General features: G+C 54.9%; 7 protein-coding genes and 2 long non-coding RNA genes across 30 annotated transcripts; 4 read left to right on the top strand and 5 right to left on the bottom strand.

Annotated features, from left to right (window-relative positions):
• Nucleotides 1–69,502: 69,502 nt before the first annotated feature.
• Nucleotides 69,503–77,397, bottom strand: DLK1 (delta like non-canonical Notch ligand 1). The gene is made up of 5 exons (XM_030320365.1): nucleotides 77,331–77,397; nucleotides 75,971–76,034; nucleotides 75,332–75,462; nucleotides 72,180–72,321; nucleotides 69,503–70,566 (listed from the first exon to the last, which is right to left on the bottom strand). The coding sequence occupies exons 1-5, from the start codon at nucleotides 77,395–77,397 to the stop codon at nucleotides 69,819–69,821; spliced, it is 1,152 nt and encodes a 383-aa protein (XP_030176225.1). The 3' UTR covers nucleotides 69,503–69,818.
• A 141,021-nt stretch (nucleotides 77,398–218,418) lies between these two features.
• Nucleotides 218,419–248,219, top strand: BEGAIN (brain enriched guanylate kinase associated). Of its 7 annotated transcripts, none has more exons than XM_030319982.2 (7): nucleotides 218,419–218,843; nucleotides 220,369–220,397; nucleotides 240,672–240,833; nucleotides 241,697–241,763; nucleotides 242,937–243,044; nucleotides 244,985–245,068; nucleotides 246,120–248,219. In XM_030319982.2, exons 2-7 carry the CDS (start codon nucleotides 220,384–220,386, stop codon nucleotides 247,467–247,469), a joined length of 1,785 nt encoding a protein of 594 aa, XP_030175842.1. In that variant the 5' UTR covers nucleotides 218,419–218,843; nucleotides 220,369–220,383; the 3' UTR covers nucleotides 247,470–248,219. The 7 variants fall into 7 exon arrangements, with proteins under 7 accessions (XP_030175842.1, XP_035920180.1, XP_030175839.1 ...); XM_036064287.1 differs by lacking the exon at nucleotides 218,419–218,843 and adding an exon at nucleotides 241,380–241,446 and having other exon boundaries at nucleotides 220,375–220,397; XM_030319979.2 differs by lacking the exons at nucleotides 218,419–218,843; nucleotides 220,369–220,397 and adding exons at nucleotides 220,993–221,393; nucleotides 241,380–241,446.
• A 5-nt stretch (nucleotides 248,220–248,224) lies between these two features.
• On the bottom strand, nucleotides 248,225–252,194 carry LOC115516870. The gene is made up of 2 exons (XR_003969691.1): nucleotides 252,105–252,194; nucleotides 248,225–251,500 (listed from the first exon to the last, which is right to left on the bottom strand). It is a non-coding gene; the product is annotated as an uncharacterized LOC115516870 (long non-coding RNA).
• Nucleotides 252,195–255,222: 3,028 nt separating this feature from the next.
• On the bottom strand, nucleotides 255,223–395,989 carry WDR25 (WD repeat domain 25). Of its 12 annotated transcripts, none has more exons than XM_030319960.2 (8): nucleotides 395,056–395,325; nucleotides 394,054–394,124; nucleotides 390,757–391,603; nucleotides 310,816–310,963; nucleotides 297,867–297,997; nucleotides 258,889–259,059; nucleotides 256,356–256,496; nucleotides 255,223–255,718 (listed from the first exon to the last, which is right to left on the bottom strand). In XM_030319960.2, the coding sequence occupies exons 3-8, from the start codon at nucleotides 391,561–391,563 to the stop codon at nucleotides 255,497–255,499; spliced, it is 1,620 nt and encodes a 539-aa protein (XP_030175820.1). In that variant the 5' UTR covers nucleotides 391,564–391,603; nucleotides 394,054–394,124; nucleotides 395,056–395,325; the 3' UTR covers nucleotides 255,223–255,496. The 12 variants fall into 12 exon arrangements, with proteins under 12 accessions (XP_030175820.1, XP_032449350.1, XP_030175825.1 ...); XM_032593459.1 differs by having other exon boundaries at nucleotides 390,757–391,599; XM_030319965.1 differs by lacking the exon at nucleotides 395,056–395,325 and adding an exon at nucleotides 394,722–395,000 and having other exon boundaries at nucleotides 394,054–394,205.
• WARS1 (tryptophanyl-tRNA synthetase 1) lies at nucleotides 395,255–426,919 on the top strand. Of its 2 annotated transcripts, none has more exons than XM_030319972.2 (11): nucleotides 395,255–395,288; nucleotides 401,592–401,770; nucleotides 407,020–407,233; nucleotides 408,234–408,342; nucleotides 412,614–412,733; nucleotides 413,248–413,430; nucleotides 417,679–417,779; nucleotides 419,710–419,822; nucleotides 420,029–420,202; nucleotides 424,409–424,549; nucleotides 425,681–426,919. In XM_030319972.2, exons 2-11 carry the CDS (start codon nucleotides 401,657–401,659, stop codon nucleotides 425,840–425,842), a joined length of 1,431 nt encoding a protein of 476 aa, XP_030175832.1. In that variant the 5' UTR covers nucleotides 395,255–395,288; nucleotides 401,592–401,656; the 3' UTR covers nucleotides 425,843–426,919. The 2 variants fall into 2 exon arrangements, with proteins under 2 accessions (XP_030175832.1, XP_030175831.1); XM_030319971.2 differs by lacking the exon at nucleotides 395,255–395,288 and adding an exon at nucleotides 395,992–396,304.
• Nucleotides 426,920–429,579: 2,660 nt separating this feature from the next.
• SLC25A47 (solute carrier family 25 member 47) lies at nucleotides 429,580–448,604 on the bottom strand. 3 transcript variants are annotated; one of them, XM_030319973.2, is made up of 10 exons: nucleotides 447,022–448,604; nucleotides 446,262–446,401; nucleotides 442,401–442,519; nucleotides 441,779–442,023; nucleotides 435,382–435,526; nucleotides 433,413–433,456; nucleotides 433,012–433,083; nucleotides 432,145–432,327; nucleotides 430,734–431,046; nucleotides 429,580–430,448 (listed from the first exon to the last, which is right to left on the bottom strand). In XM_030319973.2, exons 5-10 carry the CDS (start codon nucleotides 435,407–435,409, stop codon nucleotides 430,168–430,170), a joined length of 921 nt encoding a protein of 306 aa, XP_030175833.1. In that variant the 5' UTR covers nucleotides 435,410–435,526; nucleotides 441,779–442,023; nucleotides 442,401–442,519; nucleotides 446,262–446,401; nucleotides 447,022–448,604; the 3' UTR covers nucleotides 429,580–430,167. The 3 variants fall into 3 exon arrangements, with proteins under 3 accessions (XP_030175833.1, XP_030175834.1, XP_030175835.1); XM_030319974.2 differs by having other exon boundaries at nucleotides 447,791–448,604; XM_030319975.1 differs by lacking the exons at nucleotides 433,413–433,456; nucleotides 435,382–435,526; nucleotides 441,779–442,023; ... (1 more) ...; nucleotides 446,262–446,401; nucleotides 447,022–448,604 and adding an exon at nucleotides 432,567–432,735 and having other exon boundaries at nucleotides 433,012–433,074.
• Nucleotides 438,564–442,142, top strand: LOC116738108. The gene is made up of 2 exons (XR_004343719.1): nucleotides 438,564–441,136; nucleotides 441,349–442,142. It is a non-coding gene; the product is annotated as an uncharacterized LOC116738108 (long non-coding RNA).
• Nucleotides 448,605–448,848: 244 nt separating the features above from the next.
• On the top strand, nucleotides 448,849–463,299 carry SLC25A29 (solute carrier family 25 member 29). Its single transcript, XM_030319977.2, is given in 6 exon segments — nucleotides 448,849–449,170; nucleotides 454,750–454,793; nucleotides 460,925–461,008; nucleotides 461,363–461,854; nucleotides 461,857–461,925; nucleotides 461,927–463,299. Coding segments are annotated over 6 exon segments (855 nt in total). The 5' UTR covers nucleotides 448,849–449,136; the 3' UTR covers nucleotides 462,059–463,299.
• A 6,324-nt stretch (nucleotides 463,300–469,623) lies between these two features.
• Nucleotides 469,624–502,683, bottom strand: YY1 (YY1 transcription factor). Of its 2 annotated transcripts, XR_003969687.1 has the most exons (6): nucleotides 501,907–502,683; nucleotides 485,898–486,060; nucleotides 477,799–477,859; nucleotides 475,963–476,121; nucleotides 473,228–474,632; nucleotides 469,624–472,585 (listed from the first exon to the last, which is right to left on the bottom strand). XR_003969687.1 is itself a non-coding variant. In XM_030319954.1 (5 exons), the coding sequence occupies exons 1-5, from the start codon at nucleotides 502,571–502,573 to the stop codon at nucleotides 474,450–474,452; spliced, it is 1,233 nt and encodes a 410-aa protein (XP_030175814.1). In that variant the 5' UTR covers nucleotides 502,574–502,683; the 3' UTR covers nucleotides 469,624–474,449. The 2 variants fall into 2 exon arrangements, 1 of the variants encoding a protein (XP_030175814.1); XM_030319954.1 differs by having other exon boundaries at nucleotides 469,624–474,632.
• Nucleotides 502,684–546,973: the final 44,290 nt, after the last annotated feature.

The raw sequence follows: 546,973 nt of genomic DNA, 5'->3' as shown, positions 1-546,973 counted from the left end.
CCGAGGACCGTAGATAACCCGCGGAACCGAGAGAATCGAGGCAATCCATGAAATCACAAACCGTGGCGAATTGCGGTGAATCACAGTGAACTGTGCTGCAGGGAAATGCATCTAGGCAAAAAAGGGCCGGGAAGTGGGGAGCCAGGATAGACTAGTGTGGCCAATTACGGCGCTGCAGGATTACGGCGTGGCAGATTGCGGGCAGCTGGCGAACCGCGGGCGACTGGCGGACCGCGGGCGACTGGCGGACCGCAGGCCATTGGCATACCCCTTCCTGGCAAGCGCAGCCTCCTCTCACAGGCCCACAAACTCTTGGCAATTCCAGCGTCTGAGGCGTGAATATCACCCTGGCTCCCACACTGCCCAGCAGCCCCCTCGCGGTACAGCAGGGCTGTGCTCTGTTTGCTGAAAGGGTAGAGCTACAGGTGCCAACCCTACGCAGATCCCAAAACTCAGTAACTCAGATCCCTAGCCCAAAAGAGAAGGGTGCCACCAAGCCCATCCTCGGGGCAGATGAGGCCAGTCCCCCGTTGCTCCGGCTTCCGCTGGGGAGAGCCATTTGCAAAACTACGGGGCAGTGGGTGGGGGTAGCTCCACCCCTGGAGGTCGGGAGGTGAGTTGGTCTTTTCAATGCTAGCCTTTTTCTTCTGAAAGGAACAGGATGACCCCGGCAGGCGGTAAGGATGAAATTGACGGAATTCATCTAGGTGTGGCAGCTCTCCAACACCCTGCACTGGACACAGAGCAGACACAAGACGTTTAATAGCAATGCAGACACAGCCATTCTGGTTACACTAACCCCCCCAGAAGTGGGGAGACGCCAGCATGGTCACCTGCACCCCACCGGCGGATCTGGAATTTTGTATTTCCTGAAGGGGTTGGTCCTGGCACACTAATGGTCCATAGTGTTTTCAGTAACTATACCATGACATGTATTTCATTTATACATTAGCACAATGCTAGGAAATGGGTCTTCGGTCCTCCAGTTTTGGAGAATCCCAAGCTGGCCCCTCTCAATCACGGGGCCAGTGTCAGGACCACACAAACCAGGAGGGAAAACAACTGGGGTTTCAGACGGGCTCTCAGCAGAACTGGATTCTTGGGATGCGACCCTCTGAACAGTTTCCCTAAATTAGGAGCGATTTCCACTGCAGACTTTCAGCAAATTTCAAAGTGGTGAACAAAGTCACCCAGGGACCACTGGGACTGGGGTGATTACCTGCAGATTCTTCACGATGCGATCCTGCAGACCAGAGAATCGCAGAGACCCATAAAGTCACAAACCAGGGTGAATGGTAGTAAATCACAGTGAGCTGTGCTACAGAGAACCTCCTCCAAGCAAAGAAGGAACGGGAAGCCAAGGGGATCGGGGCAGATCTGATGTGGCAATTAGAATACTACAGCATGACAGTACAGCAGACCACGGGCACCCAGTGGACCGCGGGCAAGTGGCGGACCGCGGGCACCCGGTGGACCGCGGGCAAGTGGCGGACCGCGGGCACCCGGTGGACCGCGGGCAAGTGGAGGACCGCGGGCACCCGGTGGACCGCGGGCAGGTGGCGGACCGCGGGCACCCGGTGGACCGCGGGCAAGTGGAGGACCGCGGGCAAGTGGCGGACCGCGGGCACCCGGTGGACCGCGGGCAAGTGGCGGACCGCGGGCACCCGGTGGACCGCGGGCAAGTGGCGGACCGCGGGCACCCGGTGGACCGCGGGCAAGTGGAGGACCGCGGGCACCCGGTGGACCGCGGGCAAGTGGAGGACCGCGGGCAAGTGGCAGACCCCAACGAGCAGCAGGTCATTCTCTTTGCCCAAAGGGGTAGCTAAAGGTCTTGGGAAGATGCTTCAAGTGCCGAGTCTCTCCCAGAGATCCCATTTCTTTGGACTCCAGGACTCAAAGAGGAGAGGGATACATTTGCAGGGCAGACCCACCTCAGGCAGAGAAAGCGATTTGCAAAACAGTAAGGGGAGTATTGAGCCACCTTTGGATTTCAGTCGGCTTTTGCTTTTCCTCTAATTAAAGGAACAGAGCACCCCAAACCTGCTTTAAGGAGCTGCCCTAAGAATGAAATTAACCAAAGTTGTCCAGGAGAGGCTTCGCGATTGCTATATTCTTTCCCCCTCACTCCAGGTGGAAGGAGCCAGAAAACAGTCGCCTGGACCTGGGCAATGGTCACACCCCACTCCAAGAATTGGAGTCCAACCTGGCAAGTCACGGTGAACCGTGGCACAAACCGCAGTCGGCTAGGGGTGGGGCAGGGAGACCAGAGGAACTGCCGGTGAACTTCAGCATTCGTGCAGGATTAGGGTGCTGGCTGCTGCGGGACCGCGGGCCACTGGTGAACCACAGCCCAAGGGAAGTTGCCTCTCATAGGCCGATAGACTCTGCAATCCCTGTGTAGCGCCTGGCACATGAAAGTTCTCTTCACTTCCCAGCCACCAGCAGCCGGATCCTGCCCCGGGGTTAGCACTCTTGGAGGTCTTGGGGGAGCCCTGCAGGTGCGAAACCTTGTCAAGAATCCCAAAGCTCAATTTGACAGTAACCAGGGCTGAAAAAAAAAAAAAAAAAAAAAAGAATTGTGCCCTCTTGGAACCAAAGGGTGGGTCCCTTCTCATTCTTTGGGAGCGCTCTGCAGGTCCCAGGGCTCAAGCCTCCAGGAGACAAAGCCATTTACAAAACAGCGGGAGGGCAGAAGGAATATGGTAATTCTCTCTGCGGTGTGGTCTTTTCCAACTCAGTGGGCCTTCTCTTAAAGGAGCAGAGTATCTCCAGGCCGGCTTAAAGGGGCAGCATAGCATTGGAACTTACCAAGTGCAGCCTGGGAGGGTGGTTGGGGGTGGGGGGTGGGGAAGTGCACATATTCATCCACTCTCTTCTTGATGGGGGTCCACAGAGCGGGGCCCACAGATTTTTGGAGTAAATTTTGGGGTAAATAATCCTTTCCTCTTATCTGAGGAGAGGGCAGTGCGGTACCCCTCCCTACACCCCACCCTGTGTGTCAGAGATTTGGGGGGGAGGGGGGTCCTAAGAGGGTCTGGTTGTACGGTGCTTTATTGAACTACAGCATCTATTGAACACAAAAGATCTAGAAATGAGTCTTGAAGTCTCTAGTTTTGTAGAATCCCAAACTGGTCCATCTCAGGCATAGGGAGGGCCGGTCACAGACACCCCCCTGGGGACAGTTTCAGGGCAAAGGTCTACAGCAATTCCTATGACCCCCTTGGCCCTTCCCCCCTCCAGCCTTTTAGCAAATACGCAAGGCACAGCACAGCTGTCAAGATGTGGACGCTAGCAGCAAAGCGAGTGTAGGACTCCCATGTCCTGAAGCACGGCCCTTGGCGGTTCAAGGTCGTGAAGCCCCATCCGACCTCGAGCACACCTGGGCACTGGAACACAGCTGGTGACGGGGAGCACCAGGAAAGATGGAGTGGTGGCCCGTGCCAGATGGCCAGCTGGGCAAGCGCAGCCAGTGACCGCGGCCCAGGGAAGCCAGCGCATCGCGGCACGGGGACCCGGCACACCTCGGCACCGCCGGCTTCAGGCACTCTTCACCATACCCCAACGACGGATGTCACTGATGTGGGGTCTGGGGACCTCAGCGCATTTTAGCCCCCGTGTCAACAGGCAGCCCCACCGTGCATTGGAGCGTCGAGATCCGCCTACCAGCTCAAAGGGGAAGTATGCTGGGCAAGAGGCACCACGTAGCCTCGGGGTGGCTCCTGCAGGCACCTGAGGGCCAGTTCCTAGCCTCAGCAGCCTGAAGATCTTCAGTCCTACCTCCCCCATCCTCCCAACCCCCATCCCCAGACATTTTCTAACTAGTGTCACCAGGTAGGGGGCTTGGAAAATCTGCATCCTGTTTGTTGAAAGCTCCAGGGAGTGCCTGTGAGTACTTAAAGAAACAGCCCTGCCCCCTCTTAGAGGAACAGCCCAGAGCAACTTCTGGTACCGAACTCCATCTTCCCCTGGGGGCATTTAGCTTGCCTTCCACCTCCGAGGCTGAGCCACCGCCCCTGGTCCCAGGCTGGGAGAGGAGCCTCCGTAGGAATAAGCCCTAGAGCGGGGCGCCTCCCTTGCCACCTCTTGGGGACCGGGAGGAACCGCTTGTCGTCCAGCTCTGCCGTGAGGACAACTCCCCCGGGAGCCCGGGCGTCTGGTTGCTCCCAGCTCTTCAATTCACTGTGGTCTCGGAGGTGTTTGCTTCACATTTATCTCATTGAATCCTCACGGCAGTCCCTGCGGGTGTGTTTTCTGTCCCCCAACATTATGGATGCCCGCAGACAGAAAAGTGACTTCCTGCACTCGCAGCGCTGAGGTTGGGTCCCAATCTCGTGCAGGACGTCCCCAGGCCTGTGTGCAGGCGCGGAGGGCCAGGAGGCAGGGTTGGGGACACAGAACACCCTGCCACAGGACCCTGGAGACCAAGACGGGCCGGCCGCGGTAAGAAGCACTCAACCTTGGACGTTGAGGCGGTGGGGTAGGGGTACAAGCCCTGGATGGGGAAGGGAGCCTGGGGGCGGGGAGGGGGAGCACAGCAAGCAGAAGGGCTTGAATATTTTAGCAAGGTTCACACCCCTAAAGTCCTTTATGACTGAAGATCCCCACTCCAAGATTTCGTGTGCCATTAGGATGCAAGGCGTCCCTGGAGAGCACGTAAGAGAATGTGTCACGTAGAAGATGCCAGGAGCCAGGATGTGATGAGTGACAAGCATAGGGGACCAGACAGCTCCCCGTGGACAACTGAGGCAGAGGCGCTGCTGGCAGGAGCGCAGTCCTTCCTCCTGCACGGTCGGAAAGCTCCCGAAAGCAGCACTGACGTTCCCCGGAGTATCATCTCATTTAATTCTCCCAGCAGCCCAATCAGGGAACTGTCATAATATTTTAACCTTTAAGACAATTACAGGAATAATTCTTGTTTCTTGTGAAAGAAAGAAAGAAAGAAAGAAAGAAAGAAAGAAAGAAAGAAAGAAAGAAAGAAAGAAAAGACAAGCACAAACAACACAAAGCCAAAGAACACAGTGGTATGTGAGCATGAAAAGTGTGATTTCTTACCTGCTTTCTGAACTCCGGGCCCCCAGCCTGCTCATTGGGCAGGTGGGGGGGGGGGGAATCCCTGGACCAGTAGGGTTTCCCGGTGGGATGGGGATGGGAAGGTGGTCTGAGGGGGGAGGAGCACCTCTTCCTCATAGAGCTCCCATCACCACTGGAGGGTCAGGGGCACACTCAATTCCAGGGTGTCCCTCAAATTCTTTCCTGCAAGGTGGAAGGCTTTCCTTGTGGCCCAAGCGGAGGACCTCTGGCATCCTCTGTGTTTTGTGAAGGCAGTTTCCCCTCCCAGATCACCTCTGACGAGAGGGTAGATCTCAGAGAGCTTGGGGAGGAGAAGGGACTTTGCAGACTTTGGGACATGCTTCTTCTTCCTCCTAAGGCAAGTTCACGGTCCCTCCCTCCCTGCATCCTCCCTCTAGAAATGCAGGAAGAGGCCCAAATATTTGATGGGCCCTCCTAGGTCTGAAACTGAATGGGATGGTCCCCTGGGGTGCCAGCTTCTGGGGGCAGATGTGCAGATTTGCTGTCAGCAGAGGAGGACACGAGAGACAGCTGCTTCCAGTGCAAATTACTCTGCTGAGCAGAGATCCGGGGCCTGGGGGGCGGTGAGGGGGGGGGCTGACTTCCAGCTCTTTTCCCTCCTCCTCGGCCAGGTGTCTGGCCCAACCTTGACCCAGGACCCTTGTCAGACAGGGCCTGAGAACATTTTCATTTCCCTGCCGGGGTGTCTCTGCAGGAGCCAAAGTGGCTGCTGCCCCAGGCGGGACTTCCGGAAGTGGGGGCGGGGTGGAGGATGGGGTGCGGGGTACGGGCTGTGCCAATTGCCGGCATCCCAGCGCCTCCCCACCCGGTGGCCCCCAGTGGTCCAGGAGACCAGCGACACCCCAGATGGGGCGTGAGGGTAAGGAAGGCAGGAGGGGGAAGGGAAGCCGGGCTTCCTGGAGCACGGTCTGGCACCGGTTCTGTGCCAGGCCCTGGGTAAACTGTCCCGAACGGGACATGCTCCTCCAGGACCCAGAACCACGGAGCACCAGAACTTGGACTCTGGCACCTTCTTTCTTCTAATTCTTCTTCAGGCACAGAGATCTAGACATGTCTGCTTCTCAGATGGAACACTTAGGTCGGGATGAGCACCCAGGAGCCAGGATTGGCCTGGGCAGCAGGCACTGGACACAGGGACACCAATCACTGGTGCCCCTCAGTGATGTGACCCGCAGACGTCTCCGGCCCAACATCCTCTGAGAGTAAAAGAAGGAGACAGTGGAGGGGACGCTTGTCGGGGGCTTTCTAGGTGCAGGGTGGGAGGGGGCCCTGTGACAGGTGTTGGGAGGAAGGGCCCCCAGCTGCGGGATGTCGGAGGATGGGGTGCCCCAGAGCAGCCCAGGGACCGCGGAGGGACAGGCCGTGTGCCTGGGAGGTGCGTCTCCTCCCCATCCATTTCATTTCGTGCCTGTGTCCGGGGCCTTCCCCAGTCCTCTGCCAACACGTTCAGAAGGATGGGGACCGTCCTGTGGTGACACTGCCACCCCCCGCCCCTGCCAACCCCCATGCCCAGCAGCGTGCTGGAGACAAGCCCGGGATGGAACCAGCTCCCACTGAGGCCTCTGGAGAGTTGTGCGGTTTTAATGTATCCTTGCTGAGCGTAACTCGTCCTGTGTACATGAGAACGGCGGACAGTAGAGAAGACGGCGAGGAAAAGGGAAAATAGCTGGAAAGTGGAATGTTCCAGCTCTAAGTACACTCGGTGACAGATATTTATTGGTCTATACCTGGGGGAGGAAGGGGGTTCTGAAACCAGCACACTCCTCTGTGTTTTGTTTTGTTTGTTTTGTTTGTTTGTCAGAGGCTCCAGAGAACAGCCTTACAGCCAGCCACAGGACTATCCAGAAGTTTCTCTTTCCCACTGAGACCCTTCTGCAGGTTGGGTTCTCCTGGGCGGGGCCACAGGTGCCCTGTAAGCCTTTGACAGCCTGTTCAAGCAAAATTAAATCTAAAAGTGATGTGGATGAAAGATGTTTGTGTTTACCTGTTGGTGTTTCTGGAAACTTCTGTGTCCTGTAACATACGCACTAGCCTCATCCTGAGCCTCTCTTGGTCATCCTGAGAGCCCCCCCCCCGAGATACTGCCCCAGGGGGAACGCTTAGGACCCTCACCCTTCCACCCTCTGGTGAACCCTCACTCAGCCAGTGGTACTCCCCTTCGTACCTCCTCCCTTCCACTGTCCCCCTCCTGGGAAACCACTGATCTGCCTTCTCTCTGGATAGATTAGTTTGCACTTGATAGGGTTTTATAAAGATAGAATCGTACAGTGTGTATGAGGCTCTCTCTTGCCATCATTGTATTTTTTTAAGTTTCTTTTTATGTTTTGAGGGGGAGGCGGGGAACAGAGAGAGAAAGAGAATCCCAAGCAGACTCAGCACTGTCAATGCAGAGCCCGATGCGGGGCTCGAACTCACAAACCGTGAGATCATGACCCAAGCGGAAGTCAGACGCTTAACCCACTGAGCCGCCCAGGTACCCCTTGCCATCACTGATTTGAGAACCACCCAAGTTGTGGCCTCTGTGAACAGTTCCTTCCTTTTGTGTTACCGCGTAGTATTCCATCGTACGGATACATCATACTGGGTTTCTCTGTTTACCTGCTGCTGGACATTTGAGTTGTGCAAATCTTGCGTGGAAATGTGCTTGTCTTTCTCGTGGGCAATGCGTGTACAGGAGTGGACTGGCTGTGGCGGATGTCTTTCATTTCTTTTTATTTAAAAAAAATTTTGTTTATTTATTTTCGAAAGGGGGGCAGATAGAGAGGGAGACACAGAATCCAAGGCAGGCTCCAGGCTCTGAGCTGTGAGCACAGAGCCCGACGCGGGGCTTGAACCCATGAACTGGGAGATCGTGACCTGAGCCGAAGTCGGACGCTTAACCGACTGAGCCACTCAGGCGCCCCATCTTTCACTTTTTGAAAAACTGCCAGACTGTTTTCTAAAGCATTTATACCATTTCACATTCCTGTCGGCAATGCACTGCTGTTCAGGTTCCTCACTCAAACTTGATATGGCCAGTCTTTATAATCTTTGCCGTTTTTTTTTTATCCTTAACTATGAGGCTTTTATGTTTTCCTATAGAATTTAGATTTTATCCTTAATTAAATGATATTGTGTCATATTGCACAAACTCCACCCAAATGTCTTCCCAGTTTGGGGGGTTTTTTAAATATAATTTATTGTCAAGTTGGCTAACAAAGAGTGTATACAGTGTGCTGTTGGATTCGGGGGTAGATTCCCGTGATTCATCGCTTCCATACAACACCCAGTGCCCATCCCAACAAGTCCCCTCCTCAATGCCCATCCCCCATTTCCCCCTCTCCCCACACCCCCATCAACCCTCAGTTTGTTCTCTGTATTTAAGAGTCTCTTATGGTTTGCCTCCCTCCTTCTCTGTTTGAAACTATTTTTTCCCTGCCCCTCCCCCACGGTCTTCTGTTAAGTTTCTGAGGATCCACATATGAATGAAAACATGTGACATCTGTCTTCTCTGCCTGACTGATTTCGCTCAGCATAATACCCTCCAGTTCCATCCACGTTGCTGCAAATGGCAGGATTTCATTCTTTCTCATTGCCAAGTAGTACTCCACGCTATGTATAAACCACATCTTCTTTTTTTTTTTTAATTTTTTTAATGGTTATTTATTTTTGAGAGAGAGGAAGAGACTGAGCGGGAGCAGGGGAGGGGCAGAGAGAGAGGGAGACACAGAATCCAAAGCAGGCTCCAGGCTCTGAGCTGTCAGCACAGAGCCTGATGCGGGGCTCCAACCCACAAACCGTGAGATCATGACCTGAGAAGTCAGATGCTTAACTGAGCCACCCAGGCGCCCCAGTCTTTTTTTTTCTTTTAAGTTTATTTATTTGGGGAGAGCACAAGCCGGAGAGGGGCAGATACCAACGTGGGGCTAGAACTCACGAACCACGAGACCACGACCTGAGCCGAAACCAAGAGTCTGAAGCTCAACCACTCAACCGATGGAACCACCCAGGTGCCCCCAGGCACCCCTAATCTTTGACATTTTAGTAGCTATGTAGCAGTCTTTCATCATGGTTTTAATTCACATTTCCCTGATAAATAAAGATGTTAGCCAAGTTTTGTGTGCTGATTTGCCACCCTATATCTTCCTTCTTTTCTTGTTAGTAAGCTTGGAGCGTCCTTGTGTATTCCAGAAGCCAGTTTGGTTGTTTTTGTGTTTTCAAATATATGCTTTGCTTTGCAAGTACTTTCCCCTGGTGTGTGACTTAAAAGAGTTTTTGGAAGAGAAGTTTTTAATATTGATGAAGTCCATTTATCAATGTGTTCTTTTATGGTGTCTTAATTAAGAAATCCTAAATCAAGCTCAGGAACACTTCTTCCTGTGTGTTCTTTTAAAAGTTTCGTAGTCTTAGGTTTTACGTTAGGGTCTATGACGCATCTTGTATTAGAGTTCATTTTTGTATGGAGAGATCTAATTTCTCCAGCACCATTTGTTGAAAAGATCATCCTTTTTTTTTTTTTAGAGGTTCTATTTTTATTATTTAAAAAAAAATTTTTTTTAATGTTTATATATTTTTGAGAGAGAGACAGAGCGTGTGTGGGAGAGGGGCAGAGAGCGAGGGAAACACAGAATCTGAAGCAGGCTCCAGGCTCTGAGCTGTCAGCACAGAGCCCGACACGGGGATCGAACCCACGCACCGTGAGATCATGACCTGACCTGAAGTTGGACACTCAACTGACTGAGCCACCCAGGTGCCCCTAGAGGTTTTATTTTTAAATCGTCTCTGCGGGGCTTGAATTCACAACCCCCGAGATCAAGAGTGATGTGCTTCACGGACTGAGCCAGTCAGGTGCCCCAAGACTATCCTTTCTTCCCTGACTCGCTTTTGCACCTTTTGTCAAATATCAGGACTCCGTGTACGTGTGATCTGTCTCTGGATTCTCTGTTCTATCTCCTTGATGTGTTCTCTCTTTTTACCCACATCACACTGTTTTAGTTAGTCTAGCTTTATAATGCGCCCTGAAATCGGGAAGTGTTAGTTTTGTTTTCCTGAGTTGCTTTGGCCATTATTCTAGGTCTTTTCAATTACCATATAAATTTTTGAATCAGTTTAGAATGCATTTATCAATGACTAGTTTTAACAATCCTGCTGAGATTTTGGATTGAGATTGTATTGGTATAGTGACTAATTTGGGCAAAAATGACTGACGTCTTACCAACACTGAGGCTTCCAACCCACGGACGAAGCGTGGCTTTGTTTATTTACATCTTCGATTTCTCTCGAGAGTTTTGTAGGTTTCCTCGGGCAGATTTTCCACATCTTTTGTCAGATTTATCTCCACGAATATGTTTCGATGTTATTGTAAATGGCATTTCTCACTTCAATTTATGATTATTTCTTGTCAGTGTATAGAAAAACAATTCATTTTTTATATTGATCTTTTAATCTGCAATCTCGCTAAACTAACCTATTGATTCTAGGGGCTTTATTATCCTGGATTCTGTGAGATTTCCAACATCGATGATCATACCCTCTGCAAATACAGTTTCACTTCTTTCTTTCCAATCTGAATGCCTTTTACTTTTTTTATTTACTTATTTATATTTTGAAATAGAGAGGCTAATACAGACTCCAGTACAATGTTGAATATAAATGGTGAGAAGAGCCATCCTTGTCTTGTTAATGTTCTCAGGGGGGAAACATTCAGTCTTTCACCGTTAAGTACCATATTAGCTGTAGGATTTTTATAGCCGCTCTTTGTCACGGTGAGGAAGTGACTCTTCCTAGTTTGCTGAGAGTTTTTATCACAAATGGATGTCGAGTTTAATTAAATGCTTTTTCTGAGTTCATTAAAATGTTCTTACGGTTTTTCCTTTTTTAGTGCATTAATATGGTGAATTACATTGATTGATTTTTCAAATGTTAAACCAATCCCGCATTCCTGGAATAAACTCGCATTTGCTCATGAATATTTTCCTTTTTATACATGTGTTTGATTCAGTATGCTAAAATCTTGCTGAGGAGTTTTGCATCTGTGTTAATGAGGGATATTAGCCTGCAGTATCCTTTTCTTGTACTGTGTTTATCTGTTTTTCATATCAGGTTAATGCTGGCCTCATGGAATTAGCTGGGATGTATTCCTTCCTCTTGGATTCTCTGAAGAGTTTATGTAGAACTGGTATTATTTCTTCCTCAAACGTTTGATGGAATTCTCTGGTGAAACCATGTGATCCTGGAGTTGTCTGTGCAGGAAAGTTTTTAACTACAGATTCAATTTCTTAAATATATATACAGCTATTTAGATGATCTGGGTTTTGTTTTTGTTTTTATTTTTGAGTGAACTTTCAGGGCTTCTTAGGAAGCATTTTTCCATATACATTGCAGAATTTATAGGCATAGAGCTGTTCATAATATTCCTTCAATATCCTATTAATGCCTAGAGCTGTGCTGTGATGTCTTCTCTGTCATTCCTGATATTGACTTTTCTGATTTTTCTCTCTTTTTTTCCTAGTCAGACTGGCTAGAGGTTTATCAATTTTATTGATCTTCCAAAGAATCAAGCTTTCGGTGTCATTGATTTTTCTCTATCATTTTTCTGTTTTAGAGTTCACCGATTTCTGTTTTGATCTTAATTATTTCCTTTCTTCTGTTTACTGTGAGTTTAATTGGCTGTTCCTTTTCTAGTTTATTAATTTGGACGTGGAGGTCATCGATCTGAGACCGTTCTTTTTAACCCAGGCACTCAGTGCTATAAATTTCTGCCTTGCCACAGCTTGAGAGACATCCACAGATTCTCCTAGGCTGTATTTTAATTTTCATTCAATTCAAAATGCTCGCTACTCTCCCCTTTTTCTTTTTTTTTAAATTTTTTTTCAACGTTTTTTATTTATTTTTGGGACAGAGAGAGACAGAGCATGAACGGGGGAGAGGCAGAGAGAGAGGGAGACACAGAATCGGAAACAGGCTCCAGGCTCCGAGCCATCAGCCCAGAGCCCGACGCGGGGCTCGAACTCACGGACCGCGAGATCGTGACCTGGCTGAAGTCGGACGCTTAACCGACTGCGCCACCCAGGCGCCCCTACTCTCCGCTTTTTAATTTCTCGTTGACTCGTGAGTTATTTAGAAACGCGTTATGTAGTTCCCCCAGACCTCTTTCTGTTATTGATTTCTTTTTTTTTTAAATTTTTTTTTTCAACGTTTATTTATTTTTGGGACAGAGAGAGACAGAGCATGAACGGGGGAGGGGCAGAGAGAGAGGGAGACACAGAATCGGAAACAGGCTCCAGGCTCTGAGCCATCAGCCCAGAGCCTGACGCGGGGCTCGAACTCCTGGACCGCGAGATCGTGACCTGGCTGAAGTCGGACGCTTAACCGACTGCGCCACCCAGGCGCCCCTCTGTTATTGATTTCTAATTGCATTCCCCCGGGGTCAGAGAATACGCTTCGTATGGCTTGAATCCTTTTAAATATACCAATACTTGTGTTACGGGCCAGGGTATGATCTATCTTTGTAAATGTTCCATGCGCACTTGAAGGAATGTACATCCTGCAGTTGCCGGTGGAGAGTTCTATAAATGTCAGTCATGTCAAGTTGGCTGACCGCGCTGTTCGAGTGTGCTATATCTGTGCTGATATTCTGCCCACTTGCTCTCTCAGTTACCGAAACAGGGCTATTCAAGTACCCAACTATAATCACAGATTCGGCTATTTCTCCTCGTGATTCTCTGAGTCTTTGTTTTAGGTATTTTGAAGCCCTGTTACTAGAAGTACACGTGTTCAGGACTGTTATGTCTTCTTGATTAATGACTCCGTTATCATCATAAAATGAACTGGTTTTTAGCCCTAGCGCTGAGAGCTTCTTCTCTGAGATTGATAGAGCGACGTGAACTTCCTTCTGATTAGTGTCAGCATGGGATAGCTTTTCCAACCTTTTCTTTCACCTTTCACCTGTCGGCGTCTTTACGCTTAGGAGCCTTCGTTTCAAGCGACGTGGGCTCTTGATCATCTGTTAAGGGGGCTGTTCAGACCGATGACATTTAATACGATTCTTGATCTTACTTAAGTGTAAGCCTATCATCTTTCTATTTGCTTTCCATTTGATTCACTGGTTCTTTGTTCTTCTCTTCCTGCATTCGTGGGACCAATTGTTACTTTTATTATGTGATTTCAGTCATTAGGCAGGGCTTACAGTACTCACCATCAATTAACTTATCCCAGTCGGTCCTCTGCTATGTACCCCTTCCGATACAGTACAAGAACTTTACCCACTAAACTTTTGTCTCCCCTACCCCCAGCCCCCGTGCTGTTGTCATAAATTTTACTTGTACATACATTACAAAACCTACAATAAGGCTTCATATTTTAACTGTCAATTCTCTTTGAAAGAAATGGAGAGAATAAAAAAAAAAAAAAAAACAAAACCAAAACCAAAACCAAAAACAAAAACAAAAACCATCTTCGGGGCGCCTGGGTGGCTCAGTCGGTTGAGTGTCCAATTTTGGCTCAGGGCATGATCCCGTGGTTCGTGAGTTCGAGCCCCAGGTCGGGCCCTGTGCTGACAGCTCAGAGCCTGGAGCCTGCTTCAGATTCTGTGTCTCTGTCTCTCTCTGCCCCTCCCCTGCTCATGCTCTGCCTCTCTCTCAAAAGTAAATAAACATTAAAAAAAAATTTTTTTTAAAAAACCAATCTTGACTATTTACTTACGTAGTTACCATTTTTGGTGTTCTTTCATTTACAGAGACCTGTATTTCTGTCTAATGCTATTTTCCTTTTGCCTGAAGGGCTTCCTTGACATTTCTCGAGGTGTGGATCTGCTGGCAATGAACACGTGCAGCCTCCGTATGTCTGAAAAAGGCATTTATTCCGCCTTTGTTTGTGCAAGATATTTTCACCAGTTGCATCAGTGAAAATATTCAAAGTGGACAGTTTTTCCACCTTTCAGTCCTTAAAACTTGATCTCCGTTTTCTTGTTTGCGTTGTTTCTAATAAGAATTCTGCGTTCATCCTTATTTCTAATTCCTCTCTACTAACACGTTTTTCCCCCCAACTGTATTTAAGATTTTTTTTTTCTATTTATTTTTGAGACAGAGACAGAGCGTGAGTGTGGGAGGGGCAGAGAGGGAGGGAGACACAGAATCGGAAGCAGCTCCAGGCTCTGAGCTGTCAGCACAGAACCCAACGCGGGGCTCGAACTCACAAGCCCTGAGATCATGACCTGAGCTGAAGTCGGACACTTAACCGACTAAATCACCCAGGTGCCCCAGGGTGTAGCTTTCTTCTTGCGCTTGTGTTTAGGGTTCGTTGAATTCCTTGAACCCAAGGGTTTACATCAAATTTGGGAAAGTCTTGACCATTATGTTTTCATGTATTTTTTCTGTTACTCCCCCCCACCCATTTTAGAGTCTTCAGTTACCTCTGTATTAGGTGGTTTGAGATTGTCCCACAACCCATTGATACTATTTAAATTTGGGAGATTATTTTCCCTGTGCGTTTCATTTGGGGTAGTTTCTATTACTAAATCTTCAAGTTCATTTATGTTTTTTATTCTACAGTGTTTCATCTGCCAGTCATCTCACCCCGTGTAAATTTCATCACGTACATTGTAGTCTTCATCTTTAGAAGTCAATTGGGCTCTTGGTTTGTATCAATCATGTCTCTACTTAACCTTGTGAACCTATGGGGTACAGTTACAATAACTGTTTCAATGTCTTTTTCTGCTGTGTATGTTCCAGGTCCGTTCTGATTAATGAATTCGCCCCCTCATTGTGGGTCGTGTGTCCTTGCCTCTTTGAATCCTGGGAAACTTTGATTGGATGCAGGCATTATGGATTTTACCTTGTTTGGTGCTGCATATCTCTGTATTCCTATAAATATTTGGGACTCTCTTCTGGGACTCAGTCAAGTTACCTGGAAACAGCCTGATCTTCTGCATTTTGGTTTTCTAGTTTGCTGGGCAGGTCTGAGGTGGCATGAGGCCAGGCCCAAGTGTTTACCACTGCGGAGGCAATTCTACCCATTACCCTGTGAATGTGAGTTTTTCCAGTCCGGCTGGTGGAAAGAGATACTCTCCCCAAGGCTTTGTGAGTGCTGGGATCGTTCCCTCCGCTCTTTTGGGGTGGTTTAAGATTTTTTTTTTAATTTTTTAAATGTTCATCTATTCTTGAGAGAGAGAGAGAGAGAGAGAGAGAGCAGGGGAGGGACAGAGAGAGAAGGAGACACAGAATCCGAAGCAGGCTCCAGGCTCTGAGCTGTCAGCACGGAGCCCGACGCGGGGCTCAAACTCACAAGCCGTGAGATCATGACCTGAGCCAAAGTCGGACACTTAACTGACTGAGCCGCCCAGGCGCCCCAAGAATGTTTTTTATTCCTGGATTTGAGCAAGTTGCTTTCCCAACCTATTTTTCGGACAGGTGCTGTTCAGTCCTCTGCTGGACACTCGAGGGGACCCCCGCAGCCCACAGGGGTCTCTCTCCCCGCATGGCACAGCTCTGAAAGTTTCAGATTCCAGCTCTCGGCTCCTCCTCTGGCCTCAGGGAACCCCAGGTGCTGCCTCAGTTTCCCCTGGCTGCAGCCTGGAAACTTCCCGCCCCCAGGAAGGAGGCTGGGCCAATCGTAGGACTCCACTCATGTGCTTACCAACTTCCAGTGACAGCCAGAACCTTGGTGTTTTTGGTGGTTTCACACAGAAGAGCAAATCTGTTCCCCATCACTCTGTCTTGACCAGCAGTGGAAGTCCAGAACATTACTGAGATGTCTGCCAACCTCCCCAGTGACCACCTTGCCTGCCCGCTGTCCCCACGGCTTTCATCATATAGATTCTGTTCAGCCTGACAAGGAGGAAACCTGCTCGTGGCTGTGAAAACAGCCTCCTTACGTTCTCCAGAAAACCAAGAAACTGTCCAGGCACCTGCGGCTGTTTGGGGGGGGGGGGTGGATTCGCGGGGACAAGGACAGAAGTGCAGAGGGTGTCTCTGTCTTGCAGCCTGACGGTCTACACCAACCGCCCCTTTTTCCACTCGCCAGAACAGGGGACCGAGTCTGGGAGAGGGGCAGAGTGGGGCCAGGCTCCCCTGGCGTGTGATCTGTTCCCGCGGGTCCCTCTTGCTGCGGCGGGAGCCCCAGGGAGGCCTGGAAGCCCCCGCCCTCGCCCTGTCGGAGCCCGTCAGGACAGAAGGGCCAGCCCAGGGCTGAGGCAGGGCGGGCCGGGGCCTCACGCGGCCTAGAGCTTGCACTGTCCGACTCAGGGGAGCTGCCAAGGTATCAGTTAATCCCCACAAGAGGCCGGTAAGGGTGGGTTCTTGGCCCCATTTTACAGGTCAGGAGCCAGAGTTCCCGAGTTACTCAGCTGACACATGAGGCAAGCTGAAGGGCCAGCCTGAAGCCGTCCTGTGTGCCAGCCGTGAGCGTCCTCTCCTCTGCCCTTGAGCGCTCAAAACCTCCACTCCCCAGTTGCCTGGCTGAGTGGCCTCCGGGGGGGGGGGGGTCACGGACCCCAGACCCTAGCTTCTGGCCCGCAGCCGTGTGCCCGTACGGAGTGGGGACCGTGAAGAACTTCCTGTCTTCCTCCAGGCCCTATAAGTAGAACAAAGCCACTGTTCCCTCCTGGCATCTGAGATGACTAATGAAAGATTGAGGGACGTTGGCCTGGGACTGGGGCAAGGGTCTATCCTAAATAGGTCATGTTCAGTCCCCGGCAGGATACTCTGTGCCCTGGAGCTAGAGACGTGTGGGTCTAAAATTGGAAGGCGTGGAGGTGGCCTTGACTTTTTCCGGCCTCGGATCATCTACCCCCGCCTTCAGCTGGGAAGGATCTGACAGGTGGTCCCGGCCCCTGGACCTATGTGCCTGGATTCCTGTGCTCTCAGCAGAGGCCCTAAAATAGACCCAGACATGACACACTGTGCCCGCTGCGCCCTGCCTCCCTGTGAGGGGCCTTGGGGTTTCCTAGCGGACTCTTAGGGGCTAACTCCTCGGCTCCCCGAGCCTGCGGCGGAGAAGGGGAGCGTGGGCGCCGGGCGGGCCTGCCCTGTGCTTCTGCTCGGCTGCTTTTTACCTGTGGGTTTGGGGCAAGCCACCTACTCATGTTCTCGTTTGTTCATTTTTCTGCTCGTCAGTCTGCGGGGCCTGGAGACTCGCCCTTCTCCCGACTGTCTAAACTTGCCGTCCCTTTCGTTCCCAGAGTCCCACAGACATCACTTAATTTCCTCCATCCACCCAGAACACCCAGCATTCTGCTGTGTACAAATCCACCCCGGGCTCTGAAGCCTGCGATTCACTTCTGCCTAGAGCCGCTGTCCTCTGCTGGGTCTTAAACGTCCCCGCTGACAAAGGGGAGGCAGAGCGGAGGCCGCCTGCTTTCCCTGACGGAGCTCAGGACCCGTGACTCGTGCTCCGTCATCGTAGACGGCTCCGGGGGTCCAGCGGGGGCTTCGTCTGGCGGGGGTAGCTTTTACTGATGGCAAACCGCACGCGCGTGTCGGTGCCCGATTCTTACAAGAACCAGGCGACACGGCTCACGGTCCCTTCACAGCCGGAGGTAGCGAGGCGCACCGCTCGGAAACAGTGTGCTCAAGTCCACACGGCCCATCGTGGTCAGATTTGACCCTTGTACCCAGTTCCGTCTCGGTCCAAAATGCCCGCGCTGCCCCTCCAGGGCCGTAGAGACTGCTAATAATGATTCCTTATTCCTAGCCTGAAGCCACCAGCTGCCGAGATGTTGAACGAGAGCTTCCTGGCTCCGCGTCCCATGTCCCAGGCTATTTTAGGTGTCAGGAATTCGTGCACATTTAGCATGTGGCCAGGGCCACTGGAGAGTCTCTCCTGCCCTGCCAGGATTGCTCAGCGCCACTCCAAGACCCTCTTCCATCCCCTGGTGGGCCGGGGTGGGACGGTGGCGGTCTTCCCCTGAAAACCCCTATCCCTGGAGAAGGTCAGGTGGCTCAGAGCCCAGGACCTGTGGACACGCTCTGACCTTCTGCTCATGGCCCGTAACCTCTGGATGGCTCCGGAAGGTTTCTCTAAAGTGGTGGCCTCCTTTAGACCGTAGGAGCCGGCCAAATAGATGCTGATCCTCTGTCTGGGAAGCCTGGTGGCTCTAACTGTGCCCTAATGTGACTCTCTGGGCACACTCTCCATCTGCAGTTTCTGAACAGCGCCTCATCTGTGTTCATTTTCGGGCTGGGGGAGTAGGGGCCGCGGGACGGGGGCTTGGCGTGTTGGGGCCCCGCGTTGTCAGTAAGCGGCTGTGTGCTGTCTCCACACACGCCGTCCCTCATGCGTTGACCAGCCCTGCGAGGAAGGTCTCCTATCCCCATTTCACAGAAGAGGGTACCAGGACCCCCAAGAGACCGGCCACGCCCACAGTCTTCGAATTCGGGCTTGCGTCTGTCTAAAATCCATAGAGCTTCTCGCCTTGGAGATTCAGAAATGTCCACCTTTCAAATCCTCCACCAAAGCAGACGGTCAAGGGCAGCGCTGATGCGGCGCGTGCCAGGTCCCAAGCTATTTTCAGGCCCCGCTTGGGCTACAGGCATCCCAGCGCTTTCGACAGGTGGCGGGACCACCCCAAACGTCCCCTGCCTCGAGAGGAGCAGGCGTCGCAAGAGTGGACGTGGCAAGATTGGAATGTGGACGTGCCTGGAGTCTGGCTTCAGCTCTGCCTTCTCTTGTTGTGTGCACATTATCATCTCGTGGATAAGGAGACGGCACCAGGCCCCACGAAACCTCTGTTTGCGGCACGTTCCTCTGAATTCTCTTCCGAGAGGCGGTAGGGGGCGCACTTATGGAGGGAGCCTTTGGGGGAAGTCTTCCAGGCCCCGTGGTCTCTGCGAGCCTTCTTTTCACGTGGGAAGTCCTGGAAAGCTTCCCAGCAATCCTGGAGGCCGGCAGGTTTCAAAAATGAAGTGTTTCGGAGATTTGAGGTTGGGGGTTAAAGAGAAGGCCACCCGGCACTCCTTCCCACCCTCCCCCCCAGCTCACGGCCCCTTGCTCTTTTTGGCGGTGGAGGGCAGGGGCGTCCCCTGGGGGCAGCCTGCCTGGGGTCCCAATGCCTCTCTGTGGAACTCCCCGGTGGCCACAGCTCTCTGGCCCCAGGCTCGCCTTCCCTGCAGGGACCATCTGCATTGAGACCTGCCCACCCTGGCTGTGCACCCAACCCCCGATGGGAGGAGTCGAACCCAGGTGGTCCTCAGACATCCAACGGCCCCACCCCTTGGATGCCAGCTGATGGCAGGACCATTGGACATCTTGACGGCCCGGGAGGGAACAGCAGTTCTGGGTTGAATGGTTCCATCCTGAAAACGGAGGGCCCCCTGCCCCCCCCCCCGAAGTGCAGGCAGGAAACCCACCTCACCCCTCTCGGGTGGGGGGGTGCCGCACCACCGACTTGCACAGAGCCTGGGCGGGAGGCGTCTCCCCAAAGCCCTGCTCCCTCAGCCACTGCCCTCAAGGCCCCGGGAGGGGAGGGCTGTCTGCGCGCGCACACGGACCCCAGTGTTCTCCTCACTTCACCCACAGAGCTTTAAGACAATTTCAGTTCGTTGTATCTTCCAATAAAGAGAACCTGGCAAACGCTTCTTCCAGAGTGGGAGAGCCTGGTGGGGGGCGGGGGGGCTGGGGGGTGCGTACAGGAGGGGGGGTTACCGGGGACAGCAGGATGCGCACTGGCGGGGGAGAGGGGGGCCCCCTCCCCAGGCAGGCTGCGGCAGCCGCTGGGGTGATTGGCCGAGGCCTTCAGGCCATATGGAGGCCCCACCTCCAGACGTGCCTGGCTTGGGTTTCCCGGCCTTTGGCACTGGAAGGCCACACAAAGATGCTATTCATGGCGAGGCCTTAAATTCTCTCCGGAATGAGGCAGGGTTTAAATAAATACATAAGAAAGTTGGATCCTGGGGCCGGACTGGGCTTGCCCAGGGGGTGGGTGCTGTTAGCTCTGAGAGAGAAGGTTCCCCTTCCCCTCCTCCCCCAACACACACACAACTTCGGGATGAATTACTTAAGATGCCTCTTCTGTGTCAGTCAATGAGGGACTCCCAGGCACCTCCATTCAGCAGTAGTCAGTGAAGGACTTGTGTTTGATGATGGCCCGAGCGATCGAGACCGTCACCGTCCAGATGTTACATGACGAATTTAATCATCCCGCAGGCTGTGAGGTAGGGCGGCCCTGGGGTTCGGCTCTTCGTCCCCTTACAAAGGGCGATGGGAGGCAACGTGGGGGCTGCAGAGACCAGGAGACCCCAAGACACGCAAGGTCCGTGCCCTCGCTCCGCTCAGGGTGACAACCAATTAGAAAACAAGATACAGAACTATCTGCCCCAGAGCCTGGCCCTGAAGCGCCACGTGAAAGCCCTTGGCCCCGAGCCACATGCCTGGGTAAGTGAAATGGGCATCATCATCTCTGCTTTCTAGGTAAGGACGCTGCAGCAGGGACCGTGAGGTTCTCGTGGCAGGCGGTGGGGAAGAAGCGCTTCCTCCCAGAGGAAGAACACTCTCGGGTCATCTGTGCACCTGTAAGGACCACACAAGGTCTGGCCGCCCGCCCCGGGCCAGCCCAGGACCAGCCGCTTAGAGGACCTTGCCTTCTGCACCGAGCCGTCCAGAGCGGGGTGCCTGGTGACCCTTTGCTCGAAGCCCAGGGCCACATTTTACAGCACTGGGGGATGGCCAGAGGGCAGAGAAGTGGCCGGGGGCCACGGCGCCACATCACCACATGTCCAGGGAGAGGGCTCCCCGGGCTGGGGCCTGCCGGGTCATGAGGTTTGGCAGCCAGAGAGCACAGAAGCGTCTTCCTGCCTCCCTTGGTGGGTCTGACCTCCACCAATGGGGAAGATTTGGAAAGGGTCAGGGCACCCCCCGTCCTGCCCCGTGGAGCCACACGAGACGCGTGCCTCCAAGTGGGGACAGCAAAGGGGAGGAAGCATGGGGCAAAGTTCCAGTCTCATTTCTCAGCAGAGTTAGCTAGTCACTCCCCGGAAATGGAGACTGCTTGAAGAGGCCCCACCTCCCCATACGTCAAGCCTGTTCCTTCGCTTGAAAAGGGTCTTTTAAGAAAGGCCATAAACCTCGAAACAGGGTCAGCTCTGCCCGATGTTGACCAACGAGAAGGCAGCTGGGCGGGGCAGGACTCTCTGACCCTGAGCCGCACAGAGGGGCGGTCACGGCCGCCCCCCCCACCCAACCCCCTGCAGGGTTCTCAGAGCTCAGACCAGCGATGGGACCCGGGCTCAGCTTTGCGGAGAACCCCCAGAGGCAAAGGGCAGCGAGGGAGGCAAAGTGTCCCCCTTCCACGCCTGATAAAAAGTTGAAAAAAATGTATGTGAATTTTGCTTTTTCTGCCATTCTATAGCCTCGCTAATTTCGGTGTTTTTTTCTTAAATTACATACCATTATCGAGTGTAGATCAGTGTAACCTTTTCAGAAGCAATGTTTCAAATGCCCTTGCGCTAGGTTCCTGCTGAAATGGATGTAGTGTTCGGGGCCTTTTTTTTTTTTTTCCCCCCGCGCACTATTTGTAATTATAAAAAATTGCAGCGACCTCTTTGTCCGTCATTAGAGAAAGTGCCGGGTGAAACATGGTGACATCCATTTGAGGAATACTATTTACTGTTCGGTTGACAGAATGAAGCAAAGTGGTGGGTACGGGCCTGGGGAAGCACCGAGCGGACTGTCGAGAGCAAAGACAAGTTGAAGAATTGCACGGGATGGATGGTCCCATCTGTTACAGAAATGCGCATATGTACAGATTTAGTTAAATGACTGTATATGCCTAAAAATATTTGGAAGGAGCCACAGCAACCAGTTGATTGCTTGTGGGGAGCGTGCATTCTTCTGTATTCGAATCTGGTACCACGAGCCGGTACCATGTCTGTCACATAAAAATAGGGATTAGAAACAAATTACTCACCTTTGGGTACAATCATAGCCCGGGGAGGAGTGCCCCCGACCTGCCCTGTGGGTTCCGGCCACGAGCCCACGGCCACCTCATCTGCACGTCCAGGTGGAGAGGCATGACCCCGGCGTGCGAGTGGCCACCGGACAGCCCGGAGGGTCCCCAGCACGGCTGCTGTGCCGAACACAGACTTGGGAGCTGAGCGGGCCTCTGTCTGCCAGGCTGGCCGGGCACCAGGGAGGACATTGTCCGGTGATGGCTTCTGTTTAGATTGGCTGAGGCCTTCCCTTCTTTCTGGAAGTGGGTAGATGGCAGGGCAGATCCCTCCGAAAGTGCTTCCAGAGGAAGATAATAGACCCCATTGTGTGCGGGTAAGAGGCTGTCAGTCCTTGCCCCTAGCTCTCATTCAGCAGTCCAAAGGGGCTCTGATTATGACAAAGACACACAGTTAAAGGAAGGCTCACGGCTCTCTTCCCTCCGTCTTAAGAAATTCACGTGCAGCCACCTCTGAGTTTTGCCAGAAAAGGAGAGGGGAAGTTATACGACCTGCTAGACAGGCAGTGCTGAGGGTAGAGGGAGGGGCCGCACAGCTCTCGGGGACCAGATGGGTGACTGGTACTTTGGGTACCCGTATGGGGCCTGGGTGGCACGAATGTTACATCAGGTACAGGGGCTCAGCAACACCCCTGCTCCAACCTACGGGGCACCCCAGTGCCCGGAACCCTGGGGCTGGGGATGTGCCGGAAGCAAAGGCAAGGGCAGCCCTCTCCGAGACAGCTTGTCAAGAGTGCCTCACTCACTGTACCTGAGGGAGGTCAGAAGACACCGCCAGCCGCATAACCCGAGACATTCCCATCTCTCAGAGGGAAAACAGGATTATGAGAAAGAACAGGCAAGAGACCAGGCAAGCTGGTCGTGGTCGACTGCGCTGGGCCAGCCGCTTGGCAAGAGTGGAAGGGCGAGGGGGCGCCTGGGTGGCTCTGTCGTCGAGCGTCCCACTTCGGCTCAGGTCACGATCTCGCAGTTCGTGAGTTCGAGCCCCGCGTCGGGCTCTGTGCCGACAGCTCGGAGCCCGGAGCCTGCTTTGCGTTCTGTGTCCCCCCTCTCTCTCTGCCCCTCCCCCGCTCGTGCTCTTTCTCTCAAAAATAAATAAACATTAAAAAAAAAAAAAAAGGAGTGGAAAGTCAAGGACGGAAGCCTAGGCAATTGCAATAGTCAAGAGCCGGCAGAGGCAGGAGTCAAGCAGTGGCACGGGGGCGGCTTCAAGGAAGGCAGAGGTGTCAGCGGGGCGAGGACCCAGAGTGTCCCCTGAATCAGCCACAGGGCATGAGAATGTTGGGCAGGTGCGGGGAGCAGGGGGCACCGGGGGGTGGGGGGGGTGTGGTTTCATGTGGAACAGAGCCACTCAGCCACCTGAGAGAGGAGGCCGGGAAGGTCAGGGCCAGAGGCACAGTGGTTACATCAATGCAGGGGGCGGGTAGGGGTGGGCGTCTCCAGTGTGTTTGCAGGGCAAGGCAAAGTTGCTGCAAGCAGGGCAGGGGTTAGGGAGAGTGGAAACAAGGCCTGCCTGGGGACATGAAGAAAGCTGGAGGGCTCAGGAGCCAGAAGGTTCTCCACCCAGACCAGCAGGTGTTGCCGGGAGCCTGCAGGGCAGAAGGCGGGATGTGCACTTTGTGACTTCTGCACTGCCGTTCCACCGTGGGGCTTGGCTCTGGGAGTGGGGCTCAAGTGGCATGGAGACAGAGGTGGCTGAAATTTGGAAGACCAGGAATCTGTGAGGATACAGACAGAGAAAAGGAGAGTCTATGGTAGGAACACAGTCCAGTGTGCCTATCGTGCAATTGTGTATCGCACCACACACACACACACACACGTTTGTGCTTGCACACACCGCAGAGTCCGAATTGTGCGGTGCACAACCTGTGCAACGGTACACGCTGCCCTTTGCAGGAGCTAAATGTGCCATTTGGGCTGTGGATTTCTGAGAACGGGAATGTGAACCGGGCCCCCAAACAGTCAGATGCTGCTGCGGACACAGGAAGGTGGCACAGGACAGCTGAGGAGGCGATAATGTCCACGAGCAGAAAATTAGAGAGATGACTTTTGTAGGAAGTAAACAGGGAGCTGCAGGGCCTGTGGACAGGGCCGGGAATGTCGGCTGCTCCGGGAGGTAGGAGGAGCAAGGGCAACCTCCCCAGAGGGTCCCGACAACTCAAGGCTGCGCGCGGTGCTGGGCACAACGGCAGTAGCCTCAGTCTCACGGATGAGGAAGCTCTGTGAGATGAAATGCTATCCCAGGGGTGGGCCCGGGATTTGGACCCAGGCACAGAACAGAAGGTGACTTGTGGTCAGGGCCCTCCCCCCCCCCCCACCGGCCCGCATCCTTCTAGACCTCAGGCCGCCCACACGTGTCGCCGTCCGGTGTCCAGCCCACACGCGGTCCCTGGTCCTGGGGGTGGGGCCTGCCCGAGATCTCTAGCAAGAATAGAGAAATCAAGTCCGTCCCAATTAAGTCCCACACGGGGACCGGGGGTCCCGAGGGGCCCTGCCACCTGCCCACAGTCCTCATTGTGCGCAGCTAATCCCGTCCAGGTGTCTGCGGGCAGGCCCCCGATCAATTAGTCACCGCGATTGAAGCTGAGTGTAATTAATTATTCAATTTTGAGCGGTTCCAGCTTAATGCGTCTGAAATGACATCATGCAGCCTGGGCGTTCTGCAGGCGGGGACAAAAAGCAAACAGGTCCGAACAAAGCCCCCCGTGCACCTGACCCGCTCTGAATCGGCGCTAATCCTCTGCCTCCCAGAGTGAGCCCGCTCACCTCCACACCGCTGTCATGGCCCGCTCTGAGCAGGTGCACGGCCCCTCCGGGACCCTCGGCCTCCGGGTCACGGACCCCCGGCTTAATCAGTGTTCTGTCATCACCCTGGCTGCCCAACCCCACCGAGGGACGTGTTCCGTTACTCCTTCTTCGTGGGCTGAAGTCACAGCTCCCGCTGGACGGGGATCTTCGTGGGCTGTGGACGTGGAGCGACCCCACAACAGTCTCTCTGCGGTCACCACCCCACCGCCCTGCTGTCACAGGGCTGGAGGGCCCCTCGGGAGGCGAGCGAACCCTGTGGGGGCGGCCGGAGCCAGCGTGAGAGCAGAACTCTCTCTTCTGCACTGGGCCCAGGTGGAAATGGCAGTAAGCAGCGGGCAGGGCGCTGTCCTGGGGGAGTCTTTCAAGGGGAGGTGGAGGGGCGCGCCCTGATCTGCACCCCTGAGCCCAGCGTTTCCAGGGGGGTCACCTGCCCTGCTTCTCTTTGCTCTCCTGCACCACGGCCGGGCCCCACCCCCTCAGCGGCCCGTTCACAGCGCCTCCCTAACTGGACCCCAGTGCAGGCATCTGTCCAGGGTGACAACGTGCTCGTTTGAACAGTCCGTGGCTCCCTGTCACCTTGGTCGAGCGCAAGCCCTCAGCCTGGCTGTGGGTCCCCAGGGTCTCCACCCTGCCTCCCTCCTGACCCTCCTTCTCTCTGCACACACGGGCTCTGTTGTCATCACGCCCGTCCCTCGCCTTTTGGGCTTAGAGTGGCTTTCCCAGGCCTCAACGCCTGCCCCCTGCCCGCCCAGCAAACCCCTACACTTCCTTCCCTCTTTCCTTGGACACATGCGTGTCCCCCTCCGCGGATGGCGCCTCTTGTCTCAATGCGTCCTGAGTGTGTGTTGACACGGCGGTCCCAGCTGGGCTGGGCAGAGGGGACAGCAATCTTTGTCCCTCGCCTGTGTTTGCAGGCGTCCGGCACACTGCTTAGCACATAATGGACCCTCCAGAAATGTTTGTTGAATTCATGAAGGAAGAAATTATTAAATCGGCCAAATTGAACTCATTATCTCCCCCCTTCCTCCCTGCCCACCAGGGAGGCCTCGCACCCTGCATCTGGGATAATGGTGTCATTATCAGCCACTCAGCCCGCCCAGCTGCCCGCAGCCAGTGTATTATCCAGGCGGCTCAGAGAAAGACCCCCAATCCTGATCCCCACCCCCTCCCCCTGGCTCCGGCCTCATTGTCTCTTCCCCTCGCCTCGCCCCCCGCCGCCGGGCCTGCACCCTGGGGGCACGGCCTCCAGCATCGCACATCCTCCAGGATGGCCCCGCCGAGGGGCTTTTCCGCAATGCAAAACTGGGCACGAGCTTCTGTGATTTCGGATGCATTTCCCCGTCTGGGGACACACCCGAAGGGAGGCAAACCTACTCGCAGGCCCTTGTTCCCAGCAGCACCATTCACAGGGCCGAAAGGTGGAAGCAACCCAGCCGTCCGCGGGGTGGATGAAGGGTCACACTGAATGTGCCGCAAGCACCCGGGGCAGCGTGACCGTCTTAAGGAGAAACCGAGCTGATGCGTGCTGTGACGCGGACGGACTTCGCAGACGGTCCGCGGAGTGAAATAAGCCAGTCCCAAAAGGCCAAATCCCGCCTGGTTCCACCTACGCCAGGTCCCCGGAGGACTCAAACTCACAGAGACAGAAAGCGGCTTGGAAGGGGGGAGGGGGGCAGGCGCAGGGGGAGGGGGTGGGGGCGGGTGGTTCACGGGGGTATGAAGAAGCTCTGGAGAGGAGACGATGGGGGTGAGGCTCCACCACAGCGGGGACAGGTGTCACAGCACTGCACTGTACAATTAGAAATGGTTGGGGCGCCCGGGTGGCTCGGTCGGTTGAGCGTCCGACTTCGGCTCAGGTCATGATCTCGCGGCTCTTGAGTTCGAGCCCCGCGTCGGGCTCTGGGCTGACAGCTCAGAGCCTGGAGCCTGCTTCAGATTCTGTGTCTCCCTCTCTCTCTCTGACCTTCCCCTGTTCATGCTCTGTCTCTCTCTGTCCCAAAAGTAAATAAACGTTAAAAAAAAAAACATTGAAAAAAAAGAAAAATGGTTACGGTGGCAGATTTCGCGCTGTGTGTCTTTACTGCGATTTGCTATAAATTCCTCAAATGCTCAGGGCGGCATCCAATTCCCGCACGGCCTTCCCTGCCGGGGCCCCCTCTCCACCCGGACTCCCTCACACCAACTCCACTGGGCGCTGCTCTCCCCACCACGTTCTCTGCCTCCGCCCAGGTGGCTCCCTGTTCCCCCCAAACCTGCGCACGCGACCCGGCGGGCCCTCTCCTGGAACAACACAGTGCTGAGCCCGGAAGGGCACCAAGCGAATGAATGAAGGAAGCAGCGAATGCTTGGGTGTCTCCCGCCCCCCCTCCCCCGGCTGTCAAGCCGGACAGCAGCCTTGAGGTCTGAGGGTGAGGCCTGGGCGGGGGACCGACACCCAGGGGTACCCGGCCACATCCCAACCCACAATTCCCTCTGGGGGAGAGCGAGGGTGTCTCACATCACCCGGAATGAGACTCTCGTGCTGGGCCGGTCCTGCCCTGATTTCCTCACTTTTCACCTGTTGGCTCAGAGTGAGAGCCGCTTTGGGGCCGGATGGACTGAGCCTCAGTTTCCCCCTTTGTAAAACGGGGACCACCTGCCCACTGTGACGGGGGAGGATGGCGACAGTAGGGGTGGCTACAGTTTGCCAGGCTGTGTCCCCAGCAAGCACCATGGAGGATGCTGGTTCTCCCTAGCCGAGGAGCCCACGGAGCTCGGGGCGCAGTGCGGAGACAGAGAGGAAGCCAGGACGAATTCTTCATCAGAGCCAGTTGAGAGTCGGGGCGCGCCTGGGTGGCTCCGTCGGTTAAGCGCCTGACTCCGGCTCAGGTCACGATCTCACGGTTCGTGGGTTCGAGCCCCGCGTCGGGCTCTGTGCTGACTGCTCGGAGCCCGGAGCCTCTTCGGAGTCTGTGTCTCCCCCTCTCTCTGCCCCTCCCCCACTCATGCTCTGTCTGTCTCTCTCAAAAATAAATAAACATTAAAAAAAAATAAAAAAAACAAAAAAAAGAAGGAAGAGGGGAGCCTGGGTGGCTCAGTTAAGTGTCTGACTCCTGGTTTTGGCTCCTGTCATGAGCCCACAGTTCTGAGTCCGAGTCCTACATCGGGCTCTGTGCTGACGGTGCGGAACCTGCTTGGGATTCTCTGTCTCTCTCTCTCTCTCTCTCTCTGCCCCTCCCCTGCTTACTCTCTCTCTCTCTCTCAAAAATAAATAAATTAACATTTAAAATTCAGCCAAGCTTTCTACATCAATATTGTTATAGTTTGCCTGACCATAAATAAAAACTATTTATAAAAAAAAAAAAGGAAGAAAAAGGGAAGGGAGAGGAAGGGAAGGAGAGAGAAAACACATTCAAAGGACTTGGCCCATCAGGGGGTCTGGCTGAGGCTGAGGGCAGGGGACACCTTTCCTTGGGTGGGGGTGGGGCGGGTAACACTGAAATTTCTATATCCTGAGGAAGAGCAGGGAGAAGGGGGTGAGCTGCCTGGAGGGCCCAGCCCCCCCCCCCCCCCCCCCCCCCCCCCGGCGCTCCTGCGGCCTTCTACAAAGCAGTCTTCTTGCTGGAAACACCTCTGATGAGGTGGGAACTTGCTGTGGAGACAGTGGCCATGGCTCCGAGCAAGCCTTCAGCCTCATGGCAGGCCTTGTCCATGGCCCTCCAAGGGGAGCGCCCGCCCGGCAGAGGGGAGGGTTCAGAGCGGAAGGCCAAGGCACCAGCCTGAAGCAGCTTCTCAGAGTCCGCACCGCCCCTTCCAATCCCCTGCCCGAGGCTCCGGGCTCCCGGGGAAGTCACGCAGGGAGCCTCACCCCTCCACGCGTAGCTCACGGTGAGGACGGGGCTCCGGGCCTGGGACCCCTGAGTTGGGAAGCAGAGGGAGCAGGTCTGTCCCCTGAGCACGAATTCCACCCCTCGGCTCGGCCCGAGCAGGCTTGCAGGCCCCTGGTGCCCAGTTGAGCCTGCTGGGGCGGCCCGCGGTGACACGGGGCTGGCACGCCTCCCCGTGCGGTCATGTCTCATTGCCGCTGCGGCCTAGCTGATTAGCACAGTAACCACCAGCCTCAGGAAGGAGGTGGACTTCGGAGCGCCAGGAATTAAGCCGAGACTTTGCAAGTCCGTGCCTTTGCCGGCCCCGGCTAGCAACGTGGATCCCCGGGCGCAGAAGCAGGCCTCCCTCATCCAGACTTGGCTCCGATGCCCTCATCTGTTGAGTAAAGCGGGGTCACTTCAAGGCGAGCGACCCCCTCGGCTCGGAGCCTGCTCCGGCCGTCCCCGCGGCGGCCCCCCGAAAGCAGGTCCGGAGGGCAGTAGCGTGGCGGCCGAGCCGGGCGGGGTTGCACCCTCGCATCAGGGGAACACCAAGCCCGTGGCTTTCTAAGAAAGGATTTTGGCCAACGCCTGTGGCAAGAGCATGACCACATGGCTTGGCCACAACCGAGTCTGTCTGTGTGGGATTCTCCAGGAATCGTGTGGCTCAGAGGATGTGGTCAGAGGAGGAGGGAAGAGGCGGGAAGCCCGACTCCCAGGGTTTCAAGGACACCGGCCGGGGCTGCGGCGACGAGCCCGAGGGAAGGGAGCGCAGACACGCACGTGGAGAGAAGACGGGGCCGAGGGGCTGGTTTTGTTTATCTGAAACTTTTGAGGACGAACAGCGGACACGGAGGTGGGGACAAGGAAGCGAGCCTCCACGCGTCCTTCATCCAGGTTCAGGCGCCTGGACGCGTGCCTGCTCAGAGGCCGCATCTAAACCCGTGGCGGGGGCCGAGGACACCCCCTCCCCTCGCGCTCTGACCTGCCGAACCAAAGGATTCTCCGCCCCGGTCAGCTCTCTTCTGGAAGCTTTCTCTGCACCCCAGGCCCATGCCCTTGGAAAGCCCTCCGTTCGGACGAGACCCCCGCCCCCCAACCACCACCACAGACATGCGCACAGGCCTCTCTGGAAAGTCCCTCCAAGTCTTTTGAGGTGGCCCCAGAACAGGTGGCGTGAAAGAGAGCAGGGGAGCTACTTCGGGCACCGAGAGATGGCCATGTGCCACCTGCCTCTGTCAGAGCCCCGGCGCCCGTGATGAATGTGCTCAAGTCCGAAATAGTCTTCAAAGCAAGTGCCACAGGCGGGTCCAAACTCAGACTCCTGGGGCGATTGGGTTTCATGACCCGCCTGCAGCCGTGGTTACGGGGTAGCACGGACCTTCTCACCCCTTAATTATAGTTCTGGCATTCGAAAAACACACCAACACCTCTCCCTCCCCTGGCGCCCTGGCCTCATTCCTCCCCACTCCCAAACGCTCCGAGAGCCGGAGATAATCCCCCGGCCCGTTTATGACCGTCCCCGTCCCTGTCCTCCGTGGTCTGACCGCACACTCGTTGGCCCGCACCTCCCAGCTGCCTTACAAGGTAATATTGCCCGCAGAGATGCTACTTTGGGAAGAGTCAAGAGGACAGAGAATGTCAGGATCTTTTTTTACGCGCTGAGCCAAGCCATTCCAGGGGCCTCCGAGAACAGGCGGTGTTCTGTATCTGAGACAACTTGAACACACGCTCTCCTTCCAGGGGGCCGGAGGTGGAAAAAGTAAGCCCATGGCCTCTTTGGCTCGAGTCGGACGGAGCAAATTAAAACATTGAGGAATTTTCCCCTTCCAACTGCAGATCTGTTTTAGGTCTGATGTCTGTCAACCAAATTAAAATAGATGAAAGCCGGCCTCAACTATGTCCCTGGGTGGAGAAGGGAGGCACAGCCTTCGTGACGGGGACTGGTGACCTCGTTCTGGGCTGCTTCCCTGATTGACTGCATCTCCAGGGTGGAAAGTGGCCAGGGCGGCCAACACTCCCGCTCCTCCCCACACCCCTGCCCACACAGGGGACACGGTAGGAAAGCCAAAGGGGAACGGTGGGGTGACCAAAAGTCCTCCGGAGGCGAAGAAAAAGCCCGAGGCGGGGGGAGTCGAGCCCACAGGAGCGGAGTGGGGACGCACAGAGTCCTGGCGCTGTGCGGGCCGGTGAATCTAGTATGGGTCCGAGCGGGGTGTGCATCCTGCACGCTGCGTCCACTCAGGGCTGCGTGAGTAGGGCGACCTGTCCAAGCACAGGAGGGGACAGACCTGCACCCCCTCACCCTGGTCCCACCCCCTGCTGGACCCCTCGTTGTGAGAGCAAAGTGAGCACTTCGGCCCTTTTACGTTGGAGAGTGGGCAGGACCCTGGGCGAGAGAGAAGAGCCGGGCCACCCAGACCACTGGGCTGGGACAGACGCTGCCAGGCAGGCGTGAGCTGGGAAAGGGCCCCAGCACGGTGCACGGACACAGGGGCTTCCAAAGTGTCACCCCGGTCGCTGTGTGAACACCACAGATCCAGGTATAAAGTGGCAATGAATTCCTAATGCCGCCTAATCCCCCCCCCCACCCCAGCCTTCCCTACAGAGTCCTCTCCAGCTGGGAGAGGGGGTCGGCAGGTGGAGGGAGGGGGGTCCCAGGAGAAGGCTCCAGGGAGCACACACCATAGCCAGAACCCCTGGAAGAGGGGCCCCCGCAAACATTCTCATTGAATCTTCTCACAGAGCCCATTCGAGGGTTGCAGCGTCCCTGCTTTGGTCACCAAGTGGCAGACAGGGACGTGCTGGGGCCTGTCCGGGAAGCAAGATCCATGCACCAGGCAGCCTGTCCCTCCGAATGCCTAAAGGAGAGGTCCTATACTCCTCTTCCCCCCAAGTCTAAGCCCCCAGGGCTGTGTGTGTGTGTGTGTGTGGGGGGGGGAGTACATTGAACTCAAGGGGGAACCACAGAACGGCTCCAAAAAGCTCAGGGGCTCCCCTGTCAGTCGCCACCCTGCTCCCCTCCCTCTGTCCTGTCCCGGCCTGCAGAGAGCATTTTGCACGTAGGTCATGCCCTCTGCGACTCTTCCCGTTAGATCACTGGACAGAAATGTGGCATTTGCTGTCCCTGCACATGGCCGTAACCAGATCGGCATGAGCTCCTTGCCCCCCCTCCTCCTGGGCCCCGCTGGCACCCTAAAATAGCCTTGATGTATGTATGGCATCTTCTGGAACAGAGCAGCCCTGATCATTCAAACATTCCTGGAGTCTTGTGCATGCCTGGTAGTTATCAATAAGGCAGGTGCCGCGCACGGGGCTCATTCCCGCGGGGGCCCCTGAATCAGCAGACCACGTGGCTGCCGTGGCTGGGGGCTGATGTCAGTGGCCGTGTCGGCCCGGGTTGATGGATTGCCTCCGCTCGTGCTGACATCGATAATTATAGGCTGGGCATCAGGACTGGCAGGGGCCCAGCTCCAGGGCCTTGACCCCAGCCACCTCTTTTTATAGAGAGGGAAACTGAGCCCAGAGAGGTTGCACAGGGATTTGGGGACTCGGGGGTCTGCACACCCCATGCACTGGCCGTGTCCTAGGCTCAGCAGAACAGGCAGGGAAGGTGGGTCCACTGAAGGCCTCCTGGTGGGAAGGAGGCTTTGTATCCCATTCGGAGGCACGAGGAAGTCCTTTGGTCCTTAAGAACAGGGCCTGAAGAGAAAGGGGGCTCAGAGCACAGGAGTGGCCCTTGCGCTAGGACCCTCAGCATGTTCAGGAAGGCCCCGGACGCCCCTCTCTGAGCCCCGCTTTCTAGAGCTGGACAACAGTTCGTCCCACCCTCGCCACTGCTGACGTTGGGGGCTCCGTCTGTGCTGCGGAGGCTACGCTGTGCATTCTGGGATGGTTAGCATCCCTGGCCTCTGCCCACCGCACGCCAGCAGCATTGGGCTGTGACAGTCAAAAACGTCAGCTGGCATTGCTTGATGTCTCTGCTGTGGAGGGATGCGTGTGCCTGGTGACCCCCGCCCCCAGGCCCCTCCCTGGTCTGGGAAAGAAGCCTGCAGCTGCTCCCCCCCCCCACCCCCCGTACCCTCCTCCTTGTTACCATCTCCCCAGCGGGCTCTGGGGTCAAGTCGCTGCCTCCCTGTGCTGGGAGGGGCCATCCTGCCTAAGGCTGCAGGAGGCTCAGATCTTGGTGCGGGTCCCCAGGGTGTGGACGTGCTCACAGGGCAGGAGAGGGGCCAAAAACACCGACGGAAAGGCAGAAAAACAAAGTGCTGACTTGTCCCAGGAGCCAGGAGGAGACGCCCAAGCCGGTGGCCAGCAAGGAGGCAGAAGGGAGTCAGAGAAGCAGGGCGGGTCGAGACAGCACAGCCTGCTCAGGGGCTGGCCTGCTCTAGAAGGGCCACAGGGAGCCCATCCTGGTCGGATCTCACCTTCCGAGTGGGGATCTCCTTCCCATCTGCCCTGGAGGTGGATCCCTCCTTTTTTCCTGGACGGGGGCTCCCCAGGGTAGCTTTCAGCAAGCAACACTTCTCAGGGAAACACCTATTCATTGGGCCCCACGGCCAGAGCCCAAAGGCTGAGTGTGGCCTTGCGGGGGGGGGGGGGGGGGTCAGGTCAGCCAGGGGCCCAGGGGCCGGGGAGGCTCCGGGCAGTGCAGGGAGAGCCCGGGCAGAGGTTGTGTGAGGCTCCAGTGACCCCCAACCCTGTGCCTCCCCCACCCCCCTTGGACGGGGCCCCTCCCTGTGGATGAGCTACACACGAGGGGCCTGGGCCCCGAGAGGTGCTGGTGGGCCTAGGGGAACCAAGTGAAGGGGGTGTGATTCGAATCCCAGACAGCACTCGGGACGATGTCTCAGCAGCGGCTGCCACAGAAAACGGGGAGCAGGGCCAGGGAGCCGAGGGCGGTGCTGGGTCCCGGCCCAGACCAGGCAGCCCAGCGGGCTTCAGTGCGTGCATGCTGCCATCGTGTGGAGGCCCAGACCGGACGTCCCGGGAGCTGCGGGACACCCCCAGACCCCCACTGGGACCCTCTCCTGGCCAGGGTGCCTCTGGCCCCCCGGCTGCCGCCCTAACCAGGCCCAGATGGCCTTGGCAGAGGGGCTGACTGGTCTGCCTCATCCTGGGGGTCCCAGAGTCCGGCCGGAGGGGTGGGAAAGTGGGTGGGTGGTTCGCATGGGCAAATCTAGTCCCAGGGCCTGTCCAAGAAGGTTGACGGTGGGGGAGGGGAAGGCAGCCTGGGACCCTCCCCGCACCATTTCCTCGCTCATCCTGGAAGGGTGCTCTCCTCAGCGGACCGTGGGACACCCTCACCATGGCAAAGGCTTCTCATCACCTCCCCTCCCCTCGCCCCTGCCCCTCCCAGTGTACATTTCCTCCCTGCCTTGGAGGGAGAGTAGGTTTCCGACAAAAGGACCCTGGGGTTGGCCTCAGACCCACCGTACAGCCTGCAGGAACCCTCTCCTCAGGCTCCGCCTCCGACGCCCTGGTCCCCTGTGAAGCCCCCCCCCCCCACCTCCCCAGGCAGCTGCGACCCTCTGCCGATCACCTGCCTCGTTAAACAGCACAGTGGCAGGGGCAGTCAGGGTCCTGCGGGAAGCAGACACACATTTGAGGACTCGGTTATGACGGGGACAGTTTGGGAAGGTGCGTGAGGCGACAGGAAGGTGCAGTCCCCCCCTCACCCCTGGGCACATTCCAGGGCCTGGGTTCCACCCAAATCCGCAGGGCCAGCGAGGGAACAGTTCCTGGGCCCCGCAGGGACGAACAAACGTGTCAACCTCCAAAGCCCCGGTCACAGAGGAGGGTAAGGAGGCGGGCGGGGAGTGAACCCAAGCAGGGCAGGCTTCCAAAGCGGGTTCTGAGCGGTGTCGGAGCCCGGAGCCGGGTGTAAATCAGCCTCAGCAGGGCGTCCCCGAGCGCACCGCGGCTGGCTGACACTTCTCCTGCAGTGGGACGTGCTGGTGCGTTGATTTACGCCCCGGCAACGGCCCTTCATCTCGTCCGGGACGGGTGCCGTGGGGAGCCTGCCGTTGGAAAGGGGTGGGCTGTCCGAGGAAGCCCCCTCCCCTGCCGGCTCGGCTCTGTGCCCCTGGTGCGCTGGGCTCCTGCCTCTGCTCTGCCCTGGGTGGGGGGGGAGGCACCAGCTGGGGAGGGCAGGGCAGGGCAGGGCAGAGCAGAGAGGCCGGGCGTTTCCTCCTGCTCCTGGGTGGGCAGCGGGGGTCCCTGGTCCCTCGGCCCTTCGCTGGGCGGCGCTGGGGCGGGGTGGCGCGTGTGTGCCTGACCGGTCCCTGTGGTTGCCCAGCTCAGGGGCTATGACATCTCTGCGGGTATCCCAACACCTGGTGAGTCATTCTTCAGTCTGAACCACCTGAGAGGGATCCCGTCTCCCGTCAGGACTCTGGTAACCTCCAAACACGCACGCGCGCGCACACACACACACACACACACACACCCCTGTCCGGTCCCAGACATTTCATCCCACCTCCCAGCGTTGGGTCGACCGCATGCAGTCGCTGCCTCCCGGCCCGGCAGTTTGACACAGCTCCCGGGACAGCTCTCAGGTCTGCCTGCCTGGCACCTTCCCCCCACAGCCCGGGGCCCACGCGTGGACCCAGCCACGGCCCCACGGACGGGCCTGCTGTCAGCCCACCCCTGAAAACCATCATCCAGAGCACATCGTTCCCCCGCTTAAAACCTCAGGAACAAAACCTCAAGTCCTGATGTCTGGCGAGACGCTGCTCACCGGCAGGGCTCCGCTGTTGAGCTCGCTGGGCCCTTGCCCTTGACGCTCCCCCTCCCAGCCAGTCCCGCCTCCACTCTGCTGCTACCTCCTGCCATCCTCCTGCCGCCTGCCGCCTCCTCCGAGATGCCCGCCTCAAGCCCACCGGCACTCTCAGGGTTTCCTGTTCCTTTCTTTGGGAACTTCTAGCAAGTTCTTCCCCTCTTTCTGCTCTCAGTCCCCTCCTGAGTCTCTGGCCTGTCCCCTTCCTGCTCTCTCAAGAAAAGCTGGGAGACAAAGACACGCTGGGGGTCACGGGGCTCTCTGAAGGTCCAGCTGAGGGTCCAACAGGCAAGAGTCCCCCCACTCTGGGGCCGCCTGGGCGTAGTCTGTCGAAAGGCATGGAGGGGAATGGAAATTTCCTCCCCGCTGGAGAATCTGGTGGACTTCCGGAGAAGGTTCTGGGCGAGCTCTTGAAAGTAGCTGATTGAGAATTCAGTGAAATGTTTGTAATTTCTCCCGGCAAGCCCAGTCGTGGGTGATTAAAATAAAACAACCTAATAAACACCCCCAGAAGCCTTTGCACATACGTTCTTACGGGGATGCTTAAGAAAATTAAGGGTTGAAGTGATTTTTTTCCCCCCAGCAAGAAAGATTGGGCCACTTAATTAAGAGCTGTCCTTAATCTTGGACAAACTAGGTCTAATTTCTTCAAATTATTGCACATTTCGCTAATTCCTTGCCCCCTCCCTCTACTTGAGGGTGTCTGAGCAGGAGTTCCCTGAGCAATTTGAAAAGCCTGGATGTAAAGACAGTCTCATTTTCTTCTGCCCCGAACAGAGCATCTCCGGGCTCCTTGTTTGCAATGGGGAGAGGAAGTGGTGAGGGGCTGGGAGCACAGGGAGCTTTATTAGCGTCTGCGCTGGGCTGGGGCCGCCTCATCAAGGGGAGGGACGGGCACCTAGCACATCTGACAGAGCCTGAGATGTGACAGGTGTGACAGGCAGAAAGCCTTAGAGAGTTCCAGAATGGGGGCATGGGTGCACCTCCCTGGGACCCACAAAACAAAAAACAAAACAAAACAAAAAAACTTGCAGGGAAGAAAGAAGGGCCAGGCCGAGCACTGAATTAAGACCTGTATCCTCGGGGTGCCTGGGGGGCTCAGTTGGTTAAGCGCCCAACCTCAGCTCAGGTCATGATCTCACGGTTTGTGGGTCCGAGCCCCGCGTCGGGCTCTGTGTTGACAGCTCGGAGCCTGGAACGTGCTTCGGATTCTGTGTCTCCCTCTCTCTCTGTGTCCCTTCCCCGCTCACTTTCTCTCTCTCTCTCTCTCAAAAATAAACAAACATTCAAAATAAAAAAAAAATTTAAAAGACCTGTATCCTTGGTATCTCCGCATTTCCTGCCACGCCCCATTTGACAGTTGGGGAAACTGAGGCTCAGAGAAACCGAGGCCCAGGAAGTGGGGTTGCTGCGGCGGAATGCGGGTTTGCCCAGCGAAGGCGGTGTGCGTCCTGCTCCGCCACCTGTCCGTCCCGCAGAGACTCGGATCTGCGAGCCACACGGCACGCGGCTCGGGCCACGGCGCACGGGGCTGAGTGTGTCGGGGACCCGCGAGCGCCAGCTCGGGTGCACCTGGAACGGACAGAGCTGGTTTTGCGGCCTCAGCCACCACCCCCGTGCCCTCCTGCCCGCAGCACTTCCGCTCTCCCCTCTCCGAGTCCCTGAGGTTTGGGGGACAGCACCCCGCCCCGACTTTGTGGGGGACCCCACCCCTGGCCCATTGCCCGGAGCTGCTGGGCGACAAGCAGAGAGACCCAGAGAATGAAGGCGCCCGGTGCAGGTGGACGGGTGCTGCTGGGTCTGCCATTCCTGGTTCCCTGTCCTGGGGGACCAATCCCCCTTCCTTTCACTTCAGCCATCCGGGGTGGGTTTCCTTCAAGAGCAAACGCAAGCGTCCTCGATGTTACAAACCTCGGAGACGAGACAGCCCGCCCCTCGCCTTGCGCCAGGAGTACAACTGGGTTATTTGGGAAGCCAGGGCAGGAAGCACCGTGAGACGGGGGAAGGAAGGGGCCTGATGGAGCCAGCGGGGCTCAGTCCTGCTGGGGGACCCGTGCCACCTGTCCCAGTCGTCCCCTGCAGGTGCACGGGGCCCTGCTCTGGGAGTATTAATGGCCCAGCACTTCTGGTCTAACCTGTGCTCCCCAACAGCCAGAAAATGTGTCCAGTGGAGTCAGAGTGCGTGCAGCGGGGAGCCTTCCGGTCCGCGTCCACAGAGGTAGCGAGAGCCGAGGGGTGTCTGGGTAGAACCAGGATTACCGGCTGTATTTTATAGGGAAGGACAGAGACGAAGGGCTTTGAAGGGACAGACCTCACGATGACACAGGGTATCAGAGGCAGCCCTGGGTCCACCCCGGTCCCCCGGCTGCTTCCCTACCTAGAGTGTGGCACCCTCCTCCTTCCGTCCGTGTCCGCCCGGCGGGGGACACTGCTGAACTGCAGGTGGCCCAGGCCAGTGACTGCATCCTGACCGCTCAGGTCAGCCAGAATGCTTTGCCTGAGCACCTGTTCTGTGCCACCTCTGTGCGGAGCCCTCAGACTCTGGAGAATAGAAAACACCGCCCCCTCCTTGGAGGAGGGCCCGACGCCAGGTATGTAAAGAGCTCAGGGCACAGAATGTGTCTTGAGTTTTGCAGGTGACATTAATGATTCACTAGCGGTAGAAATAAAAGGTCCCGTATGAACAGTCTTGTTCAGGTTACAACACGTCTCCCAACCCATCCCATTTTTAAAAATCTCACAAAGTATGTCCTCATCTGTAAGAGGAGGTCGCCGTCCCTACCCGCCGTCCCTACCTGCAGGATGGAGGTGTCCTGTGCCCGGAGTTCGGTCAACTGGAAAGTGTGTGCCCCACGTGGGGACAGTAGCAGGGGCCAGCGGCCGACCTTGATGTTAGATTCCCAGCGGGGACTGTTTGGATTGCCAGCAACAGAAATCCAACTCAAACTCGCTGAAGAAGGGAAGGGAATTTAAGAATTTACGGAGTTGTGAAATCTAGGGGCTCAAACACTATTTCTTCTCTTTCTTTCCCTTTCTCCCTCTCTCCCCACTCCTTCCTTTTATCTCTGCTTCTCTATCGGTTTCCCTGGTTTTCCCCTCCTACTATAGACGCCTCCTCTAGGAACTCCGGGCTCATATGTATCAGGTTAACGACGCCGGTGGGAAGGATCTGATTTCTTCCTGTCTCTGTAGATCAACACAAGCTTAGGAAATGAGCCCTAGTGATTGTCCAGCTGGAGAGGGAGAAGGGATCTGTGGTTGACAGCCCCACCAAGACCTGAATGGCTCCCCAAAGCAAGCAGGTCGGGCTGTCAGAACAACCTTCCGGAAGCATATATTTTCTTTTAAGGTTTTATTTTTAAGTAATGCCTACACCCACCATGGGGCTCAAACTCATGACCCTGAGTCCAGAGTCACATGCTCTTCCAGTGGAGCCAGCTGGGTGCCCCAGAGAAGCATATTTTTTAATACGTTTTTCATGTTTCATTTATTTTTAATCTTTTTGATGTGTATTTTTGAGAGAGAGAGAGAGAGAGAGAGAGAGAGAGAGAGAGCGAGCATGAGCGGGGGAGGGGCAGAGAGAGAGGGAGACACAGAATCCGAAGCGGGCTCCAGGCTCCGAGCTGTCGGCACAGAGCCCGACGTGGGGCTGGAACTCACCGACCACGGGATCATGACCTGAGCTGAAGTCGGTCGCTTCACCAACGGAGCCACACAGGCGCCCCAATACATTGTTTTTAAGTTTATTTATTTATTTTGAGAGAGAGAGAGAGAGAGAGAGAGAGAATGCAAGCATGGGAGGGGCAGAGAGAGAAAGAGAGAATCCCAAGCAGGCTTCTTGCAATCAGCACAGCACCGGACATGGGGCTCGATCTCACGAACCATGAGATCGTGACCTGAGCCGAAACCAAGAGCTAGACACTCAACTGACTGAGCCACCCAGATGGTGATCTTAGGATTGTTTCTTCTCGTATTTCCAGGCAGTTACCGGAACGCACCTTGGGTCTCTATCCCAGAGTCCAAACTCGGGCTTTAACGGAACATCAGATGCCTCGAGAAAGCTCACCGTTGATGTAGGTGCTATGGTGCACGTCCAGATTCTCTCTCCAGGAGAATCATCTCCCCAGGGCGGGGGCCCCTCACCCCCCAGCTGCTCACTGTTGGTGGCACACAGCTGCCCCCGGAGTCCTCTCTGGGGACTGCCTTCGTCCAAAAAGACCTGCCTCGCCCAAGGTCACACCTTCCTTGCCGGGCGGGGGGCCGCCCGTATCTAACGACCAGGGGGTGTGGAGAGAAAGGCTTGGCGCCCTTTCCCTAACGTGGATCGTGTTTGAGGAGCCATCCCAGGCGCACGGACCCCCGTGGGACGCACTGAGGCCTTGGCCGTGACGCCCCAACTTCTGCCGCACCCCACTTCCTGCAGCCCCTCCCGGTAGGTTGGCTCCCAAGGACTCTCCCTGATACACTTCGTGCGCCCGAGTCTTCCTCTCAGAGACCGAACACCGGGGAAGCCAGCCCGAAACAGATAGTGCCAAGAGGGTTCCGAGGGTCTCTGAAATGGGATTTTGGAGCCGGCTCCGCCACCAGATGGCTGGCAGTGAGGACTCTCTCACCGGTGTTTGGGGAGCATTGATAGCCACCGACATGGCAACTAAGACCAGCGGGAAGAACGCCCGGGAGAGTTCGGCACACCGGGTATTCGGGGAGAAGCAGGGAAATGATTGCCCTGGCCGCTCTGGAATTGGTTGACTGTTGCTGGGGGCAACTGAACCATTGGAGGAAGACGGGCAAAGGCTGAGGGTGGTTAATCACCAATTAAAGGCTAATTAAGACGACCAGAGGGTCTCCTGAGCACCGTGTGAATTAGAGGCTCTCATCTCCTGCAGCTGGGGGGGGGGGGCGCAGAGAGAGCCGAGGAGTTGGCTCAGGACGTCACGGAAAGGATTGCCGAGCTGGGGAAGTTTGAATTCTCGACCGTGGGCAGGTCTGGCGCATCGGGGTCAGGGCTGGAGCCGGGACCCCTTGAAGGCTCTCTCACTAACGTGCCTGGCGCCTGGGCAGGGAAGGCAAGCAGTGGGGGGGCCGAAAGACCTGGTGCTCCTTGGGCATCTCTATCTGGCCCCATCTCTCCGTGTGGCTTCTCATGTGCTGGCGCGGGGCTCCAGAGCCCGTGTCCCAGGAGAGGGAGGACACAGCAGGTGGAAGCTAACACCTTCTGTGTCTTTCCCAGTCCTTCTGTGACTTTCCACAGTCCTTCTGTGACTTTCCCACGGTCTGTGACTTAAAGCAGTGGTAGGCGCGGTCTGCCCGCAGGACCGAGCTTCGGGCGGTGCCCCCCCACCCCACCCTGTCACCCACTTTGTACGGAAAAACCAGCGGCTGCAGGCTGGAATACACACAGATCCTTGAGCACCGGGCAAGCACTTCGGCCGGCTTCTCGAAGACCCACAAAGGGAGCGACGAGGAGACTGGCAAGGAGGGGGTCAGAGGAAGAGCCCCGGGGGCAGAGAGGACAGAGTATGGGAAGAGCTCGGGGTGGCGGGAGGACACCTCCTGGGACATCTACGAGAGGAGAAGCAAACGCGTGCCTGGGGACACACGATGACTGGACCGGCTGATGGCAGTCAGCCTCTGTCGTGACCCAGGGGAACGTGACCCAGAGTAGCCACGGGCCCCCCAGCAGGGCCTCCCACTGACCACGGCTGAAGGTCCAACCTGCCGGCCGCAGAGATTGGCGCCGAACTCCTGATGAGCATATCCTTTGATGGTCTCCATCAGCCACTTGGTGGCAAAGCGACTGCAGAGCCCCGGGCAAGGCAGCGTTTTGTCTTGACGGGAGCTGATGCACCTGTAGCATATTAGCCGTCTCCAGAGACCCAGAACCGAGAGGGTATGTCTACACGCAGAGAGGCTCGTTATACGGGATGGGCTCGCGTGCTGATGGTGCGGGCAAGCCCACATTGGCAACAGGGACTGGTAGGCTCGGACCAGGAAGATCCAATGGCGCAGTGCCAGCCCAAGGCCGGCCGCCTGGAGACCCTGGGCACCCAAGGGAGCAGACGAATAGTGGAAGCCAGTCTGCTGGAGAATATCCTCTTGCTCCGGGAGGCTGATCTTGTTGTTCAAGAGGGGTCTTCCACTGATTAGACAGGGCCGACCCCCGCTCTGGTGATCCGTCTGCTTTACTCAGAGCTCACGAATTTCGATGTTGATCTCAACCCAAGACACCCTCCAAGTCGACACATATAACTAAACATCACGCCCAGGAAGAGGTTTGCCTTTCCTGGCCACACAGCCTCAGCCGGCCCCACCCCCCCTCACCCCGTCTGAAGGTTTGTGGAGTCTTCGATCCGCTGACACGAGAGCCCACAGAAAATCGCAACAAAGGAGACGCGGCAGAGCGGGCCTGGCCACGGAATCCACTGGTCCCGTCAGAGACCAGGTTCTCCCGCAGCTGCTGGACACAGGCGGTAGGATGGCTTGTTAGAGGCACAGCTAGATGCTTGCTCGAAGGCAGCACCCTGCAAGAGAGGGGTGCTATCCTCCGGGACAGATACACCCCAAATGCAGGACCATTATATGGTGTTCTGTCTCCAGCAGGGAAAGTATACGGGTCCAGAAACCAAGCACGGACGGAAGTAAGAATGCCCTGCTTATGGGGGCGCCTGGGTGGCTCAGTCGGTTAAGCGACTTCGGCTCAGGTCATGATCTCACGGTCTGTGAGTTTAAGCCCCGCGTCGGGCTCTGTGCTGACAGCTCGGGAGCCCGGAGCCTGCTTCCGATTCTGTGTCTCCCTCCCTCTGCCTCTCCCCCACTCGCACTGTCTCTGTCTCTCTATAAACAAACGTTAAAAACAAAATAACGTCCTGCTTATAATCACTCCGTGGCCCCGTTTGGAGAGCAGGTGACCCATTCCGGCAACCCCGTGCCCTGTGATTACGGTCCTGGTTCTCGAAGGGGGGGGGGTCCTGCTACCAGTCCCAAGAAACCTGATGATAACGGCTCCAGTGCATCAGTGAAATTCACCACTTTGAGTCCGTGAGTCACAAACTTCGCTACATTTGCTGACTTGTGCGACCGTCAGCAGAGCCGAGTTTCAGAACGTTTCCGTCCTCTCGGTGAGATCTTTCGTCCACGTCCACACTTCATCCCCATCACAACCTCCAACCCCGGGCGGCCGCGGATTTACTTTCTGTCTCTATAGATTTTCCTTTTCTGGGCATGTCACGGAAAGGAAATCGTACACCGCGTGGTCTTTTGGCCTCCGTTGCCTGATAGGTTGTCCAGCTTCCTTCCCACCGTAGCGTGTAGCAGCAAATTCGGTCCTTTTTATCGGTGAGTAGCATTCCGTGGCCGAGAGAGAGAGAGAGAGAGAGAGAGAGAGAGAGAGAGACAGGGAGAGACCACATGGGCTTCACCCATTCACCAGCTAATGGACGTTGGGTTGTTTCCACTTTGGGGCGATTGGCAATTAAGCTGCTGTGAACATTTACACGCAGGTTTTGTGCGGGCTTGTGTTCTTATTTCCCTTGCGTCAACACCTAGGAGTGGAACTGGCGGGTCGTTCGGTAATTGACGTTTAACTTTTTCCGAAACGCAGCGCCACCTTCCAAAGTAGCTGCGTCGTTTTAGATTTCTACCAGCCGTGTGTGAGGGGGCCCGTTTTTCCTCATTCCGACTAACATTTGTTATTGTCTCTCTTTTTAATTACAGCCATTCTAGCGTGCGTGAAGTGCTATCTCATTGTGGTTTTTAATTTGCATTTCCCTAATGACTAATGATGTTGAGCATCTTTTCAAGTGCTTATTGACTATTTGTTTATCTCCTTTGGTGAAATGCCTATTCACACCTTCTGCCCATTTTTTAATTGGATGTTTGTCTTCTTGTTGAGTTCTCTCCGTAGTCCGGATACAAGTCCTTTGATTGGATCTACGATTTGCAAATCTTTCCCCCCAATCTATGGCTTGTCTTTTCAGTTTCCTAATGATGGTGTTTGAGGCGTACACATTTTCAATTTTGATGAGGTTCAATGTATCAGTTGTTTCTTTCGTAGAAGGTGCTTGTGATGTTGAATCCAGAAAACCTTTGCCTAACGCAAGGCGATCGAGATTTTCTACTACGTGTTCCTCTAAACTTTTTACAGCTTCAGTACTTACAGCGGTTTGCAGCCCATCTTGAGTTGATTTTTGTCCGCGGTGTGAAAATCCGAGTTCATCTTTCCGTGTGTGGCTGCTCCAAAGTCCCAGCACCCTTTGTTGAAAGCCGATCCCTTCCCAGAAAATCAATTGACTGTAAACACGAGGACTAATCCCCGGGCTCTCAATTCTTTTTTTTTTTTTTAAGTTTATGTATTTTGAGAGAAAGCATGAGCAGGTGGAGGGGCAGAGAGAGGCGGGGAGAGAATCCCAAGCAGGCTGCACACTGTCAGCGAGCTTGATCCTAGGAACCGTGAGATTATGACCTGAGTCAAAATCAAGAGTCAGACGCTAAACCGGGTCACCAGGCGCCCCCTCTCTGTTCTGTTCCATTGGTCTCTGTGTCTGTTCTTTTTTTTTTTTAATTTTTTTTTCAATGTTTATTTATTTTTGGGACAGAGAGAGACAGAGCATGAACGGGGGAGGGGCAGAGAGAGAGGGAGACACAGAATCGGAAACAGGCTCCAGGCTCTGAGCCATCAGCCCAGAGCCTGACGCGGGGCTCGAACTCCCGGACCGCGAGATCGTGACCTGGCTGAAGTCGGACGCTTAACCGACTGCGCCACCCAGGCGCCCCACTCTGTGTCTGTTCTTATGCTGGTTTAACACTGTCTCGAGCAACAAAACTTCATAGTGAATTTCAGAGTTGGAAAGTGAAAGTCAAGTCCTCCCATGGTGTTCTTTTTTTTTTTCCCCCAAAATTATTTTCGCCATTCTGCTCTTTTTTTTTCATTTCCATATAAATGTTAAGATCAGCTTGTCAATTTCAGTGAAAAAAAAAAAAAACCCAACCTGCTGGGATGTTGATACGGATGGTGTGAACGCTATAAATCAATTTGGGGGAGAATTGCCATTTTAGCAATATTGATCTTCTAATCCATGAGCATGAAGTGTCTCCATTTATTTAGACATTCTTTAATTTCCTTCAGCAACATTTTGTGGTTTCCAACCATACAGGTCTTACGCTTCTTATACGAAATTTATTCCTGAATATTTTATTCTTTCTGATGCTATTGGACTGGGATTGTTTCTGTATTTCTGGGATTGATTTCTGTATTTTGATTTTCTTTCCTAGATCCTTGCTGGATATTTTTTATTAATTATAATAGAATTTTGGTGGAGTCCTTCAGGCTCTCTGCCTATAAGAACATGTCATCTGGAATAAAGACAGTTTTCCTTCCTTTGTCCCAACCTGGATGTCTCTTATTTCTTTATTATATCTGATCGCACTGTCCAAGGCTTCTAGCACAACGCTGACTGGAAGTGGCAGGAGTGAGAGTCTCTGGCTTGTCGCTGATCTTAGGGAGAAGGTATCTGTCCTATTACTATCAAGTGTGACCTTCGTTATAAGATTTGGGTGGATGTGCTTTTTCAGGCTGATGAAGTTCTCATTTATTTCACGTGTTTGTTTATCGTGAAAACGTACTGAATTTTGTCAAATGCTTTTTCTGTATCTCATTGAGATGGTCATGTGGATTTCCTTCCTTATTCTATTAATGAGCCTGGAGCCTGCTTTGGATTCTGTGTCTCCCTCTCTCTGCCCCTCCCCTGCTCTCTCTCTCTCTCTCTCTCTCTCAAAAGTAAATAAACATTAAAAAAAAATTTTTTTTTTTTTTTTTTTTTTTAGAATGTGTTGAGAAGTGTTCTTTCCTCCTCTCTTTTCTGGAAGACTTCGTGGAATATTGAAGTTATTTCTTCTTTGTTTTTTTTTTTTTAAGATTTTATTTTCTTAAAAAATTTAAAAATATTTATTTATTTTTGAGAGAGAGAGAGAGAGATCATGATCAAGGCAGGGACAGAGAGAAAGGGGGACAGAGGATCCAAAGCAGGCAGTGAGCCCAATGTGGGGCTCGAACCCACAAACAGTAAGATCATGATGTGAGCCAGAGTCAGACATTCATCCGACTGAACCACCCAAGTGCCCTAGATTTTATTTTTTTAAGTAATCTCTATGCCCAAAGTGGGGCTCGAACTCATGCCCCTGAGATCAAGATTCACAAGCTCCACTGACTGAGAGATGTGGGCTCCCCCGATGTTATTTCTTCTTTACGTGTTTGATTGAATTCACCAATGAAGCCATCTGGCCCTGGGATTTTCTTTGTGGGAAGACTTTAAGATACTCATCAGTTTTTTTTTTCTTATTATAGGCGTATTCAGATTTTCTATTTTTTCTACAGTAAATTTTGGTGATTTGTTTTGTTTTGTTTTTTAATTTACCCATTTCCTTAGTTGCCTCACTTGTTGGCATAGAGCTGTTTGTAATATTTCCTTGTAATCCTTTTATTTATTTTTAAAAATTTTAAGTCTTTGTTTCTTTTTGAGAGACAGAGACAGAGCGCAAGTGGGAGAGGGGCAGAGACAGAGGGAGACACAGAATCCGAAGCAGGCTCCGGGTTCTGAGCTATCAGCACAGACCCTGATGCGGGGCTCAAACCCACAAACCACGAGATCATAACCTGAGCCGAAGTTGGCCGCTTAACCGACTGAGCCACCCAGGCGCCCCTCCACTCTAATCTTTATTGTTTCTTTCTTTTCTGCCTTGGGTTTGGGTCATGCTTCCTGTTTTGGCTTCTTGAGGCAGACGATCAGATCCCTGATTCGAGATCTTTCTTTTTCCCTTGCATGGGCATTTAAGCCGCACGTGCTCCTTTAACGGCGTCTGGAAGGTTTTGATAGGTTGGGGTTTTGTTTCCATGCCGTTCAAAATTCCGTGTATTTCCCAAAGTTCCTTCTGTTGTTTTCTAATTTAATTTTGTTGTAACTGGAGAACATACTTTGTATGATTTCAGTTTTTAAAAATTCACCACAAACACGTGCTGTGGCCTCGAAGACGGTCTTAGAGAATACAGCATGTGCGTTTGAGAAGACCCATGTGTGTGCCCATGGCTGCTCGTGGCTTCTCTCTCCTTGCTGACCTCTGTCTGCTTGTCCTCTCGATTATTTAAAAGTGATGCCGACACCTCCCACTGTAAGTGGGCATGACCTGTTCTCTTTGCATCCTGATATATCACCTTGCATTTCGCATATTTTGAAACTCTGTTAGGAAAGCACATAAAAGATTAGGATTGTTCTGTCCTCTTCATTAATCGATACTTTTTTTTAACTTTATTTTATTTGAGACAGCACAAGTGGGGAAGGGATGGGGGGGGGAGAGAGAGAGAGAGAGAGAGAGAGAATCTTAAGCAGGCTCCGTGCGGTCAGCGCAGAGCCCAATGCAGGGTTTGAACCCACAAACCACAAAATCATGATCTGAGCCGAGACCAAGAGTCGGTCGCTTAACCAACTGAGCCGTTCAGGCGCACCTTTGTGTGTCTTAAAGGTCTATTTTTCTGATATAAATATAGTTGTTCCAATTTTCTTATAGTTACTGTTTTCTTGGTGTCTCTTTTCTATATTTTTACCTTCAACCTTTGAAGCTCAGGTTTCTACCTATTGTTGACAGCATATCGTTGGATCCTGGTTTTATTTGTTTTTGTTTTTACAGTCTGACAATCCCTGCTTTTTGAGTGTTTACTCTATTTATATGGAATGTAATTATTGGTATGGTTCCATATGTGTCTGCCATTTTGCTATTTGTTTTCTATATGTCTCCTGTCTCTTTTGTTCCTCTATTACTTCATTCTTTTGTGTTAAATAGATATCGTCTTGCATATTATTGTCATTCTTTTAACTATATTTTATTTAGTTAGCTTTAAAGTTTATTTATTTAGAGAGAGAGAGAGCATTGGGGAGGGGCAGAGAGAGAGGGAGAGAGAATCCCAAGCAGGCTCCATGCTGTCCACGCAGAGCCTGACACGGGGCTCAATGTCACAAACCGTGAGATCATGACCTGAACCAAAATCGAGAGTTGGACGGCTAATCGGATGAGCCACCTAGGCACCCCTCTTTTAACTATATTTTAAAAATCACTTTCCTAGTGGTTGTTCTGGGATTACAATGTACATCTTAATTCACAACAGTTCACCTGGGATTAATACTAACTCAATTCCAATACGATGCAGAAACTGAGCTCTCATGGCTCTCCTTCCCTTCCCTCCAGTCTGTGCTAATATTGCCCTCTAAATTACATCACTGTATGCTAAAGCCCAACAACAGAGTTGTGTAATGATCATTTCATAACTTTTGTTTTACATCAATTAGGGGAAGAGTCAAATATATTTATGATATCTTTTATGTGTATCTGTGTAATAACCTTTATAGGTACTTTACTTCTTCATGTAGATTCAAGTTACCATCTGGTATCATTTCTTTTCAGCCTAAAGGACATCCTTTAGTATTTTCTGTGAGGCAGGGGTTGCTGGTGATGAATTCTTCAGTCTTTGCTTATCTAGGATGTCTTTATTTTGCCCTCATGTTTAGGCAAGTGTGAAAGATAATTGTGCTGGATATAAAATTCTTGGTTTGTCTGTCTGTCTGTTTGTTTTTTGCTTTCAGCACTTTGACTGTGTCATCCGAATGCCTTCTGACCTCCACCGTTTTTTAAAGACAATCCGATTGTGGTTTTCTGGTACATGATGAAAAATTTTGTTGCTGACCGCATCAAGACTTCGTCCGTGATGACGTGGTTCATGGCTACAATCTTCATGATGTGCCTAGGTATGGATTATGTTGTTTATTCTACTGGAGTTTGTTGACCTAATTGTGTGCATGTGTTGATGGGCCTTTGAAATCAAATTTGGTAAATTTTCAGTGATTATTTCTTAAAAAAAAAAAAAAACAACTTGTGCCTTTCGCTGATGGTCCCTCGAGATATCTAAAGTTCTGTTCATTTTCCTCATTCTTTTCTCTTTTTGTTCTTCACGCTAGATAGTTTCTGTTGCTTTATCTTCAAATTTGCTGAGTCTTCTTCCAGCTCATATCAGCCATTGAGCCCCTCTAATGAAGTTTTCACTTCAGTTATTAAACGTTTCACCTCCAGAATTTCCATTTGGTTAGTTTTACACTTTGCATCTCTGCCTTGGTGTTCTCTAATTGGTGAGTCAGTGTTATCGTACTTTTTAATTCTTTAAAAACAATTTCCTGTAGATCTTCGAATATGGTTTTAAGCCTTTGTCTTCCAAGTCCAGCACCTAGGATTTCTCAGAGACAGTCTCCGGAGATTGCCTCTTTCCCGTGTGAGGCAGCACATTTCTGTTTGCTTGCGTGTGTCACAATTTTTGTTGGAAAGTGGACCTTTTGGGTGATATAACAAATCTGGATTCTGATTTACCTCCCCCTGGGGTTGTTGCCGCATTTATGTATTTGTTTAGTGAATTTCCTGGATGAATTATTAGAGTCTATCTCTCCAGTGTGTAAATACTAACATCTATGCTTTTTAAAATTCTTGGCTCCCTCGTTAAACCCAGCTTCCTATAAACTGGCCCTGGGTGAGGGTAGCTTAGTAGTCAGCCCACAGCTGGTCAGAGACTTTGCTTAAATTCCCCAAGCCAGTAAGGTTTCAGCCTGTGGCGGAGGGAGGTACCCATTCAAAGTCCAGGCACTTTGCACGTCTGTCCTGACTTTTACCGCCTGCTCGTGCAGGGCCCCGTGGTCAGCCAGGGACAGGTAGCCAACCGGGCCCTCTCCCGTCTTCCCTGTACACACACAGGTGGAGCCTTCCGGATCCCCAGGAATTTGTGGGGCCTTTATCCACGCTATACCCTACAGCTACCCCATTCCTCAGATCTCTCTCTCTTAAATTTTTGACTAGTCTGCCGCTTTCCCAAATCAGTATTACAGCCTCAGGCAGCGGTGATATTGGCCTTCCTTGATTGTTTGCGAGAGAGATGGCAATTGCTTTTGACGGCGCCCCCGGACAAGGGGCTTTTCTCCGAAGCTCCAAATTAGATCAACTCTCTCCAGCAGCGGAAAGACTGCTGGTCTTCAGGCTACCGCATCAGTGTGGGGAGAAGGCGGTAGGCGCAGCCTCATGTTAACGGCGCAAATTCCATCATTGTCAACAAAGGTTTGGCACCTTTCCTTGAATAAATGTCTTTCCATTTGTTATATGCCTTTGGTTAATTTCCAGAGTCCTGACATGGTTGGTTTTGACAATATCGTCCAATGCTATCACTGCTTTTGTAGAGGCAAGCTTTGCCGAGGCCCTCCACTCACCACTGCCCCCGTCAACCCGCCCGGTCAGTGCAGGCTCTTCATGCAAAGGGACCAGTAGATGAGGAAGAGTCACCATTCTGACAGGAGAAGATAGGGTTTCAACTAAATTATGGGAACAGCAAGAAACATACTCGGCACCTGGGTTATTCCTGGGCACCTCTTGTTACGCCTTTGCCCAATTTGCTGGTGACTGGCCAGGTGCAGCATCTGTGTCCTGAGCAGGGCGCGGTGAGCCAGGCTTTGGACCCCTCAGGGATGAGGGTCCGGGTCTCCCCTCCTGTAAGCCACCTAGACTGTTACAGGTACTACAGGGACGAGAGAGACCTTGAGTGGGTCGGAGAAGTGGGAGACAACGAATATCCGCCGTGGCCTCAAAGTCCGCTGTAGCCGCAGGGCCGTAAGTTTATCCCACTGATGTTCCCTTTGGGAGGCTTCCCAGGAGAAGAGGCCCTTAGAATCCTGGAGGAGTTACTCTCAGAACTTGTCATGTGAAGCAAGTGGCGCCAAGGATGTGCTGTATTGGATAGTATTTGGGACTGAAATGTCCATTTCCCCTGCTGGTGGACGTGTTGGTAGCTGACGGCTTTCGGCGGAGTCCCCACCCCTCACTTCTACCAGTGCCCTTGGCCGAAGAGAACCTCCTTGCCCAAGGTCAAAGCCCCCTTTCTGAGGCAATCCACATCCAGTGACTGATCAATACAGATGTATCGAGCTCTCGCTCCCTTCCCCCCAGTGCGGGCCAGCTCTGAAAGGCCATCCCAGCTCCAAAGCTCCACGTGACGATTGCCTGAAGCCTTCGCAACTGCAGGACAACTTGACCTATCCCACTGTCCACTCCTGGTTCCTTGCCCCCATGCGGATGTATTGATTTTGAGAACATTTCTCAACAAATCTCTTGTACACAGAGCTCCACTTAGAGGATACATCCGGGGCACCCAACCTGCAGCGGTTGATACTGTGCTCTCTTGATCCAATCAAACATAAGTAAGCCCAGCATTTATGATGAATCAATTCCCTCCTCTCCATCCTCCTGGCAGCGAGTAGGGAGAGGAGGGTGGCAAAAAAAAAAAAAAAAGAAAGAAAGAAAGCAAGCAAGCCTAAATGACAGGCGTTTAAATGAGGGCAACTGTTCTATGCATGGGTAATTAAACTTTTTTTGGACACTGCTATCTAAAAGCATAATCGCACAAGACTATGACCTGGGATTTTGGCAATCACCTCTGCCGGTGGTGTGGTGTTGACAAGGCCTGAGCCAGAAACAGCTTCAGGTCACAGATTGAATGGGATCCACGAGCACAGCTCTTAGCGATGCCGGGGACACACGGCCTCACTGAATGAAGACAAATGCTTTCCCACATGTTTTGTCACACTGGTCTTCTCTAACGCCCCCCTGAAATGGCGGGCTTGGCTCACGTCGCAGTTGAGAACCGTGGCTTGGGACCTATACCCATGGGTGGGAGCACCCTGCACAGTCCTGGATCCTTCACCACCCAGCCGAACGCACGCGCGTGGCCAGGAGCTGGGGACCGGAGGGGCACCCGCCCTCCTTTTTAAATCCTGCGACCGAAATACTGAGCCAGAAAGTCAACTACTATTGCCATACCTCATGCTAGACGGTGAGGAGAGGAGAGAAGCAGAGAAACACAATGCATGGACAGATGCATATATTCAAAATGCAGATTTGAAATTTTAGACCTAATATGTACCACATATAAAATATATGTTGCATATACAAAATAAGGAGTAAGTATTGGTAAGTATTACTGCCATCATTTCTGTAGCGTTTACACCATTGTAGCTGGCGTTCATAATTACTTCCTTCCGATACCCGTTTAATATTCCTTTTGCCTTTGGCAAGCACCTTAGCTAGTCATGCCCCTTCGCCCGGCAGAGGAGTCTAGGCATTTGCTCACAAAGAGTTTGGGCTGTTGGAACCTCTACCCGAACTGGGTTATTAAAGCTTGTCATTGACTTCGATCGTGGGACACGGGAGTCCACACGAAGCACCAAGGAGAACTTCTGCATTCCGGGCATACTCCTCCTTACCCCCGGCGTGTTGCCTCCCAATTTCTCCCTGGTAGTCAGCCTCCATCACCCCAGCCAGTACAGTAGCCCCCTTCTCCGCGTGTTGATTCAGCACCACGGGGAGTTCGGCTGGCCAGATGGCAGGCTCGATATCCAGCTCAACGGAATCATTGTTGTGTCAATAATGCGAGCATTCTGTAGGTCCATGGATGTTCCCTTTGGCAGAAGCGCCGAGGGCAGGGAAGGCAAATTCATATCTGTGATAGGTGTCTACTCCAGGAAGAGCCAGGTGCTACCCCCTTCCCTGAGGGGAGTGGCCCATTGGAATCAATCTGCCTCCAGGTAGTTGGATGACCTCCCTTCCCCGGGGACAGAACTGTATCAGGACCTAGTTGGATTCTGCTGTCGACGAATTGGGCACTCCGTAGTGCCCATAGGTGGCTGGCCTCGGAGAGTGGAAGTCAATGATGCTGAGGCCATGCATAACTTACATCCTTTCCAACGCAACTGCTTTCTTCACGAGCCTGCAACACACTGACAAGAGTGGCCGGGGAGGGAAGCTGGCTGACAGCCGCCAAATGGGTCATCTTGTCTACCTGGCTAATAAAACCTTCCCCTGCCGAGGTCACCCTCTGATGACCTCGGTGACCACTCACATGGGACATGAACATCTTCACGCTCCATACCGAACCGGAAGGGTCTAACCACGTATTTCTTCCTCAGACCTTCTCGTCACCAATTTTTCAATCATATTCCTTCCAGTTCTCTGACCACCCAGCCAAACCATTAGCCAGAGCCCATAAATCAGTATAGACCTATATCTCTGGCCATCTGCCCTTCCAGACAAGACGAACAGCCAAAATTCTGCCCATTGGTAGGCTTTCCCCTCACTACTGGTCTTCAGGGCTGTCCCAGAACAGGGCTATAGGACTGTAGCTGTCCATCTTTGGATGGTACCTGTGTATCATGAGAACATTCTATAAACCAGCATGGCTTATAAACATTCTATAAACTCCCAGGAGTTCATGGGAACTCCCCACGAGGCCATAAATACAGACTGAGAGAGAAAAGACGACAAAGGACGGAGGCCACGAGCATCTGAGACACTTCCTCGGGCAACTTAATTTTGCCTTAAGGTCTTGTCTGAAACTGAACGTCTATACCCCACTTCCATTTGATGGTGGAACACTTCTGTGCATGCCCAAATTCAAGGCTTTATGGGTCAGAGTGCACCCAGCCCGCAGTGGGGAGCTCAGTCACGGGGTAACTAGTTTGCCCGTGGTCAAGAGTTCAATCACTATGAAATCCTAGTAGCAAGTCAAAAATCGTTTCTCACTTACTCTCAAATGGAAAGCAGTTATCCACAGAGGACGGCAGGAATTGGCTCCAAATTTCTAACGATCTGCCCTGTGATTCGCCTACGAGGGTCTGCTAACATCTCCGAATGCATCCCTCTCCGCTGCTGACACTTTGAGTACCACCGGCCCTGCTGGATCATATGGCCCAAGGGGCAGAGCCTTCTCTTGCTCTGGGCCCCACTCAAACTAGCAGACTTTTAGGTCAATCAATAAATAAGGCAGAACAGCATGCCCAGGGGCGCCTGGGTGGCTCAGTCGGTTGAGCATCTGACTCCCGATTTTGGCTCAGGTCATGATCGCACAGCTCATGGGTTCAGAGCTTCTGTCTCCATCTCTCTACCCCTCTTCCTCTCTCTCTCGCTCTCAAAAATAAAGAAATGTGAAAAAAATTAAAAATAGCATGCCCAAATGAGGTATATGTTACTTCCAAAATCCAAAGAGGTTCTTTAGAAGTTGGGTTTCTTTCCCATAGATTGGAGGTAACAGATAAAAAAAATATTTCAACATGTCCTCAGGTGACTGAACTCCTAGAATTTTCCCTGAGGTGGAAGGCCCCTGACTTCTTTGCGAAATTTATTTCCCACCCTCCGGCATGCCAGTGTTTTACCAGTGTCCCTTGTCCACCAGGCCTGGTCCGTGGAATATCATTGATGTAAATGAACCAGCATCATGGCCTGGTAAGGGAGAGACAAGCAAAGTCCCCAGGGAGAAGATTGTGGCGTGGCTAGAGAGTGGATACACCCCGGAGGTCAGGGGACGGTAATGGATTACAGGCTAAAATCAAATTTGTTTGTTGGTCTTTACTAACAGGTACAGAGAAAAAGGCATATTCACCAGCTAAACAGTGACGGAAGTATCGGCGTGTCAATTTGCTCCACGATGAAACCACCCCTGGAAAGCAGCTGCAAATCAGACCCAACATGTGATTAAGTTTATAATGTTTTACTGTCATTCTCCAGGACCCACCTGTGTCCTTCTCAGACCAAATAGCCATGGAAAGAAGATACTGTGGTAATCTTCCCTCCTGCACTTTTCAAGTCCTTGATGTTGGCTTGGATCTCTGCAAGCCCTCCACCAACACAGAATGACTTTTGGTGTACTTTTTTCAGAGATAGAGGCAGTTCTAGTGACTTCCGGCTGGCCTTTCCCGCCGTAATAGACACCGCTCCATGGGTCCGAGAGTCGATTTGGGGGTCCTGACGCTTGTTGGGTACGTCTATTCCAATTACGCGTTCCAAGACCTGGGAGAAAACCGGAAGGTGGGTTCAGGGACCACTGGGCCCATTATGAGATAGACTTGAATAAAATTTCACTGATCATTCAACTTCCAACTGGCAGGCCACAGTGATGCTTTGGGTCCCCAGGAACTAGTCTAATTCAGAGGCAGTTCCCAGTAATCCCTGAAAATTCTGATAGGATAAAAATAAAGTGCTAAGCGCAGAGCCTTGGCATGAATAATAGCAGGTGTCGTTAGGCTAGAGGGTGGTTGTGGCAAAGCCCCTTGATTCCATCCTTATCTACACTGGGCAAGGTGACATCTTGATTCCACTGGGTAGTGGGGTCAGGGATCCGGGGCCTGGGGGGGGAATAGTGAGTTACTCCAAGTGTGTGAGTGGGTGGTGCAGGGGGGAAGCAGAGACGCTCCGCCTGAAATGACAAAGGGCAGAACATCTTTTCTCCTTCGCCTTGGTGAGTTTTGTGTACTTAGTGTTAAAATCTTAATTCCTGGATAGTGAACACACAGTGTTATATTAGTTTCAGGTGCACACCGTAGTGACTCACACTGTGCTCATCGTGAAACATGTCTTCGGTCCCCATCCCTTATTTCACCCATCCCCCCACCGGAACGGACCTACTCAGGATTCTACTCGGGATTCCTACCGATGACCTATGGGAATGATGCAGACCGAGATCATTTGTCTCCCCAGAAACTCCAGTGAAACACGATTGCTAAAACGAAGAAGACTGGGGATAAATTATTGGTTTTTTTTTGTTTTTTTTTTTTTAAATCAGAAGGCAGAATCTGGTAGTGGAAAGAAAGGTGGCCTGAACTTTTGGAGGTCTGGATGCTGGGCTAAGCTCACCCACTTTCCAGCCAGAAGGCCCTGGGCATGTGTCTGCACTTCTTTGAGCCTCAATTTCGTTATCTGCAGCACTAGAAGATAATATTCTCTCCCTCTTAGGTTGCTGAGTGAGCTCAACATAAGATTACGCTTTTAAAGTACTTAGCCCATGTCATCAAAGAGACACGAGCTACCAAGTGTCGGTGAGGACGTGGAGAAAAGGGAGCCCCCGTGCGCTGTTGGGGAGAATGTAATTTGGCACAGCCGCGATGGAAACGGTGTGGGGGTTCCTCAAAGAATTAAAACAGAGCCACGGTCTGATGCAGCCATCTCACGTCTGGGTATACCGTTCCACCTGGTTCTCCCGCTCTGCGCCCTGTTGGGCTTTGCAGATGCTGTGGTGTTTGCTGATCGAAGGGTCGTGACGACCCCACACCGAGCAGGTCTGTCGGCACCGTTTTCCCAACCCCATTGGCTCACTTCATGTCTCTGTGTCGCGTTTGGCCGATTCCCCCAATATTTCAAACGTTCTCACGATTGTTTTATCCGTTACGGTGATCTGTGGCTGGCACTCTTCGAGGTTACCGTTGTGATTGTTTCGGGCCCCCACGAACCCCACCCGGGTGAGACGGTGGCCTTGATAAACGTCGTCGCGTGCTCTCCGACGCTCTCCCGCGGGCCGCTCCCCCGTCTCCCTCCCTCTGCTCAGGCTTCCCTGGCCCCTGAGACACAACAGTATTGACATCAGGCCAACTACTAACCCTACGGTGGCCTCTAAGTGTGCAGGTAAAAGTGTCGTGTGTCTCTCACCGTCAAAGCTAGAAATGAGGCCGCTGAGTGAGGAGGGCACGTCGGAAGCCGAGACGGGCCGAAAGCTTGGCCTCTTGCGTCAAACCGCGAGCCGAGCTGCGAGTGCAGCGGGAAAGTTCTTGAAGGAAATTAAAAGTTCCCCTCCAGTGAGCACACGTGTGATAAGAAAGGGAGGCAGCCTCACTGCCGAAGCGGAGAAAGTTTGAGTGGTCTACGTAGAAGCTCAGACCAGCCCCAACGGTGATCCCTGAAGCCGAAGCCTGATCCGGAGCAGGGCCCGGATTCTTCCTTTCTCTGACGGCCGGCCGAGAGGGGAGAAGGCCGCAGGGGAAACGTCTGAGGTTGGCAGAGGCGGGTTCGAGAGGCTTAAGCAAAGAAGCCGTGTCCTAACACACAAGCGCGAGGTGAGGCCGCGAGCGCTGAGGATGCAGAAGTGCGGCAAGCTGTCCGGAGCCCGAGAGAGGATCGTGAACGAAGGTGGCCCCGCTAAGCAACAGACCGTCAGTGTAGACGAAACAGCCTTCTCCAGGGAGCTGACGCCATCGAGGACTTCCACAGCTCGGAAGCAAGGTCAATGCCTGGCTTCAGGGCTTCAGAGGACAGGCTGACCGTCCTGCTGGGGTCAAGGCAGCCACGGACTTGAAGCGGAGGCCAGGGTTCGCGTAGCGTCCTGGAAACCCTGGGGCCCTTGAAGTTACCCTGTGTTCTGCCCGCGCCCCATCGACGGCACACGAAGCCCGGACGGCAGCATGTCTGTTCACAACACGGTTTACTGAATATCTGAAGCCCGCTGTGGAGACCTGCTGCTCAGAAAAAGAAAGATTTCTTCCAAAATGTTACTGCCCGTGGACAAACCACCCGGGCGCCCGAGAGCTGTGATGGAGACGGACAAAGAGAGCAACGTTGCGTCCATTGCTGATAGCACAGCATCCGTCCCGCAGCCCGTGGATCGAGGAGGCGCTTCGACTTTCGAGTCTTGTTACTTAAGAAATGCATGTCAGGGCCTGGGTGGCTCAGTCCGTTAAGTGTCCGACTTCAGCTCAGGTCATGATCTCGCAGTTCGTGGATCCGAGCCCCGCGTCGGGCTCTGTGCTCACAGCTCAGAGCCTGGAGCCTGCTCCGGATTCTGTGTCTCTCTCTCTGTCCCTCCCCTGCTCATGCTCATGCTCTGTCTCTCTCTCTCTCTATCTCTCTCTCTCTCTCTCTCTCTCTATCAAAAATAAATTAAAACATTTTTAAAAATTAAAAAAAAAAAAGTCGCCATAGCCACCCCAGCCTCCAGCCACCACCACCCTGCCCGGTCAACAGCCAGTACCATCGAGGCAGGCCCTCCGGCACTCAGATGATGGTTAGCATTGTTAGCAATGAAGTATTTTTAAATTAAGGTATATACATTGCTTCTTTACACATAATCCTCTTGCACACTCAACAGACTACGATACAGTGTGAACACAACATTTTTTTTCCTAGAAGCCTTTTTTTTTCCTTAGAGAAACAATTTAGTTTTTAATGAACTTGTAAACATAAAAGCTCCCATTTCAAAATAAAAACAAAATCCCAGATCATACAGATGTTTACAGTAATTACATGTATCTAAGCAACATATATACATGTTCAGTTGTAAGATGTTAGCTAAATTTCTGTTAGAGTCCTAAGGATAATCTGGTTCTCACCATGTTTTTCTTTTCCTTATTTTAAATTTTTTAAATGTTTTTTATTTTATTTTTGAGAGAGAGACAGAGACAGAGCGCGAGTAGGGGAGGGGCAGAGAGAGAGGGAGACACAGAATCAGAAGCAGGCTCCAGACTCCGAGCTGTCAGCACAGAGCCCGACGCGGGGCTGGAACCCACGAGCCACGAGATCGTGACCTGAGCAGAAGTCGGACGCTTAACCATCTGAGCCCCCCAGGTGCTTCCATCACCATTTATTTATTTATTTTTAACGTTCATTTATTTTTGAGAGACACAGAGAGACAGAGAATGAGTAGGGGAGGAACAGAGAGAGTGGGAGACACAGAATCTGAAGCAGCTCCAGGCTCCGAGCTGTCAGCACAGAGCCTGACGCGGGGCTCGAACTCACGAACCGCGAGATCATGACCTGAGCCAAAGTCAGACGCTTAACCATCTGAGCCACCCGGGCGCCCCTCGTTTCTTTTTAAATTTGATTTATTTTTTCTTTTTTTCTCTTTCCTTTTCTTTCCTTTTCTTTTCTTTTCTTTTCTTTTCTTTTCTTTTCTTTTCTTTTTAAGTAGGCTCCATGCCCACCGTGGGGCTTGAACTCATGACCTGAGGTCAAGACCTGAGATCAAGAGTTGGATGCTCCCCCTAATGAGCCACCCAGGTGCCCTTATTTTTTTGTCATTTTATTTTGAGGGGGTGGAGGGAACCACAAAAATGTATCTATATTTTTATATTGAGGGGAGGCAGTAGAAAAGAAAGCCTCTGGTCTGGGGTTCGGTGGCAGCTTCTTATTCCACGGGGTTAAGGAAATAGAATTGTTTGGAAAAAGCTGGGCGCAGGTGCTGAGTGTGTTGTGACGGGTGGAGGGATGAAGGGAAGGGTACAGGCCCCTCACAGCCTCCATCGGGCCCCAACGATGCCCTGGAACCCATTCCTGCTTCTCGGGACTGCTGATGGCCATGCACTGACAGAGAGTGAGATACCCAGCGTGTTGGCAAAGGTGACGAGCTGCTCGTTGGAATCATCCTGACCAGCTGGGCTCACTCCCTCATTTCATGTTCTTTCTCACCTCGGTTACGTGCTCTCTTTGATCCCCATCCCCCACCACCACGTCCCCATCAGGGGGACGTGCTCTCTGTAGTTACGTACGAGTCCGTTTCTTGGTTTGCCTCTCTCTCTCACTCTCTCTTCCCCACCCCTCTTTGCTCATTTGTGTTTTTTTTTCCTTTAATATCCACATAGGAGTGAAATCATATGATATTTGTCTTTCCCTGACTTATTTCGCTTAGCATTATACTCTCTACGTCCATCGTGTTGTTGCAAATGGCCAGATTTCATTCTTTTTGATTGCCGAGTAATACTCCATTGTATATACGTATACCACATCTTCTTTATCCATTCATCAGTCAACGGACACTTGGGCTGCTTCCTTATCTTGGCTATTGTGTTTTTTGAAGTTTACTTATTTACTTTGACAGAGAGAGTGAGAGAAAGAGAGCTCAGGCAGGTACATGAGTGGGGGAGGGGCAGAAAGAGAGGGAGAGAGAGAATCCCAAGCAGGCTCCTCGCTGTTAGAACAGAGCCTGACGTGGGGCTCGATCCCATGAACCGTGAGATCATGACCGAAGCCCAAATCAAGAGTCCAGTGCTCAACCAACTGAGCCGCCCGGGTGCCCCATCGTATCTTGGCTTTTGTAGATAGTGCTGCTGTAAACATAAGAGTGCATGTGTCCCTTTGAATTTGTGTGGGGATAAATACCCAGTAGTGTGATTACTGGACCGTAGGGTAGTTCTAGTTTTTAACTGTTTGAGGAACCTCCATATTGTTTTCCAGAGCGGCTGCACCAGTTTGCATTCCCACCAACAGCGCGTAAGGGATCCCCTGTCTCCGCATCCTCACCGACACCTGTTGTTCCTTGTGCTGTTTTTAGCCACTCTGACAGATGTGAGGTGATATCTCATTGGAGTTTTGATTTGCATTTCCCCGGTGATGAGTGATGACGAGCATCTTTTCATGTGTCTGTTGGTCATCTGGATGTCTTCTCTGGAGAAATATCTTCATGCCTCCTCCCCTTTTTTAATTGGATTCTTTCTTTTTTGGGTATTGAGTTGTATCAGTTCTTTATGTATTTTGGATACTAACCCTTTATTGGGTCTGCCGTTTGCAGATGGGGCTCTGCAAATGCGGTCTTCTCCCATTCAGTGGGTTGCCTTTTAATTCTGTTGCTTGTTTCCTTTGCTGTGCAGAAGCTTTTTATTTTGATGAAGTCCCAATGGTTTCATTTTGCTTTCATTTCCCTTGCCTCAGGAGACACAACTAGAAAAATGTTGCTACAGCCAATGTCAGAGAAATTGCTGCCTAGGCTCTCTTCTAGAATTTTTATGGTTTCAGGGCCCACATTTAGGTCTCTCATCCATTAAAAAAGAAAATTTTTTTTTAACATTTGCTTATTTTTGAGAGCCCGAGAGGCAGAGCATGAGTAGGGGAGGGGCAGAGAGAGAGGGAGACACAGAATCAGAAGCAGGCTCCAGGTTCCGAGCCGTCAGCACAGAGCCCAACGTGGGGCTCGAACCCACAAACCCATCATAAAATTCTCATCATAAGAAAAAAAAAACGAAGTATGTATGGTAATGAATATTAATTATTATACTTATTGTGGTGATCTTTACACAATCAATACAAATAGTGAATCATGTAGCACATCTGAAACTAATAAACCAATATGGAGGTTATGTCAATTACATCTCAAACTTAAAAAAAAAAACAGTGAAATAAATTAAGTTTTTATTTATTTTTTTTTAATTTTTTTAATGTTTATTTATTTTGGGGACAGAGAGAGACAGAGCATGAATGGGGGAGGGGCAGAGAGAGAGGGAGACACAGAATCGGAAGCAGGCTCCAGGCTCCGAGCCATCAGCCCAGAGCCCGACGCGGGGCGTGAACTCACGGACCGCGAGATCGTGACCCGAGCTGAAGTCGGACGCTCAACCGACTGAGCCACCCAGGCGCCCCATAAATTAAGTTTTTAAAAGATGAGGCACAGATCAGTGAATTGGTCATGATTAAGTTACTTGTATTTGAAAGCGAGTTTTACATTTTTTTTAATGTTTATTTTTGAGAGAGAGAGAGAGAGAGAGAGAGCGAGCAGGGGAGGGGCAGAGAGAGAGGGACACAGAATCCAAAGCAGGCTTCAGGCTCTGAGCTGTCAGCACAGAGCCTGACACGGGGCTCAAACTCACGAACCGCGAGATCATGACTGGAGCCAAAGTCAGACCCTCAACCGACTGAGCCCCCCAGGCGCCCCGGGTCTTTCATCCATTGTGAATTGACTTTTCCGTATGATGCAAGAAAATGGTCCACTTTCGTTCTTCTGCCTGTCGCTGTCCAGTTTTCCCAAGAGCATTTGTTGAGGAGACAGTCTTTTTCCCATTGTATATTCTTTCCTGCTTTGTCGAAGATTAATGAGCACATAACTATGGCTTTGTTTCTGGGTTTTCTGTTCTGTTCCATTGAGCTATTTTTATACTATTTTTATGCCAGTACCATACTGTTTTGATTGCTACTGCTTTGTAATATAACTTGAAATCTGGAATTGTGCTACCTCCAGTTTTGTTTTCCAAGATTGCTTGGGCTCTTTGAGGTCTTTTGTGGTTCCCTACAAAGCGCAGGATCGTTTGTTCTGGCTCTGTTGGCATTTTGACAAGGGTCTGCATGATATGCTCGCCTCCCTGGGGAATATCCCAGCTGATGAGTATGTGGACAGCACGATGACTGAGGCTCCGGGCTCATACACGTCACCATGTTTTTAATGCACTTGGTGAAAAGTTAAATGGCACGGAGCCGGAAGATGTCTTCAGAAATGCCCTTGCTTGCTTTGAGGAAGACGCAACCCGCACCATTCTGGAAGATTACCTGAGAGCTGCCGACAATAACGGGAGGCTGGGTCACAGGAGAGGAAGTGAATGAGCCACACAGAGAAGCATCTATAGATATAAAGGGAAATCGCAATTCCATTGAGTTCATGTGCACCCTTAAACACGGAGCACAAGACAAGAATACTGAAAAGGATTTCAGGTTCCAGCCAAATGTTCCCTGTTGCCACTTCAGGTATTTCCGAGAATTTCTCTTAGAGCCTGTCGCGTGCCCTTGGCTTTGCAGTCTTTGCCTTTCTTGTCTTTATTCTAGGCCCTTTGGGGCCCATGCGTCTCCATATGATCAGATGGGACCGGGGGCTTTGTGTGGTTTTCAGAATAGAAAATAGGGCAATAGCTTACTAGCCCCCTCCACCCCAAATAACTGCAGCCTACACACACAGTCAGGATATTTTTTCAGAGAAAGTTACTCACTCAATTTTTTTTCTGAACCATAGTCAAACTGCATGATAAAAAAATGCAATGGGGAAACAAAAAATACATGGACTAGTTTAATGCTACATTTGCCTTTTTTTTAAGTTTATTGACTTATTTTGAGAGAGACAGAGAGAGAGCAGGGGAGGGGCAGAAAGAGAGGAAGAGAGAGAATCCCAAGCACGCTCTGCACTGTCAGCCCAGAGCCCGATGCAGGGCTTGAACCCATGAACCGTGAGATCATGACCTGAGCCGAGATCAAGAGTTGGACACGTATTGGGGCGCCTGGGTGGCTCAGTAGGCTGGACGTCCAGCTTCGGCTCAGGTCACGATCGCACGGTCTGTGAGTTCGAGCCCCGTGTCGGGCTCAGTGCTGACAGCTTGGAGCATGGAGCCTGCTTCAGATTCTGTGTCTCCCTCTCTCTCTGCCCCTTCCCTGCTTGTGCTCTGTCTCTGTCTCTCAAAAATAAATAAACGTAAAAAAATATAGATTTTTAAAGAGTTGGATGCTTAACCGACTTGAGCCACCCAGGCGCCCCAACATTTGCCTTATTGTGGTGGTCTGGAACCAAGCCCACAATCTCTCTGAGGTATGTCTGTATATCCAAAAGAAATAAAATCATTGCAGAATTATTAATGATAGTGAAAACATGGAAAGAACCGAAGTGTCCACCGATGGATGAATAGATAAAAAGATGTATGCGCACACACACACACACACACACACACACTCACAGTGGAATATTATTCAGCCATAAAAAAGAAGGAAGTTGTTTGTGAAAACACAGATGAATCTTGAGGGCATTAGACTAAGGACAATACGAGAAAGACAAACACTGTACGATCTCATTTACATGCGAATCTAAAGAAGCTGAACTCATAGAACCAGAGAGTCGATGGTGATACCAGGGGTGGGGGTGGGGGGAACGGGGAGATGCTGGTCAAAGGGTACAAACTACCCGTTTTGAGGTGGGTAGGTCCGGGATCTCAGGCACAGCATGGTGACTACAGGTAACAACACTGCTGTACGTTTGAAAGTCACCTGCAGAGTAGATCTTAAATGCTGTCCCCACAACAACAGCAAAATGGTCATTATGGGAAGTGAAGGATGTGCTAACTAACCTCACTGTGGTGATGACTTTGCAACCAACTCTTTGGGGCCAAATAGTTCTTGGTCGCGGGGACTGCCTCGTCTTGTAGGCTGCTTAGCCTCCCCCGTGTCCACCCACTAGGTGCCAGTAACCCCCGTCCAGGTTCGACAATGAAAAAAGTCTCCAAACATTGCCAAACGTGTCCCGAGGGACAAAGTTGTCCTCCGGTGAGCACTTTGAACTAGTTCGTCTCCTGTCTCCGTTTCCACATTTGTCAACAAGGAGGTGGGGCTGAAGATTAGATTCCTACCACACTGCCCTTCGTGCAGACATCTGTCTGTTCCCCTGTTCAGAAAACCAAGGCTCTGTGCACGACACGCTATTTTTATTCGTGTGGCTTTCTGTTTTCATACCTGATGGTGCGACTTGCCCCTTCACGGTTTCTTCTTCTGGTTTTCTTACCCCTTCACTCTTTTCAGGTCAACTTTAGGACCCGTAGTGTCGAGCGATCTACCGCCAATAAGTAGCATTAAACTTAGACGTTAATTTTGGGGAGTAATTAGCATCCTTATAACATCGGGGTCTTACATCATTATATGTTTTGAACGTGTTATTGGTATTCAGGCTTTTATATATGTAGGGTCACCTTCAGGTCATTCTCTTGCGTTTTCGTGGCAGACATTAATATCATCTTTAATAATCATTTAATCTAGGGGCACCTGGGTGCCTCAGTCAAACGTCTGACTCTTGATCTCAAGGTCTTGAGTCCAAGCCCCGCATTGAGCTCTGGGCTGGGTATAAAGCCTATTTAAAAAAAAAAAAAAATCATCATCATCATTTAATCTACTTTCCAATAGTAATACCTCAATTTTTGTTTGTTTTTCTTGTCTATTACATTGGCTAGAAGTTCTAGAACAATAGTGGTAGGAATTGCTGTCCTCATCGGCTTGCTGTGGACTGAATTGTGTCCCCCCAACTCCCCCACCAGAATTCATATGTTGAAGCTTAAGCCCCCAGTGTGATGGTCCCTGTAGTTGGGGCCTTTGGGAGGTAATTAGGTCGTGAGGGTCCTCAGGATGGGATTAGTGTCCTTGTAAGAAGAGACCAGAGAGGTCGCGTTCTGTCTCTCTCTCTGCCGCGTGAGGACGCAACAAGATGGCGGCCATCTGGAAGCCACGGAGAGGGCCTTCGCTGGAACCCAACCACCCCAGAACAAATAAGTGTCTGTTGTGTGAGCCCCAGGTCTACGGGATTTTGCTCTGGTTGTCCGAGCTGACCGTGACACTTCTCCTTTGCAGAGGAGGAAGTAAAAATTCAGGCAGTAGAAGGCTCAAGGACAGAGCCACACAGAAAGCCAGGCCTCTACGACTCTACAGCCAGAGCCCTCAGCTGCTGTATAAAGCACGGCCTTGCCTGCCTTCGACTTTAATCATCAGTGGGATACTACACATTGTTTAAGACAGACATTCTTTGTGACATTAAGGATATATGTCCTTTTTTCCTTGGTGCTTAGATTTAAAAAAAAAAAAAAAAAATCAGGAAAGTATTTTATCCAATTCCTTTTAGCACCGATTCCCTTGAATTGGTATCATATGTATATTTTTTTCTTTTGATCTAGTTTTGGGCTGAAATTTCGTCCAGTCTTACCTTTGCACCTTCACCGTGGTCATGGCACAGCCACATCCGGGGCCAAACGCACTTCAAAGTGGAGCCCCTGGCAGTTGCGAATTAGCTGGGAGCTCCCGACACCCCCCCCCCGACCCACCGACTGGGGTGGCTGGGTCTTTACCTCCTCCCTCCTGTGAACTACTGAGGGTCTTGGGTGGGAGGTGTGGGCGAATGCTTTCTTCTTCAGCAGTGGGAGAGAGTGGCTAAAGGCCAGAAAGCCACAGGGCCTGACATCAGACGCATGGGCTTAGCGGTCGTCCCCACACCCGTGGCTTGTGGTGGAACCCAGCTCCTACCTGGAGCCGCCCTGCCGGCCTCTCTCCATCCTCTGTTTAGCTGTGCCCCCGCCTCACTGTCCTCCAGGAAGCTTCCAGTCACCTGCTGCCCACAAGTCTCCTTGCACTTGGAGTTCATGGGGATCTTCCTCGGCCGGCTCTGCGCTTGGGGCACCGCGCAGGGACCTCTTGCAGCCACAGTCACCCACACTCACCCCACCTGCCCCGCTTCTGGGCCTTCCCCATTCTTGGGCCCTCCTCACTCCCTACCCCCGCAGCACTCGGTCCAGACTCCCCTTTTCAGCCATGCTTCGCCCCTGCTGCCGCAGCTCGCAGCTCGCAGCTCACGGGCCTGGGATCTTCTGTCTGGGTTTCTCCGCCAGGTCACCTGGCTGACCCGGGGGGGGGGGTGGCTAACGGGACTGAGGGGATCTGCCGTTGCTTTGTGCCTCCCAGGCCCCTCCAGGGTTCGCTGCCTATGAATACATTTACTAAGAGTAAATGACATTTGCTTTCCCAGAAAATGCTCTGCTTGGTCATGATTTTTTTTTTAGAAATCATTGCCTGTTTTTGATTTGTTATTTTACTGAGGATTTTTGTCTCTCTATTCAAGAGTGAGGACAGTGACTTTCCTTTCCTTCCGTTCCCTTTAGCAGGCTTCTCCTGGCCTTGAAAAAGAATCGAAAAGTCTTCCCCTTCTCTTTTTCATGGCTCCGGAACCGTGTCTCTGCCTGGGCACCTCCTGTTCAGTCAAAGGGTCAAATGTTGGGGACCTGAAGTCAGGTAACTGACAGCTGGCCCACCTGGGGGGGTCTTCTCCCAGGTGATCGGTCTGTTCCCGATCACATTTTGTTAATAGATGTTTTCCCGGAAAATTCATCCCTTTCTTAGAAGTTTCTACATCTGTTACCTCAACCTTATTCTCTTGTTTTCTTACAGTTTTCGGAACGGCATCCATCTCTGAGGTGTACCCCCTGTCTGTCCCTCTTGTGTGTCCCCGGCCTTAATGGGAACCCCCCACCCCCCCCACACACACCAGCTGAGAGCAGAGCACCACAGAGCTGAGGGAGGAGGTGTCTCGGGGACACCCGGGTCCTGGCTGGACAGCTGGGTGGGCAGTGGCAGTGTCCTGGCCGAGGACAGCCCTGGAGAGGAAGGGCAGGCAGTGGAAGGAAGTGGGGAGGGGACCCTGCCCCAGGGCCACCTCCTGGGCCAGCAGGGATCAAGGACTGGACCGCAGCTCCTGTGTCCAGGGGGAGGGGTCCGGCCGGCCCCTCTCGGGTGGGTGGTCAGGCACGTGCATTGCCGACACGACACGGGGACTCAAAGGGGTGGCTGTACTGAGCTGAGGGAGTAAACCTGTGGCCCGAGGCCAGGCCTGGAAGAGAGGCAAGTCCCCCTATCCCCGTGCGGGGCCCAAGTCAGCAGTATACATGGGGCTCCTAGACTGATGTGCCGACTTTTGGAAGCTCCAAGTGCCCCTCAGTATCAAACAAAATCCGTTCTGCCCTCACCTGGGCGATTCTACCTTCACTGAGTTCTGGAAGGGCCAGAACAGGGTGGCATTCTCAAACCCCCGGGGGTTCTGGGCCAGGACCTGGTGCGTAGTGGGAGAGCTGGCCTTCCTCCTGCACCACCCCCCCCCGCCCGGCGTGCTCAAGCATGGAACCCTGGGCCCCTCACCCCCTCTCCCTGGAGCTCCAGCCCCAGCCACCCCACCCACAAACAGCCACCGTCGGGAACAGATGCAGGGGAGAGGCCCGCGCAGGCCCTCGGGGTGGGGCCCACGGGGCCGGAAATTCCCACGCTCCAAGCACCCGGAGAGAGTGTATCTGGAAGGGGCTGGATGGGCTCATCCCTCAGCCCGTAGGTCTCCTCGCCACGTGGGAAGGGCTGGATAGGGCCAGAGCGGTGCCCTCCCAAGCCTGGGCCCCTGACCCCTCTTGCTCGGGGCTAAGGCCACCAGTGGGCAGGGACAGCCGGAGCCGGGCGCACAACAAATCAAAGAAAACACACCAATAGCCCTTGGGTTTTGTTTATTTTTCAATAAACAAAATTTTTTGCTTGCCTGGTTAGTAAACGGAAAAGCTAAAAAGAGCGCCGTTGACATTTTTGAAATTTTTTTGGTGACAGAAAGATCATTACGCCTCCTCCTCTCTCAATTTTGGGACCGAATTGGTGATTATGTCTCAGACCGCTGTCTTTGAGCTTCTCCGTTTGTTTCGTAAACTACACACTACTCCAAACACACGCGAGGTGTGGATGGGCAGTCAGGGATCCCGACACTCTCAGCAGAATCTGGTTACCCCATAGAGGATGGAATGGACCATTTCTGCACGACGTGAAGACCGTGTCGAGGCTGCGGACACTGTTCTGATTTCGCGGGACGTGTGCGAGTGGGCGCTGTGGAATTTGGGTGGGGCGGCCTCATCGTGCGCTGGTAATAGATAATTTGTCTCGTGGGAAGGTAAGATGGTCAGGCCCTAAGGGAGGCGTCTGTTCAGGACTCTCCGCTCCCACGGCATTTTACCTGCACTGCTGGGCTTCCTGGGGACACGGGTGTGTCCGCTCCCCCCCCGACGGCCCCTCATCCTGCGTGCCGCACAGCTCCCCGAACACTGCCTTGCACGCAGCAGGTGTCCGAAATGCTTCCTGATCAAATGGCTGGTGGACGAGTCGGTGAATCGATGAGGAGCTGGTCGAGGACAGCGGGATACGTTCCCTCGACCCCCGGGAAGGGGGGACGGGCCGTTCCTCGACAGCACGGAGACGGAAAGAGTGGAACAGAGAATTGGATCGCTGGGGCCAATCTCAGAATCTCGTGTGTGGGGGAACTGGATCAGAACAGTTAGCAGACTCGGTCAAGGTCTCACGCGAGAGAGGCCAGGCGGGGTGCCAGACGCCCGCCTGACGCATGCCAACGGTTCTTTTTTTTTGTCTTTTTTCAATTTTTTATGTCTGAAGACGAACTCGAGATGGGATGAGGTGATACGTGAATGACGTGGGGCTGGAGGGAAGTGGGGTGAGGGCGATCGGAGTCCGGGGCGGGGGTGGGGGGTGGGAGGGGAGGGCAGGGGCTCGGGGACTGGGGGCGACGGGGCCAGCGGCTTGGCTGGGACGTGGGCAGCTGGGGGGGCGTGGCCAGGGACGTGACAGTGATCGGTGGCTGACGGTGATGTCGATGGCTATGTGATGACGGCGCGCGTCTATGCGTGTGGGGTGAACTGAATGATCAGGAAGATGGTGAGGATGACATAGCAATACGTACTTGCAACTAGGTAAACTCGGCAAGTAATAATCAAGCTAAGAGTATAGCTTCCTATCCAAATAATTTAAGAAGCAAAATATTTCTCACTGGTACCCAAGGGCTGTTTAGCTGCCCGACCCTAAGAGCCGGAAAGCTAAACAGAGCTCTGTCCCATTTCTTTCTATTTTTGCAAAAAAAATAGATGCTCTTTTCAATAAAAAAGAAGTCAAATTTATAATTCAGAAGCTGGCTAGGTCTTTCAGGATCTGAGGGTTGTTAACTCAGCAACACAAATTAAACCCATAGCTGTGTAGACCAGGTCTGGTACCTTTGGCCACAGAACTAGAAAACGCCCCACAGGCAACAATTTCCACTGAACTCTGTGAAAACCTCGGTGAGGGCGGTGTTGCTGCTCAGATTTTGCCAGGGGCACTTGCGGTTAGAGGTGCATTTAAATTTCGAGGGACTATCTAATCTACGGGGTGGGAGACAAGGTAAAGTGCTGGGAATCTGGGAGGGTGGGGGCTGCCCAAGTGGCAACTCCAGACCGCACTTTGTGACTCAAAGGGGGCCACTCGTTTCCAGACGGAAAGCGGGCCAGGAGGCACCCCCCCACCTCCATTTCGAGAAAGGCAGTTGCGATCAATCTCAGTACATCAAGTTTGCATCCAGGATAGGCCAAAACCTGTGGATCCTGGGATGAGACTTAAGTCCTCATCAGATCCTAATTTCTCGGGTCAGGAACTGTTTTGGTTCGTACCCCTTCGTTCCTAATTCAGAGTTTTAGAGCCAGAGAGAATTTGGATGGTCTCTGCGTTCAAGCCCCTCCCTCGAGAGGGGCCGAAGTCGGGCCCGGGGTGGGGACGGGTTGCGGTGGGAGGGGGGGGGGAGCTCGCCAAGGATCACACAGCGAGTTAGTGGCAGGGCTGGGACAGGGTCCTGGCCCCCTCCCTCCCCCCAGCAGCCGACCCCGGGGCTCTCTCTCTCTGTCTGACACACGGCCGCTGCACTCCGCAAAATCTCAAATCAATCGGAAAGATCTAAGCGTTGCGGTTGTTGGACTTGATGTGAGTGCACGTTGGATGTGGCGTGTGAACATTAACGAACGAAAGAGATTTTTGCCTTTATCACAGTGAGTGGTCATGCGCGGCACTCGTAATGGTTTCACGAGGACCGTGGCCGAGTCCCCTCCCGGAGAGAGAGGGGCGTCGGCACCCAGCCCCGGCTCTGTTGCCTTGTTTTTTTTTGGTCTTTTTGATTTTACGTTAAGTTTAGAGTTTAGAATAACATACTTAATTTCGTTTTACTCGTTTAAAGATGAAACTCGTGTTATTATTTTTCGATCATGCATTAAGAGAGAGAAAGAGGGTTCTTTTTGTCACACGGCAACACAAAGGTAATATACGGAAGCATAGCGTTCACCAGATTCGACACAGAATATAGCAAACTCCACCACAAAGATGAGAACAGACCGCATATAGTGAGCGCTGCGGGACCCCGCGAATACAGAGGGGCCGGTGGGGATGCTTAGATGTCGTCTTCGCCCGCCTCCTTGCTGAAGGTGGTCATGTCGATCTTCTCGGGGAAGATGATGTTGACGGCCAGGTCCTCCCCGCTGTTGTACTGCAGGAGCACGTTCCTCTTCTTGCGAAGTACGCGGTTGTAGCGCAGGTTGGACACCCAGGCCTCGCACTTGTTGAGGAAAACGATTCCCACGGTGCCCAGCACCACCAGACTGGTCAGCACGCCCAGGACGGTGAAGCAGATGGCCTGGCCCTCGGAGAGGAGGGGAGCACTCTTGTTGAGTTCCTTCATGGACACCTTGAGGATGCGGTGCTCCGGCTGCGGCACTGGCAGCTCGTGCACCCCGGGGGTCAGGCGGTAGGTCAGCCCGTGCCCGCCGGGCAGACGGGTGACCTGCTGGGGGCCTAGCGCGCGCTTCCTGCCACAGGTGGGGCCCGTGAACTCGGGCTTGCACAGACACTCGTACCTCACCTGGGTGTGCTGCAGGCAGGTGCCCCCGTTGAGGCACGGGTCGGTGCCGCAGTTGCCCACGGGGCGGCTGCACGTCTTGTCCATGAAGCCGGCGGGGCAGCGGCAGCGGAAGTCGCCCCCGATGTCGGTGCAGATGCCTTGGTTCTCGCACGGGTTGGGGGTGCAGCTGTTGGCCACGATCTCGCAGAAATTGCCTGAGAAGCCAGGGGGGCACAGGCAGGAGGCATGGGAGGCCCGGCCCTCATCATCCACGCAGGTGCCTCCGTGCTGGCAGGGGGACCTGCGACACAACAGGGGGACACGGTAAAGGGCCCTCGGGGGCTGGTCTAGGATGGAGGGGCCCAGGGAGGCGCCGGGTGCCGCGGCCCCTGTTCGCGAGGGGCTCACGGGCCGTCCGGGGAGGACGCACGCACGCCTGACCTCCCGAGTCGATGCCCGTCTCCTCTCCCACCTCTTAAGTCATCTCTCCGACCAGAGGCCTGGTGGTTAGTCACTGGTGGACGGGTGGGGAAACTGAGGCTGAGAGAGGCAAAGTTAGTGATGACCCAGGGCTGGAGGGAGCCCCCTCCCTTAGCTCCACCCCCCCCCCGGGGGCCGCTGGGCAGAGCAGAGCCCGCCCCCCCCCCATCCAGGTCCCCTCACCACACGGCCCCCGCCTTATTGTTACTCGTATCGTTATTTTCCGAGGAGAGAGCCTGCGTACTATTGTACTGGAAACCCTTAGGGACACTCAGAGTGAAAGAAACCCCCGGGCTGTCTCTGCCGGCCCGGCCGGGTGCCTGTGCCCGGCTGTTTAACAGTGGTCCATTCACCCAAGTGCGGCTTCCAGACCGAAACTGTTTGCTCAAAGCAGAGCACAGGAGCATTTAACGTAAGTGCTTTTAAACGAGCAGACCCTTTGTCATCTGATAAATGCCAGAACCCAGGGAAGAAAGGGGCTCTAAGCACAAGAAATCGGCATCGCTGCTTCAGGGGGTGAAGGCTGCCTAGGAGCTGGGCTCTGGAGGGACTTCAAGGACCTCGGGTTCTATTTTGACAGTCTGGTTCGGGTTGGTGGGAGAGACAAAGCAAAACGTTTTAAAGGTCTCGCTCTGTATTCTCCCTTCCCGCTCAAAAGCAGACGTGGACGTCGGTTGTGACCCCCTCTCCTCCGACCCTCTCTGAACACTGATCTTTGGATGCTACAAAAATGCCTGTTTGTGGCCTCTCGGGCTCCAGGATTCCCCACGCCCTCCCTGGAACGCCCAGTCAAGATAAGCTGGTTCTGTACTCTAGCTTCTATATCCTCTGCCCCCCAGCTCGATCCCACCCCACCCCCCCCCCAGCTCGGGCCCAGGACCCGCTCTGTTTGCATTCTTGCAGCGGCCTAAGCCCCGCCTAAGCCCCAGCTGAGGGCCGGGTGGGCTCAGTGGAGGTAAACAGATAAGGGCCGGAAGTGCTTTGCTGCTTTGCAGAAGTGTCCCTTCTGACTGTCGTGCCCACGGCCCTGAAAGTCCCAGAGCCTCTGCTCCGCTGCGGGTCGCTAAGAGCTGGACCTCCCCCCACCTTCATGGCTAGTCCTCCCCGCCCACCCCGCTGGCCAAAGCCCCCCTCTCCAACTCCTCAGCCGGGTCTGCCCTCACGCACATACATGGGGACTTGGGGGCATCAGAGGGAAGAGGAAATCACCTTGGGGGGGTCACTTCAGGAATTACGGAGATCACACACAGCCCCGCAAGCACCCTGATCTGGGGCGCCCCCCTCCCCCAGCCGTGGGGCTGCGGGACAGGCACTTACTTGGCCTTTTGTCAGGTGACAGGTCCAACTGGGCTAGGCTGAAAGGGTCTTTGGGGGTGTGACGCAGGAATCAAAGCAGCATTCATCGGATCACACAGAGTGAGGAAGAATATTTACCCATTGATCACACAGGGCCCATCCTTCTCCTGACAGTCCTTTCCCGAGAACCCAGGGGCACAGGAGCACTCGTAGTGGCCGCTCTCGAGGTTGACGCAGGTTCCGTTGTTAGCGCAGGGGGTCGAGGCGCAAGCCCGGACATCTGGGGGACGGGGAGAGAAAAGCGGACTTTGTGACCCACCCCCTCCCCCAGGGAGGAGGGGGAGGGGACAGGCTGGGAGGAGAGCTTTGTGGGTAGGGGCAGGGACAGAGCCCTCCAGCCGGTCAAGCGGGGACCCCAAGCGAGCCGCCCAGATGTCTCTGTTTGTGGCCACTCACTGCCAGCGGTCACCGAATGGAGTCCTGAGCAAGAGCACGTGGCGACCCCCCAAAACTCTGCCGTAGGCAAGCAGCTCGGGGGGGGCTGAAGGGGCTCCCTCCCTCCTGTCAGGTCACAGACACGGAAAGTCACGGCCGCTCACTGATCCTCAACCCGGGAAAGCCGGCCCCCTGTCCTGGCACCAGCTCACCCGCTCGGTCCAGGAGCGTGACCTTTACCGCAGACCCCTTCCCTCCCCCAAAACGTTGTGTGCCAGGCCCAGGCTCCTCCCCCAGATGAGTTTTCAGCCTCTCCTGGTTCGGGGGGCGGGGGGGGGGGTCCCTGCCAGTCAGGGCAATCGTGCGGCCCAGCTGTTAGAAACACCAGCTGTCCTTCATCACAGAGGGGCGGGGGGGAAATTGAGATATGTGAGGACTCCTGTCTGGAATCGAGAAACCGGATTCAGCCCCACCACTGCCTCTGCCTCCCGGTGGTCGCTCTTTCCTCGCTCAGGATCCGAACGAAGGGGCCCGCGATAAAAAGGCTGTATCTTTTGAAGGCAGCAAAATCAGGAGTACTGAGTGCTCTCCTGTCCGTGTGGGTTTCCATGAACACTGTTACATTTCCACCGCCTTTTTCCACCTCCTGTCATGCACACTTCATTATGCGGGGCTCAGCGAGCCAGGGACAGCTGAACAAAGGGGCCTGGGCCAGGGGCTCTCCGCTGATGGAGACCCCAGCCCCCAGGCAGGGCCGCGAGGGACCTTTTCTACGCCTGGCTCCAGCCGGGCTCAGGGTTCCGCTCCTCCCCGCTCTGTGCCTCACTTTCCCCACGTACAAAAGGAGGGGCTCGCCCTGGCCAGTCCCCGGGGGCCCTTCGAGCTTTGGGTTCCTACATCTGCCAAATACAAAGCCGGGGCCAGCCAGAGACCCGGCAGCTTAAGGCCGAATGGGTGGGGGTCCCCGACGCTGAGGCCACACACACGCGGATTCGTTCTGTCTTTTAAAGAGACCCGCACCCCTCGTGGAGGGAAGATGGCAATCCATCCATAAGGGAAAGCCTGTATGCCATGCCGACGGCCTATCCAGAGCCGTGAGGCGTCCCCTGCGAGCCCCGCTTGGTGTAAGGAAACATAAAGAGATTTTATCATTACGGGAAGGTTCTAGCGGGTGAGGCCTCGGCAACGGGCTCCCAGTCCTGGGCTCCCAGCAACCCTGTCACTGGGCATCTTAAATTTAAGCTAAACACTTGCCGACCACCCCCCTCGTCCCCCCACAGCATCTAGCCTCACGCACAGAGGATGAGCCCACCTCTTCCCAATTCCCAGGCCTCCGGCCCAAAAGGAGGGTAGATGAAGCCGAGGCAAGGAGAGAGATGCCAGGGGCAGGGGGTGGGGGGGGGGGGAGTTCTGTCTGGGGCAGCAGCTGCGGCCTTGACAGCCTCAGAGACAGAGACGGGTTGGGGAAAAGGGGAACGGGGAGGGGGGGACAATTATCCGGAGGGCTATTTCCTCTGGACCCAGCGTCCCAAGCTGAGAGGCTTTGTCAACCCAGTGGGGAGGGGACATTTTGTCTGGAAAACTCCATGGGAGGCGATCCTGAACCAGACACCAAAGAGGGTGGGCTCTGGGCTAAAAGCCCTGATCCCAAGTGGTAGCTTTTTCGGTGGGGGGGGAGACCCTCTGGGTCACGAGGCAGCCCAGAGGGTGCCGTGGAGGGGGAGCAGAGCTGCGGAGCGTGAGTCAGCTGCGGAGAAAATCCCGCACCGTCTGGCGGTGGGGGGGCGGGCAGGGGGGTGGTGCTTTAAGGACCTGAGACTGTGGTGGGGGCTCAATTAGGAAAGCAGAGCGCCTCGGCGGCTATGACGCAGGGGCGGTCAAACACGCTCTCGAATCTTCCTTAAGGGAGGGGATTAGAAGCAGCCACAGATGAGAAGTAGCCCATTCCTGGGGCCAGGGGAAGGGATTTTCGCTGGCTGTTCTCCCGATAACCTCTCACGCATCCCTAAGCAGAGCCTTTTACCTCCTCGAGCCTCGACTTCCCTCTCGCTACCCCTGGTCTCTGCTAACATTGAGGACCGAGGGACAGAGGCCCCGGGGCAGCCACCCACTCTGCCGGGAGTCTTTTCCAGGACTTTAGCTTGCCCCGGCTTCAGGGCCCCTTCTGCCAAACGAGAATGGACTCAGATGGACATTTTGCAGCCCGAAAACGTAGTGGCAACCAGCTCTCAGTTGCTCGGGGTAATGGAGGACAGTGATTGCATAAATTAATGAAATCAACAGATAACACCAATCTGCACTTTGACCACTTCTCAGCTTTTCCCGACCCCCAGCCTCCCTCAACACCTGACCCCAGACGTCAGCCCTGTCCTACTGGCTCTGACTCAGTCCCTGCTCAGCACACCCATCACCCCCACCCCAGTCATTTGTTTGCTCTCGCAGCCTCGTGTGTGAATTTCCGGGAGCCGCAGCTCCGTGACCGGCCGCCCCCCCCCACCAGTCCTTACCCTCTCTGAGTTCTAGTGACCCAGACAGGTTGCCCAGGTCTCCACCCTCTGAGCTTTGTGTGGCCTGTGCTGATTGTGTGACTCTTTACTCAACAGGCAGATCCCTGACAGCCCCGCTCCCCCAAAGTGCTTTCTCTGGGTGCTGGTGCTGTGCCGAGGAGAACAAAACTGAGTCCCTACCTTCTAGGAGGTTCCAGGTACCAGGGGGTAGTGTATCAACACACCATTACCATACAGAGCCCTGGGTGTGTGGGAATAAGGCGGGAGGGGGAGGGGAGGCAGTTGGGAGGAGGCGGCTGGGGGCGGGGGGCAGGGATGGGGGTGGGGCGGGCAGGGGCACATGCCAACCTATGTCACAGAGCTTCCCGTTCCAGCCGTCGTCACAAACGCACTGCCAGGGTTCCACGCAGAGTCCATTAACGCAGCCGGGAAAGGTCACACATTGGTCGCACAGGGGACCCTGCCAGCCAGGCTGGCACCTGCGGTGGGGGGGGGGGGTTTGGAGGAGAAAGATGGGGACATATGAAGGGGGGCAGGGGTGGAGGGGGCGCCCAGGCTGCTTTCTGTGGAGCCAAGATCCCTTGGGGGTCTTTGCACAGTGCCAGGCCAGCGGGTCGCAGGAAGCAAACACCAGACACCTGAACGGAGAACTTAAACAGAGGACCAGACGGAGGGGTCCCCAAGAGCCTGGCAGAGCGCTGCATTTTGCCGCAGTGGCCTGCAGTGGGCTCACCCTGCAAGGGGTTCTCCCAACACCCCACTTCTGAGACAGCAGACAGGAGCTGTGGCTGTGCCCCCCTCCCCATCCTCCCGCCCTCTGCCCTCTTCTCCCCCTCGCTCCCCTCCCACCAGTTTCCTGCGGGGGCGAGGAGGCTGTTTGCTGCAGCCCAGCGGCCAAGTCCCCCCCCCTTTTCTGCCCGACACCATGATTCCCCAGGATTCTGCCCTGACCTCCTACAGGCTGCCTCTGGGGAGTCACCCCATTACCTGCAAACATTGTCATCCTCGCAGAACCCATTTTGGGGGTGGCAGGCCGGGAAGCACTCAGCTCCTGAGGCACAAGAGAGGTTACACCATTCACCCCACAAGGCCCCAGAGGCCAGGGCAAAGCCCCATCTTCGCCCAAAGAGTCCAAGGCCTCCCTGGAGGGAGCCAGAGACCCTCTGTGGTCCCACCAGCCTCGCACACAGTAGGCGCTTCACGTCAGGCCACTCAGAAAAAAAAAAAAAATCTGCCGCGTTCCTGGTGACAGGGTGACCACAGGACACTGCCTAGTTTAGTTCTCAGGAGCAGGTCAGACACCTAAATTCCTCCCCCGCCTCAAAATCGTGAAGCCTCAAACGCTAAACGCGGGGCTGGGGAGACAGTGAGTAGGGAGATTCGACCCCTGGGCACTCAGCCAAACCCTCACTTTTGCAAAGTGAGCTAAAATGGGGAGCAGGTTCTGAGGCATCCGGCTTTGGAAAAGGCCAGACAGGTTCACCTGGCAGCCCGGCAGGTAAGGCATCCTGATCGTGTGAAAGGTTTAATCCCCGTTAAACCAGGCACGCAAGTCAAATCCCCCCAATCTCCCTCCCCCAGACTCGTCATATTTAAAAGACGCAAGGATTTTGCAAAGCAGATTTCTGCAATTCTGACACTGTTTAGACATCCGGACACTTTCGTAGGCGCCTACTGTGTGCATTTCCTTCGTCCGGCTCCCCAGCTTTCCAGACAGCCCCCCCACCACGAGCACTGGTGCAGTGGGGGCGGGGGGCACTGCGGGAAGGGGCAACTCTCTCCCTGTCAGAGACAGATGGCCGCCGCAGACTGAAGTGTCGCAGCCCCTCACCTAGAGAAACGCCACGCGGGAGGGGCTCGCGCCGGGCGCCTCGGTGGGAATTTGGGGCTGCGACGGCCAAGCCACCCCCCCCGCCGTCCCCACAGACCTGGTCCCGAACGCGCACGCGACACCCCAAAGTTGCACCCCAGAGCATTTCCACACAGGGCTCCCGATCGTCACCTCGTTTCTCCATACCTCCTCTCTCTGCGCACCGACACCCCTGCGAGCGCCACTTCTGCGGGGCGGGAAGGGGCTGCGGCGGCGGCGGCGGCGGGGGAGGGGGGGCGGGGGTCCCACACCTCCCCCTGCCCCCGGGACCCCGGGGCGAGGCTTGGCATGCGAGGCTGGCGGGGAGGGCGAGGCGGCACCGCGCGGGGCTTAGGGTTAGGCGGGACGGGCCGGAGTCGGGGCGCACGGGACGGGGCGCGCGGGGCACCGGGCGGCCGGGGGGGCAGGGGTGGCGTCGCAGGCTTCCCCGGAGGGGGCGCGAGCCGGGCCGCCGCGGCGTGGGGGGGGGCGGCTCACCATGGACACTGTGGCCGAAGGCCAGCAGGAGCAAGAGGACGGGCAGGAGGGCTGCGGTCGCGGTCATCGCGGGGCGGCCGGGGTCGCGGTCCCGGGAGCGGCGCGGGCGCGGGTCCGGCTCCGGGCGCCGCGCTGGGCTTCTGGTTGCGGACGCGGAAGGGGGCGCGGGCGCGCGGCGAGGGGAAAGCCAGGGCTGCACCGGGCTGCGCGCTGCGCTCTCCGCTGCCGCCGCCGAGCTGCCGCCGCCGCCGCGCGCGCCGCCCTTTTCGTACCGCCGCCCCCCCGCGGCCCCCGCCCCCCGCCCCCGCCTCCGCGCGCACGGGGCCGGCGCCGGCCAGTCCCGGTGACCCCCGCCCCTCGCGGGGCCGCCCCCCACCGCTGCGGCGTCCCGGAAAGCCGCTCGCGCACGCGGAGCGCTCTTGGCTAGACGGGCACAGGTACCCCGCGCGCGAGGGGCACACGTCCTGTACACGGGACGGCCCGCGGGCGCGCACAGGCGGGCCCGCTTAGGACAAGCGGCGGGGACGGGGCCGGGGCTGGGCCGCAGCCCCCAGGAAGACGCCAGCACGCGCTCGGAATACAGAAACACGCAGAGAAACACCAAAACACTTATCGCCAAGGTCCCGAGCACGCAGGCCATGGCTCACACGGCCGGGAAGACACAAATGCGCGCTCCGGGGACGCAGGACGCGCTCCTGACACACGCGCCCTCGGGAGAACACTGACGGAAAGCCTCGTACCCCCCTGCCCCTCGCTCTAAAGACGCAGGAAGACGCAGGCCCACACACTGCACCACCGGCACGCCCTGCGATGCAAACCCAGGTTGTAGAAATAGTCCTGGGCGCCACATGCGCAGTCACAGGCACGCGGAGAGGCCAGCGGACACACGGTTATGAAACCCCCGGCATCCTTCAACATGTGCCCCAGCCTGGCCACACAGAGGCACGTGCCCAGCCACGTGCACACCTGAACAGGCGAATTCCCTTGCAAACATACGGACACCAGCTCACCCACCCCCCCACCCCGGCCGACAGTCAGGGCCTTGGGCACCTCCCACACGTGTGGACAGCCACACACCTGAGAGTGACAGGCACGCACGCCCAGTCCCCCGAAACCCACAGCTCACAGGCTCGTGATTGCACGCTCACCAAAACACACACATGCGGTCCAGCCCAACACACACACAGGCCGGCCGGGTCCCATCCGTCTTTGCCCACAGTGACACAGGTGGACAAGCTCACAAGAACGCTCACACGCAGGCACACACGCGCGCGCACACACACACACACACAGCTGCACAGCGAGCACTCGGCACATATTCTAGACCCACTGGGAGGCCTCCAGAGGAGTCACGGGGTTGTGGGGTGGGGAGGCCGACCTTGCCAGAGATCCTCCCCTCCCAAGAGCTGGGCGGGGGAAGCCCCCAGGCTGGGCTTAGAGACTCTCCTGGGTGGATGTTCCAGGCCCCTATCCTGATCAGGCCGCTGGAGGTGGAAATACAGAAGGGGGGGGGGGGGCGGGAGGGACAGGTGATAGGAGATGAAAGGTGTTTAACTTCTTGGGGAAGGGTACCAGGAGGTCATGGCCTTTAGAGGGTTCATTTATTTATGCTTCATTTACATAGATTAATCTGCACAGAGACCCCAGGTGCAGGTGGTGGGTGCCCACCCATTTCACGGCCTCCCCTTTCCCGCAGTGGGGAGGGAGGGTGATCTCTGCCACTTTGGTCCTAGGGTGGGGGGCCTTGGCCTTCAGACCATCTCCTGGGGTGGTGGCAGGTTTGAGGACATGCTCTCCGTCCTCAAGATGGGTGTGGGAAGACAGGCCACGGGGAGTCCTCAGGCACAGGGGGGCGCTAAGGCCCGGAGTCTGTGCTCCCAGAGGAAGCAGCTGCCGGAGGGCACCTGACCAGGGTGGAGACTCCACAGAGGCTGAAGCGAAGCCCCCGCCCCTTCACCCTTGTGGAAGGTGCCTCCTCCTTCTCTTCTCCTCTTCTCTGCGGAAGACCCACAAGTAGGGGTGGGGGGCGCCGTTGGGAACCACTTGAGTGACAGGCTGGGCAGGGCGGGGGGGGGGCTGCCCCCGACTAGGCACCCACCCCGTGCCCCTTCCTTCCCATTACCCCGTCTCTCCCAGGGATTCTTCTCAAATGAAGAAACGAGTTCTGAGAGGGAAGGTCCTTTGCCCAAGGCCCCGGGGGTTCCAACGAGAGTGGCGGACAGGCCAGGCCTGGAGGTTCAACTGTCCACTGCATGGAGATGGCCCCAGCTTCCCTGACCACCCCCCCCTCCTTTCTTCCCTCCAAGGACCCTGACCTCAGCCTCCAAAATTATCCTACACAGCGGGCAGATTGGGAAGGGCTGGGTTCTCAGCCAGACACTGAGGAGGGGCGGGGGAATCTCTGGGTTGAGCGGCCCCGGGGTGAGGGCCTCCGCCCAGACCAAGTCACGAGGTGCCAAGGTGCCATGTGGACCGTGTGGGGGACCCACGGGGCCATCACGTACACCGTCATCTAGACCCCTCCCTTTCCAACCTCGGTCCCCTCCCACCGCTGCCCTCCCCAGTTCTGGAAAGGGAGGGAGGCTTGAGGAGGGCAGTCTCACCCAAGGGCATTCATGCCCAAATGTCAGGGGCTTAGGCTGAAAGGGCACTTCCCTGGCTGGCTGGCACCTGCTCGCTAATCCCCGTTCCATCCCCTGACTGCTGAGGGCCCTGGGCCAGTCACTATGCCCCTCAGAGCCCCGTTTCCTTGTCTATAAGCAGGGAGACCACACCTGTCCCCAAAGGGAACTTGGGTTTTCCTAAGTAGAAAACCACTGTACTTACAAGGCCTGGCCCTTTCCTGCCTTCCTCCACCGGAGGCCTCTGGGCCTCCACCCCAGTGGGCTAGTTCTTTCTGGAACTGGTTCATGATCTGGCCCTCTTTAGAGCCCCCTGCAGGGCCGCTGCTGGGAGGAGTCTTTCCTGCCGTTTCAAGACCTGTAAGCCTGGAGCTTTCTGTGGGTCTCACTAAAGTGTTTGTAAATTCTGGAGACGGGAGATTTCTTTTCAGCAAGCAGACAGTGAGAAAGGGTAGCTTAGGAGCAGTGGGGAGAGGGGAGGTTGGTGACAGTCACCAGCTTCAAGGCTGTGCACAGAGAGCATGAAAATGCCAACCGGGTCCCTCGGGGAGAAGTCAGCACCGCCTGCTGTTTGCAAGCGGACCCAGAGGGCCGGAGGACTCAGGACGACTCCCTCCTTTATCTGTGCAGCCTTCCCCTCCCTGTCATTCCCTCCCCCACAAAGAACAGAGGGGATCACAAAGGAGGCAAGCAGCCCCCGCCCTCAGGAAATGCTTGGCCGCCTGGTCTGCGGAGGGTGGCTTGGCCCGCGGGGTACACAGGTATCAGGGACCAAACCTGCCCACGGTGGGGCCGGATCGCAACTCCTGAACTTCAAGCCGGGCTCCTTCCGTCTGCCAAGCTGGCTCGGCCTGCAGCCCCGTGAACCTTCTGCTCCTTCTGCCCAGAGGCCAGCTCCCCGGGGCCTTACTCCACCCGGCAGCAAGCAAGCTGGTGAGGGGTGCAAGCTTTCTGAGGCCACCGAAGAAATGTTGTCTCCAGACGGTCCCCCGCCCATTCTCCCCTCCTCCCCTCTCCAAACACTGACATTGCCCTCGGCCAGCACCAGACCACTTGATTAAAGGCAGAATTGCTGATCAAGAAAGCCCAGCAGGGTCCAGCTGGAGGGGCCTCGGAGACCAGCTAGTCCTGGGCGTGCACAGTGGGGGCAAGGCAGCTGAGGGGGGAGGACTCTGCCTCCACCCCGTCTTGACATCTGCTGTGCACCCCCCTGCAGCTGAGAATCTCCAAAGCCTGAGGCTTTGTTTCTGCCCAGACTGGGTTGTGGTTTTTGGAGGTCTCTGCATTCCCACCGGTCCGGGCCTAATGGGACATGATGCAGTCGGAGAAACTGAGGCCCAGCAAAGACCCCCAGGTGCCTCTGTTCCCTCTTCTCTCTCCCTCTCCCAAATACCACGCGTTCTCCACCCTGCCTCCGGAAGAGGACACAGCTTCCCCCTCGCCCTGTCTGAGACACGTAGCCCTGCCCAAAGAGCCTGCCCATTTGACAAGGCAGGGCCAGCGTCCAGAGCTTTAGCTCTTCTGATTAGAGTCCTGGAACTGGAATTTGGACACAGTGGGGGCAGGGATCTCCCCACCACCGGGCCACAGCCCCTGAATTAGGGAGGGCTACAGGCAAGAAGGCGGGGCCTGCCTTTTCCTCCTCTCCCCGACTGTCCCCTTGGATCTTGATTCTTAAGGGGGCCTCCTTGAAGCCGGGCTGGCTGGGCCCTGCAAGGCCCGGGTTCAGAGATGAGCACACTGAGGCTGCCCGGTTCTGAGACAGGTGTGCGGCGAGAGTGTAGCAGGGAATCCACACCAGCTCTCTGCTCAGCGGCAGGGCAGGGAGGACACTGGGAACACCCGAGGGCACCTCCCGTGGAGGGGCTGGGGGCGCCGAGCAGCCACCTTGGGGGGGGGGCGGTTTCCGCGAGGGCTCGGTGCAAACGCCCGAGGAGCTGCCCGGCAGCCACGATCTGATCCGCATTCTTTCCCCAAGCAAGCGAGTTCAGCTTTGAAGACAGACAGTCTCTTTTCTCCCGCGGAGGGGAGGGGGCCCCGGGGGCGGAGGGTGGAGGGAAGTGAGAGGCGCACCGGGTACATTTAGGCTCGAGAACACGAGCACGACGGCTTGGTTTCGAGTTCAATCAGAGAGAAGCCTCTTCAGTCTGAAGTGGCTGCGCGCTCGGCCGAGCGGAGAACGGGGGCCGTGGCCGTGGCCGTGGAGGCGCACCTGCTGCTCAGGCCTCGTGGCGGGGCCGGGGGAGGCGCGTGACGGGCTCCGCGGCGTCGGGGCGCGCGAGGGAGCTGGGGGCGCACGTGTGCCCCCCGGGGGAGGCGGTGGCCTGGCCACGTGACTTCCGAGGGGTCGCGCCTCCCCCCCCAGACCGCAGCCCGTTTCTCGCCACCCATCGGATGGGCGCATTCAAAAATAGCTCTTTCTCGCCTCCCTCCTCGTTGCAATCGACATGGATGTCACGTTCGCGGGCCTAATTGTCCCCTCCTCAATCAAATTATCCTCTTAAAGGGCGCCACTGAGTCATGCTGTGTGGGTGGAGAGCTCTGGGGGTCTCCAGAAGGGTTAATAACAGCTCCCCGCCCCGCCCCCACACCTCGTAGGTAAACTCGCCCCACCTAGGTGGGAGGGGATCACAACTAGAGGAGAAAGGAGTCTTTTCATCACTTAGCCTGTCAGAAATTCCCAGAAGTTAATTTTCCATACAACGGAGGCTCACTTCTTTTAAATGCTGTCTTTCATCCACTCAGAATGGGCTGAGCTCCTACTGTGTGCCCGGGGCTCTGCTTGGGGGTGGGGCAGGACCGGATGTTCAGCGATGGAGTGGCAGTGGTCCCTCACCTCCGAGGGCCGAGGGCCGGGGGCTTGAGGACCCTTCAGGTTTAGAGGCCTCTGAGGTGGAGGCCTGTCAAGGGAGGGCAGTAAGAAAAGGGGAGCAGGCCTGCGGGAAGGGAGACTGAGCGCCTCCTGGAGGGTGGGGGTCCCGGGACTGGGTGTTCCGGGGTGTGTAGGAGTTCATTCGCCAGGGTCGTCACGGCGGGACCTCTGTATGCACACACACGCGAGAGGCCAGTGTGCTGCTGTTCGTCGAGACTGGGGCCGAGTCAGGCTGGAGAAAGGGTTACAAAACCTTCAGCGTTTCGGAGAGAAAGCCCTCTTAACTGTTCTTTTTTTTTTTTTTTTTTAATTTTTTTTTTAACGTTTATTTATTTTTGAGACAGAGAGAGACAGAGCATGAACGGGGGAGGGGCAGAGAGAGAGGGAGACACAGAATCGGAAACAGACTCCAGGCTCTGAGCCATCAGCCCAGAGCCTGACGCGGGGCTCGGACTCCCGGACCGCGAGATCGTGACCCGGGCTGAAGTCGGACGCTTAACTGACTGAGCCACCCAGGCGCCCCCCTCTTAACTATTCTTAAATATTCGATGGCCTCCCTTACCCTGGCAAACAACCTGAGGGACAGGAGTCTGTCTCCCTTTTCTTGGACCAGGGTCGACCCACGAACACATCTTGCCCAGACTTGCGGCGAGGCTTGGGAACTGGGCCAGCCCTCCCCCACCCGACCCCTGCAGCACCTGCCTACCCCCTTCCACCGGAGGGCCCGGCCAGCCCAACCCTTCAGAGGCACCAACAAAGTGCCCCGTGATGGAGAGGAAACAGGTGAAATCCTTTTCTCAAGCCCCGAGCCTCTGGAAGGAGGACCCCATCCTAGCTCCAGCTTAGGGGTTTTTAGGGTGACCGTGGCGGGACTATGACAGGACCATGACCTTCCCCATCCCCATGTCTGGGGCTTATGAAAAGAGCTGTGTCTCCTGGCTGGGCCTGATGTACCTGTCAAGTTTAGGGATGTGAAAACACACGGCTCTCGAGGAATTTAAGATGTTCCCGTCCTATATTTATTCTCTTATTTGTAAGAAGGCATTAGTGTCTTCATTCAATTATATTCAGAAATGTTTTCACCGTGCTACTACGTCCTAAGCGTTAGGGATGGCTTGCGAGGGAAGGCCCTGCCCGGTGCCCAAGCAGGGCCCCGGGACAGGCAGGTGGGAGGTCAGAGGGCCCTGCGTTGGCTCCTCTCTGCCCTCCTCCCCCCAGGCCTCCCCTGCCACCGGCCACAGCCTGCGGTCCACCTGCCGTGCGTCCTGGCCCGGGATTGGAGACCAGCGAGCCTCTGGCCTCTCGTCCCAGACGCTCCCAGCAGCACCACCCGCCTAGGACACATCCTCCCGCCTGGCGTTAACGGACTTTGCACGTGTGTCTGACCTCGGCGGGGCCAGAAGCGCCTTTCTCAGCCCTATGCCCGGCAGCCGGGGGCCTACAGGGCTGCCCACGAGGTGTCTGTGGATTAAGTGAATTAATGAATAAATGAACGAGGCACCAAGTGTTCTCCGAGGGTTACCACGGGCCCCTCGGAACGACCCTGTGTCCTAGCTGGGGTTGTGGCGACGTCCCCACCTTGCTCTCTCCTCACCAGGGCCTCAGGGTTCTGTGACTGGGTGTGGTGAATGTGGGGAGCAGGCGCACGCAGGGAGACCGCAGCCAGCACCCCCGCTGTTACCCGCCCCCCTGCCCACCCCCCACCCCCCCCAGCGCCTGGCTTCTCTGTGTATACACTCCAAGAGCCTGTTCCTATGGTGACGCTCCTCGCCTCCAGAGGCCCTACCTAGCTGTTTACAGCCAAGCTTCAGCTAGGGATGGGGGGCAGGGGACACCCAGCCCCGGCTGACCCCGGCTCCCCCCGCCCAACGCACATGGGGTTTCTTGGTGCCCAAACTCAAGTCTGGTCTTCCGCGATGAGCCTTAATTGGATCCCGGCACAAAAATGTTTGTTCTTCCTCTCCCTCCATCTGGAGGGCCCTCCCCCCCGTTGGCCACAGAACTTGATGCTGGGGTCCAGAGAGGCTGAGCGATGTCCCCGAGGTCACACAGCAAGGTGCTGGCAAAGCGGGACCGGATTGTTGAGGCCTGGCGCCCAGCCAGAATGACCCAGAGAGCTGACGGCGAGTGGTGCTTTGAGGAGCCCCAGGTTCCCTCCTTTCAACGGTGCATTTGAGGTCTGACCAGAAAGCCCACAGACTCAAAACAGACAAGAAATTCGTGTCACTAGAATAAGATTCTGGCTGGGACTGAGGGAGTGGCCCTCTGTTTCCTGCGTCAGCAACTGTGGAATTTGGGGCACGAGACAGTTTCCTGGGGCTGGACACCTTCCCTCTCTCTCCCTCTTCCTCCTCGCCCTGGCCTCTCCCTGCTCGCCCCGTAGTCTCATCTCCATGTGTCATCCTCAGGCCTCCTCGCGGGCTGCCACAGCCCTGCAATTGCCCAAGCCGAGGCCTAGCCTCTCTTCCCTCAGCCCTGCCCCTGACCATGCGCACACAGGCGCCAAGTCCTGGGGGGTCGTACCCGAACAGTGGCTCTCCCGCACCTCCACCCTAACCACCATCACCCTGGTCCAAGCCACCAGACTCTGTCACCAAAGGCCACATCCGGGCCTTCCAGGCCCCTGGAGGGCAGGAGTCAGTCAGAGGCTTTCTAGATTCGTTTTCTAGAGTCCTGTTTTAACTTTTCATAGAAGGAAGGTAGAGAGAAGGAGAAGGGGAGGGAGGGATGAAAAAAGGAAGGAAGGAAGGAAGGAGGGAAGGAGGGAGGGAGGAAGGAAGGAGGGAAGGAGGGAAGGAAAGAAGGAAGGAAGGACAGAAGGAGGGAGGAAGGAAGGAAGGAGGGAGGGAGAGAGGAAGGAGGGAGGGTGGAAGGAAGGAGGGAAGGAGGGAGGGAGAGAGGAAGGAGGGAGGGAGGAAGGAAGGAGGGAAGGAGGGAGGGAGGGAGGAGGGAAGGAGGAAGGAAGGAAGGAAGGACAGAGGGAGGAAGGAAGGGAAGGAAGGAGGGAAGGAGAGAGGAAGGAGGAAGGAAGGAGGGAAGGAGAGAGGGAGGAAGGAAGGAGGGAAGGAGGGAAGGAGAGAGGAGGGAAGGAAGGAAGGAAGGAAGGAAGGAAGGAAGGAGAAGGGAAGGGAAGGAAGGAAGGAAGGAAGGAAGGAAGGAAGGAAGGAGGAAGGAGGGAGGGAGGGAGGGTGGAAGGAAGGAGGGAAGGAAAGAAAGAAGGAAGGAATAGGAAGGACAGAAGGAGGGAGGAAGGAAGGAAGGAAGGAAGGAAAGAAGGAGGGAGGAAGGAAGGGAGGAAGGAAGGAGGGAAGGAGGGAAGGAAAGAAGGAAGGACAGAAGGAGGGAGGGAGGAAGGAAGGAGGGAAGGAGGGAGGGAGAGAGGAAGGAGGGAGGGTGGAAGGAAGGAGGGAAGGAGGGAGGGAGGGAGGAGGGAAGGAGGGAAGGAAGGAAGGAAGGAAGGAAGGAAGGAGAGAGGAAAGAGGGAAGGAAGGAGGGAAGGAGGGAGGGGGAAGGAAGGAGGGAAGGAGGGAGGGAGGAGGGAAGGAGGGAAGGAAGGAAGGAAGGAAGGTGGAAGGAAGGAAGGAGGGAGGGAGGGTGGAAGGAAGGAGGGAAGGAAAGAAAGAAGGAAGGAATAGGAAGGACAGAAGGAGGAGGAAGGAGGGAAGGAGGGAAGGAGAGAGGGAGGAAGGAAGGAGGGAAAGAGGGAGGGAGGAAGGAGGGAAGGAAAGAAAGAAGGAAGGAATAGGAAGGACAGAAGGAGGGAGGAAGGAGGGAAGGAGGGAAGGAGAGAGGGAGGAAGGAAGGAGGGAAGGAGGGAGGGAGGAGGGAAGGAGGGAAGGAAGGAAGAAAGGAAGGAAGGAAGGAAGGAAGGAAGGAAGGAGAAGGGAAGGAAGGAAGGAAGAAAGGAAGGTGGAAGGAAGGAGGGAGGGAAGGTGGAAGGAAGGAGGGAAGGAAAGAAAGAAGGAAGGAATAGGAAGGACAGAAGGAGGGAGGAAGGAAGGAAGGAAGGACAGAAGGAGGGAGGAAGGAAGGGAGGAAGGAAGGAGGGAGGGTGGAAGGAAGGAAGGAGGGAGGGAAGGAGGGAGGGGGGCCGGAAGTCTCGCCTTTTCAAACCCCCTTTCGGCTCTCCCAGGGCTGCACGCGCAGAGTGAGGCACAGGGTAGGTTCTCATTAAATAATCGTGGAACCGAATTGCACCGTCGTATCCAGGAATCGATGAGGAAGCATTTGGCAGGCACGGGGGCACCTTGGGAATCGGAAACGGCCTTTTAACGCCTGGGCAGCCCCTCTTCCCGGCAAAAATTTCCTCCGGCCTGCAGATGAGTTTCTTTTCGGCACCTTTCCCCTGCCTCTCTCCGATGGGCCAATTATTTCTGATTGTATTTTCCTTCACTCTGCCTTTCCTCCACGAGCAGCGGGCAGCAGCCTTCGCTGTCTGCGGCCAGCAACGGGCCCCGATTGATCCACGCGCGCCGTGCAGGGCCCCCCACCCCCGCACATTCTCAGCCGGGTTGTCCCCCCGCCCCCCGCTAACTAGAGAAGGTGGGGAACCATCTCGCGTGGGCTTTCTCGGGACTTCCTCCGCACAAGGCAGGGCAGCAGGGGAGGGGGAGGTGCATGGGGGTGTCTGGGGAACAGGTTCAGGCTCCCTGGGCCACTGTCCGTCCGTTCCCTTTGGGGCTGTAACCCCCACGTGGAAGTGAGACTCTGCCCAGCACCGGCCCTTAATGGGAGCTCTGGGTCTGGAGCTGCTGCACCTCTGAAAGCCCCATGCCGGTGACGCCGCAGGACTCAGACGCGGTGCGAACTGCAAAGGGCCACGCGGGGTCGATCGCCACCGGGGGTCCTTAAACGCGGCCCTCGAGGCCCCCCGGCCCCGCGGCCTGGCCGCCTCCTGGCCCAGCACCCGCAGTGGTCCGTACCTGGGGATCCGTGCCCAGCCTCTGCCCTGCTTGACAGCTTGCGTAAGCAAGGAGACCGCGAACCAGCCGCAGGGACGGGGAGGCCCCGGAGGATCCAGGCAGGGTCCCAGCAGGAAACAGATGGCACACACAAGGCGGGTGATTTGGGGAGGGTTTAATAAAGGGCTATTTACAGAGATGCGGGCGGGCGGGGTGTGAGGAAGCTGGAGGGGTAGCAGCATACGGTCACGCTGGGGGCTACGGGGCGAGGGCGCAGCGTCACCTGAACTGGAAGCCGGGATTCCTGGTGCCGACGGGGGGGGGGGGGGGGGGCGGGGAGAGGCCCCACTCCGTGGCGACCGCTCCTGTCCTTCCCTGTGCCGGGAACAGAGGGCACAGGGCGGGGCCGGAAGGACAGAAAAAGAGCCCACACAACTCAGAGCATCGTTGAACCCAGCCGCCTCCGTCTTGGCCAGGGAAACTGAGGCTGAAAAGCTGCTTCAGGGCAGAGCTCTCTGAGCCTGGGTGTCCTCTCGTGCCCCTAGCCCTCACCGACCCGGGAGCAGTGCCCAGACGAAGGGCTCTCCTGAGCCACGATTGCAGGGAGCGCCCCTGGCCGCCACACGAGCTGAGCCACACGCCCTTGTCTGCGGGAGCTCCGTGTTGGCAGAGTTCCTGCTGTGGGCGGGGTAACAGGCGTCAGGATCCGGGTGGGACCCTGGGTGTTCTTCTCCCAGGCCTCAGTTTCCCCACTTGGCTCTCCTCGGCGGTGACTTCCCGCCTGCGCCCACAGCCCACTGCCTGGGTCGGGGCTTGTGGTCCCAATGGCCTGGATGGGTGTGGGGGCCGTGGCAGGGGCAGGGCGGGGCTGAAACTGCCGAGGGCGATGGGGTGGTGGAGAGCGGCGGTCGAGCCACGGACAGGAAGAATCCAGAGAATCAGGGGAAAGAAAACCTCACGGTGTTTAAGGAACGAGAGAGGAGAGGTGTTCACAAAGGCCGTGGAAGCTGCCAGGAGACAGGTGGGGCCCAGAGACCCCGAGCTTCCTCTCACCTGGTTACCCGTCACCCCTCCCAGCTCCAAATGTCCAGCACCCATCAGCGCAGGGCCCCTTCCCCGACTCCCAGAAACACCCTCACGTCTCCCATCTTTACAAAAACCGAGAGGCATCTCGGACACCAAGAGAGGAAAAGAACGGAGGAAGGAAAGTGGCCCTTGGTCCCCAGGGCCGCAGGGACATCAGCGAAGACGGAGGTTGAGAAGTCAGCCCCGGGGGCGGGTCAAGGGGACACCACTGGGGCAGACGAGGAGGGCTGCAAGGCTGCGGGCACGCAGGGCGTGAGCCTCGAAGGCGATACACTGTGGTTGCGAACGGGAAGGGGGAGAGAGGAAGGGTCTGCATTTTGCAAAAAGCTGTGTGTGTGTGTGTGTGTGTGTGTGTGTGTGTGTGGGCGCGTGTGCACACGTGTGTGTCTGCAGTTAAGAAGATAGAGACTGGAGGGTGTTTACAGGCAGAGACCGAGCGAGGACATAATGGATTAATTGAATAAGGAGAACATGGCCTCTCTCCTCTGTGACTTCCTGGTGTGGGAGGGCCGTGAGGGTCCGAATGACACCTCCACTAAAGGGACACGTGCTGTAATTGAATTACTGCACCCAGTGGCCGTCTGGGGCGCTGTGTGACCCCCCTTCCCGTGCCCACACACCTGACCAAAGAGAAAGCCCCCTCGCGGCCCAGGGCCCCGGGAAGCACTGTCCCCGTAGGCGGAGCATGTGTGTTAACTGTGCTTTTAACTTTCAAAGGGCTTTTCTATTGATTTTATTTACTCCTCCGGACCCAGCATTTGTCACGCTCTGCTTTAGACACCCGTGAGCCGCCGCATGCAGTGGGAGGTAGGGGGGGAAGGTCTGGGGGCCACAGCACACATCTGACCCTCCTCTGTGCCATAGCCACGCAGTAAGGGCCCAGAGAATGTTTGCTGAGTGAATACACGATGGATGGATGGATGGATGTGTGGCTAGGTGGGTGGATGGATGGAACCATATGTTTTATAGGAGAGCTCTCTCTCTCTCTCACTTGCTCATCAGATGGGTAAACTGAGGCCTGGCAACCAGGACCTTGTGTGGCATGCAGCCAATATTTGGAGGCATTAACGCTTGTCTCATGACTGTGATGACAGTTCGGTTTCAGCCAGGAGGCAGCCATCTAGTGTCCCCAGAATGAGTCACGGCCCCCTTCCTTGTCTTCACTCCCTCTGGGACAGGGGGTGGAGCTGGGTTCGGGCTCTGTGTCTCCCTGTCCGTGGACCTGTTGACTCTGGAACTCTCCGGGAGGCCCGGACAAGACAGAGCCCATGGCTGGGGGGGGACACTCAGAGTTTCATGGGGTGCCTCCCCCATATTGTCACTGCCCCCATGCGTGTCCCATGAAGGCGGCTGCTTCATCCTGACCTCCAGCATCTGTCCGTGAGCAGGACAAACCTGAACTCCCGTGCTCTCCAACCTCCGTGCCCCGGCTGATGCTGGGTGTCATTTAGAATGCCCACCGCTCACGCCCACGCCATGCTGAGGGCCACCTCCTCCAGGAGCACCTCCAGGAATGCCTGCCAGGCTCCTTGTCCCTGTACTCACCCTGAGGCTGTCTGCCAGGGCTGCTGGCCGGTTCATTGCTATGTCTAAGAGCACGGGAGCTCCCCGCGGACTGGAAACTCCTGGAGGAATGGGGGGGAGGGGCTGCACCTCGCCCCCTGCCCCCACCTTTTTGGCGCCCAGGGTCGTGAGGTCTGGTCCCGCACTTGCACTGGGTACAGGTGGAGTAGGGCTGGTGTGGCCGCCCTCTGTCCCTCCAGCTGGACGGTGGGCAGGATGTGGGCAGGGATTCCCTCCAGGGGAGCTGTTCCTGCCTCCCCGCTGTTGGGGCGCCTGTCTCTGCGGCTGCCTTGGGCCCCGCACATCCCTGTCGCTGGTATTTTTAACTTGGCCCAGCGTTTAGTAAGTCCTCCGTGTGTGGGGAGCAGTAAACAATGATCTGAGAACTTGAGTAATGAAAACATGACTCTGAGGCTGTGGAGAGAAGCCTCTGTCGCTGGCTTCATCCCGAGGAAGGCCCTTCCCTCCCGGGCCGCCTCTGCAGACGCAGGACGGCACTGCATCTGGGTCCCGGCACCTGTCCGAAAGTCAACGGTGCCTGGGGGGCTGCGGCGGGGAGGGGGGGGCATCCCACAAACACCTCCCTGTGGCCTGGCCCCTTCTCAGAACCTGCCGCCTCCTCCAGGCAGTCCCCCAAGGATGTGCCTCCCTCTGCGAGGGCCAGGCAGGGAGGTGGGTCTATGGCCATCTTGCACAGTGGCTGCTGTTCGTGGGTCTCTTTTCTGGGCACTCTGCTGCCGGCCAGGTGCTCAGCTCCCGGCCTCCGCGTGTCCCTGGTTCCCGTCTTCTCTCTCCTGGTCCCATGAGACCCCTCACTCCTCTCTCCTACTCCTTGGCTGGAGGGTGAACTGTAGCCAGTTATCACAAGCCCTGGGAGCTGCCAGCGAGTTCTCTCTCCACCCTGCAGTCCACTCTTTCCTCCCGGAATGTGGCCTGTCTTAGTGGCCCCCCTGCAGACCATGGTGGACCCATCCCTCAGGGAGGGGTCCTTCCTTCCTCCCCTCTCATGGTTTCAAGCCTCAGCCCAAACGCCCAGGCTCCGTACCATCTGCCCTGGACCTCCCGGTCACAGAGCCCTGGGCCCCTTCTCACTCCTCGTCCTGCCGGAGGGATGGACGCTCAGAGACAGGCGGCTCCCCGGTTGCTGGGGGTGCTCCCTGAAGACAAGAGTCCTCCTCCCCTCTGTGGGAGTTTGTGGGGAAGGAGCTCCCCGTAAGCTGTAGACTGTCCAGAGGCAGAAAAGTAGGTGCTCAATAAATATCAGGGAGATGCCTCCCCCTGCCATACACACAAGAGGTGTAGCAGTTCGTTCTCAGGTAGCACTGGTTTTGCAGGAATACAGAGGAGGTGATCACCGTCTATAGGCGACCTCAGGGAGCCGCTAAACCCTGAAAATACCTGTCCCCCCACTGGACTGCTGTCCACACCAATCTTCACTTCCATTAGCAGAAAGGAACCTGGCACCCGGTCCCACCCTCCCCTTCCCAGCTGGAGCCTTTTGAATGGGTGTCTCGAACCCCACTGGACCCCAGTGTCCACATCCAGAAGATGGGGCTAAGGACCCCCGCTCTGCGTGCCCCCTCTCGGGCTCTGGCGAAGCTGTGGGGCTGAGTTTGGAGGGAGAGTCTGGGAGCCAGGACTCGGTTATCACCACTCCCACTAATTGTTGTGATTACAATAATTAGGAATGTGCCCCCTGGCCTTTGGGGTAATCGAGCCTCTCCCAAGGGTGAAGGGGCCTCCCTGTGGGTACCCCAGCTCCTCAGAGCCGGGCCACCTGCTTGTGGGGGGGGGGCAGGCGATGACTGGCCAGCGGGCCGGCCCGTGGGTACCCCGGAGCCCCCGATTGTCACGGGGCTTCCCCAGTTCTGCCTGCCACTTAGTTCTGCCTGTGAGAGGAACGCTGTCTCGAACAAAGCGCCTGGCCCCGTTCCCAGGTCGCATATCTGCCTGCCTCCTCCCCAGCCCCCCTTGCTTGTCAAGACAGAAGCCGGCAGGGAGGGGTTTGCAAACATGAATCGTGGCATTTATTCATATGTTCCCTGGCCCTGACTTTGTAAAAACATCTGTGGTGACTCTTCCTCGAGAGAAGGGAAAGTGCTGGTCTCTTTTTCTGCGAGCGTTGCCGGGAAAACAGCGGAACCCAGCGCTGGAAAGCATACCGTGTCATCAAGACGGGCTCATTTCTCGGGGTGTGTCGTTACCGACTAATTAGCAAGTCTGAGGACCATGACTGCAGAACAAGGGAGGAGAGGGCCCAGCAAGGCAGCCAGATGCTGCTGTGTTCCTTCACGTTGTCCCCGTGGCCCAGGGCTGGGGACGGGCCACCAGGAGCCCTCGGCTGGGGGTGGGGGTGGGGGGCCCGTGCAGATACGCGCGTCCTGAGCCAGAGCAGTGCTGGCCCGTTACCTTACCGGCCGCCCGGGCTGGATTCCCCGCTCTGTGCCTGGAGGTGGTTATAACAAAATCCCAAGACCATCAGTCGGGACCCTGGGGCCCTCTCCCCTCTGCATCCTGGTGCTGGCAGTGAGGACCCCCTCCCCTCCCACCCTCCACCCTCCCCTCCCCTCCCCCCAGCACCAGCCAGCCTTCCGTGTCCGGAGGCCACCGCTGCTCTCGGCTTCCCACATACCCACGCGGTGCCTCAGTTAGAGCTGTTCCCTCCACCTGAGGACCCCTCCTCAAGCCTGTCGCTTGTCAAAGCACGAGCTCATCCTGCAAGGCTAGGTCTGAGCAAGATGAAACAGAAAGGCCAGGCTGTCCCTTTACCCACGGGCCGCCAAGGTCGGGTAGCCCAGCAGGCTCACCAGCCGTGCAGAATCGGAACCCAGGAGCACAGCTGCCGAGTCTGGACCTTCTCCCAGGGGTCTAGGGTGGCCAAACTGGGACCCCTTGTGCAGATTCCAGCTAGGTGCACGGGTTCAGCGTGGCCCGGGGGCGTGCGCTCCCCGTTGCTGGAGGAAGGCGGGACTCAGTAAAGGGAGGGTATCGCTGTACAGGAGAGCACGGATAGACAGACTGACAGACTGTGGGGAAGCTGCTAAGGCCTCTCTGGGCCTCACAGTCCCGACCTGCAAGGCAGAAATGACCTCGGGACTAACATAGAAGTCCACTCTGCCCCAAGTGCCCGGAGGTAGCTGGTGGCCAGCAGTGCCCAGAGGAGGAAGAACAGGAGGGCACATTTGACCCGAGACCCCCAGCACGGCACGTCCCCGAGCTGGAAGAGAAGCCCTCTCCCACTGGCCGAGCGGCCAGAGTGCCAAGGTGGCCCGGGCCGGGCCCGAGAGCCTTTCTTTGGAAGGCTTCCCATTGGAGGTGACCTTGGGGATGGGCCTTGAAGGGTACAGATGAGTTTGCCAAATGCAGGGGAGGGGGAGGCCTTCCCAGCAGCGAGACAAGCTTGAGCCAGGAAGGCCAGGGCGCCAACGTGCCTGGCTATTTTGGGAGCCTTGTCAGAGACCCGCTGGAGTGAGGAAGCAGCTGTCCCTGAAGGTTGGAGGGGCTGCCCAGCCAGGGTCCCAAATGCCAGGCCGCTGGGCAGAGTCAGGGGTCGCCTCAGACAGGCTCTGAGAAGGGGAGAGGGAAGGTCGGAGTCTTAAAAAGCTGCAGCAACCGCTGTGGGAGCGGGGACAGCCAAGAGGCCGCCGCTGGGCGCCGTGGGGAGGCGAGGAGAACCCAAGTAGGGCCTGGAGGAGGGGCTGGGGGCCCAGAGCAGCAGTGGAGATGACTTCTGCCCCGGGCCCCCCTAGCTCACGCCCCTGCAGGCGCTCACTCCCATAGCCCTGCCTTCCCTCTAAGAAGGTGTGAGAAACACGGGCCGGGGAAGGTCTGCGTTTGGCTAAAGTTCAAGACTGGCTGGGGGAAGCCAGGCGGAGGTAAGGGCCTGGAAGTTTCCAGAAGCCTCGACTCTCCTCCCTCCACGTCTAGCTGGCCACCGCCCCAGCCCCGCCCGGCCCCTGAAGGGCAGGACAACTGCCCTTCCCGGCCCGGCCCGGCTCTCGGTGAGCCCGCGGCGCCCCCTGCCGGCCAGACGTGGAGGAGGGGGGGGCGGGAGGCAGGTGGGCGCTCAGCGGCCACCCCGCGTCCCCCCCTGCGGTGTATGCACGGTTCATAAAAGAAGGGTACGTGTGGCAAAAAGATAAGAGGGGAGCCGTTATTAATGAAAACAGGTGAAGGGAACATATTCATTATCGTTTCCAGCCTAATGAAGCCTGTTGAAGGCTCTCTCCGGAGTGATAAATCCCCCCTCCATCCGGCTCTCCCAGCCATGGAGCCTCGAGCTTGTCATAACTAATGTCACGGCAATCACACCGCTTCTCCCGAATTTCCTCAATGCAGCCCGCGCGCGGGAGGACAGGGAGCGCGGCTGATAACAAATTTTGGAAACACAGAATTTCACACCTCATTGCGCGAGCATTAAGGTGACAATACATTGGATTCTTTCCTCCCAATTGCCCACACCCGTCTCCTCCGTGGTGGCTGTGGGGCCCAGGCCTCCCGGGGCGGCAAGGGGCACCTCCTGTGGGCCTGGCAGACCTCCAGGGTGCGGCCCGGGGCTTGTCAGGCCTGGGCGGCGGTGCCCCGGCTACGGAGGGCGGGGGGGCAGGGGGGGGGGACGGTGACAAGAGAACCCTTTGTCTCATGATCACGGGGTCCAGAACCGCGTGCAGCGGGAGAGCACCCCAGGGCCCCCCGAGGCCGCTCTCCCCCTGCCAGGCCCCCACGGCGGCCCGCGGCCTTCCAGTTAACGGCTCCTGACGTGCGTTCCCAGAGAGCTCGGCCAGGTGGTTCCATGTTTCCCCCCCACCTGGGAGCGAGCACAGACAGCTGCCGTAGACACGATCCAGACTGCGGGGCCTGGTCAATAAAACTCCCCATCACGCCGCTGCAGAGCCCGGCCAAACGGCTCCCTTGGCGGTATGACGGCCTACGGTCTGGCCACCCTGGCTGGAGGGGCGCGCAGGAGGGGCGCCCGGGCCGGTCCCAGACGCACCCGGATGTGTGGGCGGGTGGAGAGGGGCAGAAAAGAAGTCCGTGGCGACCCTATGCCATGGGACAGGGAGGGAGGGGGAAGGGACGCAAGGAGAAGCCGCTGCCCCCTGGTGCCCCCACTCGGGCCACCCCTGAAGTGTCCAGGGTTTCCCCACCTTCGTCCAGCGCCCCCCCCCCCCCCAGGTGACACACATCTCAGATCTTTGACCTTCTCTGCACGGAAGTGATCACCTTTCTCATGTATTTCTGTTCCCAACATGCAAGGATTTGGGGGTGCACGGAGGTCATTTTAGGCCCCTCCAGAGCCGCCGTGACTAGAACGAGGACAGAACGGGGCCTCCCTAGCCCCGTGGCTCTCAGGTCCTCAGCTGCCGCTGGCAGGGAGGACAGACATTCCCGGAAGGAGCCGGCTGGGAGGGGTAAGAGGCAGGACAGGGACAGTGGCCAAGCCTAGGGCAAGTGGAGCCACCCAGAGGCCTTGGCCAGTAACTGACGCCCGCTCTCACCTCGGGGACGCTCTGGACCAGGTGACCAGGCGAGGGCAAAGAAGAGGGACCAGCCCGGGCCCTGCCGGCTCCGGCACCCTCCGCGGCGTCCCAGGGCTCGCGGGGTGGGTCCACAGAGCATCGGAGGCAGCGTGGATGGTGGCGGTCACCTCTCTGGTCCTGCCCAATGACCCTCTGGACCGAGGGGTCCCACAGGGCAGGGAGGATGAGTCCGTGCACTTCCCGACTCCCTGTTGTACGTCAACACGGACGAGACCTTGAGCAGGAGGAAGGACGGCATCGTGCACGGAAGCTCGTGTTTAACGGACTCTGAGGACCGGGCGGGCTGTTTGGAACCAAAGTCACCGGAGTGGTTTTTCTTTCTCAAAGTAAGACACGCCGTCCGAAGAAATGTCGAAAAGGGCGGAAAATGAAGACGAAAGCAAAGCCATCCACAATCTCAGGCAACATGGACGCTGCATTTCCTTCCAGTCTTTTTTTCTGTTCATTTTCCTTGGGTTGCGTTTTGCATGCCAGGGACCTGACTTCATCTGTGATCTGGTTTCTTGTCAGTTCTCAGGCAGAAATATTTCCCTCTGTTTATACAAATTCAACTGAGACAAAGTATCCATGGCTACATAATAGCACACGCAGTGTTGGTACGCGGTGACAGTCAGGGATAATTCCTACCGAGGACACCCAGGGTGGGAGGCTTACTGCTGATTCGCAGACGCGGGATTGTGGTGGCGTCATCCTGTTTGACGGTGTTCTATTTAAGCTACATTCCTCGCGATAGTGTTTCAAAAGTTAGAATCTCTGTGTCTAAGACGATGGGCATCTTTTAAGGGAAACAAACTAAGGCTGCCTCGACAGGGGATGGTGGGGGGGGAGGGAGTGGGGTGCCACCTATTTGTTTTAGAAAAATTATAAAATAGAGGGGCGCCTGCCTGGGTGGCTTGGTCGGGTGAGCAACCGACTTCAGCTCAGGCCCCGATCTCGTGCTTTGTGGGTTCGAACCCCACGTCGGGCTCACGGCTGTCAGCCTGTCAGCTCAGAGCCTGGAGCCTGCTTCGGATTCTGGGTCTCTCTCTCTCTTCCCCCCCCCACCCCCACCCCACTCATGCTCTGTCTCTATCTCTCAAAAATGAATAAGTGTTTAAAATGTTTCTAAAAATTTAGAAAAGAGAGACAAGAATAACGAGGAAACCACAAGTCACCAAAACCTCGTGAATATTACTATATTCAGGACCCGAGTGTGAACGTGAGTGTGTGTATGTACGAGAGGAGACGTTTCAAGCTTCGTTACCAACGTCTCGTGGTGCCGCGTCCCAGGGCTTGACTGCTGCTGGAAGGCGACGCCTTTGGGGGGGGCGCAGGCTCCTGGCTGCCCAGGGTCTGCCCACAGGCGGACCCTGTCCTCCCACCCCCCCCACCCCCACCAGCCACAGTTCCTCTTGGTTTGGGGTGGGGGGCGGGGCAGCCGCGGGAGCCACCATCACCTGGGAAGCTGGTGGTCGGCTCCGCAGCCCGGCCACTGCGTCTCCGTCGCTTTCACGGACCCACGAGGCGAGCACTCACCTCTGTGCTCCTGCCGGAAAACTCAGAGGCGTCCTCACCCCTGTCCTCTCACGCCCCACATGCGAGCTATCGGCAGATCGCGTGGCTTTGGTTTTCAAAATGTGTTCGGAATCCAATTGTGTCTTCCCCTCTCCACGCCACCACCGGTGGCCGCCAGCATCTGGTCTGCATCAAGGCGATGACCTCTTGCTGGCCTCCCTGCTTCTCCCCTGCAGGGCACCTAAGTAGGGCCCCCCTGCGTCGCCTGGCTCTTCCCCCAACTGTTGTCTGACAGCTTCTCTCCTTCCTCTCTGCCCTCCAGCCACACCAGCCTCTTACTGCAGCTCAGACACCAGGAAGACTCCTGCCCCCGGGCCTTTGCACGCACTGCTCCTTCTGATGAGGATCCTCTGCCAGATCCCCAAACACCTCTCTCCTTCGCCTATCCCAGGTCCCTCTCAAAGGCACCTTCTTGGTGACCCAACACCTTCCGTGCTTTGTTTAGCCCTTCACTGCCAACGAAGCCTCGGACGAAGATCCTCGGATGCCCACGACCACCCCACCAGTGTGCAGGGCAGGGCAGGGCTTTCTTTCCACTGCCTCGGAAGGAGGGAGGGACGTAATTTGCCTGGGCACCCAACAGGCACCACATCCATGGCTCCCTCGGTCCCCACTTTGTGAGAGGAAAGAGATTCACATCCCTTCCTCCGCTGCCTGTTCTCCCAGGACTGTGGGGAATTCTGGAAGGTCAGAGCAGCCGCACCCCTGCGGACAATATTTCCAAGCCTCCTCCCCACCTCTCAGGGTCGGTGTCAGAGACCGTGCGGGCACCTGAGTGCCAGCACCTGACAGAAAGCTGGCGGGTCCCTCCTGTGCCCTGGGGTCCCCGCCAGGCCCCTTTAAACACACTCGACCCACCATGTGGGTTCGCACTGTGCCGCGGGCATGGGCCCGGACCCCTGAGATCCATCCGGACCCACCACGTCTACCTCACCGCCCAGCCGGCCCTCCGCGTCTCGAGTCCACTTCCGGGTTTGCGGCACCTCGGCCGGGTTCGAGGCCCGTGTGGGTCGAATCTGCTCAGCTGGAGCCTGACGCTGCCCCCGGCTGGCCCCTGGGCTCCAGGTCACGCGTTCGCTCAGCACCCGAGCTCCTTCTGTCCCTCGGAACTGCGCGGCGGCTGGCACCGGAAGAGGGTCGCCAAAGGGGGCGTCCAACGGGACAGGAGCCACAGCGCTGGCCTCCGATCTGCGTGGGAATCCTGCGTCCACCCCTGAGCCTCGGCCCCTCTCCCTGGTGGAGTCTGGCTGTGGGAAATCTGAAGCCTTCTTCTCTGGAAGGAGACCCAAGCAGACGCCTCCCTCCGACAGCAGGGTCCCCGTGGCGCCCCGGCACCACCCCGGGGGGACACTTAGGCTCAGAGAGCGTAAGGGCCTTGTTCTGGGGCACACGGAGCTGAAAGCCGCGGCTGTGGGGTAGCCAGTCCGTCATCAGCCACCCCCTTCAAAGTCGCCCTGGGGTTGGGTGGCCGGAGGGAGACAGCCGGGCCTTCCCCGACGCCCAGGGCCTTCAGGAGCTGCTGCTCAGCCCTCCCCAGCCCCCCGGCCGGCGCCCACGCCCCGGCCTCTCTGTGCCACGGTGACACCAATACAAATCGAGCCAGAAATGAGCAGACTGGACGCCAAGCCCAGGCGCCGGTGTTCAGGACCCCGCTGACGGGGCCTTGCTCCCGCTGAGCCCAGGCTCCTCCTCTGTGAGGCCCCTGAGGGTCCTGAGAAATCCGTGTAGGCTGCGGGGGCCCCACCTTCGGGGCCCCAGACACCAGATCCCTTACGCAGGGCCACCGAGGTCCCGCCGCAGCCGACATGGGCCCAGTCGGACAGACAGACGGCCTTTATCAGTCCCTGCCGCTCACCTGGTCCTGCCACTGACCACCGCCCAGAAGGAAGCCTGCAGGTGGACGGACCTGACTGAAGGCCTTGTTCCGGGGCGATGGTGCGCGGCCTCCGACGGCCGCCCGCCCGGCCCCGGACAGCAAGCCCTCCTTGTTCGGGGCCTCGGCGGGCCTTGGGGGCCGTGTTGATCTTGGAGGACTCACAGGGCTCCGGTCGAGGTCTTCCACGGCTGCCTGGTGGAAATTCTCGTATGGTCCATGTAGGTGTTGGGCAACTCCCGTCCTGCAAATATTTCCAGGCTAAAAATACCGCGGTCACGCTCCACAGCGGAGCACTTTGGGGCCCAGTGTAACGGGACAGGCCTCAAGCCACACACTCAGCCGTGCGAGCGGGAGGTATGACTTTGTTCGTCTGTAAGGCAGTCGACCAAGGACCCATCGTGTTAGTGGTAAAACCCAACCCTCAGCTCGCTGTCTGCCGTCACACCCGATCCCTGGGGTTGGGAACTTGGTGATAACTCAGAGACCCGGGCGTGGTGCCCACCCGCCCCCCGGCCCCCCTCTTACCTCCGCCTGCGAACCTCAAAAGCCAATTCTGAAATTCTAAAGTCAAGGATTTGCTTCTGGGGCACCCAGGTGGCTCTGTCGGTTAAGCGTCTGACCTCGGCTCAGGTCATGATCTCGCGGTCTGTGGGTTCGAGCCCCGCGTCGGGCTCTGTGCTGACGGCTTGGAGCCTGGAACCTGCTTTGGATTCTGTGTCTCCCTCTCTCTCTGCCCCTCCCCTGCTCGCGCTCGCTCTCTCTCTCTCAAAAATATATAAACATTTATTCAAAAAAAAAAAAAAAAGAATTTGCTTCTAAATAGTACAACAGTTCCTCAGAAAGTTAAAACACCGTAAGTTCCAGCAATCTCACTTCTGGGTGTGCACCGCAAGGAACTGAAAGCAGGGACTTAAGACAGATCCTTGCACACCCGCGTTACAGCGGCTTTATTCACACTAGCCCGGAGGCAGAGGCAGCCCAGCGTGTGCACCCGTGGATGGACGGGACGACACGCGGTCCGGTCACGCAGCTGAATATCATACAGCCGTACAAAGGGGGGAGGCGCTGACGCCCGCCGCCACATGGATGGACCTCGAGGACGTTACAGAGCGAAGTACGCCCGTCACAGAAGGACACACGTGCATGATCCCGCTTGGAGGAGGTGCCTGGGGTCGTCAGAGTCACAGAGACTAGGACGGGGGGTGCCGGGGGTGGGCCGTTCCGGAAATGGTGGAGATGCTCCAGAACTCTTTTTAAGGATTAAGATCGTGCGTTTTATGTTATATTTTACTACAATGAAAGAATCACCAAAAAATGTCAACTTCTTTCCTCCCTCTTTCCTGCTGTGTCTTCCTATGTCTGGACCGTGGCTGCAGAAGTCCCTGGGGCGGGGGTGCTCAACCCAAGGGACGTTGTTCCCTCCAGGGGACACTGGGCAATGCCTGGAGACGCTTATGGTTGTCACGACCGGAAGTGGTGACAACGTCCGGTGGGTGAGGCCAGGGACGCCGCTGACTCCCGCACTGAGGCCCAGCGCGGCCCCTGTGACAAAGAACGATCCAGCCCCAAACGTCAACAGAACCAAGGTTGAGAAGCCCTGTTGTGGGACCAAGGAGACCAAGGAGAGCTAAAAAGAAAACATTGATGCTTGAAACACATCTTGCTGATCTCTTCCTTTGTGGCCCGCTAAACAAACAAAATATTTTCTAAGGGGAAAAAAACCCACATAATCTTATTGTTATACCAGCTAACCTCAATGACCGCTCATGGGGTGGGTGGGGCACTCTGCGTTCCTGTGGGGGCTTCTGCTGCCCCTTGCCCAGTACTCTGTGGCCTCCACAGATCAGTACCCGTCCCTCCTGATCCTTAGTACAGACACATCCCCAAAACGCACCTACACAGGGTCTGGCCCACCACCAGCAGTCAGCAGTAACGATGGCCTAAATAAGACCTCCAGTGTGAGCCCTGTTGTCCATGGGGTGAGGTCATCAAGGGACACTGGATCCCAAGGTCAGGGAGCACAGCTGGGCCCTACCACAGCCCCAAGGCCATCAAAGCCACAGATGAGAGAAACAGGAATTACCAGTCACAAAAGAATTCTCCTTCCCCACCCCATCCTTCCCTTAGCAGACACTGGTGTGAGCCCACATCTTTCCTCACAACAGCAACTTTGTAAAGCACTCTGCGAGGACTTTGTTGACCCACTTAACTGAGGCATCTGGGAGAATATGGCAGGATATCAGGCACGGCTGGGTCCAAGAGCAGGAGGGCGGTCGGGTGGGGATTTCTCTTTACCTACCTGCCTTTCCTTTCTGCTCAACCCCGCCCGCCCTGGGGCCCTGGCCTTCTTCCTTCTTGTGCAAATGGCCACCTCTGGGTGTCCTGGAGGATGGGGGAGGGGTCAGCCCCCTCCTCCTCAGGTGGTCACCGTGGCTCATGATCGCCCAGTGCGAGAAAGTTCCTCTCTCACCCCCAGTCATAGCAATTCCCAGCCCGGACTCCGATGGCCCTCTTATGTCACATCCTTACCCCTGCAGGGGGGATGGGGCACCCTGATGAGCAGGCAGAGCTTCCCCAAAGGAAACTACAATGACAAACAAAACCAGGCCATCCCCCCCCCCCCCCAACCCCTGGACAAGATGTGACCAGCCCAGGAGAGAGAGACGGGGTCAGCCTCAGGTTTTGTCCAGGGCCGAGCTGTGACTACGTGCCGTTGTCTGACTTGAAGACTGCTCCAAGACGCAGCCCAGCCCTCACTCACTCGTACCTCGCACTGCCCGCGACCCCTCCTCCCTTTGGCTGCTAGGAAGCTTAGCGCCTGCCCCTGGGGGTCCTCACGGGCCTTCCCACACTGGCCTCCGTGTGTCTCCCCCCTTCCCTCCGCCCTGATTCCCCAAGTCCCAGCCTCCTCCTAAGCAAATTTGCTCTTTGGATGTCCCTCCATAAGCCACTTAAGGCCATTCCGGAACAGAGATGGGGAAGAACACGGCAAGACCGTCAACAGTGACCCCGGGGTGACACCCGGATTTCACCTCAATTCTTAAGGTATTAGTACACAGGAAAGTCTGGAGTCCTGGAGTTTCAGGGCAGACAGTCTGGAGGGGGGTTTTGCAGGTGCACAGACTGAACGCGAAAACCTCAGGGGGTGGGTTGAGGGGCTCTGACGGAGCTGAGAATGAGCCTGAAGGACAAGCTTGGTCTGAGGCGACACTCAGGCCTTTGACCCACCTTGGGGCCTGAGCAAGTAACAGATGGACGGATGGACGGATGAGGCCTCAAACCTGCACAGAACCCTGTTGCCCGTCTCTCTCTGAGTCCTTCCCGCTCTTCCCACCCCCACCTGCCCGCCTCCACCGTGGCAGGAGGGTCAAGACGCCCCCCTCGACGATCCCAGTGCCTCCGAGTTCCTGCCGTGTAACGCTGGGCAAGTGTGTTCACTTCTGTGACCGCTGAAGCAAATCATCACAGATCTGATGGCTGAAAAGGGCAGAGGTTTATCCTCTCACAGTTCTGGAGGCCGGAAGTCAAACATCAAAGTGTCCGTGGGGCCGTGCTCTATCCGAAGGCCATAGAGGAGGACCCTTCCTGCCTCTCCCAACTTCCGGTGCCTCCCAGCATCCTCGGCCTGGGGCCGCGTGCCTCTGTCTTTGCCTCCCTCCGCACGTGGCCGCTTGCCTTATGAGGGACACCTCTGTGGGTCCCTTATGAGGACATCTGTGAGAGACCCAATCTACAAAGGGACCATGGCCAGACCAGGTAAAGAAACAGACCTCCGCCCCACGGCCCGCAGCAACCTGCCCGGGAGACCAACCCTTTATCGACAGTAATGGGCCCGGGAAAGCCAGGCTACAGGGAGTGCAGGCAGCCGGAAGGCCACCCCTGGTGACAATCCAGGCAGCTAAACAGTGACTTCTGCGGCCTTCAGTTCCAAGAGGCCAGGACTTGATCAGGAGCTCACAGCTGCCCTAATTTGTGTCCACCTCCAATTTGGAACCGACCAGAGAAAGCCACATCTGCCCCCTGACAAATCACATAGGACGCCCCATTCCCCCCGTGAGCTGTCTCCACCTTCCCCACGCCGCAGCTCCGTAGGGACCCGCCTGAGCCCACCCACCCGGCCCAGCCGTCGGGCGCCGTCAGACCTGGCTGTGGTGGCTGACCTCCCCACCCCCCTCGTTCCAGCAAGCTCTGGGTAAATAGCCTTTGCTCATTTGGCTGGCCTGCCTTTATTGCCACACTTGCCATTGGATTTGGGGCCCCTGCCCCCCAAAGCTCCGGGATGATCTCATCTCAGGATCCTTAAGTTAATTACGTCTGCAAAGACCCTTTTCCCAAATAAGGTCACAGTCACAGGTCGGGGACACACCTTTCGGGGAGCCACCATTGACCCCGCGACGGCAGGTGACTCCGCAGTGCTTGACCTCCGCTCCCATGGCTGTCAGTAGGGAATGAGAACAAGGCCTGCCCCGACCGGCTGCCGTGACAGCTCCGTGAACGTGTCCTTGGAAATCCCTCAGAACCCGGTGGGGGACGAAGTGCTCCGCGAGGGCCCGTCATTGTTCACAGAGTGGGGAGAGGAGCCCCCAGCAGCGAAGATACAAAAAACAGATTAGGAGGGCACCAGGTTGCTTTTCAGCGGGGGAAACACTCTAAAATTAGATTGTGGTGAAGGTTGGCACAAATCTGCAAATTTACTAAACACGATTGAATTACACATTAAAGATGGGTGATTGTTATATATATAAATTCAACCTCAATAGGCTGTTAAGAGAACAAAGTGTGCCGGCCGAGACAGGAAAGGCCCTCTGCCCGATCCTAGCTTCTCCAAACTTCCGCAGCCCCCGGGGAAGAGAGGCAGCCGTGGATGCCGGCCAGACGGTGGGCAGGACCCGGTGGACGGACAAACCTTCCGGAACGTCGCTCACGCCGGGACTCGTCGGGAGGGAGGTTGTGAAAACGTGCCCTTCCAAGGGGCTGAGTCACGAGCACAGCGAAAGCGATGTCGTCTGGCTTTTCCACGACACCTGTCACGCATGTCAGCGACGGAGGGGTTGGACGACCCGGCACTTCTGTGGGATGGGGGCGCCCGGCCTTCCGCGTCAGATGACGCAGCGCCCCAGCTCTGGCCAGCCGGCCGGCTCCTCGAGGAGCCAGGCGGCCCGTCATGTGCCTGGGCCCGCACGGCTCACGTGGCTTCTGCCAAACAAGTTTGTCATTTGGAATCCAGTGTCTTTTAGATTTAGGGTTCCCCCCAGGACCCCTTCGTGGGGGCCCAGCTGCCCCCATCCCAGCTCTGCCACTGAGCTGCTGCATAATCTGGGCCTCATTCTCCCCGAGTAGGAAATGGGGATAATCATTGAAAGCCCATCTGCCCAGAGCACAAGGAGCCCAACTTATCATTTCACGGCCAGTGCCTGCCCCCTTTGCTGGCCTTTCTTACTCAGGGGACGGCCCTCCACCTCCCGGCAGGGGCTTTGCTCACCCAGCAAGCAGCCTGCGGTGCCCCCGCCCCAGAACGAACTGTGGACTCCCTGGCCTCCAGCTGGGATGGGCACTGGGCATGGCCACGCCCCCAAGCCCCCGTGTGCACCCAGTGACCATGCCTCCCACCTGCCCTGGCCCGCCCATTCTCCCCACTCGCACACATTCCTGTCTGAGGGTCAAGCCTTCGCCCCCCACCCCATCAGCGAGACATGTGCATGACACAGGGCACTGGCCAGAAGGGATTTGGAGATTCTGGGAACATCCCTGTTTGCTTTTAAAAGTTCACTAAATCTGCAATGGTGCTTCGACTGAGAAGAAGGGTCAGGGATGAAAAACAGGGAATACGGGAAGAACAGTTGAAAGCGGGGAAAATATGAGGCATGTTTTGAGAAGAGTCACTCGTGTGGCCGTGAGCCCCTCTCCACGGTGACCCCAATGCCATCACTCTGCAGCGTCAGGCAGGTAGGGTAAGTCACTGAAGCCTGGGGCCTCAGTTTTCTCATCTGTGCATTGGGACGATAAGCAGCCCCCAAACTTACACATGTACACGTGCGCTCACAGCAGCCAGAAGGTGGAAAAAACCCAGTTGGATGAAGTGTCCAGAAGAGGCAAATCCGTAGAGACAGCAAGTAGACGCGTGGTTGGTTGTTAGGGGCTGGGGGGGGGGGGGGGTGGGGAGGGACTGCCTAATGGGGAGGGAGGCTCCGTCGGTCGTGAGAAAAGTGTTTAGCAACTAGGAACAGGAGGTTCTGTGCGATACGGTGAACATTCCCGGTGCCACCGAACCGCTCCTTTAAAGAGGGTACGGGGGCGCCTGGGGGGCTCAGTCGGTTGAGCGTCCAACTTGGGCTCGGGTCATGATCTCACGGTTCGTGAGTTCGAGCCCCGCGTCGGGCTCTGTGCTGACAGCTCAGAGCCTGGAGCCTGCTTCCGATTCTGTGTCTCCCTCTCTCTGCCCTTCCCCCTCCCTCAAAAATAAATAAACATTAAAAAAATTTTTTTTAAATGAATAAAACTAAAATCTTCGGGGCGCCCCTCTGGCTCCGTTGGTAGAGCACATGACTCTTGATCTCGGGCTTATGAGTTTGAGCCTCATGTTGAGTGTAGAAATTACTTAAAAAATAAAATCTCTTAAAAAAGTAAAATCAAAAGCAGATTTCATCCTTGAGAGGTGAACCCGGCACTTGGTAAAACCTGGGTGGTTTCTCCAACAAGACGCTGCAGGAAAGCCGCCCCCGGCGGCGACATCTGCAAGCCGGTCATGCGCGTCTGGAAGGAGCAGAACAAGAGGCTTTTGCTAAGAACAGAGAGAGTGACGAGCCCCCCGGTGCCGCTGTGAGCATCATCACAAGACAGGTCAAAGATGCTGCCTTCAAGGCGTTTCCACCATCTTGACGACACGGGAACTCGCCCACCAGCCCCGAAGCTCAGATGCTGCGCAACGTGTCGCTAAGAGGTGGCCGCGCTGAAAAACGTGCCCTCTGTTAATTTCACCGACTCAACTAAGCAGTCCAGGCGCGGCCTCGCTCAGGTTCTTTGTGTCGGGCAACGCAAAGAACATGAGCGAGGTCGCGCCTGGCCTGCTTAGGGATGCTGGGGACCTAGGCCCTTCCGTCTGGTCTTTGGGAGGTGGCCTTCGGGCTGTGTTTACGAAGACATGTCAACACGATGGATCTCGGCGGGAAAAGGACCGGGGCTGGGATTTTCAACAGCTTTTTAAGGGAGCGTCGACGGTACTGAGCCTTCAAAAGATGGGCCCCTCATCCTGGCCTTGCTGCCTCGCATCCTTATTGCAGTCTCTGTTGGGAAGGGTGGGCAGGTGACCAGCCGTGTGCACGGCCAGGGTTTACAATCCTCCACTTGTAGAAAAACCCAGAAAGAAATGGGAAGTAGTCTCCAGAGCTGCTCTGCCCTCCAGATGGAAACTGGGGGGGAGGGGTGGGGGTGCTTCGCAGGGCCCCCCTGGCTCTCTAGCTCAGGGTCGGGTGGCTATTTTTATTCAGAAAGAATGTGAAGGAAAGGCCGTGGTACAGGGGACAAAAACGTGGATAAGGTGGACACATTCACTTTTCCTCTGAGCGACAAAGAGCCGCTCCCAGCCAGCTGACGTGCAGGCCAGGCTTTCAAGGCTGAGTACTCGTTCAGCAATTTAAGAGGGACCCGCTTCCCCGTTACACACAATTTTTTTTTTCTTTGCGTTTGGTTAAGAGAACTCTGGGGGACAGAAGAGGGAGGTGTGGATGGGGACACGGTTTCAGCCCCCAGGGCCGGGATAAAAAGATCAGGTCTCAGACCCATTAAGGTCCCAAAGTTTTCCTGATCACCTTCTGGCCCATGTGCCTCGGGTGGCGGGCAGAGCGGCGGTCCCACCACGCTGAGGCTGATGACAGTTAGGTTATTTATCCCCACTTCATTCTGCAGAGGCTTTAGGAGGGCTTAGGAGGTGACACCAGAGCGGCCAGATAAATGAGAGGTGGCCAAGAAAGATGAGACGAGGGAAAACAAAGTCGGAGGCGGGTGAGTCTGGGCCTCGGGGTGTCTGCACCCCGCCCCCCACCCCGTCTCCCAGACGGAACCAAAGATGTACGGGGTTTGCTGCGGCCAGCTTAGTCTACTCCCATCCTCCTCGCTGCAGGGGCAGGGTGGGGCGGTGGCACAGGAGAGGCTCTCGCCCCCTGCTGCTCGCGGTACTGCCTCTAGATGTCTTTCTTCCGGCTGGGTGGCCACATCGAATTTCAAGTGTAGCCCCATAGACCACCTAGGGGAAGAGCTCTCAGCAGGAAGCTAGCAAGTGCAAAGGCCCTGGGGCAGGAGTGCGGCTGCAGTGGAGTGAGGGAGGTGGAGAGTAATAGGAGGCAGACCAGGGGGCACAGGGACTTTGGCGGGCTTCATAAGGTCTGGGGGGACCCAGGCGCCTTCTGCATAGTTTGGGTAGAGGGGAGGCTCGTGTGACTTGCGTGTGAATAGACTTCCTCTAGCCGGTGAGATTAGGGGGAGGGACCTGGGCAGAAGCAGGTAAGAGTTTCCACAGTCAGCCAGGTGCTACCAGCACAGATTGGGCCAGCCCAGCCCAGCCCGGCACCCACGGAGGCCCAGAGACGTGGCTAGAATGTGGCTGGTCTTGGAAGACAGGTCCCCCAGGCCCCCGGATGGGGCTGGGTGTGGGATTGAGGTAAAGAGAGGAATCCCAGAGGGCTCCCTGCCTCTGGCCTGAGGGGCCGGAAGAACCCGAGATGGGTCTGGCCGCGCCTGAACAGGGTGGGTCTAGGACCCCCATTAGACACCCCAGTGGAGATACGGAGCGGGCATCTGGGGGCATCCGGATGGTGGGGTCCGGAGGGTGCAGTGGGGAGGCCCCGGCTGCCGACATAAATTCAGGACCCATCAGCTAGTGAGTGGGATTTACGGCCACGTGCAGGATGAGATCACCAAGAGCGAGCCCAGACGTCCGTCCCCGCAACCCCCCGCTCAGCTGGGGCTCCTCGTGCGCGAGACCATCTCTCGGTTCCCCCGCACCCTTGGCCCAGCCCGGCGCCCGGCAGGGGCTGAGCAGACCCCCGACCCTGGCTGGCGTGACGAATGACTCCCTCCGGAGACAAACGCATCGGGAAGCAGTCGGGTCCGAGCCGGCTGCGGAACGTCCAGACTAGACTTCTTCCCTTGTGTCCTCGTGTCCCCCTCCTTCCGTGGGACCCAGACAGTCTTTGTTAGCTTGACCGACACCGAGGAAGAGATCCGTGGGAGAGGCATGGTCATAGAGTTCAAGGAATTGATTGCTTCTTACGGCGGAGTTGTCCCAGTTAATGAATTTTAAGCAGATCTATTTTTGAAAGGATGCGTTTGACTCCACCCCTATGGCGACCACAGTCCCCGGGCCCAGGCGACACCGCCTGACACACGGGCTGATGGATGGCCAGGAGACGCGGCCGACCGTTTGCAGTCCCGCGTGCCGGGCGGGATACTAGGAACTCACGGGCTCCTGTCATCTCCGAGCGTGTCCGCACTTGTGATGGGTTGACTTCGGTAAATCCGTTTGGGAGACTGTTATCTCTGGCTTGTGTTTCGGCGCCGGGGAGGACGGGGCTCTGGGAAGGTGATACGCTAGTTTGACTAAGTTTTTCAACTTAGGCTGGCGGCTGCCCGGCGGGTGAGCCCGCCCGGGCCGGGTGCCAGTCACAGCCCTGCCGCTTTGTAATTATCACAGCGAGCCCTAATGGGACACTTAAGAGACGCCGGGCCCCGTGCCCAGCACCTTCTGTGGGAAGGTGGCCTCCCGAAGTCCCCGGGAGACGGGGACCGCGGCTCTCGCCCACGGTGCGCACGGAGCAGCCTCGTCTCAGAGGGGGAGTGCTGCCTGCCTCAAGGCACACAGCGAGCAGGAAACAGGGAACCTCACAGGGAGCCTTTCCCGGGCACTGGCCCCGTGCCTGGCCCAAGTGCCCAGCACGGCGACCTGGCTCCCAGCCTCGGAAAAAGTGCGTTACGATGATCCCTGACGGAGCCACTGCGTGCGGAGAGTAAGAGCCGCGAGATAACCCGCTGTTCCCACAAGCCCCACGATGAGTGCAGGGGGGGAAACTGAGGCACAGGGTGTCAGACGCGCTCCCCCGAAGCCACGCAGCCTACGGAGGGCGGCACGGGCAGCGGCCCGAGCGCTGAGGGTGCGGGGAGCTCGCCCTCTGGCCTCCACCATGTCTGTGACTTCTCTTCCTGAGCTCAAGTCTCCCCGGGGCTCCAGTGCGCCCATCCGTCTGAGCAGCTGCCCCCCAAGGGGAGGATCCATGCTTGGCCGTCTGACACGTCCTGGGGCTTCCTGTGTCCATGCTATGGACGGACAGCGGTCCTGGGGAGCGTGGCCGATCAAGAAGGCCAGGGAGGGAGGGGGGTGGCCCACGGTGTGGACCACCTAGGGCAGGGGTGGGTCAGGGGGGCAGCAGGTCCTGGAGGGGGTGAGTGATTCCACGCAGGTTCTCAGGAGCCTCCTTTATGGCTCTTTCCGTCACGTCCTCCTGGTTAATGCCAGGGTCCTGCCGGGTCTGCCTTGGAGGCATATCCTAAATTCGACCTCATCGCTCCCTTCTCTGCTGCTGCCCAACCTGGGCCACCTTCTGCTGTCAAGCCTGCTCCCCGCACCCCCCAGGGCCTTCCCCCTTCCGTAGTCTGTTCGGGTCTGTTCCCTCAGGCCCCAATGCCCACAGGACAAATGCAAATCTCATCCCATGCCCCCCCCCCCGCCCCGGCAGAGGCAAAACATGTCCATGCCCCCCCACCCCGCCCCGTTCATCTCTCTAACCCCAGGTGGTGACCTAAGTTGGGAAAGCCAGCTGCAGCCAGTGGCCCTGGTTATACTCCCGCCTTCTGTCCATAGCGGCTGTGTGACCTCAGATGAATTATTTACCTCTCTGTGCCTCTCGACCGCCTGTCTGCAAAATAGGGGGAGAGCCGTAAGACGCACCCCCCTGGGGCAATCTGCCCCCTCCCAAGAGGAACGGTGTTGGGCAGGTGGACTCTGCAGAGCTGCGGCCTGGGCCCCCCCCCCCCATGCCACCGATGTGTGTCCTGTGCAGTGGGTGTGGCCTGTGGGGTCCGTCCTGATGGAATGCGTCCCCGCTGTCCCGAGGAGAGGAGGTTAACTGGCCCCGGTCCCCCAACCGCGGCTGCTGCAGGTGAAGCCAACCAGAGACATTTGGTGGCAGGGTCGCCCTCCCTGCAGAAGGAAAGCTCTAGAACAAGGAATAAAATCCCCATCGCTTAGTTTTTAAGATTCACTGAACCTTTCCACTTGCAGCAAAAACAGCTTACTTTCAAATTAGTCAACTGGTGTGTGAGTCATTTCTTTGCAAGCGTCTGTACAGGGAATACTAATGCGAGGCCCCGCGCAGGCGCTCACGGTTCCGCAGGCACGGGGCAGGGGGTACCGTTAACACCCCCAGGGACGCGGCACCAGCCCCCCCCCCCACCCCGCATGCCCTCAGGGCCTCGGGGAAGCAAATGCCGGGGTCTCTCCCTCCCTGCTGGTGCCCACCAGCCCGCTGGCCTTGGCCTCCCCCCCCCCACCCCCGGCGACAGGGTGATGAATCCCCCCCGGGCCCGGGGGACAGGGGCTGAGAGGCTCCTAAGTCATGCCCACACTGACAGCAGGGAGGGAGTGCGGGCCGGAGACCGAAGCTCTGCTTTGTACTGGGAAGCCTGGCGCTGGGGAATGAATCAGAGGCCCTGTGATCGTGATGAGGAGTGGGGAGGAAGGCCTGCTGGGCTCTACCCTCTGCCGGCCCCCGGGCCTGCGGAGGCCCCTCTCGTCCCCACAGCGATACGTGCGCTCATCCTCTCGCTCATTTCTTCACAGCCATTTATTCGTCCGTCCTTGACTCACCGCTGCTCTGAGCGGAACCCACTTAGGCCGGGGTGGGGATGGGAGTCACAAGGAGAGAGCTCGCCCCAACGTGGATGCCAAGTTCTACGAGGGAGGTGGTCGGGGGGGGGCTTCCCGGAGGAGGGGACGGGTGGGCTGAGCCTCAGGAGGGATAGAGGTAGCCAGGCAATGGGGGGAGGGGGGCGGCGAGGGTGGGGACGTGAAGGCCTGGGCGTGAGGACAAGCCGAGGTGCAGCCCGGGGGCCGGGGGAGGCAAGGCCGGGTGGAGAGGCTGTCGCCTGAGGCTGCTGGGGCCCGGCTGGAGGGGCTGGGCGGAGGGCGGCTCGGTCAGAGTGAGGCTCTACACAGCCCGTCCCAGCTCACGGTGGACTTGACTTGCGACCTGGGAGGTAGAGCACAGTCCAGGCGGGAGACCACGTGGCCTCGCTGGAGCCACGGCTGCGAGGGTGGAGGGGGGCAGAGGGCGCGCGGGGGGCCCAGGTGACAGTGCCGTGTGATTCCGGGGTGCAGGGCAGCGGGGAGGCTGGGACGTCTATCTCCACGTGTCCTCGGCACTCCGGGCCCGCAGAGGGACCGACGGAGCCAAGGCTGTGGCTCCCGGGGGGGGGGGGTTCCCCGGGACTGGCCACCCTGAGGTCACAGGAGGGCCCCTGGGAAGCCTCCCTCCCCCCACTGGCGCCTGCCTGAGAGAGAACCCTGAGGTTTCTTCCCCTGAGGACACAGGACCGCCTCTCCCTCTCAGTCCCTCCCTGCGCCTTCCTTGGCGGCCTGTCGGGAGCGGCCCGCACAGAGGTCCTCGTGGCTAATCCGTCTCTTCTAGGATTAAAAAGGTCTTGGGGAGCCTGGCTGGCTCAGTCGCTTGAGCGTCCTGCTTCGGCTCAGGTCGTGATCTCACGGTTCGTGGGTTCGAGCCAGGGCAGGGGGCCAGGGGTCGGAGATGGCAGGGGGTGAGCAGGAGGGTTTGTTCCCCTCCGGGCCCTGGGGCGGGGGAGGGGGCGGAAAGCGTGAGTCAAACCCACAAGTCTGAACACATAGTGGGTGCAGCTTTCTTGTTTTTCTCACCTAGAAAGAAGCGCATTCAGCATGAGAGGCAATTTTGACAAGAGGGGGAAGCACGTCGTGACCCCACACCCCATCCAGCCACCTCCACTTTTCTGAGCTCCGCCCGTCCTGTCTGCTTTCTTCCTGCGCAGTCAAAGCACATCGCGTCTGCTTTCTGTGTTTTACCTTGTCGAGTTCCATTAGCCAGCTCTGTTCTCCAGTTTTAAGAAAAGCATGAACACACACACACACACACGCACACACACACGCCTAATCCCTGAAGTTTTCACTCTGGAGCAGAGCACCTGACGTATTTTAACTACAGTGTGACTAACCCAGTAACTCTCTCCAGTGGAACATCTCCCGTGGCCGGGCCCACGTGGGTGGCGTTGTCGCCAGGGGCTTGGGCACCGCCCGTCTGATTTTCCCTTCTCGGGGGGACTGCTTGGGCCGGCCAGGAGCTCTGCCTCCCTCTGTCTCCTCACCGGCTTAGTTGAGTCCCCATCATTACGCGGGTGGGTCGATTCTGGTTTTTCAGACTCTGACGCCCCGTGCAGTGAGCGACTCCAGGCAAACGCCTTTTTGCTTCTCCCGGGTGGTTTTCTTAGGAGCACGCTTCCAGAAGCGGGACAGCTGGACTGGACGGCCTTGGCACTTTGGTACCTCTTTCTTTGCGTTTTCGTGTTCGTTTCCAAAGGGGCCGCGCCATTTTCTTTTCTTGTAATAATTTTTTTAAGTTTGTTTATTTACTATTGAGACACAGAGAGAGAGGAGAGCACAAGCTGGGGAGGGGCAGAGAGAGACACAGACGCAGAATCCGAAGCAGGCTCCGGGCTCCGGGCTGTCAGCACAGAGCCTGACGTGGGGCTTGAACTCACGGACCGCGAGATCATGACCTGAGCTGAAGTCGGACGCTTAACCGACTGAGCCACCCAGGCACCCTGATTTGATTTTGACTTTTATTTTTTATTTAAAAAAAATTTTTTTTAATGTTTATTTTTGAGACAGAGACAGAGCATGAATTGGGGAGGGTGAGAGAGAGACACAGACGCAGAATCCGAAGCAGGCTCCGGGCTCCGGGCTGTCAGCACAGAGCCTGACGCGGGGCTTGAACCCGTGAACTGTGAGATCGTGACCTGAGCCAAAGTCAGACACTTTACTGACTGAGCCACTCAGGCGCCCCAAGATTTTTTTTTTTAAGTTTATTTACTTATTTATTTATTTTGAGAGAGAGAGAGAGAGAGAGAGCATGAGAGGGAGGGGCCGAGAGAGAGGGGGACAGAGCATACCAAGCAGGCTCCGTGCTGTCAGCACAGAGCCCGACACGGGGCTCGAACTCACAGACCGCGAGATCGTGACCCGAGCCGAAGTCCCAGGCACCCCCTGGCCGCGTCAAGCCTCCCAGTGCACTTGTGGTGAGGATCCCATCACATCTTCCCTGACCTGGGGGCTGTCGTTACCAGCGCGGACGTTGCTTAGCGCCCTCGGTGGTCAGGCGCCCTACGGTGACGGCAATTCCGAATGGTTCGAGCCAGAACTGATGACTGGAGTGAAGGGCTGTCACAGGCTGTCGGGAGCGCCCAGACCAAAGGCCCATTTCTCCTTCCTCCCTGGCAAGAGGTCGGGAGGTGACTCCTCGACACGACGTTCAATTTTAGGAAATTAATTCCGTTCCCCGACCTGCTTGTTCTTTAAAGGCTGGCGTCAGCCGAGCGGGGAGACAGTGGAGGTCTCGGAAAGTGTCCGATGTTACAGGGGCCGAGGGGGCGCACAACCCTGGTGCATCTAATGATTGTCTGTTCTTCTCCGGGCCCGGCCCGGCGGGCAGCTGACAGCTTCGATGGCCTGGTTTTCCAGCTGGAAGGGTGTCGCCGAGACCCCTACCTTCCGCGGTCTCTTCGAAGGCCAGCCCCTTCCCGGGAGCTCTGGGCAGGACGCCAGGAGACCCGGGCTTCACTGGGAGACCTTTCCCTAAGGAGGGGGCTGTGACTGGCATGCACAGAAGGAAGGGAGAAGAGAAGCAAAGAAAAAGGGTGTTCGGGCTGCCGGCACACGCCATCCGGCTCTGTGGACTGGGAAGCACGTTTCTCTTTCGAACCGCGTGGGTTGAATGAACTCTTAACGAAATACAAATCGTGGCTTTCTTCTACATTGTGGTAAAAACACACACGCGCGCAGCTCGTAAAATTTACCATCCTAACCGCCGTAAAGCACGCGGCCTCAGTGCCACCAAGCACGTTCCCGTCCACCCCCAGACTTTCGTCTCCCCAAACTGAGACTCTGTCCCCGTGAGACGGCAACCCCCATCCCCCATCCCCCTGCCCCTGCCCCCCACCCACTTTCTGTCTCTGCCGACCTGAACACACTAGGGACCTCACCCAAGGGGAATCACACAGTATTTGTCAGTCTGTGTCTGGCTTCCTTTACTCAGCATGACGTCCTCAAGGTCCCCCCACGTTGCGGCAGGGGTCAGAATCTCCTTCCTCACGAGGGCTGCGCAGCCTCCGCGGTCCGGCTGGGACCACGTCTTGTCTGGCCGCTCCTCCGAAAGGGGCGTAGCTTCCACCTTTTGGCCTCGTGGATCACGTCGCTGCGGCAGAGCAAATAGCAAATACAGAGCACGTTTTCAACTTTTTTAACATCTGTTTATTTTTGAGACACAGAGCGCGAGCCGGGGAGGGGCGGAGAGAGAGGGAGACACGGAATCCGAAGCCAGGCTCCGGGCCCCGAGCTGTCAGCACGGAGCCCGACGCGGGGCTCGAACCCGTGAACCGTGAGATCGTGACCTGAGCCGAAGCCGGGCGCTTAACTGACCGAGCCACCCAGGCGCCCCCAGAGCACGTTTTAAAAATGCGGATGAGGCTGGGAGCGCTGTTTGCCTCCTTCGCACGCTGACCTCTCTCTTTGAGCCTGAGAGAGGTTTCCAGAAGAAACTCCGAGACCCAGAGGGCAGTGCCGTGCAGAAGGGGAGGAGGTAGGTTTGCACTCCCACACTCTCCCCCTGGGCCTGCTGTGTCCAGGCCCGGGGCCTAGCTTTGAGGCCAGCTGGAGGAAGACCCTGGCCAGGGCAACGCTCACGGCAAGTCCTAGGGGCCTTCCACGCACTGTAGACCCACACAGGCCCCTCCTCTCCGCAGCCAAGCCCCAGAAGGCCCCAGAACCAAGATTCGGAGGACACAGGCCTCTGGTTCTCCTTTCACCTACGCAGCTCCCCCCCACCCCACTTACAGATGGGTTCACTGAGGCCAGCGGGCCCCTCCTGGAGGCCGGGCTGTCCCCACACCGGCCGGTCTGTGGGCGGGAGGGGAACGATGCCCTCCCAGCCTCTCTGGCGCACGGAGTCGGGGACAGCGGCCAAGAGACTTAGGTAATTGATGATTCCTCTGACCTCAGGCACTTTTAATTTGATTGAACGCGCACTTAGAGAAGGGCCAGATCTGTGTGCGCCAAGGGGCGGGCCCATAAATCAGGCTTCCAGAGAGGGTTCCCGGCAAGGGAGCCCTGGATCTCCACCTGCAGCTACGAGGTGGCCCCCAAGGGGCCCTGAGCACCTCCTGCAGGTGCGGGGAAATCTTCCCACGCCCCAGGGAGCCTGCGGTCACGCCCCCATTTTGCAGGGGGCACTGGCCTCCCCGCCCCGGCGCCCCAGCTGGCCTCCCTGGAGCAAATGGAGCCCCTCGAGGACACCCCCGGCAGGGGGATGGAGGGGTGACAAGGAGCTGGAGAGACCCCTCCACCCTCGGGCGCTCATCTGAGCGCCAGGGTTACGGGGCCCGCGCATTAACTGCTCCCCACTCCCTCTTCCCAGAGTGCTCGAGCCCCCTGCCCCCCCTCCGGGGCGTGAAATGTGACGATCACCCCTCCTCACCCCTGCCATTGCCCACCCCCAGACAGCTGATCATTCCCCCCAGTTAGAACACCCTTCCTCCGGCTTTGGGCCCCACCTGTTTCTTCTCTTTCTGCCTCTTTGGGAACTTCTCCCAGACTGTTCACTGGCCTGGCTCTTGCCCTTGGCCTTGCCTCCTGGGGGAGGGTCTGCCTGGAGGCCTGGCCCTTCTCTTTCTGCCACGCTCCCCCACGACCGCTGTCCTGGGGTCTCAGCCCAGCTGTGTGTCTGTGGCTCTCAGAGCCCCTCTGGGATAAGGATGTGTCATTATCTCTGCACCCCTGATGGAGCGACAGGAAGGGGATGCAGGCAGAGGCCTGCACTCAGCAGGAAACACAGGGTGGGTCAGAGGCAGCAGACCTCTCGGCAGAAGGGAGTCGGGGCTGGCGGGGGGCAGGGTGGCCAGGGCGGAGGGCCTCTCTGAGTCCCGTTGGCAGAGGGCAGCCTTTCCCCTGAGGGCCCCGGGGGACGCGGTCGGGTCCGAAGCCTGAGGCAAGATCTCGAGTAGAGGCAGGAAGTGGCCTTTGGCCGAGATCGCCTGTGCCTGGCCTCAGTGCCTTCCGCTTTCCCACGAGGCTCCTGGCCAAGGTTGTTCAGGCCACTGTGCACTTTTTTACGAGGCTGGAGGTTTGTAAAAATTATTAGTTGGTGGAAAGTCGAGGGCTGCGGGCCAGCCCTCCACGGCGGTGGCGGCGGCCTGCCCACAGGACACCCGTGTGGCCCTGGCAGCAGGGAGGGAGAGGGAAGGGGAGGGGAGCCTCGGGTTCGGGGGCAGTCGGCTCCGGCTTTCCACCGTGGGACCTTCCCCACTGGGACGTGGGCAGGGGCTGCAGCCCCACATCCCCCGAGTCCCCAGGACCACGGGGAGCCTCTAGGTTGGGGAGCAGGCTGGTGGCAATGCGGGAAAAGCCGTCGCTCCGAAAGGCTCCTTACCCTGAAGGAGCCGCCGTGGCTGGTGGGCCCGGGTCCGAACCCCAGGTCTGCCGGTACGTGGCCACGTGGCTTGGACCCAGGGTGGGCACTCGCCGGCCCTTCCAGAACGACGCCATTGGTCAACAGTCCTGGAAGGGGAGCACCCCTGTCACCTCCTGCATCAAGTCACTGCCCTCCTTGGCGACAGAAGAATGTGGTTCCCACTCCCTCAAGTGGCGCAGGAGACGTGCCCTCCCGGCAGCTGGCACACATTGACCTCCCCGTGAACGTAAGCTGTCCTTCCTTTCCCACCACAAAGCCTCCTGGAGCTGGCTGGTTCCTCTCCCCGCTTGCCGGGGAGCTCCCTCAGCAGAAAGGAATGTGCAGGCCCCAGCCATCCCTGGAAACACCCAGAGCTTGCAGAATGAGTTGGACGAGGTCGGCTGTGCAGGACCTTGGCCCCCAGGCCCCTGGGCGCAGCTGATTCCCTGGAACAGCTAGCGGGATGAGGGGCCGGGGTCCCTCCCCTCTGCACTCACCCCTCCACCGATAATCATGACCATCTGAAGGCCGTGGGCTTCACCTTCCCTGGCTTAGCTGAGAGGTTCTCAGGAAGGGAGGGAGGGAGGGAGGAAGGGAGGCCCGCCTTTCTGTCTAGTCGGAGGAACTGTGTACTAAGTGGACAGGCAGAAGTTAGGAGCCCTGGCGCTCTTCCCGGCTCTGCCTTGGATGCCCTCTGTAACTTTGAGCAGGGCCTTTCCCCTCTGGGCCTCAGTTTCCCTAAGCTGAATGTGCTTCATTCATTTCTACCACCGGAACGACCAGCCCCATTCTGTACGGGACGCAACACTGGGATGAAAAATCAGAAAAAGCCACCAGTGGCCGGGGGGTTAATTAACAGGAGCATAGCGTTCATAGCTAGGGAGGCGAAAGTCTGCTGCAAACTGCCGCTGGGGTACAGATGCAAAGTTCAGGGAGAAGTTAACAACTGACTCCTATTCAGAAGAAGGCACTGAGGTGCATCTTGCAAGGAACAGATAAAAGCAGCCCTGGGGCTTGGTCTGGAAGAAAGAGGTCAAGAAGGTCAGGTTACCACCTCCAGAGGCACTGAGGCCCAAGAGCAGTTTCTAGAAAGCCCTTTCCTAGCCATGAGCACTCCTCCACGGAGGAATGGGCTCCTGGTAAGGTAGTGAGCTCTCCAGCCCTAGAGGCAAGCAAGTCTCTGTGTGGGATTCTGAGATTCTGTGCATGCCCCTGCAGCCTGGGCTCTCCCCAGGGAGGCTGGAAGGAGCGATTGGGCCTTCAGCCCCGTGGTTCCTGAGGCCTACGCTGTTCCTCTTGGAGAAGGGGCCGTTCGTGCTCCTGGCCGTGGCTGTGCCTGGCGCACCTCACGATGCTTTGATGGGCTCTTTAGGTGACTCCAGATGCCACATCACTAGTCTCCAGATCCTGGAGACCTTGCGCGTCAGACCTTACCCACAATGCCCCCCCTGCCGTCCCTGAGTCTCTGCTCACACGAGCCCCATTTGCAAGGCCCTCTCCACTCACCCCTTCCCACGGGGCCGGAGCTCTCCTGCCAACCTCAGATCCACTCCAGGGTCTGTCAGAAAGGCACCTCCCCACAACTCCCGTTTCCGGGCCTGGGGTGTGCCTTTGCCTGGCCGAGGCACGGACCAGCGATGGACCCCAGCCCCCTTTACAGGTGGGACACCCACGGCCCAGAGGGGCGTTGCACCCTACCGGGGGCCACGTGGCAAGGCTGGGGCCAAGAGGACCAGAGCCCCCTGGTCTGGGCCCCCAGCCCTGCCCCCCACCCCCCGCTCCCCTGGCCCCCGCCCCCGCCCAGCTGCCGGTGCCTAATCCAGGCTTGTGGGAAACGGATGGGGCGCGGAGGTGGTCGGGGACAAGGAAGGTCCCTGATGCTGCTGGGGACGGCTTCATGCTGCAGATGCGCTTCTAGGCTCCTGCCTCCTCGGATTTGAGGAACTCGCTAAATTGCAATTCTCCGTGGCTTAGGGGAGCTGGCCCCTGGCCAGCGTGTGAATTATTCTCAGCAGCTGCGGGCTGCGGAGAGCCAAGGGGCGGAGGCCTGGCTGGGCAGGGGGCGCAGGGGCCGCTGGACTGGAGACCCTCCACCCTGAGGCCCGGGGACTGCGGGGAGGGATGCTATTTCCCCTGTGCTGACCGGAGGCGCGGGGGCGGAGGGACCCGCAGACCAGCCCCGGGAAGGTACAGCCAAGGAAGGATTTCCATCCAGAAAATTAACTTTCCCAGGATTCTGTAGACCGGGGTGGGTGAGAAGCATTGTGCACACAGCCTCTGAGGGGAGCAAGCTCGGCCCCGAGGAGCGTGGGGGCGCGGGGGGCGTTCTCATCCGGAGTCGGGAGATGGAGGAGTGGGGTGCCGGGATTTGAACCCAGCTCCCCGAGGTGAGAGCTGTACCTCCCGTGTCCTGGGCCGGCCGCTCCGAGCTAGTAGACACGCGCCGTCCTGATATCGCCTCGTGGGTGTAGTTCTAGGGTGAGGGAGGGCCCCCCACAGACAGCAGGCAGGCCAGCGAGGGGCCTGGAGGTGGGATCCAGCTCCGAGAGGGCAGGCCCGCGCTGTGTTCTCCCGCGGCACCCCAGCACAGGGCTCCGTGCCCCTGCCGGAGGGACTCGGGATCCGCCGCCTCAAAGGCCCACAGACTCAAATCCCAGGCAGCGGCGCCACGGCTCCATCGACCCGGGCCGCCCCCTGGCCTGAGGCAGACAGACCCCTTGCATGTCCCCTGGCTGCCGGGTGACTCAGGAGAGTTCATCCCCCGAAAAAAGAAGAAGAAGTCACCCTGCCCAGGGGGGCAGCACAGGGGTCCGTGAGAAGCTACATCGGGTGCGCTGGGCGCACAGTGGGCCTGCGGCCCGCAGAGGAGACAGTTTCCCGGCTGGGGGCCCCTCCCCCCGAGGGAAGCAGCAGATGATGTTAGCACAGGGGCTTCGAGCAGAATCCTGTGCTCCAGACAATAAATTTCCACACACGTACACAGAGATCAGCGTCTCCGCTTCCGGCTGCCTCGTCTCCCGGAATAGCTGCCTTTTAATTACACGGAAAGGTCACCAGGAAAAAAAGAGAGAGAAGCAAAAAGCCAGAGTGGCTAGAAACTTCCTCTCCGTGCCTAGAACTCGGCAGCAAAGTAACGGAGAGCCAAGGGGACGGCAGAGGCCGGGGTCTGGCCAGGCAGGGGGCACGGGGGCCCGTGCCTCCTACTCGCTACTTGTCAGGTGGGTTGACAGGGCTGGAGTCTCGGAAGGCCTTCCTTCTTCCAGAGAGCGCCACCACTGTGGGCAGGCACGGGGCTTGGCACGGGGGTCCGTGAGCAGAGCAGCCCCCCGCCCCACGGGACTCATACCCTGGGGAGCAGAGAGGCGGTGCCCACGAAGCAGTATATGACACAGATTTGGCATCTCACTGGTGGTACGTGTTGCAGGCCTGGAGAAGGAGACCTGTCTCCGTCACAGAAACCAAGGAAGGCTTCCCGAAGGAAGCAGTCCGGAGCGTGGAGGTCCAATGGGCGGTAACCGTGGAGAGGTCCTCCTTCGAAGAGCGCGTGGGGCACGACAGGCTAAAAGCGCTCCGGATAAAGCAGGACCCAGGGCTGCTTGTCCTTCTCCTCTGCAGTCCTGCCTTCTGTGGTGGCTGTTCCCCCACCCAGAACGCCTTTCCAGCACGGAAACGTCACAGCCCTTAGGTCTGTCTCTGCCTTTCTCAGCCGTAGAGAACCGCAGCTGGAAGGGAGCTTCCTCCCCTCCCCGCGTCCCCACCTGCCCCCACGGAAGCCCCAGGGACCCTCCGTGTTTTCAGAGAGGCTGCTGGTGGTGGCTGTTCACCTTGGGACCCCGGGAGCCGGGTCCGGGCGGGTCAGCAGGCTCCCAGCGTTGACCCAGAGGCGTTGAAGGAGCACATGGTCGATTCGCTACCTTGGCAGTTGGTGGGCGGCGGTGTCCAATGATTCTGAGCCAGTGGAACATTCTCCTTTCTTCCCCTCGTGAATCGGACTTACTGGTCAAACTGACAAGATTTCCGTGATCGGTTCCGCCCACACCTGGCTGTTTACTTAAGAATACATATTAAAAGAGGCGTGTGTGGGGGGGGCAGAATACACATTAAAAATACGACAAATCATCCCCATCATGTAAAAACAACACCGCGAAGCAAACCCACGGGCACCGCGCGGTGGGAGAAAACCTGCGGCAAAGCACCCACCCTGGGGGGGGGGGGTATCTGCCTCCCGGTGCAGACTTTCGGGGATTGCCATCTTCTCCCCTTTCCCCCCATTTTCCCGCCTATATTCCACAGGGACCTGAGACTTTTTACGATCAGAAAAAGAGAGAAGATTTTTCGTAAAAGGATGGTTTCGCCAACATTACTAATTGCGGCTCTGATGTGGAAAGCCCCGCCCCCGCGCGGTCCCCCCTGCCCCCAACCCCCTCCCCCACCCCCAACCACCCCCCCCAACCACCCCCCAACCCCCCCCCCAACCACCCCCCCCCCCCCCGCCCCGGGAAGGGCAGGCCTCCGGGCGCCCCGTCTCCAGGCAGACGTCGCCGCGCACGGCCGCGCACACGCGGGCAGGGCATCTGGTCTCCCGCTCTGTTCACTTAACTCTAACGACGAGCATCTCCTTTAGCCAAGACTTCATAATTACGGTGGTTAAGGGCTGCGGCATCTTCCTGCCGGCGGCCTGGATCCCCGCTTTACATTCGGCGGGGGGGAGCCGCAGCCCGCGGAGCTATTAGGGGGCAGTGATGGATGGTTCGCTCAGAGCACGGCCGAGCCCGGCTGCACACCCCCGGGGGAGCGTGTCGGCCTTATTAATCCTGTGTCCCTGTCTGGCCCGGGAAACGGCTGCATCCACGTGCCCCGGGAAACAGCCCAGAGCGGGGCCCTGCCGCCCCTGAGGGTCCCCCAACCCAGCGGAGGGCATCTGGGAGCCGGTCGAGGGCACCCAGGTGGCTTGTGCCCCCTTTTCATCCTGGCGGTGGAAGTCTTTTCAGCCTCCGTCTCTCCCAAGTCCCAAGCTGGGTCTCCTGTTTTTCCTGGGCAGCGATATGGGGCGTCCTACCTGCACCCCCCGCCCGCCGAAGGACCCTTTGTACCCTGGATGCAGGCAGCATAGATCAGCCTCTCCACCTCCCCAACACTTCCCTCAAGCTGGAGGCCGGCTGTGCCTCGCACAAGGGCCCCCCGGCCTGGAACAGAGCCCCCTGGCCCCCCACCCCGCCAGAGGCGAAGCCAGGAGGGCAGGACGGCAGGCAGGCAAGAGTGTCTTGTGTTTCCCACCCCCCCATCTCTCTCTTCCTCCCGTTTGTCCCCATCATGGAAGATGGCCCCAACCCGTCCTGTGGCCCCTGAGGAGCTGGGTGAATCTCCTGCAGTCCCCCCCACCGCCTGTTGTGGTCCTGAGGCTGTGGCCAAAGCTGCCTGCACGCCTCCCCAACCCCCCCCCCCCGCCAGGAGGGGGCCCTCGCCTGTTCCCCGTCGTTAAAATGCCAACCTGACAGTCCCCACTTAAAAGTAAATAGTTTAACGTTGCCCTTGGGACAAAGTCCAAGCCCCTGGCCACATGGACATTGCCCACCCTGGCCCCTCCCCTCTCAGGCTCCTCAGTTCCTGGCTCGGAGCGCTTGCTCCTGCCTGGAGTCTCAGCTCAGATGTTCCCTGTTCCTCGGGAAGCCTGTCCCCACGGCGTCCCCCCCAGAGCCAGCTTAGGGTCCCCTCCCCTGGCCGCTGCGCCTCCCTCACCAAAATACAATCCCTCACTGTTCCCTAGCTCTGGACAGGACCACCAGAGCCCCAGCTGCTGCTACTGCTTTTTCTGCCCCTTCCCCTCCCCCTCCTCCCTCTCTCCCTCCCCCTCCTCCCTCTCTCCCTCCCCCTCCTCCTCCCCCTCCTCCCTCTCTCCCTCCTCCCCCTCCCCCTCCTCTCCCTCCTCCCCTCTCCCTCCCCCTCCTCCCCCTCCTCTCCCTCCTCCCCCTCCTCTCCCTCCTCCCCCTCTCCCTCCTCTCCCTCCTCCCCTCTCCCTCCCCCTCTTCCCCTCCTCTCCCTCCTCCCTCTCTCCCTCCTCTCCCTCTCCCTCCTCTCCCTCCTCCCCTCTTCCTCCCCCTCCTCCCCCTCCTCTCTCTCCTCCCTCTCCCCCTCCCCCTCCTCTCCCTCCTCCCCTCTCCCTCCCCCTCCTCCCCCTCCTCTCTCTCCTCCCTCTCCCCCTCCCCCTCCTCCCCCTCCATCCTCCCCTCCCCTTCCCCTCCCCCCTCCCCTCCTCCCCCTCCTCCCTCTCTCCCTCCTCCCCCTCCTCTCCCTCCTCCCCCTCTCCCTCCCCATCCTCCTTTTCCTCTCCCTCCTCCCTCTCCCCCTCCTCCCCCTCCCCCCTCTTCCCCCTCCATCCTCCCCTCCCCTCCCCCTCCCCCTTCCCCTCCCCCTCCCCTTCCCCCCTCCCTCTCCCCTTCCCCCTCCCTTCCTCCTCTTCCCTCCTCCCCCTCCTCCTCCTTCTTCTAATTTATTTTTTTCTTTATTTGAGTGTAGTTAGAGCTGAAGCTTCCTAATAGCAGGCTACCTCCACCAGAGTCCTGGCACCCAGGCAGGAGCCAGCGGGCACCAGTGGGTCCTTGGGCAACGTTGGAGGCGAAAATGAAGACAGAGGGAGCCAGGGGGGAACGAGGGGGAGGGAGGAGGGAAGAGAAGGAGGGAGGATGGGGAGAGGAAGGAGGAGGAAAGAAGCAGGGAAGAGGAGGGAGGGGGGTGGGAGGAGGAAAACGAGGGGAATGAATGATGCTGGAGGTGGCTTGCCCTAACTCAGAAGAATCGACTGCTACACTGTCAGGAGATTTCTGGGAGCTGGTTGTTGGGCATCCGGCGGCTCCCCCCATCTGCCACGGTGGGAGCGTTTACACCGGGGAAATGGCGAACGCTGCAAGTCAGGGCTTTCGATGCCCCAGAGGCCCGTCCGCTAGCTCACCTCCGACTGACTTCCCAGTGTCGCCCACACGACTCTCAGTCAAGAATCGCGGGCCCACGCAGTCCTGGGACGGATGTGGGGTCCACGACATCAGCCTCCCGTTCCGTGTCCTCGTGCACCTCATTCGGTCATTCAACAAACTGTGCTCTGACCTGCTCCCCAAGTCGGGGTCCTCGCTGGGGCCCAGGCTTGGCAGCTCGCAGTCCGATGGGGCCGCTGCCCGCACCCATGGCGACGGGGTCAAGTGCTCTGACCCAGAGACGGCCAGATTTCGGGGTGGGGGCGCGGAGGAGGGAGCGGTCACTTCTGGGCCACCTCTCTGGGACACCTGGGAGGAGACTCTGCAATGATTTTAACATAACCCAAACGATTTAAGCTTCTGAAATGTGTTCAGATTTCCTCCGTGGGCCAGGACAGGGGCTTACAAATCAGCAAGGCGCTCAGGGGCAGGTCACAGCAAGGCGGCTAACGGGGGCTTCAACCGACGAGGCCTGTCTCACTTAGCGAGACGCCCGGGGGCGGGAGGGGCTGGTTTGGGCCCTCGTGCCCGGCCCGGCTCTTTCCGTGCCCTCGCCCTCACTCAGCCCACCAGCCTCTTGCCGCGAGATGACTGCTGTGGCCCGCACCCGGGGCCCGCCTCTCGTCGGTAGTCAGGGGTGTCGGCCCGCCCCTGCCCTGTCTGCCGGGCTCCCGGGGAGGGCTGCGCGCGAGGCGCCCGCCCGGCCCCAGGCCAGGTGCAGAGCAGGTGCCGTGCGTGTGTGCTGAGCGAGCCCGCGGAGAGCTGGCAGGGGCGGCCCTGAGGCCTGAGATAGCGCCGTGCCCTCATCAATCTGCTACCTAATGAGCTACGTCGTCGGCTGCCCGAGCCGCTACCTGGAAGCTGGCCGGGAGCCTGCAGAAGCCCCATTAACCTTTTCAGTTCTTTCAAAGAGCACATTTACCAAAGGATGACGGATCTCTGCTCCAGACGGGCCGGCCCAGGACCAAGGCCTGAGAATCCATCTCTGTTGGAGGCGAGGCGGCACCTGGCAACGCAGCTATGGAGCCCTGCACGGGCCGCGGGCCCGCCCGAGCCTCTGTGCTGAGAACGATGACCGCCAGGGCGTCGGCCGGGGCTCTCGGTCACCGGCGTCAGGGTCCCCGCTCGCTGGGTCAATCAGGAGGGGCTGCGGGGGGATTAGAAGCCTCGTGAATGTCAGGGAGTTGACACCCGCGGGTCGAGAAACAGCTAAGAGAGACATCCTGACCCAACTCTTTGTGACGTCGGCCGCCTTTCCCTCCTCAGCCTAGTGCGGAGGGGTCCCCCAGGAGGCCCCCCCACCCCCACGTAGGATCTTAACCACAGGACTTCTGAGAAACATTGCTCTAGCTTTTCAGGCTCTGTAGCACGGGAGGGTAAGAGGGGGTGGAGGGATGTTGAGTGAGCAGATCTGCGGGGTTTACTGCACTCGCCTCAGGGCCTTTGCACATGCTATGCCCTCTACCCGAATCCTTTTCCCAGTCTTCACGGGTCTGGGTAGCTCCTTGTCTTTTCACACAGTAGGTGCTCAATAAACCGTCAACTCAGAAAAGACTGATACAAGTATCATTCTCTCGTCCAGCCCCTCTATCTTCTGGGTTAGGTGACTACAGCCCAGAGAGGGGCAGGAACTAGCAGAAGGGCACACAGCACCCCTGGCCAAGAGGACCGGGTCTCTCCCACAGCAGCCTCTCCTTGTTTCTCCTTTGCCAGCTGTAGCTCCGGCCCTGGGAGAGTCGGGCTGGCGGGTTTGAACTAACAGAGGGAAAAGTCACAGCTCTTCTGCTCCCCAAGAAAAATTAATTCCACTGCCAGGTATTTGTCCCCGAAGCTTCGGAATCCGGGGATCAAATCATGGCCCTGTCTTCTCAGTCGACACCCTTCGATGTTTCAAAGGCGGATTCCCAGGTAAAATATTGCCGTCCCAGGGGCCTGGCACACAGCAGCGCCCAGAGTAATCTTGCTCTACACAAAACAAATGGGATACGAGGTCGCCCCTCCGGGTTTTAAATGAGAAAGTTAGAACAAAATGCAGAGGTAGGAAGCCGTTCTGATTACAGGAGCTCAGAGTAATTGCCTTCCCGCGCGGGCAGCTGGGATGCCGCACCACCGAGTGTGTGTGTGTGTGTGTGTGTGTGTACGCGCACGTGGGGGGGGGTCCTCCCCTCCCCACATCCATCATCCCATCTCGCAGACTTTGAATATTAAGTAAAGTTTTATTTATGGTTCTTTTTGCAGGCTTATGACTCTCCGGCAAGGCAGGGATAATAACAAAGCCTCTCGCACAAAAGTTAGGCTATAAAAAAATAATTAAGGGAAATTTTCCCCGCAGTACAGGCGGCTGGGAAGCCGAGCCCTTCTGCAAACACACTCCGCGTGACCTTCATAATGAAAGCAAACGGTTTCTGGGCTGGAAGCGGGCGCAGCGAGCGAGGGAGAGAGTCAGCCCGCTTCTCCCCTTCCGGCCGCCCCCCCACAGAGATGCCCCCCCCCCCTGGGGAGGCCGCGGGGCTGGTGGCCCCAGAGGAGAAGAGGCCCTGGCCCGGGTCCCGCCTGCCTCTGCCCTCGCCGAGCGAGCCAGAGAATGCCAGGAAGCCGCGCAGATTGATTTCTTCTTTGCGGAAAGCGTAAGACGCGCTCACAGCGGATGGCAATAGAATCGGCCGCGGTTTTCTGGCAAATGTCAGCCTGGTCACCCGGCCCCAATTTGCGGGGCGAGGACACCGAGTCTGGGGCGGGGAAGGGGGTCAGGTCGGTTCCTAGTGGCCCCGGGGAAAGATCAGGATGCCAGGCACTGGGGGTGTCCCCCAGGGGGCAGATCTGGGCTCAGGACAAAGGCCAGTGTCGTCACCCTGCCAGGGACCCCCGTGGGAGGGTGACCACGATCTCTAGGAGGAGAGTGGTGCTCCTGTTTCCAGGCAGATGTCCCCTCCTGTCACAGCAACGCCACCACCTCTAGGGCCTCTGCCCAGCTCCGGGCACCAGCCTCCGCGGGGGTTTCGCCCGAGCCACCGTAAGTAGTCCTCGCGATGACCCTCCAGGGCCGTCACTGCCCCCAAGCGGCAGATGAGCAAACCGAGGCCAGAGGATTGCTTGGTGCTGAGGAGCAGGGGCTCCCACAGAAAGGCAGTGACCTGCGTAGGGGACCAGGGACCGTTTCTTCATACATTTCTCAGTCGGCCCTGCAAACAAGTTGCTCAACAGAAACATGATGCATTTTCCTTCCTGGTTTCCCCTTTTCCTTGCTGGATACACTTTAGTCTTCTGACATCAGCCAGGACCTCTGTGTGGGCAGTCACACACCTATACGTTTCTTTCTTTCTTTTTTTTTTAAGTTTATTTATCGAGAGAGAGAGAGAGAGAGAGAGAGAGATTGAGCAGGACAGGGGCAGGGGGAGAGAGAGAATCCCAAGATGGAGCCCGATGCGGGGCTCAAACTCACAAACTGTGAGGTCATGACCTGAGCCAAAATCAAGCAGGACGCTTAAACCGACTGGGCCACCCAGACGCCCCACATACCTCTACATTTCTAAAACTTCATTTAATAAATAGCATTGAACATCTACTCCTGTGTATCGGGCACATAAATTCAGGAAACAAATATTTACTGCCAGCCCTGTGCTTGGCAAGGGAGACACAATGGGAGCAGGACATAGCACACTATGAAATACGGCAGGGGGAGTGGGGTGTGGAACAGTATCACAGACAGAGGGAATAGCATATGCAAAGATCCTGAGGCTGGAAGGAGTAGTTTCCCCCAACTGTATCTTGCTATATATCAACCAGCATTCAACATTGTGTTTTCGCAGAAGCATAAAGTGTGTGTGTGTGTGTGTGTGTGTGTGTGTGTGAGGGGGGGGCGGGGAGGGAGAGAGAGGACAGGCGAGAGAGAGGGAGGGAATGGGATTTGTCTATTCAACTGGTATTTAGAGAGCCCGCTGTGTGCAGGCACTGGGCTAAGGAGGGGGTTGCAGCCGCGAGCACCAGAGTTCCTTCCAGCCGGCCCTCCCGACTCTTAGCTCTTAACAGGCTTAAAGGGCCTCAGTGGGCCTCCTAGAAAGATGCTCATTCCCAAAGCTCCAGGGCTGTGGGTCTGGCTTCCTCCTCACCCTAAGCTGCGGGTTCCTCTGTCTGGCCATCAAACTCCTCTTCACTCCTCAGGACCCAACTCCCACATCACCTCCTCTGAGAAGCCCTCCTTCAATCACCCAGCCCAAGGACTCACCCCTCTTCCGTCTGCTCCAGCCGGGTGAGATGTTTCTGTGGCTTCCTCCCCCAGGACCGGAGAGCGAACCCGTTTGTCGGGTAGAACAGAGGGGCTGCGGCGAGGACGTAGCTCGTGCCCGGGTAAGGGGGCGTCTGCCAGAGGGACCCTGTCGTGTCATCTGCGCCATTGCCCTAACACCCGGGAGGTGTTCAATCCTCGCTGTCACTAGGGATAGGGCACACACGTGAGTGAAGACCCCAGAAAGCCACGTGCACCCCCAGACCCCGCCTTGCCTCAGGGGCCTCCGGCAGAAGAGATGCTCTCTCACCTGGGACCTTGCAGCAGGCGGACCTCCATAAAGAAAGGCCATGGAGGCCGACACGGGTGTGCGGGCCGCAGCCCCAGCCGGCGTGGCCCTCCGCCTGCCAGCTCCCGAGAAAGACCGAAATTCCAGGAGCCGGGTGCAGGAGGACACCTGGGTGCAATGACCCGGCCAGACCCCCGCAGCAAAGCCCCTTCCTAAACCGGGCCGCTGCGACCCCTGACTCGTGAAGGGAGTTGGGGGCGGCCAGCTCCTGGGAGCCCCGGGACCAGGAAAGGGCCACAAACTGCCCCCACCCCGAACTGTGGGAGACCAGCCCCGAGGGTGCCTCCCAGGCAGAGAGAGCTCCGGGGTCAGCGGAGAGAACCTGTGTTTGTACCAGCCACCTGTCTGCAAAGGCAGCTTTCTGGAGAGGCTCTCATCCTGTGCTGGGGGCATCCACTCGGAACCCTCGGGGACGGGCCCGTGGCGCCCTGGGGCTCCCCCAGGCCCTCTGGCAGGCAGTCCAGAAGTGGAGTCAAAGACTTTCACCCACACGGACATCAGGCCCACCCCTATCCCCCACTACGGGGGCTTGGGGCCTCTGAGAACAGGAGGGGAGGTCTGCATCCCACAGCCAGGGAGTCACGGGGTAAAGGACCCAGGGTGGGGGTCTGGGTGTGCAGGACTCTGGCCCTCCCACCCACCCACCAGCCCCCATGCGACCTGGTCCCTAGTCGGAGTAGCTGCCCCCCGCGGCGGAGCAAGAAAGCCCCAGGGCTTGGCTGAGAGCGGCTTCCCGTCGATGTCCTGGGCCACAGGGGCACCTGGGGGGTGGGCGCCACGACCCCGGGGCCAGCAGACCCAGTGCAGACTAGCCAAGTCGATGGTCGGAGCCGGCGCCCCGTGTGCCTGCTCGACTCTGGGTCTGCCGTCCCGCGGCCGCGGCTGGGCCAGGCCGCACCACCCCGGGCGTGGGGAAGGGGCCTCCTCGCCGTCCGGCCCCGGTGAGGCTGCCTCATGATGGGCAGGGGGCCGCCCAGCTTCCCCCCACATTTGTGACTGCACCGTCCCTACCGGCAGTGGCCCTGGACGCGGGGCCAGGCCCATTCTTCTCGGGCCCCGCGTGCGTGAGGGAGAGAGAGGGAGCGAGGGTGCACGTGCGGGTGTCGGGGTTCCGTCGTTTATAGGATGCCACTCGGTGCCTCCATCAGAGCACGGTCTGTTGAAGGGCTTAGTCTCCTGGTCTGCTCCCCGCCCCCCCCCCCTTCTTTCGCATCAGCTCCCCTGCCTTGAGCAGTGCTCTCTGCACACTGCCGCCCCTGGCCGCCTCCCGGCCCAGGCCAGCTGCTCATTAGTCCCGGGTAAGCCACCCGGCCCAGGCCCCGTGTGGGGGAGGCCCAGGGGTGGACACAGCTGGCCGGGTGGTCAGGCTGGACGGGCCATGGGAAGATCCGGCCACCGCACTCTGGGTCCTGCGGGCCAAGCAGCCCCCTCCGTGAGAGCCCAGCTGCCCGGCGCTGCCGTGGGGAGAGTGGTTTGCGAGATGACACCGGGCACTGGGGGTTCGGGGGACAAGAGAGCGCTAATCCCCGTGTCCGCCCAGCCAGGGAACATTTGATCTGTTGGCGAGGAGCGTGGGTACGCTTCCTGCCCCCCCCCCCCCCCAGTGCACCGCGGCTCTCCATCTGTGCCCGTGGCTAATGGATGCGCCTCGGGGAAGGCCTGGAGAATCCCGTCCCTGGGGCCGGCCGCCTTCTGGAGCGCCAAGGGGTGGCCGGGGACACCCTTCTCAACAACCATGCGGGTGTCCGTGTCCGGCCCACGCCGAGAGGGTCAACCACACCCTGTCCCCCCGCCCAGGGAGGCTCCCCGCGCCCGAGCGAGTCCAGTGACTTTAAACCTTTGTGCTTCAAAGCATAATTCGTTAAAGGTGCTCTCACACACTCCCCAAAGTGCACAAAAGAGATCAAAGGGGCCCCTCAGGTGGCGGGGGCCGTATGGAACCCTGGGGGCCCCTGGGGGGCCCCTGGGGGCCAGGGCTCAGGTCGCCATCCTTCTGTGGGCTGTTGCATCCAAGAGCCTCAGTTTCCTCATCCGAGAAGCAGGGATGATGTCTTCCCCCTGGGGGAGGCCACGTATGACACAGCCCCTCCTCCAGCGTCTCCCGGACTTGGTTGTGCCCTTGGCTCCAAGGGCTCACTTTCCCCGACTGAAGAACGGAGACCCTCGCACCCCAGCCGCTGCCTTCCCCCGTGCTGTGCCATTCGGATCCGTGACGATGGGCGCTGCCCATGCAGCCTGCTGAAGCGAGGGGGCCGTGAGCCTGGGAGAGGCGGGACCAGGGTAGGGGCGAAGGAGGTGGGCTTGGGGGGTGTGAGGCAACCTCAGTACCTTCCACCACCCCTACCCCCTCTGGGGTCCCCTCCTCGGACCCCTCCCAGGCCTCCCAGGTCTGTCAGCCGCCGGCACGGTCTCTACCTGCTCTCCCGACTCGCCCCGTGTCCCGTGAGGACGAGCTTGACCCAAGGAGGAGCTCGGTCTCATACCCAAAGGCAGAACGTTGACGAGGGCCACTCTGACCTCGAGCTCTTTTTCTCCACCAGTGACGTAGGAAGGACACCAGCCTGCCAGACCCCAGAATCCGTCACTCTGCACCGCCCGCCTGGCTGCCTCCTGCCTTTCACCCTGAAAGTCAAAGTCACCCCGTCTCCAGCTTAGAGAGAGAAGAAGGCACAGGCATCTCTGTGGCGGGACGTGGTGGGCAGCATGCGCATCGCTGGAAGGGGGTCCACGGGCTCCTTGGCCACCACACATCCCTCCCAGGCCTCAGATGCTCCTCACGCAATGGGAATCAATCGGCCCCAGGAGGGGGGGTGGCCAGGGCTGGGCCGGGCTGGTTCTATCGCGTTCGTCCCCTCTCCCACCACATCTCTGCTGGCTTTCCCATCTTGACACAACCGACTGCCCGCGTCACCCCAGCATTAATATTTACAGTCACTTACACATAGATGGCCCGCACCACCGCCCCCCGTCCTTCCGGGCATCGGAGTCGCCTGGGTAGTTTGTCCTAGACCAGGAGGCAGGGCCCCTCCACGCCTCTGCCGAACCAGAGCTCCCCGGGGCCAGGGTTGGGGCTGGAGAAGTGGAATTGTTTCCATTTCCCGGCGGATTCTTCTACAGCCACTGGAAAGACCCACCCTAGGATCCGGGAGTCTACACTGCACCAGAAACCGCCGGGGAAGTGACACAGGGAGCCCGCAGGCTCGGAGGTCCGGCACAACACCGGGCTACCCCACTGACTTCCTTGCTGGGCGACTCCAAGCCAGTCACCGCTCTGGGCCTCGGTCCCTCCGCCTTCAAGAGGCGGCCAAGGAGCACCCCCTCGGGATGCAGCCATCCTGACTTTCCTCTGCACCCCCTCATTCCCATCGCCCCCAACCGGTCTACACCGGATGTGTCTGCTACCTCATCCAGTCTCGCTGCATCCCAAGCTGATGCCTTCCGTCCTCGTGCCCACTTTCCTGGTTGGCAAAACTGAGCCTTTCGGAGATGAAACCCGGCAGCGTGACAGCTTTGCTCCCCCGGCTGACCCTGGGCACCCCTGCAAGGAAGATCCCTGTGCCTCCCCGCCCGCCGCCTCTCCCCCCTTCCTCCCACAAACAGTTGTTCAGGCTCTGTGCCTCTGCCAGGCATTGTCCTCGGTGCCAGGGATGCGAAGACGAATCAGACACAGCCTGCCAGGGGAGACAGGTGCGGGAGCAAATACTCGCAGGACAGAGCGGCAGGAGTAAAATCAGAAGTGAACTCAGGGTATGATTCGGAAGCCAGGGCCGCAAGGAGGGAGAGGACCCTGGCGGGGGGAGCGTGGTGGCGGTGGTGGGGGTGGGTGGGGGACAGACAGACGCCACAGAAACCCCCGCAGCCCCCCAGCGCACAGCGGGAACCGCTAAAAGCCCGACGCACAATACAGGCGCCTCACACCCGCTTCCTTTCTCATCCCGGTTTCTAGAAACCCGTAACCTCATGACTCCACGGGCCCCTGCATCTGTTTATGTGCTCATTGGAATCCGCGCTGACAATACATTTGCTTAATTTCCAGCGAGAGGGGGAAGATTTGTCAGGGTCAGGGATGCGTCTTGCATAAAACATTTTGATTAAACTCCGTTGGCCGGAGAATTACTTTCCCCGTCACACTTAGGGAGAGCTAGTCGCTTCCTAATTGGAGACGCTGCCTCACCAGCGCGTTCGCCATTTACTGTCCGTTCCCTGCCAGATGTTGCTGGATGTAAATTCCTCCCCAGAAGAGAACCCGGAGTGTCTTGAGAGAGGCGTTAACTCATGCAGGCCGCGGGAGACCGCTGCACACGCGGCTGGAGGACAGCCAGCGTCCTACAGGGAGGCCGGTGAGGGGACGTCCTTGTCTGCAGTGGCCCGGAGGGAATAATTAAGAAACACGGGGCTGGCAGAGGGTCTCAGCTCCATCAGCTGTGTGGTACGCAGGGAGGCCCCGCTTGGGGCTCACCGCAGCACGCCTGCCAGGGAAGCCCGGGATGATCGGGGCTGTCGTGCTAGCCTGCTGAGGCCCGAGGCCGTCCTTGGCCTTGAGGGAGGGGCTGTCAGAGGGGCAGCGAGCAGAGGCCCCACTCAGCCTCGGACGGGGCGGACCGGTACCGGGCAGGCGCAGGGAGGAGCTGAGTGCCTCCCGAGAGCGTTTCGGGCGGAAACAGACGCTGCCCGTGTCCTGTGTGGAATGGAGGGCCCGAGGGACGCTGAGCGGAAGGGAGAAAGAACACGGGGTGGCCTCTGGCTCCACGCCTACCATGCCCCAGCCCTCGACACGCTTCACCTCCTTTAATCCTCGCACGGCCCGGCTGAGTCGGGGTCATTGTGCCTATTTTCCAGATGTGGAAACTGAGGCTCAGAGAAGTCAAGCGGCTTATCTGGAGTCACACAGCCAGAAAGTGAAGGTGCAGGGATCTGGGCCCCACAGCCCAGGGCTGTGTGCCCCCGGACCCTGGCCAGAGTCAAACAGTAAGAACTGCAGGAAAGCAGAGAAGGGGGAGCTCACCAAACGGGCGTCAGGGTGCCCCCCCCCCCATGCCCACCCACAGGACCGCGGGCTTGGCTCCGCTGTCGGTCTGCGGGCGGGAGGCACAGGGCCCTCCACGTTCACGGAGGCAGGCATTGCTACTCTAGCACGGCACTCCTCACTGAGTCCGGATGCTGCCTCAGAAGCCGCCCTCAACCCGGGCCCCGGGGGGCCCAGGCTTGGCCGGCGGGATGGACCCATTTGCTATCCCAGGCTAGATCTTGAAGTCTCTGGATTCTGGGGCCGCAGCGTTCAACGCAGCAGCCACAGCCGCACGTGGCTATCGAGTGCCTAAGATACAGCGAATATTTAGGGAGCTGTGTTCTGAGGTCACACGAGACACCAGATTTCGAGGACGTCACATAAAAAGAATGTGGGCCACCTCGGGGCGCCTGGGCGGCTCAGTCAGTTAAGCCCCTGACTTCGGCTCGGGACATGATTTCACGGTTCGGGAGCTCGAGCCCCATGTCAGGCTCACGGCTGTCTGCGCAGAGCCCGCTTTGGATCCTCTGCCCTCCTCTCTCTCTGCCCCTCCCCCGTTTGCGCGCAGGCTCCCTCTCTCTCAAAAAATAAAAATAAAACGTTTTAAAAAAAAAAATCTCGGGGCGCCTGGGTGGCGCAGTCGGTTAAGCGTCCGACTTCATCCAGGTCACGATCTCGCGGTCCGGGAGTTCGAGCCCCGCGTCGGGCTCTGGGCGGATGGCTCGGAGCCTGGAGCCTGTTTCCGATTCTGTGTCTCCCTCTCTCTCTGCCCCTCCCCGTTCATGCTCTGTCTCTCTCTGTCCCAAAAATAAATAAACGTTGAAAAAAAAAATTAAAAAAAAAAAAATCTCAATAGTTTTCATGTTGACTTGTTCTGATGAGCACTGGGTGTTACATGCAAGTGACGAATCACTGAATTCTATTCCTGAAACCAATACTGCGCTATACGTTAACTGGAATTTAAATTAAAACTTGAAAAAGAAAAAAAAAATAATGTTCATGTTGATTACCTGTCGGGCTGACAATATTTTGGACATACTGAGTCAGAGGAAATACGCCAGGAACATTAATTTCATTTCGCTTCACAAATGGGACTCGGGGTCTCTCTTTCAGCGAGACCACAGCGGTCTGGTCTGGGGCTCTGGCTACCACCGTGAGTTGTCGGGGGAGGGGGGGGAGCGGGAGGTGGGGAGGGGGGCGAGGGTGCGGGGAAGGAAACTGGCCCTGGGAGCGGAAGACCCCGCCACGGGCCTGAGTTCCTCCCTGGGGCGCCCTGCGATTTACTCCACACTCCACAGCTCCGCACGCCAGTTTCCTCGTCCGTGAAATGAAAGAGTGACAGTTCCCATCTTGTAGGACTGAGATGGAACAGAGGAGCGGGTCCAGGTAAGCAGGCGGCACAGCACGTGGCCGCCATTAAGTGCGAAGAGCCACGCCAGCGATCTCCCCTGCGACCCTTCATTTGGGCCCCTCCCTGCCGGGCACCCTGTGCTCTGGAGCCTTGACTTTTGCAGCCTCCAAGCCCCGCCCCCTTGCTTCTCCCCAACCCTGTGCTCACTACACAGTGACGCTGTTTCCAAGTCACCTGGGCGCCTTAGCTCCGCTCGACTTCCCGAAGAGCCCTGGGGTTCCTTAAAAACGACAGTAGCTGTGCCTTTTCCGATACGAAGCATGAGTGGCTGGTTGTACAGGTTCCGTAAAACTTAGAAAATACAGCCGTCGTTCCGTAATCCCGGCAACAAGGGACGACCACTGCTGAATACCTTCCGCTCCCTTCGACAAGAGACTCTCCAAGAGACACATCAATCAAGCCACGAATGTGAGCCACGTGGGTAATTAAAGATCCTTGGTGGCCACGCTCCCAAAGTAAAACCACCAGGCGAAATTAGTTTTAACCATAAATTGCATTTCGTCGAAGGTATTCAAAATATTACCACCTCAGCACGTAACCTATGTGAGAAATGATCGATGAGGCAGTTCACCCTCTTCCGCACGGAGTCTTTGGAATCCAGTGCGCTGTTTACACGCACAGGGCGCCTCCATTTGGACCGACCACATTTCAAGTGCTCAGCAGCCCCCATGAGGTTCATGGCTTCTGTCCTGGACGGCATGGGGGTAGGGTGCTTTTTTTTTTCTTTTAAAGATTTCATTTTTTTTTATTATTTTTTTTAACGTTTATTTATTTTTGAGACAGAGACAGAGCATGAACGGGGGAGGGGCAGAGAGAGAGGGAGACACAGAATCGGAAACAGGCTCCAGGCTCCGAGCCATCAGCCCAGAGCCTGACGCGGGGCTCGAACTCCCGGACCGCGAGATCGTGACCTGGCTGAAGTCGGACGCTTAACCGACTGCGCCACCCAGGCGCCCCAAAAGATTTTATTTTTAAGTAATCTCTCGACCCAGCGTGGGGCTTGAACTCACAACCCAGAGATCAAGCGTTGCATGCCCCACTGACCGAGCCGGTCAGGTCACAGGGTACTTTTATTTTTAAATGTTTATTTATTTTTTAGAGAGAGAGAGAGAGAGAGAGCAAGGAGGGGAGGAGCAGAGAGAGGGGGAGACAGAGGATCGGAAGTGGGCTCTCCATTGACAGCAGAGAGCCCGATGTGGGGCTCGAACCCACAAACCTCAAGATCACCACCTGAGCCGAAGTCAGATGCTCAGCCGACTGAGCCACCCAGGGGCCCCACGTTGGGCGCTTTTTAAAGCAACGAGCATGCGTGGGCTTGAGCACATCGGCTGGCACTGTCTGCAGAATGTGGGGCCCCGCTGGTCCACACCTGACCCCGAGCAGACTCGCAACCACAAAATCCCTGCCTCCCTCGGGACAGGCTGCTCTGGGGTTCCCCGTGGAACCCACACGTCCTCCCCCAAGAGCTCCACGCACCATCCCAGACACATCAAAGGCCAGGACTAAGAAAGAAAGGCTTCCTTGTACTCCAGGCCGACCACGGGGGACCAGGGTTCGACGAGCCCTCTAGGATTCAGCGGCAAGGAGGCCCCACGCCCCGTGGCCATCCCCGTGAGCGCTGCCACCGCCCCGTTTTCCACACTTCCTCAGGTTTCCTCAGTTTCGTGCTCTAGGCAGAAGCTCCGAGACACCTAATACTTCAGGCTTGACATCCTGCCAACTTGGGTTTCGCGCAATGGGCTCTCGTACCTCCCGAGTGGAGAGCCTCCCCAGATGAAAGACTGTAACGGAGATAAAAATAGTCCCAAGGAGGGATTGCTTCAGCTGGCCCAGTTTGCAGAGTCCCCGCTTCGTCTCTGATGTGAATAATTCATCCCTTCTAAAGCACGGCTGTTAAGTTAGAAGCATCATTATTGCATTTTCTTTGATGAAGCCCTTAAAGAAAATCGTAAACAGCCAGCGCATTAGAACGAAAGCCCAGAGAGCATCACTTAAGTCACTTGCTCGGGCAGAAGGCGGTGCCCGTGACCCTCTGTGGCCAGCTCGGTCCCCAGGTCGACATATCAAAGCTGCCCTTGGATCCCACCCCCCGGCTCAGACGGGGGTACGACCTTGTTTCTTTTGAAGGGTTTGCGGCACGGGAAGCCAGCCATGGGAGAACCAGCCCGGACTCCAGCATCGGCACGCGGGGCCGGGCACCTCCCCCCTCTGGGCCTCTTGGCCTCAAGTTCCTCCCAAAGATGAGCCCAACTAAATAACTCAAGTGAGGCCGACTTAGCGTGTGTTCTCGTAGAAGCCGAGGGAGATCCCGTGGGGTCCTGGGGATGTTAATAACACAAATAATAGCAACCACCGCCGCTACCATTAACTGAGCACCTACTGTGTGCCCAGCTAGCCACACGAAGAACTTCAGATGCATTATCTCCCTTAATCGTTGCAACCCTGTGAGGAGAGTTAATATACCCATTTTACAGATGAGGAAACTGAAGCACGGGAGCTATCTGAAACTGAGTCATTTACAGAGCTCTCTGCCCCCTCCTATCCCTCATCACCTCTCAGGATGGAGAGGGTCATTCCATTCTGACTTCTCGCAGTCCCTGGAATCCCAGCTGGCGCCCAGGTCTGCAAGGAGGTCACTGAGCTGGGTGACAGCAGGTTAAGGGACACCCTAAAACCAGCCATTGCCCACAAAGCCACCCATGCAGGCTGCTGGGCTCCTGCTCAAACAGAAGACACGCACGGGGCCCCTGGGTGGCTCAGGCGGTGAAGCGTCCAGCTTCGGCTCAGGTCTGACCGCTCACCGTTGTGTGAGTTCGAGCCCCGCGTCGGGCTCTGCGCTGACAGCTCGGAGCCTGGAGCCCGCTTCCGATTCTGTGTCTCCCTCTCTCTCTGTCCCTTCCCCACTCGCTCTCTCTCTCTCTCTCTCTCTCAAAAATAAATAATCATTAAAAAAATTTAAAACAGAGACTCGCAAATACAAGGGCTGTGGATGGCTGCCCTTTGTCGACATCTGACACAAGATTCCAGCAAATTCTTATCCAGAAGCCCACAATGTAGGACACAATGTAGAACGATTTGAAGGGCGCTGTCCTGGTTAAAGAAAGAGCGAAGGACATAGAAACCGCTGGAGCAGCCCACGGGTGCCCAGAGCCCGCGAAAACTTCTGCTCTGGGCAACTCTGTCCTTGGACCGGGTGGGAAAGCGGGGTTCCTGAGCGGGCAGCCCACAGGGCCGACGCATCCCGAACACTGTGGCATGTGCCACAGCACCGGGGCTCTCCCGCGTCGTCTTTGGTCTGTCCCTGGCGTCCCCACGGCCCTCAGCCCCCCCCCCCCTTCACCAACCCTGGACTCCGGGGAGGGGATGGCCAAGGCAGGACGCAAAGCTGGTCACGTGCCCGGCCCCACACCTCGGTCACATGGCCCCTCTTGGTTCCCTCCGCTGAGACGGCCTCGCCCCTCCGTCCGCGCTGACAGCTGACGGGTTCCAGATTTTCTGTTTTGCTTTTGCAGGAAAACGGAGCCCAGAGCTCTGGTTTGGCCCCCGACGTGGAAAATCCACCCTGCCGCTTGGCCGGCGTCGGTGCGGGCTGACCGGGTGCCTCTTGGCCTCAGGAGCCTCCTTTCCAGTACAGCAGAGCTGGTGGAGGGAGGCCGAGGCAGGACGAGGCTTGGCGGGGCCTGCGATGAAGTGGTCGGCGGGCCTGCCCGGCGGTGGACCCCGTCCCCGCTCAGGCCCCGTGGGAAGGGGACCGGAGATGATTTTGTTCGCCTTGCCCAGACCCACAGCCCCAAGGGGAGCTCACTTCCGCCCCCAGCTGGGAGGGCAGCAGGGGAGCAGCCGTCTCCTTACGTGGAGCCTCAGGCCTGGTGCTGGGGCCCCACGGCCACGGACTTCTGGTCTTGGCCCCGCTCCCTCCGCCCCCTCCCTCCAAGCCCCCTGTCTTCTCACGAAGGTGGGTCAGCCCTCCCGGCCTCTGGTCGGGATGCAAACTGAGAGACCGGTCTCTCCCTGTCGAGGTTGCTCCTGCTCTCCTCGTGCTGCGTAGACCCTGTCTCAGTGCCAGAGGCTTCCCCCTACCTTGGCCTCCCTGTTTCCTCCCGAGAAGCCCCCGTGGTGGGCAGCGCTGGATTTTGGCCCAGCCGTCAGACGGGACAACTGAAGGGTTATACTGAGCACCGCGGGCCACAGCCAGCAAAGTGTCTCTGTGCTCCTGAGGGGTCCGATCCTCTTGGGAACTCCCTTCAAAAGCAGCCCCCTTTTTCGCCAAGTGACCCCCACTGGCATCTGTGAAGCTCGGTCCCCAGGGGTTTGGAGTTTGCTTCAAGCAGGGTCCCCCCCGGAGCTGTGTGGGCACAGCTCTGAGCGGTGATCAGGGTGACCGGGACAGGTGCCTTCCCGGGACAGGTGCACCCCGGCACTGCCCAGGCCTAAGGGTGCCACCCGTCCCGGCCTGCAGCCCTCTAAGCTCGGACTAAGGCGGGGCGGGCCCCACTGCGCTCCGCGTGCTCGAGGGCCCACACGGCTGCCGGGCGGGCCTGCGCCGGCCCTCGCTGGAAGCTTCTACAGCCGAGACAGAAAAAAACAGGAAAGCCCATGATGTCTGGACTGAGCTTAGGGGGGTCCTGCCCTGCGTCTTCTCGTCCCTGCAGGAGCCGCCCACCGCCCAGGCCTGGGAAGGGACACGCAGGCTGGCTGGGGCGCAGGGGCTCCAGAGGCAAAAGTCACCTGGACTGGAGGGGAGGGAGGTTGAGAAAGCCCCCTTGGTCCTCCCGCTACTGTCCAGGGAAAAGACCTGCTGCTCCTACTGAGAGGGAGAGAGGAGGGGGGAGCAGGGAGGGGAGAAAAGAAGGGGAAAAGGGCAGGGTGAAAGGAGACAGGGGAGGGAGGAGGGGAGGGAGGGGAGGAGGCAGAAGGGAGGGGAGGAGGAGAGGAGGGAAGGAGAGGAAGAAGGGGAGAAGAAAAAGAGAGAAGGGAAGGGAGGAGGGACGGTAGGAGAGGAAGGAGGGAAGAAAAGGGAGGAGGAGAGGGAGGGGAGGAGGCAGAAGGGAAGGGAGGAAGAGAGGAGGGAAGGAGAGGAAGAAGGGGAGAAGAAAAAGAGAGAAGGGAAGGGAGGAGGGAGGGGAGGAGAGGAAGGAGGGAAGAAAAGGGAGGAGGAGAGGGAGGGGAGGAGGGAGAAGGGAGGGGAGGAGGAGAGGAGGGAAGGAGAGGAAGAAGGGGAGAAGGAAAAGAGAGAAGGGCGGGGAGGAGGGCGGGGAGGAGAGGAAGGAGGGAAGAAAAGGGAGGAGGAGAGGGAGGGGAGGAGGGAGAAGGGAGGGGAGGAGGAGAGGAGGGAAGGAGAGGAAGAAGGGGAGAAGGAAAAGAGAGAAGGGCGGGGAGGAGGGCGGGGAGGAGGAAGAAGGGGAGAAAGAAAAAGAGAGAAGGGAGGGGAGGAGGGAGGGGAGGAGAGGAAGGAGGGAAGAAAAGGGAGGAGGGGAGGGAGGGGAGGAGGCAGAAGGGAAGGGAGGAAGAGAGGAGGGAGGGGAGGAAGAGAGGAGGGAAGGAGAGGAAGAAGGGGAGAAGGAAAAGAGAGAAGGGCGGGGAGGAGGGCGGGGAGGAGGAAGAAGGGGAGAAAGAAAAAGAGAAAAGGGAAGGGAGGAGGGAGGGGAGGAGGCAGAAGGGAAGGGAGGAAGAGAGGAGGGAAGGAGAGGAAGAAGGGGAGAAGAAAAAGAGAGAAGGGAAGGGAGGAGGGACGGTAGGAGAGGAAGGAGGGAAGAAAAGGGAGGAGGGGAGGAGGGCGGGGAGGAGGGAGAGGAGGAAAGGAGGGAAAGAACGGAGACTGGGGAGGAGGGAGGAAAGTTCCAGAAGCGGCACGGCTCCTGCCCGCTCTTCTCTCCGCCATCCGCCAGCAGCCTCCGCTGTGGTCTGTGGCTGCAGCCTCCGCTCCGGGCCCCGCTTTGCCCGAGCCACGTGACAAACGGAGCCTCGTCACCTCCAGCAAGACCCTTTGTCCGTGGGGTCCCACCTCCTCCCGCCCAGGCACAGGGCCGGCGGGGGCCACATCCTGCGCCTTCCCAATCCTCGTGCGGGCCACGCTGGGTGCCCGGCTGGCCGAGCCCCCCGGTGCTGGGTGGGGTGGGGGCTCCCCACTCACCTCCAGGTATTTGCTGGGCTGTGTCCTCCCGCTGAGAGGCTCTTCCTCCCACCTACTGAGCATTCGCCAAGACTGGTCTCCACGGCCCATCTGGGTTCCTCCTGGTCCCCCAGCCTCCTTTACAGCACCCCTTCGGCCTGGTGCAGGCCCCACACTTACCTGGGCTGCAACTTGTCACAAGTCCGCCTTTGCCCCAGATGTGGGCCCCTTGGGGCCGTGGCAGCCCCAGTTAGTTTTCTTGAGTGTCTCTGGGCCCAGCATGGGACACGGCTCGGTACATGTTTGTCGAATGAATGTATGACCTAGGAGGGGGAGGGGCCTACCCTTTCACACCCAGAGCAAAAACACTTACCCCTTCAGGGGTCATTTTGCTTCAAATGTCACTAAGGTTGTCTGTTTGCACACCTTCCCTTCCAACCCCCCTCCCCCCACGGCTAAGGGCCCACCGTGGAGACAGCCTCACCCCAGGCAAAAGGGACCCTGAAGCCGGGCAGTGAGGGACTCATGAGACCCGTGGCTTCTGGCCCCTCACCATCCCACAGCCCCTCCCCGGGGCCAAGCCGCCCCCGGCGACCCTGCCCGCTGCTGGCACAGGGCCCACCTGAGCTGGGACTTACCTGTGTCCCCGAGAATGGCACCCGTGGGGGCGTCAGAGCCCCGCCTCCCCGCACACGCGAGCCGCCTGTCCTCACCTCCCGCCAGGAACCCGCGTTCCGGTCTCTCCGGTCTCGCGGCTTCACCTGTTCCACAGGACGCCCCCCACGGGGCCCAGAGTAGCTTCTGTTTTCACAAAAAACACTGCCCCTCTTTTCCGGGTCCTTCCTCTTCGCCTTTGTGGCGGTGAGCGCTGCCTTTGTCGTAGAATACTCTGGGATGCTTTCATCTCGGCCGGGCCTCGTCCGCTTTCCTCCTTGATGCGGGCTGTTCGAGGCTATTCCCTCCGACGGACTTTCATGTCGCAAAACTCCATTAAGCTTTTATCTGCCTGGGGGAGCCGGGCCTTCAGGAACCCGGGAGGAGGGGGAGCTCCTTGACGAGGAACAGAGGAGATCCGTACATGGGCCCAGGACTAAAAGCCTGTCTGCACCCCCCCCCCCCACCCAACCTGCTCACCCCGACTCTGAGAACCCCTCTGCTCAGTCCCTGCTCCTTGAACCGGGAAGGGGCGCTATGGGGGCAGGCGGGGCAGAACCAAGTTGAAATCCTTACCCGAATGTTTGGTTCGTTCCCGTGGAGAAGAAACTCGATTCACAGCAAACCAGGCGCCTGACAGGGAGCTGCTCCGGCCGCGAGAGCACTGGAGAAGGAGTAAGAGATGGTGGTCTCAGTCACAGCCCAGCGGATTCTGTCCTGGCCACGTTGACATCCGTGATAACTCTCAGACTTTTAAAGCAGGCCACTATTGTGATTTCCCTTTTCCTTCTGATTACTCACCCTTGACCTGATGTTGAGGGACCCCCAAACTGTGAACGCTGAGAGGCCATCAGACCGTGCCCCGGCCCCCCGAAACCAAGCCACATCATCTCCCCACCGTGTGGCCCGGGCCCCGCTGCCTTCCCCCGACTGTCCCGGCCGCACCCCCCTGCCTCCCGCAGAGTCCTGTGGGGTCTGACCTGCGTACGTCACACAGCATCCCACATTCCAACGGGCCGTGTGGTTTCCGAATGCGTTCGCCCCACCGTCGATCTGAACGCCCGTGAGGACTCCCCGAGCTTGGCGGGCTCCCCGTTTCACCCACGCATCAGCCGGGGGTGCGGGCAAGAGAATGGGGACCCGCGCTCTGGGTGACTGCTCCCCTCAGCCATCCACAGCTGGAGAAGCAGCCCCCCGCCGGGTCAAGGGGCCAGCGGACCTACATGTCCACTCCCACTGGGCAGCTGCTGTCTCCCGGGGGTCCCGCTGGGCAGGGAAAAGGCCTCGTCTTCCTTGACTGCCTCCAGGCTAAGGGGCACTCATCTCTGAGCCCGCTGCCCACAGACACTCGCTTTTGATCAGCAGCCCTCGCAAAAGCCCCATTTCACAGATGAGGAAACTGCGGCCCAGAGAGGGGAAGCCATTTTCCCAAGGTCGCACAGCGGATGAGGTGTTGCCCGTCGGCAAGCTCTTACGCGGTGAGGTGACACGTGCCCCCGTGTGCGTGGCCCATCGCTCCACCCCACCGTGCCTGAGTGGTATCTCACCAAAGGCTGTCCCGCCACAGGGCACGGAGGGCCGGGTTGGACAACCTAGGTTCGGGCTCTGTCCCTCCTTCCTCGACAGTGTCAGCAGGGGGAGGACCTTCCGGTAGATGGGGCGTTCTGCACCTGTGTGGCAGGAAGCTGCGCCCCCAGGGGTGAGAGACCCCCTCTGAGCACCCAGGGGTCACCACCCACCGGCCCGGGGTCCAGCTGCCTCTCTCTCTACCTGCACCCTCAGCGATGGTCCCCGCCCGAGACCTTAAGCGACGGGCCAGGTGCCACGCCGGGGTATCCCGACGCTGCGACCCCACCCTGGTGCCACCTCTCGAAAACAAGGAGACGCAGCCCACGCCGGGCAACCTCGTGCCCAGGTGAGCAGCGGGACATCCCAGAAGCCTCCTGGAGGAGGTGGGGTTCCAGAAGTGCCGCGCCGAAGCATACGCTCCCGCCCCACGAAAGGCCAGCATCCAGGGGCGTCGAGAGTTTTTAATCAAGGAATATGCGCCGTTCTGGAAAATACGAGGGGAAGACCGTCCAAAGGTTCGCTCCGGCTCATTTTCCCTGCCTGCTCTGGCTGTGATGAACCCCGAGATGCGGAGCGTTTCTGTTCAGCTCCAGCCCCGGTGCAACATTTCCACGCCCAGCTAAACGAGAGGATAAATAAAGATGCCTGGGCTCCTCCGAGGAGGCCACCTGGCCGCCTGGGTCACTGCAGCAGGGACCTCGGGAAGGACAGAGCCAGCGGGGCCTCCTGGGGGGGGGGGGAGGCCATGGAAACGGCAGGCCCTCTCAGGGTCTCAGCTTTCCCATCCGTAACATGGGGGCGCAGACAAGTCCCCCTCGGCTCAGCCTCCACATCCTGACTCCCAAGTCGAACCCGCAGAGCCCCGAGGAATCTGCATTCCTCAACGCCACCCGGGGAGCACTTGTAGGGGACCTACGTGCCCGGAGACCTGGGGAGGAGGGCCAGTTTCAGGATGATTTGGGAGATTTGTCTCCCTGCCTGACCCGGCCCACAGCCCCGGAGAGGGGGAGGCCAGCCCCTGGCAGAGCCCTGGGGGGCGGTGCTGGGGGTGCGGGGGGCCAGTGGGTGCCGCAGTGCCCTCGGGCCACAAGGGGGCAGAGGCGCCCAGGCGTGGCTCCTGCCTGCCGCTCCACTGAGCCCGGCCGGGCACCAGCAAGATGCGTCCGCAGAGGGGTCTGTCCCGAGCCTCTCCCCTGTAGCCCAGATGGTCCTCGGCCTCTGCCCCAGCCTCTTCGGGAAAGCCCCCTAAGACTCTGCCAGGTGCCCCGCGTCTGAAGCCCGGCTGCGGGCCCAGGGACGGGGATGTCACAGCGGCCCCGCCCCCCTGGGGAAGCGCCGGAAGTTTAATCGCCACCGGCCCTGCGCAGTCCTCCCCCCGCCCCATTTCACAGGTGGGGAAGCTGAGGCCCGCAGAGGGCAGAGGCTGGAGCCAGACCCGCCCCTCCGGAGCAGCTCTCCCAGAACGGGATGACTTTGCCTTTTGTTGTGGTGCAAACGCTGCTGAGAATTTCTTAATCCCCTTTCGCAAAAAGACAGGTTGTGCTTTGTGCAGAAATCGTTATTCAGAAATTACAGACTCTGGTTGTTTCTATGGAAACATTTTTCACCTTATGCAAATGAAGCAAGAGGCATGAAAACAACGCCTTCCCTTTCTGCCCCCCTTCGATCGTTTGGAACTTGAAAAGCAGCTGCTGAAAGTTTAATCCCGGGCCAGGCGGGGGCAGGCGTCCTCTGACCCTGTGGACGCGTTGGCTTTGTTGGCCTTTGCCTCCTGGGCTGAGCTGAGGCTCCGAGCCCCCCCCCCCCCCCCCCCCGGTTGCTCTGAGGCCCGGCCCCATTGCCTCCCGCTCTGATCTTTAGCTAGCGACGGGTGGCAAAGGTCACACCGGAGAGCCCCCCCCCCCCCCCCGTCCCGGGCCCTTTGAAGGGGACCCCCGACCGGACTCCTACAGAAAGCCCACCCAACGTGCAGCCAGGAGCGTGGGGACCCCATTTCTTATCATCACCTTGTTCCTTGCCCAGCCCGGACTGGCACTCCTTTGAGGGGCTTTTCTCCTGCACCCCTTCCCGCACCCACCTCCGCCTCCAGGGAGGAGAGTGGCCAGGCTTGACCGGAGACAAGGGACAGGGCTTCAGGCAGAGCTTTCCTCCGGTGTGGATTCAAACCCCAGCGCCAGCCTCCCGACCAACCGCGTGGCCTTGGGCAAGTCTCTTTCCTCCCTGAGCCTAGGGTCCTCCCCTGTGAACCCCCCGCCCTCCTAGAATGGGGGTGCCCGCACCCACCTTTGTGGTGAGCTTGAAATAGGGCCCTTTTTCAGTCCTTAGCACATAGTGGGGCCTCGATCCGTGGGAACCCCCCAGAGTCCTAGAGAAGTGGCTGCTGCGGAAGGGGGAACCCGGGGCGAGGACAGGCTCCCGAGGCGGTGCTGGCCCAGGGAGCCTGACCCACGCCTGCACCCCCTCCAGACACTGCCCCTGGCTGAGGCGGCCACCAGGAGGCAGTGTCTCACAGAGCAAGGGCACTGAATTTGGAGTCTAGAGACCTGGGTTCAAGTCCTGACTCAGAGGCGTCCTCACTAGGCGGCCTGGAGATCATTTCTCCTCCCTGAGTCTCCATTTCCCCCTCCCGCGGGAGACCTGTCAACTCCCTGCCTGCCCCACAGGGCTGCGTGGGGACCCGATGAGGGCTGAAGGCTGTAGGAGGTGGGAGCTGAGGACCAGTGACACGGAGGGGGGGAGTCCATCCCGGGTGGTAGTCACTCTTCCATGGTCATGGTCTGGCCTTGCAGGCTCTGGCTCTGGGCCCCCTCGGGGCACCCTGCTCCCTTCCTCAGCGGGCTTCTGCCCGCCTCCCTCTCCTGACAAGGTGGGCCGGGAGCCTCTGTAGCAGGGGCTAAACGCTGTTCAGTGAGGTCCAAGCATGTCACCCACTTAAGTGAGTCGGCCCATTGTGTGAGCACGGAGAGGTTAAGCCGCTTGCTCAGGGCCACACAGCTGGTGAGTGCGTGACATAACAGAAGGGGTCTTAAGACCCACAGACTAGGGGTCTTAAACCACAAAAGTGTATGATCTCACCCTTCCGGGGGCTGGAAGTCTGAAATCAAGGTGTGGGAAGGGTTGGTTCCTTCTGAGGGCTGAGGGAGAAAGTTCTGGGCCTCTCTCCTCAGCCGGTGGGTGGCCGTCTTCGTGTTCACACGGCGATCTCCGCCTACCGGTGGCTCCGTGTCCGGACTGGCGCGTCTTATAAGGGTGGTTCTCCTATTGGATCGGGACCCACCCTGGTGGCCTCATTTCTATTACGACTATGTCTCCAAATAAGGTCACGGTGCTGGGGGTCAGGATGCCAAAATGTGAATTCGGAGGAACACAGTTCCACCCAAACCGGAGTTAAGAGGCTGTCTGAGGGGCGCCTGGGTGGCGCAGTCGGTTAGGCGTCCGACTTCAGCCAGGTCACGATCTCGCGGTCCGTGAGTTCGAGCCCCGCGTCGGGCTCTGGGCTGATGGCTCGGAGCCTGGAGCCTGTTTCCGATTCTGTGTCTCCCTCTCTGTCTGCCCCTCCCCCGTTCATGCTCTGTCTCTCGCTGTCCCAAAAATAAATAAACGTTGAAAAAAAAAAAAAATTTAAAAAAAAAAAAAAAAAAAAAAGAGGCTGTCTGAGATCTGAGGCACGGGCTGAAGGGGGCCAGGATGCTGAGGGGGACTTTTCCCTCCTCTCAGAATAGACTTTAATCCCTGAAGTTGTTGCCGTTAACCCAAGGGCCCGGCTTTCTAAAGAAGCCCCCGGAAGTAGCCCCCGCAGGACTTCCACAAGAGGAAAGGGGCTCTCCCTAATCTTCAGCCGAGTCCGCGAGGCGGGGGGGGGGGGGGGGGGGCGACCAAATCGCTCTCGTCGTATCCCGGGGAATTGAGCTATTTGATGCACTAGCGATGAGAACAGCCTTTTAAAGGAGCAAAAGATAACCGAGAGGAAAAATGAAAAATCGTAATAGAGTGAGCACAACCTCCAGAATGCAGTGAGCCAAACCCGAAAGGGTGCCCGTTTATCCGAGTCCTGCCTGTGGGGCCCGAGTCCGCCCTCGATCACCTGCTCCGAGAGGCACGGCTCTGAGCTGTCCGCTGCAGGCACTGGGCAGACCGCGTGGGAGGAAGGGATTGTCCTTCCTGGCTCTGGTGGGCGGCCCGGTCAGGCTCCCGGAGGCTGCTAAGCTTCTCCGGCAGCGGCCCCTGGGGCACGAGGGACTTCAGCACGGGGGTCCCAGAGCCCCCCGGGCTTCTCCCGCACCCAGATCCTACAGGACTGTGACTCCCACAGTGCGGCTCCTACGGGGCGCACGGCACCTACCGGGCAGCCAAAATCTTCTCCCAGCACCCCACCCAGGTGCTTTTGTAGTGTAGACAGGACGCTTCTCCGTGGACGGCTTTCCCCGGCACCCCAGAGCGCAACTTTCCAGCAAGTTCCTAGGGTGGGTTTCCGGCACATTCCCCCAGCCTGGTGCCACAGTGACCTACCTCTTTGCCATTCGGTGAACTACGACCCCCCCTCCCGCAACAATATCTCAATCTCAGCCCAGGGGTGGGGGTTCTTGGGGGCTCTCTCGCAGCCCTGGGGGTAGTGACTGCCCCTTCTTTCTGCTGTTTCTTAGGATATTCGTTAGCGTTCTCTTCGCTTCTTAGCCAATCCTCATTGTCCTGATCCTTGTTATAGGCAATCGTTCTTTATGTTACACGTACCCTGTTCAAACTCCTGTGCCGTTCTCGTCTTCTGATTGGACCCTGACTGATAAAAAAATTAGCACAAGGAGTAGCCACACGTGATAGATGGGGTTTGGCGATCGGTTTGGCCGTGGCTTTGGGCTTGAACGCGGCGCTGAGCGGCCGATGCGGAATGGTCCTCAGTAATCCATCCACGCGCCTGGGTTACAGTTCATCAAACCCTCACCTGGGCTGCATTGTGATGGAAACGCAGCTCGTGCCTCGGGAGCCCCAGCAGGTGCTGAACTTGACCCTTATGGCAGCAATAATGGCCACAAGGATTTTGGCGAGCGCTGGACTCATCCGGGCGCACTTGAGCACTTACAAAGAGGACGACAAGCTCACTTCCGTGAGCTCTCCGCTCGAGTCACGGTCTGCAAGCCCGCGACCTTCCACGACATCTTCTGAAAGCAGCTCTAATTTCTTCTTCCAGCCGCAAGGCCGATATTGCCGAGGATCAAATACAGAATTTAATTGTGCGGGCTGCCGAAGTAACAGCTGAACTCCCCGTCTCAACAAGTCCCTCGCGACAAAGTCAGGGCACTGACTCGTAAAGAATAGGATGCTGAAATTTGGAGTGGGGACATCCGACCAGATCCAAGGGACACCGTCAGTCGTGACCCTCCCCCCGTCACGCTGAGCCTCCCTGACCAGGGGGAGGTAACCTTCCTTCTCATGCTGGAAGAGCCGGCCTTCCTCTGCCTGAGGCCCGGTGAAAGCTCCCGGGGGGACCGGAAGAAGAGCTCGTTCTCCTGGAGAGCCATCACGCCCCCTCCTTGCTGCCACCGGACCCTCCACGGAGCCCCGTCGTCCACGTACGCCGGGAGGGCAGGTGCACACTGCAACCGTCAGAGGCTTAGCCACCGAAAGGACTTGCGAGGCGGTCTGCTATATAATTGGCACAACTCCGAGCGCTGCATGTGCGAGCGGACGGTGAAGGCATTAGACTAAGAAAGAGGGACGTACCGTCAGACCGGGTCCTATACTGTGGGCCCAGCTGCGCCTACTGGAGACGCCGCGTGAATATGTCAGCTTGTGGGGGCGCCTGGGTGGTTCAGACGGTGAGGCGTCCGACTCTTGGTTTCAGCTCAGGTCATGATCTCACGGTTCGTGAGTTCGAGCCCCGCATCTTGGGATTCTCTCCCCCGCCCCCTTCCACTCCCGTGCACGTGCTCACGCGCTCTCTCTCTCTCTCTCTCTCAAAATAAATCAACTTAAAAAAATATGTTAGCTTGTGTAACTGGGTTTTAATTATTTAAACGTGATCAATTACCACAAACTCAGACACTCAGAACAGGACACTTTCCTTATTTCACGGTTTTGATGGCTCGGGAACCTGGACGTCTGCTGCAAGACTTCTCATCGGGCTACACTGGAGTTGTCCACTGGATCGGGGTCTCATCGGAAGGCTAGACAGGGCAACACCTGTGAGCAGGTTAAACCATGCTCACGTGGTTGTTGGCAGAATTCAGGTCCCCGGAGGCCACTGAACTGGGAGCCTCAGTGCCTAGCGGGCTGTTGGCGGGAGGCCGCCCTCGTGGACCCCTGCAGCACGGTCGCTTATTGTCCCAAAGTCTGCAGGCTGAAGGGGCAATAGAAAAAGTCTGCTGGCGAGACAGAAGTCACTGTCTTATGTAACCTAATCACGAAAGTGACACCCATTGCCTCTGTCCTACCGAATGGCTTAGAAGTATGTTGCAAGTCCCGCCCATACTCAGTTGCACAAAGGCGTGAATTCCAAGGGCAGGGGTCACGGAGAGCCATCTTGGGGTCTGCCCACAACAGCTGGAAGTGGCTCTGACAGCTCATTTGGGTGGCTGACTGGAGCTTGGGCTCCACGGTGTCCCACAGTTAATGAGGTCGGAAGCCGGGGCTAAGCGGGCAGGACTGCGGCCTGGGGCTCACCTGCGGGACCAGCACACCCGACCCTCCGACGTGTTCTATGAGGAGGCTCAGAAGACACCCCCTTCGCTAAGGAATGGAAAACCACATTTGTGAACAGAGCGCCTACATCCTGGGGAATCTCCGTGGTCCCTCTGCTTTGTAGGCCGGGCACGAGCACCAAGGACGTTGCCACAAAGACGACACCTGGTTTCCGCGGACGGACAGGTGAATGCTGGAGTGTCTTCGCTCAGGTCTGAGTCACAGTCTGCCCAGTGGGTCCATGGCGCCACCACTCGCTGGTGATTTCCCCAGTTCTTAAATGCCTGGTTGGAACAGACGTAGTTAGCAACCGTCAGGGTCCCGCACCGGCTCTCCCACCCACGAGGTGAGGGCCAGTATGGCGGGAAGGATCCAGCAAGAGCCCCTGGAACGTCCGCTCCCAGCCAAGACAGTGAACTGGAAGCAGTACCTCATCCCAGGGGGTACAGCGGAGAGTAAGACGCTTCGAGAAGCAGGGGTGCGGAGACCTGGAAGTCCGACCAAGCCTTCCGCCTTGGCCGCTTTGAAGCCGCTGAACCAACGTGAAAAAAATAGAAAGAAGTTGCTCCACCAGCTGGGACAATTGGTCCTGATTGCCCACGGGAAAGTGGGCCAGGGCTGCACAGTGGGGACAAGCCGTGCTGACGGGGGATGTGCAAAGGATCCTCAGGGCACCTGCTGGCACTTCCACAGCCAGCACCACCCAGAGCAATGCAGGGTGACTGAGGACGCAGAGCCTTCAGGAAGGATGGCGTGGATCGCTGCACAGGTTAAGGCCCCGCCGAGCTTCTGGCTGAGGACAGGACGAGCACAAAACGGGTAGCGGAAGAAGGAAGCTGTCCATGTCAGTTAGGGCCTCGTGATTAAGCCGCAGACACGGGTCGCACGGTCGCTCAGCCTGTCTCCTAGTTGCCCGACGAGTGCGTGTGTTTATTTGCATCTGCTGTTTCCTTCTTCTCGCTCCTTCCCGTTTTTAGTTCGCATGCAAGTTGTTGGAAGTCGGCTTTACAGTTCGGTCTGCAGGTACGAATGAATTCAGTGCACCTGCAACTGAATTTGAGAAGTAAGTAATACGGTCTGACAATGACTGTTGGGACCCTGTGTCACCTCATTTCAGGGAGAGGGTAAGAGCTTTGTCACGGGTAAGAGGTACAGCTGGGTCTCGTTGGATGGAAAGGCAAAGTTGTTTTATTGTTACACGGGGATTCCAACATGTGAAGTGCAGAGAGGGAGGTCGGGCAGCCAGAGGGGTGGAGGGTGCGGTTAGCGACTTGCTGTCCCTGAGCTCCCAGTTCACCCTTCCTCGCCTGCTGCGTGGCACCTGAGCAGGGCTCTGTGAACATTTGCCCTTTGCCCACTGGCATGGTGTTAGGCTCTGTCGGCAGGGCCCCTGGAGAGACGGTGCAGTGGAAGGGATTTTCTTTCCCCTCTCTGGTGTGCTAGCTGGGCAGCTTCCTGCAGCACGCGGGGCTTCTCCAGCTCCAGCCTCCTGCAGTGTGGGTGGCTTCTCCAGGGTCCGGCTCCACAGTGCCACGGTCAGCAGTTTCCCTCGCTGTCTCTAGGTGGTTTTGTAGCCGGCTGCCTCCTGCAAGGTATCTCCCCACGAAAGCTCCCATCTCCCTAAAGGGTGAATTTCCAGCAAGTGTTGCAGATGTAGCCCCACCGCCACTGCCACCACCACTGAGCCCAGCCATGCCCCGTTGCAACCAGGTCTGGACCTCAGCCCTGGGTCGGGAGGCGGGCCGGGGGGACGTCTTCCTTGGATGTTCCTAGGGTAATAGCTGCTCTTACATCTGCTATCTCTCCACCTTTAAAGTTCTCTTTGCTTCTTACTAGCCAAACCCCTCTTCGTTTTTTTTTTAAATCTTTTTTTTAACGTTTATTTATTTTTGAGACAGAGAGAGACAGAGCATGAACAGGGGAGGGTCAGAGAGAGGGACACACAGAATCTGAAACAGGCTCCAGGCTCTGAGCAGTCAGCACAGAGCCCGATGCGGGGCTCGAACTCACGGACCGCGAGATCATGACCTGAGCCGAAGTCGGCCGCTTAACTGACTGAGCCACCCAGGCGCCCCACCAAACCCCTGTTCGAATCAGTCTTCATATTAAACACTCCTTGTTCGATTACTATGTGAGTTCTCTCTCCTGACCGCAGTCCGGCTGATACACTGAACAGAACTCCAAGGAGTGGGGGTGTCACTTAGAACTGTTCCATCTGCAGCAGGCACTCCTTGAGGGCTTACGGGTGAGAGCCCGGTACCTCTGAGATACAGGTGCACGTGAGCCCTGGTCTCTGTCCGCATGAGTTTACAACCTAGAGGGACAGACAGACATTAAACAGGCAGAGAAGTGAATACACTAGAAAAGGTACTTTGCCGCCGAATTCACAAGGGTGATTCGACACATGGTGATCATGGCTGGGGTGTTAGGGAATGCCTAGGATGTAGGTGCTCTGTTCACAAATGTATGTTTCCATTCCTTAGCAAGGAGGGTGTCTTCTGAGCCTCCTCGTAGAACACATCGGAAGGTCGGGTGTGCTGGTCCCACAGGTGAGCCCCAGTCCGCAGTCCTACCTACTTAGCCCTAGCTTCCAACCTCATTAACTGTGGGACACCGTGGAGCCCAAGCTCCAGTCATCCAACCAAACAGGAAATGCCTGAGGAGCTGATGCTTGTTCAGACACTCAGAGAGCTCAAGGAAAGATGGGGGCAGGGAGGATCATTCAGGTGCAAACAACTGCAAAGGTCCTGGGGTGAGAATGAATTCGGCATTTTTGTGCAGCGGAAAGAGGGCCAGGAGCTGCAGACCAAGAAGAGGAAATGGTGGAAAAGAGGGGCTGAAACTGGGGTGGGGACAGGCCGTGCGTGACCTCACAGGCCAGCGCAGATGTGATTTGAAGTCAGTAGGAAGCCCCTGGAGGGTTTGAATCAGAGACTGTATTAAAAGTATTTAAAGAAAATTTTTAGTGTTTATTTATTATTGAGAGGGAGAGAGAGAGAGACAGAGCACTAACGGGGAAGGGGCAGAGAGAGAGGGAGACACAGAACCCGAAGCAGGGGCTCCAGGCTCTGAACTGTCAGCACAGAGCCCGACGCGGGGCTCGAACCCACGAACCGCGAGATCACGACCTGAGCTGAAGTTGGATGTAAAAGCATTTTTTAAATGTGAAGGTTATTTCTAGGAGAGCTGGAGGGGCACCATGGCGAGCTTGCTCTCCATTCAACATCCTGTTGCTCCTTTTTCTGTTGTCACTGCCATCATCATCGTCACCAGGGTCACCGTTGCCCGTATCACCACGCGCTGGCTTTGTTCCCACAGTCAGGATTCCAGACCGTCCAAGGCAGAGCTGGCGTCTCCTTCTCCTCTGCTGTCCGTCGCAGGCTTCTGGCATGGCTCCCTGGACGCTCCCTTTCCTCGCACAGCGCACCCCACCGCCCCCACCGGGACACTGCCCACCCCTGGAGGACAGTAGCGTCCCGCCCCACCGGGGTTGGAAACATGAAATGGGCACAGACCACGCTGTGCCCCATCCCAGGAAGATGCGCAGAGGCGTTTCATCAAAGCAGCAGAAATAGAACCCCGTGAGCTAGTGCTCCCAATTCCTTTGAACAGAACGAAACCCAGGCCCAGAGAGGTGAAGCAACTTGCTGAGGGTCACACAGCACACGGAGGGTTCAGACTCCAGGTTGCGTGCCATCGCGCCTGGCTTCTCTGCACCTCCTGTGGGGGACAAAGCAGGAGAGGGACAGGGGCAGGACTCACAGCTCCCCTGATGGTGCAGCTGGGGAAACTGAAGTCTGAGACCTAGATCGCTTAGCAAGGGGGAGTGTGTACCTCTCACACCCAGGTTGGTATGACCAAGAGTGACCGGGTGCCGGGCTAGACCGCCAGGGAGAGGGAGTGGGGAGCCACGCTCTGGCTGGCCAAGAGGGACACAGGGCTGGAAAAATCATTACAGGTAGATGAATTATTCACAGCCCGCCGACCTCCTCAGGTCCCGGGCAGCCGGGAGCTCGCCGAACAGCCCAGCCCATCTTATTATCCACACGTAATGGCCTCTTTTCTCTGTCTCAGAGGAAAGCGATTCAACACCATCAAATATTAATGCGGGGTCGGCCACCCACACACCGGGCCTCCAGCGCTGCCCCAGAGGTCGGGGATGACGCCAGCCCGAGAACGGGAGACTCGGCCGGGAGGACACAGGTGGGCCTTCTTTCCCGGGGGCCGAAACGGAGGACCCTGAACACGCAGCCTCAGCCCTGTCCGTCATCTAAGAGGCGCCAGGAAGTGACGCTTGCTTTCTTACAATGGAGATGAGGTTGATTTGGCGCACTGTTCCCAGCCTCAGTCTGTTCGGGGTCCCAGGGTCATGTCTCTGCCCAGGGTCCTCCTGGGGCTAAGGATTGGGAGGGGCTCTGGGGTCGTCTCAGTGTCCTGTGGCCGCCATTACAGATGACCACAAACTGAAAGGCTTCTATCGCAGAAATGTATTCTCTTCTAGTTCCGGAGGCCAGAAACCTGAGATCGAGATGTCACGGGGACATGCTCCTCCTGAAGGATCTGGGGAAACGTCCTTCCTGGCCTCTTCCAGCTTCTGGTGGCTGCTGGCCATCCTCCGCTCCCAGACACAGCCCTCCAGTCTCTGCCCCCAGCTCTGCGTGGGCTCCTTCCCGTGTCTCCTCTGCCTCCCTGGGCCCCCGCTTCGAGAAATCCCATCAGGCATTGGATTTAGAGCCCACTCTACTCCAGGATGACCTCATCCCAACTTAATTACATCTACAATGAGCCTACTTCCAAATGAAGGAACATTCTGAGGTTCCAGAGGGATGTCAATTGGCGGGGGCGGGGGGAACACTACTCAGTTCATCATAAGAGCCGGGCGGGCACACGCAGAATTGGCCACAACCTACCTGGTTTCTGAGACTTAGGTCTCTCGTCCTGACCCATTTCTCCGGGCTTCTCCACACCCACATCTCTTCTGCTGTTTCTGCAGTACCTTCTAGGGACTCATGGAACCTTCTAGGGACTCATGGACACATGGAAGCTCGGAGGGGCGGGCCCAAGCCAAGCAGCCCGGATGCAACTCACCTCCCTCTCAGTGCTCTCTGCTGGGGGAGGAGGCCCTCGGCTGTCACGCGCAGCCAGTGCAGTCCACACCCTCCCCCCACATCCTCTTGGCCCTCGATGTCTCGGGCACACTGACCCAACTGGTCCCAGCTGCACGCACCCGGCACCCTCGACCTGGGCTTCTCCGGCCATCTCCCCAACTGCAGCGTGGGGTGGCCCAAGTGCCACGTGACCCTCCTGCTGGGTCAGCCCTCAGCCACTCCAGCTGGTCCCTTGAGTGGTCGGCTCTGCTTCAAGGTCCACTCTGTCCCCCAGAGACCCGTGGGAGTAAGCTCCAGGTTCCCACTTCCCGGAGGGACTTCCTTGGAAGAATGCGCTCACAGGGGCCCCTGGGTGGTTCAGTTGGCTAAGCGTCCGACTCTTGGTTTGGGCTCACGTCATGATCTCATGGCTTCATGGGTTCAAGCCCCGCATCGGGCTCTGTGCTGGCATTGTGGAGCCTGCTTGGGATTCTCTCTCTCTCCTTCTCTCTGCCTCTCCCCGACTCACACTGTCTCAGTCTCTCTGAAAATAGATAAACTTGGAAGGAAGAAAGAAAGAAAGAGAAGGAAGGAAGGAAGAAGAAAGAAGAAAGAAGAAAGAAAGAAAGAAAGAAAGAAAGAAAGAAAGAAAGAAAAGCTCCTTCGTGGCAAAGCCTCCCCACCTTCCCATCTCAGCCCTCACTCGTCGCCTCTGGATACACTTCCCACATCCACACTTTGCGGGGTCCGCTGCTGCAGAAATGCCCACTAAGACAGGGGGTTCTAACACCTCCCTCACTGGCCTGGCAGGTCCCTTCTCGGAGACCCCCACGGTCCCTCCTTCCTTCCCCCTCATTTCCTGCCCCATCAGGAAGCAGCTTCGTACACGTAGAAAGGCAGAGTCTACTAAGGAGCTCACCCCCACCCGGGCCACCCGTCCCGCTCCCTCCTTCCCTCTGCCGCCCGCCCTGCTGCTGCCCAGGCGTTCCCAGCGTCACGTCCCCGCATCTCCTTTCCAGTCTGGCGCCCTGTCTCCCTGCCTCTCTTGCCACTGTGCATTTGCTCAAGAGGACTCTCCACTTTCTAGGCGCCCCGGACGCCCCTCCACCCGTTGTTCAAGGCCAGCCCTGGCATCTCTCCTGCAGGAAGCGTCCCCACACCCTCCAGGGGATGCAGCTCTCCTTCGGCCCCTGCAGCTCTTTGCAAACATTGCCAGCGGCCTCTTATCCATGCATGTCGCCCAGTAAGCAGGAGACCCGGGTCTGAGCCACTGCTGTGTCCCCGGCATCCTGCATAAGGCCAGGCCTGCAGCGGACATCAGTGGGCATTTGAGGAACCGTCAGCGCTCTATTTTTAGCGAAAGAAGGTGTGGGCACGTGGTCAGGCCACAGTGAAGTCCTCGCGCAAACACTGGCAGGCGACACTCCAGGGCCCCGTGCTACAGGTGGACATTCAAGGCCCTTCCTCCCACACAGACATTACAGTGCTCCCTCTGAGCCCGTCCCTGTCACACTGTTTCCTGCGCCTGGACCTCCTACTTGTCGTTCAGGTCCTACCAGACCCTTGGCCCAGCCCTTCTCCATCACTGTCCTCTGGGTTGGAATTCCCCCCTCGGGGGTCAGCTCCCTGGGGTGGGGGCTCCAGCAATGAAATTCATTATTAGGATCAGCATTGCCTCCAGCCCCCTCTACTCTCCCCACACTGTCCCAGCGGCCCCCCACCGAGGGCCTGCCCACCTCCCTCAGCCCTCACACCCTGCGTCTCTGTCTTGCCCTCAGCCCACGCACGTAGCCCGATCCTGCCTCAACGCTCCCTGACTCCTAAACTATAGCACCTGCCCCCCGCTCAGCTGTTCCCGGGACACCTCACCCCGCTCCGGGCCTGGTCTGGGCGGGGTGACTCAGTGACAGGCCGCAGGGTTGAGTCTGGAGCCGCTCGGAGACAGTAGGGTCAGTGTATGCATACATAACCAGCATAGCGCGCTTTGAGGCACCAGGAGCTGGGGTCCTAGGGGCCAGGGGCCCAAGGCCAGTGTGGGGCAGTCAGAGGACATCTGCCCCGGGGGACACATGAGGGATGGACAGATCCAGAGACGAGAGGGGCGATGAGAGGGTGATGGCTGGAGACAGAGCTACCACCAATGGTCAGGTGTGCCTGCAGCACCGAGGAGGGAGGCTGGGGAGGGCGCATGGCGGCCAAGGGGTCCGCCTGTACCCGTAGGCGATGGGTGACAGCCAGGGCTCCGTGGTGACTTTCGGGGACCCGAGGCACCTCCGCCATAAAAAAAAAAATCTATATTTAAAATTGAATTTTGCAACTGCATTGACATAAAAGCAAATATGATCCCGGCTGGAATCATTATTATTACCATATTCATTTTTTTCTTTAGATTTTTTGGGGGAAGTTTTTTATTTATTTATTTATTTTGAGAGAGACGGAGATACCGTGAGTGGGGGAAGGGCAGAGAGAGAGAGAGAGAGAGAGAGAGAAAACCCCAAGCAGACGCCACATGACCAGCACAGACCCCGACGTGGGGCTTGACCTCACGGCACTGCGAGATCATGACCTGAGCCGGAGCTAAGAGTCATATGCTTGACGGACTTGAGTCACCCAGGCGCCCCTTTTCTTTTGATTTTAAAAGAAATGAAAAGGAAAACATTTTTGCGGTGCCGACAATATCACGGGCCCCAGGCCCTGTTCCCGCTGGGCTAATGGGGCAGCCGGCCGGGCGGCCGGACCCCACCGGAGCCGGCCCACGCCGGAGGGGCTCTGGAGGCCGGGGGAACCGAGGAAGCAGCACTGGGGCCCTACAAGTGGCAGTGACCTAGGTGGGGGCTGGGCCGGACCTGAGGCTGGGGGCCAGGAGAGCGTGTCCCCTGTTGTGGGGAGCCCACGTGGCCAGGAGCTCAGCTCGGGGCCCAAACTGGCTGGAAGGGAAGCTCCAGCCCTGGGCCCCTGGGCAGATCACTTAATGGCCGGCACCTCGGTTTTCTCATCTGACGGACAGTGATATGGAACACAGCGCCCTGCGTAGAACCTGGCACCCGGGAAGTCCTTGACGAGTGTCACCAGCTTCTGTTATTATTTCCGTTACTGCTGACTCCCTCTCTGGGTCCGCCCGGCAGCCTGCGAGGATCATCATTGTCCCGTTTTACAGATGGGGAAACTGACCAGCAGGGGAAAGGGACCTGCCCGGGATCCCGGGGTGCGGTGAGCACTTCCTACCTGCCAGGCGTGGGGCCGTGTCCTCTCTGCGGAGGTTTCCGGTGAAGGACGGAGATTTCAGTCCCCATGGAACAGACTAGAATCCGAGTTCCAGTGCAGCTCAGACACCCCGCACCTCCAGGCAGGGTCGAACCTCCAGCTAAATGAGCCCAGAGCCCAAGCTCTGAACACCTGGCCCACCAGGGCTGCCTTGCTCCCCCACCGCGTCCTGATGCCAGAACCTTCCATGGCCGGCTCTGTGGCTTGTTTTCTCTTTTAATCATGAGTCACATTCTGGACACCATGTTGCAAGAAGAGTGCACCCTCCGAGGCCCACACTGCAAGAATGCGATCATCGGGACAGCCCAGGACTGTCTGAACCCTCGGAGAGCAGCCAGGACCCGAACGGCAGGCAGGAGGGTGGCCCCCTTCAGAGCCACCTGTCTCTGGAGCCAATGAGTGTGTGACAGCATCGCAGCCTGGTCTCCCCCAGACCAGCATCCGCCTCACCCTGAAGCATCAGCCTGGTGAACAGGAGACCCCACAGGGCCGGGAGCAGTCCTCCACCTTGGGGTTTCCACCTGGTGACCCGAGCCACAGGCCGGCCTGAGCCAGTATCTGGTTTTGCCTGTTTGCTCAGTGTTGGTTCCGTTGTTCGGCACAAGCTGGCTGTGCGCCCACGCGGGGCAAGCATCCTTCCAGCTACCGGGAACGTGGATGTGGACCAGACAGATCCAATGGACAAGACGAACGTGGATGAATCATCTCCCGATTCCCTGACTGATGACACAGCAGCGAGAGCCGGGGAGGGAAGTGCACTCCAGGCTTCTCACCAGGGCAGGCCCCGGAAGGCTCCTCGGCAGCAGAAACTCCTAGAAGGAGGGTGCCCAAGGAGAAGGGGAGATAGGGGGCAGGGGTGCAGCACGAGGTGGGCGGGATCCTCTCCGTTTCGGTCTGGGTGTTAGCCAGCATCCTGACAGTGTGTGTATTCCCTCTTGCACTCAGCAGGTGTTCCCGGAGGCGTGACTCTGCTGGGCTCTGTCCTGGGCCCTGGGGGGACCTGCGGGTGACACCCAAGTCCCACCTTCAGAGGCCTGACCGAAGTTTTGCACCCTCCTCCTCGCTTCCTCTCTTACTGCGCCCTTCTGCCCGGTGGCTTGGCCTTGAGGGTTCTTGTTTGGGAAGGGGTAGGGAACGTCCCACCTGATGGGAAGAAAAAGCTGGAAGCTAGTGGGGACGGGTGGTGGTGGTGTGGGTCCTGGAAGCCCAGAGAATGCCGGAAATGTGGCCAGAGCCCCAGAGAGCACCCGTGAGGCCACTCGGTGGGGACTTCAAATGGCAGGGGAGAGGATCTCATTGTCCCTCACCCAGACCCTGCACCAGCTCCTCACTGCTCTGCCCACGGATACCCCTGGCCAACCCACCCTCCACCTCAAAGCCAGGTGAGCTGTTAAAAGCCATCTTGCACAACACCCAAAAAACAAATAATCCAGTGAAGAAATGGGCAAAAGACATGAATAGACACTTCTCCAAAGAAGACATCCAGGTGGCCGACCAGCACGTGAAACACTGCTCAACATCACTCATCATCAGGGAGATACAGATCGAAATCACAAGGACGTACCACCTCACACCTGTCAGAACGGCCAACATGAACAACTCAGGCAACAACAGGTGTTGGCGAGGATGCGGAGAGAGAGGATCTCTTTTGCACCGTTGGTGGGAATGCAAACTGGTGCAGCCACTGTGGAAAACAGTGTGGAGTTTCCTCAAAACACTAAAAACAGAACTACCCTACGACCCAGCAACTGCACGACTAGGCATTTATCCACGGGATGCAGGTGTGCTGTTTCGAAGGGACACAGGCACCCCCATGTTTATAGCAGCCCTGTTGACAATAGCCAAAGTCTGGAAAGAGCCCAAATGTCCATCAATGGATGAATGGATAAAGAAGATGTGGGATATACATACAGTGGAGTGTTACTCGGCAATCAAAAAGAATGAAATCTTGCCCTTTCCAACTACACAGATGGAACTGGAGGGTATTATGCTAAGTGAAATTAGTCAGAGAAAGACAAAAATCATAGGACTTCACCCGTATGAGGACTTCAAGAGACAAAACAGACGAACATAAGGGAAGGGAAACAAAAATAATATAAAAACAGGGAGGGGGACAAAACAGAAGAGACTCATAAACATGGAGAACAAACTGAGGGTTATGGGAGGGGTGGTGGGAGGGGGGATGGGCTAAATGGGTCAGGGGCACTAAGGAATCTGCTCCTGAAATCATTGCGGCACTAGATGCTAACTAATTGGGATGTAAATTAAAAAATATAAAAAATGAAGTTAAAAAAAAAAAAAAAGCTGTCTTACAGACTTCTGATCTCCAGTCGGGAGAGGAAGAAACTTAGAAGTTGCTGCTAAGTCCTAACAACAAGTGAAAAACTGAACAAGCCGGAAGAAAACAACTCTTCTTAGATCCACAAGAGAAGGAGGGTCACAGGGTGAACTGTTACCCCCAAATTTGAAACACCAGCCGGTGAATACAGGGCCAGAGCTTAGGGGGCAGAAACCTTGGTGGACACCTGAGCTGTGACTCATAAACTGCTGGAGGCTCAGTGTGGACGGGTCTGAGTCAAAACTCCAGGGGGACCTGTCCCAGAGGGCCCTCACACTTTTGTGGGTTCTCACCTGCAGGTTCTCACAGGGAATAGCACAGAAAAATCCCCTCCCGTTTCTGGAAGCATCGTGAAGTACCCCAGATGATTCTGTTCTTCTCAACAACGTCTGCCCTCAGGGGGAACCAGTTCCCCAGAGCCTAACCCCCTGGGGCTTTAGCAGAGCCTGACTGACCTGGGGGCAGGGAAATACCCAGCTCCAGCCCACTCCGGCCAGCCCGGCCCACCTAAGGGAGCTCCCAGTCCAGAGGCACAGGCTCGCTAAAAACCCAGGACCTACTCGCGGGACTACCGAACTCTTCTCTCCTGCCCACACCGCACCACATCGCTAGAGTCTGTGTACGGAGGTTCCTTTTACCCAGTGCATTATGTCCTGCCAGCAAGAAAAAGTGGCAAGACATACTAAAAGGCCAAAGAAAACAAAGCCAAACAAAACCACACACACAGTTCGAAGAGATAGAGCAAAGATCAGAACCAGACTCGGGTACGGCAGGGATGTTAGAATTCTCAGGCAGGAAATTTAAAACAATGATGAATATGCTACAGGCTTTCATGGATAAAGCAGACAGTGTGCAGATACAGGTGTGCCGTGGAAGCAGAGATGGAAACCCTGAGAAAGAACCAAAAAGAAATGCGAGAGTTCAAACACACTGCAAGAGAAATGAAGGATGCCTTTGATGGGCTCATTAGTAGACTGGACACGACCGAGGAAAGAATCTCGGAGCTTCAGGACATCTCAGTACAGACCTGCAAACCTGAAGAGCAAAGAGAACAAGGACCGAAAAACATAGAACAGAATATCCCAGGACTGTGGGACAACTACAAAGGTGTGACATAGCATAATGGGCAGGCCAGAAGGAGAGGAAAGAGACAGGCGGGAACAGAAGGAACATTTGAAACAATAATGACTGAGAATTTCCCCCCCAGTCAATGTCAGACCCAAATCACAGATCCGGGAAGCTCAGAGAACACCAAACAAGGATAAATGCCCAAAAAACCACTCCCAGGCATTTCATTTTCAAACTATAGAAAATCAGAGATAAATTTAAAAATCCCAAAAGAAGCCAGAGGAAAACAGCACATACCAGTAGAAGAGCGAAGGTAAGAATTATATCCAACTTCTGCTCAAAAATCACATGAGCACGAAGAGAGTGGAGTGGAATATTTAAAAACCACAGATCTAGAATTCTGTATCCTGTGAAATTACCCTTCACAATTGAAGCAGAAATAAAGACTTTCTCAGACAGGCAAAAACTGAGGGAATATGTTGCCCAAAGACCTGTTTTGCAAGAAATGTTGAAAGAAGGTTTTTAGAGAGAAGGAAAAAAAATATAGATCAGAAACATGGAAGCAATGAAGGAAGGAAGGGCACAGAAGGGAATAAGTAAAAATAAAATAGAGCTCTTGATTTTTCCTAGTTTTAATTGTCTTAACAGATAACAATTTGTTCAAAATAATACTGGCAACAATGTATTTGATTATGCATGTTTATATATGCATCATGTCACGCACACATATATTATGTATCCTTATATATAGGTGAAATGAATGACAGCAACGATACACAAGACAGGAGGGAGGAATCAGGATTACTTTGTTATTATAAGGTGCTCCTAGTACCCATAAAGCAGTATGGTGTTTATGAAAGTGGATTTGGATGAGCTGTAAGTATATATTACAAACTGTAGAGCAACGATTAAATGAGAGAGAGAGAAAGAAAGAAAGGGAGAGAGAAAGAGAGACGGAGGGAGGGAGGAAGGGAAAAGAAGGAGAGGGAAGGGGAAGGGAGGGGAGGGGAGGAAGAAAAGAAAGAAAGAAAGAAAGAAAGAAAGAAAGAACAAAGAGAGAGAAGACAAGAAAGAAAAGAAAAGAAGGACGGAAGGAAGGAAGGAAATTGATATGGTAAAAAAGGAGAGAGAATAGAATCATATATAATGCTTAACTAAAACCACAAAAGGCTGATTGCACAACACGGATGAACTTTGAGGACTTCACGCTAAGTGAAATCGTTCAGAGAAAGACAAACGCTGTATGACCTCACTGATACATGGAATCTAAAAAAGTTGAAATCACAGAACCAGAGTAAAATGGTAGTTGCGGGGGCGCTGGGGAGTGGATGCAATGGGGGGCTGTTGGTCAAGGTGTACAAGCTTTCCAGGGTAAAATGAGAGAGTTCAGGGGATCTAATGTGCAGTGTGGTGATTATAGTCAACAATACTGTATTGTCTAGTCGATAGTTGCAAGGGTTGTAGATCTTAAATGTTCTCACACACACAAAGGTAACTGTTTGAGGTGATGGACGTGTTAACTAACTTTATTGCTGCAATCATTTCCTAATATGTATGTATAGCAAGTCATTGTGTTGTATATCTTAAATTTATACAATTTTACTTGTCAGTTATACCTCAATAAAGTTGGAGGGGGGAAAGAATAGTTACTTTAACACATAAATCCCCAAATACCAAGTACTTAACACAATAAATATTTCTTACTCAAAAAGAAACCCACAAAAGGCAGAAAAAGACAAAAATAGGAACAAGGAACAAGGGCAACTATAAAACAGTAACAAAAATGGCAGATAAAAACCTAACTATAGCAATAATCTCTTTGAATACCAATGGTCTAAATGCACCAAGTAAGAGACAAAGACTGTTGGGGTGCCTGGGTGACTCAGTTGGTTAAGTGTCTGATTATTGATTTCAGCTGAGGTCATGATCTCATGGTTTGTGGGATTGAGCCCTGAGTCAGGGTCCGTGTTGACAGTATGGAGAGATTCTCTCTCTCTCTCCCTCTCTCTCTGCCCCTCCCCTTCTTGCTCTCTTTCTCTCTCTGTCTCTGTCTCTCAAAATACATAAACATTTTAAAAAGGGAGAGAGACAAAGATTGTCAGAGCAGATCAAAAAACAAAAGCCAACTCTATGTTGCCTACAAGAAACCCACTTTAAACATAACAGTGCAACTAGATTAAAAGTAAACGGGTGGGGGGGGGCGCCTGGGTGGCGCAGTCGGTTAAGCGTCCGACTTCAGCCAGGTCACGATCTCGCGGTCCGTGAGTTCGAGCCCCACGTCGGGCTCTGGGCTGATGGCTCAGAGCCTGGAGCCTGTTTCCGATTCTGTGTCTCCCTCTCTCTCTGCCCCTCCCCCGTTCATGCTCTGTCTCTCTCTGTCCCAAAAATAAATAAACGTTGAAAAAAAAAAAAAAAAAGTAAACAGGTGGGGGAAAATATACCATGCTAACACCAATCAAAAAAAAAAAAAAATAGGAGTTGCTATATTAATTTCAGGGAAAGCAGACTTCGAAGCAAAGAATGCTATCAAAGATAAAGAGGGACATTACATAATCAGAAAGGAGTCAATTCTCCAAGAAGACATCACAGTCCTTAACATGTATGCACCTAACAACAGAGCATCAAAATATATAAGGTAAAAATGAATAGAATTTCAAAGAGAAATAGGCAAGTTCACTACCACAGTGGGACCCTTCAACACCACTCTCTCAGAAGTGGACAGACCCAGCGGGCAGAAAGTCAGGAAGGACATAGCTGAACTCAACAGCACTAATTAAAAGTGACATCTATAGACTACTTCCTCCAACAACAGCATATTACGCATTCTTCTTAAGTTCACATGGAACATTCTCCATGGACACAAAACAAAAAGAATGCTGGAGAATTTCAAAACGCTTGGAGATTAAACAACACACTTCTAAATAACACATCGGTGAAAAGAAAAGGTAAAAATATCTTGAACTAAATGACAATGAAAACATAATGTGTCTAAAATGTATGGGATGCAGCAAAAACAGTACTCAGAGGAAAATTTATAGAGTCAGGTTGATATACTAGAAAAGAAGGGAGATCTCACATCAATCACCTAAGTTTCTGTCTTGGGAAACTAGAAAAAAGAAGATCAAATTAAATCCAAAGTGAGCAGAAAAAAATAAATGAGAAGTAGAGAAGAAATTAATGAAATTGAAAACAGGAAATCAGTGGAGAAAACCAATGAAACCGGAAGTCGGTTTGAAAAGATCAATAAAATCACTAAACCTCTAGCCAGGCTAACTAAGAAAGGAGAGAATTCAAATTACTAATATCAGAAATTAAAGAGGGGATATCACTACAGATCCTATGGACATCAAAAAGATAATCAGGGGTTACTATGAACAACTCTATGCCCACAAGTCTGATAACCTAGCTGAGATGGACCAATTCCTTGAAAGACACAATCTGCTGAAATCCACACGAGAAGATAGAGACAATATTAAAAGGCCTCTATATATTAAATGGATTGAATCAATCACGAATGACCTTCCAAAGTGGGAAGCGGAGAAGGTGGGCCTGAGTGGTGATGGGTGGGGCCCAGCCTGGCAGGGTGCAGACCCCATGAGCACAGCAGAGATGGACATCAGGCACTGGGTCCCCAAAAGCAGTGGGCTATATACCCGCTGGGCCTGCCTTCTCCTGGACACGCCTCCCTATGCCCAGGGGCCTGGGAACTCTCTGGAACCAGGTGCAGATAAACACCATCACCCAATAGGAGAGCCTGGCAACTTCAGTGAAACCCTGGAGGAGCCACAGGTCCATCTTGCTGCTCTGATGAGACAGAGTTACAGCCTCGGCTGTTGGTGCCCAGGGGAAATCGGGCTTGGGTGCTCAGGGCATCACTCCCCAGCCACATCTGCCCAGCTCAAGGGGTGGGAGGGCCCAGGCAATGAGCCCTGGGCTTGGGGCCTGGCCCTGCCTCTCTGAGCCTCTCCTTCTGTCCCCCCACCGGGGCCCCCTGGACCACGCCAGCCTGTGGCCACACGTCCCTACGGCTCCCGGCCCCTCCTCTCACCTTCAGATACGAGGACTGGTTCAGCAGGCCTGGCACACAGTGAATGAATGAACGGCAACAAAAATATTGACTTGCACGCAAGCTGTGAGAACGGAGTGAGGGAGCCCGTGGAAGACCCCGGGTGTCCAGCATTGCACACAGCAGGCGCACAACTGATGTCCGCCTCTCCCCATCGTGTTCTCCTCGTACCTATGTCCCAGGACTCTGAGCGTGGCATTCAAGGCCCGGGCGTCCCCGGCTCAGCCCACTGCTCCTCCGGGCAGCCCCTGTCCAGCCACCCCCGAGGTCCCTGCTCCCAAACATAGCCCGGGTGACATCACTGAGCAATCTGCCCACCCTCAGTTCACCGGGGCCACGTTCCACGTCCCGCAGCAGCACCAGAAAATGGAAACGCCTGGGGTGTGCAAGTTAGGCATGGGGGAGCTTAAGGCGCTTTACAAAAGCCCCTACAAGTGCCCCCGAGCCGCTCCCAGAGCCAGAGCCTGCCTCCTGCGACCTCTTCTCTTGTCTGCCGGAGGACAGGGGGGTGGCAGGGGGGTGCCAAGCAGAGGACATGCTTGTCCCGTACCGTCTGGAAAGACTTCCTCTAATATGGGGCTGTGGCGGGCCCCTCCAGACCCGTGCAGACCCGGGGGGGGGGCAAACATTGCCCCCCAGACAAGGGCACCAAGGCTCCAGGCTGGAATGACTCACCCAGCCCACAGATGAGCCTTGCTGGGCGTCCCAGTTGCACATGCCTGGGTTTACAGCTAGCCGCAGCCTCAGCTTTCTCACCGGTAACCTGGGGTTAAGGATACCTCCCTCGTGGTGACAGCGAGCACTGACTGAGATCATTTTCCTCCATTCAGCTGGCATTTATTGAGTACCTACTATGTGCCCGGCGTCATCCCAGAGGCGTGGGATACATCCGTGAACAAACCAGGAAGGAGAAAAAGAAAACCTGCCCTCGCAGAATTTACATTCTAGTCAGGGGAGGTAGAAAATAAACAGTAAGTCAAAACCATTACGATGCCAGGTGGCAGTAAATGCTTTGCAGAGAAATACATCTGCTAAAAGGACATGGGTGGGTAGGGGGAGGTCCTGCTAATCTATATTCCTTACATGTCGTTGTCAGCAAAGTCGTCTCTGAGAAAGTGCACTTGGAGGATAGGCCTGAAGGAAGAGAGGCAGTGAGCCAGGTGGCTACCTAAGGAAAGAGCCTTGAGACAAAGGGAACAGTCAGTGCAAAGGTCCTGAGGCAGGAGCACCATTGTGTGTACAGGAAGAGCAGGACGGTGGATGCAGGGAGCAAAGCAGAGGAAGGAGCAAGCCAGGTGTGCCCGTCTGGTCCGAGGAACAACAGGACAGGATAAGTGGCCTGCAGGGCACCGTGACCCCACTGCAGGGTTTCCAGCAGATGTACTGGAGACCAGGTTGCAGGGACAGGGCAGCAGCAGGGCGGGTGGTCCCAGGGGGAGGTGCTGGTGGCTGGGACAGGCCAGGGTGCACGTCGAGGAGGCGGGGTCATGCAGTCAGATTCTGGATACTTGCTGGCCAGTGTGGTAGCCGCCCCCACCCCCCACCCTAGGTGCCTATGAAAGTTTAAACTGATGAAAAGAAAGTGAAAACGAAGTCAGTTCCTCTGTCACACTGGCCACACATTAAGCGCCCGGTGGCCACGCTGGGAAGCACAAACACAGAACACGCCCTTCCTTATGCCAAGTTCCACTGGACAACTTTGCTCTAGAATACACAGCGCCCACAAGAGCGACGTTCCGCCCAGATGTGGGTCGTGAGGGAGAAGCGGGGGGGTTCCTGCGGTGGAGGGCGGGGGGCAGCACACAAGCTGGACCTCCCAGCCGTTACAATCGCTCTCCCTGTACATGGGGGAGGAGTGCCCCCAGGAGGGCCCGCGTCCCTTCCCTCCAGCCCCAGGGCGCTAGGTGCCGTCCAGCAACGCTCCCGAGGTGAGGCCGCCGACCCCTCACCCCCACCCACGGCCCCTTCCGAAGGCAGCGGGCCGTCCTCAAGGCCACCGTCTCCTGAGGCTGGTGCACTCACGATAGGCACGGGAGCTGGCACCCGGCCCTCTCTGCTCCAGCCTTGGGCAAGCCACCTCCTCTCTCCCAGCCTCAGTTTCCCCACCGTGGAACGATGGGTTCGTCTCATTCTGGTCCCAGGGCTTGTGGAGGGGACAACGCCCCGGCTCGGGGAATGCAGTGGGGGGTCTCCGGGTGCGAGAAGGTGGGGACAGAGGGGACGAGGGGGCAATTTAACTGGAGAATGCCACCCAGCCCCAAATGAGTCATCCGTACCTTCAGGAGCCAAGAGGCCAATTGTGGCCTTTCATAATCGTGATCTGCAAAGTATACCCTCCGCCACTCAGACCCCCGCGGAGCAACAGGGCCGGCTCTGAAAGAGACGTGACTCTCCCAGGCCTCCTGGCTTGTCCCCAGATCACCTGCTCACTATTCCCAGCACCCTGCCCACAAAAGGGGACAGTGGAGAAGAGCTCTCCGCCCGGGGCCAAGGCTTTGGCGGGACTGGGCGGGACTAGTGACTCCCGGGACACCGCTCTGCAGAACAACTAATTGCAGTGTGGACAGGGGGAGCCAGTGCTGTCTGAGGGGGGAGGCCGTGCGGGCCACACCTGACTATTCCTGGAACATCTGATTCGCCGTGCACGCCCGGGGTGGGGGTGGGGAGCCGCCCCCCCTTCACCCCACGTGACACACACACCCAAAGTGAGTCTCTAACAGGTCACCCTGCCCACCCGACTGCCATGGAACAGGATGGTTGGGGACCCTGGGAGTGGACACTCCCAGGTGGCCTTCAACCCCTGGAGAGATCCAAGGGACCGTCTCTGTTTACATAACAACAGAGGCTGATTTTGAGAACAGGGAACACCAGCCCTGTGTTGCCCTTTTCTGCTTCCTCCCAGGGACCTCTGTTGCCCCGACCCCGGCCCTCGATAAAGTGCCAAAAAATTCAAAACAGGAATCCAAAGAGACAGGACGGAAAGAAGGAGGGAGGGGCGTTCCCTAACGTATCCAGATGTGAGCGCGGCATTTTCTAAACCAGAAAAGTGCCGGGTTTGGAAGGTGTCTCCGCCCCTTGCCGAGACAGCAGGGGAGCAAGGACGTACCCCCAGGCTGCGACTTTCCTGCCACATGTTGGGGTTCGGCCCGCTGGCCCGGAGGACTTGGCTGTGGAGGCAGAAAAGATGATGAGTGCTTTCTCAACTTTTGTAGACGTCTCGGAAGTCACATCTGAGTTTGCTCAGTAGAAATCGCCCCTCTCGGTGTTCTTTGGCCTCCAGCACCTGCTCCCGGGGCGGCCTTCGGGGAAACAGAGGCCAGCCTGTCCCCCAGCCGCCTCCAGAGGCGACCGCTGCCCCGTGCCTGCCTGCTCGCGCCTCTGACGGATGGCGACGTCTCTCTGCAGGCGGGAAGCATATCGCGCGTTCACAGGCGGCTCCCGGGGTGCGTGCAGCCCCCAGCGGGCTCATCCGCCCAGCTCTGGGGTCGTGATCCTGGCCTCCCAGGGCCTGGCCTCCGCACAGCCTTTGCCAGGTTCAGAACAACCACTTGGCTGGTAGGACACCGGCCCTGGGCAAGAGCGGGCCTGCCCGGGGGCTCTCACGACAGCGCTTTGACTCGGCTGCGTCCGGCTGTGGGGACTGGCTGACGAGGAGCCGCCGTGGGCAGGTGGGCAGGATCTGAGCACCGTCCCCAGGTAACACTGGCTCAGCGATACCGTGCACCCCGCTCGGGCTTGGAGTCTACACGGCACGTATCTTCTGCTCTCACTGTCTTCGAAATAAACCACCCGCGGCCTGCCGTGCCCGTGGGATGGGGAGGCACAGAGACGCGGAAGGCGAGGACCCGGGCGCTGGAGGAAGCAAGCTCTGGAATCTAGACTCTTCTGCTTCCTGGCCGGGACTCGAGTAAACCGGTCACCCTCTCCGGGCTCTGTTTCCACATCTAGGACATGGGGGTAGTGACGTCCGCCAGGGTCGTTGGGAGGGGTCGGTTATGTAACGCAAGAAAAAGCCCTTGTGTTATATGGACGCTCAACAAAGGCACCAAAAAGCATAGATGCTAATTACTGCCTCGTTAAAAATAAAATGGACCCACGTGCTCATTGCCGGATTCTGAGTTCGAACCCTGTGGGAGGAGCTCCTGGGGGAGGGGGAGCCCAGAATGGAGTGAAGGGGCCAGAGAGAGCAGGGCACCAGGGACGACTGGGGTCCAGACTGGAGGTGGTCCTTCAGTTAATGGGGGGGTGGGCAGGGGAGACGGAGGTTGGGGGGACGGTTCAGGGACTTTTCTCAACTGTGTCCGGAGCCCCGCCTCTGTGCGAGGGCCATATCCTCCTCTGGCCGACTGTGGCTCCGTTAGCTGTTTGCCGGTAACTCGAACCCTCTCCCTCTCCCGGGTAGGGGGCTGTGGGCGTTCCCTTTGTGCCTCCTCCCGGAAGAACCTGGGGATAATTTCAGCACACCCTCGGGGGCCGGCCGCTACGACCGACCGACCGCAGGCCAAGGCCCCTCTTCGGCACAGCTCCTTCCCAAATCGGGAGCTGGTGAGGGAGCCACTGTGGAGAACACCAGCTGTATCCCAGGAGACAAGACGCAGCAGGTCTTGGGCTTTGCTTCTGGTCGGTCTGCACCCCTGCTGTGTGGCTCTGGGCGGGTTGCCCGACCTCTCTGAGCCTCGTCTCATCTGTACAACGCGGTGACAATATTGTAGAGGTAGTGACCCAGAGGGCAATCCAAGCCAAATTCAAAGTCAGATGGGGTCTAGCCCTGGCGTTAAGGTGCTGTGGGCTGAATGTTTGTGTCCCCTCCAAATCCGTATGTTGAAGCCCTAATCCTTAACGTGATGGTGTTTGGAGGTGGGGTCTGTGGGAGGTGGTCAGGTTCGGGGGACAGTATGAGGGTAGAAGTCCCGTGATGAGGTGGGTGGCTTTATAAGAAGAGACTGGAGTTCTCTCTCCCTGCCCATGCCCCCCACCCCCCGGCAACCACACGAGGTCCGGGGAGAAGGCAGCTGTCGGCAAGAGAGCCATCAGCAGGGACCAAATCAGCCAGCGCCTCGATCTTGGACTCCAGCCTCCATAACTGTGGGAAATAGATGTTTATTGTTAGAACCACCCAGTCTACGGTATTTGTTACAGCAGCCTGAGCCGACAAAGACAGAAATGGGTACTGAGACGTGGGCACGGCCGTCATAAATTTCTAAAACGTGGACATGGCTTTCTGGCAGAGGTTTGAGACACACGCCGGAAAAAGCCGAGGCCGTGAACAGACTGTCAAAGGTGACTTTGGTAAGAGAGCTCAGAAAGGAAAGAGCCAGAGAGACAGCCTCCGTTTCTTAGAGATCTCAAACAGGACGGTAAGGGAGAGTCTGGTGAGGTGTCGTGCGGACGCGAGGCGCGAGTGAGCGGTCCGGGGAGAAAAGGTGATCCCAGGTGATCCCGTTACAAACTGGCAAAGAACTTGGCTGAGCCGTGTTTGTGTCCCAGGGTTTTTGTGGAAGGCAGAGCTTGTAAGAGGTCGAATTGGCTCTCTGGACGAGCAGATCTCTCTCTCTCTCTTTTTTTATGTTTACTTATTTATTTTGAGAGAGCAGGGGCACAGGGCAGAGAGAGAGAGGGAGAGAGAGAATCCCAAGTAGGCCCCACCTCCAGCAGGGAGCCCAACACAGGGCTCGAACCCCCGAACCGTGAGATCATGACCCGAGCCTAAATCGAGAGTTGGACGCTCGACCGACTGAGCCGCCCAGGTGCCCCTAACAATGGAGATTCCGAAGCAGAGCGTCAAAGAAGCAGCTTGGTTCTTCCTAACTGTTGATGGCAAAGTTCAGGAAGAAAGTGAGGGATTGAAGAAAGAATCACTAAACCGAGAGGAACCGGAACCGAAAGACTTGGGAAAGTCTCAGCTATTCCGTATCGCACACGATGAGAAGGCGTGTGTGGAAGAGGACACGGAGGCTGCGGTCGCAGGAGAGCGCGAGAGTGGCCTGTGCCCTGGCCCGGCGCCCCGGCAGGGACAGCCAGGGAAGGAGGTGGGACAGAGGGAGAGGGCTCTGTGGACTGCCCCAATCCCATAGGACAGCACGGGACTATGATTTGTCTGCAAACCTGCACCATTCTTCAGGGAAAGGGGAGCAGGAACTAGCGGGAGGGGCCAAAGGTTATGAAATAACTGAGTCCCAGGGATGGAATGTACAACATGGTTACATATAGTTCATATGGTTACAAATAGTTAATGTTTACATATAGTTAATATGGTTACATATAATTAATATGGTTACATGTAATTAACATGGTTACATATAGTTAATGTTTACATATAGTTAATATGGTTACATATAGTTAACATGGTTACATGTAATTAACATGGTTACATACAGTTAATATGGTTACATATAGTTAATGTGGTTACATGTAATCAACATGGTTACATATAGTTAATGTTTACATATGTTTACATGTTTACATATATGGTTACATACAGTTAATATGGTTACATATAATTAATATGGTTACATGTAATTAACATGGTTACATATAGTTAATGTTTACATATAGTTAATATGGTTACATATAATTAATATGGTTACATGTAATTAACATGGTTACATATAGTTAATGTTTACATATAGTTAATATGGTTATATATAATTAATATGGTTACATGTAATTAACATGGTTACATATAGTTAATGTTTACATATAGTTAATATGGTTACATATAGTTAACATGGTTACATGTAATTAACATGGTTACATATAGTTAATATGGTTACATGTAATTAACATGGTTACATATAGTTAACATGTTTACATATATGGTTATATACAGTTAATATGGTTACATATAGTTAATATGGTTACTATGTAAACATTAATATACATGTTTACATATATTTGTTACATAATGTTTACATATAGTTAATATGGTTACATATAATTAATATGGTCACATATAGTTAACATGGTTACATACAGTTAATATGGTTACAAATAGTTAATGTTTACATATAGTTAATATGGTTACATGTAATTAACATGGTCACATATAGTTAATATGGTTACATAGCTGCTGTGTGGGGCATAAGAAAGTGACGAGACAGATGAAAGTGACAATGGCGCCGACCCCCCGGGGCTCCACGCCTGGGCCCCAGCGGGCACCTTGCCCTCTGTCAGCTCTCATAAATGGCCATCCGCGTGACCGTCCCTGCCACCGTCCCAGACCCCGTGGGATCACGTCTGTGTCTTTGGGACCCCTGGGTGTGCAGCGTGACACATTTAGGGGCAGTCACAAGCTCTGCGTTTCGGGCCCCCGAAGAGGGGGCAAGAACGTCAAGAGGTGAAGCTAAAAGATTCAGTTGCAGGGGCGCCTGGGTGGCTCAGTCATGATCTCGCGGTTCGCGAGTTTGAGTCCCGCGGGCTCTGTGCTGACAGCTCGGAGCCTGGAGCCTGCTTTGGATTCTGTGTCTGCCTCTCTCTCTGCCTCTCCCTGGCTTGCACTCTCTCTCTCTCTCTCTCTCTCAAAAATAAATAAACATTAAAAAAATTATTTAAAAAAAGATTCAGCTGCAAAGGAACAGTGAGTCCCGCTTAGATCCCAACATATTATTTCTACCGGCACCGAAAGTAAGGCAGCCAGCTGCCTGCACCCAGGAGGCAACGGAACACCAAAACCAGGGGACCAGTTGTGCAGTGCCCGTGGCGAACACCCTGCTGCTGAGGACCCCTTTCCTGCTGCGGCTTCATGGCCTGCGGCTGTAGCCTCCGGGGTGAGGCGAGACTCAGACGCGCAGGACGTGAGAACCCGGCCGGGAAGAGGCTCGGCCTGCAGCCGCGGCAGGTGCAGAGCGGAATGGGAGCCGGCCTGGGAGGGCCCGGTGCCCTCCGGTTCTGGTGGGCCTCAGAGCCTTTCTCGAGGACTGACACCGGCCTTCACACGTGGCCCCTGGGGAGCTGCGTGAGGCCCGCGGAGACCAGGGCAAAGCCATCCCCACAACTGGAGGTCGGTCGTTCGGAGCAGACGGCCCCAGGCGGCTTTGGGGGATGAGTCAAATTGGAAGAGGCCGGGCCCAGGCACAGGTGCAGCCAGACCAGAGGCCTGGAGGTTTCCTGGGACCACGGCTGGCCGAGCGAGGCTGCTTCAGTGGGTTTGTACATCAGCAGGTTTGGATCAGAAGCATCTGGTAAGGAGGCAGGGGGATGAGAAGCTGAATCAGACTGTGGGGGCTCACGGTCTGGGGGGGGGGGTGGAGTTGGAACCGGAAACGCAGGCCTAACCAGCCCTAACATACAGGAGAGCGGTGCGGGGGACGGACAGACAGCAGCATGGGGACAGACAGCAGCGTGCGGCAGGAAGAAAATGCAGGTGGCTTTAGTTGTGTATAATTAAGGAGTCTCCATCCGGGGTCTCCCTTATCCCGGGAGCTTGCACGTCGCCCAGGCCTCCGGGCAGAGGCGCGGCAAGGCCCCCGGGGTGTTATCTGCTCCCGTCTGATGTGGGAGGGGTCGGGCAAAGAGGCGATTCACAGGCGCGGCCTCAGCAGAAGCTGGGTGGGGTTGGCCCCGGGGGAGGCAGGGGCGGCCAGAGGGACCTGTGTGCGAGAGCCGGGCCCAGGCTCCCCCACCCCCACCCCGGGGCCACCTCCTCACTAATCGGGTCCTGAGGCACAACCGCTGAGGGCCCCTCTCACCCAGTAACTCCTGAAAGAAACTCCTGAACGCGGGCCCTCCCAGAAGGGCTCCGTGTTCCTGCGTTCTCGAGAAGGCCTTTGGCCAAAAGCCGCAATCGAACATTCCCCCCCCCCCACCCTGGGTGTCAGCATCACAACCACGCGGCACTCCCTCAGACCTGCTGTCGATACAGACACCCCACCGCGGTGGCAAGACCCCCCGACCGCAGATAATCAATCCCCCCGGGTCCCTCCGCACCAGCTCAGGAAGGCAGGTGATCGTTGATTCTGTCGGCCACGCATCGGCCTTCCGGCTTCGGTTTTTCGTGATCAGTGTGAAGGCAAAGGTGAAAATGCTAGAGGGCCCTCCAAACAGAACCCCCCGCCCCTCTCCCGCGGAGGTGGTCCGGCGGGTAGGGGTGGGGGCAGGTTGAGCAAGGAGGAGGCAGAGAGGTCAGCGGATCCGGCAGGTGTCAGAGGAACGGGAGCCCCCGGCTGCACCATCTGTGTCCCCTCTCTGCTGGCTGTTAACGAGACCCCGTGAGTCTGCTCTGTGCCCCGGGCTTCGCCCACATCCCTCATTTCAGCCTTACTCCTCCCTGGCGAGGCCGTCGTCCCCTGTTCCCGATACTGCACGTGGGCCTCCGAATGAGGACAGCGACTCCTTCCTGACCTCCGGGGCTGGGGGTGGGCGGGAGAGGGTCACCAGGACCGCAGACACAGGTTCACTTAGGAGCTGCGTTCAGCTACTGCCTCGGAGCTACCGCGGTCGGTGACCCGCCGGGAGGCAAGACGCGGGGACAAGGCCGCAGAGTGTCTGGGCTCCTTGCGTGATGGCAGGGCACAACACCTGTCCCTCAGGTCCCCTCCCGATTTCAGCAGCGGGAAGAGGACGGAGGAGGAAGGCCAAACGGACGCGTGCCAGCTACACGGGTGCCCCGGGAGCTCTCCTGGGACCTCCTGTCACACCTGGGTGGACCCACCCTCCGCAAGGAGAGATGGGTAAAGTGAGCCGGGTCTCTGCCCCACAGAGGACCTGGGACAGCCGGGCAGCCGGGCCGGGGAGGGAGCTGGAAGGAGTCGTTCTGGGTCCCCGCCGGTGGACCTGCCTTTGTGGGCCAGCCTCTCCCTCCCTCCTGCCCCGGGGTCTGGCTTCTCCGGCTCTGAGATGTGGGCTTCCTCCGGAACCTGGTCCCGGCCAGGCTCCCTCTGTCTGCTTCTCCCTGGCCGGGCCCGAGAGAGGGGTGCTGAGGGGTCCCACGGCTGCCTGCCTGGATCAATCCGCTGCAGCCGTGGCCGGGGGCGGGGGCTGTGGCCCTCCTGGGGGTGAGGGGGAGCCCTCATAAAGGGGCTCAGCCCCAAACCTGCACCTGTCAGCGAGGGTGGGTGGTGGGCAGTGCGAACACACGCCCGCAAGATGGGGCCGGGGCTGAGGACGAGGGCCGTGCTGCCGGGTGCCGCGGCCCCGGGCCGGTCGCCCCACCTTTCTGCACCTCCGTTTTCTTCTCTGTTCCAGGAGGGAATGACCGTCTCCGTGTCATAAGGGGGACCTGTGGCGTCAACGAGGAAATTCATATAACCATGCCTGAGCATGGCGAAGCCTCGGTAAACACTGGCCGTTCATCGTCGACGTCACCGCTGTTACTCAGAGGTTGGCCTGACGCCTGCCCGTCCTCAGTGGCCTCGCAGAGCCCTTGTAGTCCTGGTGCCCTGAGCTGCGGGGCACAGTCTCCTCTGGGCCCTCCCGGATACATGCTAAGGGAGGAGGGGGGCGGAGGGGGGCGGAGGGGGGCAGAGGGGGAGTGAACAGCCATGATTCACCCTCCCCCCCACTCCTTCTCTCAGCCTTAATTCTTCCCTCTTTAAGAAGGTGGTGGAGGAGGGGTCTTTTGGGAAGATGCCCGGGCCTTCTTCATTCCCTTGCCCGACCCTCACAGAATCCAGTGTCCTTAAACTGAAGACACGATGCCCCAGCAGGCCGCTGAGGCCCCACCTGGACTGTCCTTGCTGCCTCCCAGGCTCTGCCATGCCCCACACATTTCCTGTGTTCTCCTTGCTCCGACTTCCCTCCTTTCTGACGCACGGTGTTTGCAAGGGCTGTTCCCCTGCCTGGAATGCTGTTCCCTCTGCCCCTTGCCTGGCTAACTGTGACTCCTAATTTGCCTTCCTGTTTAAGTGTCACCCCCAAAACGGAGGGCGGCTGGAGGGGAGGCGGGTGGGGGGGGTGTGGACTAAACAGGTGGAGGGCACTTGTTGGGGTGAGCATTAGGTATTACATGTAGGCGATGAATCACTAAATTCTATCGCTGAAATCATTATTACACTGCGTGTTAACTAACTTGGGTTTAAATAAAATTTTTAAAAAATAATAAAAGATCAAAATAAAAGTACAAATTTTTTTAAAAAGAGAAAATAAAAAGACCACCTAAGTCGCCTTCTTATGGGCCTTCCCTGAGCCCAGTCCAAATGAGGTCCTCAGTGTAGCCCAAGACCCCTGGAAGCCTGCTGTGAGGTTCCCAAATCCCCACTGGGGGCATCCTGGTGGTGGTGTCGGAACCACCCGTGGCTCCTGGGGACGTGGGAGGTGGGCACGAGCTGGGGGTTTGGGGCAGGTGGCCCTGCTCGGGAGTCAGGCCGCTCTGTCACGGCTGCCAGACCGGCTCAGACCCACCATCTGACTTCCGGCCGCCAACCTCCCACCAGCCGAAGGGCAAAGTTTTACTAACGAGGAATCTTTTCATGCGCTCGGGCGGCGGAGCTCGTGTCTGAGCTCATGAATTTCCAGGCTCCACATGAACGCCAGAGCTGAAGATTAGCTCCAGTCCCGGCCATTCCCCTAAATTACAGGGGGTCTGGAAGCCGCGAGGCACTGAGGCTCCTGACACGGGCACACACAAGCAGGGGCTGCTTCCTCTCTGCCCACTCCCCAGGACAGCAGGGGGAGTGCAGTGCGAGGCACAGGCAGCCCCAGCCTCCAGCCGGGACCTGGGCGCCCGAGCTCATGGGTCCCTCCGTCCGACCCTGGAGATGCCCTGTCTTAGGCCAGATGTCCCCTCTGCCTGCGCATCTCCACCCTGAACTAGACTGAGGGCTCCCGGGGGGTGGGGAACAGACCTTATAGAAACCCAGAGACGCAGGTCTCACTGTAAAATAAGGACGATGCCTCCCCCACCCCAGGCCGTGGGGCTTGGATGAGATCACCTGTGACCATGGTCGTGGTGACAGTGGCCATTTACCAGGTTTTGGCACTGAATGAGCTGAACACAGCCCTCTGGCTTCCCGAAGGCCACACAGATCCAGAGAAAGCTGGAGGAACCCTTTCCTGCAAGCAAAGTGCGCACCCACCTGGGAGCCAGACTGGACCTCACATTCGTGGCGAGCCGGCAGAATGCCCCCGCATCATGTCCGACCAGGCTGGGAGCCAACCCCAGCTTTCCTTTCTGATTCCAACGTCTCTGACACCCTCCTCTGTGGGACAAGGGGAGTACGGGTCCCAAATCTCCTATCCAAACCCCCAGGGCCAGGTGTCTTTTCCAATGTAGAATTTTTTAGATTTCAGAAAGGTCATGAGGTGCATATGCCATTACCTAACACCCCAGGGGGGGCCCGGGGTAACACCTGGTAATCGAGCCCGACGTCCCCAGAGTGAGATGTGTGCATATCCACCCCAAGTGCTGGATAAAGACGACGGCCTCTCCTGGATTCGGGTGAACGATCGGCGCCAGGAGCCGCTGCTAAACTTAGGAACCCGTTTCGGTTTTCCAGCTTGGCTGCCGGAAGGTTCCGAAGCCGCGGCGGGCCTGGTGGGGATCGTGGCCTGGGGGCCGCCCCAGCGACCCCCACTGGTGTTCCAGGTGAGCTGCCGCCCGCCCTCAGGTTGGGGTGGCTTGACGGGATCCAGGGGGACACAGGGCGGCCCAAGTTTGGGGGGCTTCCCTGGAACCCGCGATCCAATTACCCTTGGAAGTCTCCCTGTCCTTTCCGGACTCAGAGTCCTTTCCGCCAAGGTCATAAGCCAAAGATCGTAAGGCGGTCTCCTTGCAGGAAGAGGGGGCCTGGGGCTTCCCCGAGGGTCAGGGGCGCAGAGAGCCCCCTCCAGCCACAGCAGGAAGCCCGCAGACCCCGGAAAGCTCGGGACAGGCAGCCACGCTCTGGAGTAACTGAGCCCTCCCAGGGCAGCTCCTCCCTCCCCCTGCCAGACCCCAGGGCACATGGCGGGCGGGGGGGGGGGGGGGGGCCAGGAGGCAGCCTCCCAGCTCAGAAGGGCAGACGCACCAACTGAGACCAGAGAGACTCCTAGAAAGGAACAGCCCATTAAGGGGGATTATGGGCTGGGTCCACGCGGCTGATCAGCGCCCCATTCATGGCTCCGAGCCTGCTTCCCCATCTGCATGACCTTCAGAGAGGTGAAGGGGGGGGCTCCTGCCTCCGAAAGATGGCCTCATTCACGCCCCCCCCTTGGAGCCTGGCCCCCGAGCCAGGGCACGTGCTGTACTGAGGCCACAAGTGGGCACATATTACACTCCTCGCGGCTGCACAACCGACCTCTTGTTTTGCTTCTGAACAGTGTTATTTTAGGAAGGTTCCCAAACACATTAGGCTCGCTAAAAGCCCGCCGTCCCTAAGGGGCCTTTGTTTTTAGCCCAAAACACCACCCATCCTGGTTCCACCACGGGGACCAAAGTCTTCAAAGCTCCCCTCTGATTTACAAAGGGGTGTTCATTTAGGAGTCTGACAGCTGAGCGAACCCAGTCCACGCCCTACGCGACTCGGTCCCAGGGGCTCCCAGGAGCTTTGGCCCTCTTCCCGTAGGACCAGCCCGGAACCACCACCAACCCCCCCACCCCCGCCGGCCTCCAGGCCGGCCTGCCAGTCTCCCTACAAAACCACAGCTTCTCCCGCTGCCCTCCGCCCCCCCCTTCACACCCCCAGGGGAAGCGGTCGGTCCCCCCTTCTCTGGTTTTCCCAGAGCTTTACAGGTCTCTTCTGTTGCTTGAGATCCTGTGGACGCTCTCTTCTCCCTCCCATCCCCCAGACTCGTTTAAGACCAGGGTTTTCAGGGTGGCCTCTCTGAAGTCACCCCAGGAGACAGAACACAGGCTGTGTTTCTTCACTGCCCCAGGGCAGAGACACATCCCCACGTATGCTCTCCCCCCTCCTCCGCGCCCCGGGATGGCACCCCAACACAGGCTAGCTTGCGGGTAGTTGCCCAGACTGTTTTCCAGGGGTCCTGGGCTGAGGTCCAAGGATAACCTTACAAGAGGGAAGGGACGCCCCCCCCCCCCACTACACCCCTGCTCCTTCTCACAACCCTGCCCCCACACGCAGCAGTCTGTTCTGCGTGGACATCCGCCAGCGAGAGCAGTCGCTATGAGAGTAGGGGGTCGTCCCAAGAAGACCACTCTCACTCGTGCAAGTTTGGGGGTTCCCAAGACCACCCTTGGTTTTGGCCATTTGCTGGAAGGACTCAAACTCACTGAGAGCTGTAAAGTCAGTCACAATTTATTGCGGCGAAAGGACGCAGCCTCGCACCGGGACACAGGTGCACGGGGAAGTCAGCAAAGCTCCGAACGCAGATCTCGCACTGGTTGCCCCGCGGCATCTTCGTGGGCAGGGCCGCTGCCCCAACCTCGGTGAGCAACAGCCCCGTGGGGGGCCGTCAGCCTGGGAAGCTCGCCCCGGCCTTAGCATTCAGCTCCTGCGGGGGGTTCCGTGCGCAACCGCCCGCCTGGCCGACCTCAGTCCCCGGCCCCCTTGGAGAGAGAGCTGGAGAGCTCGACCCAAAGCCCCCACCCCAAATCACACGGTTAGACTCTCTGGTGGGGCCCGAAGCCCCAGGTAAACAAAAGCATCCCAAGAGCCACTAGCTGTGGGCAAAGGCCAGACCCCTCTGGGGGCAAAGTTAAATGCTTTACACGACAGTCACCCAACCAATCACAATACGGGCCGGCAACCGCGGTGGCTGGGCCAGAGTGTGCCGGTAGGCCCGTGGAAGCTTCCAGAAGTCAGCAGGAACAGCAGCCGCGTGCAGAGGTGTTGTCTGGAGTGGACAGTGTGAGGCCTGCCTGTCTTTCTTCTGCAATCTGTCCCGCCGTCCTCAGCGTCCGTCCCAGCCCAGCCTCCAGGCGGCTCCCAGCCCGCGACCGCAGGGGAGCACAGCACGGAGGCGGCTGAGGCTGGCGGGCTGGAGAGCCACACCGGGCTTTCCTGGCACGCGGTGCCCGGCATTCTACGGCCGATCGGTGGTGCCCTGGGCCAGTCTTGACTCAGAGAGAAGCTCCCGGGCCAAACACAGCCGCTTTTGCCCGATGTGGCCAACGTGTTGCCGCAGACGGCCGTTCTGCAAAGCCGCGTCTCCTGCCTATTCCACCTGCTACCTGGACAGAGTCTTCGCTGGGTCTCGAACAGAAGAGCTGAGAGACCCGGTCCCATGGGGAGCGGGGTCCAGGCCTCAGTGGTTTCAGGGATTGGCAAAGGTTGTTTGGGTTTGTTTTCCTCCGATTTTTTAGACCCTGCTGAGCTGTCTGCCGTCGTAACCGTTTTCACGTGTGCAGCCGAGGGGCCCTAAGCACATTCACACTGCTGTGCGTGCGGCCGTCACCACCGATCGTCTCCGGGACGCTGTCGTCCTGCGGGATGGAAACTCTGCCCCCCTGAGGCTCGGACCCCCAGCCCCTGGTGCTCCCCGTTCACCTTCTGCCTCTGGGGACTTGACTCCTCCACGGATGTGGTGCCAGGGGAATCATACGTCTTTGTCCTTTTGTGTCTGGCTTCTGTCGCTCAGCATAACGTCCTCAAGGTTCACCCATGGTGGGACAGGTGTCAGAACGTCCCTCCTTTTTAAGGCTGAACAATATCCGGGTGTGTGGATGTGCCCCGTGTGGTTTGTGGATAAGCCGTCACCCGTGGAGGGACACTGGGGCTGCTTGAACCTTTGGGCGGCCGTGCCCACGGGTGTGCCCACGTCTGTTCGATTCCCTCCTGTCAGTTCTCTTGGGAGTGCACCCAGGAGTGGGCTTTCTGCCCCTTGCGACAGATGGTACTTCGTGTTCGATTTCTTAGGAAACCCGGCAAAGGTTCTGATGGGACGGTTTGGGATGGGTGGACGCGGGGAGGGGGCGGTCTGCAAGTGGCTTTTGAGGAGTAAACCGTTGTCCCGTAAGCAAGCCGTCTGCCCCCCTGGAGGGATCCGTTGCGCTGAGAAGGGAACGTTGGTCTCTCTGGGCGCCCACTGTCCTGTGAAGGGGGTAGTTTGAGGGACCCACTGTGCAGATAAGTGGATGTTCACCGTCCATGACTTGCTTACGGGCAGTAGGTCCCAGCAAGGGCTCGGCAAATGCAGGGAGCAAACCCGGAAGGTTCTCCAGGGCTTAGTCTCATCTTCCCAGGCAAGAATGTGCTAGAAGAGGCGTGTCCTACTGATAGAGTGGTCTTGATGCCTGTCCTGATGGTCACCTACATGGACACCCCCTCCACCTGCCCAAGCCACACTAGGCAGAGGCCCTGTCCTGCCCCAAGCCCGCCCCCACCACGGCCTGGCTTCTGCGTGTCTGGGACCCAGGGCCTGAGCGGGCTTGGGGCCACTCAGGCAGCCTTGGGTCGTGTCCCAGCCCCACCCTTGCCACTGAGAGCCACACAGCCTCCTGCCTCCACCCCACTCTCCCGGCCGTGCCCTGTCGTCATCGGAGCCTCGGCTTCCAGGCCACCACCGCAGAGACGCCTCCCCAACGGACGTCTCGTGTCCAAATTCGGTGGCAGGAGTCGCGCCCCAGCAACACGATTGATTTGCTGATTTATGTCTGACTTCCTTACTAACGCGTGAGCCCCGGGAGGGCAGAAGCCGCTGTGTCCCCGGAACCCACAGCAAAGCCTGGCACAGACTAGGTGCCCAAAAGTTCATGGTTGAATGAATGAAGGTATGAATGAATGAATGAACAAATGAAGGGGAGAATGAGCAGAGGTGCACGGGACCCGTGGATGAGGACAGGGGAGCATCAGGAGGCTTCCGGGGGTGCGGACGGCGGAGCTGAGCCTGGACGGAGGCCTCTCAGACAGGATGACAGGTCAGGGAGGGGCACGTCTGCCTCAGTTTCCCTTGTCTCCCCAGCCTAGTTAGTGACAAGTGTCCCGGTCCGGACAACAAACCACGGGTTACCTGACACCTGTGACCTCTGTCCACCTCAGGCTCATAGCATCAAGGCGGAGAAGGACGGGGCCCAAGAGAGGGCTCAGTCCAGGCACCGACACCCCAGACGAGACGAAGGTGCTCCTCAGGGCCTTTCCCAAAGAGACCCTTCTCGATACTTTTCTTTGAGACAACCACCAGCCACGACTCGGGGCAAGTCAGGTCAGAGGCTTCCAGAAGGCCCAGCGCCCTCTCGGGGTAGCCCCTGGGTCAGCACCTGCCCCCCTCACCGGCTGACCTGTGTCCTCAGTCCCTGTGGTCGGGGCTTGGCACCGAGTAGCTGCTCAGTAAATATCAAATGAAGGAATTAATGAATGAGGCCCTAATGAAAAGCTAAAAATGGACTGTCCCCTCCCGGGGCCTGACCCACTTTCCGAGGCCTCGGCAGCTGCTCGGGGAAGCGGCATTGATTGTTCTGACACACGGGGCTGTCACATCAATGAGCCTCTGATTGCACCGGGCTCCAGCCCCCGGCGGAGCAGGGTCTCTGGTCAGGGCAGGAGCCACCCGGCAGGACGGGCTGTCCCAGGCGGCTGGGCCCGTGAGGACAGGAGAGAGGACCTGACTCTCAGAGGGTCAGAGAGCCAGGCTGCGGAAGGTCCCGGGGCTTTGGGGTCAGGCTGCCGTTCTAGAAACCGGGCCCCTTATGTCCCGCCACGTGTCAGCTCAGAGTTCCCTAATCCTGTGGGCCTCAGTTTCCTCACCCACAAAATGGGGTGATGTGGCTCGTGAGTGAACCGGATGAGGGGCGGCACACTTTGTCTATAAAGTGTGGGAGAGTAAATATTTTCGGCTCCGTGGGCCAGACTGTCTCTGTCACAGACACTCACGCCACCGTGGCAGGGAAGCAGCCACAGGAGAGATGTGAATGACGGCGTGGCTATGCCCCAGTGGAGCTCTATTTATGGACCCTGGATTTTGAATTTCATATAATTTTACATGTTGTGAAAAAGCCTTCTTTTTAGTTTTTCCCCAACCATTTAGAAACATAGAAACCATTCTTAGTTTGCAGGATGTATTAAAAAGAAGGAGAGGGCCGGATTCGGTCCACTGGTCATAATTTGCTATCCCTGAACTAGATGACAGAGGCACTCCTTAATGCCTTCGTTCCCAGCATTATAGTATGGTTCTGGCTGTTTGCCTCCAAAAGGAGGTGCTCGGAGATTTGATATTAAAATAGTTACTTTGTTTAGTCATTTATTCAACACATAATATTTGTTAAGTAGCTAATAAATTTCAGGGCCATATAGATGGAGCTAACTGCTTGAATGGTAATGAGCTCCCCATCCCTAGGGGTGTGCAAATAGAGTGGGATGACTAGAGCAGGGAAGCTGTACAGAGAACTTAGGCATTATGTAGGGAGTGCAGTAAAGTGTCCGTTGAGGCCACTTTGGGCCCGATGTAAACAGTGTGAGGGCCTGTGGCTTTAGCTGAACCAAGGGGACCGGGCCCCCTCTTCTCCCTCCTTTGGCTGTGCCCCCAACCCCTGAGCCCAGCACAGGGAACGGTCATCCTGGGGTTGGATAAAAAGTCAACGCCCACGTGCTTGGCAGCATTCGCTTCTAGAACCCTGGGAGGCACTCTGCCCCTTGTCTCAGTCGAGGCGCCCAAAGTCAACCCTGGGACCCTGGATGCAAGTCGTCTATCGGGGAGGTGATTCCAGGAAGCACGAGACAAAGTGGGGGAGGGAGTCGGGGTGGGCCACGGGTTTATAAGGGGTGTGTTAACGAGCAATCGCCACCGAGGCCCCTGGGGGCTCAATCCGCAGGGGACCCGCTGAGACAAGGTGGGGAACACACCGGGCTCGTCCCACAGCAGGGGGGGTGGGGGTGGGAGGGAAGCCGGGTACTTATCCACCACTCCCACCCCTCGCCCGTGGCTGTCACCTCTGGCGAGGCGCACCTGCCCGGCGCACCGGGGTCAGAGCGCACGGCTGTGGCCGGAGACCCCCCTGCAGGCATTGTCACAACTCCGGTGTCCTCCCGGGTGGGCGGGGGCCGCGGCCGGGAGGAGTACGCCCAGGGTCTAGCTCAGGCCGGGTCTGGCTCCAGACCTGCACGCGGCCGCTGCCATAAACAGAGAGCCGGGCCCAGGCACCACCCCCCCCACCCCCGACGCGGTCCCGTGGCTTGAACTGCGCGGCCGTGGCTGGGTGGCGTTAGCGTCTTTGTTGGGATCCCCTGTCAGTGTCGTCGTGAGATGATGCACGCGAGCACAGCAGACAGGTCCTGGGTGTCACGGGCACTTGATACATGACAGTGCGCCGTCACCGGGCCCCCTGGGCGGCCTGGGTCTCTGGCCGGCTGCGCCTCGGTTCTCCCCAAGGGACCCCAGTCCTGCTCTGAGAGTAGCCGTGACTGACTTAAGCCAGGAGGCGTGTCCCAGCGCCCGGCTGTCGTGAGCGCTCAGCGATGGGCATGTGACCTAACCCCAGTCAATAAGAGGATATTTCAGGACGTGTTGAATGCGGCCAAAAATGACTCTCTCCCTCTCTCTCCCTCTCTCTCTGCCCTCGAGTGGGGTGTGGGGAGATTCAGCTGTGTGACTGCAGCTTCCCGTCTTGGGAGGGGAATGCCCAGGGCTGCCGGGCCACCATTCGGAGCCCAAGGATGAAACCACATAGAGAGACTGAGCACAGCTGGATCCTGGGTGATGGCATTTTTTTTTTTTTTGAGCTGCTGGATCGAGCCTTAACTGAAGCTTTTAGCTTTTCAGTTCCGTAAGCCAACAAAGCCCCTTTACGTTGATGCCACTGGGAGTTGGGTTTTGACCCTCGCAACCTAAAGAGTCCTGTAACGAACAGAGCATCGCTGGGGCGCCTGAAGCCCAAGGGGGAGGGCTGCAAAAGTAAGGGGTTCACTGAATGTCAAGAGGGAGGCCCTTCCAGGTCAATGTCAAGGGTGTCAAGAGTGAGGCCCTTCCAGGCTAGGCTAGTGGCCAGAGGGCTCAGCTGGTCTCTCGCTCGTGGCTGCGGCAAAGTCACCCTCCTCTCCGATACCACGGAGCCTTGAGGCACCCGAACGCCTGGCTTGGTGGTGACCAGGGGCTTCCGAGTGTAGCCACGGTCCCCGGAGGCAAGGTGGGGGCCACCAGGGAGGGGACACCACCCACACGCACAGCTTCAGGTCGCCGGCCGGCCGCTCCCAAACACAACCAACAAAGGACGCGCAGGGGCTCCATCCCTCCTCCTGGATAATTTCGCAAGTGGAGAAAACCTCCAGTGACACGGGCCACGATTATCACTTTGCAAATCCTATGAGACCTCGGAGGCGTCCCCGGCTGGGAAGCGGAGGGCGGGCGGGCAGGGAGGGGAGCGGGGAGGGCAGGTGGAGGCTGGGAGGCCTGGGGTGCGCTGGAGCTTAGAAACACCCACTTTGCTTCACACGGCTAACACTTGCGCGCCTCCAGAGACGCTGGCGAGGATTTCGGGTTTTCTTTTCGTAACAATGACAGCGAAAGAGCCACCGCGTGTTGGGCCCTTGACCCACGCGCGAGCTGGCACATGGGACAGGCCGCAGCCGGCTGTCAGGACGGACACGGTGCCCATGGAAGGTCAGAGCCCAGCTTTCAAGGTGTCACCTGCTCAGCGTGGGGGTGACCCGCTGGCCCTGAGGCCCTGGACAAGGCCAGACGAGATCAAGTAAATGCACGGAGCCAGAGGGCAGGGCCTCTGCAACCTCTGCTCCAATAGCGGGTGACCAACCCGCCCGCAGAGGCAGGAAGGAGAGGGGTGGCAGTGGTCGAACAAGGCAGACACCAGGATGGACATTTTACACTCTTTTTAACAGTGCCCGAGGCGTCAATATTGGACCCATTTTCCGGAGGGACAAACTCTATAGATACAGAGGCAGGGTGACTTCCCCAGGTCACTCAGACCTTCTGAACCAGGATGGGATTTGAACCCTGCTCTAAGCACCCAGAGCTGGACGACCCCAGTCCTACATTCTCCCTCAGATACCCACCTGTCCGCCCCAAACCTGCTCCTACCCACCCCCCTCCTGGACCCCCCACTGCCGCCAACCCTGCCCACCCATCCTCGGTCATCTTCTGCCGGATCCCCTCATGGACCCAGCACCCAGGAGTGGTCATCTTCTGCCGGTCCCCTCATGGACCCAGCACCCAGAGCATCTGGTGGGGACAGCGAGACATGCGGAAGGGACTGGAGGGGCCGGGGCACTCTCTGGGGCCAGGGGACTCACTGGGCAGAAGGTGGTCAAGGCTTCCTGCCGCTGAGAACTGCCCGTCGGGACCGTGCCGGGGCCATCTTTTGAATCCCAAGCAGTAATGTGGGACGCCTAGTCACACTGGGGTTCTCGATAGTGTCCCCGATGCCCCCCGCTCCCAACACCCACACTCAGCGGTGGTCGGAGAGCAGCTCACCGGGAGAGAAGTGGAGCGAGCGAACCGCCCCTTGACCCGTCTCCCCCTGCCCTCCCCGGGCCTCCACCCCTGGAGCTCCCCAGCTCTCAGCCGCTGGAAGGCCCCACGGCCCTGGGCACGGTGGTGGGGAGGGAAGTGTTGGAGGACGCCTGGTGGCCCGTGGAACTGCCATCTGCTCTCTGCTGGGAGCTGGCGGGCTGCGGGGAGGACAGCGAGCTGGCACAGGGACGGCAGGGAGGGGGAGCCGCCCCCCAACGCAAGCAGAGCCAGGGACGGGTCCTGCAACCAGAGCAGGGGCGGCAGACGGGCCTGCAGACCAGCAGAGGGGAGGGAGGGAGGGGGGCTCATCCCGGCCTCTTATTTCCTTTCAGGAAAGTGCCCGAACAAAGAGTGCACAGCTGCACGCCCAGCACACGCAGAAATGACAATCACTGGCATTTTGTTCCAATTGTTTTAACTCTTTCCCTTTTTTAACGTAAAATATAGAAACATTACAGATAATCACCAAGTCCTCTGTGCGCCCTCAGGGTGGGGTGGGGACCATTCGGGGACCCTTGCGTGTCTCACCATCAACCGCTCTCGCCTCCAGGGGAGGAAATCAAGCGCTTCTGGGGGGCAGGGTGCGCCCAGAGCTGGTGCGGGGGTCCACCGCCGTGAGACTTTTGCCCCTCTCGAAGATGCGGCAGGCGGGGACTCCTGTCCCTGCTTCACGGCAAGGGACGCCCACCTGCCACCACGTGGGATGGGGCTGCGAGCCGTAGGAAAGCGTATTACCCAAGGACGGGCGAGTAGGGTGGATATTTTGGCACCTGTGCAGCAGTGTCCCCAGGACTCAGGTCCTTCCATCCATCCGCTCTCCCAGGCTGACATGTCGGCCTGGCTGCCACATGCCCCAAGGTGGCCCCTGGTGCCCAGCATCACCGCAGACGCGATGCATCTTTGGAGAGAAGAGGAGCTGTTTCTGCTGAGTCTCTTCGATGGGCTTCCCCAAAAGCCTTCCAGCACGCTTCCCACGCCTCCTCCGCACACCCCCAGCGGCCTCAGGAGCGCCTTCCGGAACCACCACTGGCGGTGGGACTGCCTTGGTGGCTGCCTGTAGGAAGCTGGGCGATCAGAACAAATGGGGGTTCTGTTGGCAAAGAGGAAGAGCAGGCAAAGGTGGGGGGAAGGGTGTTGGGTGGGCAACACCCAACCCGGGTTGGTCGCTCTTGCCAGTGGACAAGAGTCAGTGGGAGGCAGAAACGGGAGGGAAGTCAAATCACGCACGCCAAGCCGTGCCCTTGCACCGCCCTGCATGCAACCCCTGCACCACCTACCTCCTGCCAGGCCGCCAGACCACCAAACTGCCCTCCTCCTACACCCTCCAGATGACTCCACCACTGCACCACTCACCCACGGAACCACCTTCACCGCTGCCCTCTTCCCAGGGCTTCACCGTCTGCGCCTTGCAAGACGAGCGGGGCCGGGACTGTAGAACCATGTCTAGGGGGAGGCTCTGAGGTGCACGGGCAAAGTCAGGGAGCAGAGCCTGGAGCAAAGGCCACCGGGGGCCAGCTTCAGAGGGTGGAAGAGAAGTCAAGACCGGAGCCAGACGGCGTGACCCGCGCGGATGGGGGCAATGCCAGATCTGTCACTCCCCATGGTGGGTCCACATCCTCTGGGTGCTCTTTGCACATTTGAGAGGGAATGAAGAACATGCTGGGATAAGGGGCTGGATGCATCACAATCAGGTTTGTCAGCAAAGCCGAAAACACAAAATAACTCAGCATTAAACACATAAGGATTTATTATCTTAAGTAAAAGAAATTGAGAAGTTGGCTCTGCAGAGGTGGTGCGGCTGTTTTGTGACATCAAAGATCTGGGCTGCCCCATGTCCCTTTTCCTACACCCTTAGCATGGAGTTTCCATCCTGTAAGTTACCTCCTGGCCTAAGAAAGCTCCTGGAGCTCCAGCCATCATGTCTTAATCCCAGGTAACAAGAAAGAAGAAAGGGGGAAGGCAAAGGGAGGCTATGCCCAGCTGTCAATTCCCTCTGAGAAGTCATGACAAGCATTTCCATTTCCAGCCAAAATGGAGTGACAGCAGATTTACCCTCCAATCTTAAACTACACACACACACACACACACACACACACACACACACACACACTAATGAAACTGCGGTTTTCAGACAGTGGATAAAAGGAAGCCCAGGACAGTAACTGAGAAAAGGTAAACAGAGCAAGTGAACCCTACAGCTGTCCCTGGAGAGAGTTTCCAGCCTACGTTCCAGAGAAAGGGACCCCAAACAAAATCCAGAATTCTCTCTAAGTTGGAACCCAGAGTTCAGAGACTCCAAGACATCTATAACTCACAGTGTATAACACCAGAGAAGCGAGAGCTACACAAAGAGAAAGGGCTTCAGGGGTCTGTAGAGGGTTCTTCTCCAGTCTTCACTGATCAATACTGATTAGTAAGTACCGATCTGTGCGTGAGCCTCGGGACACCACGAGGCTGAAGAAAGAGCAAGAGAGAGGAAGGGCAGAACTATCTCCTGGGGCCATGCAGGACAAGAATCGTTCATCTTCCAACCACTCAGAGTGGCAAGACCTCTTAACAATAGGGCATTGAGTAGAGCCCTCGGAAGGATATTGCCCCTGGAACGGGGGCAAACTTGCCCGACTAAAGGCTGACCTAGATCGGCTTACAAAGCTTAAAAGCAAGCCTTGAAAGGATCAAACAGTCTCTAAACAGCAACTTAACTTCATCTCAGAACAAAGCCAAAAATATTTAAAGGAATACGAAAAACTTTCGCACCCAACAAAGAAAAATTACAATGCCTGGCATCCAATGAAAAATTACCAGGAATAAAAAAAAAAAAAAAAAAAAGGAGGAAAATATGACCCCTAGGAAGAAGAAAAATGAATCCATAGAAACAGATCCAGAAATAACCAGATGATAGAACGAGAAAAATAGATGCTAAAACAGGTATGTGTCCGAGAAAGCAGAGAAAGTCATGAGCATAAAGAAGACAAAAATAGAATGTATTTTAAAAGACCCAAACTGAACTTCTGGAGTTAAAAAATACGATGTGTGAGATAACGCACACACAGAGAATTTAACAGCAGATTAAACACTTTAAAAGGAAAAATTAGTGAACTTGAAAGCATGGCAAGAGAAGCGATCCAAAATGAAACAGAGAGAGGAAAATGAGTGGGGGGTGGGGGGAAGTGGACAGAACATCATGGAAATCGGGGACAGCATCAAGTGGCCTAATATACGTGTAATTGGAGACCCAGGGTCCAGGGGTGGGGGGGAGGGAGAGAGGACAGAGAAACTATTTGAAGAAATCATGACCACAACGTTTTCTAAGTGTGATAGTGTGATAATAATTATAAAACTACAGATCCAAGAATTTCAATGAACCCCTGGCAGGGGCGGAAAGAAAGGAAGAAAACGACGCCAAGCCATATAGAAGTCATATTCCTGAAAGCCCACAAACGCAAATAAAAAGTCTCATTATGTACAGAGATACAAAGATAAGAGTGACAACAGACTTCTTGTTGGAAACAATCCAAGCCAAAGATACATTCAATGACATCTTTTTTGAAAGAAAAAGGCTGTCAACCTACAACTTAATACCCAGTGAAAATATCTTTCAATCATGGAGGTAATATAAAGATTAGAGGAGACTCATCACCAGCAGACCAGCTCAAAATGGTAAAAGGAGTCCTTCAATCAGAAGCAATAGGGTCACCGATGGAATCTGGATCTACACAAAGGAATGAAAAGCACCAGAAATGGTGATTATGTGGGTAAATACAAAAGTTCCCCCCCCCCTTGTTTTGAAGCTCTCTTTTACCGGATACTTTACTGTTTAAAGGAGAAATACTAACAATGTATTGCGGAACTTGACAACATACCTCGAAGGAAAATGTCCAACAAAATAACCCCAAGTCACAAATGGGAAGAAATGGAAGTCTACTGGGGTAACGTTCTTTTATAATTCATGAAGTAATATAGTATTATTTGAAGGTAGAGTCTGATAAGTTAAAGATGTGTACCGTAAACTCTGAGGCACTAAACAGCAACAACACATACATGTACACAGCCAAGGAAGTATAGCTGATAAGCCAACAACAGGATAAGATGGAATAATAAATATTCCTCAATTGATCAAAATGTAGTCAGAAAATTAAGGAAAAGGGAACTAAGCACAGATGGGCCAAACACAAAATAAATATTAAGATAATAGATTTAGGGGCACCTGGATGGCTCAGTCGGTTAAGTGACCGACTTGATTTCGGCTCAGGTCATGATCTCACGTTTTGTGAGTTTGAGCCCCGCATCGGGCTGTGCACTGGAGCTATGGAGCCTGCCTGGGATTCTTTCTCTCTCTGCCTCTCTCTCTGCCCCACCCCCCCCCGCTCTCTCTCTCTCTTTCAAAATAAATAAATAAACATTTAAAAAAGATAATAGATTTAAACTCACTGTAATAATAATCATATTACATATAAATTATTTAAACTCACCAATTAAAAAAGCAGAAGTTTTCAGATAGGATGAAAAGGCAAAACCCAATTGTACAGTGTCTATAAGAAAGCTACTATAAATATAAAGGTTCAGATAGAGTAACAGTAAGAATGCAGAAAGAGATATACTCTATTAGCTGTATTCAAAAGAAAGCCAGAGGTGCTATATTATTGTACAAAGAAGATTTAAGAGAAAGAATATTACCAGGAATAAAGGGGATAATCTCATAATGATAAAGGGTTCAATTCCTCCTCAAGAGTTCATAACAATCCAGGTACCTGGGTGGCTCAGTCAGTTAAGCATCTGACTCTTGATTTTGGCTTAGGTCATGATCTCAAGGTTCGTGAGTTCAAGCCCAGTGTCAGGCTCTGTGCTGACAGTGAGGAGCCTGCTTGTGATTCTCTCTCTCCCTCTCTCTCTGCCCCTCCCCATGTGTGTTCTCTCCTTCTCTCTCTCACTCTCTCTCACTCTCTCGCGCCCTCTCGCGCTCTCTCGCACGGCTCGCACAGACCGTGAGATCATGACCTGAGCCGAAGTTGGATGCTCAACTCACTGAGCCACCCAGGCGCCCCTAAAGTATGTTTTTCTATCACAATGGAATTAAATTAGAAATCAATAGCAGACAGATGCCTAGAAAATCACCAAACATTTGAACACTAAACAACACACTCCTAAATAAACCATGGGTCAAAGAAGAAATCACAGCGGAAATTAGACAATATTTTAAACTGAATACAGTGAAAACACAATCTATATAAGTGTGTGGGATGGAGCTAAAGCAATGGTTGGAGGAAAAATTATAGCACTAAAGTTTGTATTATAAAAGGAGAAAGGTGTCAGTTAATGACCTCAGTTTTTAGGTTAACACCCTAGAGAAAAGAAGAGAAAAACTCAAAGTGAGCAAGAGAAAGGAAATTATAAAGAGCAGAAATCAATGAAACAAACAACACTAAAACAGTAGAAAAATCAATGAAACCAAAAGATGATCTTTTTTTAATCCCAACATGGGACTTGAACTCATGACCCTGATACCAAGAGTTGCATGTTCTATCGACTGAGCAAGCCAGGCACCCCCAAAAGACGATTCTTTAAGAAGTCAGTAAAATTGATAAACCTCTAACCAGAATGATCGGGTGGGGGGGGTGGGGATAGAGAAAACATACATACAAAAACATACAATATCAGGGACAACAGAAGGGGACATCACTATGGATCCTACAGACACTGAAAAGACAACAAGCAAATATTTTGAACAACCTTATGCCAACAAATTCAATGACTTAGGTGAACTAGACAAATTTTCTGGAGCATACAACCTACTGAAGCTCTTTCAAGAATAAATAGATATCTGAATAGTCCCATGTTCATTAAATAAGTTACCTCTGGGGGCGCCTGGGGGGCTCAGTCAGTTAAGCAGCCAAGTTTGGCTCAGGTCACGATCTCACAGTCCATGGGTTCGAGCCCCGTGTCGGGCTCTGTGCTGACAGCTCAGAGCCTGCAGCCTGCGTCGGATTCTGTGTCTCCCTCTCTCTGCCCTCTCCTTGCTCGTATCCTGTCTCCCCCCACCTCTCAAAAATAAATAAACGTTAAAAAAAATAATAAATTACATCTGTAGTAAAAACCTTCCATAAAGAAAATTCCAGGCTCAGCTGGCTTCTACCAAATTCTACCAAACACTTAAGGAAGAAATAATATCCATTCAAAAGAAACTCTTCCACAAAATGGAAGAGAAGGAACCTTCCAGCTCATCTTTTGAGGCCAGCATCACCCTGATACCAAAAGTGCACAGCAATGTTATAGTAGAGACCTATAGACAGATACTCCTTGGGAACACGCATATAAAAATTCTTAACAAAATATTTGCACATTATATCCAAATAAATATAAAAAGAATGGCATCCTGTCAAAGTGAGGTTTAGCCCAGCAATATGAGATTGGTTTGACATTTGACAGTCAGTGTGATTCAGCATATTAACAGACTAAAAACATATACGACCATCTCAATAGGTGCAAACACTTTTTAGACAAAATCCAGCTTCCGTTCCTAACGAAGGCACAGTAAATTAAGAACAGAAAGGAACTTTCTCAATCTGATAAAGGGCGTCTAAGAAAAACGTAATAGGAAGTTACGCTGAACAGCGAAAGATGCAATGTTTGCCCCCTAAGGCAGATAACAAAGTAAGTATGTCTCTGCCTTCCTATTCAGCGTTGCTGTGGAGGCCCCAGACAGTGCAACAAGGCAAGAAAGCAAAACAAAACAAAATGAAAGTTATATAGATTGTAAAGAAAAACTATTCTTTCACACAGATGGCATCTATGTAGAAATTTCTAAGGAACTTCAAAAAAGCTATTATAGGGAGCCTGGGCGGCTCAGTCGGTTAAGCATCCAACTTCGGCTTAGGTCATGATCTCATGCTGACAGCTCAGAGCCTGGAGCCTGCTTTGGATTCTGCGTCTCCCTCTCTCTCTGCGTCTCCCCCACTCACACTCTGTCTCTGTCTCTCTCAAAAATAAAATAAAAACACTTTTAAAATGCTATTAGAACGAATATGTGAGATTGGCAAGATTGCTAAACACAAAGTCATTGTATTTCTTTTTTTTTTTAAGTTTATTTATTTTTGAGAGACAGAGAGAGAGAATCCCAAGCAGGCTCTGAGCTGTCAGCACAGAGCCCGATGCGGGGCTTGAACCCACAAACCGTGAGATCATGACCTGAGCCCAAATCATGGTCATTGTATTTCTATACACTAGCAACAGACAAATGGCTAGCAAAGGTTTCTCACCACGATTAACAATGATCAAATTGTTAACAAATGGTCAACAAATGATCAAAGAAAAACTTGATAAAGTAAACTTCCTCTTCGAAAGACACCTTTAGGAGAGTTGAAAGGCACGCGGAAGACCGGGAGAGAATGTTTATAAAACAGTTCTCCGACAAAGAACTTGCATCCAGTCCCAAAAACATCCGGCTAAGAAACAGGCAAAAGACTTGAACGGACACTTTACTAGGTTCCTCACGTCATTAGTCATGAGGCAAAGGAGAATTGAAACCCCAGTAAGATGTCACTGCACCCCTGCTCTGAATGGCTAACATTAAAAAGACTGACCATACCCAGTGTTGGCAAGAACGTGGAGCGGCTGGATCCCTGGCGCTTCGCCGATGGGGATGTAAAGAGGTAACGATCACTTTGGGAACCTCTCGGCAGCTTCTGAACAAGTTAGAGACACATCCACCGTAGGATCGAGCCGTCCCGCTCGGAGAAATGAAAGCAACATGTCTCCACCAAGACCCGGACGCAAATGCCCATGAACAGGGGGGCTGGGTGGATAAATCGTAGCAGGGTCTTACTGCGGAATTCGACTCCGTAATAGAAAGGAGGGAAATGCCAGCGCCTCACCCCCAGAAGGGAGAGAGAGAGAGAAACACACCGTGTGACTCCACCGATGTAAAACTCCAAAAGATGCAGCTTGACCCATCAGGGGAGAAGGCAGGTCAGAGGTCGCCTGACAGCAAGGTGAAGCGACAGGCGGTTTTCCGAGAGGCGTGAGGAAGCGTCTGCCGCCGATGGCGACGTGCGTGATCTCGATTGTGGTGATGGTTTCGCGGGCGTCCGTATATGTCAAAACTTAGCAAATTGGGCGCTCTGTGCGAATTGAGCAGTTTACTGTAAGTTCTTTTGTCTCGATAAAGCTGCAAAAAAAAAACCAAAAAAACAAAAACCAGCACAAGGGGTTCCTTCCAGCAACTTCTTCCACACAGTTCCCGGGACTCAGTCACCCGGTGTCCCTGGCTGCGGGGACACTGGGGCAGGTCCTGCTGCTGTTGGGCTGTTTCGGGGAGACACCACAGGCGGCCACCAGAGCAGTCTCGGGGCCAGGGCCCTCCCAGGGACGGAGGCCAGGGCGTCTGGGGGGCGGCCCAGAGTCCGGGTGGGAGTCCGTGCGGCCCCTGCCCTCCAGCCCAGCAAGGACGGATTTTGGATTTGCTCCCTTTGTCTCTGAGCTCCTGGCTTCCTGGACCGGAGTCTGGGAATCGGCGTAAACCCACGGAGCGTCCTCGCATTGCCAGGGGCCGAGCTGGGGCCTCCACAGTGCAGGGAAGGGGCAATTACGCCAGCTTGCAGAGGTGGAAACGGAGATTCTGAGCCACAGATGGTCTTTCCTAGGGTAAGGATGTAGCTGAGACCCAAAGTAAGACGTGGCTGACTTCAGAGCCTGCGCTCTCTCTGCCCCCCAGGGGGGCTTGTTTGCAGGAAGAAGCAGGCAGTGAGTGAGTAGGGGTGGGGAGGGGTAGACATCCAGAGGGCCTGAGTCCCGTCCTCAAGTCTGGAGGAGGCCACCTCGAGGAGGGGTGGGGTCCGGGACTGGGTCCCGGAGGGGCAGTTCTACAAGTAAAAGCCCCCAAACCCTCAGGGAGGTACTCAGGTCCCGGGGGAGCCCTGGAACTGGCGATCTCAAAACATCGGACCTCCCTCCCAGCCAAATGCTTCCACAGGCGAAGCCCCCCACGACCGGGCCCCTCTAGTGCTGGAGCCCTCACTACCTCTCAAGGTAACTTTTTGCCTTGCACCATCAAAAGCTCTTTAGCCTGCCTCGGGTGACCAACTTAGCGTGGCTTCCCGGGACTGTCCCATTTTAAAGCTGAAAACTCCATGTCCTGGGACACCCCCCGCGGTCTTGGGCAAACCGGGTCCGTCACCCCACCCGTGCCCTAGTTACTGGCCCCGCTGGCCCCACAGGAGCACACCGGGCTCAGGGACCTCGGCTCTGGCACCACGCCCCCGGCACTCTCAGGTGGGGCGATTTGGCTGTGTTCACCCTGAGTCTGACCCCCTCGAGGTGGGGGGGGCCCCTCCTGCACGGGGACCCTCCTCCTGGCTGGCCCTGTTTGTGATCAAGTGAGGCCGCTGGCTATGGGTCAGAGCTCAGACGTTGTGGCAGACAGACCTGGGTTCAAACCCCAGCCTCTACATCCTGAGCACCATCGCCTAAACCCCGTGCCTCAGTTTCCCCTTCTAAGGTGAGCTGAGACCCCCTTGCTCGCAGGGCTGCTACGAGGATCAGTGACAGGGGTGGGGGGGGTGCGCCTGGGTGGCTCAGTCGGTTAAGCATCCGACTTGTGCTCAGGTCACCATCTCGTGGTTCATGAGTTCGAGCCCCGCGTCGGGCTCCGTGCTGGCAGATCAGAGCTTAAAACCTGCTGCAGATTCTGTGTCTCCCCCTCTCTCTGCCCCTCCCCTGCTCACACTCTTCTCTCTCCAAAACGAATAAACGTTAAAAAAAAAAAAAAAAGGGATCAGTGTGCTTTTCATTTTGGTCTCTTGCTTTTGATGTGTGACACCCAGAGCGGATCCCCCACCCCGGTTTGGGGGTCACCGGTGCAGAGTCGGGGGAAGATTGAAGGTCTGGCAAGAGCCCCGGCCGCCCCAACCCCCCCATCTTGGCCGGAGCGGTGTCCTTGCCCCCTGCGTGACTTTGAAGCTCGCTGCGGCCACAGTTCTGACCAGCCTCTGGATCGTTGCAGGCATGGGAACCGGTCGGAACACAGAGGCAACAGCAGAAACTGTTTTCCTGCCCGGCGGAGTTTTCAACAAGGGCAGCGTGCTCCCACTCCAGAGGCCTCGGCCCTGCCACCGTGTAGCCTCCTTGTGCGAGAAGCGCCTGGCACAGAGGGGTGACCCCAGCTTTGGGGTCCCCCAGTCATTTGGTCCCAGGACGGAGACTGCAAACTCCAGTTCGGCCCTCTGTCTCTTGGCTCACGGCGAATAGTTTCTCGACAGCCAGGTGAGAGGGCAGAGTCCCATTCTACAGATGAGGAAACAGAGCCCAGAGAGGGGCACTGGTGGCAGACAGGGCCAGAACCAGGTGTCTTGGCTCTCAGGCCAGAGGCCTGGCCCTTGGCCATTTGCACATCTCAGGGAACTACAGCCATATGCTGACGGGCACTGTCCTGGGGGACAGCCACGGGGGGCTCCCATGCGGGGCCAGCGTCTGGTTGAGAGAAGAGGGTTTAGAGCCATTTAAGAGGTGTTGAGGAAATCCCGTGTGTCCCGAGGGCCAGGAGATGGCAGTCTGGGTAGAGGTGAAGCAGGCAGACCCCTCTCCTTGGGCGCACCCCTCCATTCCAGGGGCCCAGGGCCCTTTCACATGAGCCCCTACTTCACTGGAGTTTTGCCTCCTGCTCTGAGCAGAGATAAGAGGAAAACAGGCTGCGTGGGCATGCCTGGGGGTAAACAGAGACGCGGGGCAGCCTGGAAGAGATGTGAGGGGGCAGGAGGGCCTCGGCATTTGTCAAGAGTGTAAGACACATCAGAGACTCAGGGAAGCCCACGGAAGGCCCTGAGTGCTGGATAGGAGGTATCAGGCAGTAGGGAGCCACTGCAGGTTCTTGAGCAATACAGGGATAGTCCGAGACAGGTACTGGGGGGTCCTGTCCAGGGCCCAGAACAGACGTAAGGCAGGTTTCAGAGTCGGGGGGCTAGCAGGAGGCTGCGGGGGCTTCCTGGAGAGAGGAGGACCCTCGCTGGGTGGGGACCACCCTCAGTTCCCACCCTGGGCCTGGCACACCGACTCATCGCTGCTTTGGCCGCTGCCACCAACCCGGGCCACCCCGGGAGGTGCCAGGTGAGTGCACCAGGAGCTGGCGCTCAGCCACCAGGCAGCCTGGCTTGTGGCCATCCCTGCTCTCAGGCACTGCTTCTGGCCCTGTGCCTGCTCCTAAGCCTCTCTGCAGGACCGCCCTCCTACGACTTGCTGAGAGTCCTGCCCAGGCTGGCCCCCAGACTGCCACACACAACTGTGTTTGCAAGCGGGAGGTGAGGGGACAGGTGGGGTCCGGCAGGGTCTCTCTGTATTGAGGGAGGAAAACAGAACGGAGTCCTTCAGCACCACCAGCGGAGGAGTTGATCCGAGGGCCCGTGGTCTCTGGTGCCATGTTCATGGTCGTTCCCTGGGGTGTGGCCAGCCAGAGGGCCAAGGCTCTCCATCACGCTGAGGTTCAGTCCTGCAGCACTCCCATGTCACTTGTTCATTCGTTCGTCCACTCATTCATTCACTCGTTCGTTCGGCTAACATCGGTCCCCGACTTCGGCTGCCTCGGCTCTGGGTGATGGGCCACGGAAGGTTTTGGGGAGGCACCTGGAACCGGGGCCAGTCCCAGCTGCGGGGCCCACTATGTGGCAGAGAAGGAAAGCCCTGGGCGGTGACCCCCACTGAGGTCAGGGCAAAGCTTAGGGAGGCGCATGAAAACAGAACAGCTAGGGATCCGGGAGGGCTTCCTGGAGGAGGGGGCGCCTCCGTGAAGACGGGGCCTTTTGGAAGGCACGAGACACTGAGGAGCAGCATATGCAAACGTCCCCTGGAGGTCCTTCAGTGTGACTGATGTGAGACAGGCAGGCTGCCCGAGGGGACAGGCGCAGCGGAGACCCTTCTAGGAAGCGGTTCCTGGCTCTGCCTGCCAGCGAGGGCAGGGCTGGTGACACGGGGCACTGATGTGGGTTCTGGAGAAGGACCCAGGAGAAATGATCAGCAGGAGGCCACAAGGAGCTGTGTATTCCAAACATCGAAAACTGGTCCTGCCTCGGGGCAGGGAGGCGTACCTTGGCTTTGTCAGGAAAAGCAAGGATAAGTTCACTGCAGCTCAGAATTATCTGGGTGGCCGTCCAACCATGGAGACTTCTTGAGAGGAAGGAAGGAAATTTCTCAGCACCCAGGTGGGCAAGCCGGAGCTAGACGTCCCCTTTAGGGTGACGTATTGCTTCGTCCACAAGCCAGGCCAGTCCTCAGCAGTGAGCAGGGTGGGGCAGGAGAACCGGCCCAGGTGGGGTGGCCGGCCTGGGGCGGTCTGGGAAGGCTTCCAAGAGGAGACAACTTTCGAGAGACGAGATGAGGAGTCTCGCAGGTGGACACTCCATGGAAGGGCATCTCAGGGTGAAGGGACAGCCTGCGCCAAGGCCCAGAGACGGTGGGGGCAGGGGGCCGGCCGAAGGAGGGCCCGAACTTAGCAGGAACATGGGAGTTCACCCACCCGGGGAGCCAAGGCCAGCTGGACCAGGACTAAGTGGACGGGCTGCTGAAGAGGCCTGGGCCCCCACCCGTCCCCTCAGCAGGCGAGTCTGTCGGCCCCAGAGTCGTATATTCGGTGGCAGTTTTGCTCGGTGAGGCCGCCTCGGTGCCACCCCCTGCCCCGCGTCCCCCAGCGTGCCCAGGGCCCAGGACAGAGGGCACTCGGTCTCCCTTGCCCAGGCCCCGCGCTCCGCCCCCCAGACAGGACTCTGGACGCTGCCCTTCCCTACGGGCTACGAGCGGCCAAGAAGGGGGAACAGGACATTGGCGGATCTGTCTCAGACACGATACCCTGTGCTCTGGCGCCCAGGAGCACCCCCTCTTGGTGACCCGGCTTGCCTGCTTACGTGGCGAGTAAGCGTGCTCACGTGTTCTGCTGTGATACATACTTGAGAAATAACTTTACAGTGTTTGAGCCCGAGTCCGTTGCCCAGCCGGTGCCGGCCCCGCCTGGTCGCACGGCCTGGCGCAGAGCACAGTCTCGCACAGAGGCTGCTGCCCCTTCCCACGGACAGGGCGCAGGCTGGGGCCACGGCCGGAAGTCGAGGCCCAGAGCCAACCCGAAGGGAGCACCGTGGGTGGGGGTGCAGCCTCGTGTGAGGCAGGGAAGGGGGATCGGGGCTCTGCGTGGAGCCCTTGCTGGGGGGCGTCGACTCCCCCACTTCTCTATCAGTGAAATGGAGACCATTTGTGTCCTTTTGTTTCTGCCTTAGGTTGTCTCTCAGAAGCAGACACCGAATCCCGGATTCTGACGAAAGTGCTCCCAGGAGAAACGGGCGAGGCACGGGGGGGGCAGCAGGATGGGGCGGGGGTCACTCGGGAGAAGTCCGGCCCTGGTCCCGCAGGGCGGCCTGGAGGGGAAGTTAGAGCACCGGCAGGGGCGTCGGTCTCCTGAGCCCACGTGCCAAGAACCTTCCCGAGCTCCAGCCTGAGGGAGGCAGAGCAGGGACAGGAAGGCTGGGGCCCGGTCTGGGGCAACGTCACGCTCAGCGACCCCCGGCCTGCCGCCTGCCCTGTCCACCTGGCCGCACGACCAGAAGCCTGGCATCTTGCCAGCCTCCTCCAGTCCTCCCTCCTTCCATCATTTTCGCAATCATTTGTTCACCCCCCTCCCCCCTCCGGGCAGGAGTGCACTCTTCAGCTGAGGAGATGGCTGTCCACACATAAACAGATACGTAAGTCAGGTGACACCGGAGAGTACTTAGAGCCGCGAACAACATAAAACCGGGAATGGAATCGAGAGATGGGGGTGGGGAGCGTGGCCAGCGTGGCCAACAGAGACCCACGTGAGGGCAGGAAGCCACGTGGACAGGGGACCTACAAGCCCCGGGGCGTGGTTTCTACAGGCCTGCCACTTTTCTCCCTCCCTCCCGCCGGCAGCAGAAATCCCACCTCTTCCAGGAAGCCTGCCTGGATGCTGCCGAGGCTTTGGACTCTGGCTACACAAGCTGCAGAGGCCTCCACGGACCAGCCCGTGTTGCAGGGACCTTCAGGTTGCACCCCTGGGTCTTCTCAGAGACACCTCGAGGCGGGTCTGATGGGAGGCGAAACTCGAATGGGGGGGACCACCGGACCAGATGGGCCAGGGTATTCAAATCCCAGCTCAGGCAAGAGACTTTGCCTCTCTGGGCCTCAGTTTCCCCATCTGCCAAAGCAGACTAGTGCCACCTCCCCCACAAGGTCATTACGGGGATTAATGGAGCCCCCCCCCCCCCGGATAGTGCCAGCCGTCTTCTCTCCTGCCTATGGTGGCGAGCTGGGGAGAGGAGGGGGGAGAGGGCTTGCAGGGTGCAGACAGAGGCAGAGGTGGTGCAGCGTGGGGGTGGGGCTCTCCAGGGGCCTTCCCAGGCGGGGCCCAAGCTCAAGTGTGCAAGCTGCCTGAGCTGAGGCATGGGCCGCCCCCGCCCCACCCTGGCCTCCTCCGCCTCCCCAGCCATCTGCAACGTTGGCAGCAGCGCAGCCAGGGCGGACGGCGGACGTTCCGGCACCATCTGAACAGGACCAGAGTCTGGGCAGAAAACGTGGGTGGAGCCCCGCGCATACACTCCGTCCACATGCCGCCATTACTGTTGTCCCCTTGGGGCCCCGGGGAGGGCAGGGACATTAGGGCTGGCAGGTGGGGGGCATCAGCAGGCTGGGCTCCTCCCCTACGTGTGGCCTCAGTGGCGTCAGAACGGGAGGGGGCAAGAGTGGAGACCCTAGAACCCGCCCCTACGCGTGATGGGGAAACCAAGGCCGCGAACAAAGAGACCAGTCCCGCAGAGAGCCTAAAACAGGGATCCGGAGAGCCCGCACCCAACCGCCCCCTCTTCCGTCTGGACCAGAGGAGGCGAAAGGGCCTCCCCTGAGGTTCACCCTTCTCTGGGGCCTGGAAAGCTCCCTGACCTCCCTTTCTCCATCTGTTACCCAATAATGTCCCCAGGGCCCGGGCCGGAGGAGATGGGACTTTGCCTAGAGACCAAACATCTCCTCCAAGGCACTTGGTTCTTCATTCACTGTCTCCTTTACTTTCCTGTCTCCCGTTGGTGGTTTTTCTTGCTTCCCTTTGCTACCAGCGCCTTTTTTCAGCACTGTTCTGTGCCTGAATGTAGCAACCTCCTCCCTAATCAACCGAGTGGCGTAGAATGCAAATATGAGACGGATGGTGGTGATGGTTGCACGACAGGGTGCGTGTGCTTAATGCCACTGCACTGGACCCTTAAAAATGGTCACAATGGTAAATATTATGTTCTGTATATTTTGCCACAACCAAAAATAGAGCAGTCATTGGCAGCATCTTTTAATCTGCCATGGGCTTGGGAATGATACCAACGAGTGCAAACTGTGAGCCCTTAGTTCCCGAGTGAGGACAGGAGTACAGTGCATGTGCTTCGTCGCCTCTCTTTCCAACACACAGGATCCTTTCTGGCCTCCTCGTGCATTTCCCTGGGTTCATGTGCCGGCCACGGCCGGGCTGGCTGGGCTGGCAGGTTCGGGCGGCTATCCCCAGGGAGCTCTGATGTCCTCAGAACGGAGGCTGGCTCTCGAGGAAGCGCCAGCCTGGCTTGGGCCATCAGAACCACCCTGCTCCATGTCTCCGGGAGGAGAGGGAGTGGTTCATGCCACACCCTGATTTCTCGGGGCCAGGACTGGGCCAGCCTGGGGTTCTGCTGGGGGCAGGGAGGGGTGTGCTCCGCCTGGAGGTTCCCGGAGCAACACTGACCTTTCACAGGCTGCTTCTCTGTTCTGAGAGCTCAGGAAGTAAGGAAGCCCCTCCTCCACCACTTGGCTACCCTGACCCAGGGGCCAGGATTCGGCCGAGTAGGAGGAAGGCGAGACAGGTACCTGCGGTGACCCGAGGGAGCCACTGAGGTGGGGAGGGTGGGGGTGTGGCAGAGCAGGGGCGGGGAGAGGAGTAGCTTGGCGGGTCACGGGTCACGTCTTTTGCGCCCTTCCGCCCCCTCCCCCCACCCCTCCCCGGCGCCGCAGGTTCTCCGTTGGTAAAATGTGAACTCCAGCAGCTCAGGAATTTGGCTTCCTGCCTTGAGGTCTTCCCAGGGCCCAGAGCAGGGCTGGTATACAGTAGGCGTCCAATAAATGCTGGGGGATTGAGTGAATGCGTGGATGAATGGGTCGGACAGGTCAGTACCTAGGGTTTCCCGGCCTTCAGGGTCCATTCGCTCTTTCGCCCGGCGGCCCCCTCTTGCATTCGTTCCTCATTCATTCGTTCCTCCCGCACGCACGCACGGCACTCATTCATTCATGCGCCCAACCATTCATGCCCGCACGCGTTCATTCATTCCCTGCCCCGCCGCCATTCCGTCCCCGGCTCCCGCGCCCCCGCTGCGCCCCCGCGCCCGGCGTCCGGCCCCCGCGCCCCCCGAGCGCGCCCCGGCCCGGCGCGGCGGGGTGGGGGGGGGGGGGAGCCGCTGAATCAGCCGCGGCTGCGCGCGCGGGGCCGGGGCTGGCGGGGAGCCGGGCTGGGGGCTGGGGCGGGCGCTCCCTGCGGGAAGCCGGGGTGTGGGGGAGCCCCGGCCGGCGCCGGCTCCCGGCGCGCTCGGCCTCGGTGGGTAGGGCGGCGGGCCCCGAGCGCGGCGGCGGCGGCGGCGGCGGCGGCGGCGGCGGCGGCGGAGGCGAGCGGCGCGGCTGCCCCGGGGCCATGTGGACGGGCGGCCGGCGGCCGGGCCGGCTCCGCCGGGCGGTGAGTACCTGCGAGCGGGGCGGGCGCGGCGCGGGCACCGGCGGGGGGCGGGGCGGGCGCCACCCACGCCCGGGGCGGGCTCTGCACGGCACCCCTGCTCGGGCCGGGGCGGAGGTGGGGGGCGGGGAGCGGCTGTCCAGCCTCCTCTCCGCCGCCCGCGGCGCCCCCTCCGGTACCGGGGCGCCAGGGCCCCGCGGCGGGGGCTTCGCTGGCCGGGGTCGGGTCGGGGGGAGGGGGGCCCGGGCACCCCCGGGAGCCCGGCAGTCTCGGGGCGGGGCGGGGACTCGGCCTCCGCGCGCGTGGCTCTGCCCCTCCCCGCCCCTCCCCCTCGCCGGCCCCGAGCGATCGCCCCCCAGACCCGCGCGTCCCGGCCGGGGCGGGGGCCCGGGGCGGGGACAGGGGACAGGTAGCCGGGTGCCGGCAGGCCTCGTCCCGCCCTGCGTCAGGGGGCAGGGCCAGACCCGGCTCGGGGAGGCCGCCCCAGAGGCCCAGGAGCCGGAAGGAGGCTGGACCCCGGGGCCGGTTCCCTGAGCGTTCGCGGCGCGTGGGCGCGCGCCGAGCCCCGGACGCGCTCGGTCCTGCTCGGGACCTGCCGGGCAGGTGCTCACGTGGCCCTCAGTGGCACGCGGGGAAACTGAGGCCAGGGCCGCCCGGCTGGCGCTCCCACCCTCCCCGAACCCCGGCTCGTTGTTTGGGAATTTCTGCCCTAGCGCTTCCGCTTCCTGCCGGGTTTAGAGGTGTTTCCTTCCTCGTCTGTGCCCCACCCCGTCCCCAGTGTGGCGCCTCTGGGGCAGGAACAGCATGGGCGACCTCCTGGAGTCTCCCGAGCGGGCAGGATGGGAGAGAGTAGGCACCCAAGAGTGAGTGGGGGCGGCCCAGCGAGAGCGACTGCCACCTGCAGGGCCCGGGTCGTCCCCTCCGCCCTATGCACAGCAGGGGTCAAGGCCTTGGCGCTCTGTGGGGCAGAGTCTCCCTGGGCCTGGCTCCTTCTGAGGTCCCAGTGCCCTCCAAATCTAAGCGCCCATAGGACAGGTCGCTTCCCTTCACCGGGCCCCAGTTCCACCACCCACCAGTCACAGCAAAGCCCCTTTCTGTGCCCGGGGTCAGTGAGGACCGTGGGAGAAAGCCCCTTGCGAACCATGGCATGCCATCCAGGCAGGCCCAGTGTAGCACTGCCGGCTGGGGCAAGCGGCCGATGGGGGCGGCTCTGCCTGGCATCTGTGACGTGCAGGGCGGGGAGGCGGCAGCAAGGGCCCTGGCAGCGTCCCCGAAAACCCTTAATTTTCCCGACTCTCACTATAATCAGGGCGGCACAGCAAAGCAAGCACAGTGGCAGATGCGGCTTCTTCCCGGCTGCTCAGCACATTGGTGCCGGGCGCGGGCCGGCTGTGCCTCCGTGGAGGACCCTCCCCAGCTCCTGTCTCTTATTTATAGCCTCGCCAGCTCTGTGCTCTGCTTATCCTCAGAACCTGGAGCTGTTCGCACCTGGGATGCTGAGCAAGGCGGCTGAAGGCTGCCGGCCCGGAGACCGTCTTGTGGGATGGACTTTCCATGGGCTGAGGCGGGATGGGAGACATTTCCAGGTCTGGGAGGGAAGTGAGTCAGAAGCGGTGTGTTAGATGATTTCCCGTGCACTTGCAGGGACTCTTGGGCCCGGCGTCTGGCCCACAGCAGTCGCTGTTAATGGAGCACCTACTACGTGCCAGGCCCGATCTCAGCATTTTCATGCATCATAGCCACTCTGAAGGAGCGCCCTGCTCCTGCAGGCACAGTGCCACAAATAATTTCTCACATCCCAGGAGGTGAGGTCCAAGGGCTGAGTCAGAGCTGAGCAGGTGAGGGTAGTGCAGTGTCGGAGGTGCTGCATGGGTCGGGGCCTGGAGGTAAGAGGGGAGAGTGCCAGGATCGGAAGAGGCTCGGTCCTGCAGGAGTTTGGAGGTCAGGGGCGTGGCCATGGGCAGGGTGAGGTGACTCCTCCCCTCAAAGCAGGTAAAGATTCCCAGGGACAAACCCATGGGTGGGTGACCCTGAGGCTCACTTTGTTGGGTCTGGAATTGCCCTCAGCCTCCCTTCCTGGTTCCCCCTCCTGCCCCAGGGCTGGTCACCAGCCTGGTGGAGAGGCATGGATACGAAGCTGGAGTCTTGAGTTCACGTCCCTCCTCTGCCACTGATTTACTGTGGCAAGGCCCTGCCCCTCTCAGGGCACAACACCTATCACAGTCAAGGGAACGACTTCCGCCCCAAAGCAGGCCCCAGATGGTAGCTGTTGGGAGAAGCAGACCAGAGCTGTCTCTATTGATTCAGTATTATAGGATGAATGAATGAGTGAGTAAGTGATTGAGTTCTGTTTTCACCTAGCATACTCCCCCCGTGCACCCACCTCCGCACCAGTGGAGAAGCAATTGTGGGGTGGGCCGCAGTGTGTGGACAATGACGGGAAGCATAGAGCGGGACAGATGGGACAGCGGGATGCATGGATAGAAAGTAGAGGGGTAGGTGAGGGGGAGCAGAGATTGACGGATGTAAGTGGCAGGGTAGATGGGGGTGGATGGGAATGGATGGAAGGATTGACAAGGATACAGGACTGGATGAACAGAACAGGACGTCAGTGGATGGATAGATAAATGGACCGATAGGTAGGAAGATGCATTTCTGATGCATATGGCGACACGGAGGAATGGATGCAAGGATCTGCAATGGATGGACAGATGTCAACAGAGGGACAGATGGATAGGGGATGGACGGATACGGGAGTACGTCAGGACAGACAGATGGGAAGACGGATGGATTCTAAATGGATGAGTCCGTGCTCGCGTGCTGGGATAGGTGGATGGGTCCTTGAATGGTAAGAAGACGATGGACGTGGGAATGAGTGGATGAATGCAGGAAGAGTGAACGGATGGCTACATGAGTGTATGTTAACGAACGCATGGATACAGGCGTAGGAGGGTGGATCGGCACACGAATGGGCACAGGTCGGTGGAGGGACGCGTCCGTGGCGGGGGCAGATGGCGGCATGGATGCGGGACGCGAGTGACAAGGATGGACACACGGATGAACGGATACGGGGACTAGAGGCTAGCGGACGGGGGAGTACGTGTCCGCAGATGACAGGTGCAGACACGGATGCACAAGTGGGCACGTGTGAACGGATGAGTGGCTCTAGGGACGGATGGGTCGAAGGCTGGCTGGGCGGGTGGGTGGGTGGAGCATCTTGATTCCCTAGATGCTGGCGTCTTGTTCACGGAGCCCCGATTCCGTGATAGCACAGCGGGAAGGCTGCAGGGCTGCAGAGAGGGCAAGGGGTCACTGGGCTTCTCCAATTACGTGTTGCGCGATGGAGTAGCTGCGTAGCCTCTTGTAAAGACAGGTGGCCAGCGGGGAGTCCTGCGGGGAGCCCCTTGCCCAGGGAGACTTCCTGGGAGGCTTGGATGGCTCAAGTGCACAGCCCTTCTGAGGAAGAAAGGCTGGGACAGAACCCAGGGTGCAAACGCTGATGGCACAGAGCATGTGCGTGGATGCTAGGGTTCTCAGGCCAGCAGGGAAATATCCAGAAGCCATGAGATAGGATGGTTAAAGGCACGAGTATGAGAACTCTCAGCCCCACCCCCCCCCCCATCATCATCCATAAAAGCGCAACGGTAATAGAAACTTCTGCACTGGCACGAGAGAGGCCCCAGGAAGGGGACAGCTGTCCTGCCACTGTTTATTGCAGTACCTGGCCTATGGCAAGCCATGGCTGTTGACCAGTGACCCCTCAGAGCCCAAGTCCTCCGCCGTGAAATGGGGTAGCAAGTCCTGGCTTGGGGGGTTGCTGTGAGAGTAAGTGAGGTAATGTTTGGAACCATTAGTGGATGTCCAGTACGCCCTACGCATCCCGCATCCCATCGTTACGACAACGGGAACCTGCCTTAGGACAAGGTCTCCCCGCTCCAGCCCAGCAGGCACTGGGGAGCTGTGCCTCTCCTCTCTCCGAGCTCACAGAGGCCAGCTTCGCACCCGTGGGATCAGGGAGGGTCCAGGCAGTGGTGGGGGGCGGAGGGGGTGCTGGAGAGGAAGCGGGGAGTACTTGACCTACGGGGTTCCCCTCCCGGGTCTGCTGTGTCCAAGCCGTGGGACCTTGGACAAGTCACTTTGCCCAGCTGAGATTCTGCTTCTTTGAGCATGAGAGCCCACAGCCGTCCCACCTCACGGGGCTGGGCGAGGATCTGGGCCACGATGCAGGTGCATGCCCGGCACGGAGCTTGGCACGGAGTAGAGACTCAAGAAGTGCGGCCGAAACAGATGAGTCAAGGAGCAGGGGCTGTCACGCCAGGAGCTGCGAGGCTCTTTCGGGAGAAGCAGCCCGGGCTGCTGAGAGGTGAGCAGGCCCAGGCTGCAAGCCTCGGCAGCTGGCAGCATCCTCTGGGGCCTCCGGCCCAGGCGGCAGAGAGCCAATGGGTTGTTATGACAACGAGAACTTGTCTGATGCAGCCGGCAACTCTAGGAGAAGCTCAGAGGACCGACTGGCCAGAGCCCCTGGAACGCTCCCGTGATCACACATACTTGGGAAACGACACATTAGAGCCCTGTGCTCCTGAGTCCCGAGAGCCTACTAGATGCCAGGCTCCACGCTGGAGGCACCCAGCACCTGTGTTCTCACACCGCTTCCCACCACTGCCCCTGAACTGGGCATCCACCTGCATGTGACGGTTAGGGGACGTGACTTGCCCAAAGTCCTGTTGCGGGGGTTGGAGAGGGATTTGACCTTGGATCTGCCGCCTCCCACTGGTGATGGTGATGGAGATGGTGACGGGGCAGGGGCCGGTCGGCTGTTGCTGGGGGGAGGTATCCAGGTGTGAAGGGGTGGCTGTCAGGGGACTGCAGGGATCGGGGGGATGCTGCGACTTTCCTTAGAGCCTGAGATCCCTGCTCCGCCCAGTGCCCAGCCCAGCATGGGTGGTTCAGTGGTAGAATTCGCGCCTGCCCCAGTGCCCAGCCCAGAGGAAGTCCACTCTGGAACTACTTGTTGAGCACCTACTATGTGTCTAGGCCTGTGCGGAGAGTGAGGATAGAGTAGAGCTTGCATTCTAAGAGGACACAGAGAATGAATGATCACACACATACCCCTCGCAGCTGGGGGCTGTGCTATGAGAAGAGTAGGGACTACAAGAGGCTAACGCGAGGGGACCTGATCTGACCTGGGGGCTGCAAGGGGACAGGCTATTGACTGGGACCCTGACATTTAGATAGAGATTAGGTGATGAGACAAACGGGAAGAGGGGGGAGGGGGAATGATTCTGATGGTGGGAATAGCATGTGCAAAGGCCCTGAGGCCAGGTAGGGCTTAACACATTCAGGGACTTGACGGCAGTTCCAGGGGCGTATCCAGGGTAGAGACGACACCTTGGTGTCTCCAGAGAAGACGCTGGACTGTCAGGGCCTTGCAGGGCATATGAATGTGTGACATTGTCTGGCCATTGATCTGGTCTGTGTTTTAAAGTTCGTACTGGGACGTTTGTGGGACGGACCAAGCTGGACCCGCTTCTGTGGAGCGGAGCTCACGGAGCTTTTCACAGATTCAGTCACGGGTGCTGTGGAGATTCAGAGAGGTGTCCAGCTGAGTCCGGAAAAGAAGGGGTCCCTAGCACTTGATGTGAGCCATCTGGGCACCACCAGCAGGGGCCCCAGGTTCATAGCCATGAGTAGGCCACCAAGGAGAGTCAAGGCCATGCTCTAAGCGATGCCGCAAGCTCAGATGGTGATAGTGGCCACCAGCTGGCCCACCGAAGGCCCGGGGCTGCCACCCCCCCCCAGCGAGCCTTCCTCTGACTCATGTGGGTGCGTCCCGGGAAGAAATCCTGCCTCCTGGCTTCCTCAGATGCCAGAAGCAGGCGTATTTCCCTCCACACCAAGGAGGAAGTGCCCAGGCCTGGCTCTGGCCTTTCTGGGCGGATCTCCCCCCATTCTACTCCCCATTTAACTACACCCCGGGTCCCCGTGTGCCACTATCCCTCGCCTTATCCCCTGTGTATCATTGAGGGATTGCCCACAGCTGCTAGTGACAGAGGCTGGAAGTAACCATAGCTTAAATAAGACCGGGGTTATTTCTCTCAAGTTACAGCACCAGAGGCAGGTGGTCCAGGGCTGGTGCGATGACTCAGTGGTCATCAGGAACCCAGGTTCCTTTTGTCTTTCTGCTCCCCCACCCTTTGTGTATGGGTTCTGCCACGAGTTTGCCTCATGGTGCAACATAGCTGCAACGGCTCCTCCCATCACTTCCATGTTCCAGTTAAGAAGCAGGAGGGTGGGGAATGGGAGCAAAAGAAGCCCGTGCAAGCTGTCTGACCCTCACCCAAAAACTTCTGTTTGTATCTCCTTGGCTACCCCTGGCTGCAAAGGAGCCTGAGAAATGCAGTCTTTGAGCTGAGTATCTTGCCTCCCAGAATAAAACGAGTTCCTTGCTAAGGACGAATGGGGGAACAGTGGGCAGCCAGCAGTGTCCATCATACCCTCCCAATTTGCCGGATCCACGGCGTTCCAATTCCCCCTTCTTCGGGCCCTGTGCTCAGTCTCACGGCCACTGTTAGGGTCGTCGCTGTGCCGCCTGCCTCTCCACACCCATGCGCCCGGCGCCACACCTGGCAGAGGAGCTGAGGAGATGTTGTGGGGCCCGGCCCAGCCCCCTCCGCACACACAGCAGGTGCTCAGCCAGTGCAGGCTGCCTCCCCAGGCAAAAACAGAGCTCAGGACGTGACCTTCTCTGTAGCACTCACTGGGCCCTGAAGCCCAGCTCCCACTTAGTGAGAATCAATTTAGGGGGTGGGAGCCCCCCCCCCCCCGCGACATCCCTGGATCGATGGGCAGGCGGGCATTGAGCTGATCGCTCTGGCCAATGGGAGATGGGCGGCCGTGACCCCCTCCCAAAAGAGGGCGTGGGGATCCCAGCCCCGTGGGAGGAGAGAAGAGGGGCTAGTGAGGTACTTGGAGAGGCTTGACCTTGGACTGACTACGGAGGATGCTCTCGGGGGCCAGCTCCCAGGCACAGGGCCCTGACCCCAGCAGCCCCAGGCAGGATGGCCGCAGCTCCCTCTTGGAGCCCGGGGCCAAAGCCACCAGGAAGGAAGCCTGCAGAGGGGACCTTCGAAGCCGCGAGCCAAGTCCCACTCTGGGCCGGAGCCGCGAAGGCCAGACGCGTTGCCCTGGCTGGGCGGGCCGGCTGGGCCAGGAGGGCACACGGGCGTCACCGGCCCTGCTGTCCACCCCAGAGCCCCCGGGCGCGGGCAGCAAGGCCGCCGGGGGCCCCCTGGCCCGGCTGGGCCGCCGACGGGAGGCCAGGCTGCCCTTCTCCAGGTTCCTGGATGAGGTCACCGTACGAGTGCTGGACCCCGGGACCCTGGAGGCCTTCCGGGGGCCCAGAGGCCGCAGCCCCGAGCCCTCCCCGGGGGAGCGAGACCCAGGCCCAGCCCAGGAGCCCCTCCCCGGAGCTGCGGCCCCGGAGAAGACCCTGGCCCTGAGCCCTCCGCTCTCCCCAGAGGCGGCCCCCGAGGCTGCCAGCAGGGCGGGGGCTGGCCGGGCCGTGGAGACCGGTGGGTCTCGAGCGGGCAGCAGCAAGTGTGGAGGCCCAGCCGCCTCCCCCCGGAGGCCTCCAAGCCGGGTGAGTCTCAGCCTCAGCGCCCCCCCCGCCCGCGGGCGGCCTGGCAGAGGTCTGCTGCGGTCCCCTCCCTCCTTGCTCCGTGTGCCTCCTCCCCGGGAGTCCCCGCTGACCCCTTCCAGCTCCCTCATCAGGCCGCTTTCATAATATCTGTAACGGGCAAGACCTTAAGAACGCAGCGAATGGGTCTCTACGGTGAAATTTCTGGCTTCGGGGCAGGCGGGAGAGTTGGGAACTGAGTGCGCGTGCGGCACGGTATTGATATCAGCCCCCCATGGGCAGAGCCCTCTGCGTCTTACCACGGGATTTCGTGATTATCCCTTTGCACGTTTGAACCTCAGACACCTCCATGCAAGAACATGTCACCATCCTGTCGGAAAGATAGATGGGTCTGTGTCTTTCACTAATTCCCCATTAAAAATTTTTTAATGTTTTTACTTATTTTTGAGAGAGAGAGAGAGAGAGAGAGAGAGAGACAGAACACAAGCAGGGGAGAGGCAGAGAGAGAGGGAGACACAGAACCCGAAGCAGCTCCAGGCTCCGAGCCGTCAGCCCAGAGCCCGACGAGGGGCTCGAACTCACGGACCGCGAGATCGTGACCTGAGCCGAAGTCGGACGCTCAACCGACCGAGCTACCAAGGCGCCCCCTCAATTCCCCATTTTATAGGTCACGTGGGGAGTCTGGGCTAGGACCGAGGTCTTCAAATCTAAACGCAGGCGTCCGTCTCAGCACCCGGCACCGCCCTGCAGACACTCAGGACACCCTGGCCTCACAGACGGGCGGAAAGATGTGAGATCCACTTAGCTGACCGGGGGACCGATCAGAGCAGTGCCCGTGCACTTGCACGCCCACCTTGGTGCCGTCCGTGTCCCCTGGGGCCAGAGGGGCTTTTATGGGCTCTTGAGGACACGGCCCCATCCTGACTTCTCCGGGCACAGGACCCAAGTGGGGGTCGCAGGCCCAGGTTGGCGGAGCTCGCAGCCAGGCCCGTCCTAGGATGGCCTCTCTACAGGGAGAGGTTCCTTTAAAAACAAAATTCTGCGTGTTCTAACTCTGGATCCCAGGCCTCGGTGCACCCCCAGGAGGTTGGTGCCATCATTAGGCTCCCCGCATCCAGAAGAGGAAACTGAGTCTCAGAGAGGCCACGCGGAGGAGTCAGGGTTGGGCGCGGGCATTCTTAGCCTCCCCCTCTGCCCCCCTGCTCTTTGGTGTTTCTTGCCCCCCAGCCACCTGCCCTTTCCTCCCGGGGAGGGCCGGGAGCAGTGAGGCCACTAGTGAGTCCTGGGCATTTGCAGCCCTCCGGCCCTCGCCTTGGGGCCAGCTGCACCAGCTCGAGGATCCACGGGCTGCTGGTGACCTGGACAGGTCACCCGCCCTCACCCCTCCGGGCCTTGGCTTCCCCAGCCATGAAAAGGCAGGAATGATCACGATTTTTCTTTTGCCTTGTCACAGGGAAAGCGTCCAACAGGTACCTGACAAGCATCGGGACCCCCGCCTCCTCCACAAGGGCCTGGCAATCTGGGACCCCTGCCTCTGCGCCACTCTGAGCCCTGCACACGGCGCAGCCCTCACTCTGGGGACGCTGGGCCCCGGGGGAGCTCCGTGACGCCCAGGCCTCTGGAGGGTTCTGTCTCAAGGCTCTTCACACACGCCTCCCGGGACCGCCTGGTGGCACAGGGCTGCGGGGACCTGTCGGGGCCCAGCAGTGGGTGCCAGGAGGCAGGGCTCCGTCCTGAGGCCCTGCCGAGGTTCCTTCCCAAGGGAGGGGGAGGGCGGTATCGGCCCTCCCCACCCCCACCCCCAGGGCCATATGGCGTGGTGAGCACCTGTTCTGGAACCCCGAGCCCCTCAGCTCCAGCCTCACACCAAGTACTCAAAACAGGCGGGTCAGAGAGGTACCAGCATCAGCCTGTTTCACAGACCAGGAGCAGGCTCAGAGAACGGAGCCGAGTTCTCCGTGTCCTCGCGGGCGTGTGGGGGCGGGAGGATCAGAGGTCATGGGCGCGGGTGCCTGGCACAGAGTAGGAGTTCAGTCACTGGCATGATGATGGTGACGAAGGTCGCGATGGCGGTTCCTGTGCTGTGTGTCTCCTGCCCTCCCAGCCCGGACAGGACTGCGTCCCCACAACTGTTGCCAGGGTGGGGGTGGGGGGGGCTCCAGTCATTAACCTGAAATCCCTCTTTTGAGGCCAATGCCCGGAGGTTTCACCATTAACACCTTCAGGGAGGGAGCTATAAACCAGGGGAGGGCCCTGGATTTTAGTCCTGCCTCTGTCCCGTCTGGTGAGTGGCCGTGGGTGCTCCCCTTCATTGTCTAGCAAGCAAGGAGCTCCCGCGGAAGGTCTCTGAGACCTCCTCTTCTCACTGTCCCCGGGCCCGAGTGACAGTATGAGTGACTTAAGCCAGCCATTGTCTGTGGTCAGAAGACGAGAGTGGGAGGGCCAGAGTCAGGGTCAGGGTCAGGGTCATGGAAGGAGAGGCAGGCTGGGGCTCTGAAGGAGCCCAGGTGGGGTTGTAACCAGACCCCTGCTACCAGGCCTGGGAGTCCCCAGATCCTGTCCCAGGGGCTTTCCCACTGAGCGACCCAGACAAGTCATTCCAGACTCCGGGCCTCAGTCTCCCCAAGTTAAGCTGCCGGGTCCGTTAGGTGTGGATGGCGCCTCTCCCCAGCGGGGGAGCCCCCCCGAGGTGCCTCTTGGGGGTGGGGGGAGCTGCTTCCTAGCTCCCCAACTGTTGCCACGTGGGAATGTGGGCCGGAGTTGCCAGATCTTGCAAATTTTCAGTAGAAGCCAAAAATATGGAATTTAAAATGTAAACTCTCCCAATTTTTAAATGTTGGCTCAAATGTTTTTTAAAAAATTTTTAAAACCTCTTGCAGGCCAAATACAACATGCTGGTAAGCCAGATTTAGCTCTGGAGGCCAGCTTGCAGCCGCACACGGCTGGGAACCCGGGGCCCTGCCTGAGGCCACACGGAGCCCAGCCCAAGGAAGGCGGGCGGGGTGGGAGGTAGGGCGGGGCGGCCCTCCGTCCAGCACCAGGGACGGGGACGCTCCCGGCCCCATCTGGGGACAGCAGCACCAAGCCAGGGCCCGAGTTCTCCTCCCCAACCTGCTGGGTGACCTCTGGCAAGCGCCCACCCCTCTCCACCCCATCAGGTGAGGACAGGACAGCACGCGGCTCACCTCGGTCCTGCGCCTAAGGTGACCTGCTGCGTCCCCGGCACAGGCCAGCCCTGAGTGGGATGCTGAGGGACCCGGTCTGTGAGCGCTGTCCCCCCTCCCCCCCACCGCCCGACAGCTCCTGGAACCCCCACCCTCATCCTAGTTCCCTCTGCTCCTTCTCGGTGTCCTTGGCCGCCTCTCCACTGCTGCCTCCTCACCGGCCACTCCCCCCCCCAAGGACCTGGGCCCTCCATGTTCCCCCCCCACCCCTTCCACCTGCTCAGGCCCTCTGGGCACCTCTCCCACCTCCACCCCCTCCCCACAGGCCTGGATTTGGGCCGGTGGCACCTCCAGCTGGGCTCCTGGAGCCCTGCACTTGCCCTTCTGTGCCCCCTCCTCGCGGCAGCCTCTCCGACAGCCCTCTGTTGGCCCAGCGGGGCTTCCCACCGGCTCGTCCTGACTGTGGCCCGCACGACCCCCGCCCCCTGCGCCCACTGCTGACCAGATGCTTCCAGACTCACCAGGCGCCCCGCGCCCAGGGCCTGCTGTTCCCACCGGCTCCCCAGTCGTGGCTCACAATTCACCTTGACCTCCCTCAGCCTTCCCTCCTCAGCGGACTTGTCCCATCAAACACTGGGCCAGCAGGGGCGCTGTGCTGACCTCCGGAGCCATCTGCCTCCGGCCCGCAAATATCAGAACATCAGCACCTAGAGGACACAGAACCCCCCTCTGGTTTGTTCTCTGCTGAGTCCGCTAGAACAGGGCACAGGGTGAATGTTTGTTGAATGAGTGCAAGAAGTCAAGAAGGGGTGTAAAGCATCTTAGAAGGCCGTCCGCCCCAGATGATTAAATTAAATTAAAAGGCTCTCCAGAGGAGCCCCATCCCCAAGACAGTCCCCTATACCTGGCTACCTTGTCGCTCACAGTGCCCTCCGAAATTTTTCCATCCTCCCTGGATAAAGGATTGAGCTCAGAGAATTCGAGAGACTTGTCAGAGGTCACACAGCTGCATAGGGGGCCCAAGTCTTCATCCGTGGGAGGTGGGTGACCCCTGTCTTTGTCACACCCGGGGTTTGTGCCCCCCACGCCAGGCCTTATCCCTCTGGCCTCCACATTCTTCAGCTTGTTTTCTCCCCTGCAGGTGAAGTCAGGGAGCACGATAAAGGGGAAATTGAGGAAGCCAGAGCCCCGAGTGGGTTTAAGGAGGCCCCGGGGTTGGAGCACTAGTGTCACGGTCCGAGAGGCCAGCTCCCGGCCCCAGGCGAGGGCAGGGACCGGCCCAGGGTCACAGGAGGAGTCGGAGGCAGAGCTGGCCTCTGGGGCCAGAACCCAGGCTCCGTGTGTCCCAGGCCTGGCTCTCAGCACCGAGCAGACCTGTCCCCAGACAGGGACTCACTTTCCTTCTCTGTAGTTTTGGGAACAGAGGATTTGGAGGGGGGCTTGGAGAAGGAGGACCCACACCCCCAGAGGGACGCCTGGGGCAGGACCCTATGCCGCCGTGTCCTTGGGCTCGGGTGCTGCCCAGCTTGGGGGTGGCGAGGAATGGTGGGGGCCAGGAGAGCAGGAAGGAGCGCAGGCTGTGTGGCAGGTCCGTCTGGCTGGGGATTAAGAGCAAATGCACTGGTTCGGGCATCACTGCTTGTCATTAGAGGCCCTGCCGTAGGGGTGTTGGTGGGGCAGGGGCAGGGCAGGCAAGTGACCAAGGAGGAGGGGTCCAGAGAGACCGGTGTGATGAGAGGGTCTTTGGTGGGTAAGGGGCTACTTCAGATGGGTGGTCAGAGAAAGAAGGCACTGGCCATGCAAGATCTGGGGCAGAGCATTCCAGGTGGAGGAAAGAAGTGCAAAGGCCCTGAGGCAGGAGCCAGCTGGGTGAGCTTGCTGTTCAGCGTGGTCTGCATGTGCCAAGTACGGGACAGATCAGGGGGCTGAGGTCAGAGGCAGACTTGCCTTCCTCCCTCGCCTCCTGAGGGTCCCTACTGTGCGCCAGGCACCTTGCCGAGGCGCCGCTGGGAGGGTGGCGGCTGTGGAAGGAACCACACGCAAGCGGCAGGGCTTTGTCTCTTGGACCCTCTGTTCCTGCATTTGTAAAGGGGGGTCCGTGAGCCCCCCTCGCGAAGCCACTTTGAGGGTTAAATGGGATTGATTTCTGCAACGGGGCTGAAGGCTGCACTGGCAGCGACAGGCCGGCTATAGGACGGACGGGCCCGTTTCTGCCCCGGGTGGCCCTCCGGAAGCTCAGAGTTGTGCAGGGCGTAAGGGAAGGTCGCAGGGGCAGGAGGAGGTGGAGGTGGGCAGGCGGCTCAGAGTGGGGCTCAGGGTGTGGGGGGAGGGGCTTTCTAGGCCGGTGGGGCAGACCCGCCCGGGGAAGAGCCCAGAGAGCAGCTGGGCTGAGGCAAGGACCCGTGGCCGACAAGCTGGGCTCATGTGATGTTTTGGGGAAATGAAGGCGGCTGCGGGACCAGACCACCCGGAGGGGACAAGGGGAGAGTTTCGGGCAGACAGTGACAAGGTCACAGCGTGCCGCAGCACAAGAGACATGGGGCCCTGAGTGTGGGAGGGCCCAGGGAAGAGCACTGGAGGGGCCAGAGGGGCCCTGGGGGGTGTCTCACACTGGGGACCCTGGACCTCCCACAGTCTCCCCATACTCATGGTCCCCAACCATCCCTGCCCTCCTCCTATAACGGAGGAGACCCAGGCAGTGGCTTCCGTTCTCCTCCACCCAAGCCCCCAGGCAGGCCTCGGCTAACTTTGGGCGACTCTGAACAAGCCGTTTCGTGCTCCGGCCTTGCTTTTCTCATCTCTAAAATGGGCATGTCGGGAACATCCCCAGATCTCGTGGTGACGAACTGCAGAGTCACGACTTGGACATGGGACTTCTGGCCTCAACACCAAGACCGTTGCCAAAGCACAGCGCCTCCCCACAGGGCCAGCCCGGCTGCTCCCCCTGCTCCCTAACCACATACAGCTGTGACCACGCATCACATGTGCATTCAAAGCTTTGTGCAAGCTCCCAACCCCCGGGGGAGGTGCCAGGCTCGCCCTGGGACACAACTGGGAAAGGCCCTGCCCCAGGGAGCACACATCTGGTATGGAGGCCTGAACCAAACAACTCCACCGGGTCTCCACGGAGGGCTGCCTGGAGGAGGCAACCTTTAAGGGTGAGGGCACACGCACTGGGTCTGGAGAGAATTTGAGACATCGTGGAAGGGTCAGGGCCAGGCTTCAGGGTCTGGAATAGCGGAGTGAAGGAAGGGGCTGCCCGGGTAGGTGCCAGGCTACACCCCATCCCTTCCTCTGCCAGCCTGCCCCCTGCCACCAGGGCGACTCAGCAGCCTCTCCTAAGTGTCCCTTCCTGGGAAATTCCCAGACAGACCTTTTAGAAGAGCTGAAACATTCCATGTAAATAATTAATGCTAGATTTTTAAAATTAAATTTTAATGCATTCTTATTAATTTCAGGCAAACTCCCTGGCAGGTCATTGACTGTGAGTGATTGAGGCAACTAGAGACATATGAGGAACTGTCCCTAGCCTTTGGGGGGAGGAGACCTCTCTGTGTGAGGGCTGGTTTCCAGGCCTGGCCGGGCTCATCTCTGGGCTTTGCTTTCCCCTGTCTGTAAAATGGGAGTGACTGCTTCCCCGGCAGGCAGGGCCGCCCTGAGGAGGAAATGGCCAGTGCCATGAACGTGGAAGGCGTGTGTGGGCCGTGGGGGTGGGAGCGCCTCGATCGTCTTTGCCGTTCTGCCGACGGGGGGGGGGGGGGGGGACTCCCAGGACAGGGGGCGGGGGATCACTTCTCAACCATTAGCCCCCAGAGGGCAGGGCTCCCCTCATTGGCTGCCCCCTCCCACCACCAGAACTTGGCCCGGAGCTAATGAATGTGGGGAACAGCGTCGGTGGATGAAGGAACGCTTGGACTTTTTGGGTTGGGTGTGAACCTGGTTGGGGCTGACCCTGAGAAAGCCCGGCTCCTCCCACCCCTGCGCGGGCCCTGTGGAGGCCAGGCCTGCTGGGTGCTGGGGGTGCCCTGGCGAAGGGACGGGACGCCTGCCTGGAACTCACTGCCAGAGGGAGGAGGCAGGAAAAGGCTGGTGTAGGAGCTAGGCATGCAGTGTCCGTGTTTATTGAGCGCCTGCTGTATGCCGGGATCTAGTGTGCTGAGCGCGGTGATGGGGACCTGGGAAAGGTGGGCCTGGGGCAGACAGGGGGCTTCGCGAGAGCCACTGGCCCGGCGGCCAATTCAATTTGTCTTAGGGGAGGAGGGTATTCAGAGGGGGGTCTGGGCTCGTGGTCTCCGACAACTTTTCGAGTGAGGATTGTGTCTGGCGGCCAATCCGGGGCCCTCGCGGATCCTTTTCTTCTAAAATTCCTTCCCCCGCCCAGCCCCTCCGCAGCCCGCGGGTGCTGAAGGGCAGCAGAGCGCTCCGTCCGCCTCCCCCTGCCCCCAACCCCGGCTCGCAGGTGAGGAAACAGGCCGGCGGAGTCCCGGGAGGGCCTGCCCGAGCACCCGGGGAGCCGGCGGCCGAGCCTGGCGGAGGCCCCCGGGCCGGGCCTCCTAGCTCGGCGCAGTCGGCCGGGCTGCGCCCTCGCCCGGCGGGGCGGTGGGGGAGGCGGCGTGGGGCCCGGACCGGAGCGGAGCGCGCTCCCGGCGGACGCGGCGGCGGCGCCCGGAGCGAGGGGCCGGGATGGGCAGTCATCAGTCTTCCCAGGTGTGTCGCGTGGTCCCTGGGCTCAGCCCCGCGCCCCCCTTTAATGCCGGCCGTGGCGCGGAAAGACGGGGGAAAGCCCCCGGGAGCGGCCTCTCCCGGGCGATGGAGAGCCCGCCCCGCGCCCCCCGCTCCGCGCAGGAAGTGCGATCCCGCCCGGGCCGCTCGCGGTCCCCGTCGCTCGCCGGCGCCCGCAGGGTTAACGGCGGCGGGAGGGTCTCCCCGCCCGGCGCACAGAGGGGCTGCCCGGCTGCTCGGGGCTGGGCAGGGAGGGTCTCCGAGCCGCGCGCGGGCGGGTCTGCGCAAGCCCGGCAGGGAGCCCCGCCGGCGAGCCGGACGCGCAGGGGTTAATCCCTCGGGCCCGGGAGGGGCGAGCCAGGCCCGGAACCCCAGAACCTGAGGGCAGCGGGGTCTCTGACTGAGGAGTCCGAGGTCCCAAATGCCATCGCCCTCGGATCGTGTGAGTGTCGGGTTCTGCAACCCCGTATGGCTCCCAGTTCCCGGATTCGAACATTCTCCGACTCGGAGATTCTGCGATTGCGGGCTCGGCTTCCTCCGGGAGGGAGCGCGGGGCTGCAAGGGTTAACGGGCGGGGCGGGGGGTGCGGGCGGTGGGGCGGGGGGGGACGGTAAGCAGCGGGGGCCGCGGCCACGGGAGAGTTAACGCGGCCGGGCCGGGCCCCCCTTCTCTGGGCGAGCCCGGGATCGCCCCGGGCCAGCCCCTTCTTCCCCCCCGGGGGGGGCGTAACTCGGTGGCGGGGAGCGCGGCGGCCCGGGCGGGCTCACCTGTTACTCGGCCGCGGCCCGGCGCACCACCCACCCCCCTCGAGTCTCGGGGACCGGGGACGGGGGCTGGGGGCGCGCGGGCCGGGCTCTGCCGCCGAGCGAGCGGCGCGGGGTGCCCCGCCGCCGCGCCCGCCCGGTGCCCGCTGTGCCCGGCGCCGCCCGGCGCGGCCGCGGAGCGCACGCCTCCTGCCTGCTGACCCTCTCGTTTGGTTTCTCGCAGGCCTCTGCCGCAGACATGGAGAAACTCAGGTGAGTGCAGCGTCCTCCGAGCCGCGGCTCGCGCGGGGCCGGGTCGGGGTGGGGGCGCCCGGGAGGGCAGGGGGAGGGCTGCGCCCGGGCCGCCCCGGCGGGCCGGGTGTGCGGTGTGCGGTGCGGGACTGCGCGCGGCGACACGACGGGGAGCCCCTCGCGGGGGGCTCCTCCGCCCGGCCGGGGCCGCCGCGTCTGGGGGGGGGCGGTGCGCCGCGAGGACCTGCGCGCGCGCGCGCCCCCCCCCCTCCCGGCCCGTGCCCCGCCCTGGACTCCCGGCTGTCCCCCCCCCCACCCCTCCCCCACTCCACCCCGCGGGACCCTCCGGGTTTCCGCTCCTGCGGGTCGCGCCGGGTCCCCGCGCCGGCTGGTCCGCCACCACCCCAACCCCCCCAACGCCCCCCCCCCCCCCCGGCTGACAGTTGCCTGGTTCTGAGCTTTTAAGTTTCCGCCTCGTGGGGGCGGGGGTGGGGGATGGAGTCCTCGCGGCCGGCCGGGCGAGGCAGGCGCGTCTTGGAGCCATTTTGGGGGAATCCCGCGAGTCTGGGGAGCGTCCCCCGCGGCCTCCCTCGGGGTGCCCAACTTTGAGCCGCCGCGGACTCCACCGGGCTCCCTCCGCGGCAGGCCCGGGGAATCAGCCGATTTGAATATTCACGACTTCCTCCGCGACTTCCCTTGGCCACCCTGACCCCCACTTTGGGAACACCCCTCCTGTGTTTTCCTTCCGGAGTCTGAGCCGAGGCGTCGTGTGGGCGGCAGGCCCGGCTCTGGCTGCTGGGTTTCGGCACCGTCTCCAAAGTCCGGAGGGTCTCGCGACCCCTCCCCCTCCCCCTCCTCCCAAGGCCAGAATCGGGCATCCACCGGAACGCTCCTTGCGGCCTGGACACCCATCCCCTGAGGGTCAGGGACCTGCCAGCCCAGGCTTGTTCCAGAACATGGCCCTGGGTCTAGGGCAAGGAGACCCGGGGCCTTCCCAGCTGACCCTTAATGCTGTGGGTGAGTTCTTCCGTGAGTGCCCCTGGGGTCTCACACGGTGGCTCTGGCTCAGGACTGGCTGTTCAGAGCGGGGCCATCTCCTGGCCACTGAGCTGGAGTGCAGCCCTCTCCTGTGAGTCCCACGGGGCAAGGACCCACTTGTCCTGGGCTGGGAGGAGGGGTCCAATCTCTCAGGTCCTAGGAGCTCAGACCCAAAATCTGACGTGCAGCCAGGCCCGCCTGGTCATGGCCAAGGTCCAGGGGGGCTGGAGAGGCCCAAGGGGCAAACAAACCTGGCTGTGGCCACACAGATACTCCACACTGGCCGTCGTCTCACCAGTGTCCCCACCCGGGAAGGGTTCCTGGGAAGAAGGGGCTACTGCTTTGCCCAGCTGAGACTTGAGAAGAAGGTAGCCTTCGTGGGGGTCTTCGTAGCAAGACCAGCTGACAGGGGTGGGGGGGGGGAGGGAGGGTCCCTTCCGTGGTTCTCTTTCTCTCCCCCTCTGTGCCCAGCCAAGGTTCTTGAGCACCCACCCCTGTGTGCTGGGCAGTGGGGACAGAGACGTGGCCCAGCCGGGTTGGGGACGCAGGTGGGCAGGTGAGTCAAGTGGACAGGTGAGCCACCTGGGCAGTGGTGCCTGACACGCTAAGGGCATCAGGCATGGCTTTGCCAGATGGGCCGAGGGCTTCCCCGGGCTGAGTCCCAAAGGCCGGTGGCAGTTGCCAGGGCCTGGGCTGCTGGGCTGCTCTGGGCCACTCCGGCTTTCAGCGGAGGCGGACTTTTGGAGCTTGTGGGAATGGGGGTCCCGTGGGGCCAGGACCCAGCATAGCATCCCAGAACCGGGGAGGGTTCTACCCCCTTTCTTCTTCTCACCTCATCAGTGTTCTCAGAGCTGCCTCAAGGGCCTTTCCAGACCCTTCCTTCCCAGCAGGTGCGGGGGCTGCCCCCGTGCGGTTCTGTCCCGCAGGTAGTGCCGGGCGTCTAGGACCAAGAGGCCCAGAGGGATGTAGGGGAAGTTGGTCAGCAGGGCTGGTAGGTCCTGGGGTCTGGAGCCTCTCAGATCCAAGTCTCCGGCCTCAGTTTTCCCATCTGTGAAGCGGATGTCCTAATCACCCCCACCGTGCAGGGCTGTTGGGAGAATGATGTGCCCCACCTGAGACGTGACTCACAGGCCGGGTGGAGGTTCATCGTGGGGGATCCAGTCCACACTGTGGTGGGTCCCCCAGGCGGGAGAAGATGCGTTGGTGGTCCAACTGAAGGGGTCTTGGGGTGTCCAGAGGAATGGCCCCATGGCCCAGCCCTGTGCGCCACCCGTCCCCCGCCCCCACGCCCCTAGAGGGCAGTTTCTGTACATTGCAGGCCGGGCCTGGGGAGCCGAACTGAGCTCCTAGACGGCAGGCGCTTTGCCCCGTCCAGCGCACCCCTATCCTGGTGCCTGGGACCAAGCCTGGCTCGTGGGGGGGGGGGGGTCCAGGAAATATGTGATGAGTGAGCAAAAGGACGGTGTCCGTTTGACCCTCAGTGGCTCCCTTTGTGGGCAGGTGCACAGCCGGGCTCGCCTCACCCCAGCCCCTCTGCTGACTCCCCCTGCTCACCACCCATCATGCTGAAGTCTCCCCTCCCAGGCCCAAACAAACTGTCACACGCTCCGGCCCTTGCCTGTGCTGTTCTCTCTGCCTAGAATGAACTTTCACTGGCCTTCTTGTCCACATGACAGACTCTTTCTTCTCTCTGTCACCTTCCCTCTGGGGCTTTTGTGACGCTTTTGCCCCTCATCCCTGGGGGGGGGGGAGGGAGAGTCATTCCCCTTCTGCGTACCAAGTCCCGCGCTGAGGGCTGAGACCGAGTAAGACCCAGGGCCACCGTCCGGAGCAGGCAAGGACACAGTCCCATCAGCAGATCCTCCCAGGGATGCCAGGCCAGGGTCACTGACTTGGGATATCAGGGAAGGCTTCCTGGAAGCGGGGACGCTTGAGCCAAGGCTCAAAGAATGAATAGGAATTTGCAAGGAGGATAGACCAGTCAGGCCTTCCAAGAGGCACAAAGGCCACAGAGGCCCGAGGAAGCGAGGATGTGTCCGGGCAAACAGGCGAGGGGAGGGGAATGCGGGCCGATGGAGCGTCCTCCAGCGTGTCCCGGACGGGAGCCCCTTCCGGCGGAGCCTGGCTCTGACCCCTCGACTTTTCCGGCCCCAGCGTCTGCAGGGCCTGGCCCACCGCAGTGCTCCCCCAGGTCTGGCCACCTCTAATCCGGCCTCGCGTGGGCCCTGCCCTCGCTCACTTAGCTTCCCTGCCTCTGACTGCTTGAGCGACTCTTCTGGGGACACTCAACTATTTGTGGATATTAGCGAGGCCAGCCTGGCCGGCCGTGTGCAGAGCACAGCTGCTAATCCTCAAATTAATCCGCTCCTTTGCTTCTCTCCGCACAGGGTCCCCTCTGCCTTCACTCCTGCTGCGGCCACTTTGTCTGCCGCAGGCCTCTGGGCAAGCCCTCTCCTCTGCGTGGGCTCCCGTCCCCTCTGTCGTGGAGGAAAAAGTGGGTCAGCCGCCACAGGGCACCTGGGATGGAGAAGGTTCTCAGGAAGCCAGAGTTCTTCCCGTTATGCGTCCACCAACCCCCCGCCCCCGCCCCCGCTGGACTATTTCGAAGTTGTGAACTCTGATGAGCTGTAGAAGAAGTGATACATATCTCTGCGGTTTAGAGATTAAGTTTAGGACGACCACCACCCAGGTCAAGAACAGGAAGGCTGCCAGCCCTCCAGGGGCGCCCCGAGACCCCTCCCCCATCACGGCTCCCCCCCCCCTCCCCCGAGGTCCCCAGGCCCCTGGCTTTTGTGATAAGCGGCTCTTTGTTTCCTTCGTGATTTGGCCACCTAAGAGCATCCCCGACTGACATTGTTTTGTTCTGCCGGGTGGAGACCCTCACGCACATGGAGGCTTTCAGCCTGTGCCTTGCAGGCTGGCCTCGTTTCGCCCCAACGTCGCGTTTGCGGGGGGGGGAGGTGGCCGCGGCTGGCTGTCTCGGGTCGCGGCATTTGTGCGTGAAGCCGCTGCGGTCTGTTCATTGGCCGAGAGCACTGTGGCGTGAGCTGCTGCGGACAGTCCGGTCCAGGTGTGCTAGGGACCGCGTGTGCGGGGGGGGGGGGGGGCACGCCCCGGAGCCAAACCGCCGGAGACACAGGGCGCGCGCACGTGGTCGGGGAGGAGTCAAGGCCACACGGTGCGCGGCGCTCTCTGGTCACTGCCCGCGCTACGCGGGAGGCCCTGCGTCACCACGGCGTCTTGGCGCTTGGCGTCGTCAGGTGGGGGGCCCTGTTTCTTGGGGTGGCGCCGATCACACCTCCCCGGATCGCTGCTCGCTGGGGTTTCCTCTTCCGCAAGTTGTGCGTGTGTCTTCCCGTCAGAGTGTCTTACGGGGTTTGTGGGTGTCCAGCCGGCCCTTGCGGATCACGCGTGTGCAGGTCACTTCCCTGCGGCCGCTCGCTTCCCGCCCGGTAAAAGGGGCCTCCGATGAACGGGAGTTCCTGCTTTTAATTCTGTTGGCGTTACCTTTTGGTTACAGCTTTTTGCACAGGGACACCCCCGTGTGCAGGCCTACACTCATTGATCCCCTCGTGTGACTCGTACTCGTTGTGGTTCTGCCCGTGCCAGACAGGGTGCTCCGCGCTGGGGATCCTCTGGGGAAACACCAGCCTGACATCCTGGAGATAGAGTCAGACATCAGGTCGTGTCCGAACGTCAAACCACACTGACCTCCTCTCCCATGACTCTCCCCTCGCTGGTTTCCCTTGCAGCTACCTGGCCTCCTTGTTGTTCCTCAAACACATCAGACAGGCTCCTGCCCCGGGGCCTTCGCACAGGCCGTTCCTGTCTACCTGGAATGTCCTTCCCCAGATATCCACAGACTCCTGCCTCCCCTGCTTTCACATCTTCTTCAAATGTCACTGCGGTGGGGGCGGGGACGACTTTCCGGACCACTCATTCCATGTATAATTTTAACCCCCTACCCTGCCCCTTCTCTGCTTTGATGTTCCCTGCCACCCTGCCCGCCCCCTGACTAGCACTTTGCTTTATTTCCTTATCTTGTTTATGATCTGTCGGCCCCCCACCCCCTGCCCAGAATGGCAGTCCACTGCTGACCCCCAGGGCTTAGGGGTGACATGTAGTAGGTACTCAGTAAATGCTTTTGAATGAGACTGTGCTGTGGCAAGCAGGGAGGAGTGGGGCAGCCAGCTATTCGCCACTCACAGTGCCCTAGAAGGGGGCCACTCCCCTTGGCACCCCAGGAAGAGCACTGGGGAGCACTTGTGCCCAGCGCTCAGGGAGTAGTGTTTTTAATTTTTTTTTTTTTTTTTTTTGAGAGACAGAGACAGAACATGAGCAGGGGGAGGGGCAGAGAGAGAGGGAGATGCAGAATCCGAAGCAGGCTCCAGGCTCCGAGCCATCAGTACAGAGCCCGATGTGGGGCTCGAACCCACGAGCCGGGAGATCGTGACCTGAGCCGAAGTCAGCCGCCCAACCGACTGAGCCACCCAGGCGCCCCAGGGAGTAGTGTTGTTGTTGTTGTTGTTGTTGAATTTTTAAATTTTTTAAAATTTATTTTAAAGTTTACTTATTTATTTTGAGAGAGAGAGAAGAGAGAGCGCACAAGCTGGGGAGGGCCGGAGAGAAGGAGAGACAGAATCCCAAGCAGGCTCCGCGCTGTCAGCACGGAGCCTGATGCAGGGCTCGAACTCCCCGAACCATGAGATGGGGACCTGAGCCGAGATCAAGGGTCAGATATTTCACCGACCGTGCCACCCAGGCTGTGAGAGCCTCTGATGGAGGAGATGGGCGGCGGGGGTGGGGGGGGCCTTGCTCAGAGAGGAAGCCACTCGACTGAAATGAGTGGGTGCGGACAGACGGGGCTCCTGGCCGGGGGACCAGCATGGGCAAAAGCCTGGGGGCAGGTGCGAGAGTGGCTCGTGGAGGCAGGCGCGAAGGCGGGGCACCTTCCTCACGCGGGGGCTGAGCTCTGACCTTCCTGGTGTGTTCGGCCTCCCTCCCTCCCAGCCGTGAGGGACCACAGAGCTGGAGGGCTCTGGGGAAACGGAGGCCAGAGGCAGAAAGGGACTTGTCTGGGTCTCTGGGGCCGGGAAGACCACAGCCTCCCCCAGCATCCAGACAGGGCCCGGTGGGAGGACTCCCGTCTGTGTTTGGACCAAACGGTGTAGCCCCCCCTCTGTGCCCCCGCCACACGTGTCTGCTCAGACAAGCAGGCTTCCTACCTCCCTTCTGGTGCCCCCTCCTCTGGGCCACACCAGCACCCTTCTCGAAGCCCAGAGCTGTGGACGCACCGCCGACAGCTCCAGGCTCCCACCGGCCCCCCCAGAAGACCCAAACTCCTGTGTGGCACCCGGGCCCCCTTGGCACAGCTGGGCACCGCTGGGCGCCCCCCTGCTGGTCACCTGGTGGTGGCCTGTCCTGTCTCCCTCCACGTCCCCCTCAGGGACCCTTTCTCTCACCTGGGAGGCCCCACTGCCTTGGCCCTGTAGGTTGTCACCGTTGATCTCATTTGCCCGTCGATCGCACGCTTGACAAATATTTATTGAGCACCCACTGTTTGCTGGAGGCTGTTGTAGGCACTGGGGATACAGCAGTGACCGAAAAAACTCCTCTCGTTAGGGGGGACAGAAAGCCTGTCAAAATAAACCTCACAGTGACCAGTGCTATGGGGTCCAAACCCCCCCACCCAAGAACAGAAGGGCAGCGAGTGTGCTGGGGGTGGGGGGGGGTGGCAGCACGGCCTGGGAAGGGCTTCCGGGAAGGGGACACCCGGGTGAAGGCCTGCGTGGGTGAAGGGCCACCACGTGCCCGTTTGGGAGAAAGAGCTCCGGGCAGAGGGAGAGCAGGTGGGAAGGTGCCGAGGAGGGAGCTGACCCGCGGCCAGAGTGGCCGAGCACGGTGACGAGGAGGCTGGGGAGGCGAGGGGCACAGACGGGGACTCGGGGTGCGTGGGGGCTGCGGAGGGCTTGCGAGCGGAGCCACGGTGTGGTCGGGTTTAGTGTGGAGCGAGCGGCAGGGCTGGGACGCCAGGCCGGGGGCAGGACGGGGACCCGGAGAGTTGTGATGGCGGCCGGGAGGGGGCAGGGGCCGCGGAGGCGGGCAGAGGATTCTGGTGTATTCGGGAGGAGAGCGGACGGGGTCTCCCGATGGGTCGGAGGAGGGGTGTGAGGGAAGGGGGGCATCCAGGACAACTCCCGCCTGCTGGGCCCGAGCAAAGGTTGCAGCTGCTGTCACCGGAGACGGGGCCAGCCGCGGGGGGAAGAGCAGGTTCGGGGACGCACAGCTGCTGTCACCCGTGGGCCTGGGGCCCCCCTGCACACACCTGCTTTGGGTGCGTCCTGGAGGGCGACGCCGGGCGTCTCTGGGCAGGGTGGGCATGCGGTGGGTGCTACTGGGGGTTGGAAGGGTGACTGGCATTGTGGTCTGGAGCCTGCCAGCTCTTGAAGAGGTTTCCCGGAGACTGGCCACCTGCTGGAACCGACTCAACGCCTCCAGGATTACTGTTGGGTTTTCTTGTCCCTTCCCTCCAGAACCCCTACCGTCCACCTCTTGTCTCCTGCACCCCACCCAGCAGGCCTAGTCCCTCCCTACATGGGGTGCTCCAAGGCTCTCTGCCGCACTTCTAAACCTGACGCTAGTGGAGGACGACTTATGGGCTAATTCTTACTATGATGTGAATGACTGCCTTGCTTTGCTTTCTCCCTTTGGGATTCAGGGTGCTACAAAGAGGCCCTCCACGCAGACTATTCTCTCTTCTCCTGCCCTGCCCTTCTAAGTCTCCTGTCCTCACAGCACATCTGAGTCCCTGCTCTGGAAGGCCTCCCTGATGAAGTATGGTTAAGAAGGTAGACTCACCTGGGCTTGAATCCCAGCTCTTTCACTTACTGGCTGTGTGGCCTTAGACAGGTTTCTGAACCTCTCCGGTCCTCAGTGTGTGCATCTGTAAAGTGGGCACAATGAGAATAGCACCTACGTTAGAAGGTTGTTTTGAGGCTGAGATTGTTACCCTGGATCTCGGCACACGGTTAACGGTCTGGCTGTTAACTGCCTACCCGTGCCTTAGGCGGTCTCAGCTGTCCTGTTTCACCAGCCTTCAAACCGGTGACATCATTCCCACTGTGGAGAAGAGGACCCGGCCGAGTGGAGCAGGGGAGGTGGCCAGCAGCCCTCGATTGAGTCAGGATCATGAGAGAATTTCAGAGTCAGGGGCAGGGGAGGGTGAGGGCTGGGGCTGCAGTGATGTCTGGAGGGGCCGCCCCCGAGAGGGGAGGCCATCCTGGGAGGGGTCCACTCCTGGCTCCCGTGCTTACCGGCCATTATACTAGAGGGGTGCCCTTGAAAGAGGCCTTTGTCCCCAGGCCCCGATTGCTTTGTACGTTGGGCACCCCCACCCCCCACACACCCCCAGGGAGGTGCGGATTGAGCGAGAAAAGGCCAATAGCGTGCAGTAGGTGTCTCTGGGTGATTGCGTGACCGCGGGGGGGGGGGCGGGATTTCAGGGAGAAGTTTCTAGGAGGAGGTCACGGCGGTCACAGTGCCCCTTTGGGTTTTGATTCCAGATGGGGAGACTGCAGCCCAGAAAGGTGGCCTCCTCCTGGCCCAGCGGCTGAAGTGCGCCGTCCTGGCCCCGGTCCTTCGCTTCCAGACTGGGTTTGGCCCGTGGCACCGTCTCATGTGGGTGTGGGGAGGCGCAGGGGCAGGTGGGGAGGTGAGAGTGGGGTGGGGTGGCCTGGCGGAGTTAGGGGGGGCGGGGAAGGGGTGCAGTGGTTAGGGCCGGCCGCCCACAACCCCCGATCTGGGCCACCGAGAAGCTTCCTGCAGCCCTGATTGCCTTCTTGGGGCCCAGAAAACAGGCCCTCCCGGCGGTCCGATCGCTGTGTCCCCGTGTCTGCTGCGGCGACCCAGCCGGTGGGGCGGTCAAATCAGCGCAGCCAGCGTGGGTTTCTTGGGGGGTGGCCATGAACCTGGTCATCGAAGTGCTGAGGGGCGGCGCCTTCTCACCTGGGCCCCGGGGCGGGATGCCGGGTGCCGGGAGGTTAATTTGGGAGCCCCTCGTCGGCTCTGGGGCCGACCCCATGGTCATTCAGTCCACCCGTCTCTCTAGGAAGGCCCCTGAACACTGACTCCGGGTGGAGGGTGGGTGTGGCCTTGGGGCAGGGGAGGGGTCCAGGGCCAAGGCGTGAATGGCGCCGTCTTCCAGGTCTCCCAGTCTAGACGGGGAGACCGACAGAAGAGTGGACGACCAACAGTGCCCAGCTGGGTGTTAGGAAAGACCCAGAAGGCTTCTAGAGCCTGCTAGACCCACCCCTCCTGGGACAGCCTCCTCAGGGCTTGCTGGCTCACCCGCCGGAGGGACATCCCCAGGCCCAAGCCGTCCTGCTCTGAAGTGCCTCCGGGGCTCCTGTGCCCTGAGGGAAGGGACCGGACACTTGGCCTGCAGGCAGGGCAGTGGGCCTTCTGCCTGCTTGTCCCCGGCCACCCCCTAGTCTGTCCTTGCCCCCCGGGCTTGGGCTCCGGCCAGCTCACCTCCAGAATGTACCTTCCCCCCCACCCGGCTGTTATCACCTCCGGACCTTTGAGACAGAGGCACTTGCGGGAGGCAGAGGGGTCCGCCAGGCCTCCGGCTGCCCGGCGCTCAGGTCACGTGAGGACTGCGAAGGGACAGGCGGGAGCCAGGTGGGCGTTGGTCCTGGCAGGTGGCGAGTGAGGACGCACAGCATCCCCAGGGAGCAGAGGAGGGGGAGGTACCTGGAGGGTCAAGAGAGGGTCGTTCTCAGCCTGGGAAACGTAACTCTCGGGTGCGCCGGAGAGAACGATCTGCAAGAGAGCGGGAGGGTGGGTGCTCGGAAGCCACGCCTGGAGTGGGCGGAGGGCTGCCTGGCGGGGTGTCTGGAGTAACAGGCGGGCAGCGCCGGGTGTCCGGGCAGATGCTGGTAGGTGGGCACGCCTGGTAGTGACATCTGGGGAAGTCCCCTTGGGGCGGCTCTGTTTCCTCCGCGGAGAAGGAAGCAGGGCGTCGGCTGCGAGTGGGGCTGGGGGCAGGGAGGTGCGGGGCGGTTGAGCAGAGAGGAGGGGGGTGAAGCCTTGTCCCAGGTGGGTGGGGAAGGGGGCGAACAGGGACCGTGACGAGACCCGGGTCATTCTGTGGACCGAACAGAGAGCGAGGCTGGTCACCCAGCTGTGTGATTTCCTGCTGTCCGTGGGGGAGGGGGCCCCCGACCCGGTTGGGGTTTGGCCCTCACGCTCGTACAGGGAAGGGAGAGACGGGGAGGGGACGTGGAGGGTGGCGCGCGGGGACGAAGTGGGCGAGGGGCTGCGGGAAGCGGGGAGTGGGTGGAGGGGGGGCGTCCCGGTGGTGAGCTGGGTGTCGGCAAGTGGGGTGTCCCGGTGGGTGTGGGAGCTGGGCCGGGGCCTCCCTCCCTGCGCCTGGAGCTCAGGCCTCCCACAGTGTCACCCCACCCCCCACCGTTGTCACAGCTAGGGTTGGTTGTGCACTTCCGCGTGTCGGCCGCGTTCCCCGCCGCCGACAGTCCCCCCTCCCAGCTAGCCTCGCCTCCCGAGGCCCGCTGCCCTCTGTCCGCTGCCTCCCCATAGGCCCCCGTGGCTGGAAGGGGCCGACGGAGCCCCACACTGGGCATCGGGAGGCCTGGGTTTGGCCTACTGTGTGACACGTCCGGTCAGGTGGCCACTCCGGGCCGGGTGCTTTGTTTACAACCCAGGTCTGACGAGGACCAGTGTGGACGGCAGTGGCCGTGATGTGCACAGAATGGGGACTGAGGGGTTGCTGAGGACTCCTAGCCAGCCCTGCGCAGGCTCCCAGAGCCCTGCTGTTTATCTCTGTTCCTCTTTGGGGGCCAGAGGCCTCAGGCTTTCTCCCAGTGGGCCTTTCCAGAAAGGGCTCTGTCCCGAGACACGGGCACCCCCAGCACGTGGCTGTCAGGCCTTGCGTCGCACCTGCCCTGCACCAGCTCTGGGACCCTGAGGAGGAGGGCAGACACAGCCCCGGGACCCCCACAGCACCCCCTGCCCCGTGAGGCTGAGAACAGGATAGCGAAGAGGGCTTCTGACCCGGTGTCCAAGAGGCCTTCCTGGAGGAGGTGAATAGACTGAACCAAACAGCGGGGAGGGGATGTGCTAGGCAGGAGGGGCAGCATACGCAAAGGCTCAGGAGTGACCCTGAAGCTGCTCCGTGCACTCGCCCGGGTCACCCCGCCGTGCCCCAGCCCTGGGCACACCTGGGTCTGCCCAGCCGCGTGGGTTCACCAGGCCACACTGCCAGCTCCCGGCACGTGGCTCTGCCTTGGCAGAGAGAGCGGGAGGCGGGAGCAGGGCTGCGGCCACCTGATAAGGTGAGGAGGGCCGAAGCGTTCCTGCCGTGTCTCCGACTCCGGGCAGGAGAGGGCGTTGGAACAGCCATGTCACCAGGGCCCACGGGGAAGCGGGGAGGATGGCTGGTTCCACTAGACGACCTCCGTCAAGGGGCCGCCGACAGAGGGTAGGACCGGGCAGGTGTTGAGTTCCTCCAGGAGTCTCTACGCCTCCCGGCTTGAGCCGGTGACCCCTCCTGGCCGGGGGCCCCCAGCTCGGCGCTGTGACAGTCCCCTCCCCCAGAACATATGCATCGGCACACACACGCACCTGCACATATGACCTTCCCCGGGACTTTTGCACAACAGCTTGGTGGCCGTGGTGACAGCCTGGCCTAAGGTCCCCATCTCCATGCACGTGGTGCTGCTGGTGTCCTTGCTGCAGGGGTCAGCTGAGGGCCCTGCTGGGCGGTCACAGAGTCACAGAGCAGTCCCAGCCAGTGCCTGAGCTCTTTTCCTCCGGGGAGAGACTCAAGGACCCCAGGGGAAGCTAGATGGCCCCGCCCCACGGGGCTCCAGGCCCACCCACCTCCCTTGGCCCCGCTCAGGTCGCCTCGCCTCTTGGCCTCCAACTCCTGCCTCCCTCAGGCCGGCCACGGTCGGCCCTCACGGGCCCTGATGGGGGGACGGCTGCGCCCAGTCGTGACCACACTGTAGCAGAGGTGGTTCGATGAAAAATATAAAGTTCTGCAGTTTGCATTAAAATCTGTCATCTCAACATTGGGGAAAGAACAGTTGACCTGGCATTGAACCCCAGCAGGGCTGTGTGACCTCAGAGGTACCCCGTGCCTTGATTTTCATGAATCTCAGTTTCCCCATCTGTAAAATGGGCATAGTGCGCACCTCCCTTACAGTCTGTGGGGTGGCCTGGGACTAGATGCATGCACTGGGGCAGGGTGGGCCCCCGGGAGGCTCTGGGGGTGCTGGCTGATCCGGCCAGGGTGGGCTCCCCCTAGGACGGGGAGGGTGGAATTGGCAAGGCGACCATCGAGGTCAAGAGGAACAGAGGAAAGGCTCTTCTGTGACAGGCAGAAAAGTGGTGGCCGCTGAACACGGCAGGGGCCGGGGCACATGAGGGTCTCCGAGGTGGGAGAGGGGACACGGGGTCCCGTAGGGATCATCTCTGGCTTCTCCCGTGGAAGGCGCGTGCACAAAGCCTCCTTCGGGGACTCGCCCCGGTGTCCACGTGGGACACCCACATCCCGCGGGTCCCAAGGAGCCGCCCCGGAGTCCGTGCGGGGCGAGTCCCGAGTTTCACACGGGGGTCCCAAGGAGCCGACGGGAGGCCTCTCTGGGAAAGGGCGAGCAAGGGAGGCTAGTCCCGCAGAGTAGCAGACAGGTACCCAGGTCGCTGCCCCCTTGGGAACCAGGCAGAGCGGGGAGGGCAGGCTGTCCCAGGGCGCAGGGGCCTGAGGCAGAGGAGGGGTGGGCCTGGAAAGAGCTGGGAGAGAATGTCTCTGGCCGAGGGACCAGCAAGGACCAAGGCCCTGAGGCAGGCAGGGAGGGCTTAGGCCGATGCTTGGCCAAGGTGAGCCAGGGGCCGGGCAGTGGTGACTCTGGGGGCACGGGGCCGGGACTTGGGGCGCATGATCATGGGGGAGTTTGACCAGAGGCAGCACGTGGTGTAGCCAGGTCTCCTGATGAGCCATCTGGCTGCTGGGGGGAGGTGGGAACGCAGGGGGCACGGGCGGAGCGGGAGGCCCCAGGCACCACTGCTTGGTGACACGCAGGAAGCCGACTCAGCCTCTGTGACGCCCGAGACGGGCGCTTGGCCACGACCGATCCCTGCCCCGGGGCCAGCTGGGGCGGCCGGGGTGTCGGGGTCCCCGCCACCAGGCCCCGGGTATGGAGGAGTTAAACCAGAGCGGGAGGGAGTCAGCGCGATCCTGGCAGAGGGGACACGGGGACAAAGTCACCAAGATGAGAAGCTGCCTACAGCATGTGAACTGCTTGGTGCTGCTGGAGCGTGACTGCTGGGTGGGGCCTGAGCTCTCCGAGCCCAGAAGACAGGCTGTCCTGGTGGGGGGGAAGGGCGTGCCGCGGGGACACGGGGACCCAAAGGCTCATGGCATCCGGGAGCTGGCAAGGCCATGACTCACGCAGCCGAGGCGCATCCTCCATCAACCTCCCGCCCGGCCCCACCTCCCCACCATAGGCCTCGGCCCACCAGGGACGGGTGTCACCGGCCCACCACGGCGCACCTGACCGCGTAACCTTGTCAGCGCCGTGGAGCAGGGAAGGGTTTTCTCCTGGCACCCCAGGGCTCCCGGAGCTCTTGTGCCCCTCCCCCCATGCCCAGCGCGGCCCACGGTGCCACAGACATCAAGGGGAACAGAGAGGGCAAAGAGCCCGGGCCAGGGCCCCAGGCGGCCCTGAGTGATAGAGGAGGGGCAGTCTGAGCCTGACGGGGACCTGGGGACTCAGGGAAGGGAAGCAAGGACGTTCCCGGGGACAGCTGCCGGGACTGTAGGTGTGAGGGTGGCCACATCTGGGGGAATCAGACAGGAATGGAGAGGAGGAAGGGCCTGGTGTGCGGGGCTCAGGTGTGGCCAGGCACGGCCCTGGCCCCCTTCCTCCCCCTCCCTCCACCCTGGACCAGGTCAGAGGCAGACACGGGTGCCCGCAGCCATCCGCATCTGTACGGTGGGGGTGATGGCGGCGTCCCTCCCAGACTGAGACGAGGTGGGAGAAGTGCCCACGGCCCCGCAAAGCTGGCCCGGCCACCCTTCGCCACCAGCTCCCCGAGTCAGCCGCTCCCTGGGAGAGCAGGCAGCCATCGCTAACGTCCTGCCCTTCCCAGCTGCCCCCGCCCAGGGTCCAGGTTGCCCCCCGGGCCCATCTCGTCTTGAGAGACACACAGGGGCAGGGGCAGCTGTTCCCCACGTGAGGACACCCGCAGCCCCGAGGGGAGCCCAGGATCGGCAAGGCAGGTCGGCTCCAGCAGCCGGGGCCAGCTCTCTGTCCGTCTGTTGGCCCGGCGGTCACCAGGCCCTTCTGCCAGCGAGGCTGGGAAGGTGGCCTCGTGTGCCCAGCTAGGGGTGACACCGTGTCTGGTCATCCCTGGGGCCGAGGCTCTGCCGTACGGGCTCCCGCCGGGGGCAGTCACTGGCCCTGTTGACAGCCGCCGGCCGGCCAGGAGAGCCGAGTGGGAGACAGCTAACGGCCTCTTCTGCCATCTCTCCTTGGCAGGCCCGTGGGCAGGGATGGCCGTCCTGCCGCAGGCCCGGCGCCCCGCTCCCCACTGCTGTTCTTTCGCACAGGTGCCCAGGAGGGGTGGCGGCCCCAGGAGAGGCCAGCGGGGGCTGTTTATCTCACCCACGGCCCAGACTGGCTGTGCCGTCTTGGGAGACCTGCTTAGCCTCTCTGGACTCCCGTTTTCCCAACCGCAGACCGGCGGTTTCTGGGTGCTCTCCGGGGCGCTGGCCCGTCCTGCCCTGCTCTGCTCACTCAGCAGCATGGGGGTTGTTGGCGAAGGGCAGAGGCTGGGGCTGGAATTTCAGGGTCCCGTCCACCCAGAGACCAAGCCAGCGCCCTGCCCGCCGCCCCTCCTCCGCAGCTCAGGAGACGGGGCCAAGGGCAGCCCATCTTACAGATGAGGAAACGGGGGCTCACGGAAGCGGTGACCGGTGCGCAGAGCACAGCCCGGGGCCGCGAGCTTCCCCCCCACGCGTCCACCTCAGCCCGTCAAGTCGGCGCTTAAAACCTTTTTTGGGGGGGGGGCGGTTTGCAAAATTTTATCCTTAGTAAATTCTTTTCTGCTTTTTCATCCTCACCATAGAAAAGGTGACAAATCTGGGAAAATATAGAAGAAAATTTTCAAATTACCCAGAATCCCACCACCCACCTGTAACGCCGTTAACATGTCTTTCCCTACCTTGCTTCCTGTGGATATCGGTCTACAGATATTTTTAAATGGGATTATACCGCGCATTCTCTTAACCCCCGTGTCTCTAAGCATTTTTTTGGAGCCTGATTTCTGGGGCTGCTTCCTATGATCAGATGTCCGCTTTGGCTCTGGGGCCCGCAAGGCCACCAGGGCGTCCCTGGAGAGACTGCACTGGGGGGAGGCTCCCAAGCAGCCTTGGCGGGGGCTCTGATGACTCTCCAGTGGCCCCCAGCCGGGTGCTACCCCAGCAGGGCCAGGCAGACCTGGGTCCCCCCCTCTCACACCCACCCAGCGGATTCTGTTCCCCTCCAGTCCCCCCACTGCCAGATCCAGACAGGCCACGGGCAGAGTGGGGTGACAAGGGGTCCCAGGGACGGTGAGGTGGGCCCTGCCCTGGACCCCTAACTTCTGCCGGGTCCCTCAGCCTCTGAGATGCGCCTCCCCTGTCCACACACGAGCCCATCGCAGTGTCCCAGCAGCGACGGGCATCACACTGTCCCTCCCGTCCTTGCCTCCTAGGGCCTCCAACCAGTGGGTCCTGCCAGATGGGAGCCCAGAGCGGTAGGGCCCCTGCCCCCCCACGACTCTCCTCTGAAGCTGAGACCTTGAGGCGGGCTCGCAGACGGGGACCCTGCCACTGGCGGCACACGGTGCCACCGCCGAGCTCAGGCAGCCCAGGGGCCGGCAGTTACGCGGGCTGGGCGCCCCCACGCTGGTTCCCGCACCCCTGCCCTGACACCTTGCTGCCAATAAGGAGCGTTCCTGTCCGGTGTGGGCGGGGGCGGGCTCCACATCTCTCTGTGTCTGTGCCCACGGTGGGCCTGGCGTGGCCCCCGCCCCCGCGCTGAGCGGCTCTGTCCTCTTCGCCTACAGGCTGCGCAGCCCCTGGGTGCCCTCGTGCCTCGGGCAGCCCCGCATCCTGCAGGGCCGACTGGCCAGGTCCTCGCCCTCGCTCTGGGACAGGTAACATACCTGTTGTCTCCCCGGTTCCTTGGTGTCTCCGCGTCTGTCCCCAGACGTCCCTCCCATGTCTGCGTCCACCCGCCCGAGACAGAAGGGGAACGCGCACATCCTCACCACACCATCCCGTGCCACCCATCTCAGAGGCGAGGCCCTCGACGCCCCCCCATCCCACACCCCCTGCCCCAGCCAAGGGCTCTGTCCTTGGGCTCAAGTCTCCCCCGAGGGTCCAGGAGGGCTCCTGGTGGAAGGCAGGCCGGGACTGCGCCGCGGAGGAGGCCTGCCCCGAGCGCCCCCGTCGTTCCTCCCTGAGAGGCCAGAAAGCACTCCCAGGGGCTCCCCGTGGGCCAGGAGGAAGCAGGAGCCCCCCACTCAGCCACCCACACCCCCACGTCCTGATCTAATTCGCCGACTTGCAGGTCAAAGCGAGGGGGCCTCGCCAGGCTCCAGTCTGAGTAGGGTTTCCTGAGCTCCCAACCTGGGAGGGGTGGCCCTTCCCCGGGGGGCATGGCACTGGCTGGTCTGATCACAAAGGACTTCCACACCCTCCCCGTGCACCTGCTACGGGGCTGCTTCCAGATGCCAGGGCCCCCTAAGCCAGCTTCGTGCTCAGGGGGAAGCAGGGGCTACTGAACCCCGGGGCCCCGAGCAACCCCCCAGATTCCCAGTAGCCTGGAAGCCGCGCACCCACATGGTACTCGCCTCTGGCATCTGATGACCCGGGGTAGCGCACGGACCACAGGGACAGCCCGAGCGCCCCCTGGGTGGGTGCACACATCCCTGTTTTACAGCCACGGAGACCGAGGTGGAGGGCAGGCAGGGCTCGGGTCAGTGTCCCGGGAGGGGAAGGCAGTGGTACCACCCAGGTGGCCGCAGACCCGGGACGCCCGGCCCGGCACCTTTCTGGACCAGGCTGAGGAGGGGACGTGTCCAAAGCTTCTGAGTAGCTGATCACCGGGACTTGGGTGACCAGCTGTGAGGCGCAAGGGGCAAGGAGGGGTCACTGTGGCTTCTCGGAGTCTGACTGGGGACTGAGGGTGGCTATGCCCTTCTTGGGGGTGGGGAACACAGAGGGCAGGGAGGGTCAGCGTTGAACGCACCGTGCGTGAGGTGGGCCACGGGGCGGAGAGGCCGGTGGACGGCTGGATGCGGGGGGCGGGGGAGCCCCCCGTGTGGCCTGGCAGGGAGGAAATTCAGCCTGAGAGGTGCAGGGAGGAGCTGGGTGCCGACCAGGGCCCTGACCGTCAGCCCGGGCAAAGCCAAGTTGTCTGCAGACTCAACAGAGCCAGAGTGGCAGAGACGGGGGGAGGCGTGGTGGCTCCGGTGGCGGGTCTGGGCGTCTGCTGTGACTTCGGGGTCAGAGGTGTGTCCGGGGGCAAGGAGGGGCGGGAGCCAGGGGCCGGGGCGCTGGGGGACCCGGGCTTGGCCAGGGTAGGGCTCAGGGACGGGTGAGGGTCAGTGGGACAGAGCCGCCCCAGCATGTCCGGAAGGCCAGCGGGGGCCAAGGGGGAGGCGAGGCTCGAGCAGGCCAGCTGGTGAAGGGCTTGTCTGCTGAGGGGGAGGCCTTGGGCGGGGACCCACGTCACAGCCCTGTCACGCGCTCGCCTCGTCGAGGAACCTGCTCCGTGTTCACTGCGTGCCTCCCTCCAGACCGTAGGCTCTGCGGGGTGGGGACGTTTGTCCTACTCGCTGCTTTGAGGGGCCAGGAGCAGGGCGGGGCGGGGCCGGAGGGGGAAGGAAAGAGGGTCTGGTAGGGGTGCACGTGTGGCTGGGTCACATCAGGAGTGGGCAATCTGCGTGACGGCAGGGTTCGTGCTGTGGCGGCAGGTGGGTGGCCACGGCGAGGGAGGGACGGTCACTGGCTCTGGGTGGCGGGGACGGGTGGCCACTGAGGTGGACACGAGAGTGGATGGCGATGCTCCCACCTCTTCCCGAGGGTGCAGACCCCACCTGTACCCTGTGACAGAGGCCTGTGGGCAGATCGGCAGTCCCCCCGCAGGACAGCTGATTTCAGGGGCTACTGCCCCACCCCCTCCCCGGACACTGTGCCTGCAGGGGGCCCGGATGACATGGGAGAGTCCCCAGAGAGCCCGCCACCCCCACTGGGGAGAAAGGCTGGGGCAGGGGTTGAGGACAATCTGGGATCTGTAGCTGCGGGGTGCTCGGGGTGGTGCAGGCAGGCGTGCTGCCTGGAGGAGGTGGCTAGACTTGCGTGGGCAGCCGCGGGCACTGTGCCTCAGGGCTCTCTCCTTGACTGACCGTCTGCAGCCTCCCTAGAGATTGACCCCTGTGAGGGCCTGCCCCACTCTCCACTGAGGTTCTCAACACATAGGCAACTCTTTATTTTTATTTATTTAAAGAATTCGACCTGGGCAGGGATCCAGGAACGTTTCATCAAGATTTGCTGGGCGTGCGCCCGTGGTAACATGAATGGCTTCGTACACGGAGCCCCGAGGCTGAACGAGGAAGCCTCCTGCCTGCCCCCAGTTCCCCTCGCTCCGATGTGGGTCTCAGAGGTCGGGAGAACACAGGCTCTTGCCCGAGGTTCCACCGCACCCCCGGGCAGGGTCAGGGTTCCCAAGCCCGGGCACAGTCCAGGTTTCCAGGGTGACGTCTGGGGACTCCCTCCCAGGCCTGCGCAGCGGTCTGGAGCGGGCACTGCTCTTCCCGGGCAAACCGCGGGCCCGCTCGGCACCCGCCTCAGACCTGGGCACCTCTCTGGGCAGAATTTAAGATGGGGGCAGTCCCCTCTTTCCAGGGGGCAGCTGAGGCCTGAACGGAAGGATAGCGGGCAGCCTGGGGGGCGGGGACCAGCAGCAAGTCTGTGTGCCCGCAGACCCCCGCCCATGCCGTGATGCCAGGCGGGCCTGCCCCTCTACGGGCTGCACCGCCCCCGGCTTCCTTGTCACTGAAGTCCCAAGGGGGTGACAGGGAAAAGCGCATGCCCAGAGCACCGAACAGCGCTGGGGTCCCAGCTCGGCCGGTGGGGGACTCCCAGCAGAACGCACCCCGCCCCCCGCAGCCCCTTTGCCTGCAGGAAAGCAGCCCTCTTGGCCCCACTATTAACGCTGAGGCCTTGTCCCCAGCTGCCCGCATCCGTGTGCCCAGCCTGTAAAGGGAAGCGTGCACCAGGTCGGCGTGTGTTCAGGAGTACCTACCGGCTCTGGAGCTGGGAGGCTGCCCACAGGAGGGTGTGGCCCCTGCCCCCGTGGAGCTCACGGCCACGCCCCAGACTTCCCCCTCCTGCCTTTTGCCCAACTGTGGAGCGGACGGCGTGCGGTCCGTGGGCGATCCTCCCGCGTCTCCGTTTCCTGGGGCTGGGGGCTCAGCGTCCTGGCGTCCTGGGGGAGCCCACGAAGTCTGTGGAGAAAACAGAGCCTCAAGAGCTGGGGCCGAGGCTCTGGGAGGCTTCCCGGAGGAAGGGGGACCTGGGGCAGGCCAGGGCTTTGCAGACTGTCCGCCGCCGTGTGCAGCTAGCTGGCCACTGTGGCGGAGGCTGCCTGGGCACGGGGCTCACGGCCCCATCCTCTCCCAGGCCTAGAGGTCACACAGCCAATTTGGGGTAGGGAGGCCCGGTCTACGGGGTGGCACTTCCGCCGCGGGACCTCAGAGCTTCCCCACCCGGCGCTGTGGAGGCGCAGAAGGGGGGGTGGGGGGGACCTTGCAAGCTGTGCCGTCCAGGGGTCGGCTCGGAGTCAGAGAGCCTCGGGGGCCCGATGAGCGCTCCTCAAACCAGGGTCCTTTAGCCGCCCCAAACACTCTCCAGGTTCGGGGGCCTGCGTCTCTCCTCCAGGGTGACTGCGCCAGGGACTGACTTACTTGCGGCCGAGGGCCAGACCGCGTCTCTGGCCCCCGAGGGGCCGCCTGCCGCCGGGGGAAGGGTCCGAGGCGTGCGCGCGCGCGTCCGCGTGCGCGCGCACTCGCGTGTGTTAAGCGGCCGGGCGCGCACGGTGCGCCCCCACGGCGCCGCGGCTGGCCCGCTCGGGCTCCGTTTCCCGCGCTCAGCGCCGCGGCCCGGCCCGCCGCCGCGTGTCGTTGCAGCGCGCTGCAGGAGCAGAAGGGCGAGCTGCGCAAGCGGCTGTCCTACACCACGCACAAGCTCGAGAAGCTCGAGACCGAGTTCGACTCCACGCGCCACTACCTGGAGATCGAGCTGCGGCGCGCGCAGGAGGAGCTCGAGAAGGTCACGGAGAAGCTGCGCAGGTACGGGGGGCGGGGCCGGGCGCGCGGGGCGGGGCCCCGGGATCCGCCGCCAGAGGAGCCCCGCCCCCTCCTGAGCCGTCGACCCCGTTCGCAGATGTGGAGGCCGAGGCTCAGTCCCGCTTCGTGCCCAGCGCAGCCGAGTCAGGCGGGACGTGACCCTGGGTCTAGCTACTGCCAGGACAGGCCCTTCCCAGGCGCCCCTTCATCCTCTGTTCATTCCTTCTCATGTATTCTCGGTGGGGCAGCAGCATGGCACACGCAGCCATCTCCAGACCCCTCCTGGCCCACCGGGGCCCTGGCCACCATCCCCTGGGTCTCTGACAGGAAAAGGACGTGAACCAGTGTTTAGGGACCGTTGCGTTGAGTGGCAGTAGGGAACACACGGAGCCCCTGTTTCCCACCCAGCAGCGGCTTCTGCCCTCCCCGTCCTCCAGGGGGAGCCGTGTTTTAGCCACCGTGTGTCTCTAGCGCTCCGTCTAGGGCCCGTGGAGTGGCCAGCCGTCAGCCTCTTCCCTGCTAACCTGCTGTTGAATGTAAATCCCTTAGCCAGGCTTGCAAGAATCGTGTTTAAATGTGAGTACTGGCTCCGAGCAAGGACCGGACAAAGTCACTTGTGAGTACAGGCCTTGCCTTCTCATCTGCAGTGGGTCCTTGACCCTGGCCCAGGAAAGGCCTCTACAAGCTAGCTCTAATCAGATGCCTTTTGCCGCGTGGAGAGGAGCGAGTAGCCCAGGGTGGGACCAGTGGGTGGGCTCCGGGGGCCCGCGTCCAGCCCGGCCCTGCTCAGCAGGCTGTGTGGCTGTAAGGGGGTCGCGGGAGAGTCAGGCCTGGCACCGCGGTGACCCCACTGTCTCCTGTTCCAGGATTCAGAGCAATTACATGGCGCTGCAGCGGATCAACCAGGAGCTAGAGGACAAGCTGTACCGCATGGTGAGGCCGCCACCCCCGCACTCCCATCCCGGAGCCCTGGTGGCGTGCCCACCGGCCTAGCTGCCTGTGCCCTTGCGTGTGCGGGAGCTGGGTCACAGGCCGGGTTTCCTGGCCTGCCCCTCCCACCGCGGGGGCTGGGTCGGTCGCGCCCCTCTCTGCAGTGAATGGGGGCGGACGGGGGGGGGGGGAGGTGCTCTCAGGACTAGCAAGTCACGGGGTTCCCAGCTGCCCCCTGAGCCTTCGCGGCACATTGCAAGTACCCGACCCGGAGGTGTGAAGTAGGGCTGTGGGACGGAGGACGTGCGCCATGGACGTTGACCCTGCCTTAAGGGTCAGCCCGGAGGCCCAGACCTGGGGGAGCAGAAGGATGTTGGAGCCCGACTGTACCCTCATGGGGACGCCCCGTCTTCCTGTGAGGAATAAATGAGACAGTGTCCCGCCCCAGCACGGGCAGAGACCCTCCTGGAAACACTCACGGCCACCGCAGGCAGCCCCCCGAAGTGCTGCAGCTTCTGTATGTTGATCTGGCTGTCGAGATCCGTTAGGAGCTGGGACGGTGGTGGAGGCCTCCGGGTCTGGCGGGGCCGGCGTCAGGGAGGGGCCAGCCCAGTTCTGGCATCTCCCCTCCCTCAGATAGGAGCTTCCTCTCTTTCTAGTCTGGTCACGAGCTGGTTTTTTTCTGAAAGTCACAAATGGGTGTTGAGCACCTGCCTGTCGTAGACTGCTGGCAGAGTGGAGACGGGCAGACCTGGAGGCTGGGCCAGCTCTCCTCGGGGCCCTGGACGAGGGCCCTTGCCCTTCTGAGCCTCAGTTGGAGGCTGAAACTGGATGGGTTCGAGGAGGGGAGGGCAGGGACGGGGGCCAGGCTCTGTGCAGAGCGCAAGCCATCCTCCCCACGGGCTCCTGGGAAGCAGGGCGTTGCTGTCCCCTTGGCGGGATGAGCAAGAGACCCAGGGAGGCAGTGACTTGCCCGGGGCCGTCTGGCTTGTCGGTGATGCAGCGCAGGTGGACTTGAACCTGCTGCTCTGTGTTCTTACCCCCCCACCTTCCTTGGCCTTGCAAACACCTCATCATTATTTACTGCAAGAGGGCACCCGAGAGGTCTAGGGGCTTGAGGCTCAGGCCTTGGCTGGCCACCGACCGGCTCCTTCCCCCACCCTCCGCTCGCCCCAGGGCCAGCACTATGAGGAAGAGAAGCGAGCGCTGAGCCACGAGATTGTTGCCCTCAACAGCCACCTGCTGGAGGCCAAGGTGACCATCGACAAGCTGTCGGAGGACAATGTGAGTGTCGGGCCACTGTGACTCTGGGGGCCCAGGCCCCGGTGCTGTGGCCTCCAGGCTTGAGGGGCTGGCGCAGGGGCGGTGGAAGGAGTGCCTGGGCGGTGGGGGAAGGACGGGCTGCCTCGCCAGACATCCGCTGCCTGGAGGGTATCCAGGAAGACCCTCCTCCGCGGGAAGGAAACAGGGCTTGTGGTAGCGACCCCTGGGCCATAGTATCCCATTTGAGGCGGCGCTGCCTGACCCCAAGTTTGGGGCATGCTCACTTAGGACTCCTGCCCCGGCCGGCCCCAGTGGGCATCAGAGCCATGTGGCCGCCCTGATTGCGCGGGCCCCGTGGGATGGGCCCAGCCATGCTCCAGGGACGCGTGACAGCTGACCACACATTCCCTGATGAGTGTCTGCCTCTTGCCAGGCCCCCCTAGGCTCCGAGAATATGGTGCGAATGACACGGGCCAAAAAAAACTCCCTGCCCGCATGGAGTTTACCCCTGAGTGGGGAAGGCAGAAAATAAGACGGATACGCAAACCATGCGGTTGGTAAAAGTGCTAAATGCCGCAGAGAAAAGTCACGTAGGTGACAGTGCTAGGGAGTCAGGGTGCTTCTGGAAGGGGCTGCTACGTCAACACCTGAAAAAGGCCAGAGAGCGGGCCACGGGCACCTGGCAGGAAGAACCGGAGTGGCAGAGGTGGGCCCGCAGGAACAGTAGATGGGGCCCCCGGACACAGGCAGGGGCCCAGGGTCCGAGGTCAGAGAGTGAACAGGAGGCCACAGTGTGTAGGCTCCTCTAGGAGTCTGGGTTTCATTCTCAATGAAGTAGGGAGCCACTGAAGGTTCTTGAGCAGGGGATGGAGGAGGCCCTGGACGGCTGAAGGGCCTGCCCGAGAGGCAGCCAGATGGCGGGGTCTGGAGTTTAGGGCAGAGATCAGCATATGCCTGCGGTTCAAAGCCCCAGGTGGGGTGAGATCGTCCAGGAGTGCAGGCAGATGAGGAGAGTGGAGGCCCAGCGGCCCAGCAGTGATGCGGAGGTAGATCTGGCCGGCCGGGCAGCGCTCACAGCCCTCTGAGGCCAGGGACCTCAGCTGTCAGCCAACTGTGCCCCTCAAGGAGACGTTGAGGAGTCTGGGGACCCAGGTCCTCTCCACTTTGCGGGCCAAGTTGGGGACGCAAGCCTTGGCACAGGTGGTGGAGGCGGGGGAACCTCCAGGAACGGGTGGGGGTTGGGCGGCTTGTCTGAGCGGCAGGGCACCTGGTCCCGGCTGAGCGGAGACTGTGGGAGCCGGCGGATCTGAGGGCCCGTTGGTGGACCCCAGACCCCTCACTGTCGGAGCCCTCCTCGCGGAGGGTCCCCGGGTGGGGGCGGCAGCGAGAGACCCAACCACAGGCACATGCAACAGAGATTTACCAAAGATGAAACCGAATCCCCTCGAGTCCTACTGTTTGCATCTGTTTTCAGCTCAGCAGGCTGAGCCGGTCCCTGCCCGGACCCTGGGTCGCACAGGCCCTCTGCCCCAGCATGCCCTGACCCTCGCCTGGCCCCGCAGCCACCCCTGGAAGCAGGCCACACTTTAAGGATGGGGGTGGGTGGGGCGTAGAGCAAGTCTGGCACGTGGGGAGCCAGGGGCCGCAGGCACATTCCTTATCATTCCACGCTGGCACTCTCCACGCGGTGGGGGAACAGGGAGCCCCCCTGAGAGCTCAGGGGCCGATGGAGGCCCTTCCTCCACCACTGCCCCCCCCCCAGCCCTTGTGGGAGGCTCCCACCCGGGGCAGCGGCAGCTCCAGGTCAGAACCGAGGCCCCCATTCTGCAGGCGAGGGCGTGAGTCCCAGAGAGGGTTCCCCCCCCCCCCCCACCTGGTCTCCGTGTTGGCCGCCGGGCGCCGGGCGGCAGGGAGCTCGGCCAGGGGCGAACCTGCACCGAACGCCTTCTCTTGTCTTGTAGGAGCTCTATAGGAAGGACTGCAATCTAGCGGCCCAGCTGCTGCAGTGCAGCCAGACGTACGGCAGGGTCCATAAGGTGTCCGAGGTAACGTGAGCCCCGCCCCAGCTAGGCCACCCCCGCCCCCAGGACTGCTTCGGGCTCCTTTCCTACAGGTCCCACCCCAAGGCCACTTCTCGCCCTTGACGAGGGCAGGCGCCGGGTGAGCCTGAGCTCCCCCGTCCCTCCTCGCCCCTGCAGGTATCCTGGCCTTTCTGGATCCGGAGGAGGGGCGGGCTGCCCGCCCGCCCCCAGTCGGGACAGCCTGCCCGTTCCCGTTGCTTTCCTCTGGGGGCTGCTCATTGTCCCTGCTCCAAGACCCCTGTCCGCTGAGCGCTGATGGGGGCAGAGGGGCCCTGTGTGAGCCTCACAGAAACCCCGTGGTTCGGTTTGGGCACAATTCCAGTGCCCACTTGCAGAGGCGAGAAAGCTGGCTTCGCAGTGCAGTGACTCGGCCGAGGCCACAGGGCTCCCTGATGCCCCAAGCCAAGTTGGCCCGTGGCCCCTCACCCCTGCCAGGCCGCCCCCACCTCCGCACGCTGCCCTCACCCAGGCCTCGGTCCATGTCCCCTCCTCCCTGGGCCTGGGCCATGCCTAAGACACTCACAAAATAGATCAAACAGTAGCAGGACGTCCCTACACGGCACCAGGTGCTCGTGCAGAAACCGCTGGGCACCTGGCCCTGGCCCTCAATCTGTGTTGCATCTGTTTCTGAGTCTGGCAGAGGCCTCATGACCCGGCAGGGGTGCCCCCGACAGACCTTGGGGCTGGGAGAGCCAGCCCCTCAGTGGAAGGAGATGAGGGGGGCTGTAGCCCCGAGAAGGGCCCGCGTCAGACCCTGGGTCCACCCTCCAGGCGCGCTGGAGCCCAGTTCGTGTGGCCTGGGCAAGTGGAGGGGGGTGCTCCTTGGGCGAGGCTCAGGAGCTTGTGAAATGCAGAGTCCTGGGCCCTGGCTCTAGCCGAGGCAATTTGAGAGGCCCTGGGCGGGTCCCTCTTGGTCTGCACGCCTGTTGCTCAGGGTCACGGCTGCAGGTGCCGGGCTGACTGCCCACCCCCCCCCCATCCCCACCTTCCCCTCCTCCCCCCTGACCCGTTCCAGCTGCCCTCCGACTTCCAGGAACGTGTGAGCCTGCACCTGGAGAAGCACAGCTGCGGCCTGCCCTCCCCACTCTGCCACCCCGCCTACGCCGACAGCGTCCCCACCTGCGTCATCGCCAAGGTGCTGGAGAAGCCCGACCCCGCCAGCCTGTCCTCCCGCCTGTCTGACGCCTCAGCCCGCGACCTGCCCTTCCGGGATGGCGGGGAGAAGCCGGGCCCGCGGCCCCCCTACAAGGGGGACATCTACTGCAGCGACACGGCCCTCTACTGCCCCGAGGAGCGGCGGCGCACCCGGCGGCCCAGCGTGGACGCGCCCGTGACCGACGTGGGCTTCCTGCGGGCCCAGAACTCCACCGACAGCGCGGCCGAGGAGGAGGAGGAGGCCGAGGCGGCCGCCTTCCCCGCGGGCTTCCGGCACGAGGCCTTCCCGGGCTACGCGGGCTCGCTGCCCACGTCCAGCTCCTACTCCAGCTTCAGCGCCACGTCGGAGGAGAAGGAGCACGCCCAGGCCAGCACGCTCACCGCCTCGCAGCAGGCCATCTACCTGAACAGCCGCGACGAGCTCTTCGACCGCAAGCCGCCGGCCGCCGCCTACGAGGGCAGCCCGCGCTTCGCCAAGGCCACGGCCAGCGTGGCAGCGCCACTGGAGGCCGAGGTGGCCCCGGGGTTTGCGCGGACCATGTCGCCGTACCCCGCCGAGTCCTTCCGCTTCCCGGCCTCCCCGGGCCCCCAGCAGGCCCTGATGCCCCCAAACCTGTGGAGCCTGCGGGCCAAGCCGGGGACGGCCCGGCTCCCCGGGGAGGACGCGCGGGGCCAGTGGCGGCCCCTGAGCGTGGAGGACATCGGTGCCTACTCCTACCCGGCCACCGCCGCCGGCCGCGCCTCGCCCTGCAGCTTCTCTGAACGCTACTACGGCAGTGGGGGCAGCCCGGGCAAGAAGGCCGAGGGCCGCGCCAGCCCCCTCTATGCCACCTACAAGGCCGACAGCTTCTCGGAGGGTGACGACCTCTCCCAGGGCCACCTGGCGGAGCCCCGCTTCCTCCGGGCCGGCGGCGACCTGAGCCTGAGCCCGGGCCGCGCGGCCGACCCGCTGCCCGGCTATGCGCCCAGCCAGGGGGATGCGGAGAGGCTCGGGGTGCAGCTGTGCGGGGCGGGCGGCAGTCCCGAGCCCGAGCACAGCCCCCACAGTTCCAGGGACTCCTTGGAGCCCAGCTCCATGGAGGCCTCCCCGGAGATGCACCCCGCTGCCCGCCTCAGCCCCCAGCCGGCCTTCCCGCGGACTGGTGGCTCGGGGCTCAGCCGCAAGGACAGCCTCACGAAAGCCCAGCTCTACGGAACCTTGCTCAACTGAGCGCCTGCCTGCAGGCCGCGGCCAGGGGGCCCCCGCCCACCCCCCCACCCCCGGGCCCCGAGGGCACAGCTCGCCTCCCCCCTAGACACCCGTCCTCCCCAGTCCCTGCCAACCGGGACCCTCTCTTCCACCCGACCCAGTTGAGCCTGAGCGGAGGACCCCTCCCCCACCATCCTGTCCACCCCAGCCCCACCACGGTGGAACGTTTTTCACACACCAACATCCTTCCCCACCCGAGATGAGCATCCCCCCCTTTTATAAAGTGAAACTATTTTTATAGAGAAAAAGGGTCTTTCTTAACGCACTTGGCCTCCAGCTCCCTGGACGGCAGCCTTGGCGTTTTCAACACAAAGCTCCTTTATTTTTGGGGGGAGGACAGCGGGGCCTGCCCCTGGGAGGGGAAGGACGGTGTCCTGTGGAGACACCCCAGCGAGCCAGTGACAAGGGGAGCCCGTAGCTCTGTCCGCGAAGAGGGGAGGTGGACCGGGTGGGGGGGATGTGGAATGTTTCTAAACTGTTTTCGCCGTGTGACCGACACACCGCCCCAGCTCTCCTGTGGTCCGTAGTCCCGAGTGGGGCCGGTGCTCGTCCCCCAGCGTCCCGCTCCCCGGCACCACCTCGCTCTACCTCAGACGTAATGAGGCCCTCGGACCCCCAGTTTCTGTGGCTTGCTCTCCCGTTGTCTGCGATGCATGCCCTGTCTCGGTTAGTACTGTACTTTCGTTCATTAATAAAAGACATCAGTGGAAAGAACGTGGCTTCAGGTGGTTTATTCTGCTGCCTTTTGACCGCAGGGACGCGTGACCCTGGGTGCCCCCTGCCTTGTCCCCACCCGCCCCAGAGTCCTGTGCAGCAGCTGGGCGCTCTTATGGCCCTTTCTCAGACGTCCCTGTCCACTCTCCCACGTATTTCTGCCCCCTTGTCCTTTCTTGCATCTCAGATTTGGCTTCTGCCGGGAGCTTCCTGCCTGGGGACTTCCCTTGGCACAGCTCTGCGAGGGACAGGATCGCTCGCTCTTTTCCGTTTTGCCCCATTTTGAAGGGTGTTCTCACAGGGGAGGGAGGTAGCCGGGGTCTCTTTTCCCAGCATGTGGTGATGGAGATGCCTTGCCCCCGGCCTCCTGCGGGTGTGGGTGTGGGGACGCCCGTCAGCCGGTCCGCCCGTGGGGAGCTGCTCATTGACGGTACTCCGTCCTCCTGCTCTCTGGCCGCTTAAGATCTTCCCTTTGGTTTTCTGCAGCTCCCCCCGAGGTGTGTCTGGTCGCGGATTTACCCTTCTTGGGAATTCACCTGGAGTCTTGTATCCGTGGGATGGTTCTGGAAGATTCTCAACTTTTGTTTAAATTTTGTTTCCTCGCTCTTCCGGGGACTGCCTTAGACCCCTGGAAGTCCCCCTCACTGCACGCTTCATGCGTGCTGCCCTCTCTCCTGTGGGTCCCGCTTCTGGGCCCCCCCACCCCACCCCGAGCTCAGCCCGCGGGGCTTGTGTTCCATTTCACTAACTTCTCTCTGCATCGTCCGTGTGGCCGCCAAACACAGCCACTGAGTTTTGAGTGTTTGTCCTTTTTCTATTCCTAGATGTTCTGTTTGCTTGTTTTACAAATCTCCACTGCTGCTTCAATAGTTTCCTATTCCCTGGAGATTATTTTCTAGCTCGCCTTTTATTGCCTTAAACATGTGGGCATCGCTGGTTCAGACTGGGTCTGGCACTCCGTCGTGTGTTTTCTCTCGATTCCTGCCCTTGCTGCCTCATTTCCTCACAAGCCTGGTGACCTCAGACGCACGCTCCTCGACGTCCTTGAGAATCTACTTGTGGGGTTCTGCAAGGCCTAGGGTGGAGGCCGCTCCTCACGGGGCTTTATGTCTGCCTTTTCCAAGGGCGGGGGCCCTCCCCCTGGAGACCAGCCGGGTCCGGGTGCAGGCTTTGAAGTTCCCTGGCTCACCCAGCTCCGTGTAAATCGGGGGTGGGTCTGCCTCTTGCCAGGCGACCCCAGGAGCGTGGGCATCAGCGGTGGCTCCCAGCATCCCTGCGTTTGACCTGCCTCTGTGGGAGAGCCCAGGGCCAGCCCAACTGTGCTCCCCAGGAGATGTGCCCCAAGAAGCAGTCTCCTCGAGCTGGGGAGCCTGTGAGAGGCTCAGGGGTCAGCTCCCCTCTGGGGCCCGGTTTCCTTGTGCGCAGATAGGAGACGACCCCGAACGGGCTGGGGGCAACAGGGAGGGTGCAGGGAGAAACACGAGGCCCCTGGCACCCAGCGGCCACTCAGGGGTGCTCCCAGAGGGGATCCCAAGCCTGGTCGGCCCCCGTGCCTCTTTCTCGCCTCGGTATTCCCACCTCTAAGTGCTACGAGCCCGCCTGGCTCCAGCTCCTCAGGGTCTTGGCCCTGGTATCAGGGCTGGGGATCCCCGGGCCAAGGGCCTTCTCAGAGTCGGTGCTTTAGCCCCCACACCGTCACCTCGGAGCTCGCAGCCCCCTGTAGGTGGCCTCCAGATCTCACAGAGCTGTCCTGCCATGGCCTCCAAAGCCAGCCACAGCCCGGGCTCCAAGGAGGCCTTGTTCCCAGGGGGCCCTGCTCAGGGCTGGGTGAGGACAGTGACTTCTTTGGCCTCAGAGCCAGGAAGCCTGCAGGGGTAGGCTGACCAGGCCACACAGAGTGGGGGTGGGGTATCTAGAACTCCGTCACATGACTCTGAGCAGCAGGGTCAGGCGGACACCACGGGGCCAGCATGGGATGCTATGTAAAGCAGTCCCAAACCACTTTTGTGGGGCTGAGGTGGGAAAACTTGGTTTCCCTCCAAGCCCCCCCAGATCAAAACCAGCTCATCAGGACGCTGGGACTTACCACTGGCTCTGGCCAGTGACTCTCTCAGAACCTGCTGGGTGGGGACTTGGTGCTTCCCTCCTCCTCCTGATGATGGGGCCAGCCGGCCAGCCCTGTGCTGGCCACAGGGACCTTGCTCTGCCCACAGGGGTCAGAGGCTGGGGGGGAGGCAGATGGCATGACACTAGGCTCAAGGCTTCAAGAGCACAGGGCCATCCAGAGAGGCGAAGGTCCCTACAGCTCTGGAAGGAAGAAAGCAAGCAGTCAGGAGGAGGCTCATGCTGGGTGCTGAAGGATGAATAGGAGTTCATCAGGCATTTCAGGCAAAGGGAACAGACTTGTGATAGCTGGGGGGTTCCAGAAACGGCTCAGTGCCTCCATGCACCTCCCTGAGGGCTCAGCCTGGGGACCACCAGTTTCCCTCCAGATGTCCTCGGACAGATGTTCTGCTAGATGGGGACTTCCGGGCTGTGATGCGGCCTCGCCCTCTACTTCCTTAGTCCCAAGTACCCAGGCAGCGAGCCAGGCCATGGTGTGGGGCTCCGTCCTCCACCAGTCACCCTCCCCCTCCACTCGGAATCCGACCCCGTCCTCAGCGAGGCCCTCACCTGTGCACCCACCACCCTCCTACCAATCCCAGCACACCGCTCCACCTGTAACCAGGGCAGCACAGGGCAGGGCTCTGCCACTCGCTGGCCATGTGCCCTTGGGCCACTTTCCCCTTCTGGAGCCTAGGGACACTGATGAGACTCCCAGGGGTCCTCGTGACAGTTGGCTGTCCCCGTGCACGGGGAGGCACAGGCTAAGCTGGTGGTGGGCTCCACGAGAGGGACGGGGCACAGACTTCAGACTGTCCTCTGAGCGTCAGTTTTCTCAGCCGGACAGCAGGGTCGGGCCACCTGGCGGGGGGGGGGGTTGGAGCGTCCACTCCACTGGACAAAGTCACGGCCACGCCTGGCAGCACACTCAGCCACGGGCTGGCACCCCAAGATGAAACCGTTCTCCCACGGAGGCTTCAGATCTGCAGCTCAGATTTGTAGGTGAGGGTAAAGGTAGGCACGGAGCCCGGGAAGGTGGGTGGAGGGGACAGCCCACACTGCTTTCTCATTCCCGCTCCACATTTTCTAAATTTAGCCGCTCCCTTATTTTAAAGTTGCAAGTGATGAACTCCCCAACACCTTGCACAGGATCGGAGTGAGCCTTTAAGGGTGCGCTTTGGAAGAAAGCATTAGGAAAAAGACAGATGAAGGCACGGAGTACACTTGCCATTGTTCCCAATAAAAGAACCTACAAAAGGGAGGGGCTGGCAGCCAGCTGGCACCCCCAGGGTGCGGAGTGGAGGAATCGGGTCCACAGAGGAGAGCACCAAGAAACAGCCCTCGTGGGGAGCCCTGGATGAGCCCCTGCTCCAGGGGGATCAGAGCTTCGGCTGGCTCAAGGTGAGCAGCATAGAAAAGAAACCGACATCTCAGACAGAGACGCGGGTGGTGTTTGCCCCAAGGGAAGTTGAGAGGGTAGTGATCTACAAGCCCTTTCCTCTGCATTTTCTCCCCTGCTTGTTCCTACAGGCCCACTTTACAGATGAGGAAACTGAGGCTCAGAGAAGCAGAGCGCCTACCAACATCCCAAGAGAAGAGTGATGGGCTTGGGGCCCGAGTCGGTCTCCCGGCCCTAAACCCCACGGGGCTGCGGGCAGCCGGGGTGTGTGCTCAGCACACGAGAGGGGCCGGGCAGCTGCTGGACAGAGAGGTCATCCTATGGCCACACCAGCACTCACACCAAAGCCTGATTTAATATAGTCTGTAAACAACGCTCACATTTAAAAAGTGGTACAGGTGCCTGGATAGCTCAGTTAAGCGTCCCACTCTTGGTTCCGGCTCAGGTCATGATCTCGTCGTCATGAGTTCGAGCCCCGCGTCAGGTTCTGTGCTGGTATCGTGGAGCCTGCCTGGGATTCTCTTCCTTCTTCTCTCTGCCCCTCCCCTGCTCTCTCTCTCTCTCTCTCTGTCTCAACATAAACAAACATCAAAAAAAAAAAAAATTGGTAATAATAACATATCCCAGTGGGGAAAGCAATCAGAAAACTATGTGCTGAATTTCTCACTCAGAAGATACTCCACACAAGGAAGGCAGAGAAGCGCCCAGTTCAGGCTGCGCTGGGAAGCAGGACATCTGGGCTCCAGGATCCGGGGCTGGACCGTGGGCAGTGGGGGTGGCACAGGCAGAGGAGAGGCGCTCTGGCAAAGCCAGGCCCCCCCTGCACCGCAGACAAATATAGCCTTGCCTCGTGGCCTGCGTCCGGATTCATTCACACACCACTCGTTCATTTGACAGGTGCATGCGGAGGACGGCCTGTTCAGGCTGGATCTGGGGAGACACACCCTTAGGAACTCGCCTGCAGTGGTCCCGCCACTCTCCCCTCCAGCCCGTAATGAGAGCTATGCCTGGCCAAGGACCCCTGGTCCCGGTGGGCGTGTGACAGCCAACCAGAGTCCTTCCCTGACCCTTGTCAAGTGGGAACAGAGGCAGGAAGCAGCCTCTTGCTGGGGGCTTCTGCAAGGAGAGGGAACCGGGCCCAGGCCGAGGCCCAGAGGGCTGGACCCAGCGGTCCTTGGCCTGCCGTGACGAGGTCTGAGAATGGGGCCAAACCGCACCCTCTGGTCTAAACTGGCTCCACTCCTGCGTCAAGTGGTGGACGGATACTAATATTAATATTATTACTGATACTAAGACTCCCTGCTGCCATTTCCTGAGTGCCTCCTGCATACAGGCCCCGCCAAGAGCTATCCAGACCTGGCCTCATTAATCCTCACAAGCTGGGTACTACCAATTCTCATTTCATAGAAGGGGAAACTGAGGCACCAGGCGGCTCAGCACTTTCTGCAGCCACACAATGAAAGGCGATGGCAGGGTTTAAGTCTACATCCGTCTGACCCCAAAGCCTGTGTCCTGCCAACAGGCCACACCTGCAGTCATTCATAGAATGCCCACTGTGGACCGGGGCCAGGTGCGCAGCAGGGAGCAGGCAGCGAACCCCGTGAAGTTTACATTCCACTGCACATACCCGTGTTGTGGGGAAGGGGGGACGACAGCAGACAGAGCTAAGCACTCTGGGGAAAGGACCGAGAATGACTGGAGCATGTTAGACACAGAGATCAGGGGAGGCTCCCTGAAGGCCCACAGCAGGAGAAAGGCAGGGATCCGGGGGGGGGGGGTGCTGGGGGAAGTAGTGACCCAGCAGAGGGGACAGCGGGAGCAAAGGTCCTGAGGCACCATGCCATGAGAGCACAGTGGAGGGAGTCATTAGCCCATCAGCGATGCGAGTGATACAGGAAGGCTTCATTTCACAGAGAAAGTGACCCGAGGGCAGGCTTCTAAGATCACTGGGCTTCCCACACTGAGCAGGGGAACTTATTTAGAGGGTGGGCGGTGAGAAAGAGGGTGGGCGAGAGGCTCAGTGGGGCAGCCACATGAGGGGTGAGGGAGGACCGTCTATCACCTGCACAAGGATCTGAATGGACATAAGATCAGCCTCCACTCCCCCCACTGCTCTGCTCAGGCCAGGGACAGTACCCCACAAGGGGTTCCACTTCTGCAGGGGACAGGCCCTCTGAGCATGGGCTGTGATTATCTTTCTTTTCACCAGATCAGCCATTCCTGAGCCTAAAAAGCTGAGCCTGGGAGCAGACAGTCACTGGGACCCTGCGTCCTGCATGAGCTCGGGGGTTCACTTCTTCACCACCCTGAAAGATCGTGAGCTCCCCAGCTCCTGCCCCACTCTCAGCCCCGGCCTCCCCTGAATCCCAGCTCAGGCACAACAGGTGCTGAATCCGCTCAACACCCACTGCCTGCCGGGGGCTCTGCGCTGAATGCGGCGCGGGGCAGTGGGGGCAGGGAGAAGGCTAGAAAAGGAGTCGGACCTCAGGATCAGACTTACCTCAGGGCCTCTGCACTGTCCTTCCCTCCGCCTGGAAGGCCCGATTCATGGACCCCTGAGCAAGTTAGACACCTGAAATAAACCTATTTATGCACCAGCCCTCTGCAAGCTCCAGATGCCCTTCCCAATCTGCCCAGTCCCCTTCCAGGGAATGGAACCCCCAGTGTATGGACACCTACCACGGACGTGACCTCCTTGGAGCCACACAGCAAGCCTGCAGGCTGGGGGTTCCGACACCACTTTACAATGGGGAGACTGAGGCTCAGAGAGGAGAGATGACTCACGAAGCGTCAGCTACACCGACGGCAGAGCCGGCCTAGAAGCCGGGCGCCGGAGAGGCAAAGCTGGGCACCCGTGGTCCCTACTCCCTTGGCTCCCCGCCACAGGGCTCGTCCTCAGGGCCTCTGCCCTTCCTCACTGACTCCTCTGCTGGGGATGCCCTCCTCACCAGTTCACAGTCTGCCCCTGCCGGCAAGCCTTCTGAGGCACAGGGACGCCCCTGCCCCTGCCCCGAGCTGTGATATCTGCCGGTTCCCATCGTCACCCTCGGTGGATCCTGGGGCTCTTGGAGTGGCCTGTGGGATTTGGTGCTAGGGCTCCCCTACCTGCCTAGACCCCAGGGCGCTGGCTCTTCCTGCCAGCCTGACCCCGCAGGGCTCCTCAGGAACCTCCCTCCTTCCCTGGAGCAATATACACACCCTCCAGGCAGTGGGACTCTGTGGGCCATGCTTGGGGTGGGGGTGGGGGGGCCTGGGCCCCATGGCACTGATGACGACTGTCGTGTTCCAGCATGGAGTTCCTGAGGGCAGGCCTGAGACCCGGAGCCCCCTGTGGCCCCCCACGGCCCCTGGCCCCCAGGGACTCCGTGGTCAGAATCAGCAGAGGGGGGCTGCCCTATCTCAAGCTCCCTCTGGTCTCTGTCTCAAGCCCCAGAGGGCCTGGGAGTGGGAAGGTGCCACGAAGCTGCCCGTACATATCTGTCACTGAAATACCCTAAGAAACAGCAAAACACTCATGTTTATTGAGCATCAGCAGCCACCCGCCAGGTGCTTTCACCTAATGCAGTTCTCACAACCCTGAGGCAAACAGATCTCTGTCCCCATTTTACAGATGAGGAAACTGAGGCTCAGAGGGGGTGGAGGCCCCTTCTACCCAGCTCCGATCACAGAGGCGACCTCACTGGTTACTCACACCACCACCCCCCACCCGCCCCCGGGGACGAATGGGAGCCCGGGGCCTGGCCGGTATCCGGAAGGCTCTGCTCCAGGAGGCTCAGTGCCAGATCTTAATGTCGCCCTCCCAGGAGCAGGTGGCGAGGACAGAGGGCAGCACAGGGTGGAAGGTGGTACCGACGCAGGCCTGCGCGTGCCCTTGCAGCGTGCGCGCCCGGCTGGCAGTACGGAAGCTGTACAGCAGGACTCGGCCGTCGGCACTGCCCGTCACCAGCAGGTCACCGTCTGGGGAGCACTCGCAGCCCACTGAGTAGCCTTCTACCTGCAGAAAGCAACACGGGGTGAGCTTGCCTTCTACCTGCAGAAGGCAGCCCGTGAGGCGGGGGGGGGGGGGGGGGGCGCCGTGCCCACTCCGTGGAGGAGCGGCCTGAGGCTCGGAGCAGGGCACCCAGCATCCCCAAGGCCAAGGCCCGAGCTCCTGCCAGAAGGCCGGCGTCCCAGCGTGGATCTGGTCTCATGGAGTTTAGTGGAACGCAGCTAGAACAGCTTCAGCATAGCTGACGGTGCCTGGCCTCACCAACAGCCACCAGGTCCCCGGCCCCTTCCGCCCCAGTGAGGCAGGCCTCAGTGGGGAAAGGGGACAGATGCAGAAAAGGCCCCCTCCCCTGTTCTGTCCTGTGCTCCCTCCCTCACCCCCATGACATGCCCCCATTGAGCCCACAAGTCGGGGAAAATCTTTCCTGCCCAGCCCCTGGGGACTGGGGGCAGGGCCAGATGTGGCCCAGGGCCTTTGGGGACCACCAGGCCACGTGGCACGTGGGCACCTGAGAAACGGAAAACAGAAGCCTCCCAGAAAGAAGGTCTGTGCACTCCGGGGCCCCAAGTCCACCGCTGCTGTCGTCTGGAGGAGGCTCTGGGGCCGGTGATCCGTTTTGACCCGGGGCAGAGGAACAGAGTACCTTGTGTCCTTCGTAGCGCCGCCTTCTGCTCATCCGGTAGGGCCACACGGCGGAAAAGAGGGCCAGGTAGTTGCCGTTGGTCTGTGCCAGGAACACGGGCTCCCGCGGATGCGAGGCGAGGCTGGGGCAGGTGTATCTCTCCTGAAAGACGTGAGGCCACAGGGAGGCAGGAAAAAGGCCCCAGTTGGGCCTTCTGCCTCCGCCAGACACGTCACCCAGCGCCCCGCTCCTGGAGCCTTGGGCCCCCCCCACCCAGGCCTGGCCTTAGAGGTCTGCACGGCTTTCCTGCGGCTGCTTAACAAGATGCCACAAACTCGGTGGCTTAAAACTACACACATTTATTCTCTTAGAGTCCGGGAGGTCAGGCGTCTGCCATGGGTCTCCCTGGGCTAACATCAAGGTGTCAGCAGAGCCGTGTTCCTTCTGGAGGCTCTGGGGGGGTAATCTGTTTTCCTGCCCTTACTGGCACCCCTTGGTTCACGGCCCTAGTGGTGGACGGAAAAATGACCCCCACACTCCCATCCACGTAGCGGATTCCCGGGACCGGTGAATGTCACCTTATGTGGCAAAAGGGCAGAGGGGGTGTCTTTGCGGATATAATTAAGTCAAGCATCTTGAGGTGGGGACGTCGTCCTCTATTACCGCCCTAAGTGCACTCACGTGTGTCCTTGTAAAGGGAGGCGGCCGATCACACTCACAGATACAGTGGCAGGGGTCTGAAGAGGCCAGCGTGAGGAAGAGGGGGCAGACTCCCCCCGAGCCTCCAGAAGCAGTGCGCCCTGACAAAACCTCGATTTCAGCCCAGGGAGAACCTAATCACAGACATCTGGCCTCCAGGACGGAGAGAGAGAACGTGTTCGTTTTGAAGCCATCGACCGCGGTACTTTGCCACGCAGCGCCAGGAAAGGAGTCCGCACGCCCGCCCGCCCCCGCCCCACCTCCACGGTGAGCTCTCGGGGAAGCCCCAGCCCGGCCCAGGCCCCCCTCGCGGCCCACACGCACAGTAGCTGGGAAGGTGGACGGCCGGGGAGAAGACAAAGGCGTGAGCAAAGTGTTCAAAGCACGAGGCAAGGAGCCGTCACTGTCTGACGGGCTGCATGACATGGAAGCGCCCCTAGCAACTCCCTTCTCCACGGCATCTGGCCTTTGCTTTATTCCAAGTGTTGTCCTGAGGCCACACTGTCTACAGGAGCCCACCTCAGAGAGCAAAGCGGGGGCAGCTGGAACACAGCTGCAGACTCTGTGTCCCTCAGAGGCTCAGGGGCCACGCTGACCGGGGAATAAGTTCCACGGCATGCTCTGCGAGCACAGCACCTGCTCCCCACGCAGAAAGTGAGTGGGTGCGGTCTGTAGGAGGGTCAGTGGCCTGCCATGTGGCACTCCCATCCACCTCCCCTGGGTGCCTGTTCTGCACGGGCTGTTGGATGCGGAAGGCCGGGGTGGCCAGACACGCCCACGCAGCCCCCTCCCGGAGCTGGTGCTTCTCCCCGGGTTGCACCAGGACCCTGCAGTGAAGGTCTGGAGGCTGGTGTGCGCAGGGTCACCTAGAACCCTCCGAGAAGAGGAAATGCGGGGATGGGGGGAAGGTACGTATGTACGCCTAACACATATTTTTTAATTTGGCGGGGGGAGCACCGAAGAGATTAGCTACGGCTTATTTGAAGTCTTAAAAGGTGATGGTGATCGTAATGGCGATGATGGTGGTGATGGTGGTGGTGGTGGTGGTGGTGGTGATGATGATGATGATGATGGTGATGAATGTGGTGGTAATGAGGGTGGTGATGGTGACGGTGATGATGATGACGGTGATGGTGGGGATGGTGACGGTGATGGTGGGGATGATAGTGGTGGTGATGAGGGTGGTGACAGCGATGGTGACGATGTTAATGGCGATGGTGGCGATGGTGACAATAGGTAACGCGTTTATGGAGCACATCCTCCTGGGTCTGGCACTGTGCTAGATCCTTTATAAGCGTTATTTCCTTCAATTCTCAAAACCACTCTATGAGGTAAATATATTCTCATCCTCAATTTCCTAAGAGGAAAACAAGAATCAAAAAGGCTAAATAACGGGCCCAGGGTCCCCGGCTTGTGAGTGGTGAATCCAGGACTTTAACACCAGATCTAGCCTCAGGTCGCGGCTTGAACTTCCAAGTCACAGTTCCTGCCAACAGCACTGAACAAAGGTGGGGCGGAAACCCGTGTGGGCTGGATGGGGTGGTGGAGGGAAGGCAGGAGCGCGTGGGCTGTGTGGCTGTCCTCCATCGATCCGGACGGGGGGCCCCTCCACACCCTTCCCCCGTGGGGTGGCCATGCCGGGCAAGGGACACGTAGGAGAAGTATGGAGGTGCTGTTTTCTGCCCTTGTCTACCCCCACCCCAGGGATTTCAGGCACCTGGACGATCTCTAAAGAGCCTGCCTGCTGAACCATCTCCCACAGGAAGTGATCTGGGATCCCAGACAGCCTAGGGCTACTTAGACACAGCCTACAGCTGAAGCAAACTGAAGAGCAATGCCACATAAGGTCTCTCACGTGGAAAATCTGGTTGGAGATTTTGGCAGAGCTCCGGAAATCCCAGGCAATAATGGTGCGGTCAGCAGAGTCCCGGCTCGAAGCGTCCGTGCTGCTCAGAAACTCAGAGCCTTCCTGGAGGAAGAGGATGTCCAAGGTCTGCTGGATGGTTGCCTTGTAGCTTCTCACCACCTGCAAGAGATGCATCTGTCATGCTGTGGGCCCCACGAGTACAGGGCGGGCACCCACGGGGAGGGCCACCAAGAGCCCAGGCAGCAGATGGGGTTTAGCGAGGGCCGTGCCGGGCTGCTAGGAGATACCTCCCGCAGCCTGGCTTCGTGGCCCCTCCCCACAGACGGTCCTCCCTGTCACGTGCCTGCCCCACATCTATTGGCGCACGGCCACCATCCATGAGCTACCCAGGGAGGCATGATGACCTCTCAGACCACACCAGTCCCGGGGATAGCAGCTAGTGCCTGATGAAAGTGAGCTCAGGGAAGGGCCCATCACCCAAGGGCACCTAAAGGGCATCAATGATGCCCACTGATACCAGGCCACACGTTACGAGAGTGTCTTGCTTCTTCTCCTTCTTTTTCTTTTTTTTTAATGTTTATTTATTTTTGAGACAGAGAAAGACAGAGCATGAGTCAGGGAGGGGCCGAGAGAGAGAGAGGGAGACACAGAAGCAGGCTCCAGGCTTTGAGCTGTCAGCACAGAGCCCGACGCGGGACTCAAACCCCCATGAATGGTGAGATCATGACCTGAGCCGAAGTTGGACGCTTAACTGACTGAGCCAACTAGGAGCCTAGCAACTGAGGGTCTTGCTTCTAAAGACGTCACATAATTCACAGCCCACAAAACCGCAGCCTATTCTCTCTGGAGTAGTAACTGTATTGCAAAAAGCCAGAGCTCTTGGAGACCGTAAGGCAGAACCACAGTACATGTATTAGCTTCAAAGACACTTTTTACTTCCTAGCATCATGGCCAATCGTTCATAGCCTCCTGTCTTGTAAACCAATGCGATCGAGTACCCAGCGGTTCTGTTTTCCCCAGAGCATTTGATCACACTCACTTTCCATTCTGAAGCAACTGGTTCGGGTCGGGGGCAGGTCCCAGTATCGGGACTAACAAGTGTCTCCACTTAACAAACTCACAGACCTCACGACTTTCCACTGCAATACTCAGCAAGAGGCCAGCACAACGCGGCCTCAGGCCTTCCCGGCCGGCCTGTTTACCAGCTACCTGGGCGCCACCCTGTGGCCACAGCATACACACGGTTCTCTGGTCCCTCTGCCTGCTGGCTGTGAGATAAGAAGTCTCGACAATTTTTTCTTTAAAGCGGCCTTTGCCGCCTTCAAAGTGTTATCGTCCTCTTTCAAATGTACATAAGTCAACTCCATGTCACGTGTAGCATGCTATAAAGTCAACTTGGGCAGTTCTGAGACCCATTCTCCAGATGAGGAACACTGAGGCTCAGAGATGTGGGGATTTGCTCCAAGTCCCACCGTCAGGGGGGCGGGCTTCTCCCTGTCCCTGCTGCTTCCTTCGGGCCCGCAATCCAATCTCCTACTGGCCACTTCCTACCTCCATAAATTAGGGGACAGCTTCCTGGGGGGGGGGGGGAGGGACAAATGGCTGTTCTCTGAGCTTCTTCAGCAGCAACTCCCAGGTAAGGCGACCGCAGGGTAAGCCCCTTGAAGCCCGCAGAGTGGTACGGACACAGAAAAGAGAAGGCGGCCCTGCAGCCCTCTGGACACAAGGCAGAAAGGCAGCCCACGGCCACTCCCCAGCCCTGAGCCTCCCAGAGGGGAGGGAGTCTCCTTGCCCCTAGCCAGAGGGGCTCAGCAGGGGTGCTGCCAGATGCTCCTCCGCCCAGTCTGAGGCTGGGGCCCGGGGAGGGGGCATGAGTACCCTCGAAGTCTCCAGTATCCAATCGCATGAGTCTGCACAGCATCCGGACTCACAACAGCACCACCCCAAGGCCACGTTTGGAATCCACTTTGGTGGGGAAGAGAGGGGAGGGGAGGGAGTGGTGCCCCATAATCACAGCTCTGGAGCCGTCTCTTCGCCAGCTCCTCCCACCCCAGTGCCATGACAGTCACCCCTCACTTCGACACCCTCCCCACCAGCCACCCCTCTATCTGCCTAGGCCGCATCAGTCCTCAACGCCCTCCTTCCCCTTTTCCCAAAGCCCTCTCCATCCCCACCATTCGGGGGAGGAGCAGCGAGTCCAGAGATGGCCGGGGCAGTAAATGCCAAGAGAAGAGTATGTCTGGCCCGACTCATGTCCCTGGAAGTGGCCCGTGCACTGGGCAGCCCGTCCTCCCTGGGGGCACGGAGTGGCCCACACAGAATGGCCACCGGAGAGCACCCACAGACGCTGGGCGGTTCCCAGCTCCCGGGCAGGGCCGTGAGCTCCTGCGGGCGGTTCTGGCCTTCTCACTGCAGCCCCCCTCCAGCCACCGCACGGTGACCCCCACAGGGGCTCGGGAAACACACTGACCCAGGCAAGGATGGAGGAAGGAGAGGGCTCTCCCTGAGTGCCCAGGAAGCGGCACTGGCCCGGGGTGCCACATAAATTACCTCATGGGGACAGCCAGAGGGCGACATGAAGGCCCGGGAGGAGCGAGGTGCCGGCCCTCGGCTTGTGCGTGCCACACCTGCCTCCCAAGACAAACTTCCCAGAAGAACGGAAACCATTGTTCTGCACATTTCCTGAGAATGGATGGAAACGGCCCAATCCATCGGGGCGCCATAGAACCGAATGGCCGGGAAACAAGCCGTGTGACAGGCGATCCCTGCCAAGAACGCTGCTGTAAGTAGAAGGCTGACCTTTGAAGTGGTCGCTGCCGAACAGGATTTACTCGCCTTCACAACTGCTCCTGCCCCGGCAAAGAGCAGAGAAACCATCTGTGTGTCTAGCTGGTGGGTTTTATGGCGACCTTAATTACACTGACAGCTGGTACATCCCATCCCAGGGGCGTGGGACGGCGCCACGCAGCCCTCACCGGCAGGATCCGGAAGGGAGCCTCGCCCGGACTCTTCCGGGGGCCTCTGTCAGGTAAGCAGACACTGGGCTGAAGGTTTCTGGCTCTGGGGCAAGCGGCAGACGTGATCCACACCATGGCAGATTCGGGCAAGATGAAAATCACCGGACATCCCTGAAATCCCACGACTGCCTGGTCCTCCGGACAGACCTGGGAAACTCTGGGCTGACTCTGGTTCATCCAAAGCACAGATTTCCCTTCCTCGCGTCCCTGCCACTTCCCAAGTATGTGGGGTTGGGGCGCAGGCTAGGCTCGGGTCCTGGCCTTTTGGTCGTCACCACGGGAGGCCTGGACTACAGGGGCGAACCTCTGCCTCAGAGCGACGGAAGACTGGGGCGTACTGGCCCCCTGACCCCACCCACCACTCCCCTGCACCCAAACCTGAGGAAACGCAAGGGGAGACACTGCTCTGGCTCCCACGGGACGCCGCGCTCCCTCAGCCACCCGCCTGCCCCACAGGACCGTGTATCTGTGACACTGGGTTGCCTTTGGGCAGTGCGGGGTCTGCGGGCTGCGGACATTACTCAGGTGTGTTGGATTAACCACCGGATTTGTGAACAAAAGGAGAGTTTGCAAAGTAGGCACACTGAGGTCTCCGGCTCCCAGCAATATCCCGGCACTTGGGGCGGAGCCAGCACACGTGAAGCCGCCGCCACTGGCCCCGTCAGGCACCATTCACAGGGTCCGCCTGTGGCCCTGGACATGGGAGACGAAGGAGACCTGACTCCCTGGGAACTCTGAGACGGTGGTGGGGGTGGGAGGCAGAAGCAGAGCCCTGTGCTCAATGCCGCATCATCGCTGGCCCCGTGGAGGCCGACAGAGGCCTCCCTCCCCAGTGAGAGGGCCCCAGGTCCCCGGCGGCCACCTCGGTGTCCAGCCCGATGGCCTGTTGCTGACTCTGAGGTCCCGGGCAAACCCCACCCCTCTGCTTCAGCCTCCACACCTGTAAGTGGGGGACAACCGGGCCGCAGCCTGGGAGCAAACAAGAGCTGTGACCGTGCCCGGCTCAGGGGCCAATGCGCACCAGAGCCTCACAAACCTTCTCCTCCAGGGCCGGCTAGAGCCAGAGTCCCAGCATGGAGCTCTGGGTCCTTGCTTAAGTCCCTTCTCCCCACAGTTCCATTCCTTCTCCCCGAAAATAAACATCCGGGTCTCTGCAAATGCTAAGAGGTCAGGAGTCTCTGCATGAAGGCAAGCTGGAGAGGTGAGCAAAGGGCCTGTTTTTATAGCTTAAATTCACACAAGTAGCCAATCACAAGGCACAGTGTGCACCAAAAGTACTCTGCTGATAAATTCAGGAAGGACCAGAAATCTACATTTTAAAAAAATAGAAAAGAAGACATGATTAAGTTTTTCTATTCCCCCCGGGGCTGGGGGAATCGCTCCCAGTCATGACTCTGAGGCCAGAAGCAATGAGAAAAACATGGGTTAACCTGGCTACATGAAAATCATCATAATAATTTTAAGAACTATTGTACGGCATGAAAAGCAAGTAAATAAAAAAGTAAAAAAGACAATCAGGAGGAAAATTTGCAACTTGTCTCAGAGGCAAAGGTTACTATCCCTAATACACAGGTTCTCAAAACAGATGAGAAAGACCCAGCACATCTACAAAAAAAGGCAAGAAAAGTGAACAGAGAATTCATATAAAAGGAAACGCAATTGGTCCTTTGATCTTGCTCATAATGAGACATGCAAATTCAAATCACACAGAGATACCACTTCTTACCTATCAAATTACCAAAGTCCCAGTTTGACAACGCACTCCATTAGGTGGCTGTGGGGCATGAGCTAACTGCACACACTGCTGACAGAAACACAAAACGCTACAATCCCTGCGGAGAGAACCGGGGCAACGTCGAGCAAAATAACATATGCCTTGTCTCTCAGCAATGTGCACGACCCAGCAAAGCAACTTGTAGGAACGGTCCCAAAGGCACACTGGCAAAACCCCACAAAGGTGTAAGTACGCCGCCGCTGAAAGCAGCAATACTTCTACAAACGACGCAAATGTACGTCCACAAAGGATCAGCTGAGTAACCCTTGGCGCATCCACACTCCAGAATGCCACGGGCTGGAGACAGTGCAGCCTGTCCACCTGCCTAGCTACGGGGCGGCCTCCAAGGCATACTGCCTGGTGCGAAGGGCAGGTGGTGGAAAACACACGCGTAAATCAGCGGAAGAGGCGATGGGAACGTGTGTGTGTGTGTGTGTGTGTGTTTACATCGATTAAAAACGGCAGGAAGATAAACCAGGAACTAAATAAATGAACGAACAGAGGAAGAGAACAGAATGGCGGAGACAGGAGTAGAGGTGGAACTTTTAGGGCTTCTGTAAAGGGCCAGACGGTAACTATTCTGCAGTCTGGGGCCACATACAGTCACGGCTACATTCTCTTCCGTGTGCGTGTGCGTGCGTGCATGTGCACCCACGTGTGTATGTTACAGCCATCTCAGAACACAGAAATGGTTCTCAGCTCCAGGACCGTACAAAAATGGCAGCAGGCCAGACCAGGCCCACCAGCTTTCCAATCCCTTCTTTAGAGCCACGTGTATATTTTATAAAGTTATGCAACAAAATTGACTGAAAGCAGTCTCTAAAATGTGAAAGCAAAATTAAGCTGATAAAACTAACCGTGTATTGAGCTGGTAGCTTAACCACGTAAATCGGATTTATTTTAGGAAACATTAAAAGCATAGTCATTTAATGGCACATCCTTAGATGAATATACATTCTGAACGGAAAATCAGTAATTTAGACATACACTAGACATACATTATGGACAAAAAGAACCACAAGAAATATTAAACTGCCTTCAGTCACTGCACAGCTAGCATTGACATGTACCAAAAAAATTGTGCAAATGCAGATAGAAATAAAAATTTCCAGTATAAAAAAGAGAAAGTATATAAAACCAAAGAAGTTAAAGAAAAATTCTATAATCCTAAATTTGAACTAGGAAAATCAGTATACACGATGATATATTTTTTCTTTTTTTCCCTTTTCTTTCTTTTTTAAGATTTTGTTTACGTAATCTGTACACCCAACATGGCGTTTGAACTCACAACCCTAAGATTAAGAGTCGCACGCTCTACCAACTGAGCCAGCCAGGTGCCCCTGATGTACTTTTTCTTAATAACAGAAACATCTCCTAGCTCTGTCCATAGAAAGGGCCTAGAAACAAGGAGCAACCACATCACTCAGATTATGGTCTTCAAACCCAGATAAGCAAAAGTGACACGGATGACAGATGTCGGCACCACACCGGTGCCTATAACGGAGGAAAGAGTGATCACGGTTAGTAGAGACGTGGAGGACGTCGGCCTGAAAGGCACAATGTCTGAGATGAAAAATACGTTAGGTGGTGTTAATAGCAAATGAGACACCGCAAAACCATTAGTGAACTAGAAGACATAGCAACTGAAATCATTCAAAATATACCAGTGAGAAAAACAGACCGGATTTAAAGATGAAATCTAGTTTTAACCCAAAACGGAGTAAGCCCACGATGGCCTCTTACTCTTGCCTGCCAATTATAACTAAAAGCTCCGGACAAAATTCAAGAAGCAACTGCCTGGAGGCTTTCAAGAGTAAGTAACAGCAAGTGGGCTGGGGAGGGAAATCAATAAGGTCCCAGGTTTGTGGGGCGTAGGGATGGGGGTGGCTCGTTTGCGGTCTCTTCACTCCTGACTTTGACTAGTGGACTTACTGAAAAAAACGTAACTACATGGTGGGCACAAACAGCAAAAATTCCGATATTAATCTGTCGTTCTGGTCAAAGGAACAAGAAAATGGGCCCTGGTAAGCCAGAGAATATGGGGGACATTTTCCAATGTATCTGTTTGCTCTCCTCCGCTGACCCAGTGCCAGCCCCACAGCAGTTCTGCCGTGCACTGGGGGTGCGGTTCAAGTACCTAAAACCTAGAGAGCAAGCATCTGAATAGAAGAGCTGGGGAAAAGGGCCTTTATTATGAAAACGGTGAGGAAGATCCACATTTCTTTTTTCCTCTATTTTCTCTGGGTACTTCGTCTTGAAAGGGATCCCCGTTACAGATACTGTGACAAGACAGAAGACTAAGTCTGAGACAAAGTCGTTTCTCTGGGCAGAAGGACCAGGAAAGGAGGACCCAGGAAGCCACGTCGCGTGGGAGAAATTCCAAGAGGACAGAGCTGAGAATCCTCTAGTTCTTCGTGTGAACTGACATGCACCCCGGGACAATCCCTAAGCAATACATTCATGGAGTCCAATCGCAGAAGCACAGCCGAAGCTCTGGGAAGCAGAATACCATATACCCACTGCCCAAGTCTGAAACCAACCCCTTAGTGGCCCCGCATCACAAAGAGTTTGAACACTGCAAAGAAAATAGAACCACCGCCCGACAAACGGGAGAAGGAACCTGCAAACTGAATCTGACAGGCTTGGTTGCCTGTTAAGACAAATTGCTATTCTCATAGGCCTGTAATAGGGTCCAGGATCTTCTAATATTGAAAATGTGCGGGATATATTCCAAAATTACTTGACATATAAAGAACTAGGAAAATGTAAATAGTAAGCACTACAAAAGAGAAATGATAGACATCGGCCCTGAAGTGACCTAGATGTTGGAATCATCAGATATAATTAATGGCTATTATAATCATCCTCAATGACATAAACACAAACACTCTTGAAATGAATGGATAGATGGTGGCAACAGAGAATAGAAACTACATATTGTTTTAAATGGAAATTTTAGAACTGGAAAAAAACAACAACAAAGAATAAGCTCAATAACAAAACGGGAGTGAGAAAGACTCCGTGAACTCGAAGACAGATCAACAGAAATGATAGGATCCGAAGAAAAAATGTATAGACCCTTAGGGACCTATCAAAGCCTAAGTATTTTTGTCATGGGAGTTCCTAAAGGAGAGGGGAAAGACAGCAGAACAGAGAAAATATATATACTTGTTGACTGAGAGTGCCCAAATTTGGTAAAAGGCATAAACTTAGAGTCAAGAGGCTCCACAAGCCACAAAGGAGATGAAATCAAGGAAAATCAAGCCCCACACATCACAATCAAACTGCTGCAAAGTTCAAAGGACAAACCTTGAAACCCCCAGGGGAGAAAAATGAAGCATCACAGGGACAGCAGTCTGTGTCTGTTCTGACAGACTTCTTGCCAGAAACTATGGAGGCCAGAAGACCATGGGCGCAGTGAAAGCACTGACAAGGAGTGTCGGCCCAGGCTGTTACAGACACAGAAATATCCTCAGAAATGAAGGTGGGATGGAGACCTTCCCAGGGGAAGAAAAACCAAGTCGATCTATCGTCAGCAGACCTGCTCTATGTACAACAAATGCTAAAGGCAGTTTTTAGGCTAAAGAGTAATAATAGCAGAGGAAAAGTCAGAACTCCAGGGATGAAGGAAGAAACGGCATGTGATTGGGTAAATACAAAACACCATTTTTCTCCAATTAAGTTCCTTGGAATATGCGTGACCGTTGAAAACAAAACTTGTAAGTCCTTAAGGCAAGAAGAAAATTACACTGACTGGAATCAACATAAAAGATTGAAAAGCCATGGCAATAATAACTATGTGGGGGAAATAGGACATACTTTTCTATTATTAAAGTATTTTCAAAATAATTTGCTGTTTCCAACAAAAATAATAACAGTGTGTTGTGGGGACTGTAATTTATGTACAAAGAAAATGTCTGCCAACAATAGCACAAAGATTAAGAAGGGACAAACTGGAAATCTGCATATTGTGAAATGCTTCTACAATATAAAAAGAGATTCAATACTTGACCACAGGCTGATAAGACAAAGATGTAGACTATAAACTCTAAGCAACCACTAAAAATAAACCACGACACAAATCCAAAGACTAAAAAAGCCAAAAAAACAGCAGCGCCTGGGTGACTCGGTCAGTTAGGTGTCTGACTCTTGATTTCGGCTCAGGTCATGATCTCATGGTTTGTGAGTTCAAGCCCTGTATCCGGCTTTGTGCTGACAGCATGGAGCCTGCTTGGGATTCTCTCTCTTCCTCTCTCTCTGCCCCTCCCCCACACTCTTTCTCTCTCTCTCTCTCTCTCTCTCTCTCTCAAAAAGTAAAATAAAATAATAAATTTTTTTAAATAAAAAGGCAACAAAACACATAAGATGAAATTAACACTAAATTAATCCAAGGGAAAAGAGGGGGGTTAACACAAAAACAAAAAAAGGAGAAAAGAGAATAGATGTAACAAAGAAAAACAATGGCAAGATGGCAAATTTAAACCCAACCATACCAATGATCGCATTTAATTAAAATAAGATAAATACACCAGTTCGAAGGAAAAGATTATTATACAGAATTAAACTAAAACATCAAGATCCAACCAAAGTGCTGCCTATAAGAAACACATTTAAAAATTTTTTTATTACGTTTCTTTGAGAGGTAGAGAGAGACAGAGCATGAGTGGGGGAGGGGCAGAGAGAGGAAGGAGACACAGAATCGGAAGCAGGCTCCAGGCTCCCAGCTGTCAGCCCAGAACCCCACGCGGGGCTCGAACCCATGAACCATGAAATCATGACCTGAGCCGAAGTCGGACACTCAACCTACTGAGCCACCCAGGCACCCCAAGAAACACATTTTAAATATAAAGACACACATAGGTTAAAAGTAGAAAACATGGAAAAAGATGTATCATGTAGCGGTAATCAAAGTAAACCAGGAAAGCCTAGGTTAATGACAGAGTAGACTTCAGAATAAAGAATATTACCAGGGATAAAGAGAGTCTTTTCATAATGATTAAAATGTCAATTCATCAGGAAAACATAACAATCCTCAACAGTTATTCACCTAATAACAGAGCCTCAAAATAAATGAAGGAAAACAAATAGCACTTAAAAAGGGAACTAAGGGCGCCTGGATGGCTCAGTTGGTTAAGCGTCTGACTTCGGCTCAGGTCATGATCTCACAGTTCGTGGGTTTGAGCCCCACGTCAGGCTCTGTGCTGACAGCTCGGAGCTCGGAGCCTAGAGGCTGCTCTGGATTTCGTCTCTCTCTCTCTGCCCCTCCCCCACTCACGCTCTGTCTCTCTCAAAAACAAACATTAAGAAAAAAATTTTTTAAAAAAAGGGAAATAAGACAAATTCACTCCTCTAGTCACAAATTTCAACCAGCTGCTCTTAACTAAGGGAACAAATGGACAGAAATATCAGAAAGGATATAGAAGCCTTGAATAACACTATTTACCAACTCAGTCTAATTGAGATGTATAGAACATTACTCCCAACAACAGCAGAATAAACATTCTTTTCAATTACACACAGAACATTTACCAAGATAGACCACATTCTAGGACGTCAAACAAGTCTCAATAAACTTAAAAGGATTCAAACATACGATGTATGTTCTGTGCCACAACAGAGCTAAATGAAAAATCAATAAGAGATATCTGGAAAACTCCCAAGTATGTCGCATCTGAATAGCACACTCCTATGTGATCCACGGACCAAGCAGACATAAAAAAGGTAATCAGCAAGTATTTCTAACTGAATAAAAATGAAAACACAATACAGCAACAGTTGTCTAACGTGGCTGCAAAGCCCAGAGGGAAATTAACAGCCCCCCCCCACCCGCCCCCGCCCTTGCCAGAGGTTTTTCTTTCCAGAGTTTCAGCCACCCGTGGTCAACCACGCTCTGGAGGCAAACGATCTTCCTTCTGACGAACTGTCAGAAGGTCGGCAGTGTCCTCTTCCCACAACACCGCGTGCACATCACTCACTTTGCTTCATCTCATGGCACAGGCATTTTACCATCTCCCATTGTCACAAGAAAAAGGCTAGGTACAGAAGAAGAAGATATTTTGAGAAGGACCACGTTCATGTAACTCATTCTACTGTTACATTACATCGTTATAATTGTTCTATTTTATTAGTAGTTACCGTTGTCCATCTACTACTGTGCCTAATTTATAAGTGAAACCTTATCATAGGCATGGAAATACAGTATGTACTATATACAGAGTTCGGTACTACCTGTGGTTTCAGGCATCTGCTGGGGGTCTTGGAACGTACCCCCTGTGGACAAGGGGGGACTCCTTTAGCACTGAACATCTGTGTTAGAGAAAAAATAAAAGTCTCAACTTCCACGTTAAGAAACTAGAAAGAGAAGATAAAACTAAAGCCTAGGTTTAAGCGGTAGGAAGTAATTAAGATAAAAGAAATCATTGTTTTTTTTAAAAGGAAAAAAGAAACAGAAAAATCAATGAAACAAAAATCTGGTACTTTGAAAACCTCAACAAAATTAATAAGCCTCCAGATAGCTGATCAGAGGGAATGAGAAAAAACACAATTACCAATATCAGGAATGAGAGAACTGAGGTAACGTCACTGCACATTATATATAAAAACATAAGTATGATGAAAAAATTTATGCCAAAAAATTAGATAACCTCGGTGAAAGAAAAATCTTCTTGAAGGCCACAAACTACCAAAGGTCACTCAGAGAAGAAGAACACTTGGAATAACCCTATATTTATTAGACAAATCTTATTTGAGGTTTAAATCTTCCCCAAAAGAAAATTTCAGTCTCAGACGACTTCACTAGTCAATTCCAGCAAATGTTACAGAAGAAATAACAGCAACTCTAAACAAATTCTTCCAGGAAACTGGGGAGAAAGGACAGTCCCCAATTCATTCTATGAGGCCAGCATTGCCCTGATACCAAAACAAGACAAAGATATTACCAGAAAAGTACAGATCAGTATCCCTTTGAACACAGATGTGAAAATCCTGAACACACTTCAGCTGACAGAATCCCAAATTATATAAAGGGGATAATATACCATGATCAAGGGGCACTTATCCCAAGAATGCAAGGTTATTTTTAAAATCTGAAAACCCTATTGAGAAAATCCACTATATTAAGTGAGTACATAAGAACAACATATTATCCTTTCAACAGATGTGAGAAGAGCAACGGACAAAATCCAACGCTCATTCACAATAACAACTCTCAACAAACTAGGAACAAAAGGGAAGGTCCTCAAATTCATAGGGGCATCTACAAAGCACATGGCTAACGTATGTAACTGTGAACAAGAATGAACGCTTCCCCTCTAATACTGAGAACAAGGCAAGGATTTCCACCCCCACCACCTCTAGTCAACATCCATCTAGAGGTTTAAGCCAACACAATAAGCCGGAAGGAAGGAAAGGCAAGGCAGGGAGCGCGGGAGGAAGAAATGGCATCCAGATTGGAAAAGAAGAATTAAAGCTGCCTTTATTCACTGATGACATGATCATCTTTGCAGAAAATACAAGAATATCTACAAAGAAGCAACTAGAACTAATAAGTGACTTAGGGTTACAGAATTCAAGGTGAATACACAAGTATCAGTGTATTTCTATATACTAACAACATACAATCAGAAACTGAAATTTTATTAACTTTTTGAAGTTTATTTATTTTGAAAGAGAGAGAGAGAGAGAGCGAGCAGGGAAGGGCCAGAGAGAGGGGGATAGAGGATCCAAAGCGGGCTCTGTGCTGACATCAGAGAGCTCAATGTAGGGCTCAAACTCACGAACTGTGAGATCGTGACCTGAGCCAAAGTCAGACACTTAACCAACTGAGCCATACAGGCAGGCCAGAAACTGGAATTTTAAAATACTGCTTACAAAAGCATAAAAATATAAATGCTTAGGGATAAATCTAATAACAATGTGGAAGAGCTATACAGTGAAAACTACAAGACATTAGTGAGAGAATTAAATTAGATTTAAATAAACAGAGAAGTAGTCTATGCTCATAGACTGAAAGACTCAAAACTGTTAAGAATTCAACTCTCCTCCAACATTGATCGGTAGATCAAATACAATATCGTTCAAAGTTCAAGCAGGCCTTTTTCTGGTAGAAAATTGACAAAGTGATTGTAAAATCGAAATGTAAATGCAAAGAACCTAGACCTGTCAAAACAACTTTGAAAAAGAAAAAAAAAATGGGAAGACTTATACTACCTGATTTCAAAACTCATTAGATTACAATGAAAATAATGAGAAGGATTAAAATAAGAAAACAATGGGGTACTGGTGTAAGGATAGACAAAGAAAGAAACGGAAGAGAAGAGACATTACAAAAATAGATCTACACATATTTATTCAACTATTTTTCCACAGTTATAAAGGCATGGGTATTATTTTTTCAACAAATGTTGCAGGAATACTGAATATCCACATGCGAGACAATGAATTTCCATCCATACCTCGTACCATATACAAAAACTAATATGAAATGGACCACAAACTAATATAAAGCCCCAAAGCACACAAACTCCAAAAGTAAATGCAGAAGCAAATCTTTGTGACCTTAGATTAGGCAAAGTTTGCTTAGCTATGACACCAACAGCATGATCAGAAAAGAAAAACACTGAGAAATTAAACTATCAAAAATTTTTAAATCTGCTCTTCCAAAAAATGGGCAAAAAATCTGGACATTTCATCCAAAAAATCTATGTATACAGATGGCAAAGACATTCATGAAAAGATGCTGAACATCATTAGTCGTTTGGGAAATGCAAATCAAAACCACGGTGGGATGGCCTACACTCACTTCAGAATGGCTAAAGTTTAAAAGGTTGATCATAGCAAGTGTTGGCTACGATGCAGTGCAATGAGACCTTCACACAAGGTTCACAGGAGTGTAAAATAGGGCAACCATGTGGAAAACTGGAAGTTTCTTTAAAAGGTAAACGTACACCGGCATATGACCCAGTCATTCCAACCCCAGATATTTATCCAATGTCGTAGTCTGCTCAGGCTGCCATAAAAAAGTCCCAGCAGCTGGGTGGCTTAAACAACAGACATCTGTTATCTCACAGTTGTGGAGGCTGGAAGTCAAAGAGCAAGGTGTCAGCACGGTTGGTTTCTGGCAAAGCCTCTCTCCTTGGAATGAAGACTCTTACTTCTTGCTGGGTCCCCATGTGGCCTTTACTCTGTGCAGCCCAGAGAAAGCTCTGATGTCACTTCCTTTTCTTTTAAGGACACCAGTCCTACTGGATTAGGGCCTGACCTTTATGACCTCATTTAACCTTAATTATCTCTGTAAAGGCCCTATACAGTCATATTAGGGGTTAGGGCTTCAACATGTGAAGGGGTGGGGACACGATGTAGTCCATCGCCGCAAAGAAACGATGACGTGTGTTCACAAAAAGGCATGTACATGAATGTTCATCGTAACTTCATTTGTAATAACCCAAAGCTGGAAGCAACGCAACATCCATCAACAGTAAACAGATAAACGGTGGTATGTCCTTACTGTGGAGTCCTACTTATCAATAGGATGGAATAAACCAATATTTGTACACACAGTAACATGGATCAATCTCAAAATAATTACGCTGAATGGGGAAAAAGCCACACAAAAAAGAGTACACACCGTATGACTACATTTACACAAAAATTCTAGAAAGTGGAAACTAATTTCCAATGACAGAAAACAGACCAGTGGTTGCCAAAAGATACGTAATGGAAGGACAGGAAAAGAAATTACAAAGGAGCACAAAGACGTCTGAAGATGATGGATGTATTACTTCATTGGACTACAGTGATGGTTCTATGGATGTATACATATATCAAAACTTATCACGGTGCATACTTCAAATATGCAGTTTAAATGTATGTCTATTATACTTCCAAAAAGGCATTTTCAAAAAGGGCTCACATGGAAAAACTGAAGGCAAAATAAAGACTTTTTTGATAAACAAAAACTGAAATAATTCATCACTCGGAAATCTGTACTGCAAGAAATGTTAAAGTAAGTTCTTCAAACTGAACTAATGGTACCAGATTGGTAGCCAGATTGACAGGAAGGAAAAACAATAATAAAGAAAAGAAAAGAAAAAAGAAAAGAAAAGAAAAGGAAGAGGGAGGGAGGGAAGAAGGAAGGAAGGAAGGAAGAGAAAGAAAGAAAGAAAGAAAGAGAGAGAGAGAGAGAGAAAGAAAGAAAGAAAGAAAGAAAAGGAAAGAAAGAGGGAGAGGGGACAGAGATAAAGAAAGAAAGAGAAAGAAAGGAAAAAAGAAAGACAAATGAAACATAATAAATAAATAAATAATGAAATAATGAAATAATTAAATAATTAAATAATGCTAAGATCAATTTGAGGCCAGCACATTTGATAACTTAGATGAAATAGGCAAATTTCTTGAAAGAAAAAAGTTACAAAAGTGACTGAAGAAGAAACAGAATACCTGAATAGCCCTATATATACATTTAATGTTTTTCTGTAATTCAAAATCTTCCAACAAAGAAAACCCTGGGTCCAGATGTCTTCACTGGTGAAATTCCATCAAACATTAGGGAAGAAATAACACCACTCCTACATAGACATTCAGGAAGTACATGACGACAGAAGATTTCTCCACTCATTTTTTTGAGGCCAATATTAATCTCACATCAAAACAAGACAGACAACACAAGAAAATAGTATAAGCCAGTAATTCTCATGAACATAGATACAAAATCCTTAACAAATTATTAGCAACTAGAATTAGCCATATATTTAAAAAAAAAAAAAACAAAAAACCATCATGACCAAGTAGGGTTTATCCCAGAAATGCAGGTTCATGCATTTCTTTTAAAAAGCAGTGTAATTCAGGAGTCCCTGGATGGCTCAGTCGGTTAAGCGTCTGACTTCAGCTCAGGTCATGATCTCACGGTTCGTGGGTTCGGGCCTCGTGTTGGGCTCTGTGCTGACAGCTCGGAGCCTGGAGCCTGTTTCAGATTCGGTGTCTCCCTCTCTCTCTGTTCCTCCCCCGCTCGTACTCTGTCTCTCTCTCAAAAATAAATGAAGATTTAAAACAATTTTTAAAAAATCAATGTAATTCACCACACTAAATGAATATAGGCAAAAATACAGATACGACAAAATCACTTGACAAAGTTCAACATTACTATACGATAAAAACCTTCAGAAAACTAAGACTAGAAGGTAACTCATTTAAACTGACTTAGGATCTCTACCCCAAACCTGTGACATCATTCCTAATGGCAAAAGGACCTTATGCTTTCCCCATAAGGTCAAGAACAAGACGAGGATGATCACTCTCACCACTTTTATTCAGCGTTGTAATGGAGGTGCTAGTAATTGCAGTATAGGAAAGAAAAAAAAGAAAAGAAAAGAAAAGAGAAGAGAAAGAAAGAGAAAGAAAGAAAGAAAGAAAGAAAAGGGAGAGAGGGAGGGAAGGACAGAGACAAGAAAGAAAAGAGAAAGAAAGAAAGAAAAGGGAGAGAGGGGTTAGGACAGGCCTTCCTCACCCCCCTCAACCGCATCCACATCACTACAGCAACATCACCTCCCGCCCGCGCTTCGGGCTCGTGGCATCCCTCACTCTCATCCCTTGCTCTTTCTTTCCTTCCCTCTCTCCTCCCTCCCTCCCTAACCCCACTCCCCACCTCCCACACTCCCTCCCCCTTGCAGAAGACAAGAAAAGAAGCGAGAGAAGAGAGAAAGAAAGAAAGAAAGAAAGAAAGAAAGAAAGAGGAAAGAAGGAAGGAAGGAAGGGAGGAAGTGCATACACACTGGAAGGAAACTGTAAAGCTGTATTACTCACAGATAATGTGATCGTGTATGTGGAAATTTCTAAGTAATCTATGAAGAAGCTATGAGGACTAAGATGTGAATTCAGTAAATTCACAGGATATAAGGTTAAGAAAGTTAATAGTATTTTTATACGTTAGCAATAAACAATTGAGGGCGCCTGGGTGGCTCAGTGGGTTGAGCGTCCAACTTCAGCTCAGGTCATGATTTCACAGTTCATGGGTTCAAGCCCCACATTGGGCTTGCTGTTGTCAGTGTGGAGCCCACTTCAGATCCTCTGTCCCCCTCTCTGCCCCTCCCCCACTCACACTTTTGGTCTTTCTCAAAAATAAACATTAAAAAGGAGCAATAAACAATTGAAAAATGAAATTTAAAGTAAAATTCCATTCACAACAGTATTCAAAACTACGAAATACTGAGGAAGAAATTTAATATGGCATGTGCAACATCTAAACACTGGAAACTACAGAACACTGCTCAGAGAAAACAACGAAGACCTAAATAAACAGAGAGACGCTATGCTCATGGATCAGAGGACTCAATATTGTTAAGATGTCAATTTTCCCAAAACTGATCTAAAAATTGGGACACAATCCTAATCAACATACCAGCAGACTTTTTCTTTTTCTTTCTTTTTTTTTTTTGTAGCAACTTGCAAAATTGAAATGGGAACATAAAGAACCTAGAAGGGCCAGAACAATTCTGAAAAACAAAAAGTTGGAGGGCTTGCACTTCCAAAATCCCAACACTGCTATAAAGCTACAGTAAGCAAGAGAATGTGGTCTTGGTAAAAGGACAGACACAGCAATCAGTGGGGCAGAACTGAGAACCCAGAAAGATAGCCGAACTTACATGGCCAGCTGATTATCAGTCAAAGGTCCAAAAACAGTCTAATTGGAAAGGAATGTCTTTTCAACAAATTGTGCTAAAACACTGTAGTCCACATCACAATAATACCAGAAGAAAATGTTACCTCATACCACATACAACAATGAACTTAAAAGGGACCACAGACCTAAAAGTACAAGCAAAGTGTGAAATTTTTATTTATTTTTTAAGCAATCTCTACACCCAACGTGGGACTCGAACTCATGACCCAGAGATCAAGAGTCACACACTCCACCAAATGAGCCAGCCAGGTGCCCTGAAAGTGTGAAACTTTTAGAGTTAGTAGGAGAGAAATTTTGCAACCTTAGAGTAGGCAAAAATTTCTTAGATAGAACACAGAAAACTATGGAAGGAGAGAAAATCATCCGAGAATGTACAAAGACCTAAAACTACTACTCCTTTTCCTTTTCCTTCATCATCATCATCATTAAGTGGGCGAATGATTTGAACGGACCCTTCACAAAAGATCTTCAATATTCAAACCCACGAAAAGATGCTCAACATCACTGGTCATCAGGGAAGTAAAGTTAAAACCACAACCAGACGCCATGCACGCTCACTACAATGCGGAAAATGGGAACAACTGACAAGGTAGCGAGTGAAGCTCTCCTACACTGCTAAGAGCAAACAGTTTGCCAATTTACTGTAAGTTTACACATCCACACAGCGCACCACTTAGCAGTTATACTATTTACCAAGAGAGATGAAAATATATATCCACACAAATACTTGTTCAAGGATTATCAGCAGCTTCGTTTATTAATAGCCCCAAACTGGAAACAACCCAAACTGTCCACGAGCAGTTAACGGATAAACAAACAGATAAATCCATATTAGAGAATACTACTTGGCAATAAAAAGGACTACCGACACATACAACCATATGGATGGCCATGCTAACTGAAAGAAGCCAGACTCAACAGAGTTCCTGCTGTAGGATTCCATTTATATAAAAATCCAGAAAAATGCAAATTGCTCTTTTAGTGACAGAAAGTGGGGATAAAGTCCAGGGAGGGATTTACTGCCAAGGGGCAGGAGAGAACTTCCGGGTGACAGAAATATTCAATATCTTGACTGTGGTGGTGGCACCATGGATGTATACATCTGTCAAAACTAATAGAATTGTGCACTCTAATGCATGGCAGTTAATTATATGTCAGTGATACTTCAGTAAAGTTGATTTAGAAAAAAAAAAGACACAAGAGTCAGGGGGAAGGAGTCGGGGGGGGGAAGATACACTCACCAAATATAGGGCAAGTACTGGAAAGATAAACACAACTGATTGAAACATACCAAATATGTTACAAATCCATGAGTTCATAATGACATTTAAAAAAAAAAGCACAACAAACGAAAGTAATTTAACACTTCTGCGGAATGCTATGGAAAACTCATTATTTCGGAAACTTACAAATAAAGGAAAAGATAGCCTTCCTCCTGCCTTTCCTGTCCTCAGGGTAACTGAGTTTAGGAGTAAAGCTTTCCTTAGAGAAGTAGTCCAGTATTTTGCAACGTCTAATGAATGCATACATCAACGCAATGACCGTTAGTAACCACTAGGACCATCAGGTAAAAGCTAATGGGACTTACTAATGGAGGCACCAGGCCCACAACACCTGAGCCCCCTGACTAATCACAGCGTCACTAAAAGTGGTTCAATCAGACATTAAGTACCTCCTGATGGAAGTAGGCACCACTACCTACGAACTGTTCTTGCCAAAAAAAATTTAACCTGAATCTGATCAAATTTTTTTTTAAGATTTTTTTTTAATGTTTATTTACTTTTGAGAGACAGAGACAGAGTGCAAGCAGAGGAGGGACAGAGAGAGAGGGAGACACAGAATCCGAAGCGGGCTCCAGGCTCCGAGCTGTCAGCACAGAGCCCCACTTGGGGCTCAAACTCACGGACCGCGAGATCATGACCTGAGCCGGAGTTGGATGCTTAACTGACTGAGCCATCCAAGTGCCCCTGATCAAATATGCCTGAAAAAAAGGAAAACATCCCTGAATGTTATCAAGTCTCTGTCTAGATCCTTGCTTTAAAAAAAAAAAAAAAGCAAGCCCTGGACCAGCACCATCTAATAGACCTGGGAGTTTGTTAGAAATGTCTCTTCTCTGGCCCTACTCCAGCCCCACTGATTCAGACTAAAAGCAGAGCAGAAGCACCGCGATTACCCTGTGTACATCACCATGCAAGTTGCACCGCTGCAACCGTAACCATCAGTTTGTGAGACATACAGGGAACAGAGGAATGTGATAAATGACACCACAGGGGATGCAATAAGGAAAAGGGACAACAAACCAACTTCCTCCCCTGTAAATAAGTTACAAGGAAAACAGAAAAGGAAACTCCTACATGAAACAAGACTTGAGAGCTTTATCAACCAAACGTTCAGATCCTGATTTAAACAATGCGACTGTGTCAAAATGTTTACAATTATGAGGCAATCAGGGAAATCTGAATATGGATTGGATATTTGCCTATATTAAGGGATTACTGCTAAATTGTTAGAGAGGACAATGCTATTATAATACTTCTTTTGAAGTCTTTACCTCTTAAACAAAAGTATGCACAAATGAAATGATAGCGTTTCTGGGATATGCTTCAAAATTACCCAGCAGTGAGGGCTGGAGGGAAGAGACTGCTGGGAAAATGGGTATGATTATAGATTAAAGCTTGGCTGTAAATGTATAATTATTGAAACAGGGTGCTGGTTGCATGGAGATTCATCAAGAGTCTCTCCACTTTGGTATATATTTAAATGTTTCAGTAATACAAGGTCCTTTTACAGTGCTCTGTGGGGAGGAGAGAGCTCCACTAAAAGTAGCTCTTATTAGAGCCAGCCAGGCCTGAAGTACGCAGAATGGGGACCTGCTGAAATCAAGCAGTAGGTATGGAACAGACACAATTAAAGTTGAATTACGGCTACAGCAACACACATCTGTCCTGTTCTGTCCAGAACCCTGTCCCACGCTGCTAACAGGACCCCAGTGGTCTTCAGAGGCTCGGGCTGAGTTGTCCAGGCTGGAGGCAACGCGTTGGGTAATGAGACTCTGGAGCTTGGCAATTCTCCTACCTAGGTGCCAGTGGTTTCTATAGAAACCACCAGAGAATGATATTTCAGAGAGCACAAAGCGTCTCCACTGGCCTCCACAGGCTTTGTTCACACTTACCCATCAGCATCTGAGATCCAGCCTATCAAAGCAGGCCTCATGGCTCACTTTTAAAATAGGTACAGCTCATTATGAAGCACCTGCTCTCAAACGTTTCCAAGGAAACAGAGGCCCCAAGATGCCCCTCTCTAAATTCATTAGCATTTAACACGCCTTAATGAGGCTTAAAGATGGCGTGCTTTAATAAGCATGCGCTGAGGGAGGACACCTTTCCCTGTTACACTTAGGGATGACTCATGAGCTGGCTCAAGCTCCCAGAGGGCCAGCCTAGGCTCCAAGCCTTCCTGGAAGGCAGCATCGGGAGGACTAGGCATCTGCATGGCTGGGAAGGGCTCCCTGTCTCTAGCGCTTCCCTTGGGGTGTTCAGGTCTGGGCCACGACTTGAAAATGGCCAGGATTAGGGCACCTGGGTAGCTCAGTCGGTTGAGTGCCTGACTTTGGCTCAGGTTGTGATCTCACGGTTCGTGAGTTCCGGCCCCACGTCGGGCTCTGTGCTGACAGCTCGGAGCCTGGAGCCCGCTTCCGATTCTGTGTCTCCCTCTCTCTTTGCCCCTCCCCGCTCATGCTCTCTCTCTGTCTCTCTCTGTCTCTCTCAAAAATAAATAAAACATTAAAAAAAAAAAGAAAAGAGAAGAGAGGAGAAGAGAAGAGAAGAGAAGAGAAGAGAAGAGAAGAGAAGAGAAGAGAAGAGAAGAGAAGAGAAAAAAGGAAATGGCCAGGATGAAAGCCCTGCATCGACAGGCTAACCTTGTTTCCTACCCCTCCACTGCCATGCGCTCTCTCTCTCTCTCTCTCTCATACTCTCTCATTCACACACCTTCAGCCACACCGACCCTTACCATTCGCTCATCTGTCAAGCCCTTTCATGCCTTTGCGTATTCTTTATGCCTAAAATGCCCTACGTTGATTTTACTGTCTAGAAAGCTCCTATGTATCCTTTATTTTTTTTTAATTTTTTTTAACGTTTATTTATTTTTGAGACAGAGAGAGACAGAGCATGAATGGGGGAGGGTCAGAGAGAGAGAGAGGCACAGAATCTGAAGGAGGCTCCAGGCTCTGAGCTGTCAGCACAGAGCCCGACGCGGGGCTTGAACTCGCGGACTGCGAGATCATGACCCGAGCTGAAGTCGGCCGCTTAACCGAATGAGCCACCCAGGCGCCCCTCCTATGTATCCTTTAAAACCTTCTGCCAACCAAGCCTCCCAAGGAGATGCATGAGCTCCTTCTGGGGGCCTTTCATCACCCCTGCACGGCAGCCCTCATCACACCACATCCTAAGTGCCCAAGAGTGTCTGTCTCCTCCTCAGGGCTCAGGGCAGGGATAAGCCTCACCTCCTGAATCCCATGGCCCCTTGCCACCCAGCAGGTATTCAGTAGGTGTCTGAAGGATCCCCTGAACTCAATCTAAACCAAGCAGCTTGAGGACACTGACGGGGGAGTCAGCAGGTGAGGAGCAGTGAGTTGTCTCCAGGCCGCTGGCACCCCCCCGCCGACCCCAAGAGAGGGAGCTGACACTCACCACATGGGGCCTCAGCCGAGCCTTTCCCAGGTAAACCCTGGCTAGGGGGCAGGGTGGGGAGGGGGGCTCCATACAGACCGCATCACAAAGCTCAGCCGCTTCCTGACTGATGGGGAAACTGGGGCCCAGATCATGACAGCACCACATGCAGGGGACTCACAAGGGCCATCAGGCCTTTTCCCCAAAGTAGTGGGTGAAGGGTGGAGGGGAGGTCTGTGAGACCGACCTTCAGAAAACTCGGAGAGGAGGAAGGCACCATCTGTTCAAAGCTGTGCAGGAGGGCGAGGGCGAGGACCAGCGCGGCAAGGGGGGCCTCTCCCTGAAACTCCTAGAACTACCTGGAGGTCCTGCCTGAGGCACCTTACTGGGTCCAAGCTGAGGCGGAACACATACCCACGGGCAGCCTTCCTAGGTGTGACCCCACAGCGCAGCCCGAATCGCTGAGCAGGTTAGGGGGAGGCAGCTCCTGGGCCTCAGGCCTGGGAGGAGGGTGCTCTGAAGGGGACACCTGGAGAGAAGCAGCCACTGTGTCTTCCTCTCCACGAGCCCCACCGACCACCGCTGGACAGGTCCTCCGTCTCTGGGGGTGTCTGCTGGCCAGGTTCTTGGGGAATCACAGGCAGCCCCTGGGACAGCAGCCAGGGTGCCCGGGGCTGGGGTTCCCACCACGGCAACTCCCAAGGTCCTGCTTTCAGTCCTTCCCCCACGCTCTGAGCACCCGTACTCATGAGGCAATAATTAATTCATTTCTCTCTTTTAAAAATTAATCAAAGACGAAGGGGAATGTATATCTGAGGAGTCTCCGATCAGCCTGAGAGGGCCCGTGTTCCCACACTGGGCTAGAACATCCTCGGCCAAAAGCACAGCCACGCCACGCTGCGGTCACGCGCACTGCCGGGCTAGGGCAGGGGCGGCCCCCACTCGGCCTTCAGCACCGCCGAACACAGCTCGTGAACGCCAGCTCACACCGCCTCGGGGGGGGGCACAGCCCTGTGCTGGTCATCATCTGACCATTAAGTGAGCACATACTGCGCGCCATGCAGCTTACCAGGTGCTTGACACGTGACCTCACTTCGTCCGCACGACAAGGGGTTTGGGATTAGCGGCCCTGACGTGCCGACAAAGACACCCAGGCTCAGAGAAGTAAAGCGGCCTCCTCGTGATCACACAGCTGAGTGGGGGCAGGGCCAGCACGACACCCCATCTGCCGGCCACACGGGGGCCTGGCTCCTCCCTACCGCACAACCACAGGCCGCCCCGCCAGAGGCAGAGAGTAGCTGTTCAATTAGTGTTTGCTGAATCCGAAACGGATCTGAACATACCCACAGAGAAGCCGTCACATTGGAGACTGTGAAATTTTAAATTACGGATACAGAACACTCGGGAAAGGAAGAAAAGCAGAAAGAGACAATTACATGTGTATCCACGTTGCTGATCCTCTCAAGTGAAAAATTGGTTTTCCTCACTTTACAATGGAGCCACGAATTAAATCGGGTTCTAACGATGCAGCCACCACCAAGGGTAGCCCAGCCCTGCAGAGTCTGGGCCCCTGGGCCCATGGCCTATGAGCACCTCCTCCAGACATCCCCAACACTCAAGAAGCAAGGGAGGGTGGTGCGTGGGTGGCTCAGTCAGTTAAGCCTCCAGCTTTGGCTCAGGTCACGATCTCGCGGTTCACGAGTTTGAGCCCCGTGTTGGGCTCTGCACTGACCGCTCGGAGCCTAGAGCCTGCTTCAGATTCCGTGTCTCCCTTTCTTTCCGCCCCTCCCCTGCTTGCTTGCTCTCTCGCTCTCGCTCTCTCTCAAAAATAAATATTTAGGAAAAAAAAGGCAAGGAGGGGCAGTGCAGAGAGGCTCAGGCCTACTCTGGACAAGTGATGGACGGTGTGGAGATCCCCCGCCTAGCCTCTAACACCAGATCATGCCCTGGTGACCCCAACCAGGGGACTGAGGGGAGGGGGTCTACATCTCTGATGAGGCATGGGAACCAACAGAGGCCACTTCGCAGCACACTGGCCTGGGGCTGGGTTACAGAGAATGCCCCGTGCCCAACACACCTCCATCTGACCATCACCTCTCCCCCTGCTTCTCACCCTCCAAGGCCAGGATGGTCCTCACCCAGACAGGCCTCTGGAAGGAGTAGAAGAGATGAGCTGGCCTACCTCCCAGGCAGCCAGTCCCTGGCACGAGAGGAGGAGGAGGGGAAGGACAGGGCCTCCTCTTGGGCGCAGGCAGGCCTGGGAACACACAGAACCAGAGCAGGGTAGACAGGAGAGTGAGCAAGCCACCCACTCTCTGCTGGCACCTTCTGGGTCCCCACACCCATGAGCATACTTGGAGACCAGCAGGAGCTGACCCATCTGATCAGGACCCTCAGTGAACACAGAAGTGGTGAGGGGGAAGCCCAGAGCCGTGGCATCTGCCCAGAGGATGACAGACGAGTCTCAGGGATCCTCTGGGCGGAGCCAGGGCCTGGGCGGAGCCAGGGCCTGGGCAGCACTAGGGGGAGGGGGAGGGGGAGAGCACTGGGCCCAGAGCCAGAGCCCAGGACCTACCACCGGGGTACTCTGGGCAGGCCACTACTTGCCCTTAGCTCTCACCTAGGGACAGGCATCCCTGCTGCCTGCCTGTGTTGTTAACAGGGCCACACACTCTGCTTCACCCTACTGTGCAAAGTCCCTGTGGCCCACAAACCAAATAGCTGCACTTAGTGGGAGTGGGATGAGAGAGCCCTGTACTGACAGCTATCTGACACCTGGGGCCCAGCAATCTCTTCCTATGAGGAAAGCCACCTTCTCTGAGAAGCCCCTCCTGGTCTGCCCTCAGAACCACCCACCTGCCCCCCAGTGGGGACCCCATTTCCCAGTGATGGTAGTCCATGAGAACATAGGCCCTTGATTTGAGGCCTGAGGCTCGGGTGACTGGCTGGTCTCAAGGGCTGAGGAGGGCAAACCAGAGCACAATGGACTCTGCCCCCTGAGACCAGGTCCACAGCCCAGACAGGGGCCCCAGAAAGGAGCAGGCCTCACTGTCCTGGCCCTCGAGCCCACTTCCTTCTGTCTCATGAGGTAGCAGCCCCTCCTCTAGCAGGCCCTGCTCCCTCAGCCATCCCACTTTCTCCCTCCAACCCTCTGCATTGGCTCATTGGCTCTGCCCCAGGATGCAGGTAAGTATGCCTAGGCCTCACTGATGCTAAAAACAGGCAAACTAAGGCACCAACCCCGTTGTTCAGGGTGAACAGGTAATCCTCCCTGGAAGGGAGTGGGCAGTGGTACCCAGGACCTAAAACCATGCATACCCCTTGATCAATTCCGCATCTAGGGATTTACACACAGAGATGCCTTAGGGTTGTAATAAAGGAAACACTGGAAATATGATAAATACCCAATTACGGAAGATTGGTTAAATACATTATAGTATACTGGCTAATTATTAAAAATTATAGCATCCAAAAACTTTTCAACAATGCAGAAAACGCTAATGATATCATATTAGGTTGGGAGAAAATTACATAAAAATGTAAATACACGCATAAAAAAACTGGAAGAAAGGAGACCAGCTGTCAGTGGTGGCTGCGGCCGAGTTGGAATCGAGTGAGCTATCTTCCCTGTTAACAGTTTCCCATTTTCCAAGGAGGCTACAAAGAGCACGTCGCTTTTGCAATCGAACAAGTGTCTAGAGAATGAGGCCCCCTCCCGCTCTTGAGCGGGGGGTGCACTTGTGTCTCCAGGTCACACAGACTCTCCAGCAGCTGGGACGGCCCCTCCCCCGCCTCTCGCAGCTCAGGACGCAGCTCTCTGCCCGACGTCTCTGCCTGACTGCTCCTTCACAGATTCCTCTCCTCCTTCTTCTTCGGAAATAATTTACCTACTTTTTTTATTAAGAGTTAAGACCAGGGGCGCCTGGGTGGCGCAGTCGGTTAAGCGTCCGACTTCAGCCAGGTCACGATCTCGCGGTCCGTGAGTTCGAGCCCCGCGTCAGGCTCTGGGCTGATGGCTCAGAGCCTGGAGCCTGTTTCCGATTCTGTGTCTCCCTCTCTCTCTGCCCCTCGCCCGTTCATGCTCTGTCTCTCTCTCTGTCCCAAAAATAAATAAACGTTGAAAAAAAAAATTTAAAAAAAAAAAAAAAAAAAAAAAGAGTTAAGACCAATCCATAGCAAACAAGTCATACGGTCTGGGAAGGCGTGAAGTCCTCCTCCCCCACCACCACTCCCACGCCAGTGCTGGGAGCCGGGGGCTGCGGGGAGGGCTTGGGGCAGGCCTGGTGCTGGGACCAAGGCTACTGAGGGAGACGGGCCGGGCTGTGCAGAGCCACCGGCACCTGGGCGGGAGGCTTGGGCCTGCCCTGTAGGGTCAGCAAGAGCTCCAAGTAGAAGGAGAACGTGCCCGGATCTGCGTTTCCAGAAGATGCCACCTGCTACAGGGTAGAAGACAAAAGAGGGGGGCAGTGAGTGGCACTGGTGGCACCAGGAGACAGGGTGAGGAGCAGTCCTGGGGCGAGGCCGTGGGGATGGAGAGGGAGCGGATTTCGTCAGGCTGGGCAGCAGAGGGGAAGGGGCAGGGCCACCCCTGGCCCATGGGGCACCCTGGTGCGTATTAGAAAAAGACACCCCTTGGGTGGAAACCACCCCACGTCCAGGGCATGGCTTGGCCAGCAGAGCTTAGGCTGGATTCCAGCCCCAGCGCCCCCTCAGCCAGGAGGCCGTGCACAGTGAACAACGTGCACAACTTCACATGTTGGCCCCAGAAGAGGAAAGCGCAGGGTATCGAGGTGGTGGGGGGAAGGCAATCCTAAAGCTGCCACTGAGGTTTCTGGCTTGGTCTAGAAACCTGGGCGGATTGCGGGGCTGACAGCTGGGCGCGAGGTGTTTCCTGTAGCTTCTCCGAGTCCTGTAAACTAAGAAGTCCTAGGCGTGGCAGGTACTCAGCTAACGTTCAATGAATAAATGAATGAGGTGAGACAGATAATCAGACCTTTTAAAGAGAAGGTTTAAATCAAAGACTATAATTAAACACTGGGAAATTTGTTTGATGTAACAAGGGCACACAGAGGGTGAGACGAGACGTCCACCCTTCATTTCCTCTCTGAACACAACATAATGAGTGGACCACTCGGCACAGCCTAATCACGGGACGCATGGCGGCCTCCTCTCAGCACATCCTACCTCCCTTCTCACCCTGCGTGCCAGACCCGCTAACAAGCACCGGGCGGTCTTCCTTCAGGGTAGTCAGGCGTGGCTGCGGCTGCTAGGACAGTCTGTCCACCGACAGGGCACAGAGGAGACCCGTGTGCTTAAAACAGCATGGCCATCGACACCACCTTGTACCCTCCGACCTATTTGTCAGGGCATTGATTTGGGTCATAAAAACCTTCCTAGAGCCATAAATCTCTGCGGAGTTCAGCCACAGATTCACAGTAACTTACTCAAGAAATCCTGCCTGAGCCACTGTCCCTGTGCCAACTCACAGGAGGTCTGGGGGTGCCACGCTGGACAAGACCGTCATGTCCCCCAGCTCTCACGTGGCTCACGTCCCAGTCGGGGGACGACAGCAAGGGAGGGAGGGGCCGTCCAATCCACTGGGGTTCGAGAGAAGCTCCTAGAGAGGAGGCACTGTGGTGGTTGCAGGACAGGTGGCACCCAGCCAGGGAAAGAGGGGAAATTCAAGGCCAAGAGAAAAATATGCTCAAAATCTATGCGGGGGCCACGCGGGAGAGTAAGCCCACTCTCCAGTGTGTTTCCCCACTGATTACAACTACAACTCCGCACAAAATGCAAAAAGCAACTCCCTGAAGACAAAGTAAACAAAAGCAGATACTGGGAGAGGGGTAAGAACATGAAGTGACGGGCACAGAGGCAAACTGCCATTTTCTGTCTCTTTTTCTTATTTTCTCTAACAGCTCTGACCTGAGAGCAGGCCCCCGGTGGAGCCCTGCTGGCAGCTTCAAAACACGAAAAAGAAAAAAAGAAAAATGATAGAACCAAAAGGAGAAATACACGAATCCACAGTACGGTTAGGGACTTCAGCGCTCCTCTGTCAATAATTGAAACAACAAAGAGACAAAAACCCAGCAAGGATAGAAGAAGTTGTCGAACAACACCATCAACTAACTTGACCAAACTGTCATTTACAGAACACTCCACCTGATAACAGCAAAATACACATTCTTCCTGGGCAGGCGCTGAACAAAACAGACCATATCCTGGGCCATAAAACTAACCTTAACAAATTTAAAAGGACTGAATTCAGGGGCACCTGCGCAGCTCAGTAGGTTAAGCGTCCAACTTCAGCTCAGGTCACGATCTCATGGTTCGTGGGTTCGAGGCCCACGTCAGGCACTGTGCTGACAGCGTGGAGCCTGCTTGGAACGCTCTCTCCCCCTCCCTCTCTCTGCCCCTTCCCCACTTTCTCTCCCTCTCCCAAAGTAAATAAAAAGTTTAAAAATACATAAATAAAAGGACTGAATTCATACCAAGTATGTTTTCTGACTATAACACAATTAAACTAAACATTCATACTAGAAACAGATCTGGAAAATCTGTACATGTTCAGAAACTAAACAATATACTTGTAAATATCGCACAGGTCAAAGAGGAAGTAAAAATAAAATTAGAAAATATTTTGAATTGAATGAAAATTAAATACCACATATCAAAATTTGTGGGATGCATGCTTAGAGGGAAACATACAGCATGAAAATGCTTATATTAAGAAAAACTTCCTATCAATCATCTAACTTCCCACCTTAGGAAATTAGAGAAAGAGCATATTAAACCCAAAGCAAGCAGAAGACAAAAAAAATAAAAGCAGAAACTAATTAAGCTGAAAACAGAAAAAACACAGAAAATCAATTATTTTGGGGCACCTGGGTGGCTCAGTTGGTCAAGTGTCTGACTCTTGATTTCGGCTCAGGTCATGATCTCATGGTTTGTGGGTTCGAGCCCCATGTCAGGCTCTGCACTGACAGCATGCAACCTGCTTAGGATTCTCTCTCTCTCTCTCTCTCTCTCTCTCTCTCTCCTTCTCTCCCTGCCCCTCCCCCCCCAAAATAAATAAACAAAAAAAAAATCAACGTTTTGTTGAAATGATCAATGAATCTTTAGTCACACTGACTAAGAAAAAAAGAAACACAAGAAAACATAAAGACCAATATCAGGAACGAAAGTAGAAGACAGAATCTAATAATAAAAGACCGAACCTGAAAGGCAATAAAGGTGCAACCATTCTGGAAACCATCTGCAGCTTCCTGCATGGTTACCTGTAAGAATACCCCGTGACTCAGCCATCTCAGTCCTAGGTAGGACCCGAGAGAAACGAAAACAGACGTTCACACAAAAACTTATAAATGGACATTTGTGACGGTATTCGTGGTGGCCAAAAGACAGCAACAACACAAATGTCCACCATCTTGAGAACAGACAGACAAAACACGGCGATCCATACGATGGGAACAGTATCTGGCCATAAAGGCAGAATGAAGCTCCGACTCGTGCTACCACGTGGTTGGCCCCTGAGAACATGATGCTAAATGAAAGAAGTCGGCCACAAAAGGCCATACAGTATGTGGTTCTGTTTACATAAAATTCCCGGGATGGGCAGATCCACACAGAAAGCAAGAGCTGGGCTGGGGGTACGGGACAGGGAGGACACAGGGGGGTGAGCGGTGACCTCTAAAAGCACAGGGTTTCTTTCTGAGGTGATGAAAGCATTCTAATCTGACTGTGGGTGGTGGTTGTAGAATTCCATGAATATGCTAAAAACTAATGAACCGTATACTTTACGTGAGTGGGTTGTATGGTGTGTGAACTAGACCTCAATAAAGCTGTTGCCCCCAAAATGTAATAAGTATTTAAAGTATATTAAGACAGAAATAATTAGAGCATCAAACCCGTGATTTTTTTGGATACTCTTAGTGATGGCAAGCTAAAATATGTTTTCAAGTAAAAAAATGTGAAGCAATTTCAATAAAAGTATTCAAATTTTAAAAACCTCGACAAGAGGTGTTCTGTGTAACACAGATTATGTTAGTGGCAAAATGCATTATAAAGGACTCATAAATTAGAATTACATAAACGTTACATTTACACAATCAGTACAGGTGCAGAATCTGCTTTGTATTTTCTGATACACCCTACTGCATTTTGAAGGGCAGAAGTCATCAAGGGGGAGTCAGAAGTCTCAGGACCCCCCTCCGGAGTACTGCGGGTCTCCTGGGGTCACACATCGGGTTTGAAAGAGGAGTCCAACTGTCCGCCCCCAGAAAGTGGTGTGGAGGGAAGCAAAAGAGAGGGGGCAGGCTGGGCAGCAGGTCTCTGGGGTTCCGAATTCTGGGAACCACTTCCTCAGCTCTACGCAAGATTCTGGAGGACCCAGGGGACACACAGGAACCCGCACCCCCCCCCCCAAACCCCAGCTGCCTATGGAGGCAGCCAGTGAAGCAGATCGATCCGTCAAACATCCAAGAAACGCGTGTCCTCAGTGGGGGTTTCCGCCCGGGCCCGGAGCTCCTGGAGGGCAAGGACTAACTGGATTTTGTCGCACCACGTGCCTGGTCTCCTGGGGGCTCATAACATTTTTATGGCATCAATAAATGAAATGTGCAATGGTGGGAGGGAGGACTTAAAACAAGCCCTGGGTTCAGGTCCGCGGCCCCACAGCAGCTGCCGGCCCCTGTGCCCAGAGCTACGTCCTTCAGAACAGCTTCCTCGCCTCCACCGTGGGGGCGGAAGGCTGCGCTCACAGACATGCCGGGGCTGTGTGTTCAGGCCTGAGGCTTCAGGGCCCACCACGGCCCTGACGCCAGGCACAGAGCTGCGTGCGGCAGGGCTGAGTGAGCATCCGAACAAAGCGCACAGCACTCACTGACAGAGTGTTTTATTCGTACACAAGACTCGAGTTTCATTCACGCTGTGAACAGGAAGCCCTGCAAGGATGAGGGAGTCAAGCCGCCGAGCTCAAGGTCTTACCCCGCTACCGACGGGCTATGCGCTATCGTGTGCTGGACTGAACCTTCCTGAACCCCGGTGCCCTACCAGTGCGATGCGGGGCAGCTGCCCCGGATCGCTGTGCACCAGGTGAGCTCAGAACAGAGGTCGGCAGGTGGCGGTGCCAACTGGCTGGCAGTGGCCTCAGAGCACCCGGGCCCCACCCCCACTCAACAGGCAGGGCCACAGGAGTCCAGAAAAGCGGCCGGGAGCCACCAAAGTCACAAGGAAGGCAGTGGCCATGCACCAGGCTCTCTGGGCCCTTCCCCATCCTGCAACGCCCCCCCCCGCCCCCACCCGGCCTCTGTTAGTCTCCTACTCTTATCTGCACACAGAGTTAGGTTTGAGGCAAAACTCAGAACTGTAGAAAGTACAAAGCGTCCAAATAAAAAGTCTTTTTAATATAAAGCTGATGAAAGAGACAAATGGAGAGTAATCGAAACCTCATTAGGGCAAATAAGCAACCTGCCTGCAACACCACGGAAACTGATGGCATGGAGTCCTTCAGGTAGCTGCCGTAAGGGAGTCCACGTTTTGGGACGAAACCCTACAACACCACTCAGGATGTTCTCCCAGGCGCCCAAATTGTGGCCCCAGGGCTGTGGTTCACAGGGCCGGACACCGGGCAATGGTGCTCGCGGGTGCCCTCAAGGTGCTTCCGGCCAACCCAGGTCAAGAGCCACCGGCTGCCCTGCCAGCTCATGGCATTCCCACGCAGGGGAAGGACGCCCACGGGTAGGAGCTCAGGTGACCACATTAACCAATGGTGGCTCAGCTTCTGCTCCTCGGATGGGCTCACGACGTGGGGGTTTAAAACCTGCTCTTGGGCAGGGCAGCCAGTCATTGATGCAGCAGCCCCGCTAGGGCCTGCTGCATGCTTAGCACTTCGGTAGGTGTGGGAGCAGGGCAGCAAATGAGGTGAAACTGCTGTCCCAGGGTGTTTTCCATTCTGCTGGGAAATCACACACACACACACACACACACACACACACACACACGAGTCAGAGGCTGTGGTAGGAGACCCAGGGGAGAGTCCAAGCAGGCGGGAGGGAGAGCCGGCAGCCTCCCGGACTGCCACCTGCGTGTCAGGACACACACCGGCAGAGGGGCTAGGACAAAGCTCCAGAAAGAGGTCAAGAAACTAACACAAGATCTGGAAATCAAGACGGCCCTTTACAAGCTTTAAAAAAAGAGGAAGAAAAAGAAAAACATGAAATATTTTTGACTCGTGCCAAACAAACACTAGAGGAAACGTGAGCTGGCCTGTCAGAGCCACGTTATCATGAGAATTTATCCTAGGGGGGGTGGGGGGGGGTCAGTGTTCTGGAGGCCCAAACAGGGGTCTAAATGCATCTGCAACTCTCTTTCTTGGGAGCCACGCAGAGCCCCAGCTCTGCCGACAGAGGGAAGAGGAACCAGGGCCAAAGCCAAGCGCCCAGCTCGGGAGCCATGTGTCCTAGATTTGCCAGAGCTGCTCCAATTTCCAGTGCCCGATCCTGCTCAACCGAGAGGGAATTTGCTGATGCTGAGGTTCCATAATTTAAGCTTGCAAAAAGGGTGATTGACTAAATATGCATTATGATTTTTAAGTCTCTGTAGTTTTTCTTACAAATTTGATTCATGATACAAGGGTGAATTTTATTACCTATGCTAATTTGGCTCAAACTACACAGTCACCTTAAAGTGAACTTTAACTACAAAGTAACTACCTTGAGAATTTCCCACAGTGCTGGTGGGCCCTAGAGAGCTGGGACCACATCTTAGATCACTGTGGCTCTATAGCCCCCCGTCCATGCTGTGCTCAGAGCCAGGGAGCTGTGAGGCTAGCTACCGTCATCTACCAAACACCAGGGAGCATAAGAGCTCGGAGCCGGCCAACCGCTGTGTTGTCAGGACCATAACAGCGCACCTCCTCTGATGCGAGATGGCCCAAGCCCTCTGCCTCTGGCTTCACTTCACTTCCTGACTAGTCAGTTGCAGCTGAATTGCAGCTAGGGAGAGATCCCAGGGCAGCCACTGCCCTGCAGCTGGGAGTGAGTGAGTGCTGCTTCAGGACTCCATCATGATCAGAGGGACATGGTTACCCCATGAGCACCTGCCTGATCCCAGGCCCTGTTGAGAGATGCTGAGGCACAGACGTGATTCACCTCGGGCCCCCACCGGCAGCGGTAAATAAACACCTGTTTAGCTGAGAGAACTCACAGTCAAGTAAGAAGATAAAGAGCTATCAGTGAAACAGGTCACAGACAGTGCAGGCCAATCAAGAATGAAAGCCACGGGAGCTCAAAGACAGAAGCAAGTAACCTCTACATTCAGAGGCCCTTTGGGGCCTGGCTTTGCAAAGTGTGGTCCATGGACCACTTGCCTCTGCATCTCCTGGGAGCTTGTTAAAAATGCAAGATCTTATCGGCAATAGACTGAACATGTCCCCCCAACTCTATATCCTGAAGCCCTATTCCTCAATATGATGGTATTGGGTGGTGAGGCCTTTGGAAGATGATATGGTTTAGATGAGGTCGTGAGGGTGCAGCCCCCATGATGGGACTGGTGTCCTTCTAAGGGAATGAAAAGACCGGAGCTCTCTCTCTCTCCAGCATATAAGGACACAGCAAGAAAGGAGCACTCTGCAAGCCAGAAGGAGAGCCCTCATCAGAACCTGACCATGCTGGTACCCTGGTCTTGGGCTCCAAGCCTCAGAACTGTGCAAATTAAATGTCTGTTTTTGAAGCCCCTCAATCTATAGTATGTTGTTCTAGCAGCCCAAACAGACTGAGATATCATCCTTACCAAAGACCTGCTGATACAGAATCTGCATCCTAACAAGAGCCCCAGGTGCTCTCTGGCACACAGGCAGTGTGCGAAGCCCTGCTTTACGGATGACCTTGTCTTGCCCCTTGACCAACAGGAAAACCATGACTGAGAGAGACTGCAGTCTGAGGGGTTTGCCCACAATCGCCCAGATGAGCAGGTGGTACGGGGAGGCTGAGAGCCCAGGCCTCCTGTAGCTCAGGCCAGTAGTACTAGAAGCTGGGAGGGGCTTCTGGAGAGAGGGACCCTAGAGTGATATGAAGGCCAGCCCACGGGCATCCTGGACTCCAGGCCACACCCACATTCAAGCACACTGCCGGGAGAAAGAAGTCAGAGAATTTTGCTGGTGGTGTTATGCCAGCTTGAGTACACGCACTCGGTCGACTCACATGGAACACAGCCCGCTGACCTGCTGGAAATGAAGTCAAGAACTTTGCAGTGATGAGAGATGTGCTCCAATCATCAAACCCAAGGAAGAGAGAGACGGGCCAAGAAAAGAGAGGGAAGCTAAACAGCCCATTTGCTCTAATGAATTGGGCTGTGGCCCCAAGAAGTCCAGAATCCCAACCTTCATCATTTGGCTCAGCCTAAGGGTCATAAAATTGTATGACTGGAAAGTAGCTTAAAAGCTATCGTTCCAACCACTCTTCAGACTCTGTTCTCTCAGACCGTGGCGAGAAGCTGTCTGGCCCTGCAGTCACGCTCCAGTGGTGGGCTCACTAGCCCAGCACAGCATGCCTCAGCTCTGTCCTTGGAAACCTACCCCTTACCTTTTAAATGCTGATTCACTTTGATCCAGCGATTTGAGTTCTGGGACCCAAGCTTAAGGAAATAAACCTCAAATATGGAAAACACTAGATGCACAAATATATGTCTTACAGTGGAATGTATAATAAAGTAGACCTGGATGGTCTGTTTGGAGATTATCATTAACAGAGAGAAACTGCTCGCACACCTTGACAGAAGAACAGCTCTCTGGAAAAGATATTGTGTGAGCACAAGGTTTCTGCAAGGATGCCCATAATAGAGGGAAGTACAGAAGCACCCACCTTGTCAGCCAGATCAGGATGGATCTCAACAATCAATAGGGTGACAGATGTCACAGCCAGACCTATCCATAGCAGGGGTTAGCCAGGTCGTAAATATTTTTGGTTTTGCAGCCCATGTGGTCTCTGTTGCAACTACTCAGTTCTGCCACTGTAGTGTGAAAGCAGCTGCAGATGATACATAAATGAGTGCATGGCTGTGTTCCAATAAAACTTTACAAAAACAGACAGCAAGCCGGATTTAGCCCTGGGCTGTAGTTTGCTCACCCCGATCTCTACCTTCACGTCTATTAATTTTAAATGGCAGGAAAAAAAAAAAAAAAGGAACTATCCTCACTATCCAACCTAGGGAAATGGTTTTTTGAAAACGACCCATTGGATCCATATTTATTGAGTGCCTGTTTATGTCAGACTCTGCTCTGAACACCAGGCAGAAGGCAAGAAGCAAGTCAGGTAAGCACGCTGCATCAAAGGGATGTATTGAAAATTCTACAAGAGTCTGTGATAACAAGGAAAACCCTGACAGTGCTATGTAAAAAACAAAATATAAAATTGTGTATAAAAATCAGACCAACGTTTTAAGAACACACACACACACACACACAGGGAAAAAGAACAACGGAAGAAAAATACTAAAATGTTACTAATGTTTCCTTCAGCTGGCTAGACTACCCCTTCTCTTTATTTCCCTCTACTTTCCAATTTTTTCATATGATTGCATATTACTTTTACAAGAAAACAGTTCCTCCTGCTGTATTTAAAAGGGGAAGCTGGTCTTGATTGTAAGCTAAGCTCTCTGTCCCTCCTGCCTGCACCTGCAGTTTCCACCACTGTCCCTGAAGGTAATTTAAAACAAAAACAAAACAGCCAAGCTGCTCAGCCCCACATGTTCATCTACACAGGAGCGAGCTGGAGAGTTCAGCACCAGGGACAGCGCCACATACCGCAGGCAGCTCAGAGGGGTGAAAAGGGAGCCACCCCAGGTGGGAGCCAGGAGGGCAAGGAGGCTGGGCCTTTCTTCTCTGGTCCTCCGACTACTCCCACTTGAGACACTCAGGCAACACCTGTCAGAGGAAACGTAACTGAAGCAAGAGAGCTGTCCCTGAGCCTGGCTGATGCAAAATGGAACTAGCCCTGTGACCCAGAGGGAGAGGAGAGGCAGTCGGATTGCTAGTAAAGGGGAAGTAAAAACAAACATTGTGCAGATCCCTTTCCCAACATTATTAGCTTGGGAGACACTCGCAAATATGCCAATACCAGTCACAGCAACATCTGCTTCTAATTGCTTCTCCCCCAGCATTTTCAGAGCCTGTCAGATGGCGTCTGCCCTAGGAGAAAATCCAATATTTTTAACAAACTCTTAAATCAGATGGCGTCCTTGGTGAGTAATCTCTTACGTGTTTGGTCTTTGAGGCTAAAAACAGTAAGCACACCTTTAAGGGACGCGGCCGTCAGCAGGGCTGGGTAATCGAAGGCCCCACTTCAAACAGCATGACTAAGAGTTTCCAACACATGCAGCCCAAATACAAGTGTTCTAGTGGGTTTTTTTTTTTTTAATTCCACTGTGTCCACGTCTTTATGTGTAATTTTTCTCTCTTTTCCAAATATTTTTGTAAAAAGAAGTTTCTTTGTAAAAGAAAAATGTGTGATTTTTTTTTTTAAAGAGCACATCTCTCTGTGCTTTAATTTTCCCACTTGTGAAGTACTTTAAGCAAGACACCTATGGATAAAACTTCACATTTTCTTTAAAGAAACTGCCTGTGTTCTTAGGTTCGCAAAATGCCAGCAGCCCCTTCCAACAGCCTGTTGGGAAAGTGTCTTCCTGCAGTGGCCAACCTGACCTTCAAATCTGGGAAATCCAAGGTGGGGCGGGAGGCAGCCCTGGAGGGAAAGCCTTTAGGTAGAACCTTTTAGCATTGCAGCAGCCTTGAGCCCTTCAGGGTGGGACCACTGCACCCCTGAATCCTAAATGCAGGAGGGCAAACTGACATTCCATACCTTCTCCTTTCAAAGTTAAGTTTAACATGGGTTTTATTATAAACTGCCCTGTAGGACTCAAGTGGCCGTGTGCCTCCTTCACACCAGAGTAGTGCTTCTCAGACCTTGAAAACAAGTCAGCCTAAAATCACGGCACACCCCCAGAGGCAATCGAGCCATGGCTCTTCCTCACTACTCTCCCACAAACCCATTCTCAGGCCTGGCTTCTCACTGCTAACCCAAACCAGGACTCACAGCATTGAAAGCCTCTTTGCCTGGGGCCAGTACCCTTGCCTGGAGCCCATGCCCCACCAGGTCAAGCCAGTCCCTGGTCCCTGCACACGTTTCACACTTCTACCTTCTATACATACACATTCTGCATGACTGCCTTCCTCCCTCATTCCTTCACTCGGTCATCCGAGGCTGGCTGAGTGTCTACTACGTGCCAGGCACTGTTCTAAGGGCTACAAGTCAACAGCAAACAAAGTAGACAGAAAATCCCTACCCTGGAGGGGCACCTGGGTGGCTCAGTTGGTTGGGTGTCTGACTTTGGCTCGGGTCATGGTCTTGTGGTCCGTGAGTTTGAGCCCTGCATCAGGCTCTGTGCTGACAGCTCAGAGTCTGGAGCCTGCTTCAGATTCTGTGTCTCCCTCTCTCTGCCTCTTTCTCTCTCTCAAAAATAAACATTAAAAAAAAGTTTTTTTAAAGAAAAAAAAAATCCCTCCCTGGAGAAACTTACGTTCAAGTGAAGGCAGACAGGCAAGCAGATAAACATGTAAAATCCACAGTACACTGGGTGATGATACATAGTAGGGAGAACAGTGAGGGGGCAAAGGGGACGAGTGAATGCCAGAGGGTGACCATCAGGGTGATCAGAGAAGGCCTCACAGGAGAGGTGGCATTTGAACAGAACCAAGCAGAGAGAGGGAGCCTCTACAGAGAAAACGGGGAGAAGAGCATTCCAGGTGGAAGGAGCAGCAGGTGCAAAGGCCCTGAGGCAGGAACGTGCTAGTGTGTTCTAGGAAAGGCAAGGAGGCCAGTGGGGCTGGAGGTGATGAGAAGGGGGAAGGGAAGCTCATGTAGGTATTGAAGGCCACTGTGGGGACACTGGCCTTTACCATGAGTGAGATCAGAGCCTGGAGTGTTCTGACCAGGGGAGAGGCACATCAGACTTACACCGTGACAGACACTCTGGCTGCCATGTTGAGAACAAACTATAAGGAGTGGGGAAAGAGCTACCACATAGGAAACTACTGCAATTATCCCAGTGAGAGTCAACGGCAGCTCAAGCCAGTCACCACAGGATATGCTCGTGACTTGGATGTGGGGGAGACAGGACGAGCAGAGACAGGCACGGTTCTGACAGTTCCGACCCGCATCCCTGGAAGGGTGGAGCTGCCACTTATTAAGTGGGTGAGGGCAACGGAAGCAGCAGCTTGGTGAGCAGCGGGTTGGAAACTCCTCTGTGGGACTGATCGCCACCAGCCATTTAGCCCCAGAAGGCACGTGATCTCCAAGAAGCCTTCCTCACATCAAGCAGAAAGCCCTCGCCCTCTGAATGGTTGCTTGTTCCTCCCTTACTCCCCCACCCATCTCTCTCTCTCCCCCTCACACACACACACACGTGCACACATACACACACACACACACACACAGACATACATACAGTAGTGCTCCACACCACTTATCTGCAGCCGCACATCATTCCCTTGAGTAACCCAAAGGCTAATTCCTTTTCTATCATCTGGAAACATCTGCACACAGTAGGTACTCAATAAGTGTTTTCAGAGCCGCACCTCTGATGTTTCAATACTCTAACAACTCAAGAACGTTCTTTCAGAACACATACACATCACGCTGAGCACCGATGAAACGTCAGGTGGTAATTACCCCGTCTCCAGGGTCCTGCACCTAGATGCTGGCCCGCCCCCGGTCAGTCACACCGCCGCGGCAAGCTCTCCTGTGGAGAGGCCACGGGAGGAAGACGGGCATCACCTTGCCGGTCCTTATATCCCAAGCTTTGACTTCGGGGTTGAAGCCTCCACACACAAAAAGGCTGTGGTCTTTCGGGTGAAATTTCAAAGTAGTGATTCTAAAGTCACTCTGACCGCTGAAGAGCTGGGTTCCTACAACACAAAGAAGAGAAGAGAGCATTAAAAAATACTCGGACCGCAAGATAAATATCTTAAAACTAAGATGCCATCTCACATACAGCTCTGGGCCCAAGGGCCCACGAGACTTTCTGGAAGCACAACAGACGTCATGGCACTTGAATCTCACTCTCTGACCAGCCCCGTCCCTGACTGGCCGAACTGCCCCCCAGGGCTGACCCAACAGCCGGACCCATGAACATCACCTTTCCTGTGTTCCGTCGACACTGCCTATCAACTCATTTAAACCACACAACCGCTCAAAACCTGCTCTACGACTGAAGAAAAGCCAAGGCTCAGGGAGCTTAAGTAACATTGTCAAAGCTGCACAGTTAATAGAGAGTATTTACCCAGGAGTCTAAAAAAGAAAAAGCAAGATGCTCCAAAGTGATCTTTGTGGGATCAGCCATCTTTCAACCATGACCTTACATTCATGACCATGGATGATTTGCTACAGGGAGTGGCTGGTAATGGTAGCATGATATTCTGGGCAACAAGTGACAGCATGACCCCACAGGGCCTGGGCGCCAGCATGGACAGGCAGTGTGGCCCACTGGGGTCTCACTGATTCTGCAGGACTCAAGACGGTCCTTGTCCTCTGCATATCTGTCATGAAACCGCTGTCGAGCGCTCATGTGCACTGTGAAAACATTTGTGTGTACACATACACATGTGGTGGGGAAAATGTAAGTTTCGCCACTGTGAGCTTTCAGACGTCAGTGATATAAACAGGCTGAACTCAGGGCGTGTGGGGAGCAGATCTCCGACCCTGAGCCCAGGTCTGTTGGGTTCCAAAAGCCAGCACTCGCTCCTCTATGTTGTGCCACATTATGCCCCAGGGTACTGGCTGTAGTTCTCGTGTGCTCCGTTCAACCCCACTGAAAATGCAGCCAGAAACCAGACCGGCCTTGGGAACTGTTCTTACCACGGGACACGTTCCCAGGGACCAGGCCATCTCACGGGCATGGCACCTGCTATGCAACACCCACCAAGAGCGTGAAGGTGGTTTCCCTCAGAGATGTCAGCAATGGCTCCCACTGCCCAGGAGAGACAACCTTGACTGCCCCTGGCCCACAGAAACTCCTCCACTGGACTGAGGCCATGGGCAGTTAGGGACACATGAAGCTGGTGGCCGTGGAGACCAATGTGATGCCAAGATCTCCAGCATCATTTCCTTTCATGGGAACCCAGAGGCCATGTTTGCTCATCCATTTCAGAAAGCACTTCCAGAAGGCTGCCCTGCTTTGTGTTCAGGACCCCCACACACAGCATTCTACCAGCTCACCAGGTAAGGAAATGAAAGTTCATCGACTGGTAGTCTTGAGTTACAGCAGGAGCCTTTATAAACCCAATTTGCCTAGATCCATGGTCTCTGCACTCGTCTGACAGCAACATCCAACAAGAGACAGCCCTTCAGCACGTATCACGGGGACGCGTGTTTGCTTGTAAGTTACATACCGCGCTACTGTGCGAATAAATTGTATGCATTAAGATACCAAAAATAAACTATTTTAAAGGAGAGACAAGGACACAATAACCAATATTTTAAAATATGAGCACTGGGTGTTGCATGGAAACCAATTTGACAATAAATTGTATTTTAAAAAATAATAAAATATATTTTAATGTGCCATTTTCTAAGAGTGTCAACAAACCTCTGTGAAATCATTAAATCAAACGAGTTTTTAGTGAGAGCTACCAAATTGACACTGCTTCCATTTTTTTTCAAAGGTAAGAAAACTGTCTGTGGCTCAATGATTTGAAAGTAGCCCAGTTAGGGCTCCAGTCCGTTCTCTGAGGTCATCAGAGCTAACAAAGACTCTTCCCAGAGATGCACAGACCCGGCTGGAAGATGCTTACCACTGGCGACAAAGGAGACACCGTCCACTTCTGTCCATCCCTGATACAAAGGATTTTGTGAACATGTTATGAGTGAGGCCCCAGTTCCCCTCAGGTCAGAAAAACGCTCCTGCATCTCATCACAGGGTATTACTGCATTCTCATATTTTTAATAGCCCAATTCAAAATCCATTGACATTGTCATCTCAAGGATTTTGAAGCAGGTTAGAAAAACTGCTCCCAAGTTAAGGGTGCAGATATTAGTGTTTTTAATAGGTGACACATTCACATAGTTTTTGGTTAACAAATTACAAGATGGTGGAAACAAAAACATCTCTTTTCAAAATGTTCTTTCCACAGTACAAACTTTTGGGAAAGCTCTTCATTACAGTGTCACCTTTCCCTTGATGAAGGGTTATGTTGATTTTTTTCCAGTATCTTCCAGGGGCCTACAGTTTGCAGTCACTTGTCATCAGGGAAAACTTTGGAAACACCTGAGGTTTTGTAAATGGAGCCTCTATACTTCTTGAAGTTCAACAAGCCCCTTAACTGTTCCACTCAAACGGGCAGTGCACAAAGTCTTTCACGGTCATCCTGTGTCACTATGATGTGAAGAGGGGCCACTGTAGGTCCTGTCATCCGTAATGGTGAAGGGCCTATAAATAACAGCCTAGCGGTCCAGCCCAAGGGGCCAGTTAAGGCAAATGTGGGTCTCTGCCTGGTGGAATGTCAAAAAGCCATTCAAAACTGGAATCACAAACCGTGCCCTTTGGCAAGACAGACAATGCCTGATACCTGTTCTTGGATCACAAAAGTATTAAGTAGGGATTGATACAGGCAGAGGCTGGGAAGAGATTCACTGACTTGAAGTGGTTTGTTCTAGGGGTAGTAAGATCATTTTTTTTTTTTTTCAACGTTTATTTATTTTTTTGGGGACAGAGAGAGACAGAGCATGAACGGGGGAGGCGCAGAGAGAGAGGGAGACACAGAATCGGAAACAGGCTCCAGGCTCCGAGCCATCAGCCCAGAGCCCGACGCGGGGCTCGAACTCACGGACCGCGAGATCGTGACCTGGCTGCAGTCGGACGCTTAACCGACTGCGCCACCCAGGCGCCCCGAGTAAGATCATTTTTTAAGTTACACCAATATCGTTGTCATAATGTTGTGTGTGTGTGGCTTTTTTTTAATAAAGAATCCTTCTAACCAGGCATCAGAGAGGAGCAGACTTACAGGAGTCGGGGTCCTACGTGTCTCGTTAGGTCAACAGACAAGCAACTGTCTCAAGCAAAAACTCACATCCTGGGGAATTAACCTGAGTGGAAACCCGATATTCCTTGAGCTTCCTCTTCTTTCCTGAAACCCATCAAGCTATAGTTGGTGGTCAGAGACCACCCATGCTATGCCCGATTAGAGACGCCCCCTCCTAGGGAGGATGGAGGTCTCCCCACGGCCGGGACTCGGAATGGCACTTACAGAGACCTGCTGGGACAGGCCTTGGAACTGCGGCTCAGGCCTCAGGGCACGTGCCCCAGCCAGGTAGCCAGGGGACCCATATGGGGGATGAAGAAAGGGACCACCATCATGTCCCCTCAATGGAAAAGGAGCACACAGATGCCACTGTGGCCCCCACGCTGCTGCAGAGGCCCCGGCCAGAAATCTCCTCCTGGCACAGGCAACAGTACCTACTGTGGCCCTCCTGCTCGTTCAGAGTCACTGCTAGAAAATAAACGGTCTGCCTGGAGAAAAATTTTCCCTGTTTCTTGGACCATGGCATAGAACCATATGCTTATTTCAGAAACAGCAGTGAATTAGGCATGTTTTTTCAAAAAGTGCAGTGATACAGTCTTGCCAACAATGAGGAAAAGGTGGGAGGAAAAGCAAAAGCTGAGTTGCTAAAAGATGAGGACTGAGCTTTTTCTGCTAAAAAAAAAAAAAAAAAAAAAAATGCACGTATTTCTGCATGTTATTCTTCAACCTTCCAAAGAGACTGGGAAGAGCCTTCGAGTCTCGTAAGTACTCCGATGTTCCCGTTACAACACAAGCGATGCTTTCTATCTTTTCTCCTACTTTTTGTTTATGAGAACCAGGCCTTTGCTGTATCTGCTAAAAGGGTCCAAAACTAAAAGATTTTAGAATTTTTGATAAGCTTCCAGATAGCTCATGGGAAACACAAAGGGGGAGATTCCACCGGGGAAGGAGGTCTAGCACAAGGCTGTGGCTCAGAAGTCGGGGACCCCAGCCGTCCCTGCCCGGCACGGTGCTCGGCGCAGGAGGTGGTGCAGCAGAGGGGCTGAGAGTCACCCAGACCCAGGCCCCACCCCAGGAGAGGGACCTGCCCAAGTCTGTGAACGGCAGGCTGTCCGGGGACCACACGCGAGAGACGTGCATCCATAATGCGTAGAGTGCTCTGGAGGGCGTGGCGGACACAGCAAACAACAAAAGGGAGCTATGATTGTTGGAAAAAGTTAACCCCCAAATTACTGAATTCATGCTTGGTTAAATTAAAACCTAAAACCAAGGGCTACAAGTTCTTAACAGCAGGAACCTTGAGAGAGGAATGATTTGGAGTTTCTGTCTTGAGGCTATGAGAATACAGTGCCCTGGGCTAGTCTTTGCATTTTGTTGAAGAGACATAGATAAAGGCTGGAAATATTTATCAGAGACTATCTTGTTCCCAGCCGCGGTGAGGTGAAGGTCCTTTCTTGTCAGACTTGTTCCTCCTCTACATGTTCCTACATCGAGTGCCCTGTTCACCACGTCCTCTCCTCCCTCACGACGCTACCTCAAGCACAATGGTTAGTTGCTATGTAACCTTTAACCTTGAGACTATCTTGCTTGGTTACATGCTTGTTACAGAAAGTTCTATTTATTCACTGTATGCTGCTTATGGGAAATTGAGTTTTAAAATATTTAATCCACTAACACTGACTTCATTGATCTTGTTATAATGAACTCAACCAGTATAAGAACTGTTCAGATCCTCTTGGAGTTAGGAAAAATCACTTCTTTTCCTCCTTGAATCAATAATGATACAAATAAACCATAAATTGTCATTAGGGCAAAAATACACAGAAACTCAATTTATTCTCCTGACCCCTGGTTCCATCACCAATATTGAGACGATAAGGCAGCTGGTAACACTAGCCAGGAAATTCCTCAGAGGTTCCCCTCTTCCTTTCTCAGGTAGAGACCCAGATGACCACCCATGTGGCTGGGGCAACACCACCTGTCCACCCTAATGCCTACCTTGGGGGACCCTATCGTCATGCAGGGCTCTGAGTCCCCAACGGGTCCTCTTCGTCCACTCAGCATGTCTGGCCCCCAGCCCAGTTCCTGGCACATAACAGACATTTAATCCAGGTCAGATGAAACCCAAGTAGGGGACCCCAAGAAAGAGAAAAGAAGTTCACGCCCTCCTCTGCAGGGAGCGGGCATCTGTCACCTCCAGGCCTGCGTGCAGCCCTCTGTAGTAGGTGTCATTAGCCCATTTCACAGCAGGAGAAATGAAAGCTCTGAGAGGTGAGGACTGGTCCAGGGCCACACAAGTCAGCCATGCTGGGAGCCAGGCCGGGCCTGTCCAGCCCCAGAGCCCGCTCTCCGTACCCCGCCTTGCCTGCCCGCAAGCTATCCGTGACCTTTCCTTCTCCTGAGCTCTTTGTTCGTATCCATGGACTCACGAACATGCAGAGGAGACGCTGACAAGGGAAAGCTGACGCTGTCGGCTCACGGTGATTGAGCTCGTGTTCCCAGGCAGGCGGCGTATGACTCATTTCGCTAAAATCAATATCGTTACACTCATCCTCTGGGAAGTACCCCGCCAGCTGTAAATCTAACCATCCTGACTCAAAGTTAACGAGAAAAGGAGCTTACTAACTTTCAAATCAAACTCTATGAATCAGAAACAGGGGCCATCTCAGCACGCCCGGCAGAGTCCCGGGAAGGGTCCGGGTGCGTCCACAGGTCCCCCGCGGTTGAGCGGGCGCCTCTGGCTCAGCTGGTGGTCCTCTCAGATCCACAAAACCAGGATAATAAAGCTAAGCTGAAGAAGCTGTCGTGAGAACTGGAAAGACAGAGTGACATAAGGGGGCAGGCCCCAGACGGACGGCGGGCCCGCCAGACGGCGGCTGCGGCAGCAACAGAAGAGACGGCAGTCGGCGTTTCTCTTTATATCAAGTCTGGCTGCTGCTCTTAATGATCTGGACGAGACTGAATTCCCTAAAGTTGAAAAGAAAACAAAAGTTCTCAACTTGCAAACAAGGTGTGTCGCAAGGGTTTGCCTCAAGTTGGCTTTTCTAGGGCCCAGCAGGCCCCGCTCGACGGCAAGCGTCCGGGCTCCCGGTCCGGCGGCGGAGGAGGTCTGACCTACGAGGGCAGCCCGTCTGCCCGGCGGCTGCCTCTGAGCGCACGCAGAGACTGAGTACCAGCACGGTGGGGCGACGGTAGTCCACGAAACAGTGCCGTCGGTTAAAACCGCTATTCGTTTATCCACAGGACGGCACAGGCGTCACTGGGAGAACATGACAGGACGGGGGCGTGTGGGATGTGGCAGGACCCGCGGGCACTTCCCACAGGGTGAGGTATGGGGCTGGCAGCGTGTTTCACGGATGTGTAATAACACCGGATTTAATATCCAACACTAGGGTCGTGCCCCAAAGCTGTATGGAAAGAGGGGGAGAAAACAAGCTTGAAACTGGAGAGAAAACCTCTTCAGACCGAAAGAGGAAGGGTGTGCGTGGGAACGGGGCCCAGGGCCAAAGAGGTGGTAGACCTGAGAACAGGCACATTTAAAAGAGGGCTAGGGGGGCGCCTGGGTGGCGCGGTCGGTTAAGCGTCCGACTTCAGCCAGGTCACGATCTCACGGTGCGTGAGTTCGAGCCCCGCGTCAGGCTCTGGGCTGATGGCTCGGAGCCTGGAGCCTGTTTCCGATTCTGTGTCTCCCTCTCTCTCTGCCCCTCCCCGTTCATGCTCTGTCTCTCTCTGTCCCAAAAATAAATAAACGTTAAAAAAAAAAAATTTAAAAAAAAAAAAAAAAAAAGAGGGCTAGGGACAGGGCGTCGGGGGAGGAACGAGCTTGGGAGAAAGAGGGGTGGATGAGGACAGGGGAAAAGCAGAGGAGTCTGTGGGGGGCCCGCCTACACCAGAAGGACGGATGGAGGTGCGCAGCTGCTCCCTGGGCAAGAAGGCACTGGAGGGGCAGTGCCAGGGCCATCGTCGGCTCAGACCTCACTGGGCTATGGAGCCCCTCAGAGACTCTGTGTCTGGATCCAGCGGCAAACCCCTAGGACCCCGGGACTGGACACACAAAACGTGCCCGTACCATCAGGAGCTGTGCGAGTGTGCCCATCGCCCGGCGGCCCACGATGCGGCTGGGCATCCGCCTTCCTGCCTCCACAGGTACCTAAAGGGTGCCTGACCCAGTCCCTCGGAGCTGTGCCGGGGGACACTCAGTCATGGTGCTCAAAAGCCAAAGCACGGAGAAGCCCAGGCCCCCTGCAGGCACCTCCTCCAGGGCCTGGAGTGGCGGCACCAGTCGGCCCAAAAGGAGCCCCATCTGCAGCCCCTCCTCTAAAGCCCCATGAGCTCCTGGTCTTCGTCAGGTTCTCACTTGGATGCTTCTCACCCTTCCTATGCCAAGTGTACTATAATCGCCAGGGCTAACATTTCTCCCACCGGAGCAGCGGCTGTCGACAGCCAGAGAAGCAGCCTTCAGCCAGTCACTTAATCAGAAGGCCGGGTCAAGATCCGTCCGGGCGCCCCTTCCTCCCAGAGGCCCCAAGCTCGCCTCCACAGGTGGCAAGCCAGCTGCCCGGGGGAGAGCCAAGCAGGGCCCCTAGGGGTGGGCTTCAGCAAACCGTGCGTCCTCGGCGGGGAAAACCGACGCGGTGAGGGCATGCCACTCCCAGGCTTCAACAGGCAGGCTCTGCCAGTCACACAGGCCGCAGGTGGATCCCAGCTCCGTTGCTGCTGGCCGCGAAGCCTCGAGCAAGTCCCCGAGCACTCCAAGCCTCCGTGTCCGGGTCAATGAAATGGGGATAAAAACACTGTCCTCACAGGTAAGTATAGGTACTAAAAATGTAATAAGTAAGCAAAGGGACTAACATCTTTTTGTCCATTTCAGCTTCATACAGACCAAGCAGTGTGCCAGGAACCAGGGCTACACCACCCGGGGCCTGGCCCACGGTGCACACTCAGCTGATGTGGCGGTCCCCTTTCCTGAAGCATTTCTGTGACGGCAGTCCCAATCAGGATGCAAAACTGAGGGAGGCACCAGAACGCACCTCTTGGAAAACAAGAGAAATGGTCACTTACGGGTCCAGTCTCAGCTGTCATTTCCATGCACCATGACCCCCCACCGAAAGACACAGGGACCCCCAGAGCAGGAGGAGCTAGCCAGGGGCTGGGGACAGCAAGGCTGCAGGCAGTGGGTTATCTGCGGGAAGAGACCTTCCTCAGCGCTGGGTGCCTGGAGCTCTGGAGAGCGGGTCAGGCTGGACTGCGGGGGGTCTGCACACGCACCCCCCATAAAGGGCAGCTGCCATCTCGTCACCAGGAGGAAGCCGCCAGCCCACCACCAGAATTTTGTCACGGAGAAGCAACACATGGAGGAGACACAGGGAGGACCCAGGAAGGCCTTCCCGGCTGCCCCAGACCCACATGGGGACCAAGGGCCACACTCGTAAGCCGGCTGGGGGATCACCAGACTGGGGGCTTTTGGAGCTGAGCTACCAAAGCTGCCACATCTGAAGAAATGGCCCAGCAACCGGGGCTCTCTGGACGCTCGGCAGGAACAAGGTCATTATTTCCCACCATCCCAAGGGCCCCAGAGGGAGGGACAGAGGTAGGGAAGGGACATGTTTTGCTGAGTGCATACCTGAGCCAGGCATTCTGCAAAGTGCCTACAAACATTATCTTGGCTATTCCCCTCAAAATCCCACCACCAGCCAGGTACTGTTATCCCCTTTCATGGATGCAGAAACAGAAGTGAAGGAACTTTCCCCCAGGACACCCAGCTCAGGTGAGTGGAGGCGCACATTCGCACCCCATTCGTGCCCCATCACACTGCACTGCCTCCAGAACTGTTGGGACCAGGTGCCATTGCACGGACGTCCAGGACAGACAGGCTGGGGCACATCAGGAGAGCTGACCAGGGCAAAGGAAGGAAGACAGGGTGCCTTCCCCAAAGTCGGAGCCCTGGGGGCACCAGGGGTCCTGCAAACCTATGAGGTCTCAACAGCCAGGCTGGGGGGCACCTGCCAGTGGTGGGGGAGGGGGGGGTGTGATGGGCTGGAACCTTCACAAGACCAGTGCCCGTAGAAGTGAACAAGCTCTTCAGGGGATTTCGAGGAGATGGGCTGATTTGGTGTGCAGGACAGCTGACTCATAAGGCAGGCGACACTGGGGCCCTGGCGGAGCTGGCCAGGGTTCCCTGAGGCCACTCAGACTAATGCATCAGAGACGTTTTGTTAGGAAGATTACAGACTGAAGCGGGAGCACCAAAAATAATGAATCTGTGAGTGGATTTTATTTAGGTGTTGATTCATGGTTGTCCTATAAGCCAACAGCCCGTCAGAACTATAAATTAACGAGATAAAATGTGGCTGGCTCTCCATATTTCAGGCCGGGTATTGACATTTCAGAATCCACAGATTTTTAACTGTATTGATTGAGGACACCAGGATAAATGGCCTTGGCACCAAATTCCCATTAACGACAATGGGCACCGAGTGACTAATTCCCAAAGCACTGCGGTGAGAACGCCCTGCATTGCCTTCTCCTGGCAGGGAGTTCTAATTAGATTGAAATGAAAAAGCCAAATCACCAAGGGCGGAAAGAGGCAGATCGAGTGAAAAGGGAAATCAGACTCGGTGACGAGAAAGGACGACGAGAGAAGTCAAACTGGGCCGAGAGCCACAGGGGCTGCCCAAGCCCACCGGCCTCTGTTAAAGACAGCATCTATGACAACCTGGGCCAAGGGTGGGGACGCACAGCTGAGGTGGGAGGCACGGGGGGAGCCACTGATGGGTTTCACTGCCCAGCAAGGGCCAGCCTCTGCTCACACACTCCAAGTCGCTGCTCCGAGCCAGCCCTGGCCAGATGACGAAGACGCGAAGACTCCCAGGGCAGGCCCCATTCTCAAGAGCTCCCACACTAGTCAGGGCGACAAACACAGAGACCAACAGCCCCCTCAGCAGGAGAAGTCCATGTCGGGGCTGGAGGGCTGCTCCAACGGTGAGGTCCACACCCTGAGACCTCCCCACGAGGGACAAAGGATATCCAACATGCTCACTGCTACAGCCCCAGCACCAGGTCCTACACATAGCAAGTGCTCAGGAAATACCTGCTGAGTGAATGGAACCCGGCTCTCAACAGGTGATGAGCGCTATTCCCGGGAGTGGGGCAGAGTGGAAAAGTCCCCCCGTCTTAGGCGAAGCCCTGAGGACAGGGGCTGAGCCTTCCCTCCACCACCCAGTACACCACCGTTGGAGGAGGACCCTGGGCCTGGGGCCACACGAGCTCCTCTCCAGTGAAGTTCTGCCACAGACTGGGCAAGGCATGCCCCCTCCCCTCCTCCAGCTCTCCACCTCACCCTGCTCATACCCAACCAGCTGAAGATACCAGGCAGACCTGCCCAGAGTGCAAATCAAGCCATGATTCTCTCCTGCTCCAAACTCAGCAACGGCCCCCTACTGCCACCTGCTGTGGCAGTCCCTAACTTGTCAGGAAGACTCTCTTCAAAAAAATCCAAAAATTTCAGAAGCCTTCCCCCACATTCACACACACCCACACATGCCACGGCAGTGTCTGTTTAACATCTGTTGATTGAGAAGATACATCATGACAAAGGGCCACTAAGCATCCATTAATGTTATCAAATGAACTCGTATTTGATTCACCCAACGGCACCGCCAGGATGCGAAAAGCATCACTCCTTCGCTCCGAGGGTGGGCAGTGCAGGTACCCATGGGCACCCAATGACCCTGGAGTGGGGGGGCAGCGGGGCCAGGAAAAGGAAAAGAACTCACAGGCCGGGAACCACAGGCCTGCACCCCCAGCCCCCCCCCCCCCAACTGCCTGCACCGCACAACGCCACACACTCCACTCCTGTTCCTCTAACAACTCTGTCCTCATTGTTCTGTCTGCTGGGAATGTGCTTCCCTCCTCCTCCACCACACCCCCTCCACCCGGATCCTCTGTCCCCTGGGTCCTGGGTCCTGCCTCCTGCCAGGTTCCAGGCTACATGTTCTTGCATCTCGCTCCATCACCACAACCTGGGATTCTGTCCACACTTCCGTCTCCCCCGGCAGACAAGAGCTTCTAGGGTGGATCCTGGGTCTGCGTCTCCAATGCTGAGCATGGGTTACTGGGCACATGGGCAACGGAGTGAGCCTGGCAGATTTTTGCACGCAAAGAAGATTCTGGTGGTGCGGCCTTAAAGGGCGAGACCCCAGATGTAAGGCTGCAGGAGAAGGCCTAGCACACAGTGGGTGGTCAGGACATTACCCACTGCGGTCATCCTCGACTAAGTGGCACCAAACTCCCTGAGCCATGGCGTCCTCATCGGCCCTGTGGGACTCACTGTAAGACCACAAATGGTTAGGGAAACACTTTGTTGAGAAGAAAAACCCCATATACACTCAGTACCGTGGAAAGGACATAGGATTTGCAAATGCAGACACGGCTCTAAATCCCCACTTGCCACATACCACGGGGAGGTCGTGAGCTAGCTACTCCCTGCTCTGAGCCTCAGCTTTCTGCCTGTAAAATGGAGAAGAGATTGCAGGCAGCACGCCGTGGTGAGGGCCTGTGGCACAGTACCGGCCGCTGACACGGCCACCAATCTTGTCCTCACCCCCGCTGAGGACGCACGGGGCTCAGGCAGAGGAGCCTCGAGGCCAAGCCTCAGCAATCCAGTGACGAGTATGCTCCGGGTGGGACACAAACCCCACCATTACCTTACACCATCCGCCGTATTCCTTCGCCGTGCCCCCTCCCAGCTGCTGGGGAGGGGCTGTGTGGTCAGGCCCAGAGCTGTCGTCAACTGCTTGCCAGGCCCCGAGAGAGGCACGGACCCCAGGGCCTTTGCCACGGGGTATGGGAGGCCTATGTGAAGACTTGGGACACCCCGGGGATGGGCGGGGACTCCGGCCTCCCCTCCTGGCCCCGGCAGGAGAGTCCAGCAGAAAAGTGACCAGAAGGAGCCCAAGGAAGAGAAGGCAACGTGGGTGCTGAGACCAGCCAACCTGAGTCAGGGGCAGAGGCTTCGAACCAGCTCCGACCCCGTGGCTCTGTCCTCGCCTGAGAACCACGGACAGGACCCCACGCAGGGGCTGTGGCGGGATTAGGTGCTAAGAGTGCCTGTTGCACAGGAGTACTCGCTAATGTAAAGTTCCTTCCACTGACTGCTCTCTCCTTCTCGCCCTGCTTGTCAAGAGCCCCCTTAGGATTTACCCAGCACAAATCCATCTTCCCCAAATGCCTTTTCAGTGTAGGCATTAAAGCAGAACTCGTTTGCAGACTTTCCTTATGAGCTGGAATCATTCCTTGCAGCCTTTCAACGATAATGAATTGACAGGAATTCTAAACTGATTCCAACCAAAGGACATTGTGATAAAGCTAAATCTATTTTGGTACAAATTACATGTCAGAAGTTGATTAAAAAGCTACCTCTTTATCCAGCCCCACAGCTTGGGCTGAGACAACCTTGGGGCTCTGTCCTCCGGGCAGACTGGCAGAGGCCCACCTTGAACCCTCCGTGGAGAGTCGCGGTTCCAGGCAAATGCCCTGGAAACGCACTCACCAACGTGAGCCTCTCCTGAGGGCTATCTCCTACTGCCCCGAAGCCATATGCTGCTTGTGGCTGCTGACCGCCCAGAGAAGCTTCCCGATGAGAAAGCCGACCCAGCCGCCAGCTCCGAGGAAGGGGCGTCTCGGGGTAACAATGCAGTAAAACACACCTGTTTCAAGGTCCGTGAGGTGTAGGGCGAAGTCGAAGCCCCCGCTGAGGATGCGCCGGCCACAGGGAGACCACCGGGCGGCCCGCACCGCCTCACTGTGCAGGCAGTAGGTCTGCAGGCAGCGGCCTGAGTCCACAGCATTCCACACCTACGAGGCAAACACAGCGCCAGACGTCAGAAGCGGAGGCCTGATCTCTGGGGCTTGGCTTGGCCCCTCTATGGGGTGGAGAGGGTCTCATAGCGGAACGAGATTCCTGTTATTTTACCATCGAAACAACATCTAGCTGTTAAACTTTTCCGTGCAGAAATGTCAAGTTTTCGGGGCTGGTGAGTTGAGGGGGAGCTTTTCCCAAAACCCCTCCCGGGGTCAAGGGGACCCACAAGAACACAGCGTGCCCGAGTCCCGCCTCTCCCCCGCCCGCCCTCCCCACCTGCTTTGCAGCTGCTCACCACCAAATGTCCCGCTCTGCTCACACTTCTAGCCCAGTGTCGCCTGCGCCTCTGATGGCTGTCCTCCAAGACAGGGCTTCGTGAGCCCTGAGGTGGACACCGCACCGAGTCAGGCTATCCTCTTGGGTCCAGCTTTGAGAGTCAGATTCGAAACGGAACCTGCCACACCTGTGCTTACAACCGGGCAAAGAGCCAGGATCTGCCAGCTGTCCTTTTTCCTGGGGAAAAGGTGCCATCCTTCATTCCCACCCTGGCTTTCCCTGGCGACAAAGCCGATGGCAGAAAGCCCCATGTACATTCAATGACTTCTGAAATATGCTCTTGAGCCCTCAAGTGTAGAACTGCACATTCCAAGGGCCAGGGCCACTCCACACAGGAGAGAGCCCTTCACCAGCGCACCAGCTCATTCAGGAGCCCCGGGGAAAGGCTGGTTGGCGCGGAGCCTGATAGGGCTGGCTCTGGGCCTGGCCAGTCCCCTACCCTCACTGTCAATACGGGAAGCAGGGGAGGCTGCTGTCCATCGTCTGAGGTGGCTTTTAGAGGATCAAACACGAGAGACAGGCAGAGCACCTGCCACCAGAGTGTGGGCCTCGGAGGCAAGCGCCTCCCATGTGATGCTTCTGTTTGCAGATCGTGTGACCTGGCCAAGCAGCCTGGCCTCCCTGGACCTCAGTCTCCTCCTCTGTGAAGCGGGGGTCAGAGCCCCACCCCAAGGCCTGTGGTGAGGAATGAGTGGAGCTGGTGCGCGGGCTCCTTGGGGCTTGCCGTGCACCCAGTTCCTGACAACAGTATTCTCTGACCTTCTCTCAGTTACGGTGGGGAACCCAAGCCTCGTGTTCTTCGTCTCCACCCACGCACATCCACAAACCAGATGTGGAGTTGGCCTTCCCTTTCAAGACGAGAAAATTCATCCCGCTGCTTCCCCAAGGTGCTCACAAGGCAAAGGATCAGAGCTCTGAAAGCATGTTTCCTGGGCATATGGAAATGTCTGAGCTTAAGGAAACAAGAGCAGCTGTCAAAGAATGCTAAGAGAGCTCAGATCCTTTTTTTCTTATTGGGGGTCAATAGCTGGGTCTCAAACTGAAACAATCATGAAATAGCAGCATCTACATTTAGAAATATGGACAGAGGGCCACCCGGCTGGCTCGGCCAGCAGAGCACACAACTCTTGATCTCAGGTCATGGATTCAAGCTCCATGTTGGGCATGGAGCCCACTGTAAAAAAAAAAAAAAAAGAGTATGGACAGAGGGGCGTCTGGATGGCTCAGTCGGTTGAGTGTCTGACTCTTCATTTCAGCTCAGGTCATGATCTCACGGTTCGTGAGTTCGAGCCCTGAGTCGGGCTCTGCGCTGACAGTACGGAGCCAGCTTGGGATTCTCTCTCTCCCTCTCTGTGCCCTTCCTCTGCTCATGCTCTCTCTCTCTCAAAATAAGTAAATAAGCATTTAAAAAAAAAAACGAGAGAAGAAAAATTCTAAAAAAAAAGAAATACGGACAGAAATAACAGAGGAAACAACCAGAAGACGTCAACACGGAGTGGAAATTTATGGTAGAAGAACAGAGCATGTAGTTTTTTGCAAAACTAGGGACAAGTATGACTCGTTAATAGAGAAAATAAAGTAGAACTAATGAGCTACACCTACAGAGTTAACAATGGCGAAGCAGTAAAAAACATAATATTGATTACATGAGACAAGCTTCATATACAGAGCAAGATGCCACCTAAATTACCAAAACACGTAAAAACATCACTTCACACCCATGGCTTCTATCAAAAACAAGAAAGAAGAACAAGTGTTGGGAGAATGTGGGGAAACTGGAACCTCTGTGCACTGTCAGTGGGAACGCAAAATGGCACAGATTATATGGAAAACAGTACGACAGTTTCTTAAAAAATTATGCATAGAGCTGCCATATGATCCAGCAAGCCCGCTTGTGTGTATATAACCACAAAATGGAGAGCAGGGTCTCAAAGAGGTCCCTGCGCACCAACGTTCACAGCAGCATTACAGGGGCAAAAGGTAGAAGCAATCTGAGTGTCCACTGACAGAAGAACGGATAAGCAAAGCATGGTCTCTCCATACAATGGACTACTATTCAGTCTTAAAAAGGAGGGAGATGCTGACACCTGCTCAACACGGATGAACCTTGAGGACATTATGCCGAGTGAAATAAGCCAGACACTAAACGGCAAAAAGCGTATATAATTCCACTCACATAAGGTTCCTAGAAGAGTCAAAATCATAGACACAGAAAGTAGAATGGGGGATGCCAGGAGCTGGGGGAGGGGAGAATGGGGAGTTAGTGTTTAATGGGGACAGAGTTTCAGTTTGCAAGACAAAGAGTTCTGGGGATGGATGGTGCGACGGTTGTACAATAAGGTAAATGTGCTCAATGCCAGTGAACTGTACACTTAAAAATGGTTAGAACGGTAAATTTTATGTGATATGTCTTGCAACACAATTTTAAAAACATACGTGAAGCAAAATTCTATCAAGCTTATTTGTGCATTTGTAGTAAGACCATAACAACATATATGAAGATGATGGTCACTCTGGGGAAATGGTGGGTGAGGGACGGGGTTGGGTGAAGGGCACTGTGAACACTACACTGTCTTTCTGAGAGAGAGAGAGAGAGAGAGAGAGAGAGAGGGAGAGGGAGAGAGAGGGAGAGAGAATGCTCTGAAGCAAATATGTTCAAATGTTTCCATCTGTTAAACTCATTCATTTCTTCATTCATTCAACAAACATTTCTTGACCAGCTGTTATTAGCCAGGCATTATTCAGCAGCAGACAACTAGGACAAAAACCCCTGCCTTCAAAGAGACAGACACTAAACTAGATACACCAGCAGAATCTCTGTAGCACGCAAGGTAGGGGTAAAGGCTGGAGGCGTAGCAAGTGAGCAACAAAGGGGCCCTAAGGGCAGCAGCAGAAGTTGAGACGGTGGCCAGGAAGGGCCTCTCAGAGAAGGTGGCTCTGAAGGAAAATCTGAAGGGGGGACGATGGGAGCTATGCAGAAATTGAGGAAGAACCTTCTAGGCGGAAACAGGACCCCTCTGGCTTCTCTACCAGGAGGAGAGTGCAAGGCAAGGGAGACAGTGTGGAGCTTCTGCAAGAATCCAGGGGACAGAGGAGAAGAGTTGGACCAGCTGGAGGCACTGGGAAAGTGGCCTCACTTGGAAAGTAGAAGCAACAAAATGAATGGGGGGTGGAGACAAGGAAAGAGAAGAAAGAGAGGGGAGGAGGAGGAAGAGGCGGGGAAGGCACCAAGGCGCAAAGCAGCACACTGGTAGGTCTGAATTCCCGGGGGGGGGGGGGGGGGCTCTGAATCAGCCATGGAGACACGTTAGGGAAATCCATCGATCTGTAAATTGCCCGATAACGCTCCTCTGAAGTGAAAAATGCATACTTGGCTCTCCTGGCTGATATATACACAAGGATAGCGTCAGAATCAATGCGGACCAGTCAGCCACTTCTCCAAGCTACCCAGGGTGAAGGAGAGAAGAAACGTTGCTAATCGCCCTCCCTAATTGAATTTAATGTTCACCGTCAGGTTTTAAAGATTAATTCCCAAACACTGTGGCAGCCTGAAGTGTGTACCTTTTTTCAATTAAGTAATTAGAGATCCCAATCTGCCTCCCTGGAATTAAGGAGTTAAGTCTTCTGTCAAATGTTCTAAGATGGCTTGGTGCATTAACTAGAGACAGACACTCTATGTGTCCAACAGAAGTCAGATTTGGAAAGAACATGACAAGTGAAACACGCATTTGCTTGGCTTTCCTGTATTTACTGTGGTTTCCATGTCCTGGTTACTGATACATGGCTCTATCAGGAGTTCCTCACAGTGTCTTAAGACCTACTGCTTTAACCACAGGTTATGTTCTTTCTGCCTGTCTGCCTTTTGTTTTTGATTACAAAATAAATGCAACCTCCTTGTAAAATATTCAAATTATACAGGTGTACAAAAAAACAATACCCCATAGGAATCAACTATAGGACTGTGGTTCCTCTGATTATATTGGAACTAAGTATGCTCGGGGCGGTGGGGGGGGCGGGAACGAAACAACAAAGAAACACAAAGAAGAAAATAAGAGTCATCCATAATTCCACCACTTCTGGGTGAATCTTTGCCTCCCATGTGGCCCACCCCTGACAGCTCCTGCCTCAGGGACATTCCTAGTTCAGCTGAAGTTCCTGGCCTACTCTCTACCCCCTGGCAGCCCCTGCTACTCCAGGATATCATTCTAGAGACGACCACTCAGACTCACTAGCTCAGCAAGGCTGTGCAACCAGTGCGTAAACTTTGACCAAGCCATTTGCCTGCAAAAGCTTTGGGATTCCTTTATGATGTGTGTCAAAGGCTGGAACTGCACTGAATGTACAGACCAATTTGGGGAGATATCTCAACGTTATTGAGTCTTCCAGTGCATGAATAGGATATGTCTCTCCTTTCATTCAGGCTTTCTTTAATTTCTCTAAGCAATGGTTTGTAGTTTTTTGTTTTTATTTTTTATTTTTTTTTAACGTTTATTTATTTTTGAGGCAGAGAGACACAGCAAGAACGGGGGAGGGTCAGAGAGAGAGAGGGAGACACAGAATCTGAAACAGGCTCTAGGCTCTGAGCTGTCAGCACAGAGCCCGACGCGGGGCTCAAACTCACAAACTGCAAGATCATGACCTGAGCCAAAGTTGGATGCTTAACCAACTGAGCCACCCAGGCGCCCCGGTTTGTAGTTTTTTAATGAAAAAAAAATCTTACGCATCTTTTGTCAAACTTATCCCTAATTACTTCATATTTTGATGATATTGTAAATGGTATTTTTTATTTTTAATTTCAGGCTCATTTCCAGTTAGTAGACATAAGATCAGTTTTTTAGATCTTGACCTTGAATTCTGCTAAACCAACTTTTTAGTTCTAGAAGTTTTTTTTTTTTTTTTTGTAGATTCAGTACAATTTTCTACATAGACAGTCAGGTTGTCTGCAAATAAAGACAGTTTTACTTCCTTCTTTCCAATATGGATACCTTTTGTTTCTTTTTCTTGCCTTATTGCACTGGCTAGAATCCCCACTACAATGTTGCATAGACATGGTGAGGGCAGACACGCTTGCCTAGTTCCTGATCTTATGGGGAAAGCAGTCAGTCTTTTACACAGTTAAGTATGATGCAAAAGCTAATGTTTTCATAAATGTCCCTTATCAGTTTAAGAACATTCTATTTCTACTTTGCACAAAGTTGTTTTTTTTTTATCAGAAATGAATACTGTAGATTGTTAAATGCTCCTTCTGTATCTCTTCACACAATCATTTGGTTCTTCTTTTTTAGTTCATTAATATGCTGAAATGCACTGACTGATTTCAAATATTAAGTGAAGCTTGCATACCTGAGACAGATCTTACTTGGCCCTGATATTACAAATAAATAAATATAAGTATATATGTATACACACATACACACACACAAACACACACACACAGGTGGATTAATTTGCTAAAATTTAATTTAAAATTTTGTACTTATGTTCATGAAAGATATTGGTCTATCACTTTCTTCTCTTACAATGTATTTTTTCCTGTTGGGTATAAGGTAATGATGGCCTCACAGAATGAGCTGGGAAGTATTTCTTCCTCTATGATTTTCTAAAAGAGTTTGAATAGGATTGTGCAGGAGTTTCCCAGGGCTGCCATAACAAAGTACCACAAACTGAGTGGCTTAAAACAACAGAAATGTATTGTCTCATGATTAAGGAAACTAAAAGGCAGAAATTAAGGTGCTGGCAGGGTTGGTGCCTTCTGAGGGCCATGAGGGAAGGATCTGTTCCAGACCTTTCTTCTTGATTTCTACATGGCTGCCTTCACGTTCACATGGTGTTCTCTCTGCCTGTCTGTCTCCAAATCTCCCCTTTTGATTAGGACGCCAGTCATACTGGATTATGGCCCATCCTAATGACCTCATTTTAACACGATTAATCTCTGTAAAGACACTATCTCCAAATAAAGACTTATTCTGAGGCACTGGGGGTTAGGAATTCAAAATATAAATTTTGAGACACGACTCAACCCTTAACAAATTGGTATAATTTCTATCTTAAATGTTTGGTAAGATTCACTAGTGAAGTCATTTGGGCCTAGAGTTTTCTCTGTGGGAAGGTTTTTAACTATGAATTCAATTTCTTTAATAGATACAGGGCTTTGGAGGTTATCTATTTCTTCATGAGTGAGCTTTTCCTGTTTGGGTGGTTCAAGGGATTTATCTGTGTCATCTAACTTGTAGAATTCACTGGCAAAAAGTTGATCCTCACATGACCTTTGTAGCCTTTTACTATCTTTAGAATCTGTAATCAAGTCACTTCTCACATAATATTAGCAATTTGTATCTTTTCTATTTTATTCCTGATGCGTAGCTGAAGGGCTATCAGCTTCAATGATCTCAAAGAACCAACTTTTGGATTTACTGATTTTTCTCTACTGTTTATCGGTTTTCTATTTCAGTTATTTCTGCTCTTAATCTCCTTCCTTTTGCTTACATTGGTTGAATTTGCTCTTCCTTTTCTCATGTCTTAAAGTGGAAACTGAGATCACTGATTTGAAATTTTCTCCTTTATTAATATAGGCAATTACTGCTATAAATTAGCAGCTGAGAATTGCTCTATCTACATTCCACAAATTTTCATGTTGTTTTTTCATAAGCATTCAGTTCAACATGTTTTCTAATATCTCTAACAGTTTTTTCCTTGACCCAAGGATTATTTAGAAGTGTAATTTTAGTTTCCAAATATTTGGGAATTTTCCAGATACCTGTTACTGATTTTTAACTTAATCCCGTGATCATTAGAGTATATGCTTTGAATGATTTCAAACCTTTTAAATTTACTGAGACTTATTTTATGGCCTAGAATTTGGTCTGCCCTGGTAAACATTCCACATATGCTATAAAAGAATGTACGTTATGCTGTTGTTACATAAAGTGTTTTATAAATGTCAATTAGGCCAAATTGGATGATAGTGTTATTCAAATATTCTGTATCTTTACTGATTTTCTGTCTACTTGAGCTATTGACTATTGAGAAAAGGGTGTTTAAACCTCCAACTATAGTTGTGGATTTGATTGTTTCTTCATTCAGTTCTATCAGTTTTGCTTCATGTATTTTAAAGCTCTTATTAGGTGTATAAATATTGATGCCCTTCAAGGAACTGACCCCTTTATCATTATAAGATAACTCTATTTCTGCTAATATTCTTTGCTCTGAAATCTACTTTGTCTGATATGAATATGGCCACTCTGTTTAAAATTAGCATTAGTTTGGTATATGTTTTTCCATCCTTTAACATTTAACTTTTTGTGTCTTTATATTTAAAGTGGGTTTCTGGTAGGCATTGTATAAATTGCCTTTTTATCCAATCTAATAATCTTTGTTTTTTAAATGGGTATTTAGACCATTTCATCTATTATTGATGCAGTTTGGGTTTAAATTTGCTACTTGTTTTCCACTCATCTCATCTGTCCTTTGTTCCCTCTTTCCCTTTTTTGCCTTCTTTGGAATTAGGCATTTTTTGTTATTTCATTTTATCTCCCAATGTTAGGTTACTAACTGTTAATTTTGTTTTTGTTTTATTACTAGTTGCTTTAAGGTTTTTAGAGCATACATCTCTAACTTATCACAGTCACTTTCAAGGAATATTAGCACTTGCCTAATAAGAACCATAATAATAATACATACTGTGTTCCCCATCTCAGCCTGTATGCATTACCACACATTTCACACAAACCCCCTAAAACATGGCCATTGTTTTTACCTTAAATAATCAATCATCATTTAAAGGGATTTTTAAGTAAGAACAAAAATTATTTAGATTTACCCACATATTTACCACTTCTGGTGCTCAGCACTCCCCTGTGTAAATGTAGATGTCTATTTGGCATCATTTTCCTTCTGCCTTGAGAACTTTATTTAACATTTCCCGTAGTACAAGTCTGCTGGTGATGAATTACTTCCACTTTTAAATGTCTAAAAAAAGTATTTTGCCTTTCCCTTAAAAACATATTTCACTGGGTATGAAATTTGGGGCTGACAGTGGTTTGTTCTTTTTCCTTTCAGTAGTTTAAGTATGTTGTTCCACTGTCTTCTGGCATTATTTCCAATAAGAAGTCTGCTGCCATTCTTCTCGATTGCTCAGGATGAAACTTGCCTTTTTCTCCTCCTCTGGCTGCTTTGAAAACTTTCTTCTTTATCGTTGGCTATAAGAAATTCCATTAAGAGGTACCTTGGTGAACTTTTTTCTTCATGGTTCTTGTGCTTAGGGTTCACTGAGTTCCTTGGTTCTGTGGGTTTCCAGTTTTCATCAAATTTGGAAAACTTTCAGCCCTTAGTTCTTTGAATATTTTTTTCTGTTCTCTCTGCCTGTGAAGACTTCAATTTCACATATATCAGGTGAGCTTGAAGTTGTACCACAACTCTTGGATGCTCTGTTCATTTTTCCCCAAGCTGTTTACTCTCTGTATTGCATTCTAAAACGTGCCTATGACCAGGTCTTCAAATTTGCTAACCTTTTATAGTTTCCGATTTGCTATTAATCCTATCCAGTGCATTTTTCATCTGAGATTTTTTTTTTTTTTCAGTTCTGGAGTTCAAATTGGATCTTTCTTCTATCTTCCTTGTCTCTCCTTAACATGCTCATGCTTGTCTCTACCTTTTTGCATATATGGAGCATATTTATAAATAGTTGGCTTAATGTTCTTACTGACTAATCACACCATCTGTGCCATTTCTGGGTCTGCTTCTATTGACTGATTTTTCTTCTAATCATAGTCTAGATTTTTCTACTTCTTTGCATTCCTTGTAATCTCTGTTTGGATGGTCAGACACAGTGAATTTTACTTTAGTGGATGTTTTATATTTTTGTATTCCTATAAATACTCTTGAGGTTTGTTCTGGGACACAGTTAAATTACTTGGAAACCGTTCACTCCTTTCCAGGATAGTTTCAAAGCTGATAGGAGGAACTAGAACACTATTTAGTCTAGGGCTATTTTACCCTGCTGAGGGAACACTCTAATGAATTATGAGGACTTCCCACTCTGGCTTGTGGCACTATGAACTATTCTTGGCCCTGGGAGCTCTGGGGATTGTTCACCCTGTTCCTTTTGGGTGGTTCTTCTCCTGCTTCAAGGAATTTCCTCACACACATGTTGATCAAGTACTCCACTGAAGACTCTGAGGGAGCTTCCTACAGATCTCTGGAGCTTTCTGTTGGTGCAGCTCTCTAATCTCCCCTTCTCTGTCCTGAGAACTCTAGCTGCTGTGGCTTCCTTGACTCCCAGCTTTGTCTCCTCAGGTCAGGAAGACCACTGAGACCCATTTGGGTTTCTCCTCCCTGTGTGGCAGTCTGGGAACTCTCACCAGACAGTCAGCGGGAGCAGTCCCCCAGGACCCGTTTCATTTTGCTTCCCCTTCTCTCAAGGCCCACTGTCTCCATTGCCTAGCGTTTTTTTTTTTTTTTAATGTTTATTTATTTTTGAGAGAGAGAGGGGTGGGGGGAGGGCAGAGACAGAGGGAGACACAGAATCCAAAGCAGGCTCCAGGCTCTGAGTTGTCAGCACAGACCCCAACATCGGGCTTGAACTCACAAGCCGTGAGATCATGACCTGAGACAAAGTCGGACGCTCGACAGACTGAGCCATCCAGGCGCCCCTCCATTGCCTAGCGTTTTGATTTTTACATTTTGTAAAAACCACTGCTTCTTACATTTTGTCTGATTTTTTAAATTGTTTAAGATTGAAGCATAAGTCTGGTCCCTATTACTCCATCTTGGCCAAAAGTGTAAGTCCTCAAAGTTATTTAGAAGTGTGTGGCTTATTTGTAACAACATGGATGGAACGGGAGGGTATTATGCTGAGGAGTGAAGTCAGTCAGAGAAAGACAGATATCATATGATTTCACTCATATGTGGAATCCGAGAAACTTAGCAGATGAGCACAGGGGAAGGGAAGGAAAACTAAGATAAAAACAGAGAGGGAGGCAAACCATAAGAAACTCTTAAATACAGAGAACAAACTGAAGGTTGATGGCGCTGAGTTAAATAGATGATGGGCATTAAGGAGGGTACTTTTCAGGATGAGCACTGGGTGTGATATGTCAGAAATGAATCACTGGGTTCTAATCCTGAAGCCAAGACTACATTGTATGTTAACTAACTTGAGGATTTAAAAAAAAAAAAAAAGTGTGTCTTAATTGCCGAATGTTTATGGTTTTTCATATTGTTTAGTTACTCATTATTACTAATTTAATTCCATTGTAAACAGAGACTAGGCTCTCTGTTGTTTCAATCTTTTTAAATGTATTGAGATTTGCGTGTGACCTATCTTAGTAAAGTAGTATTTGAATTTGAAAAGCCCACGTAGCCTACACTTGCCATGCATAGTGTTCTATAAATGTGAATTAAGGTAAGGTAGTTGAGAGTGTAATAGAGATCTCCTATCTTTATTGATCTGTTTGGCTGTCCAATCAATTACTTAGAGAAGAGTTAAGATCTCCACGTATAAGTATGAATTTTTTTATTCTCCCTTTCAGGCTATGAAAAATTTTTCATGTACTTTGAAGCTCTGTTATTAAGTGCATATACGATTGTAAGATCTTCCTGATAAATTGATTCTTTTATCACTATGAAATGTCTTCTCTCTTACTCTTGTTGACAGCACATAATTTTACTTTTGTATCCATTCCAATAATCTCTTTCAATCGCAATGTTTAACCCATTTACATTTAACATGATTGTTGATATGATCAGAATTACATCTATCATTTTGCTATTTGTTTTCTGGTTTTATCTCTGTTTTATTTCGCTTTTCTTCCCTTACTACCTTCTTTTGAAATAACTTTTTACAATTCCATTTTACTTATTGGCTTTTTAGCTATTCCTTGATGTTACTTCTTTAATGGTTGCTCTAGGGATTATAATATACGTTCTTAATATTTTAAAGTCTTTTTATGGTTAATATTGTACCAGTTTACATAAAATATAAGAAGCTTGAAACCATAAATGTCTTTCATCCGTGCCCATTCTTTACTCTATAGTTGTCACATGTATCACATCCACATATGTTAGAAACCCCACAAGCAATATGATCGTTTTTGCTTTAAATAGTCATATGTATTTTTTTGTTTAATTTAAGAGGAAAAAATAGTCTTCTATCTTTCCCCACATATTTACCATTTCCAGGCTCTTCACTCCTTCCTGAAGATCTGAGCTCCTATCTGGTGTCATATTCCTCCATCCTAAAGAATATCCTTTAACATTTCTAAGTTGCATGTCAGCTGTCAATGAATTCTCAGTTGCCATTTATCTGAAAATGTCTTTTTTTTTTCTTTAACATTTATTCATTTTTGAGAGAGAGAGACAGAGTGCCAGCAGGGGAGGGGCAGAGAGAGAGGGAGACAAAGAATCCGAAGCAGGCTCCAGGCTCCAGGCTGTCAGCATAGAGCCTGACGTGGGCCTTGAACCCATGAACTGTGAGATCATGACCTGAGCCAAAATCAGACACTTAACCGACTAAGCCACCCAAGTGCCCCTATCTGAAAACGTCTTTAATTCACCTTCATTCTTAGACGATACAGAATCATGAGTTAACATGTTTTTGGTTGTGTGTGTGCGTGTGCATGTGTGTTTTATCAACACTTTGAAGATGCTATGCGACTGCTTCTGGACTCCACTGATTCTGATGAGCAGTCAGTGATTTTCATACCATTATTCTCCTCTATGTGATTTTCATTTTTCTCTTGTTACTTTAAATCTTTTAATCTTTGGTTTCCACATGTTTGACTAGTATATGCCATAGTGTGATTCTCTTTATATGTCTTATTTGGGGGTTGCAAAGTTTGTTTGTTTTTTCTTTTGAATCTGTAAATACACACATTTCATCAAATTTGGGAAATTTTCAGGCATTATTTCTTCAAATAGTTTTTTCTTCCTCATTCTCTCTCATCTCCTTCTGGGATTCCAATTATACACACAATATCACAATATATATTATACAGATATCTTTGGATATTATCCACAGGTCCCTGTGTATCCTGTTTGTTTGTTTTAATGTTTATTTATTCTTGAGAGAGACAGAGAGACAGAGCGTGAGCAAGGGAGGGGCAGAGAGAGAAGGAGATGCAGAATCTGAAGCAGGTTCCAGGCTCTGCACTGTCGGCACAGAGCCCAACACAGGGCTTGAACTCATGAGCTGTGAGATCATGACCTGGGCCGAAGTTGGGTGCTTAACCGACTGAACCACCCAAGCGCCCCTATCTGTTCTTTCTTTCCCCTACTCCTTTCCTCTGTTTTCAGATTGAATAATTTCTATTGTTCTATCTCCAAGTTCACTAGCTCCTTCTTCTGACATCTCCATTCTGCAATGGAGCCCAAATGATGGATTCTTTCTTTCAGATACTGTATTTTCCAACTCTAGGATTTCCATTTGTTTTTCTATATACAGCAGTTGCTATTTCTCTACAGAGATCTCCTGTCTTTTTATTCATTGCGAATATATTTTCCTTTGTATCCTTCAGCACTTTCATAATAACTGTTTTAAAATACTCTGCTAATTTCAACATCTGGATATCTTGGAGACAAGCTCCACTGATCGCCTTTCTCTTGACTATGGGTCCCCTCTTCCTGTTTCTTCCTACAGTGAGTAATTTGGGGTGGAATGCTAGATATGACAAAATTTATGTTGTATAGACTCTAGACTGTTATGTTTCTCTGAAGAACAATTTTGTTTTCAACAGTCAGCTAACTTGGCTCTACTCACATTTTAAACTGTCTCCTCTGCTGTGTGCAGCAGCAGAAATTTCTGTTTGGTTCTCTTAGCCTTAGCTGAGCTGCTTGGAGTCTGTTCCATGCATTGGTCCGGGAGTCATCCAGAGATCTGGGCAGAGCCTATTGACAGAACTTAGGACTCCTCTTCTCGGACTCTTTCCTTTCTGAGATCTCCCTCCTCACTTTCCAGCTGCCGTGGTTGCCCCATCTGTCCTCTGCTTCTTCAAGCCAGTAACATTGCGAGTTTTCTATCCAACTTTTAGCTGCTGCTCTGCCAGGCACAGATTGGAGCCCACCCTTGGGCAGAAAAACATCAAAGCAGGAGACTCGCCCAGTGCCGTTTCCTTCTTCTAAGAGCTCCCTTCCAGTATCTGCCTGCCTTCTGTTGCTCTCCGACACCTTCAAGTAGCTTACTGTTGCTGTTGTTGTTGTTGTTGTTGTTGTTGTTGTTGTTCAGAGTTTACAGTTGTCAGCTGTACAGTTACTCTGATAGGAACTGCTCCTTCATTACTGGAAGCCAAATCGGACACCTGGTTTTGAGCATCTGTTCTGCAGTCCTGGACAGTGACACATCCCCCCACTTCCTCATCTCCACCCCCAGGCCTGGCACACACACACCCCACTGCCCCAGTACTTAGGTAACAATCTCCCTACACCCCGCCCCCCGGTAGGGATATTTCGAAGAGTGAGGGGACTGGAGTATTTGTTCTGTGTGTGAGCTGCTGTGTCACGGAGGTGACAAGAAGGCCAGGAGTGATCTGTAAACTGATGTCATTTACCGCAGGCAGGAACGAGAAGCCAGGAATGATCTGAGGAGACGGGCCCACCCACACTACTCCCCCAGCCCTGCCAGCTTGAGGAAAGCTTGTAGAGAGCCTGGGAAACCTGCAGGGTTCCTAGGATACGTGGCAAAGAAGTTGGAACCAGTTTTGCTTGATTCTCTAAGGGCGGGGTACCGTGGCTGACAGCTGTTGTTACAAGGGGCTCACATTTGCAGAAATAGTGAGAACGAAAATAGTCCCTTCGTTTTACACCATCTTCCTAAGTGCTTCCTAAAATTTTTTCTGTACCACATGATGCAAGGTCCCTTAAAGTAAAGAATGAGGACAAACTCAATCAGCACCTGTAAGTACATTATACAGAGAATTCCAAGAAACTCTTCTCTGTATTCAATAAGGTCAGTGCCAAGGGAAGGAGTTTTAAATGTCAGCAGAAGATGTAGAAGGCAAAGAAGAGGTTTCTTGGAGTAGAAAGGATTAAGAGTAAGACCCATCAGAGGTTGCTGAAGAATGCTTGGGGAGCTGGGGGTCCTCGGGGCCACCCTCCTTGTAGAGTGGGGTGACCCCTCCGCAGCCTGCAGGGTCCCCAGTGGGTGGTGCAGCCTGTCCAACGGTGGTGAGTGCGGGACTCTGGGCAGAGCCAGGGCCCCTTCTGAAAGCATCACGATCCTGGATGTTATTCTGAGACAAAATGCCACCTCACCTCCCACCTCCAGGTAACAGCCATCCTGAATTCAGCAGTTACTAACGCATCAGGCAAGCTTTCAAGCACTTTGCGAGAATTGACTCGATCCTTACCCCTGCCTATGATTATGAACGCCATCTGACAGATGAGGAAACTGAAGCACGGAGAGGTCATCTCCCCCGGGGCCACACAGTGACAGATGGGGCAGGGGATCGGGCCCGGGCAGCTCAGCTCAAGAGCCTGCTGGCTGAACACAACATGCGTCCACCATCCGCCTGCGATGTGCCCCGTGGTCAGCCAAGCGCTCCCGACCCAGCTCTGTAGGGAACACAGCACAAAGCCAGACTGCCCCTCCGCCCACTGACAGCCCCTTAGCTGTGTCATGCTGACCCCCCTCAGAACCCCTGCCCCCTAACGTGGTGCCCCAAAGTCCTACGGTCTTCCCTCATGCACTTTCCCCTCACCTGCCGGCTCCAATTTCCAAACACACCCCAAATCTAACCACTGCTCCTCACCTCCGCTGCCGCCACCCTCATCTGAGACGCCACCGCCTCTCCCCCGCTCCCTCGCGAGAGCCCCAAAACTGGGGTCTCGGCCTCCACTCAGCCCCACAGGCTGCTACCAGAACGGCAGCAAGAGTAGCCCTAGGAGTCAGAAGTCAGGTGACACCCTTCCCCCGCTCAGCAGCCGGCCGAGGGGCTCCCCGCCACTGGAACAAATCCCTGGCCATCCCCCCTGAGCCTTCTGCCTCATCAGACCCTTCTGCCTCAGGGCCCGCACACCTGCTTTCCCTCTACCTAGAATGTTCTCTCCAGACAGCCCCGGGGCTCACTCGAGTCTCTACCTAGACACAGTCCCTAAACCACCCGATTTAAACACTGCTCCCATCACTCGCCTTCCTCTTGGCTGGCTCTACTCTTCCTCAAAGCAGGCATTACTTCCTAACGTATTTATTTTCATTTGTTTGTTTGTTTGTTGTCTGCTTCTCTCACTAAAATGTAAGCTCTGTGAGGGTAAGGACTCTATTAATTACCTGTTTTTGTTCGCTTCTGTACCCCCAGGGTGTTGAACAGGGTCTGGCACACTCTAGAAGTGAAATAAATATTTGTTGCATAAATGAAGGGATAGATGGAATGGACGAACGGACAGATGGATGGATACACACACACACACAGATGAAAGGACGGCTCTCCCAGCTACAGTCTACAGCTTGGACAAGACAAGCAGATCTCCCCTCGGTAATGTGACTCCACTTGTCTATTAAGTTGGGGAACAGAAGAGGTGAAGTATAATGCCCTTTGGCTATGAGACCTTCTTGCTCTGAGAATAAGTCGTGAATTCTTTCAGTTGGGGGTGCTTTTTTCAACAGTTGGATTCTATCACCCGGTAAACACCTCTCCCTCTATGTTCACAAGGAGCCTGGACTCTCTGGCACCATGAGGACTTTGGACTGGTTCCTGCTCCTCTAGAAAATTAAGTGTGAGATGAAATCGCCACAGTTCTAAAGGCCTGGGTTCTTCAAGTGCCACATGCCTTACCTAATCAAGATTCACTTGGTCTCTGGCCTCAATACACAGAGATCCTGTGAGCCTAAGAATTCATAAAGAATGAACGAGTGGCTGGCTCTCGGCGTGCACATCTGTTTTAATCTTGCGATGCCCTGGATGCTATGTCCACTGTCCACTGTCCTGCCGATGTCCGTTTGCCCTTCCTCTGGGACGAGCATCCCATCCTTCCGTGGAGAACCATTCACACCCCACTTGGTCACTGGGGTACATGAGGCACTGACTCTAACCTCTACGAAGGCCATGTAACCCAGGCCTGGTCAATCAGAGGCAATGAGGTCCGAGCCCAGGGCGTCAGTGGACAGTGAAAGGGAAGAGGCACTTCCTCTCCACTGGGGTTGCAAAGGAGTAGCCCTGAAGCCGAAAGGGGGGCCCCAGCGGGGTGACACGTCCCCGGGACGTGCCAAGAGAGACAGAAGGCGAGGGGCAGACCAGGACACAAGGGCCCCCGGGCCCCCTGAAACTGTACAACCCTTGACCTCGTCACCTCTCGAGCCAGCAGACTGTTTTCTGCTTCAGCTCCTAGGCACGGCTGCTGGCAACCAAAAGTTGTCACACAAATCCTTCTAGAATTTTGCCATGAGTCAACCCTAAGGTTGCTGACGGCTTCTCACACCACCTTTCTTCTCTCTCAGAAGACAGGCTGCACACTGACACCTCTGGTCTTCCCAGCGCGGCCTGCTCCCCGTAATTTCCCAGCACAGCCACAGCCGGTGGCGCCGCGGGGGCTCACCTGGCACCGCCGGATGCTTCTGTGCGCCAGCCTTGCCTGCCGGGGACCCCTCCGGGCTGCATGTCACAGCTGTCCTCTAGCCCTGAACACGGACAACTGAGAGGTAGCTAACTGCTCCCTATGCACAAAAGCTAAGAAGTGCTCGCTCCTTCCAGAACCGGAGGGGCTGGGAGGAGGGTCTGAAATGGTTAGAGGCAGGGATAATATTATACTTTAACTTCTGTGCACCGCACTCTCCAGATGATGGCATCCTGTGATCCTCACGTCGACTCCCAAGTCCACAGGGAAGTCACCTCCGTTTTACAGTTGCGGAAATGGAGGCTTGGAAAGGGTGGGCCGCTCTCATTCATTCCCCGGGTTTATTCAACAGAGATTCATTCGGGGCCCAGTATGTGCCAAGAATGTTGCCCACTGCAGGAATCCCAGGGAATAGAACCACTCATGAGAGTCTAGTGAAAAAGACAGACATTAAGCAAATGTGTAAACAGGTACCACTGGAGAGAAGTGGAAGGCAAGAACGGGACTCTGGGAGGTAGTAACAGCAGGTGAAGTGTAAATTCAACTGGGGAGGTGGGCAGGCTTCTGAGGAAGGAGTGAGGCCGCAGGGAGGAAGCCTCGGGGGAGAGGGGAGGGCAGGCCTATCTCCCCCCCCCCCACCCCGTGTACCACGGGAGGCGGCTGAAGGCTCAGACGCAGCAGAGCAGAGCCATGATCAAATTTTCCTTTTTAAATTTTTTTTTTCAACGTTTATTTATTTTTGGGACAGAGAGAGACAGAGCATGAACGGGGGAGGGGCAGAGAGAGAGGGAGACACAGAATCGGAAACAGGCTCCAGGCTCTGAGCCATCAGCACAGAGCCCGATGTGGGGCTCGAACTCACGGACCGCGAGATCGTGACCTGGCCGAAGTCGGACGCCTAACCGACTGCGCCACCCAGGCGCCCCAAATTTTCCTTTTTAAAAAATGCACGCTGCCGTGTAAGAGGCCAGAATGGTGTGGGGAGACCAGTGAAGAGGGCATTCGGAGGGAGAGAATGGGCCGGGTCCAAGGAAGCGATGAGCAAGCCAGGAACCGGGCACACACTGGACGTGCATTGTGGAAAAGGGTCACCAGGACTTGGGGTGGATCCGAGTGAGAGCAGCTGAGAGGCGGGGTGCCGGGGCGGTGGGGACGCCGCAGGAGAGAGCATGCTCCTGGTCACACTGTGCTCGTGGCAGGGAGAACAGAACCTGGGACGTCTCCTTCCCATCACGGCACCACCCTTCCAAGCGATGGCAGTGGCAGGGGGTGGGGATCCACTCCATCCGAGCCAGGGTGAGGGGCAGCCTCCAAGTCACCGGGTCTGCTTCTGCCACACGTGGATGGAGACTGGGGCTGCTCTTGGCAGTTACTAGTGGGGGCTCCTTAGAGCACACGCTCACTTGGTTCCAATGGCCTCCAGCTCAACTCCTTCCACAGCCCCCATAGGAGGTTTGGGGCGGGGGGGAGGGGACCCTGGTGTCCCGGCCGTCATACGCAGCCTTGTCCCAGGGGACGGTCTCCTGACAGCTTTGCCAGAGACCCAGTCGAGAAAGCCGATCTCCCCCCCCCCCCCCCCGCCCAACAGGCAGCCAGGGCAGGGCCCCACAACAGAGGTGACCATCTCAGAAAGTGAGGTCACTCAGGTCCCGCTGCCACGGCAACCACCAGAGGCCTGAGCTAGGCGGTCTCCACACAGTGCCAGGCTGAGCTCCGACAGGCCCACACTGCTGGCCCTCCACGACTGGGTTGGGACGGGGGTGATCGTTTTCATCGAGACTCCTCAAAATAGGCATACAAATGAATGCCAACCTCTCATTCCCAAAACTCCATCCAGAAACCCAATAAGGAGGTACTCTAGGAGTCTTCCGGCTATAAGGACTTAGGTGGCTATGGGCTCCTGTGGGCACACCCAGGGGCCCAGAGGAGGGTTGTAAATGGGACCGGCCCAACCGGAAAGCATCCAGCCGACATGGGAGGCCCCAGTCGCCTGCCCAGCCCCACCTCTCACCTCTTCCTCATTCACGTGTCAACTTCCAGACATGTTTCGTAAATGTGCCCGGCTCTTTGCCCCCTCAGATTTTATACGTGCCCGTCCCTCTACTCGAAGCAGTTTCTTCCCTCTCTATCGGGTTGGCCCCTCCTCTTCCTTCCAGTCTCAGCTGAGATGCTCCTTCTTCCAGGAAGCCCTCCTGACTCCCAGAGGCTGAGGTAAGGTCCCGGTGGATGTTCCCACCGTGCCCCATGCTTTCCCTCTGGCGGGACCGGATGCACCACATGGGAAGGGTCTGGATGCCATCTGACCTCCCCTCTCCCGAAAACAAGTCAAGAGTGGCCGTCATGCGGGGAGACAGTGGTCAGGGGATCTTGCAGCTGGAAGGCCTGCTTTGTTTTCCTATTTTTAGTCATTACTCCTTTCCCCCATTACCTTACATACAATGCTTTTCTGACTCTGAAGGGAATCCACGAGCTTTTATCTTTTTTCCCGCCCCCATCAGCACAAAAGGGCCATCCCTTTAGACCACCACGTGCCCAACACTGCCAGTGCTTCGTCACCGACACATTGACATGTTCACACGCTTCTCCAGTGGGTGTGACGGGGCCATTTTACAGATGAGGGACCTCCCACGGTGACCACCCTGGGCCACGGGCAGTGAGCAAAGGGACACAGGGTGACACTGAATCTAATCCTTGCACTCAGAGTGGCCGCCGTGAACCTACTGGCAGTGTCTTCGCAGTACTTTTCTTTCTTTTTTTTTTTTTTAATATGAAATCTATTGTCAGATTGGTTTCCATACAACACCCAGTGCTCATCCCGACACGTGCCCTCCTCAGTGCCCCTCACCCACCCCCCATCAACCCTCAGGTTGTCCTCAGTTTTTAAGAACCTCTTATGTTTTGGCTCCCTCCCTCTCTAACCTTTTTTTTTTTTCCTTTTTTTTTCCGCAGTACTTTTCAATGCATACTTTGTTTTTCCTGAGATCCCACTGAACACACAAATCTGGCATCTTGCTTTCTTCACTTAACATTTTCCAATGTTCTTAATAACTTCATTTTCAAAAGTGCAGTTACTCATCAATTGCAGAAAAGCCTAGCACAGATACAGCAGCGGCCTTGAACTTGACCATGTTCCCCTGGTGCCAACAGCTATATGCACACAGCAAGAGGATTTAACAGCCTGATTCAGCGCAGCGGGAAGGAGCAAGTTGCTTGAGTCTGGGAAATACATTACCTCAATCTCACAAATGGTTTTTGAAAATCATTTCAGCCACAGAATTGTCATTCTGCAGGCCTGGCTTCTGCTGCCTCCCCACCCCAGGTCACCGCATCAGACATCGACAGACTCTGAGCATTCAAGTCTGGGGTGGCAGCAGGCTGAGACCCTCAGCCCAGAGTACCCCAAATCCCTCCTGTCTTGGCTCAATTCGGCGACAGTACGAGAGCAGCTGACACTTGGCAAAGAAGCCCTATCTCCACCTGGAGGTTTGCACACACGCGGCTCAGCAGAAGTTGCTGCTGGCTGCCCAGAAACTCTCTTTGTGATCTCCAGATTGGTGCCCAAACAATCATGGTAGATTTATGGGCCTCGACCCCAGGGCTCAGAAACGATCCCCAAGTCTAATTCCTTCTAAAAGGGCCGGTTAAGGACTAACTAACCAGTTTCCACCAGCTTTCAAGTCACACAAAATTTCTCAGGACTCAAGCTCATGCCCAGGCCTGCGGTTCTTTCGGGTTGAGTATCACTCCCTAACAAACTGAACCTTGCATGCATTAAGTGGTATTATAAATGGAGCCCCCCCAATTTCTAATAGTCTTGAATTAGTCTTACATTGCACCACTTCAATGAGCATGAAATTATTTTACCTATAAAAGTTTAACAAGTGGGGTGCCTGGGTGGCTCAGTTGGTTGAGCAGCCGACTTCAGCTCAGATCACGATCTCGCGGTTCGTGAGCTCAAGCCCCGCGTCGGGCTCCGTGCTGACGGCTCAGAGCCTGGAGCCTGTTTCAGATCCTGTGTCTCCCTCTCTCTCTGCCCCTCCCCCCACTCATGCTCTGTCTCTCTCTCTCTCAGAAATAAACATTAAAAAAAATTTTTTTTAAGTTTAACAAGTGACTCTAAAGAATTAAAAAGGTTCATAATGGGATAACAGTGATAAGTCTGCAGCACTTAAGTCAATGACTTCTGTGGTCACAAAGCCTGTAATTTACAGAAGCTGTGAGCATGGCAGTCAGAAATCCCTTTATCTGTACCTGTGCTGACAGCAGCAAGAACTCATATGTCAGGGAACAGCAGTTCCCCCCAAGAGCCGGGTGTGATCAGGAATCCTGGTACTGATTACAGAGAGCCCATTTGTCTATTAGTCAGCCTGTCTCTCCCGCGCTCTCGTTCACTAGCTCTTGGGTACGGCACGTGGCTTCCATTTTTTTCTTAATAGAACACAGCACAATTGCTGCTTGACTTTCAAGCTGTTGTTTTAAATTGATTATTATCAGTACTGTGCTATGCACCGCGTGTTGCAATTTATGCATTCTTACCGATGCCGATCATCAGCGTCAACAACGAACCTGTTGCAGCTGTGTCATTCATCAACACCCTTCAGCATCCCCAGGTGTGTACAAAGTCAGCCCCCTCCCCCTCTCTGGGCTCTGAGTGGGCCTCATGGCCCCTCCTTCCCACCTCACCAGGAAGAAGACAGGCCACAGGGCTGAAACAGACGGGGGGCGGGTCCCCGAATGTCAGCAGGGGTGCGAGGCCAAACTTAACACGCTGAAGGCTTAGGGGCGCCTAGGTGGCTCAGCTGGTAAAGCGTCCGACTGCGGCTCAGGTTGCGATCTCATGGTTCGTGGGTTCGAGCCCCAAGTTGGGCTGTGTGCTGACAGCTCGGAGCCTGGAGCCTGCTTTGGATTCTGTGTCTCCCTCTCTCTTTGCCCCTCCTCTGATCATGCTCTGTCTCTCTCTCAAAAATAAATAAACATTAAAAAAATTTTTTTTTAAAACAGTTTTTTTTTCAACGTTTATTTATTTTTGGGACAGAGAGAGACAGAGCATGAACGGGGGAGGGGCAGAGAGAGAGGGAGACACAGAATCGGAAACAGGCTCCAGGCTCTGAGCCATCAGCCCAGAGCCCGACGCGGGGCTCGAACTCACGGACCGCGAGATTGTGACCTGGCTGAAGTCGGACGCCTAACCGACTGCGCCACCCAGGCGCCCCAAAAAATTTTTTTTAAAAAACAGGTTGAAGGCTTAGCATCATTGTGGATTGAGCCTTCGCTTCCTTTACTGGGACTGCTGACTCCTTCCCTTTAAGGTCAGTATCATACAGCAGGCGACGCGATGTCCAAGTGCAGGGTTCTAAACTCCACAACAGTGGAAACAGGCTCCCAGGACCACCTACACCTGACACCCGACACTCAGGTTAGGATCGAAAAGTCCTTCTATCCCAGCCCTCTTCCCCCTTCTTCCCACAGGTGAGGTCAGAAGCTCAGTGAGGCTTCAGAATAAAGGTGTATGGAAGCTTCCTGTGGATCCGTAAATGAGGAGCCGTGACCCAGCAGGTCTCCCTTCTGGCTCCGGCAACGGGGCAGCTGTCGGCTGACTTCCCAGGCCCAGGCTGGGCTGGCCTATCCTCCACCACTCCCACCCCTGTGCTATATGGCTTCTAAGCTCTGTTTTCAGCTTTACAAAAGTAAGCTTTAAAATCCTCTTGCTGTGTATAAGTTTTTATGATAAACTAGTTGCAAATCTCTTTTGGAACTTGCCATGGAATAAATTATAAATAAAGACCAACAAAGCCAAGGCTCTGAGGCAAAATCTTATTACCACCTTGAAGGAGTTCAGTGTCATTTTTCTTCCAGTAAACATGTAAATCCGATGTCCAAAACAATACAAGCTGCTTTATTCCATGGCTTATTTGCATGATTTTTAATGGCAAACAATAATAAAGTGTAACTGAACCCTCTAATCCTAAATTCATCTAGACTTTGCTGCAGAGAAATGCATTAATAATAACTTCCAGAGTTCTGTGTGACAACTCACAGTGCGGAGCTCTGAGACTCTGGGGGACGGGAACACTGTGAGGAAGCAAGAGGTGGGGGTGGGGACACGGGGTGACAACAACAAGGACATCACGGCTTGGGTTCCACCGGGCACCTCAAACACCCCGTATCCTCACCCTCCTGTGCCCCTTCGAGCAACACGGCCTGAGCAGAGGACCGCGTCTCTGAACTGCCATTTCTACAGCTAGAAAACGGAATCCTGGGGAAGCTTCACAAAGTAGAAAGTACAGCTGAAGGCTCCACGGACCTGTCGTTCTTTCTGTCCTTCACCACCTGCCACCAAAATGACGGTGCGCGCAGGGCTCAAGACCCTACCCAGCGAGGCTGGGAGGAGCTGTCTGTGTGTCTTCCTTTGGACACTTGGTCTGCCAGATGAGTGAGCAGCACGTGCGACCGTCTCAGCTGTCCGTCCTCAGGCCGGTCCCAAGGCCCCAGAGCCAATGCAGGCCTGAGAGGGACACCTGAGGCCTGTGCAGAAGAAGGTGTGGTGGGCCCCGAGGCCAGTGTGAAGAGATGATGCCTGGGCCACGTGTGCCCACAGAAAGGCCTCTGTCCTGACCACTGCCGTCTCGGCCTTCAACATCAGCCCCGGCCTTAGCCTCAGCTAGAGAGGAGACCTGTCCTAAGCCAGGACAGAGCGGAGCCCAGGAGCCCAGGAGCCCAGGAGCCCAGGAGCACAGGCCTTCAGAGAGTCGTCAGTCCTGCTGTCCACTGTGGCAGCTCTCCTGACCCACAACTAAACGGAACGGGATGTGCTTGAGAGCACGACTCTGCGTCTCTATGTCTTGGGAAGGATAAACCACTACTTTCAAGGTCAAAAGAAAAACGACCTTGGGCTTCAGTGGAGCCCCAGCCCCTCTTATACATCTCCCAACTTCAGTTCCCAGCCAGGCGCGACTGTGCGCTTCTCGGGCTCACCCCTGTAATCCTATCTGTCATCCCCCCGACCAAGTGAATGTGTGTACCCCCAGCAGGGGGCTGGCCACAAATCAGGTACTCGGGAAAGGTCCGACTCAAGTCCCAAGCCACTTGTGGGACGGAGGTCACCACTGGTGGCCTGAGGATCAAAAGGGGTCCCCAGGGTCAGATGCCTCCCTGGTGTCCGGGCCTGGCTCTCCCTCCAGCTGCCCGGACGGCCTCCGCCCTGTTGCGACCCCTCTCTGAGCTTGAAGACCCTAAAGTGTAGGACAGAGAGGGGAATATCCCCCACCGTCCCAGGGTGCCGGGAGGCTACGCTGAGAATACGCGCCGCGCCAGGCACTAACGACGGCGATTATTACGACTCGTGCTCCAATCACTCAACAGACACTCTTCGAGCTTTCCGAACGCGCTCAATTCACACCAGCCCCGAGCGCTCCCAATTAATGAAAGAACAAATTAAACTGTCATTACTTCGCTTTAATTCTGTAATTAAAGAACTTCAAGAGGCGACAGGCTCTAAATAATGCATGCTTTTGTCAAAGAAATGTTGAGTTCTGGGCAGAGAGAAAAAAGTACGGGGAAAAGCTTGGGGGAAAAGGAGAGAGAAGAAGATACGAGGCAGGAGCCATGATATTTATCCCCAAAGATCAGAGGGAACAATCAAGTGACAGCTGAAGGACTTAATTTGTTTTTGAATTAAGGCTTCAGCTATCGGCGAAAACAGGAAAATATACGGCCCCCACCCCGCACTCCCGCTCCACATCTGCCATAAACAGAAACGGTGTCGGGAGTAATTCAATCGGTGGCTTTTCCAGTTGATGAGGCAAAGCGCGGCAGTCATTTTGACATCTGCTTGTGTGTGACTCTCCTTTTTATGTCAGTTCAGGGGAAAGAGAAATAAAGGAAAAGCATGTGGCACGTAAATTTTTTTAAATGTGTGTCTCTTACCCAGCAGATCATGTGGCTGCCGCGTGTTACAAACCTAACAAGGTTGTCCTGTGCAGGGGCGAGGGAGAGACGGGCTCCGGGTCAGATGGACGGGACGTGGTGCCCCGACCCTCCAGCAGATCCCGGCCCCCACCTCCAGGCGAGACAGGGGCAGTGAGTGAGCGTCTGGTGAGTCAGCGCCTGGGGGCCGACGAGCAGAACAGAACGCGAGGTCTGAATTAGGAAGCAGCAGCCAGGCCCGCGACTCGAAATTAAATAACTCACTGAGATGTTTTCTTCTCGTTAGGCATTAATGTTTTCATAAATCTCATACACAGTGTAATTGCGGCGTCCTGATCCTCTGAATCACATAAAGAAATGGCTTTCAGACATGGCTTCCATTTATGCTTCTATTAGCTGCAGAGCCCAAAGGATGAAATGTTATTAAATATAACTTTTTTCCCTGCAATATCGCCAAGTTCCAAGAACAGCTTGGAGGTTTCCCTGAAAAGGTTGGCAAATGTGCTTAGTACACAGAGTAGCAGCTGCTTTACAAACTGCATACTTTTATTAAATTACTGCCCCTGCAACATCCTGCCAGCCACAGGATTAAAAGGGAGAAGAAATTAAACTGATGGGAAAGGCTTCCAAGCAACAGGTCCAAGTCACAAGTGATAAATCTCCTTCTAAGTGTGTGCCGTGTGGGGAAATGGAGGGGGGCTTAGCTGTGGTGTTTTTTTCAGCGGGGGGGGGGGGATCTAACATAAAATTGCAATAACATCTACCACCATCTCGATGTTGAAATGTCACTTATCCACACTTATCCAAATATCACAGACACGTGATAATTGTTTGTCTTTCCTTCTTGCCCCACTGGGTACCCACCAGGGTATCTGCAGGTACCCGGGGTCTGGGAGCACACCTGGCATGCCGTAGGTGCTTACTAAATACTGGCATAGTGACCAAGTGAATGTGTGCACCCCCAGCAGAGGGCTGGCCACAGAACAGGTACCCGGGAAAGGTCCGACTCATCGCTCCATTCAGGGGCAGGCCATACCCTAAACCCCCTCTGCTACACAAGCCCCCTCCCCTCAGAGGAGCCCCCCCACACCCCCCAGCCCTAGTACTGCCTGCACAGCTGTCTCTTCCACAAGGAAGGACTTGAGGGCAAGCAGCAGCCCTGCATCACAGCCTCTCTCCAGCCCTGTGTGACCTGGGGCAGCTGCTCAAACCTCTTAAGAAGAGGTCTCTCAGCTATAAAATGGGAATCAAACTACCTAACAGAGCCCAGCACATGGCATGCTGTCAGTACTCACCACATGACCACGGCTACCACAACCGTACATCTCCACACGGCTCCCCCCCCTCCTCCATCGGCATCCCTGCACAACTGCAATGACCAGGCTCCCCTGCCAAGCACAGGGTGGTCCGGACCTTTACTCCCACTGTCATTTCATCCTAAATAGCCCTGACAGATGTGAGGTTATGACTGCCCCCATTTCACAGATGAGGAAACTGAGCACAGAGAACTTCAGTAGCTTCAGGGGCAGGCTGGGACGCAGCAAAGCCCACACTGTGCTCCATTAAGCCCCCATCCTATCTGCAGGGCCCCCCAGGACACTCTTGCCAGCAGCCCTGCATGCCTTTCACCCTCCTGCTCTCGGCCCCTCCATGCCAGCACTCCAGCCTCTGCCTGGAACGCCCCTGAGGTGAGATCCGCCGGGTGAGGAGATCCCCTCCGTCTGAGACCCAAATCACCTCCTGTGCTACCTTCCCCCCACCCCCCGCCGCGAAGACGGCCGCAGTCCTGCCCCCAACGACTCGGGTCACAGAGTTATTCCCATGGACGTCTGTCCGTCCCCCACTCTGCAGAGATGGCTCCCCGGAGGAGAGGGCCCTCAATCCACACCTGTGCACATCAGGACCCAGCACATACAGCAGGAGCTTCCCTAATGCTTGATGCCTAAGTGGGTAAATGAACACAGGGTCTCCTAAGAGTCCACCATGATGCTGGTACCAGAATGTTCTGAACGTCTCAGCCACGAAGCAGAGCCTTGGCTCCCGGGCCTGGTTTCAAGACCAAATCAGGCAGGGCTCTGGGTGCCTTGTTTGATTAAAGCGATGAGCAGGAAGTAAACACACGGCTATTTCTTGGCTCCACACAGAATCCTCGCTCAAAATGCCAGGGACCGGGCACTTCGACACAAATTCAGCAGCGGCACCTTTAATCATTTCAGGGTTAATAAAAAATGTCAATTGCATTTGTCATCATGGCCATCCTGGGGGAACAATCCCAGCGCAGACAATCTCTGGCCAAATGACAGCCTGGTCTGTTTGTCACACATCCCTCCAGCTGCCTCACTGACAAATTAATCGAGTTGGTTACCTCCCCCTGGCCTGTCCCTTCGTAAATAATCAGAAGGAATATGGATCTCCCAAATAATCTGACCTCAGAACTGCTGCTCTCACTCTCCCTGAACAAGAAAAGAGAACAAAAGCAAGGAATGAGAGTCTAAATACCCTGGGGGTGCAGACCGCCTGGGGGTGAGTGTGGTGCAGCCCAGGAGGGCCACTCTTTCCACCCCAAGGCCCCTCAGCGCTGAGCAGGCCCCCTCGGAGCATCTCGCTCACCAGACACACACACACGTAACCTTATGGGGGCCCCGTTCTACCCCCATGCTAGAAGCGAGCAAACGGCAGCTGAGAACAGACTAAGGGGCATGCCACAACGGGGACTCTGACCCAGGTGTCTGGTGCCACCCCACTGCCCGCTGCCCGCAGCCGAGGGGACCCTGAGCGTGGCTGCCTGTTTGCATTTCGAGAGTAGCGATTTTGCAATCAAGGAGTTCCTGCACATTCAACTTGCCAGGTGCAAACACATCCAAGAGGAAACGCCCCCTGGCGTAACTGACACTTAACACATAAGGACAGGAATGGAGTCTGTCGAAATTGAAAAAAAAAAACAAAGAAACCACTGCTTTCTACCCCAGGATCACTGCAAATGCTCCGAAATCATTAAATTTGCCTAAATTAAACATTCTGTCTTTATCAGAGAATGACGTGAAAATGACTATCCAGGGGCTCTCCCGTGACAGTTTCCCACATTTGTTTTTAAACAATGAACCCTTTCCTGGCTCTGTGAATTTGGCCACGGGCCAAAAGTCAGGGTCCCTGCTTTCCTCACCTAGAGGTGGGGCTGGGACAGACCTCGCGGCCGCCCCCCAGCACACGGGAACGTGGCCCCCACGGCACACGGGAACGTGGCATGCTGGTGCCGCTGCATCCACCACAATATGCTTCACGGGCGGGAGGGGTTTTTGTTACACAAACCTCGAATATTCAAAATCGCTTTTATTTTCAGAGAAAACACAGAGACAATGAGGAATATACAAGTATTTCCCAGATTTGTTTTAAAGCCTTTGCAACTGGAAGGGTTAAGCTGAGCACAACTCCTCTGAGACCACTGTTAATTTCTGCAACTCACTGTCATATAAAAAGCCTCCACTCCCACACGGCAATCAGGGGCTGCCCGACTGCCCTTCCAGAGAGTTCTGTCTCCAGTGAGAAATCCAGATGACACTTTCTCGACAGCCTAACAGTCATTAGGTTTGCAAGTTAACTTTCAGGAGACAGGCAAAGGCTCTTATTTTGATGGCTTCCCTCCATTTTGGCAATTTTATCACCTTCATAAACACTAATGGCTCTTGAATACCTGCCGTGGGTGCGGCGTGCTGTGCCAGGCTGAACTGCACAATGCCACACAAAATGCCATCAGATGAGTCACCAGCCTCCACTGGCAATCAGCTCTGTGACGCACAGGAGCCCGGGGGCTGAAGCACCGGCAGCTTCCTGGCCAAGGCTGGTGCTGGAGACAAGGAACAACTCCAGAGGGCAGGGCTCCTGGCCACAGGACCCAGCAGGTGCCAGACACGGCCAGGTGCCTCACACATATTATCTGTACTCCTACCAACAACCCCAGATGACAGCATGACAGCCATTCATTCCCCAGTGGGGAACAAGAGGGTCAGAGGCGAGAGAGGCCCCTTGCTAGGGGCCCAGGGTTAGAAAGTGCCCAGGAAACTGAAGCCCAGCCCCACCTCCACACCACCCCTTGCCTCAGTTTACAGGAAGGCTCCCAGGGCCAGGCCGCTTTCACGGGCAGGGGGGTCAGGAGGACCCGCAGTCTGCTGGAGGACACGCAGAACTGCAGAGGGTTTCCGGGAGGAACTCTGGCTTTGGAGCCAGAGGGTTCTGTGTTCAAATCCCAGCTCCTACCAGCTGTGTGACCCTTGGCACATCACTGCCCCTTTCTGAGCCTCAGTCTCCTTAGACGTAAAATAGGGAAAATGCATCGAACTTGAACTTCACCACAGGAAGGAGGGTTTGAGAAGATTAAACAAGATGAAACGAGAGGACACACAAAGGCACTCAACCTGTCTCTTCTCTCTAATCAGCCCAGCATGTAATCAGCTGGGGATGAAAGTGCATGAGAATCGGATCTCACTTCAGATCCCACTCCCCGTATTTGCCAGCTGGATGACCATGAACATGCAGTATAACCTGGCTCACCCCCCAGAGCCACCACACAGGCGGTGCAAGGGTTAAGGAAACTGTGTCTGGCAGGGAGTGGGCGTCAGTAAGAGTTCATTCAATTCAATTTGACTTAATTAAAAAACCTTACTCATAGCCTCCAGAATGGCAGGAGCACAGAGGGCTAAGACTACAAACTCAAATCCATTTGAAGCCCATAAATTTTATATCCTGCCGATGAATGCATTTTCTTATTAAGCGACAATATCATAAACCTCTTCTGAATTCCTGGCAATGTAAGAGTCGTATCTTCATTGGGCTGAAAGCTGTTGTCAAATCACAAAGAACTTGAAGGGTTCTAAAGGAACTGATGAAAAGGAATAACGGAAACCAAGTTTACCGAACAAATCAAATTATTTCACTGCCGTGCCTGTCTTTGCAAAGCCTCTCCAAATTACACTTCATTATGAGACTAGAAAATTAGATACCAGTAACAAAATGAGAAAACCAGAACATATAAATATTTACATAATCGTCAGAATAATATTCTTCTGTGCAAATCCACCTACTACTTTGTTTATTCTTATTAACTCAAGTTTAGAAATGGGACAATCATGTGAAACGGGGCCCTGGGGATTGCTTTCCCTGACTCAAATCATTTCATTTTCTTTTTTTTCTTTCTTTTTTATTTTTTCTTCCTTTCTTTAAGGAAACACTGGTGTTTCGGGATAGAAGAGGATGAGAAAGTAAGGAGGTGGGGAGGGCACCTCAGACCCTCAGTTCCAAGCTCCGGACTCCGAGCAGAGCAGCCTGGCAGACGCAAGCAGCAGGCCAGCTTCTCTCCTCCCTTCTCTCCCTGAGGGATGTCATAATACCCTAGGGCTGTGGGTGAAACACAGGGATGGAGAGAGCTAGCAGGGGGGCAGTGAGGCTGCAACAGTAACAGCAGGGACAACTATAACCATCGCGACCAGCGTCTCAGTGCCCGGGTGCTGGGCAGTACCCGAGTCACCCCGAATTCCCACAACCACTCTGTGCACAGTGAGAGGCAGGTTCCCCATTTACAGAAAAGGAAACCAAGGCTGCCGGAAGTTGAGCCTTGTCCAAGGCCACAGAGCTAGTGAGCACCAGGGCCAGGGTAAGTGCCCAGCTTTGTGCGTCTTTTTCCAGCACACCAGCACCAGGTACCGGGTACTAAAACCACAACTGCAGTGAGGCTCACCCCGACAGGGACTGGGCTGGTGCCTTGGATATGGGTCTTGCTACAGCCAAGCTGTGGGGTCTCTAAAGGGGAAGGCAGGGCTGAGGCCGGATGGTGGCAGGGATGGTAGGGCCGGCTCTCTGCAGCTAGCTGCTCTCCCAGGAGCAAGGCCAGAAAGCGGGCTAGTCCCAAACAGAACCTTCCCCTCTCTCACCATCCCCTTCGGCCCTAAGTCGTAACAATCAAGCATTCATTCATTTATTTAACAGCCAAGCACTGAGTCCCTACTCCAGCTCCAGCCCCATGCCAAGCCCTGGAGGGACCCAAACGGCTAAGGAGCAGCCCTAGCCCTTAAAGGGCCTTCTGTGCTCCACCAGGCAAGACTCTAACTGTTGTGCCACGTTTTCCAAAACAAAGAGGCAGAACAGATGGTTCGGCATATGGCGTGGCACGGGGACAACCACTGAAAGCGGGCACCCTAGCAAACCGAGGCCCTCTGGAGCCAGCACGCTAGCTCGCAGGGTGTGTGCATGCCCTCCGCGTCTCAAGGGGCTTGAAGGCAGAGACTCGGACTTTCTCTTGCACACGGAAGATGCCTGGCCAGACGTCACTGGGTAGGAAGCAACCTCAGCGATGACCCAAAGACCTGGCAGAGTGAAACTGAGCTACACAGGAGACGGACTCTCTCTTCTCCTCTCCCCAGTGCACAGAGGCCCCCTCACCCCAAGAGACACTGAACACCTGACTCGGAAGCCGCTCGGCCAGCCTGGAAGGCAGCTCAGGCCACAGTTCACGGCCGTGCTACCACACGGTGCCATTACGTGGGGAAGTTAGGATGACAAAAGTATCTGACTGCATATCCATGGAGACATCATTAAGATGCCGTTAAAACAGCGTTAAAACACGTGAGCTCGATGTAAAACTCTTTCATTGCAAATTATACCGCTGTAAAACAAACAAAGCAAATGAATTCCAAAAAGCGTTAGAGTAACATAAAGCAAACTGAACCCCTTTTTCAAGTACAAGAGAATTCTAAGTAAGAGAAGGAAGCACGCAGCCCACGGGAAAAAGCAAGCCCAGACTTGGCAGTCAGCCCCGTGTTCCGCCTGCCTTGCCTCAGTGTCCAACGAGCTACATGACCCTCCACGAGCATTTAATCTCTCAGAGCCTCAAGGTCCTGTATGAAAAATACCACATTGATTAACTGATGGGAGGGCTAAATGAAACGAGACGAGAGAAAGTCACACAGACAGGCTCAGACCCGACACATCCCAAGGACACACGGGTGGTCAGCAGAATATAGTGCCTGAGTCTGGACCCTGAGCGTCTCCACTAACCTGAGAAGACTCGAAGGGCCCGCCCCAGGGGCTGGCAGTACTCTAGTTCCCACGGAGAAGGAGATCAGTGACTGTACCCAGTCAGCAGCCACAGTCTCCCCTCCTCCAGGCCCCAGGGGACCTCCCGGCCCTGCCCACCTGAAGCTGCTCACCTACAGCAGTACTCGTGTCACTTGCGCGGCTCCCAGGAGATCCACACACGGTGTTCCTTCCCAGGCGGCCTGCCCAACTGCCCTTCAGCCCTGCAAGTCCCCATCTGGAATGGAATCTGCTCCCTGAGGTCTGGACAACAGCCCCCCATTCACCACATTAACCTCGCTGCCCAGGGCCGAACTGAGCGAAGGAATCAATGAACGTGTGTGCCTCCTTGCCAAGCCCTCTCCCCATCTGGGCCTGAGGCTCAGGCATGCCCTTTCCACTCAGGCAGTTAGGACAGCAATTCTCGCAGTGGCCTCCGAACCTTTTTTTCTTAAATCACGTATCACTATCATTTAAAAAAAAAACTTTTTTTGAGCATGCAACTTTGAGTACATAAATTTTAATCTACTGGTATATTACATACATTATAAAACATGTACACACACGAGCAGAAATTTTAAGAAGATGGTATGAAAAACAGATCTATGTGCAATGTCCAGCGCTATCCACTGGATCTTTTTACGTGGCACCAGGGATGTGAACCCTGCTTTCAGGAGCATCCTCTAGATGATCCTCATCTTTCGACTGAGGACAGGCATCTAGAGACAGGCACAAGCTGACCTCAAACCCCCAGACCCAGCTCTCATGGGCATAACACGTGGTCACGCCTCAGTTTCCTCCTCCAAGCACACTGCCGCTCTTCTAACATCAGGTGGAAAGGAGATGACATCCAGGAAGGCTTGTGCTATCACCAGCACCTGGACACACAAAGTACAATTCATTTTCAGGCACCCAAATAACAGCCAGAAGGGAAATACAATGGAATACTCCGCAGAAGTGACAAAGCACCAGGGGAGCTCTGGGGACTGGTGTGGCCTGACTGAACTCGTTGGTGAGCAGGGGGAAAAAAGCAAAAGGCAAAAAAGGATCTATAATATGCTATTTCTTATGAAGAAAGAAGAGCAAAGAAAAAACTACTTATATGAGCAAAAAGAAACAGGAAGAAAACCCAAAGACTAATGACACTGGCTATCTACAGGACAGGGCTGCAAACTAGGTAAATGGGATAAAGAAAATGGGGTGGGGGGTGGAGGGAATGCCTCTCTAAATAGAATTTTTTTGTATAGTCTTGACTTTTGGAAATATGTTAGTGGTTCACATGGAAGGAAGGAAGGAAGGAAGGGAGGGAGGGAGGGAGGGAGGGAGAGAGAGAGAGAGAGGAGAGGAGAGGGGAGGAGAGGAGAGGAGAGGAGAGGAGAGGGGAGGGGAGGAGAGGAGGAGGGAAGGAGTAAAGGGAGGAAGTCCACAAGACTGGGGAACCCTAAAATAGAATTTAAAGGAAAACGAATGAACCAAACTGTATTTCAAACAAATAACGATACCACACTGAAGGAGGAAAGATAAAAAAAAAAAAAAAAAAACTAGGCCAAGGAGCATCTGAACACATGTAGACTATATGCTCTCAGGCTAAAGGCAAAAACTCTAAGAATGAATTCACATTAGTAGCCTTTTTTGCAGACATTAGCAATTCTGAAACAATTTTTTGACATTCAAGGATTGAGCAAGTTTGTAAATACGTTATCAAATTGGGAGCCACGTTTCACACTATTGGAGAAGGTAGTCACAAATATGGAAACGGATAAGGCAGAATGAACCCCACAGTGCTGGATGGAAATATGAAAAATCCATGTGAACTCAAGGGTTTAACAGAAAGAACCGGATAGAGGTGTGTATGGGTATGTGTATGCACACACTGCTGCCCAGGTGTGTCTTCTAAGAAGCACTGACACCCCAGTAGCAGTGAGCACACCTAACACCCAAATCTTGGCTCCTAAATGCAAGGAACCAGAGCTCTTTGCAGATGGGGTAGAAACAGAACAAGATGAACCTGGAACACCTTGCTGTGCCGAAAAGCGAGAACGTGTTCAAAGAATGAAGGAAACATCTCAAATGGACTCAAGAGCCAGCTTGAAGGTTAGCTTCCATTGGTCAAATGATAAAAACAGATTAGAATTTAAGTGATAGTCCATGAATCCACAGTGATACAAAATAAACAGACTGATGGGGGAGGAAAAGAAAACTCCTCTTTTTAATAGGAAGAAATTATAGAATTAGAAATCACCATTTGTCCACTGTCATCGTAGGAATTGATACAGGCAGGTATCATTAATGAAAGCTACAACTAGGGGATAAAAGTTTGAGGAAGAGCAGGTTACTTAGGTAGTGTCAAAGTGTCTCCCCACATGATACTTAATTACAAAAGGTAAAATAGTAACTATACTGGAGAAACCTGGGAGATGTCATCCTAACCAAATGATCAAAGTTAACATCTCCAGCAACAGGACCGACTGACAGCAGGTGCCTCCTGATATGATGTACCAAAGAAGACACAACATCACCCCCGGGACATTCCTGCCAGGAAGTCCAAAATCTGAATCTAATCATGACGCACCAGACAAACCCAAGATGAAAGGCAGTTTACAGAACAACTGGCTTATCCTCTTCAAATAAGTGAATGTCATGAAATAGAGGAACTGTTCTAAACTAAAGAAGACAGGACAACGATGGTAACACATGCTCTTGAATTTTCTTTCGCTATGAAGACCATTTATTATGACACCATTGGAAACAATCTCGGTAAGATGCATACAGTAGATCAGACAATAGTGTTTCACTGTTGTTTTCCTGATCTTGATCATTGCACCGTGGTTATGTCAGACAATTCCTTGACTTTAGAAAATACACACTGAAGTAAAGTGTCATCAGTCTGCAACTTACTCTTAAGCGGTTCAGGGAAAAAAAAAAAAGTATGTGTGCATGTGAATGTCTATAGATCTATATACTCACACATCCGAATCTCTACATATCTTCACATATGGAGAGAGAAGACTAATTAAATTAACATCTGGGGAATCTGCGTCACGATTTTCTGGAAATTCTTTGTAGTATTCTCACAGCTTTTCTGAAAGTCTGAAATTACGTCAAAAATTTTTTTAAAAAGAAGGAGAGAGAGAAGGTTTCTTTTTTGGGTGGGTTTTTGTGAGCTTTTTGTTTTTGTTTTTTTTGTAGGCTGTAAATTTGATCGAGTTCTTTGCCAGGTCCATTATGGCAGGCTACAATGTGGGGAGCTGTTTGGCATTGTGAAGGTAAGCTTTCTAAAAGTAACTAATGGGGGGGGGGTGCCTGGGTGGCTCAGTTGGTTAAGAGCTTAATTCTTTTTTTTTTTAAGTTTATTTATTTTGAGAGAGAGAGAGAGAGAGAGAGCAGGGGAGGGGCACAGAGAGAGGGAGAGAGAGAATCCCAAGCAGGTTCTGCGCTGTCAGCTCAGAGCCTGACATGGGGCTTAAACTCACAAACTGTGAGATCATGACCTGAGCTGAAATCAAGAGTCAGACACTTAACCAAATGAGCCACCCAGGCGCCCCAATGTCTGATTGTTGATTTCGGTTCAGGTCATGATCTCACAGTCGTGGGATCAAGCCCCAAGTCAGGCTCTGCACTGAGCGTGGGACCTGCTTGAGATTCATTCTCTCTCTATCTCTCTCTCTCAAAATAAATAAGTAAACTTTAAAAAAATAATTAATGACAGGAATTGAGTGTCTTACAAATGGAGTAATAGCCACTGACTTATTACATCTTCTTCACAGTCAGTATTTCTACAAAATAGTTTTTTCTTTTCATTTCTTTGTTTGGCAGACCTCCTAGTTCCTACACTGAGTGAGGTGAGAATAAACCCTTGAATTCTCCTCGATTCTCCCCTTTCGACCCCTGTCCTAATTCCACAATGTCCAATGGCCGATGTGCCATGGAGCCTGCACAGAAGAAACACACACCAGAACGGCATTCATCCCTGAGGGAGAGCCACAGAAGTTCTGATCAGAAATGCATGCCTGTTTCTCGGGGTCAAACAGCTCTCCACTGTCAGACCCTCTGCACACCATCCTCAGAATTAATTCAGTGCTTGTGGATTGTTTCCCAATATATAAAGAGGGAGACTTTAATAAATAACTCTTTAACTCCTTTTATCAAATGTATATTACTTCTAATTTGTATTAAGCAAAACCAAATGAAAAACCAATTTCTTTCAGTTAACTAGGGAATTGAAGTAGCTTGCCGGGCAGTTCTGTGATTCTAGAAAAATCCTTTAGAAAATATAATTAAGTCTAAATGTTCTAAAACCACTAGCCTTATCAAAAGTTGTTTTATTAACTGAAGCTCCAAGGATACAGATAACCAAATCAATTCATGTCAATATTTTAATGTCATGCATTAATTAGCCACACTAATAAAATAAGAATGCACCTGAGAATGAATGTCAGGGGCCAAAGAGAGTGACAGGTTAACTAGCTGAGCAGAAATAGCATTGATTTAAACCTGTAAGTGTGGTTAATGTCTCCTTCCGTTGACTCACTCACTCAGGAAATCCTTGCTACCTAGAGACCCCAGACAGGCCAGAAGGAAGACTTCCTCCAGCAGCCTGTCCCTGCAGGCTAAGGCTAGGGGGCACCTCTGGGGTAGACACCTCCAGCTCCCCCACGCCCCCTGCTACTAATCAGAAAGACACAGGCACCAGGTGGGAGGAACAAGAAGTAAGCCCCACCCATAAGGTCCACCCGGCCTGGTCCTCCTGAGACTCACCCTACATCCCGCCCCGAGCCCAGCAGGGCACAGGCTCCCTCACTGGGCACCCAGTGAACAAGCCACAAGTCCCCTCTGTGCCTCAGTGTCCTCACCGGCCAGTGGGAACGGCAGATCTGCCCAACCTAAGCTGCAAGGGTGCCAGTGCACGAAGTCATTTTGTGCACCATCGGAACCCTCCATTCTTTTCATTAAGTCAATGGCCATTTAGAGAACACCTACTTGGTGCCAGACACTGTTCAACATGCTGGTGATAAAACAGTCAAGCACCCTGCTTCCCTGGAAGCTAATCACTCAAAAACCAAGTATTACTATTAATAAGTAGATTAAGAATTTGGGCTCCATAGCATATGGCTCCATTAGCACCTTCACCTCACCTCGGCCAAACATCCCCCAGAAGAGTCAGGAGGTCAGAGACCAGGCGTTCTGGAGATAGCTCAGGTTGGAAGGGCAAAAGTAGACCTCATCTCCAGCCTGCCACCTGCCCCTGGCCAGAGCCAGTAGGCTGACCTCAGGACCTGCCTTCCTGAGAACACACACCACTCCCTGGGGACTCCTGGTCTTTACGATTTGACCAGAATCTCTGGAGCCGATTCCATTTTATCTTCCCGGACCCTTAGGATCTTTCAGGTTCAAATGCAATGAACATTCACTGAGCAGTACCCCCCATGTGTCCAGCGACACACTGCATGTATTATGGACTGAATTCTATCCCCCGCAAATTCACATACTGAAAGCTTAACCCACTGTGTGGCTGTATTTGGATGGGACCTGTAAGAAGGTAATTAAGGTTAAATGAGGTCATAAGGGTGGGGCCCTAATCTGATAATATTAGTGTCCTCAGTAGAGACACAAGAGAGCTTGCTCACTCCCTCTCTCCACCGGGAGAAAAGGCCAGGGAGGATACAGTGGGAAGGCAGCCATCTGCTCCCTAACAGGCAAGACCTCACCTGACACCTGCCACCGGCCGGGCACCTTAATCTTGGACTTCGAGTCTCTGGAACCACGAGAAAATAAATTTCTGTTTTCAGAGCCACCCAGTCTGCGGTATTTTGTCCTGGCAGGCCCAGGTAGACTGGGACATGGCATTTCATATGTATTGCTACACTGAATCCTTGACTTCCTGAGGCTCTCAAAGGCTGTATGTGTAGGACTGCCTAGGCCTCCCCCAGCCACTGAGATCTTATTTATAAAAGGCATCTTGACAGATAAACAGTTATTCCTCCTGTAAGAGTGACAGATGTATGTCCTGAACCATTTGAGCCCCTGAGACTGGAGGGGACAGCTCCCCTGCACCCCCGGGTCCCACTCATCTCCTGAAGGTAGGTCTCCTGCCAGCCCCAAGCAGGGGGAGCGTGAAATGCCCTCTCCTCATTGCAAGCTGGCCCCTGCCGTGCTATCCTGCCCCCAGAGCTCCCCCTGTCCCCACGGAGAAAAGCTGCTGGTAACAAGCTAAGGGTCCGAATTCTAGAAGGTGGGTGGACCTCTTCTGATAGAGCAGGCGGTTGGGGGCAGAGGGTAGGGATGGGTCCTGTTCTGCAGCCCCAGATCAAAGCCGGAGGCACAAGACACAAAGTGCCAAGTGGAAAAACGAAATGTTCCAAAGTTTTACAAATGAGCACCTGCACTTGGTACAAAGTTCCCAGTGACTGCACCATACACTGATTCAATAAGTGCGGATCTGAGATGACTTAGGCGGAAGTGAAGCTGACACACTCTGGAAAACTACATTAGATGACTCACAGTGCCCGGGGGATCATGATGACTCCGGTGCCAGAGACGCCGGGGGAAGCTCGGTGATATTGCTTCGTGAAAGGTAAGAAGAAAAACAAACCAATATCATGAAATTAGTACATATGAGATTTTAAATATGAATGCGCAACTAAATTAAAGTTACATTCAAAGTAGAATAAAACTGAACTTTTGGAAGAGGGATCAGAAAAAAAAGACAGGCATATCCGTTCGATTAAAGAAGTGAGTGGCTCCCCGCAGGGGCAGCACCAGGTAGGGCACCTGAGAGGGAAAAGCAACAGGGAAGGGTCTGCTCGCCCAGTGGGGTTCAACAGGTCAGACCAGCGGTCAGCACCCGAGTGACCAGCTCAGGGCTAAGCCCTCAGAGCTCAGGTACCTCCCCATCCACAGAGGAGGAAACGGAGGCCCAGAGAGGCTAAGATGGTGGGCCCACACACGGCCGGTGAGTGGCAGAGCCAGGCCCAGCGCCCGGGCCACCTGACTCCGGACTCCACGCTGACCCGCCTTGCCGCACACACGTGGAGTGGCAGGGAAGGAGCCTGAGCTCAGTCAGCCGGGTCCTCCTGCCCCACCAGGCCGCCCACCTCCCAGGCCGCCCTTGCTGGAGGGCGTCTGGAGACGGAGGGCACCTGCACCCGGCCCGTGTCTGGGGGACCCGACACAACCTCAAGTACCATCGCGGGCGCTGCGCTCCGAGTTCTGGACGCCGCGCTCTCATGCACCGGCGGCTTCGCTTGGGTCAGAGCACACAACAGATGCTTCCTCGGAAGGGAAAAGTGGCCTTGGGGAGCACTCTCCAGGGGACCAGGCTTCCCTGAGAAAGGAAAGGGGGCAGGTCCAGCTCCGGGTGAAGGAGCACCGGAGTGAGGGAACGGCAAAGTCACCACAAGCGCCAGCTGGCCGTCCCGCAAGGAAGCCCACCCAGCCCCCAGGCCTCTCCCCGCCTGGAGCCACAGCAGGGCCGAGGAAGGAGCCAAGGCTGGGGGTCAGGAGGCCAGGGTGATGCGGGCCCTCCCCGCCTCCCCCACCTCAGGGTCCCTGTCCCTACAACGGGGTGGGGTGGGGTAAGGAAGCCCCTCAGGGTCGGCCCACTGGCCCGCCCCGCCCAGCCCAGCGCTCTCGCCAGAAGTCATCTTTCTCACAGCGGCAGCAGCCCAGACAACCCTGAACTTGTACATTGAAACCTGCTATTTTTCCCTCGGTGGTGAAGGATGTCAAGTGATAGGACCGGTTTAATAAAGAAAGTGATGACTGGGACCCCAGTGCACATCCTTCACCACACGCCACCTCCAGCCTGTGCCTCGGCAACCTCCACGATCACGCTGACAGCGGCCAAGGCCGTCACCTGCTCTGCGATGTGAGGCCAGCCCCACAGAGACAGCTCCTTCCTCCAGGGCCCCGGGTGTCACTCCACAGACGTTTACAAAGCACCTACTGCGTGCCGCTCACTGTGATCGTGCCGGGGACGCAACGGGAAGCAAAGCACAGTTTACAAATGGGACGCGGTCTAAGAGATGACAGAGAAGTGCTGTGAGGGAGACCAGGGGCAGTGGGAGGGGGCACTGACCTGGCCTGGAGTGTTGGGGGCGGGGCTTACTGGGAAAAGGACCAGGAGGAATTCCTCCAATGATGATGATGATGATGATGATGATGATGATGACGACGACGCACAGGAGGTGATAAGGGAGGCCCCCGGCAGCCTCAGAGGCGCACCGAGGGATCTGGGCTCTATTCTAGAGACAAAAGGGAGCCTCTGGAGGCTTTTAGGCAAGACACTGAGTGATCCCCTGGTGTTTAAGACCCTCTGCCTCCAATGTCAGTAGCTGCTGCCGGAGAAGCAAGGACAGCAGGCAGTGGGCACAGCCGGCAGGGGCTCCCAGGGTCCAGGAAGCGGACAGCGGGGAAGACGGGCCAGCAGCCACACCAGGCAGCATCTCCAGGGCAGGCACCCCTCTTTCGTTCTGTGAGCTCTACCGCCTGGCACCACACGGGCACCCAGCAGGTTCTAGACTCTTCTCCTTCAATGCGAAAGACGCTACGAGACAGCACGGACGGGCACCCACTCCAGAAGCTGGGGCTCAAATGGACCACACGCCACGGCAGGCTCTGGGGCGCTGGGAGGCTGCGGACTGAAGAGCGATGGAGAACTCGCTGTAATCCACCTTCTAATCCTGCGCAAAGCACATGCAGAACACTTGACAAATGCCGGCTGGGTACAAGCTGGCGCCCGAGGACTTTATGGACTTGTGACAGCTCTACACGCCCGCCTGAAATATAGTGCCACAGCGCCATTGTCTAAGATTCATGCTTTCTTCAGAGAACTTGGAGCACAAATTTATAACTTGTTGTCGAATAGATGCCCACTGTTCTCTGGAAGGGCAATCCCATTTGGGAAAAATAGCCAATAACTCTTCCGAGTTGGAAGCCCATTCTCGGGTTGATTTCCCAAAGCACGGAAGAAGAAAAACAAAGAAAAGGGTAATTGCAGAAAACAATAACCCTATAGACATAACCCAACACAGAGCCCATTATCTTCTCCACACTGACTTTTCAATAATTTTGTGATGGATTCTCCCAGAAAGCTTAATTTGTACTTTTAACCACAAGAGTTAGTGGGCCAGAAAAAATTAATTCCAAGCATTGGCTCATGGAGAGAGAAATAAAGGACATATCTATTAATTCTCTAAACTGCCCCGTGCGAAGCTGCGGAAGGCACGTGCGTGAGGACGCTGTGCCGAGAATAACCGCACGCTCATTTTGTGCTTGTGCAAATCCAGCTCGGGGTGGAAACGTCAGCACAGAGCCCTGGGAAGGCCTGGGGTCTAACCCAGACCCTGCCTGGATGTCCCTTGGTTCACGTTGAGCGCTCTTCCCCACAGATGGCTTCTCTGCCTAAATACCTTTGCCCAAAACGAAGCTGAAAACGTTTTAATTTTGCCCCTAGCTCATTACCTGCAAAAGCTTTGGTAAACAGCCCACACGTTTCAGCCAGGAAACTGTTAGATTTAACAAAGACCCCTGAAATGAAGCCTGTCATTTCTGAGAAGTCCTTTAAAACAAAAACTTGACAAGGCCTTCATAACAGCCTGCCGAGCGCACGTCAACACAGGACCTTCCCCACCATCATCGACCCACGACAGCACTGCCTAATAGGTTTCATGCACAGGCCAGCCAGGCTGCCAGGGACACTTACTGTGACATACACAAGTCAGGCTTTGGCCTGGGTATCTTTCCCTGTCAAGAATTGAGTAATCAATGGGAGGGGTCATAAGGAGCAGAGATTTTGGACTCTAACAGACGTGAGTCCAAATCATGGCACTCTGTGCACCCGCAGCGACACCTGTATATTCTCCCAGCAGCTACTCCCTGGTGTCTGCTCCATGCCTCTCCCGCACTGGGCATCACAGGTGACAGCCCTGCCCTGTCACGGCTCCGACCCACGGGGGTCACTGGGTGTGCACACTGAGGGCAGCAGGCTGGAAAACAGGCAAGCATCACATGAGGGAGGGCAGGCTTGGTCCTGAGCCCTGCAGGCCGTGAGGCTAGTAAGGAACACGCTCATTCTGGCTGCCCAGGAGGAAGAGGGAGGCAAGGAAGAACATTTCTCAGACTGCTGCAGAAAAGGGTGGTGGCAAGGACCAAGGAGGTATCAATGATGACAAGTAGACAGAACCATGGGGCACTTCAGAGGGAGCCACGGGCTGTACAATCAACGGGATGACGGGAGGGGTCGCCACACAGGCAACCAGATCATGCACCATGAGGGGCAGGAGGAAGGAGCGTGCATGTGTGCGGGGAAAGGTATCACCTCGTCAGGCCTCAGTTTCCCTACCAGTGCAACAGAATGATTAAACTCTGGCTCTGCATGACTCTGAGACACCCAGCAGAGTCTGGCCCACAGCGGGTGCTCACCAGGTGGTGGTGGTGGTAGATGCTGCCGGAAGGAGCCCTGAGATCAGCCCAACTCCTGAATCTCACCAACTAGGACACCAAGACCCTGAAGGAAGGGCTGGTCCCAGAACCCAAGCCCAGGATGCTGCAGCCCAAGCACCAAGCAGGTGGACGGGTCCTCACCTTCAGGACCCCACGGGAGGCTGGGGCCCCTTGGCTAAGCACAGACAGGTCACATCTGGGTCATGAGACAAAAAAGCGCTAGGGTCAGTAGGTAGTCCCCAACAGCAAAGAGTCTGTCCTGTAAATTCTCAATATGCAAATGAGGTGTGAGGTTTAGTTAGGACAGCAGGCACTGGTGTTTGTTTACCCAGCAGACAAACCGTCAGGCTGTGAACAAACTTGTCAGAGAAGTGGAGCTGATGCCCTGCCCTCGTGAGACTTTCACTGGCACCTAGAACATGGTGTGAAACTCCACAGGCTCTGAAACGGGGCTCTCTGCAGTGGTATGGCCCTGACAGTGCTGGGGCTCGGGGACAGCCACTCCGCCAGCCTCGGAGGCCCTGCCCGACTAGCCCAGGCTGGCCCGGCAGCTCCAGCAAAGAGAGAAGCTCCCCTCCCCTGAAAACCACAGACAACGAACCCCTCACTTATACCCACTCTGGTGGGACAGGCGGGGGGCAGCACCGGTTGTCCCCCCTGCTCTGTGATGCAACACCAGTCACCAGCCTCCCCAGAACCAGCATTGAGCCTGGCCCGGCCAGATGCTCCCCCTGCACTTCCTGGGGTGACCTATCCACCCCCCCCCCACACCGCCCCACCGCAAGGCAGCAACCATACTGTGAAGACCTACTGTGCCCACCCAAAATCTAGAAGGTTTGGCCAGTGGTGCACGTGGTTCATCAGCAGCGGAGGCTGCTTCCAGATCGTCTGGAGAGGGTCTGAGCTGACTCTTCAGCACACAGACGAGACCTCATTTCCGCAGCAGAGGCTCTGGTTCTAAACACAGATAAGAAGCCGAACACCCCTTCGCAGGGAGGCAGAAAGATAATGTTCTCTAGCAAGCCACGGACAGAGTGTTCAGACAGAACCTGATTAAGTTTAAAAGTAGCCGAAAGTTCACTTTTCAAGGAAAGCTTAGGAATTCACTTTAAAACTCTTGGTCAGACATGGCCATTTTCTTGGTATTCTGAAGATCCAGTGGGGCAGACTGATCATTGTAATAACCAAGCATTTTGAATTACTTGGTTCAGTGCACATTTCCTGAATGCTTCCAGGTACCAGTCTTTGTGCTAGACCTGAAGGTGATGGACTGCCTCCTAGGACCTCGTGGCATCACCAAACAAGGTGTGACTCAGCAATGGGGGGGGCCATGTGGCCCAGAGAGGACCCCGATCTGGCTCATATGGACCCAGGTGAGCCCCCTAGCCCAGAGCCTGCTGACCCCCGACAGCAAGTCAGTTCAGGGTAGCCTTCTCGCTGGAAGTTTCCCACACACACTGTTCCTGCAGGAGACCAGAGTGGGGGAAATCGGTACGAGAAGTAATTAAATGACCAAGGAGATAGCAAGAACTCGAAGAGAGACACGTATCGGCACCATTTCTTAGAACTATTATTGTGATAACACATAGCGAGAACAGGACTCACAGACAAGGAGAAAGCGAGCTTCAGGGCATTTTTAAATTGGGCAAATTACAGAGAGGTGAGAGATTAAATGAAAATCCATCACATTACAGATACAGCCTGCAGTTACTGAAATCATATTTTTTTCATAAGTGAGTCATACCAATAGTAACTCCAAGGTCTTCATAATAGTTTGCAATAAACTCTGCGGGATACTCACCACCTCTCTCTTGAAAAATTGACATCATCAGCCAAAAAACACAGCACTTTGACGTTTCTGTCTTCTTAAGGGCAAGCAGCTGGGAAAGGCAGGCTCGCACCCTCACAGGAGGTGGGGCAGGGTTTGGCCTCACCGGTGGGCAGGCAACGTAAAACAGCAAGATCCTGTTTCACACCCGCCACGGGGGCAAGAAATCAAAATGTGTAACAGCAAGTGCCAGAGACGGCGTGAAGAAATGGATCCTCAAGTACTGTGGTGGCACCAGTGGGGCAAACACCCAGGAGAGCAACCTGGCAACACGGAGTCCGGTCAAAGGGGCACATGCCAAGGCTTACCCACCCACCCGGAGGGGTCTGAGAGCGTCTCACGGGGGCGCACAAGAAGGCACACCTACGGGTGTTGGCTTTGAAACAGGTGTGCAAGCACCGGGACGCTCATCCATTAGGAGTGGGGCTAACTGCCCTCACCCCAAATGGGAGCCAGCCTCAGAGACTTGTTTTCGGCAAACGCGAGGCAGCAGACAGGATGCTGCCTGCTCTCTGAGGCTAGCTCACAAAGAAAATCCAGTCTGGGCCTGACGCTCTTGCCGCCATGGCGGGAGGAAGCCCAGGTGACATGGAGAAGGCACGTGCAGTGCTCCAGACAACAGCACAGCCAGGGACCCGGCTGACATGCAGAGGCAGCCTCAGCTATATGCACGAACAAGCTCCAGCCTTTCAGCCACCGCACAGGACACCGAGTGGAGCACAGATGAGCTCTCCTAACAAGCCCGGCCCTAACTGCAGGTTCATAAGCGCAACAAACATTGCTATTTGAAGCCACTATGTTTGGAGGAGCTTTATTAGACAGCAGTAGATAGCTGGACACGTGTTCACTGCCATGTTGTTTCCAGGAGACGAAAAGAAAGAACTACTTAACCTTCAACCAGTAGGGGAATGAATAAACTCCAGTTTACCCCATACAGTGGAATTCGACACAGCAGCTACAGACCGTTCCAGACAGAAAGGTGCAAAAGCACGTTTAATGTTTCACAAGTTACAAAAGGGATATAGAGTGTGATAACATTTCTATACATCTTTAAAATACAGAGCTAATATTATATGTTGTTTATGGATAAACACATGTCGTCAGCATTCAAAAGCATTTCTCACCAACCTCAGCAGCGTAACCACCCTGCGGAAGGAGGGAGGCAGGGCTGTAGCTGTATCTGCAATATTTTACTCCTTACAAAACAAAAAGAGAGACCTAACACAAATATGGCAGAATATTAGTAACTATTATATCTGGTGGTGGGTCCATGGGAGTCTTTTATTATCTTTTATTTTCTGTAGGATTAGAGTAGGTCACAAATCACTCATTTCTATGCCCGCTCGGCTTGGTTTATGCGATTAACAGCGTAATGGTGTTTCTGCCTGTTTCCTCCACTCTTCTGGGAGCTCCCTGAAGGCAATGCCTACACTCACAATCCCCCCTGTATCTGCTGGGTGCTTGAAAGACTTCCCCTTACAAGACCAATCAAAGGAACTGACAGGCCCCAGGGAGATTCTGTTCCCTCCCCCAGTGTAAGAGAACCAAGCAGAGAGCAAAGGATATTTTCTAACCCAAGGGACTTCGTAGGACTAGAAACACAGGATGAAAGACGACAACCCCATTAAAAAGAAAGATGAGCTCCTTCCTAGTCCTGGGGTCCACTGTTCTCCTCTCTGCCTCAGCACTGCTAAAATCTCAGCTTTGGCCACACGGTATGTCACAACAGGCAGCTGCAAATGCAGGATAGGCAGAAAAAAGAAGTGAATATCGCACTATAATGGCCCAAATGCATGAGACACTGTCTGAGGACCAAAAGCAGGCAGAAATAAAAAGACTCAGCCAGTGGAAGAGGTGGGAGAGGTCGTGGAGAGGCAGGGTGAAGCAGCCAGGGGGGCGAACCTAAGAGGGGGTGCGGGGGGTGGTGGACACCGTCATGGCTGGCAGGGCAGAAAGAGGGAAACAGCCAGGGTCTCTCCCGCCACGGCTCCACCCAGGAACCAGCCATGGAGACGGGGAGCCTGCACCTCGTTCAGCCACACTCAGCGGGTCTCCTGTTATCTGCGGCCTAGCGCATTCCTAGCTGCTACGGTGGCGAACACAGCATGAGGGGAATCTGGCCACCTTGATTTTCTTATTTCTACCATTTTCTATTCTCTAAATACTATTACTGTAATAAGAAAGTGTTTATTAAAAAAAAAAAAAAAGTTGTTCTTAGTCTTGGCTAGTAATTCCATCCCTAGGACTCAAGCCTAAGAAAATAACTACACAGAAGCTAAATATTATGTACATAAAGATGATCACTGAAGCCCTGCCTATAAAACAAACAATCTAAAACCTGCGGGAACAAACCTCAATGTTCAGCAATAGGGATGCAATTTAGCAAATTGTGGTACAACCACTTGAAAGAAGACGACTATTTTGAAGGCTGTAAAAACAGGGATAAAGATTAAGTTTCAAAAACAGGATCCAAAACGATATACAAATAATGCTCACAGAACTGTAAAAAATATGTTCACAAGGGAAGGGTAAAACACCAAACCCAACTTACTTGCTGCGGGCTGGGATGCCCGAGCCAGCAATTGGAAGTAGGGGAGGAGGGGACGGCCAGGACCTGACACCCGTCCCGTGCAGGCTGGGACTGTGGAGGCAAGAGGGGTCTCCTTGCCCAGGAGGCAGCAGCTTCCAGGCCTCCGGGTGCCCTCAGAGGTCAGGGCAACACAGCTGGGTGAAGGAGGCACTCCTTGGGGTGCCGGGGGCTCTGTCCACTCCTGGCTGCCTTCTCGCACAACCTCAGGGTGTAGGGCACCTGATACCAAGAGCCAGGAGAAATTTCAGAGCATGGGCTCATGTGTGCAAAACTCTTCAGAGAAGAAAATTTCCCATTAACTTCAAACATGCCTATTCTCAGAGGATTTAACACAGGAAGAGTTTCTGAGTGTTTATATCCCTAGCCCAAAACACAAAGCCTAGCCTGGGACGTGAACTGCCCGTATCTGCAATGTCATGGCCATCTGTGGGAGATCAGATGTGAGGTTCCACCTCTTTACCCGAGATCTTCCTCCAGCTATAAAAACAACTCTTGATGTCAGTGTCTGAAATTACTTGCTCAAAATTATAATTATTATATTAACGTGGATGACTGTAAAACTATACCTCAGCTTTCTAAATGAAAACGCCAGGCTGCCAAACCTTCTAGAAGAAATTAAACTGTTAATGTGTTAAAGACTATTACATCCCCAAAGACATTACCACAGGATTTCCCCCCCATTTCAACAAGGCAAGATGCTGGACTATATTGGAAACCTCTGTGAATTGCCTAATTATAGTTAATAAGGTCATCATCTTCCCATGAAATAGCCTTTTCTGTTTTCCAACAGAGCTTTCAACAATTCTCAAAACTGTTCATTTGAAGACTCCCTGAGAAGGCTATCACATTATAGGGCAGACAGCAGGGGAAGGAAGTGAGAGGCAGGCGGGAAGAAGACGAGCCCAGGAAACCACAGAAAGAAGGCCCCCATGGAGAAGGGAAACAGAACTTTCTCAGAGTGTGGCATCTGGAGACCAGAGTCCCGAGAAAACAGAGGAGAGGCAATGGGGTGAGTGGGGGGTGTGAGGAACCCCCCCCACCCCAACCCCACCCCACCCTCCTGAGCCCAGTCTGGTGGGGAGGGGGCTTCCACTCACTAATCATAGCCCAAGCTGCCCCATAAACCCACACAACTCTCAGCATAGAACCTGCCATTTACCCTCCTGGCTGAGACTACCACAACCCATGCTCAGATGTTTCCCTTTTATGGATGCACGAAGTCCGAAAGTCAGTGCAGGGGTCACTGCGTGTACCATGTACAAAATCACGGGTAGGGAGAGAGTAGGACCTAAGGACTTCAGCAATGACCTTCGTGCCAACCTAAAAGAATATGCACGGAGCCTAAGCAGCCGGGCCAGCGCAGGGGGAATCGGTTACCATGATAAGCCCATGCATGAGAGAGGCGACAGAACGTGGACAGCAGTGGCCGGGAATAGCTCAGGGTCACTGCAGCAAGTGAGAAGTCAGGCGGAAAATGGGATCCTGGCCCCGTGTCTGTCATGCAGACACATCACACAGCATCCTGGTGGAGGAGACGTGCTCCCGGCTCACTCTCCATGCCTCGCTGGCACAACCAGGAAAAGACTCGGTCTCTAGCACCCCTATCTGCAAGAGGAGGTAACGCTCGGGCAGCTCTCCCTTCCCTGCAGGGGGAAAATGGCTCACGGCAGCATCCGAGCAGGGAGGGGGTGGCTGGAGCAAGAGCCTCGTGTTCGGGTCCTTCCCAGGGAGGTTACCCCGGTGGTGGGAAAGAGGCTGGCCCAAACCCTGCTCCATCTCTAGCTCTGCGGGCCTGAGGTACTCTCTCCCGACCTCCCTGGGTGACTGAAGACTGAAGCATGGACGGCACAGGCACGCGCTAAGTGTCCTGCTTAAGGAGCTCCTCGAGATGGCAGCTTCCTCCCTTAGCTGGTTTCAGTGCAGGTGTGGCACAGGAGATGCCCACAGGTAACTGACAGGTGAGGGTGTGAGCAGAAGAATCGGCCATGGAACCCACCAGGACCGCGGCCCTGGTGCAAAATAGCCTGTTTCCCCAGGCCCACAGAGAAGGGGCTTAGGGGTAGGGTTCAGGCTTGGCTCACCGGGGCTCACCCCCCTGGTCTGGGGTGCCTAGACTGTCCTGCAGGGACTCTTTCCTCCAAGGATAAACGATGCTGCCAAGTCACGGGCTTTGGAAATAACGTGATTTCCAGATCGTCAGCCCAGGTCTTACCGCTGCACCAGCACGGGTCCCTCCAGACCAGGGCTGGTGAGGGTGAGTCTCCCTGAGGTGGGTATCATGGCATTTTCCCCTTTAGTACACATCAAGCAGCTCATGACCATCAAGGCGCTAGGTCATACATGTAAGTCACAAGTGCCTGCTAGATCAGACTACCCCAGAGTCCGTGACGGCACTGTGCTGCTCCCTAGGGTCACAGAGCCCAGCAGTCTCTTTCCAGTGAGCACAATGACAGGCAGGTCAGGTGCACGGTGTGCAGTTTATGCCTGCCTGGAATGTGGGAAAAAAGCAACCGCAAGGAAGGTATAGAGAGAAGGGGATCCTGGAGCTGAGTCCTAAGGCGTAAACAGGACTTTGACGGAAAGAAAAGGAAGGAAAAGACAAAGGCATAGAAGGATGTGCCATGTTTGGGGAACAGCAACCAGACCAACTGGGAAGAGTTCAAGCTCAAGGAAGACGGCCGGTGATAGGGCCAGGAACAGGGGGAGGGTAAGACGGAGTTTAGTTTGCATTCCATATTGTCCAGGCTACATTCCACATTGTGGGCTGGGACAAAAATAACTCAGGTTTTACATCAAGGAGTGACAACCAGAAATTACAATAATCAGTCACATATATACCAACGGCAGTCACCTTTTGGGTATCCACTGTTTACCAAGAACTGTACCGGGCCCTTCCCTGGTACCCACTCTTGTTCTTGCAACAACCACAAAGATATATATCCCACGGAGGGAGAGACCAAACGGCCGTGAGGACGGAGAGAAGGAGATCAGGTGAGCAGATAAGTCACAACTCAGTGATGGATTGAACGGCAAAGGCTGAACGACATGTGCTCCATGAGGACTGAAACCGTATGTGCCTTATTCGCACTGTCACCTGACCCTAGACCTGCCATGAACAGGTACTCAACAAATGGGTGGGCAGCAGCATCTACATAGGTGCAGAAGGAAAGAGGGACAGCAGCAGAGCAGGGGGCAGGAGGTGACACAGCCAGTTGTGTTAAGGCAGCCCAGAGGCATCATCAAGAACTGTGTAGGCTCTGACATAACACCCTGCTAGCAAACTAACAAACTGTCACAGCTTTACAAATACCAGCAGAAGACACGAGACTCCCAGGTCAGAGACAAAAAAAAGTTTATCACAGCAGCCGTAGCAGCCAGAACAAGAATGCAGCACTGGTTCCAGGTCCCCATTCCCCAGGGTGACTCGATGAGGGCCAGGTGTGACCAGTACAGAGTGGGATGTATTACAAGAGGGGAATCCTGACATCAGGGAGCCCCAGTCTTAGATAAGGGGCTGCAGTGAACGTGTCCAACCTCTGTTTTGGAGGGAAACATTGTCTGTATCGTCCTGGAATATAAGTAAATCCACTCCAAACGCAGATGCTACCTCTAATCTTCCAAAACTGCTGGCTATACAAACATCTTTGAAAAGATAGGCCAGAGGAAATTAACTCTTCGTGACTTTGCTCAGAAGATTGTGCAGAAATGTGAGAGACCCTCATACTGTCCCCTGGAAGGCAGCACACATGTGCAACCCACGAGACGCCCACCTCCCACTGAGACACCCTGAGCTGCCTGCCACCCATCCGAGCATCTCCTTCCCTTCTCTTGTTCAGAAAACAAAACTAACATTTACTTTCCAGTCCCACCAGACTGAACAGAAGTGAGCCTCTGAGAAACAGAGTAACAGGCCCAAAGCTTACTGGGTCTTCCCAGTTCTGTCTGGAGCACCTACAGTCACCTGTGACTCCCAGCATCATGCAATCCATCACCAAGCCTCAGCCATTCTGTCCCCAAACCATCCCTCAGGGCCAGGCTCTGCCCCTCTGTCGTCCCCATCCAGCCACTGGCCCCGCTCACCTGACACTGGTAACAGCCAATTCACAGCTCTCCCTGCTTCCAGCCCAGCCCCGCTCCTTCTCCACCCAGAAACAAAGGGACTTTTTAAAGATGTAAATAAAGAAGCGTCACACCCCTGCTCAAAACAGGTGGTTTCCTACCAAGTTGAACATAACACTTACCACACAACCCAGCAGTTCCACTCCCAGATATTTACCTAAGAGAAATAAAAACAAAGGTCCACACAAGTGGCCAAAAAAGTACTAACAATCCCAACCTGGAAACCGACCGAATGCCTATCAACCCCAGAATGGATTCATAAAGTGTGGTCTTTTCACCCAACGGAATACTATTCAACAATGAAGAGGTGTGATGTGCACAGCAATGAGGATAAAGCTCATGAACATTACATCAGGTGAGAGAAGCCAGACCCAGAAAATTACGTGCTGTATAATTCTATTTTACGCGAAATTCTACAACAGGCAAAATTAATCTATAGCAACAGAAAGCAGATGAGTGGTTGCCTGGAGCTGGGGGTGGAAGGAAGAGACAGACTGATAAAAGACACCAGGAAGTTTCTGGGTGGTGGAAATGTCCTCCATGTTGATGGGGCGGCGGGAGTCATGCACAGACTTGTCAAAACCCCCCCTTTTAAGCAGCACGCTTAAAAGATGCATTTCATTATATGGAAATTACCTCTCTACAAAGTTAAATCACTTCTTAAATTTTTTTTAAATGTTTATTTATTTTTGAGAGAGACAGAGACAGAATGCGAGTGGTTAGAGGCAGAGAGAGAGGGAGACACAGAATCGGAAGCAGGCTCCAGGCTCCGAGCTGTCAGCACAGAGCCCGATGTGGGGCTCGAACTCACGAGCCGTGAGATCATGGCCCGAGCCGAAGTCGGACGCTCCACCGACTGAGCCACCCGGGCGCCCCAAATCACTTTTTTACAATTTAAAACCATCGATGGCTTTTTTCGCTTCATTCTGAGTAAAATCCTAAGGCCTAGCATGTCCTGGAGACCTCTCACGATATGGTCCCCACCTAAATCACCAACCTCAACACAAACCACTCTCCCCTTTGCTAATATCCCAAATCTAAGGCAAACCACGGGGACCTCCCTTATTTTTCCAATGAGACAAACAAAAACAATACAAAAAGGCTAGCGGCCATCTTGAATACATACACTTGTAGACATATTGAGGAAATAATCAAACGTCTATGCTTTTATTTATTAACTTAGACGTACATGCATATTTAAAATAACCTATTTTAACAGATTTTGGAAAGACTGTATTTTTCCAATACCACCGTCTCTCCCTAGACATTCTCAAGACTCATGCCTTCTCCACTCCCAGGACACATTTCTATACCAGCTAAAGGGAACCCCTGAGGTAGAGGGGCAGCAACGACTAACCACCTAGTACCGGGCCCTGCCCTGAGCATTTCTGCAGATCATCTCATTTAACCTTCGCAAAACCACACAAAGGAAACATCACTGCGGTTCCCAAACTGTGCACCAAGACACCCAAGGGAACCCCAGCAAACTCACAAGGGTGCCACAGGATACTTTAACTTTTCAAAGGAAACACAGCAGATCTGTTGACGCCGTGCAGGCTGCTAGCTGAGGTCGTGAACATTTCAACATTAGACCACTCTGCGTTTCTTTTAATGATGTCATACCTCCACAAGGCTGGGTTTTCAGCAGAGCAGGTATCATGTGAAAATCAACGTGGAACAGGAAAGGAGGGTGGTGGTGCCCCACGTGCCCCCAACATCTCAGAACATGTGTGCCCAATAGGTGTGACGTGGTCAGGGCCCAAATACTCATTGTCAGACCCTAACGCCTGACCCTAAGTGGGACCGGGGACCGCGGAGTGTTTGCTCGGGCCCGGAAAAATGGGGGCGGGGGGAGTTTCTGTGACACAAAGGGTGCTGTGAACTGAGAAACTCTGAGGCCCTGTGTGTGATTTTCTCGACTTTACAGATGGAGAACCTGAGACCCCATGAGGCCGCTTGCCCAACATCACAGAGCTAAGGTTCAAGCCCGGCGCAAAGCTACGTGACCCTCACAAACCAAGGTGCCATTAAATGGTTTACCAAAGACTGTGCACGACAGGCAAACGGTTCCAACAAATTAGGTGGTGCACGACGTGCCCAAAGACCCGCTCACACCCCGTGGTCCAGAACTAAGACAGTGCTGTCATCTGAGAAACTCCCTACGCACTCAACTGTAAAGGAAACGTCTTCTCGAAGGACGACGTGGAGTGAAGCCTCGCCTCGCCTCCCGCTTCTTGCCGCGCCGAACTGCGCCCGGCCTCCACGCGCTGGTCCTCTGCTTGCTCACTGTGGACAAGCCCTTCTCGCACCTCGTCTCCGCCCGCGTGGCACCTTCCAGGGGTTCTCCCCTATCCACTGGCCATTCTTCTCTCTTTCCCCGCAAATAGCACTTTGTAATTTATAATTACCTTGTTAGTGAATTGACCTATGAGTCTGTGAGCGAGTAGAGCTGGCCCCGGCACGGTGTCTGGCACCGCGCAGGCCCTCAATGAGTAGTGGTTGCTGTTATAAACGCCCTTCCTCCCCTGGGCCGCGGGGTCAAGAACCAAACAGAAGCAGCATGGGAGGCCCGTGTTCTACGCCCTCCATCCTCCCTGCGAGGCCCCCGAGCACGCCCGAACCCCAGAAGGGCTCCCAGAGAGCTCCCTGATGCCAGGGACTGGCACTTACACGTCTGACGGAGGCAGCTCTTGCTTCTTCCTAATCTCAGTGGCCGCCGTCCCCAAGACCACTTTAAAAATAGAGCTTTAACTGTCTCCCTCTGGAAACTCAGAAGGGCTCTGGCCCGGAGTATTCTGATCTTAAAACACCTATTTTCGAAAATGGTAAACTTTTGCGGCTACTGCAAACAATTAAAATTGAGAGAGATCCATGGGGAGAGGGAAGGGGGGTGGGTAATTATTATCAACAAAACCAATGAGAGGGAACAAATGTATTGGGCCAAAAATCTAATAAAATCAGTATGAGAATTCTAGCGCAGCTCTGCGGGAAGCAAATTACTCTTCTGCGTCTTCACAGACAATACACGGGAGACGCAATTTATTAACTTGCGCCACGTTGGCCTCAGCATTAACCTGTATCCCTAAAGTACTTAACTCTTACCCAGGAAACTGCTTACTTAACTTGCATTAGGACACGCAGGGCCAATGCAGGCTTGCTATTCGCAGCTTCAAATTCAATTTAAAGGGATTCCTGTTCCAATTTCCTGTAGAAAGTTACTCCATGTTCTAATACATCAGTGTCAGGAAACACGGCCTTTACTTAATTTCTTCTCATTATTCATACAACCAGGGATCACCCAGAGCAATTTCTCCTCCTTTGTGTGCCTAACAGCAATGATGGGGCTTTTACTTTTCATCTTTTCAAGCGCCAGCTGCTCGAAGGTCTCCCCTTCCTTGAAAAGCATGCCCTTTAGGGACCCCTGGTGGGCTTCCTGGGGGTCTCTGCATGGTGACATAGCTTGCAATGATGACGTTCACGTTTAACTGCTAATATTTCTAACTGATTCATATTCTAAAAGGCAATGCAGAATCAGAGAGCAGGAAGACTGGCTCCAGGCCACCACGTCACCTTAGGCCAGGCACATCTCCCAGTGGCCCCAGACTCCTCACTGATAAAATTACAGGCTGGGTCCGGATCACTGAGTCCCCAACCTGATAAGCCATGGAGCCATTCGCTCAAAAGCAGCCATGTGAAGAAACCGGGTGAGACAGACAATACGGAGCTGGGAGGATGGGGGCGGGGCGGGGGGGGGGACAGGACGTGGAGTGGGGGGACGGGGAGGAGGAGGGAAGGATGGGGAGGGATAGCGTCTCAAGGCCCTCAGCTCATGCTCCCCAGGGGCAGCCCCTAAAAATCTCCATGGAGCCCTTGGAGCCCCCAAAACACAGGCTGCAAATCACCGATCTGACTTATCTCGACAGGCCCCTCAAATAAAATAAGTCTAGTGTTCCAAATTTCCTTTGCAGAAGCAAAACGTTCTTAATAAGACTGTAATGGAAAAATAATTCATGCATTTTATTTCCTATTTAATGCATTTATGTATTTTCCACGATGAGCATACATTATTTTAATAATCAGAAGAAAACAAACATTATTAAAAAGAAAACAATTCACATGGCTTAAAAAACAAAACAAAACACCCGAGGCACAGAACAGACAAGCAGAAAGGTTTGCGTGTTCTTCCAGCGTCATCTACCAGCGTTAACTGCTAATTACTTTCCTCCCTTTAGAGTAGCAAAATATCACAAGTGTTTGGAAAAGGTCTGATGAGTCACCAAACGCTCTGTGGCTCTCAGCTGCGTCACTGAGTCCTATGCAGGCCTGCGTAAATATTCATAATATTTATACACACACCCCCTCTCTGCTCACCCTGGGCTTCAGAGACTAGGGGGAAGCGCTGGGGATGGGGGAGGAATGGCATGGAGGGAGTGGGGGGCCTGGGCTGTGGATCTTCCACAGAGAACCTGACCTTCTCCCATCACAGGTCTCTTCAACCCTAACACCCACCACACAGGGCTGAGAAATACTGGGATTCAGTATATGTAAAAGTGGGTTTCCAATTAATGGAGGCATTTTTAAGCCCCCAAAGTGTAACTGCATTTGTACTTAAATCTTGGGAGTCTATAAAAAAGGAGAGGGGTAGAGGCAAAACTATGTCAAGTCCGGGCAAACATAACCCCACCCCTATCTGCTCTATCCTAAGGGCCCAGTTTCTATCACCAAAGCATCACGGGCAGCCTCCCCAGGGGTTTTCCCTCCAATTCCACACCCAGCAGTTCACAAATTTTCCAAGGCTCTCAGTTCCTACAGGAAACACTCTAGATTCACCCACATGCCTCACAAAGCCCCGATCCCCCTCCCCTCCGGGCCATTACCATGACTCTCTACCCTAGCCCATTCCCCTCCGCCAGATGTATAAACATCTGTGCGGGGGTCCCAGGGCGCTCAGCCTACCCTCTCTCCCAGCCCCTCCTTCCCTCGCCCCCAGGGCCAACTCCAGTGTCTTCCGCCACCCCAGTCAAGTCCGGCTCTCGTCCTCTGTGCTGCCCAATACCAGCCAAGCATCCTTCCCAAGGCCTATCTTGATTTACCTGTCTGGACACTCAGCGAGCACCTCAAGCTCTCAGAGAAGAGTCCCCACTCCAACCTCCGGCACCTAGATTCAATCTAGCGAAACTAGGCATTGGAGCCTGTTTGGGCCCTAACGTGCAAAACCGTGGTTCCTGCTCTCAAGAATTTTATGCTTCAGGGGCAAGCTGCCTCCAAAGCTTGCAGAAAGAAACAGCCAAGGCTCCCAGGGTGCATGTGATCTCAAGGGTTTCTCTGGCTTACGTGTACCAACCAGCCACCTGTAGCAGCTGTGCCGGGAATGCACCAGCTTCCAAAAGGACACCTGAAGAAGGCAGTGGAGGAGCCTACAGGCATCCCTCCGCCCCTGCCCACCACCGCCAGCCCCATCCAGAACCTAGACAGCCGCCACCAGCAGGCCAGCCGAGCCTACCCAAGCCAGACTGACTTTCCAATCCCATCTCACCTGAGGTGGGAAGATGGCTATAGGGCTTCGAATTAAAGGCTTTTGCTCGCTGCCTCCTGGACTACGAGAGGCATGTGGATCTGAGAGTAAACGGGGTTACTCATGTCAAAGGAGGACAATTACCCCAAAAATGTGAGCACTCCAGTAAGAATCTGAAAGCAACTTTTCTGGAACACAGGACACGATGTAAATTAAACGTCTCTGTGCCGCGTATATATCAGCACCTGATCTCTCAGAAACTCTCCGGTCACTGTCACAGTGTTAACTGTCTACTCAGCCTGGCATCCGACTTCTTCCCCCGGAAGGACTTCGGCAAACTTTGTGTTCCGTGCGGAACCCACTCTGTTCTGGAGCTGTTGCCGCTATCTGGCTGACTCTGCACGAGGGAGGAGCCAACACGTCAGTGTCCTCACGCTCGGCACCTCTGGTCCTGCTCAGCCGCCCTCTGCCCGAGAGCAGCTGGGAATCCCCACGAGGCAGAGAGAGGGGGATGAGGACGGCAGGGGGCCTCTACCGATTACTGCCAGCTCTAACTCATGTTTCGCATCTGTCCAGCTGCCCTGGGCCTGCCCTTCTTTCTCTGTCCCCACGTGTGTCATTCATTCAAGAATTCGTTCGTCCACTCACTCACGACACAAATGCCTATCCAGCACCACTCGGTGTAAAGCAGAGAGGACAGGAAGTTGCAGCCCTGACCTTAAAGAACGCAGCCCCGGGGACGGAGAGAACGTGGGGCGCGGGGCTGCACACATGTGGCAGGCGCCAGCTCTGGAGAGGCACGGGGACAGGAATTAATGAAGCTGGGGGCATGGATTCCAGGTCTACCACTCGGCAGCAGTGTGACCCTGGGCAAGCCACCCAGGAGGAACCTGGTGCCAGCCACCCTGCTGCCACACGGCCTTCCCCACTCACCTCCCAGCTCTTCACGCTAACTACAGACTCCATCAGCTTAAGTCTCAATTGCTTCAACTGAAAAATGCAGAGAAAATGCCTAAAAGTGACTTGTGGAAAGTGGAGCTGTCCACATACAGACCCCAGCACAGAGTGAATACTCGGTAGAGGGCAAACGCTTTCTTAGGACGTCTCTGAATTATCCCACATCCCGTCCCACACCCAGAACAGGAAACACGCCTGCCTTATGCTCCTCTCTCAAGTCCACACCAATAAGTCAATACTGGACAATCCAAGTGGCCAATCCAAACCCAATCACTCCAGATCTCAGTGATGGGACACACCTATCAAATGGAGAATGAGGGCTCCCTACTCCGCCCTCTGCTTTGAACTTGGATCCCCATGTTTTGATCGAGCTGGAGCCTCTGGACCTTGGGAGAATCCAAACATCTGATCCGCCCTCTCAGGGCAGCACGGGAGAGCGGAAAGAACTTGGGCTCTAGAAGCAAACAGTCCTGAAGTCCTGTCCCGGCTCTGCCGTCTGCTAGCGGATGCTCCTGGGCCCTGCAAGCCCCCTCGACTGCAGCGTGGGCATGCGACCAACATCTAGGGGGTTCCAGAGGATTCACCGTATACATGATGCCAGGCACTGATCTGGGCACAATGGTGGGATCTCAGCAAATGGGAGTTGTCATTGCTATCAGAATTCAATCCCAGGGAGCCGACCACCTTGAGTTCCCGGGATACCAGATAAAGTTCACACCAGCACAGCGCCCTTCTACTCAGCGCACTTCATCAGGCAAGCCAGAAGCCAGGCCAACAGGAATTAACTTAATGCTCCGTTTGGCAGTGCTTCCCTAGGTCCATCACCCATCCTCACTCCCTGGAAGCTGCCAGCCAAGCAAACTGGAATATTGATCACAGCAACCATCTCAATATCTCAGTGCAAGTCTGAGGGCCAAACACTTTATATGTGTTTCAATTACAAGAGTAGGCTTGCCATTCTAATTCTGCTCCATTCCAGCCAGCTTCACTGTGGGCAACAAAGGGGACCCTAAAAAGTTGAGTTAATCACTAATCTATTAATGGAATCACACCTCCACATTGATTTTACATTATCATTTCAGAATGATGCATATTCATTCTCCATCTTCAGTTCTAAGCGTGGGGGAGGAAGCGAGAGTTACCGTGCCGATGCCACGCTCCAGGAATCTCTCAGGGCTGCCGTCCTGCTGACTATGCATGACACCCCACTGCACCAAGAACCGGCGGGAAAAGGCTGAGGGCATTCCCTAGGCCCCCGACAGAGAACCGCAGCTCAATGTCAAGCCTTCCCCGGCTCCTTCCACAAGTCCCACCGATCCCAATAATTCCTAAGGCTTTTGCTTCCAATTTGCCCCCTCAGTATTTGGCCATACACGCTTTGGTAGGAAAGGCGGCCAGATCATTCTAATTCAAACGAGCAGGTTTGTTTGCTGCACGGGGGCTGAGTGTCCCCTAAGAAATCGAGATCAGTGAGGAGCAGATCCTCCAGAACCAGGGCAGGGGACCTGGTGGCAGATGGGATAGAGGGGAGGGAGAGCCATTTTTCAGACACATTTTTCCTCTGTACATCTTTTTGTCTCCTTTTAATCTTGCACCAAAATTTGTGTACTTCTATTCTTTAAAAGAAGTTTTCAGATGAAATAAGGAAAATGGCTTCTTCCCCCTTGAGGAAACTTACAATCAAACAGGAGGGACCAGATTGGATCTACAAAGAAAATTTTAATTCACCCCAACAGCCATTCATTGGGCACTTTTTGCATGGAAGCCCTGAGCTGCTCAAGACAGGTTCACACATGTAGTCAATTCCTGCACGTGTGTCAGCTGTCAATTCCTCAGACAGGAAAGGACCTCACAACATAAGGGTATCCTCCCAGTAGGTCTCCCCAAATGCTGGCCGCCCAAGTTTCATCCCCCTGGCATTTTACTTCATCCCAAGGCTCTGCTCCATGGTGATCACAGGTCTTAGTAACTTCTCTGCCTGCTTAATGATGTCCTCCGGAGGTCATGTGGAGAGAAAACCGATTCAAAATCCTGAAAACTCATTCAGCAACTCTGCAGGAAGACTTGGGAGGGACACCTGTAATCCTCTCCCTCATTTAGCTAAAGGCAGTTTGGAGGTCGCAAAACCGCTCGGCATAAAAGGGCCTTGGAGATCACAGTAGAACCTCTGTGTTTTCCAAATGAGACACCAAAGCCAGGGCTGACCTCACTTGCTCAGGGTCTCAGCTGGTGAAAGGCAGATACACACGTGGACTCCTGGCCTCTGACAGCCGGCTCATTGCTCTCTCCATCCCCTGTGGCCCACCTGTCTTGTCCCTGTCCACAGTAATAACCCCGCAAAGAAATGAGTCACTCACTTGCCCACATCACGCCTGTGAAGTCAGAGGGTTATTTTTTTAGAAAAAAGTAATAACAAAGGAAAGGGGAAAAAAAATATCTTAAATAAAGGTTGTCTTTCCTGACATGATGGATGGAAAGCTTTCGGGCGTGCGACGGAATGGAGTGTGATTATACCGAGGTAATAATGGCTATCACATGTCAGGAGAGCAGATGTCACTACTTTTTGACAGAGGGCACTTGGGAAGAAGTTACAAATGGAAAGCTTTCCCTCTACTTTCTGAGGGGGTAGAATAAGAATTCCACCTGAATTGCCAAGATCTGTTCCAGGCAGCGTCTGTGCAGTAGAGAGAGGGGCAGACAGTACCCCCCCGCCCCCCCGCCCGATGCCATCACAGGCAGTCATGAGAAGAGCAGTCAAAATTGGGTTTTAAAAGCCTCACACAATTGAGCACAAGTGCTGTCCAGCACTTAACTACTCCTTCACCGCCGCCTACCAATGCCAGTCATACCCCAGGAAGATGCACCAAGGAGCATGAGGGGCGCCCCTCCCAGGAGTGCGTACTAAGATGAGAGCCCAGAACTCCAGGGGGAAAGGGTGGGCACCGGCATCCAGAGAAGAGGGCAGAGAGCCACCAGGAGTGTGAGTTAGGGGTGACTCACCATGCCCCTGCTTCTTAAAATCTCTAGTACTTTTCAGTTCCTCTCCATGGACAGTTTTTCTTTTAGGATCCAACCAAGAAAAAATTAAAACCAACACAGACGTTTTTTAAAAGGACCACAAGAACTTGCCAGTACAAAGCTATGGGGAGAAAGAAGTGATTGATTCTGGAGCAGGGGGGCACCCAGAGGAGACAGAACTGGAGGCAGCCCAGATGGACAAGGATTTGCATCATGGAGAAATGGGGACGTGGGGACGTGGGCTCAGGGTCACTTCTGCCAGAGCTGTGGAAGGGACAGGGAAGCCGAAGACAATGGGGGGGAAGGGAGGGGTCCCGCCCCCAGGACACGGAGAACTCGTGTGTGCCGGCCTGGTCTGAGACTCCTGAAGCCACCAGAGGTGATAAGCAAGGAAATGCTTTATTAGGTGGCACCAGGGGGGCGATCCAGGAGGGACTGAGGCCACCAAGGAGGCCCGGCAGAGGCAGCTCCGTGCAGCAGAGGCCTCGGCCGGCCGCCGGGGGGACCGGGGAGAGGCCCCGCCTGCTCCAGCAAGCCGCCGACGCGCCCCGGAGGCCCAGAGGAAATATTACTGCGAGACAAAAACTGAATTATGAAATCCGCAAGCAATAATTAGTTTAAATTACTACTTCTACTTGAATAATTAAACACGCTTATTTTCACTCGCTGATGTTTTATTCATTACCATACATCTTTCCTGAAAGTTGTTTTTAACGTGAATATTCTTTTATTTGCAAAGATCCCACAGAGATTTACTATGCTAATTTCAAACCTTTCTTCTAAAATAAAAACAACAATAACAAAAACACTCCAGATTATCATCCATTAGTGACTGCTGTGTGGGGTCCATTATCAACTTAAGTCACAGCAACTGACTGGAAACATTGTGGGTAGTGGTGAAGTTATTCACACACCAAAGCTTCCTTCCTTTAAAATTCACTACTGAACGGGCGATACTTAAATAAGCCCGAAATGAGTATGAAAATAAAAAGACCCAAGTGCAGAAAGACCATTTAGGCACAGACAGAACGAGCCTTTGCTTTTTATCACACCCTCTATTAATGAAAATGTTTTTGCATTTCCACAAATAACGGTTGGATTTTATAAGTCTTATTTTCACACCCTGGAGCCAGGATACCCATAAGCACAGTAATAAAGGCTTAAGGTTTTTATTAAGCAAAGTTACCTTTGGGAATAAGTACTAACTTAAACATAATCCACGAACTAACTCTTCCCCGCTGGGCTATTAGCTGGTGTTGGCTGAATGGCAAGATTCCAAATCCGAGCTAATGCCAACAAGCCGAACCTAAGTCAAACCCTGAACAAACAGAAAGGAACAGGGCTGCTGCCGCCATAAACCGGCTCCACGAGGGTCCAGAAGCCAAGAGCCCTCCAAGGGGCCCAGAAAGCCTACTTCACATGCGGGCACGCAGTTGTGCCGAAGAACCGGACTCACTGATCACTCTGACAAACGTCAGGGAGTGTCAGCTACTCTGGTAAAGCACAGGCTGCCCGACACACACACACACACACACACACACACACAGCCCTGTGGCTCCAGGACGGACCCCTCCCTGGGCTGGGACCCGCAAGTCCTCCCCGAACATTTGTTGAGTGAAACTCAGTATCTGAAGATTTTCTAAGGCCCCGATTCTATTTGCTCTGTCCCCCAACATCCCTGAAAAGCAATCAGTCATCCATCCCTAGAACTGAGCAAATGTGTAGACCCACCTCCCACCTGAAACTTTAGTTACTCGCGGAACCCACGGCACCAGCACCTTCCGCTGTGCAGTGCTCTCCCTCTGCTAATATAAGAAAAGTCAGCTGAATATTTTTCATAGTGGTTGCAACCGGTCCTCTGGAGCAACAGGAAAATGGATTACTCAAATTTTGAAGTTTCCAAATCAAAAATGACCATCTACTGGACAGAATTATGAGCTGGGGCACCAGTCTGGCCTTTGGAAAACGAAGGGACTCCAGAGGCCACAGGCTAGGGCTTAGCTGATTCTAGAACTCAACAGTATCTGCGTCACCATCGCTAGAAGCATCCAGAAAGCAGAGCAGAGCTACTGCTGGGCTTGTTTCCGTGGCAACAGCTTCACTGGCCTGTCTCGGGGAAACGAAAGGAGGAAGGGCATGGAAGCTGCACAAGGTGGGGGGGGGGGGGGGGAAAGGGGGAGGGAAAGGGGGAAGAGGGGGGGGTGGGGAGGGGCGCAGTGGAAGGCCAGAGAAGGCAGGATAGAAAAGGTAAAGAAAGGAGGAGAGAGGGAGAGGCAGGGAGGAGTGCGACACAAGGAGGGGACCAAAGGAAAGTAGGGACTTCTGTCTGAGGCTGTGCGTCTACCTGCACTCAAAGAATGTTCTCATTTCCTTCACTAAATGTCACATGTCACTCCCAGTCAGTGCCTTAACACACACTAAGGTCACTCACTAAGTCCTCACTAAGGTCAACACGAGCCCACAGGTCTGGCTGGCTTCAATCTGGAAGGAAAACAGGAAGAAAACGAGCAGGCATGGAGATCTGTGATCACGAGAGCACCACTGGCCCGTGGGAAGGGAGCACAGTGAGCCTCACTGAGGTGAAAAGCCTCTGCGGGCCTTGCTCAGGATTCAGCGGGGCAGAGATTCAGTCGGCTCCCTGCCCCTGCCCCTCACCCCGACCCAAAACCATTAACAACAAAAGTCACAAGAGCCCTAAACGCAAAGTTAGACCCTGGGTTGGATCCTGAAAGAGAAAAGGGACATTAGTGGGGAAACTGGTGAAATCTGAAAAACTCTACAGTTGACAGTTACACTGACACTGATTTCTTAGTTTTGACAAACGTACCAGGGTTATGTAAGATGGAGGGGAAGGGGAGTGACAAATATACAGAAACTCTCTGAATTTTACAACCCTTCTGTACGCCTACAATTATTTTCCAAAGTTTTAAAAGGAAAATAACAAGGGCTGCCTAACAGCAAGACTCCTGTTTTTCTAACGATGACTTATTTCTTTCTCATAGAAAACCAATGCCCTCGACAGGGCTTAACTATCCTAAAGAAGTGCGATGCTACATTCAAAGCGTGTTAGCAGCGTCCCTTCCGTGTGAAGTGAAGCCACAAGGAGACGAGCCTCCACGCATCACGGAGCATCACGGAGCAAGGGCCCTGCGCACCTGTGCAAAAACAGATACGACCCCGTCACACTCCACACTCCCGATTTCCCACCTCCCAAGTCTCCTCCAGTCTTGCTCCCTTGTTTTACGTGTCCAACCCAGCACCTCACCTAACCGCCTTGCAGTCAGCTGCCGGCAGCACATTCCTCCACACCCTCCAGCCTTCACCTAGTCTGTTCCCTCTACCCAAAATGCTCTTCCATTTCCTTGCTACTGAACTATTTCTACCCATCCCCCGAGACTCCCTGTGACTCTCGCTGGCGCTGCCCCTCGCTGGGGCTGTCCTTTGCGCCCCGTAGCATTTCATCCTCCACTCCCACCAGAGCAGGTATGATGCTACAGTGTATTTGTCTACCTGCTCCTTCTTCCCAGAGTCCCAGAGTCTTTCAAGGAAGGGTGAGACACCCTACTCATCTCTGTACCCCACCCCATCCCCAGCACCCAACTCTTGCATCAGATGCCGAATGAATGAAATACTATGGGGCAAGAATGCAGGCAGTTCTTTTCAGAGAGAAAATACTGATAACAACCTTGCATCTTGTGTTAAAAGGCCAAAAGGTTCTATCTGTAAGAAGTGAAGGAAGCCAGTCCTTTCAAGAGCAGATTTTGTTACAGAACGACAGGTCCATTTCCACAGACATAAGCGCTGTGCAAGTATCCTCTTCCGACCGGGAGGCTGAAAAGCTTTTCCAAGGTTTTGGTCTCCTTGACAACAGCAGTGCCAGAGACAAGTAGGGAAATAATTAAAAAGTACGTTCCCTTCGCCTCGAACTTCGCAAGTGTTTTTAAGCAATAACGAACAGTCCGCGCTCAGTGTGGACGGCGTCAGTATGGACCGAGCCGAGGGCAATGCAGGGACATGCCATCCTGTCCCCCCATCCAGCGCCCCTCCTCCGAACGTGGAAGCCCAAGTGAAGGAGCCAAGCCCTCCACCCAGGACGACATTCACCGCAGGAACCACAGCCCATACAGGGCAGATTCACAACTGCACCTTCCAAGTGCCGGGTCCCACAGGTCAAACACTGCCGCGTGTAATCCTTACAAGGGCTCTTTGAACTCTCTGAGCTGGGTAAGTATTACTGTCGCCGTTTGGCAGGAGAAAAACTGAACTGCAGAAAAGCGGCCAGGCAGTGTGGTCCAGGGGCCCACAGCCCTGGCTGCACCTCACTGCCCCCCAGGCTGGCTTCTAAAGAAATGCACTCCCCCTACCCCACCCCGGCCTCCCCTCTGACCCTCAGAGCTCATCCCGGGATCTGAAGGCCTGAAGGAAGCTGCCTTCCTCTGAGCACCGTCCAGCTGGCCCATGTCCCCACACAGAGCCACTCGTGCCGGCTTCATTCCCTTCACCCCTGCCCCAGAGCTGCGAGAACGTGCAGGGCGAGATGGGAGGCGCCAGCCCTGAAACGTGGTCAGCTCTGATCTTGACTGATGTGTCTCCTTCTCTTTTCAGGGTGGCTTTCCATGGTCTGTTTTGTTTTAACAGCTTTACTGTATTCGCATCTTTTATTGTAAGCCTCCTCAAATCCTTTCTGGATTTATGATTTATAAATAAACAATAAATAAACACATGAGCTGCAAGGAGCGACCAAGCCCATTACCTGGGAGTATAAACGCACGCAGTTCAGCAGACTGGGAGTAATCACCACTTTGATTTAGCTCCCGGCTACAGTCCTCAAAGCCCCCCTCCAAAGCCTGCCACCCCCCCCACCACCACCACCCAGGGATGCTTCCCGCAAGGGAAGGGCCACGGCACGCAGGCAAGACCAGCCCCGAGACTGCCCGTAGCCTGAGGTTCACGGAGGCCCACAGGAGTATGGTAGACTGAGTAGGGGTTATTCATTCACGCACAAGTGTTTTTAAGCACCTACTATGTGTTCAGCTCTCCTCCAGGACCTCGAGATACAACAATCAGGAGAACAACGTCCCTGCATCGTGGAACTTATATTGGAGTTCTTCCCATTTTGTAGGTGAACTAATTAAGACTCCAAAAGATTAACGACCTTGCCCACATTCACATGACTACCTTCCGGAACTCCCAAGCAGGAAGCTGACACAGAACCGCCCCAGAACACAGAGGCAGAAAAGAGTGAGTTCAAACACCAGCTCTGTGTTCAGGAGCTACATGTCCCTCAATGTCCCTCTCTGGGACTCAGTTTTTCTCGTCTGTAAACCGGGCACGAGGAGGCCACGGCCACTGCTGCTGTCAGCTTACATGATGAAGGGCTCGCTACGTGCCTGGTACCCTCCAAAGAGTTCCCCACGATTTTCCTTGTTTAAACCTCAGACAAGTGAGGTGGATGCTATCATTACCCCCACTTACTGATGCGGAAACAAAGGTCCCAAGACTTCTGTAACTTACACAGAGCCACAGTCAGAAGGAAGGGGCCGGGGCTCAGGCCCACAGGGGGACTGTCCTGTGCCCCCGCTGTGAGTAAATGAGGCACAAAGCCCTGGTGTGGCCCCCGACCGTGCAGGCCTACAGCCCACAACAGGACCAGCCTGGCTCCCTTCAGTGGACACCAACACTGCCCAGACCTGCCGGCACGGGACCCTCCCTGCAGCATGGCCGTCATGCAGCACAGGGCTAGCCTCCCCACCCAGCTGGCTACTCAACTCCTCACCTTCCGAGACCCAGCTCAACCTTCCCCTTCCCCTTGTGCCCTGACCCCAACAGACCCACCCTACTCCCCACTGCGTGCCCAGACCCATCACAGATGGCCCCTGGAGGGCCTGTCACATTTTTACGCCCTGGTCTGTTTCCACGCCTGGCCCCCGTTAGCTTTCTTGCCAGCAAGGGTATGGCCGGTGCCCTCTGAGCCCAGAGCCTGTACACAGCCCAGCATTTCATCAATGACTGGACCAACGGACGACCAAATGAAGACAGAAGCAGAGATACCAAGTCTCCTGGCACAGACTCCAAGGGCCATCCCTCTCACAAACTCTGTGGCACCTGATCTCTGGGGCCCTCACCGCTCGCTCACACACACACACACACACACACACACACACACACACACACGGCCTAACACAAGGCCCGAGGGATTCGCTGGCCACACAGCAGTCCAAGTCTACCGTCCCAGCCACCAGGAGCCAACATCACACTGCGGAGCCGCAAAACAGGAAGCCACATCTCGAAGAGCCCAAGTTCCTTGACGGGCCTGCTGACGTCCAGGGCGTGCACCAGATCACTTGTTCAACGAATCAAGGTTACCGGAGGCACACTGCATTGCAAGCCTCCCGTGCTTAAGAACTTGGCCTAGGAGGCAATTATAGAATAAACCCTGGCTTGAAGTTCTTGATAACACCCTCCATCTGTAAGGGCTTTTATAGTCTACACGGTGGCTTCACACGTCTAACCTCGTCTGATCCCTTCAGCCCTGTGAGGTAATTATTTCAGAGATGAGAAGGTGGAAAGCCCAGAGAGCTCAGGGAGGCGATGTGCCTACCTCATCCGAGTGCCCACGGCGCACCGAGCGGGGCACTGGGTCAGGCTCCAGCCCCCGAATTCCGGGCCGGGCTCGGGGCTCTGTCCGGGGCAGCAAACAGCCGCCAGGGCGCACATCATCCCAGGAGGGCCCTTAGAGTCCCTGACCCCTGCTTGCATCTACTTCCCGGCCCACGGGCAACGTGGGCTCCCACCTGCGCTGAACCCTTCCATCCTCACCCCTTCCCAAGGAATCCGCTCCCCAGGGGGACCAGTCCTGAGTTCTGGAAAGTTCTTCCTCACACGACGCCAACCTCTTCCCCCGCAGTTTCCACCATTAGTCCTGCTTTTGCGCTAGGAGCGAACCAGAGTACAACCCATTCCTCTTCCTACCGCAACCCCGCCGGCACCTGAGGACAGCCACCGTGCTCCCCCGCCTGTCCCTGTCACCAGGCTGACGGCATCATGGCAAGACTCCAAGGAGCCAGGACATTTCAAACACACTTGAATGAGAGCAAAGAACATGGAAAGAGACCAGGACGAAAACAAACAACTTTTCTAACCAAAGGTTACAATGAAAATGTGTTTTAATTTGTGTTTCTGTACCTTTCAAAATAACACTTCAACTAGTTCAGAAAGAGACCACTTGTGTTTATAAAAGCTCTTCAGTTTTCCCCGCAGTTGTCGGGCTGTGTAAACACACTGTGAGCAGGGAGAGAAATTGCTCCTTGTGATACTGTTAATGCTGGCTTGTATGCGAATTAGAATTCTAAACTCAGCAGGTTAAAAATGTTCTGAAAGCAATTTTGGTGTTAGTCTAAATAATTATAGATCACATTCACTTAGAGAAGGGCCTTTGCCCCTTCGGGGCTCCAAGGGAAAATTCTAGGCATGATAGTTAAGCAGAATAGTTGGTTATTACGCAGGCTTTGCAGTGGCAGTGCAAATTGGCATAATCCTTTTGGAAAGCAATCTGACGGGAGACGTATCTGGACCCATGAAAACGTACGAGCCTTTGACCCAGCAGTCCTACTTCTGGGAATGAATCCGAAAGAAATAATCCAACAGAAAAGGATTTCATGCATGAAGATAACCACTTCACCATTATCTATAATAGCAAAAATTAGAAACCACCTAAGTGTCCAAGGACGGCTAAGTAAATTACAGTTAATCAACTCGATAGAGCATCATGGAACCAGCACAAATTGACGGCCCTGCAAAGACACCGAGGCGGCTGGTGGCGCTGCGGCGGGAGAGGCTGGGAGAGAATGTGATGTGGGAAAAGCAGGCTGCAAAAGTGTGTGCGCGCTCTGTGAAAAACACAAGGCCGTACGGACCAGAAATTGGTGGGAGCATGTTAAAAGGATAATCACAATTGAGGTGTACGTTGGAATCGGGAGACTCGCTGCCGTCGTTTTGGAATGCTATCAAATCACCTTCACGGAGGGGAGAAGGGAGGGCAGAGGGAAGGGGCGGGGAGGCAAGGGAGGCTAGGGGCCTCCTGGATCATGTCTTGGTCACACCGTTTGCAAATCTAACCAAGCAGGAGGAGGCAGTGACGCACATCCCCCAGAGCCGCGGCGTGACACCGTTATTAGCAATACGTACAGCTACCTAAAATGAAATTACAGACGCAGATAAAACCGTGCTATTCAAGGCGTCTGCTTGGACCGTTTTACACTCTCTAAAGTTAGCGGGGACTCCAAAAAGCTGCTGTTTATGAGGGTTTTTTCCATCTGTATTTAGCATATTTGAAATCAAAACTGAGAACACTTAAAAATATTAACTTATGTAAACGTGACGCTAGGAAGCCCATTACATGTCAACATAAATAACATGTTTTATGAAAGATAATTATATTTTCCAAGACAAAAAACAAAATTCAGTGAGAAGGCACTCTTGACGTTTCTGCAATCTCCTTAATGGCTGGCTTAATACAAGACAGCTGGGCTCGCAGAGCCGCTTCCGTATTTAATCTATTGTAACAGCACACGTCCCATAGCCTCTGGAAAACTCCATGTACGCTCATGAGAGGGCGAGAGTGGAAATGGCAAACAACTTCTAGGTGCTATTATGAAAACAATTTTCACCCCCCTGGACCCCATGAAAGGACCCCGAAGACCCCCGAGGGGCTCACAGGCCACACTGGAAACCACCGCAATGAGTCATGGCATTAAAACCCGGCTGCTGCAGTACGTGGGGGGAAAGAAGGGTTTAAAATTACACGGATAGTTGGAACTCAACCACGTTGCCTTTTATTTTCAAAGACTGGATGGAAATACACCAAAAGTCTACAGTCGTTGCCTCTGGGTGCGGAGATAATGGACAATTTTTTCCTTTATACCTTCCTGTTTTTTCCATAGCATACATGTATTTCTTTCATGGTCAAAAACAACATTTCATTTTTGAGGAAAGGTTGGGGCGGCCGTGGTGCACCCGTGCCCTGCGGAATAAGCTGGATGGGAAGAAGGTCGTTTTAAATCATTAGTAGCCAGCATCAGTGTGGGGGAGCGTCACAAAGCAGGGCTGCTTCTTAATATACCAATCGATCCCTGGCACTGAGCACACATTCATCACGGCGGGCACTGCCTGCCCCGGACCCACAGAAAGCCTGGAAGAGATGACGAGAATTGAAACTGGCTCAAGCTAATCACTGCTAGATGAAGGTCAAATATAGGTGACTATTTATCAGATCTCGAGATGATGGGGGAAGACATGCCACGCTCTAAAGCCACAGGACAATTACAAAGGGAAAGGTCCGTGGACTTGACCACAAAAAAAAGTCAGGTTTTCTCTGTAAATAATGATAATAATAATAATGAAACACCAAAACTCAAAATCAAACAACACACCGTAGGGGGTATGGATATGATGACAGGTCAATACTGTTCTAGGTTAACTGACAGATAAGAGAAATACTACGACTGCAGGAGACTGATGGACAAGACCCAGGGCCACAGACACTTATTTAGCATTAACTAGGTGCCGGCTCGCTTCTGAAGGAGCTGCACGTAAATGGATTCATTTGGTTCTCACACAAGACACCACCCGATTAGTGAACGTTTAAAAAAGTTAGTAATTCTACCGCTGTCAAGGGGAAGAAGACACAGTCACATTTACACATAAATGATGGCGTGTGTCACAAACGGAAGGCCATGTAGCCACTAAAAAGAACAAAGTAGATCCGTGCACTCGGAGGAAAAGGTGTGCGCGAGACAGGAGTGGAAAAGGCAGCCGGAAGCCACCACAGACAGCAGGACATCTGCACAGCACGCACAAAGACCCCAGCCCTCTTCCCGCTCAGGTGCTGGAAAGGGGGTAGCCGGGGCGTGAAGAGTCACGTCTGGGATACTGACCAGGCTACTCAAAACACCTAGAGGGGTTCCCACGTGGGGGTCCTGTCCTAAGCACCAGCCGGCTCATCACCCTGCAGCAACCTCCCTGTGGACAGACCCCATCCACGTGAGTGTGCGTGTGCGTGTGCGTGCACACACACACGCATACACACCGAGCCTCTGGTCAGATCAGTGTTTCCGGGCCTCCTTCCTGAACAGGAATGAGCGGCAGAATGTCCCGCACATGAAACACAGACACCAAAACAAAAGAGAAAAGGAGGTGACAAGGGGCAGAAACATTTTCGAAAACACAGCAAAACTTTCAAAGAACTCCAAGAGCTAAGAAAAGACCTTGTAAATATGCAATAAAAAAAAAATGACATCTTCTTTAAAAAAAGGAACATTCAGAAAACGAGAAACAGCTCTTGGAATGTAAAAATATGATAGATCAGAATAGAACACTTTCCTGAATATAAGTTATACTTCAGTAAAAAAACAGTTTAAGTATATGACAGCAGAAATACAAAAAGGAAAAAAAAAAAGGATTGAAAGAGAAGGTGGAGGAAATTTCCCAGAAAAACAAAACAGAAAAAGGCAGAGAGATCAAAAACTAGAAAGAAAAGAAAGCTAGTAGAAGCTCTATACATCCAGGGACACCCAGACCACCCAAATAATCAGAGTCCCCAGGCTGAAGCCCTTGACAGGCAGCCCAGGGGTACTGCCGTCTCTCTGTGGCCCAAGTTCCATGGGGGGGGGGGGGGGGGGTCCCTGATGCCTCACCCCGAGTGAGGGAAGACGGGCCTGAAAGCAGCACCAGGAGCCCCGGCTAGGGCCACTTTGTTGCCAGGTGCCTACGGCCATCTGGTCCTCCTGCTTTTCAGCCTGGGTCACAGCACGTGGGGAGGGACTTGTGGCATGTTCTCTTTGATATTGTCCTGTCGAGAAACCTGAGGAAGCCTGCTGGAGAGAGGCTGTGTGAAGGCAGGCTTCCGGGGTCCTGGGCTGACACCACTGGCATCCCTCACATGTACTTCTGACCATACCCCGGTGCCCTCGCCCCTGCACCCCACCCCACTGCCCCCATTCGGGGGTCTCCGTCTGGAAGAGATGCCTGAGCAGAGACAGCAGAAGCTGCGAGGAAAGGCTGGGAGGCTGGACTGACTTACCCACCCCTCCTTTTAAGGGGTAAAAATACTAGCAGTTTGCAGGGGGGGAATAACCGTCACGTAATTTTTAAATGCTGCTTACAAAAACAAAGTACCTACAGTATAATTAAAACCAGCCGATGCTCATGGGAAAAAAATACTGAAAGGAAAAGCTGCTTACAAAACATTCACAGTTGTTATGCTTGAGTGGAGGACCTACAATTACATTTTTCATTTTTACTTTTTTTGGATTTTTTCCCCAAACCTGACTACTTTTACGATAAAACTAAGTTCAATCTAAAATAACTTTTTTTTTTTTTAAATCAAGAGGACAAAGCCATCACTGGGCACTAGATGGGTGCCTTTAAGAATCTTCTGTGTCCAGGTTTTAAAAGCAGCAAGAAATAATTTACTAGACTGTCTCAATTCCTAACCGGGCCAATTTTGCAATCTGCATTTTTCAATTACATTAAAAGCATTTTCCCAAATTGCTCTATTCTTCCCTTAATGACACCGGATGAGACTGGATGAGGCTGGTTCCCTGAGGACAGAGTCTGCACCTTCACACAGCACTGTTTTCTCCCTGTCAGCATCTGGCAGGCACACGGCCCTGCCCCGGGTACAGCGAACTGTCAAAGTTCAACGGAATGAAGTTTTCAAAGAGCAGACGACACAGTTTGGGTTCTGCCACAGTCTCCTTTGCTTATTCCTCCTGCCACCCAGGGTTTTTTTCTGCAAGGAGAAAGCTTGCAAGGTCCTTCTGGCACGCAAACGGAAAGTGGGAAATGTCTCATGTGTTGGCCTCGGAAACGTTGCAGCTTTCATATGGGGGAGAGGAGTGTCAAAAAAAAAAAAAAACAACAACAACCTTCACTTCCCACGAAGAGAAGGTTCCAGCTCAGGATCTCACAGCAATTCCCAGAGGCTCGGCAGCCCCGCTGTCGGCCAGCCTGAGGCCCTCACTCCCACCCCTGGGACGACTGAGATGATCATGAACTTTCCCCGGACCGAAAATACACAAAAGGTGGGAAGGGAGAGGAGCAAACGGTGTCCAGAGAGAGAAGCATCGGAACACTTCCTACACGAGGCTCCAAGTCCACATGACCACCTGACCTCACTGTGTGCCCCGGGACCAGTGTGTTCCCCTCTCTGGGCCCCTGTCAAACGAAGACGGACCCAGATGAGCTCTGCACACATACACACGCGCACGCACACGCACCACCCATTCTCTCCTCGCCTTCGCCTAATTACCCTCAGTGCACTGTTAATCATTCACTCCCCAAATACCAAACGCCCACCACCACAGCCCAACCCTCCTCCCCAGCTGTGCGGCTCTCATTTCCAATAGATTTGCCTCGTGCTTGGAATAAATTGCCAATCATCTGCATAATGCCCCACGACTCCTCACTCTGCACATCAAATCATTTCTCCACCTCATTTTGTAAAATCCATCAAGAATAATTCTTTCAAAACTGAAATAAACCTTCACTCTGGCACTTGAATCCATAAATTCCTTGTCTTTGAGTCTGAGATGTATTACTTTCTACAAAGCACATCTAAGATACCCTAATATAATCAGATCCGCTAACAATGATAAATCAACGGGATCCTGTAATACATAAAAATGCAAATCCAAACCACTGTGGAAATCATCTCTTCTCCTTATGTCCCTTAACAGAACCACAAGACTTTCAAGCTGGGACAGAGCCTGGGCACCACGTGGACAAGGGGCTATGCCTTCCCATCCTTTATTCTCAGAGGCAAAAGACTCAGAGTGTACTTGCTCTGACAGCTTCCCATGTTGTTTCTACACTTTGCCAGCTGTGTGACCACGGACAAATCCCTTAACCTCTCTGGGCCTCAGCTTCCTTGTCTGGAAAGTGGGAGTAAGACCAGCCCTTGCTTCATAGGCCTGTGCGAAGAGGAGCTGGAGAGTTGGGAACCGTTCCTAGCAGATGACGAGAACTCAGGGATGGTGAGCTCTCTCCAGCCCCTCAATGGCACTCACTGCCGGAGGCCACGGAGCTGGCGAGCAGCACAGTGAGACCCCAACCTGAGCCTTCAGCCTCCAGAACAAAATCCTTTCCTTCACACGCACATGGGAAGGGGGCCCGAGACCCATCTGAGCCTGGTGCCGACCTCGGTGGGTGCCTCCTCCTTGCCCCCAGACTCACTCCTGGGCCTCTTCAGGTGTGAAACCACTCCTCCCAGTGCTGCTGGACGCCCAGACACAACACGCTCTGAGAGCGGGCAGACTGCTGCCCGATTCACTTTCTTCGATCACATTTTGAACGTGATCAGTTCAGAGACACGGAGCCAGCCCTCCGGTATATGCTTTCCAAATGTGCAGTTCAAGAAAAGGGAGTAGGTACAGGGCACCTGGGTGGTTTAGTCGGTTAAACATCTGACTTCGACTCAGGTCATGATGTCACGGTTCGCGGGTTCGAGCCCCACGTCGGCCTCTGTGCTGACAGCTGGGAGCCTGGAGCCTGCTTCAGATTCTGCGTCTCCCTCTACTCTCTGCCCCTCCCCTGCTAAATCTCTGTGTCTCTCTGACTCAAAAAAAAATAAAACATTTAAAAAAAATTTTTTTTTAAAGAAAAGGGAGGAGGTAAACAGCTTGGTACAAAGAAACCCAAAAACTTTTTGACTTTTAAAAGTATCTGTCTCAGGAATACTGACATTGAAACACTTGGAAAAACATGTATCTATAGACAGACCATTAAAAGATTCACAAACGCAAGAGTTACATTAAGTTGGAGGATTCTGAGTGACTCATCTTTTTTCTTTTTTCTTTTTCTTTTTTCCCTAATTGATCAATAAAGGACCAGAGGAGTCAGGAAACTGTTTCTTCAGACCCTCCCATATGCCAGGCACCGAGCTGTATCTCCTCATCTCTTCTACATAGCAACAACCCTAACCAGCAGCCATTCTACCCATTTACCAGTGAGAAAATGGGGGAATCAGAGAGGCAAGGTGATTTTTCCCAAAGTCACCCAGCTACCAAGCACCAGATAGGGAACAGGAACCCAGGAGTCTCTTGTAACAATAGTGCCCAAGGTTTGCCCATCTATTCAGGCTCCGCTCACCACACGCAAAGCCCTTATTAATTAGCGCAAGCCTGGGTATAAATCAAAGCCCATCTTAACTACATTAAGGCAGCAGAAAAGACGACACCTGTGTATAGCCGTGTTCACGGCAGTATTGACCATTTCAAAAACTAAAGCAAGTCACGATGGGAAACAACGCAGATATGACAAAGCCAAGTCTGGGATCAGAGACAGTCCTGAAAAGACGTTTGGGGAAAGTTTTGAATAAGGCAGGACAATGCCCCTTACAAACAGCACAAAGGATGGTGGTGGGCGGGGGCAGAATCAAACCGGCACATAGTGTGCAGTGAGCCCAGCTCTGTAAACCCACGGGAACGTGGGGGTCCAGACCAGGAGAGGCCCCCAATGCCAATGAGGCGCCAGCTCGGGGTTAGGATCAGCCACGGTTGCCGTGTTTGCCTTCGCTCCTCGTGTTCTCTGCACCTTCAAAGTTTTTCACAATAAGCTTTCATTACGTTTGTGATCCGAAATGGAAAGGTTTAAGTATCATAGGGAAGCCTGTTATCGAAAGAATTCCTAAAGCAAACCATTTTGTAAAACAAACGAACACCTAATTCATACATTTTACTTAAAATCCTTCTGTGCTTCAGAACTCCAGGATTTCGATGCATGGACGGTGGTCCCTGGAAGCAGGAAACATGTCATGGGCCTTTGAGAATTCATCCGGTGCCTAGCAGAGGGCTCCGCGTACGGGGCCGACAGTGGGGGCTGCCTGTGTTCGGCTGCAGCAGGCCATGTCTGTACTTCTTCCAAGGGCTTCAAAGTCTCAATTCTACCTTTACGTGAGGTGGGTGTTCAAACGCGTCGAGCCAAATGAGGACACGGGGAAATGAAAAGAGTATATAAAAGGGTATCCGTGCTGGGATTACAACTGTGAGAAACAGATGCGTGCTACATACAAGGGCAGGAAGGGATCATCAGGAAAGAAAACAGAGCATCAGTGCGGAGTTATGAGTCATTGTTTTATTGTACTTAATTTCTCCAGCTGTAAATTTTTCAAAACCAATATAAGCATATTTTACAGCTCACAGAACATTTAGAACATATTAAAATAAGTATCTTTCCACTGTAATGTACCCAATTGAAATTTATGAATTCCAAAGCTACATTTTAAGGAGACGAAGGAACTGTGGCACTCCACGCTCTTTAGATTAATCAGATGGATTGTGTTGTTTTTCTCTTGGTCAGAAAAGAAGTCATATTTCAGTAAATGTTACCTTGAATCAAGGATTCTTTCACATTCTAGAAGCTTGAGTGAGCTTATATTAAGGCTTACTGTGCCCCCTAGTGGCGAATAAAATCTATGCACTTCAGAGAAAATCCTTCCCCAAAGGCTGGAAATAAAATCCAAGAAAAATGTTTTCAGTCTTCACTGATCACTTAACGTGTACAAAACTTTGTGCCAGGTGCTAAAGATAATATATAAATGGGTCTGGCACGGTTCCCACGTTCAAGAAGCTTAAAATCTACGAGGTGTAGCAGATCTGGTTCATGGCTACGTAGGCAGAAAGAGACGCCACGACGTGGTAAGGAAGGGACAAGACTCCCGGCGGGGGGGGGGGGGGGGGGGAGCAAACTCGGCAGCACGCGGCAAGTGCCTACTATGATGTGCCAGGCGCCGCCCCACAGAGCTCACGTCCAGAGTTCATCTTTTCTTCACAAAAAGCCAGCGAGGCACACAGAATTATCTTGTCTCCACTTTGCATTACGTTGGCTGAGGTTCGGAAAAGTAACTTGCCCAAGATCACGGAGCCAGTCAGCGGCAGAAGGATTCAAACCGAAGTGCTGTGACCCCGGCCCCCAAGCTCTTCCCTCCTTCCTGATGCAGGGGGGCTCAAGAAGGCACTCTGGCAGACATGAACCGAAAGACGAAAGGCACCCTAGGAAGGGAGCACAGAGCTGGGGCGTACCCTGTCACAGCACCTCTTCTAACCCTTTCCCCACTGCACCTCCCGTCCGCTCTCCACCCGGGACCGGGCCGTAAGAAGCCAGGACTCCCCCCTGCACCCACAGCCCCGTTCCCACTCGACACTCGGCATCCACACCCCCTCCACCCCGTGGGCCCCCAAGGTCGACCGCGCCACGCAGCCCCGACACTAGGGGTGGGGAGAACACCATCCTGCCTGGGGCTGCACACCAGCTCCACGCGACAGACGACTCCCCTCTCGGGTTCCAGCCCTGCCTGCACCTGGTCCCCAGTCGGTTTTCCCGTGCCGGCTCCTCCAGCCCCTGCCACACATTCGTCACGCTAACAAGTTGCTCAAAATCAGTTTGCCAAATAACTCTGTCACTGAACACTGTCAAATGTCTTAAAGCAGAGAGGATCCTGGCCTGCCCATTTGCATGTACGGCTTTTAAAAGCCCTGCTTTTTCAAGACCCACACGAAGAAGAGGGGAAGAAGAGACACCGACTCCAGCAGCCATGACGGCAACCGCACTGGCCCCGCCAAGGGCAGTTCCACAGCAAACGGCCCGGACCCAGGTCTCAGTGAATCACCCCAAGCAAGGCTTTTCTACCGCAGTCCCTGGGCCCGGGCGCCTGAGCAGCTTCCCAAGCTGGGCCAACTGCGCCCCCTTCTGGTCACGAGGTGTCACAGCTGGTTGGCTGACGCGGCGTCCCCCACGGGGGGGGGGGGGGGGCGGGGGGGACGGGACAGAACATCCCCAGTGCACAGAACCTGGCACACTCATCTAGTCCACAAACACTCACTACACGACAGAACAAACAAAACAGCCCAAATCAATGGTTTCACTCAGACGCGCTCCATTTAAAAACTAGAATGGGGATGCCTCCGCTTAGAAAACCTCAACTTGGGCAAAAGTGATCCAAGCGGGGCCCACGGGGCCCCTCGCTGATGCCACATACAGACCGGTCCCCACAGGACTCCAAGCCCACCCCTCCCATCAGCAGAAACGACCCCTCGGGTGGGCGGGCAGGTGGCAGGTATCCTCTGGACCTGCTGCCCTAAATCCCTCCACCCGTCTCTGCCCACGGCAACCTCCTGATGAGCCGCCTCCTCCTCCAGCCCGTGCTGCCAAACATCTGCCAGACCGCCCCCTCCCCCCAAGGTCCTAGAAGGGGGCTGCCCGTGCCCCTCAGGTGGCCCACCCGTAGCCACACTCCCTCCACAAACTGCACCATGCGCCTGGCATTAGACAGGGGGCTGCAGACACATGTGCCTGGGCACGTGTCCCATCTCAGAAGTGTAGGTCTCATAGACTCGTGTGATCGGGGGGGAAACAGACTCTGAGAGGTTAAGTGTGTTGCCCAAGGTCACAAAGCTGACCCTGAGCCCAGACCACTGTGACTCCAGCCAGACACGGCCTGGCACCACACAGGCCCACACGAGCCCGCCAGAAACCCCCCAGATGTGCTTCGGACGAAAGAGACAAGTCTGCACTTGGCCCCCCGCGGGCGCAGCCTCTCAAGAAGGAGCGCTGAGAAGCCCCAGCAGCATGGGATTGAACCAAGCCTGTTACAGGGCACACTGGGGACACCGCAAGCCTCCTGAGCCCCCACCCCCACAGGAAAAGCACCAAAGACCCGAGTGTAAAGTCCCTGGGCTTCAGACCGAAGGCAGAGCGCGGCACTGTCCCCGAACGACTCTGTTAGCCCCGCCAGAAGAGAACACAGATAAGTGGGCTCATGACCCAAACTGGTCACTCAAAAATGACAACGATACCCATCGATTTAGCTTATTTCAAAGCCTCACTGTCCTTAGGTTTCCTTTCTTCATTTCAGAAAACGCCTCCTAGGAGAAAAGCTCAAAACGTAATTTGCAAGCACAGTGTCCTGGGCAGGATAGTTCCAGAACAGTAAGAAAATAGAGGGAGGAAGCTGACACTCACCGAGCACCTGGAGGGGTACCTAGCTCTGCGACAGGGTTTTGTAAGTGTTTCGCTCACCTGGTCACATGACACAGGTATGACTGTGCCCTTTACAGAGGAGACACCAGACCGGAAGTGGGGCCAGCCGACCAGCCGACCAGGTGCTCTGTAGCAAGACTGGATCTGAAGCCATGTTCCCTCAACTCCAAAGCCATTTTCTTTCCAGGAAGCATTCGTTCAGCTCGCACTTATGTGGCACCTATTGCACACAGGTGACTTCCTAGGTGCTGCTGAGAGCGAGGGGGAGGGGCTGGAGACAGGTCAGAGGTGCGACGCACCCGCCGCACGACATACCTGAGTACGTGGGGTCTGCTCGCTGGAAGTCTACGTGATGTCAGGAGCTTTTAAGATAAGTAACAACGAGGGTCACCCGGGGGCTCAGTCGGCTGAGTGTCCGACTTCAGCTCAGGTCATGATCTCGTGGTTCCCGAGATCGAGCCCCGTGTCAAGCTCTGTGCTGACAGCTTGGAGCCTGGAGTCTGCTTCGGATTCTGTGTCTCCCCCTCTCTCTCTGCCCCTCCCCCGCTCGTGCTCTGTCTCTCTCTCTCTCTCTCAAGAATAAATAAACGTTAAAATAAATACAATACAATACAATACAATACAATACAATACAATACAATACAATAGGTAACAACGAGGAAAAAGAGTTTCTGTGGAACCGGAGGTCCTCCACGGCATCTGCAACCATCCCCTGGTCCGGCCCCTGCCCGCTTCCCTAACCTCAGGACCCTCACCCCCACCAGGCCCCTCAAGACTTCCATGCTTACAGCCAAAGACATCCTTCTGCCGCATCTCACTCCCTTCACCACATGAACCTTCCCCTCCTTCTGGAAGCCTTCACCAAGCCCCCCAAGACCGGGCTGCTGTCCCTCCCGGCGGGTTCACAAAGCACTCGCATCCCACTGACAGTTTGGTCCTTACACTCCAGAGCCGAGGGCTGGGAGAGCCTCTCCCCTCGTCCACGGCCTCTACCACGAGGCCAGGGACCAGCACGGCACCTGGCACGGAGCTGGCGAGGCTCAACACTCAGCGTGGTTCACAGGAGCCCGGGACTCGTCCTGGGCCTGCTTTCCGAAACTCTGACGGCCTCCCTCAGCGACCTCACCCACCCAGGGCTCCAGCGTGCCTGCGCGTCCTCAGTGTCCCCACAAGGGACAAGGACTAGTACCCTCTGGTGCCCTCGGCGAGGCGGCATCGGGGAAGAGCAGACAAAACGAACCTGCAATCCAAGGTGGGCCACCGAGAACACACTTTCAAACACGACGGAGAGAGTTATACAAATTTCCCCACAGAAACGTGCAGCACCCCTACCTCACTGTCGTGAAGAACAAAATACCCCGGCAGCTTACTCCCAAGAGCCCCTGAAGAAGGGGGATCACTCAAGTCTTACCTTGAAGGTTTTATCCATGGAAGCTGAGAGAAGCATGTGACTCTTGGCGAAGACTGGACACCACTGAATGCTGTTGACGGGGCCCCTGTGGCTTCTCAGGTGGAAAAGCACTTTCCTGGGAATCGTGGTTTCTCGATACGGACTGTCCAAGTATGGCTCAATAAACTCGGACACTCTGGGGGCCACACAGAGAGGGGCCGGGGCACGCCCCACAGAGGGACCCTGTGCCTCCATATCTTTACTCTCGCCTGTTTCTGTGCTTAATGCCTGCGACTGTCTTAATCTTTTGGGGGTGTAGGGCACGACACAGTCCTCACACCTTTTCCTCTGAAGAGAATTGCCATTTTTACCTGGGGTTTCAGATTTGGTTTGGGCACAGGACGATGGCTTGGGGGAGTCGTAAGTTCCCCAGGAGAGTTTCACCTGCTTAAAGCGGGCAGCTGCCAGGGGCACATGGCCAGCTGGAACGTGGCTGGTCCACAGGGAAGGTCGAGGAGGCTTGCCTGTGGGGAAGGTGGCTTCAGGCTCTGTTCTGGGCCACTGTAGCCTCTGGCTGGGGCAAGATCCTGGGTCACTTCTCCAGAGCCTAACCAGGGGGAGACGATGGCCAGCTGGGTCTTCATGAGAACCGTGCTTTGTGGGCAGTGCTGCCCCTTCTGTCACACCTGGGGCCTCTGATGCAAAATCCTGCCCACAAGGTTTGACCACATCAGAGGTGTCCTTCACCTGGCCGGCAGCATTAAAACTTTCCGCAGGTTCAGTCTCAGCCTCTGACTCTGAGTCATCATAAGCCACCAATGAGGCCATTGAAGACACAGTTTCTTGCTATCGTTGGAGGACAAACTACCTAAGACCAAAAAAGTCAAATGTCAGAAAATACGCATGGAAGAATATTTACCACCACACGTAATTAAAAGAAAACATGCCACCTAGCAAACCCATGATTGGAAAACTCTAGGAAGAAACACATTAAAAAATGAGGGCTTTTTTGGGGCACCAGGGTGGCTCAGTCGGTTAAGTATCCGACTGGGGTTCAGGTCATGATCTCACGGTTCGTGAGTTCGAGCCTCACGTCGGGCTGTGTGCTGACAGCTTGGAGCCTAGAGCCTGCTTCGGATTCTGTGTCTCCCTCTCTCTCTCTGCCCCTCCCCTGCTCACGCCCCCACCTCTCAAAATAAACATTAAAAAAAATAAATCAAAAAACATTTTTTTAAATGAGGGCTTTTCTACATACCAGGCATAACTAGAAGATATATATTTTTTTTTCAAATGAAGACTGGAATATCTGGGAATGACTTTAGCAAAAAATTAGCAATATCTATAGGAAGAAAACTAAAACTTGATTGAAAGACATAAAAGAGGACGCGACTAAATGGAGATAGGCTGCCTGGACAGAAAGTTCCAGGACTTTAAGATGTCTTTCATAAGATCACTTTGGGCCTTTGAGGGTAGGTCTGAAAATACTGAAATGGGAAGAGGTCCAGAACCCACCAAGTGGGAAAAGCATGTCACCCGTACCTTCCTCCACCCCTTGTGCTCCAGTCCCTCCTTTACCCTCGCCCCCTACTGCCTAGATATCCTGTCTCAACAACAAGCCAGCTGGGGAGACAGACCCACAACACAAGACTAGGGTGTTCAAGCAACCAATCCCCCCCAGTTTTGAAGGTGTGGTCTGAATCCCCCAATTTCACTCCAAACACACACTGACACAGCAGTGAATCTCCCCTTTCTAAAAGATCCTTCCTGGGACACCTGGGTGGCTCAGTCAGTTAAGCACCTCGCTTGAGCTCAGTCATGATCTCGCAGTTCGTGAGTCTGAGCCCCACATCAGGCTCTGAGCTGACAGTGCAGAGCCTGCTTGTGACTCCGTCTCCCTCTCCCTCTGCCCTTCCCCGACTTAAGCGTGCACGCTCTCTAAATAAACAAATAAAGTTTTTAAAAATTCTTTAAAAGATTCTTCCTGAAATTCTGAGCCATCATACACAGTAAATTTCTGCCACCTAGTTTCTAGAAAGAAGTACTTCAGTCTGGAGTCCCATTCAATGTTTTTTTTTATATATATATTAAGTATAATTTATTGTCCAATTGGTTTCCATACAACACCCAGTGCTCATCCCAACAGGTGCCCTCCTCAATGTCCATCACCCACTTTCCCCTCTCCCTCAACCCCCATCAACCCTCAGTTTGTTCTCAGTATTTAAGAGTCTCTTATGGTTTGCCTCCTTCCCTCTCTGTAACTTTTTCCCCCCTTCCCCTCCCCCATGGTCTTCTGTTAAGTTTCTCAGGATCCACATATGAGTGAAAACATAGGGTATCTGTCTTTCTCTGCCCCATTCAGTGCTTTTAAGACGAAGCACAGTCAGGAGGAAGACAGGGATGCCCAGCACATCCAGGACAGCAGATGGCGCAGTGGAGCAGCGCTAAAACTTGGCAACCCACCAACTTCCAAGAACGCCCCACCCTGCCCTACCTTACGTACCACACTGAACACCTACTCCCACACATGGGGTCAGGTCAGCGCCAGAGATTCCCTCTGGGTCCTCTGTTAAGCCACTCCAGACAGCCTACCACCAGCTCTTTCCCTGGGCGGTGGGTACCAAAGGGTACCCATCACCTGAAGGGTCCCACTGCCTAACACGTTACGTCTTCATTCAACAAATGTCTGTAGTCTACCTCCTCCAAAACTTGCACCCCCACCTGCAGCCCAATCTAGGCAGGTAAAATAAAACTTCTATAACTGGCCAGCGTATCTCAAGCAGAACTAATGTAAAGGACTAATTATAAACTAACAGACTGTGCTCTGCAAACAACTTGGCATTTCTGCTCTCTACATACTTGGCCTGGTCCTGAGGCCCATCCTGATGAGACCTCTCACCTGTCTCGGCTCCTGTGCACAGCACCACACACCACAGCATGCCATTCCTTCCTGTCACAGGGAACCCACCAGGTTCCCACCAGCAGGGAGTCTGTGCCCAGCCGTGAGATGGAATCCCGCCCACCTAGTTTTCTGCAGCGGTCAACTTAAAGACAAGAGAGGCCGATGGCTGGAATTTCAAAAGAGGTCTACGGCAAAAGATCAGAGAGTAGTGGGGCTGGGGCCCATTAGCCCACTTCCTAACAAGGCAAGGCAGCAAGGACTGAATGAATGCAGAAGGGTGGATGATAAGGCTCCCAACACTACCTGCTTCGTGGACGCGTCGTTCATTTATTCGATACTGATGGAGCATGGGCTACTCACCAAGCCCCACCCCAAGCACACCGTAGCAAGCGACACAGTGAAGGATGCCCCGTGCTCACCATGCTCACATGCCGGCGGGAGAGACAGACCATAATCAGGTGAAATACAGGGTGTGACGTAGTACGAAATCCTAAGGAGAAAAGTAAAACAGGACAGTACAGGTGGCGGTGAGCTTGGGGCTGCAGTTTCCTCTAGGGTGGCCGAGGCAGACCTAAGACAAACGGTGACATCCGAGCGATTAATGCTCTGGAGGAGGTGAGGGAACAGAGGTGGTGAGAAGCACTGGAGAATGAAACAGCAAAACTAATCAAATGGGGCAAGAGAGAAGGAGGCAAGGGTGATTCAAGAAAAACATGCAAAAGTGGAAAAGAATGGGAAACATCAGGAACAACAGAAACTTTAGGGGGGAAAAGTGCTGCCTTTTTTGTTTCTAAGGCAAATGGGGAAAAAAGGGAAAATATTTCATGGTGTGGGGACGTTCAACTAAGACAAAGAGGTACAGGGAGAAAGGTAAGAGCATTGGAGAAACGAGGCTACAAAACGGGGGAGTGGCCCTGAGAGTCACTAGCACGTCAGCTCCATGAGGACAAGACTCCTTGTGTTTTGTTCACTGTTTGATCCCCAGCATCTAGAAATATTTGTGAAATGCAACCTGGTGGGAGGGGGCACAGAGAAAAGTAAAAGAAATAGGATCTTCTCCTTCAACAAACATATCCTGATTACCTACTCTGTGCCAAGCCTTATGTTGGGTCTGGTGTGTACAGCGATTAAACACAGAACACGGATCCTGCGCCGGAGGCTACAGACCGACGAAGGCAACAAAGAAGATACGACCAGAGATGGGTTTTGAAGGATGAATAGAAGTTAGCCGAGCTGTCAAGAGCTGGAGGTGAGGCTGGTCCAGAGCACCACGCATCCGGAAGGCAGCAGCGATGAAGGACGGGCGAGGGACGGAGAAAGGCCCGCGCTGAGGGGTGTGGTGCTCTCCGACCGCCGCCGCCGCCGCCGCCGCGGGCTTCCAGCCCCCTCCCGCCCCCGGGCCCGCCGCTCACCACACGCACCGGAAGCGCTCGGTCCTCCCGGAGGCAGTCCCGCCGGCACACCGCAGCCCAGTCGCGTTCCGCTGGTGCCGGGGCCTCCAACCAATCACCCGCGGCCTCCGTCCTGCCCCCGCGCGAACAGCCAATGAGGGTGCAGCCTGGCCGGAAGAGGTTCCGGCCGGAAGGAGTTTCCAAGGACGCCCAGGAGGCCGTCCGTGGCTGAGCCGGCGGTGCTGAAGGGCCCGGCTGGGCCGGTAAGTGAGGGGATGAGGGAGGGCGGGAGGCCGGGGCGGTGCCGGAAGACCTGGCCCTCCCGGAGCCGCCTGCAGGCGAGGGCCCGGAGTATCCTCCTCCGAGCCCGGCTCGCTGCCCGCCGGGTTCTGGCACCACGAGGGGCGCGGAGGCTGGCACGGCGCCCCTCGCCCCCTTCCTCCCAGCGCCGGCGTCCCCGTCTGTTGCCCACTCCTGCCGGCACCGACCCTGCATCGTCTCCTACCTCTTCCCTTTCCCCATGGCGAGAAGCCCCCACTTTTAACGGGGCTCTGCCACGTGCCGGGGGCTTTGCCTCTGGTATCGTACTTAGTCTCCTCCACGGTAAAGTTAGGAGGCTTCTTTATGCCCATTTCACAGATGAGGAAACCGAGGATGAAGCAGAGAGGTAATGTGACTTGCCCAAGGTGTTGAGATGCCCGAGCTGGGATTGAAACCCAGGCCCGTCTGACCCCAGAACTCATGATCTTTCCACTGCATTGCGCTGCCTCAGTGAACACCTGCAGGGAAGGCACAGTCGCCGTTCGGCCTCTCCACGGCTACACATAACACTTACTCACACTGATGCTTGGGTGGGGAAGAGGAAGAGGGTGGAGAGGTTATACGGAGGCCAGTCTAGGGAATGTATGGGGTGGCTGATGCAATGACCGGCTAACGACTCGTTTCTCAAGAGGGTTTCATTGGTCCCCACCCACCCCGCCCACCCCTGATTGGACAGTCTCCTCAAAGAGGTTGGTCGAGAATCTCAAGTGTTTCCGAGAAACTGAGTGATTTCTTTAAAAAAAAAAAAAAAAAAACCCTACGTGCAAATAGCTGAAGAGTGGGGTAAACAGGAAAAAAAAAAAAAAAAAAAAAAACAGAAGAGCCTTTTACTAAAAAGGAAACTGAAAGAAACAGGGGAAGACTATTAAAGAAGACCGCTGGCTGTACAGGGCAGTCTCAGCTCCTCAACTGCCCGGCGTGACCAGTGGCCACCTCTGCAGTGTCTCCCACAACCTGGGTATGTATTGCCATCTTTGCCAGGCTTGGAGCTTATTGGTATTTTTTGCCAGCCTTTTACCAAGTGCTGGAAACCTGGGCTGGGGCGGGGCAGGGGAGGTGAGGAGTGGTCTCTCCCAGAATCAGGGCTTATCGAGCGTGCATCGTATTTCATCCCGTTGACCCAAGTTCATGTGGTTCACGACTTCCCCAGGGGATGGAGATCTCGGGGGAGCAGGTGCCTGTTTGGATTTATAGCTTGACTTGCCGCACTTTTGTGTTGGCTATCCTGTTTCTCACTGACGAGGACTCCTTACACTGTCAGTACCCTAACGTCAGCATTCTCATTGTGACACGCCAGTTGTCTTCGGCCGGCTTCTTGTATGTTGACGTCTTCTTTGCGTCACGTACGTTTTATTTGAAGGGGAGATTTGAAGATCACGTACATTTTATCATTTGAAGGAGAAAATTACCTCTTTTCCCCGCGTTTAACAAAGAGAAGGTGGACATAATCTGTCCCAGGGTTCCAAGTGTTAAAGAACTCCTTGCTCTACCAGTCACTTTCCTGTCCTCTGGGAACAACAAAGCTGTTGTCACCGACACTCCGGGGCCAGGATGTGAGGGATGGTAACCCACCTCCTGGTGGTATTCCAGGCATCCAGAAACTCCTGGGTCGTCTGCTCTTCCCGGCTGCTCTAGAATTGGCTGTGTTTGTGCCCCCTTTCCCCGGATTGCAGAGTGTTCTGATCCTCCGTGAGATGATTTCATTATGGCCCAAGTCCTGTTTTTCAGTTAAAGAGTTCTATTACTTTCTGTTCCTCACCCCAAAAGCAGCCAGTTTCCTCAGGTGCCTGTTATGCCCCTCCGGAACAACGGAACCTGTCAAAATGAGCACAAGATTCAAGTTCTCTAAAAAGAGGAATTGAGAATTAATTTTTAAGAGCTCTTGACTTTTTCTTTAAAGGTGCACTGTGGTCTGCTATGGAGTATGCAGTTCTGCTCTTTCCAGTCCCAATATTTTTTTCAGAGGAGATGATAGATTACTCGACAGATTATAGCTTTGTTTCTTGGCTTTAGATCGTAGGATTTGTTAAGCAGATAAAACAAGTCTCCTTAAGAAAGATTCAAGGCTGCCTGGGTGGCACAGTTGATTGAGCATTTCACTTTTGATTTCGGCTCAGGTCACAATCCCAGGGTCATGGGATCGAGCCCCGAGTCAGGCTCTGTGATGAGCCTGGAGCCTGCTTAAGATTTTCTCTCTCCCTCTGCCCCTCTCTCCCCCACCCACCTCTCACTCTCTCTATATATACATACAAAGATTCAAAGCCCTCCTCGCAGTTTAAGCAGTAAACACCAAGACAGTTGTCTGTACATTTGGCATCTCAGACCCCGTTGTAGAAGTAACCTGGATACTCTGGAACCTGATTGTTCTGCTGAAAACTATGCATATGCTAGCGTGCATGTCATTTCAGGCATGCTGAACTCTGGGGTAAAAACCTCCAAAGTTAAACTTCATTCTAGATCATGTCAACTAGATGTGAGAGAAAAGGACAGCATGCACATGAGACGGTGGTAGCTGGGTGGGTGCCTGAAACAGAAGAGGTTTTGTTCTGTTGTCTCCTCACTGAGGTTGCATCATACACACACGCACAGTTTATCGTGTGGGTGGTTCCCATGCACTGTCTGCCTCCCCATCACAAGAGCGGGGAGACCTCATCTGCTGTTGTCTCATCAGATTTAGCTCCCGTGTGCTTCTCTCAAATGGAATTTTGCTATGGAAAGACATATTTTTCCCTACGTTATGGACCCTAAGCACAGACTCCATTCATCTAGCTGATTCTCTACAGTAATCTGCTCCATTGTAGCGGGGAGATTATCTGTCCAGGCCTCACCCAGTTGTCCTACCTGGTGCTTTCCTTAGGAATTTTTTAGGGGTAATTCTGATCTGTACTTGCTTTTGGCCCTACTCACAGACTTTAGAACCTTACTGCTGTCACCAGTTTCCTTTTATGGCAGACACCATGTGTTTGGAAGGACCGGGATAAAGCAAAGGGAATTCCAAAGAGAGTGACCAGGATGGTAGGCGGATGTTAGTAGTGGGGAAAGAAACCAAACTGGGAGTGTGAAACCTAGAGTAGGTGCCATGCCATCATCCTGGCCCTTCCCAAATCCTGGCAGGCTCAGCTCCATGATAGGATGCTAAAAATGAGGCTGTTTAGGGGCGCCTGGGTGGCTCAGTCGGTTAAGCGTCTGACTTCGGCTCAGGTCGTGATCTCACGGTTCGTGAGTTTGAGTCCCGCATCGGGCTCTGTGCTGACAGCTCAGAGCCTGGAGCCTGCTTCCGATTCTGTGTCTCCCTCTCTCTCTGCCCCTCCCCCACTCATGCTCTGTCTCTCTCTGACTCTCAAAAATAAATAAATGTTAAAAAAAATTTTTTTTAAATAATCAATTTGCCAAAGTGGCATATTAAAAAAAAAAAAATGAGGCTGTTTAAAGTCCACATGGGGCAAATCTACCTTAAAGTGGGAAAAGCACTTGTGAAGATAACATAAGGATGTAAACCTTACGGTGAGGATTGAACTGGGTGACTGATGAGACTGATTAATTCAATAAATGCTGATAAACTGCTGCATATGAGGCACTAGAAGCACATGGAAGAGAAAGCCTGGTGCCTGCTTTCACTGTCTAGTGGAGAAGACGTGAATAAGTAAATGCAGTGTGAGTGCCCTGGTAGAGTTACTAACAAAATGCTTGGGGACCACCGACGACAGAGGGATCAGCTTGGCCCCAGAGGCGCAGGAGTCAGGAAGGGCTGCTGAAAAGAGCTGAGGTCTGAATTAGTAAGATAACAGGAAGTGTGCATGAAGAGGAGGTTATCACATTCCAGGCAGGGGGAGCGGCTGGAATTCTGAGAGAGCACACGGCTTAGAGGAGCTTTGGCATCAGGTCCCAGCTTAGCTACCCTGGCAGTGGAACCTCAGGGGCTGGTTCTAACTTCCCTGGGCCATCAGCCTCTCATCTGCTAATGCAGAGCATATACTATGCCATGGGATGTGATGTTTGGCCATTTGTGGCTAGAAGTGGTTTTCATCCCTTTGATTGTTATCTGATACGAGCCTCAGTGTTTGTCCTCACAGGTGCTCCTCAGAGGCTCTTCCGCATTTCTTATCTTTTTTATAGGCTTCCCTAAACTGGGGCTTTGTTATCTGAAACAATCATTTCACCCGACTTCCTTTTCTGGGAATTGAGGTGATTCTCAGCAAGGGGGGAAAAGAAACTGACTATTGTCTCATCCTGGTTTCAGTATTACAGTTTCATTGACTTATGTAAAAATTGGCCTAGTTAAAATTTATATACTTCTTAAGTAAACACTTAACAAATTGATAAAAAATAAATTACCCCTGGGGCGCCTGGGTGGCTCAGTCAGTCAAGCATCCAACTTTGGCTGAGGTCATGATCTCAAGGTTCGTGGATTCGAGCCCCACATCAGATTCTGTGCTGACAGCTCAGAGCCTGGAGCCTGCTTCGGATTCTGCGTCTCCCTCTCTCTCTGCCCCTCCCCTGCTTATGCTCCGTCTCTCTCTCTCTCTCTCTCTCTCTCTCTCTCTCTCTCTCTCTCTCAAAAATAAATAAATATTAATAAATAAATAAATAACCCCTTGAGGCACCTGGCTGGCGCAGTTGGTAGAGCATGCAACTCTTGATCGTGGGGTCGTGAATTTGAACCCCACAAGTAGTGTTTACTGGGTGGCTCAGCCGGTTAAGCATTCGGCCTGCTCTCAGCTTGGGTCTTGATCTCAGGGTTGTGAGTTCAAGCCCTGCGTTGGGCTCCATGCTGGGTGTGAAGCTTACTTAAAAAAAAAAAAAAAAAATTACCCCTCAAGTTTGTGTGTTTGGTTCAGAGAGTTAATAGAAAAAAACTTAAACAGTTAGACACAAAATAGTCATTTATTGAACCTCTGCCACGGGGCTAATGCTGTCCTGGACTGTCTGTTAACCCACACTGTCACACTCCATCCACACACCAGTCCTGCAGGTAGTGTTACCGTCAGCCACACCTCACGGTCGAGAAGCTGAGACTCCTCGCAGTCAGGGAACGTGTAGGACAGCTTTGGAGGGTGTAAGCTGCAGCTGCTTGAGCTTATGTCCCATCTCTACTGCTCGTGTTATCTCAGGGAAGTTTTATAACCTCTCTGTGCCTCGGTTGGCTCATCCGTAAAATGGAGACAACAGATCTGTCTCACAGGATTGCCGTGAAGCTTCCGCAAGCAGATGTGTATAAGGTGCTCAGAAAAGTAGCAGGTACGGAGGTGCCGGGAGTTAGCTGCTCTGGCACAGCCCATTGTCATTGTCCTGTCCTCACTCAAGGTACAGCTGCAAGTCATAGATGGAGCTGGGGTTCGGCCGAGCCCCGGAACCCTGACGACAGTACTCGTAGTAGGTGTATATCTTGTTTTAGTTTACGAAAGGCTACCAGCTGGTTTTTCCTCATTTCTTCTTTAGAGCAGCCCTCAAGGTAGGTGGAGAGGTTCCTGATGGTGCCACTTGACAGATGAGGAAGCGGACACTGACCCAAAAGGGGACTGACTGTGGCTGGTCTCTGCTCCAAGGCGACACTGGGTGGCCTGCCTTGTGTCCCACCTTTTTCAAGGTTAACAGAAAATAATAACTACTAAAAGGTGCCGGTACACCTTCCTCAGAGGTCTGCAGTGAAGTTAGTCAGCACGTAGAATGGTCGGGCTATGTATAGTTTTTTCCCCGTTTGGAGCCCGGGACAGATAAGGCCCTGCCCTCCACCCCACCTCGCTTCAGCTGAGAACAGAGCAGCTGGCTGGCAGAGAAAGCCGTTTGTTCAGCCGTATGTTGGTTGTGGCTGCAAAGGCCTGGAAACTCATCTCCGGCACAATTAAGATAAAGAGTAAATAGCAGTTTGCCAAATGTTTTTAGCTCTAGTGGACTTAGGTTTGTTAAAACACTTTGGTGTTTGCTCCCTGAACAAACACGCGTCCTTCCTGTGCGCTGGGCACCGGGTGAGGCTCACATGCACTTAGTTAGGGGTCCTCCTTTGCTGCCCTGAACTCCCAGCCCCTCCGTCAGTCCTCCTCACTGCACTTGCTCTTCCTCTTTTCTCCTTCATAGCCCCAAATTCCTGCCGATGCCTTTATCACCGCTGTTTTCCCCGTGCCCTTTCTTGTAACTCCTCCATCCTTGTTGGAAAGGCGAAGGACTAGGTAGATGCATGAGCAGTAAAACAGCCGCGGTGGTTGGTTAATCGGTCTTCCCCCCCTTCTCCCCCTGGCCCCCCACAGTTTTGTCTGGACCACCGAGCAAATCTTCCGACGCCCTAGCCAGCTAGAGACCTAGGTCCTGGAAGATGGCGGACGTGCCCAACGGCGAACAGGGGTGTGCCTCCCCTCTGGAACTGTTCAACAGGATAGCTGCTCAGGGGGAGCTCGTGCGGTCCCTCAAAGCTGGAAAGGCACCACAGGTATGGGATTTGTCGGGTTCGCTGCACACGCATCTGGGCCAAGTCTAGGGTTATGTTTCCTGGGAGCAGACTGTTCCCAAGACTCTGTTCCCTCAATAACTGAGGTCTTTTGACTATGAATTTATTTTCTCTGTTATTGACGTGCGTGTGGTCTAAACAAAAGCCTCTGAAATTCAGCAGTCCTCCACCTTTCCTGTTCCCATTTTCTTTTCCCAGAAACAAACATTTCAGTTCTTTGAGCGGATTCTTTGATATGTACCCCCCATTTCTCTAAAAATCACACTTTTACATTGCTTCTTGTCGATATTCAGGTGTGGGTGAGAGGAGTTAGCACCTCCATCGGCACCTCCCATCCCTCTGCTGTCCCACGCATGTCAGTCAGTGTCAGCATCGATGCTCTTCTGACCACAAAAGTGCTGCTGGCAGCTGACCCCCTGAGTATACTCCAGGTGCCTTGCCTTTCCTGCCCCGGAGTTGATGTTTGTCCTGATTCCTGTTTGCTCAGTGTCTTGTGTACTAATGGTAATGGGGCTCCGGGCCCCCTCCAGCCGGGTGAGTCTCCTCCCATGGCACTCACACCAGCCAGTGTGTAGCTCATCTTCTTGAAAAGCTGTCTCTCCCTTCCCTCCCCCTGTGGGCTCCCTGTTTCCTGATCCTGTGTCTTACTCCTCCTTTGTTTACTCTGTCTTGACAGAGCAAATCCTCCAATAGTTTTCTGAAAAAAATTAGTGCTAAAGAAGTAATTTGGGAGGACTTGCATGTCTAAAAGTACCTTTATTTTGTCTACTATAACTAGAAACTTAAGACCCTTAATTCTCAGGGCGCCTGGGTGGCTCAGTCAGTTAAGCGTCCAATTTGGGCTCAGGGCATACTCTGTGGTTCGTTGGCTTGAGCCCCTCCTGGGCCTCACTGGGCTTGCCATGCACTCTTGTGTGTGTGCTCGCACTCTCTCTCGCTGTCACTCTCTCTCTCTCTCTGAAAAATAAATAAACTTAAAAAAAAAAAGGAGGACCCTTAATTCTCAGAAATTCTATTATTTCTTTGATTTCTTCTCTCCTGTTTTCTCTGTTCTCTGTGGGTCTTTTTTTCCCAGAAGCTGGCCCCCTCTGTTTTTGTTTTTGTTTTTATTTTATTTTTTAACTTTTCCTTTCCATTTTGTTTTCTTGTTGCTGTTCTTTCAGATATATTTCCTTAACTTCTTATGTTTCCTTTTTTTTTCCCTTTGAGTAGGCTCCACACCCAACGTGGGGTTTGAACTCATAACCCTGAAATCAAGAGTCTCATGTTCCACCGACTGAGCCAGCCAGGCACTCCCTCCTCAACTCTTAATCCTCCTATCGTGTTTCGTTTATCCTGTCATTTTTAACTTCCACGAGCTCATTTGCTTTTCGAATGTTCCTTTCCTTATAGCAACCCGTTCTTGTTTCCTAGGTACGGTAAGTGACCTTGTATCTCTGAGATCTTGGTGATGGTTTTCCTGATATCCTCTGAGGACAGAGGGGCTGGGCTGTGTGGCTGTCCCTGAACTTCCCCGTTCAATGCCGTGTGCCCCTGATCTAATACTTCTAACTCCACCTCCCTGGCACAGAGCCTCTGTGTGGGGGGGGCGGGGGGGAGGGGGGGCAGAGAGCCGACCAGCTGTATCTTAAACAGACTTTCAACCTGTGCTCCTGTTTTTAGAACCCACTTTCCCCCTCACTTCCACTGATGCCCCAGCCCCCAGCCCCGGGACTCCCCAGCGGCATAATTCCAGTGTTTCCACGACATTCTGCTACCAGTCCATCCAGCAGCTCTGCAGTTTCCGAAATCTTGTTGCTGACGCCCTCTTTTTGTTGCCTTTGTCCTCACGGGGTTACGCCTTTCTTAAAGGTCTCTCTGCTGTTGCCGTGAGGTTTCAGGAGTGTAATCCGTTCCGTCTGCGTCTCTAATGCACGGAGGCACTGCCTTTCCTTCTGCGACGCCTCCACTCTTAGGAACCTCAGCTGCTACATCTCCGTGACTTCCTCGTCTGTCCCTTCCAGCCCCGGTTGTCTTCTTTTCAGGACTGCTTCCTGGGTCCTCCACCGATGGCATCAACCATCTCCCACCCACCCTGGCAGTGGACCAGGGTGGTCAACTCTTTGGACCCCGAATAAACCATTATATCTTAAAAGAAATAAGCGGTACTGTAAGACAGTGATGTCAAAACAAGGAGCTGGTTATTCACAGACAGAGGTTTACACATCAGGTAGGACTTGGTGGATGAGGCTAAGAAGTTGTTTTTAAAAACCTTGAAATAGGGGGCGCCTGGGTGGCGCAGTCGGTTAAGCGTCCGACTTCAGCCAGGTCACGATCTCGCGGTCCGTGAGTTCGAGCCCCGCGTCGGGCTCTGGGCTGATGGCTCAGAGCCTGGAGCCTGTTTCCGATTCTGTGTCTCCCTCTCTCTCTGCCCCTCCCCCGTTCATGCTCTGTCTCTCTCTGTCCCAAAAAAAATAAATAAACGTTGAAAAAAAAATTTTTTTTAAATAAAATAAAATAAAATAAAAAAACCTTGAAATAGATAAAGGACCCAAATGTTCATTTACTCTTTAAACCCATTTTTGGAAACTTGGCAGTGGAATTTTTACCTATTTAATACTAAATATGAATACCATTTCATAAGTGTTTTTAGTTAGTAATTCTTAGTGACTCCAGTTGTGTTCATTATTAAACACACGATACTTAACACCATTTAGAATTACTCTTCCAAGTGTGTTCTTTGACTTAAGCCATCAGCTGACCAACGAGAGAGATCAGAGGTTGCACAATGAAGTCAGAGCAAAATGGGGAAAACTCAGAAGTAAATTTGGCTCTGGAATGTGTTATGATAGAACACCTGATGTTTTAAAAATTCACTTTATGCAAATACTTGAGCCACTTTGGGAGCACCAATACAGTGAGGGCACCGGGAGTCCTTTCTTCAGCCGTCTCTGCCATGTGTGTAGGCTGGGGTCCTCACCATTCTTCTCTTCTCCGTGTACCAGGGGGATAAGACCCCCTGCTTTCAGCCACAGTTCACTAAAAAGCAGGGTGTTTCCTGGGGGGATAGGTCAGAATCCAGGGGCTCTGAAGAGAGACAGTGGCTGGGAGCATGAACAGTTTGAGCAGGACTCAAGAAATGACACTGGATCAGGGGTGCTTGGGTGGCTCAGTTGGTTAGGCACCCGACTTCGGCTCAGGTCATAATCTCACAGTTTGTGAGTTCGAGTCCCGTGTCAGGCTCTGCACTGACAGCTGGAGCCTGGAGCCTGCTTCCGATTCTGTGTCTCCCTCTTTCTCTCTCTGCCCCTCCCATGCTCATGCTCTGTCTCTCTCTGTCTCTCAATAATGTTAAAAAATTTTTTTAAATCAAAAACAAAAAAAGAAATGGCACTGGATTGTAAAGGTTAAACTAGAGAGCAGTCGTTTTTCTTGTCCTCTTAGTTTAAGTAAACTTTTTAATTGGAAGTGCACCATTTAACCAGAAAAGTATGGAGATCGTAATCAGTCCTCTTACTGAATTTTCACAAAATGACCACACCTATGTAACCAGTGCCCACATCAGGAAACCAGACAGCAGCGCCCGGAAGCCATCCTCAGGCCCCTTCAGCCACTGCCTCTGCCCTCCACCCTAGGCCTCCACCATGGATAGTTCTGCCTGTCTTGGAGCTTTATATATTCAGGTTGTGTATAGTCTTTTTTTTTCTCCCCTAGAAAGTCAGCTTTTAAGTCCTGTTTCAGTGTCCTGTTCCATGTTAGATTAAGGAAACAAGAAAATCCACACGGCAGGCTTGTCTGTCTATTTAAATCCCACTCCAGACTGCAGACAGTTCTCGAGCAGGGATACTGGTTCAATGTTTGACTTTCAAAGAGCCTCCAGGTTGCAAGCAGAGTTCGAGCAGATAGAGTATGAAATGTCAACATAGCCGGTGATAAAAGGGTATTGACCGAAGTGTACTTCAAAGCACGCTAATCCTTCCCACAGATAATTCGATAAATCATGCTTGCTAAACATTATGTGGTTGCACTGAACCTAGGCACTACAGGAATCAGATGAGTAAAACGTACGCACCTATGCAGCCTGGCAATTATCCTATCTCTTCTATGAGGGTTAGCCATGGGGTTATTCGGCCCACAGTTCTAATTCATTTTAAGAACGAATTCCAGGTAGTTTCCGAATTTGAAACTCAAATCTGTATCTGCGGAATCTCCCCAAGGTGTCAGTTCTCTGTGGCCCCGGGGCTGCTCCTGATGCAACCGTTACGTCTGGGTGGAGGTTGGTGTTGTGGTGTCTCCACCAGGAAACCCAGTTTATGGAACATTATGTGTAAACTCTAAACAGGAATGTTTGTACTTCCCTTGGCAGGCAAATTGGACTGTGTATATTCTTTGTTTGTGATCTAATCCAGCAAGGCCAATTACAGGAGCAGAGCTCTGGGCATAGCATGACTAATCTGCCTAATTAGGCCTGCTCTTTCAGAGGCCAGCCTTCATGGGTGGCTAGTGTGGGCTTCTGGAGCAGAAGGGCTTTGATAGATCTCCAGAGTACCCACGGATGTAGTCTACATTTGCTTTCCTTCTGCTTATTTAAAGCACTCAGTATGCAAACACTTTGGACAGCTTGATAAGGCTCCAAACTACAGTAATATAACTGTTTCCCACTACATCCCTCCTTAATTTATGACTTGAAAGCCTCTATTTTTCCTTGCCTTTATCTGTTTCCCTGATGTCTAGGGTTGCCATTACCATCCTTGGTGGCATCATCTAAGCTGCCGCAAATACTCGTCTCAACTGTGTGGCCCATAAAAACAAGGTCCGATGTAGAATTCCGTATACTCAGTCCAGGGAGCTTGCCGCACACGTTCTCTGGCATCGGTGGTGTTTGAGAAATCCTTAGTGTATTCACTGTGTCGTAAATAACAGTGTATATCATGTCACATTCATCCGGTAGTGTTTGTGGTAGTAATCCATAGATTACATAGATCCACTAGAACAATGCAGAAGTGAACTATATTTGGGCCCGTGACTTGCCGTGTGTCCATGGGCAGACTCCTTCACCTCTGTGAGGGTCAGAGTCCTACTGGAACAGCACAGTGACAGTGATGCTGCCTGCCTCGGAGGGCTGTCTTGATACTGAAGGAGGTAACGTGTGTGAGGGCATTTAGCACAGCGCCTGCCACATGACAGTCACGTTCAGCAAAATGTTAGCCATGTTAGTATTTTTAGGTTTCATCCTTATTTCCTTTGTCCAGGATGAAATCGATTCTGCAGTACAGATGCTGTTATCGTTAAAAATGAGCTACAAAGCCGCCATGGGGGAAGATTACAAAGCCGACTGCCCTCCAAGGAACCCAGCACCTGGGAACGATAGTGGCCTAGGTGCCACAGAAGCTGAAGAGGATTTTGTGGACCCTTGGACGGTACAGACCAGCAGTGCCAAGGGCATTGACTATGATAAGCTCATTGGTACGTCCTGGGAGAAGCCCCGACTTTTAGAAGTGATCCCATTGTTCACTAGTTGATCTCGTTGGTGTTTTTTTCTCTTGAATTATAAACCCAGTCAAGCTTCAATGGCAAGAAAAAATAGATGCTAAAATCTTTTGGTCGTGCATTATATTCCCAAAGGATTCTTTTCAACTGAAATAACAATGTAAAACTTATTTCAAAATAATGATCTACAGTAGATAGGTTAGTGGAAGCGTTCTCCTTTTTTTTTGAGCAATTCAGAACTTCAGGAAAGGTCTTTTGGAATGGCATCTTTGCAGTCATTCAAATCACCTTTCACTGAATGCTTAAAGTCAGAAATGGATCACCTAAGTCTCCTCCGGTGGTATTGACTGTGGAGCTGAAAAGCTGGAAGTCTGCTTAAGAAGGGTGACTCCTCAAGGGGACAGGTCGCCACTGGCCAGCCCTTCCCCACAGGGCTTCCTGCTCAGGGAAGTCCGTATTCCAAGATCACTGGTAATCACCAGAGAGGGGGCATTACTAAAATGTTTTGATCAAAGTTGAAAGCCATTTTCCTAATTTAAGTATCGACTACCAATGGGGGGAAATTCACTGGTACACAGATGCTAGTTCAATCCAACAACTAAAGAATATTAAGATTATGGTTGTCAGTGTACATAAAGTCCCCCGTAATTAGCAACTGGGGGCGGGGGTGGAGGTGAAAAGTTGCTAGGCAGGCTGAATTCTGGATATGTTTCCCATCAAAATCCAATCCCAGACAAAACACCGTTTTATTCTGTAATTTGTTTCCTGTTTTGCTGGTTGTCGTCTCAGCTGTCATTGTTAACATGAACGGCATTTGATTGGGGTTGAGGTAGGGACTAGGAGCAAAAGTCCTGGAGAGGACTGAGTTCGTTAGGACTGTACACGGATCACCAGCTTTTCCCCTTCGGTAATACCTGATCACCAAACCCCACACCACCTAAGATAGTCATTTCCTCATTACCATCTTTTTTTCCAGTTCGGTTCGGAAGCAGTAAAATTGACAAAGAGCTGGTAAACCGGATAGAGAGAGCCATCGGGCAGAAACCACACCGCTTCCTGCGCAGAGGCATCTTCTTCTCGCACAGGTCAGGGGCTTCCCACCCTCCTCTCCCTTTAGTTCCAGACATGATTAGGAGGCCCCTCCCGCAGGCTGCCTGCTATGTGGGGAAATGATAGCCAGTTGTGAAGACTGGGGTCCACCTTCTGTCCTGTCAGTAACTGGCCGTGGGTTCGTGTACTGTCCCCTCCCCCTCGGGCCCCGACTTTATTCATTTGTGAGCTGTTCACGTCACAAGGTGGAGGTCACATACGCGGCAGATGAGATTCATGCTAGATTATGCACTATAAAATCATAAAATGTCATAAGATAAAAGATTAATATGTCCAAGTTTAACATTTCCCACGCGATAAGCAAGAGGCTTCCTGAAACTGCGCCCTCTTCCTGCCATTGTACTGGCTCCCTCGTAAGTCATGGCAAAAGAGAAACCAATAGAGTATACCTGGAACAGACTACCCCTACCTCCTACTATAAATTCCACGCAGATTGCATCAGAAAATGGGCAGGTTCCAAAAGGGTTCTTGTAGCTCATTTTTGAAACTCTGCTCACGGGATTTATGGTCCGTGGTAGGGCTGTTCTGTCGTGCTTGCACTTCGTGGTTATGGGAGAGCACGCAGCATGGCACTCGGCCGTCTGCTGGAACACTTAAAATTCCGTGTGCAGAAAACGCCAGGCCCCACTCAGCCCTCTTTCTGGACAGAATATAATCAAAGCTTTTGCCTTAAGATTTAATTAACCTTCTTCAAGTACACAGTTCAGTGGTCTTTAGTATATTCATCAGGTTGTGTACCCATCACCACCACCAGCTCCAGAACATCTCCACCCCAGGAAGAAACCCCATCCCCCCACCCCCACCACCCCGGCAACCACCATTTCAGGGTTTTCAAGGTTCCTCCGTGTTGCCGGGTGCATTAGTGCCTCACTCCTTTTATACCTGAATAATGTGCCATTGAATAGATTCGCCCCACAACATTTTGTTTATCCATTCACTGCTTGCTGGGCATTTGGGTTCTTTTCACTGGAAAGAATGTATGTTGTGTGAACATAACGTTCTCAGTTCTCTCAGGGTGTGTGGGAACAGAACTATTGCATCATAAGGTAGTTCTAGAACTTTCTGAGGATCTGCCAAACTGATCTCCACAGTGGCTGTGATTTTTGTACTCCCACCAATAGTGCACAAACAAGGATTCCAGTTTCTCCACATCCTCACCAACCCTTACTGTTTTCTATTTTGTGTTTGTTTTAGAGTCATGCTCATAGGTAGGAAGTGGTTTTTCTTTATCTTTTCTTTCTTTTTTTTCCTTGAGAGGGAGAGAGAGAGAGCACAGGCAGGAGCTGGCAGGAGGGGCAAAGGGAGAGAAAGAGAATCCCAAGCAGGCTCCAAGCTCAGCAAGGAGCCTGATGCGGGTCAATCCCATGACCTTGGGATCACGACCTGAGCTGATAGCAAGAATCAGACGCTCAACCGACTGAGCCACCCAGGTGCCCCTGAAGTGGTTTTTCATTGTGTCATGATTTATATTTCCCTAATGACTAATGATGTTGAGCATCCTTTCATGTGCTTATTGGCTATTTTTATATATTCTTTGAAGAATATTCTGATCCTTTGCCCGCTTTTTAATTAGGTTATCTTTTTATTACTGAGCTATAAGAGTTTTTGTTTTTGTTTTTTAATTTTTTTTTTAACGTTTATTTATTTTTGAGACAGAGAGAGACAGAGCATGAACGGGGGAGGGGCAGAGAGAGAGGGAGACACAGAACCGGAAGCAGGCTCCAGGCTCTGAGCATCAGCCCAGAGCCCGACGCAGGGCTCGAACTCACGGACCGTGAGATCGTGACCTGAGCTGAAGTCGGAGGCTTAACCGACTGAGCCACCCAGGCGCCCCAAGAGTTTTTTATATAATATTTCAGATCCTAGTTTCTTATCAAATATATGGTTTGCAAATACTCCAATTATGTATGTATCTTTTCACTTTATTGAGTGTTCTTTGAAACCCAATACTTTTCATCTTTATGATATAGTTTATTTTGTTTTTCAGTTCCCTTTGCTTTTAGTGTCCTAAGAAACTGTTGCCTAATCCAAGATCATGAAGATTTGCTCCAAAAGTTTTACTTTTACATTTAGCTGTGGGTTTTCCCCGAATTATGCCCTGAATTATGTTAAGGAAGTTTCCTTCTCTTCTTAGCTTGTTGAGTATTTTCATCATGAAAGGTGTCGGATTTTATTAAATTCTTCTTCTGAGTCTGCTGAGATGATCATGTCTTATATTGATAGGGTGTATCACATTGATGGATTTTTGTGTGTGGAACCAACTTTGCATTCCTGGGACAAATCCCACTTGATCATGATAAATCATCCTTTTTATATGTTGCTGGATTTGGTCTGCTAGCAGCTGAGGATGTTGGCATCTGTATCACAAGGGTCTGCAGTTTTCTGTCGCTTGTGGTGTGAGATAACCCTGGCCTCAGAATGAGTTTGCAAGTATTCCCTCTTCAGTTTGTTTGGAAGAGTTTGTGAAGGATTGCTGTTGATTGTTGTTTTTTTAATATTTGATAGAATCCGCCATGAGGCCATCTGGTCCTGGGCTCTTTGTGGGTCATTTTTTGATTACTAGTTCAGTTTCTTCGCTTGTTCTAGATTTGTTCAGATTCTCTATTTCTTCTTGAGTCAGTCTGGTAGTTTCTCTCTAGGAATTGGTCTTTTTCATCAAGGTTGTCTCATTTGTGGCCATACGATTGTTCTTAGCATTCCTTTATAATCCTTTTTATTCCTGTGAAGTCAGTAATAACGTCCCTTCTTCCATTCCTGACTTTAGTAGAGGCTTCGCACTTTTTTTCCCACCTTGGTCACTTTCGCTGAAGGTTTACCAGTTTTATTAATCTTAAATCAAAACTTAGCATTTTACAGTTCTCACTGCCCATATGACTTGTTTACTTCTGTGAGTAACCCTGTAGGCTCTTGGCTTGGGGAGGCATGGAACTTGCAACTTTTGGCCATTCTCAGGTTTGAGAATGCCCCTCTAAAGTTATCATCTGCAAAATGGGGGATTAGAGGAGAGGTGGCACATGCTGTCAAGCTGCAAACTGTGGGCTTTGCCTGGGCTCCTTCACCTACTGGAAACTATCCTCACGAAGCTGAGCTCAATTTGCAAGCCTCAGTCCATTCCCTGTGCTCCTTAAGAGCACCTGGCCCCCAGGGCAGTCCCTGGGGAGCTCTCAGAGACTTCAAGGACAGCTCGTGGGACAGCTACATTTTTTTCTTGCTTCTTTAAGCCCATAAAAGTTAATTGTGAGAACCAAAGAAAGACTCTTTTCTTCCAAAATTACATTTTTTTAATTCTTTCCTTATTTCAAAAACCGTGTACGATCATTTCCTGGAGGTAAAAGAAGCTAAGCACAAAGAAACAGTCCCCACGACCCTGTGAGCCCGAAGATGGACGCTATGAACCCTTGGTGTGGGCTGTGAGGAGGGGTCACTTCTTAGAGTATTCTTGCGTGGGGTCTCCCAGCCAGACCTCTTTTATTTGGGGACACTTTGTCCAGAAATGAAGAGCGTTCACACGCTGGAGTAGTGGTTTCACATCCTGCCAATGAGGTGGTTACTGAGGGAGCTTTTTAAAAATGCAGATTCCCAGATACCACCCAGATTCACTGAGTCAGACTCTCTGAAGGTAGGGTCCAGGGAAATGCAATATGACCAGGTGATTCTGCACAATCAGGAGGGAGGACCCTTCATGTGCATTGTCTGTGGACCCCAGTCCTGGGGGAGGGCCGATGATTCCACAGTGACTCCCAGATGAAGACACTTGGTCCCAGCCTGGCTGGGGGGGAGCCCAAATCAGATCTGCAGCTGGGGACCTCACCTCTATACTCCCCATGCATGTTCTTCACTCCCAGCCCCGAGTCAGGACTGTGCAGGGCCCTGCAGCCTCCCCGTCTGGGTCTCCAGAGTCTCAGGGCTGGGGTCCTAAACAAGGGATTGTGTAGGGCTGGCTTGGCATCATTCCCAGGAAAGCAGATGATGTGGGCACACTGATATTTGAAAATTCCAAAGGGGCTCCACTGGCTGCCCAACTGTGTGCATCTTTTATTCCAAACCTGCGTGTCTCATACTTTTAAAACAAACACAGGAGAAATCATGTCAGTAGACATTTCCTGTCATTTTTCTAACATAAGTGCCAAGGATAACAAACTCTATTATCTGTGTTGTATTTTCTCTATCATTTCCCAGTGAGCATCAGTGCCTTAATTTTTATTTCAGAAAATCACACTATTTCCTTTTCTCCTTTTTCATTTAGAGATATGAATCAAATCCTTGATGCCTATGAAAATAAGAAGCCGTTTTACCTGTATACGGGCAGGGGCCCCTCTTCCGAAGCAATGCATGTAGGTCACCTCATCCCATTTATTTTCACAAAGTAAGTATTGTATCGGGTACCTTTTTTCACTTCTATTGGTAAACCAGGAATGTTATTTATAAACCATGTCTAGAATGACAAGGCAGCCCTAGTTTGTGTTCGTTAGACAAACAAGGTGTGAGGGGACTGGTGCCTTTCTGGCTTCTGTTCACTTTGTTCCTGGTGTCACTTTAGAAAGCGTGGCGTGATGGGGTCAGCCAGCCTGTTTCCTCCTGTCCCTGTTCCTGTGACCGTGGCAGAGTCCCTTCCCTGAGCCTTCATTTCCACGTCTGCAGGAAGGGAGTGATAATACCTACCTCCTAAAACAGTTGCCAGCCTGCAAAATAATGTAAAGCAGTACAAAGCTGAACGCAGGGCCTTCCAAGTTAATCGGTCATAGTGGTCAAATTTCACAGCATGACACTGTGCGGTTGTGTAGACGAGAAAGTTTTGCCATACGTCGTTAGCAGGGACTGTGTCTTCAGATTCAGAACAGAGAAACGAGACGGTAGCCTTCTTTCCCGGTGTGTCCTAGGTGGCTGCAGGATGTGTTTAACGTGCCCTTGGTCATCCAGATGACAGATGATGAGAAGTACCTGTGGAAAGACCTGACCCTGGACCAGGCCTACGGCTACGCCGTGGAGAACGCCAAGGACATCATCGCCTGTGGCTTTGACATCAACAAGACTTTCATCTTCTCTGATCTTGACTACATGGGGTAAGGAGAGGATGCTCAGCTACCTTCTAAACAAGCAGATGCAGACGTCAGGGCCTCATCTCAGCCACAGTTGAGTCGGAGACATTGGAAATGGCCTTTAGGTCTGGTGAATGTTTTTATCCCTTTGTGAAACATTAGGATATGGTTTGTTGGTTTCGTTCTCCAGTTAAGGTTTCCATCCACAGCTTGAGACAGAATTGTAGTTTCTCTCCGAGGACCATCAGTTTGCCGGGTTAGCGCCTTTCTCTTTCTTGGCATACTTTTCTCCTCACAGAGAAGGACTCGCTGGCACACAGTCCGTTCACGGGCCAGTTCTTTAAGTTGACCACTCAGTAGGCCAAAATACTGCATTTGGAAAAGCCCTGAATTGAAGCTTCTGAGGTCTGTTTCATCCCAAATGACTACGAAGAACTATGTTAGAAAAGTAAGGCTTTGTCAAGTGTCCCAAGAATATGCTGTTCGGCTCAGCAAATACATCCTGAGCACCTGAGACACGGCTCTCCCCGCAATCCCCACGGAACCTAAGGAGTGTGGCCCCCATCATACGAGGGCTCATTACCAGGCCAAGACAGGATGTGGTGAAAACACGGGATGGGCTGCATCCGCACTCAGTGCAGAGGAACGTGGTCCTTACCGTTTCCCCAGAACATCCCTTTTTATAAGGACTGAAATCTGAATGGTGGCTTTATATCCACAGAGAGACATAGTTGCCTTGATAAGAAGTCTGGCCTTTCTACCTACTAGTAAATGAATTAGTAATTTTTTAATTTTACCTTGAGATTTTTCAAATCGCATCTCTGTGGGCATACAGGCATCGTGGTGTGGTGTCCTCGGTGGGTTGGCCGGTGCTCCTCTCTGGCGTCACTGCCACGTCCGGCCAGATGGCACACCCCATGGTCCCACCGCCCCACCTTTGAGTGTGTTCTGACTTCTCCTCTCCCTGCGCCACCTCCAAACATGCCATCAAGCTCCCTTTTCCCAGGAGCTGTCCCTCCTACAGCCTGAGTCGCGTGCGCCTCCTTCACCCCCCAGCACCACTCAGCCACATCTGGGACGCAGTGAGGGGTGGCCCTGTCCCGCTTGGTCAGTACAGTAGACACGGGGTGCCTTCTGTGGCAGGCGCCCTCCTCGGTCCTGAGAACACGGCAGTGGGCCAAACATAGTCCCTGCCTCGCTGCCCGGAGATGCCGGTGAGGCAGAAGCAAGCGCCCCTTGCAAGCCCACGAAGATGACTGAGTGGGTGGGCACGTGATGGGGGGTGGACTTTTGAATAGTGCCCGTGAAAGGCCACCGCACAGCCCCCCCACCTCCCGGCTCTCGGCACATGCTGAGAGAACGTGGGGTCTGGGGCAACTTTTCCAGCCTGTCTCTGGTAACTGCACTTGTGCGTCCTGTGGCTTTGCTCGGCAGGAACTTCCTCTTCTTCCGTGAACGTGCAGGAGTGATGAAAACCCGGATAACGTGTAAATCAACGGTTCTGTGCTGCCTCTTCTCCGAAAGACCTCTTTTGTTGAACCTAAAGTCAAGAGAGAAGTTTTAAAAGCTAAATCCTATTTTCAGCAGTTTCTTTTAAACAGTTGAGCATTTTACTTTTTTTTCTTGAGACTTAACTCAGAATCCAGATCTTTGATTGAAAAAAGCTCCTTCCCGGTCTTTAGGAGCTGAAACTACAGCAAAGCCAGCCTCCAGCCCCCTCTCTGGGTGGGAGCGAAGCAGCCAGGGCCCCGTGGGGAGAGAAGTCCACGGCAGGCAGGCTGGCCCCGGACACCCTGTCCCCACACACATTTCTGGCCCTGTGCGTGGGCCCAGAGAGGCCTTCCTGCCAGGAGCCATGAGGGACGGAAAGATACTGCACCGGGGATCTGCGAGCTGGTGTTCCAGACCCAGCTCCGCTCCTGGTTGGTGTGGTTCCTTGGGGCGAGTCCGTATGTTCTCTGAGCCACCTGTAAGTCGGGGGTTGAGCACAAGTGGCGGGCAGCCCAGGGGAGGGTCCTTCCGTGTGCCCTGCCCGGGTTCCCATCCTGACCACCGTTTACCGTGCGCCGGGCAGCTGAGTCACCTGCCGTCCGCCTGCTTGCCCGGCTCGCTCGCTCACGTGTTCCCTGAGCATCTGTGACGTGCCAGACTTACGCAGGGGATACAGCTGCCCACGGGACACTTATCCAGCAGCTGTGTCGGGTTATCTGCAAACGGCAAGAGTCGGCAGTTTAACAGATGCCAAACGAAGGACAAAAGTCGGGAGGTCATGGCGCCTCTGCTGCAGTTTCATGAGGACTTAGTGAGGTGCTACACGCAAAGCGGCCTTTGAGCAGTATGTGGTGAGCGCTTCGTAAATGTACGACCTAAAATCCCGTTGGGCTCTAAAACCCTGTCACTGATGGCCCGTGTGAGGTAACCTGGGAACTGTTCTTTAAACCGTGTGAGTGTGCAGGGCAGGTGCCGTCCCAAGGGGAGCGAGGTGTTCGGCCCTCACGTAGGAGGCGCGGCCCGGCATCGCGTCGCGTGGGCCCCGGGTGCGCCTGGGGAGCCGAGGACCCTTCCGGGGAGACTGCGGTGCTCACAGGGCGGCCCCCTCTCATCCTAAGGCCCGCATGGCCCAAGCACTGGCCATCTGCTAAGAAAGGGCAAGGTTATCTTACTCAGAAACGCTGCTCAGACACCGCCGGCCCGGAGCGCTGTTGCCATGGGGCTGCTGTAGACTCCGCTCCTCGTGGGGCTGGGGGCCCTCTCATGCAGCTCAGCCGCGGGCAGATTGGCCCTGCTGGTTAGCTTTCGTGGTTGCCTCCACCCAAGGCGGAGTCTTGCTGTGGCCCTCGCCCCCGGGCACCACACAGTGGCTTGTCCTCCCCGGGTGTAAGCAGCGTGAGGCCGCCCCCCCCCCCCCCCAGGACCCTCTCCAGCGTGAGGGAGCTCCTGTCTCAGCAGGACCACAGAGCAGGCGTCTTTCCAGGCGGCGGCTGCGCTCTGCTCTGAGTGGGCGACCCACGGGGGTCAGGGGGGCACTTTGCATGTCGCCAGGTTCCTAGTGTCTCCTCTGTAGCTCTGTTCCCCGGCCAGTGCCCTGGGGCCGAAATTCAGCAGGCTGCTGAGTGAAAGCTGCCATCTCCTCCCGAGCGGGGCTCTGCTCAACTCGGAACAAACCCTGGTGTGCTGGCCTTCCCCTTTGTACCCTCCCTGCCGGTGCCCCTGCCTTTCTGACACTCCCCTCCCTGCCTGCCCGGAGACCGTCAGCAACCTTCCATCCAGGAGCTAGTCTTAAACTCTTTCAGAAGCTGTGCGATGTGGTGAGGAAAGCAGAGGCTTTGCGGCCAGACGAGCCTGCGTTTGGGTCCCGGCTCCTGTACTCACAGGGTCGGTGACGTGACCCTCAACCTCTCGGAGCCTCCGTCTTTGCCTGTAAGGGGAGGTAGAGCTACTATCTTAAAAGAGAGTTGGAACATAGCACGGCTCCCGCTACAGGATGCAAGCACCTAGTAAACACTAGCTGTCCCCGTTTCCCTTTCTGTCCTGCGGTGCCTGACACATGGTAGGGCTGGAGACCAGGGCTGCTGAGTATACTGGAGATGCTGTGCAAGAAGTCACTCTGGGTTCTGCCCCTCCCTGTGTCAGCTTCGTCCTCAGCCTTAGGTTCCTCTGGTAGCAGAATGGCTGCCACAGATCCAGGCCTCATATCCACATCCCTCAGTGTCCAGAAGTGAGAATCCAATTGCTTGAATCAGCCACTGTAGGCCCAGCCTTGTTGCTGAGCATGGGGTCTTCCTGCCCAGACAGCACGGCCGCCCTGCAGTGGAAGGGGCAGTGGGGGCTGGACGCGGTGGTTTCTATCCAACACTGTCCGGCAACAAGTTGCAGATATCCCCCCCCACACACACACACACACACAACCAAACAGCGTGTGTCAACAGAAAAGCTCCCTTGGAGCTCCCAGACTTGAAGCTCTGCAGTAGCTTGACCGCCCACCCGGCTGAGTTGAGATACTCCGTGTCGGCCCGAGTCGGCCTGCGTCGGTGTGGTCTTGCCTCATGTGCTTATTGTCTTGTGTTGGTTTCATGCTGGTTTCCACCCTCCCCCAGCCACCCTACTTTGCCCGCCACGGGTACCTTCGCCTACAAGTGCCTTCTGGGAGCCTCCGTGCCCACTCTGTGTCCTCAGCCCACACGCGTGCACTCAGGTTTCACCGGCCTCTGCTTTGGCCTCGGGGGCAGGCCACCCTACGAGCCTGAGATTTGATTCTGATTGTCCTTGCAGGGCGAGTCCAGGCTTCTACAAGAACGTGGTGAAGATTCAGAAGCACGTCACCTTCAACCAAGTGAAAGGCATCTTCGGCTTCACTGACAGTGACAGCATCGGTAAGGGGTCGCTGCTGCCTGCGGCCCTGCGGGCTGGCGTGAACCACGGGTGTCTGCCCCGGGGCGGAGCTCTCTCAGCTGGTGACGTTCGCCGCTAGCCTCCACATAGTGAGCTCCCGGGCAGGTCCCCTCGTGAGGCTGAAGAGCTTTGTGGTGCCTTCGGCCCCATTTCTGGGCTGCGTGGAGCAGAACTTCAGGAGACCATCTGTCATCCCCTGGAGGTTTAGAAGAAAGAAGAGGGTAGGGATGACTGGAGCTCCTCTGCCCACTCGTGGGGTCCCAGCCAGTGTGGGACACCTCTGGCGGAGACCCAGGGGCTGCAGGACGACCTGCTCTGATGCCCGGGAGCCTCAGTTTCCCCCGTAAGAGGACAGGTTTGATCAGAGGCCACCCTCGCTCTCTTTCTGTGGCTCGGGCCCCTGTACATACGCTCTGTCCCTTTCCACATATCTCCATGCCTTTCAGATGCATCAGCCTTCTCTCCTAGACTCTTAGCTCCCGAAGCTAGGACTCGATCCCTGAGGCTCGTGGTGGGTCGCCCGACCCCCTCCCCTACTTTGTTTTGGGGGTGCAGCTCCAGGCCTCGGCAGCATGCCAGGATGTGCCTGCGGGTGCCACGCAGGAGTTTGCCCTGCTGGGAGGGAGCACGTCCCAGGGCCCTGTTGGCGAGGGACCCTCAGGGACACGTGCAGAGAGAAACGCCTTGGAGAGTCCTCACTGGGAGGCTTTTCACATGAGCCTTTTCTTTGATGTTTCAGTCAGACTCAATCCTGACAATTGGGGCATAAATCCTGTGCTTTTGAAAGGGTTTTTATCCTTGGAATCCCAGCATCCATTGGGAAGATGTCGCAGAGAAGGCTGCCCTGGACAAGAAAGGAGACAGTAGACGTACGAATAGCTGCGCACACTTTGCTTCCAGACGCCTGGGTTCGAATCCTGGCCCAGCCAACTGCTTGCTGTGTATTTGCTTTGGCAAGCTGCGTAAACAGTCTGAGCCCGAGTGTCCACAACTATAGAATGGAGGCCACGTGGCACCTTCTCATAGAGCTGTGAGCAGAGATGTGCCCGGGGAAGGCCCTGAGCAGAGCCCAGCACCCACATGTGGAGAATGGCCACCACTGCTCTGTGTTTTAATGGGGTGCTGCTGGTGGGGGCAGCCATCTACCTGGTCTCTCGAGAACAATGGGACCCCAGAAATGGGGTGTCTGCTAGGAGAGAGCATCACAGAGGCAGGACTTTCAGGGGAGAAGAGAAGCAGCGGCCCAGAACTCATCCTGCAGTGCCTGAGGAAACCCACATAGCACAGCTGGCGTGGGTGGGCCCTGCCCCACTTGTCAGGGTCGTACGAAGGTCAATGTGGCCCCGCCCCACTTTCAGGGTCATACGAAGGTCAGTGTGGCTCCGCCCCACTTGTCAGGGTCATATGAAGGTCGGTGTGGCCCCGCCCCACTTTCAGGGTCATACGAAGGTCGTCGCCCCTTGACCACTTTTGTGGGTCTAAGCAAGTAGCAGTGTTAACAGCAACACCCAAAAGATAAGAAAACGGTTTTAGGTTCCAGGGTATCATAATTTGTAACGACTGGAGATGAGGAACACCCGTGGGTAGAGGGTGGCCACACACTGCAGGACACGGTTGCGGGACAAAACGTATCTAACAACGTGGGCAAACGTCACCAAGTAGGAAAAGCGGTAAGGAGAAACTAGATAGAGAGCAGTCGCAGAGGGAAGTGGAGGAAACAGACGGAAAGAGACGCAAGCGGAGACTGTAGATTTGTTTCTTCTCCCCACTGTTCTGTGCTTTCAGATTCCCTGAAATGACTATCGCTTCTCCAAAGGGGATGAAGCCCATCGGGTTCATCCCTTTCACTGGGTGAATGAACCAGAACAGGAGTTGGCATCCTGTGTAAAAATATTTTGTTGGCACTTTCAGGAAAGATCAGCTTTCCTGCCATCCAGGCCGCTCCTTCCTTCAGCAACTCATTCCCTCAGATCTTCGGAGACAAGACAGACGTCCAGTGCCTCATCCCGTGTGCCATCGACCAGGTCAGCAGGCAGAGCAAGGCGTTCTTGGTCTGGGGCGCTGCACCCTTTGATGGGAAAGGAGGTTTTAAGAGGTGTTGGGTGGGGGGCGATTCTGCTAGCTAGCTGGGAGCTCGGGAGCGTCCCTGGAGGCCACGAGGGTGCTGCTCACGGGCTGACAGCCAGCCCCTCTCTGCCCACTGTCCTCAGAGGCCCCTCTCGCCCCGTAGGATCCTTACTTCAGGATGACAAGAGACGTCGCCCCCAGGATCGGCTACCCCAAACCAGCCCTGCTGCACTCGACCTTCTTCCCCGCCCTCCAAGGGGCCCAGACCAAGATGAGCGCCAGCGACCCCAACTCTTCCATCTTCCTCACAGACACCGCCAAGCAGATCAAGACCAAGGTGAGCACTGCCCAGGGTGCAGGAGCAGCCCGTGCACACAGTAGACCGCGCCCGAGAGAGACACAGGCATGCACACGGTGGCGGGACTGTCCTTCTGGCGTCCTGGGTTCGGGGGTCCATGACTGCCGCCTGCAAGCGCGCGGCAGCCTGTCCCCATCCCCGGACATCAGCTGAATTTGTTTTGTTTGTGTCGTTCTGTTTAGGCAGAAGTGGGGATTTTTCTTCCTTTTCTCTTTTCCACTTGCCCACCAGCACCGTGCCCGAGCAGTTTTCTTTAAAGTAAACAAACAATAGGAAACGCATTAGTGCATTTCTGCACAGCAGCCGTATTCCAGGAACGGACCAGGTGCCTTATGTTTTCTGTTTCTGTTTCTCACTGGGAGGTAGTGGTGACTTCCTCTTAGAGGAACGAGAGGGATGAAGGCCAGAGGGATGACCGGCTTGACCAGGCTTCCACCTCAGAAACCATCAGAGTGCCGCCTGGCCTGGCCTGTGAGCGGCCACGACCAGGGTGGGGTGCAGGGGCCGCACATTCTCACGGAGACCCGACGTGGGTGGGTGCCCTTTGACAGGACGGTTGTGTCCGGCCCGGCGCGCAGCAGGCGCTCATTAAGTGTTTGGTGTTGACGCACCAAAGAAACCAGAGTTAGGAGTTTTTGCATTTTCCAGGGCCCTGCTTCTGTTGCCCAGTGCTGAAATGCCTGTATGGGTACGGTCCCCTCTTGTCCCACAAAGCAGTGAACGTTTTATTTGGAATCCAGTGAGTGTTTGCAGGTTGGAAGATTACAGCGGGAGTGACCAAAACTGTTTGAGGCACGTAACGCAACCCTCTGAGTCACTGCCCGCCCTGACCCTCGTGGGGTCCCTAGCGGGTTCTAGTTGACGACGGGGAAACCCTTAATGGCAAAACCCTCTTCCAGGAAACGGGTGCCGTCAGTTCTACCCCCCTCTGTTGGAAGCTGATGTACTCGGGGGTTTTTTGTCTGCTTTCCCTACTGGCTGGAAGTTCCAGAGCATGGAGTGCAGGGGAGGGAGGGAGGCTCCTCTTTTCTCCAGAGGAGAAGTCATCTTGTTTGGTTCTGAGTTGTTTTAAAGAAGTCATTTATGGGTCTGGGGCATTTTTCATTAACTTGGGGACCATCAAGGACCCTGAGGGCTGGATGGGCAGTGAGCACGGGATCAGAAAGCACACGGCTGCAGAGGCCACCAGGGTTGTGAGCGGCCTGTGGGGCAGACAGGGCAGGCTAGCCCTCGTTCTCAGCCCCCAAGCCCACTCGGGAGTACCGAGTCCGAAGCTCCACACGAGCCAGGGTGGGGGCATGTGCTCCAGCCCTCCTGAGAATAACCACAGTAGACGAGCTGGGGACACGGCGGTTCGGCTGCGGCATCACCCGCCACATGTTGACATCTGTGATCTCAGTCCTGACAACCACCCAGGGAGGCCGTGACCATTTTGTAGGCAAGGAAATCAAGACTCAGGGGCCAGGCCGCTTCTTCCATCCACACAGCTGGGGAGTGGTGGGGTCGGCACCGGTGCCCAGCTCCCCCAGTGCATGGGCCCCTCCCATAACCTAGAGTCAGGAGCCCCAGGCTTTCTGGGCCCTGCCACTTAGCGAGTGACCTCGCCGTCCAGGGGAGTCATTTGGGAAGTGGGAGCAGCCGTACCGATTTCATAGCCTTGAGACCAGGCTTACGTGAGATCATACACGTGCTGCCTGAATTTAAGGATTTAGTTCAAAAACTAAATGGTTGGACGATTCCTTTGTAGTACAGGCCAAAACAGGCCTTTCCCAGGCTGCTGCAGGGCCCCGCCAGAGCCCACCGAGTCAGACCCTCCTTCCTGCAGGTGGCCTTGGGGTGTGGAAGCCCCTCTTCCGGGATGAGTGTCTGTAATACAGTTTGCCAGCCTGGCCACCCACACCCCCACCCCACCCCCCCGCTTGTGATTTCTGCTAACAAGACCCGTTTAGTGAATACTCCCAGACTGGCCTCTGGCTCGGGGGCGGACATTCAGTGGCCCTCCTCTGCCCTGTGCCTGGGGCTCCTGCAGGCCAGCTCCCCTCTCCCGTAGGATCGTAGCAGCCAGAGTTCACTGGCTGTCAGAGCTCGGTGGTTGAGTCAAGTTCCCCCATCCTTCAACTCAGACGTCCTCACTGGTGAGGTTCCTCTTATGGCAAAAATCGCGTGGTTTTGGTACGTCTCACCTGCTTCTGTGATTTTGGATCCTGACAGCTGCATTCTGGTCGCCACAACCAAGGCTGCTCTCCACCCTAATACAAACCTGTTTTCCTGCTGGCTTCCCATGAGCAAGGCCCCAGTGGTGCTGAGGACCGGCCAGGCCCACAGCAGGCAAACTTAAGCCACTCTCAGAGGTCTGGTGTCCTAGGGAGGGTCAGCCCGGCTCTGCCGTTCACTGCCACATACCGCAGGTCCTTGACACGGCACCTCATTATCATCCATAAAGTGCCGAGGTCATTGGGTTGTCGGGGTTAACTAACGTGATAACGAAGGCATGCCTGTGTGCCATCATTGGACGAGGCCCTGCCCAGGGAGGAGTAGCACACAGGAGGCGGGTGTTCGCCGTGCATCTCCTAAAACATGCGGCAAACACGCCTTTCCTCCTCTTCCTCTCAGACGAGGACTGGGAACTGTCACCTTTAAAACCACCCCGTGGAGCCTGGGGAATGCTGTCCCCAAGACTTACGTCCTGGCACTCGAGTGTCTTCCCTAAGGCCCAGCAGTGGCCTGGCGTGGCCCAGGAGTCTGAACACAGGAAGATGCCCGTGCAGGCGGGGGCTGCCCCAGACCCGTGACCCCATGAGACCCCCAGCGCCTACCGAGGGCACCAGACCTCAGGAGAACCCACTACCGTGTGCTCTTTCTGTTTATTTTGTATCTTCGATAGCTTTTGCAGTTTGCTTACACTGATTTTGTTTTATAACTTGGTCTTTTTTGTGAAAAAGAGGAAAGATGAACCCGCACTTGTCTTCATTTCTCCTCCCCGCAACCCACCCGCCAGCATCTACCCCTCACCAGTTGCCCCTTGCGCAGGGCACAGGGCAGGTCCCGCTCTCCCAGAGCAGCCGCTTAGCGGCCACCACCAGCGGGAGTGGGTGTCCCTGACTCCCTGGTGACGGAAGAGCCTCTGCCCCTGGTGTCCCCGCTGCTGCTTGTTCATGGCGTCCAGTCAGTAATCTGCCCTGCGGTCCTGGGGAGAAGGGGTAAACATCTCAACATAGAAACTGTCAGCGCTGCCCCCTTTTCCCCATCAAAGAAAAATAGGGTGACAGGCCACCTGGATGGCTCAGTTGGTTAAGCGTCTGACTTTGGCTCAGGTCATGATCTCGCGGCCCGTGAGTTCGAGTCCCGCATCGAGCTCTGCGCTGACAGCTGGAGCCTGGAATCTGCTTCCACTTCTGTGTCTCCCTCTCTCTCTGCCCCTCCCCTGCTCACGCTCACTCACTCTCACTCCCTCTCTCGCTCTCAAAAATAAATAATCGTTAAAAAAAAAAAAAACAGGGTGACATTTGTACGTAGCAGGTTTCAAATGTTTGTGGAAAGAAGGTTGAGGAAAATGTGTCCTCTTTAACTTTTCTTCTCTCGTCTCTTGGCCCTGATTTCTCCCAAGATTATCTTCAGCGATTCCAAAAAGCCATTTTTGTTCGTTCCCGAGTCTTTCTTCAGTTCCTGAAACCGCGTATCTTTAGGTGGGGCTGCTGCAGGCGCTGTCTGCCTCTGTGCTTCTTGTGGGCTCTGCTCTCTCTTACTAGCCCCATTCTTGTGGCTCCCACTCTCTCTTCCACGTGGCGAAGGCAGCAGCCCCCCTTCCGTGGCGGTCTCTTTCACTCTGAAGGTGGCTGGTGGCTGCCGGTCACCGGAGAACTGTAGGCCACCCCTCCCCGCTCCAGTGCAGGCGGTGCTTTGGCTTTCCCAGCTCTGTTCTGTCTCTTGGGGTCGGGGGGACCAGAGCTAATCCCCACCCCCACTCCTCTCCAGTCAGCCCGCCGGCACATACCCGGGCTTGATGGACGGGGAGGGACAGTCGTGGGACTCCTCCTCCTGACGGTGAACCCCAGCCTCCCTCCATCTGGGACCTGATGGGGCAGAAGGCAGTCACTGGCCCGACCACCACCCTCGGCTCTCAGCCAGTTTCCGCACGCGGGGCGGCCGAAACCAACCAGCATCTCTGTGCTCTTACTGGTGCAGGTCAACAAACACGCATTTTCCGGAGGGAGAGACACCGTCGAGGAGCACAGGGAGTTTGGAGGCAACTGTGACGTGGACGTGTCCTTCATGTACCTGACCTTCTTCCTCGAGGACGATGACAGGCTCGAGCAGATCAGGAAGGTGGGACCACAGGCCGCAGGGTCCAGCGGTCCCCGGCTCTGTCATAGGGGCCGTGCCGAGGGGGAGAGGGGTGGCGGCCAAGCTTACGGGGGTCGGAACCTCTCAGGGCCCGGGCCTCGGGGACAGGCGCCCAGCCGAGACGAGATGAAAACCGAAGAGGTCCGTCTGCTTTAACCACATGCAGGAAGCCTCATAACGGGTAGTTCGTGGAAGAGAAAGCACTGAGTGCGGTGCGGTTCCCACACACACAGGTCTGCTCTTACTGGACGCTACGGAATGTGTCTAGATAGGTTCACACAAGACGGCATCGGAGTTAAAATAGTTCCCCCACCGAGTTAGCAGGTTTGTGCTGCTGTGGTGTTTGCAGATGCTTCGAGGCCCACGCGGGTGAGTCAAGTGTTCGCGGCACGGCCTCTCCGCGAGCAGTTTGCTGAGAAGCGTGAAGAAAGAGCCCAGGGAATGTCCGTAGCCTTTGTCTTAGGTTTTCCAGGCCCTGGAATCTTTTGCAAGGAAGTAGTCCCGAATAAGAAAGAGCTCTCCATACAAAGATGTTTAACACTGATAATAGCAGGAAGTTCACAGCAGACTGTACAGCAGAAGGGACGCTGACCGGGAAGGACGGGTGATCACGCAGGCACGAGTTTGCAGTGACACGGACAACGTGCCCATGACAGTGATCGCAGTTACCAGAGTGGAAATGCAGTGAGATCAGCTATTCTTAAAGTTAAGAATCTAGGAGGAAACACGCCAGGATGGCAGTGGCTCTCGGCTGCTGGGTGCTGGCTCTGCAGGTGATTTTCCTCCACCTTTGCTGCTACTTTGTACTTTGTGTCAAGTTTGCTCAGTGAGCACGTCCTCCTTTCACAGTTAAATGAAAAGAGAGTCAGCAAAGGTTTAGAAAAGCTGGTAAAGCTGAAGGGAACGGTCGTCGTTCGGCCTGGAGTCCTGCCGCCCAGAAAGGAGGGCGGGTGGGGCGAGTGGTGGGTTGTGGCCACTCGTCAGGCGGGGCGTAACGCGCAGTTTAAGATGCAGGTTCTTGTTCTGCCGAGCGCCCCCCGTGCACCGGGGTGAGCGTGGGTGAGCCGGGCACGTGCAGCCGTGTCTCACTGCGGTCTGTCTCCCTCCGGGCAGGACTACACGAGTGGAGCCATGCTCACCGGTGAGCTCAAGAAGATCCTCATAGAGGTTCTGCAGCCCTTGATCGCCGAACACCAGGCCAGGCGCAAGGAGGTCACGGACGAGATCGTGAAAGAGTTCATGACTCCCCGGAAGCTGTCCTACGACTTTCAGTAACATTCGTTTTATACACGCTTATAAAAGAGATGTAATTTACCAGTAATCCCAGCCCAATCGAATCACCACTATCCGTAGGCTCTGTCACACGGTAATTCCTGGCCTGGAATCTGTAAGCCCTGTGTGTGTATCCGTACTGTTTCTTCCTGTGATGCCCTCCTTTCTGTCTCTTGCGGCAAAACCCTTGGGGATTGGGTGCCAGCTAACGTTTCGTGGTCGGACAGTCCAGCTGGAGTCTCTCCCACAGAGCAGCCCCCAGAGGTGAGACCTTTGGGGGTCTGCCCCCGACAGGGGGCAGCCTGTCGGGTCCACAGGACAGCTGCCATTGAAAACGTCTGCGGGTTCCCAGCCTACTCTCCGAACCTGCTCTGTGAACGAATGTGGAGCGTGCATACGTATCTGCAGTCAGAACGTCGCGATCATAGAGTGAGACGTGCTTCGAAAAGTCTATGTGGGAAGTTTAACGGGCACAGATGTATCTCCCCCTTCCCCCCCAAAATGTAAAAGAATCGCCAGCTAAAGCTTCGCTGTCCGTTTGGCTGAGAGAGCTCCCAGCTTGAAGGCTGCTCTTTATTGGCCCAGGTTGGCCACTTTTTATTAAATTGAGTCTTCTGTGGGCAGGACTCTCCAGTTCACTGACCACACTCCAGACCGTGCATGCACCACACTCCAGCAATCATGCTTTTCCCTGAGCGTACTAATACTTCGTCCCCACCAAGTAACCCTGACACTCCATGCTGAAAGCCGGTGGCTGCTTCGCACTGACGGTGCCCGGGGCTGAGGGGTCTGTTGTCTTTGCAGATCCTTTTGTTTTGACACTTGACCGGCGTGGAAGTCTCTCTGCACAGAGCAGTGCCCTGGGGCAGGTGGATGTAGCTAGACCGCGTGCAGCCGCCCTCACGGCCCTCGGCGGCGCGTCCACGGGAGGCCTGTTGAACCGTGCGCCCTATATAGTTTTGGAAAAGCGGAAGACCTATCTCAGGGAAAGCCCTTGGTTGAGGTGTCTGTCCTTCCTGGAGGCACAGGGTCCACTCCCTCATGTCGCTCGTTGGCGTGAATAAACTTGCTTCAGTCCTGCCTGTGTCTCGGTGCCGTGTCTGGGGTTTGAGGAGCAAGCAGGCCCGCGTCAGGCCCAGGGCCGTGCTGCGCCTGCCGCCAACGGCGGAGGCCTCTCCGAGGGTGGCCGTTGCGTCCCGGGGTCCCGCCAGGGCGTGATGTGGGGCGGAGACACAGAAAATCCCCTTGGCGCTGGGATGCAGGCTCCCAGGAGTCGGCCGGAAGGTAGCCCGTCTGCCTAGTTTCTAGCCCTCGGTGGCCACCCTGGTGCTGGCTGTCCCACGGCGGAGGTGTCCCCGCGAGCGGCGGTGCTGGCCGTCACGCAGTGGAGATGCCCCAGCCGGTGGCTGTCCTCACCCCGCGGACAAGGGAGCGGCCATGGGGTGGGCAGTGGCGGTGCCGGTGGAGCGGGAGCTGGGCGGTAAGCTGGGCCGGCCCTGCCGGAATGGAGCCTGGAGCCCTCCCCCCGCCATCCTCATCAGGTGGGGAAACGGCCTAAGAGAGGGCAGTGGGGCTTGTCCGAGGCCACACGCTGAGTTGCGACTCTTATTTGCTGTCTCCACACACACGCAGAGGGGCCGTGTCACCAACGAGGGCGCCGAGGGTCCCACCCTGGTACCGGTGTGTGGTACAACCTCACCCGTCTCCCTCCCCGCCCCCCACCCGACCCGACTCCTGCTGGCCAGAGTCCCCAGCCCCTTCTCGGCCGGCTGCGGCCAGTGCAGCGAGCCGCCACAGAGGAGGGCACGGCCGTGTGGCCCTCCGCAACCACACGACCTCTCGTTACCCCCTTGCACCCACGTCACAGGTGTGCCATGAGGCTAAAACGAGGGGCCGCGTGTGAAGTCGCCAAGGCGGCAGAGCACTGAGGGAGGAGTGTGGGGGCCGTAGACAGGACAGGCTGTGGCCCCTCACAGGCCAGCTCCTCCCCTCCTAGGCTGTGGGACCTCGGGCAGGCCTCCTGACCTCTGGGGACCCCCATCCCCTCCCCTGTAAAACCAGAGTAGCCATACCTCACGTTTGGTTCTTGGGAGCAGTACCGTGGGTCAGAGGTCAGGTGACTCACCCAGTGGTCACTGCTGTTAAGGGCCACTGCCCCTCCCGCACCCACATTTTGCTAAAAAAATATATATATTTTAGGGAACACACACTCCGGAGCGCACGTCAGAGCGAGAACGAGAAGGGGGCTCCCCGCCAGCAGACGGCAGCTCTCCCGGGGCGTTCTGCCCGTGGCCCTTCCCAGAGCCCTGGATTCTCCCGTGAGCACCCGGCGGTGGGGGTCCCAGGGGGACCACCCCGCGCCTCCCTCTTGAAACTCCCAGTGCAGCCTGGACTTTGTCGAGGTGGCCACGGTTAGGGTAAGACCCAGCTGGGCCCGCCTTCTCTTCCCCATTTCTGAGATCCGGGGCCGGGTCCGAAGGGCCATGTCACCTAGCGGTTGTAGAGAGCCTGAGGACCACCGCGGACCAGGCCCTCCTGCAAAGCCACTTCCCCGCCACGGGCGGGGCCGGCTGCTCGGGGACCGGGGGTCCCCACGCCCCCCCGCTGCCGGGAGCAGTGCCGACGACTGTCCTTCCGAGGCCAAAGCAAATAAATGGGCGCTTCTAGTGGTCTTCCCGCCAAACGCGGACACAGGGTCCGGGTTTGACGGATCATCTTTCGTTCGGGGCACCGTTTCCCTGGATCCTGGCTGGAGCACCAGCCTCCGCGCCTTGAAGCTGGATGAACTTCCAGGAACCTAGTGCGGGATCATCCGCTCATTCCACACCCCCGCTGAGCACCTACTATGTGCTCGGCCCTGTGCTGGATGGAGTCCACATCGGACATGTGCTGCCCTCAGGCGGCTCACAGTCTCGGGTGGAGTGGGGTGTCGGGGGTGGGGGGCGGATGAGAGACCAAACGAGGAGCCAGGGTCCTGTGGGGGCCTAAAAAGCAGCCCAGGTCGGGCAGGGAGAGCTTCCCGAAGGAGGTGGTGCTGGGGGTGCCGAGTCAGCCGGGCAGAGGAGGGGGAAGCGTGTTCCTGGCAGAGAACGCAATGTAAGCAACTACTTGGCTCAGGGTGACGGGAGCGGGCTGGGAGGGGAGGGCCCACCCGTGTGTCCCGGAAGCAGAACACGAGAGGTCTTTTCGGGGCGGACACACGCTCAAGGCCAGTGTCTGTGAGTGTCGAGGCAGGCGTTGGCTGGCTTCACCAGAGGGCTCCACCTGCCAGCCCCACCCCTGAGGGCCACTCACTACTGGAAGCCACGCGGGGCGGACAAGAGGGCTTCAAAAGTGCAGGCGCGAGTCCCCCCACACCTCCCTCTCGGAGCTGTTTCCTCATCTGCTGCCAGGCTGCGTGGTGACCTGTGTCAGGTACCTGGCACCCAGGACACACCCACCCCTCCCTCCTCCAGGCCCCCACGGAAAGGTGGCTCACAGCCAGATGTCCCGGCAGCGGTGGGGCCAGAAAGGGGTAGGTTTGGGGTGGGGGGGGGGGGTCAGTCCTCATGCTGAAAGCTGAATGGCCCCCTGTGGCAGGGCTCGGTGCCCCAAAGGCGCAGGGAGTGGAGCCAGCCAGCGTGCTGGGCCTCAGTGTGCCCATCTGCATAGTGGGAACGACGGCCACACAAGGGTGGAGGCTTGGCCTCCGGGGAGGAGCCGGTCACCCGCCCCACGGACCGCGGAGCAGCACCACTGAGCACATTCACACAAAAACATTTTATTGTCAACGGCTCCCCGCGGAGTCTCGGGGATCTCCCAGCAGAGCAAGGGTGTGTGAGCGGGTCTGGCACCAAGCTGGTCATGGCCGTCCGGGCAGTGCCCTCTCTGCGCAGCCCGGCGCAGGGGAGCAAGCGGGCGGGTGCATAGGCGCTCACCAGAGGAGAGCTGAGCGGGGGCCTGGCGGGGACGGTGGCCAGCGGACACTGGGTGAGTGGACGGAGGTGCAGGGGTGCTCCGAAGACACGGGCGGCAGGGAGAGGCCCCGGGGAAGCTGGAACGACCAACTGACCAAACGTTCAAACGACCGCGCGTGACAGATGTCCTCCTCCAAGAGGCTCACTCCTCCCTGGCTCACGAGACCCTCAAGCCAGCCCCAGGCTGATGGCAGAGGGGCCCCTGAACCTCCTCGTGGTCCGTAGCCGGGTGAGCAAAGCCCCAGGCACGGCTGACTCCGGCCACCGGGTGGTGGCTCAATGGGGCCCAGACCCCCACACTCTCCTCCGCCACCTCCAGCCACGAGACGTCTGCAAGCCGCCGGCGGGCCGGCCCTGGGGCGCGGGGACTAGCTAGGTGGACAGGCCGCGGGTGAGCCCCAGCACGGCTTCGTAGGTGACAAAGACCACCATGTTGACGGGGAAGGCACGACAGCAGTTGAGCGTCAGCCCCTTGAAGAGGACCCGCGGCCCCTCCTCCCGAACGCTGCTCACCACGCAGTGCAGGAGGCCCCGGTAGCGCCGCCGGCCCTGGCCGTCCGCCTGCAGGCGCGACTTGATCACGTCCATGGGTGTGGCCACGGCCCAGGCCAGGACCCCGGCACAGCCCCCGGCCACCAGCACGCCCAGCACATCTGCAGGGAGAGACCCACCAGTGCCCCGGCCGCCAACCGGACGGCGACGCGGAGGAGGGCCAGCGGGGCCCCCCCGCGCAGGGGCCCCGACGTAACGCATCCCGGGGCTCCCCCCACCACCGTGACCCGCGCGAAGCCACGCGGCGGGTCTGGCCCGACTCTCGGGTTGGAGGGCGCCGCGGCCCCCACCCTGGGAGGCGCCGTGGCGCCCCGTTTGGCACGACCTCGTCCACGCCTCCTCTCCCGGCCTCAGTTGCCACCTCCCAGGCCCCGGCCCCCCCTCACCTGGCTGGCTGCGGCCCGTGGGGGTGAGCTGCTCGCAGAGGATGGTGTAGGACAGGAAGTAGGTGGCGAAGGAGTGGCCGTCCCGGAAGAGCAGGGCCGAGCTGCCCTTGTAGAGGCCCCGCAGCCCCTCCTCACGGGCCACCGTGGCCAAGCAGTGCAGAGGTCCTCGGTACTTGGGCCCAGGCCCCGAACTCGCGGGGGGCGCGGGACACGCGGGGGGCACGGCCGAGGGCCATGAGGCCGAGGGGCGCCGCTGCTGCGTCTGCGTCTGCAGGCGGACCTTGGCCACCTCGGTGGGCGAGGTCAGGAACACCTGGAGCGGAAGTGGCAGAGATAAGGGGGTGCCCGCCGCTCCGTCCCCGGACCTGGCCTCCGGTAGCCTCCTGTTGCCCACAGCAGCATCGGGGGCCCGGCCTCCAGAAGCCTCCGGCTGGCTCCCTCTCTCTCTGCCCCTCCCCTGCTGCACTCTGTCTCTCTCTCTCTCTCTCTCTTTCTCAAAAATAAATAAACATTTAACATAAAATAAATAACATTTTTTAAAAGGCGAGGGTCACGCCTGGGTGGCTCAATCGGTTAAGCGTTCAACCTCGGCTCAGGTCATGAGCTCGTGGTTCGTGGGTTCGAGCCCCACGTCGGGCTGTGTGCTGACAGCTCGGAGCCCGGAGCCTGCTTCGGATCCTGTCTCTCCGTCTCTCTCTGCCCCTCCCCTGCTCGTGCTCTGTTCTCTCTCTCTCTAATGTAAGTAAACATCTAAGTAATAATAATAATAATTAAAACCAAAAAAAAAGTAGCCTCCAGCTGGCCCAGCAGTCACGGTGCAGCAGGGTTCAGAGTCAATGCTTGTGCCTGAGCAACACAACTCTGCTAGCACAGAGTGGGCTCAGCGCACAGTAGGTGTTGGGTAAATATGTGGGACAGTTCCGTGCAGGTATCACAGAATTAATACGTTAATGACCTTTATGGATTACATAATTAACGTAGGTATTTAACGTAAGAATAATATAACACTAAATGTAGACATTTAACGACATTAGTAAGTAACAGAACATCACTGATGACAACATTACTAACAATACCGCCCGCCATCCTCCGGACGCTCATACCTGTCAGACTCCATGCTGGGGGCTTTCCCTTCCTAACCTTACTTGCTCTTCACCATGCCTCTTACTGACGAAGAGACAGAAGCTCAGAGAGATCCCCTAGCTTGCCCAAGGTCACTCGCCTAACGAGAATCCACTGAGCCCTCAGCCACAGCCCCCAGCCTTCGCCCCATCTCTGCCCTCACCGAGCCTCAGTTTCCCCATCTGCCGGGCTTGGTGGCCTCTCAGACGGCCGGCTCAGGCTCTCCTGACCCTGCAGTCCCGAGGCCCCCTGTCCCCACCACCCCGCCCCCCCCCACCCCACCACTCACGCGGACCAAGCCGGAGGCAAATCCCGAGAGCGTGATGTCAGTCTTGGCGGGCTTGATGTCCGTGCTGCCATACCGAAATCGGCAGATGTGTGCCAGGCAATGGCGGTAGGTGCCGAAAGACACGGACGAGACCAGGGACACGGTGCACACGGGCAGCGAGAGGCCTCTGTAGAAGCCCCACACCTGGAGAGCAGGCAGACAGGACCAGGGGGCCCAAATCAGGCTGGGGGCCCGGCCAGGAAGAGGGCCGTCCAGAGGGGCCCTGGGCCAACGGGACTGGGTCTCACCCCTGCTCTGCCCTCCCTTGCCATGGGAACCTCAGGCCAGTCTCTTAGTGCCAAACTGGGGATCGTAATACCCCACTTTCGAGGTTACGTGAGGGACTGAAGAGACAGAGGGCTAGGCTGGACTAGGGCAGCTACTTGATGACGGTGACGATGGTGATGATGCGGGATGGCATGCTTCATTTGTTCACCCCTGGGCCAGCGTCGAGCCCCAAGTTCACGTGAGTCCCTCCTCTGGACCAGGCTCTGAGCTGGACGCTGGGGACACCTAATGACCACCCGGTGCCACTTTCAAGGGATGCCCAGCCTGGAGGGGACAGAAATGCAAACACTCCGGGGTCCCTCCCTGACCCTCAAAGGCCCCAGGTGCCACCTGTGGACCCTCTCCTGAAGGCAGGACCTCCTTCTGAGCACCTCTTGTGTGCTGGACGCCTGACTCTCGTCCTCAGAGAAACCCAGCAGGTTGGTACAATCGTCCCCATTTGGAAGGTGACAGAGCTCAGAATGGGGTTCAGCATCCCCTGGCTGGTGGGGGTCTGAGGCCCTGACGTCCCCCTGCCCATTACCCTGGCCCCAGGCCTACCCGCTCTCGGCGATACGTGTCCCAGACGCAGTGCCAGATGCCCCTGTACTTGGGCTCTGTCTGGATCTTGACCTGAGAGAGAAGCAGGCTTCAGGAAGAGGTGGCTCCAGGCCTAGCACAAGGTCAGTAAGCCTGGGAGAGGGGAAGAGCCAACCCCTTGATCGTCAGAGCCGTGCTGAATGTGGGCAGAGCGGGGACCAGGAGCCCCCATGTAACACAGGAGACCTAAGGCACAGGTGAGACGAGGGGCTGACGGGGTCCTGAGGGGCATGGGGAGGGCTGGTCTGATTAGCATGCCGGAAAGTTCTTCTGGCCACGGATGGAAGCAGGAGACTTGGAGGGTAGCCTAATCCCAGCCAAGGGCCTTTGGGTGGGCGGCGGGGGCCTGGCTGTCACCATACCTTCACCGTGTCCAGGGGGTAGCCCACAGCAACACCGCAGACTCCTGGAAGGAAACCAGACGAACCGGGTGAGGGGCAGGAGCAGGTGAGGAGGGGGGCGAACCCTGACCGGCTCCCGCCGAGAGCAGCCCCACGCTTCTCGTCCACACCGTGTCTCATCAACGTTGATATCGGTGTTGACACAGAGAAGGAAACTGAGGCTCCGGAAGGTAAGGTCGCTTCTTGCCAAGCTGCTAGCAAACTTCTCCTTCCATGTCTTGGCCCAGGGGTGCCTCGTTCCGAAAGCCCGAGACGCTCCACGGCCTCGCCCCCGGTGTCACGTTTTGGAAGAGCCTTTGCTCCGACACTGGCTGGGCCCCGTCTCCCAGCCAGGCAGCTCTTGCCCTCAGGCCTGTGAGGGGTTTGTCTGCCTTTGGCTGCAGGGTGTGTGTGTGGAGAGGCAAGGACCCAGCAAAGGCCGGTAGGTGGGAAAGCCCACGTCACCCAGGGCTCTGTGAAGGACCGCCTGGAACCACAAGTCTGCATGGAACAGAGTGGGACGTGAGGCTTCCTAGACCAGGGTGCTCTCTCCGCAAAGGGCCAGGTGCCACTATCCTGTTCCTTTCTCCCTTCCTGACAGCAGACCTCAATGTCTAAGCCCCCAGAACCACCATGGAGAAGCCAGAGAGCCACAGACCCCTGGGGTTACACACCCTGGGGGCCAGGGGTGGCCTGGTGGTGAGAGCATCTGAGGACAATAAGGCACCTGGGGGCTGTGCCCTATTTACTAGGCATCCCAGGACTCAATAAATGTGTGTGAATGAAAGAACAAAGTGAATGAATGAATGAATGAATGAACAAAGCAAGTGAAGCAAAGGACTGACTGAATGACTTGACTAGAATTACCCTCCTTGACCCTCACACAGCTAGACCTCACCAAACTCCTACTCATCCATCAAAGCCCTGCCACATTATGACCTCCCGCCTGGGGCCCTCCCTGACCCCTGTATCTGGCCTGCCTTCGTGCCAGAAACCATGTTGATCAGAGCCCCTGTCACGTGGTTTTGCTGCCGCTTCACACACGTCATGTCTGTCCTCCACAAGGCCCTCGTCTGACCTGGCCTGGAGGGAAAATACAGGACTCGGGAGCCCTTCCTGGCTTTGTGATCTTGGGCAAGTCAAGCCCCTTCTCTGAGCCTCCTCCTTAGAGGGCCAACACCCAGGGAAGCAGCCGGCCTCAGGCCCGGCGCATGGTAGGACCTCAGAAAGGTGGCTGGTGAGGTCAGGGCTCCAGTCTTTCCTGGATCGGCACTGCTGTCCCCTCCTGACGGGAGGAGAACAGCCCACACCGTTCCCAGCAGCATCGACCGGCACCCACGGCTGTTTCCCAAGACGAGCAAGGCCAAGGGTGCCTCACCCAAAATAGCCTCACAGCTTGCAGGACCAGCGGCCGGGGGGAAAGCCCCTTCCCAGCCTGTCTCCTAACAAGCCGGTTATCTCTCGGGATTAGTCTTTCGCAATCAGCCCTTTCCCCAGAAAGGAAAATAGTTTGGGAACCCAGCAAGGCCGGGACAACATGCATCCTGCCAGCGGGTGGGGCCGGGGCTCGGCGGGGCCTCTCCCCCTCCACGCCACCCCCAGTTTCCAGACCCAGGCCAGTTTGTCCTCAAACTCCTCCCCGGCCTCCGGTTCCTTCCCACAGCTCAGCCATCCCTCCCCACACTGATGACCCCCTGGCGCAGGGAGAGACCACCTCCTGCCCCCCCCCCCCCACCGGGTGTCCCCACCCCCAGACCTGCCGGTCCGCCTCCCAGGCTGAGACAGCCGGGCCAGAACAGACTCCTGTCCCCACACCTCCCCCCGGCACCTGCGGCCCACGCGGGGCCCTGACCCCTTCCGGGGGCCCCTCAAGCCCCACTGCTGTGGGAAGCCTGCTCTCAGGCCACAGGACGTCGCAGCCCCTCCTGGTACCCCTGTCCCTGCCCGTTACCTCCGATGGCTCCAGCGACAAAATCCATGGACAGTGTGGTGGTGTGGCGGGGAGGTCCTGGGGTCTGCCTGCCTGCCAGCGGTCCGCACCACCACTGGGGTGGCCCCAAGAGCAACTGGGCCGGCTCCTCGCGGACCTTAAATACCTGCGGCCGGGGGAGGGACAGGAACAAGAGCCCGCTGACCAGTGGCCCCGAAGGCAGAGGCCATGCGGGTCGATGCCCATACCCAGGCGCCGGGGAGCTGGCCTCTCTCCCGCCCCACCCCCCGAAGGACCCTTGTCCCAGTGCCCTCAGGACCCAGGTGTCAGGGAAACATGGGAGAGGCCACAGGAGGTGGCAGGCTCACTTCCACGCTGCCTGCAGGGCTGGGCCCCAGGCCACATCCAGTCACCCCCAAGGAGGTCCAGGAATGGGGCTGTGCTGACCCTGTCCCTTCATGGTGTCCTCCAGCCTCCCCAGCTCCCCTGGAATTGCTCCTGCCCAGGAGCCCTCCAAGTTCCGTCCTCACTCGTTCAACAAACACCACCGGAGCTGAGGCTGAGCTGAGGCTGATAAGACCCGGTCCCCGTCCTCACGCAGCTCCGGCTGGCAGAAGGGGGTGGGGGCGGGCACAGGCGGGCTGCAGGGCTGTCCCCGCTCCGGGAGCAAAGGCGGGTCACAGCCCAGCATCTGCCCCACGCGCTTCTCACTGCCCTGGTCCCGCACTGTCCCTGTGCACCCACATCCGTCTCCCGCTCCCCCGGGCCCGGCCAGGTCTGCCTCCACGCGGTCCCCAGCGCCCAGCACCGACTGAGTGGGGACCAAGCCCTGACGGACCCACTGCTAGGGACCGGGCTGCTGCCCGGCCTCTAACTAAGCCAGGGCGCTCCTGAGGGGAAGCCACTCCAACAAGAGGTCGTCTGCAACCATTATAAAAACGGTGACCGCCCCCCAGCAGCGTACCCCTCTTTACGGTTTCCCAAGCACTCCTCCTCCGCCAGCTCACACGATCCTCATCACAGCCCCAGGAGGGAAGCAGGGCCGATGGTCCCCATTGTACAGATGGAGCCATCGAGGCCCAGAAGGGAGATCTGCCCAAGGCCAAGCAAGTGGCAGGGCTGGATGTGATGGAACACTCTGGAAATACCAGTGCCTCTCGGATGCCGAGGGCCAGGCCCTGAGGCCCATGAGCTCCGCCCCCGTGGCTGTCACCCCACGGGCCCTCCCAGGGGCTCAGCATGTGCTCCCACACGAGCCACAGGGCAGCGCTTCGAGGTGGCCACGCACTTGCCCAGGGTCACACAAAGTGAGTGTCCCGCTGACCAGAAAGCTGGCAGGACCCGGGTAGAGGGGCAGGTGGTGATGTCACAGGGTTCGGACAGACTGGTCCAGGTGGCCCTCAGGTCAGGGACTGTGTGTCTACCTGTCTTCTTGTCTTCTGATGGGCAGATGCAGACCAGCCTTGAACAGGCTGGGTGTGACGGGGCCACATCCCCACCTGCCCAGCTATTGCAGGGTGAAGGGGGGATGGGTTGGTGGTGGCAGCTACCAAGGCAGAGGGCAAAGGGCAGAATGCTGCCCGTCCCAGGTCAATCCTGCCACCCATCCTGGCCTTTAGAGAGACACAGCTCAGCGTCTGCTTAGCGGCCAGGCTGTTTGCATTCAAATCCCAGTTCTGAGGCCACAGCAATAACCACACAGACAAAAGTCCCCGCCCCGTGGTTCTTACATTCTGGAGAGCGGGGAACAGACAACCCAGAGGTGAGGAAACTGCCAAACGGCAGGGAGTGCCAAGGACAGGGGCAGAGTAGGGAGGGGACAAGGTGTGTGTATGTGGGGGTGGGCAGCATTGGGAAGGGCCGCCCGAGACGGTGACATACAAGACAAAGGTGTTTTCTCAGTCGCTGCAGCCAAGTTTCACCTGCCCTTTGTCTCCCGAGCAAACAAGCCCAAACTTTACCCTCTCCACAGCAGAAACAGAAAACATGCCACCTCACTGTTTAGGCTGCTTTGGGACAGGTCTAAAGGTTCCCCACCCAGCTGCGAGCTTCTGGCAGGCAGGGCTGTGCCAGATTTGTCTTTGAGCCCACAGCACCCAGCAAGGACAGGCCCCTGGGGAGGCCGGGTGAGGTAACATGCATGAGGAAACAAGTCAGTGGACGGATGGGTGGGTGGGTAGATGGATGGACAGCTGAGATACGATGGGCAGATCAAAGGATGGATGGATGGATGGATGGATGGTATGGATGGATGGATGGGTGGATGGGTGATGGTTGGATGTGGTGAGTGGGCAGGTGGGTTGGATGGATGGATGGAATGGATGGAATGGATGGGTGGATTCGATGGATGGTTGGGTGGGTGGATGTGGGGTGGGATGGATGGATGGCTGTATGGATGAGATGGGGTGAGTGGCTTGAGGTGGTGGATAGTATGGCTGGATGGCTTGTGCTAGGATGGGTGATGCGCTGGCTGGATGGCATGGATGGAGGATGCTGGGATGGACGGGTGGGTGGATGGGTGGGTGGATGGATGGATGATGGATGGGTTCTGGGTGGTGGATGGTGTGGATGGATGGATGGTAGGTGGGTGGCTGGTGTGGGTGGGTGGGTGGATGGATGGATGGGAGTGGGTGATGGATGGATGTGGATGGATGTGATGGACGGGTGGGTGGGTGGATAGATGGATGGAATGATGGATGTGGGTGAGTGGTGATGGATGGATGGATGGGGAGTGGGTGGATGAATATGGATGGACAGACGGATGGATGGATGGATGGATGGATGGATGGATGGAAGCAAGGAAGGATGGATGGATGGATGGATGGTGGATGGATGGATGGGTGGATGGATGGATGGGTGGATGGGTGGGTGGGGGATGTGAGTGGGTGGGTGGATGGATGGATGGGTAGGTGGGTGGCTGGGTGGATGGGTGGGTGGGGTGGATGGGTGGGTGGATGGATGGACAGACGGATGGATGGATGGGTGGAAGGAATGGATGGATGGGGTGAGTGGGGTGGATGGATATGGATGATGGGGTGAGTGGGTGGATGAATGGATGGATGGATGGACGGGGTGAGTGGGTGGGTGGATGGATGGATGGATGGATGGATGGGTGGGTGGATGGGTGGGTGAATGGATGGATGGGGTGAGTGGGTGGATGGATGGATGGATGGGGTGAGTGGATGGGTGGATAGGTGGGTGGATGGATGGACAGACAGACAGATGGACTAAATAATGGACAGGTGGAAAGACAGATGGACAGATGGAAAGATGAATGGATGGGGTGGAAGGGTGAGGGGTAAGTGGACTGACAGTTGAAAATACAAATGAATGACCCCCCCCCCCAAGGCAGGTGAGTCACCTGCTCACACTGGCTTGAGCTGACACAGGAGGTGACAGGCCAGTGGGTTGCTGGGCAGGCAGAGGTCTTGGCTGGGGAGAGCCCTACACGGTCTGGGGAGAGCATCAAGCTGGGCCCCCACAGCTTGGGTTTGGCTCCAGGCTCTGCCCTCTCGATGTGTGACCGTGGGCCAGTAGTGTTCCAGCTCTGAGTGTAGCATGGCTAGCAGAAGGCACAGGCCAAGGGAACCCTCTGGGGCCGTTCATCTAACGGGCAAGCATTACCATTATCAACACCGAGGCCGGCCTCAGGCCTCCTCCAGCAACACCAGAGCCCCGCTGCACAGCCCTGCTCAGCCGGTCTTCTAGAAGGAGACACATCACACAAACAACCCAGGCCTGGGCTGCCGCAAAGGGCTCTGGGAAAGGGGTTGGCGCTGGCCCCATGAGGCACAGGGACTTTCTGGCCAAGGGGCTTGACACATTCCAAAATCCATTGTTACATTTCACAAGAAAAGGAATAACTCTTAAGTTATTTTTTTTTTAAAGCCTCCAGACAGAAGAGAGGCAGCAGAGTGAAAGCCCCACGTGGAGGTGTGGGCCCTCCTTTCCCATCAAATGCAGGCAAACACAAACATTTTCTTTTTTACTATCATTTCGTGATTTGCTTCCGTCCTTTATCAACATGCCTGGGACGGCTTGTCACCACGGTTCCTGCAAACTCCATTCCTGTGCACGTCCACGGGTGCACGTGGTGTGGCCAAGGGGTACAGTGCAGGGCGGCGGGGGGGGGGGGGGGCAGGAGTGAGCCAGGCTGCCTGGGCTCGGCCCGTCCCCACTGTGTGACCCAGCTGAACCCCTAGCCCGCCTAGTGTCCTCGTCCGTGAAGTGGAAATTCTATTACCTACTGCCGTACAGCTTTGGGAGGACCGAAGGGTCAGTGGCTGTAAAGTTCTTGCAGCCACTCCTGGCAGGCAGTGAGGCACTCTAAATATCACCGCTCCGACTTAATTCATCAGTGATACACGTTGGCTTGTTTCCAGTTTGTAACAGAGAGGCCTCCCATAAGCCTGCTTTGGGGGTTTTGTCCTTTCGGGGGAGCACACTCAGAGGGGGACGGCTGGGTCAAAGACACCTGCTCTATCCGTAATTTTCACACCTTTGCCACTGGGGCAGGATTTGGAGAGGCGGAGGAAAGGCAGTGGGGTTTCTGGGAGAGATGGTTCAGGGGCCCGGAGCGGGCACGGGGCCCAGGCTGGCCCCAGAGACTGCCAGCCTTGGCATTTCCAGAAAATGGGCCTCCACGGCCAGGAGAGCCCAGGGTCTCACCCAGCTCGCTCTGTGACCGAGAGCAAGCCACGGACCCCCGAGCCACGCTTTCTACGTCTATAACACGGGACAGGAGATGAGAGTATAGGCACTGGGCCTGGGCCCTGCCATGCTTTGATCTACATAACACCCAACTGGTTGCTGCAGACCGCACGGCCCCAGGCGGTGGGTAAGAATGCACCCATCTTTGGAAGGAGGGGTCTCCGGTGTGGCTGGTGTGTGGGGTGAGATGAGCCCCAGACCCAGTCCTTCTGGACACCCTACCCTGCCTGACATCCCGAGGGGTTAGGGCCCGGGGCCTGGGGTCTCTAAGCCTGTGTGGCCCCCTCCCTGGGAGGGAGGGACCTCAGGGCTACTGAAAGGAATCTAGTCAAAGCCCCCCCCGCCCCCCCCCCCCACACCCCCAGCCAAGTTCAACAGACAAAATTCACAGGTGTCTGCACTTGGCCCGCACTCTGTTTTGCTCGGTTACAGGGCCCTCCCTCCCTTCTCAGAAAATAGACCACAGCTACAAAACATATTCTTCTCTAGCCTGACCACAGCCCACATCCCGGACAAGCCCCAGGCAGAGCCCCTCCTGGCACCCTCCTGCCCTACCTGGCCACGTGTGGACCCCTCCCCAACCTCCACCCCTCCACGGCACAGCTACAAACCCTCCCACATCCTTCCAGACCCCTCAGAAGGCCCCTGACAGAAACTCAGGGCCGACATCCCTCCTGATGTCTGGCCCTTACCCCCCTCGCAAGTGAATCCCCTCCGTCCCCACTCATGGCTCTACTTGGTGCGATCATAGGCCGCTCGTGTCACCAGCCACCCCAGCAGCTACAAAGCATGTAACAGAGCGCTCCCCGCTGCCTCCCTGCCGGGGGCACTGCCTTTACCCCTGACGTTGCACATGGCTTCAGACTCAGGCTCCCGGCCCCCTGGAGCCACTCCCCGCGGGACAGACGGGGACACTGTGGGCCAGAGACAAAGAGCAGGCGGGAACCAGCAAGGAGAAGAATTCGAGGCCCGCTCTGCCGTGATGACATCGATGGACTCAATCTCCTAGATGCAGTTTCTCTATCTCCGAACAGGACAACAGCTACCCGGGACAGGGTCAAGGGAGGTAAGGACCGTCGGGGCTCCCGAGGCTAGGAATCAGACGCGGCAGGGGTTGGGCTCGGTAGGGCCGGCCAGCAGGCGTCAGCCTGACCCCGCTGCCGACGATTCCCCGAACCGTCGCCCCCTTCAGCTCCCGGGCCCGGCCCTGCCCACACCCTGGCCGTGCCCCTTGCTCCCACGGCCATAGCTCAAGCCCTTCCTGTCCGCCTCTTCCAGCATCTCCCAGACCGTGGCAACCCCTTCAGGCCTTGCCCGGGAAGCATCTTGACCCTGGAGTGCACTGGCCGGAAGGGCTGAGGATGGTTGCTGGCCCGGGGTCGTAGGTGTTGCATCTGAACAAAGGTGACCTCTGATCCCTCACCCCCCATCCAAGATGCAGGGAGTTGGACTGAGGAACAGGAAGCTCTCTCCAAAGCGGGACCTGAATGCCTGAAGCCTTCTGCCAGGCAGGCATTCGTTCCCCCGCTCATTCCGGCGTGCGTGTTCTCGTGCAGGCCTCGTGCTGGGCACTGGGGTCCAGAAGTGGCCTAGATGCTACCCTCGTCCCCCCTGCAGGCCCGCCCCGGCCGGGGAGTATATACTATCTATTCTTGCATAACAAATTATCCCCCCAAACTTAGCAGCTTCGATGCCAAATATTTATTACCTCACAGCTTCTGAGGGTCAGGAATCGGGGAAGAGCTTGGCTGGCTGGCTGTGGCTCAGGGTCTCTCACGAGGCTGTGGTCAAGCCGTGGGCACGGGCTGCACCATCTGAAGGCCTGACGCGGGGCTAGGGGGACCCCCTTCCAAGGTGACTCTCTCGTGTGGCTGTCGGCTGGAGGCTTCGGTTCCTCACGCGGGGACCTCTCTACAGGACTGGTCCCCACATGGCTCCCAGCTTCCCCTGGAGCTGGTGATCCAAGAGGGAGAGAAAGGGGGCGGCCCAACGCCTTGGTGACTGTCTTGTAAGTGACACAATGTCATTCCCAGCGAATTTTTTTCTTTTATTAAATTTTTTTTAAATGTGTATTTTTGAGAGATTTTTACTCATTTTGAAAGAGCAGGAGCAGGGGAGGGGCAGACGGAGAGGGCACACAGAATCCGAAGCGGGCTCCAGGCTCCGAGCTGTCGGCACAGAGCCCGACGCGGGGCTCGAACCCATGAACCGCGAGATCATGACCTGAACCGAAACCAAGAGTCAGACCCTTAACCGAGTGAGCCACCCAGGTGCCCCCCACCCCCGTGGACCCAGGAATATTTTCTATTTACTAGAAGTGAGTCACTCACCGTAGCCCCACACTCGGTGACAGGTACATTAGGAAGTGGGGAGTCTAGAAGAATCAGTTTGGACGTGTTTTCAAGCCGCCACAGACAGCCAGGGATGGAAACGGGTAGGTGTGGCCAGCCTGTCACAGAGAGAAGCCAGTCTCCACTGGGGCGGTCACAGAGGCCTCCAGAAAGGGGGAGGGGGGGCACAGCTGAGCTGCTCAGGAAGACGGCAGGGACTTCCAGGAGCTCAGCCGACCGGGCATCCCCCCCCCCCCCACTGGACCAGCAGGGAGTGGTCTCCAGGAAGCCCCTGAGGGCAGGCTCACTAGGAAGCCCCTGCTGTTACACAAAGATGCTCAAGGATAGACGGGCTCAAGGACAGACCGGGTAAAGGAGAGAAGCCTTTCCCCCACCCTCCACTTGGAGGGCAAGGCCCCCCATGAGGGGGGTACACCCCAGAGGCACGCCTGGCCCCCAGCCAGCCCCACGTGCCACCTGGGGGACCGAGGACAAGGACTCCAGAGAGCAGAGCCCAAAGCAGTAAGGCAGGTGGGAGAGGAGGGACCGTCCACATGAAGCAGCCCCAGGAAGATGCTGCCTGGCCGGGCGGCGGTACAAGGCCCTTCCTTCAGGGAGAGGTTCTGGAACAGGGGGGACTCCAGCTCCAGGATTCTGGATTCTAGGATGCTGCAGGCTTTCTCTCTGTCCCTTCCTCCACCTGTTTCTGGAGCTGCCCCAGGCTCCTCCCGCGTCTGTCCTCCCGGGGGGCCTGCCTGCCACATCGGACTGTCCCCACGCGCCTCTGAGCTCAGTGTGTGTCGTTCTCTGTCCGCCGCCACGCCGTCCCCCGCCTTCTGTGGTGTCAACTCCAGCTCACCCTGCCACCGGGACCACGGCCCAGGTGGGGACACACTGCCCTCCTCTGGCCACTGCCCTCGGGTGCCCGCCCCTCACACAGGCCATCCGCCCGGGTCGGCGGTCTGCTCTTCCGTCCCCCAGACCAGACGGTGTGTGGCCCCAGGGAGGGCACAGCCAGGCGGGCTCACGCGGGGCCCCAGCGCCAGCCCAGAGGGTGGGCTCCAGGAGGCCCGTGCGCCACACGACCTCCGAGTGGGCGGCAAGCACATGCTGTCTGCCTCGCCTGGCTGAGCGCCTCCGCCCAGCTCCTCTGTCCTGACCGGATGGCCCGACCCAAGCTGCAGACCACCGCTGGGGCCCCCAGGTCCGGCACTCTCGGGCAGGCCCCCTGCAGGCTCTATTTTTATACCTGAAGCATTTGCCCTGAGTTTATTTATATCATTCCCATCTTGAGTTTCTGGTCATCTCACAACCTGGCCGGAGCCGGTCACCTGGGTGGCTCAGTGGGTTAAGAGTCCGACTCTTGACTTCGACTCAGGTCATGATCTCGCGGTTCGTGGGTTCAAGGGCCACATCAGGCTCTGTGCTGACAGTGCAGAGCCTGCTTGAGATTCTTTCTCTCTTTCTCTCTCTCTCTCTCTCTCTTTCTCAAATAAATAAACTTAAACACAACAACACTATCTGGCCAGAGCCTCCCTCGCTCCGGGCTCTTGGTCACTCCAAAGCCAAGTGGGTTGGGGCTGGTGCCCAGCACAAGGGAGGCCCACAGCTCACCTGAGAGCAGCCCTGGGGAAAACTATAAAATTTCCAGTGGAATGAATGTGCAAGAGGCCCACACAGCATGGTGGCAACTTGGGTTGACTCAATTCAAGCAATCGCTTCAAGTCTACCTAACAAGAAGAACTCTGGGCACCATGACTTGTGAGGACAGTGGCTGCCTGTCTCCAAGGGGTCCCAGGCCCTTCAGCCTCTGAGGCCCAGAGTAGAAAGACTCGCTTAGTCGGGGGGTGAGTCGCTGTGAGAGTGGATGGGATAAGAGGGCGGAGGCACAGCCCATGGCAGCCAATGCTCGCTGGGGGAGAGACCCGGAGGGTAGTTAGTTCTCATCAGTGCCAGGCAGCTAACCACAGCTCACGCCCCAGTGCCCCCCACCCCCCAGACCTGCTCACTGCGGCCTTCAGAAGTTCTGGGCCAGAGTTTCCCCCTCCCCGGCTGGACACTTGAAGATGCCTGTGAGAAACGCCAAATACCTCAGCTGAATAATTAAGTCAACTCTTCTCTTCCGTTTCCTACAAAAGCACCTGCCCCGTGGGGCTCTTTGAGTTGCTCTGGCCCCTGGGATCCTCCTGAACCCATTTTACAAATGAGGAAACTGAGGCCAAGAAGGCTCACAGGGTCACGCAGCCAGGAGGGGCCCAAGTTGAGACAGCAGAGGTCAAGTTCCCGAACCTGTCCTTGGAGACAGTCTCAACCTGCGGCCCCCAGAGCACCTAAAAGCCCCGGAAGGGGCCACTTTCAATGCCGGTTTTCTCGGCGCCTGAGGGGCTCAGTCAGTTAAGTGTCCAACTCTTGATGTCAGCTCAGGTCATGAGCTCACAGTCCGTGGGATCAAGCCCCAGGTCAGGGCTCTGCACCAACAGCGGGAGCCTGCTTGAGGTTCTCCGGCTCCCTCTCCCTCTGCCCCTCTCTCACTGCCACATGCTCTCTTTCTCTCAAAATAAATAAATACACTTAAAATAAATGCAGGTCTCGAGCCCCCCTGCTCCCTAAGTCTGATTCCTTAGGTCTGGTGAGGTGTGTCTTAGCCACATTTCTGGGGGGCTCCATGCCGGAGGTCTAGAGTGGGGAGCCTGTGGCTGGGGCCAAAGGGCAGGACGGGCCAGGGCCCCACTCCCCTCACCCAGGCCTGGCTCCTCAGCTGCCCACTCACCCCCTGCCAGGGCTGGCAGGCTGATCCCAGCTTTTGAGTCAAAGCAGACGGGCAGGGTCTGGCTCTGCACACACACACACACACACACACACACGCACATGCACACACATCCCAACCCAGGTCCCATCCTGCCCCTCTCTCAGGCTCCTCCTTATCGGGGCCCACTGCAGCCTGGAGGAGAGAAACTTTGTTTCTGAAGTTTTTAATTCTAAAAATACATGTTACTTTTTTTTAATTTTTTTTTAACATTTATTTATTTTGAGACAGAGAGAGACAGAGCATGAATGGGGGAGGGGCAGAGAGAGAGGGAGACACAGAATCGGAAGCAGGCTCCAGGCTCTGAACATCAGCCCAGAGCCCGACGCGGGGCTCGAACTCGCGGACCACGAGATCGTGATCTGAGCTGAAGTCGGACGCTTCACTGACTGAGCCACCCAGGCACCCCTACATGTTATTATTTTGTAATGCTTATTTATTTTCGAGACAGAGAGAGTACGAGTGGGAGAGGGGCAGAGAGAGAGGGAGACAGGGGATCCGTCGTCCCAACTGGGGGCTCAAACTCACAAACCGTGAGGCCATGACCTGAGGCGAAGTAGGATGCTTCACCGACTGAGCCACCCAGGCACCCCTCTAAAAATACACTGTAGGAAAAACCATCACCCAGAACCCCCACCAACCCTCACCTTCTTCCCAGAACACGCATCCCTGGAGAAGGGTCAGGCTGTCGGCCGGGAGGAGCCTCCCGCCTGCCTCCCCCTCCAGCCAGGGTCCGTCACCTTCCATGGCCCTGGCCATTGAATGATTCTGTCCCCCACTGGGCACCTAGCTTAGTGTTAACAAAGAGGACAGAGAAGGTCCCTGCCCTGGTGGAGCTTACATTCTAGGGGAAGAGAGGGGATAAACACATAGAGCAACAATGAAGTCACTCCGGGAGCTGAAAGAAAGCAGAGTGTGGGAAAGGGTGGCAGACTCCCCAGTGTAGACGGGAGGACCAGCCAAGCCCCTTGTGCGCAGGTGAGAAGTGAGCAGGGCGCCGAGTCCAAGTGAGTGGGGAGCCAGCTGACCGTCCTGCCCTCCCCATCCCACCTCACCTGTCACTGAAACAGCCCCTGTCACTGAATCCAGCAGATTCAGGGGTGGGGAGAACAGAGGTGATTTTCCTTTCCTCTTTTCCTGCTGGTGTTTCTGATTCTTCCACACTGGATCCGTCTTGTGTAGGAAATGATAAAAGCTGTGCAAAATAGAAACCGCACCATGTACTTGACGGTGACCTGGCTTGACCTCCGTCCCCTGTGACGTTCCCTCCCTCACTGGCTGTCCTGCTCTGGCCTTGGACCCTCCCCCCCCCCCCCCCCCCGCCCCTTAAAGTTTAGGGTCTGGGAAGAGCCCTGCAGGGAGGCTTTCCCATGCATGGGGGTGGGGCCTGGGGGCTCTGCGGAAGGTGAGGAGTTTGAAAACATCATATCCTGTGCTGGAATGTATCCTCAGGAAATGAAACAGAACATGCATAGAACCCAACCGCTAATGTGATAATGCAGGCTCCAAAAAGATGGACACGTGTAACTCTGCGATGACTTCTTCAATTCTTTTCTGGTCTCTCCCTAACCGCCATGGGAGCCCCTGGAGGTCAGGCTGCTGACCCCCCAGGAGTCAGGCTCCTGCAACCTGCCCTCAATTATGACACTTAATTAAGGGCACGCGCATTCTCTTAAGGCAAAAAAAAAAAAAAAAAAAAGCAGCTCATCGTTTCCTTATCAAATGTCCCATTATAACTTTGTGACTCACTGCCTCATTAAAGTACTTGACTTCTACTCAAGCCCCCCAAAACACGCTGCGAGCATTTTGCTTTACCTCTGGAGGCCTTGGCAACCAAGGGACAATGTGTTTGTAAGGGTGGGTCTCCTGGATGAGTATTTAATCATCATGGCCTTGGAGGCCTCCAGCCACAGTCAACGCCTGCCCCTGTTTTGGGGTCTGGGCTTCTCCTGGGCCCACATGCTATTGTTTTCCTGGCTCCTCGAGGTCAGAGGCTGGCGATATTCAAACCCAGGCCTCCAGACCCTAGTTCAGGGCCCACCAGCCATCACGAGCACTGGACTAGGAGTCAGCAGACCTGGCTTTGGGTCTCTGCTTATGAATGTTCTATTTAGATTCTAAGAAGAATCAAATGAAACCCTAATGATCGTTGGATCCCCGGTGGCCTTGTATGCACCATAGTCACTACTTACCTACCCCTGAGAAACCCCCTCCTAGCAGAAATATAGAATCTTTAAAAACCTTGGGTATATGGGGCACCTGGGTGGCTCAGCTGGTTAAGCTTTCAACTCTTGGATTTTGGCTGAGGTCGTGATCTCACAGTTTGTGAGTCAGAGCCCCGCTTGGGGCTCTGGCTAACAGCACTGGGGCCTGCTTTCCTCTTTCTCTGTCCTCTCTCTCTCTACCTACCTCTCTCTCTTCCCCTCCCCTATGGAAGTGTTCTTTCCCTCAAAAAAATAATAAACCTGAAAATAATAAAAGAATAAAACCCTGGGTACATATCTATTGTACCCCATCCTTCTTCCAGAAATGGTAACATGAGAATAAAAACGTGGTCTGCATCCGGAAACACGCAGGTCCTGACCACAGAATCTTGAAGAAGGAAGTTGAGCCGCAGGCCTGACGCTGTTATCTGACTCTCGTTGTGCAGGAGAAAGCGCCCAGCCAAGTCGAGTCCAGCCGGACAGTCCAGACTTCACAAGGCGCTGGGGAAGGAGGGCAGGACACGTCGCTGAACAGGACACTCCCCAAAGACCAGGGAGGGGTCCTTGTCACTTGCCAATCTCAGGGACTCTCCAGGCGCAGGACCTGGCTCCTCCTCGTCCCACTCGTCCCCCGCGGCCCAGCGCCCTCCCACTTGGGCCGGCTCGCCCAGTCCTTCCCGAGGCCTCCCTTGTCGAGGCCCCGCGCCGACGCCCTCCCTGCCACCGATGGCCTGTGTGCGCCCGTCCAGGAACCTGCCCCGATCCGCACCCCTCCGCGGCCCGGCAGCGCGCAGGCAGGTGCGCGTCCCCGAGGGGCGCCCCACAGCCCCCTTCTCCCTTTCCGGCTCCCCGCCGTCCCGGGACCCCGCGTGCGGGCCCGGCGGGCGCGCAGGCGGAGGGGCGATTCGCCGCCCCAGGCGTATCACAGCTAGTTGTGTCGGAGCCTTGCAGGGCCCTGGTGTCCCCTTCACGCGCCGGTGTCCCCATTACACGGGCAAGGACTTGAGGTTGGGCGGCCGAGTCGGGATCCGGGACCCAGGGCCCCAGCTTCAAGAGTCCAGTCCAGAGCGAGCACACCCCGCCTCCCGCTCAGCTGACCCTTGTCGCTCACAGCCGGGAGGTTCCCACCCCTGCACAGGCCGCCGTCAGGCCCCGGGCTCCCGGGCCCAGCCCCACCGTCCCAGCACCGCGCGCACCCGGCTGCTCTCCCCTCCGGAGCCGCGCGGGCGGGCGCACGAAACACACTCTTTGTCTGCGGCGCCTGTGCGCCTCCCCCGCCCGCCACGTCCACCCCCCGCCTGGCCCGCCCCGGACACGCCCAGCCAATGAGGCGCGGCGGCGGCGCGCAGGGCCCGGGGTGTTGTCCGCGCCTCGCCCGCCCATTGGCTGCGCTCCGCACCCCCGCGGGAGCCGGCCGGCAGGCCCGAGGGGCGGGCGAGCGGCCCGAGGTGCGGGACCACTGGCTGCGGGCGGACGGCCGCGAGGGCGAGCGAGCCGGCCGGCCAGGGACGGGCGCCGGCGGAGGACCCGCGCTCTGAGCCGCCGCCGCCGCCGCCGCCGCCGCCGCCGCCCCCTGCCCCCGGCTGGCCCGGGCTTCGCGCCAGGAGGCGGCGGCCAGGCCGAGTCCCAACCGTGCGAGCCGGCGGGACCCCCGACGGCCACCAGCCCGGCGAGGGGCCAGAGGAGAAGGACGGGGAGGAAGGGCAGCCTCGCCGGGGGCCCGGCCATGGCGCTCGACTTCCTGGCTGGATGCGCTGGGGGTAAGCAGGCGGGCGGCGCCCACCGGGACCAGCGCGATCTCGGGAGGCCGGAGCCAGGCGTGTGCGGGATGGGAGGCCGGCTCACCCTGCGGGCGCCGGGCTTTCCTCGCCTGAAGCACGGGGGTAACGATGCTCTCGTCTCACGGGGCTCTCGGGGACGTGCCCAGACAACAGGCCGGGAGGGCGTCTAGCACGCCGTCCGCGAGGACAGGTGGCGTTCGAGTCCTTCGGGGCTCGTCCAGACGAGAGGTCTGGGGCGCCGGGGCAGCACCGTGGCTTGGCCAAGTGGGGGACCGCCAGGAGGACGTCCCGCCGCCCGGTGCGCCCCGCTCGCGCGAGGCCTCGGGCGCATCTCCCTCCCCGGTTCCCGCATCCCCGGCCCGCGCCCGCGGCCCCAGAAGTTGGGGGCTGGCTCCACCCCCTTCCCCGCAGGTGTCTGGGCGGGGCTGGGGCCACAGGAAGACCCCCTAGGGGGCTGGCCTTGGAAGGCCCGGAAGGGCGCCGGCGGCCCCTAGGGCGCCGAGTCATGCTTTGGGCATGCCTCACCTCCCTAATCCGTTCAGGGAACTGCTGGCGGGGGGTCCCACCCGGTGGCGGAGTGGGCCTGACACGCGGTGTGGGCTAGCCCTGTGCTCACGCGTGCGTGTCACCGGTGCGGGGCACCTTCACCCAGACCAGGCTGCTAGGGTCCTCCCCAAGCCTGTGTCCCCGGGAGGGCCGCTGTCAGTGTGCAACCCAGGATATGCCATGGGACGACCCTGGGCTTGGAGCCAGCCGGGCGCTTCCCTGTTTGGCCTTTAGCTTCTTTGCTTTTACTTGGAGAGCTCATTTATTTAACGGGTGTTAACTGCGAGCCGGGTTATGTCATTCCCCAAGGAGCTGACACACGAGCTGGCTGCATGGCCCCAGGCCTGGTCCTGCTCTGATGGTGGATGTCCCTCCTCCAGCACCTGAAATTGCTCTCACTGTTTATCCGCTTGGGTTTGGCGTTGGGCACCCTGGAGGAAGAGGAGTGACAATGGCCTGGGGCATTTAAGCCTCTGATTTCAGCTTCCTGCTCTGGGCAAGAAGAGACTGGTGGGGAGGGCAGTGTGCCAGGGAAGCGATGTGTGTCAAGAGATTTAAGAACTTCCCAGCCTGTTACCCAATCAGGCCTCAGGAAACCACCGGGCTGGAGTCTGCTGAAGGGGGAAGAACCCCAGGGTCTTTCGTAATGCGTGAATTTCTCCCAAGCCCAGGCCAGAGGAGACAGGAGCGGGCAGCCTCTGCAGATCCGGGTCTCAGCTCCCCTGTTCCCCTCCCCGCTCTGGTGACTGCAACCTGCCACCACCCTGCTGGCTCCTCCTGAGCCCCCAAACCCTCCTCTACCCACCCCGCAGTGGTGGCACAATGAGGCCGGACTGCCCCACAGCCAAAGCCCCTTTCCAACTTCTTGGGGAATGTGGGTTCTTTCCCCAGAGGAACAGGATTCCTTCTGATTTCTCCCAGGTGTCCTGGGAGCTGTGGGGTTTGAGGTGGAACTCATCCTGAGGCCAGGCCTGCTTAGGGACCCACCCCACCCCTAGACACACGGGTTCAGTCACTGTAGGCTCTGTGCCCAAAAGGCCATGCCTTCCACTCTCCCTCACCGAATCCACCCAGGAGGGATCCTGTCCAGGCTGCAGGGTTGGGGCAAGGTCAGGGTCCAGCTCCATGCGGAGCTATGGGCCCCAGCCCCTTCCCCCAACCCCCAACTGCCCTACTCCCACCCAGGGGCAAGCCTGGGGCTGCTGGTGGCACCTACCTCCCTGCTGTGAGTGGAGGCCTGAGTCTCCCAGGCCGGTGAGGATGGCAGTGGCTGCCACAAAGCCTCTTTGTGAGGGTTGTCGGCTTCCGCTCCCCTGAGATCCTCTGCTGGTCTTATGTGACCCAGGAGAAACCTTGGCCTTGAGAAGTGGAGGGACTAGTAAGACAGTGACCTGATTGTGTCCCTGGCACGAAGTAGCCTGTGCAGAGGGACTGTCTCTAGGAACTGGGCGCGGGCCGCGCCCCCACCTCAGCGCCTGGCCCTGGAGGTCCCCTGCCTCGTTACTTCGGCTTGGGCTCTTTCAGACCTGGACCCAGAGCAGGGGGACGACGGTGCTTCTCCTGGGCAGCCTGGGGTCCCTCTAGATTCAGATTCCTGGGAGGGAGAGCGGTACGTCACCTCTGATTGGTGGAGTGTCGGGTCACGTGTTCAATTTCACCCGCGGGGAGGTGGGACAGGTGCCTTGATTGACGGCATCCCGGCGCTCACGTGGTAGGAAGGTCAGAATGTCTGCCTTTGCTCCGCACCAGGGGGTCAGTCCCAGGCCTGCAGCCCGCCAGCACCCTGTGCCCCGAATGGGGGTCTCCCTGCCACGTGCATGGATAGGAGGAGGCGCGGCTCCGCGGTGGGGCCGGGAACCCTGTGTGGGGAAGACAGGTCTGCCATCCAAGTGTCTCCTGCAACGCCTGCCTCCGGGACCCTCGCCCCCCACTCCTACCCCAGAGGGCCCGGCGGTGCCCCCGAGAAACCACCGTGTGTAGGGCAGTGGGCACTGGCTGTGGAGGTGGGAAAAAGGATCTCCTTGTGGTGCCTCAGCGTCCTGTCCGGGCGCTGGCCTGGAAGGGCTTCCCCGTGAGGTTAAAGGGCAAGGCTTCGTAGGACTGGAGGCCCTGATGGAGGCAGGCCCACTCTGTTCCTGTGAATGGAGATGTCCTGGGTGAAGGCACTCAGCCCCTCCCCTGAGGGCATTGAAATCAGCCTCTGGAGCAAGTGGCAGTGCAAATGGCTGCCATTGGAGGTCTTGGGGGGGCCTCCCAGCTGAGGCTGGGGGGGGAGGGGGAGGGGAGGGGGAGAGGGTGGTTACCCCTTCCATCCTGGAGGCTGATGAAGGCTGGAACCTGAGAAGTCTGGGACCAGAGCCAGGACCCGCCACCCACAGGAAGGGGACCCCCAGCATTTCCGGCACCAGCTTCTTGGGGACCCCACAACTGGGCCTGGCTGCAGAGGGCATGGAGGTCCCCAGGGGTCCGCAGCTGGAGAGAAGGGAGGTCAAAACAGCATACCCCCAGGCAAGTGTCAAGTCTCTAAAACCCAGGGAAATCAGAGCCCAAGAAAATAAGTTCTAGAACTAGGCTTCTCAAATTTAGAAAATTCACAACATGCTATGACAGAGAAGGTGGATCTCAAAAGATAGAAACAAAGTGTGTCACAGAGGACCAGAGGCACGGGCGCGGAAGTCTTGAGGGAAGAGACACCTCGGGGAGGTCTTTTCATCTTCCTGTGAATGTTAGGGGTTCCAGAAGGAGAAGAAGGTCTGGAGATGAAGATTACGATGAATAAACGATAGTGGAAACTTCCTCTGATCAGAAAAAAGGCCTGAGTGTGCAGAGAGAAAGGGCTGGTGTACCAGGCAGGGGTACTTAAAAAAAAAAAAAAAAAAAAAAAAGACACACCCTTGGCATCTCCTGGTGACATTCCTGAAATCTGCAGATAAAATCTCAGAGGCTTCCCGATAGAACGCATAAATTACTGACAAGGAGCAAAAAACGTACCGGCAACGGATTTCTCAGCTGTGGCACCAGAAGCGAGAAGATTCTGGGACACGGCCACCCTAATGGCCTGGGCCTGGGAGCCTCACCAGAGCACAGGACCGTTGTTCCCAGATGGTGTTACAGAAATAGACTCTGTAGGCCGTTTCCTCATGTGTTAACCTCCAAGGAGAGTAATCAAGAAAGGCTCCAACAAAATGGCAACTGATCGGGGTAGAGACCCCAAGAAAGGGGGTAGAGGGGAGGAAGTGAGGGAACAGTTCTGAATCTCGTGGGGTCTAAGTGGGGTAGAAGAGGAAGCTATCAGAGTTGGAAACCTTGTTGGGGCAGCTCTTACTGGGCAGGGGGAGGGGGAGGGCAGCAAGGCGGGGGGCAGAGAAAGCCTGGGGGGGGGGGGTGACGGTTCTTGTCCTGTTTCCACATAATGATTAAAAGTAAGAAACAAGAAGAAACCTTTAGCCGAACTTAGACACTAGCAGAAGGCGGAGAAGTGGCGGGTGGCCCGAACCAGCCAACATGCAGAAAGACAAAGGGAAGAAATAAGCCATTCACGTAAAATGAGATGGAGTCGTGTCAGATGTCCCGTCTCGGCAGAACCGGAGGCGCCTTCAGACGGGAGCGGCGGTGAGCGGGAGCTCGCTTCCAGGAGCATCGAAAACAAGGGAGTAGGACCAGGTTGAAAATTAACCGTCACCAAACCATGCCAGGCGCGCGCAACCAGGAGGAAAGCGGGACTGGCCAAGTTCGCGTCAAACACAGCGGATCCTAAGGTCCAAAGCATGAGACAAGGTGAGGGGGACGCACGACAACATGCAAGTTGTAAAGAGGCACGGTGACTCCCGCTAACCGCTGGGCGCCCACCACCCTGATGAGCAGCCCCAACGGGGGGCAAGAGAGGTGAGCGGGGAAGGAGGAGGGCTCCAGGCCCGGGAGGTCTAGGCTGCAATCCTCGCCTCACCACTCTCTCGCCACGCAGCGTGGACATACGACTTCCTTCGGCCTCAGGTCCCTCATCTGGAAAATGGGCTCATAGTCCTTTCTTTACATGTGAGAGGGAGAGTTAGTCCACATGCAAAACTGAGAACAGTGACCGGCAGTTAGAGACGTTAATACTGTCTTAATTATAAACACTCCCAGCGGTAAGAGACCTTTAAGAGATTCACACACAAAATTCTAGGGAGGAGAGCGTGGGAGTCGAAGCCACCTTCACCTCACTGAGCCTCCCTTTCTCCTTCTGTGAACGGGGTCACGAGGTGCCTGATTCCCAGCGATAGTTACACCTGAACAGCACTCAGGACTCAGAAAAGGGTTCAGAAGCCAATTTGGACAGTGATGAGCCTTTGTCCCCTGAGGTTTTGGGGTTTTGGCAGAGGCTGGACCGATGCATCCTTGCGCGTGATCACAAAGTCCCGAGCAAACTCCCCGGGTCCCAGGCGGCTCCCACGCGGGGAAGGGAGTGGCCAACCAGTGCCTGTGCTGCCTGGGCCCTGGGTCAGTTTTGGGGGGTGTGGGGGGGGGACTTGATGCTCTCACCTGCACAGGCAAGGGGAGTGAGCCACAGACCCCGAGTCCTTTGGGAGCTTGGCCAGCTGGTGAGTGGTGGAAAGAAAAGTCAAATCTGGGTGGCCCTCTGACCCCAAGTCCACAATCCCTGGGGCGCCCCCTGCCACGCCAGGAGGTGTTTGGAGCAACGGGACCATCTCAGAACTAGCGTGTGCGGCTTCCGGGGGCCAGCTGTCCTCAGGCACGCGGACCAGTCAAGTGCAGTGGGAAGCGGGGGCTGGAGAGACCGCAGCGTTGGGTTGGACAGATCCAGGCTTGACCTCAGGGATGTCATCCCCCACACCCCACTGCTCGTGCAGGCACGAGGATGAAGGAGCCCACAGGGTGCCTGGCACACAGTAGGTGCTTGGTAAACGGCTTTTTCCCCTCCAGTCCCGTGGCTCCCATGGGGTCCTTGCAGGAAGGCCCCTGTGCTACAGGTTTCTGAGGCATTTGGGTGACATGCCCCTTTCCTCCCCCAGGTGTGGCAGGCGTGCTCGTGGGACACCCGTTTGACACAGTCAAGGTGAGTCTCTTGTCACAGTTTACTCTCAGGTCCTTGGGGAGGGGCAGACACTGGACATGCGCGGGGCCGGGACGGCTGGAGTCCCCTTTCCAGTGACCCCCCCCCTTTTAAAAAAATACTTATTTTTGAGAGCGAGCGAGAGAATGAGCGGGAGAGGGGCAGAGAGAGGGGGACAGAGGATCCAGAGCAGCTTCTGCGCTGGCAGCAGACAACCCGACGTGGGGCTCGAACTCACGGACCGTGAGATCATAACTTGAGCTGAAGCCGGACACTCAACCGACTGAGCCACCCAGGCGCCCCCAGACATCTTTTTTTTTTTTTTTTAAGTTTATTTTTTTAAGAGCGAGCGAGCATGAGCGGGGTAGGGGGCAGAGAGGAAGGGAGAGAGAATCCCAAGCAGGCTCCGCATCATCAGCACGGAGCCTGATGTAGGGCTCGAACCCACGAACCGGGAGATCATGACCTGAGCTGAAACCAAGAGTCGGACACTCAACCGACTGAGCCACCCAGGCGCCCCCAGACATCTTCTTGAAAGAAAGAGCAGTTCTGGGGCGCCTGGGTGGCGCAGTCGGTTAAGCGTCCGACTTCAGCCAGGTCACGATCTCGCGGTCCGTGAGTTCGAGCCCCGCGTCGGGCTGTGGGCTGACGGCTCAGAGCCTGGAGCCTGTTTCCGATTCTGTGTCTCCCTCTCTCTCTGCCCCTCCCCCGTTCATGCTCTGTCTCTCTCTGTCCCAAAAATAAGTAAACATTGAAAAAAAAAAAAATTAAAAAAAAAAAAAAAGAAAGAAAGAGCAGTTCAGAGAGAAAATGCAGAAATACAGAAAAGCCAAAGCTGGTCAGTATTTCCCATGAACGTGATCTTCACGAGTGGTCATCATTGGCACGAAACAGAGTGTTTCCCGAGGGCTGGTGTCCACCTGTGCGGAGTGTGTGGCCCTGGGCCAGGCGCTCAGTTAGCCAGTTTCTCGTCGATAAACTGTCCAGATCCAGGTGGTCAGATGCTCAAAACAGAAACAAAGGAAATCCACGTCCTCCAGCTGGAAATTCCCAAATCAGAGTCTCTCCCTGCTGCTGGGGTCTTGTGTCCTCACACCAGTCAGGTCTGGACCTTTCCTTGCCGGCTCCCACCTGGGACTCAGGGCGAGCTGGAAGCAACAGGGCACTGGGCCAGACCTTGTGTCCCACTGTAAACACTGAGCTTGGCACCTCATCCTGCTGGAGCGAGGGTAGAGCTAAGGCAAGGATGTCATCCCTAGCTGGGGTTGAGGTCACTTCCTGTCCCCTCTTTTTTCGGCAGAAGCCAAGACGGTCACTGGCCAAGAAAAGGACTAGGAACTCAGGGGCTGCGGTTTCCTCCGGCACAGGCATGAGGGCCTAGCTTTATGTATTGGCTCTGACCTTAAAAGTTCTGCCCTAGGCCTTGTACAGCCCAGGCCTCCGGCTAGCCAATCTGCTGTGTGACCTCAGGCCAGTTGCTTGACCTCTCGGCCCAGCATTCTCGCCGGCAAACTGAGGGGTTAGGCAAGATTACGGAGGCCATCGTGGTGCCCTGTGCTCAACAGTATAGTTTGGGTTGCATGAAAGGCTAGTTCTGAAGAGCACAGATTTTCTTCCAACCCATCGTATGCAAGTTAGGGGGCAGGCGGAAGGGCCACGCTTTCTTGCCACACGGCGACCCCTGCCCTACACAGGCCTGCTGAGAGCCTGTCCACACAGCTGCCTGTGCACTGCCTAGCTGGCCGTCCTGTGAAGCCCGTCCACAGGCCAGAGCAGCCCAGGGCAGCCTGGCACTGTCCACATTATGCTTGTGGTCACATGTTGTAAATGCCTCTGTATCCAGCCAAGAAGTGACTCTCGATTCACTTCCTCAGCCCAGCTTCTCTGAGCTATGACAGCCTGGGCAGCCCCAGGCCCCTTCAGCTAGCCCTTGCCCCGCCCCAGGCTGAGGCTCCCCGCTGGGCCCCCTCATCAGTGCCCCCAGGCTGGGAGTACTTTGTCCTGGGGTCTCTGTCCCTCTAAGCCCCTGGGTGATTTGGGTGCAGGAGCCTCTCCACCCCACTGGGATCCTCTCCTTGGACCCCCTTAGCTTGCGCCTGGAGGGTGGTCTTTGAAGAAATCCATTGGGTGACTTTTTTTTGGCCACTGTGGCCCAGCAGCATCACATCTAGGCAAACCTGTCTTTAAAAAGCCAATCTCTTTTTTTTGTTTGTTTTAATTTTTTTTAATGTTTATTTATTTTTGAGACAGAGAGAGCGCAAGTGGGGGAGGGGCAGAGAGGGAGACACAGAACCCGAAACAGGCTCCAGACTCTGAGCCGTCAGTCAGCACAGACCCTGATGCGGGGCTTGAACCCACAAACTGGGAGATCGTGACCTGAGCTGAAGTCAGACACTTAACCGACTGAGTCACCCAGGCGCCCCAAAGCCAATCTCTTTTAATGTGTATTTATTTTTGAGTGAGAGAAAGATAGAGCAGGAGCAGGGGAGGAGCAGAGAGGGGGAGAGAGAGGAGGGGAGAGTGAGAATATTCCAAACAGGCTCCGCACCGTCAGCACAGAGCTCGACTCAGAGCTTGAACTCACGAACCATGAGACCATGAGCTGAGCTGAAATCAAGAGTCAGATGCTCAACCGACTGACTGAGCCACCCAGGAGCCCCAGTCTTCTTATGGAGAGGAAAAACCCGTCCCCAGTAATCACCACTGTCACCCAATAGTGGTGACCCCTCTCATTCTAGTTATGGGCTGGTACACTCATTTGGTTTAATGTAACGCTGTATTACTAATGGCCATTGTTTTTTACTGGCTACTTTCCATTATGAAAGTTAAACCATTCTCATTAAAAGAAAATTGGAAAATGTAGAAAAGCCAATTAGTGCCTTATACTGACAAATCTTTTTGCACGTTTTGTACACCTCCTTCAGGATCTTACCCTCTCCGTCACACTTTCTTGGTTGGCTTTCTATTACAAAAGTAAGGTAGGCTGTAGAAAAAAGTTTTAACCATCATAGAGACATATAAACTAAAAAGAAAAAAAGTCCCTCATATAGACCCTTCCCCAACCCTTGTTCAGATTTCTGTTTAGAAATCTGAGCAGAAATGTACTCAGACCCATATATATTCCTTGCTTTTAGCAAAAGGGGGGTTTCCTTCAATAGCTCTGTGGTGGGTTTTTTTGTTTTTTTTTGTTTTTTTACATGTCTTAATTATTTTTGAGAGACAGAGGGCAAGCAGGGGAGGGGCAGAGAGAGAGAGGGAGACACAGAATCCGAAACAGGCTCCAGGCTCCGAGCTGTCAGCACAGAGCCTGACGCGGGGCTCGAACCCACGAACCGTGAGATCATGACCTGAGCCCAAGTTGGTCACTTAATCGACTGAGCCACGCAGGCGCCCCCGTGGTGGTGGTTGTTTTAACTGAAATTTGACACATGTAGAAAAGTGCACGCATGCTAAGGGTACAAATCTGTGAATCCTCATGAAGCACACACCTGGGAAAGTAGAACAATGTCCCCTCCCCCCATCAGGAGCCCCCCTAGTCCTCCCAGCAACGCTTGCCCTTTCTCTGGCCATCCACTCTCCTAACTTCTTTTTTAAAGTAAGCTCTGTGCCCAACGTGGGGCCCGAACTCATGACCCCAAGATCCAGAGCTCTTCGGACAGAGCCAGCCAGGCACCCCCACTCTCCTGACTTCTCACGCCATGGTCCCGTTTGCCTCTGCCCGAACCTCATGTAGTTGGACTTATGCTCCAGAATGCACGAGGGGACACCTGTGTCCCACGTCGGTTCATGCTGTCTCATGGCTGGGACATCCGCTGTGTGTTCCCAGACCCTTGGGACTGGGATTTGAGTCCAAGATTTGGCTTTCCTCTTCTTCTCCCAGAATCAAGCCCCTGTCCTCAGACACACTACCTTCACACCTGTTTCTGTCCGAAGGTACTTTTCTGTCCTACTGACTAGACACGACTGTAATCAGGGATGCTGGGGGTAAAACCACTTTCACCGGCCAGTGACCAGCCCAGGGCGGGGGCGGGGATGGCGAGGTGGGTGGGGGCTGGCCCCGGGGGCTCCACGCCCGGCCGTGCTGTTGAAATTTTGTGTTGCTTTAATGGCCTTTACTTTCTGAGCTAGGTGCTGCCTCCGTCCATAGCAAAAGTGTAACTTTGTTGTAGGTGAGCGTAAGCCTCGCCCTGGAGAGCGCTAGTGAGTAGACCAGGTGAACCGGACCCTTCTCTGCCCTCGCCGAACCTGACCCTGGGCCTGAACTGCACCCTGCCACGCCCCTCCTCCTCACCCCCCCAGAGTCCCCTCCCTGAGGAGCAGGGGACAGGTGAACTTGGCCCAGCGCAGGTCATGGGGCGGGGACCCGGCTGGGGCTGGTTGGGGTCTCTCAGCCGGGTGGAGAGTTGGGAGCCCTTCTGGGCGTGTGACAATCACCACTTGTCCGGGAGCGGGTCCACCAATCCGAGATCCCGTCACCCCAAAATGTTCACCTCAACTCTAGATATTACAAGACCTGGGCCCCATTTCACCCCCAAACCTAGTCCCCCAAGACACCTGGCCAGCAAGCACTCGTCCCAGGTCCGGGGGTCAGAAACAAAGGGGAGAGGGGCCTCTGCGCTCCCTGTGGGACCCGAGCCTGGCCTGGGCCTGGGCCTGAGCCGGTCCAAGCCGCAAAGACTGGAAGCCGCTGTCCAGGTAGGTGTCTGAATGAAAGCGCAACCCACAGCGGGGACGGCCGTACTTCCTGTCACTTCTGCTACCACGGCCCACTCGGTGCCCGTGTTGGGGGCTGCGCGCGAGAGAGAAGTGTTCCAGGTGGGACGCCAGACCACGGAAGGGAAAACGAAAAGCCCTCACGGCACAAAAACCACCCAGAGCGGCGCTCAAGGTGATCCTATGTGATCACTGTTGGACAAGCACTTCTGCCTTTCTCTGAAAATCCACCCCTCCCCCCCACCAAGAGCCGGCAGCAGCAGCCAGCCACAGGGTGCGCTCGGTCGTCAGCGCCTCTGGGGGCCGCGGCCACCAGCCGCAGAGGTCCTCCTGTGCGGAGATGGTACGTTCGTGTTCTTAGAAAACGTTCTTTTGTAAGTGCACTTAGCCATAGAAGGCCCACTGGAGGGCTCACACCAGCCAGCACCACCCCCCCACACACACTCTGGCCCCCACCAACGCAGACGAGCTGCCCATGTCGCTGCAGAGGACAGACAGCCTGGGCGGAGTTGCAAAACATCTCAGCCTCAGTCTACCCATCTTTGAAATGGGAGGGACAAGCGCACACACCTCGGCTGGTGATTCCAACGTTAGGCCCTCTGGTGCTGCTAGGCACAGGGTGGCATTCATGCCATGGCCCTGGCTGTGGTGATGATTGCTGAGTCCGTTCCTGAGAATGTGACTTAACCTAGCTCCCCCCCACCAACCCCCGGGACCTGGATTCCAAGTTCGGGAAATGTGCTCCCGCTCCGAGCCATGGGGCCTGAGCGTCAAGCCCAGAGATAAGCTCTGGGGTCAATCGAGAACACGGTTTTCACAGTAAGAGGTTCTGGACCACAGGGCTCCAAGGGTGGCTGGGCGTGAGCCCCCAGGCCCCGAACGTGGTGACAAGGTCCTGCGGTCGCTAAGGAGGCCATGAGCTCCTCTCCTGTCCCTGCTTGGTGAACTCACGACCACTATCCGCACAAGCGGCTACTGGCAGAAATCAGGATCCCTCAGCATCCGAGCCTCCTTGCCTTTAACACCCACGGAGGCACTGCCAGCCCCTGACGAGGGGAGCTGAGTGATAAGAATTGGGTGAGAAGCCCCCTCGGCACGGGCCATGGTTTGCCACCGGGACGGTGGGGAAGTCCGGGGAGGTGCATCGTGCAGAGACAGTGCCACAAGAAGCCTGGGACGTCTGAGATCCCGGGGGCCCTCTACCCCCTGTGCAGTTTGCCCACTGACACCCCCTCACTGAAGAGGCAAGGACGCCTGGCTCTGCCCCATCCTGGAATCCCAAAAGCCACGGAAGGCTGCTTGGCTCCCTGGCGCTCCTGGAGAGGGAGCCTCCGGGGCCGCCCCGAGTGCTGGGCCGCGGCAGCCAGGAGAGCTCCAGCCCCGCCCGCCCGCCCGCCTTTCACGGGGCCCTGTCCTTCCAGGTACGGCTGCAGGTCCAGAGCATGGAGAGGCCTCAGTACCGAGGGACCTTGCACTGCTTCCAGTCCATCGTCAAGCAGGAGAGTGTGAGTGGCCTGGGCCTGGGAGGTGGGGGGAGGGGAGGATGAGGGTGGCCCTGAGACACCGGGCCTCTAGGACGTTTGGGGCCCCAGACCACAGAGCGGGAAGCGAAGGTGTCAGCGGGACTACGGGCACATCAGCACTTTGGAAATGGGAAGGTGTGAATGCCCAGACCTCGGACATCGGGGACACTGGTTCTGGCAGGATTCTGCTCGGTCCTCCCGAACCCGCGGGCTGGGCTGGGGCCGCCCTCTCCCCCCCCCCCCCCCCCCCCCCCCCGCCTCGCCTCGCCTCCCCTCCCCTCCCCTCCCCAGGCCCCAGGCAGGAGCGCACCTGACGCGCGTCTGTGTGCCCCGCAGGTGTTGGGCCTGTACAAGGGCCTGGGCTCGCCCCTCATGGGGCTCACGTTCATCAACGCGCTGGTGTTCGGCGTGCAGGGCAACACCCTGCGGGCCCTGGGCCGCGACACGCCGCTGAACCAGTTCCTGGCCGGCGCGGCGGCGGGCGCCATCCAGTGCGTCATCTGCTGCCCCATGGAGCTGGCCAAGACGCGGCTGCAGCTGCAGGACGCGGGCCCGGCCCGCACCTACCGCGGCTCGCTGCACTGCCTGGCGCACATCTACCGGCAGGAGGGCCTGCGCGGCGTCAACCGGGGCATGGCCTCCACCCTGCTGCGCGAGACGCCCAGCTTCGGCGTCTACTTCCTCTCGTACGACGTGCTGACGCGCGCGCTGGGCTGCGAGCCCGGCGACCGGCTGCTGGTGCCCAAGCTGCTGCTGGCGGGCGGCACGTCGGGCATCGTGTCCTGGCTGTCCACCTACCCCGTGGACGTGGTCAAGTCGCGGCTTTGCCAAGGCCGACGGGGGTGCGGGGCGCCCCAGCGCTACGGCGGCTTCTGGACTGCGTGCGCCAGAGCTACCGCGCACGAGGGATGGCGCGTCTTCACGCGCGGGCTGGCGTCTCACGCTGACCTGCGCCGCCCTTCCCCCGTCAACGCCCCCGCCACACTTCGCCACCCGTCCCCGTGGTGCTCACGTATACGCGCGCGGCCCTAGGCCCGGCCCGAGGGCGGAACGCTGTGCCCGCCCCCGTCGGGGCCCGGCCTGGCCCAAGCCCTCCAGCCTGTGAAGGGCCGGCGCGCGCGGAGCGACCCGGGCTCCCGGGACCGAATCGGGCCCGGGGCTGGATCCCACGCGCCGGCCGAGGGGCGCCCTTGGGCCGCAAGGCTCCACTTCGTGCGCGGTGTCCTCGGCCGTGAAATGGGGGGCCTCACACCCGCATCGTGCCACTCCCCGAGCGCAGAGGCGGGCGCCCCGCGGCGCCCCGCGTGCACCGAGCCCCCCGTTGCTGTTACCTGGGGAGTCTTCCGGAAACCCAGCCGACACTCCAGCCCTTTCCTGGGGTCCGGGCCGACACCACCGCGGGGTCTTTGATGATCCACCCGTGGGCTAGCCAGTGACTAACTCCACCCGGCAGAGCCCCAGGGACACTTCTTGGCCACCTGTCCGTTCTCTGTGTTAGGGACAGAGGGGCAGCTCCACATAACTCCTGGTGTCCCAGAATACTCTGCCGGTACCCCCCAGCTTCTCCGGTTGGCGCGGCTGGGAACGCCGTTACTGCTGCCACTCCCACTGGAGGGTGACCTGGGGGACCCGCTCAGAAGCTTGGGGCCGGCTGGCGGCTCCGTATCAGCCTAGGGGCTGGGGGACCAGCCACTGGCCACTGGGACGGAAGATGGACAGTTAAGTCCAGCTGCGGAGCGGGGAGGGCTTGCCACCCTATAGTCCTCAGGCTGCCCGTCTATATAATGGGGACACGGGTCAGCTGCTGTGTGGGGCTCTGGCCCGCTACCACTGGCCAGTTCCCTAGGGTGTGCAGCGGTCATCGGGGACGTGGGTACAGGAAGATCCCCACTCCCCAGCAAATGAGGTCTCTCCCAGGGAGTCGTGCTTGGTGTTCCCGTGAGGCCACAAAGGAAGGGCTGTTCGTGGGCACAGGTGTGGCCAGTGTGGGCCCCTCTGGGCCAAGTGGGATCCGAGCCTGTGAGCCTGGGGCAGCCCCAGCACATCTGGAACAGCGTGGCCGTGTGTTTGGACAGGGAGGCGGACGGTTTTGCACAGGTTGGAAAGGACTGCGGCCTCCTTTGCCCTGAGTGGAGCTCAGCCTCTTGGGCCATGTGATACGTTCTCCCAGGAGGCAGACTGGGGTCAAGGATGACCAGACTCTAATCCTATTCTCGTGGTGTCATTGCTGTATAGAAACCGCTGAAGGAATAAAATATTCTTTGTTTTCTTAAGAGGCATGGCCTTGTTTGTGTATCCCAGAGGAAGGGGCTTCGGACCGGCCTGATGGGGTCTGTGCTCTGGGGCCCTGATGGCAGCCCGAGACCGGGGGGAGCTCCAGGGTACATCTAGACCCTCCGTTTCTCCGTCTGCAAAATGGGACTAACGTAGGCATGAGGATTATCAGGTGGGTAAACTCACAAACATGCCGGACGAAGTCTCAGCCATTCAGCAAATGCTCCCAGATGTCTGCGATTTCCCAGCAGTTTTCCCAGCCTGCGCCCTGTGCACCCTCCCCCCAGGCTGGCCAGGCGCTGTGTGCTGTGAGCCCCTCTGGGGTACCGAGGTGTGGTAAGGGCACAGAGAGGGGACACTCGCTGAGGCCAGAAACGGCCTCCTGGAGGAGGGGAGGTCTGAGTGGAGCTCTGAGAAGTGAATGGATCTGCCCATCTGAGATTAGACCTACCCCAGCCTGAGAGGCCCGTGAGGGCTCCCTGGAGGAGGCCTCGTTTGCCTAACGGGTGTCTTACTGTCTGCCCACCCTCACTTCTCACCTTCCAGGAGGCAGTTCTGGGTGCCCTGAGTCTCGACAGCTACCAGCCAGCAGTCTCTTTGCTTCTCAATTGCTTGAGCCAAGAAGCTTCTGCCTGACTTCAAGGAAGGGCCCGAGAGAGGACCGTCAGCTCTCCTGTGCCTTTACACCCTGTTCGGTCCCCCGCATCAGCCCGCGACACTGAGCTCGACTGCACAGGCTGGCTGGTGACCCCAGGGTGGGGTGTTCTCAGGCACCCTCACGGGCTCCTTCAACCCAGCGGCCCCCCAGCCCGGCGGCCCAGGCAGCACCTTCCCCCCGGCGGGGCCCCCTGGCCTCTCTCGCTTCTGTTTCCTCAGAAAGAGACCGGGCAGATGCCAAAAACTGCCCCAAGTGCAGAGGGTTAAACATTCCCGGCAAATCGGGCAGGAGGATGGGTTGGGAGGGGTGTGGGTTTTTTATGAATTTGCCATCTCATCTTCTCCCTGTTTTGAATTTATATTTATTTGGAGTAAGTAATGTGTTCGCGTGGTAAAAAAAATACAAATGTGAACGGAACCGGACTGTGCTGTGAAGCGGGAAGCCTGTCCCCGCCTCCCTGGCCCAGGCAGGGGCGGCCTCCGGCTCCCGGGGCAGCTCCGGGAGGGCGGAGCCAGCACGTGGGAACACGCACTCCCCGAGAAGCGTGACCTGGGTACTGACCGTTCTGTGCTTTCTCCACTCGACGGTGAACTTGCAGTAGTTTCCCTGGGCCACCGTAACAAAACACCACATGCTGTGTAACCGAAACTGACGTTTATTCTCTCCAAGTTCGGAGGCCAGAAGTCTGGGGTCCTGTGGCAGCAGTGAGCTTCCTTCTGGAGGTTCTGAGGGAGCATCCCTCCTTGCCTGGTGGTGGCTGGTGACCCTCGGCTTGCGGACACACTGCTCCAACCTCTGTCTTCGCGTGGCCGTCCCCCTGGGCCTCTCTGTCTTCTCCTCTTGCGAGAAGCGCACCGTCATTGGCCTGTGGGCCCACCCTACCCCAGCAGGACCTCACTTTGGCTAATAACATCAGCAAAGACTGAGGCTGAGGACTTCAACATCTCTTTTTGGGGGACACAGTTCAACTCACAAACAGAGACCTTTCCCTTATTAGTGTGCTCGAATTGGCCCCGTTTTTGTTAACAGCTGCGCGGCATTTCACCGGAGAAACGCTCCTGTCTATCCTGCTGGGCTCGGGAGAGTCCCCTGGAGACGCCTGAAGTCTCAGCAGAGCAGCAGCCTACCGGGCCACGGAGGGGACAGTGGGGCTGGAGCTGAGGGAGCAGGTGTAACCGAGGCCCGCGGGCAGAGGGGGGAGGGAGGCGGAAGGAGGAGCAGTGTGGCTCGCAGCGAGGAGGCTGGAGAGGGCCACCGGGCCGAGTCACGCAGCAGGGCCGAGCCCCCTGGGTGCCTCCCTAATGGCCAACCTGCCCTTTTCTAATGGGACACGATTTGCTCTGGGCCTCAGTGTGTCTGGCCTCGCAGCCAGAGGCGGCCCCGTGTCCCAGATCTATCTGGTCAGCGAAATGAAAGCAGCGGCTGGGGTTTCTGAGAAAGGTTTGTAAAAGGGACAAATGCACCGTGGCACATCCCGTGACTTCCGACCCTGCCCCCCTCTCCCCGGGGAAATGGGGATGGGAGGCCTGCAGAGGCCGGGCCAGCCTGGTCTCCGGAAGGCCAGTCCCACACTCTTCCTTGGGTTCTCTGTCGTGCGTCACGGCCACGGCCAGGAGCCGGCTGGTTTTGCCCAGGGGAGTGATAGGCTCAGAGTTATGCCTTAGAGACCCCACGGGAGGCTGTGAGGCGAGGGGGCGACAGGGGCAAGACGAGGAGGGCTGAGTTGGGGGTGCCTGAGCCAAAGGGCACCTCAGGGCGGGGAAGGGAGGGCTCCGAAAGGCAGGCAGGACCACTCAGGAAGGGATGATGATGCGCGAAGCCCCCGTGGCAGTTTGAGGGAGACTGGGTCAACCCGACAGACGGTTTCCCCCTTTCTCCAGTGCAAGCGTTCCTCCAGGCGTGGCGAGGAAGTGTCGGCCACCTCCTCTGGCGCTCACACGTGTCCACTGCTCTTTTCTTCTCCCTTCGGGCCCCAGGTGCACCGAGTACGGCGTCGTCTCCCTCACCCCCCTCTCACTGGCCACTTCCACGGAGTTATTCAGCGGCACTCGTAAATCAAGAGCCCCCCGTCCCAGAACGCGGCCTTCTCAGCCACCCTGTAGCCGGCAGGTTCTGGGACGTGACGACAGCTCTCACATCCTCCACTCCCCCCAACAGACCTCCATCTGCAGTGGAAGCCAGTGGGGGACAGCCCTGTCCGAGTTCACTCGGCCCTCCTCACACCCCTGCCCCAGGCCTGGCAGGGGACCCGCTGGGCCATCCTCCACCCTGCCGCTGGGCCATCCTCCACCCTGCCGTGGGGACTGTCACAAGAGCCAGGACCGGCCTGGGCTGGCTCCCTGGGCTCCTGCTGGTCCACTCACCAAGTTCTGTGGCTGCAGGTGACGGACACCCTGGAGCGGCGGGTCAGGCCCCAGAGGGGCAGGAACCTTGGACAGGGCCACGGCCCACCCAGCCCGTGTGCCCCTTGGTCTCTGCTTCCTTTCTGCGGTGGCCCAGTGGCTGCTGGGAGCTCAGCCCGCGGGGACACTGGCTCCCACCCTGCCCTGGCCACACTCTCCCAGGCCACCTGGCCTCACTCAGGCTGTAACCATCAGGCTGCTTGACCACACCCCTCCCCCACACCCTCTCATCCCTGGAGCCCCCTCCAGGCGTCACCACTGGGCGGCTCTCCAGGGTTGGCAGACCCTGAAAGCCTCCCTGGGGGCGTCCAGGCAGGTTTGGGCAGCACCGGACGGGGGGCTGACTACAGCAGGGACACAAGACAGGGGGCACACGTGGGGGGACGTGCGGGGCCAGGGGGTGTGAAGAAAGGGCGAGGTAAGGAGTGGACTCCTGCGTGGCGGGTGGCTGACGGACGGCAGAGAGGCTCCTGAGTACAGGGCCAGCTTGGGGTCTGCCAGGCAAGTGAAAGAGGGACAAGGGAAGGCGAGAACGTAGGAGGGAATGAAGCCAGGACACGGGGCTTGGAGGGGCCAGGTGGTGAAGGTATCGGGCCAGGGCGCCCAGGCTGAGAGGCTGGGGCTCGACCCTGGGGAGGGCAGGAGGGGCCGAGCGGAACCCCAGGACAGAGACCGGAGTGGGCAGGTGCCAGCGAAAACAAGGTTTGGGAGCCCCTGTGGCGGTGGCAGGCTGGGGCGGGGTCACCATAAGGAGGCCGGGAAGCAGCCTGGCTAGGCGATGCACCATCCCTGAGGACGGATGTTGAGGTCCCCAGGGGCGATGGGTGGGGGCCAGTGACCGGCATCGGAGCGGGTGACTCGGCAGAGCGGGGAGCGGAGGGGGATCTGGGCGTGGAAGCGGGCTGCTGAGGGGGCCTGTCAGACGAGAGTGGACGAGAAAAGCGGCGGGGCCTGGAGGGCTTCCCGCAGCTTCCTCCCAACCCGCTTCGCAGAAGCCCCCCCCCCCCCCCCCGGCCTGGGCCGCCCCTCCCCCACCCTCCGCGACACCGGGCTCTGACTCTCCCCGGGAAACGGGAGTGGTCGGCTGCCTGGGGCCTCTTCCCCCGGCCCCTCCGGTCTGGGGGGTGCACCAGAAGCCCTCCCGGAGTGGCTCCCCTGCCCTGCGGCCTCCCGCGGCCGCCCGGGCTGCCCTCCCAAGGGAGAAGGCCCCGCAGCCCGCGCCGAGGAAGACGAAGCCCCGGCGGCCCATCTGCACAAGGTCATCTGCACTTGGGGCTGCGCACCCCCCTCCTCGGCCCCTCCCCCCAGCCGTGCTCGAGCCCCCGACAGGCGCTGCCGCCCACGAGGGGACCCTAAGCGTCCCCGCCCCAGCGGGCTCCGGAAATCCCCCGGCTTCCCAGAAGGGCTGGCTTTCCGGGCCCCCGGGCAGCCAGCGCCGCGCGCACGCGCACCTGGCCCCACCCCTCTCCGCGGGGCGGGAGAGCGGCCGGGCACAGCGCCCCCCGCGGCCGGAGGTGGAGGCGCACAGCGAGGAACCCTCGGGCCCTGCGGCCCAGCGGCCCGGGAGGGAGGGCAGGGCAGAGGCGACAAGGAATTTGCCAAGGCCAGGCAGGGGGCGGTGGGGAGGGGAGGATGGGCAGTCCCCCCGCCCCGCCAGGGCCGGAGAGGGGCTCTGGCCACCAGCTCCTGGGACTCATGGGGACTAGTACATAAGCAACATGTAGGGGAGGGGGGGGGGGGGGGGAGGGGGGCTCGATCCAGGTCACTATCAGCTAGGCGCAAGCTTCCTCAGAGCCCGCCCTGCCACCGCCCCGCTAGCTGTAATGCAAGTTCCATTAGCACGGAAAACCCCGCCTGACACACAGCTCGCCCTCCGGACTGTTGCACGAATGAGCGAACCTGGGAGTTCCAGGGCAGGGGAAGCTTTGGAAATGAAAAACTGCAAGGGGAAGGTGAAGAGCGGTGGGAGAGAGAGGTTGGAAAAGTAGGTCAGTGCTGGGGCTTAGCTTTGAGCATAGGTGGAAAGCTTTGGATTTTGTTCTGCAGGAAGAGGGGAGCCGCTGCAGGTTCAGGTGGGGTGGTGAGAGCCCCAGCTAGGAGACTGGCTCAGTAGTGACTGCAGGAAGCTGGAGAGGAGCAGCCGGGAACCAGAATAAGGGGTTGAGGCCTGCTGGCCACTAGTGACCAGCCCCAGGAGCCAGCTTCCAAGGCCAGGAATGCCCTCTAAGACTCTGGGCAGGGCGGGTATGGTACTGCCCCCTAAATAGGGACCGCGGCTTCTACGTAAGGGGTCGGAGATCCACTCAGGCAGCGGGCCCAGTGGCAGGAGGAAGGCAGGCGGGCCTGGGTTTTGGATCCCGACTGCCGGGACCTTTGCCAGTGACCCTCGACCACGACATGGGGCTGTGCTGCAGAGCTCCTCCCAGAGCAGCTTGGAGGAGAAAATGAAACAATGCTCACCGTGCCGAGCATGGTCCTGGGCAAGTTAGGTTCTCAACCAATGTCCCCACAGCCAGCTGGAGGTAGGGACAAGGGCAAAGGAGGGACGCTGGCCTCACCGCTATGCGGGGGTGCCCACGGAAGCAACTCCACAGCCCTCCATGACCTCGCTTCCTTCCCATCTAAAACCCAGAAACGCACACTCGATCTTTGACCACGGCCGCCCCTCAGCTCAGCTCTACCTCAAGCCTTCGCTCAGCAGCTCTGGGCCTCACGCAGGCCTGGGACTCGCCACCTCAGCAACATTCTGTCAGCAGCCCCTTCCATCATTAGCAAAAAGGAGGGAAAGTCACATGAATCTCCTTGATCAGTACACCAAAAGACCAGGGCCCCAGCCAGGACAGAGCAGGACGCTCCTCTGCATTTTGCTTTTAGCCAAATCCTCAGGAGCTCTCGGTATATAGTTTATCAGGCTGTTAAGTCTTATCCCAGTTAGTAAGCCCTTCTTTTAGGCACCGGCGCTCCCAGAACTGCCACTGGGCATCAGTGGGCCGTGAGAATGTCATTTGGCCGTGCTGTGCTTTCTGAAAAGCGGGCGGGCTCTTCATGAAAACTCTGGCCCATCAGCCCATCTCGGAGCGGGGAGATGTTCAGGAAGCAGTTCTCGCCAGCACGAGTGGAATCCTGTGCGTTTCCGTTTCCGTGCCGGAAGGAAACCCACGAGGAGCCACCCCAGGCAGCTTGTGGCCAGGTTTCCCGTGTAAGGAGACTCGGGGAGAGGCGGCTTGGAGGACTGGGGGACAAACGAGAACCACAGGCATTGAAAAGCTTAACAACGTTATGCGTTTATTATATTTTATAGAGCCATGTTACACATGCGTGGTGCTTCAAACGGAGTTATCGTTATATGTTTTTCTGGATGCAAAGCCATCTGATGCTTGATGCGGATGCCTTAAATACTATAATATTTCTGCATCTATGACCTATGAGCTAAGGAAAAACCAAGGACAATTCCAGAAATGGCAGAGAACATTTAAGAAAAGGTGTACATGAGACACGACGCTAAGTCCTTGAGTCAGGGCCTACGGAAGTTACCAGAAAGTGAATAAAAACAGAATTGTTCTATGAAAATGGCTTGACGATCACCGTCCGGAGATACTAGAGCCTGGTTAACAGTTATGGATGTCGTAGAAACAAGGTTACTCTGTTCGGTACTGATGCCCCTTGCCCTCCACTATGTGCGCAGACACCGCGTGGCCTCCAGATAGAGCAGCAGACAGAATACGGCACGGCACCTGCCCCCTCCCCGCGACATCCCGATACCGTTTCTCGCGGCACCTGTCTGGAACGAAAAAGCTGTCGACTGGATCAAACTTGCCGCTTTGTGGAAAATCAATCCTCGTGACTTCGATGGAACGTGATCCCGCCGCACCCGCTCACCCTCTGCAGACTCGCACAACGCTGGTCGGAAACACGGGGAGCGGAGCGGGGTGACCGGCTCGCAGGGAGTCCCGTTTGCCTGCTGACCTAACTAAGGCCAACGTTTCGTTCCAACATTCCCTTCCAGCTGTCGTTAAGGGGAGCGGAGGAAGCGCCTCAGCAGTACGCCACCCACCCCCTCCCACGGTCTCCGCACGGTCCCAGCTTAGACATCCTCTCCAGCACCTTCCAGCATCCTCTCCGGCTTGAAGGGACTGCCAGGAGCCTGACGCCGCTGCTCTGAAGGGCCTGCGTTCACACCGTTCGGGCAAGCAGGGAACTTGTGCACAACGTGAGCGGTGACAAAGGAGGCCGAGGCCGGGAAGTCAGGGGGCAGTGGAGGGCGTGACCGGAGCGGCAAGGAAGCAGAGCTTGCAACCCGGGCTTCCTCCCCTGCCTTGGGGGTGAAGTCTGGGTGCTGCCATCACCCGCTGGACTTGACTAATGCCAACAGGAGCCAGGACAAAGGGCTACAAAGTCAGGCGAGTATCCCTGCCCCCTAAGGCTGGGCGTCTGCGGCCATCCAACGACAGGCAGGCTAGGAGGAGGCCTCCCGGCAGGGTCGTGGCGTGAAGGGAACGCCTGTAAACAGCTTCCGCTCTCCCACTATACCAAACCTCTGGGATCCTTGCTCTTGCTGGTGGTCAGATGTCCAGAAAACAGAAGGAACTTAAGAATCAAAAGAGGAATAACGCACGGCTTTCCTAAGCCGTGCTCGTCTCAGGCCACAGAGGAGTCAGACAAGAAATGATGGATTCTCGCTGCCTGTGCGGAGTGCGGGCGGGGTCATCGGGTCTCCGGGAGGGCCAGGGGTTCCTGCGCCACGGACATACATTCGGAGGTGAGTGACAGTGGCTAAGTGCGGCTGGGCAGAGCGGGGGCGGCAGTAAAGCCCCCTCACGGCACCGCAACTGCTCAGGCCGACCTCGAATCTCCCTGGGTTCTGGCTGAACCAAGTGACTCTCCTCTGTGAAGACACCATCTAGAACTCTGCTTGGAAACACTGGCAGGCACTGAGATACTAGGCTGTCAAAGGGCCTTACTTCACTCAGATCCAGCAAAATAAGTGACATTTAAAAGAACTTGCACATGAAAACCGAATGGGGGGTGGGGGGTGGGGGAAATCTTGATTTTCCTCAAATCCTCAGGCCTTGAATCTAGGCACAGCACACAAACACCATGTGAAACCAACAGCGTGAGTTCAATGTCACCTTGGAAAATAAAGGTCACTCTGGGGTGACAGTTCTTTATACAAATATTATGCTTCCCCCTGAGCCCCACTACCAAAAAGGGGGGGAAATAATAAGAAATCCAAAAATAGAAAACAACTTCTTGTAAAGTGTAAACTTATCCTCTGGAGTTTTTATATTACATATGCTAGAAACGTGCATTTGTTTCCGCTGGGATGTAAGAAAATAGGTCTATCAGTATTACTTATAAATCAGATTAATCCTCAAGACAAGTGACTCACTGTTAGAACACCACTTCCAATTTTAGCAAATCACATCTTTAGCAAAATTATAAATTCTCACCACAAGCAAAACGGGTTTGGGTTCCAGCCAATGAGAACAAGCTACCCTTAACACCGCCACTCGCTGATTCGTTTCCTACACTATTGGGAACGGAGGTTACCGCCAACGAGGAACTTGGGACCTTACGTGGTCTTCAAACCCCCAATCAAATTCCCGTCAGCAATGAACTCTGCAGACTGAGAGGTGACACACGGGCAAAGAGTCCCGGGGAGCGACGACGGTTCACTCAGAGACGAAAGGGGCGCAAGAGATGACCGAGGCATCCCCCAAGGATCAAGGCACAGAGGAAGGGGGGACCTCGCTCCACGTGGGAGCCTGGCTTCTCTGTAGGTCACGGCGTGGCTCTTGGGGTTGCTGGCGTGACACAAGTCTGTCTTGCCGTGGGTCCCCGGGCGGAAGTCCTGAGGACAGCACGGGCACCAGGCTCCCGTGTGGTGGCGCTGGGCGGGGTGGGGGTGGAGGGGACGAGGCTCTAGACTCCTAACACGGCCACCCCACCAGAGTGGCATTCGGTACGGCCACCCAGAGACTGCTCACCTGAGGGTGGGGAGGGAAGGTGTGGGCGTTTTATGCCACGGGCCTCGACAGAGGCCTCGGCCCCAGGTCTGGCCAAAGAACCGCGCGCGCGCCGGGGCGCGCGGCTCTGAAGGGGACCTCCACCGCGGGCTTACCTCTCTCCTGACTGCCAGATACAGCAAAGCCTGGCTTATCCAGAGAACAGCTGGGGTCTTCTCATTAACTCACTTCCATCAAACTACCCAATGGATAACAGATTCTGAACGAATAAAACAAAGCGTCTGAAGTTAAAATTTTCATTTTATGATTCAGAAGGCACTTCAAAGTTCCGGAGAGCCACAGGGTCACTGTCATTAGGTCACCAGCCCTCCTGTGCAGGACCGATGGAGAAGGTGGAAGAGACAGGGCTACATCTTGGACCTGATGGTGTCCTGGACATCTTGTAAATAAATCTCAGGTATTAGCTAGTTTGTCAATTACCTTGCAGAGTCAAGCCTACAGCACAGAGACACCCGGTGTGTTTGCATTTTGAATACATGGGATTTTGCTGCATCTTGGCGGTTTATAAAACATTCTCACGAGCCCGATATGGGACTCGAAGTAAAATTCAAAAATTATAATCGTACATTTAGGAGGTCACAACGTGAGAGGTCAAGTACTCACTGAGTACAACTTTCTTAATCATCGCACCACCCTGCCAATCTGCACTCGGTACCCGGCTGGAAGCGTGACGTTAATAAGCCGCTGGGCACTCGACTGCTGCATCTGCCAGCGTGTGAAGACCCCACCGGATGGGGGAGCCAAGGCTCTCAAGCCAACAGCCAAGAACCGGAAGCGCTTCCCGAGCCGCAGAGGCGCCCACTGCCCCCTCTGCTCGCGCCCCGCCTGGTCGCCAGCTTACCTGGAGCGCGCACACAGGCCGGGGCACAACTGTTTCAGCCACACTTTTGCTGGGGGAGCTAAAATCAAAATCCTATCTCCCACGGGTCCGGCTGGGGGTCCTCTGAGGTAGTTCCTTAACTCGGGATGCCTGTCACCTACTCGCTCTCAGAGCTCAGCACGCGTAGGAAGGACCAAAACATCTATGTGCTGCTTCAATCACCAGTCACCGTAGCTGAGCGCGAAAGTAAAGGAAACTTCAGTTGCTTTATTTGGCTTCCAATTTCTGGGAGGCTCAAGAATTGGAATTATTCTGGACAACAAAAGGAAATAAGACTGTGCTTACAGAGCTTTTTCTGCCGTATTCTTTCTGTAGGATTGCTGTTTTATTGTTGCCCTTTCCGTTACATGGGCTGTACACATCAGGTGGTAAAAGGTACAATACATTCTACAACTGAGCACCACTTTCTGTAACTGAACAGGCAAAGAGAGTACACTGAACATCAGCATCTGGCAGTATTTTTCGGGAAAAAAAAAGTGACTAAAATGGGTTTAAATTGATTAACACTATTAAATCACATCTAATATTTGGTACTACATGATTCAATACAGCTATACGATACAATTATACAAAATGTGTTAACATCAAAGAATACAACCAAAATTAAGATAGCAAACAAAACCTATAGAACTTTTTTTTTTTTACAGGAAAATACTTTTGAAGTATGCATGTAACTGCCCATTCTTTTAAAGAAAATCTACTGCAAGCAAAGTTATCAACCTCCAGAAAAATCACACGTAGCATTACTAAGCATATCCCCAAAAAGTGTACAATATGCACACTTGGAAAATACAAAATTAAAAAAATTGTAAGCAACAGGTGAGCTTCGTATTTATAAGAATGTGAAAAGAAGTCCCGTTTTCAGCACTGTTGTATAAAGAATCGTCTTTTGATGCGAAGTTCATGAATTGTCCTCCTGTTGGGACCACACTTTACAAAAACACCGTGTTTTTGAAACGAGATTACAGAGCAAGACAGAGCATCGTAGCCATGTCATCTTATTAAAGTTTGTTTTTTTTTTTTAATTTTTACTACTTTATCAAAACATGTCCCTTAGGTGTGTAGGATTCATTTTTAAAATTCTTTCCTAGAAACAATATACAAAGGAGAGGCGTCTTTATTCCCCATCACACTCCTGGAAGATGCTCCCCGGGGTCGAGAAGGGTCTTCTCCGTTCTTCTTCTCACTGGTTGTTTTTGGCCTTAGCGTGTGTTAAGATGTGAGATTTCAGGTTAGTCGACTGAGCAAACTTCTTATTACAGCCGTCGAAGGGACACACGTAGGGCCTGTCCCCGGTATGGATGCGCACGTGTGTGCGCAAATTGAAGTCCAGTGAAAAGCGCTTCCCGCAGCCTTCGAACGTGCACTGTCCAGGAGAGACCAGAGAGAACCCGCTCAGACTCCGACCAGGCCCCGAGGGCGCCAGCAGCGGCCTGCTGCGCCACAGAACAGCCCGCTCCCCTCACCAGACACCGCTCCCTCCCTGTGCTGGGGAAGCGTGCCCGTCCCGTCACAGGGTAACTCCTGAACCTGCCTCACGACTTATTTCAGTACGAGGGAGGAGAAACACCAAGAATCTCCCTCGGTATCATGTTACGGTGTTCGTATTTCTGTCAATGCTGCAAATAATAAAATACAAATGAGGGGAGCCCGGGTGGCTCAGGTGGCTAAGGGTCTGACTTTGGCTCAGGTCGTGATCTCACGGCTCATGTGAGTTTGAGCCCAGCATCGGGCTCTGTGATGACCGCTCGGAGCCTGGAGCCTGCTTCGCATTCTGTCTCCGTCTCTCTCTGCCCCTCCCCCGCTAGCGCACCGTCTCTCTAATCTAAACCAACATTAAATAAATAAACAAATGATTAGGAAGAGTTCTGGTGTCAAGTGTCAAAAAGCACCTTGTCGGGATGCCAGGCTGGCTGTCAGAAAAGCATGTGACTCTTGGTTTTGGGGTCGTGAGTTTGAGCCCCACATGGGGTACAGATATTACTTAAATAAAAGTTAAATAAGGGGCGCCTGGGTGGCCGGGTCGGTTGAGCATCTGACTTTGGCTCAGGTCGTGATCTCATGGTTTGGGAGTTCGAGCCCCGCATCAGGTTCTGTGCTGATAGCTCAGAGCCTGGAGCCTGCTTCAGACTCTGAGTCTTGCTCTCTTTGCCCCCCACCTCACCCCCCACTTGTGCTCGATAAGCATTAAAAAAAGTTACAAAAAAAAAAAAAAAAAAAAAAAGAACCCCGTTTAGAGCTGTATTGCTAGTTCGTTCACTGGTCACGGGTTTCTAAAAGACAAGACAAAACGTTACCTATCCTTATTCTCGTCCAGTAAGATGCCGTGAGTTTCCGGTCGATTAGGAACTCAACATGCTTAAATCAACCACAGAAAACAAACTGCTTGCACACCACCGTGAGCGCACTAGCAATGCAGTTTTAGGCTTACTTGAGCAATCCTGTTGTTCTCTGCAGGTGAAATAGGCCCCCTCAACCCCCCCCCACCCCCACCCTACAGCCCGCCTCCAGGACCTGAGATCCGGCCTGTGGGGAAGTCGAGAGCCGGGCAGCCCTTCTCAGTATTTCCTCGGGACCCAGTTTCGTCTCCCGCAGAAGAGCACTCAGAGCGCTCGGTCTCTGGGCTGCGTCTCCCGAGCACCCGCGGCCCTGCCTACACCTGCGGGCAGCGTGGAAGGGGAAGGGACCGGCTCTACCTGAAAGGGCTTCTCTCCAGTATGAACCAGTTGGTGTCGTTTTAGTTTTGAGCTCTCAACAAAAGCTTTGCCACATTCTGCACAGACGTGGACTCTGGGGCCGTGGGTGTGCAGATGTTTTCTCATGGCAGAGTTATCCCTGAACATCTTTGTGCAGCCCTTTGAACAGAGAGAGAAGCTTAGTGGTTCACACTGCAGCTGTTACAAAGGATCCAACCGCTTAATAGCCTTCACTGATACAAGAAACCACGTAACCCCCCAACGCCCCCCCTTAAATTTTACTTAGTATTACAATAGAAATGTTATATCATTTAAGACAAAAAACCAGATAGCTGGAAAGGGCCTTCTCATTTAATGCAAACCCTTGTTTTACAGAGGAGGAAACTGAGGCTCAGAGATGTCTTCAGGTAGACTTGCCCAAGGTCACACCGCTAGTAGGAGCCGAGCTGGGAGTAGAACCCAGCACCCTGGCTTCCGGCCACACCGCAGCCGCCTCACCTGATAGGCCACGCCCACCCCCACCCCGATGAAGTAACACAAGCCCTGATAAACCAAAGGAGGTGAACTGGCGGCTGTCCACCACGACCTTGGGTGGGCCCCTTATTCTGTGCTGCAAGAATGGGCTGTCCTCCGTCGCCTACTGTTCCCTCTTCTCTCTTTGCCTCTTCCCCTTTCTTGACAGAGAAAGACGAGCGTCTCCAAGGAATGACAACTACAGAAGAAACTGACTCGGTGAGACACCAGAAGAGAAGCGGGCGCGCGGGCGCCAGGGCAGGGCGGGGAGGCGGGCGGGCACGCGGTGCTCCCGAGAAGCATGGCCTCGCGGCCCTGGCAGTTTCTTCTGCAGTTGCTGTCCAGGAATGGAGGAGTGGGGTGGGCAGACAGCACACCGGGGTCCTCCCGGGAGGGGAGAGCCACAGCTTTTCCACTTTGACCCTCAGTCTGGGTTTCCATTTAGAAGATGGGATTTTCAAAAACGTAATTTGGAAAAGAAGGACACAGAGAAGTTAGAGGGGACGACAGGCTCGGAAGGCGTAACTGTTTTCAAATGCTTATTTGCTTTTTGGCCCCAAAGGAAATAGTTTCCCATTTCAGGATCTCCGCGGTGAGAGCGTTAAAAAAAGGACGCAAAGAAGCCGGGAGGTCAACACAAGGACCAATTGAGACTTCTCCTCCTCCAACTGTTCATCTTTAAAAAAAATTCTTTATTCCATTAAACATTTCTCTCTTCTTTCTCTTCGCCTAGGTGGTACTTCTTTCTCTGTTTAGTTTTCCATCCATCCAATTAGGTGTGAAACACACCCAGCCAACACCTCCAAGGACTTTTTAGACCGGCCTTCTGTTTGGAAGGCTAACCACATTTGAAAACAATTAAGCACCCCTCGAGTAACACACAACTGACAGGGTAAATTAAGAAAATTGTGCAGGATATGAAGTTTATTAGGTTTGCTTTAGTGACATCCAAAATAATTTCCAAATTTCCACAATGAGTTTACAGTCCCATAAAGGTCCGCGGGTGAGACACAATCCAAAGTCTTAAGACTGACTTGTTAATGATCCAGTAAGGAGAAATAAAATCCTAACACTGCATATTCAATATATAATAAGAGTAAAAACATTGGCACCCTACAGTGACCCCATTTAATACCATTTAAATTTAAGTGGCCTTTACTGAACAACAAAACTTACATCACAAATAGAGCCTCCTGAATTTAGAAACCAAAGATTGTAGTTCCTCACTTAATTATCAGATGGAAATTAAAGTGCAGATTTCTCAGGAGCTCTCTAAATCTTTGCTGGCAGTTTATCGAAGACCTTCCCCCTAGCATTACTTACTTTATGAGGGCAAGCTATTGTTCTTGGAGCATCATCTTCTTTAATTTTTCTTGGCTTCATTCTTACCAAAAAAGAAAAAAAAAAAAGAAAAAAAAAAAGAAGAGAGAGAAAGAGATTTGTAGGAGTGGGTAGACTCATCTGGCATAAATCATATAGCCCCTGAAATGTTTTCCTTATAGATACAAACCACTGAGATCACAACACGCGTCCAGGAGGGAAGGGATGCGACCACCGCAGCGAGCACCCGTGACCGGGAAGCACCTTCCCATTTCACAGATGCGGAAGCTGGCGCTCACGGAGGTGGGGCCGCTGCCAGGGTCTCCCAGCGAGTGAGCGGGGGCAGCTCGGAACGGACCGGCCCTGAGGTCAGGGTGCTTCCAGTACCTGCTCTTTCCTTCAAGCTCTTTAAGTAACACAAGAGACCACCAGCCCAGACCACAGAGGAATCTCCTGGCGGGAGCAAAGCATAGTGTCCAGGGGCAGCAGCTGTGATGGTCAAGCTGCCTTGTGAAAAGGAAGCGGCAGGTATGGGAGGGTCTTGGGACATACATCCCTCCAATACCGCTACAAAAAAAGGGAGGGAGGGTTCATTTCATACTGACGGGTCTTATCTTTAAAATACTTTTTTAAAAGGTACAGAATAGTTCTTGTAAACAGAATTACTTACATTATCTCTGGAAAGAGACACAGTAACAAACTGTTGGTCCCGAGGCTTGACGGAGGAGCCCCTATGGGTTCCTATGGGAGCCCCTGGTGGCCAGGCGGGAACACCCCATACCCTTTCCCTTTCCCTTTCCCACTGTTTAATTTTTATCATACTACTTTTGGTGGCGATGGGGGGGAGATGACCATTTTTCAAAAAATAAGTGCGTTTTTTTTTTTTTTTTAAGTGACAGCGATTTCTGGCCCTGCTCCGGGACCGGGTAAAACAAGAGGCCTGATCACGTACGTGGGCAGCGGGGAGAGCCCTGTGCGGAGTCACTACCCAGAGAGCTCGCTGATTTGATAGCTTACCTACCTGCTATTTCCACTGAACCAACCTCTGGTCTTTTGTCAAAACTCTCTCTCCAAATACTCCCTACAGATCTGTGTGTGGTAGAGGGGTGAGAGATTAAGAGTTCCTAGAAAAACTAGAAAAACACATTTACATGTCTGAAACAGACGTTCTCTCCTGTCCCTACGTCTGTCACCTCACGCTCCTAGGTGAGGACACACAGTTAACAGGTAAGCAACAAAGTCAGTGAGGCCTTCCCAAGAAGAGCTAACTTACCAGCGCTCTTTCGGTACAAAAGATCTCTGTGGTCTTCTTTAAGTCAGCCAAGGCCCTAACAATACCCTTCTTCACCCTCGGTCTGGGGAAAGGGCGACCCGAAGCTTCCACTTGATAAAACCTGAACTCACGTAGTCACCTAGTTAAAACTCTCCATCCCTGGGCGAGCATCATTGAAACAATTTACCTGGTGGCTGTGACTTATTTCTACACTTCACTTGATCTCAGCCAAAAGGCCCGAGAAGTGATGTGTAATTTACTTCTAAGGAGTTTGTTCAAAGCCACATACCCTTCCCACTTTAAATTCTAGCAGAGCATTTTCATCTTGGTACCCGCCCCCATTCCAACCCTGTAGAAAACACGTTCTTTCTTGGACTTGGAAGATCACCCCATCAGTTAGCAGATACTTTCTAAGTGCCTGTTTGTATACAGGGCTCAGAACTATCCGGTTATCTTAAACACCACTAAATCCTGGAGCTCAAGAACGAGCTCACAGAACTAAGGAGAACAGAAATTTGGTGCCACTGCGCCACCTGGAGGTAACAGCAGAGTTCGGAAGACAACAGTGATTCACATAAAAGGGTTCTACTCCAGTCAGTAGTATTTTATTAAAAATAAAAAAGGGTCTATTAAGAACCAAGCTTCAGGGGCGCCTGGGTGGCTCAGTCGGTTAAGCGGCCGACTTCGGCTCAGGTCACAATCTTGCACTCTGTGAGTTCGAGCCCCGCGTCGGGCTCTGTGCTGACAGCTCAGAGCCTGGAGCCTGTTTCAGATTCTGTGTCTCCCTCTCTCTGACCCTCCCCCGTTCATGCTCTGTCTCTCCCTGTCTCAAAAATAAATAAATGTTAAAAAAAAAAAAATTAAAAAAAAAAAAAAAAAAAAAAAAGAACCAAGCTTCAGTCTTTATAATGTTCATCCTTTGACGACTGCACTGAAATGCTCTTTGTCTCGACTGCGCAAGTGGCTACGTGACTGCGCCTGTCCAAATTCTCTCAGGTGGCACTCACCTAAGAGAGGGTGGATTTCACTCTATGCAAATTACGTTAATAAACTGACTCTGACAGATTAAGTTGCAGACAACCACTTCCTGTCCCACCCATCTGGGGTCAATGTCAGTGAGGTGCCTGCATCAGTAGGACAGGTGTGCCCACGCTACCTTCCATACAGTTTCTTAAATTTATTCCTAGGAACTTGATTTTCAAAAAATGTTGATCATGGAAATTTTCAAATATACACTAAATTAAAGAGCATAGTACCCTGTACCATTTACCAAACTCTCGATTTCTTAAATGTCATTATTACCATTATCAAAATGGTATTCTTCTTAAAATGTCATTTGCAAAATGTGTGCCAGCATTTAGCAGTATCACTGATTTTAGAATGAAAGTTTAAAATGTACTTGGACAAACACCCTTGGACTCAAGAAGGAAGTGGAAGGCTTAACTGCGGCCACTCTTAAGTTCCTTGGCAAATCCTCCTTCTTCACTACAGAGTGGCAAATGAGGCAGTAATGTTGGTACCTTTTATATTTTACTTGAAGGCAAACACTGAAAAGGTCATTTTCCAAAACCTAGATTGAAAAGTATTTGTGTGTGTGTGTGTGTGTGTGTGTGTGTGTGAATAACGACTAAAATTAAAATCTTCGTGGCACCAACTGATATATAAACCTACAAAATAAAGTGGCTGAAATCCTAAAAAAGAACAAAGTTTAAAAAGACTAAAATCCTATGCTGCTACTCAGAGCATCTCCTCAGCCCATCCCAACTGCTCAGAATAACCAGGACCGGAGTTTCTCCTTGACTGGGATCCTTTGCAAAGGACACCAGGGACGGTGGCTAGGCGCTGTGGCGGAGCCAGAACGGGGGCAGACCTGGCGGGGACTCCTATGGCCGCGTGACCTTGAGCAAATCACTGAACTTCTCAGCCTCAGTTTCTTACTCTGTAAAAAGGCAGAATGCTACCTGCTTTAGAGCCGCCAAGACTGAAAGGGATGATGTACACGAAGCTCTTGGGGGAATGGCAGCTATTATTATCCCCGACTGTGTGCTAAGTGGGCCTAGCTAAAAATGAGTTCGTTCCTTTAAAAAAAAAAAGCCAGTCAGACTCAACAACCCAGAAGGTTCTGGTGCTCTAAGCCCCCGTTTTCAACTGAAGGGCTGAGAGACTGGAGAAAAATGGCACAAACAGAAAGGCGCCTTCAATGTATTGCGAATTACAAGCAGGAGCCAGGCAGCCAACAAGAGAAGCTTCTTGCTCTGTTATAAAAACAGGGCCCGGGCTCCCGGTGGCCTGGCCGCCGGCTTCCCACCAGCTCACTCCGCACACGTGGAGGGAACAACACGGTAAAGCCTGGACTCCGGGGCCAAAACCGGCAGGAGTTTCCTGGCACAATTTTCAGCAGGGGGAAACCGCCAAAGTTCTAAGTTGCCCCAGAAGCCAAGATGAAGCGTTTTTGAAGGAGCCGATTCTTGAATGAAAATCAGCCCGTTTGCTGCCAAACAAGCTTCGTCGCCTCCAGACCAGAAGCCCCACTGTGACCGTGAGTGACGGTGACCGTGCTGGTGGGGCTGGGGCGGAAGGCCCCCCGGGCATGGCTCTAACCGCAGCCGCAGCTCCCCTCCCTTCCCGGTGCACAGAATACCGCTGCCCCAGACAGATGAGCGAAGCAGACAGTACATATTCCCACGATGGTCCTCTCGGCCCCACTAGCACATCTCCTCTCTACGCCGACCCCATGAAGGAGTCTCGGGGTGGGAGTGGACGACAAAAATGACCAACCTGGGACTGACCTAACCGCTCTTAATTCTGCTCTTTCTAGACTACGGGTTTCCCAAGGGCTAACTTTAGTTGATGAAAAGGGCACACAGCTTGTCTGATTTCACCAGGAAGTGGAACTCGCCTGGTGCCACCCACCGAGCACTTTTTCAAGTATCAAAAAGAATGAAGGCACCGCCCCAATACCAGGACTTTCAAATTAAAGCCCTGATTTCTTACACTTGCTCCCACGCGTGTAACCGATTTGCCACTGACCGGTTTTCTAGGCTCGGTGTGGCAGGGCACCCGAACCATTTCTTGCTCAGTTTTCAGGTCCGGGGCGCACGCAGGAGAGGGAAAAGCAGCGAACACGCCGCCTCAGGCCAACAGCTGAGTCACAGAGTGGAGGTGGATAGAGATGGGAGGCCAGCAGAGCAAGTTCTGTGGGTCTTTACAAATGAAGACGATGGGGTCTGGCCACCGACAGTTGGAAACTTGGTGCCTTTCTGTCTTTGGCTTTCAGAGCCCCTGTCCCCAGTGCCAGGGCCCCTAAAGAACCCTATTCAGCAGCTGGTCACACCCATTCTCAAAATGCAAAGACCTAACAAAATAGGGCATTCCAGGCTCCAGCATCTCTCACCACCGCCACCGTCCAATTAGAGACTGGGTAGGCTTGACACGACCTGTTCCACGACACTATGGACAACAGGGATGAGCGTGCGCCCAACCGTATACCCCCACTTTGTATACACCGTCAGGAAGAGCAAGATCTCATTCTATTCCGTACACAGAATGAAATCTTTAACAGGCTCATTAGCAAAGAAACACGCACTATATTCAGAGTACGTACACACACTGCCTACTGCAGAACGTACCTGTGCACTAGGACCGCATTTCCTGCTCGAGGGGCCCAACGTGGGGGCTTTAGGACGCGGAGAGACTTGCAGAGTCGGGGCAAACACGTTCTCTGCACTTTATCAAATTTATGCCCATTTTTAGGCCATGGCTTTCTTAGCACTGCCTCTCTCTTCAGGGGGTTTCTGATTATCTTCCTTTTTTAGAAAACTCTTTCCCGTACCACTAACACCTCCTGGCTTCCCCTCCTACCCATTCTCCATTCCCACTGCGGAATGAACTCAACTTTTCCTGAAGAAACTCTTACAACTCACCCAACTTTCTATTCTGAGTTGAACGTGTTTCCAGCCTGCCTCACAGCTGCCTTCTTGACTGTCTGTTCACCAGATTCTTTAGGAAGGCTTCTTTGGATGTGCTGGAGTAGATCTGCAGGTGACCCCCTCAGAAAGGGTGCGTGCAACATCAAACAAATCCTTCTGTGTCTAAAATCGCCACTATTTTGCCTGGTATTTGATGGGCAGCTCGGCTGGATCAAGGATTCCAGGTTTGTAGTAACTTCCTCACAAATCGCAAAACGTGCCTCCATTGTCTTCTAATTATTGCTGGTGAAGAACAGTCTCATTCGGATTTCGTGGGGTTGAAGACAGCCCTGATGCCCGGGCAAGGCCACATGAAAACAAGCAGAAACGTCTACTCCACAACAGTGACACGGGCCTCCTGAGTATAGGGCCGAGCTTTCAGATCAGCTACCCCAATTCGTCAGCGAGAGGGAACAAGGCCGAGGGTCACTGTTCTGCTCACCAGCCCCAGGTTCCTTCTCTCCGTAAAACCCTGCCTCTACCCTCTGCTCCTCCACTGAAATACTTCGTGATGTCGAACTTAGAGAAATGTTATTTGTCCCTCTCTCGGACCTTCTGACCAGCCCAGAGGCTTCTGTGATGCTGTCCTTACTCTCCCAATCCACCCCCTATCTGCATGAATGGGCCCTCTCTGCGGTCACTGGTTCCCTTACCCTCCGGGCACAGGGTTTTCCCAAGCCTTTGTGCTGCGGTCTTTCCTCTCAGCAACCACCCTCTCACGGCACATCCGTCCGAGGCACCTTGCGGCTTGACCCCCCGCATCAGAGCAGTCTAGCCCTAACTTACTTCCTGAAACCACCTCGAGTCCAACAGGGATGATTCATTAGCATCTAAAACCAAACACTGCCGACCCTGAACCCCAGACCTGCACCCTCTCCCAATCTCCTGTCACCTAAGGTGCGAAGCTTTGAACATCCATTTTGATTCCTTTCTCGCGGAGACACACAGCCGGACTGGCTCTCAATTCTTTCCACCATCCCCTGCCATGTTGATCACATCGATTCTTTCATAGTCTGGCCGCCACAGTCCTGGCTCGGGCCTCCGTGACCTCTCCCTCTTGCTGGCTGCACCTGCACCAAGCCAGCCTGGAAGACGGCTGAAATGGAATCCTCTCCAAGTCCACCTCTGATCACAGAGCCCCTTCTCTACTGTTGACACACCTTTGGCCCCCGCCCACTTCACGCTGAAAATGTCCACATACGTTGGCCCAGTACTCACAGAGCTCAACGATCTCTTAAACTCCAACTGTCTCCCTGTGAGCATCTGAATTCCCAGCCAAACCTATTTTTCTGAACACATAGTGGATGAGGGCTGACTACGCACCTTCCATTGTGCACGTGCCACACTAGCCATCAGTCCCGAGGAAATCCCGTCTGCCCACCAAATCTGAGCGTCTACAAGGCTCAGATCACATGCCACTCCTTCTACAAGCTTTCCATGATTCCTATGCTCCGTGTCTCTACCCCTGAGAGAGCAGCCCCTATCCTCACTGAAGTCCAAGTGCAGTAACGAGACGTGACTAACTTTAAAAATACGTTGACAATACTAAACACTGGCAAGAAATCTGACTCAAATCTGTCCAAATACTCTAATCTCATTGCTGACTATGTATCTACAGACTCCATTTTTATTTGCGTTTTTGGGGGAAAGTATGGAGTTAATATTTGAGTAACATACCAGTATTTAAAATATGAAGGCAACAAAAGCCGGGACAAAGTGTCCTCAACAAGAGGACAGAAGCCTGAACTTTTTTGGGTAAGCCGTGATCAGTCAGAAATAAGCTAATGTGTATAATTCTCCACGACTGCAGTTTCACAGGATAGGACAAAAGGGCACAAACCCCTTTTTGACAACACATCTGACACGTGGTGAAACTGAGGCCCCAAATGGCAGGAGGTTACCCACCTTGTTTTCGGCAGGGCTGGGAGAAACGAAGACATTCCAGGGCCTCCAGCTCTTATCTACTCCCCTCTGCTCTCAGGAGAAAGAAAAGAGAGGGCCCCGTTCTGTTCCTAGATGGTGTGGGATCACAAAGATTTCTCTCTTCCTGTTCCTGCCCCTGCCTAACTAAATTTCCTGGCTATTCCAGGCTTCATTCACCCTCAGGTTGGGAAAAGAAGTAGTCCTTCTGCTCCAGAGTTTATGAGTTCTTTTCACTTTATTTACAAGTTTGTCTTTGAGTGTGTTCTCACATCCTCATAACGACTGCCAAACGGCACTGGAAAATAAACAACATGAAAAGCAGCAGAGGCTTCTGTGGGAACCCAGCCCGTCGCAGACAAGACAAACCTGCAGTGGGTTCAGATCGTCCTGACTGCTCACCTTGGACGGTCACGGGGGGTCCTGGCCCTGAAAATGCTTGATCTCATCCTGTCATGCCAGCTTTAATTAACAAAACACTGGGAGCTTAACTGATCGTGTGCTGCAGTACGAACGGACGTGCCTTCCCAGTGGCCAGCTGTGCAGGTCTAGAAGCAGCCCAGGGCCCCTGCAGCTGGGTCCGGCACGATACCCTCAAATTTACAATGTACGCCGGGCAGGGGGGTGGGGGGGGGGTAGGGGGAGGGAGTTGTGTTAAGACAGCGGCTTCCAAACAAATTATGTGCAGTTTTTTCACAGGCAGTATCAATTATGAAATTAAGAAGTATTCGCTGCATCTCACTGCCTGCAAGGATCTAAAATGGTGCCACTCACACTAATAGCATAGTTCCTACTCAAAATAAAACTAACTGCTTTTGTTTTCAGACGTTTCCCTAGAGCAAGAATACAAACCGCCCTTGTAACTTAGGCACCAAAACCACAGCGGCCGACACTCAAGCACTTTGTACCATTAAAAAGCAAGGCAAGTTCTTCCGTCTTACCTAGCAAATTCCGCCAGTTGTTTGGGGTCTGAGAGGTCAATGCCGGGTATCCCTCCAGGAGGAAGCTTCTTTCCTGTCATATACTCTGAGTAATCAGGAGGGGAGTTCTCTCCAATGATCTGCTCTTCAACCACTGTCTCATGGTCAATATCTTTTTTTTCATCTGAAACACGCCAGAACATTATTTTTAGTGGAGCAAAAACGTATGCGTGGGCAAATACGTTAAAGAACTACAAAAAGGGCTTTCGCGAGCAGCTTCTGACGCGGCTGATTTACAGCCGCTAAGCCTCGTGTCTTAGCCACCCAGGCTTCCTCCTCCATCTCTTGAAATCCCGTTTCTGCTTGAAGGTCACCAAAATCTGCGATGCCAAACCTCTGTGCTAGTGTGGCCGTCTTAGCTGGTCTGGGATAGTCTCCATTCCTGACTCCGCCTCCACTTGCCTGGGGCTGCTCCCCCTTCTGGAACTGGCTTCTCCTCCCTCCACCTCTCGGACTTCTGCTCTCTGTCTACCCTACACGCACCCCTGAAGCGGCCCCGCGGACTGGAAGCTCCTGCCCCAGCCTTCGCCCCGAAGCTGGCCTCCCGCCTCCCACTCCAGCCCCACCAGTTCTCGCTGCTATCCCCGTACTCTTTGCTCCGGCTTTGATGGCCTTTCAGCTCCTCTAAGGACTCCCAGCCCTTCACCCCAACCCCGTGGCCTGTGCACGTGCAAGTTCAGAATGACAGCACTATGCTTTTTGTCGGCTTCTCCCGCTAGACCACGAGGACGGGGATGCTTGCCAGTTCTGATCCCAGGGCCTTGTTCAGTCTGTGCATAATTGGCTCCCGATAAATACACGTTCCAAGAATGCACATCTCTACTCATAGGGCTTATTGTCACAAGTCCAACAGGTTAAAAAAATAAGGAATACTGACCCCCGTCATTAATATCCTACATCCCAGATAGCAAATCCTACTGATTTTTGAAAGGTCTTCTCCCCTTGCCCCACGGCCATCAAGGTAGCTCCTACCCTCATCTCAAACCTCAATGACCATCAATGTCTTAATTCATCCTTCCAATTCTGTTCTCTGCTGTAACGATGCCCTGTATGCCATAAAGATCAACTGGTGCACAAAATACAGTTGATGTATTTCCACCTGTGGTGTGAACCCTTGAGGTATAACTTAACATTTTTTTTTAATGTTTACTTAGTTTTGAGAGAGACATGCTGAGTGTGAGCGGGGGAGGGACAGAGAGAGAGGGAGACACAGAATCCAAAGCAGGCTCCAGGCTCTGCGCTGTCAGCGCAGAGCTCCATGCGGGGCTCAAACTCACGAACCACGAGATCGTGACCTGAGCCGAAGTCAGACGCTTAAGCGACTGAGCCACCCAGGCACCCCCAGATGCCTGCTAACTGAAAATTTCTGCTTCTTCATCAAAATGCTTCACAAACAGCTGTAACCAAAGGACTCTCCAAAGTGAAAACAGGCTTATTCAATTCTTACCTTTCCACCAGCTAAAAAACAAGACCAAACACCAAATCAAACCAAACCCTACAGCTGCTGTTACTGCTGAACAACTATGTTCAGCTGCTTAAACACACGGCTGACATCAGGGTATGTGGGCAAGATGCAGACAGAGGGTAGCTTTACTCGATTCCTTTGGTCATTATCATGTTCAGTCACTCCTGGCAATGAAAAGCACAGAACAGGACACTTTTAAACTTTAAGTGTCTCTCTTCTCCCACCACGCTTCATCTTAGAAAATGTTATTCATCACTGCAAGGAATCAGAAAATAGTAATAGCAGCCAACATGTCACTGAATGTTGACGTGGAGCCACTGTTTTAATTACAGCACGTATCGCCCTGGAAGTGGACAAATGAGCTCGTTCACGTTCCAGGAGAAAAGGCTGAGGCACCGAGACGCTAAGCAGCCGGCTCAGGGATAACTAGTCCGGTAAGGGGCAGGTGTGAACCCAGGAAGCCTAACTCTCAGATGTGTGTACTTCACTGTTAGGCCCAGCCGCCTGTTGTTCGGGCCTGTTGCTCGAGAATGATCTCGACAACATATCCCAGGTCACCTCTTTACAGACAAAGCAGCCTAGGGCAAAAATAGCTGCATGCCTTCAGGAAGGCCAGGCGACGTGGTTAATGATCCTAAGCTTGAAAGCTAGGTAGGACTCTGCACCACAACCGGATTCTTTAACTTCTTCCCAGCACTGTCCTCGCTCCTTCACCTTCCAATCTTCCAATGGAGGCACAACTTCTCCATCAACTTTCGGGTGCTACAGAAATGCTCTGAAGGGCAGGGGAGCTATGTTTCTTACGGATGTTCTGTGCTCCTATTACAAGGATGCTAGCAAGGCTGACGATCACCGCTGCTCTGAGGAAGCTACTGATCGGGAGAGGCTAGGGCAGAAGGTGGCCGGCCAGCTCGGCTCCTGGATTAAAGGGTCACAGGCTGAATTATTCCTTGCACAGTTCAACACACATCAACTGAGGCCTCCCTATGCCCCTGGCACCGTTCTAAGGCCCCGGAAACCAAAGCCTCTGCCCTCACGGAACTTCTATTCTAGTGAGAGAGCCGTCCTGGTTGCGGCCGCTACAGCACAACTACCACAGACTGCGAGGCTTAAACAGGTGTTTATTGCTCACAGTTCTGCAGATCGAGGCGTCAGCCAATTCAGTTCCTGGTGAGGGCGCTCTTGCCGGCTGGCAAACAGCCTTCTTGCTGTCACGTGGCAGATGGCCATCATCTCTTTCGTGGCCCTTCTTTCAAGGGCACCAATCCCATCGTGAGGCCTCCACCTCATAACCTAATTACCTCCCAAAGGCCTCACCTCCAAATAAGATCACACTGGGGGACTTTAACGTCTGAATTGTGGGGGGACGCAAACAAGTCAAATGAGGAAATGCTTCCTCAGGCTCCAGACTTGGTTCTCAGCTCGAACACTGAAGAACATCAAAGGGCCCAGAAAACAGTCACTGATATCACTAAGAACTACAATCAAAACATGCGTGAAATGAGTGTAAGTAGAGACTGACAAGTTTTACAATCCCCAAGTACAGCCAGTGAGCCAAACCCAGCCTGCCAGCCTCCCCCACTCCCATTTTCATGGTTTCCTTTTTATTTTTTTAAAAAACTTTTTCATTAAATAGACACTAATACAATGTTGATCATTTTAGTCATTTGTAAATGTAACCATTTTAACCACTGTAACCAGTTTATCCACCATAAATGTGCAATCAGTGGCAGTAGGTATATTCACACTCAATATACATGCATATATTTACATTATAGATCACTACTATGTATACCTGAAATTTCATCATCCGCGACAGAAACTTGGTGCCCATTAACAGTAACTGCCCCCTTCCCCTGGTAACCTCTATTCTACTTCCTGTTTCTACAAATTTGCCTATCCCAGGTCCCTTTTTTTGAAGTTTTTATTTTTGTTTTATTCTAGAGAGCACGAGAGAGAGCAAGAGTGAGCGGGGAGGGGAGGAAGAAGAGGGGGAGAGGGAAGGAGTTGGGGGGAGAGAATGAGAATCTTAAGCAGGCTCCACACTCAGCGCAGAGCGGGATGCAGGGCTTGATCCCACAACCCTGGGATCGTGAACCTGAGCCGAAATCGAGAGTTGGACACTCAACTGACTGAGGCACCCAGGCGCCCCTCCAGATATCTTCTATAAATGGAATCGAACAGTATTTGTCCTTCCACATCTGGGGTTTTCACTAAGCACAATGTTTTCAAAGTCCATCCATATTACAGCATATACAAAAATCCCATTCTTTTTCATGGCCGAATAATATTCCCATGCGTACACACATTTTGTTTATCCATCCATCTACTGATGGACACATGAGTTGGTTCCACCTTTTGGCTGCTGTGAATAATGCTATGAACGGTGTGCACATATGCCACCTATGTGGGGCTCGAACCCATGAAGGTGAGATCATGACCTAAGCTGAAGTCAGATGCTTAACTGCATGAGCCACCCATTCAAGTTTTATTTTGGAGAAGGACTACACATGCCTGGGTTATGAATCAGATGGGTGGGTGGGGGTCATTAAGGATGTTAAGCAGGCCTTCTAAGTCTCTTGCTTGCATTTCTGGGAGGATGCCATCAGCCAAGTTAGAGAAAGATGGGGGAAAGACGTGTACAGAGGACATGGAATTCTGCTTTAATCTGAGGTATCTGTGAGACACCTAGTGGACAGACTTCAAGGAGATACTAGAATATGCAGATGTGAGGATAAAAGAAATCAAAGCTAAGAGAACTACATGGACAGTATTGGCATGTGGACGGAGTTTAAAGCCAGAGAAATCTATTATAATATTATCTATTGGAGAAAACAGAGAGAGGAGATGGCTCAGAATGAACATCTGAGTGATTTCAACGTTCAGTGAATGAGGAAGACATTTTTGCAAAGGAGACCTAAGGAATTCTGCCCAGATGCAGGAAGAAAACTAGCTTTGTCTCACAAGAATTGTACTCAGTCACTTACCAAGTGAAAGTGACACACAGTCAAGGCAGTCTGTCCCGAATATAGACAATAACCACGTGGTCTGCACGTGTTGCAGACCACAATCACACGGATTAAAGACAATCTGCTTTTGATGACCACTCTACACCTGCAGTTCTCAACAGTGTCAGTGACAATATTCTTGCCTCGTAAGATCTTTTGTTGGGTCTTTCTAAATAATTGCTGTATGCTTTCATAATATGTATTTAAACTTCATGTTATTACGTTTGTTACTTATTCCTTAATAAAGAGCATTACACGAAAGTTAACTTGCTGAACTCCTTGAAGACCACCAGCACACAGAAATCATCAAAAGGGCCATTAAGGATTAAACAACAAAATGTCAGGAAATAAACTATTTATATAGAAAAAAAATCACACTTAAAAAAAAAGCTGCTACAGAAATGACAAAAGACACTAGGTTTTATGGTCAGAGAAATCAAAGACAATGTTTGCCTCATTTTCTCCAAGAACTGGACACACACTAATGCAACAGATCAAAGAATGTCAATGTCTGCTATTTTCTGGTCATTTAATCTCATTTTTGCAAAAGAAAGCTTTGGGGAGTTTTTGCCAAATATAAATTTATGATATAATACATTTACAGACAATAAGTACATATGTGTTTGCCCCTTAGTTCAAAAAATACATTAGTGAAATGTATTACTTCTTTTTGTACAGTTTTATTAAAAAATGTTTTGCTGTTATGTATTCAAATAAAGAAAAAATTCACTCTCTGCACTGGCCATTATTTTAATGTTTCATTTCATAATTACTACTGAAACAGGTTTGCCCTGTGGAGGGGGAAAGTATTAACTGATCTGCTCTGAATGTCAAGTATGTTACGGACGCCTACTGGCTGGTGTGTAATATCAAATACACACCTGGGCCAAGCAGACTCACAAAGCAAAAATATCTAAATCTCCTCTACAAATTGCTGCACATATAGATGCCCCTCTGGAGTGTTCCCTGAAGGCGGGACTTAGCAAATTCTCTCTGCACGGTTTCAGGGAGGCAAGCGAAGTCTCACCGCAGTGAGTCTCTATAACGGGTTTGACTTAAATTTAGGATCCTGAGAACCAGAACACAACTGGACAAAAAAAGCAAATTAAAGCCAAATTTCACAGTTCCTATTTGGAAAAAGCGAACACAGGTCACTGCTTCAAAGGGGGGTAGTGTGGTAGGAAAAGGCGTAATGAGAACTTCCAGTCGAAACTGGGATCAGGTTACTCCAGCACCCATGAACGGTCGCCACCCGCATATGACCTACAACCGACAGAATGAAGTAAACTGACCTAAGATGGAAGGGAAAAAAACAAAATCTAGCCAATTCCACCCGTAAATGGGGCACACACTTTGTATTCAAATGGTTTGGAAGTAGATGATCTTCCCGAGGTTTGGTCAAAGGGCCAACGGTAGCCTCACACTGTGGCTCATGCCCCGGGTCCCTCTCCTCATCTGCTCCTCAGACACGCCTTTCATCATCTCACACCATTGTAAGAAGGGCGAGGGGCGCCTGGGTGGCTCAGTCAGTTAAGCGTCTGACTTCGGCTCAGGTCATGATCTCGCAGTTTGTGAGTTCGAGTCCCGCATCGGGCTCTGTGCTGATGGCTCAGAGACTGCAGCCTGCATCGGATTCTGTGTTTCCCTCTCTCTCTCTGCCCCTCAAAAATAAATAAACAGTTAAAAAAAAAAAAAAGGGCGAGTACAGTACCACCACAGACAATTACAGACTTTTTTTTTTTTTTTTTAATTTTAGAGGGGGTGGAGGGGCAGAGGGAGAGAGAGAGAATCTCAAGCAAGATTCACACCGTCAGCACAGAGCGCTACGTGGGGCTCAATCCCGACAATCCTGGGATCATGACCTGAGCCCAAATCAAGAGTCGGTCGCTCAACTCACTGAGCCACCCAGGCGCCCCCTGTGAGACATTTTAAGACAGAAACCACATCCACATAACTTTTATTACAGCCAAAGGTTGTAACTGTTCTATCATTAGTCTTCATCAGTAGTTTTAGGCATGCGTGGTTTCAGGCCTCCGCTGGGGGTCTTGGAATGCACCCCCACAGATAAGAGGAAACTTATATAAATATGTATAAATACACCTCTGTCCTAACCCTACCTCCCAACTGCTCAGTTTTCTTCTACATCACCAAAGCACCCATCACTCCCATCCTAGTTTGAGAGGCAAAGCAAAGAGACTCAAAATAATTTACAAAGTAGTAGGACTGGGGCCCTGGCTAGCACCCCAAAACTTTGAATAAAGACTCAAATATATTTAAAAAAAAAAAAAAAGGACAGGATTAAGTAACTAAATATTTGGAAAGGCTGGAAGCACTCTACAGGTCCTAGGTCCGGGTAAGAGGTGTAAAAAGTGGAGCTTGGGCACTTGGGTGGGTGGCTTGGTCGGTTGAGTGTCTGACTCTTGATTTCCGCTCATATCATGATCCCAGGATCATGGGCTCAGGATCAGAGTCAGGCTCTGGGCTGAGTGTGAAGCCTTCGTAAGTGTCTGTCTGTCTGTCTGTCTGTGTCTCTCTCTCTGCCCCCCTCCCTCCCCCCTCCTGGGGTGCCTAGGTAGCTCAGTCTGTTAAGCAGCCGACTTCCGCCCAAGTCATGATCTCATGGTTCATCGGTTTGAGCCCCACATGGAGCTCTGCACTGACAACTCAGAGCCTGGAGCCCACTTTGGATTCTGCGTCTCCCCTCTCTCTCTGTCCCTCCCCCACTCATGCTGTCTCTCAAAACTGAATAAACGTTAACAAATTTTTTTAAAAATTCACTCTCTGCCCCTCTTCCCTGCTCAAGTACGTGCCCTTTCTTTAGAAGAATACAAAAACAAAAACAAACCGGTGGAGACTCACCTGCCCTCCCCACTCCAACCAAACCAGCCCTCTCACAACAAGTTATTCAATGTCAATGTCGAAGAAAAGCTACGTGGTAGCTACAAGTTTCCCCTTTGCCCACCTCTCACCCTCCATCTACATCCAGTCTGCTCTCCAAAGCCCAAGCCTCTTTCCTGCAAGAGACCTCTTTCGTTCCTGTTACTAAGCCTTACTTGCTTTCCTCGTTTCTGAAAAAAAAGTAGACAGACCATCTCTAAGGCTGAGGCCAGGGAAAGCTTTAAATGGCAGCCACTATGTCTGGAGCACAGCAAGGAGGGAGCCCAAACACCATCCCACGTCCCCGACCCTCCTGGGTGTAAGGGGAATAAGAGTAGGTCCTACGCTTGATGATTTTTTAAAGAATGGTGAACTTCTGGTCAACTGGAGTATGCACGGAAAGGCCGTGGAAAATCCAGAATCGCCTTCAATTAGCTTACATTTTAAGTCTTCACCTGTCCTAAAACACCACGTGAAATTCTGGACACCAAGCTGGTTTGGAAGCTGCACATCATCACTCAGTGGGCCTCTTCATGTACAAGCAGTGTTTTAGAATTCAGTCCTAAGAAAGGCTGGACTTCTCTGGAAGCTTTCCTCATCTTAGATCAGCAGTAGCACTGTTTCCCTTTCCACCTTGACCCACAGGGAGCTCATGAGGGTTGGCCCTGAGGCTTCCTTTCTCCCCCTGGGATCCTGATTTTCTATTTTCACCAAGGCACACGTGTATTTACCGACTTACTTATTTACCCAGGTTGGCTAGATCTTGTTCCTCCACACCTTTCATCTCAGGTCATCAACTCTGGTCTGACCCTTCGACGTGACTTACGACAAAAACGACATTATCGACTGACCACTGCTATCACCCAAACCTTCGCTGGGGAGAGGGGGGAGCGCTAGCTATTTGAGATCCAGTGCTCAGCAACAGGCAGAAATCACTCACAGGCTGTTTCCACTCCTTCCCCACTAATAGAGAAGACAGGATACTGTCATTTACTGCATACCTGGCTTCATGCTGCAACTGCCATATTCATCGAGGCAAACAAAACCTTGAAGATATTAACCCCGTGCCTTTGGTCTAAGAAATAAGCCTCAGAAATGTCAAGTCATGTACTGGAAGAAGCATAGTTAAGCGGCAGGCCTAGGATTTGAAAGTAGGATTGACGGAAGTCCACGCCTTTCCTAAAAAGGGAACACTCCTCTGCCCTCACCTCACCCTTCATGCTTCTTTTCCACCTATGCAGTCATGGATGATGATGGTATTCTGGTCTCTAGGCCATGATTCTACCTTACTGTGCAATTTCCATGCACTGACTCAGTCATTTACCAAGAACCTTCTATACGCCTAGTGTTATACTAAGGCTGCAGGGTTACAGGCCCCAAACTTACTCTCTAGAGGAAGCAGACAGAAACAAGTTAAAGAAAAAAGCAAGGTAATTTCAGATAGTGCTCCAAAGAGACTCAAACAGAATTAGGAGAGTCAGAGTGGAGGACCAGGAAGGCCTCAGAGCTGAAATGTGAAAAACAATGCAACACAAGAATGTGGAACATGTGGGGTCCCCGCACTGGAAGTAGAGGTAAGAGCAAAGGAACAAGTTCAAGGAACGGAAAGAAGGCTGGTATGGCTGGAGCATAAAGGGAGAGGAAGCAGGAAAGGAAAGCACGGGCCCGATCATGTGTGGCCTCATGATAAGGAGTTTGGGCTTTAAGCAGCGTGATGAGAATCTGCAGGACATGTGTACGTGTATGTGTAAACACAAACATACTTACCAAACCATTAAACATTTTTTTAAATGTTCATTTATTTTTGAGACAGAGAGAGACAAAGAGCATGAGAGGGGGAGGGGCAGAGAGAGAGAGAGGGAGACACAGAATCCAAAGCAGGCTCCAGGCACCGAGCTGTCAGCACAAAGCCCGACATGGGGCTCGAACTCACGAACTCATGACTGAGCCACCCAGGTACCCCACTGTAACCATTTTAAAGTCTACAGTTTGGTTGCATTAAATAAATTCACACGGTTGAGCTGGAAGGGTTTTAAAGCAGGGGAGTGAATGAAGCCATCTGATTTAAGTCTTAGAAAATTCAGAAAGGTATAGATAGTGTGTGCCTAGATCCCAGAGGTGAAATCCAGAAGTCTGCACATAGTCCTTGTTAAGATTAATACAGGAGCCATCAGCATTAGCACAAACTATAAGTGAGTTACCAACAAAACAAGAAATGAAAAGCCAATTGTCAATTTGGAGAAGTGGATGTGGCTCCCATCCCTCAAGGCTTTTGGGTGCTTATGAGCTAGAAGACCTAGAAGGAAAAGAGAGGATGGAGTTGAGAACCACAAAAAGGCTGTGAGGTACCAGAAATTCTGTAGTTTGTGACTCTCCTAGAAGAAACAGGGTCCGGGGCACCTGGGTGGCTCAGTCAGTTATGCATCCGACTTCGGCTCAGGTCATGATCTCACCATTGGTGGGTTCGAGCCCCACATCAGGCTCTGCACTGACAGCTCAGAGCCTGCTTGGGATTCTGTATCTCCCTTTCTCTCTCCCCCTCTCCCACTTGCACTTGGTCTCTGTCTCTCTCTCTCTCTCAAAAATAAATAAACATTAAAAAAAAAATGGGTGGGGGGGGGACCACCACCACAAGACACGTGGTCCAGGTTCCAACAGAAGTGCTTCCAGCACGCCTATAGCAGGCTCCTTCCCTACTGCACACTTCTTACATTCAAGGGAAATCATTTACCCAAGAAAAAAAGAGCCCATCACAACTATTTACATTGTCTTCATGTTTAATCGTATCTGAGACCACTGTGTAAGACCAAAGTGATTTCATGGTTATTAAGAATTTTAGTCAGGGGCAGCTGGGTGGCTCGGTCGATTAAGAGTCTAACTCCAGCTCAGGTCACGATCTCGTGGTTCATGGGATGGGGCCCAGCATTGGGTTTTGTGTTGACAACTCAGAGCCTGGAGCCTGCTTCGGATTCTGTGTCTCCTTCTCTCTGCCCCTTCCCTGCTCGCTCGCTCTCTCTCTCTCACTCCAAAAAAAAAAAAAAAAGAAAAGAAAAAAAATTAAAAAAAAAATACCTCTAAAATTTTTTTTACTCATTGGGGAAGCTGGGTGGCTCAGCTGGTTAAGCTCAAGTCATAATCTCAGAGTTGGTGAGTTCCAGCCCCACATCGGGCTCTGGGCTGACGGTACAGAGCCTGCTTGGGATTCTCTCTCCCTCTCCCCTGCTCACAGGCATGAACATGCGCGAGCGTGCTCTCTCTCTCCCTCTCTCTCAAAATAAATGAATGAACTTAAGAAAAAAAAAGTAGGAAGAAAAAAAGAATTTTACTCAAGTTCCTAATACCTCATTCACCAGATCACTTTAAAATTAGAGTTCTGCTTTAAGAAAGTGAGTATATCTCCCTACTGTCATGCAGGAGTTCAGAAAGGAGTAGAATTTCTTTGTTCTAAAGGAACTGAAAATGCTGTTAGGGATCCCCTAACTCTAAGTCATTTGACAAAGAAACCAAGGTCAGACGTTAAGATTCCAATGCGAGATATTTGGTCAGTGCCCTCTAAAAAGGAAATCTGATGCTTGTTACTAATGATTCCCAGAAACCCAGGCTTGCTATTATTGATAATTACCCACAAAGTTAAACAGAATGGGACCTACTAACATAAGGTACTCAGGAATAGGAAACGGTTCTCCTGCGTCATTAAGTCCCCCACACATAGAGAAGTACCAACTCATACAGTACAGTCAACTAACTTCCAAACCTACGCAGCACATCTTCCTAATGTTCCATGAACCGTAATGAAATTATTACCGTCAACCTCCAAACAGTGTTTCAGATGCCAAATTTTAAAATACAAGATTTGAATGTTTACCCAACAATACTATAGAATACAACCCACTGGTAAATATTCAGATGTAGAAATTGTAAGTTTTCACTTTTAGGTCCTACATGTATGGGAAGGAGTAAAAGCAGAGTTCAGAGAATGGTCCCCCGGGAGGAGCGGATCAGGGGTTAACATAGGAATGCAGAGCTTAAGAAATGTTCATTCTAATAATTGTTTATACTCATAACAGGCCCTAAATGTCTCAGCCTTAAAACCAACCCACCTTACTAAGCAGACTTCAACAACAACAAAAAATAAAAAGCCTTTTGTAAGTATCTGTCCAGGAGTCTAGCGTACGTTTTCTAAATTATTACTTCATTTATTCTCTTTCAAGAGCCTAAAATGCTAGTTGTAGGTACCGACCTTTTCCTGATACAGACTTTTCCTTTCCCACCAGGGGGAGTCAGTGGTTGACAGTGGGAGAAAAAGTAAAGGCGAGTAACCTGGGGACAGTCTGTGCCAGCAAGCCAGGCTTTCAGGAGGACTACCAGGTCAGGAACCAGGATCTGTGACTTCGCCTGCCCTACGTAGGTCGCAAGGTTGACAAGATCACTTTGGAGGGCTTCCCTAGCTTGGCTCCATGGGAATTTCTATGCACAGCATCTCAGTTAAAGATAAACAGCAGATAAAAAAGGACGAGGTGGAAAACCCACAGAGGAGTGGCAAATGGTCAGGACTAGTAACTTTTAGCAAACCTGAACTTCTTAACATGTAGAACTGAGAGAAAATTAAACACTTTCCAACTTTCTTTCAATCTACTGATTTTAACATCAACGGTTTTCGAGTCTTAGATGTTTTACTCAATCCAGTACAAAGCACTTCTATATTTGGTCTAACATAAGATAATTAAAATACCAACAGCCTTGAGTGAAGGTCATAATTTCTGCATACCCGAAACCTCAAGATTTTAAAGCCTTCTTAGTCTTTTCTCAACACTACATGTTTTAAATACTCAGCTTTTATCATGAGCTTCTGTATTCGGCCCAATGATTAAGTGGTTTAGCTTATAGTAAGCTCTATAAAATAGGATGTCACTCCCATACAATAATGACGACAATTTAGGGAAAAATAGACATCTCAGACTGTGCCCTAAATCTAGCAACATGGCAATGTTCATTAGTCATACTGCCAGGGAAAAAAAAAACAAAAGTAAACACGGCCTTAAAGCAATGGATTAAGGATGTTCAAGACACAACTGAAGAGTGATGAAATACTAAAACATACATAGCGTATGTAGCCTTACTGGGCCTACATCTTCTCATCTGCAAATTTAAGCAGGTCCTGCTCTAGTATCTACACGATGGAAAACTATTCAGCCTTAAAAAGGAATAAAGTACGTTCTACAATGTGGATGAAACTTGAAAACAGACTAAGTCAGACACACGAGACCACAGAATGTAGAATTCCATTTAAATGAAATGTCCAGAATGGGCAAATCCAGAGAAACACAAAGTAGATTAGTGGTTGCCAGGGCCTGGGGGGCGGGGGGGGGGGGGTGCAGAGGAAAACTGGGAGTGATTGCTAATGGGGTTTCTTTCTGGGATGATGGAAATATTCTGGAATTAGCTAGCGGTGATGGCTGTACAACCTGGTGAGTATAGTGGAAGCCACTGAACTGTGCCCAAGTGAATTACACCAGTTAAAAGAGGAAACAAAAAAGTTGATTTCTAAGGACCTTTCAAGTCTAAAACTACTCTAGTATAGAACCAGTAGATTCCTTTGCTGTCACTCCATTAAAAAGATGCCAATCACACAGATTGTTGTTACTCTGTGGGAAATTAAAGTAAGACGGCATACAAGCAACAGAAACCCATAAAATCCAGATTTGGCTTCCACAAACATGCTGGCTCCCACAACATTTTTTTTTTTTTTTAACTAAGAGGTACTAGCGAATAACTAGAGCTCTGAGAATACCCTGTGTACAATTATTTTTATGAAGACTTCACGTAACTAAGCTTGGACTTGGGCAAAACTGTCACGTCACAGCTCATTTCCAATCTAAAGGACTTTTCACGAAACCACACTGTAGTTAAAACTCTCATGCCTGGGATCAAATGAGATTTGGTGGTGAAAGCACTGAGCATATCGCCTACCAGTCAGCACACAGACACGTAGAAATTCAGCCTAACAGTGAACCTGCTTTGATTTCTTCACCTACTATCAATTATCTCCTTATTTCAGTTCCAAAGATTACACTATATTCAGAATCTGTACTTGGGACGTGCATAGTTAATCACAAACTATTTAGCGTCTCTTTGGTGTTAATTCCAAACCACAAGGACAAGGAAGAGGGATAGCTTACCACAAAACATGTCTGAGGAAACAGGCCATACTATGTTATTGCCATCAAATATTTATAATCAGCTTTATGTACAGAGTACTCTGTTATGCAGACAACTAACTCTGCAAAGAAATGGGCATTAAAATAACCCCAAACTGTTCAACTCTGTAAGCAGCCACTTACAGGGGGAAATAATGACTTTTCTTTTTTTTTTTTTATTTTTTTTTTTTTAAATTTTTTTTTTTCAACGTTTATTTATTTTGGGGACAGAGAGAGACAGAGCATGAACGGGGGAGGGGCAGAGAGAGAGGGAGACACAGAATCGGAAACAGGCTCCAGGCTCTGAGCCGTCAGCCCAGAGCCCGACGCGGGGCTGGAACTCACGGACCGCGAGATCGTGACCTGGCTGAAGTCGGACGCTTAACCGACTGCGCCACCCAGGCGCCCCAAATAATGACTTTTCAAAGCTGACTTCATTGTAAATTACCTCCCATTAGTCAGGCCCCTCAAATGCCCCCCCAACCCCCCCCCCCTCCACTGGCTGACTTGATACGCATCACTTCATCAAGTAAAGCCTCCATTATCAAGTTTTCTGGGTATGGGAAAGCGGGTAAGCAACTTGGTAAGATCAAGGACAGAGTATATAACGCCCTGGTTTTCCAAATTTCTGCAAAACCAACATGTTCTCACTGTAAGAAAAAGTAAATTTACTTTTTATGTGGTGGGCGTATCTTTAGGTATCTAATACCTAATTTCAAATGGTATCCTGATTCCAGCAAAATTCAATAAGCAATTCATATTAATGGAAAAACAAGGCTTTCAGTTTCAACACGATCGGTGTACATGCGCTCATTCTTAAGCCACCAGAATCTACAGAAGGTGCTCTGACAACCATCAAATAAGTTAGTGGACAGGTCTCACTTAAACACGTACCTCCGACTAAACTCAAACTCCTAAGACCTCCACAAGACACTCTGAAATCCAGAACAGCAGCGCCTATTAATACCTGCTATCGAATTCTGGCAGCAACTCGGATCCCTTTGCTCGGTCCTCTGAGTCCCAGATCCGTCCGAGGTTAGTTAGCTCGTCTCGGGGCTTGCAGGAGCTACAACCAGACCAGCCTTCCCTACCGGCCTTTTCACCTCGCGCTTCATTTGTTCCTCTCAATTGTTAACGATCTTTTAATACTCAAGGGTCATCGCGCTTGGAGGCTGCGTCCAATTCTCAGAATTTATGGGACAGCGGTAAAGTAATCCTGGGAGAAGGATTCTACAACACAAACTTGGTACTACGTGTGACGATCTTCACAAATAGAAAATTAACTAGCCATGGCAGGATCATTCTCAGTGTACTTACTATCCCGGCAATTTAACTAGATAGCATGTGAAAAAAAGAACAAGACACCCACAGGGAAAAAAGCCAGCTTTTCCATGGTTATAAAGTTAAAAAAAAAAAAAAATTAACACGCAGTAAGTCCCTTTTGCTCTAGATATTTTCTTTGGCTTTGTAGAATCTCTTCACGGGGAAAGAAAGTAGATGGCCTTCTGTCAACTAAAATTCGTGCAAAGACTTAAAGTACTCGACTTTATTTAGTGACAAACGTCCCCAGTCGCGTAGATAACCGACCTATTTGCAACGCGCCGAACCCTCGACAAACTGAAACTTCCCCAAACGTAAAGGGTTAAGAGCAATCTACAAAACCTCGCGGACCCTCGCCCCGACGTGCTGCGGGGGGCGGGGGAGGGAAGCGAGGACCTCGCCGGCAGCGCAGTGACAGGCCCCGGCGGCGCGGAGCCTGCACACGCGAGCCCTACGTGCCGCCCAAGTCCCGCCCCACCGAGGCGAGCGCGGGGAGCACGGGGAGCGCAGCCGCGGGCAGAGTCCGGCCTGCGCGCCGGGCGTGGGAGCGGAAGGCGCCTCTCGGGAGCAGCTGAGGGTCCGGGGAAGGGGAAGGGGAAGGGGAAGGGGAGGGGAGGGGAAGGGAGGAGAGGGAAGGGGAGCGGGGCGGGGCCGAGACGCCCCCCAGAGGAAGGCGGGGGAAAGGCGACGGCGGGCGGCCCGGCCGGGCGCGAGCTCCGCGCAACCCGGCCGAGGCCCGCCCCGCGCCCCCCCCCACCCCCAGGCCTCGCGGGGGAGCCAGCCGGGCGGGGGCGGCGGACAACGGGCCGGCGGCCGTCCGTTGGCCCCAGCGCGCCCCGCCCCGCCGCGCCGCCCCGCCCCGCGCCGCGCGGCCGCCCCGCCCGGGGAAACTACGCCATTGCGGCCTAGCGGGCGGCGCCGCGCCTCCCGCCGCCATCTTCGGCCCGCCGGCCCGCCGGCCCGCCGCCCCCGCCGCGGCCCGCCATCTTTTGGGGCCGCCATACTTGCCCTGCGAAGAAGATGGCGGCGCCCATCACACACATAAAACATGGCTTCCCTTCAAAACAAAAACATCCCGGGGGCCGGCGCGCGCCGGCGCTCACCTGAGGACCACATGGTGACCGAGAATTCGCCCTCCAGGGTCTTGATCTGCACCTGCTTCTGCTCCCACTTCTTGTTGCCCGCGTCCGCGCCGCCCGCCGCCCCGGCCCCGCCGCCGAGGTAGCCCTTCTTGCCGCTCTTCTTGCCGCCGCCCTTCTTGACGCGGCCGCCGCCCGACGACGACGAGCCGCCGCCGCCGCTCTTGCCGGCCGCCGCCACGGTGACCAGCGTCTGCTCGATGTAGTCGTCGTCGCCGCCGGCCGGCGCGGGCACCGGGATGAGGATCTGGTCCTCGAAGCCGTCCTCGGCGCGCAGCCCGTCCGAGTCGTCGCCGCCCACCACCTCCTCGCGCGTCTGCACCAGGATCACCTCCTGGTGGTGGTGCACCTGGGTCGGGTCGTCGGTGACGAGCGGCTGCAGCGCGATCATGGGCGGGTGGTGGTGGTGGTGGTGGTGGTGGTGGCCCGCGTGCCCGTGGCCGCCCCCGCCACCGTGGTCGCCGCCACCGCCGTCCTCGTCGTCGTCGTCCTCCTCTTCCTCCTCGCCCACCACCGTGGTCTCGATGGTCTCCACCGGGATGGTCTCCACCTCAATCTCGTGCAGCTCCACGATCTCGGCCGGCATCTCCGAGCCGTCCGTGGCGATGTAGAGGGTGTCGCCCGAGGCCATGGCTGAGGGCTCCGCCGCCACGGCCGCGGCGGCCTCCGCTCCGGGGCTACGGGCGGGCGGGCGAGGAGGCGGCCGGCCGTGGGGAAGGAAGGCAGAGGGAGGAAGGCGGCGGGCGGGCGGGCGGGGGGAGAGGGGGCGGGCGGCGGGGGGAAGGGGCGGGCGCGGCGGCGGCGGCGGCGGGCTTCCCCGCCTCCTCGCCTCGGTGCGCCCCGCGCTCGCTCGGCCGCTGCTCGCCCCGGCGCCCCGCCTCGCCGCGCCTCGGCCGCCCGCTCTGGCCGCGCCTCCTCCCGCCCTCCGGGCCGGCGCTCCGCTTCCCCCTTCCTCCTGCGCCTCCGCCTCCTTCCACACAAATACCAACTCCTCACCCCGAGCCCAGATCTCGCCGCCGCCGCCGCCGCCACACTCCGCTCGGGCTCGGCCTCGCGAGACTTCCGCGCTGGCCTCGGCCCGCCCCGCCTCGCTCCCACTCGCCCACTGGCCCTCTCGCTCCTCCCCCTCTGCCAATCGATCTGCCCGTTCGCCGTCGTGGCCCCGCCCACTCACCCGGGCTCCTCCCGGATTGGGGTCGACGGGGCGGCCCCCGCGCGCGCCGGATGGCCGCGGCGCGTGACGTCAGCGCGCCGCCACCGCCCGCCGCCGAGAGTCGCGCGGCTCCCGCCCTCCGCGGTGCAACAGCAGCGAGACCCGCCGCCCCGGGCCCGGGCCGCACTCGGGAGCGGGGCGTCGCCGCTGCAGCCGCCGCCTCGGGAGCCGGTGAGCGGTGCGCGGTCCCCGGCGCCGCGGGGGAGGGGGCCTGCGGGAGAGGGCGGGGTCGGCCGCACGCGGGGTCTAGGCAGGCCAGCGGCCCGGAGGACGCGCGGGGGAGCGGGCGGCGCGCGCGGGGCGGCCCCGGCGCCCAATAAAGTCTGCTTTGACGAGAAACGCCTGTGCCTCCTTTTTCGCGTCGGGTGGCGTTTGCTCTCGGCGCCTGGCTCCGGGCGGGCGATGGCGGCGGTGAGTGTGCAGGGCCAGGCGAACAAAGGCGGGCGGGCCGCAGAGGAGAATGGCCGTGGGCCTCCGCGGGCCCGCATCTCGCCGCGAGCGCCCTTCCCCGCGAGGCGCGGGGCCCGGGGTGCCGAGCGCAGGTGGGCCGCGCCGGACGGCCGGGGCGGGGCGGCCGGGCGGAAGCGGCGCGCGGAGCCCCCAGGTCCACCGTTGGGAGGATGTCCGTTATCCTTTTGTGACCCGCGGAAACCTGAGACGGGGCCGTTGGGTGCCCGCTTCGCTGTAGAGCTTGGAACCACGGGGGCCCCCGCCGCTCGTCGTGTCGCTCGGCTCCTTGTGGCTTTCTAGAATTTCCTTCTGAGCTTCCCTTTCTTCGCTCTCCAGCCAATCAGTGTTTTCCTTGACCACCGTCTTCACCTATTTCTCACTTTCATAGACACTCCTCCCTTTGCCCACCAGGCTTTGCATTCGTCTCATCCTTTAAAGCTCCCCCGTTTCTCCATTCTTCGTGCAACAGAGCCTGGATTTTTCCTGGCACGAAATAACGGCAAGTTCAGCCTTCCTGAATGGCTGGTGCAGCGAGGTCATTTTGCCCTTACTCATCCTTTTGGTCGACCTGACATTTGGTTTAAAGCAATAAAAATACAGACTCCCTGATTTTTTCAGAAAATCTGGGAAGGCGTGTCTTTGTTTGCCCAGTTTAATGCCGTGCAAATTCATTGAATGCGTACGTTCTCCACGCTTATTCCTGGAATAGCGTTCCTGCAGTTGCAGCCCATCATTGTTCTGGACTGATCCATCAGTTCTTAGGTCCAACTTGTTAAAACCAGCAGGTGTCTTTGATAACATATTAGAGAAAACTTGATTCATTCTGATTAACAAGTGACTTGATTTAATATCTAAATGCCATTCGACTTGACTTTTGAGAATTTCAGCATAAAGAGTGAAAAATGAGATCATTTTCTCTTTGCATCTGAGTTTCAAAACCTGAGTAATTCCCCTTGGAGTTCTGCACCCACACAGTTTGGCAAAGTAAAATCTGTTGAAATAAGTCATTTCTGGCTTCGTAGCTTATAAATTGTGCATAAATATTTCACAAGCGAAAACCAGTTGTGGGAGAATTTTGTATGTGGCTTAATTTCACTTTCCCCACTCTCTAGTAATTGACAAGAAAATGTTTTTTGTAAGTAGTTGATACTTCCCTCTAGAAACACCAGAAATGGGGGAAGTACCTGCTTAGCTTCTAAATCCTAGATCTGTAGACGTTCACCGTCAAGGGGAGAAAACTGAAAAGGGCTTAAAACTTGGGAAGGATGGCAGGTGCAACACAGCATTAAGATGTCCCTAAGTGCTATCCTCACACCTGCTCCACGAGTAGCTTTTAAAACTTGCCCCAGAGCAGGTGACCCGTTTAACATAGGCCTGGAGTTTTCTGTGGTGGGAGATATTCTTGCTTTCAGCGCTTTAGCTGTGAAGGATCTTACGACAAGATGTGCAAAGACCCTGCGCTGTATGGGCACTAACCTCGCACTTGCTGCAAAAGGTGAATATCAATTTAAAAGGACAGGTTAAATTGCCATTTCAGAACCATGGCTCTGAAAGTTTGGGTAATTTTACTGCTTTTTCTCTTCTGTTTGGGCAGAGGGAATTGAGCCAATGAGCATTCCCTCTGAATGTTCTAGAGTCCCTTTGTTTTAGCAAGAAGCCAAATGATTAGTGTTACTAAATTAAGCTGGTATTTCTCTTAACGCAGATCTTGGGTGCTTTTCCCTTTCCAACTGTGAGGGCAAAGGTTATGGCTGTGTCTGTCTCTAGCTCCTTCTTTTATACATGGAATGATTGTTTGCTTTTTGGCTCATCAAAAAATGAAGGCGGCATGACAGGAGTTCTGTATGATAGTGCTGGACTGTTTCAAGGGTCTCAAAAGCTCCAACTTCACCCAAGACTTCCAGTCTACTGCAGAAATGAATGGAAACAACTGTGGAAAAAACTAGAATGTTGGAAGAATCCTGAGTCATACAGACTTTTCCAGGAGCTCGAGAAGTCAGAGCTCACTAATGGTTGAGGAGATGTGGTGACAAATATCTTGCAAGGAATGTGTCCTTTGGCCACCTGATCAGGACAGAAGCAGGACAGAGATGTGGACTGTTAGCCACAACTCTTAAAGTCACCTGCCTTCATCTTCCTAATGGTTTCTTTCCTGAAAGCTCCATTAAATGCTCAAACTCCGTTTTAAGAGCCTGTGGTTTAGGGAGACGCGTGGAGGGGGCAAATGTCAGGAGTGAGCAGAGCGGGGTGGGGGGAGGTAAAAGATGTGCATTAAAAAATGTTGGTACCTCTCCCATTTTCAGACAGGGTCTTATGGATTATAAGGCTGGCTGTTCAGTTTCATTCTGCCATATGTCCATTTTTTTATTTCTTTTTTAATGTTTTTCTTTTTCTTTTTTTTTTTGAGACAGAGAGCATGAGCAGGAGAGAGAGAGAGACACAGAATCCGAAGCAGGCTCCAGGCTCTGAGCTGTCAGCACAGAGCCTGACGCAGGGCTTGAACTCACGGACTGTGAGATCATGACCTGAGCTGAAGTTGGTTGCTTAACCGACTGAGCCACCCAGGTGCGCTGCCATATGTCCATCTGTAACAGATTGGGAATGGTTCAGGTGATGAACTCATGACGCTAAATAATTTCCCTTTCCACATACTGAGGTACCTTCCTTGTGAAATTCCTTTTGGTTAATTCTAAACATCGAGTCCTTTTGAAGTTACCTCCAGTCAGCAGGCAGTTAGTGGTCTGCATCAGCTGCAGAAAGGAGAATGTTAGAGCCGTGGACATTTTTGGTTTTTAACGGACAGGGAAAGCAGCTGAGGAAGGAACTGGTTGAGGTCACAAAGACACATTGCAAGGTAGCCACGGGGCTGCATGTAGAGCGAGCGTCCCCTGCTTTTGTTAGACTGCAATGCCTCCAAGTTTGCAGGGGTTGAATTCCAATTTAGGTCCAGGCCGAGTGTCCTTTTTTTTTTTTTTTTTTTTAATGTTTATTTTTGAGAGAGAGAGACAGAGCATGAGCAGGGGAGGGGCAGAGAGAAAGGGAGACACAGAATCTGAAGCAGGCTCCACGCTCTGAGCCATCAGCACAGAGCCCAACTTGGGGCTCCATCTCACAAACTGAGATCGTGAGCTGAAAACACAAGTTGGATGTTTAATTGAGCCACCCAGGTGCCCCTCAGGCCGAGTTTCCAATAAAATACTTGGGAAAATCAGGTTGACATTTCACGTTTGTGCATCTAAGTTATGCTAACTTTGTATCAATACAAGTCAAATGAGGGACGCCTGGGTGGCTCAGTTGTTTAAGCTTCTAAGCTTCAGATGGTGATCTCACAGCTTGTGAGTTTGAGCCCCACCTCGGGCTCTGTGCTGACAGCTCAGAGCCTGAAGCCTGCTTTGGATTCTGTGTCTCCCTCTCTCTGTCCCTCCCCTGCTCGCGCGCTCTCTCTCTCTCTCTCTCTCTCTCTCTCTCTCTGTCTCAAATAAACTTTAAAAAGACAAATACAAGTCAAATGAAACACTATAGGCATGCATTTGCTGTCTTAATCATCTAAACTATAGTTCTCGGTTATGGGATCTATGAAATCTGGGCCACGAAAAGCATACTCCCCACTCCATCAATGTCTGTATTAGATTTGGAGCTTAAGTTGTGGTAAGGTGCCCTGACGAGACCTCTATTAAGCTGACATTTATGTACTATTTCGCGTCCTTTTATGAGACCTGAGTCAAACTCTCTTCTCTGAGGCCAAGTGGGTTCTTTCAGTACATGGATCCGGTTACTACCCATAACACTAAGGAAAGTGGAGGTCTTCGGTAACACACGAACCTAGTTCTCTACTTTGCTGGTCGATAGCCTCCCGAAGAGACGCTAGACCCGCTTTTGCACTGACATTGGCTGCTCCCACCTGCCCAGCCAGGCAGATGCAGCGTGTGCACCTGAACAGAGTGAGCGGATGTTTCTCTTTTCAGCCCCGGTGACTTTTCTAGCCACGCTGGACTGCATTTGCATGCGTGGGGCGGGTTAATGCAGTGGAACAGGACAGCTTACGAGCACTAAGGGGTTAGCTTGGCCTTGCAGACGGGGTGGGGGTTTGGAATCCAGCCTCTCGGATGGATTTTCTCTGTAAAGAGGAGTGGCCCGGGGAGTTCAGGTGAGTCTGGCTGGTCATTCTCCTCGCCAAGTGCCTGGAGGACACAGCTGTGAGCGAGGATCACACACTTGTCTTCGGGGCACCTGCAGGGTCGGAGAGGATAGGTCCCAGATGGGTGGTTCGCAGATACTTGGCAGGATTCGGGTTACGCGAAGTGCTAGGAAGAAGAGGAGAGGTGGGGGATGCTGTCAGGTAAAGGCCTTCCTGAGTAAGGGACAGCTCAGCTGGGACTGAGGCTCAAGGGACCAGAAAGTGCCTGACCCAGTGTTTGGCCACACACCAGCCTTTCATTCTTTTATGTTAGTTTCTTTAAAAAAAAACAAAAACAAAAAACAAAAAACCTTAGAGCAGTGGGGGAGGGGCAGAGAGAATCAAGTAGACTGAAGGCTCCGAGCTGTCAGCACAGAGCCCGTCGAGGGGCTCAAACTCCCGAACCGTGAGATCATGACCTGAGCCGAAGTTGGACACTTAACCGACTGAGCCACCCAGGGGCCTCTGTTTTATGTTAATTTCTATGTGAGACAGCAGTAGATAAATCGGGTGATAAATGTGTAAATATTGGGGCAAGCCCATAACCCTCATTGTTAGCCTTGGAAATTCATCAAATTAATAGATTAATCCACTGAAACTGCTTTTGGGGTTGGCTGAGGTTTTCTCACTCGTACTTGGTTACTAACATCATGTCCTACTGTTGTCTTGTATCAGCCATTCCTTCTTCAAAATTCACACCTGAACTTGGGGATTAATAATGGAAATGGTTTTGGAACTCCAGACCTTGCGAGACAGACCAGCTGCAAAGCTGATCGGTGGGAAGAGCAGACCGGAGTCACCACAAGCTTGGGGTCAGGTCCCAGTGGCGCAGTTTATCAATCGTGTAACATTAGCAGAGGCTTGTAACCTCTACACCCTTCATTTCCTCTGCTGTAAAATGGGCCTAACAATGCCAGTCTTCAGGCGTTATGGGCGTGCACAGTAATGGTAAGGAAAATGCCCAACTTTTGGGCTTTTTTGGTATGTAGGGTGCTTGTACGCCTCAGGACCAGTTACGTTTTCTTCCCACGCTTCTCTTTTCCTGGGTGAGCTAGTTCCTGACCCTCACGTCTCAGCCTCTGCGCCTGTGCTTTGCATTCGGGCGCTGCTGGTTTTGCAACTAATGATTGTAGATGGGATCCAACACTCACTTGGTTTCTTAGAGCAAATGAAAATTCATTTACTAGCCAGGTAGATTTGCCGTATCAGAGGTAAGTATTTAATCTCTCTGAGCTAGGTGGATTGCTGTCTATTAAAAGTAGAATAAACAACTTGCTTTTGTGTTTTCCATGTCGATCGGAACCAGTCTTGGGGCGCCTGGGGGGCTCAGTTAAGCGTCTGACTTGGGCTCAGGTCATGGTCTCGCAGTTCGTGAGTTCAAGCCCCACGTCAGGCCCCGTGATGTCAATGCAGAGCCTGCTTCAGATCCTCTGTCCCCCTCTCTCTGCACCTTCCCCACTCATTCTCTGTCTCTGTCTGTCTGTCTCTCTCTCTCTGAAAAAAAACATTTAAAAAAAACTCAATTTTTCAACATTGGAGCTCCCTTTGGACATGTCTCTACTGCGGACTGCTGGTGTCTCGCTCACTTTTCTTGTGACACAGGTGCTCTGGCTGGAGAGGGTGGACCCAAGGAGACTTGGCACAGGCGTTGTCATGGTGGGGTTCAGCCCCCGCCACAGGAACAGCAGCCTAGAGGTGGGAGTCAGGAAGGAGAAAGGCTGTTGATCTATCCTCTGTGTTCCCATGAGCCACGTTCTGGTGCTGAGTTGCCATCTGACTTCCTTGGCACACCCTGGCGCACGGTTCTTTCCCTGCTTACGTCACGTACAATTTTGAACTTGGGATTTGAAGGATGGGGGTAGGGAGGAAGGACCATCATATCTAAACTGTGCCATCCTGTTACTCCCCGAGGAATGGGTTGGGAGTCTCCTTGCACCATTCTGCTTAGATGGCATTGTCATCGTGGCGGGAACGCAGTCGTGGGTTGGGTGCGCCTTTTCCTAGGGATGTTTTGACCAAATCCTTCCAAAGGCAGTGCTAACCGCGACCCAGTGTGAGGCTGGTGCCACTTCAGATGCTACTCTGGCATCGTCTCACCTTCTCTTGTATTTTTTGAAGACCTGGGGCTTCCTCTCACACCTGAACCATACCAGCTCTTAGGTGACTTGAGTCAGCCCTCTGACAGCCCTCAGGTCTGTATTTTGGCCTCTGCAATTCCATTATCTCATTTCCCCTCTTCAGCTGCCATATCCCGGTCCTTGTCATTCCTGAGAGCAGCAGCACATCTGGAGTCTTAAACCCCCAATACCCTGCCCCTTCCGACTCATACCTTCCATCCCATTGACCCTCTGCTTCAGCCTCAGACCTTTATTTAGTGTTCTCACCCCTCCTTTCTCTCCCAGACTAGAAACCCATGGTTAATCACAAGCGTCTTCAGCATCCCGTCCTGCTTCTGTCTGATAAAACTTCACCCTTGGATCAACCCACCTCTGTCTCTGCGCTTCTGAAATCCTGGGACCCACTGCAGGAGACACCGTTCATGTATGTAGACTTCTGCCGTAACTTACGGTCTCCAGCATCAGCTATGTTGTTTAAATTTTTTTTTTTAATGTTTTATTTATTTTTGAGACCGAGAAAGACAGAGCATGAGAGGGGGAGGGGCAGAGAGAGAGAGGGAGACACAGAATCCAAAACAGGCTCCAGGCTCTGAGCTGTCAGCACAGAGCCCCACATGGGGCTCGAACTCACAAACCTCGAGATGATGACCTGAGCCGAAGTCGGACGCTTAACTGACTGAGCCACCCAGGCACCCTCTCCTGGTCTTTAAAAACAAGCCCCTGTCTTGACCCTGTGTCTCTGTAGCCGTAGCCTGTCTCCTGTTCCCAGCTAAGCGTCCCGAGCCCGTCTGTGCCACCCCAGGCCCTGTGTCTCCCGGCGGTCCACCAGACATTCCATCACTGGCCACACAGGCGGAGGCTTTCTGACCTGCTTCCTCGCCTTCTCTTGCACCCGACACCGGCCGCTACTCTGTCCCTGGACTTGTCACCTCGGCTGTCTGCACCGCTCAGCTCGATCTCCCCCTTCTCACTTCTCCTCTTGCCACTCTCCGTGTTCCGCGTGCTCTGCTGGGTCATCGGGTCCCCACGTGTGGCCCCAACAGCCACCTGCGTGCTGACCACTCTTAGCTTCCGTCTCTATTCTGTTCACCCCGCTGTCCCAGATGGCCCCATGCACTGTCCCGCGGCACCCTGGACGCACCGCCCGCCTAACCACCTCTCTGTCCGCGCCAGCCCTGCTCTTCCAGCGGCTTCCCTCACCACCGCACTCACTTGCAGTGAACTTGGGAATTCACCCTGGACTCCTCGCTCCCTCATCCCCCGTGTGTAGCCACCAACTCCTAATGAGTTTACTTCCAAAATATTTTTTAAAGCCCGCTTTTCTCCATTCCCGCTCCTACTGTCCTCACGGAGGCTCTGGCTCCCTGTCACCTGCCCTTTGGCCAGCCCGCTGCTGCGCCTGCCACCGGTCCTCCTGCGCCAGGGGTCCCCTGAATTTTTCTAACGTGTAGAGGGGACCACATCGCTCCCCGCTTCAAACCTCTGGGGCTCCGGGCGCCTCGGGACAGCCGGCTCCTCCTCGAGGCGTTTCGAACCTTTCCGCCTCGTTTACTCGCCTTCGTGCCACCTGCAGACCCTGTTCATTTCCCTCTGCCTAAAACGGCCTTTCCCGCCTCCTTCACCTTTACTCATCTTCCAGAACTGCTCAGGTGATCTCTCCGGGAAGCTTTCCTTGGAAGGGTATTTCCATAGGCACAGTTACCATTGTTCTCACTGTAATGAACATGGCTCCTACCCGGTCTGCTTTTCTCACAAAATCACACATTCCTTAAGGGCAAGGACAGTGTCTGGTTTGCCTCTTGCTCCCAGAGGAACAGGGCCAGCCCAGTACAGGACACACGGGGGGCCTGTCTGAGCAGAACTACCCAGTGGTGTGGTTGCCTTGTCCTCCTCCCTGCTGCACGTGGAACGAAGCCCAGGGTCCTTAGCTGGGTTTCAAGGAAACCTGGTGTAGCAAAAAAAACAAATAAATAAGAGACCTGGATTTGAATATTTGTCTCACCATGGATGAATTAACTAAGAGATCTTAGATGAGTTTCTTAACCTCTCTGGATCAGTTTCTTTATCTGTAAAATAGGAATGTTGATGTTCAAGGTTGTCGGAATGGCAGATTGTAATAATATATACAGTGCTCCTGGCTATAGTAGGTGCTTAGTAAATTCCCTCATCGTTACGGCTTTCCCTGCCCCGTCCTGCTCCACCTCGACCCCCTCCCCCAACACCCAGCCTCACAAAAGTTGTCTTGCTTCCCTGCCTTTGCTCCGTCCGTTAAGGAATGCCTTTCTCACATCCACCGGCGTCCACTCGGTTCCGTCCTGCCTCACGGCAGGCCCCAGATCCTCCGGTTAGAAATAACCCCTTCGCTGGTCTCCAGTCCCCCATACATGTGATGTTCCCAGCTGATGACCAGCTAGCGGTCTTCTAACTACCTGTAGGCGGTTCCTGGGTTGGAAGCTTCTGGAAGGCAGCGACGTTTCTTCTTAGTTTCGCAGGTCTCCGTGCTTCTGAGCACTCAGGGCCTGGAACATCCTAAATGTTAAGTGAGGGGCTGTTTACTTTGATGGGGATTGGGAGGTTGGAAAATGCTTCTTTGCCGGGTTAAACTGTTGTCGGCGTCTTAAAGGAATCAAACCCTCTGGGAACTCTGAATTCTAGCTTACCCAGCCTACTTGTCCGTAAGATTTTTTGCCAGAGGTGAACATTCCCATTTGCAAGCAAATAAACAAGTGTCTGGAAATTAGACATCATTCTAGAAAATCCATGTCAAACACGGTGAAAAATCATCAGTCTTGAAATTAGTTTATAGGGGCGCCTGGGTGGCGCAGTCGGTTAAGCGTCCGACTTCAGCCAGGTCACGATCTCGCGGTCCGTGAGTTCGAGCCCCGCGTCGGGCTCTGGGCTGATGGCTCAGAGCCTGGAGCCTGTTTCCGGTTCTGTGTCTCCCTCTCTCTCTGCCCCTCCCCCATTCATGCTCTGTCTCTCTCTGTCCCAAAAATAAATAAACGTTGAAAAAAAAAATTAAAAAAAAAAAAAAAAAAAAAGAAATTAGTTTATAATGTGAAGAAAGCAAAGCCTGTTGTTTGCTCCAAGCTACAGGAAAGTGATGTGTATTTCCAATTATTTCTCAAAGGCATATTCAAAAAGGAAATTCTTTAAGTAGACTGTGCTTTGGGAAGATAATCTCATTTTGACCTGCTGAAAGGAAGCTGACACAATCTCCTCCCGCCCTTTTATTTTTTTAAAAAAATTTTTTAACATGTATTCATTTTTGAGAGGGAAAGACAGAATGTGAGTGGGGGAAGGGCAGAGAGCAAGGGAGACACAGAATCGGAAGCAGGCTCCAGGCTCTGAGCTGTCAGCACAGAGCTCGACGCGGGGCTCGAACTCACGGACCGCGAGATTATGACCTGAGCTGAAGTGGGACGCTTCACCGACTGAGCCACCCAGGCACCCCAGCCCTTTTATTTTTACATTTTATTTATTATCTTAGAGTTTTTATCTATTTAAGTAATCTCTACACCCAACATGGGTCTCAAACTCAGGACCCCAAGATCAAGAGTCGCACGCTCCACCAACTGAGCCAGCCAGGCGCCCGTCATCCATCCCTTGTAAAGCGAATGGTGTTGGCCAGTAAAATCCCATCACACCCACCACAGCAAAGAGAGTCTACATAAAAAGACCATTTCCTGTGGAAATAAGCGTCTTATTGATTGATAAATCCAACAGTTAGCAGGTTAGCAATGCTGTTTGCAGACAGAGGTGTTTTAGGACCTGCTTGCACGCATCTGTCACGGCCATTAAGTGGTGATTTCCCTTGGACACTGCTCATCCCCTTTCCCCCCAGACCATTGAATTCTCCATGCAAAGCCTACTCATTGAGAGAAGAGAAACAGTCCCCTTGTGGCTGCGACCCAGGCAGGTAGCCCTGTCCAGCAGGGAGCTTATGATGTCAGAGTTTATCTGAACTCGTCTCTTGCAGCGTTCAGGGTTGCAAACTGGCCAAATTCAAACTTGTTTTTATAGGATCCAAATTTAGCAACTTGTATACAAAATGTAACGTGTAAACCTCCGTCCTATAAACTACTTCTGCCCCAGGAACATCAGGGTGGGGAGGTAGCCTGGCTGTCATCCAGCCTACTCCTGCCAGCTCAGCTGGCTCTCGGGGGGGACGGGGGGGGGGGGTCCTCTTGCAAACTGGGGTTCCACATTCATAAATCTAGAAACAACCAGGAGAAATAGGTGAATGCATTACTGTGTCACATGCATGTGTGCGGATGCGTTTGTTGAGCAGAATGTGTCGGGGGTCCCCGTGGCCTGGCTGATGACTACTCTTAGCACCCGGTGCTTCCTTCTTGCAGAGCCCCAGTTTTCTCAGGGCAGGTACCAGGGAGAAATTCGATCCCCTGGGAAGGGTCTGAGGAGCTACCTTTGCTTAGCAGACAAATCACGATTGGGCAAACAGCCAGGGCCAGCGTATTTCCTTTAGCCAGTGACTGATCTGAGAAGGAATCAAAGAGAATGTAACGCAGTTCTGGCCAATGAAATCTTCAGGAGAGTGTGTATTGCTGAAGTGGCTTTGCCTCCCTAATGACAAGATACAGCCTGAAGAGAAGACAGTCCTACTTCTTCCTGCCCCAAAACCGGTGTGATGGCTAGGGCTGTGGCAGCCCTTTTAGGACTGTGAGGAAAGGACTAAGGGATTTGGGGTCGTTGGTCCAGCACCATGGACCTGTGAACCCACTGGTACCGCGGGGCCTGTGTGAGCCATTGCACAGGTCTGTTCTTGGCATGGTGGCACAGGTCGGACTGTGAGTATTTCCCTCTGGGAACAGGGGGAGTGGGATGGAGGGCTGGCACACCAAAGGGGGTGCTGCTCTTCTGTATTTTCTCTTGGTAGGTTGATGGGATATTGTTTATGCTTATTTACTTGTTTTGAGAGAGAGAGAGAGCACAAGTGGGTGAGAGGCAGAGAGAAGGAGAGAGAATCCCAAGCAGGCTTTGTGCCTTCAGTACAGAGCCCGATGCAGGACTCAAACTCACGAACGGTGAGATCATGACCTGAGCTGAGATCAAGAGTTTGACACTTAACCAACTGAGCCACCCGGGCGCCCTGGCTTTTAAGTTTTGTAAACAGTTTTAATAATATGAAAAACTGCTATGGTAAAATCATCAAAAATGTAGAACATTTGAGTATATTGTATAATCCCAACTTTGGGGGGGGAAAGGTAGAGAAACAGTGAGGAGGTACGTAGGTCACAACAGTGCAGTTTTCTTCTGGGAACTGAGATTCTAGGCGGTGGTTTTCTTTGTTTACATGTGTGTGTGGCTTTCACATAAGGGATCTTTTTCCTGATTTTTTTTTTTTATTGCAATAAAAGACAAAGCAGAAAATGTACCATCTTAGGCATTTTTAAGGGCACAGTTCAGGGGCACCGAGCACATTCACACTGTTGTGAATTCATCATCTCCAGAGCTCATCAGCTTGCAAAACAGAAACTTCCTGTTGAACAGTAAGCCCCCTGCCCGGTCCCTTCAACCCCTGGTGCTGACCGTGCACTTTCCACCTCTGTGAAGTTGACCGTTCTGGTGCCTCACGTGTGTAAGTACATTGTGCAGGGTCCTTTTGTGACCCTCTGATTTCACTTAACGTCCTGCAGATTCCTCTGTGTTGGAGCAGGGGTCAGAATTCCCTTCCTTCCTGAGGCTGAGCCGTAAGTGCCTCGTGTGGACACACCACACCCTTGTCCGTGCCACCATGGGCACTCAGGACTGCTTCCACACTTCAGTTGTGAATAATGCTGCCGCGCACATGGGTGCACAAACAAGCATGAATTTTGTAATCAGAGGGAAAGTAGCAGGGACGCCTGGCTGGCTCTGTGGGTGGGGCACGCGACTCATAATCTCAGAGTCGTGAGTTCAAGCCTCACGTTGGGTGCGGCGCCTACTTAAAAGAGAGCGAGGGGCACCTGGGTGGCTCAGTTGGTTAAGTGACTGACTTTGGCTCACGTTGTGATCGAGCCCCGCATTGGGCTCTGTGCTGACAGCTCAGAGTCTGGAGCCTGCTTCCAATTCTGTGTGTCCCTCTCTCTCTCTGCCTTTCCCTGCTTGCTTGCTCTCTCTCTCTCTTTCAAAAATAAACATAAAAAAAAAAAAAAAAGACAGAGAAAAGTAGCAAATGAAGAAAATCTTGGGGAAGCCACATCATCTATTTTGAATTTGTGCTAATTTTCCTCATCATTTCTCATTTTGTATCAGACCTCTTGAGCACTTAGCCAATAGTAACGTTTCCCTCTCTTCGGGAAGGGAAAATTAGTACCTGGACGCTTTCTCCCCGCTTGAAAGCCTGATGGCCGTGCAGGGTTAGCTGCTTTTAAGCACTCGCACCTGCTTCCCATGTCCTTCCCTCACTGGGCCTGGTCACGACTCCCGGAGAGGGCGGCCCTACGCACTCCTGCCTGTACCTCCAGGCTGTGTGGGGCTGTCGGGCTGTTTCCCCAGCCAACTATACAGAAGGCAAAACAGCCATGAGTCCGCTCGCCAGCAACCCAGGGCTCCCGGTGGTCACCGCCCCACAGAGACCCCGGGGTTCAGGACACGTGGGGCGACCATGTGCCAGTTGCCCTGCACCCAAGCGTCTTCAGGGCAAGGAGATGCCGTTAGAGCTCACTAACTTGCTGGAAGGGGCAGCACTTGAGTCAGAAAAGACCCTCTAACTGATGTAGTCCAAGCACTTGAGATGCCCAGGCCGGGTGTCCGTGCACCATGCTGAACCGAAAGTGCCTTTTCTGCCCTCAACCGGGTTGACGTGGCAGCCGGACCAGCACCGCTGGGTCTGAGCCGGCCCCATGGTGGTCACCTGTGCTTGGAAGCCTTTGTTGGGCCCTGCTACTCTGCCAGCTGGCTCTCGAGCCGCTCCAGGCGGTCTACGGGCACCCAGATGTACCTTGTCCCTCCCTGCCGCTCCTGCCGTCCCCGAGGTCTTCCTCCCCAGGCTCTCTCTCTGCACACTGGCCCCTTTATTTATTTATTTATTTATTTATTTATTTATTTATTTTAATTATTTTTTTTTTCAACGTTTATTTATTTTTGGGACAGAGAGAGACAGAGCATGAACGGGGGAGGGGCAGAGAGAGAGGGAGACACAGAATCGGAAACAGGCTCCAGGCTCTGAGCTGTCAGCCCAGAGCCCGACGTGGGGCTCGAACTCACGGACCGCGAGATCATGACCTGGCTGAAGTCGGACGCTTAACCGACTGCGCCACCCAGGCGCCCCTGGCCCCTTTTTTTTTTAAATGTTTTTTTTTACATTTTTTTATTTTTGAGAGACAGAGACAGAGTGCAAGTGGGGGAGGGGCAGAGAGCGAGGGAGACACGGAATCTGAAGCAGCTCCAGCTCTGAGCCATCAGCACAGACCCTGATGCGGGGCTCGAACCCATGAACCGTGAGATCATGACCTGACCTGAAGTCGGACACTTAACCGACTGAGCCACCCAGGTGCCCCTCTGCACACTGGCCCTTTAACTGGTGCCCCAGGGCCCCCAGCCAGGTCCCCCAAGTGTTCATGGTGCCGGCTCAGGCTCTGTGCTGGGGCCTCCCTCTCATCTCCACTTGGCCTCTCTGTCTACATCCCTGTGCTACCTGAGCCCGGAGGAAGGGCCCGGGGATGAACGCTCACTAATACCACTTCCCTCTGGCAAGTCTCTGGGAGGATAGAGAATCGAAGATGAGCCTCTCTGTTGAACTGGACCAAGCTGGGGAGGGAGGTCCCGGGACCCAAGGGAAGCGGGTGGCCCCACCCTGGGTCACAGGGAGGGGTGCGTCTGGGCCGTTTCTGCCAATTAGGGCTTAAGGCAGTGACTCTGGTGAGGAGCTAGAAGCTGCTTCTAGAAGCCTGGTGTTATCTTTTACACGCACAGGGAACTGCGTAGAGTTATGTCGTGGCCTCTGCAGCTGTGCACCCGCTGTTTCCCGTTCCCTGCACCCGGCTCTCCCTTCCTGCTCCTTTAGTGTCCCTCTCCATGTCTCGTTTTCCCTTGCTGTCCCCTTGTGTCAGCCTCCCACAGACCCTCCCTCTTTCATACGGAGGTCATGGGTGTCCATTCCACACCTGTCTGTCTGCCCGCAATGGCTTTATGTGCTATTAATAGAGCCAGCACGTGACTTATGGTTTGGAGCTTTTTTTTTTCCCCCTAGAAAAATTCCAGCCCGTTATTTTTTTCAGTCAATGGGCTTTCATTGATTTTCCTCCCCACGGATCAATGACCTTGTCCAGAAAAGCTCACCACCACCCTGTAGAAATGCAGGCCTGGGAAGGAATCCCAGAGCCTCTGAGTTCTGTTTGCAAAACTGAGCTCTGGCCCCCGAGCCCACCCTCACGCTGCTGTGTTTCATGATCCCCACCCCACCGCCCGCCCGTGGCACACACCAAAACCGGGAACCTGCCTTCTTCCTTCCCCGTCCAGCCCGTGGACAGGCAGTGTCGGGTGTCTGGGCCTCGTTTCTCCACTCTCCTCCCCCCCAGCCTGGGGCTGGGCTCCCTCTTCCGTGTGCTGCTTCTGGGCAGGCCGAGACCAGAAAGGTAAAAACTCTCTCGCGCTCCCTGGTCACGGGTCCTGGGCGAAAATCGGGTGCCTCTGATCAGATGCCCAACTCGGAAAGCCGATGGTAAGGGTAGGCTTTGGCATACGTGGGCACGTGCAACGTGTATGTGACAGGCTGAACCTAGAGCGGGAAGCGGCACTGCCCCCTCCCTGGCGCCGAGGGCCATCTGTGTTGGGAACTGGGAAACAGGGCCCTCTCTGCTCGAGGCTTCCCGGGACATGTTTTCTGGGCATCGCCAGGAGAGCCGCGTGGGGCGCTCGCCACAGCAGCGGCCACACTGTTCTCTGATCTCTGTCCCCACCCCCACCTCCCCTGCTGTGCGCGCTTGGCCCTGTGGCCTCGATGGTGGCCCCCACCTTCTGACCGGGGCCCTTTTTGGCGGGTCAGCCATTCCTGGGTCCCCGGCGCATGTTTTCAGCACAGCCAGTGATTCGGTTAAGCTAACTCCTGTGCTGGCCCTTGTCCATTTGAAGTATCCGAACCTTTGTGTCCCCGCCAGAGTCCTGTGTTGCAGCCTAATCCCCAGCGTGAAGGTGTGAGGACGTGGGTGCCCTTGGACGGTGATTTGGTCGCGCGGGGAGGGAACCCTCCTGAATGGGGTCCGTGCCCTTCAACACAGGCCCCCAGGGAGGCCCTCTGCTCCTCGGGCCGTGTGAGGACACGGCAAGGGAGAGGCCGTCTGCAGCCTGGAAGAGAGCCCTCCGCAGAACCCGGGTGTTGGCACCTCGCTCTCAGACTGTGAGAAATCGTGTCTGTGGTTTGTAAGCCTCCCCGCTATGCTGCTTTGTGACAGCAGGCTGAACAGACCATCCTCCCCTCCCCCAGGTCTGGGGACCTGCTGTTTCCTCTCATTTGATTGTAAGCTCCTTGAGCGCAAGCGTTGCGTGTGGGCGGTGCCCCTATGGAGAGCTCACTCAAGGCTTGCTGGGTAGAAAGCCTGGATCAGCTTGGGCCACCCCCCCAGCCCCCCACCCCCAGCAGCACCTCTGACCACAGTGGTTTGCAGCCAGGCAGCGTCCCGAGCCTCACTTGGGAACTGGACGGAGTCACCTCCCCGCCAGGAGCCTCTGTCTTCCCAGTTCCCAACAGGCCCCCGGCTGCAGGGAGGGGGCCGAACCCACTAAATGACCACGACCACCGTGCCACTTCCTACTTTGCATTCAGCCTGCGTTGCATACGCCTGGGGTCGCTTCGAGCCTGCCGGGCCCCATCCTTACCCCAAGTTGCTGGTTGGTTTTACCAGGTGGTTGTTTTGTTTTTTTAAGGGGTGCGTGTGTGTGTGTGTGTGTGTGTGTGTGTGTGTGTGTGTTTTAAAGAGGTGGCAGAGGGGCAGAAAGAAGGAGAGGGAGAATCCCAAGCAGGTTCTGAGCTGTCAGCACAGAGCCCAATATGGGCTCGAGCTCATGAATGGTGAGATGGAGACCTGAGCTGAAAACAAGAGTCGATGCTTAACCGACGGAGCCACCCACGTGCCTGGGTGTTACAAGGTTCTGATCCCACTGACAACCCAAAAACCCATCTTGGAATCAAGGAACTCTGTAGGAAGACCCAAGGTCATGGGTGTGTCTCTGTCTTAAGGGCAGATTCCTAGCCAGGATCTGAGAGAAAGTACTAGGCCTTAAATGAGGCTGGAATCTAAATCAGCTTAAAAGTTGTAAAAAAAAAAAAAAAAAAAAAAATAGTACAGGCTATTTCTGGAGTGGGGCGACGGTCTCATGATTAAGGTGAGGTGAGGAAGCCGCCTGGAGCTGCAGGGGAGTGGTAAGGGGGGGCAGACGGGATGGAGGAGACCTCCCGGGGCAGTTCCTCTGCGTGGGCGTCTTCACGACGACTTGACTTCTCGGTTGGCGGTAAAGACAGAGTTAAGTGGGACAAAGCGTGTGAAGGGCAGGGGCCGGGCCGCCTGTGCTTGTGTGGGCGTGTGGGCCCTCGGGGCTGGGACTCCGCCTGTAGAGCCCGATTCTGCCTTCACTCTGGTTGCGGAGGGAGGTGCTGTAGGGGACCCAGTGCGCGCGCCCTGCCTCTGGTGGCCCTCTGACCAGGGCTTTGTGTGGAAGCACAGAGCTAAGCTAGGAAGGGGCGAGCTCTGACCCACGGTCAGACCGTGGGTCAGGGCTCGCATTTCTGTTTATCTCCACTGCTAACCTCCTGTGTCCTTGGGTAGGTCCCCTCCACGTTGAAATACTTATTTAATGGCATCTATGAAAAGTACCCCCGCTAAGCTACAACATGGGCCATTTCTGCTAGTTTCTACGCGGGCTTTTATCTCTAACTTACAACAGCATCCAGGGGCTCAGGACCCAGGGTGGGAAGACTGCAGGATTCGGGCTCCCTCTAACCTGCTGCTATGGGTGGGGTCGTCTGGCTGTGGAGGCCCTCCTCATGGACGACAGCTGTCAGTTGGGAGCCTGGTCACTAACTTACCCAGGAGCTCATGAATGCCAGGGTCGGGGGCACCTGCCTTTCACCCTGTGCCCAGCCAGAACACGGGAAATGCAGGCAGCGAAGCCGATCCGAACAGATGTGAGCGACAGTGGGTAGGCAGGCCGTTGCGTGGAAGCCAGCTCGAGCCCGGGACCCGACAGGTATGTGAGCAGGTGCTGTGCTGTGGACAGGTGTGGCTGCCTGCCCTGATGAGGCCCGGCAGCTGGCGAGGGGAGCTTCGCTGGGCAGTGACAGCTGGACCGCACTGGAGCCCGTTCGGGATGGGGCTTAGCAGGCTGAAGTGGTTGGTAGAACCGCACCGGGGGTGCGGGAGGCAGGAAGCTGGGGTGACGCACGGAGGAGAGCAGAGTGGTGGGGGTTTGGAGCGGTGGGACGTCGTCTCCGGCGCACCTGGGCAGGTGGCCAGAGCCCAGCTGGTGCATCAACCCCGGGAGCACGGTCTCCCGGAGGCGTGGGGCAAGGGGATCCAACCCTCGTTCTTCGTCCAGAAAGGCTCCAGGGGCCTGTTGGCTGGGTGCCAGGTACCTTTTGGGCATCCTGAGGGCTTGGGTGCTTTTCCTGCCACTTCACACGGGGGAATGATGTCAAGCAGCTGGTAGGTGGCAAAGCCAGAACTCAAACCCCACCCCTAGATACCAACGGGCTTTTTTTTCTCTCCTGGTTTTCAGCATTACAGACAAAGCTGGCAAGGAGTAAATTGGGTTTTTTTTTCCTTTGGGATTGTTTTCAGGAGAACAGTTTACAGGGTCAAGGCATAGGCGCATTTTCATAAATCTTGATGTATAATTTTGGGGGGCATCCACTTCTATAACGGCCAAGAGCAGTGGACCAGGGTCACCGTTAAATATCCCCTCCCCCCACATAACCACTGCTTCACCCCTAGAAACCCCTCCTGTTCTGACCTCTGCCCTCCCTTCCCCTGCAGGTGAGCCCAGTGCAGAGTTTTGTGATTAGCCCCTTAGGGTTTTAACTGGAGCTGCACTGACCTTACAAGTCACGGGGGGAGAGTGGACCTTTCCTTTTATACTGTTCAGTCTTACAATCTACGGTCATGGTCGATCTTGACACTTGACTGAGGCATCTAACGCACAATGAAGGTGTGGGTTTTTTTTTTAACTTTTTCTTCTTTTTTCACTTTTTTAACATTTATTATTGAGAGACAGACACAGAGCATGAGCAGGGGAGAGGTAGAGAGAGGGAGGAGACACTGAACCTGAAGCAGGCTCCAGGCTCTGAGCTGTCAGCACAGAGCCCGACACAGGGCTCGAACTCGCAAACTGAGAGATCATGACCTGAGCTGAAGCCGGTCGCTTAACCAACTGAGGCACCCAGGCAGCCCTTAACTTTTTTTTTTAAAGTAAGCTCTAGGCCCAACGTGGGGCTTGAACTCACAACCCCGAGATCTAGAGTCGCATGCTCTTCCGACTGGGCCAGCCAGGTGCCCCCACGATGGGGTTCTATGATTTTCTCCAAAGAGATCTTGGACATATTTCATTAAGATGCCTATGTTCGATGTCTTTGTAAATGGTTGTTCTTACTTCATTTTCTTTTTTCTTTCTTTCTTTCTTTTTTTTTTAAAAGAAACCAGAGACAGTCCTCACTTAGTTTTGTTTCCTAAGTACTTTACTGCCTTCCCAAACCAGTTCTCTCACTTCATTTTCTAATTGTTATAGCTTCAGTTGTTTAGGGGGTATTTTGCATATTGATTTTTATTCCCAGCAATCTTGCCAAACTCCTGCGTGCTAGTAGCTTATCTGTTAATTCTTTGACTTTTCTATCATCTCTAAGTAATGCCAGGGTTTTTTTTCGTTTTTTGTTTTTGGGTTTTTTTTTAGCAGTTTGGCAATTGTTTTTTTAAGTGTATTTATTTTGAGAGGGGGAGTGCAAGTGGGAGAGGGGCCACTTGAGAGAGAGGAAGAGAAAGAATCCCCCGAGGGGCAGAGAGAAGGAGAGAGAGAGAGAAGCAGGACTCACCCGAAGCAGGGCTCGAGCTCACCCCGACGCGGGGCTCGAACTCACGTGGCCTGAGCCGAAGTCAGATGCTTAACCAACTGAGCCACCCAGGTGCCCCAATGCCAGCTTATTTATTTATTTATTTTTGAGAGAGAGAGAGAGAGAGAGAGAGAGAGCACAAGCAGGGGAGAGGCAGAGAGAAGGGGGAGACAGAGGATGCGAAGCCGGCTCCACACTGACAGCAGAGAGCCCGACGTGGGGCTCGAACTCCCGAACCGTGAGATCATGACCTGCACCAAAGTCGGGCGCTGAACCGACTGAGCCACCCAGGTGCCCCAAAATAATGCCAGTTCTGTGTCTTCCTTTTGAATCTTTCTGCTTTTTTCTCCCCCTTGCCGTATGGGCCTGACCAGGACCTCCAGTACCATCTGACCCGTGCTGGCAGTGGGAACAATGGGGATCTTGGTCGTGTGTCCAGGCCCACAGGGGAACACTCGGTGCCCCGGCATTGTCTGTGATGTCATGGGGGTTTGCGATTGATCAGGGCCTTGATCAGGGCGAGGAGGTCCCTCACGAAGGGTTTTGCTAAGGGTTCTTCTCATGAACGGATCTTCGATTGTATCTGCAACCCTAGAGAGGGTGGTATGACTTCTTTTTTTCCCCCGAAGTAGATTTTGCTGAGTTTTCCGATACGGAGCCCGACTCGCGCTCCTGGGACAAACCCGGCTTGACCGTGGCGTAGTCTCCTTCTTACGTATCGCCAGCTTCAGTTCGTTCCCCGTGTGGGAATTTTGCGTCCGTGTCCACGAGTGAGACTGCCCTGTGCTTTTCTCTGTCTCATTTCCTGTATCAGGTTTTGCCGTCAAGGTTATGATTGCCTCACAGACGAACTGGAACTGGGCACTTCCCTCTTTCTCTGTGTTCCGCGTTTACCCAAGGCGGGAGCTCTTTGCTCCCTCAACGCATCTGAGAACCCCGGGTGGGGCCGTCGGGGCCGGAGTCTGCTCCGTGGGAAGGTCCGCTCCGGCTCAGCGCTCTCTTCGGGAAACCACATTCCTTCCTTCCCATCCTGTCGGACCACGCCACCTGCCCACCCTCCCTCTGCTCTGCCCCACACAGCTTGTGGCACACCTGGGCTTCCTGTCTCGGGGCTTCCGCCCACGCAGATCGCTACCAAAGACTACCCTCCCTGGGCCCTTCACGACACTGAGGCCACCGCTTTCAGCGAGCTTGGGCCCCCTTTCTCCTGGGCTCTCTGTGTCTGCCTGTTATCAAAACTGCTTTGCGTTGGGGCGCCTGGGTGGCTCAGTCAGTTGAGTCTGACTTCAGCTCAGGTCATGATCTCACGGTTCGTGGGTTCGAGCCCCGCATCAGACTCTCTGCTGTGAGCCTGGAGCCCGCTTCGGATCCTCTGTCCCCCTCTCTTTCTGCCCCTTCCCCACTCACTCTCTAAATAAATAAACAAACAAACAAACATGTAAAAAATAGTATCTTGGGCTCCTGGGTGGCTCAGTCGGTTGAGCGTCCGACTTTGGCCCAGGTCATGATCTCACGGTTCGTGAGTTCGAGCCCCCCGTCAGGCTCTGTGCTGAATGAATGAATGAATGAATGAATGAATCTTGGGCGCCTGGGTGGCACCTGGGTCGGTTGAGCATCCAACTTCGGCTCAGGTCATGATCTCTCCTTCTGTGAGTTCGAGCCCCGCATCGGGCTCTGTGCTGACAGCTCAGAGCCTGGAGCCTGTTTCAGATTCTGTGTCTCCCTCTCTCTCTCTGCCCCTCCCCTGCTGGACCTCTGTCTTTCTCTCTCTTAAAAAGTAAACATTAAAAAATATTTTTTAATATCTTAAAAAAATGCTTTGCATAGAATTATTCTGTCCTCAAGTGGGTCTTCCCAGAGGGCAGGCATATGTTTCTAGTTGTTCACTTGGTCGACAGACAGGTCCAGGGGCGCCTAGGTGGCTCAGTCAGTTGACCACCTGACTCTTGCTTTCGGCTCAGGTCGTGATGTCGCGGTTTGTGAGTTCGAGCCCCGCTTCAGGCTCTGCGCTAACAGCTCAGAGCCTGGAGCTGCTTCAGATTCTGTCTCTCCCTCTCTCTGTCTCTCTCTTTCTCTGCCTCTTCCCCACTCTTGCTCTCTCTAAACAAATAAATAAACTTTAAAATGTCTGTATAATGGGTAGAGTTGTGGGTCCTGTGTCCTGGCTTGGGGGCCCAAGTTTTTCACTTTGCTTACTACATACATCTTACTGTGGGAACACAGAAATGTGCATTCTGTCCTCCACCTCAGTATCACACCAGTGCCTTCACGGGCCAGTGCCCGTGCCTACCCGGTGCCTTCACGGGCCACGGCGGCCACAGACCCCGCTGGGGAGTCCAGAGGCCTGGGTTCTAGTGGCCGGGCCATCAACTCACTGTGTGACCTCAGACTAGTCACTTGGCCTCTCTGGGCCTCAGTCTCCACATCTATAACAATGCTGGGATTTGGTCATACCACTAGGGGCCTGAAGGATCCCTTTCTGTTGAGGGCCCTTGGACCTCTGCCTGGCTCAGAACCCAGAGCTCTGCAGCTTTGGACAGATGGGGGAGTGGGGCTGGGGCTGTGCTGCCTGAGCACTGGCACTCTGCAGGACATCTGGAGACCTCTGTCCTCTTTCCCGCTCGGCCTCCTCGCCTGCATCACCGGGAAGTGCGAGAGTGACACAGAGGGTGTGCTCGGATCTCCTGGTACACTGGGGCTATACCCTCGAAGTTCAGGGTTTGGGGCTGTGCTAGATGGCCCCGGGGTGGGGATGTGCCTGGCAACCTCCCTTCCTGACAGGCCCCACGGGGTCTCTGTGCTCCACGGACTGGGTGGCCAGTCCTTACAGCTGTCCTATCCCTGGCAGTGTGCCCCTCCCTGCCTGCTGGCTCTCACCCCACCCCAGTGACTTGCCCTCTCTCTAGATAAGGCACCTTTGACCTTTGCATGCCATGGACCCCTGAGGCCGACTGGAGAAGCATATGAACTCCTCAAAACAATATCTTTATTTCTATTTCTTTAAGTTTATTTATTGATTTTAGTCATCTCTGTGGCCCAACATGGGGCTCAAACTCACGACCCTGAGATCAAGCGTCACATGCTCTTCTGACTGGGCCCAGCCAGGTGTTCCCCAAGATTATTTTATTTTATTTTATTTTATTTTATTTTATTTTATTTTATTTAAAAAAAATTTTTTTTTCAACGTTTATTTATTTTTGGGACAGAGAGAGACAGAGCATGAACGGGGGAGGGGCAGAGAGAGAGAGAGACACAGAACCGGAAACAGGCTCCAGGCTCTGAGCCATCAGCCCAGAGCCTGACGCGGGGCTCGAACTCACGGACCGCGAGATCGTGACCTGGCTGAAGTCGGATGCTTAACCGACTGCGCCACCCAGGCGCCCCTTTTTTTTTTTTTTTTTTTAATTTTTTTTTTTTTCAACGTTTATTTATTTTTGGGACAGAGAGAGACAGAGCATGAACGGGGGAGGGGCAGAGAGAGAGGGAGTTATTTTTTTATTTATTTTGAGAGAGAGCATGAGTGGAGGGAGAGGTAGAGAGTGAAGAGAGAGAGAGAGAGAGAGAGAGAGAGGGAAAGAGAGAGAATCCCAAGCAGGCTGACCTGAGTCAAAATCCAGAGTTGGACACTTAACCTACTGGGCCACCCAGGTGCCCTCCAAAACAGTATTTTTAAATAAGTACATGGAGGAAACCAATCATGTAGAAAAGCAATTCATAAAAGTTTTAAATACATGTGGAATGGAGTAGTGTATTTATTAACATTAAATAGCAATACCAAAGCTGCAAGTCTAAACTTTATCATTTTGGGGGCGCCTGGGTGGCTCAGTCGGTTGAGCGTCCGACTTTGGCTCAGGTCATGATCATACAGTTTGTGGGTTCGTGCCCCACATCGGGCTCTGTGCTGACAGCTCAGAGCCTGGAACCTGCTTCAGATTCTGTGTCCCCCTCTCTCTCTGCCCTCCCACTCACACTCTGTCTCTCTCTCTCTCTCAAAAACAAATAAACATTAAAAAAAATTTTTTTAATAAATAAAATTTATCATTTTGAAGTAGCAGTGTAAATGATATTTAGAGATTTTTGATTCATTTGAAATGTGACTTGAGGGGCACCTGGGTGGCTCAGTCGGTTAAGCGTCCGACTTCAGCTCAGGTCACGATCTCACAGTCCGTGAGTTCGAGCCCCGTGTCGGGCTCTGGGCTGATGGCTCAGAGCCTGGAGCCTGCTTCGGATTCTGCGTCCCCCTCTCTCTCTGTCCCTCCCCTACTTGCACTCTGTCTCTCTTGCTCTCAAAAATAAACATTTAAAAAAAATTTTAAGGGGCACCTGGGTGGCTCAGTCGGTTGAGCGTCCGACTTCTGCTCAGGTCACGATCTCACAGTTCATGAGTTCGAGCCCCGCGTCGGGCTCTCTGGTGGCAGCTCAGAGCCTGGAGCCTGCTTGGGATTCGGTGTCTCCCTCTCTCTCTGCCCCTCCCTGCCCATGCTCTCTTTCCCTCTCTGTCTCTCAAAAATAAATAAATGTAAAAAAAAAAATTTTTTTTTTAAGTGATTTGAAAATATCTGGATTTCTGTTGGTGAGAAAGTCTCCGCTGAGGTTTGTGGCCCCCGTTCCTAACTGACAGGAAAGTAAATATCAGAGGTGGGTAAAAATGAGGATGTAAGTTTTTTTCTGTCCAATTTCAGAAACCCCAGGCTCCCATCCTCTGGCCTCCCTTTCCCCAGGGTTCTCTGTGGACCCCGGGTTGAGAGCCCCTGCTCTGGGTAATACAGGTGTTCAAGAGGGACTAAGACAGAAGTGGGTGAGGTGAGGGGCAGAGAAGGAAAGTGCGGTTGACTGCGTGGGTCTCTTTAAAAGGAGGGGACCGGGCCAGTTTTGATGCTTCTGGGCCTTTGTACATGCTGTTCTTTCTGCCAGGCTTTCCCATCCCCTGCCCCATCTGCCACCTCTAACTCCAGTGTCTCCTTCAAAGCCTTCCATCTGTCCCACCCACAGCACGTGGTCTCCCTCACTCTCGCCCCCCACCCCCCAGTGTCTGCTCAGAGCATGTGCAGTGAGCTCAGGTGTTTGCATGCTAGACTGACCCCGGCAAAGGCTGGCGCCGCTCCGTCTCTGGATCGCCAGGGCCCCGCTCAACACCGGTGCTCAGTGTTGGTTGGAATCAATTTGTGAATGAGTGAGTGCGTGAGTCAATGAATGAAAGAATGAATGATAAAGTCATGCCCCGCTGCGCTCCTTAAGTTCTTTTTTTTTTTTTTTTAAGGTTTATTTATTTTTGAGAAAGTGTGAGCTGGGGAGGGACAGAGAAAGAGGGAGACAGAGGATCCAAAGGGGGCCCTGGGCTGACAGCAGCGAGCCCGATGCGGGGCTCGAACCCACGAACCGCGAGATCATGACCTGAGCGGAAGTCAGACACTCAACCGACTGAGCCCCCCAGGCGCCCCTGGGTTCTTTAAGCCCTTGCCAGCAGCAGGAGCACCTTGCCGGGCTCCCATTTCAGAGAGGACTGCTTGCAGCAATGTGTTACCTTCCTCATATCTTTTGGAAAAAAAAAAAAATTATTTTTTTTTTAAAGCAGATTAAAACAATGCGTAACAGCGATGGAATATTATTTGGCCATAAAAAGGAATGAAGTATTGATTCATGCTATAGTATAGAGGAACCTTGACCACATGATGCCCGGTGAGAGATGCCAGCCACAGAAGGCCACAGGTTAGGTGATCCCATTTATATGAAAAGTCCGGAATTAGCAAGTCTAAAGAGACAGCAGATTAACTGAGCTAAATCCTCATCTCTCAGCTGCAGGCAGTCACTGGATCGTTTCTAAAGGCAAAAAAATCAGCAACTGTCAGCATAAGCCTGTCACACGTGTAAAGATGAGAGCCAGAAAAAACATTTAGAAGAGTGCAATGTCTGCTTCTGAGGGGGAGAACCCAGGCTGGGCGGAGCAGGAACAGGGGACTGCTGTTTGCCATTCCAAGCCTTAGAGTTCTAGTTGTTCTTTAAAAATGTGTACCTATTATTTATTGGAAATGAAAGCTAAAGCAAGAAGAGAGGAAGAAAATGGAGAAATGGAGGATCAGAGGGGTGAAGTCACTTGCCCGCTGTCACACAGGATTCAGAGCTGAGCCTCTCTGAGTTCCGGCTCACTATGGAGGGGGGGCCCCGCGGCCCCACTGGCCTGATGGTGGGGGCGGGCGGCAGGCTGTCTGCACAGAGGGACCAGCCTCTGATGAAGCAGGCTATTTTCACTCTCAGATGTTGCTGAAGTGAGAGGCATTCATGTCAACAAGCCTTTTTGAAATCAAAAGGCCCTTTTCACAATCTGACCTTGCAGGCTGGGTGCTGGGGGTTCCATGTCCACCAAAGCCCCAGCTCGATGCCAGCAAATCAGCAGAGTAGTCCCTCAGTAGACTGCACTTTTTTGCGAGCCCACTGATAAGCTGTTCTTTGAGGGCAGCCATAAATGTGTCAGGCAGAGGGGCTGGATTTGAATTCATGTCTCGGCATGTGCTTGTCCTCAGGACTCGGTCGGGGCCGGTGCTCAGCAAGATTCGGTCTGGAAAGTAGGCATGGGCCCTGACAATGTGATGGAGGCAGGCCTGGGTGGATCCAGGAGACAGCAGCACGTGCAAAGGCCCGGGGGCCTTGGTGTGGGAGCTGACATGGGTCAGTGTAGTTGGAGAAGGGGTTGGGGGTGGCAGTTGAAGAGATGGGGTTGAGGGGACAGCAGGGCTTTGAGGGCCCTTCAAGGTGCCCATGCAGTCACTGGACAGTAGTGGAGGCTCGTGCGTGTCCTGAGCACACACCCGCACTCACCTCCCCCAAGTCCTCTTCCCTTTTCAGTCTACTCCAGGCCCTGACCCTCCCTTAGAGGGACTGTCCATCAGTTTTCCCCAGCAGAGACCCCAGGCCCAGGCTGCCTGGCAAAGCGGGTGTCCATAGCCAGCCAGTCCTGCCCCTGACCAGTGCAGCTGAGGAACCCTGGGCCAGCCATTCAGTTTCTTGGCCTTCCCTGACTCCCCAGGAAGAGGGGACCCCAGTTCCTCACTTCCAGGGCTATCACATAACTGAATGTCAGTCAGCCAGCCCTACGACAGTGCCTGGCGTGGGGCCTGGGACTCAGATGATGGGATGTTAGTTCCTTAGCCATCATCTCTCTCCTTGGTTCATATCAACACAGGGGCATCAATACAGGGGCTAAGTGCCTACTATGTACCTACTATGTACTATGTACCCCTGCTTGGGGCAGGGAGATACAGAGATGAAAGATACAGAGATACAGCCGCCCAGGGCAGGGTGGTCCGTGCACGGAAAAAGGAAGACCCTAGGATCTGCACAAACCCCCAACGGAACCTTAACCCTGTGCCAGCCCGGGTCTGGAAAGATCAGCCAGAGAAAGCCAGGAGGAGTGGGGGGAAGGGCAGGCTAAGCAGAGGACACAGGCTGGGTCTAAGGTCTGGGGTTGGAGGGAGCAGGTGGCAGAGGGCCAGGGTAGCTGGAGTGAAAGCTGGAGGGAAATTCAAGGCCAGAGGAGTGACCCTGAGGCCGCAGGGCCCAGCTCCGCAGAGTCTGGGGCCTGACAAGGATTCGTGCCTTTATCCCCCAAAAAGCCAGATTTGTGCCTTTATCCCCCAAAAAGCGACTCTGGGGTTTGAAGACTTTGCTCCAGCCGCTGGGTGGGGAAGGGAGGCGGGAGCACCGGCTCCAAAGCGCTGGAGCCTGCGGTCTCGGCGAGGCCCCCAGCGGCTCAGCTCTGCTCTCCCAGCACCGATGTGGGCGGACCCATCAGCCCCGCCGCCCCGCCCACAGCCCGGCGGCGAGACCCCGCCTCCCCCGCTGGTTGGTCGGGACGGGGACACCTGATCCGGGGCAGCCAATCGCCGCGCTGGGTTCTAGAGCCAGCCGCGTCGACCCGGCGGCGGCGCAGCTAGCCGCGGACCGAAGCGCCAGCAGGGGGCGGCACAGGGCGCGCCGGGCCACCGGAGCGCACCAATTCCGAATGCCCGGCGGGTCGGCGATCAGCAATCCTGGGATGTCCACTTGGCTGAATGACCAGTTCCTACGGACTTCCTGTGACGTGTGTTCTCCGAGGCCATCCGGCGTCCCCGGGCCGCGATCGTTTCTCGTAGGGTCTGGCACGTAGTCCCCGCCCCACCCGTTCCCTGAGAAGCCTCAGCTCTTGGCCTCTGAGGGTCGCGAGGCCTGCAGGGGGCCGTTGGAATTACGAGTCCCTTCTCCTCCCGCGTAACGCTCCACCCCCTTTGTGAGGTCCCGACCTGCATGCCGCTTCCTCCAGGAAGCCTTCCCTGCTGCCCGGGCCCTGGACTCTCCGGCATTCCAGGGCCCCCTCGCTACTCTCCCGGCCTGGAAGTATCGTTCTGTGGGGACGTTTCTCCCAGAGGGCTCTTCCTGGACAGGGGCCCCTCCCTAGCTGCAGCCCCAGGCTCCTTGGGGGCCCATCAGGGCTAGGTAAAGGGCGGAAGTCGGCCAGGACCACCTCTCCTCGCTTACTCTCGAGCGCCTGGGGGGGGGGGGGTAGATGCAGCTGGAGAAGCCCCTGGCGATGCCGGCGGCCCCTTGTGAGGTGTGCAGACTGGGAGGCAGGGATGCGCCCCCTGGCCTCTCCGACCCGCGGGGCACCCTTGAGCGGCCTGCACCCTTCAGGCAGTGGCAGGGGGAGGGAGATGCTCCTTAGCCTCCAAGGGGGGACCCTCGGCACCCAGGGTTCAACCCACGGAAATAGCATGCATGTTAGCGCCCAGAAGAAGCCAACGCGCCAGGACGCGGGCAGAGCGCAGCTTCGGGAAAACAGACTCTCCTGGGGGGTAGCATGTCCTGCTGCGGAGGCCGCTCGCCCCCGTGGCAGCAAGGGCTTTGCCAAAGCCTGGGACGCCAAATCGGACCTTACTGATTTGTCCCGGATGGCCTCAGGCGCTGTCGAAGGGCAGCTCAAAAGGCACCAAAGGGTGTGCAGTGAAAAGTTTGCCCCAGTTATCTTTTCCTTTAGTGTATTTGTATGTTATTCCTTGTTTTACATTTTTTTATTATTTTTTTTAACTTTTATTTATTTTGAGAGAGAGAGAGAGCATGAGCAGGGGAGGGGCAGAGAGAGGGAGAGAGAATCCCAAGCAGGCTGCATGTTGTCAGGGCAGAACCCCATGCGGGGCTCCAACTCACCAACCCTGACATCATGGCCTGAGCTGAACTCGAGTCCCACGCTTAACAGATTGAGCCAGCCAGGCACTCCTTATTCCTTTCTTCTTCTGACCAGACCAGTTACTGACTTAGCTATTTAAAATTAAAAATAGATATATACCTAGTGGATTTATTTTATTTTACTTTTCAATGTTTATTTATTTTTGAGAGAGAGACAGAGTGTGAGCAGGGAGGGCAGAGAGAGAGGGAGACACAGAATCTGAAGCAGGCTCCAGGCTCTGAGCCGTCAGCACAGAGCCGGATGTGGGGCTCGAGCCCACAAATGATGAGACCATGACCTGAGCCGAAGTCGGATGCTTAACCGGCTGAGCCACCCATATTCATCATTATAATGTGCTCCTCTTGGGGCACGTGGGTGGTTCAGTTGGTTAAGCATCTGACTTCAGCTCAGGTCATGATCTCAGGGTTTGTGAGTTCTAGCCCCGCATCAGGCTCTCTGCTGCCAGCACAGAGCCTTCTTCGGATCCTCTGTCTCCCTCCCTCTCTGCTGCTCCTTCCCTGTTCGTGCTCTGCCTCAAGAATAGAGAAGCATTTAAGAAAATTAAAGCGCTCCTCTTGACTTCAAACAACGTTTTGCCTTGAACTTGACCCCTGCTTTCTGTTTGTTGACATTGCCTGTTACCCCTTGCACCATCCTTGTATTTTCGTTCTGAGTCTTCTTGTTTGGGGAGTGTCTCTTGCCTCCAGCTTAAGGCTGAATGTGAACCATCTGCCAGGCATTTCCTTTTACAGATGAGTTAACCCACTTGCATATATCAATGTGACAAATCTATCTCAGTCCCAATTAAGTCAATTTATTTGATGCTTTCTATTTTTGTAGGTTATAAAATATTTGCTTAATTTGGGGACAAGCGTTCCTTTTGGCGTCTTGGAAATTTGGTAGCTGCGTACCTATGGTTACCTTTATAATTTTATATAACACACTTCATCCTTCATTTCCCCGAAGATTATCTATTGACTCCCAAGTATGAGTAATGACATGATGATGTTTTTTCTTCTTTCTTCCTCCTTCCTTCCACAATCCTTATTGCAATACAATCTTAAGTGGAAACCAACATCATATATTCCATATATACAGCTTCGGTCCTAAGATGTCACAATTTTCAGATGCTCCCTTGGTGTAGTAACAGCTTTTTGAATGAAAATGAAGCTCGGTCCCATCCCACATTCCCTACAGAGGGCCAACAGTGGCCATGCTTGAGATGGAATTCAAGGGCATCTTGATTTTCTTCTCTCTGAGCCCCGTGTCCCTACGTCCCTGCCTAGGCCACCCGACAGATCCTTGTCCTCCCTGCCTCCGCTTGGAGGAGGCGTCTGGGGCCCTGACCAGGGGTCACAGCCATGAGTGTCTCAGCGGAGCCACCCACTGCTGGAGGGGCCTGGGGTGTGTCCCGGATTTCAGGTGGCCCAAAGCTCTGTGCCTAGGCAGATGACGTCAGATCCATCCCGCCCTAATGCTCCTCTTTTCTGATCCAGGCATCGCTGGCTGACACCGGGCTCAAAAGCAGATCACGTTTGGCATCATCTTATTAAAGCTTTCTGGACCTTTCTCAGGACCCCAGAGTTCCGGGAAGAACCCAACATTCCCTGGTGCCAGCCTGTGGCTGTGCCAGTCACATCCGCCCTGCTGAGCCTCCTCTAGCTCCTATGTACCAGCCCAACCTGGGCACCCCTATCCTGACCACACCTTGTACTCTCCTCTCTCCAGCCCTTTGCTCCTGTTGTTTCTTCCACCTGGGCTGCTGTCCCTCCAGTTTTTGCTGGTCGAAACCTCATCCATCCTTAAGGCTCAGCCTGCGCACGCGTCCTGTGGCTATCAGGTCCCTCCTTCTCTGGCTCCTCGTAGCCTGGCCACGGTAGCCGGCCCTGGTGTGCTCCGGAAGCTCACGCTCGTCCTCTGACTCACTTCTCCGTCTCCCCTCCCAGAGCTGGGGTGGCCACAGAACTTTCTGGGAAGAGCTTTGGAGTCAGACAAGACCGGCTTCCGCGGAGCTGCAGTCTCGGTGGTTGTGAAACGGGGGTATTGATGATCATTCGCCACCGTGAGGAAGCGTGGAGGGAGCTGCCACCCGGAGCCCGGGCACCCGTCCCGGCGCTGCCCTGTGCTTGGCCCTGGGGACACAGCAGTGGAGACAGCCCTGCCTGCCAGCATGGAAGCGGCTTGAGCTAACATTAGTACTAGCGGTCTGTTATTATAGCAGCTTTATTGGTGTATTTACATTAAAGTACAAAATCTTGGGGCGCCTGGGTGGCTCCGTCGGTTGAGCGTCCGCCTTCGGCTCAGGTCACGATCTCTCAGTTCGTGAGTTCGAACCTTGTGTCGGGCTCTGTGCTGACAGCTCAGAGCCTAGAGCCTCTTTGGATTCTGTGTCTCCCTCTCTCTCCGCCCCTCCCTGCTCGCTGTCTGTCTCTCTCTCTCAAAAATCAATACACATTAAAAAAAATTAAAGTACAGAATCTTTGTGAGTGACCAGATGAATGTTCCCATATGTCCACACTGTGGCTCCGTGCGGATCGAGTCATAGCACCTTCCAGTCCCCCAGGAGCCTCCACCGAGGGCAGCTACTGTTTTGACCTTTACCTCTACAGATTAGTTTTTTAATCTAAATGGAATCATGCAGTATGTGGTCTCTTGGATCTAGCTTGTTTGGCTCAACATCACTATATATTATTATCTATATGTTGTAATAACAGTATGTCCATGTCCCTCCCCCTGAGGCCTGACACGTGGCAAATGGTTGCTTAATAGAGTCCTGGTTGAGGGAACTTGACCCGTTGAGCGTTTATCTCGTACACTAGAATGTGACGTGAACCAAATCCATTGTTGGAAAAGGCACACGAGATAGAAGTTGGGACAGCAGAGTTCATTTTACAAGGAGTGCCTTTTACAGGCCACTGATATCTGTGGTTTGGCCTGGCTGTTTATAAATGCCCCTGGCAGCCTCCTGAGGTCATCTCGGGCTGGTGGCTGTGATCTGCCCTTAAGGTCACTGGGCCTGGCCCTCCTCTCCTCCCTGGCCCATCCTGGAGAAGTGCCTGCTCCTTGCCTAGGCTTGGCATCTCTACCTGTCAGGGGCTCTCGTCCTCTGTGGTCCAGAGCGGGCACCCAGGAGGCGAGACACGCGAGGGGCCCCTGGGTTTGATCTCGGAGGAAAAAAACATCCACTCGTCCTGCTCCAAGGCCCCCAAGTAGAAATCTCTGGGTTGATGGCAGCCCAGAGGCTCATAGGGGGTGGATTCCCAACGGTCCCCATGTCGCTCCTGGAGGGACAGGCCATGGCGCTCTTCCCAGCATCTATTCCACAGCTGGAAAACCAAGGCTCCGAGGGCAGGCTGAGTCTTTATTCGGTTGGTGGGTGAGGAATACACTCGGTCTGCACCTATTATGTGCCTACTGTGTGCCCTGTGTTGGCACTGAAAACCCAGAGGTAAGACAACCTGTCTCGGCCGAGGGGAGCCACGCTCAGGAGAAGTCTGGGAAAGCTTCAGCTTTGAAGCATGGGACCTCTGCTGGGCCCAGGTAAGGGCACGCCAGGCAGAGGAACTTCCCAAGCAAAGGCATCCCCGTGTGAAAGGTACTGGGCTACACTGGTGAGCAGAGCATTCAGGACAGAGGTTCGGCTCAAGCCGGTCAAAGACCCTGCTTGGGGGTGGTGATGGTGAATGCTGAGGTTCCTTTTGGGGCAGGTGCAGGACCGCAGCTCTAGGCTCTCCCTCCCGCCCTCTGTGTGACCCTGTGTGCCCCACAATACACCCTTCTCTGTGGCAGATGGATGAACGGGGGGTGGTGTGCAATGAGCCAGTGAGTGTTGTTTAAAAGCAGTCGGGGCCAGGTAGGCAGACGGGGTTGAATGAGTCAGGCCCCTAGGGCCCCGAGGTGATTTTTTTTTTAAGTTTACTTATTTATTTTTGAGAGAGAGAGCACGTGAGCGGGGAAGGAGTGGGAAGTGAGAGGGAGAGAGAGAATCCCAAGCAGGCTCTACGCGGTCAGCACAGAGCCCGATGCGGGGCTCGAACCCGTGAACCTCGAGATCACAACCTGAGCCAAAGTCAGACGCTTAACCGACTGAGCCACGCAGGCACCCGTCATGAGGTAATTACCTCAGCACAAGGATTAGTCCTGGGCATGCTATTTGTTCTTGCCTCCTGGAGCGGGCCCTTCCTGCACTCCACTCTTCAGGGCAGCCAGTCTCTGGTTCAATCAGTGACCAACAGGCTGGATGTACCTGTCTCTTTCAAGGTCTCAGTTGCAATCCCCTGTTTGCCTTTGCTCTTTGCAGAGGTGTAAGTGTCACTGACCCAACCCCCTGCCAAGCTGGCCCACCCAGGAAGAAATGTTCGAGGAGGATCCACTCTTGGATGGATTTGTTTTACAGGACTTTTTTCTTTGTGTGTTTTTTAAAATTTACATCCAAGTTAGTTAGCATATGGTGCAATAATGATTTCAGGAGTAGATTCCAGTGATTCATCCCCTACGTGTAACACCCAGGGCTCATCCCGACAAGTGTCCTCCTTAATGCCCCTTGCCCTTTTAGACCATCCCCCCACCCCCACCCACAACCCCTCCAGCAACCCTCAGTTTGTTCTCTGTATTTAAGAGTCTCTTCTGTTTTGTCCCCCTCCTTGTTTTTATATTATTTTTGCTTCCCTTCCCTTAGGTTTATCTGTTTTGTATCTTAAATTCCTCATATGACTGAAATCATATGATATTTGTCTTTCTCTGACTAATTTCGCTTAGCATAATACTTTCTAGTTTCACCCACCTAGTTGCAAATGGCAAGATTTCATTCTGATTGCCGAGTAATACTCCATTGTGTGTGTGTGTGTGTGTGTGTGTGTGTGTGTGTGTGTGTGTGAGATACACACACCACATCTTTATCCATTCATCCATCGATGGACATTTGGGCTCTTGCCATACTTGGGCTATTGTTGTTCGTGCTGCTATAAATATGGGGGTGCATGTGCCCCTTCGAAACAGCACACCTGTATCCCGTGGATAAATGCCTAGGAGTGCCATTGCTGGGTGGTAGGGTAGTTCTGTTTTTAGTTTTTTGAGGACCCTCCATACTGTTTTCCAGAGTGGCTGCACCAGTTTGCGTTCCCACCAACAACGCAAAAGAGATCCTCTCTCTCCGCATCCTCGCCAACATCTGTTGTTGCCTGAGTTCATGTGAGCCATTCTGACAGGTGTGAGGTGGTATCTCCTTGTGGTTTTGATTTGTATTTCCCTGATGATGTTTTTCAGGACTTCTATTTTGATTTTTTTATTAAAAAATTTTTTTTAAACATTTATTTGTTCTTGAGAGACAGAGGCAGAGCATGAACAGGGGACACAGAGAGAGAGAGAGAGAGAGAGACAGAGAGAGAGAGAGAGAAAATGAGAATGAATTGAATCCAAAGCAGGCTCCAGGCTCTGAGCTGTTTGTCAGCCCAGAGCCCGACGCTGGACCTGAACGCGCCAACCGCGAGATCACAACCTGCGCGGAAGTCTGACGCCCGACCGACTGAGCCGCCCAGGCGCCCCTTTTCCAGGACTTTTAATGGTCCTCCCTTGTGGCCGCATCTCATGTCCACATCCCCTTCCACCTCCCAGCCCCTAGACACCCTCCCAAGCCTCATGCGAGGGCTGTTCCCCACCCAGGAACACAGCATCTGGCTCCTTCCCCCCGCAGGCCTTTCCTCTGCTGGGCATCTCTTTTCCCTTTTTCTCTCCGGTCAGGAACTCTCTCTTCCCTGTCCTTAGAGGCCTGAACCCACGAATCCACCCACACCTTCCGATTTCGCCCGACCCCAACCCCAAGCCATGGCACGGCCTCAGACACCGGCAAGCAATTCTCCCCTCTACCGCCCCCACCACCCGCATGGGTGCACAGCGCCCTGACTGTGTCCCAGGGTGGGGACGGGGCGGGGAGGTGGGTGTTGCCCCCACTCTAGCGGACCTACGGACTGGCGGAAAAGAGGTTAAAATAAGAATTTCAAAAGCCAGAATTTCTCTGCCCCTCCTTTGGCCTCGCGGCCGCCGGGGGGTGGGATGGGGGCCCCTGAGCACCGCTGCGGTTCCCTCCGGCTACAGGCACGTCAGGGCCCCAGGAGAGCCCCAGGGGCGGAAAGAGGGGTAGGTTCCTGGGCCTCGCAACGCTTCTGGGTCAAACCGCTTCGCAAAGGCCCCGGGGGCGGTCTCCACCCCGGTGCAGGAGGCAGCGCTGACGGACCTCCTGCCGGCAGGGGGCGCGGTGCAGGAATCGGAGGAGGGCGAGTCTCCGGGATGCTCGCCCCGAGGGAGGGGGACGCTAATTTTAAAACATGAATTAGATATCTTTTATTTTTTTTTAATGATCCACGCTTGTGAAACAGAGCAGAGCAGCTTGTAAAACAACCACCCTGACCTCACGGCCTCACCTTCAGGAAGTAATCCCTGCCTCGGGGTTGGGCGCATCCTTCCAGGTTTTCTCCAGAGCATTTATTTGCTGAGACACAACGAAGGCTCACACAGATATCACCACACTGGCAGACGTGTACACACACACACACACACACACACACCCCATGGGAACACTTGGATCCCTAAAGAGACTGGTCAGAATAGGCCATGCTGTGGGTGTATTTATGCAGACACGTCTCCAGTGATGAATCGACACACACACAGTGTATTTTTGCAGGTTTCCCGGCTCTCCTCCTGCCACGCCATCGACAGGCATTCCACATTTCCATCCCATCTTTCACGCTGTGGGCGACGAGCCTGCTGAAGCTGCAAAACGCAAGGCGGCTGATGACACATTGCCAGGGCCGTTTGGTGGGGGCGATGGGGTGTCCTGGGTGTGGGCGTGGGATACACTCACTCATGCCTTGGGATTCAGGAAGATGTGAGGATGCGAGGGCAAAGCCCTCCAGGGGAGAAGTCAGAGATCAGCGGCTCGCAGAGGCTGGCCCTTGACCTTGGTAAGGGACATACCTGAGGCCTTTGGGGCTCTCCGGATTTGTGTCAGCCACACACATTGATTATCCCCTGCAAATGCAATCACGTTGAACTGAGACCCCTAAGGAGAGGCCTTTCCCATGTCCAGGGTCATCTGAACAGGTGGGGCCCCACCCACTCTGCCTGAAATCCCACATTACCCTCCACTCTGTTGAGTTCCAGGGGGGTTTCCTCTTCAAACCCACTCTACTCCAAGGGGGCCGTGACCCGAACCCCAACAGGGTCCATGCGTGGGGCTGAGTGGTTGACACTGACTTCCACGGTGAGTTGGTGCATCGGGTGGGGGGAGCCCGGCGTCTTCCTGCCTCCCTGCCAGCATTTCAACCGTCAGCCTCCTCTGTCCCAGGACCAGCTCCACGGACCTCAGCATGGAAAGCGTTTCCACTGGGTGGGGCCGACAGCACCCCACACACCATCTGAACGGGTCCCTGCAGACCGTCGGGTCCGGGAGCCCGCCCTGTGGAGGTGAATCCTGACGAGGCCCACGGACGGGTGGCAGGAGGGGACGGAGTCTGCAGTGTGCCAACCCCAGGCCGCTCCAGCGCCTGGCTGCCACACTGTTACACCTGGGCCTGGGCTGGGGAGCCAGCCCTGGAAACCACGAACATTCTAGAGCTTGGATCTGGAAGCCCCAGCTCCGTGGACATCCATATCCTGGAGGAATGCTCACGAGCCAGACAGGCTTCTAACTGGGCCTGTGTCGTCCACGGTGAAACGGGACAGTGAGGACTCCCAGCTCACAGAAGGACAAGAATTGTCACTGTTAACCCAGGGTGGCCCCGGCCTGGATCTGGAGGAGGGCTTGACTTCTGGCTTGGAGCTGATGCCTGCCAGAGGGCTGATACCGTGTTCCAGGCGCCAGATGTCGACACCCGTTTGTGTTTGTGTGTGGTGTGCAGTTGAAACCCCCCACCCCCACCCCGAAACGGGGCCGACTTCTCCGACCGGTTTTTATTTTGTCCTTAAGGCACACATCTGAAAATGACATAACCAAAGAGGTGTCAGGGATTAAACCCGAGGGCCAGGCTGTCTGCCGGTCAACCTCCCCGGCCCGACGGAGGAGACCTCTGGTGATCTGGTCAGCTTCACCGGGCAGCTGATAACTTCCTACAAGGTCCCAAGTGCGCTCCCGGCCGCAGCAGCCGGGTTCTCCCTGCTGACCCCTGCTGGTGACCGAGGGGCTATGTGCCAGGAGTACAGAGGTAGTGCCTGCTGCCTGGGCATGAGAAACCGGAGACGAGGCAGGTGAGCGGGATAAGAAATCTGGGGACACAGGGAAGCGTGGGGATGGGCGTTCAGCCGTGTGTGCACATGCGCATGCGTGGACCAGGCTGCAGTGGGAGTGGGGCAGGGGCCCTGCTCCACCGCCTCCCTGCCCACAGTGTGGCTGGTGAGGTCAGTGGCCAAGCTGAGCCTTGTTCTTTCGCAAGTAATGTCTTTTCTGTTTCTTCTTGGAAGCCTTTGGGGTTTTTCTCTTCTTGGGCGCCCAGAAATGTCTATACGGTGTTTCTAGATGGTGATGCCCAGCTTTTCAGTTATTGTTATATTGTGTTCACTTTTTAGTTCAAGTGTAACATACAGGGGCGCCTGGGTGGCTTAGTCCTTGAGCCTCTGACTCTTGGTTTCAGCTCAGGTCCCGATCTCGTGGTTCGTGGGTCCGAGCCCCGGGTCGGGCTCTGTGCTGACAGCTCAGAGCCTGGAACCTGCTTCAGATTCTGTGTCTCCCTCTCTCTGCTCCTCCCCCACTCACACTTTGTCTCTCTCCCTCTCTCTCTCTCAAAAATAAAGAAACATTAAAAAAAAACTGTGTGTCCGTGAAGATTCACTCTGTGATACCAAGGTCTTTGAGTTTTAATAAATGCTAATGTCTTCTATCCACCGTTGCTGTCTCCTGCACCATAATTTCCCCTCCTTAAAAATTCCCTTGCGGGGCGCCTGGGTGGCGCAGTCGGTTAAGCGTCCGACTTCAGCCAGGTCACGATCTCGCGGTCCGTGAGTTCGAGCCCCGCGTCGGGCTCTGGGCTGATGGCTCAGAGCCTGGAGCCTGTTTCCGATGCTGTGTCTCCCTCTCTCTCTGCCCCTCCCCCGTTCATGCTCTGTCTCTCTCTGTCCCAAAAATAAATAAAAGTTGAAAAAAAATTAAAAAAAAAAAAAAAGATTCCCTTGCGTTGCACCTGTTCAACCCTCACCACCCCCCAGCACCCCTGGCAAACTACTGTTCTGTTTGTATAGTCTCTATAGCTTTACCTTTTCTTTTCTTTTTCAACGTTTATTTATTTTTGGGACAGAGAGAGACAGAGCATGAACGGCGGAGGGGCAGAGAGAGAGGGAGACACAGAATCGGAAGCAGGCTCCAGGCTCCGAGCCATCAGCCCAGAGCCAGACTCGGGGCTCGAACTCGCGGACCGCGAGATCGCGACCTGGCTGAAGTCGGACGCTTAACCGACTGCGCCACCCAGGCGCCCCTAGCTTTACCTTTTCTAGTATGTTATATCATTGGAATCATACAGTACTTAGTGTTTACAGACTGGCTTCTTTCATTTAGCAGTATGCATGTAAGATTTTTCCGTGTCTTTTAGTGACGTGTTAGCTCATTTCCTTTTTTTTTTTTTTTTTTAAGGTTTACTTATTTATTCTTTTATAATCTCTACACCTAACACGGGGCTCAAACTCATGACCCCAAGATCGAGAGTCGCACGCTCCACCCACCAAGCCAGACAGGCACCCCCAGCTCATTTCCTTTTATCTCAGATTGATATTCCCTTGTCTAGGTGGACCACAGTTTGCGTATCCATTCACCTATCGAAGGGCACCTTGGTTGCTTCAGGTTTTAGGTAACTACAAATAAAGTTGCTATGAACACGCACACTCAGGTTTTGTGTGGGCCTAAGTTTTCACATCATTTGCGTAAACAAATACCAAGGAACACAGCTGCTGGATTGTGTGGTTTACTTTTGTAAGATACTGCCAGACTGCCTTCCAAAGTGGCCGCACCATTGCGTAATCCCCAGCGATGAATGAGCGTCCCTGTCACTCCAAGTCCTCGTCAGTATCTGGTATTGTCAGCGTCCCGGATATCATCCATTCTGGTAGGTGTAAAGGTATCTCGTTTATTGCTCTAATTTGCATTTCCCTGATGACAAATGACGTTGAAGTGTCTTTTCATACACTCATCTGTCATCTATGTCTCCTGTGGCTAGGTGTCTGTTCAGATCTTTTGCCCACTTGTTAATTGGGTTCTTTGTCTACTGTTGACTTTTAGATTCAGATTTGTGTTTCGCAGGTATTTTCTCCCAGTCTGTGGCTTGTCTCCTCCTTCTTTTACAGAACAAAAGTTATAAATTTTAGGTGCACCTGGGTGGCTCAGTCAGTTAAGCATCTGACTTCAGCTCAGATCATGATCTCATGGTTCATGAGTTCCAGCCAACCCCGGACTCTGTGCTGACAGCTCAGAGCCTGGAACCTGCTTCAGATTCCGTGTTTCCCTTTATCTCTGCCCCTCCCCCATTCATGCTTTGTCTCTTAAAAATAAGTAAACATTGGGGCGCCTGGGTGGCGCAGTCGGTTGAGCGTCCGACTTCAGCCAGGTCACGATCTCGCGGTCCGTGAGTTCGAGCCCCGCGTCAGGCTCTGGGCTGATGGCTCGGAGCCTGGAGCCTGTTTCCGATTCTGTGTCTCCCTCTCTCTCTGCCCCTCCCCCGTTCATGCTCTGTCTCTCTCTGTCCCAAAAATAAATAAAAACGTTGAAAAAAAAATTAAAAAAAAATAAGTAAACATTTAAAAAATTTTTTAAAAGGTATACATTTTAATAAAGTTTAAACCATATTTTTTTTCTCTTTCATAGATTGTACCATTGGCGTTGTGTTTAAAAACTCATCACCAAGGGGCACCTGAGTGGCTCAGTCAATTAAGCATCCAACTCTTGGTTTCGGCTCAGGTCACGATCTCACAGTTCGTGAGCTTGAGCCTCCTGTTGGGCTCTGTGCTGACAGTGCAGAGCCTGCTTGGGATTCTCTCTCTCCTTTTCTCTCTCTCTGCCTCTTCCCCACTCTCACTGTCTCTCAAAAATAAATAAGTAAACTTAAAAAAAAAACAACTCATCACCAAACCCAAAGTCATTTAGGTTTTCCTCAAGAAGTTTTGACATTTTGTATTTTACATTTAGGTCTGTGATCAATTTTGAGTATATATTTTTTTAAGATCTTATTTTTTTAAAACATTTTTTTTTTTTTTTTTTTTAATTTTTTTTTTCAACGTTTATTTATTTTTGGGACAGAGAGAGACAGAGCATGAACGGGGGAGGGGCAGAGAGAGAGGGAGACACAGAATCCGAAACAGGCTCCAGGCTCTGAGCCATCAGCCCAGAGCCTGACGCGGGGCTCGAACTCACGGACCGCGAGATAGTGACCCGGCTGAAGTCGGACGCTTAACCGACTGCGCCACCCAGGCGCCCCTAAGATCTTATTTTTAAGTAATCTCTACCCCCAACGTGGGGCTTGAACTCACAACCCCAAAATTGAGAGTCACATGCTTTAATGACTGAGTGCCCCCATTTTGAGTCCATTTCTGTGTGAGGTCTGTGTCTCAGTTCATTTATTCTTTTGCATATGGACGTCCAACGGTTGCAGCGCCATTTTCTGAGGAGACTATCCTTTTTGCACTGAATTGCTCTTACTCTGTTGACCAATGAGAGAAATGAGCCCACAGACCCGATCAAAGGAGGGACGTGGAGACTTGGGCACAGTGAAGCGAGGCTTTAGTCAACGTTCTTGCAAAAGCAGGTGTCTGATGGACAGGCTCACTCGGGGCAGTAACAGCAGACAATTTATCTCCTAGCAAGAAGCCCCTCCCCCGATTCCTCATTGGCTGAGCACTACAGAGGTAAGCCCCTCCCCTGGCTCCTCACTGGCTGAGCACTGAAGAGGTAAGTCCCTCCCCTGGTCCCTTATTGGCTGAGCACTACAGAGGTTACAGCTTTGCCCTGAAGTTGCCTATGCCCATGTAAGGCAAAAAGTAGTCTGATTGGAACCAATGTACATTCCTTGAGGTGACGCAGGGACTTCAGGTCTTTGGCGCATGCTCATTGCAAAGCCTTCAAAAAATAAGCTCATGAAATGGAGAGGGGCAGAGGAATCAGGAAGTGAAGTGTCTAAGGGTTTGGGACTCCATTGTGGCGGTGGGGTGTTGGGTACATATTCCCAACAGGTTGTAAACCTACCGTTTACAACTAGGCAGCACAGCTTTTATTTGGTATTTCTGGTAAGAAATCATCTCACTTACCTCTCACATTCCAAGATCAGTTGACTAAATTTGTGTGGGTCTATTTCTTGGCTTTCTATTATGTCCCATTGATCTATGTGTCTGTTGTTTCACCAGGGCACATTGTCTTGTAGTTAAGTCTAGAAATCATAGTTATGAGGGGTGCCTGGGTAGCCCAGTTGGTTAAGTGTCCAACTCTTGGTTTTGGCTCGGGTCCTGATCTCAGTTTGTGGGATCAAGCCCTACGTCGGGCCCTGGGCTGACAGCGTGGCCTGCTCGGAATTCTCTCTCTGCCTCTCCCCTGCTTGGGTGTGTGGGCCTGTGCTCACTCTCTCTCTCTCTCTCTCAAAATTAAATAAGTAAACATTAAAAAAAAAAAAAAGAAATCTAGTCCTATGAGTCCTCCAACTTTGTTATTCCTTCCTATTGTGGTGCGTGGGCTCTGAATAGATACCTTTGTACGTGAAAGTCACACTTAGAGGCTAGTCATTTACTATCTCTAAGAACTGGCTAGCCCTGAGAAGGGCAGGCTCTTCAAGACCAACGAGATATCGTAACATCAGAATTACGGAAAATAAATGATTAGTACAATTGGCCCTCTGAGGCTTTGGCATCACGTACCAGTTTCATTGCAAGACCTGGCGCGTTTATCAAGCTAAAATTTGTTAGCAATGTTTGCTCGTCTTGCGGAACCCTACGGGACAAGTTACTCCCAGCCCAAGGTTTTCCTGCGTGTGTGTGTGTGTGTTCATTTTGTTCTCTTTCAAGAATACCACCTTGGTGTGTGTTTCGAGGGTCAAGGTGGTAGGTGCAGCAGTTATGCTGTTGGGGGCTTGAACGGCTGGTTTAGGAAAGTCTGTGTGAAGTTGTGTGGGGGACACGTGTGATCAGGAAGAAGGGCGGTCACAGTCATGGGGCGAACCACAGGGCCAGAGGTCTTGGTGAAAAGCTGGAGCGGGTAGTAGGACAAGGGACAGAGATGGGGGAAGGAGGAGTCCTCTCCCCAGGGGGGTCAGGGTTTAATTGGTGTGAGGCAGGTGCCCCCTGGGGAAAGCAATGTCTCCACTAATCGGTGGACCGGCAGGGACAGTAGTAACCTTGGCCAGATTTGCCTTTAGGCGTGGGAGTGTTGGCACATGTACACAAAGGTGTGTAGCTTCCTGGCTAAGCAGACAGCAAGCTCGGAAACACAGTAGAATTCCTAATCTCAAAGGAAGATAAGCAGGCAGGGTCCGTGTCCACTTGGTGCCTTAGCGGGGGCGGTCCGCGGGCAGAGGTTCAAGCGTCTGCTCGAAGTTGTCCCAGTGATCTCCAGCTTCTGGACCACGGAGATGTCGTCTGAAATGTGGGCCTGGGCTGTGCTTTCCAAGCAGGTCCCCACGCGGGGAGATGAGGGTGCTGTTCTTGTGGCTCTGGGGTGTTATGACAAGGCTGAGCTGGGGCTCCAGTGCGAGTCTGACCGAAGGCCCTCCTATCTGGCCGATGACTACGGGCCCTTTGCTTCAGTTGTCGGTTTGGTTAGTGGTAGAGTGGTGAGGTCTTTGTGGCGCTTGGATTAAGCAAACCCGATACCTGGTTGAACCAATGGGTCACTGGGAGGGTTTGGGCCTTTGATCACAAACCAATGAAAGCGCCCAGACAGAGAGTAGTGACACCGGTAGTCCACAGAAAGGGTGTGGTTGCACTTGACAGGTGTTGTGTTTATTCCATGTGTGTGTGTGAGTGTATGAATCAGGCTCGGATGGGCCCCCTATCAGATGAGCAGCTGCCTGGCCCATGGGACAGTCTGGGGTTAATGGGTCCAGGAGAATAGGTGTCCTCGCTCTGGCCCCCAGTCCTTCTGGGATGGGGGCAAGGTTGGAAATTTATAAAGATAGGGGGAGCCGTTATTACAGGTCTATATATAATATATAATGAGTCTTTATGTCCATCCAGGGGAGACGAATCCCCCTTTAAATGTAGGAAAAGGTGAGTAGAAGATTTTTTAAACTCCACATTGAGTTTTGAATTGGCCAAGGACCTTGAATTAAGAAAGTTTAAGGCCTGGGGCAAGACAGAGGCCTTGTTAGGGGTCGATTTGCTGGATTGGAATTTGAAAAGAAAACATTTGAGGAAACCATTATGTCTCTCAGGTAACTTCTCTGGTGCCCATCATGGACAGGAAAGTTCTACTGAGGGCCTCTTCCAAGAGCCCAGCACTGTGTACGTTGAGAAGTGAAATGGGTACCTGGTTACTACCTGTCTGTAACTCCAGAGGGGATGGGAGTGGGCTGGCCAGACCTTGTTCTGTGGCTTTAGGATATGGGGGGGGGGGGGATTTGGGTTTACATTTTGGGTATCTGTGAAGCAAGAGATTCCCAGAGTTCTTCACCATCAGTCAGTGGCCCAACAGTGTGTAATCAATGCGCCGAAGGACCGGTTGTTGGCCAGGGCACCAGTGCAGAGATGACTGCCGGAAGTCTGGCCAAGTATGTTGACATTGGGTCCTGTCCTTTGTCTGGGACACCCTAAGAGATGAAAAGCAGCCATGTTCCAATGAGCGCTGTCATTTTTATGATGGTGGGCGGTGCAATTCACACTCTCA

This window comes from Lynx canadensis, chromosome B3, assembly GCF_007474595.2.
Source record: "Lynx canadensis isolate LIC74 chromosome B3, mLynCan4.pri.v2, whole genome shotgun sequence".
In the NCBI taxonomy this organism is placed as follows: domain Eukaryota; kingdom Metazoa; phylum Chordata; class Mammalia; order Carnivora; family Felidae; genus Lynx; species Lynx canadensis.
This window is presented reverse-complemented; position numbering and strand designations above follow the sequence as displayed.

What these genes read in the sequence shown, in the direction of transcription:
- DLK1 (XM_030320365.1), bottom strand. Translation starts at nt 77,397, where the DNA reads ATGACCGCGACCGCAGCCCTCCTGCCCGTCCTCTTGCTCCTGCTGGCC. An exon ending in CGGGAAGCTCTGTGACATAG is followed by an intron (nt 72,322 to 75,331) that starts GTTGGCATGTGC and finishes CCCGTCCCCCAG; the next exon opens with ATGTCCGGGCTTGCGCCTCG. An exon ending in GGGCCCTGTGTGATCAATGG is followed by an intron (nt 70,567 to 72,179) that starts GTAAATATTCTT and finishes GTTGTGTCGCAG; the next exon opens with GTCCCCCTGCCAGCACGGAG.
- BEGAIN (XM_030319978.1), top strand. An exon ending in GTCACGGAGAAGCTGCGCAG is followed by an intron (nt 240,834 to 241,379) that starts GTACGGGGGGCG and finishes TAAATCCCTTAG; the next exon opens with CCAGGCTTGCAAGAATCGTG. An exon ending in GGGTCCATAAGGTGTCCGAG is followed by an intron (nt 245,069 to 246,119) that starts GTAACGTGAGCC and finishes GACCCGTTCCAG; the next exon opens with CTGCCCTCCGACTTCCAGGA.
- WDR25 (XM_030319968.2), bottom strand. Translation starts at nt 391,563, where the DNA reads ATGGCCTCATTGGTGGCTTATGATGACTCAGAGTCAGAGGCTGAGACT. An exon ending in GGGATATAAGGACCGGCAAG is followed by an intron (nt 259,060 to 297,866) that starts GTGATGCCCGTC and finishes CATCTCTTGCAG; the next exon opens with GTGGTGAGAAGCTACAAGGC. An exon ending in GGCGCTACGAAGGACACAAG is followed by an intron (nt 255,719 to 256,355) that starts GTACTCTGTTCC and finishes TGCTTTCTGCAG; the next exon opens with GTAGAAGGCTACTCAGTGGG.
- WARS1 (XM_030319972.2), top strand. Translation starts at nt 401,657, where the DNA reads ATGGCGGACGTGCCCAACGGCGAACAGGGGTGTGCCTCCCCTCTGGAA. An exon ending in TCCCGTGTGCCATCGACCAG is followed by an intron (nt 419,823 to 420,028) that starts GTCAGCAGGCAG and finishes CTCGCCCCGTAG; the next exon opens with GATCCTTACTTCAGGATGAC. An exon ending in CCAAGCAGATCAAGACCAAG is followed by an intron (nt 420,203 to 424,408) that starts GTGAGCACTGCC and finishes TTACTGGTGCAG; the next exon opens with GTCAACAAACACGCATTTTC.
- SLC25A47 (XM_030319973.2), bottom strand. Translation starts at nt 435,409, where the DNA reads ATGGATTTTGTCGCTGGAGCCATCGGAG. An exon ending in TGTCGCTGGAGCCATCGGAG is followed by an intron (nt 433,457 to 435,381) that starts GTAACGGGCAGG and finishes GTTTCCTTCCAG; the next exon opens with GAGTCTGCGGTGTTGCTGTG. An exon ending in ACACGTATCGCCGAGAGCGG is followed by an intron (nt 432,328 to 433,011) that starts GTAGGCCTGGGG and finishes CCTGCTCTCCAG; the next exon opens with GTGTGGGGCTTCTACAGAGG.
- YY1 (XM_030319954.1), bottom strand. Translation starts at nt 502,573, where the DNA reads ATGGCCTCGGGCGACACCCTCTACATCGCCACGGACGGCTCGGAGATG. An exon ending in GGTCACCATGTGGTCCTCAG is followed by an intron (nt 486,061 to 501,906) that starts GTGAGCGCCGGC and finishes GGCGTGTTTCAG; the next exon opens with ATGAAAAAAAAGATATTGAC. An exon ending in CAATAGCTTGCCCTCATAAA is followed by an intron (nt 476,122 to 477,798) that starts GTAAGTAATGCT and finishes CTCTGTTCAAAG; the next exon opens with GGCTGCACAAAGATGTTCAG.